Raw genomic sequence first — 542,112 nt, forward strand, 5'->3', positions numbered from 1 at the left:
TATTATCGGCTATACTTGCAGCAACCTACCACGAATTCGCCAGTTCGTCAAATGCAGCCATACGTCGTCGCGGTTTTAATCAACGCCGCTGCAAATCCCCTCGGCGTCGACTCTTTCATTTTTTTTCCTCTACGTTTTTTTCGTCGGTCCATCGGCCGCCTCTTCTTTTTTCCACCAGCTCGCTTTTCTTCCTCCTTTTTTTAATTTCATTAGCCGAACAGCAGTCGGATTACGCCGGACCAGATCCCGAAGAGGGATTATTAAAGCTCGGAAAAACTGCCGGCAAATGCGGAAAATATGCGGAGAAACGACACATGTGCTGGTAATGGAGTATCGCAGGATTCTATCGCGGACAAGGTAAATCAGACGCAGTGATCGTGGAATGTTTAAATGATATCGTTCATTTGTTACAAGAATGATACGAGGGATCAATCTCGTTTCTCCAAATATCGTGTTAAAGCCGAAGAGGCTCTCGTTGAAATCGTCTTGAGCGACAATGACGCTATCTTAACTAAATCTTTATCGCGAATTTCGCATCAAGAGGGCACTTTAAAGCTTAAAGCAGCTTTAAGGGCAAATATGAATTTCTTGAATTAGATGAAGATATGTGTATCTAGAATTCCATTGTATGAAATCAAATAAGTATACTGATTATAAGTATCGACTAATCAAGAAGGAGTTTTCTATGAAAATTTCGCCTCAATATGTAGCGCCGCACCACGATATATGTATTTCGAATGACGTAGACAATACGTAATGACGTTCATAATAAAAGAATTATGTAACAATCTTTACGTAATACCAAAAATAATAAAAAATTCAACAGTATAATAACACTATACACCTATATATATACATATTTAGAATCATAAACTCATCATTTGTAATAAGAAAAAGAGTTCTACATAATAGTAAATATTCATCTTCTATCATAAAATAGATGTTCGTATCAATTCAATTATAATAAGTTAAACAAACGTATCATCGTCTGATTACAAGTTGAAGGGATGCCACGATGTAATAAAAAGTGCCAAGTGAAAATAGCGCTATGATGCGTACAGCGGCAAGACACGAGTTGAATAAAATTGGACAAAAGAGATACTCTGGAAAGAAAAGACGCGAAACTGGTTACAGAGGGCCAGCCGATTTTCTGGATCGTGGCACATAGGGCGGTTCGCGCGTGATTTGCGCGATTACCTGTAATGACGCTCGATCTCTCATAGGGGTCGTGAGCGATCCCAGTGTGTGGGTACAGCTTCGTGACAATGGTCGCTCATTATCGGCTCGCTATTGGCCTATTGTTGCCGGTGAGAGAGCCGGAACGGCCTTACCGACTGCGGCGAGGAGTGATACCGGCTCCACCGCATCGGTGACTCGTCCTTTTTCGACTTGTCGCCAACCGAATCGTATTCCAAATGCCGCATGCCGCGAATCCGTGGTGAATGATAAAAGGCGAATTTCAAACGATCTATGATTTTAATGCGACCTACGCAACCCCCTTCCATCTACTCTGCCCGTTACCAGAGTACGAGTCGAGGCATAATGCGATGACACCAGGTGAACGTGACACTCGTCTGCTACATGGTAGATAGGCTCCTTTTATGGCGATTTTTCTTGAACAACCAGTGGAAGTTGGATGAAAATTAATAGATGGAGGTTCCCTTTACATCCTTCGATATTTCTAAGAATTAATGAAAGTTAGATGGAAATTAGGAAGGTTCAGGTGGAAGTTAAATTTTCGATTGCGATGAGAAATGAAAGTTCGTTCATTGGGTATTAACGCATAGACACAAGCTAATAATTTATTACATATACAGATTACTCTTTTGCAGAATTCTTCGATGACTGGTGATTATTTAGTAGTAAGGATCCTTATAATTGTATAGGGTCGGCGATTTTTTTATGGAAAATAAATTTGTTGTTAGAAAAATAATGCGATGATATTAAGTGAACGTGACACTCGTCTAATAGCAGACAGGTTTTCTCGCCGATTCAAGTAATATATTTTTCATATTTTTCTTGTTGAATCTAAAACAAGTACAGGATATTTCCTTGTTCTTCCGTTACTATATTAGACTAGTATTGTCTCATAATTAGAAAACGGATACCTATGGGAAATTTAAAGGTGTAAAAAAATCATAGAATGCACGTAGTATACAAAAATGTAGAGAATATCCAAAGACAAATGCTTGTTATAATATTTGACAAGTGAAACGAATTCGCGCTAAGTCCTACTTCTTTCAATTGTGTTCAGAAAAATATGAATTTGCATAAACATTCATAGTTTACTCGTAATATATGAGTTTGATTATTTTGTGCGAATTTCATGGTTGAGTTTTAAGACGTAGAAGCTTAGCTGACAGAAATACCGCTACCTTATCCTCTACTCTATTTTTAAGGGTTAAGGATGTTAAACGTAAATCTGGAGTAACAACGGCGGAGCACCTGTCGATTCGCCGTAGGCGGTGGCTAAGATGTTTGTAATGCGAACAAGTATCGGGAGGTCACGAGGCCAGTAGTACCTGCCAGAAATTTGGCAGGCTGAACCTAGCCTTTTCGTAATGAAGAATGTCCTGCGCCCTTTAAGATTAAAGCCGCCCCATAATCGGCTTTGCCGGAACAATAAAATCGTTCTGAAAAATCTAAAAGAGGTAACCCAACAAACAAACCTCATTTTACTAGCACGGTGACAGGGAAAGAAGCGTCTGATCCGGATTTACTAATTTCCTAACTTTTCTACATAACCCTCTAAAATACTCTAAATGCTTGAGATTGGAGATAAGTTATATCTACGTTTGCCTTTGCGATTGGAAATCTTATTTGGAGGAAGAGATTTGTAAGGTGGAGTGATAGAAATCTGGTAAATAAATACATAGAATATATCTATAGTGGTTATGGTTGAAGTAAGTACATTGGTAAATTTGCGGCATATTAGGATTTGAAGAGAAACAATGAGGTCTTTAGGTAAGTAAATATTATTCCTTTATCACACTGCAACGGTAATAAGTTGTGTTTGGACATTAGGGCAAAAAAATGTATGGGAAAGTTTCTGTTTCGTCCAAAACACAAAAAGTGTTCCAAACTTTTGTTTCATTTAGTTCTACCTATTTAGTAAGAATTATTATACAGGGTGGTTGGTAACTGGTGGTACAAGCGGAAAGGGGGTGATTCTACGCGAAAAAGAAGTCGGAAATGTAGAATAAAAATTTCTTTTCTTTTTAATTTAAAAAAATTTTTTTTTTAATTTTTCCATCGAGACAACGATCTACAGTAAGATCCGTTATAACGTACCGCACGCGTACGGAACGAAAATTTAAAGTCGATTTTCTCGAAAACAAAGCCTCGAACGAAAAATTTTTATTCTATATTTTCGACTTCTTTTTTCGCGTAGAATCACCCCCTTTCCGCTTGTACCACCAGTTACCAACCACCCTGTATAGTATTATTTAGTAATATCTATAATATACATGTGCATGTACATGTGCATATACAATGTACAGAAGAAAATTATAATAGAATATAATATAATAGTTGTTAGTACCTAATATATAATAGAATTTTTATTGCTATAACATAGCATGTAGTAAAAAAGTAGCGTAATAATCCGAAACTGTATAAAATTGAACTTTCCTTGAAATAAAAACATTTCCTACTTATAACAGCGATACAGCTAGCTCAAAAATCCTAAAAACTTCGATTTCCCTGAAACAATAAACAAACAAAAATCAATAAATAATTTCCCTAAAATAGTCCAACAATAGTCGAACTCATTGCTTCCTCGGCTCACAGAAGACAAAGTTTACACTCGAGAGCAAAAACGAAAGGCAACAATGGAACACAATACTAGTCGCGGTTCTTCTTTTCAAAGAGTGTTCCGTGTGGACGAAAGAAAGAAAGAAAGGAGACGAAAGAAGAACGAAACGAGCAAAAAAACGATCCTGTGAAGTGCAGTCGAAGATGAAGACGCCGAACAGACAGGAGAGAAAGAGAAATTTACCAAGGACCAGTAGGAGGAACTCTCGAAGGATAAACCTCAGGTTAGCGGGGAAGGGACGAGGAAGAAAAGAAGAAGAAAAGAGGGTGGAAAAGGAAGGAGGATTCGAATCTCGAAGCAGGCAGGATAAATAAACGCAGCGCGCCGCCCTCTCATCTTGAACACCTCTATTTCGCTGTTCGAGACGCAAGTCATCGTTCGTTTCTGACCGTAGGTATCCGTTGGAGGAAAAAGAAGCAGATGAGAATGTAGAGGGGCCAGGAGAGAGCCATCTTCACCTTTCGTTGCTCGCTATGGCTGCTCGTCATTAACCTTTTCCCCGATGATAGCGTTCGCTGTAGCGTGCATGATACAATGGTCGCGCATGAAGAAGTTATGTAGATTGAGTTTTCAGAATGAGCTCGATTAGCGTTGGATTATTTTTTTTTAAATTGGACCTTTTGGAATTTCTGACACATACTTTTATCTTTCAATGAAAGGCATTTACGAAAGATACGAAATATTTCTAGACTACCAATATGTTATATAATATTAAAAATAATATTTGTAGACTAGACACTAAGTGGTATGAAATTTAACATACTTGTAGCTGATTAATTGGTATGCGAATACCACAATAAATACGATGGTGTGTAAATATGTTTTATAGTAGCTATAAATATTGCAATAAATATTGTCGAATTTTTCGTTAACTTCGCGTACATCTAATAAATGTATATGTCGCAGTATAAGTGTAATTTATTTCAACAAATTGCAATCCATTATAACATTTTTACATGATTAATTATATCCTACCACATCGTTCGGATACTTTCGTTACTCACTATATGTCTGTTGTCGTAAGGCACGATGTCTCAGGTTCTATGATGATGGCGGCATCGCGAGGTGATTACAGGGCTCGTCTCATCGGTTGAGTTGCAAGGTCGAAAGCTCGTCGAATCCAAAGGAGGAAAGAAAAGTTCATAAGCAACTCGCCGAAGGTGTCTGTGGATAACGCAAGCGGATGGTGATCAAAACCGGCATGAAGACTGCACGAAGGGGTTAAAAATTTCGCTTATATGTACAACGGGTAAGGGTGAGAAAGATCATTGAGAAGGATAGAAGAAATAATTTACAGCGGATAGAAGTAAAATGGAGGGTAATTTATTCGTGAAGTGGCATGATTTTATATTTTCTAGAGTTTTACTTTGAATCAAGGGTTTTGTTTTCATTTGAAATTTCTTCCGATAGAAATCGTTCCTATATTTTGTTTGTAATTACATGATGTAATAATTTTATAACTGGATGAGTTACATTATTGCATATTATAGGCGCATAATGAACATTCTGTAAAATTACGTTACTACATGGCTCCGATTAAAGTGCTGGTGACATGCTTTTTAATTGTTAATGCGAGAATTGTTGGCCTTTTTATGAAATAAAATTACATAGGAATTTACAGAGATTCAGAAATTTTCTATAAAAATAACTTTACAAAATTGTTAGTATTATTTACGTCATTCTGTTTTTCGTAGCTTTGTATTTGTTAATATTAAAGAAATAACGTTTCATGCTTACGAACTCACGTGTTAGAGGAGTAGCAGTGTGTTATTACCAAGTGCAAATCAATACTATAGAGAGAAAATGCAGCATGTAATACGAAATTCGATTAAAAAAATTAATGTATTAGATAGAAAATTTTGTTTTACTTTCACAAACGACTAAAAATTATATATTTTGTTATCTCGAATGCATTAATAACAGATATAGTCGAACATATGTCTGTTCGACCAACCGTATAAACGCCGCGACGAATGATAGTCGCTTTCCTTGCTTAAGGGGTTACGGAATTGATCCTAAATCTTGATAGTTACGCTTTAATGAAGCGAACATTCTAAATTGAATCTAAGTGAATTACTTTGAACTCCTGCGTCAATCGACCGTTTCTACGTGCAAACGTTCGCGAATTAAATAAAAAAATAAATAATAATTATTAATGTTGAACAATTATCTTAGATCAATTAATTTTTTTAGCTACACGAATCAATGTTTTGCGACGACAGAATTATAACGAAATTCATTACTGTTTTAGATGCAAAAATATTGAAAATTTCATACTTAGTTTCAGTTTAACTATTATTATTAAATTTCTGCGTATACTGCGTATACTCAAAATATTTCAAAAGAACATTACTGTACACGTAGTATAGCTCCCCTAAACCTCATTATTGCAAAATATCAGATTCAGGCTTAAGAACTTATATACTTGCACAAAAAGGCACAAAGAAGGAAATTGATATTTTCCAAGCTTTACAGTATAATATTCTTAATAAAAACTTCTTTTAACAGCATCTAACCTTAATAATACCTGAAAGCAAGCATCGCTACATACTTAATCATTAATCATATTCCTTTGGACTTATTTATTCCAAAATACGAAACAAATCTGTTTCATTTCATCGTTAAAAAGAAGAATCCTGTTCGCGACAAGATAATCGGACGCGCGGTCGGTTCTAATCGCATTAATCGCGCGAAACCACAACGGTTTCTTAATATTATAGGTACAGCGTATTCAGGAAGGATAATAGATGGTAGTATAGGAGTGGATTTCGATCGGTGGCGCGTGTGTATAATAACGAGAGGAAACCCGGAGGAGCTTTATTTCCCTCGGGAGCTTAAAAGGCCGGTCCCGGAGCCCATTCGGCGAGAGGCGAGCAAGAGCAAAGACGCGGAAGATCATATCGAAGCAGATAATTGGTCGGTGATCCTCTCTCGAAACCCTAAGCGTCTCGTTCTCTTCTTCGTTCGACGTTCGACTCGTTCCATCGACATCAAGGGGAAGGGGGAACACCGTGGAATCCATGGATTGCTTTAATTAAAAGCAATCCTGGCTACCATCGTTCTTTTTTACTTATTCTTTTACTTGTTCTTATTCCTCTTCTTCGTTTTTCTCCCTTCTTTTCTTCTTCTTTCACGTTGGAAGAATAAAATTGCTTCGTCGATATCTGATTATCCGGTATTGGTCTACTTGAAGATAGTTGCATACCTATGAACGAAAATTGTTGCTGCGAGAATATGTACACCATCGTTAGCGACTGTCTGGACATATTAGGTAAAATCGAGCAATCTTTACGGAATCGGTAAAACTTATATTCTTTAACGCAATTTAGAAATGTTGTATTATATTTTAGAATGTTTAAGTTAAGTTTAGTACATGTAATTAATATTACAATACACAACTTTAAGGAGAAACAAATAATCTACAAGTAAAATGAAGATAACAAATATCGTGTCAGATGTAGAAATGAAATTCAGACCTTGGACAGTCCTTCCAGACGTAGATCTTTATCACACGTTTTCAGTGAAGAATTACGTGGCTCCAATTATCTAATAATGTACGTCTTGTACAACACATACTCAAACGTAGATATATTGCGCAATGACAAAGCCAACTCCATCAAAATCAATTTCACTTTCGTAGTCTCTTCTCTCTTCTACGATGAAAAATTGCCAAAATAGAAGATGAAATCCCTAAAATCCGTTTAGAGTACCATTCACTAAAAAGAAAAAAAAAATAAGAAAAAAGAAAATGACAGAAGGGACGAAGAGTAGGAACAACGGGCGATCTTGAAATTGACGATTTTGTTCTGCCACGAGATTCATTCGATGCCATCGGCGTGGCACGCGTTATACACGTCGGACGACAAAATGTCGCGCTTGTGCGTGGTTACATGGAGAAACGCGCGACCATCGAGAGGGAAGCGTAAAGACTCGTGAAAGCTTCCGGAGAGACAAATTGGCGTGAAAACGCATTTGCAGGGGCAGGGACGTTTCCAGTTAGAGGGCGAAAACGCCAACCTACCTAGCCATCCCCCTCGTCGTTCGCTAATGTCAAACATTTAGGTCGAAGCGTTCGACTAAATACACTCACTCGTTGCTCGTCTATCATTCCGCGCGATCGCTCGCGAAGAATAGCGCGATAATGAGCGGAACGTAATATATTTTACCAAGCGGTACCAAGAGTCCCGATGTTGGTTTTAAGAATTTCGTACGAAGAACCGAAGAAGGGTGCATTTGGTGTTCTAAAATACGAGAAACTCGCCCGTACAAAACCGTATATTTCAGGTTTCACGTACATATAGTTATTGGATTTATATTTTCTATAATCACTTTTACAGTAAAGATACATTGGCTCACGAAGCTATAATTGTACATTTACCATAGAAAGCTTTCTACGTCTATCGCTTATTTTAAGAAACACCCTTTCAGTAATACGTGGATCATCAAGATACAATGGTGTTTAACTTAACAATTAATCGAATAATTTTAAATTGAACAAACATGAACTCTTGCCTCAAGCTAAGATATTGTACACGACTTTCGTTTAACTGTCTCACATTCTACACCATATTTCTCGCGACAATATTTGCAAAAGCCATTTTCATTATTATTTCTTCTAGGTTCGTTTGCTTTCGCGTTTTTCGAAGGATTAGACGATAGTTTATGAACAGTAGTGTTTGGAATATGGCCTTTTAATAGGGCGGTTTTGTCTTGTACGATTGTGCCTGAGAATGTACGAACATAATTTTCTGCTTGCAACTAGATACGAAAAAAGAAACGATCAGCAACAATTTTCGAGATACAATGTAAATAGATACTGTTAATATATTTGTTAGCGCAACTCATTTGAATCGTTCACAATAAGATCGAAGGTAAAACATTGAAACAAATCAATCTTCTATCAACTATTTTTGCACCTTTCAGCCTTCCTCTTTTCTTCGTATTCTTTAATTAACTGCACCATCCCCGAAGTGACTCAACCATGGTGTCAGTCACGCGAAAAATTATAGAGATTTCAGCATTCACAGAGGTTCGTTGGTTCAGCCGTTCACAGAAAGCATTTTCTTTTGGTCTTCGATGCCGGAAGCGAGCAAAAACGATCATCTCTGGTGCGAGGCGCTGAACGCGAGCTCTCGCGTTAGTTCCGCAAAGAGAAAGAAAGCAAACGAAAGAGAGATGGTACACGTTGGCACACGAGAATGTAGCACGAAGACATAGGCGGAAAACGGATGAACACGTGTGTACACCGCTTTCATAAGCATTAGAACACTTATGAAGATTTAAGTAAATTTAAGAATTAGTAGGAAGCTGTTCTTAGGAATAATTAATACGAAATTCTTAAGAATCATATACCATGCTAATAGTTGTTTTAAATTAAAGTACTTTGCAAATAAATTACATAACATACTTTCGCCAAATTTTTACCATACACGTAAATAGAGTATTATTACCTGTTACATAAGAAACTTATACGACTAACGAGTTTATAAAATTCTGATAGATCAATCAATTTCTTGACGATTTGGGTTAATTGTCACGTTTCGTACGAAACCACCAGGTGTCCTAATACTTCTGAATAGAGGTGTACCTACGTATATATGTATGTGTAAGCGCGTGTGTTCAGCGAGGATGCCTGCATGGCAGGTTAATACAGTAGCCGCGTAGAGTGGAGGGTGGCTGCTGATGTAATTTTTGCCCGTTTGATGTCTTTAATGGAATCAGGCGCGTATCTAGCAGGCGCCACTCAATTTGCAGGGTGCGACTAATGGCTGCCGAGAGGTAGACACGGATGGTCCGACGAATGCCAGGCCAACCCCTCGCTGCTTCGTTTGGTCACTCGCGCTCGCTTGGCCCATACCTGTCATCCCACGGACTGCTGCTACCTATTTCCACCTAGCACCGCTTTAAATACCCCCGAAGTACCATGCGCGCTCTTCGTCTTCTTCCTATGTTCACAATACCGCGTACGATCGTTTCTAGTTTAGGCGAATTTTAGACTTTTTGATTCAATTGAGAGACGTAGTACGATCGCAATTTGACGAGTCGTTATTTAAGTCGAAAGTATATTAAAATAATATTACTTGAAAATTGCTTAAAACGTCCATATGATATGTGTTCTGATATGTGTAAATAGATAGTTGTCGGATAAATATATAAGTAAATGAGACTTCTATTCGAATCAACCAATCAATTGTCCAAACATCCACTCTACACAAATAAACAATTGAACCACCTTCATTAAAGCCCGTCGTTCCCATTACAATGAAAGACATCGTCCAACAATTATCACCAAGTAACAAGACGCTCTATAACACGATGCAATTAACCGAGGACATTTTTGCTTCTATATAATATCTCGAATGACAGAGAAAGACAGAAGGCAAGAGAGACAGCTGCTCTAATTCGATCGAGTAGCGCTTGTTCAGCCGTTTTTCGATCGCGATCCTAGGCAAGGAGCAGGCTCGCAGAAAGGGCAAATAACGTCGTTAGGAGCGACTAATGGAAGAGCCGCGAAAATTATTGCTCAAACGTAGCGTATTTATCGCGTCTGCTATCTCTGCGCTCCGCGCTTCTCCCTCGTCGGCCTGCCAACGTGTAATGTATTTTAAAAGCGTGCCTTCCGAGGGCGGCGTCAAAAGCCGATATAAAATATGATCAAATAAAGCGAGCGGGAATTAAATTTGCCGGGCTCTTTCTCTCCGCATCACAAGGTACAGAGACTTCAGCCTCCGTCGAGAAAATTGCGTGAAAACCTTCGTTTCGCATACTCGCGAATATCTACCCTAATTCCACGCCATACCGCAAATCTACACTTGAGCGCGTGTGTTCACGATTACGTTTTTTTAAAGATATTCTTTATGACTGACCTTCCCCGAAAGACTTTATATATCCGTATTTATTTCTTTTATGTATCGAGTCGTTTAATATAATTAATATGAGTTAACAATTTATCGTAACATAATATAGTGTTGTAGGATTCTGCATATTTGGCAGTATAAATCCAATTATACCGCATTTTCCAATTCTGGGATTGATTAACATACTTTTTAAATTATGTATTTTTTTACCTTTATGCACTTACTTTTACTTTTCGTTTGTGTGTTTTTTAAATTACTACATATATATTATTAATAATTAAACTTCTCGTTTAACAACTTTAAAATCGATTTTGAATGTTTCATTTATCAACGATGTATTTCTCAATTTTGCGATCAATCACTGTAGTTTCTGTAGTTGTCAGATTATATCTATTAATAATAGATCAGATGTATTATAGTACCTATCACTAACGTACTATTGATGATGTTTATCGTATAAGATATAGAAAATTTTATAGAAGATTAAATATTTTTCAAAATGAAGTAATCTAATTCAAACTTAAAATTGCTGGAATTACGTATGACATAGAGATGCTATTTAAAGTTCAATAATTTTCGCCTTTCTTTCGATGCGGATATTCGTATGAAACTTCCAACGTTTCGTTTCACACTCCGTCCTTTAAGGATTCTGAAATCTAAAAATTCGATTTCAACCTTAAAAGTCTTCTCCCCCTGCAAACGAGCCCCGTATCTCATAATTCCCCCATATCACACGCTGGCAAAGCTAATTAGTCACTGTTTTACCGCGTAAAGTCGGCTTTAATCGCGGACAGGAGGGCGTCCCCCGGTAAACGACATCCGGCGGGCGTGTACGCGCGAAAATAATATTTTATTCATACGCCGTAGAACACTACTTTTCGTTGGCTCGTCGCCTCGGGCTATGCAACGCCTGGGGAACGGTCGATGGGCTGGTCGACGACGACGTGCTGGCCCTCTGCCTGTTTCTCTGGAGAACGGTGTATGTTTCTGTTTGCGTATGTGCATGCGCGACGCACGCAAGAGAGAGAAAGCAACTGCAAAATGTCCCCGCTGCTTTGTACACATTTGCATACCGCGTTTCGCGTGTGCCTCCCGACGCGTGAAATCCGGCCATAGCTGCTTCTCCTTTTACTGTTCAGGTTTGAGACAATTGAGTGATGTTGGAAGAGGTTTGAGCCTGTTTTATAATACGTTATGGCTTGTAGGTTGGAATTTTTGAACGAAAAGATAGAACCTAGGTGAAAATTAATGGATTAGCATACTTTTACAGAACACCATTATGCTTGATAAGAGCGACAAATTGTGATTGCTACAGAAAAATATGAATTTTATAAAAGTACAAATTTCTATAAAAATTCGCAGTCTGTTCGCGAGAAGCTAATTTTAAAATCGTGAAATTTATCAGAAAACGTAAATTTATTAGAAGGATAGGGAAATTTTGTATTGGTTTCGCGAAACGCAATACAAGTAGAACGAAACGTTGATGGAAGTTGGATCTGGCAGCTCGCGGTCGGGTTTTCATAAGCCAGGGAATAACGGCTGGCAAAATGTTCCAGACACTTTGTACACATTTGCATACTGCGGCCCGTTTATGCGCGGCATACATAATTTAACCCTTGCTCTCCATTGACGGTTTTGCATTCGCCAAATACGTATAATGTTAGCGGCGGGGCGGCTAGATTGTCGGACGGCCGTTTGCATCATACTGCTACTCACTCAGATCATTCCTCGTGCTTTATTTTTCGTTTCTTCTTTTCTTTTGTTTTCGTTTATTTAGACTATTTTCCTATTAAAAGATATTAGGTCTTTAATAGATCCTCTTTGATTTCTTTTTTTCTAGAAGCTTCGGAGAATACGTATAATACATTTGTTTAAAAAATAATTGTTAAAAGTTATTCAACGTTCTAATAGAAATCGATGGCTGTACGAATACTTTGTACACCTTCACTGTAGTTTATCCGAGGTAGCTCGCAGACGTGAAATTATATTTCTAGCCTCAAATGTGCACGCAAAATGGACATACAGAGATGCAAAGGTAGATCCAACAGTGGTGATTCGATCGAAAACGTCGTCTAGGAATCCAGCGAATCGCGAGAGGCCGCGAGAGAACGCGGAACAATGCGACCACTCGAGCGCGAGCATTTAATTGTTTCCGCTCCTGTCCGCCGTCGTTTTCATTTCTGCGGAGCGTCTCTAAGCGTCTCCCCGCTCGTTAGGTAGTTCCTCTCGGAACCGGAAGATGCCGATGCTAAGTTACCCTCTCGCCCTCGTGCCCTGTTGAGGCTACCATGGTCTCTCGTCTATCGAAAGACCGGTTGGTATGACTTAATTCATTTGTTTCGAGGGACCAACTTTTGCGGCGATGAGCTCGCGATAACGATGCTGCTTAAAAAGTAAGACTGTGATCTTAAAGGAATTTTTCAAAAAATTAAGCAATTGAAAGATATTCGAAGTATTTGGGGTAATCTGCGAATTATTAATAATTTTCTTGAAACCTTGTGCCTTGCGTTGTGTTAAACAACAGAAACACAAAATTAGGTTTACACAACAAAATATATATTTCGTGTATCCATATAATTATCTAAACACTATGTTACAAAGTCAGAATTTCTATAATTAAGCTTTTCATCGCTTAATTTGACATTCATCTAATAAAATTTTGTTGCACAGGTTTGATAATACTTTAACCATATAATTAAACCTTCTTATTCTGACTCTAACTAGTAGTTGTATATCTTCGTTAAAAACGTTCGTATATTATACGTCAAGGATATAGATATCCATGATACATTATTGCTATCGAAACATATGTCATGAAACATGGTCAGCGATGGTTACACAGCCACGTGACAGGCTGGCTTAATACAACGAGATCACTATCACGATTTTATAGGGTGCTTGTATACCTTGACGAACAGCTCAATCGTTTCGAGGATCAAGATTTCTATATTGTTGCCGCCACGTGCAGCTTTACGCTTAAACGTGCAACACACGTCTGTATTTAATGTCTTGTATTTAGTCATAGGTAATTTGTGATCGAGTTTTCATAGATCAGTAACGCAAATTACGTCACGGTTTCACTTCGTTGAGAATGATCAATGAGGCTTGATTGGAACTATATAAAACTGCTTCTGGTTAGTGTCGTAATTAATCGAAGCGAAATGTGTAACAAATTCTTGAATCATTATATATAATTAAAAATTTCAACACATTGTAAATAGTGAGTTAACTGACAAATCTTTGTATTTACTGATAGATTTATAAACTTTATCCGAAGTTCATTAAACATAGACGAATCACGTAAAGTTATCAACGATTTACCTTCGATGTATTTTCAACTGAAAACAAACGGCACGTTTAAGTTCGAAATTACTAGAAATATTAACCTTGATAACAAAGAGATGTTTATATAAAAAAAATTAGTTATAAATAGAAACCAATCGAATCATTTAAAAAATTTGGGTGATATGCACTTCCGAAACTCAAGATCAAACAAAATAGTTGCGAATCAAATCGAGGAATTCCATCTAAATTACTTACAAATCAAAATCATGTAAGACATCGAAAACTTCACAAAACCACCCGCTTCGAAAGTGATTATATAAATCACTAAAACTATTAACTCTAAGTGGAGACGAAGAAATATCTTTTGATGCGAAGATGAAAAGTATAGATCCTCCCGATTTCGGTTCTAAAACTCTTGATTTTCGATTTTTCGATGATACGTCTGGGATCAGAGAAAGAGAGAGAGAGAGAGAGAGAGAGAAGGCAGGACTGCCGAATCAGTCTCCCCCGGGATTTTCGAGATGGCTTCTTCCCAGCTTCCGTAATCGAGTCGCGAGCCAGAGAGCATAGCACACGCGTATACTAAGCGCGTGCGCGGGCACGCACACTGGCGCTACGCGCAGATCCATGATTCTATACATCCCTCAAATCCCGCAGACTGTGTATAACCCGTAATCCACTGGTCTATTCTGCGCGATACGCCGCGGCTTGGTGTATTCTGACCCGGTAATATACGTGCGCGGTCCATAATGTAGATACATGTTCGACGTGTACGTGAACTTGCACGAACACCCGTAACAAACCTGCTGATTCTTATGCAACATATTTCATACTTTTATTATAACGTAACTAACGCAATGAAGTGTACATGAAGATTTCTTTCAGCCATTCGAAATTTGTTTACATTTTCGTATGATACGTGCATTGTGCATATTTTTACAAGTTTCCATAAATACGTAACGACTGATTTTCTGCAAATATGTACCAACGCTGCATACATCTTTGAGTATTTCAACTTATATAGTAATTTATAGAAAAATCTTCCTATAATTCCTTTCTTTTCCACAGACTATGCCTGCTGCAGACTTACCTAGATGCGTTACGATACGAACGGGGAAAGGTAAAAAGGAAGACCCTGGCTGAACCACGTCTCTGGTTAGGTTTACTTTACCGATCGGTGTGGATCGAATAGAAGACTATGATTCGATGTCCTTCGAGAGTCTGCTCCGTCTTTATCCCCGTTGATCTTGTAGGAGGAAATTGGAATATCCGTGAAGCATCAAAAGTCTGGGATTCGTTCTAGCGACGCTAGTTGCTCGATAGGAATGGTTGTTGGTGTTGGTTGAGAACCAGGCGATTGGAATGGATTCCTGGATTAGCGACCGCGTATAGGGCTTTTTAAAGGCTCTTTTTCACGTAGTTTTAGTTATACTTGAAAATTGTTCAAATGGTTTTGGCTGACGTAGTAGATATTGCGAATGGAATTGTTAACATGCTGATAATTATTAAAGTAGAAGACGAACCTGAAATATAATATACACCTATGTATCTCGTAAGTGTTCTGACATTTTGATCGATTTATAATATCATCAAAATCGACACTTATAACAACATGAATTAATAGTTAGAAATTACATTTACTACTTCTTAAGTCTAAATTATACACGTGTATTTAAAAATATAGCAATGATATAATTGGTACGAGAAGGACGATGTATGGGAGTTGCTGAGCGTCGTTGTTCGATCACAGGGCGTGCAGGATATGGCTGCAGTTGCTTGGCCGATGCTCCTAATTCCGTCGGTCGCGCGGACGTCAAACAAACAACCGGCAATTAAATGCAAATACGGCTAATGCGTTCTGGGTCGAATGTGCAAGTCACCGGGCTCGTTATGGAGATCCACCCGCGGCCATGTTGTTTCCATTCTCGGCTTGTACGCGTTTACACGGTCCTCCCTGTCTCTTTCTATCGTTCCCTCTTTGTGTTACCGGTCGATATCCAACGCGTTTTAAACCGCACGCACCGGAGATCGAGCAAGTCGAAAAGCAACCAAAGAAAGATGCCGACGTGGATAAAGTGGCACGAACAAATACACGAAAATATCGATCGACGATCCGACGAATTTCAGCCTTCTGACACTCCTTCTCATTCTTCGGACGCATTTTGGACGGAATGTGACTGTGACTGATTCTGATGGAGAACCGAAAGCGAACCTGCCGTCAGGTTAGGTATACATACGTATAGCGACTGCGAAAAGTATTGTCACGTAATCCTTATTTTCTAACGACCACGTTTTCCCACATTTTTCTGGTCGTATGAGTGTGCTATTAAACAATATAGAATTTAATATCGAGTTTGATGATGTCTTTAAATTTTCATTAATATCACAAGCAATTGGTATTTTCCAATAAACGACATATCGATCAAACATATAAATAATACATATTACAAATTACATGTTTAAAAGGTGAATATGGTTATCGTTGCTGCGGTCTCTTTTTTCTGATTTTTATCTCTGCGTCTCAGATCAACTTCCTTTCGTTCGAATATCAAATACAACACAAAACTTTCTTTCGTTTTTGTTCCGGCTTGGAATGAACAAAAGTACATGTGAAATCTTTATTGGCAAAGCTGCGACGATGATATAACTCAAAAATCACGATTTTGAGGAAAAGCTGGGTTAAATGTTTTAAATCGTTGTAATTTTGTATGAACTCTAAGAATTTCTTTTTCGTGGGATATACTTATTCAAATTTCAAGGATGGAAATTCAGTTCTTTCGAAAACATTTTCATCGTGGCCAAATAATCGCCTATGCCAAGAAAAATACCTGAAACAAGACACACCAATTCTTTTTTCCTCTACTAGTTTCCTGGTCTCCCAGAGGCATCCTGAAGATATCGCTTATCATTACGAAGTTGCACGTATTTCGTCGGACGTCTAACGGTGGATCGGTTATATAGAATCCTAACTGAATCTCTTCTCTCGGAGGAGATCTCTTCTCGTTGGCTCCCTTCTCCATTGCTTTCCACGCCACACACCACACATTTGTTCTCTATCTCTCCTTTCCTTTCACCTTATCCCCACTGCTTCGTGTTCTGTTTCTCTTCCTTCCACAAGTTCGTCGTCCTTCTCTCTTCGACGAGTTGTTATATAGGGTGTCCCAGTAAGCATACGATACAATCGACAAGTAGCGATTGTACGAAAAAAAATAAGTCGAATATATCCAATAAAGTTAGTTCGTGTAGTGCTCTGTTTTTGATAAAATCGAATTCGAAAATGTGTTTAGTATATGTACATTTAGTTAATAACGGATTGGACGCGAGTAAACAATCAGTAAAGACTTAACGAGTGAAAAATGCGGAATAAAATTTGTTGGTTAGAGACTTCATTTTCAAGAAAATAAAGTTTAGACGTATTTAAGATTAATTTTAAAATTTCATTTTATCTGAATGCGTTCTACAAAAAATTTTTATTTTATATCTTCAACTTATTTTTTCACGCAGAATCATCCCCTTGCCTAATGTAGCGTAATTATTGGAATATTTTGTATATTGTTTAGATTAATTTAGTTGCTTTATAAAGTACAATTTATTTCTTAAAATTATATAATTATCGTCTTAGATCAATAATCTATTATATTTCTTCAAATTTACATTCAAAAAGTTCAGATAAACACACATTCAAAAATTCTAGATAAATCTTTCGTGATCTAGTTGTATGCGACACCCTGTATATTGTGATGTTTCTATATAGGAGGTTTTGGGTCTTTCTCTGTCTGTCGCGTTTTGCCAGCCCCACCCGTCCCTTCGGGCCACCAATCCTGAGTAAAGTTTGTTACACAACTCGGCGAACTTTCGAAAATGGTCTGCCTCCGCCAAGTAAGCTGTTCTTGGCTCCCTCGTTAGCCAGACTTTCCTCTTTGCCACGAGACTTGCCAGCTATCGCGTCGGACAACGTATAGAACAGTGTTTCCCAACCTTTTTCAGGTCGACACCCTCTTTTCTAATAGCCAAATAACCTACAATCTCTCCCCTATATAGAAGAAAAACATTTTTAATCTTTAGTGTGGAAAGGTGAGTCTTTCGTATCTGATAATTTGATCAGAACTCGTAACACTAGATCTTCATGTGTTTTATTTTCTACTATTTACTATATAGTATATTTGTTAAAAATTTTATGTAGAGAAAAATGTACGAAGACATTATATGAATTTCTTCAGATTTTTTTAAAGACTATCACCCATTGAAAAGCGCATCAGACATGGAAAACACATTTACGTTAATACTATAAATATGTTTATATGGTAAGGATTGATGAGATAAAGGAAAAACGCTAAAAGTAGGTATTTTAGAATATAGTTTCTTGTTTACAAAATTTTTACAAAAATTCATACAAACACCAACTCAATAGTTACATTAAAACAGAAAGAAACTAAATTAACATCAACCTCAAATACAAAGGAGCGCCGTAACAACCGAGCAAAAAGCTTTATGCGCTGTGCCAATCTGTGTTAATTGCAGATTTCGTGGCGTGGGATGCCCAACGACTTCTGTATATGACAATCTTCCATGCTGCGAAAACGATTTTGCCTTATAACAAAGAGCAAAAGCCAGCCCCGTTGTATACAAAGAAATCCTAGTTTAGTCAGAATTCATCAAGATAATTCACCATCGCTTATCATTAACTGGTTCCACGACCGATGTCCATTACCATAAATATCAGATATGTAGATACGTTAAAACACGTTCGTAGTTGGTTTCGTGCTCGACACATTATGGAAATTGCGTTTCACTGCACTACGTGAATTTTATCGATCTTTTTACGTGATACTTTCTGATTTTTGACTTTACTTATTAAGGCGTCCTTTTATTTTAAATGAAGCAAAGTGATATAATTACATGTATAACCGAAAGATTGGTATCTCGAGAGTGATTAAAACGATCCCTTTTAAAAATGATTGCGATAAAGACGATTGTTTTTATGGGAGAATGCACTTGCTATAATGCACTCTTGAGAATGGTGTCGCACCTTGCGGATGTATGTTCCGCCATCTGTTGGTCAGGTATGATTGTAGTTAATGAAGATTAATAATAAAATCATTTATCAGCAATTAAATACATAGCATACTAATGCATAACAAAATTTGTATCAAATACATTAATGTAGAAAGAAAAACAAAATTCTTATCTATATATTTTATAAGATCAAATCAAAGAAATCCACGTGAATAAATATATGATTCGAGGAAAAAAATAATTTTTATCCATATTTTCATAAAAAAATTAAATATATTCTCAAAACTGCACTAATGTGAATCTACAGAATTTTTATGAAAGGTTGCAAATATCTAATAAGTTGTGCAAAATGAAAAGATAAAATAAGTATCTGTATTACCGAATGATGATAAGATAGTTTCCCGCAAGAAATTCTCCTAATCATCTGTGCTCCCACCACAGATCTATCATTTAGGGTAGCAAAATATCAAAATCTATGAAAACAGAAGTGAAGAGATTCTCTTTACTTACATATGATTACATGTAAGCCATAGTTGTGTTTATATTTGTTATAAATAAAGTAAAATTTACCCTTGCACGACACGTCTCATTGTAGGGGCTATTCAATATATTTATGTACCTATGTTTCATTCTTTAATATTTAATGCTTCATTAATTATGTAGTAATTATCTATATTATCGACAGTGTATTTGCTTTTTTAAATCTTTATACTGTTTGCTGAGTAGATACATACATCTACTTACTTTGTTTGGCTATACATTACTTTGTTCTACTGTCAGAGGTCTATTCAATCGTTTACTACACGTAGTATAAATCAGTATTTAATAAATCCTGCGACATAATTACACTGCGATATAATTCCAGATACACTCACAAAAATAAAGTAACACATTGAATATTTTGTTTAAAAGGATCTAAATATATCCGACAAAAAATAAAAAACAGAACTTTTTTGCTTTCGTGGAAAAAGACAAATCTGGACTAGGATCGTTTTTGTTATGATTATAAACCCTTCAATTGCATGCAGTCTGTCGCTTCCTCGCTTATTTATCTACTCATGTACTGCGCGAAATAATAAATTTTTGCCCCGTCTTCTTTCTCACCACTGACCAGATGTCAACTGTCGTTAATTTACAGCTGTATAATACTGTCAAATTCGTAGATTTATCGCCATCCAGCTCGTAAATTCCGCTCTGAAAGATTATGTGGACTTATCTTTCTGCCGTGGTATAAAATTATAGAGAATTCACAGCTGTTGAATTCTCTATAATTCTTGGGATTAAATGCAAAATAAAGGCGCTGAATGTTTCCTTTATATGGCAAACACTTACAAAACCGTGTAATCAAAATTGTATCTATTAAGTGTCTTACAAATGAATATAAAGCAACAAAAAATAGAATTAACGATGAAACAAAATCTTTATTTGTTGATATCTTTATTAAATCCTTAATTTTTTATCCAATTTTGAAGTTGATATAATAACTGATCTAAGACTTTTAAAAGAAAATTGTCATTTTGCTGATTAAAATTTGCATACGTGATCACCCTGTATTTATCTTAAATCATACCATACTAAATTTATCATACAAGGTCGATATATAAATGGAACGAGTGGTATGGTATATATGTATAAATAGAATATTTTATCATATAAGTGGAATTAGTTTTTATAACAAATATTTAGCTCGTACAATACTTGTATCTTCCTAATTTATACAACACAATAAACTATCAACAAGTAACGAAGCTTATGCTGTAAAAGAACGTCCCGTATAAGGCTCATAAAGTTCGAAATAACCAGGAAGGAATTCATTAGGAGAAGATTGAAAAGAATAACGGAAGTTGGAATGTATTGGACCATAAGAAGTGATTTCGGAGATAGCAAACAACGATACGCGTCGTGGAAGATAGTAATATACGGTCTGTCGATACGTCGATCGAGATAACCGGATACCCGATAAATTTGGCGACGATAATTCGCGTATCTCTACTTTTATCAGTTTCGATGTCGTACCGTAAGCGGATATCGTAAATTCGTGAAGGTAAATCCCGTTTGCTTGTGTGCCACCATTTTATCACGCTATCACTTTAATTATACCAACCACTACAGTTTCGCGTTCATCTTCCTCCATTTCCGCACAATCGATCAAACAAAGAAGAAATCGGAAGAATTTATAGAAAATTATTTATCAGTTGCACAGCATTAAGACAAGTTATTTATTAACAGTTAATACAGAAGGTTAAGAATGCAAATAGAAATGCATACGTGCGTTCCATAACCTCAACCACTCTGAATACATAATCAGATGGCACCATGCCCGATCGATCATTGGGAATTTTTATTTGTTTACACGAAATATTTCGTTCGATATTCGTTAGCGTCCCACGGTTGAAAAATACGCTACCGTATGAGCAAAAATCCATTCCGTTGACTGTGTCACAATTAATATAGCACCGATGGTGTACGTATGCGATATACAATTTTAAATAGTGTATTCGACACTGTGTCACAGCAAGCATTTCGATGATTAATACGCTCGGAAATTTCGAATCAATGACAAAACACCGGCGACACCCAGCAGACGGTGAATCATGACGGTGTGCACGATTCGATAAATCACAGCTCTACTCTCGCGCTATAATCCACGATTTTTTCAACAGCTTCTTCGTATACTGAAAAACGTAAAGAAACACAATGTCCTAATCGCCTGTTTCAATTACGATGATGTGCTTGGAATATTTCAGCTTTTTACGAGCAACTGTGAAAATTAATTCTATAATCGAAAGTCGAAACGAATATCCATGATAACTCTGTTGTGTGCTTTAGATTATCTTCGATCGAATGGTATTCTTTTATATTTTTGGAAAATTTGTTTAAACGTTTAGGTTTTCCAGGAAAAATACAAATTCACTTTGAACAAAATTCATGAATGAAATTTCGTTTAGGACGTAAATGGTGAAACGGACCAGTTGAATCAGCATTATCTGGTAGTTTGGAAAATTCGTAGTGAAAGTTAAGAAAGATTTAGCAAGAATTAAACTTTTTGCCGTCTATAATTTCATGCGTCTCTTTTTTGAAAAACCGTTCATGCTTTTTGGTAATGAATTCCTTCGAATACCTTCTAGAGTATTTTATTCTTTCATCTATGTGTTTGGAATAAGTTTCGTAAACACCACGACAGATAATAATAAGAGCCACACTATATTTGGTGAATGAGACAGGCAGAGACGAACACTAGTCACGATTCAAAATTTCTTGGATATACGAGATTCAACATTCTATCACAAAAAAAAGAATAAATCTGTTTTATTAACGAATTTTTGACATCTATCTACCTAATTATAAGAGTATTTGTCCAGACGTTGGATTATTTGTTTGAGATTTATAATAAAAAGTCACCAACTTTTCGAGCAATTTAATATCTGAATAATTAAAAACGTATGCGTCAATAACCAAAGGATATTAAAAGTAAAAAATTAGGAGAGAATTAAAAGCACGAGTAGTAATAAAAGATAAAGATATCAATCATTAAAAGGAAACATTCAAAGTCTATAAAATACAATGAGATAGATTCTCGAAGCATCATAAAAGGTTACCGTTAGACTGTGTCGGTAACGTGTATATTCCATTTCACTGTTTATTCTTTAACGTTTCATTAAGTGTAATGGCTTGCTTTCCATTACCAGCAAATGTACTTTCAGTCTCGTGGTCGGTTTGCCTGTTATCCGTGCACTTGGTAGTAATTGCTGGTGAGCCTAGCGAATGCACTTACCTTAAATGACGATCAGAAGATACAAAACGGCACTGTTTGCCTGGCTTTAACGTGTTCCGTATTCAGGAGAAAAAAAACAAGCATTTTAACAAAACTTTAGATCCACGAGAAAAGAAATTAGGAAAATTAGAATATTTAATCAGTTATTATACAACACATTAATAAAAAAATTCCCTTCCAATCTTGCTAAATATACAATAAAATTTGACGTCATCAAGGAACGTTACGAATTTTCTGATAAATTATTATTCCGATAAATTATTTCCGAAGCATGAAGGTAAAAATATTCAATAATCATTACTCAATAATGATATCTTAGTGGGAACACGAACTCAAAATATATTTAAACGCCTGAGTATGTGTATGTATATAGATATATGTATATGTATATGTATATATGTATATATTTATAATCGCGTTCATCATAAAAGTACAATAATAGCTTTATATCAAATCACGAGGAGAAATTCAATATTCACACGGTAGGCGCGGACAATTAGCTCTTAAAGGTACCGATTTACCGAGGACTCTTTTCGTATGTTCTTTTTGCATATTTTCTCTCTTCCTCACTCTCTTTCACACTCTCGTGCTCTCTTTTTCTTTTTATTAAAAAAAAAAGCTTTTTTGTGTGTGATACATCAACGAGTATGGTCTCTTTTCCTTATCATTCTTCCTTTCTCACTCTTCCACTCTCTTTTTTTATTGCAATAACGAATAAAACAAACGACGCTAGAGCAACGCGGAAAATGTATAGTAGAATACTATATAAACAAAGAAAAAATACATAGACAATGCAGCAATAACAACAGTTACAAAAGAAACGCAATTGGCTGTTTCGTTCACGACGGAATGACTGATACACATGCTGGATCACAAAGAAATCTGAGTTCACATACTTCTGACACAGGATGTCAAGTCTGTTCATTGCACGAGAACAAAGTCATGTAAACCCTTCTTTTTTCTTATACAGAGAAATAAATTCCCTTATTCTTCTGTTTCATTCATAATTTTTCCTATTTACTTTTTTCGCCTCCCCCTTTTGGTCAACCTGCTATCCTTCAACTTTCATACTTACATTATCCAATGAAACATTTTCTCGTAACCTATTTTAATCTGTTAACCGGGTCATATCCATAATCTTAAAGTTAGAAGTTAATAAAAATTTTCAAATAGCTTGATTTTAATCTTCAGTGGCTATCGTAAGTGAAACTTCAAACTGTGTAAATACTATTACAATGTTATTATTTGTAATCACTGTGAACAACCATTATTTTACTCTTTGCCTAATATTTAATTCTGTTAAATTCAACTTTATTGACTTTTTAATCCAGGAGAAATATGCTGCAAATAACTTTCTGCGAATATCTATGATAGCCTTCAAAGATTGATTATCTCAAATATAGATATACAATCTATTTTCAATGGAAGTGAAATATGGTATTAAAATATATTCATTCAAATAAGGAGATCGTTGTCTTCGAGGTTAGGAATCTAAGTGATCTCGGTTAACAGGTTAAGATGCTTAGGATTACATTTATCTGCTAATTGAAATCAATACGCAGTGCCCTTCACCATGTAACATGAAAAATCATCAGAAATATTACAAGAACAGAATAAAAACAAAAAAGTTATACCAGTGAGACTCGTAAAAATATTCGTAATTAAATACAAGAACGAGTCAGTTGCACAGTATACGCACCGTATTCATCTTCGATAGCTTGTTTAAGTACGATACTTGTTCGATTTCGATTCACAAGCTTATTTCCACCTAGGTGCGACGTGACGGTCAGGATAGTAGGCACTAAAAAAGGGCAGACGAAACGGTGCTGTGTCAAGGGCGTTGTAAATCAGGCACTTCATAATGTCCGTCGCCCTTTTCGTGTCGTTCGTCTACGAACCATTGAGTACTTTCGGCTTTTTAAAAAGTTAATTCGCCGTTTATACACTCGTGGCGCTCTTGTGCACTCGACAAAATCAGCGATGCGCCTGACCGTTCAAAAAAATATACCTAAACACCTTGTTCACCGCCATTCACACAACCGCACTGTCAATTTTATTATATAGCGAACAACAGTCACACTTTCTTCGTACAGTGTGCCAAAAAAAAAAAAAAAGTGAAATGTGTCTTTACTATCACGTTTCGAACGAATTTCTCTTGTCCCTTTCGTCATTCTTCTGCCATTTTGTCCATTCGAATTTTTATACTCTTCCATTTTTTTCTCTTTATCACTCGTTTCTTCTCCTCTTCCTTCGATACATATTACATTATTTTGTTCTTGTTACTTTGTTGCATATTTCTTTTGCCTCGGATCACTTCGAACGATTTTAACACGCAGTTCTTTTGAATCTTAATCGTCACAGATTTCTAATAACCAACACGTAAGTAAGTTATTGGTTTATTTGTGATCTTGAGACTGAATGACCTTCTTCCAATAGGTCGTGATGGCTGGTTTGGTTGGATCGGTGAGGTTAGTTGGATTTAGGTCATTAGCTCTGTCGTGTCGTCCGCGTATACATCGTCCGGAGGTTCCACCCTCACAGCTAGCTGCGTGTAACCCTTGTTCGTTTCTCTCCTTCCTGACATTGCCTGCAAATTGAAGAGCATAGCTAAAATTTCGGTTCTCTGATGGCAAAACGGATAATAATATTTTAAATGTAAGATTGAAATTGTTTGTTAATTTGTTTGTTTTCGATTTTTGTCTGTTCTCCAACACAGTAAGAGTTGGTTTTATAACGTATTTTGAAGAACTATAAAATAGCATATGATTAATACTTTGGATGCTTTTCGAAAATTGATTGGTTTGAAAGATCGATTTAATGAAAAGGTATTTAGTCACGAATTGAGAATGAAAATAATATAATAGATAGATTGATTGTATAAAGAGATAAATTTGAACTTTCACATAACATAAATTAGATACATACCTGAAGAGCGATGAATATGGTAGCGAACAGAGCAACAGATATGAGACAAATGGCGACAGCTATAGTCGTAGTCGCTGTTATCGCCAGCGAAGCCGAATCGTTTTTATCGGTCGTTCCTTCGTAGTTTGCATACACTTCAGAAATAGCTGTGTCAGCCGAGGCAAATTCTGTTCCTGGCACTCTTCTTTTACCAGCTGGTGAGCTGTTCCTGCAGCCACCTGTATTAACGTTTAGAAAAACATTGGTTAACTGATTAACGCTGATTAATTCCATATTGAGCGAAATAAAATTCTATAAGACAATTCAGAATTGAATTTGATTGTTTAATAATTCCTTATCACAATTGTACTAGGCTATTATTAATATTTAAATGCGTACATTCATGGAATTTTTTCTGATTTTGAAATTATATTCGTGAATTTAAATCTTAGAAAATTTATGTTCTCAAGTTATTTAATATTCCTCAGTCCAATAATGACTAATTTCCCTTACCAGTTTCCGGATCACAAAGACAGCACTCTTCAGCCAACGCCCCCTTCTCGTTACCCGTGCAGCAAGGAACGCACTGACTATTCAACTTATCCAGATGCAATGGTGGCGAACAGGCTGCGCAACTAAATTTTCCTGGACCAGTACATCTTCGACAATCGGAATGGCAATTTTTACAGAGTTGCGTCAGGGGATCGTAGTATTGCGCTCCAAGACATTCCATACAGAGGCCACCCTCTAGCATCGAATGGGGTGGGCAAGAAGTACATTCCATCGGCCCTTCTCCTGCAATGCATTCACGCGTTAATCTTTCTTTCACACAGACACATTTATATGAGATATACTACTGTTCATAAATATGCAGACATTTTCACTGATTTATAATAATACATAGTACACGTACATTGGTAAAGTATATGAATTAGTGAGAAATGAATGGCTAAAGATAATATCCAACTATAGAATACAGTATTTATATAACAATTAACAATTTTTAACTTATAAAAACTTCTTAAAAAATTCACTTTTAAGTGCAGTTTAAAAATTACGATAAAAATTGATATACTTTTCTTAATTTTTGCTTTTTATCAATTTTCATGAAAATTTACATATATAAATTTCAATTGTTTAATGCACAAAATTAACCGTGATACTATATCTCATGAGAATTTTTTTGTCATGTTTGAAAAAACCGAAACACGCTGGTATTTCTCTTATATACCTTTGCAGGTACGACAGTAATGGTGACACTTCTGGCAGCCGAAGTTAGATTTGAAGAATCCTTCGGGACACTCCGGATGACACTCGCCCGCTGCTAGTTGCCAACCACGAGGGCAGGTCACGCATTGATCTCTTCTGGGTCCGGAACACGTTTTGCACGACAGGTAACATTTCGCGCACTGACCTCGATCGCTGTAATATCTGCGTTGAAACAAGATTTTTCGTTTCATGCATTTATCGACGTTCGTGTTATATAAGATCGTGGAAGTTTTTAGAATTTTAGATTTCTCTGTAAGGAAGGGGTTGAAATATTTCAAGTTCTATAATAATTGAGTAAAAACATTTTAGGTTGGATAGAAGATCATCTCTCAGTTGCTAATTCCTTATCCAAAAACTAATATATAACAAAATAAAAACTCAACGAATAGACAAGAAACGAAAGGTAAAAGAAAAAAAGGAAAAATATTTGATTTTTCTAAAACAAACTTACCCCTGAGCACAAGAGGACCTGCACTCTCCACTCTGGAGTTGCAATCCGTCTTGACAGGCAGTGCAGTTCAGTCGAGACACGCACGTTTTGCAAGTATGCAAACAAGGTACGCAGACGGGTCTAGAGGGCTGCGCCATTGAATAATAACCATCGTCGCACTGATACACACAGCGTTTCCCTTGAAGGAGCAGAGATGTTTGACAGGAGACGCAATGATCTTCACCAGGTCCAGCGCAAGTTTTACACGAAGTATGGCATTGCTTGCAGTGGCCATTTTCGTAATATTCCGATGTATCGCAACGATCACGATGTTCAGGAGCGCAGAGACTTTCTTCGTTCAAGCTCCAGCCTTCATCGCAGCTTGTGCAAGTTGACATGGAGCAGGTAGCACATCCGGGTGGACATGGAACGCATTCGCGACGCTTTTTGTCCGCTCCATAACCCGCTGGACAAGACGCTCGACATGATCCTGGGATTTATAAAATTCATTTTAAATTAAAGCTTAAATTAAATTGTGCCGTTGAGTTATAGCTGACTATAATATTAGGTATAATAATAAATTCCTTCGAATTCTTTTAAAAGAGCACGTAAAGTGTTTATTGCTTTCATATAAAATCTATTCATCTTATTTTATGGTTCAATAATACCAGTTAAAAGTTAAGGGTTGATTTAATATTTAATTGTGGTTTGATTAATTTATCGAGATGAAAGATACAATTTTTTACATCCAATTTTGTTGTCAATTTTTATTTAGACCAATTAGTTATTAGAAAACATAACAACAAATTCCACCACGACTACTCTTTATTTTTATTCCATTCAAACAGAATAGCTAATGAAGAATGAATCGATGAAACTTAAAAGCATGATTTATTCGAAACACTGAGCCTCTTACGGATACCTAGCTACCAAGAGAAATAGGTTTCTAGGTTATCGGTTGCACCCGAGTGTCGTTTTTAAGGATTAACGTCCGGACGACTACGTACCGTTCAGAGAAAACAATCCGGGTCGACAGGAGATGCATTGGTTCTCCGCGGTGCCATTGCAAGTTTCACACGTGGAATGACACGGTGCACAGTTGTAATCTTGTGTTTCGTAGGTGTACAGGGGACAGGCTGCATAACACTTGTTTTCGTACATAACAAGGTGATGCTCGCAACTGGTGCATTTGTCCGGTCTGTCTTGGCAACTGGCGCAATTCGCCTCGCAGGGTACGCATGTACTGTTCTCTGTATCTGGAAATATCCGATCACTATTCATTTAGATCGTTTTTGTTATAACTTTTTGTCATTTAATATATTTGTTGCGAGTAACGCACATGGTGCTTCCATTCAAGCTTTTATATTTCCTGTCAATGCATAAACAGCGTCTACAGTCTATTGATTAGATCTTCTAAGTAGAATAATTTTACTTTAATAGATTATATGCATCAAATCTTTTGTAGTCCATCCGAATCAATTTTAATCAACAAAGAAAAAAAAGAGGAGGAAAAAATGAATCAAATTAATTTTAATTCAAATTCAACGGAAATTATTCTTTATAATACTTTAGTATTTATGAGATCTTTCACTTTATCTTCTATTTCTGTTACTAATTTTAATTCGAGAAAATTTAGAAACAATTCAAAAAGTTAGTTTCAATTGAATAAACTGAAACTATTTTACTAAATATTCTACTTTAGTTATTATTTTACTTTACCAAATCGGTTTTATTTCACTGAAAGTACACTTACTCTCGTAATATCCTTCTGGACATTGCTGGAGACACACTGCTAGATCAGTAACTCGTAGGTGAGCAGGTGCGCAGGAGAGACAAGAATCCTGGCCAGCCCCAGCACAGATTTCGCAGGATTCATGGCAAGGCCAACAGACGCCACCTTGATTTGGAAAACTTCTCGGCGGACATCGACTCACGCACGTACTGTAATAACGATTTTTGAAAACAAAAATTCTCTCTAATTACCACCTTACCGTCCTAAATGTTTTCATCTCTTCTTCTAAGTCGTATTCGAAGGCTAAGTAAGCATACCTGTTAATTACACACTTTATTCGATTTGCCAAAGGTACAGGTAAATCTTCCTTGTAAAAAAGCAAACAAACGGTGTTTGAAAATTAGATATGCAATGCAAATATAAAGAAGTTAATACTGTTTCTACAAAATGCAAATGTACGAAGAGGTAATATAGGAAAAGTAAAAAAATTTTAACAACGTTGTATGTGTGCATTGTTTCATTTCTAGCGTGCAGTTTTAAAAGTTCCTCTTTAACATCTTATTTTTAGAACGGTGTAATTTAGAAAAATTGCAGATTTTTACCGCTGCCTTTTTACGAAAGATACTTTTGCTTCTAATTGGAACGGCGAAACCCTTTGTCCGAAGTTTTTCAGCAGGACAAACGCGGAAAGATGTATGTAAAGTATAGAAAGAGGAAAATATCGAGCGTTATAATTGTAGCACATGTAAAAATTCCTCTCGGCCAGCGACAGAACATTTTGCACAGAATACGTCGGAAATTAAACCTGTTTTGTATGACGTATTATTTTCAGTTATATATTTTTAAAAAATTTATGTGATATTTGAAATGTTTTTAATCATTAAACAAATAAATCTGAATATATTATTTTCAATTATTTATTTGAAAACATGTATATGAAACTTAAAATATATCTACTGAAAAATAAAAATAAATTTGAATTTAACCTTTCCACGTTCGTTATTTTATTTGCTGTTAACTAATTTAAAACGTTGCTTTAAAATGTCATCAGATAAAATTATTTTAATAACCTTGCAGGTCATTTCTTCGGTGTAGATCTGATGCTACTTCAACAAATGTCGGCACAAAGTGCAATGCTCAATTACAATGCGATCCACCCGAAAAACCATAAATATGTACCTATGTTACCTAATAATCATCGTGGAAGCTTAAAATCTCAAATAATAATCCTTAAATTCTCTAATAACTTCCTACAACATTTAAAGTTTATATTATCTTCTATCTTTATCTGCTAATACTTATAAACAAAAGATGTATTTGTATTAAAATGAGTCTATTACAATAAATAGCATGCAAAAAAAAAGCAAGTAACAAAAACACAAAGAACTCGCTTACTTGTCCAACCGGTAATTCTTGCAAGCAATGCACTGCGTGGGTCCTTTTCCATAACATCCCTGAGAATCACATTGAGGATCACAGTCATGAAGAATCTTTCTAGTAGTGTCCAGCGAGTCATCTCCGACTTGAGACGAAGACGATGGCGAATCGAAAGAAGATGACGTATCTCCAGGAAGCCGATTGGTCAGGATTGGCGCTGAAGAACCATCTAAAGTTGCCACTGATGCCTGGACATTGGATGCAGCTCCGACATAGGGGTAGCCCTGGTAGCCCTGAAAGGTAGAGGAAGGAAAGAAGTCGACGTCGCCGCGATGGCCCAGCGCTAGCGGATCATCGTCTACAGGAAATGGATAATGCGCGGAGGCGTACGAAGAATGCGCTTGTACCGGGTTAAATTGTCGTGTCCGTATCCTGATCGGGTTGGTCGCGGTTCCATAGAAGATCAACTGCCACTTCTTCAGGATCCCTGTAACAGTAAAGATTATAATTATAATATTCAATAATAAAGTCGATTTTTGTCAAGATTGCAGATTAGAAAAATTTAATTTTGTTATGTATGGTATTGCAAATCTGAATAATCAAATATGGTTATTAATAGTATTTTTCATTTCCATATCCTTCTCTCGTTAAAAAAATATTTCCGTTAAAAAATTTTTCCACTAGTTGGATATATCTATCCTTAGATCTAATTGTCCGATGATAGCATGAGTGACGCGATTCCTGAAAAAATAAACATTAAATTAAATAAAAGAATATCTTCTGCTTATCGTAACTCTTAGATAAGAACAGTTGCCATCTGTTAAATATTTTATAATAAAATATAATGTGATAAAGAATGTTTAGTAAAAAAAAGTTACACTAATATTCATAGTGTTTAAATTTTAAACTTCCTTTTATAATTATTAACTGTATTTTTTTATAAAACTATATGTTTAACGTTTATTGTTATAAAAAGTTTAATATATTCTTCATTATATTTTAATTTCAATATATTTTCGAAATTATGAATATATGATAAAATATAATTAGATAATATGGCAAAAGATGAAATTATAATTTATAGAAATTGAAATGCATGATTAGACAAGAATTCTTGTTTTAATTTATATCGACATTTTAACCCTCCAAATGAGAATCTTGTTCAAACATATGGATCAAGTGATGAAATCATCAGACTTATAAACAACAATTTATGATATAAATTCGCATAGCACTTTAATTTTGAAGCGATACGATTACTTGCCTGGAGAATTTACGTGCCGATTTCCTGCATTAATGATCTGTAGGGTCCATCGGCCGTCCGCCTTCTCACTCCAGAAATGCACGCTGAGGAAAGGCCAGTCATCGAAGCTGGAACTAAGAACATCTCGTGGTCTCTCAAACAATAATGTCGACGTAGTACCCATTGGAGAGGTCAGCAGTAATCTCAAATTTCCACGTGGGAAGAACCTTAAAGACACCTGGTCGAAAATTATTAGATATCGTTATCTTTCCAAAGTACTAAAGTATAAAATACAGTATAAATACCGTTAATCCTATGTAAATCCTTTGCATTACATTTATGCTTTACATTTAGAAAGAAATCAAACATATATATATCCAATTATATGTACATGTATATAAGAATGTTCATCTGAAATAACTCATTACGTGTTGAATTTAACAAAATAATGTTTGAAATAAAATTTGTTGTATTCGAGGCGCCTGATCAAATGAATACGTATAGTTGAATAATTTAATTTTTATCTTTTTATCCCTTGTATTTTCCGCGATAAAATCGTAAACTTAGCAGATATTTTGACTTTTAATGTACAAAAGACGAGGATAGTCACGAAGCGGTATTTATGTATTTACTTTGTTTTTGTCCTAGGTTAGTCGAATACAATAAATTTTATTTCCAATATTTTTTGACAAAGTCAATAGGTAACGAGTTATTTCAGTTATTTTCACTAATTCACCCAATTAGATATTCGCGGAATGCGGAATTATCGAACCAAATTGAATAGAGCAGATTTTGCACGGGGAAAAATAATTTTTTAAAATAATGTTTGCGCGTATGATTTGTTCGGAAATGAGAATATTCTCGTCATACATTATTTTTTGCGTAAGAATACCTTTCAACTCGGTTGAATACATTTTTAATGGTACAATCATTTAAATTCGCGTGTTACGAATAGTACGAACATTTGCAAGTTTCCGGCCATAGACGCGACGAATTCACGGTATCATTAAAATGTAAATTTTTTTTAAAGCCGTTTTATGAATCATAAGCCAGAACAAAATATACATTTACATATACATAAAGTGAAAATAAATGTTATTATAAACGTTCTTGCATTTTCTCTTCCTTCCGTCAGATTTTTGCATACAATCACTTTATACTCTTTTTTGTCTAATCGTTTGTTTCCTTATCCTGAAATATATCGCCCCATAAAAGAAGAATTTTTATTCATGTATACATGGAGAATTACAAGCATAGGTATAACATTATCTTGTTAATAAAAATGTAAGGCAAAATTCTCATTCTCCTTTTCCATGCAGAGCTTGTTAATGAAAATATAAGACAATAGTCTCTCTTTTTTTCTATGCATTGATTTAATACGTTTGTTTCCTGAATCTTTGGTGTATTCATTGAAAATATTCAATTCGTTTGTGATATATTCGTAAGTGTCTGTGATGCGAAATTCTAACGGCTGTGTGTGGACATCGGTAATTATGCAAGATACAGTGAGCGTACGATAATGGGTGATTATAGCTACCGTTAATATTGAAGAAGCGTGTGGATAACTATAATTACCATTAATAAACGGTAAGCTTCAAAATATCTTATTGTATCGTTCCTGTCAAGTTTCTTACCTTGCACTGTACGTGTTCTAGGAACCGAACCTCGTTCAAAGAGCCAGCGCATCCAGTTACATCCATATACACACTGAGCGTATACCCATAGGTTGGATCGATACGCCTTTCCTCGTTGATCTCATCGGACTTGCAGATATGTTGAGGCGGCACGTTGGTCCACTGCTCGGCCAGGTTCACCATAGCCCCGGCGTCCATGAGCCCGTAACCGAATTTGTGGGAGACCTTTCTCTTCACTCCATTCAAGATCCAACCTGGTTCCTTTTCGAGTGGTCCTGATCTCGAGGTGAGTACCACCAGGTATTGCATATCCCTCCACGTGAGGCTTGGGTTCGCCTCGAGTGCTAGAGCAGCGATGCCAGCAGCCAATGGGGCCGAGGCGGATGTTCCTGTATGCTCCACCGTGCAGATATGATCTGGTCTCAGTTTCGCGTCCATGTCTACCGTAGCAACGCTTTTGTCGTTGCCTGGTGTACCAGAGGAGTAAGTTGAAGCGAGCGTTGAGCTGCATTCTTCGAGGTACCATGGTTTGTAGCCACCCTGAGTCGCGCTGGAGATGGAGAGGGTGAAGATGCTGTTCGTGTAACCGTCGCAGTTGCAGGAATCCGTGTGCCGACCACCGTTACCTGACGCCCAGACGAAGATGGAACCTTTGCCTTTGCGACCCTGTTCACATTGTTTTTAATGATTTTTGAGGCTTTGAGGTTTGGGTTATGTGGTGACACATTTACTCTTAAATACATGGCGTTGCTGTTTGGGAATATAACGCACTCTTTGTATATACAAAGTACATATCATTATAAATTGTTATTGTAACATTTGTTATATTATAACATACTCTGTATGCTATATCGTAAATGCATGATGTTGATACTTGGAACCATATTATACAAAGTATACAAAGTGTATTATACTTCCAAATGGGAACATCATGGATTAACATACCATCACAGAATCCAGATCTAAGAAATATACAGAGAGGAGCATAGCTGAGGCAATAATTAGAAGTACCATATAAATAATTTTTTCTCGTCGATTTACTTAATTATTTTTTCATTTGTAGAGTGTTTTGTTTTTCCGTATCGTTCCGGAAGAGACTGTACTAGCATTAATCGGTTTTTCTACGTATACATTTAATTCGTATGTGGTAGATGAAGTATTAAAGAATTACAGTGAAGGCAACTTACGCTGGTGACACCATAGATGAACGCCCTCCTGGCAAGAGGGCCTGGGCCATCGACAGTTTTGCCATCGTCTTCAGGGCCCCAAGAAGCACTGTATATGTCGATATGATCAGGATTCAATCCCAGCGCTCTGGCTTCGACGGCATCGTTTACCGGGCCATCGAGCATTCGCACGCCTGAGAACATAGATGGTATGTGCGTTAAGCTGCATCTACACGATATAGCGAGACATTGCTATATATCATGTCACTATAGCTCGTTAAACTGCATTTACGCTATATAACAATGTTACATAATATTCCCTTCTTTTGTTTCCATAACATGTTATATAATGTTGCCATTTAGCGTGTTTTGTTATAGGTATATACAGTGTGAACGTAGTTTTAGATAGCTCTCCTTCTCGTTACCCCTCAAGTTCGCCGATTTCCATGGAATTCGCGCTTTCGACCCTCCATCCAAGAAACAAAACAGGCTAATCGGTAAGAAAGTAGAGACCCTATGGAATTCTAATTACGCTGTTCTCCCCCTCTTTTCTCTCTCTTTCTTTCTTCCTCTTCTAGTTTAATCATTAAATTCCATCGGAAGGAAAACTGGTCTCTCCGATGCCGTTGCGCTGTTATACGTTATTCTGAACGCGTTAAATCGAACACGGAGCTGTTGACATGCATTTTAATGGAAACGGGCCGATAATGTTATCGGAACCCGATATTCTCTCGAGATGAAACGACTTATAACTAGCGACGGACTTAAATCGCGAGAAGATTTGAATGTTGACATTACAGTAATGAGTTCGATGGGATTGTAGCGTTTTTATTATGAACTTCCATGAAATAATGAAACTTATTCGTTTACAAAACTTACTCGAAAGACATAGATGGGAAATGAAGCATTCTAGAAACCTGTGAAAGCTATCCGAAGAAAATCATTCACTACAGAAAAAAAAGACAATTCTTCTAAGAAAGACCTGTGACATTTTAGAGGGCGAAAAGTTTAATCTCCAAGTTGTTGCTCTGGAAAAATGGAAAATGTGAACCATGGTGTTATTCTCCTGTAGTCTTCGAATAGAAAAATCCTAGTCGATTTTATTTTTTATTAGCATTATCATGTAATACTATGATATGGTAAAATTTACTTTGAAAAGTTAGTATTCTTATTTATAAAGATAGTATATTTATTTATAAAGTGAACTGTATGATGAAACTGTATTTGATTTGTATTTATAAGTATACATATTGAACTTGATTTATCTATTTTAAGCCCATTACTATTTATAAGGATAATAGCGTGTCGATATCGATGTATGAGTAACGTTTAAGTAATCGTCGCGGGATGTGGAAGAAGGAAGTAAATTGAATGCAAAATGCTCGAATTGGTGATAAGAATGTTCGCAACAAGCCAATGGAGATGTGATTGTTCGAACGCGATTAAGCGGCGTAAACGAGATCGTTGAGGATGAAATTTTCTCGCTCTCTTGGGAGTTAAAGAATATTAAAGTGAGACTTTGTAGATTAATCGAATAAAATATGTATCTGTGGCGTCCTTTATTGATTTGGGAATTATATAATAGAAAGGTCTTTTGAGATTAATTATTTTTTTATCATTTGTTGAATTGTTTTACTGATTTTAACCCTTTGTGTATTCATAAATGCACTCTATGTTTAAAAAAACATTTTATAGGAATTGCATCATTAAGTTTAACAACAAAGGAGCAACTTTTCAAAATCATTCTCTTCGCGAGGACAAGCTATATTATATCAGATTAATTACTAAATGATGTAAAAGAGAAATGAAAATTAATAATAAATTAATAGAAAGAAAAGAAAAGAAAATACACGTGAAACACATACACTCAAGTTCAAGTTCAAAGAAAAAATCTATTTTGATCATGTGTTTGATTAATTTATTGGTTATTTAATCAATGGATTAAAAACGACGACAAAAATCACGAGAAACTGAATAGCTGGAGATTTTTGTTAGAATTGTTCTAGTTACAGAGAATTTAGAAAAATAGGTCAAGAAGAATTTTAATGAAATAATCAGACATATTGTCTGGAAATTGGAGATTCTATTAGATGGAAATGTTACAGTTTATGTGTATTGGTGGACGCTATGGAAGCACAAAATTTATGTGCAGGAAATGTCTGCAAGGATGCGTGATGTTAATTTTGAAATGGACCCATTGTTCAGAGTTTCTAACAGATGATAGTTTCAAGTGTCAACACCCGGCAGACAGAATACCCGGAAATTGTTTTACGAGGAAAATGCGCCATATTCGGGCTACTGTTTTAGATTACATTGTATAAATAACTTGCAAAAAATTCTTCAGAGAATTAATACATTATAAATATTTATGGATGACAGTAAAATTAAAACTAAAAATAGAAATTAGAAGAATTATAATTAAACTGACATTTTCATGGTTTTATGAACACAACTAAAGCAAATATAAAATTCCAGGAAAACATTATTATGCTGCCTCCAATAGTTATGCAAATTGAAAATTGCACGCGATGATTCATAATCTGATTATAATTAACATCCATGGAATAACGCATAATTATAATATTAATACCGTGCGTGAATTTGATTACACAAAATTGTTAAAGCATTTATGTACTATGATATTTGCTTCATTAAACAAGTAACTTTTGTGCAGATCAGTATTCTCCAATACTATTATTTCATTATTTCATTACTATTATGTAACTCTTATAGTATAATCTACAATAATACTACTTCTATGCCAATAAATATTTTTCTACGTTCCATAAAAAAATATCAGGTTATTTTATGAATGTTTCTCTCTTTTTTAAAACTAATACTCGTTTATTGAGTATCCACCGCAGTACGAGTATTCTTCTCTTTACAAACGGTTGAAATAAACCAATCCCTTCTTCACAATAGCTTTTCATTTGTTTACTAGTTTTCGAAATTCTATTTTTAATAAACATTTCTGTTTTCTTGTTGATTTTTTAAAATACCTGTATAGTAAAAGCTCGGTTATCAAAGGAATCTCATCCCGAAAAAATCGGATCTCGATCATGTTTTCTGAAAAAAAGACGCATCAATTTCCTCACAGAATTTTCGTTTCCAAGCATGCAATCGCGTGCTCCGCGTACCATGGTAGGGGTAGCATTAGTTACGCCACGTCGGAGTCTCCATTCAGTGCACATTTCTATTCGAATTTGTAGTGTCTTTTCATAATCTTCTGCGTTGATCTATGTTTTATCGCTTTTTTAAATAAATTATTATTAAATAAGTTAGTATTGGACTGAAAAAGTTGTTAAATCCAGTTAAATAGAGACAGTTGTTAAATAGAGATGAAAGGAGAAATTATACCTAAATATGAGAATGGCGTTTGCATCTCGGATTTAAGCTAATTAACATACAATACCCCATGGTTTTATGAAAAGGAATTCCCCTTACTAAAGTATGTATTTATTGGATTTACACGTTCTTTTTATGTAAAATTTTATGCATTTTTATTGTCTCTGTATCTGACTTTATGAATTAAATACCGTTATAAAAATATAAAGAAGTAATCATTTGTCGTTTGGCAAAGGATTAATCCATTTTATATCAAGTACTCTTCAATTTTCGAATATGTCGATATACGAACAATCTTTCTGGAACCAATTATGTTCGACAACCGAGATTTCGCTGTATTATTTTTTATATAACTTAATAGTATATCTATTGCTCGTGTTTATTCTTCGTCTTGACAAATGATAATTGTTTGTGTAAACGAATTTTAGAAACCAATGCAATGATGTCCTTCGGTCGCGTGCTAAACCATATCCACGAAACCTAACCTAACTTAATCTCGTAATTCTCGATTCTGCAAACCGAAGTAAATACGATCATTTCCCAGAAATTTGTCAAACTTCATTTTCGTTATCTTTTCGAATTGGAACTCGAGAAAAACATCTCAGAAAAGAGAAAGAGATCGCAATTCGTATAGAATAATAGCGAAGTCGCATCTAATAAAGAGGATCGTGTATCCGAATGAAATTTAATTCGCTGCAGTTGCGCTTTCATTCTGGAACGGAGTTCCCAGAAAGCTAGACGGTTATTTATAGCGCGAAACTTTTACATCTTTTTTATCTCCTTTTTGAAGGTTTTCTGCGTCTTAAGAACGTCGTCGCGAATTTTTGCACAAGTAGCTCGATTCTTCTCGCAATTTTAATCGATTCAATGATTTTCTAAGTATGAAATTTATAACTAATATATCTAATATAATTCTTTGTACTGGCATATCTTGTATAGTGTACTGAGAAAGATAGTTGTAAAATACGTTTTTCCCCATTTTTTTTCTTTTTTATCATGTAAATGAAAGTGTAGTTTAGAGCACAAAAATCTATATATCTTTTTGACCTAAATTTTTAATTTTGTTACTAGTTGTCAGACTGTTTTATTAGACTATTAAGTGATTAACAACAAGGAGAAATTGATAAATTTTTACCTCCTATGCTTGCATTGTAGGCAACACCGACACCGCAGTATTGGTTGAAGGCGACCGCAGCAACCTCACCAGCACAGCGTGTTCCGTGCTTGTTGTCACCGTTGTCTCTTGGCATTGGGTCATTGTCATTGTCATTGATGTCTGTGCTAGCTTGGTGATCGTAATTCAAAGCCAGGTCCGGATGATTCGTCTGTATACCGTCATCGAGGATCGACACGACCACACCTTTGCCAGTGTAACCCTTTTGCCATGCTGGACCAAGATTCATATCATAACCGTCCTTAGCTCCGCCGTTCTGGAATTAGTTCAGTGTTATTTCTTGATTAACATGGAGTAGAGTGTAAACGATCAACGACACCATTATAAATGACATTATTCAGAAAATATATGTATACATGTTTGTTCCAATAAACCTTAGGTACACGAGTAATAACTATTGAAGTTACTAGAAATTTAATCGACTACTGTTGGGAAACTAATAAAAATTTTTAAGGTTAGTTGAAGCTATCAGAAAGAGTATATCTTCCTCCAAAAATACTACTTGTTCCATTTCGATCCAACTTTCCGTTGCTGAGATATTATCGTTTGAAGAGAATCGAATTTTTCTGTCGCATATTCGGATCTTCTACTCGCGTCCCTGACCAATCACAACCTCATTAATTGTACGCTGGCCAGTGACAGGCAGCGTATGTGTTCTTTTTTTGCTATGACTACTATTTTAAGCGTACGCATATCCTGGAAGAAATGTAGGTCAGATCGCTACAGGCTGGCATTCATAGCTCTATACACTTATTGTAGATAGGTATGTCTGTTATGCTTCATAGCGCTACACTTTCGAAACCAATTTAAGTATCTGATGAAAGCATTATTAAGGGTTTAACTTTGACTGTTATCCGAGTAGATAATTACTTAAAAGTTTCGTGATTGTTTTACGTGTCAGGAACGTGAAGGAGTCAGTTAATATCGTTTTACCGAAGTTTCGTGAATTTTTGAAATTTGTACATAAAATACGCAACATTTTACATAAAGTAAAGGTACACCCTTCATTGATCTTCCACGCGTCTTCGCTCATAAAACAACACACATACCATGTAATCGATGCCTTGAAGCCGTGCAATAGTTTTATCAATAGTAATTTTTCGTATAACACATAATTCAGAAGAGTCTAGAGGTATTTTATCGACGAGACGCGTCGTTCCTATCCTTCCACATTCGACAGCCATTCGTCATATAGACAGAAATTTGATTAGAATTATATCGAAGAGTTCCGACGTTGTATGAACAATAAATTCATTCACCCTGACACGTACGGAACGTGATTTACCGTTATTACAGCGTTTCGTACACGAAAGAACCAGCTGATATTTATGCACGACCATTATAGGAGTTAATTAATTTCAAGTATTGAAAACGTGATATTTCATTTCTGACAAAATACGTTATTACCCAATTGCATCCATTTATTTCACCACAGTCTACAACGCGTATATTTCTTGTCGGCAAATCTGTATATTTCAAACCGCAATTCATCGTTTGCGTTTAATACGACTAATTCGGTTGAGATATCCTTCATTAGAATTCATTTTTCGATGGTTTGTGAAACAAACATTAGCTCACTAGCTCTGTAATGAGACAGAATTATTATGGTTAGTTAGTTTGTCAAATTTGAAATCAATCTAAAAATGTCTCTAGAAGCTACGAGATATAGATTGCAAATACATATTTGGTAAAAAATTTGATGTACGTTATATACGTACTACTAAGAATTGTTAAATGTGATCCTATTAAACGTTGAGATTTACTAATATAATGAATAATTGGCTTTCGCGATCTGTGTGAAATAAGTATTTTGTAATTTCTATATATGTATATGTATTTTCAGATTTGTTTATTCACCAATGTAACCAAGTTTGGCCAATGTAACCATGATAGTCGAGTTTCATGTGTATTAAAGCGAGATTGGATAAATATTTAGTTATAAAATTGTTATAATAGTCGCGTGATTATTAACGCGATAATACAATAAATAGTTATAATTGATCGTAAAATATGAATTTTATTCGGAAGTTTAATCGTTCGGAATATGTATTACGCATTTCATATAATCTCTCTCTCCTAATGTGGTTTTTCTCCTTTCTATGATTTCAACGAATCAATTATATACAGGGTATATACATCAATTATATACAAGTATACAGGGTAGTTGGTAACTGGTAGTATAAGCGGAAAGGGGGTGTTTCTACGCGAAAAAAAGAAGCCGAAAATATAGAATGAAAATTAAAAAAAAATTTTTTTTTTAATTTTTCCATCGAGACAACGATCCGTTATAACGAGACGTGATAAAGTGCACGCGTACCGAGCGAAAATTCAAAGTCGATTTTCTCGAAAACAAAGCTTCAAACGAAAAATTTTTATTCTATATTTTCGACTTCTTTTTTCGCGTAGAATTACCTCCTTTCCGCTTGTACGACCAGTTACCAACCACCCTGTATATGGCTAAAGCAAGCATCGTTCGATGTTTCGGCGATTGCCTTAGTGCAGGCCGTTGTTTGTATGTTTCGCGTATCTTTAACGCTAATCTGTTTATCTCAATCGTAGCCTTTATCGAGCTTGGAAGGTTCGCGGGAAATTCACTGAATTACAATTGAGGGGAAATTTTCGCACAGCTCGGTTGCTTGGCAACCATATCTCTGTCAGTTTGTCACGGTTATGTGGCTGAAATTTTTAACATCTACGGTATATCGGCCTCGAAATAATTTGATTTTTACATTGTGCCTCTTTGTGCGTCATTTATTTCCAATTATTTTTATTTTCGTCGCATTCTGGCTGTGTCAATAAATAGAAACAACACTTATTCTCAATTTCTTCTAAAATTTTTCTTAACGATACATATAATTCCATTTTCTCTTAAATAATGAAAATTCTTGTGTGCGAGAATTTATGCAGCTAATAAGTTTCTATAAAGTATACTAATACGCATCTTTTGTGCTTCGTTAAAACACCATGTAAGTTATTTATTTCATCTAATAATATTGCATTACTTCACTGTATGTCGTTTAATGGGTTAATTTATCAAACTCGAATTTATGAATCTGCAATTTTATTTGCAAAAGCCTTGTAAAATTCAATTAACAATTTGCACATTTTCTATCGACAAAATTTGTTCACGCTTGCTATAAACAGTGAACATTTCACGCAAATATCTCGAAAACAGAACGCAAAAGTTGAATAACGTTTAACAGAAAATTAAACGAAGGCAATTTTTTCCGAATAACAGAGTGCAAATGTTTTAACTGCGAATCGATTCGGTCGCGGGACTGAAAACGAGAAAATGGAAATTTCGATACGGATTGTTCACGGAAAAAGGAGGTGAAAAAGGATTGCCTGTTAACCGGTTAAACAGAGGATAATTGAATGAGGCGAGCCATGCAAGAAAAGTGGGAGCGTTCCCCGAACGAAGTACAGAGAATATTTAACAAGACCACGACGAAACTATGAACCGCGAATTAACTCGCCAAAAACAAAAGAAAACCTATAATAATTGTAAGAAACGTAATAAAGGAAGGAGAAAAGGAAACAGGCATGAAACATTTATATCAATTTATCTCCTTTTTACGATAAAAGTCACACGTAGTTTGTTTACGTCTTGTTTAATTGTCTTTAACTGGAGAAAGAAAATCAGAATCTTTTTATACTCACAGAAAATGAAATGGTTCCGAAACGAGTCAGTTTCAGAAATTTATATATATTTATATATATATATATATATATATATATATATATATATATATATATGCCCTTACATTTGGAATATTATAATAAAAACGTTACTTCAACAATTCTTTTTAAACGATTTATTAACTCATTCGCACTTGAAGAAAATAGAGAATATTAACTAGTAAATATATGTGCAGAAATCCGAGACCAAAAACCTTATGATTTCCTCAGAAAAAAATCCTCGAAATATCCGAAATCCTAAAGCAGAATACTTCCATAATCTATTATATTATCAACGATAAAATTTCTAGGAAATATCAATCTCAGTCCCAAAAAGTAGACAAAAATATAGATTCGACAAATTGGAAGGACGAAGTGAATCCGGAATACGTTATAACTGGTACGTCGTTAAGTCCGCCATGTTCTCGAAACGTAGTCTCGTCACGTAGTTCGTTTTGGTTGAGGTTTCAGGGAAGTAAAATCGAAGGGCCCACTTACCAGGTACCACTGTTCCTTAAAGAGCGGATCCGTGAACAGGTTTTGAAGAGGCACACCTCTGTTTCTTTGTCGATGGAACGTGGCCTGCCTAGAACGCGGTCCAAACTCATCGAAAAACGCCGGATAATCGGCGAACGAGAACGTCGTGGGCACGAAGTCCCTCTTCTTGCGTTTCTTCTCATGTTGCTGTTGGAACCACCGTACCTACAAAAGAAAAAAAAACAAACAGATCTTTCTTTAGATTTTGGACTTTATATTGTGTAGGTACGAATTGGAGAACATTCAAAGGAACAAGAATCGTATGTGTGATTTGGTTACATGTCTTGGCTCTAGGTATGCGTTAGAACAGAGCTCGTCTAACTTCTATGAGCCGAAACTCACTTTCGGAAACGTTTTCGAAAACGACACATTCGAAGACTACACGAAGTGCAATTGCTGTTGATTGATAGGCAATTTAAAATTCATTTGGTATAATTATCCGAGCTGGGAGAAGTTAGACAAAAATTGTAATTCGGAATTTTTTAACTGAGTCGTTGTGAATTGTTCATACGACGATTCCGATATAATTAAACAGCATACAATTTTGTTTACAATTGGAGTTTATTAGCAAACAACTTTACTTTCAAATAAATGTATTTGTTTGATATATTATATTTTTGCAGTAATTACATATTTGACTGTTTTAGTTCTTATTTTCAATTCAAATAGAAAGTGTTGGATGTCGGAATAGATTTGGTTTGAAAGACGAGTTGTAAGACTAAAGAGTTTCAAGGGAATAAGAAATACGTTTATGCGGGTATCCTTGGGGTGACGTTAACGTTAAACAAGATTGATTTATCGTGGCAATGGAATTGAAATTTATTTCGCTTGATGTGATCGGTATTCTCATATCGCATGAAATTTAGCGGTTTTAGCGATTAATAGAGTTGTGCGTTTAGCGACGCGTGTGCTTTTGATGAGATTTCATATGGAATTTTGATACCATTTAAATGCAATGAAATATCGATAACGATTGATTGCTCTCGGTGGCGAGTTTGAGAAATTTGTTGGTTTAAGATAATATTATAGTAGTCAGAATATATGTGGCCGTTGGGACAATAATTATACGAATTATTTGATTCGTATATTGAAAGATTAAATAGCTTCTTTGACTACGTTTTCCAAAAATCGTGAATTATAGACAATATTGAAGAAAGAGAAATTTGCTATAAATCATGTGTACTCATTGAGTGAGAAGATTTAGAATAAAAATATGAAACATCAAAATATTCGTGTGATTTTCGTATGTGAATTTAAATTTGGGAAAAGTGTCACGAAAGTTTTTGGAGACATAAATTTGGTATTTGAGGAGATTCAAGATATTTCCTATTCCACCTAAGTAATGTTTTAACGCATAAATTGTTTCACAGAGATTTATGAACGGAGAAATTACACAACAGTTCCATTCCAAGACTTTTCAAATTCACAAACTAATAGTCCTTACAAATCTGGGATAACGAAACAAAACATATTCATGGAAAAGGAATATTGGATGCTTATGTATGTAAATTACTTTGATCAAATATGCGATATTCCGAAGAAACTACGTGCCCTTAAAGTTTTATCGTATAAAATGACATATTTTATAAGCACTGATCTAGAACTTCTATTATATTCCTTTGAGATCTAACAATCTGCAGCAAAACGTCACGTTTCAGTAGCACCAGTCTATTGGTATGCTGCTATTAAGAATTTTGCGTATTCACAGTTCACACGTGGCACATTTAAGCAAGCCCACGCCAATTTAACAGGAAAAACACGCAGGCGGTGGAAAATTCCACGAAATATAAACGAATTCGGCCGTATGGCGCCTTGTAAATGGCACCATCGACGAGTACCGTTTTCGCGGTTGAGCTTCGACCTAGCGGAGCGTGAAACGCGCGACGCCCCGGTCATCGTTTCATTCATATCGACGCTAAAGCCTCGCCACGAAAATTCACGGCCTCTGAATTTTGGCCAGCAGCCAAAAGTTCCTAGGATTCGTCTACGTTCCGCGTCCGTAAGTGTCACGGTCGTAGCATTCCGATGTTTGAAAAAACGCGACGCTGAATATGTAGAGATTTCAAACGTTCTGTGTTTCGTGAGTTCAATCGGGGAAAAGTTTAGGTGTTAACTTCTAACTGATGTTTGACTTTGTTTCCAGCTTAAATCAATTCCTTATTTAGAGCTGTAAAAACGTGACTCCGTGGATTCATACGGAGATTATTAGATAAATTTACTTATATCACAGATATTTCATTTGTAAAGTTTCATTTGGAAGATTTTTTTTCTAAAGATTTAGAAAATCACGGATATAAAAACCTATGATATAAGGGAGAGAAGGAATGATAATAATGAATGATGGTTGCAAAAAACAAAAAGAATATTGATATATGAGAAAATAGAAAATATAAGTCTATTATAGAAAAAGATGGATAAAGAAAGTTAAATCATTATAGCACGTTGGAAGTTAAATAATTGCAAAGTTGATCACCTTAATTTGTAACAAGATACAGAGAAGAGGTTGACTCGTTCGGAGATGCTATTTAATAACATTTCATAAATTTAAAAAGGTACATTGATCGTTTTTCAAAGCAGTTTAATTCAAATTTTTGTGATCATAACTAATGAAATATAAACTAAACAGAAGTTTGTTTTATCTACTAAATTTATAACGAGTATTTTGAACATTTTATATATTTTTACACATTATATGTATTTTATGTAATTAGCACTTTCGAATATCCCAAAGCTACACAAGAATCCGTATTCTAATGATTATCAACGAGTGCATCGAACTGTACTAAGTAAAAATATATTAATTAAGTAAAAATATATTAATATATAAAAATATATTGGCTTTAATGGTTCGTATATAGTTAAATACGTAGTTAATAGAATTCAATCGGGTGATTAGAACGTTGAAATTAACAAGCGAGAATGATGGTAATCGTAACGCACAATATAGTCATTCGATTTATAGGCTATTAGTAAAGTACCGTTGGTTTGAATAAATTGGGGGATAAAACAGTTTGGATAATTGGTTGGTTTATGCAACGATACGCCGCAGCAATTTTCGGTACGGTACAAGTCAAATTAATGAACACGGCTGATTTTTATTTGAAATCCGATCAATACACGATTATACTGAAACAATCGTGTATTAATCAGGTTAATGAATGACTGTGAGATTGATTTTACATAGTTGATAAGGTAGATAACTGAGCTGTGTTTTAGAGAAAGGGTGCATAAAATAAAGTAACGAATTGAATGAATTGTATTGGAAACAGTAGTTCATTTAATACTAACTATTTGAGATTTCTAATCTAACCTTGCTATGGCGTTATAATTGCTATAAATTTCTAGTTTTCAGTAAATCATTGGCGTACCACGTAAGTACTGTTGATAGGTAATACTAATCTAGACATAACACGCCATCTTAATCTTACATGACGGCTGAGTAAATGCTACGTATGTATGTATGTATATACAGGAAGATCCTAGGTAAGGACGTTACAGTGTTTAGATAGTACAATTGCTATGTGTAACTGTTTGTTGTAAAAGCTGCTTTCCTACATTCCATCGTTGCTTGAACAATACAATCCATTTTTTATACACTTTATTGGGAAACATAATCTGGTTTTACAAACTTTGACGAATTAAAATATATAATATTACTTTTATAAATTTAGATACTCTAGGTATATAAATTTTTTAATAGCTGATTAGATACTTCTGATAATGTGACAAAAAAGACAAAATGTCCTGAATAAGAGTTGGTATTAAATCAACCAATTACAATGGTCGTTTTTAATTCATGTATATCCGAACATCATCACATTTGAATTTTGGAAGATTTTAAAAATTCGTCGAATTAGATGGTTATTTAAAGAAAAATCAATAAGAGAATATAAAAATGTAAGGAAATATAGGACAGAGTGTTTCGAACAATTTAAAATATTCAAAATGTTTGCAAGTACATTTTAAAACAAAGATATTCTACCAAATATATTTTTCACGTTATTAATTATTTTTATCTTTCACTAAAAATACAGCATGATCCCCACACAGATAACTCCTTTTTCAAAGTCAAACATCCTTTTTCACTCTATAAACCAACTTAAGACTGATTATCTTCGAGAAATCTATTTCTCTTTCGTCTGTTCATAAACAAAAAAGAAAAAAAAATACTTTCCATTAACAACACAATCGGTTTGGATATCAATCGAATGAACGAGAAATCCCGATTAATCGCTCCTCGAGATATCCTTCAGTTATTTCATCCATTCGATGATTGTTTCTACAGCTTCGTCATAAATACACATTACTGTGTGCTGTAATGGTCCCGTATTTGTGGAATAAACCTTTTCAGCAGCGTTTCATCTCGCATCGAAGTGCTTCATCGGCGAGAAAAAGACAATGGCTGCAGCTGAAAAGATGGTGCAAGCACAATATTATCTCTAGAAACAGCGCGATATTCCACCGTGTTTTTGCTAGCTGAAAAGAGAACGGGAACACTGTCGACGATCTGAGACGGTCATCCGATGGCCACTTCTCTGTTTTAATGCTACGTTCCATGCTTAAGACTTCTCCCTGCCTTTTTATAACTTTTTACCGTGATAAGTATTATGGGTTGGTTACGATGTAGCGAGTTACTATTAGAAGAGTTCGGTATGAAACCGACTGGATAATCAAGAGATTTCAATTGAAAAATCGCAAAATTACTCATACCTGAAATATTACCATTTAAGAACAACATTTTCTGTTTTCGATGTACGATTATTAGTTTGGAGGTTTTTATGCGTGTATGATAAATTTAAAGGTACAAAAATTCGCAGAATGCGTATAACGTACAAAAATATATAACATCTGAAGAATATAATATTAGGTCGTCCGAAAAATTTCTTTCGTTTTATAAGGAAATAATGGATGCATAATATTTTCCGTTTTATATTATTTTATCGAATTACGTATGATCTATTTTGTTCTATCAAAATAAAGATCACAACGTTCGACAGATTAGGTTTCATGTTTGTATAAAAATGCGTTGGTATAAAAGACGTGTGTGTAAAAGAAAGACACTTTTCGGACAACCTAATATAAGATATCATATATTACAACGTAACAAGTGTCAACAAAGTTTTCACGATATTTTCATAAGTTGTTTAAATCGCTTCTTTCATTCGCAAGATAAACCAGGTAAACACCATCGCCAAGAGATGAAACAACTTTCAACTTCGGAAAAAAACAGCAGGGTATTATTTAACGTCGAAGAATATTACCATTTGAATTACGCTGGCAGAAAATTAGAATGCCAAGATAAACAATGCGCCAGGCACGATGACAGACGCCGTGAAATTACGCTGCTTCTATATATTTCGCACCTGTACCCGTGTTAGTTGTTCAAGTTTGATGAGTACCCGCCTTTACCATTTCTGACACGCCAAAGATGGAATCACTTACCCTCGGTTCATCCCTTAGAGTCTTGTGATGCGATTCGCTGCTGGAGAGGGATCTCTTGTGAAGTCGTTTGTCAGCGAACAGGAAGTATTCCCTCAGTGCTCCAATCTAAGAACAAACAGAACCAGCCTGTGTTAGTTTCGTGGTTGTTTCAAGCATTAACAAGTTTTGCATAATTATTCTAATTTCTAATGGTAACGTACAGTGACTGCAAAAAATATTGACGCATATCCTTCCTTTTTAATGAAGTCTCGCAATCATGTATAGCAATTTGTATTTACTCGTTTCTATCAACAAACATAAAGCTTTTGTTTCGTTCTTGAATTACTAGGATAGCAGACAATTCTCCTGAATTCAAATAAAAATCACATCCTTTTCATCCCTGTACCCATTCATGGCTACCAGCTTGAAAATTGAAACGACAATTTCTCGGAAAATGTACTTTCCAAAGTGCTCATCGCGTTTCTTAATGGATCCTAATGGTACATTTAAAGGATCTTGAGGTTTATTTGCAATTTCCGGGTAGTATGGACCGAAGAGTATCATTGAGAGTGAGGGGAAAGAGCACTTTAAAAGGTATAGCCGTTCACTTTTCACCGGTTGCTTGATAACTCGATATTATTGACCGCTACTACGGGACCAAAGACAATAATGAAAATGTCTTCTTTCAACATTCGTGTATTCCAGCGGTTGTCAAACTATGCCATGATAACAGATATACATACATATATAATTTATCAGAAATTCTGACAAAATATTTGAATAACGAGAATGTTCATCAGGAGAGTTTTATTCATGGTAAATCATCGGATAAATAATTCAAAGTCAATTCTTTCCTTAATTTGCATGTTCGTCCAGTAAAGAGTAATTTTTTGACTTATTATAATTTTTTCGAGTTTAATATAAGCAAACTATAAATTCCTTTTTTCCGCAACTAGATAATACTTTGCGTGTTATGGATTTATGTGAAAACCGTCAGCAGTTAAGTTCAGACGCTGACGAAGTTTTTCTGAAAATGATATTGCGTGTTGCTGCACATCCGCACACTATTGTAAGTTATCCATCAATATTCTGTCAAGGTTCACTACACTCCATCGACTTCGTTTCGAGATTTGTTATCTTCAAATAACAAAACTATACTTCTACCATAAATTTAAAAACAATCACTCGGTAGAGATACAAAATTCTAATAATGAGTTGAATTATTAAACATATTTTTTAACCATTATACTATTAATCCTAATTTAAATGTTATCACTTCCATTCTTTGTTCCATATTTTAAAACGAAATAAATAAAATATTAGTTTCTAATGTTCCGAAAATAAATTCAATATTAAAAGATTTCGACTTCAGACAGAAGATTTCCTTTATCTTACTATTTTTCCTGAAATAACAGTCTCTTTCCTATTTCCTGCACACCTAACTTAAAAACTTCGAATATTATATAAATTCCTATGTTTACTACTAAAACTAAAACTATACTATTTTCTTACTGTCAAATGTTAACTTAAAAAAGTTAACTTACAAAAGAAACAACAAAACTTTTTACGCCAAGTATACCACAGTTTCTCTCAGTGTTCACACAAAACACATGAAAGACACTGTTTCCGAGGGTAACCAGCGATCGCCAGCGGAAGATCAGAACTGTCGGACTGTCAAAGATCGCCAGAAAAATATAATAGTATTGGCATCTATCAAAGAATCTTCGGACAGTTCGCGATCTGTTCGTTGCTTATCCGACAAAATTTGACGTGCCCTTTTTTTCGATGGTTTCGCGAACTTGTCGTATATTGAGCACAGTAGTGATGGGATCAAATTCAATATTTACTTGCAAATCCAAACCAAATCCAATATACATATATCAATATATAATTCATTAATAATCTCATGATTCATTTCATAACTCATTGTACTTAGCAAACGTAATAGAATCTTCATAGTATTATCGTATTTTCAAATTTCTGAATTCTTGTACGTTAAAACCATTAACATTTTCAAATTTTTACTTTTAGCTATTTTTTATTAAAAAATTTCTTATTAGATATCACCAATTTTTAAATTGAAATCAAGAAACCCAGTCAATTATAACAATACCTACAATATGTTTCATATTGATCGAGTATAATGTGGAATAATTTTTGAAGGTACTTTCAATGTATCTACTTGAAGCTATCACTAGAGATTTCGACAGTGTTTGAAGAATTCTTGGCCAGTTTCAGGGTGAAGTCATTAAGGTTTTTCTAGCAAGTCTCAATCGATCCGCGGCTGGACGAGAATAAAAATGTCGAGAAGCATTGGCGTAGCGTGCACAGGACCAAGTTGTTGGCTTGATTTCCCAACGTGCACGGAAATCCATTTCACGAGAGAGCAGAGAAACGGCTTTGAGAAACGCCGATATTGTTTTCTAGTCGGTCTGCGCGCTGATTTAAGACGCTTCGGTGCCAGGCTTTCGTCGGATCTGCGGATCCTAGAGGGATTCTTAACGGCGACTCGCGTTGCTCCTGTGACCGACTACGCTTCCACGATCGAGTAATTTCGAAAGGATATTCCACTGAACCAATGGAGCATTCATGAAAGGGTGGAAAGAACGAAGAAGGGAGGATGGAAGTTTTTCTATAGATAGTGAACGTTATAATCGATTTGATTGAATATTTCGAGATAATTGATCCAATTATAAGTTGACTTACAAATTATTTTTTGAACATTTCAATAAAAATACATCCGATAGTGAAAATGAACAACCGCACATTAGCAATTAATTACGAAACAACCAAACTTACTTAACAAGGAGGTGGCAAGAACTATGAAATCTCGCATGAGTTGCTTATGCATTCGATGCTTTAAGTTGATAGTAAAACAGTTCCGAAAGGATTTGGACGAACGGTCCTTTGTTTCCGAGAAATTAATCAAGAAATTATATTCTTGGTGCAGCAATTTCTTATGTTTTAAATATTCTTACTACAATTTTCATTTGCAAAATTGTAAGAATACGCAGGAATACTATAATAAACAAAAATAATCAAAAATGTACCAAAATAAATTGCAAGATTTTGATATTAAGAAAAACGTAATATTAATATTGAAAGAATTTATTGAAAATAAAGACACTCAAATCCTTTTGGGACTGCTTTATTATCAATTTAAAGTATCACACGCACATACAGTCAACTTGTTCGAGATTTCATAATTCTCACCATCTCCTGTAAGATGAAGCACACTGTTAAAGATTCAGATTTCTAGTAGATTTAAAACAAATTCCTTAGAAATCCAAAGAAATTCATATAACGTCTTCAAATAATTCTAAACTCAAATTATCATAAAATTTATGGCAAATAATTTGTTTAAAGACAGTTCTATAGTAAGTGATAGATATTAAAATCACACAAACTCTAGCGTCGTATTCGAGAAACCCAAATCTGTTACCTTTAAAGAAATGCATAAATCGATAAATAAATATGTATGTACGTTGTACATTTTGCGCTAGTAGTTAAGGTCCACATGGCGCTAGTGTCGCGTCAGCCGATCCTCATAGCATTTCTGTTATCAACTTGTCCAAGTAGATCATCATTAATAATTGTCATTCGTTTAGTCATCTTCGTTTCAGGGTTCTCAGTTCATCTACAAACTTCTCGGAAGTCACGTAACCGCGATCTTCTGACGGCCAGACTTACGTGTACGGTACTTAACGGAAATTCCGTTGCCGAACCTAACCCGCAAGCCTTAAAGTCGGGGGCTTCTGTGGTGCTCATGTTACCTTAATTCGCCGTTGTCCAAGGACGATAGTGGAAGCAAAGCCTCGACGAAGGACGTCCGTTAACCAGCAAACCGATGACCCACGGTATGCGGAGGTTATCGTAAGGCATTCTTGCTTGGTTTGATTTAGTGGCTTCTCTTTAGTTGCTGTGGTAACTTAATCGTTATCTGCTACACTGCCTATATTCGGCCCATGCTGCGCTTGTACTCGTTCACCACGTACTGTGACCTTCTCTCTGTATGTACACGACCATGCAATCCCTGTTTCAGCGCCCAGTGATAAATCACCTGCGCACTTGCTACGTCTATCCACTTTTCATACCATCCGGTCGCTATTTTTGAATTTTGACTTGGTAGATTTTTATGGGATCTTTCGATGTCTAATTCTACGTCTCACGCGATATCTCCTAAACGTGTTCGAATGGAGTGGTCGAAAATGAATTAACCTAATCTAAACTGTTAGAAGTTTACGATTTAATTAGTGTTAAGAATTAAAAATTCCCAACTCGTGTGGCGGCACTCAACAGCAAATACCTCACCACTCGACACTAACTAGTGTCGGCCGACGGCAGCGCAATGGTTAGCGCCTTAGATTACGAACGTTCGGAACCCGGGTTCAAATCCCGACGATTAGAGTCCGATTTTTCTTCTACGCATCAAAAACGGAAGAAAATCAGCAGTACCCCATCAGCGACATCTACAGCCAGCATCTACAATCATCACGGACAACACTTACACCTCACTCGCAACAAGAAATTACAATTAATGACATTAGTGATTTGACAAGCGACGAGTTCCACAATTTTGTATCAAATATGATAATCGGATAACTGGTAGTTTATAAAATTTCATTCGTTTTATTGTCAAACTTGTTTCAATATATGTAGACAAATTTTGGCTGTTTAGGCATTTGTGACTTGTGACTTTTAAAATATCGCTAATAATATTAGTTCAATCGAGCAAGATGACTCATGTGGTAGAATATAGGTTTGACCTTGTACATGGGTAAAACAGGAACTTCGTCATCGGCTAACATCGAACGCAAAACCGCAAAAGCTCTACGATCACCGATTCCTCTGTCCGCGATGCTGAACACGTAGCAGCGATATCGTGGCCTCACCCTCTCCGCCAAACCGGATATAGGCAACGGATACCGTGGCAGCCGCGTTTCTGCTACCTTGCAATGTGGTTTGATACATCCAGAAACGAGAATCGAGAGCTGACCAACGAGAAGCGAACCACGCCGCTTCATCGGTGAACCATCCAGCCGACTTTCTCTTTTGTTTAAGAATTGTCTAACAATCTAATTCTGATAACACCATTCCCTCGAATGTACCCTTCTTTCCATTCTTTCCAAGAAGGTTTCGTTAGTAACTCTGTAAAGTAATTCTACTGATAAATAAATAGATGATATTTTTTTGTTTAAATTTTTGTAGCCTGTAATTTTTGTAGAAATTTAGTAAATTTAGTTGTTTCACTTAATTGATGCTTTCGTTCCGTTATTATCATAGAGAAATTATCATTAGTTTTGCATATATTAGCGTGCATATATTTTATTGCATATGTAGAAGCATATATTTTGTTAATTTTTATCGGCACTCGAAACTAATTTAGAGGAATTCACCATCCGTTGAAACCTTGAACGACAATAATTCTATCGTCTGTAGGTATCTCTGTCCCCCAAAAAAAAAGAAACGCAGTGATAGTGAAGAATAGTTAGGAAATGAAAGCAGGGCCGTTTGTGTATTTTTTTCTTTTTTTTTTTGTTCACAGTTGTCGATCCATAAAAGCGATGGCAGTAACAATGGGCGCAATGAGCGACGGACCTTAACTGGCTGCGGCATTGTTGTTTCGCGGAGGCACTCGTGATAGGTCACTTCTGTCGATACGAAATCCACGGGCGAAGCGCATTCAGTAAAAGTAAAAATATCAACGCGACATATTGTATACCCACATACGGTGTCCCACTAACCGTGGTGTAATCGATAAGGAGGCGACTCTATGTGAAAAAGTAAATCGAAAACGTAGAATAACATTTTTTCATAGCGCGCTTTGCTTCCTTATTCTACGTTTCTAACTTATCTTCACACGCAGACTAAACTCATGTCGATTATAGCTGTTCAGTTTGCGATTAACCAAGTTCAAGTATACTTGACAAATTTACAAACTCGGTTTTCTCGAAGCGTCGCACAATACGACATACAGTGGACAAAAATCGAAATAATCATTGTTCGATTTTGTCTTATCAACAGTGATATCATCAGTTCGTACGTAATGTGGATGTAAATAATAATTTCCCCAAGATAGACAGAGGATTGGTAAAAATCGTTTGTACATCAGAACCTAATTACTAGAAAATTATCTCACTTATTTATTGTACATTTTGCTCGTCAGTTCTTGTCAGATGGTGCTTGTTACACCTTAGGTATGGAGAATTTGAGCAAAGATATGTAGTATTTTGATTTCCAATTAAAAAATTTCTTTCATTGTTTAAAGATCAATTTAAAAAGAAAGCTGTTCAAATCATTTTGTAATTTTCATCGTTCTCTATCAGGAAGATTATTATATTACAATGCTATTTAGATTACTTTTTGTTATAAACTGCTACACTGGATATTTCTTATTTTTTTAGTGAAATCCATTCGTAATCGTGACTTGATTGAAGAGTGGACGTCTAATCGCACTTATTCCAGAAAATTTTTGAAGTTACACAAAAACTCTGTTCTTTACTGAATGTCAGCGCGATATCTGACAAAACGGAAGGGAGGATAAACGATTTCTGCATGACATTTACGAAACGATGGAAAGATTGTTGCTGGCACCGGCATTATTTATTTAAACGTCACCGTGTGTGGCTAGAGAAAGAAAGAAATATCCAAGATAATTCAACTGAGCCAGCGAGTAAAGGAAATCCTAACAAAAATCTCATAAACAGATTTTTACACGCATCGGATCTCCTGATATCAAGTTTCAGGAAAACTGCACGTTATATGCATTTTTTTATCTTTGTTTCAAATCCTCGTTCAAATGCTGCATTGCGCGTAATATGGAAAAATTTTACTCTACATTTTCGATTTGTTTTTCCCCATGGAAACGCCCCTTTGCCAGTTCTATCATGATTACTTGGACACTCTGTACATCGACGGCCATCGTTTCAAATGGAAGGGGCGAACGATATTCAACGCACTTTTCAAACGTTTCCCAGGAATATGAATTCGCTTTTTTCCGCCCTCTTTTTTTTTTGAGGAATGGGTGGTTTTCCCTTTTGATACTTTTGTTTTTTTTTTCATGCATCGTGTCTCGTTGTGATATTGATCCTGATCGACGCACGTTGCTCTGGCTTTGAAAACGCGGGTGTATTTAATTGTTCGAAAGCGGATCTTGCGCGGTTTTATACTGACCACTTTGCGTTATTCTTTTACTGCGTCGCTGCCACAGTTTTTAGTCGTCAATTGGTACAGTTTACTGCGGTGATCGTGTCCGTGGAAGTAGTTTCCAGAGTTCAGAATTTTTTACGATATTGGTAGTACTTTCTTTTTTGTAGTTAAAATTCCCGGAGGAATTGTTTTTTCATTGTGAAATTTATTATACTCTGATCTAATTAACTAGTATATAGATACAGTAACGTACAAATATCTTTTGTAGCAAAAGTATTCGTTAATAATTATTTTCTACCGTTAATAATTATCGATATTGTTTTCTTCGAGCGTTTTGTATAGTGCTTGACGAAACGTGCAATAACATTCGCGAACGGTATTTAGCTTGAATTACCCCTTTACACATACTAAGATGCGCTCGTAGCGTGTATTAATTTGCTTATGGCCGTGGCATGCCATAACGTCATCGACGTTAATAAGCGGCACGAAAAATGCATTAACTCGTTACAAAGTAATCCGACGTCTTTGCACCGTGTTAAAGCTATAAGTATCGTTACTTTTATCGTTGCCTCAGCTCTACTCTGCCATCTTCTAACGAACATGAATGAACGAGATCATCTTACCCTGTCAATTACATTGATAATCTGGTTATTATTAACGGAGGAAACTGGTGGCCGTACATGTGCGATAATCCACGGTTCAGAGAAGGGATTGAATCACGATGTGCCACTGAAGAACCGAATTCGATCTTCTTCATTTTCCAACGTTTTTAAAGGAAGTTTGCCTTTTCAATTTACGAAGCTTTCGCCTTTTAACATGTAAGAAACCAAACCGATCAATTCAACTTCCTATTCGTTTCTTAATTTCATTATTTAAGTATATGATTGATATTTAATTCTCAAGAAACAAATACTCACTTCCATAAGTTCATTCAACTTTCAATTATGTCATTGTTGCAATAAATGATTTAAAGTGGGATCTCAGACAGTTATTGTTTATGGCAAAGTAGATCTATTAGACGTCTGTAACTTGTATTTTTACGATAAGTTAAGCACATTGGAGCCTATTTATTACACTGATAGCTCTATATTGTGTAGAATATGATCGTGTCAGAGTTCTTGAAAGTTGCACGTCTTGAATCGATGCTGAACACAGGTTTACACTCGGGATTACGTCAAAGTAGAATTTGATATACGAAGGACAGCTCTTATCTGGGTTATTCTGGTACTTTAGTTCTCTCATTGTAACGTAAGAAGCAATAAGAAATTAACGATTAATCTCATTCCACGAAGTTTCACAATATAGTGTAACTGTGTCACGACATTTTTGTTTCGTCATGATAAAACGCAAGGAAAATCCATCGTCTTATCTATTCACTGCTTTTTCTTCTTTTTCTTCTTCTTCCTCTTCCTTTTCTTCTTTTTCTTATACGATATTAAATTTTAAGTAAGAATGAACGTGAAGCGATCCAATAAATAGAATAAGTAGCCAATTCAACGAAATAAAGAAAAAAAAAATAATAGTAAATAGGAGGAAAAAGAAGAAACATTCAAAGGAATCAATCGTCCGCGCCATAAAAGAACATCCGTTTAGACCCAGACTCGAAACGAAAGCCCCCATTTTATTCGATAATCCGTTTGCACTGCTTAAGTATCAGTATATTGAACCCCTGTATCGAGAACAGTCATTTCATGCGATTCGTAAGAGAAAAATTAGGTATACAATATATACAGCAATTAAGAAATTTACTTTATTTTATAGTTCCTTAGTAAAAAGTAAAATTGCGAGACGTCAATTACAATAGCAGAAAGTTCATTAATTACTAAAATGTTACACACGTACGCGTTAATACATAAAACATGTATGTAGCTTGAAATATGTGATACTATTTTATTTAATTTAATACGTAATTTAAATTGAACATTTTTAAACATATAAAACGAAATGTAACTCTAAAAGTAAAAATAAAAATCAATGTCTTCCTAAAATTTACATTAAAACGATTCAATAACATTCTTCCAATTAGGAAAACAACCAATTCACCTATTACGATTTTAAGATGAATTCCCTCTATCGTTCACCAGCCGAATGATCTAATTTCTAATAAAGGGTAGGGACGCGATCGAGCACACAGCAAAAACCATCGAACCATGAACATTTCTTTTCCCTGTCTCTTCTTTTCCGTACGACCAACGAACGAGTAGAAAATATCGACCCTGAAACGAGACTGGACCAAATAAGCTGACGATGAGCCCTGTTTCGAATCAGCGAAGTCCAAACCACACGAAGAGACCAGATAAGCAGCCGGGAAGGGAGACGGTTGGAAACGGCAGGAAGGAGCGCTAAAATTCCAGAGAAAAGTGGAAACGGAGGAAATTGCGGTTTGGAATTCTGACTGTTAGACGAGATTTTGTGCTACTTTCACCGCGATGCTTTGCTATTTAACGCTGTATAACATGAAAAAATCGAGAAATCGACGAAATCAGAGAACCACGAATATCCTTTAACCTTCCAGATAAGAAGATACTTTGCAGAAGACAATTTTTTCTTTTTTAAAGTAGATATTCGAACACTCGTAGACGTCTTTTATGAATACCTATATTATGTACGTTATAGGAAACATTTGGAAACACATAGTAGCGTTACGAAATTCGACTATCATGATTATGTATATTAATAAATAAAATTTGAAATCAAACTAAAATGTAGAAATTACAAGATATTTAGTGGAAACAATATATTTCACAGAGATCAGAAAAGTATTGAAGCGGTCGATTAACCATTATATTATTAAACTTAAATATTCAGTGGGACCATGTTTAACACTTATTACATACTTGAGATGACTATTCAATGTTTATACTAATTTTTTGCTAGATATATGTTTGCAATAAACGTCTTGTAATTTCAACATACATTTTCAGATTGGTTTCAAATTAAACTAATATAATCATCACATTCGTCCCTCGTTAATGAAATTTTAAAATGTTCTATATAACACTACAATTTTCCATGGCTTCTATGGAAAAACTTTCGTGATCGAATATAAGCACTAAAAAGGGAAATGAGAAACTTGCTGTATAAATATTCATATTTAATGGCCAACGTGTTCTATACACATTTATTATAACTTTCCTGGTTTTTCCTTCTTTTCTTGCCGCGTGTCCATTCTTCTATTCGCGAAGCGCGATGATTCAGCCACGAGTAAAACACCGTTGTCGAACAAAGCCGGAGCGGAATAAGAATGAGACGCGCGTCTCGCCACCGGTGAAAAGCATGTTTTTCCGGTCATTAGATCCCGTTCCTGCGATAAAAGGGTGGAACAGAGAAAGCCAGAGATCGTTAGCGAACCGTTTGCCGGGAGACCGATAAAAGATCGCGTGAAGAACGCTATGACACTTTCCACCATTTTGTTATCCACCTTTAGCTCGATGCTCGCTCGATGCTCGCTCGATCCCTCGAATCCTCTTTCTTTCTCGCGCCAACGTTGATGGACGAACGATTGTAACGATTTTGTGGAATTTATATTACGAATGTTACATAAATTTATGAAACTGAACCTTGCAAGCGTGGAATAATTTTAATTTTTCTTATATAATTATATCTGCGATTTGTTTCAATTATTTCTCTATCGATCTTCGAGTATAATAATAGTAAAGTAATTCCGTTTCTACGAGAATGTTAATAGAACACTATGATCGTTAAAATGTCTAAAAGAGACCAACGTTTTCCAAAAATGATGCTCAACCTAGAATTTCAATTAATTAGGCCACTAATTAACTTACTGTAGCGATCAATTAAACGAATGAAAAAAGAAGAAAGGTTATATAATAAAAATATCAAGCTTAAAATGCACACATATTCGTAAAACAGCGGAACTGAAACAAAGAAAGCTCTTCCATCAAGTCAACACACACCTTTGTTTTGTAAAAGCAGAATTTCCTTCCAAACCAGCGGCTCGTGTTATCAACAAAGTCCCCTTAAATCGTGGACAATTCAACGAGCTTCCATCATTTTCTAGCAACGACTGTTCCGAGAGTCTACTCCGGGTCTATTGTGTAAAATCGTCCACGTACGAGTCGCGTCGAAAAATAAAGAGACAATTACTTGCAGTGAATGCTACGTTTCCCCATACGATTCGCGGTTTTGCTCTCGGTTTTTCGAGCGTTTCTTTGTTACGAAATGAAATATCCAAAGGGAAAATTATCTGCGCCTGCTCCGGAATTTCTTGCCAGTCTACTTTACCATCCTTCTGCGTATTCTAAGTGCATCAAACGCAACGTGTTCCTTCTATAAACAAAACGAAAATTGTTCCTACATATCGCATAGGTCGAAGTAGAGATATCGAAACAGAAGTAAACGTGCATTCTAAAAAATTGCAAACTGTTCAATAAATACCGAGTAAGAATAAAAAATGAAGAAAAATTAAGAGGAAAAGAGTGCTTAATAAATACAAATAGGAATCAGGTAATTTTGTCGTTACTAGATCGTGCATTTATATGCATTTCTAGGAAATTAAAGAATTCAGAGATACATAAAATGCACATAATATCAAAAAATAAAATAATATACATAATATATAGTACTCGTTGTAACATTTACGGTATGAGATAAATCTCCATTTAATTTACATTTTCATTTTTATTTTAGGAAATTCCATTTCTTTAGTTGCGATTATAGAGGTATAAATTCACGTAAAAGGCCGCAGGCGAACAAATTTTATCAAACATTCTTCATTTTACAGAATTTCATCTCCAACATCAAAAAATGAAAAATCGACATCGTGGAACGTTAACAAACGTATTACTCAATGCCTGACGATATATTTTTCACTTGGGATCAAAAGTTGATTTTTAAAGTCGTCTGATTGATAGGTTTCGCAAGTTTGCTCCGCAGGTAGTAGGATCATATCGTCTTTGAAACAGTTGAACGTTTAGATTGATGACCGTGTGTATCCCTAGAAGTGTTTGGATAGGTGTTTGACCCTATCCTGACGGCTTATTTGTCAGCGAAGGAACGACTCCAAGCATTATATCGTATTTAACTACGAAAGTTTACAAGTATCGTTTCGTTGCAGCACAGTGTACTTCGTAACAAGTTGACGTTGCTCTATCTTTTAACGAATACTTGAGTTCTGCAAGTCAACAGAGTTCTTCGGATATATCGTTCTGTCCATAATCCGTCTATTTCATAAATTTTTCCTCGAAAGGAAAAAGAAAGAAGAAAAAAGCATAGAAGTAACTTAAACCCAAGGTATCCAAGAATCTTCTTTCTGTAGCAGAAAGAAGGTACGAAGTCTCAGCGGGGCATGCAAGATAGAACGATATAGCCTGCAGCGTGATAGCAGACAATTTCCTTGAAGGGACGTCCTTGAGACGATGTTCACGATGCATGTCACCTGCAGAATGCCAGATCGAAAATCAATTTCCGGTAAACGAAACGGAAAACAAGGATTTGACACGCGGCCATCACATACAAATAGAGGAAAGAAAAGGACGTGTCTATATATCGTCATGTCCAACAGACGTCTAGGAACGGACGTTTGGACGCGAGTATTACGGTAATTTTCTCGTCCGTTACAATCACAGTGTAGAAAAAAAAGGGAGAGCAGAGAAAAAACGGACAAATCGATGTTATAGGTTACTTCTTTGGTAGGTCTTTCGCACAGTGACTTCTCGCTTGGAAAACGTCTTCACTGCTTTCCTTCATCGGTCGAACTATGATATTTCAGTTTTTGTACGAGTTCATACGTCAAGCGTATCTTGGAGCGTATTTACGTTTGGATTATACAGTCGTTCGCTACAGTGTTCGAATATAAACATTTTATTATATTACGTGTGTTATACGAAACATTTGGAAATTTCATTGACGTTGTAATGAAAGTTGACTGTCGAAATTATGTTTGTCAAGTTTGGAACAAATCTGAAAATATAATATAAAAATTGCAGGATATTTGGCGCAAGTATATAGGGTGGTTGATAACTGGTGGTACAAGCGGAAAGGGGGTGATTCTACGCAAAAAAAGAAGTCGAAAATATCGAATAAAAATTTTTTTTTTTTAATTTTTCCATCGAGACAACGATCTACAGTGAGATCCGTTATAACGTACCGCACGCGTACCGAGCAAAAGTTCAAAGTCGATTTTCTCGAAAACAAAGCCTCAAACGAAAAATTTTTATTCTATATTTTCGACTTCTTTTTTCGCGTAGAATCACCCTCTTTCCGCTTGTAACACCAGTTACCAACCACCCTGTATATTTCACAGAAATCACGATACAATCTAAGCAGTAAAATCCATTGCACTAACGAGCCTCGATACTCAGTCTTCGTCAAAATTAGGGAAAAATCTTCGATTTCGGCACGACTTGTTCATACGAAAAGAAATTTCTTAACTTTCATCTGTACGAAGAAAAACTCTATAAAAAATACAAATTTTTTCATAAAAATACCGAAATCAATTGCAATTACAATATAACGGTCAAAAGGACCGTTCATTATAAAGAAATAACAGGATAAAGCGCATTTTTTGCCACCTCGATACACGAAACGCTCGCCGAGATACGAGCCTTTAAAGCTCGCGCGGCTCTCTGAATGACAGTCGAAATTCCGGGAAACGGTGTGGCCTACTTTACCACCCTCCCCCCTCCCCCATGCGGAAATACGCACAACGTGGCTAGTAATAGTGAAAAAAAACACTGAGTCAGCTCCGTCACTGACCATCCCCACAGGTGCTGCGGTTGAAGCGCGTTACTGAATGGGTGCAAGTGAGAGAATGCAACTGTGCGTGCGAGTGAGAGATGTTAGTGTGCGCGCGCAAAAGAAAAGACCGGGTGGCGCGCGCAAAATGCAGTTGTGAGTGTGCGTGCGTGTGAGAGAGTGTGGCTGTACGAGAAAGAAGTCCGAGTGCACAAGTAACGACCACAAGTACGTTAACAATTATTTGTAAAGATATCAAAACGAATCGTTCGGTTCGTTAAACGTTATGCGATTCCATTTAAAGAAATATGTGTATAGGTGATTATGAAAGTGGTGTGTCGAGAACCCGAAAAGCGTCCTGATTTTCCAGTTTTTTTTCTTACATTTCTGTGTCTTGGAAGATTTTTAGCAAATGGATGTGAAATGAGATGCAAACAACACGAAGATGTCATTTACATATTTATCCGTGGTCGTCATATGTTAGTTTTGTACGTGAATCGTGAGACTTGCGAGAAGAAGAATAATTATTACATATTTTTACGTCGTTAAATAAAGGCTCAGGTATGAGGTATGGTAATGTCTCGTACAAAATATTTTATAAAAGATGAATGGATTCTAAAGCGGAATTTCATGTTGTAGATGTTTCGTTGAAAGGGGGAAGGCCAAAATTATATTATAATTTACAGTTTATCTCCATTATATGCAAGTGACAAAAGAAAAATATATAATGGCGTAATGGATCTACTACCCTACATTCCGCATTCATCATGAATATTTTAGAGCCCTTTAAATACCAGAGACAGAAAATGTTGTTATCGAAGCAGAGGACAATTAATAAATAATTGTGCAAAATTACAATATATAACATAAGTAAATAAACCTGTTTATTTTTAATTTGTTTTCTTAATAAAATTCATTATTTCCTATTATCGTGAATTCCTAGGATGTACTATTAATTTTAAAAATGATGTAAGTCATTGAAGTATTTAAGAAACATATTCTCGAAAACGTTAATCATGAAATTGTACAATGATATACAAATTCCACGTTGGAAGATCCTATATTCCGCGAAACATGTTATAAGTGAAAACATACTTTTTAATACGATCGAACGCAAAAGTCTAAATACCTAGAAACGAAATATATGTAATACGACTTACATCAGTTTCGTAATTACCGGCACACATACGCCATATTTATATTATGATCTCTATACGTTCATCTACAGGAAAATTAATTACATCATTGACATCTTTTCATACAGCGGGTATTTTGCCAGTGCTTCGTACCTATAGATTAAGATGAAACACCCTGTATATTTGACTTATTTTTTCATCTAAACTGATCTCGTGGATTGAGCAATCATTATCAGAACGCCTTGAATATATCTTGTATGATCAGATAAGTTTTATTTGATTTGAGTATCGTGGGAAGCAACAAAACCTATGATCGCACGTGGATCATTCGAAAAATGTGAAAAATCGACGTGGTCTTGACAGCGGTGAGCGAAAGGTCTCGAAATAAGGATAGACATATGGACACATGGTATGTACGCGCTGGCAAGGCTACCGAGCATGTAAATCCATGCAAATGGAAATGCTGGCGGCACGCTTGCACTCGGGGGATTGCAAAAGGACCGGAAGTATAGATAGCGAGGGCTTCGAAATTCTCCTTACCAAAGGTGCTTCGGGGATTCCGAATCCGCTCCACTTGCAGCGATTATTTTAGCAGTTACTCGAAAATATGGTGCGCGAATGCGAGTCGCATTTTAAACGCAGATACGCAGACTGAAAGTACTTATGCAAACTTATAGTCTAATATAGTCTAATACCTTATAGTCTAATTATAAACGATAATCAAAATTATAGCCGTATCTTATACACAATCCCCCCTTTTTGATACTTGCATTTATTATATTTATTTATTTTGTGTGTTTCATGAACAGTTAGTTCGTTACATAGATATTTCATTTTTCATGCGAATATACAACATACGACGTATCTGAACGTAATAGTTTGAACATGGACGTGAAACGAGATTTCACTGTCATCCGTGTCGTTTTAACAGCAGTCCATGATCGGAAAACGTGAAACAGTTGGCAGCAATATTTCATCGTTAATATTTCACCGAACCTCTTTCAACCGATAAATATTAAACGAGTCCCCTATCGCTTTGTATTCCATCGAAAATTCAAAACAATTGGTCGCATGCTGGCACTGTGTGGAGAAATACGAAGTGGAAAATCATGACTTTGCAGCACTTTTTGGGAACTCATACTTTTCAAAGTTTAAAACGAACAAACTTTGAAATTAGCTGACAAAAATGATTTAAAATTAATTCGTTATACAGTCACTTTCATTTTATAAATTTTATATACTCCTTCGAATTATAATACGGTATGTCAAAACTCTATGCGTTTCATAATACATACACAAATTTCGCAAATTTCGAGATTGAATTTTAAAATGTTGACGTTTATTTTACTCCATTTATAGCAACTAGGGATGAAGAACAATCAGATTCGATCTAATATTTCGTATCTTAATTTTTCATTTCCATATAATCGAAGAACACGAGTGCTCGAATTCCACAACAATAATACAAACAGACACTCAACCACCGCTTACAAAAGATTCCATGAACGAAACCAATCTTCGCGTAAGACCACCAGCATTCCATCAAACCCTCGTCCGTCGAAAACATCTCAGTTCCACCTCTAACTCTTCCTCGTCTCTCTCCGATAACTCGTCGATTTCGAACAGGGTATACACCGCTCAGGGCGCTGAGAAGCATCGATTCCCTTGTACAGCGAGCAGATCCACGTGGAAGAGGGCAGAAATCAATTTTACTCTTTACGATTCATTCGATTGAAATCGGTGGAGAAATGCAGCTGACGTAAGCGAACCGCTGTCAGCCGTAAAAAAATACCTTCGAATATAGAAGAAAGAAATATAGTTCATTTGCTGCGAAAATGACAATAAGTAAAAAAAAGATCGCAATTTTAGAGGAAACGGTGTAAACTATATCGGTATAATGATGGATCCGAGTATCCTTTCGTGATGAGTGTTGAAAGTTCACTTATGTAAACCGCAAATTCTGAACCACATTATTATTGCAGGACATGAGCGATATAAATAAAAAAAAGAATATGTACAAAATACAATCGCATGCAGGGGAAAGAGAGAGGTAGACAGAGAGGTGGTTCGTTTAATGCCGGGATCCGTGTTACCATTTACGAGAATTGCTAGGTTATCAACGATTTGTCGTAAATTTTTATTGGCTGGCCGGATTGAGATTCGTGTTGCGTTCTTCCGTGTCGAAAAGATTCGACGAACTCGTATTTTTCAGGGTTTTCCGCGCGAGTTTGCGAGTAGAAAGAAGAGAAACGATATGACTAGTGTAGAATCCTATCTAAGCGATTTCGCGACACTTTCCGATTGTTTTCGCGGCCGTAGGCTGGATTTAATAGAACGTGATTTCTAGTAGCTGTCTTGGAATTGAAACAGAAAGAGAAATTCTTGCCGATGATTTATTTCTTTTTTATCAAACTTGATAATTTTGTGATGATTTATGGATTTGTTTGATTTAACAATAATATGTTTTTATTTAAATTTCATTCTATCATAATGTCTACATAAATTGTAAGATTTTTAATATACTGCATATTATATTTATTGTTATCATTATGTTTAAAATTAAATTAATTAATTGGCTTTGTAAACTAACTATTTTACACACTAAAGCTGTTCACAGATACCCATTAAAAGAACTTACGTATAGAAATATACGAGCATTAAATAAATAAGTAATACATTCCAGTTTTTCACGTTAAATGGATAAAATATTTTGATGTAAGATTCTGTAGAAATTTTATAACTATTCTATGATATATTATAATATTTCATCGTGCTTAACATAAGCACGTTTGTGTACTGTTGCACTAGTTGCAAGAAAATCTGGCCTTCTAGTAAACCGGAGGAAATTCTATGAAAACACTTTGAAAGACAAGAACAACAATTTGTAGAGCTACTACGTCATCGAAAACATAGACGACTAATCATCCTACTATAACATTATTTTGGAAGCTTGCAACGAGGATAAATTAAATCCAGTGTTATCGTAATCTAGTCTTATAATAATTCGTTAAATCTAATATTATTACAATTTTTCATCTTCATCTAAATAATAAAAATGATTTATGGTAACTAATGAAAAAGTGTTTTGAAATTCAAAAATTAATTTTATCTTTAATTAAAAGTAACTTAAAAATCGATTTGATTTTGGTATCTTTCGACTTGGACGACCATCAAAAGGACATATATTTAAGAAACAGGACAGAGTGTTCTGTAAGATTATATCGTGAATAAATGCATGTTAACAATTGCATATTCTGTATAATAAAACGTTTATCGTCCTATTCATAACAGTTATATTATTCCGGGTTATTAACTGCGTCCTCCTTTTAAGACACATAAACGCCATTCTTAAGGTGTGCAATGAAACTTTTATTACTATTGTCCTGAAATAACTTTCAATATCAAAAACAGTAATCCAGCTTTACTGTTCGTATGAAACCTATTTACTTCATCTAAATCTTAATTATACTATCCTATTTATTACAGAAGATGAATTATTGTCACAATTCTGTTACAAGAATTTTTCAATTCTATAATTGATCATTCTTATGAATTTAGACTCGTTAATAACGGTGAAACCAATTAATTATTGGAAAAATGTATTTAAAACTATGTCAAGATTATGTTGAAAAAAGAGGCACGCACATGCTGTAGAAATCTTCCGTTACTGAAGTTTTATTCGACAAAATGACATTCCCTATGTATTAACAAAAATTGTGAAATAAAATTATAAAATAGTGCTTTTGAAATATTTCAACATATTCAAGAAGCGAAGCAATCGAATATAGCGACAAATATGAAAACATTCGATCGAAACATCCAAACTTAAATTATTTCTCTGCAAACGGTGTTTCCTCGTTCATATCCAACTCCAACTAATAAAACGTAGGAGAGGAAGCGTCGTGCGGATGATCATCCAACGTACCTACCCTCGCCAATCTTAAATCGACATGTTGGAGACAGGATGGTTCGCGACTGAGAACATCGATTCGACTTAATTAAAATCGATATGACCAGTCGATAAGGGGAAATATTAAAAGAGTCAGGAAGATGAAAGAAGGTATACCTTAGGAAAGCTAGATGGAGATAGGTGAACGAACAGGATGGCTACTATAGGGGGTAATAAAATTTCAGAACTTTTAGGGTAGATAGTACTCGTAGTATTAACGCTAGTACAATGAATGACAAAAATGGATCTACTAAGCATGAATCGAAACGTTAGATGGTATTTTATAAAGTTTTAAGCAATTTTTCTTTCGTTTTGGAGCTGTTGTGCATGAAATATTACTGTATTTTTAATACAAATGTAACAATCTCATTGGAATCATTAGCTTATCCCATAAGTAATTTTTTTACATGTACGTATTATTTTCACTTGTCTACGTGAAAAAGTTTCAACGATTTCAAAGTTCTCTCTATTTTTCTAATTATAAAGTATCTCCCTATTCGTATTCGAAGTTAGTACAATTTATGATCTTATCGTATACAATTTCATTTCTTGATAAGTTGTTGCTTGTTTCTCGTAGCATTAGAACTACACAAAGATAATATGTTAATTTTTGTATGTTTTCAACTCCTGAGCACAATTCATTCCCATAAACAAATCATTTCCTCAAAAATGTTGGCAATTAATTTGATGAGTCAACTTGCCTTTGCTTAACAATATTCAAGTGACGAAACATTTTCGTTCCTATCATTCGACTCATTTTTGTCGAAGTTTGAGAATTCGAGAATTTGGAACGAAACTGCTTAACTTTCCTGCATTGCGTTACAACGTGCCCAGCTCCAGAGCCGTGAATGCTTCTTCTGCGAGTGGAGACGAAATGCTTAAAATTTTGTTCGTTTGATTTACGACACTTCTCGCTGACTCGTCGGAATCGGGCGGAAACGGATCAAAAGTAGAACATGTTCGTTGGAAGGCGGCCGTTTTTGCATGACGATGGATCTACTCTGCTCCAGAGAGTTGTTTGAGAGAAGTTGACTAAGAGAAACATAGTCCAAGTGATTTTCCACCAGAATTTCTACAGGAAATAATCCATTTTACAAATATTATATAGGGTGAATCATGCAACTAGGACAAACCACAGTATTAAAACGGCAGAAGATAGACAAAAATTTCATGAGAAAAAGTTAAATGGGTCGGAGTGACGCATCGCGTGGTGCATCGAAAATCGAGGCATTTTAAAGATTTCAAGGTTACCTCTATTTTTCTCAGACAGGACTATACATTTTTTTCTACATCATCCGATGCATTTCTTAATTCTTCATAAGAGAATGTTAGATACTTGGGTCGACAAATATTTAGTTTAAAAGATATTTTAATTTTAATGTTGTACTTTAACATTTTCCTTGCCCTTCGAAGGAACGATTAATCGATCAGCATTATATATTCCTGGAAAATCCTTGACGTGCAAAACTCTGCGAATGTACAAGTAGACTAGTCTTATATTTTAATATTTAATACAATCAGTCGAAAACTTTTCAAAACATTTTAAGATTTTATGCTCTAAGTGCTTGGCGCTACCGCGAGGGCGATTCGCAACATTTATCACATAACTGTGGCGAACGAAAACGAACCAACAACAGAGGCGCGTTTGCGGCAGATGACGATTAGCGAGTGGAAGAGAACTTTTGTTCAAAAAATACCAATTAAATCGCACGGGTTGGAGAGCTGATGCAATAGCAGGCAGCTAGGTTGATTCGAGGCTGCCACACTTTCACAAAAGCAGCGATTGTGTCGCGGCTGCAATAGAAATATACGCTGGAAGTATCATGAAACAGCCCGACGTGCATTATTGTCGTGCTGAAGGTATTGTTATTTACTACAATAACGTTTCCCTCCACATAAGCAATTACCAGCACGCGTCGTTGATTAATTGCCTAGAATTGATAGAGACGCGTCTTTTTTTCTCGTAAAACCTACGAGTTTTTTTCTTTTTGTTATAGATATACTAGATATAGATATTGGACATAGAAGGAATTATTTAATTTATTTTCAGACTCACGATTCTGTAAATAGAAAATAACGTGGCTAAGTGATTCACAAGATTTTAGTTTGAATATTACATATATAGAGTGTTTTGAGTATCTTTGATTTGAATTTTGTATTCTGTTTCACGCGATGAAAGGTAGCATAAATTTTTATGATTTCTATATATATTTCCAATTTTAGCAATATAATGACGATAGATATGTTTAATTACTAAAATAATTTCTATATATATTTTCAGATTTGCTTCAAGTTCTACCAATATCATCATCACAGACATGTTTAATTGCAGCGTTATTGAAATTTCAAAATGTTTTGTCCAAAACATATATTATTATTAAACATATATATTCATAGGAAATTCCTATAAGCTCGAAATAACAAATAAAAATATCAAATAATTACTCTCGCTAAAATAAATAATGAACAAAATTACTTAATGTTTATTAAATTATAATGAAATAATAAACAGATTTATTTGAAAACCAGGTTGTTTATATTTTTCCATGTAAATATTTACAAAAAGGAATTTCTCCTCGCTTCTGTTTCTTATTTCCTTAACTATTATTACCAGTTCCAAATAAAGACATGAAAAGCGACTGTGTTCGAAGGCGGCACAAACTGATAGTCGAGCCAAAATCACTGGCACGGAAGATTGCAGAATTAAATTCATCCACAGCAGTTTACCGGACCGTTCGATCCTAATTAGAGAGTCGTTCAGGACGAAGGCGGAAGAATCCACCTTTTCGTCTGAGTCTCTTCGCCAACGCGTAAGAAGTTTCTTACTTCAAGGATTCTAAGAAAATGCCAAGCAACTTTCTTACGAATTCCTCTTGCTTTGTGGTCGAACAGACCGCGGCAGGCCGCATGAAATACTTCGAGGAGAATGAAATCGTCGTTACGCTTCCTTCGCTTCGCTTGTCCTTTCTTCTTTTCAATCGCTTCCGCGACGGCCGAAACGCGCGTCTCTGATAAAATTGATCGCAAGTTTTAATTGCACGAGTTTCCACGGAGCTTTATAAATAGTCAATCGTAGAATACTCTGGAAATAACCATATATTTGTGGTTGTGCGGCTGTCGATCGTATTTTTTATAGTATGTTGCATCTTCGTCCAAAGCATACGCAGAGAGACATGGCCGCGTGGAGTCACACGGGACAATGTTATGAGAATGAATTTAATTATTAGAATAACCGAACCGTTAGTCCAGGGTACTTGGGACACGCAGTGCCTATTAAATTTCGCGTTCAAAATCCAACTCGACGGTCATCTCTCTCTATTCACCCTGCCTCTTGGGTGCCCCTGAATATTAGGGGGCTCGCGGGAAATCTTGGTCGTCTCGATGGTTGGATATGTCCCAGCGCCTGCGTCCTGGCTCTCTAACTCTCTCTCTCTCTCTCTTCCTCCCCCTCCCTCCCTCCCTCCCTCTCTTTCTCTTATGCTGTCTGGCGGTTCACGGATACAACGAGATAACAAGGATGAGGCGGAGATTGCTTCATTAGCTGAAACGCGTAATTGCACCGTCTATTTGCCCTCACGCTTATCGGGAAGAAAATGTTTGCGCAAAGGACGTCCATAATTCGTTCGTCATACGACACTCGAATGTCGACGTGCTGCTTTTGAATAGAGACACGCGAAGCAAGGGAGATGGGTGGAGGATACCGAATTTCTCGGCGCTTTCATCCGGGGACGGAAAGCAAACTTTCGCGTCGACGGTCGCGATTGATTTCGCGAAGTGGAAAATGAATATTTTTGCACGTGTATGTGTGCGATGATGAAGGTGTATAGTCCTGTTCATAAGTACAGCGAAAGCTCGACTGTTCGAACCAAACCGTAAAACCATGGCTATTCGGATGATCGAATTTCCTCGAATAACCGGATGATTCTGTTTGAGAGAACGTTTATTGTGAAATATTTTGCAGATACGCGCAAATACATTAGTATTACACAAGTGCAAATCCTTTAAATCAGAATTTGACAATTTTCTTCGGTGTCTATTTTTCTCTCCCAATCCTCACTTTTTATTTTTTTTTATTTTATTTCAGGTCGTGTCAACCATTCTTATGGTCATTAGCGGTTAACAAAATGCGTAATAAGGATATTAAAAAAAGGAAGGAAGTGTAAAATACAATAATGTAAGTTATACATTTAAATAATAGTATCCATACATTTTGAAGGTATATCGTATATAGTGCAATTGGAGTACAATACAGTACAATAACATAAACTTGAATTAATACGAAACAATGTATGTTAGTTTGTGAACTAAGTCGGTAGCTTGCAATATCATAATTGGTGATAGAAATTAATATCTTGGAGAAGATAAAAAAAGTTTTCGCTATGTATTTTATGACTTAGATATGTTCGAATCTCATTTGGAAGACCAAATTTATTTTTATATTGTGAAACGTTACTACAATTAAAAAGATGATCCACAGACAAAATACAATTACTCATTTAGCTTACTTTTATTTATAAGATGAGAGTGTGTCAGCTTAGTGTGCTCTGTTAAAAAGAATTGTTGAACTTTTATAAAATACACTTGTACGTATTTTACGTATGTTGGAGCGAGGTAAATTTTTCCAAAAATCGTTTACGACGTTTCTTATCTTTCAATTTTTCATAGTTGCCAATGTTTGGCGCTTCGAAGCATCTTAGACTCGTTTCTGAAGCAATGAATGCTTTTGAGTGTAAGCGATACGAACGTTACCGATAGAATTTAATCTATAAATGCTAATAATAAGATGGTTAGAGAAAAAGAGGAAGCGTAATCGGTAAGAAAATGCAACACACATTGAATACAAATATATATTTCTCTTCTTTACTTCTTAGAGAGCACCATTCGGATAATCGAACGTTTCATTAATCGAAATTCCCATGATCGAATTTTTTCTTAATCTACGTTCTGATAATAGATATCGTTCCATTAATCAGGCTTCTGATAATCGACGCTTTACCGTGTTATATATTTCTACTAGGCAAGGATTACGAGAGCATTATTCGAATTGTTTTGATAAACACGTTCAATGCAGGCGTCAATAGACGTATGGAGGAAGAGAAAAACCTTTAGTGACGATGTCGATACATGGTATCGACATCATTTATTAAAACATTTGTCAATAATCTAACATGTGTTCTAGACATTTTTAAAGTAAAACCAAATAAAGAAGATACCTTTTTTCAGTGCTCGTCATGGAAGCAGCTTTGAAAGGAATTTATTACACAACTCAATATACGGAATAAAATAGAATTGATTGGTTATTAAATTATTGTGCAACAAGATTGCAATAATTTCAGAGTTATTTTTAAACTTAATATTACTTTCTGTAAATATGGTGATGTAACTTATAGACGAGCGTCTACGTGTCTCGTTACTACAAAACGTAAAGGGATGGAAAATAAACGGACGGATGGCGAACCAGTTTTTCAGTCGAGGAAAAGTCGATCTGCGAACAGTTTCGGTATTTTTCGCGGATTACAACGAATTCGAACATAGATTTGTGATTCGATTCGCGCGATGCTTGAATCCAGCCGTACGATGTGTTAACCATTGAATGGGAAACGAGGCATGGGCACCGATACATCGGCTTTTGATTTTAAAAACGACGTCCAGAAGGAGACGCCTTTTCGTTGCCAGTTGGAGATTTTATTTCAACCGCTTTGAGCAATAAATTTCGCGACATGAAAGATTGGAAGTCTACAAGAAATATGAAATGGAACTTTTTGAAAATTCAATTGAATTGAAAAGATAAGAGTACTAGATAAAAGACTTGATTGGAATATTAAACTTATGTATCGTATGGTAAGTACGATAGTAAATAATGCATTGGATATTTTGTAGAACTTTGTAATTGGTTCTAGCGAACCAATACGAGGAGACCAATAACGAGAGAAGAAAATAAAAGTAGTTCGGTACAGTAAATAGATATTGTAGCTGAGATTTCGTGTACCTATTCGATGCAATCTGCTAGAAGTTTGTCAATCTTTTTCGAAAATGTTGACAAACTCTCCATTAGGGGCTAACAGAGTTGCAAAAGTTCAAATTACTCTGCGAACTCTTGCAGAATCGTAAATCAAAGCAGGCAGATAAAATTAAAGAACAAATTTTCTTTTTTACACGGGTTCGAATTTCAGGCCTGAAACTTTGCACATTAATTAAATTATAGGCTTAAATGATAGGCGAGAAAATATTTTTTGTAAATTAACGTGATCTGTACGTAGATTGATTGGAAATTGGTCAAAATTGTAATGGTGCAAGAACAAGAATTGAAAATTCAAATTCAAAAATACAAATTTGCACAAAAATTCGCAGTCTAGTATTAAGGAATAATTTAGAAAGAGTTGTCCTTAATTTGAACTTTGGCCTTAATGGGCTCAAAACTGTATTTGCGCGACACGAAATACGTTACTGATTAGTGATCATTGCCTGGCAATTTCGTATGGATTGAATGATTATCAAGCACATCGATTCACGGTTATCCTTGCCAAAATGGACTATTGGAAATTACTTACGACCTCGTATATGGAGCCCAATCGATCGAGTCGGGCCCTTACATAGCGATAACCGTATATAACGTACGATATGGTGATTTTCCACGAAAAGTTGCGTATTATCGAAGAAGAAAGATCAATATCTACAGCAAATTCTAGACCGCAGTTGTGCGTGTTGTAAATAATTTGAAACTGTTATCAAGTATCGGGTTCTTGTATTGTATCATACTTGAATACTCGAATGTTGCAGTACTTCAATAATAGAATATTATAATAACGAAGCATAATTATTTAGAAATAATTGAACACTGTTGAAATTGTGCGTGTAGGTTGTATAGACAGTAATGAAGTACCTACTGTATCTACTGTAGTGCAGACAGTGGAATATAATTTAATGTTACGTGACGATACATCTCTCTATTAGCTACAATTCACATAACACCCAACAGGATAAATAATGCAATTAAGATACTTACGAAAAACTAATTATTCAATGCGTACTAATTTTTCGAGTGTTGTTCAAGTGCGTGAATTGCAAAGTTACGCGACTGACTGAATTATGCTGTGGCTAAAGAGGTCATCGTTTCCTTACCTAAAACACAAAATATTATATACACATATAGATACAAAATAATATATACATATAGACTTTGAGATTTGAATTTGTGAGAAGATTATTATACACAGTGAAAACAGAGATAAATATCGCGTATTCGAACGTGAGTTTGCAACAGTACCACTACCATCGTCGATAAACCCGAGAAATGAAACGAGATCTATAATAATGTTAGCAGATAAAAGTACCGTAGAATAAGAAAGGAATAATTTCTCGTACAAATGTAGGACTAATGAGGAAAGAATTTGAGTAACGATCGATGGGTTCGAGTGGCTCCAATATTTTTTGCCTGTATCAGAGTTACTGGCGAGAAAGTCACTTAATGAAAAACGCTCCTTTTACCGATATCGAATTGGTTCACATTTCAGGATCACGCGTTAGCCTCGTTATACCAGACGATTGGTTCGTGCAGGACGTAACGCAATATTCCATCGAACGAGACAACGTGAAAGACGTTTCCTTTCGCGACAGTTATATTAAAGGATTGAGTTTGATATCACGTCCTGATGAAAGAACGAATTTCAATATGAGTTTGTGCTATTTAAATATTCGTAGAGATCGTGATACCGTCTGCAGAAGCTGATTTTATCGCAGATGATATGTATAGTAGATAAGACGTTTATAATATCCGCCATGCTAATTCTTCGAATCCAGGTAATGAGTTTCATTATTACGAATTTTCTGAATCAAAACAATCATATTTTTTGTCTACCACATTTGTAACAGCTATCTATCCTGACATATATATTAAACATACTCGTCATTTTTGTCAAATGAAGTTTTGTAAAATTACAGCATTTTTTCCGTATTATTAATCTTCTGCACCACTGTGTAATATTACCCTTTTTCTTTTTTTATTTCTAACCATTTAAAAACTACAGCTTGCTCGAGTTACATGTATGTACATCCTCTAAATCCAAAAAATTCAAAATTCCACGATCATCCATCAAATCCCTACAGACCGATGTACACGTAGATCCTTTCAATCTCTCACAATAAAACCGTATAACCAATTTCCCAAATAAAAAACAAATTCCCCAAGTTTTCACAAGCCATCAAACTTTAATCAACGTTTTCGAACGATCAGCTTTTTCACGAATCGTCGAATCACGCAACCTTCGTCAAAGCAAATATCTATGATGCGACACTTGCGCGCTCGATCGATGAGCAAAGGTTCCTCGGCTGGAAATTCACTCGCGTCTAAGTATTAAATATTTCTCAAATAGGGGCGTTTAATCCTGACCACACGTAATTCCACTTACTTTGATATCGTCGCGCGGATCAAATCGACGCGCGCGTGCGGCTCAGCGACGACCTAACAGCCGTCTATCGTAGCTTCCAAACCGGAATTTCATTTCGCTTTAATTGAACCCAGGGTTGCGTTCCACGGTGCCACTAACAATCCGCATCAGGTTACGACTTTCTCTATTTTATGCATTTCCATTTCCATGCGTCTTGGTGTTCATTGGCCTTCGTTTATTTATAAAAATACGTATAAAATTGCATACTTAATCGTTTAAATGGTGATACACTTTCACAAATTGTTCTCTCCAAACGCAAAAAGGACTGACCACGCTAACTATAGATACGTCCAATATGATGTTCGCAAACAGTTCGCGATTAATTCGTCGTCTGTTTTTCATTCGTTTGTATATCGTTCGCAAACGCGTTTGTGAAACATAGTGACGCCACGAGTGGACATAAAATGTTTACAGACATCTTGCGAACACTATTTGCGAACAGTGTTCGTGAACTGTTCAGCTGCGAATAAGCGCTTTACAACAACATTATCTTTACGATACGCGTAATATAATATGTGAAATTTTTCTTACAGTTTGATTTGCCAATATTCTCAATTAATGTTTCCAAGTTGATTCAGCAATTTCAAACGGCGCGTCCTTATTAATCTATTAATTATATTCTATAAGTTCTCTATGGGTATTCGATTCAGACATTGAGCCGATTACTTGATTATTGGAAGTAGTAATTTGTTGCTTATATCAATCGAATGTAATATCTGCGTAATGTTAATATACGTGTGAGACTAAAACAATTTAATAAATCTTTTACGCGTTGAAAGTACTCAAGTAATTGACACAGCATAGTACGATGTTATGTTGATAATCGCGTTACTTGTTAAATGGCAACGAAAATAAATCGACATATGGATGATCAAACGCGTGAAATTATTTTATAATAGATGAAACTAATATACGATCGAAATCTTGGCATGTTTATCAGTATTTTATTAACAATTATGTTTATTAATAATCTGTAGAGACAATGCAGTGTCATTTATCGACGGAATTCGAACGATTGAACGTTCCTGATGGATTCGCTAAATACCTGTAGTGATAATAAAACGACGTTAATTTTTGTACACGTTCGATAAAAATCAATTGCTATTTAATATTTCGCAATCAACGAATATCAGAAACAATTTTCAATCTATTCGACAGTGCAATTAAAAGGGAAAAGTCAGTATTCAAGGAGGATTCAATTTTCCATTCTGCAACGAAATTTATTATATACGGTAATAAAATTAAAAAATTAAAATTCGATTGATGTTCAATTGCAAACAATTGAATTTTTTCCTTTATTCAATATTGACATAAGTTTCAGAAACTTCCGTAAAAATGTAATGAGAATATCGGTCCACAAACAATGTCACGTATACTACAATCCACCCACGTCAACCACATTTTTCGTACCTTCCTTCTCTTTTTGTGAAACATAAACCGAACGTGAGACAATTGTCTTATCAAAATGGCGTATAAATATGCGTGGGACGTTCACAGCGATCGAAATTCGATCCTGATCTGGGCATTCACGCTGTCCTCAGTTTACAGAGTTGTTCGCCTAGGTGACGGAAGAAACGAAATTCAGGATGCGCCAATGGGATTTATGCAAAATCGGGATTTCACCGCAACCACGATTATCCTGGCTACTATGGTGACTAGATGGGAACAGCCAGCGACAAAATGTACGCATACACGATTAATTAGAGCCGATAGATCGTTCCGGTAACTGGCTTCCGCATAGCTACAAGCGACAACGTTTCAATACACTGATTATACAAAAACTGTTAATTAAAAAATTCTATAAAATACTGATCAGCCTTATTGACGTTTTGAGAGTCATTTATTGGACTATAGAATTGTTTTAAAAATGGCTGTGATAGATAGGACTAATGATGAACTATTCTGGTTTTTGACGAATGTTTTTCTCTTAAAAATTTTTCCAGCCAAATTTTTACTTTACTAATGAATGATGGTATCAGCATAGTATAGATTGTGCAACAGATTATAGTTGGTATAAGTTATAAAACGCTTGAGTTTGAAGAAATGTAGGATAATGTTAGTTCCCTGAAATGTTTGTCAAATTATGAAACAAGTCAAAGTCTTATTAAGTATCGCGTAATTTGCCGAGGATATTAACGGTGGACATTGACAATATCAAACGTAGGTTCTGATATTTCACTATTTTTAAAGTTTTTTGTAAGAAACATTAGATTATACATATTATGGTCTGGAAACATGCGAAAAACGCAAGAGTTTGCAATTTCGCTGTTACAACATTGTAGGATTCGGAAAAACCGAAATTCAATAAACTCGTATATTTTTTCAGCATATTGTTTCGATCGAATCAAACTCGAATCAAATTAGCTACGATTCAATTTCCGACATCAATGGTCACGTGTGGTAGGCTGAAACATATCAAGTGTAACCTCGAAACAAACCAGTTATTCTCAGCAACGCTATCCTTTCGCATTTCCCATTTCAAGTATCGAAGATTCAGTAATTGTACATTATTATTTGGAAAACTGTGAAGAATAAGATTTTCTTAAGTGAGTTAAGAATTAATTTTTGTATACAGTTATAATTGTTATATATGTTAAATATGCAAAAAACATACGACATTTCCGCGAATAAAATATACAAATATGTATAAGAAATATGCAGAATATGTCAGCAGTATGTTTCACGTAAGTTTAATATGTCGAATATTATCTACGGTATGATATTTAATAATAGATATTTAGTAATCGTTCAAAAAGCATATTCAACGATATGGAAATTATTTTGATTAAATAGAAAATGTTTTGAGGAAATTAGTTGCAATTAAAATTTCATATTTTCTTTTTTTTATTATTTAATTTGTACTTTACAATTTGTCCAGCTGGACATAAATTTCATATTGACTCTATAATATTATATGCAGATCGTTTACGCGGTGAAAATGTTCCCTTAGATAATTTACGCTATTTGAAAAAGCCGTTCGATTCATTGGGATCGCATTTGGAAGCACTTAAGGAGAAAACCAATCAACTTGCCGGAAAATTGCAACGTGTTCCTCGTTCCAACAACTTGCAAGGAATTTTTCAAGTGAGGGGTTTGGATCCCATCCAGAACTCTTCACATTGGACACACTTGTAAACTCTGTTCGTACACTCGAGCTATTCACATTTTCATGCATTTCAAAATGGTTGCCGCTTTATTAATTTAGAACGAAACTTCCATTCAGACCTCTGACGAAGTTTTCATTATACGCTTGATTAAATCGCCAATGTAACACGTTACATTGTAAATCGCCAATGTACACGTTACTAGTAGTTTTGTTACTAGTCTCTTACAACAAGTATCTGTAGAGCCACTGTTAGAGCAGATCCTTTTAAACTATTTACAAACTCAATAAAAAAATAATGTTATTGAGTTATTTAGAATGTTTCTGCAATTTTCATTGTATATGGCATTCAACGCCAGGAAATTCTATCTCAGGATAATATTTTGGTAATGTATGGATAAAAATACGTATCAAAAATTATAATGGATGTTTGTGCGATAAATGTGTGAAATACAATCGTAGTTTCGTTCCTACGATGAACAGAATATTGTCAATCTAACGCAGACGTGATATCTTACCGAGGTGGCGTGTGATGAAACGTAAAAAATATAAAAGAGAATCGTTACAAAAAAGAATGTTAGCACAAGATCATTAAATTTTCAGTACTACTGGTTCCGTAAAATAGTTGTATGTATCATACGTGCATGATGCACAATTCGTTGAATTAACAATGAGGTTCGTTACTTTCGTCTCTTAATTAGTGCTCAGTATGAATTGGTAAGCCTCATAGAATCACGTATGAAAAATAACACAGAATTATTATGATGAAATTCTATTTCACAGAATTACGTTTCTTTTTGTGTGTACTTCTTTACACTAACAAGTTCCATTTGTTTAATTAATAATGCTTGTTGCGCGAGTATGTATATTTTAATCATGTAAACTTTCCTCGCGTGTTATTACGATGAAATATAGATGAAACGAAATGAAATTGTCATTGTTAAATTCAGTTAATTTAGTTATAAAAACGTTTCTTTCCTTTTGCAGTAGAAAAACAAGTATCTTTTTCTTACATTTTCTTATTTTTTTCTATATTTAGATTGAAATTTTCGACTGAAAACTTGTGCATACACGTGTGTAGATTATTCTCCATTTAATTAAGTAATTTATGTAACTACCGATATCGTTCGTACAAATTATGGTACAGATTACAAAAACTTAATCATAAAGATCTTCTTTTTTCTCTTTCACTAGAAAGAGATCTCTTTCTCTTTATATTATCTCTCTTTATATTTATATTGAAATCTTCGATTGAAATGTAAATACACGCGTATAAATGAATCCTTCATTGAATAGGTCGTGATAGGTACTGAAGGTACACTCGAATATATTTAACAACCAATAACGTTTATTAGACTCTATCAATTAACAACAAATAACGTTTAACCACGATTAACGATTAACAACGGTTGACGCTTAACGACGATTAACAACAGTAACGATTAACTGAACTCTCAAGAGTAGACGACTCGCTTCTCTTAATCTTTCGCATTTCGCGGCTCGGGGCAGAATGAATCTTTTTGGTTCAAACCCGAACAGATTCTTTCCTTTGTTGCCCCTCGATATCCCCACTACGCGCGCGTTTATTAGAAGACCGCGACGGTTGCCGCGTATGTATTCTATCGAATATTCGGCGAAAGAACCGCAGGGATATCGATGGTACATTAGGCCTGTCGGCCTTACACTTTGAAGGTATAGCGCTTTGTGCCGCGAAGCCGTTGGAAGTTTCCGTGGTCGAGTACCGCCACAAAATAATTAAAGTAATTAACGATATTATTTATAGCGGTTATTTATAGCGTTCCCAACTTTTTAACTTGCACGTCTGATTTTCAATGATTTCCAAGAAATGTAGCTTGAAAATTTCTCTCACATGTTCTTGATAAAAATAACGCAATATCAGTGATATCGTCTTCGTATATGTAGATAAATACACATAACTTTTTGCAATTGGATACATAGGATTTGGCGAATATATATTGAACTTAAGGAACAGGAAACAGAAAAGGATAAAGATTTACGTGTTACACATACTATATCATCCTATTATCCTCTGTCCTTGACTTCCTGTAAAATTCTCTGAAAATATATCTGTAAACACACGCCAGCCTTCTGAACAAATTTTTTACGGTGAATTAAGATTCTGCTCTTCCTGTCTGTCGCCAGTTGGCCTTCGAACAGTTCGCATTATCGTAATACAGCAGTAACGACCGTTAAAAATGGGAACTTACCGCATCGTTTTCATTGTTCGGTGGGATCGGTGGATCCCTGGCAGGAAACCGAGCGTGGATTCCAACGACAGTGTGTCTGCACTAGTCTCGTTTCTTCTCCTACTCTTTCATTTTTATCCCATCTCCACTCTTCTACTTCCTTCTTCCCTTTTTCCTTTCGATTTTATTCCCTTCCATATCTCAGCGACGCTCGACGAACCCATTCTACGCGCGAATTCGCGAAAGTTAATGCTTTCTTCCTTCCGTTCCCCTCGCGAGAGCCTCAATTTATAATCCCTCCATGGCTCCCATGCTGGTTCAGGTTCCGACTACGGAAGCGATATTATACAAGAACAGCCGACGAGGCTGCGTTATTCCAAGTTGGCCGAAAGTTAAACGGAACCAGTCGCTGGGTTCCGATCTCTCCGCCAAACATTCGATCCACCGAGTTATAGCTTCGTTACCTCGATCAGGAGCAAACGACGAACTATGTGAAAGGGTTAATCCTTGGCCACGCTTTCCTTTCTGACGAATATTTTTACGAGGATTTTTATGTATTTATGGGAAATTCGAAGATGCAAGAAAGCATAGAACTCATATGATAATATGCAAAAATATATAAAATATCCGAATTTTATCTCAATGTGTTTTATCACGACTAAGTTAGGTCGCTAAAGGCGAGAATGAAGGCCATTATTCGCGGAAATGGACGGTTTTGAAAATTCGACCTTATGAACATTTAACTACTAAACACATAACCGTAGAATTCCGCGTAAGACCGTGATCATACAGAGCGGCAAGCGGTAAAACAAGTGATGGCAAGTGTCAATGCTGCAGATGTTAATGTCAGCGTCTATTGTACCCCGTGTAATCGCAGCCTAATGAAAGATAAAAAATAACTCAAACCTGGTACAATACTCACGATTCACATGCATATGAAGTAAGCCATAAATAAGTAGTCAAATTTTGAAAAAGGTGTTGTCAAAATCCGCGAGAGCGTTACACATCAACAGGTTGATCGAGACCTTTTATGCCTTATTCCCGCGAAAAACGACTCTCATTTTCCGCTTCAGGTACCTCAAAAACGCCTTAAAAATGTCATTATAGCCGAATACTATACTGAAATCTTACAACGCTTGGTAGATAAAAACAATTTTCTACCTAGTTTCCCACATTTTTAAGTGTATTCACACGAGTCTGAATGTAAACACATATTCACAGTTTAGTGACAAAGATGTTTGGTAAAATCTACATACACGTCGATCCAACGAGCAAACGGTAAAAGGACATTAATCCTGTGGTTAATGTAAGAGTAGTAAAAAAATCCCCGGTTGGCAGTTGGACCGAATTAAAAGTCGCCAAGTCTGGTCTTAAACTGGATCTAATTTCCAACGAGTAAGCCGGGACAGATCAACCCTTATTACGCTCGAATTCTCCGGAATATCTGGATTCTTCTACGCTTCCCTCTCTTTATCTTATTGATGTTCTATCAGATATTTCCTTCTAGTTTTCTTCCTTTTCTCCTGTTCTTTTGGGATACTGATCCTTTGCAAATTCTTTTAATGGGTGATCCTGTTCTATCCTTACAGGATAATGAATAATATCGGTAATAACGAACTAATGTAATTATAGGAATTATGGCTCTGTGTGTTCAAATTAGTAGATCTGAGGCTTTCAACAAAAATTTTCTTATTTAATATTAGGATCTTGGCAAAAATTTCTTTACTATTAGACTTTCAGTAGAAAATTTAAAGCATTCTACGATTATCTCTTCTTGAAATATGAAACTATTATTGATATTTAACTTTAAAGGCATTTTCATCCCCTAAATATGAATGATTGCGGACAAAAGATACAAGTCGATTATATTTCGCTATAAAAATTGTATTAAATTATTAAAAAGTCTTATCGTACTATATTTAGGTGAGATATCTTATTAGTGAAATCTACATTGCTAATTATAGTATACAAAGTAATTATGCAAAATATCAACGAATAAGTTTCTCGTGAAATACTGATATGAGAACTAGGAAATTATTTCACGTAGTTACATTAATACAGTAGAATATCGTTACTAATATATGTCATTAAGTATAATACATAAAACAGATAAGACTTTTCTGTTACCAAAATATGTTCATACCCAGAAATAAATTATTTGTTATCCCTTAAAGATTATTATCGATCAGATTTTACGAAAACTCTACATCCGCAACAACCCCTAAGAAAGTAACACAAAAGTAATTGATAACATGAAGACTCTAATAGCACATAATAAATCACCTTAAACTCTCGAAACTCGATCAACTTATCAGTGAATCCATTGCAGCACAGTGGCCAGCCAAAAACAGAAGTTCACGGTAGGTCTACGCGAAATGTACAAAAGAGCCGCGTGTATGATATTCTGGGCTATCGCGAGCTACTATTCGCTGACGATGTCTCCGGCTTCTATCCATTCTGATTATTATTTCACCAGTTAGCAGCGACGAACCCAGGCTACGTGCAGCTATTAGTTTCTATCCGTTAACTGGCTTAATTGTGTAACTGCGTAACAAGGCCCCGCGGGCAACCGCAAAAGTGTTAACAGTTACAAACGATTTACGCGTGTGCTAATTCAGCACACAAAGGAACGGTCTACTAACGGGAAACACCTCTTGAATTCAAATTCTCGAAATCAGAAGCAGCACGAGGCGAATTCAGTGATTGGTACTGACGAGAAAATGATCTCAATTGGTTGACTTCGATTTTAATGAAGCTTTGCAAGTTTTTAGTATACATATAAGTCTCTAACGATATGTGTAAAGTATTGAACTTAGCTATTTGATAACTTCAAAGATATAAATAATTGAAATTATTATATGTACGTAGATTTGTATATGTGACGTAACCACAAGCAGCGTATGTATCAATATCGTTAGGGAAATGTAATGGCTAAATCGATAAATACAAAAATATCCGAGTCATTCATAGCGCTAACGTTACTGCAAATTACCTCACCATTATACTACTCTTTACCATACCACTATGTAGCGATGTAGGATATATCGTAACACATGTAGATCGTATCATTTATTTCACTATAGTTACTCATTGTATCATACCACAACTTTATATTATATCCTACCATTATGTATTATACCTCACTTTATCATAAGTTAGTACGTAAAACACCTACCATAAACATGTGTTATTTGCCCATACTCTCAATACCAAAGCAAACCAACTAAAGACAACCTATGTACAGCATTGTGTAAAGAGTTAGGGAGATTATAGATTAGAAGAGTTAGGGAGAATATTGAGACTGTTTGCGCTCCGACTCGGAGCCTCTAGTCTAGTGTTAAAGATTATTATCTTTGTTAACCTTCGTTCGTTTTAGTTGTCGCACCACTCTGTTATTGTTGCATTACCTTTCTGCTTTGTCATAGTAAAACGATCATTACGAGAAACAAAAAAAAAAAAAAAGGAAAGGGAGTGGCTGGCAATGCAAAGGGCTTCGAATCAGCTACTCATTTGCTTACGCTTTTCTTTTTTGTTTCAAATTTCATCCCAGTAACAACGTGCATGATTCCCGATGTTAATTATCGTACATACAATTAAAGCATAAATAAGTCCGTCACCACGAACACACAATAAATGATCGTTTATTACATGTGCATTTTCTCTTTTTTACATGAAGTAGGAAAGCCACTTGATTGACGTTAAAAATGTTTCGCGAGAGGAAACTAATTTGTTAGCATACCGTGCATACTTTAATACTCTTGCGTAAATATTGTGGAATATATATTCACTATCGTGAGTTTCCAATTAAAATATAGATAATCGGTTTCACCTGAAAGATAAAAGCGTAACGTGAGCTTGATTTGACGAAAGCTAAAGAACGAAATTTCAATAAGGGTCCACTTCAACGCAATCGAGTGTCGTTTATCTCAATATCATGAACTTTCCATGGAAATTAGGTACTTTATTTCGTTCGTGTCACGACGCGCAAAATAGCGCGTCCTAATTGGGAAACTTCCCGCGCAATCCTATAACTCAGCATCCTGAGAAAATCGACTAACGAACGTAACGTTTCGACCTCCAGAAATTTCGAGCTCGAAGAGAAACAGACTGTATGCGCGTACACACACTATATAGCGAGTTATGTACATCTTGAGGTAGACACAATCAGCATGAAGTGGCGGATGGAGTTTGCGGAATTGCTCTGTCTCGATTCAGCGTTAAATTATAAGTTCGATGAGCAAATTTACGAACCGTTATTTGTAAAAGAAGTGTGTAAGAAGTTGGTGTCTGGTACGATTATGTTCTTCGAATACTCACAGACTTGGAAATACGGTAGAGTAGTGTTCGTGCAACACCGTCAGAAAATTGTGAGAGCAAGAGAATTGCTAATCGGCGTCATCTGACGGGGCTGCATAATTTCTCTCGCGCTTCAACCCCTTACTCCCAAACCTAAACGTCTCCGAGACTTTGTGAATGAACGGGAGCGCATACACGCACCTACTGTTCAATTACGAAGCTCCCTTAGAAAACAATCGCTGAAATCACACGAATCTGTACAGATTGTATGAATCATATGCGTTGCTATGAAATACGTAGTCGTAATCAAGGTTACGTAGAATGCTTTCATCTTGTGCGAAGGGAAAATGTTAGATGCTAAAAGCTGATACTAAACTTTAAAATTACACAGTGCTGCGTTTAGACTTCAAAACTAGTATATAAAGTATTATATAAACTATAGAAACTAAAATGTATAACAAAATAAATTATTAGAAATAGTAAAATTCTAGCTAAATGTTAGTTATTTGAATGTTATATTTCTTAGAACTACTGTTGGTCATACGTAAAATATTAGTTACATGGCAAGAAATATTAGTTAATGCTTGTTATGAGGCAAATAAGGTAACAGCAAATTGTCCTAGTGGGAAGATTATCTAACTGCGATTTGTCCTACGATATTATTCTATTGGGGCATACACGATAGTATTAGAAGTAGATTTTGCCCGTTATTGGTTTGTATCTTAGGAGCTTTAGTGTATCGGCTAAATAGAATATAAATCGAAGTTTCAAAGAGTTTGACTAAGCATTATTAGTCTCGAGATCCCACTTCTCTAATCTCGCGACATCTAATACACCTTCTATAGGACCTATCTTCGGAACTAGCTCACTAATAACTTTAAATTAGTTACTTGCAAGTTCGTATCGATATCGATGTCAAAGGTATTGTCTTCTCTGAAAGAAATATCCGACAATTTCTACAAGATTCCGAGAAAAGTACAGATCAGACAGTGCTCAATGTTCGAGCAGATTAGACACCTTTCGATCCTCGTACGTTAAACGCGTACGTTAAATATTTACATATTCAAAGTAATCGTCGATCAGATATTCACTTTTACATGTTCAATGAACCATCTACGTACGTCCTGTGTTAATTCTTCGTGTTCCTATTAAAGTTCTAATTTTTATCGATTGTCACTATGCGAATTTTGATGCATCTACAGGAAATTTCAAAGTGCAGAAATGTACGGAACGCATATAATGCGAAAAAATATATAAAATATTCAAAATATCATGCTTTTTATAATACTTGGTAAGTAAAATAATTTTCTATAGTCTGTACGTGTCTTAATTATATTCTCAAAAATAGGAACCTGCATAAAAATCTATCTAAAGCATTAGCGAAAACAGACACGTCCGTATACTGATAAAAGACAGGGCGGAAAGAAAAAATTGATAGAAACCGATAGAAGATAGAAAATAGTTCGGAAAGCAAGAGAAATTAGCGTAAATTAGTGGCAATTATTGTCGAATGGAATTTGTTTGGGTTGTAGAGCCGCGAACCAATAGGTTTGAGCTGCAACCTGACAGTCGAATCGTTTCGGTTCGTCGGTTGCTCATCAGGCAGTTTTTACGCGTGCATTTGCAATTTCATCGATCGAACTCAGTCACAAGAGGGAAACTAGAGGAACAGAGAAAAACGGATGAAAGAGAGAAAAAAATTGGAAACCGCGTATGCGGTTCGTTTAACGCGCAAACGAGGGAGTCATATCAGTGGAAAACAAGCTCTTCCCGGTCAACGACTCGGCATGTGATAACTATCGATGCCGGTTCCAGTCTATTGTAACCTCAAACGCGAAGGGTGAGAGCCGGGAATCCACAAATTCATACATAACTTGCCCCGGTGCAGGATGTATTCGTCGTGGTTGTATTTGAAACGTTTCCTGCACGGCTTTGCGGCCGATGAAAATATCGAGTTAGCAGGTAAGCAACGGTTGCAATTGATACAAATATCTTTTTGGATTGTTATATTACTTATATTTGTATTATGTTGTACAGAGTATCTCACACAATTGGGGCAAGCTACAATTTCAAAACGGTGGAAGTTCGGAAAGAATTAAAAATATTCTGCAAGAAGAATCTATCTGCATATTAAATAACAAATTTATATAGTTACATTATAAAGTAGCATTGGATGATAAAAGATAAATATATCAAATATTGAGTATATTACATAACGTAACAAAATAAATCAAATATTGTAAGAATCTGTCCTCCTAAGGACAAAATTTTATTAAATTATAATTCTATGTAATTTTACTGGAAAATATCGTCAGGTTATGAAAGTTCAACCGCCTGAGTTTCTAAATTTCCTCTGGCACTCGATATGTCACTTGCCCTCTCGGCGCATCGGTAATTAAAGATTTTAATTATAGGAGCTCGACATGGAGACCGACCGAGCCCTGTTTTATTCATCGTCGTGCCGCGTTTCGCTCATTCGCCGTTTGCGTTCCATCCATTCGTGAAACGTATCAGCGCGTTAGCTTGGACAGCTACGTAACGCCGGGGATCGTCGCGACGCGACACGGCGCGACGCTCTGAACGAGCTGAATGGCAGACGCGAAGTTGGCGCTGCTCGATCAACCCGATAATTAGCCGGTGACGTCTGAAAGGGGCGCCTCGAATCGACGTTCCAGCTTGCTGCAACGAAAGATCGAGAGAGAATGAGGGACTGAATGAAACGACGAAAAAGAGGAAGACGAAGATAATGGAAAATGGAAAAAGGGTGAGGATAGGAAACGCTCGGGCGTTACAGCAATTTCTCCACGTGATAATTATTTCGTTGTTCGCTAGTACCGTCGATAATCGTGATAATTATGAAGAAAACCAACGCGTTCGTACCAATAATTTTAATTAATAGGAACTAGATCCTCTGTACGTATTTTTATACATTTTTGCACAGTTCGAAAACGCAGAATTAGTTTCAAATTTGACCAATATGTGCTAATAAAATTTCAAAGTGTCTTATATGACACATACGATGTAGACATGAAAGTTTTCTTTAAAATATTTTCATAAGCCAGCATATATATGAATATCGCTGAAACGTGATTGTGTTCAGTTACTTTACAAAAGGGGGTTTTTCTAGAAAGCGATTGCTGCTATGTATGTACATACGTACTTAAAGATAAGATTCATCACGGGCGACGCCTTTCATCCGCGTTTCGTTAACTCTGATCAGATTAAGGCAGTCTTTGAAGATTGTGGCTTTGATTTTCATCGGTCTTTTCGAGTCTTTTATCGAGACACTACATACGTAGTGAGTTTCAAAAGCTAATGAAAATATGGTGGCTAAAATGAGTTGCTTTTATAATCTTGAGTTTCTACTATGTCGATAAAGCCTTGAGAATCTTTTAAATTATTCTTTAAATGAAAATTTTCAACGTGTTGAATACAGGTAACAGAATGTAAAAGATTGTAAATTGTGTGTCATTTAGAATTGGTTAATTCATTCAGGGTCGAACAGTGAAATAATGCAAGTATTGAAACAAATCTTTAGCATTATTGAAAGATTGTTCCATCAAGGTATAAAAAATTGTATTCACTTTACAAACCGGAAACACAAAAGAGATTTCCAAGATTTGTAAAAGAATAGTTTAACGAGATGTTATAAATGCATGAATTCCTCCAAATTCCATAAAACTGTAAAAAATCTGGATGGAAAAGTGGCGAGAAAATTTGAACTTTCTTTTCATAATAATAATGGTATTAAAAAGCAGAGTGCATATATGCAACACTGAATATGAAAGAATTAGTTAATTTCTTACTTGTTGCTCAATTTTTCTATTCAATATTCGTTTCAAATTTCTTCTTTTCAAAGAGTGGTGCTGTACAGATTGTTAACGTGCTCTCTTAAATGATCCATAATAATAGCATGTAAAATATTTTCATTTGCGACTGTTTATCATTAGATTTTATTTCTTTTTTTTTAAACGATAAATTAAATTCGTCTCGTCGAAACAACCCTTTATATCAGCTGTAATGCAGTGTACACATCCCTCGTTAACAACGGTAGATTTATCTATCATATCCATCTTCATTTTTCTTCTTTACAAAAGCCACATTCTTCATGTTTAATCAGAACAAATTCAATATATCATTTTACTAAAAACACCGTTAAAACTATCCTTTGCAAAATGTATATTATTTATTTTCCTTACATTAATAGATTACGGATTTGGATAGCGTTTCATATCTTTACGAATAGAACCAAAGAAACGAAATCGACGAATTGTAATGTGCACCCAACTTTGAATCTTTTATAATATATTTTTACATAATTACATTATACGCATTTCGAGCATTTTCCAATTTATCTAAAATGTACAAAAATTCATAGTCTAGTTATTAATAAGCGAAGCAATAGTTTCCAGTAAACTGAAATCCAATTATATCAATAGGTTACACGGTGTCTCGTAAAGTCGACTTGTACTGTTTCAGATTTTATGCACCCAATTCATTCTTTTTCCTGCAAGACTGGATGAAACATTTTATAAGCAGTCTGTACATTTCTAGTAGATTCTCCGTGGTTAATCTCTGACGATGCATGGCTTTCGCGAAGAATTTACGTGGACCCGTGTCCGGATTTCAAGAGCAACAAGATATATGCTTGTGAAATAAGTTGTGCCGCGAGGTTCTCAGTCCTCCGTCGAGATTCCTCGCCCCGAGCTTTACCCCCTTCGAGCTTCTCTTACCCTAGGTCTGTCCCTACGCTGAACCGGCTAAGCTGTGTCGATCCCCGCGGTCGGATATTAAACGCCAAGGTAAATAAAATTGAATTCAACCGAAGAAAGTTACGCCGAGACATTCTTTCGTTCGCCAAGCAGAATTCTTCGAATTATTCTCGAATGTATGCACAGTTGAATCGCTTCCACCTCTCTTTTCCTTTTGTTCTCTGAATGCAGACTGAATTTTTATCGAAATATTTAATCGAGATCCTGTTAAAGCAAAAGTTTGAATAAAATCGGTATGGTTTTAAGGAAAAAATTATGGTTAGATATTATTATGTAAAGTAAAAAGAGATGTGAAGTTAACGCAATATTTTGATACATCAGTTGTAACAGTTGAAAAGTAGAAACAATATTCACTAGAGATTGTAACAGTTTCAAAATTTGTAAGATTGTAAGGTTATCATCTGAATAAAACATTCGACATACATACGTGAAAATTATATCCGTATCGTTGTTTTCGACAACAGTATGACATGATTTTATCATTTAACTGAGTCGATGTACGAAGGATCCACAGGAGACAGGGGGAATACCAAGTTTTTGGCATTTCTCAGTAAACAAACATTTATCTTTCAATGTATATGTCGCAGTTTTATGTTTTCTCATACATATCACATGAAAATAAAACGTTTTGTTCTTCAATTTTTATTTATAATTTTAAGTAATATTGTTGAGGCTATTTGATGTATAAACAGAAAAACTCGTGGATAAATTGTAAGGTAGAAAATATATTTTAATACAGAAGTGTAATTATAAGTAAGAATACAATTTGAGCTGGTCCAAATCCGCACGCTAGCAGTGTTACCCTATAACTGAAAAACCCCGAAGCCAATGTCGCCTGTCTACTGTTTATGGTCTGCCTTCGTCCCAGTCTTTTGTCTATACGCTGTCGATGGCTTCAGTGCTTGAGAAAACTAAAAAGACCAGATGTAGAGTTTTCTTAGAAGTGGTGACCACTTCAACAAATATATAACACGTTAAACCATAGGAAAAGAGAAGTACGTTGTACACCTTAATTTCTTGTAACTGTTGTAAAACTCAGGAAATTTTTATTCAAATTAATACGACATAGCCAGTGATAAAGAGGATAAACAGGAACATACGAAAAAAATGTTAAACTCAAAATTCGTGAAAATTGACGTTGCCCATTTTCCCTTCATATATTTGCAATATATAATTATTTTCTATATTGCAATATATATATATATATATATATATAAAGGAAATATTTACGTATCGTGGATGCTTCCTTGAATCGAATTTATATTTTACGCTGGTTTTTCCGCAATATTCGCTTCTCTCTGGCCTTACTTCATCCATCGTAACATTAATTACGAGCCCCGTCCGTCTGATTCATGACAGCACGTGAATTACAGGAGCAGCAACGACAAACGTTTCCCACGAACGTAAAAGAAATATGGTTGAATCGAGAAACGGAAACACGAAAGCACCAAGCTCTTAACAATGGAACAGATAGCATCCTATTCTAATAGAATTGTACCGTCTCATTCTTTGAATATGTTGCTTGCAAAAGAGAATTATCTATTCTAATATCTTCGTTGGTCCACAAACTACGCATTTATTAATATAATAATAGCTCCTCGTATTTAAACGCCATTAAATCGAGATATGTTGAATGGATAAAAATTGCTTGTTTTTAAACAAAAAACGTAAAATGTACACAATATTTCTAAAAATGTATTTGTTTAAAAAATATAATAAAAGACATCATGTCTTGTTAACATTCGTTACAATATGTTGGTCCATTTTCATGAAATGTTTACATCTACAAATTTCAAACAATTATACAAAATATAGATAGATTGGAAGTTTTATATTCGATATTATCCTTTGGTCGTAAAAATTGTCCAATTCCTAACAGTTTTCGATCTACATAATTATGATACGTAATGTTTCATTAGTTTTTCGTCGAGTAAGCAAAATTAAGAACCATCTATATCAAATGATTGAAGTCGTCAATCATCTTTTCTTTTTTCGTAATTTTCACGTTAAGTAGAACAATTACAGAGGTAGACAGGGTAAAACAGAAGAAGATCATTTCATGAAGATCTTACGTCAGCAGGTTGCGTGAAAACGCTTCTAATACTTGAACAATAGGATCCAGAAACCTTTCGTGTCTTCTCTGGAATCGCCATGCGAGGGCCTTGAATGCGCGTAGCGGTGTGTCACTAATATACGAAGAATGAAGGTTAACACGCTTCCAATTCTGGAGGAATGGACACGTATGTAAGTCCTGACACGGAGAAGAAAAGAGCTTGCGAATGGTGCTCGTTCCACGAGCCAGGAATAGACGATTCTCGTGGCAGCGAGACTCTGAGAGATTTTCGCGTACTGGGTTTTCGACTTTTCTCATTGTTGTCAGCCGAGATACATACCTCGAACTCACCGGGATAACAAAGCTACCCCTTTTGAACGAGGCGTAGCATGCTCGAAAAAATTCAAGCAAACAAATCGCCGCCATTGTTCCACAATTGAAATTCGTAAACAATTCGCGGTGAAATAGCAAGTCTGAAGGATTCAAACTTTGATGGGCTTTCGTCCTATTTTTCCATTCTCTTCAACATAAATTGGGTCGTTTTTAATTCTGGATTAATCGTTAGATCGATTAATTTTGGCGTTAAAATGCCCGAAATTCACTCCGATGTGCGATCAAGATTTATTTAATATCATGTGGTTTCTGTTCGACAAAATTTCAAGAGTCTTGCATTATTATCATCTCGTCGATAATTTGTAAATATTCAAGATATCTATTGTTTGTTATATTTTCTGCATAGTTTATCGTGGTTTAATGATGAATATTTAAAGATCCGATGCCGTTATTGTCAAGTAAATTTGTAATCTCCTTACAAGTTTTAACTTTTAAACAATCCTAGCTATTTATTTATATGCTAATTCAGTCACTGGTTTCTCACTTTTGTATTCCATGTTTCAATTATTCTTGATTTCCTTCCTTTCTCTTCGGTTATTAATAATTCATTCTCTTCCACAATTCCTCCTCCTCGTCTCTCACGGAATCGATTTTCATCTCAATTCAAATCGTAACGTTGCAATATTAATACCAAGTATTTCATTATAGTATATAGAATATAATTATGGCAATTACATTATAGTTATTAGTAAATTAATAACATAAGACAAGAGTAAAGTCTTGTCTGCCACTCATTTTAATGAAACTGAACAATTTATCTAAAGTGTTCTGCCTTTAGAAACGATTCATCGTTCCTTCATTTTGCGCTATAGTACTTAACAGATTGCAAAACAGAAATGTAAAATCAGTCATAAGGTCGGATTTTAAGCAAGCTTCCCTTTTTCTTTTTCAAAACTCCAAAACGAAAGTTTCGATCACTCAAATGAAAAACGTTTCGTTGTAGCGCAACGATAATTACATCGACGAAACATAATTATTTGACCTTTGAACGTATGATTTTTCACGAATAACCTATCTATAATATTTAGACATTTTCGATATCGCTTTCCCAATTTTTCTCCGCAATTACGAAAGTACAAAGAAAAGAGTTAACTAAGAAGAATCGTTGAATTATTTTTTTCATTACGAGCAAGCCAGTACTTCCATTCGTCGTTGTCGTATCTCGTATCTCCTACCTCATCTTCGTGACTGGCGCACAGTATACTCGGTTCATTTATCGTGTCCCGTCTTTGTATTCCATGTTATTAATATTTTCTGCTAGAATCGCGGAATAACCGCGATTCAGAAACTCCTAAAAGCACATTTGTCCTACTTCAACATTTGTAACGGGAATACGACGTCGCTGCCAACCACACGACTCGATTTAAATCTCCTTTCTATCTAGACGAACGGAATTCGCATAGCACGTATGATCGTTTCACATATTCCATTATTTCGAATTACCATATCGAACCCATTATCATATATATATTCTGCATAATAATATTAATTTAGCAATAAAAGAGCAGATATTTTACGCGAGTTATGAAAACAAACAACTTTGCTATTTGTACAACGTATTAATTACCTGATAAGAATAATTATAAATATCTTTATCAGGCGATTTAAATAAAACTTTGCGTTCTTCGTATCTATCGAACAAAGAGATTGCACCGTTTTAAACGCGATATTATCTTTTTACTATACTAAGACCCGCTTTTAAAAGAGTCAATTAGGATCGATCGGTTTCGTATATGAAAAGCACAATAAAGACGATACCGAAGATAATTCCGGTCTTCGAACCACGAATATACAGTAGATTACCATTATTGGGTCCTTTCGGAGGACGTGAGGCTCAGCATAATAATATCACACAGTAAAAGGTAATTAGTCGAGAAATTAAAAGAGGAAGGAAGAAAATAAAAGGCAAATTACGTGATCTCGTATCGTGAAAGTTTCGCTTCATTTTGAGTTTTAATTGATTATAGTTTTCATTCAACGTTCCTTTAGAAACTGAAATTAAATGTACGTTCAAATATTTGAGATGCAAAATTACATTATACAGGGAATTTATAAATATAAATTGTAGGACTTTTAGCGAATAAATAGTACGTAGTTAAATATTCATTAGAGTGTTTAAATATTATAATAATTGCTAATAAGCTGTAACTAAACTTCATTATATTAAACGTTCCTATATTTTTTACTTAGTAATATCGTTTATTATACTTACTGATAATCCAAAAATAAATATTCATTAAGATGTTTGTACCTATCTTGAAATATTTCATTTCAATATTGTACTTGGATGTATTATTAAATTTTACAATTTTACTGAAGACAGGAATCACGAAATTGCCAGTATTGTAACATATTTTTTTACAACGGTATAAAGTTTCGTAAAGACATAAATCATACGTTACATAAATTATAAATTATTTGATTGTCCACCCTATTCGACGGAATATTCTAAAATTATAAAAAAGAAGTCTTTAACCGTGAAATCCCGTTCTATACGAGAGATTTAATTGAATTTTTAACTTTGATAATTAACACGGTTTACAAACGAGGTAGTGTTAGTGATGAAATGTTACATACTGCAGCCTTACGTCCTTGGAACAAACGAGATTATAGTTTGTAACACCACGTCGTACTTGTTCTGTGTTCTTTAATATGAAACTTCAGAAGCCATCAAACTATAGATAAATTTCATTCTTTCAACTGCACGCGAAAAAATTATATCAAACTCTGCTGCATGTATAATATATATGCTAAGTTGTAACATTTGAAATTTTCAATTTTGATGCATCTATATCCCAAACTTTATTTTCTTTTTATTAAAAAAACATCTTCCTTTTTTGTAGATAGACTTTCTATAGATATCTATTGGATTGACAATAAAATTAGGTGGTAATGACAAAATCCGCAATCACTTAGTTGCCAATGCAATATAATCTGCTACTTCAACAATAAAAAATTCTAACTAAAACTACTCATAATACAGTCCAATACGGCGTGACCAAGGTAAACAGCCTCTTTGCTGCTCTCGGAGAACACATAGGAGGTGAAGGATCATGGAAGCGGAAGTGGAGGCGGTTTAGTAGCAACCAGAAGGAGGAGACAGGTCGCAGAGGCTTCGGGCTAGCGAGATAATAGGCCAGCGATTAGCGGCAGACAGGACGCGTGTAACCGGCGCTGCTCGCCGATCGAATATTAACGAGCGCTATTATTAACGTCCGACTTCCTATCATGGAATTGAGCTGTGTCTCTAAGCGCGTGGGCGCTGTCACGGCTGCTAACCTCGTTGATGCATTGGGTCCACTGTCCTTGTCGCGACCTAATCGATTGTATTTTACGAAAATTGAACGTTCGACGCCATTGAGGTTACGAGCGGAGAACGCGCCACGTCGAACCGAGCCGCCGTTCTAATTTCGTCGCGCCAAACAATCGATGTTAACGCAATTAACGCCCTTGGATACCTTTCATACACACCCGAATACGTGTGTGTTAATTTAAGGCTGAATGCCTGCAGAGACGTGTACAGATTGCAACATGTTTCCTACGGATTTTATACTTCGCGCACACATTGTTGGGCATTAAAAAATGACATTCCTACGAACATTTTATTACATTATATTTAATAATTTCAAGATCTTTTTACATTAGTATTACGTCAAATACTTTTTCATGGTAACGGATATTTTCTATGGAGATAATTTTCATGTCATTTGATGGCTAAGCAGATGTACTTTAATCGTTTGAGTCTCAGGGGTCTTTGAAAAAGCAGGGTCGAAAAATCCCAAACAACACGGCAGTGCTTGTCTTAATCGATTGCGAAGAGAAACAAACGGCGCAATAACGCTCGTCATATTTGTTGTTTTTATGAAATACATCTATATTATCATATATCCGTATTATTTAGTTTATAAATATTACAAGTTTTATTCAATACAACAATGTTTTTGTTTAAGACAACAATACAGCAATTTTGTTCAATTCAACAATGAAATACAAAATACCGTCAGTCGTCCGTAGCGTTCAAATGTACTGGGACTTTTCGACTTAATATGATGCAATTAGAATATACAATTTGTTAGTCGCAAAAAGTATGTGCGTAAAAGTTCGTTAGAATAGAATATCGACTAGAAGTATAAGTTAACCGATTACTACATTCATTAATAAAACGGACGAAACGTAAATCGAACACGAAGTATTCTAGTGTTCGATGAGTTTGCAGAGTGAAATCAAATTAGGTAATTAAGATGGAGAGGTGCGCCAGTGAAGTACTTCTTGCGAAGGATGCTTGATCAGAATTCCTCGGAAAATTTAGGCAATTAATGAAATCGCCAACCTGGCGGTGTCGAGTGCTATAAACTTTAAAATACCAACATTCGGTGATCAAACATTTATATGCTTCATAAATCAAAGTAACCTGTCTTTTGTACAGTTTTGAAAGCTTTACGATATTGCTTTTATATATTATACGAAAACTTCTGGTTGGCAAATTATTCTCTAATCTCTTATCTATTTCGTATCAATTGTTCAAAATCATTGTGATGCTTTAGGAAAGATAAAGAATAAAAAATAAAAGGAAAGAAGTGCAAAGATAAAATTTTGTTAGTTCGTCGATGGATCAGTTTTTCTACGGAGAATTGAAAAATGTATAATTTTTTTCCATAAAGCGATCGATTCCGAAGCGTCAAACGCTTCTCGAACAATAAAATCATTTACATATATCGATATTTCGCAGAATACTATCGTCTACATAGAATTCTTACATTGATAAGAGATTCACAGTGAACTGCAAATAATTTCCTTCATAGCACAGAGGCAGTTTCCTTCATATTTACTCTACTTTGTAAATATAATACGTTGAAATATCTTCGCAAATATACTATTTCTTTATGAAATTCTGAACTAGTATTATTGAACAGAGGCTGAAATAACTTTAAACAAAAGTACATGTGAGATGTATTTAATATTATTTCAATAATATTAATATTATAGAATAATATTTTATTAATTTCGAAGAGGAATATATTTCTATAAATTCCATTGGAAAATCGGTGAATAAATTTTTACATATGTAGATCATTCATTTTATTTCATAATTAACACTTTGTGGACCGTATGATTTGACAAGCGCATAGCCTGAATTCTCGCGTATTTTTAAAGTGATTTAAAGGATTCAAAAAGTCTCTCGGAAAGTTCGTTCCTGTTCACATTTCGGTTTGATATATATTTATTGAATTATACAGGTACCATTTTGTTCCGCAACCTTTCTCCATCTTTCACGCAAATATTTCACTTGAATATTCCATTCTTCCAGAACTTCTTCGATTTTTTGGCGAAAAACTTTTCAATATGATTTTTTATGTCAACCAAATTCCTTAGAAATCGGAACGAACATTCCGAGCAGCATTTAAGAAGCATAATATTTTATTAAAAGTCAATGAGCATATTTAAAGATGCTTCTAGTGATGTTTTTTAGTGTGATATGCTTGAAAACAATTTCCCCGATGGAGAGGTACTAAGGAAAATTTATTATTTTATTAAATTCCTTGAAAATCAGTACGAACTTTCTGAGCGACCAATATTATATCTCATATATTGATTATTATTATTAATTTCATTAATAATTTTTATTAATTTATTTACATGAAATATGTAATACGCGAATTTGCGTCTCTAGCCCGCACAATGTTACGACATTGATAATAAAAGTGGACTAAGTTATATTTGAGTTTATAAAATTAATTTATTCCGATAAACTACATTAATATTACGAAGATTGAAGCACTAATTTCTTTTAAATTAAATCCAGATAACAGACCGGAATTAGTTCTGGCATTGAATATTTTCTGTTTACGTTTATGTTAGACACCGAATTATTTAGCTCGTAGCAAATAGAAGGGAAATTGTAACCCGATGAAACAGGAACATAACTATCTTGTGATTTTAAACATGTCAACATGTCAACTGCGCCAACGACTGACCACAAAACCATATTCACTGATAATCTATATTCAACCATCATCATATTATACACAATGAAATAATTTTCCTAAGAGTAGTTTACTTGCATTGATTACGTTACTAAAACATCGGTGAAACATATCAGTCATAAATCAGCCCTGGCCATTTTGCAATCTATGATACAATACACCTGGATCTATATCATTCAAAGGTAAGTGTACAGGAAGAAAGAATTGCCTTTAATAAGCAGAGCCTAGAATCCGTACTGAGAGCGAAACAAATGGAATTTAACTGCAATCTCGACGGGATTACTTCGACGTGGCGTGGCTTGGAACGAAGTTGATGCTCGTCTTATTTGGAACCTTCGTTGCTTCGAGAACGCGAACTAGTAGGTGGAGAGAGAAAAGAGAGGCCGAGAGAAAGAGAGATCCAAGAAATTTCTGCCAGTGAAATGGCAAATGATCCGTAACACCGGCGTTAGAAATTCAAATAAGAAGGCTCGCCAGGGAGACGAACTTTTATGCCTCTGTTCAACACCGTTTAAGCGCAACTCGTCGACCTGTGCAACGAAAGTACGAAACATTTTCCGCGAGCCGTTCAACAGTCTTTCCAGGGACGAGTTCACTTCCTGTCGTTCGATAGAAATATCGTAATTGGTATTATAGCAATTAAGCTAATGGTTGGAGTGACTTGTTAAGAGACTCGTTAAGAAAATAAAAGAGACTGTATGGTAAAACAAGTGTACGGTAAAGCTAAAAACATGTACTGTGCGTGTCTTCGTAATTCATGAAAAATGTGTCAATGTGACCACTTGGCAGCTACTTGTCGCTATATCGAAATGCTCGCCAACAGAAATTTATTCAAAAATCGCGTGCACTGCAGTGAATTAATATCTATCAAATATTGTATATCGAATGAAATCAATATATCTTCAACGAAATATCACATTCTCTGAATTCTGTAGTTGTTCGAATCATTATCACGCAACAACGCATAATTATAAGTAGTAAGATAAGCATTTAAACAACAATTTCGTATGTACATAAATTTTCTTCGTTTCACTTTCTTTTAGCACACTATTATATGCACTAACTCCGGAACTCAATTTTTCATCTCGTTCCGGCGCAAGAAAATGCTAGAGAAGAAAGTGACAAGACACGGAATTTTCTTGGACTTTCAAATAATAGAAAAACAAAGAGGTTCATGGCTTCGAAGGGTGATAGGGGTCGAAGTGAAAAAGGGTTGAAAGAAAGGGGTGATTTTAGTCGTTGACCTCGTAATGAATAACCCGGAAGAGCCTTCGGGCTTCGACCGAGAATCGGACTCTTCTCAAATGCCGACTGTCCATTCTTTTTGAGCAATCATGCGACAGGCAAGCATAAACCTGAAAAAGAGTGAGTGGAAGAGAGAGAAAGAGAAAGAGAGAGAGACAGAGAGAGGAAAGAATTGGGGGATGGTAGGGGTAATGGTCCACAAATCACAATGCGGAAGGATAAAAAGTTTGCCTCGAAAGAACGGAATAATAAATCTTTGAATATCTTTAAATACAGACGGAAATAAAGGAACCGATAGTTCACGATTTATCTTTACATCTCGTTAATTGCGCCGTCTGTCTCACTCCGTGGTGTCAAGCTGGAAATCTTATTGTTCTAGGCAAATGAATTACTTTAATTGCACCATTATTTTTAGAAGTAAGCTTATTTTTGTATTGACGAATAAACAATTTTTTTCACAACTTTTGTGACCTTTATGTTGTTCGACGGCTAAGATGGTTGGAAGGTAAACAATTCCTAAAAAAAGATGACAAATCTATCTAATTCTGTCAATAAGCATTATTTACATTTAATTTTATACTCAATACGGGAAACAGTTTGTTTTTATTAAAATTCATTTGAAATTTTAGTGCATTATATCTTGGTTGTACCAAGAACATTAGAAAATAAATGTTTCTATTATTATTATTATTTTATGTTATATAATTTCATTTGAATTTGCAATCTTGTTGTTTTTATGCTTTTTAAAAATATCTTTCATACTGATAGCCTGTACATTTTCTATTTAATATTGTATATCAATGTTCCATTTAATTTGTCCAGGTTAGAATGAAAATTGTCAGTGACGCGTACAAAGGAAATTAAAGTGAAAAACAGAAAAACAAAGTTACTAATAACAGTCAGCATTATTACTGCAGTACCATAAAATATCCTTCCAATTTAATATCAAAATGATCAGTATCAATCAAATGCATTTCAATCAAATAGGTACGTTCCACATTCGACAAGCCAAGTCTGGCTATTGATGAAATGATTTCACGCTGGCTACGAAATAAAATATGTCACCAAAAATTATTATATAATAGGATAATTCAATTATATATGTATTTCTTATTACAAAGATGATATAATATTATTATTAATATAATCTTATTATTGTCAATATCACCTAATGACACAATCAGCAATCACTTAGTTGCCAACCCAATATATAAACGAGTATTTATATTGTTATACAATATAATTCATACTAATTGGATAACGACGCGTTATTAAAAATCTAATACACGCACACAATGTTATTTGTATTGCAATTTCTATGGTAAAATTTCATTATAATCGCACATTCTTGATTACGTTCACATTCTTGGTTACATTCTTCATTCACTTCACGTTATGTATCATTTTTTCCTGATTTTTTTTATATATCATTATATATCTTGGATTCTTATATTATATACAGTGACTTACACTGTGTCAAGTCAATTATATATTCTTGATATTAAGAGACCCTCGGATTTCTTATATCTTTATTAAATCTTTCGAGGAATAATTTAGAATTATTTAAAACTATTTCTTACTCTTAGAATTATTTATTATTATTTTATGACTAGGATCTTCTTTAAGCAATATTTATTGGCTAAACTTGTGAGTGAAATTATAGTTACTCTGTATAGAAAACTAGTTCGTTGACGCGGTAAGTAGAATAGCTCTATATGTGTTCAGACAAACTATGATGTGCGATCACGCATTTATTATATTATGATAGGTGTGTTATTTCCAGTATTAAGAATATATTCTTTGGTTTGATAATATATTTTAATCGATAATATATTTTTTGAATGAAAAACATTACGAATTTATTTTTACTACTATAAAGAATGATACTTTCAACGATAAATTGCCAGATAAAAAAATGGACATATTTTAGATTTTTAATATTATAATACGAGATCGCTTTGCCACTTAATAATGAGGAGACGACTATTATCATGAGCGAACATAATAGCGAAAGAATAAATCTGCAAATAACAAAACACAGGTTTCTCAACCTGCAAACTCATCATACGAAAAGCGGAGCAATTTCACTTAGGAAGATTAAGAAGACCATAATGCTCCTTCTTCACGATATTGCACAACTCCTTCGCAACCTATTATCGTGCGTCATTAAAAATGCAAAAGACACTTTAGATAAACAAAATTACCGTCCCATCTTATAAAATCGTCAAGCATCTCAACATGCTAATAGTTTAGCTTCATTCCCCCGAGTGATTGTCCAACAAAAATATAAAGAAATAGAAAATTCTATAAGAAAAACCAAATATCTTCATTTACGTGACATCGGAGTAGGCAAATTAACGGAGACAGGCACGACAATGGATATTCATAAAGCAAAGTGGTTGGTGCATATCATCCCTTAACTATCACCTACTTAATTGTTCCTCGCTTCCACTTGCGTAATCCTAAAGCGCATTTTCGAAATTTATTTCCAACAAAACGCACTCGATTGGCATCGAGATGATCGTTTTGAATGCGTCGATCGTTTCTACCTTTTTTAAGCAGCTTTACAACCAGAAATTTATGAAACTCTTCCATGTGTTTACACGTATGTGGATCTGGTGCACGCTCGATTTTGTATAGCCGTTAATTAAAATCGCCGTGTGCACTCGCGGATGCCTGGGCGATTAAAATTTCCGGGAAAAACGATGCAGGTGTCGCGATACCTCAACCAGAGCTTCTAAAATGCGCCCACGTACAGTCGAATCGATCCCTGTCAATTGATCAAAATGTCCGCGGAGAAATACGATTGGCTGTGCTTTAGCTCGCGGCGTCTAATTTAGAAATTGACCTCGTTAAATCTCTTTCGACAATAATTGAGTGAACGTCTTTCGCATCTACGTTGAGAAGATCGCCTGTTCTCCTAGCTTTTTCGTTCTTTCCCCGTTTTCTTCCTTCTAGTCATTCGATTGAATGACGTATAGTGGTTGAATTATCACGAGTAATCTGGATAGAGAAATTTATGGAACCACATTTTCATAGCTTCTCATTTATTTTAAAACTTCAATAATGATGATTTTATTATATTTTACGCATTTTGTAATTTTAATAATAATTTTAGAATCTTACTAAGTGGCACAAATACAACAACGAAAAGATGAAATGTCCTAATATTTGATCAATATCTAACAATGAAGCAATTACGAACAATATTTTGTTATAGTAACTTACATCCGTTATAATACATTCGTTTGTAAATATTAACAAACTTGCTGATTGCCTAGAAAACCAAGAAATTAATTAAAATTATCAAGAAAATGGAGATCAATCAAGATCACATATTTGTGCAATATAATGATCCGGAGTATATAGAACAATTTCATAGAAATTATTTGCAAGACAATAAATAATTTACGATAATAATCGTAGTCATAATTATTAATAATTTTATTAATATTATTAATCAAGAAGTGTATCTACAATCTTCTTTTATAATAAAGCCTTCTATATTTATTTTAGCAATTCGAAATCTTCTAATAGTCGTTGTATTATATACTGACAATTTATATGCGTTATAACAAATTTCCTAAGATCCTTCATATTAACAAAAATCTAACACATCTGGAATTGAATAGCCTGAAATGGCTCTGAAGGCTGATGAATCGGTTTCCTATACCATGTATCGATTCTACGTTATTCTCGTATTCTACGTCCGAATGCCGTGCACAATAAGAGAGAAGAAATATTTGAAACGCTCAAGAAACATTTTTAACATTGATTGACGTCGTTACTATCCTCGTTCGTTGTTTCTGTCTTCCCATTCGTATCTTGTTAAGAAACTGTACCTAATATTTTTGTTTTCGGTAGAATGCAACGTCCGTAAAATTTCCTTACATATACATTGATTATAGTATATAATAATATAACGTATATGTTACGCCGGGCGACTCTCTGCCTGGCCCAGGTCACACACCGCGGGCCAGACGGACACCAGATGTCCGCTCTTCCGTACGGCGTACCCTCAATAGCCTTAAGCATCCGTCATAAACCCGAGTCACTTGCCTGCTAAGGTCCTTCAAACAAACATCTGTTTCCGAGGAATTTCTCGAGACTATTGTCTACCACGGCTTAACTAAGGAAAGTTGGTTTTTCGCACGTGCGCTGCAACTGTCCTCCCACTAACCACTTTCTCTCGAGGGCGGTTGAGACCCGTCGTTTAACCAATTAGAAACGAAGCCTATTCCCTCACTCTCCTAAATAACATCGGCACCAACAAATCCGATGGTCCCGTGCGCTAGACACACCCATCCTTAGCTTTCCTCCGACACATCATCGTCTCCCAGTACGGTACTGATTTTACATCCTTCGAACGGTCAACATCCTTCGAGCGGGTATACACACCCGCAGATCAGTCACTCACTCATCTCGTACATACGCACCAGTGTAACTATCCTCGTTATAAGTTGTGGAATAAACGATGAAATATAACTTACTACTGTGTCATATTCATTCAACCACCTCTGTTATCTTAACCGAAACAGGGGAACGACTACTTCGCGGCGTCGATTCACCGAATCGTAGCGAGAATTTACGCCTCTCGCTGACGCGTTTTCCTCGCGACCAATATAATTGGGATATGGTTCATTTCAATATAATTCGACATAATTATGACCAAGGAACGATTGCTTCAACGGATGAAAAATTACGATTTCGTATTACGTTACCATTGTTTGCAAATGGCGTTTCTTAGTTTCGACAAGTTTAATAATAGCTCAACGCTTGACAAGCTGAGACATCTTCTATTCAAAGTCGTATTTCATTCATCGAGACATGTTTGACTAGCTAGATTTATGAACTGTAATCCTGTTGAGGTTCAGGCTTCGTGTTAACAAGCCTGTTATCCTCTTTCACGGATTGACGGACTGTAGAAACTGTAGAAACTGACCGAAGCATGGTCCTATGTATCACTGCATTAAACATGACCATGGAAATATCGAATTTTCAAGATCTACATATAAGAAACAGGGATAAGAATATTACCATTTATCGATTAACGTTCAAACTTCATTTAAATGACTTAAGTTTCTCGAACGTTTCGAATCGTCGTAAACAGTAAGAACGTCACAGAAAAGGCGAAATTGATGTAACAAGATACTGTACTTGTTGGAGCCAATTCTCATAATCAAGCAACCAAAGACTAAAACAGATGAAGAGGGGTAACATTAAAATCCATCAAGACTTTGTACGTTCCACGTATCGTTCTGAATTCCAGGAGCCGATAGAACGCGAAATGCATTTTCCTATAGCCAGGAATTATTGGCTTTTCATGCTTCAAAGGCCGTACGAAGCAATGAATCCTTTTCATCGGGGTGCAACGTGGTGAAATTAATTTTAATCTCGTTGACGGCGTTTCGGCCAGCTCTTCGACCTTCCCCAATCTCTCCCCTCGCCCCCCTTTCTCTTTTACACCTTTGTTCTTTCTCTATTTCTTTCCTTTTCTCGCATTCCTAACAGCGAACTGTTGACACTCGTGTTTCATTCTAAAATCGAAGGGCGTCGACCTACGTACTTTCTCTTAATCAGCCCTTTGGCCCCTTTTACCCGTACAATCCGTAACGTAACAAAGCGAAATCTATTATTTCCCTCTGTCTTTCAATTCCCGCCTCAGTGTTTGTCCGTTCATTGGTCGTCTATCTGTCCTCCAATTCTCTACTTTCCATTCCGTGCCTTTTTCTCCTTCTCTTTCGCTCGCCGCGCGTCTTTGTCGCTCTATGTCCCCGTGCAATCTCTGTAGACGAGACACAATTTCGTCGCCGATCGGAGTGAATTACTCCAGATAATTTAGTTTTCCTCCTTTGATGGTGGACCCGACGTGACTCTCTGCCCCGCCGCTCCACGTTCATTGTTCGCCAATGAAAATAACAGGTGAAATTTGGGCGAACGTTAATCTCTTGATCATTCGGAAAAGGAAGTTGCTGTTACAGATTTGTAACTGCACGTTATGCAGCCTAGTCGCGAAATTTTATTTTTCAAAAAGATTTATTTCAGAATTTTAGAATGTTTAGCTAATTCGCTATCGACTATTGCATTTGTTCGAAAACATATCATTAGAGACGGTAATTACCAAAGTACCTCGGACACGTTAATTCGCTTATCTGCAAGTTAACGACGCGAAGGTTCAAGTTATCGTCATTGAAGATTACGCTCGAGAGACGGGAGGCGTTTAAATTCCTGCCGTTTAGAACGTTTCGTTGAATTTCAATGCAAATTCTTTTTCATCGCACACATTTCACGCTGTATGCGTTTTAAAAGACAATTACGTCGGGTATTGCTGCGAGGACGACGCAATCGACCATAGAGTGATTCCTCGTATACAAACAAATCGAGATTTCAGGACGAAGTTTTTTTATGTTCCAGCTTTTGATTTCGCAGAAATCGTTGATTTCGCTATGTTACTGTGTGATCTAAAATTTATCGAAATATTTCATAAAAATTACGTATCATAAAGTTAAACAAATTTCTATTAAATGAATACAACATTTTAATACGTTCGAGTTTTAAAAATATTGCTTTAATGGAAATTTACAGAATTTGTTGTTTGGTCAGCATAATATTATATTCAACAAAAGAAAACAAATTGTAAACAATAAACAATAATCCCCTATACGTATGGATTATTTTCTTCTAAAAAATTCTTGAAATTTCTTCCAAGAGTTTTTTAATAAATCGATGAAAGGAGTTAAAAATTTATTTTGTACGGTTTGATATTTATAACGTATTACTATTAACTTAATGTGTGTATTAACTTAAATTTCAGGCCTTCGAAGAGATTTGTATCTTCGATCTTAAATGAAATCTAACGAACTCTTTAAACCTATGGTATACGTTTGACTAACTTATGACAGTCGGTGTAATTTCTACAAAACTGTCGAATTTATATTCTTTGCTACTTGTATATATATATCATTAAAGGGTAACATATCCCTATCTGTATAAAGTAGCTACCATTAGCTCGCCAAAGTAAACAGCAAGTACACTAAAATACCGATGAAAACCATTACATGCTATCGAAAATAATAATGTTTTTCAATGAACGTGATACGAAAGGGGGAATGCGATAAACTGGTAATTCGTTAAACAAAGTCGAAATACTGGTATATCTTCTCAAAACACGAACCGAAGGGAAGCACTTGATCGGAAATGGATTGCTCCGTGTAAAAATGGAAAGTTGCGAAAATGTATGGATTGGTACGATTCGAAAAATGCTGACCACTCGACATCAATGGATTTCCTTTTGCCGCGTGCTTTCGGTTTTATCGACGACGCGAACGCGACACCGCGATCAAATATCCATTTGCTTTTCGCAACGTGCTCCTGCGAACACGTTCTCGTATGTCTATTGCCGGAAATCGAGAGTACGTTTCTCGGCGACGATCGAATGGAAAACTGTGAACCAAAAAAAAAAAAAAGAAAAAGACGAGGAAAGGATAAAAGCGACGGGGTAAGCTCTGGCGTAGCGAAATATTTCATTTCTAGATTCAAGATGAGTATCTCCGTAAGGGAAAGTTATCAATCTTGGCTTCAGGTCCGAATCTCGGGTTTACCGACAGCGATAAAGAAGAGCAAGCTTCTTTCCAGATGAAAACTTTTGGAAACTAGTGGCAGTTTATCTTTTTCCAATTAATGATCTTACGAAAGTAAGTTATTTATATCTCGAACATTTGGTATTAATCGCGTACTTACGCTATGAGATTAAGAAACTAATAAGAGGTGGAAATTTTCGACGATATTCGGAAACTCCAAAATTCCCAAATAAACTGGAAAACTAAATTTCGAGGTTCCGAGGTTCGAAGCCAGGTTAAAGATCGAATACTTGGCAAGTGTGCATCGTCGCCTACCTAGTAGTATCCGAACCATGGAAATGAACCTTGTAAAATGAACATTGAATATTAAATTTGATTCGAATTCATAAATCCCATCACTAGCTATTACGATTTACAATCTCTATCTTTGTTCACAATTCAGACTGATACGGTTCCGTTTCACCTGTCTTGCCTAAATCACGCTTCAAGTTAAACAAGCCTGAATTATAACGAACCATTAATTTCTGACTGGCCTCGTTTGAACGAGCCCACTGAAATATTTGATATCCACTCGACGTTCCAACAGACACGATCAGATCGAGACGTTCTGAGAACCAGCGTGTTCCTCGAGCTCTCGTTGAAATAAAAAGTAACAGTGGAAAGGAGAAACGAGGATTGGTGTAACGAACTATCGACACCATTGACAAGTGCAAGGTGCGTGGATGAATAAAAAAGTTGCAAAAGGAGCAAATCAGCATTGGAGACGAACCATACGATGCAGAACAAGCTGCACCCCTTCTTCGTCAACAGTTCGATCTCGGCACTGATCGTTTCTGCTTGTAATTCGTCATTTTCACTTGCCCTTCGTAGTGTAAAATCCAAAATAACCTCTGTTTTCCCAAAATACTCAACGTCCACCTCATCCAAAACTCATTCCACAATCTGTTCCGTGCCTCTCCCGCCAAAAAAAAAAAAAAAAAAAAAAAAAAAAGAAATGATCGTGAACAGTCACGGCGCGATGGAAACGGCTCGCTTAAGCGTTAACAAATTTATCCGGCGTCCATCAGGGATTCTAGGATTCTTTCAAGCCGGGAGAAAAGCTGCGCGCGTTACACGAACATACTCATACCGTTCTCTCGCGGAACGAGATTAAAAAACACAGAGCTCGCACACTTGTATGCGCACACACACGCTTCGTCTGGGATACAATCCCCGATAATGGACCGAGCGAAACGGAACGTGTTTCTGGTGTCCCGTAATGGGTCCATTGTGCCGCGTATCGTAACGGAAGCGAATACAGTTTCGTTTAAAGCGTAGGAGAGAGAAATCCGTAGAGGGTCGTTGCGTATCGCTACGCATCTCTCCGATCTGGAACATGGCTTCGGGCGAGTGTCGCACATACTTTCGGTTTCGAGGCTCTACTATGTAGCAGCGTGCATAGATACACACATACACACGTGTTTTACGACTGACTTCTCAGTGTAACGAGATGGATCCTGAGGATCGTTACGTATCCATGCTACTTCGCGTTCTTCGGTTATCTGGCGTTGTTACGTGGACGAGAAGAAAGTTACGATGTATTCTTTGCACCAAAATCTATTTTTATAGCATTTTTATATCATACACTATTGGCGATGATACGTCACAAATTCGCTCCAACAATCACACAACTGAAGAGTCACGATTTTAAACGAGTCTGACGGTTTCTAATCGTGATAACCTTGCAAGAACATGATTAATTATTGACTACGAAGAAACAATCGGCAGAGAAGGTTATTCCACACGTAAAGATAAGTCGAGAACGAAAAAAACAACAAGCGGGTTTTGCTTCCAAGAAAATGAAATTTGTTTGAGATTTTGCTCAGTCTATATAATTTTGGCCAATTATCGATTGGATACGAGTAAACAGTTAGCAGGAGGTTATTCTGCATGCGAAAATAAGTGAAAAACGTAGAATAACATTTTTTCCACTGAAAACCTCGTGTTAAGGCAAATAGAATTTGGACTTGTACATTGTTCAAATTTCGTTCACTCGGAAACGAGGCGCCCTATGAAAATATTTCGCTCCATATTTTCCAAGTGTTTTTCTTTTTTTCTTTTTTATTTCCGCTGATACCCCGTGTACGGAGAAGAGAGAAATCGAAACAGAAAATGCAAGACGCTAGGAAAGGAAAGACGCTGTTGCCACGACGTCTTCCCTGTCATCCGTAAGTTCCGCCTTCCTAGGAATGAAGCTCGTTTCACAGAAGTAACGGTTTTGCTAATTGAGCCAGGCCCCTTCGGGATCACGACTGCTCGAAAGTACTATTTTCCTATCTCTGTTGGCGTTTCTCGCCTTCCCTTTCGTTCGCCATCTCGTGGCTGCTCCACCATCTATCCGTCTTTTCTCCTTTGATAATAATCATCGAATCTGAATGCTCTCTTCTATCCTGCTGCGCTTCTTAGTTGTCTGGATTTTCTTTTTCAACGTTTGTATCCTTTTCGTTAGTAGCCAACAGGGGCTACAGCGAAGCTCAAAGGCTTCGATGAATTATTGATTTCCCCTAGGTAAGTGGATGGACTAAGGAAATGCTAAGGAACGTCGTTATCCGCTGGATCGGAGATACATACTAGGATTTAGTGTCTCTCGGATCACTTGGAAAATATTGTCAAGATGAAACGCCGATGCAAACGGTTCGATCCTGATAACCCGTCAGTTTTTTCGCCTCTGTTTACTTTATACACGATGCATTTAATGAGTATGAACGTGAGATCTATATACAATGCGTACAATATTATAGTATTTTATTTATTCTGAAATATTAGAAGTTAGTTCTAATGATTTCTATCGCATATGATAAGTTTATTGATAGATAGATCTATTTAGAATGGAATAAACAGAAAACGATGGTTATCTAATGCGAACTAAATACAGTAATGTGCTATAACTAAGACTCATAACAACTCGGAAACTCTTTCTTGACTCAACTCTCGACTCCTCACAACTCGACTCTTAGTTAACGACTCACCGTTAAATCGTCTTTCACCCTTAAGTATCCCTTTGTCTTTTCTCATAACGCTACCACGTACGTGTTCCGCAACCGTTCATGGCCATGGTCATGTAGGCCTTTTTTCTGCGTAACTATTCGATTGAAGGACCGACGACAGATTGATGAGTTAGGAAAGAACGGCTACACATCCAAACCAGCCGGCTGCTGAAACGAGCAAAACTCTCATAGAAAGAAAACTAAAAAGAAAACACTCCACTGACCTCACTAAAGAAATAAAATAGTCAAACTCGAAGATGTTATCCCGCTGGGGTAGCCATCCACATGTTATTTAGCAATTAAACTAGAAAAATTTACCAAATGTCCAGCTGGACAAATTGTGAAGTATAAATTAAATAAAAAAAAAAGACATTGATGAGCCGCTCGGCCCATCTAAGTTTCCAGACCCTTTTGGCCTGACGGCACTTAGGCTTTATCGCAATATTGTTTATGGATATTTCTTAGGCCATCTGTCCACGATACTACAATATGGGCATCAAAATTTTCTGTAGTGGATATTCGAATACCTTCGTGAGCCAATGTATTCGTAAAGAGTACCAATAAGTATTCGAATACTTAAGTGAACCTGCTTACTTGATATTCGTCGAAACTGAACACTTTTTAAATGTTAAGCAATGTCCTTCTTTGTACATGGCCCTTCCAAAATTTCTCACGAGAGAACGATGAATCGAGATGATCGACCGCGGCATTTAAAGTATTCGCAATAGCTGTGCGCGCTTCTTATGGCGATTACTTTTCCGATTTATGGCCAAATAAACTCTCTATACAACATTTTCAAGAAGCACGACTTTGCCTTCGGATGATAGATCATAACCGCGAGCCACGTAATGCATCTTACATAGAATAGCGAAATGGTTGATAGAGTTTTCAAAGTAAATAACGATTTTCAGCCGTAAAATCGTAAGTCATCGAGGCCTTCACGATCGCATAATACATAGAATACCGTTTCGTTTACCATAAACGAAGCGAAAATTTTACGTATCGTTGAGTTAGAAACAAAAGGATCATGACACGTGGAACAGATTCCTCGAAAAAACATTAGACATGTTCTGTAAGAAAATTAATTAATGATCGAAAAGTTGATCGACGATTAATATTCAAAAATATATTCAAAAATTTTCGAAGAATTATCATATCATGTAACCATACTTTATAGGTACATATACAAAGTATGTTATTATTAACAGACTAAACATATTAACGTGTTAAACATTCATATTCGAAATTAATTCGTATTTCTATCCAGTTTCGTTGCATAATACGGCATTTAATTAATCAGTTATTCTTACTGCTGACAGCAAAGGGAAAAGGATTTTAAGATCCACTGGATTAAGTTCTTCTGGCGTCTTTAGGAGGCTGGAATTTAATCTGAATTTTCCCTAATGAAAGTCGTAAGAGATTATTAACGATAGCTCATCTAAACGGAGCGTGATAACTCACGCGTTGAATGACTAAGGTTTATAAATAAACACAATTTACAGAAACAAAGGAACTAAGTTTATAAACAGGGCAGGAGATTATACAAACTTTTGTGTCTTCTTACATTTATATACGTATGATTTGAAAGAGTATAAAAATATTACAATATTTTTGCACTCTCACACTCGTACATAAGCACATGAAGCGAAAGAATTTTCGTTGTAAATATCGCGAAAGATTTAAAATTAAACGATATTGTTTTATTATTCGGTTCATTATTCGTATTTCGATGAAGTTTCTTTGAAACGAAAGCAATTTATGCTATGAACTTTTTTCGACCAGTGCCGGACACGAAATATGAAATATAATAGTGGACACACGACTGTCAATAACATTAAATGCGGACTTGACAAGACCATTGTTAACTTTCAAACAAGAGCAGTATATGTATAGGGGAGATGAATTCCTCTATTGATACCTCGTAACAAATTTGATTTCGTGCGAACAAGTGAAATTGCGTAATATTACTCGTAACCAATCTCGGGAAAAGGGGACCGACGGACAAAAGCTTGCACTTCGTTTACCACTTCGATTGTTTCGTTTCGGGAAATCGAATGTTCGATGAATCACCTAGATATTATTAAAATAATTTTTATATAATATAAAACATTATATTTAATTATTTAATATAAAACAATAAGATATTCTATTATATCGTGCTCTTTCTTAGAACTTTCGCAACAGGTATTTTCTATGAAATTCTTGTTATAAAAGCTTCTATTCTCTATATAATCTATTTTCATCGATTCTCGCTACATATGTTTGCTCGACGAGTCAGCGTTTGAAATTTAAGTAGTTTTCCTGAAGTTCGTTAATTTAAAAACTTTAATACGCCACAAGATCGCTACGGTAAATACGCATGTTATTTTAGAGTCAGTGAAACATTCTAAACAATGCCCTCTGTGCTATTTCAAAATCGAGCATACAGCAAAATTCCTCCTGAATGTCGTTCGGCCTTGTAAACCATTCCCAATCTGTCTTCCCTTTTTTCTCCCCTTCCCGCTGCGATGCACCGCGAATTAAGCGGCAGCAAGGAGTAATTTGCCGGTCTGTTTCCTCCATGGTGAACAAACCGTGCCCCTTTTCTTCTTTTTCTTTTTTTTTTTTGTGAAATAAACCTCCCGCTGCGGCAGAGAGGGCGGTCCCGGCAAAAGCTAGTTCATGGACGACCGGTACGCGTCGTGGACGTAATTGGGTCATAAATATGTATCAACGCATGATCTCTTCCTCCTCGTCAGCGGCTGAGTTATGTATTTTAATTAGGGAACGGTTACTAAATATATGCTTTTTAATTTCGGCTCGGGTAAACAAATTAACGAGCACGAGCCAGCACCTCCAGCTCGCGTCATCATATTCCACAGTGTTAATTGCCACGTGACGAATGTCCGGGCACGATAACAGCGGGAGAACGTAATAGAGAAAATTCTCAGACGACCAAGTCCTTTTTACATAACCGTGTATTTTATTCGCTATATATTTTTTTCACATTCTTTGGACCTTCGTCTTCGAGCCTCTTTTAAAAGGAACCAACTGTTTTATATTAATTGGATTAAACACGCCGTGAGTATAGTGACTACGGTAAGTGTTGCCACTCTATTGTATTTATCATAGCATTCGTATACTAATTAATTAGTAATGTTAGTATTACTACGTCGATTAGTAATTAATTTTTTCTTAGCTTTCGTTATGAATTTTCTCAACAACCTAATACGATACGTAAACATCTCACGTTTCAGCGCTCATTAATTGACATATAGATACATAGATTTTTGAACTTCGTGTCACGTAGAAGCATTCTTAATTCTTCGCAAACCTAATCATACGCATAAGAGTCTAATAATACAAGCTATATCCTTCCGAATTTTCGTCTAAAAGCGTGAAGAGAAAGCTCTGTGCGAAAATGGTGAGCATAAATTCATTTGTTTGATCCGAGAAGCCGTGATCCATCGGGGATAAAAATTTCGTTGGAAATGCCAGCGGTGTAGCGACTATAAAATTCGATGAAAGACTTGCCAGGACAAAATATCCGAGCCTCTGCAAAATATTCCTTCTTAATTCTCCTCGTTGGAAGCGCTTCCAACGCGCGAGCAAAGAGCGGCAAAAGAGGTCGTCGAGTCTCTCCCTTTCTCGTCCGCATTAAATTTTCCTTTTGAGCCTTCGAGTCACACAATAAAACTCGCGGATTTATTTATCGCTTTGAGCCTGAAAACTGAGAGCGTTCCTTTGGAATCGGAGAACGCAGCGGCCTCTTAGGGATGCTCCCTTGACAGCTGGCAAGATAGACACGTAAATCTCATCCCATTAGAACAGAGGGAACGTTGCTTCTAGCGATAGGATCAAGCTCGGTGTGTAGTATGTAATTGAAGTGTTCAGAAGCCGATCATTGTAGGACCATTAGCATTAAAGTTGAGATAAATAAGGTTTTTAGGGACTAGTTTGTAAAGAAAATGACGATGCGAGTAAAGATACAAAAAGACGGGTTTTATTACAAAATAAAATATAGATGAACTGAACTGCTAAAGAAATTAAAGAAAACCGCCATGGTTGTTTAAGAAAAATCAGGTTGAATCAAAGAATTGTGACTTATGTCAAATGCCAATTAAAAAATTTGAATGAATCAAACTATGTATTTGTCTGAATTATAACTTTACCTGCCATTTCCTGCGTCCAGGTTCATCTTATTTCATATTTAATCGTATTGTAGACAAACTTTGACAAAATGAGTGGTAATGCGAAATATAACGTAGTAGATGAAATATGTATTTCTTTTTCATTTCTTCCACGGGTGTACGCGATCAGGTAAATTTTCTTCGTTATCAGATAAATAATCGGATCCATTACCGGAAAAAAGGTAATTTTCTGGTAACAACTATTTTTATTAACAATTATTTTTTAAGTAACAAATAACAAAACATAAACCTGACATGACGTTAAAGCGACTTATACCGATTATCCTCTTGCCTAGTAGTAGTCGTGGTTAACACAAGTATCGAAATCTATCGCATACTTATGGAAGTAATGATTTAATCGATTAATCAAGTAAAAATTTCAACGCTGAAGAAAATTTTCGAATTACGTAATAATTATACCTTGTAAATCCGAATCAAACCCAATGCCAAGATTCTCTTCATACAAATATTTATCTGTAAGATGTAAACGTTCGTCCATTGTATTATAGATCTGAACTCTTTCATTTACATTTTTTACAATTACTTCTATAGAATGTGTATAAACAATAAAAGCAATATGAAAATCCTTAATAGCGACACATCTGATATTTTTCAACATTCAATTTCAAAGAAATGTGATCTTACTATTCACTTATATCGCCTAATTAAATTACACTAAAACTACTAAAATAGTTACATTTCATCAGACGTCTATCGAAATTATGAATATCTCCTATAAAAAGTTGATAAGTGTTCTTTGTTTCTGATATCAAAGATATCATACATATAGAGAAGATTAAATTTTTTAAAAGGTAAAAATTGCTTTTCAGTCCTTGGATTGGAAAAACATGAAAGAAATTAGTCTCTGGGGATTTGAGGTGGTTCAAAGCAGATAGAATACGATTCTGTGGTACCTAACACAGTCTATGGTTCACTTATATCAGGATTACGATCCTTCCGCGGTTTGCCACGCGATAAGATCTTATGTAGTATCAAAAGTTCTTCTCCCATTATTCTAGGAGAAATCTACGGTTCTTTAGAACGAGAAAAACCGCTTGTTCCTAATGTCTTTCTTCTCTGATTCTTCTAATTTTAACCCTTAGATGGTGGAGACTGGGTCAATCCCGACGCACGCACACATATTTCACGTTTATTACTTTCTACATTCGAGTATTAACCAGCTTACCAATGTATTTAGTGTTTTATGGAACTGATATAAATTGTGTAACGAGCGATTTAAACGTAAAATGAACTAGGAAACGGTACAAATACAATCAATATCCGAGTTCAAATGAATTTTTATAATATCTTTAATCTTCGTTACGAAACAAAAAAAAAAAAAGAAAAATTAGAAGAGATGATTAAATAGAAATATTTTTCACATTTTAACGTTTGTTTTCTGTCAATACCTGTTACAATACATGGTTGAACCAATTAACACCATTTTAATTTAGTGTAATTGAAATTAATTAGGTACATGCATATTTACAAGAAAAAAAATGTTCACCGTTAATTAACTTATTTTAATTATCGTACATATTCGATATTTCATTCAGGGAATTTTTTTTTTGTTGTTGGCAATATTAATAAACGACATTATTTTTGATCACTTTATAAGCAACAGTTTTAACATTTACTTTCTCTAAAACTTCATCTGCAAGAATTCAGAATTAACGCCAAGTTGGTTACGGAAAGATTTATATAAATGTTTCTTCTCACATGACGTTCTTCATTTTCCACCATTAAATTCAAGACACGACTGTAATAAAGCAATAACTTACTTTCATACAAAATTTAGCTCGTATCACGTTGGTAAGGAATATATTGCGCGCAATTAGTTCAGAGCCCTTTTGTACAATTGCATCATTAATGAAATTTTACGACTAACAGAAATTAGAAATTATTGCTACTATAAAAATATTTACATTGGGTATAAGGTATTTTCAATGCAATATACAATTTTTGCAAAAAAATCTCAATGAAAATAGATCTCAACGGAACAAAATGTTGCAGAATAAATTCTTGAAAAATTGTTGTATTCCCCTTTTTTCACATAGAGTGAGAGTTACGCAGATTCTATGATATAAATGCATATCTGGTATTTATTATATATTATTATATATCTATTATATATAGTTTCTTTACTTGTTTTACCTTGATATACAGTTTCGAACAAGCTTTCTCTGTGTTAAGTACACTTACATATCATATTTAGCAGGTGATTAGCGATTGGTTGTTCGAATGTTAAAAGCACATTACGATTATTCAAACATTGCACCGAAATCCACTCAGTGTCTTAGCCTGCTTCAACGTCGAACATTGTTCAGCTCTGCTGTCCATCGAATAATTTATCCTGTCCGTTATAAAGCATGAAAATCAACGGAATGGCGTGTGTGAAGGCGGCTGGATAATTCGGGAAGCCAATGTGACGGTCGAATCGCGCGGTCGATGATTTGTTTGCCGTGAATACGGCCATGACAATCCTTTCGCATTTAGATCATAAAACACGGAGGATATGACCGGTCGCGTCGGCCGTGTCATCATAATCGCTTTGGCGAACAACATCGGGAAAAACGAGTCCATAATTCACGGCGGTGCGTGACGACTCGGCTATAGCTGACGGACATTGTTGGTTTTCGTTCAATTTATGTACCACACCACTTCGTCACGTCGATTGATGCGTGCACATTCACTGGCACAACCGGAATCCTCGAGGAAACGACTGTCTAATATATCTGTCGAGGATAATCGATCGCTATATAGGGGTCACGAAAAACGCGTGAGTACTTATACGTATTTTACTGCGATCACGTGACACGATTTTAAAGGAGAAAAAAAGACGGTGGAAAAAACATTTTTGAGCGAAAGAGGAGCAATTTTTCTTTTACGAAGAATGGTCGCTATCGACGACCCAATGATCGAATTTATTTAGATTGGAACGAAAGATGGGTACTTTTTTTAAAAGAACTTTGTGTCGAGAATCTCTGAGATTGTAAAACGATAGAAACTTTCAAAAGTAATTACATAAATGAACAAAAGTCAGAGATCATAACAAACGCTTCTTGAATAATTAGAGGATACGTTTAGCAAAGACAGAAGTTTATATCAGGACAAAGTTTCATATCGTAACTAGTCGATTCGAAATTAACCACGACGTAACAATCAAGGATTATTCATGACTTCGGAAATAATGATATAAGTTTAAAAGTTCCAATTCACCGAGGGCTTTTCTCTTTTGCAACGCGATGTATTATTAATATATTCAGATTATTATTTTAGTATTGTTACGTATTATTATATGTTTTATTTGATTTAAAGTTACGGTTCCTATAACATGAAAATAAACTTTATTTCAAATATCAAATATTTTTCGGGTGAATTCCTTTCGTCAGGCGAGAGATACGATAAACAATCTCTGGACACATCACAATGCTCATTGTTTTTTGTGTATTATCGATTTTTATTATTCGTAATGAACCAATAATATACGTGGAACGAACGGCAAATGAGATGTTGCAAATAAATGCAAGGCTATACAAAACGTAAACATTAAACATTTGGAGCATTCACATGCATAAAGAGATAAAAGATACTTGATATTTTTGAAAAATTATGATTAATGAAAAATTATATATTTTTGAAAAAAATGTTGCTCGTTTGCTGTAACAATAATATAATTTAAAATTTGCAATATTTTAGTCAATACAACGAAAGAGAAGTAGAATAAAAAAAGATGATAGTTGAAATAACACGAATCTCGAGAATTTCTGAGTAATTCGCGAGAGTCAGAAATTAATCTAAATCCGGCAAACATCGATCGAGAGTAATTCGTTAATGTAATACGTGGATTCGGTTGATACGTGAATTCATGCGGTTTCAGCTCGTTTATAACGCCATGGGTGTTTCGTTTAGTGCTAAGAGTCGTTTAGTCGTAACAGCGATAAAGCAATCGCGTGCACGTTGAACCGGGAGGTGAATTTTAAGCGTACCGGACGCGATACGACGTAGGTTATTGTTAATAATATCGTGCCGTAACCGGTAACTCCGTGTCATTAATGAAGTTTGCTGTGCGTTTTACCATTTAGCGTTATCGACGCGTGGCTGCGGTTCCTCGTAGCTTGCCGTATCATTTCACGAAAATATACGTCAGGCGCGTTAAGAAATAAAAAGCGCCGACTCGTTAGGATTAGTCATTTCTATCAATGTAATAATTTTTTATTGCATCATGGAATAATTTGAAGTTTCGCATTTCCGTTAATGGTTATGTTGTCTGCGGGGTTCTATTTATTTTTTTCTTATTCGTCAATTTATTCCGAGCACGTTTAGATTCTTACATGAAGTAGCGGAAAATAAAGTAAATGATAATGAACAAAGTAATAATTATTCACGTACTTTCATATTCGAAAGAAATAAAGAACATTGAAACGAAGCGTGCGAAATGATCTACGATATCGCCAGCTTGGATTATGATCCTTCTATTCCTTCAGATTCCTTTCTATTTCAGTTTATCTAGCGTTTGTCTCCTGCCACCAAGAATTACACTAAGTTAGTCGCGGTAAGCACCGACTGACTGGTTTCCATTGCGAACTGAAGTACCCTTTTGGGAGAACAACTCTCAACTTGGCCTGCAGTGATTTTAAGATGCTCCTCGTAAAAATACTTCTTCTAACGGCCACGATGAACTAGGAAATGTTTATCGGTGTCTGAATTTTCAATACTATCACCTCATACTTTCATAGAACAAGTGTTGTTGGATTTATTTTATGAATACGAAAATTTTGTACTATGAAAAATAAAATATACATATACAAGCTGAAAAAAAAAGAAAAACAAAAGAACGCTTAATTGGAAAATATGAGCTTCTTATTTTACTATTGTTAATAAATCAATGTACAACTTTATCATGACATGGCGTGAAATCATGGGAAATGCATATGTCGGGAATGAAATCGTTTCTTGGAAAGGACGCGAGACATTCGAGGGAACATGTACCAGCAAACAAGCTCAATTTGTTCCCTGAATATACGAGCGTTTCAGCAAATGACGACATAATGTACCGTAAGCCTTCGTGATACTATCGTAATATGCCGATAACGATCGCGAGAACGTGTAATGGAAAGTGGTTGTTACGCACCGCGAGACGGCGTATGCAAATAATCGCGATGCATCCGAGTGTTTATGCGAATTTCCTGCTGCAGCGCAAAATGTCTGAAAAAAAGCCTGGCCAAATTTTGGTATGTATATGGAGGGTGTCCTGAGAATCTTGATACGAGCGGCAAGGAGGCAATCCTACGTAAAAAAGCAAGTGATAAAAAAAACCTATAAAATGCAAATCGTACGCGTTTTACGATCGAATATAAATTTTAAAAGTTTTCGGTATATTTCATATTGTATGTTTGAACGTTCGACGTTGATACTACTCTAATCTTATGAAAAATAATTTTGTCCATTTAAGCATAAAAATTCGATATTATAAAGCTGGCTATTATAAAGTCGAATAAATTATTCACTATGATTGCTTTATGTATGCCATTAGGACGAGCACGAGATAGCCGAATGTGGAAATGCATCCCATTCTGTGCGTTATCTTATCGAGTAGCAAAGATCATGCTTTCTATCAGACTCTACAAACTCTAAATTGAGTACGTACTATCATCCAACAGAAATTAGCTATCACGTAGTATAATATCATACTAACATTACACACTAAAATATCAAATCGGTATAATGAGACGTCGAACTTGTACAAAGCTATTATGATATTGTCATTTAGTTTGATAAATTCACATTTTACTTTTGAAACTATCCTTATTCTAAGTTATCGCACTCTCCGTGCGAAATTCACTCCACAATCTAGATTTATTTGATATTTCCTGGTTATCGTTTGAAAAAGTTTCAACAGGAGCCACGCGTATTATTTTACCGATAAAGTGGTAAGTTGAAATAATACTTTATTAAAGTGATTAAAAAAAGAAGCAAGTTATAATTATTTTTATAGCAATAGCGCAGGATACAACACACTTTTAGTAACTTTAATGAACTTCACGGCTATTGTAATATCAAAACGATACAACTGAATACGTCATCGTTGAAGTGAACTGATAGCAGCAAACATAAAGCCGTAGTAGAGCTGCTCGTGTGATAAGTTTCGGAAGCTCATTTACAGGACGTAACTCGTAAAAAGTACTAAAAGCTATCAGCTTTTCTCTTAACTGAAAAACTGCACGTTTTGCATTACGTGATTATTACAGCGAACGAGCGATATTGCAAGAGTCCATCATATTTTTTCAAAAATATGAAATATCATGGTCTCTTTATACCTATACCCGAACGCTCAGCATGTTTAATGTCTTCCATTCATTTTGATTAAATTGAAAAACAGTTTGAAATCCATCAAACGTTAATCCAAACAGTTTGCTCTCATTCTCTCTGTTTTATGTCATTCGCATAAGTCTCGATGCTGCATTCCATTCCGCAGAACGACATTCCTCCACGAACAGATGATTATACTGCTAAGTCAAGAGACGCAGGAACCGCGGCATCCTCGGTGAGTGCGTAAATCAACACTAGCATAACTTGAGAACGCGTTACCAGAAGACTCCGTCAAGCTTTCATACATACAGAATTCTCGCGCTTTCCTCGTAATTTCCTTTACCCTCTACAGCTACTGTCTCGCCATCTACAGGGTGTTCTATTAATTTTGATCACTAGAACCATCGATAATCTAAATATCAATTAATAGGCATAATTTTGGAATGACTTTTTGTAAGCAAGATTCGAAAAGAAGAATAGAAATTGGAAGAAGTTGGTACGTTTCTACTCAAAAGTTCTACTCATGTTGTTCCTTGTTCAATGTTAACGTTTGTATCTCGGATAGCGCACCATATCGTAAACGTGTATCCTAAGTTAATATCTGAATTCTCAAAAAAGAAAAATCGTCCGTCGAGGTACGTTGTAAGGTAAAAAGTTTGACATAAAGCCAAATTTCGTATTATGTATGTAGGAATTTTCACGAGTAACGAAAGAACGATCGGCCAGTTAGGAACCTCAGCGTCGAAAGATTAAGACAGTACACCCTGTATATAAAGAAACACACAGCCACACCCATACACACCCTCCCTCCTACAAGATGTCGCGTGTCTGTGCACGTCAGCGGAAACGAAAGTTCCGCGTCTCGCGGCAGCTTGCACGGATCTTCGTCGACGTGCAAACGCGTACAAGGCAACGTGTTCGCAAGCAGACCAGCATGGCAACTTTATGGCTTCTCTTCAGGGACAGAGGACTTACAATTGAATCTCGCGTCGGAGAGCCTCCCATCGGATCCGATTTTCACTTTTCCTGGGTATCTGATTCCGGCTGTAAGAGATTCCTCGGACTAAATTTCGCTGATAGCTTGCGGGTGCCCCGTAAAAACCCTATTTATGGACTTTTCTTCGGTGTGCTAGCCTTGGGGCGAAGACGTCTTCCCGTAGGTACTTTAATATTTTACCGATATTACCAGACTATCAGTGCAACCCTCCAGCTTCTTTTCCCTCCTTTTATTTCGCGCTTACGTGTCTTCAACGAGATTTACGGAAAAAGAAGCTGGAATAATTGTTGCGAGATTTTTATGGTACGAGTTGGATACACGGATGAACGAGTGATTGTGAAAATAAGGGTAATAGTTGGTTTTAATGGTAATTTTCGCATTAATAGGAATCTCGTGTGATACCAGAGCGTAAAATATTAGAATTAAATAAAAAATTTCTCTTTAGTATAACAGAAAATTTGTCGTGTTTCCTAGGATGATATAAAATTTTAAGCTGGTTTTTTAAATTTACTAGTGCCATTTATTACATTTCAATATAAGTCGATCGACCTCAGAATAATCCTAAATCTCTTCCATCGAACATCGTTTAAAAAAACAAGTTTCTCTGAGTAAACAAAAATTAGGCACAGAATGTCAAAGAATAATCGTAGGGTGGTCTTTTATAAGGTCCCCATTTCAGTTTCTCCGGCTTGGAAAAGCGTGGATATTTTTGATACTTCAATCCAAGGGAACACAAATGAAAAGCTACAGCCATATTGACAATAACAAATGGAAAAGTCATACGAGTTCCGTTTGAAAGTATACACAGTCCCGTGTTCCTGTAACGTTATATTATTCTTCCAACCATTTTCTCCCTCTATATTCACTTTCTGAGCAAAGCATATGTAAAGGTGCGCACGAAGCCAAGTATTCTCAAGAGTCGTGTAACGTTAGGGAAGAAAAATTAAGCATCTAGAAAATTTAGATTCTAAAAAATATCAATTGCAGAAAGATATCGATATAATATACTTTGCGAGTTTGATCGTTTACTTGGTTATCAAACGATAATATTTTTATGCCATTGCTGATTTGTAGAAACTCCCAATGTTTAACTCAACTATTTGGTAACCATCTAGAAAATTGTTGAATTCAGAGAAATATGTATTATCATGAATCATTTCGGTCACAAAGTTCATGAATTAGATTTAATCGATTATTCGTCAATATTCTTATGTTATTAGATCGTTTGAAAAGTTTCTTCCGTTTTATAAGGAAATAATAAATGCACAACATTTTTCGTGTTATATTATTTTATCGAATTACGTATGATCCATTTTGTTCTATCAAGATAAAGAACACAACGTTTGACAGATTAGGTTTCATGTTTCTATAAATATGCATCGTTGTAAAAGATGTGTCTGTAAAAGAAAAACACTTTTCGGATAACCTAATATTTATATTCTAATCAATAAGCTCAAGTACCCAGAGGTAGCAATGCTACAAGCCAAACTTTAGCTTCAAGGGCAGGCTACTTACTTAGAAACGTGGACAATGACTGTCTAAGTTAGGAGCTCCTTTAAACGGTAGGAGAAAGAGAGAACAGAGATCGTTGTAATTAGTTTTGGCTTCTCGCCAATGTTTGGTCTCACGTGTTGCCTCGTGGATTGTCCGGTACACTGATCCCTTAACAACAATTTTGAATGTGTGGATTACGAATTTTATGCTCTTTAATGTCGCTACTGGACTTTATTCTTTCGTCTACGACCCCTTTACTTTGTTTCTCGTTCTTAATCTCGTCATTTGTTTACGCTTGTTATTATTCTTTTTACGAAACTGTATTCACGTTTCCTTCATACTATTTAGTGGAATTGTTTGAGTAACTTCGTTTTGGATACTTAGTTCACATCGGTGAATTCAGGTCGACATTCATAGTTTGAAAATTTCATACAGAAAAGTATCGAGTACATTGAAAAACCAATAAACCACTATTTATCAATGAAAGTGAAATTTGGGTTTATGATTAAGTTTAACAAACATTGTTTAATAAATCGATTAAAAATATATATTTTAATAAAATAATAATTTCTAAAACAACGCGAGCTTACCGTTTTACCAATCTTTTTAGAAGAAAGATGGTACGTTTTAATAACGTTAAAAATTCAGACTTAATGAAGATGTATCTATAAACAATCCTTTAGGGAAAATAAATATAACATAATCAAACATTATTAAATACGAATTAAAGAAAATGAAAACTGGTGGTTTCTCGAAATATTGATTGGTGGGCTTGTGCCGTTTCGCAATTCATGGCTTCAATTAAATACCTCTGTTAGAAACTTAATTTACTACTGCTTTATTTCAGCATTTCAATAATATGTCCATTTAATTATTAATTTAAATATTTTAATAATATGTCCATTACAGAACATTACAGAATTGTTTCGATTTAAAAAAAAAACGAAATTTTAGCCCGAGTGGTTATCGTACTACGTAAACTATGTTTGTTGTACGGTAGTCGTGTCAAGCTTCATGTTAACGATTAGAGCGAAGTTTGGGAAATTCAGACATTGAAAGCTGCTTAACTAAGCTCCGAATCAAGATGAAACCATGGAAATCTGAATACTTCGATAGATGTTACGTAATTGATTTCTGACTGAGCTCTGATTACCAAAGCTCTGACACTTCGGTATCTAAGATGAATTGATTGGAGCCGATACATACTATGCCAACACTTAGTTTCGAATTTAATTTTCCGAATATATCGTCTTCCTTCCCGCTTTAATCGCAATTGTTCTCGTTTCATGCAATTTTCTTGAAGAAAAGAGAGAAGCAAAGGTATTTAGACATAGTGTTTAAATGTTAATTCGAATGGAATAGAAATTTAGAAACACTTTAATACAATGGGGCCAGTAAGACGAGTCTGTTTTATCGTCTTTGAATATTCACTATCGGTGGTTAAGTGGAGTTTACGATCGTTATCCTAATAGGTATGCTTTACGATGCGCATTGTAGTAACAATTAATACGACAGTCACTGCATCAACGGGCTTCGTAGATATTATCATTATCGTGATCTTAATTGATACAGTAAGTGTGTTATGGTATTACGTGGTATTACAACAGCGATATACGATGCATCGATAACACGGACTCAGCAACTTATTTATGAGTCTAACAGTACGTGAGAAATCGAACTGATATATTTTATCGCTTAGTATTATTTTGCTATGGAATAATTAGGCTGAATTTATGCCCTCAGTTCTTGTGCACGTATAACGTATTTTTTATGTAAACTTCTTTCGTAAACGAGTTAAAAATGTTCGGAAGTAATGTTTGTAATCGTTATTTTATGACCTTCGAAATACTTTAAATGTACTACGAAACGCTCCATATATCGATCTGCTTTGAATTCTCCTTACATCCCCTCCTGGCCACACAAAAGGACTGTCCCGAAGCATGTCACATGTGTCACCCACCACTCACCCTATCTCACCTAGATTTATTCCTTGTAGAAATTCCTCTGGACGATATCTCAATAAGAAATTCCCGTACAACGTGCTGCCAACGGGTTTGGTCACCTGTAGTTCTATCAAGAAAAGACGACTCGACAGCATCTACGTCACGCCACGTACAATGTCGTACTTCTTCCACGTGTCCTCCTGACGTACAAACTGTCTCATGCAACTAAGACAAGTTAAATCCTTAAAACGCTTGGAGATATAGAAAGATATCGTGAAACAAAATTGTATTAGCTGCTGTATAATAGTATGTGTCGTTTCTAGACAGTAAAATTACAGGTCTTCCCTTTTTCAAACAGGTTTATATTTTCAGACTTTCGATCGATGAATTTTTACACGTTCTATGAGAATGTTTTATATTCTATAATTAGCGATTCTAGTAAGATCAGCTGATTACTGGTTAATTCAATTTTATGATTACTAACAAGTTTGTCAGATTATTAATTTATCTATTTATTAGAAATTTCAATAGCGATGATTCCGATGGGGTAACATACAAGGTGCTTCAGAAGAAGTGGTATGATCGACGTGAGTTTATGTGGGTGTATTTCTTGCCAAAAAATAAGTCGAAGATATAGAATTAACAATTTTATGTTTGCAGCTTCCTTGTTGAGAAAATTATGTTTGAAAATCCATCCCCATTTCCACGCTTTCGATTTGACCGATTGCACTGTACGTTACTATTTTGACAACATTTGGCCAACATGGTAAACTTGGGCGAAGCTTGTCTTCGTCATTCGCGTAACAGCTCGAAGTTCCATCTTCCCAAAGTTAAACTGGTGAACCAAGAACGATTAAATTCGATGACTTAGGCGCGAGCGTGCAAACGTGAAAATTCGCTAATTGAAGGCAGACCTACGGCGTATTTAACGAAGTTGGAGGCGCGAACGTGCAAAGCGTGTTTCGCAAATTCGCTGCGCTCGAGATAATAAATCAGTCGCTTAATACTCGGCTCGTTACCACGGTGGCCGCGCAGGTTGACCTTGCTTTGGCCAAGCTAGCGGCCGAGCTGGTTCTCATTGTCGGTCACGCACGTGCGTACGATGCCCGTGCGCGCAACTTCGAAGAGTAAACGCGTGTACACGGACGAGCACGTATACGACCGAGAGAATTATGCGCTTTGTCCTCGTGTCCACCGTCACCCCGTAAATTTACATCACCTGTACCGACTCCATCCTCGTGCGACTTACTTCGGAACTGTATTTGTAAGTTTACGTCGGTTTATGTGAGCGTATAGGTTTAAAAGTGATTGATGGAAGATTAACAGGAGTTCATCAAAGAAAATACCAACTTCTTAGACACAGATTCTTTAACATAGATCTGTTAGAAATTTCAATATGAATTTACAACTTTTTTCCGCGATAAACCTTTGCTTTCCTTCTTTTTCTTTCGCTGTAGTGGCACACGAGTACACAATTTGCATTTTATATACAATTTCCCTGATACAACGTCGTCGATCGATTTTTCTTCAAAGTTAAAAATTCTAACGCGAACTCTAAGATGTTTATATGATTCTAATCACAAATGTTATTTGTCGAATCCTCCTTTACATACAATTTTTTTCGTAACTGTCTGAGCCAGTTTTAGATACTCGCAACTGTAACAGTGTCAGATAAAAAGTTTAGAAACATTATGTTGTCCGTTCTCTGTAACAATGACAACTACAAAATTCACTCAAATTGCATTATTACTTATTTTTAAGTTGTCATTTCTCTTGTTCAAAGAAAAGAATAACGTTGTGCGTCCGGATATGAAGTTTAGCTTTTAAATATTTCTATGTAGGAGGATAATGCTGTTGTATAGAAAGATAACTCATGATATCCCGATTATTCGTTTCTTTTCCAAAATTTATTATATGATCAAGATCCTACCATGTGTTCCTTAGTTATCCAATTTAATACGCGTACGTCGATAATTTGGAATACAATACCTGTGAAAGCGGGATGAATTATTTACACGTTAATGTGATACCGTGCTCGAAATCTTGACGCGGAAACTGGATATGTAGAGACGTTTCAACAACGGTCCGACAACAAGTACAGCGTGCACCGTTGAACACTCGATATTACACTGGTATGGTGAACTCGGAATCCCGTTAATTCTCTACGGTGGTCACGTCGATAACAATAGTCATCCGTGACAATAGGAACTCTGTTAGCAAAATTCAAACGTGGCCGATGCAATACCATATACATGAAAGTTGTAATTGAAGTTGACTACGGTAACCACGAATATTGGTGACATTTTGCTTAAAATGCGCGTCTAGTTAAATTATTTTACGCGTACTACGTATCTGTTCTTCTTGGCTGTATCAAACTGAACAAATTTAATCTCGTTGAAAAGGAGAGACAAAGTGTTTCCACACTTCGAAAAGGAAAGATTATTTGATCGAATTTTACTTCGAATAATTTTAATGGAAATTTAAAATACACATAAGGAAATTCGGATTTGTACCAATTTAAACATCAAGATAATTACGCATCAATTTATAATTATTACAGTATTTAATTATTTATTAAGTGTTTATTAATTATTGAAGGAAAAATGATCAAAGTATGTAATTATATTTATGAAGTTGTCATTGCGGTATTTTTTCTAGATCGAATAGAGATAAATAGCGTTAAATAAATAATAATAGTAGCGTTAAATTATTTAATAATTGTAATAATTATACGAAAATTTATAATATATTTTCTTACACCAAATCATCTGAATTCGCCAGCAACTGTGATACTACCACATACTGACTGGCTGTAATAATATCTTAAGTCTTAGAGAAACACGTCTAGAATTTCGAATGGAACGAGATACATCTTTTCCCTGAAACATTAGCAGTGAGCTTTCATAAAAAAATTTCGAGATTTATGTGTGAATTCATAAAGCCAGGTATATTCACACGAGATGCTACGATATATACGAAACGACGATTAATTTGTCAATAATAAAGATACGACGGAAAAACCTTTCATACAAGGTTTTATATCTGATATAAGGATCGTTTAATAAGGCAGCATCCTCAAAAGTACAGGAGAGCGAAGCAGAACTAAAAGTGACGTGACATAATGCGACGCAGCACATAATGTGATACCAGATAGCACACGATAGGACAGTACATGACATGACACGACAGAATACGACACGATGCATGACACGACATTACACAACATGTGACACGATACGACAAAACGCGATACTATAGTGCAGGACAAGACGAAACAAAACTAAAAGTAAACCTGACCTGTAGCGTCACTGCTTCAATCACGTGAATTGCTCTCTTCTCTATGAAGGGTGGAGATCCGACATAAATACTTGCAATACGGATAAGATACTTGCAATGGTTATACACAGTACTTGCATTATCCTTATTTTCCAACGAAGCTTCTTTTTGTCAGATTCCATATTTCGTTTTCACAGTATCAGAGTATCAAGTTTCCTTAACCGTACGAAAGTACCATACTACTGAATGATACGAACTTTAAACGAGAACATAGTTGAATATTGGTTAAACGCTAACAAGATTTCGAAACTGCATTCTAAAAAATTATTTCCTACGTGTATTTATTATTAAACTAATTCACAAAAGGGGGAAATACTCGCCCCTAGATGCGTATAAAAATCTGGCATAGTATCTTCACGTTCGCTCTCTGATGTTCTGTTATCAGGACTGGGGGATCCCGGGCAGTCAGTTTCCGATACGCTGATCGAATTGATTGCTCGAATATGTACCGTTTCAGCGAAACAATATGACTGGCATTTACGCATCAAGTCGTTCGCATCGGAATCTTTGCAACAATAGTAATACACTTGCATATCGATTTGCGGCGGTATTCAAACTGCAGGTATACAGACGGTGCGGTTTTAGTCTCATCGATTTCAACAATTCTTTCTCTCTCTCTCTCTCTCTCTCTCCCTTTCTCCCTCTCTCTCTACAAGGTGTCTCAACATACCTTCTCATTAAAACCAATGCATTCTGTACGTAAAAATAAGATCAAAATATCAAATATTTTTCCTCTAACTTCTTAATGAAGTTCTTTTTTCTAGGCTTTTCGTTACACGACATCTTAGCCTTATTTTTACTTATAGAACACACTGAGAAGGTATAGAACACCGTGTATATAGGTGTCGTAGTTATCAGGCTGATTACCAACGACCAAGCTAACGACCGTATTGCGCAGAATGTCGGACGAGGAAGTTTTATTCCAATATAGAAATTCACATGCAAACGACGCGAATTGCGAGACTATTCAGGTATAAAGAGAACTAAAGCGAGCCTTGGCCCGATTGTCTTCTCGTTAAGCCTGGGATTAACGTCGCACGGGCAACCGTATAATTAAACGCATGGTACAATGCATAATAAGTCCCTGGCCCCTATTGTAGCAAAGCATTCATCTTGCACAACGTGCATTGTAACTTTCGATCGAGATTACCGACGGTTAATCAACCGATTTTCGATAAAAAAAGGCAGCTCTTTGTCTTCCTAATTGACGGGAATAATCATCGGTATTAAGGAAAGTAGCGTTTTTCGGTGAAGTGTGGCTCGTTGTAGGTTTGATGCGCTTAAAGCGTGAAAATTAATGTCTGTGGACATTTTTCACCAATAGATTACGTCTACACATTATCGTTTGTCTACTTGTTAAATGAAATTTTCATTCGTGCTCACTGTTCCTCTGTACATTCTATTTTTTTCGATTTTCTTCGATAGTCGAAACGAAGGTGATTGGAAAGCTTGGAGCGTACAAGTATAAGAAAATGGAAACTCGGCTACGACGAGTCTGTAAACCGACTCGTTACGCGTCGCGTTTAGCTAAATAGCGCGGAATCGTTGAATTTCTTTTACAAATAGCAGGACAAGGCAGAAATTGATTCGTTCTTTGGTCTCTTACGATTCCTCGCCCTTGCGCTCTTACGAGGATCATTCCGTGGTTCACACAGCAAACGTTAACACCTGACGGAGTCAAGTGCTGTTTTATCGCTAGTTAGGGGAAATAGGCGGTAAATGCTACAAACACTTGAATCGTAGACACAAGTACAGGTAGAGCGTATTCGCGAAAGAGAAGATATTTACGACATAAAGAAACGTTTATACTTGTTATAACGTTCGATTTATTTGTTCACGAGTTGGGGTAACGTTCAACTGTCACTTTTCCGCGGAATAATCGAATAGCTGAAATTATTGTGTACCGAGAAAATTAAAATTTCTATTCGCCGATGAACGTAGACTAATAACATAGAATATTAAGTATTATTTGGTGATAAGTTGATTGAAATTGTTCAAATTTCTTGAATCTCTGAGTAGCCAAATCGTGGAACTCCTAATTCTCTCAAATCTTACATTTCAAGACTGAAAAATTTTAAACTTTTGAAATCCTAGGATTCTAAAGTTGTAAGATTCTAAAATTCTAAAGATCTAAGATTTTAAAATTGATAGATTTCTAAATTCTTAATCAAATTTTACGAGTTCCAAGATAAATTGCTTAGGTTGATTCAAATATTCTGCCGATTGAAATATATTAAAAAGAAATAGTTTATCATAACTTTGCCTCGTCAAGTGGGGATAGCGATGGTAAAAAGCCGTATGCCGACGCGTTTAAACGACGTCAATTAATTTTGAATGAGTTTTGGGACACGAGGAAGCTTTACGACGCGATACGTTGGTTTAAGACTTGGAAAATATTCATTGCTGGTACAGTAAGAGTAATGTATATATTGAATATGGGAATGTAGGTGGTTATTAACTCTTTTATACGGTGATAAAACGACGAATATCCAAGAAGTGTGTTTAAATTTATTTAGCTTCTTCGTCGTAAAAGTTTTTTTACTTTTCCAATGCTAAATATAAAATGTACGTAAAATGTTCGAGCACAATATTACATGGTGCAAATATACATTTTTACAGTCAAACAATGTATAAGAAGATATCTAACATTTAATAGCGCTAATGGTGTAACACGGTACAGAAATATTCAATCTACTTGCGCTCAATCATCAACTACTCTCCTAACTTTTAAACGGCACTGTATACCAAACGGAGTTTAGCTCTTCAAACTATGAGCTTCGAGGTACAGGTGAATTCTACAAGAAATTTCCCAGGCTGCGTTTGTTTTATACGAAAACTCGTTTTTGGTTGTCATGGAAACAGATCTTAATACCATTCAAGAGGAGCAATAATAAGATTCGTAATATTACTGAAATTCATGTACATGACAAAATGTAACAGAACCAATTCATAATACCAATACCGCGTATACCACGCATTATCCAATACTATTTATTCAGTTTATGACAAAAATAGTGTCTCTTAATTCCCAAACAACAAAAATCATAATGATAGCATCTATGTATAAAGTAATAATAAAATATAAAATAGTAACATATTATAAAAATATAAAAATCATGTTTTTCACAATTTTTTATGCAACGTACATAACAAAGAATACTTTTTCCTATCTTATCTTCCTTTTTTTTTCACCTACTCTTAGATTCTCTAGAAGGTCGTATGAAATGCTGTAGTAAATAAAAGCTGTGGTCTTCATTTTGCGTAATACGCAACGAAACACAAGAATAACTTCGAGTCCTATGGAAATTTGTTTGTTATACACGAGAAGAAAAGTTCGATACTAATCCACTTTTAAAGAAATATCATGACACGCTTCATTTGTTCCAATAATGGAGCTACGCGTTCAATTCTTTCTTACTAGCTTCCAGGTGCGTTTCGTTTCGAAAAACTTTCGACCGATACAATCTTCTTGGTCCAAGTTTTTTTCCCTCCATTCTCGATTATTTGCTCCTGTTTCTGCATATAACGTTCTTCCCACGACTATCTGCATGCGACCTGTTTCTGGAACAGCTTGGCCGAGATGAAGAAAGTCTTGCATAGATACGTTTCTATTCCAAAACGTGCCTACTTTCGGTTATGATCATTTATGAACTCCTAACAAATCCACGAATAAATAAGAAAAGAAGCGTTTCTTTTTCGTATCTGTACGTCGCACGAAAAACTTTCTTATTTGATAAAGTATTTTGATATTTATCGTGAACCGTATAATATACGTATACATCAACAATTAATATTTCGTTGAGTTGCTTCTAGATTGAATAATGTCATTTTGACTAATCTGGCATATTGTCAATTATTACTTGTGTAAAAAATTAGTTTCCTTCTACAGAGTATCGAATTGCTTTCTATAAATAGTTGAAGTATAATTCGAATTCTATACGACAAAATTTATAGCAGTAATATTGTATCTACGAGGGAGTGAAATTGAGTTGCAAAGAACGTAGAATGATAGTTCGAAACTCGAGGTAATATAACATTGTAATTATCCATTAAATGAAAGAGAAAAGCACTTCATGGTAATGTACAGCACGTGTCTGAAGAGTTTCAGCCCATCAGCATACATGCAACATCTCATAACATGCAAATTCTTAGGGACGGTACAAGCAAATTTCGAGTAACAAGTACACAGGAATAATTTATAGCAAGGTAACTAAAAAAGAAAGGAAATCGCTGAAATTATTAAATAAATTTCATTTGTCTCGAAGCTACAGATTTAAAGTAGTCGTACGATTGTTAATAAGAATTTATTATACCAATTACTCCATAATCGCTCGATCATTACAGTATCCACTGTAATGTAAACACGTTTTAACAGACACGCGACACTCCATGAGCAACAAGCAATCACATAGAACAGAAGCTAACAATAAATACCCCCTTGACAATGGGGGACGCACCTCTCTGAACAGAGTGGACCACTTAAATGACTCGCCATGGGACCAGTTATAAGTGGCTTACGGTGCTGCTAACGTAAGCTCTATTATTCGACTTGCAGCGATCCGGGGACTTCTCTCGATCGTGCTCGTTCGGCTAATACCGTTAATTACTCTCTCGTTGAGATCGCACTTGGTGGCTGGGACCGCCTAACGAACGCTAATTGGACGTTGCCGTGACATCGTAATGCCAAGAATACCCAGCAATCTGTCTGGCTATCTCTCTTTCTAGTCCAGTCTTTCCCGTAAATTATAGTGACACTGTGCTGTCCCTATTAACGCACACTTCGATCGATGACCGTTCTTCTCCCTCTTTCCGAAGATTTTATTCATTGCATTGTGATTACAAAAATATTGGCACGTATCCTTATTTTTCAATAGAATGTTTTTTTCTTTTTAGCAAGTTCTATGTTTTATTTTCATACTATACAATTTTTGTGGTCGTACGAAAGCGCTATCGAATAACACGAAATTTAATATATTTGGACTTAATCAGGTAGTATGCAAATGCAACAGTAAATACAATGCTGTACATACGGCGCTTTTTCTAGCTGCTTTATATTAATTACATGTTTGAAATGTTTGGTTAATTTGCAAGAATAAAAGCGATGAAACGCTTTGGGTCACTTGAAAACTATGATTTCCAAGTATGATTGCTGACACTTCTAGTTGTGACGAGAGGACAACAAAATTGGCAACTTCGGATTGTAAGGTATTTTAAAATAAAGACTGTTTAGGGAAATTTGTGAATTTTGTGAACCAATAGGTTTGGAGGAATTCTGAAAACCAATCGTGTTGTCTTCACCGCGTACCGTATCGCTTCATTTGCAATTTTCTCCGCTGGCATAGTTCAGTCCCAATTTTCCAACCCCAAATCTTTTTTTCTCTAACAAACGATACCGGAACATTTTAGTTTCTTTTCAATTCTCTATCTTTCACTGACGCTACGCGTCACTTTGGATTCGATATGTTTGCACGATCCATCGGTGTCCGCGCGAGCTATTCTACACAATGGTTGCTTAATCCCGATGTTCCATCAAACTCCGGCGTGCAAAGCTCGCGATCCGGTCGGCGAAGGTTAAAGCCTGCGGGGCTTACAGGTTACGGGTCGGGTTACGTAATCAATCCAACCTGGTGGCCGAAGCTCTTAAGAGACAATGCTTCCTCGAACAATCTCCTTCGATCGATTGGGGATTGTCGCGTGAAGCCAGCTTTATATCCGAATCTCGTCTAGTTATTTGCTTATACGGGGCACGTGCTTAGCTTTGGACCCGGGTTATGGATGAGTTACACGTAGCCAGAGCTGGATCGAACCGCCAGGGCTATCTTCGATCAAGTTATCGTTCGCCACCGAGATCTTGCTTCTCTTGGTTCACCGGCCGCCATATCATTCGATCTATCGGATCGGTAACAAATGCGAGATCTTGGGGGAAATTTGTCGAAAACGTGTACTTGCTCCGTGGTGGTGAAAAATGATCTATACGAAGAGATATAGAGAGATGGTATATGGAAGATGGTTACGAAAGATTAGAGATTCGTGGGTTCGTGTTCCTCTTTTCAGTTGAAATCGTTAAAGTGCTCGTAGTCAGGTATGGAATAAATGGTGTCAAGTATGGAATAATACGTGTCCAATAGGGTTTAAAACAAGAGTTCATAAATCTTGTACTCAAGCGACGCAATAATGTTGAGTTGGACTGCCATGCACAGATAAGTCTATTCTGCGCATCACGCTAATGAACACCGGAGCAAATTAGCCTGAAACATTATTAACAAGTAGCAGTAGATTGTCTATAGAATGTTATTAGGAACAGATTAATCTAACCTCTTACGTTATCAAATCATATTCCTAGCGCACGTTATATCTCAAACGTAACAAACACGATTTGCTGTCATCATTAAATTGAATTTTAACTCGAATCTTACCTCACAGAACGGAGGATTATTAGAACCAGCTACATCACGCTAATGCAATAAATTTCTCTCTAGGAACTAGGATTTATTTAAAATTTAGGAAAAGATTATCGGTTAATCACTCGACAGAAGTATCGATTGATTCATCGAGAAGTCAATTCTATTTTCTACTTTTTTGGAAAAGATTGATAGTACGTAATTAGCTGAACCGAACAGCAATCGAAATTTGTGTAAGAAAGAAATAATGCTATGTAGAAGAACAGAGGAAAATAAAGGAAAAACAGAGGAAGTTTCTCGAGTTAACTAGAAAAATAGAATTAAGTTGTCGTGTAATTCGGTGAAATTGTTCGATTAAAGAGGAACGTAATGAGATTTGTTTAATTAAGAGAACACGAGGCGACGTATGTGTCGTTTCCTATGATCTACCGTTAGAATGTTAGCTGATCGCGTTGCTGCCTGGCCGAAGTACGGAAGTAAACTTGCTACTTCGTTTCTAGCTAACTAATCTTAACGTTAACAAGAACACGTGTTCTTGCACCTCTTCTACGAGGAACGCACACACACACGTAATTAACGAGCCTGTGTAATAGTTAAACTTCCGTGGACTTTGTCGCGTAACTGAGAGCATTGATCATGCAGTTCGTTGGTAACTACTAATCGCTCTTTGTTGACACGTTACTAGCTTCGAATGTTATTAATGTTGTTACTAATTAAACTCAGCGTAGCTTCGGCTTCCAGTGACTATTTCCTCCTTTCATCTTTGTCACGTTTCTTTTTCTTTTATTTCTTAATTAATCGTCCAGAATTACTTTATCGTCGGATCCTTAGAATTCAACAGAATATATGTGAATGTTGGTAATTGGCGACTTATGTTTCCCGTTCTAAGACTTTCCGAATTCTAAAATTGATAATACCTAGAAATTTGAAATAATTAGACAAAATAGCCGTTGAGAAAGCATATTGAATGGTATGAAAGTTACTTTGATTAACACGTTCAAGCCGCCGTGCTTTTTCATACGCGTCTTCTCCAATAATACTTGCACTTTATTCCAATTTTCGTTAAATTGCATTTTTATAAATTGAAATCGGAAACATAAATGGCGTGAATCGCCAGTGAGTCAGGCCACTTGATGGTAAAAACAAGGTGTGATCCACCGACGACCCACGCCGCCAGATAGAAACGCAGATTATGGCTCATCGGCGGGTCACGCCGGTTTGAACGTGTTAAATATACGATATTTTGAAAGAGAATACGTGCAATTAAGGTCTTGTTGCGTGAAACAACATTTACTATTTGTTTTTTTCTCACAATTTTTTATTTCACAGCATATACAGCCATTATGTATCTGAATGAGTAATCTTCCTGTGTCCATACGAATGGGTTGTTGTAAGTAATCTGGTGCGCGTCCGCAACCAAATATTTTCTCGAGTATCTCGTGGTGAAACGCACCGATTACTAGAAATAGCAACTCACTCGACCACTGCTCAACGAATTTACGAGCTTTAGAAAGCTCGAGCGATTCCAATAATTCAACGCCCTGCCTTTGTATCGGATAAGGATATCAGGGCATCCATTTGTTAAAAGACAATACTTTGCTTCGAGACGTAGCAGTTTTTTGTTTTTTCCTTTTTTGCACGGATCTTCTGCTTCGACCACATATCCACCTGCCTTTGACTTGTATTCTTATATATACGTCCTTAGAGATCTTCGTTTTCCGTTAAAAAGTTCATCGAACCGTAAGGATACGTTCGCAACGTTATTTCACGGTACAGAAGTAAATATACAGGGTGTTTCCCTAATTGTGAGGTAATCGATAAGGAGGAGGTGCTATACAAAAGAATAAGTCAAGAATAGAGAGAAAAATTTTGTCGTATGGGGCTTCAGTTTTGAGAAAGTGAAATTCAAAAATTGATCAAGTATACATATAGTGTGGCAATCCTTACTTGAACACAATTCGACAGTCTACTCTCTCAACACACGTTCTCAACACTACTTTCTGAAAACGAGGCTTTGCACGCAAAGATTTGCATTTTATATTTTCGATTCGTTTTTTCACGTAAAATCGCCCCTTGTTGGCAGTACCATGCTTACTGGAACACCTTGTATAAATACGTATATATGTATATACAGGTGCACAAAGTATCTGCTTCTGTTTAGCCACTTAAGAATCAGCTCGCGCTACGAGCGACGTGGTGGACCTTCGAAATGCCACGCAGAGACGTTTCTTCTGATCCATGCAAAGTGGACCGTACTCAGAAGCTTCGCTTTCCTTTCCCAATTTTTTTTTTTTTTTTACTTGCACTGAGCCGGTATCAACGATGCAAAGCAGAAACCAGCTATTCATATTGTTCCGTACATACAGTAAAGTCTTCGTTGTTCAAACTAATAGGGAGACGAAACTTGGTTTGGATAACGAAATTTTCTGATATGAAATATCATTTATTCGAGTGCAGATTAAGATTAATTATGTTAAGAAGAATATGTACATATCCATTGTTTATAAAAAATTAGTTAATAAACAACAATTTCACAAAGTCCTGTTCGAAATTGATTGGTATACGAATACTTTCTACACCCAGTGTATGTAACTGCATAGAGTTACATTCTTTTTGTACTTCGAATCATCGAAGTCTTTCTTTGAATGTCACGAATGCTTCGACATGAGAAAAAAGACCACCATCGCCACTTCCCTTTGCTGTTTTTATTTGTATAAAATCGTCATTATTATCGTCTTTATCGCAATGAAACCGTTTCATTGCGTCAGTATATCTAAGATTTCTCTATTGTTGTCAGTATCAGAGTAATTACTACGTGCTTTAGATAATTTTCCATGTTATGTTTTTGTTCTTTAACGTCTATAATCGTGGTTTTCTGAATACTGTGTATTTTTGTTCATTCTGTTGCATTTACATCACTTTCCAGCTTTTTTTTTTAATTTTGTCGTCTTTTGTTCCCATAGTTAGCACGTCATTAGATTCATAGTAAATTCTTATAATCAGAATTCACTCTATCGAATAAGTGATAAAATGTGTAGATATTTGAAACGGAAAGAGCAACTGTTACTGGTAAATGTTATATTCGGATAGAACGTTTGGATGTTAGGGTATTCGGATAATTGATGTTTGCATAAGACGAGTTCTACTATACTTCTAAATATATTAGCAATTACAAAACTTCATATAAAAATTCGCAAACAATTCGTCAAATTCACGAGATAAAATGGATAAAGAAAAAATTTTAGAAACTTTACATAGGAAAACAAATGAGCTGCAAATGAACGTTCAAATTATACACGACACAAATTTTTCTTCTTATTGGCGAAAGAAATCTTTTTAGCCTCTTTGCTTCCATTAATTTAGCCCATCCTTTGGAAATCAAGAGAACTCGAGAATTCCAAATGAAACTTGAGAGAACTCGAAGTTGTTGCGCCTCTCAATAACATATTACAGCAAGTCGAATTTTGAAAATGGGTAAACAAGGAGATTACGAAGGCAGTTTCACGAAATTAAGGGCGCGGCATTCCTGCGTTGCACATCTAAGCTCCGTACACGAAGAATTCGTAGAACGAGTATGCAAAATTCAACAAACCGGGCAGAAAATCTACATCGGCGTTCTCACGCTCCTATTTTCGCCGACAATCTGCTAGCATCGTCTTAAAACGAACTAGAATCTGCGTTTCCTGTTAGATTACGTTTCGAGATTAAAATTCTTTCATTCTTCGAACCTTCTTACATTTTTACATCGACGTTTTGATCGCTCGTATTTTTGAAATATTTATTCATAAATTACCGTCGAACAATGTTCTAAAATTATTTAAAAAGATATTTTCATTTAAAGGCGTCATATTTTTATTTTCAGATTGTCATATAACTTTAATTAAAAAATTTTTTATACACGTTTCGTTATGTTTCATGAGAATACAGCATAATTCTCCTGTAATTATCTTTATATTTGGGTTATTACTGGACTGCGGATATTTATGTGAATTTATATTTTCGTGAATACAATTCGAAAGAAGATAATTGTTTTACTTACTAATTACTAAATTTACTTGCACTTATTAACCTGTAATATGTACTTTGCATATAGTATACATTTTCCAGTATTATGTGTATCTTTGTATTTTAAAATTTCCTATACATTTTTTAACGCATTTTTTAAAAAAGTTGGTTATCCATCGATGTTGAAAATATAATGATGATGAATGTATAAGTAATATTCGCAGGAAAAATTGACAAAGTTAAGTAAATGAAAAAAATTTGCATGAAAGATTGACTGACGAATGTGCAGCAGCAACAAATAAACAGAAACAAAAACCCGACAGTTCGGACAGCAATATTGGTCAACAATGGGTGAAACATTTGTAAGTGTTGTTTCGCAACGTGTGCGTCAATAACGGAAGTGTTGAGGTTAATGGTCTATCGATTTGTACTGTATCATAAATAGCATCCTAAACGACTTTTCTGTACCTTTTTCTTTCGCAAAGTAAAATGTATAGATTTTCTTCCCAAGAATTTTGCTAAGGTCTTCCTTTAATTTTATTTTCTCCTTCGTTTTCTTGTTTTACCGTGCTCTACAATTGATGGCTTTCCTTTTCGTTTTAACCGCTTCAGATCTTTTGTTCGTTTTCTCTTTCTGTTATCTTCTAGATTTATACGTTAGCCATATATTTCTTTCAATCTCGTCAGATGTTTTCTACCTCCTATTTTTTCGATATTTTTAACAATATCTTTCCACCTTTGAATCTGATAACACGAAAGTCGATTGAGAAAATTTTCAGAGGAAACGTCTATAAATCAAAATGTTTGAGCAATCTTCTAATATTGAGCGTTATTAATGTTACTGAACTGATAATCATAATGTCTCTTAACTTAATTGTTTCTCTTATATTTACGAAATGAGAAAATAATTTAATTATTTGAACAAAAGAAACGCTGGTTCCCTATAAAATTCTATTCTAAATCTTATTTTTTGTATAAATATATGTCTGGTTTACATTAGAATTAGGGTTAGGGGCGTGAAACGAATCTTCGTTTGGATTACACGTTGTCGTTATGCAATAGAGAAGACATTGACTAGTGCAAATACGATTATCATAGAACCGGACAAGTAACCCTGGTAATTAGATACTCGAGAAATTAATGACAATGATCCTAGGTTCAATAACGAATCCGCGGTCGACGGGATGATAGGTGAACGTGCTCACAAAATCTAAGTCGGACGCGTAATATTCACTGGTCGTAAGGGGTTACTCTTTTCGTCGATGAGATCGCGAGAGAGAATGACTTTCCGTCCCGATGATGCCACAGAGGAAAACTATAATGGGGTGTGTCTAAGGATACGAGATCATCGGATTCGTCGAGAGAAGCCTTCATTCAGAAAGTAAGGGAAATTGGCGTTGCTGCTAATTGGTCAATCTCCATATCGGTGGTTAGAAAAAGATGCTAGCCGCCCTCGAGGGGAAGTTGCTAGTGGGAGACGCCGCTCGTTGAAAAATAGGTCTCCCCTATTTTCCCGTAGTTGGGACAAAGACTGTTTGTCTGTTTGAAGGACTTTAGTTAGCTAAATCTTAAGATTTATAACAGGCCCTCGGGCTAGCTGAACATGTACTGCGGAGACGCATCGACATCTAGCAATCATCTTACTCGAAGAATAGGGTCTGCGAGTGGCGAGCTACGGGACAGAAACCGTTGGAATGTTTACTATCGAGTGTTACAACTATTTCCTTTTCATTCGAAGATGGTATCCCACTGGGGGTAGCCATCCACATGTTATATTACTATATCACTAAGCTATAATATTTTACCAAATGTCCTACTGGACAAATTGTAAAATGTAAATAAATAAATAAATAAATAAAAAAAGAACTATTTTCTTTTTAAGGGGAGCTATAAAATTACTCCATGCCTTTGTTAAACAAAGCGTTCATCCCGTGACCGTGGCTACGTTCGGCGACTGGCTGTCGCCTCGAGCCCAAGCTCATTATAACAACTCTCGAATAATTACAATCGGATTGAATAACTACAATTGTTTAATTACAGCTATAGTAGACTCTAGGTTACAATGTTGCGGGATTATCCAAAATTCCAAAGGCTCCGGTGTTCTTTCATCTCCGACATATATTGCAAAAAAAGTTCCTCGATTCTACCCTAATTTTTAACAATACAATGCTATTTTCAATTTTATTGTTAAACAAAACTGGAGTACTACAGTCGTCAGTCTGACGCGAGTCTTTAAGTTTCGTGTTCGATTGACAATGGCGACGTGTATCAGAATAGTCGAATATGTCACTCGAATGGAATAACAGGCTTAGAGAGAAGGAATCTATCAATAGTAGTTCAGTCAGTTAGTAGTTAGAGCTGTTACTACATAGCATCCGCATCGATCAATCCTTTATCGATCCATGCAGTACAGCGTTCAACACTAACGTTAAAATATTGTTACCGCAACGCATTAAAGTAATGCTGTTAATTTTACTAATGACCAATTAATTTGCAATTATCAATATGGAGAACGGCGATAATTAACTGGAGTAATTTAAAATTGAAGATTTCCATCCGCTTTTACGTTCAGCTTCCGTATGGAGTTTGCGAATTTCTTCCGCTGTATTCATAGAAATATAAATTTAATATGTATTGGTATAAGCACTCTGTTATGATAAATTGAACAAGATACTGTATTTGAATTATAAAAGAAAAATAATGAAAGTGTGATGGATGCATCTGTGTAATGTATAAGATAACGAGTAAAGGTAGCCAGGGAAAAAGAGGAAGACGACTGACAACGCAATTATGTCAACCCCCGACTGTGATAAATCATCATATTAAATAATTGTCTTTACCTCTGGATAAACTCAAAGTATATCAGTTATACGAACTTTAATCTTTCCTTTCTGGAAAATCTGATGTGATTGATTAAGCCGATGTACATTTCAATTTCAATTCTAATCTGGATTCACGCTTCAATTCAGATTTGAATCCAGATTTATTAATTCAGCTAAAATATATATATATAGAATATATACAGAATTCAAACTACACACCAGCCGACATTTTTATTTTTGCTTTGCTCTACCGGCAATCATTCGCTGAATAGAATAAATCACGATAGAAGAAACGATTCTCGATTTTCCAGGTACTATGCAGAAAACAATCACTTTTAGAGTTGACAGAGAACTTGTGAATTTCTTTGACTGAACATATTGTAAATATGCGACATACGAAATTTAACTTTTATAAAACTAAGAGAGAGAATTAGAAAGGGAGAGAGAGAAAGAGAGAGTGTGTTTGTGTGTGTGTGTGTCTGTGTGTGTATGAAACACCTTCAACAAAACTATTCTAGACTTTTTTATGCCGCTGGATTACAACTGTAAATGAAGGGTAAAGTGTTTTGCAAGTATTTCTGCAAAAACAGGGTCACAGCTTTTGTCAAATAAATGGCTTTCTAAAATGCGGCTTTCCCGAATGCACTCATAAAGAGTCCATTAGGGGCAGAAAAGTGGTTGTTTATATCTTGTATTTTTACATGCGCATAAAATGGAACACTTTTCGGCCGATGTGTTACAAAATGTACAGTTTTGGCACATTTATTGAAATATCTGCAAAAGGGTATAAATGTTCTCTCGTTATATATGTATAATCACGTGTTTACAGTTTATTTTGCATTTAAATGACATATTCAGATACTTGTTACCGATATTCTACGTCGAAATAAAAAATGAAGAATAATGGGCATTCATAGTTCAGATTAAAGCTGAATATTATTTCTCGAAATATTGACTATCCTGCTGATTATTTGAAAAATCAATTATTTTGCATTTAATTTTAATTCCTTTCATCGAAAGAGGTTTCATCATTTCAAATTCCAATAGAACAGAGTGCGTTAATTCAAATTAAATCTTATCTCGGTGCTTAATTGTATAAAATTCAGAAAATCAGCAATCAGAAAAAATAAAACATTAACGCATCGAAAGAAGGCTAAAACGTGTTTTACAATTAATAAAGTTGGATAGTCTGGAACGAAGATTACCGCCTGAAGCGCAATAATTTCTGGAAAGTTGTCGCTGATAGGGTATACGGTAATCAAGTGTTTTTCATCAGTGTTATTAATGATATGCAATAAAGCAGAGATACAATAAGAACCGAGATCCCCACGTCGAAATAGATTAATGACAGGATAATTTCGCGTATTTTATGCGCGAATAGATGCTCCAGAAACTCAGATATAATGGAAAAGACAATATCGAATCAACAAAAGGACACGAATCGCTTTATCTATTTAAATAATATCGAGTTTTATACTTCCAGAGTTTTAGAAATATCCGAGTTTCTGTTTTTAATAAGTTCACAAGCCACTACGACCAAACTAGGATTGTTAGAAGAAGGAGATTAAACTTTTGGTTGATGCGAGCAAGAGCATAACGTCGTTGTATGACTAATTACTGAAGCGACAGTTTCGTCGTTAGTGCGTACATGGCCTCAAGAATGTTGGTTGAAAATTCTATTGTCTAATTCAATATTTTTTTGCATCTTTTAAACCGAATCTTTTAAAATATCAACCTCTATATTTTTAAATTTTCTGAACTCTCATCATTGGCATTGGGAGCGAAGTATTTTGACGAAATTAACAAAATGAAGAAAAATTATAGTAATTTAGGGGATGCAGTGCTTTCAAATAGCCATTGCTAATGTCAACGATAGAAAGATACATTAGGAAATTGGTCGGTGAATTTTACTCGGAAAATCGAAAACTTACATGACATTTCTTGAAGAAGGACCAGAATCTATTTCTACATCCGAAACTTGATCGAAGGTAAACTTCTGCTAGGTGGGGCGAAACTTGCAAATTTCGTTGTTCTCGATCGAACTTTTCGTTCAATTTCCAGGGACGGTGCACCGCGGTGATGAGTTGGCCCTAGCAACGGAATAACATTCTCTCGCCTATTCGTTCAGCTAACAGATCGCTAAATTTAAGTAGTCAAGTGCTCGAGAAGCGAGTCGTAACTACTATCGAATTAAACAGTTTGTTACGAGATGTTCCACTTTCGACCATTCATTTGCAAATCATCTTTAGAAATGTCTCTCTCAAAAAATCAATGGAACCATTGTAATTTTATAATAAAACATTATAGTTGAATATAATATCATGGATATAATAGAATATTGTATATAATAATTAATTATACTCTACAAGTAAAAGTTAATAAGTAGCGTTGTAATTTTCTACATATTGTTGCACATATTATAAAATTAGTAATATCGTGAATCCTGTTGTTCTGTTATTTCAAATTTTTGAGTCACTTTATTCGCGAAAAATATGGAAAACACAAAAAGAAGCTGAACTTTTTTAATCTTGCCACTTGTGAAAAATTATACGATACGTAACTGAACGTAATAAAAACTTTATTATAATAATCTAATAATGTTACTAAAATAGAATCTGGCTTATTGAAAGAGTCATATTAGAGAATTTCAAAAGCTTCGAAAGATTGTTTTTTGGTAGTTTAGAAAATGTTATGCAAAGAGGAGTTATTTTCACATTGTTCTAGATTCTATTATTGACATAGTATAACATCTTCTTGGCTCTTCACTTTGATATAGTTTATATCGAAGAGTTACATGCTTTATGGTTCACGAAAAATAAAATAACAAATAACCCCGATTCAATGGAAAACGACAATTGCGAGGCTTTCTGTGAAAATTTAACAACTTTGCCACCGAATGAATTCGCATCGGTTGTTATTTATAATTTACAATATTACATGTTACAATATTAGGAACATAGTTGCAGAAAATAACAGGCAACATGTATTATTCATAAATAAATGCAATGAAATTTCTAGGTATTAAATTCACGTATATAAATATAAAATTACTGATGAAAGAACCTAACGCTTTCAAATCTTTCTTCTGGAATACTATCTGAAAAGATACTTATACATTTAAATGTCCCCCTTATGACGAGCAATTTTTCGTCTTTTCGTTTCAGTAGAAATTCAGTAGAATAACCACGAACGCACGTGACTAACACGGAAGTTGACTCATATAACAAAGGATACGTGTGATGTGACTCGAGTAAACTCGACACTGTGTCAAAGTTCGGCTTACTTACGAACTCTGCTTAACACGTACACCATAAAGCACGATTGGTGTCATGACAGTTAAGTATAAGCTAAGTATAAAATATATGTAAATATATGTACAAAGTATAAACACACACACACACACACACATATATATACACATAAATATTTTCTGTTATCTATCCGATTACATTTATGTAATCAAATTTCCAAATATACCGACATGATGATAATAATTTGATGATAATACCATTGCCATTCGTTCTTAATTCGCGAATAGATCTCGAATACTATCTTATTCTGTGGTTTGACGTGAAAGAGCAGGTCACGAGGAAAACGAGGGTCATTAAGGGGGAGATTGATGTACGCGATGACGTTTCCAGGAACATAAAACCATCGTTTCATGAGGAAAGTGGGATCGAGACGATGGTTAATGATTCCCACTTGGAATCGATGAAGGGAAAAAAATCTGACTTAGCAATCATTGTTTTACCCCGATTGGTTTCTCTGGTTGACCGTGCCGGGAATTGGAAAGAAAGGGGCGATCCAATTTCTATCCAACGAACGAGAAAAAGACGAATTAGGGTGCATGGAAAAAGCATCGTTTTCTCCTGGTAATAATTTCACGTAGCGGAACGATGACATCTGTAATCGATTCCGGTGACTAATGATTCGCGTGACCAAGAAAAATCCTCTTTGGCTGAAAAATATATAAGTGATAAATAACTTGGGATAGGTTTTCCTTCGTCGAATATTAAATTCATTTCTTTTATTACTTAGAATAATATTGTTTTTCATACTGCTTCTCTGAAATCTTCTCTAATATACGTACATATGTTTAATTATGTTTGTCAGATTATTCTTCTTACTCTTTTAAAAACAGAATTTCGTATAATTTTCTACCAGATTGCAGTATTCATCGTATTTATTCAAACTATTATCTTTATTACTTTCTCGTTCGTTTTATTTATTATTACGTGTCTTCGTGACACTTTCATATAGTAAATGTGTTTATTATTAAGATGAATATTCATACAAAGTAAGTAATATAATACAATATCTATTGTTTTCGATATTCTAAAAATTCGCTGTGTAAAAAGAAAGAAGAATATAGAAATATGTAGCTGGTTTTGCAATATTTTTCTTGTCATATTGCGTAATTAGTCCTTGAGATTCCGGAAGAATCGAGCCGGTTGCCGATTAACTAATTATACCGAACAAAAGACTTCATCAAGTCAACAACGAGAGGATTAAGCGAGAAACCTGGAAAGTTTCAGGAATCTCTTGGTTCTACGTTCGTGGCGAGCCTCGACACGCTGCAGTACGATTTGTTCAGATTAAAAAGAACTCATTTTCCGCTAACGGTTCATGACTGTCGTATTAAGAGAAATCGGATTTAACAAATCTATTTGACGTTGCTAATTAAATCGTTCGTCCAATGGCTGAAAATCCATTGCCCTAAATAAAATATATTAATTAGCACATTATACAAGTATAGTAAGCTGTTAGAACAGATTAATTTTGTGTCTCAAGTTACGAATACTAGTAATTAGTTAAATAAGAACTCGGAAATTTCATGTCTTTGATCGATATTCATGTTCATGTATTATATTATCGTTTCTCAAGAATTTCAAACAAACTATTGTAACAAAATTACATACATTTACATACATTTCTACATACATTTTTATACTCTAAACATATGTTTTCGAAACTGACGGCTAAATTGATAAATTCTTAATTATTAATAACAATTTTCTTTTCCAAATACTTGTCTCGTAACGCGATATAAAAAAGGACTTTAAATGCAATTAATTGAACGTGAGATTGATATCTGACGACAAATTGACAATAAAGACAGCATACAGGTAAGTCGCGAAGAAAATCTATTTTTCCTGGAAACGGGGAGCTAAGAACCAAGTCACAATTCCAATTTATTACGTAGCTGATACATCCCAAGAGAGTATAACAAAGTGAAGACTCGTTTTTTTGAAGTGGACAATCTTGAGGATTGTGTAGTCTTAATTTACAAATATATCTATAAATAGTAGTTCAGTTTACAAAATTTATATTAAATACTATGTGTTATCGATCGCGTGAAACATTTTATGGATTTTACTTTGGAGAAATTTCGATATTTTCACCAACTTCGACTCTCATTTTATCTTTATACTTTATACATTTTATCTCATTTATACTTTACATGTTAGATTGTTATATTAAAAATAGATCTAGAAATAGTGAATAAATATAAGCATTTTTTAATCTAACTTATAATTTAATAAATATCTCACGACGAATTTGACAAAGTTATAGTCAAATTCTGTGCCATAATTTCCGAAACTAATATGACATGCGTGTGGTTTAACGGTGGCTTACAATTAGGAGATGCTGTAAATGTTTCCTCTAAAGTTTCTTGTGGCAAATTGCAAAAACAAAAAACACATTATACTATGCATAAGGTATGTAACGATGTTCTAAGCTCAGAATTCATGTTCGAATTTGCGGCGGCCGCGTATTAAATCATACAACTGTTAGAATATTACCCTGCAACACGGCTATAATTGAAGTTTCAAATTTGATAAATAGTTGCATTCACGTTCCAGTTTAATGAATGTCTGCGATGATAATGAATTTGGCAAATTGCCTATGCGTTTGCAACACATTTATAGTTATCACGTACTATCGTACAAAAATTTGATAATACACAGAAGTTTTAGAAATTACTAATATTATGACATTTCTTTCTCTCTTTCTAAAAATTTCATTTATTGTCGATATTCTTCATTTCAGGTGAAAGTACAATTACAAAGACACGTAGAATTTTTGGAAATATTTAATTCCAAGTTCTGCCATACAACTAACTGAAATGATTCAATCAAACGGTACGCGGTAATACTTTGATCAACGGGTCAGTGCCAATTCATTGATCGGGATGTCATTGGATTTACAAATTTATCTGCTGCAGGATTTCGTTTCATTTGTAATTCCAAGTTGTCCAACGAATACAAATCAGAGTTGATTAAGGATTATGTATTTAAAAAAATTTCATTCACCAACAAAATTACTTTCGATCATTCTATACGATTTCAATTGAAATCGAATTGAAAAGGAAATCCAGACAAATTTCGATTAATTTCGTTTGACTAAAATGTGTTACACAGCTTGATTTATTTACTCTTTTCAACCTAGACTAAATGAATTACCATTTTATAATAGATATTTCTTAATTTTTTGTTAATTACAAGGAGATAGACAGATAAATATAACTTTTTAACCTTTCACTTGTTCGATTGAAAAATACGATGCATCTATTTTATTAACATACATACATATTTATTGATATACAGGGTGTGCTATTTGAATCGATCCCTACGAATATCTCCGAAACTATGGTATAGGTGATATCGTAAAGTATTTCCAAGAGAACATAATTTGTCAATGATATTTTTGTAGATAGAAACGTAGAGGACATACTATACAGGTCAACTTTATTGTTTTGATGGAACTATATATTTTTGAATATTCTATACTAATACTTATTTAATAATGCCAATAAAAAGTTATACTAGTAAGTAAGATAATCAGAGTAATATAACTTTTTAATAGAAATTTAGATGATCTTTATGAGAGAACGAAATGTAAATGATATTTATACGAAATTTGGCTTAAACTATGGGACAACGAGTATATGGTTATTACGATTAACCAATGAAAATATAGAAAAACCCTGCATTAAAATATTTATTAAATCAGAAAGCTAAACTGTTTTACACGCTCGGTATACCTAACCACTATCGATTCCACTATGTTTAATCTAACAACACGTAACTTTGAGAGCATTCTATTTGGCTATTCAGGAACATTGACAAAAAAACACGGATCGATCGGATGCAATTTTCAGAGCGTAACCGAACCAGTTACTGCGTGGAATAGTCGAGGAAAACGAGAGGACGGAGTGGAAGAGTGTCCTTGGAAGAATTTGCAGTTTCTCGTTTGCGTAACATCACGCTAAATGCATCGCAGCAGACGATCCTTACTTTCGCGATAATGTCTTACGTATTTAATTAGACTTACTCAAGGATGCCTTCGCTTATTACAGTTATTTTTCTCTGCATAATTTTGTAGTGCGTATTAGAGTTGTATAACCATGTTATTATCTTCATTTTTACACGATCTCTTACATGGATAATTTAAATTTACATCGTTGATCTCTCATCGTTATTTACGATGTAAGAGAGTATTCGTTAGGCAATTAAAACAATGATATTTTCTAATATGATGAACCATTCGGAGGCCAAACTGTTCGTGTCTATATTTTGTAAATTTTTTGGTTTCTTCGTTTGAACATGCGACGTATCGACAAACAAACGGCGTTCCACATCCATAAATTCACTTCCTATTAAAAAATGGCGTAATTATGCATAGCTTCTAATTCCAATCATAGCAGTAACCATTGATATACGTTGCGAGCCATTGTGATCAAGTTTAGTTGGTTTTCTACGATTAAAGCTGGACAATTAGTTCTTTTTAAATAATCGAGTTGCATTGTTATTGGTATTTTTTGTGTCTGTTGTTTAATGTTAAACATGGCTGACAGTTGTCATTATGACGGAATCTAATGGTTTAATATTTAATATCTCGCAATATGTGTTCAGAAGTTTTAGTTCGAGAAAACTAAGATGAATCATACCCACTTGCTTACTACGAAACCATTCGAACACTTCATCGCTAACAGAAAGAAAATAGTTACAGGAATGCCGGTTAACTAGCTTTAGATGCAATGGATTAAACTAGAAAGATTAGAACTGTACTATATAAAATTCAACAAAGACACAGAATTCAATGCAAGACATAAAAAAATTTCAAACAGGAAGATCATCAATTTTACTATAACTATAATTTAGTTGTTATTATTATATCCCTGTAATAGGTCAATAACGGAAGAAGATATATTCCACCCGTCAAACATTATTAGTATACACATTATAAAGACAAATCGAGGCGATTATTTATGAAGACATCAATAGCGCTAACAATTAATACATATAAAAATAACTAGAATCATTTGTTGAAAATTTCTTAACAAATAAAATTATAATACATTTTTCCGTGTTTAGTTACCTTACCTACAGTATCATTTCTTTTTCAGTTGCGAGATTGATTAACTCCACAAGTTGGTAGAAAATTCAGAAAGACGTAAACAGGTTTTTTACAATAAAAGCTACATCTTAAATATATCGCGGTGTAAAATCCGTTTGTTCGCAAATTGCTAGGAAAATTTTAGAAACTGAGGTTGTAAGATCATCTCTTTTCTCTACTTTTTATTTTACGGAGTTAATCAGGAGTTAAGAGGCTTCTGAGTGACTCAGTAATCGCAATGATTGTCTTTAAATAGTACAATTTAATTATTTATTTACGATACAATTATAATATAATATTTAGAAGGAAATTATGTGATGGAATTAGTGATTTAACTAGTAACTATAAATATTAACGGATTTTTCAATATGAAATAGGTGATAGTTTTTAGATTATGAAAAAGTTGCGCTACTGTTAACTGAAGTAAAACAAACACTGTCGCAATTGCATTCGACAGTAGGAAACGTGAACGTAATCTCTCATATCTTGTAAATTTCTATTCATTGAAGACAGGCAAATTACGAACAATTCTATCTGTATTCCTTCTTTGTTATTTCAACTATCTATTTATATTTTTTCAGAACTTGGTCGTTTATTATGCTAGGGATGATATTAAAGTCTTTGAAGCATTGAGTTGAGGCATAATTCAAAAAAAGTCGGAAAACACCGCTGCAAAATCAAAAAATCCATGCAAGCTAACCTGGGAAACGGTCGAGATCCTTTGAAAAAATTTGTCGACGGGTCTCCTATGTAATCCGTCCCAAACAGAAATAACGTTCAAAACTAGCGGATATGACGCGTGTTTGTACATACGGAGCTGCTCCAAAACGTCGACATAAAGAGAATCAATACGCCAATTTTCTAGTTTTTTCCACCTCGCTTAAACGTTCGCTTTGCCACGCGTAAATCCACTTTCATATGCTTGTAAATGGACTCGCGCAATAATCGATAATAATTTACCGAAAGGAAAATCATCGAGGAAAAAAGAACAAAGAAGAAAACAACTGAGCGAAATCAGTCACTTTCCAATTTGACGTGAACGATTTTATCGTTGTTTGAAGTACGAACTTCTTTCGGTAAATAAAAATGAAGAAAAAGCTTTCTTTTATCTTCGTAATTAAAAAATGGCACACTGACTTCTATATTGAAGGAGAAAATACATTTCCTCTTTAAAGAAAGAGAAGTATGTAAATACTGGGTATCAAAGGCCTCATATATTTTACATTGGAGGCGAAAAATTATTCAGAATTTGCTATACAACCCGGAGAAATGCGTTGGATTGGCAATTAAGTTATTGTGGATTTTGTCATTAGATAGTATTGACAAAATCCGCATCACTTAGTTGCGAACCCAATATAATACCAAACAGGAAAATATACAGATTAATCGAAAGCAAGTATATTTCAATTATTATATTTAAAAATATTCAAACAATAAATCTCTTTCTTTTTATTTTCTATATTAATAGATTGCGTTACATAAAAAATATATATATATATATATAGATGTACAAATTGTAAAAGTATTAAATTTTTTAGATGTGCTATCTTTTTGTCGCGTGGTGTAACAATATCACTACATAGGGAATTCTAATTAATCTCGCGTGCAACTTCATCACATATCTCAGTCAATTCTCTGTATCCTATCTCCCCCCTTGTCTCGTGGATCCAAGAGGAAAATTTCAAACGCCTCTTTCTTCGCCGTACCTCGATTTCTATCCTACAGCGAGCAGAGCGTGTTATTATCAGCGAAGTCGTCGCTCGATTAATGATTCACGCGACGAAATACATCCGCGTATTTAACAACGTCTGCTGCAACTCTTTCGTGGTCGCAGATATCCAGACGAAACTAAAACGCGAGTCGAGTCACAGCCAGAAACTCTTTCGGTGTTTCCGCTTTCCCGTTCTCTCCCTTTGCTGTCTTTTCTCTGCCATTTTTTTTAACCTGTTTCTCTGTCTCGCCGTAAAAGAACCTTTTCGTTGCCATATCTTTTTTCAGTCGTGTGATTTCTCTACTATCGCGTTTCCTGTATGTGTTTACAATATACAGGGTGTTCTGTAAATTATGGCACAAGCAGAGAAACGGTAGTTTTACGTGTAAATACATAAAATGTATGTTTGAGAAAACTGACTGAATACATATGTATTAACTCTTAATTATAAATGTGGATATTTCTACCATCATCAGAATTGAAGAGTGTTTTTCATCAATTTCTTGGTAATTTGATAAATTACTGTTATTATACTGCTTGGTATCCGGGAAGAATCTGATTTTCACAGATATAAGGAGGAATTTTTAATTTTTAACGGTTGAGGATGTTAACGATTATGGTAGACGATTTAATAGTTAATATACCTCTAAGAAAATAGTTGGATTATTGTTAAAAATACTTTGAAGGTTCGACCATCGGTAGTGAATATTTGTATGAAAAATTTCATACTGTCGACTTATCTTTCCACGTCGAATCTTGTCATAGGACACTCTGTACATGTCTACAAAGACAAAATGTTTAGTTCGTTACCGCTCAAAGCTGATTTTTGATGTCACTTGCGGACGTGCACGTGATATAAAGCAGAAAGAGGAACATTTTGTTTCTTCCCGCAGCACGTGGAATTAATATCGTATAACTGACTTGATGGTGGATGTCAAACGAGTCCACAGAAATAGTATAGCAATTATTCGAGAGCGGTGAGACCTAACTTAAACAGGGGACATGTGCGGCGAGTTTTTTGGGGGGAAATTTGAGCAAAGCGTGACTCGGTTGATTTCAAGATTAAAACGTAATTTAGCCGAGGAAGACTGTGGATGTTCATGCATTTATGAAATATTTAAAGGTGCAAAAGTGCACAAAATACACGTAATGTTACAAAATATCTATAAAAAAAGGAATTTTTATGCATATTCAGAACCGAGTAATATTCAGAGATACAATGTATATACATATGTAAAATATAATTATAATAGTAAATGAAACAAATCTCTGTTTGACTCTTAAATCACAATAACATCTACTAGTAGTTGTATGATTAATCTTTCTCTATTTTACTATATTTTACCACGATTTTTCACAAAAAGATTAAATGACATAGTAAATGTTTCCTAAGAATACAGATATTTGTTTTCAAGGAAATTTATCATAAATATATAAAATATTGAAACACATCATAATATATACTACACAATTTTGGTATATTATATATTAATTTATTGTATAATATATAAAGATACTTTCGTATTACACACACTCAATGGCAGTGAATTCGTCGAGACAGACTAACCAATTGCAATCGTCATCCAGCATACAGTGTGCACTGTGCACTCAATTGTACGAAGCGCAACCGTACTCTTCGTTACTGCATTCTACCGTATATTTACAATTTGAGATATTCCTTCGTCCAATGTTTAACTCGGCAGCGATTGTAATTCATAATTCAACGCAGCGCGCGGATAAAATTCATGACAAAGCAAAGCAAGGGAAAGGAGAAAACGAAAAAAAAAAAAAAAAAAATGGAGATCCGTCTCAAAAACGAAAACAACGAGGGAGGAAAAAATGCACGAGTAAAATTGCAGAGAATTTTCCAAGCTGACTACAAATAGCATTTCACCGAAACACACCACCGCAGCACGCGGATAAAACAAATTCCCTCAAACATTTTGCATTCAGTCTTTAAACCGCTATGTCATCCAACTCCGCTCGGTCAACATCAACGTCACCAACAGGAAAAAAAATGTATACCTACGTATCTCTACGGAAATTTAGATAAAAAAGGGAAACTTAAAAACAAAGGAACGAAAAAGTCAATCGACGAGAAAAAGCAACGAAGTGGATCACCTACCTTAAACATTAACCGAAGATCCCAAGTTTCCGAAGTTCTAAAACCCCAATTATTTCAAGATTTCAACTATCGAAAATTGTAAATTAGCTTAAGTAGCAGGAACAACACATTTCATGGGATTAGGGAAACGGTGCGATGTGCAATATGCGATATTTATGAACTTGAAATCAAAGAGCATACATTCTAGAAATGTTCGCACTGTAGTGCATAGTTTTCATATTGCAAGGGAATACCCGAAAATGCTGCTAGTAACCAAAGTAAGATGAAAGGAGAAGAGCAACTGAAAGCAACATATTATACAAAAAATCTCTGTACCGAGATAAGATCGCAATAGGCGACAACCACTAGCCGATTACTAGTATTAATGTTACTATAGTTAATACCAGCAGTCGGAATTTTAGAATTCGAAAACACCGTAATTAAAAAAGTCCAAAACCCCAAGAAATTGCGAACCTAATTAATACTTGGCAAATATATTCAATGAACTGTTATATGTACATTTGAGTAAGTAGTATACGAATTCTGTGAAATGAATCTTGGATATTGTATAAGCACACATCGAAACTGATCCTACCACTACTTCTATTCCAGATATCCGAGGCAAAAGGGAAACGCAGGAACGAAGAAGAACCGTGTCACGGAAATGTATTAGTGAAACGTACGTGCACGGAGATCGGCGTACAATTATGCAAAGCGAGGCTCATTTTAAATGTAGAAACGCGAAGTACCATTTATGGTCGGCACCACTACTGTCATACCAGTACCTACGTACCAATACTACTTCGGGGTTTCTACAGAGCGTTTCACACATATACCAATTTCTTTTGTTCCTGTTATCTTTGTCAAGTAAGAAACCTTCGTACATCGTCGCGCTATATTCGTAGGATTAATAGGATAAATATTTTTATGAATACTTTTATCATTTCTGCAAGGTTTACTAAGAAAAGATACGTGAGAAAGGGGATAGGTTGGGATTAGGTTGAGGTTAGGTAAGAAAGAAAAAGAAATTACAGTAAAATTCTATATACGTTTATTTCTAACGTGACGTAGTAATTTTCAAGTAGGATTTCATAAGTGGGATACTTATGCATTTGTGACAAATTCTAATTTGGCGAAATGCACAGAATATCAGTTGAAGCTTAATTTACATAACTCTACTTCACCCTACATTTTTGAAACGCACTGTATACGGGGTGCTAGACCTTATACAAGTAGTATACGCCAGAAGCAATGCGCGCTGTGCTTTTTCGTGAAAATTCGTCGTCGCCACCGTGATCGTAAAATTATTCACTGATCTTAACTTGTTTCGGTCTCTAGTCAGCGACCCAAGCGTTTACAAGCCTAAGCCTCGTTCAAAGAAGCTTGTTAAGTTAAGGGTGAGGACGTAATTACCGAATTTAGGTTCTCTTTGCTACCACTGTCTTCGATATCGGGGAATTTGGCCCGAGATTTTTTAATAGCAAAGAGAAGGGTAGTTTTTGAGAATGGAAAAAACATTGTGAATATTCAGAACAAAACTACACGAACTTTCATGGACCGAGGCTCATTTTCAAGATAGCTTAGATTAAATTATCCTTTGTAAGGCAGATAAGGATAATTCTTAAACTATTAATCTCTAAATCCTGTATTTATACAATGTTTGAAATTAGTTGCAATAAAGGTAAACGAGGGAATTGCGGAAAACATTAAAGTTGATACCTAAACACTCGAGACTTCTGAATGAAAATTGCTGTTGTAACAGTGAGCAAAGATGTTGGCTCGAAACATACAAAGCTACTTTTCTTATCGTGCCGTATGATTATTCCAGGATGCTACTGTACATTCTTTCGCGGGGCATTATAAAAAGTCGAGAAGGAAAAAAAGAAAGTAACATTGTAAGTAAACGAAAACTGTGAGTGCAAGTTGCTGCTTCTCTTTGTATTACGTGGTTATTTCTATACTATCTCCTATCTTCGTCGATCTTAGCTTTCAGAGAGATTAAGGGAGAGAAAAAGAACAAGCTTCTATATATATAAAACAAAGAAGGTTGCTAATGAAAAATGAAGAATTAAACATGCGAAAGTTACTTACATGAATAGGTTCACTTTACATAATACTAAAGGAAGTTTCAAACCGTAGACTTATATTTCAAGCTCACCTGAAACAAACGAAAAAATGAAGATTACTTTCTGTTTTCCGCGTACATACAAATTATATCTGCAACTGTAATTTTCGAAATTCCAAAATCGCAGGCAAATTACAACATTGTTCTGTGGAAGGATGAAATCAGAAAGCTTCACCAGCAAATCGTAATACCTAATGCACTGTCTCAAGAACTATGCAATCTGTCAATATCGTGATAAAAGGTTACTGTGCTTTCGCATCTTCGATATTAACCGAGTCCTACGTGTTTCACGTGCTAAAAGAAGAACCTCATCTACGTTATACAATGTAACAACTTGCCACGTCGTCGATCACGCGAGTTTCACAACCACATTCCATCCCTCGCGTCAGCGCTATACACGGTGCAAATGGTTGACGCTTTCAAGGGAGCGCGAGGCAACATGAATGACGGAGGGCAAAGCTGATCGACGACCAGAAGAGTTCAGCCTCTCAGTCTCGAACATGGAATTTCATTACTGGCGAAACTTTTGACATAACCGGCAAGTTTTTCAGCAACTTTTATGCACTTTACAAGTCCGTGGACCGCGCCTTTCCACGCGGAAAACGGACATCAGGCCGACGAAAGAAACTTCGTTCTCTCCCGGGGGATGCAGAATTCGATGTGTATAAACTGTGAAGATACCCACGTGAATGTCGAGTTGAATGAGAATTTCGCAGAAATTCGGTAAATAGGTTCATTTTGTTTTCACGCGGATAAAATCCATCTATTAGATCTTATTTGACTAATATAAAATTACAAGAACAAGTATCTTATAACAGGCTTTTTTTTTTAAATCTGACAATCATTATTTTATTCACATATTGAAGCTTAATAACTTGCATCTGCAGAATTTAGCATTGATATATTATAATTCATATGACGAATTATTAAAGTTAGTATTGATAGTTACGGAATGGTCATGAATCATTGTTCTATTAATCTAAATCATTAATGTTAACAATTATTAAATAGCTATTGAAATTATTGCGAATCACTAACATCACCTGATTAATCCATAAATATTAATATCGACAATTTAAAACGCATATGTAACTATCATCTTTAATCTCAAAGTTGACGAAGCATAACCTTCAAAGGAAATAGAATCTATGAACTTTGGAACGCAGTTTAACTAATCCACGCGAAATATACATACATACGGATGTAATAAAAGAAAAAAGAAGAAACATAAAAAGTCAGGTTTTCATTCACACTCTTTATGAAAAAAATGGGTCACGATCGTGAAAGATCTTGCCATTAAAAGAGCTTCGGGTCAAAGCCTTTAATTCAACATACATATTTAGCATACTGATGCACGAAACAAGCCGTAACAAGTGGCGTTCCCACTTTCACGAGGAATAACGAGCAGGAAAATCAGCCACGACAAATGAACGAAATGGGTCGTCGATGTCTATGATATTACGGTGCCATTTGTTCACGATTTCGTTTCAAAAGGCCACGTTTCAACGAGACTGGGAAAAAAGAGAGACCAAGTATACTATATATATCGGAGAAGGCGAAAAGCACGAAATCTTGTGCCGAAAGTTTCTCCTATTGCCTGAGCACTAAGGGAGCTCGTTACATCAGCTCTGCTTTTGACGATGATATACAGAGTGGTCTAAAATTCAGAGTAGAGTTTAACGAGTCAATAATTCCTTTGTTAGGGAGCCAATTTTTTAACGTATGTAGACTTACTTCATTAAATATGCAAGATGATACCTTTTAAATGAGCGTGATGAAAAAGGAATATCTTTATATCTATTATACATTATTGCTTAGAAAATTTAAATAAAATTCATCATTCATAAAAAATCATATTTTCATACAGATTATGAATTTTAAATTACACACATATTCTAATAGAATCGTTAATACTGCTTTATATAGCAGCTTATACCCTTTTTATTGTAAAAAAATACAATTCCTCAACGTTTTTATTAGATACCTAATTTTTGTCAATTTTGAAGCTAATGTAACTAAGACTATCTCGAGCAGAGATATATCTCCGTCTGTTCAAGACCATTGAAAAAGTAAGGATTTATGACACTGCTGAATAGGTCCTAAGAGTAGTCTTGACCCGAAAACTCTTGAAGGGCCAACAATGTCATAAACTATTCGCGAAAAGAAGGAAACTTTTATCCTTCGCACCGTCATCTTAAGCGATCAACAGCTGGGCAGATGCGAGAAATCAGTCGTCAATAACTGTTGTTTTCCATCTTACGAGAACCAAGGACCGACAACACAAGATTAGGACATCAAGATTAGGGTTGTGCTCCCGCCTTACGACACCCCCAGGTGCTGGTATGACTGCCGGACACGACGGGCAGATTTAACCAGTCAGTAGTAGAGCACGGTTCATCTGTGTCTTACAAAGTTCAACAGTCGTGATCCAATTGCCGAACACGACAGTCAGTTACACACAGTCAGTCGCAGAGCGCGGTTCATCTGTGTCTTACGAAGTTCAAGGGTCGAGGTCTGATCATTGGACACGACATAACAGTAGGTATTTTGTATCATATCTAGAAGGGGCAGTCTCTTAATAGTCAAGCATCCAATAAATTCATATAGTTCACTTGGTAATCAATTTGTCTTGCCTGCAACTCATTTCCTTTGTCAACCCTCTCACAACCGCGGGTGTTCGAGCGCGTACACCGCCTATTATACATTATGATTTCATAGTATTATATGTTCTGTTATTATTTATAAGGTGCGTTGCTAAAGCTCCCTTTGTATTACATTCGCGGGAATCTTCTTTCATTTCCATCACATTGTTGACACGGTTTTAATTAAATTTTCCGAATCAAAGGAAACCATATTTGCGAAACTAGTAGATATGTAGAAAAATAGAGGAAGTTATTAAATTTGTACATATGAAATTCGAATTAATGTTCTTCATTTGCCTAATGGGGTCTCACCAAATTACATTGTATAAATTTGTAAGCACAGGAAATATTATTAAATTTAACAAATTACTAATTAAATTCTTAATAATTCTTAATAAAATTCCTTTATAAAAATTCTTAATTTTAAAATAAAGAATTCTTTACAAAAACATAAACAATGCAATTCTCTATTAAAATTATCAAATATGCAAAGCAATTAACAAGTGCACTAAAAAACTGATAAAGGTCCCAAGCCATCAGAAATAGTAAAGAATTTTTCAAAAGGACGGAATACGACAAGTTCATAATTCGCTAAAAGAAAAAAAGAAAAAGAAAAAGGCAAAAAAAAAAAAAACAGGGGAAGACAGCGGTAAATGATCATTTTTATTCACAACTATTCATTGTTCGCGTTTAGTGTTGAAATTGAGCGTTCGTGCAATCATCTCCCAACATCCTCGTAATGTATCGCAACGATGCGAGACCTGCTACGAATTTGTGGCTCGTACGTGTTCGTTCGGGTATTCTACTCTCGAGGTGCAGCAGTTTTTGACGGAAGAAGCAGCCGGACTCACAAACTAACCACTTTATCCGGTAAATTCCGCACGGCGAGACTTTTGACCGTGCCCGACGTCGACAATGAAACTCGGACGTAAGTACGGTAACGAAATTCAAAGCACGTTAAACTAAATTAAATTGTTTTGGCAGTCGAGAAAAGTCCCCATGACCAGGGGACGTATGTTCTACAGAATCTCCTGACGAGTTTGAAAAACGAAGGAGGCGGACTTATGAGCGTTATTTTTATGGTGTACAAGGAACATTATTCTTTTGCACGAATATACACAAGGAATATACAAGTATATAGAAGGTGTTAACACCATGATTAATGGCAAAGAGTTAAGAATTATCAAAAACTGGTTTTTATTATGTTTGAAATAAATTTAGTAACTTGGAATATGAATCTTATTTGAATTTCATTGTTCGTCATATAACGTGATGAACGAAAGAAGCATTTTAATGACAATTATTACGTATTAGAATGAGAACAAAGCAATTTTGTAGAACAATACGCCTGGTACGTTATTTGATTTTATTTCTGTTTTCTAATCTGTGTCGGAAAATTTTTAATCACGTTACAAATACGTGATTTTTTCTAAATATAATAAAACGCTTTGAAATTGCTAATTAATATATTACAGAATCGAATAATATCGCTAATAGTAGATGAAAGTGTAATAGAATACGCGCGAAAATTAAATATTGTGAAAATAAAATAACTGCTTGCTACTGAAAAAAAATGATCGAAAAAACACATCTCCTTCTTACTTTTAAGAAAATTATTTTCTTTTCTTTATTCCCAGTTAAACTTATTTCTGATACGTGCAATTTTCGAATGTTCTGTTGTTGCAAAGTGACATTTATAATGTAACAACTTAATGACACGTCTGCTGAATTACAGAAATTCAGAATGAGATTATTTCCATGAAATACATATATTAAATTCTAATAGAAATATTTGCCTGTGCTATTAATTTAGATGAAACAAGAATAATTAATGAGTATTACACAATGAATATTATATATGTTCTAAATATATCCTCAACGAAATTTACGATATAACATAATGTTCTATAAGTCTACTATTATATTCAAATTTTATCATTATAATAATTTTATCAAAGATATATCATCGACGATCGGTATCAAAGAAATTGAAATATGGCAAGCTTTGTAAAAGAAAATGTGATATCATAAAGACAAAATTATTGCACCGAATAAATTATATTAGAACAATAAGTGCTTACATAAACATAATTATGGAACGAAACATTAATACAATTCAGATTCTGCGTTCATTGTTCCCAAGGAAATACGATTTATTGTTCTATAGAACACTGCAGTAAAACATTCGTAATATCGTTCTTGTTTCCTATAGCACATGAAAATTCGCGATTTTCAATCGAAAATAAAGCCAAGCTGACAATGAGATCATAAATTAGAATCGAGTGTAAAACCAAAAAAATGCAACTTTATATAAATCTACAATTATAAAAACTTGTTTCGTTTAAAAATTTGTTTCAGTTTCTGTTGCAACAGAATATTCCACGTGTTGTTTACTTTTGACACTTTATGCATTGCTTCATTTATCCTTGTACAATAAAATTGTTATAAATGCACCAACATTCATGGATTAACAATCTAATAATAGAAGTAAATAATAAAAAGAAATAATAGAAATAAAAATCTACTAATCTAATAATAAAATAAACTTAATAATAATAATATAGTATATTACATATTTGGTAGCAAAAAGAAATATTAAAATTCGATTCGAAATACTAGATTTTCAAAAGGAAAATCAATTCCATATTCTAAATAGACGAAACATAGAACAATAATTTTATAGAAAATCTGTTTTCAACAAATTACTAATTACATTTTAGTGCAGTGGAACAGTAACCGGGAACAAACGACCGGAACAAATGTGTACAAACACTATAGAAAGGATCTGTGTTCCTTGACCAACCCTTTGAAATATCAATTTTACCGACAACTCCATTCACAGAGAGTTTACCGTGTAAATTAAAGGATGCTCCTTGATTACACTGTTGCTCGTTACCCACTAGTGAAATAAGAAATAGCCAAATGTTCCTGTTTCACAGAAGCCAATTGATAATAATTTATCGAGTTCGCCTAATTAAGCGCAGCTTTGTTTGCAACTTGTTACCGTTAATGGCGGACGAGAAGTCATTAAACGAGGAAAAGCGCGCGGAACTTTGATTTATTTTGCTACGTGTTCGAATAACGAGCTATTTGTTAGCAAACTGTCACCAGACTACGAATAATTTTCATTTTCACGTTGACCACAGGAAAGTTTGCCAAAAACAGCCGTGAACAGTTTATGTAGTAGATCGTTCGTTGATGATAGATAGACCGAACTCACTGCCTAATTATGGCGACAATTGTTGATCACTTTGATGATTTTGGTTTAATTTGATTTTGTAGGATAGCGCAGCGCAATTAGTTTCGCGTGTTTTTGAATCTATACTGAGTAATTTTCAAACTGTAGTAGATATAATTGAGGAGAACGTAATTCATATAGGGTAGAATTTTTTGTGAGGGAAGTGAACGTGAAAAATAGTGTTCCGTTCAAAGGAATTGTATTTAAAAAGAATGTTCGTTTTAAACGAATTAAATTCATAAATCTAACGTCTGTCTTTAAGAAATTAAATAAAAATTTGTCTTCTCCTTACAAACGTAATGTTGATTATAATGAATTTATAATGTGGTAGTACAAACTGTCTGTTAGCACTCCCGGAATATTTCCTTAACTGAAGAAATGCCATAAAATGCCAGAGAAATTATATAGTTATATTATGTCAACAAATTTGCCGCTTCACGCTAGTAAATAAGCTTCTTTTAGTCAAATACTTCCGTGTTTGAATTTGCCATCTTTTTCAACTACTCTTTAGTTACATGAACGGTGAAAAATTTCAAGTTCTACGAAAAGATCCGTCTCGGTTTACTTAATTACTTATTAATTGAAAGTATTTTGCGAATATCATTAATATTTACGTTGAATGTATTCTTCAAGATGTTGTATACAAATAATTATAATTAAAATAGTATAATGAAAACAAATAAACATACGTACATGATCATAATCCTGTCGCGACAGAAATAAACGTTAATTATATTACGAACATCCATAATTTAGTAAAACAAGAGAACTGGAATGTTGACGAAAGGTCAGGACCGAAAAATACAGAATCACATCATCTAATCATCGTGAAAGTTCGAAATGTAAAAAGCAAAAGGTCTTACGATTAACAATTCTAATACAAATAGACAGTAGTCGGAAATTCCACGCAGAAATAAATAATATATGACATTTACTAGATATCAACTTTACCACTAAACTTTCTGCCACAACATTCAACATTGCCACAAAATAACTTTCAGTCAATTTCTGCAAGCCATGGAGATTTAAACGGAAATAATGTAACAAGGTCCAGTCGTCCATTTCGCAACACGCGTTCCAGGCAAAGAGGGCGAGTTCAACCGTTACAGAATCGTGAAAATAAACCGAGAAATTCGTGTTTCGATCCAACAAACAGGCTGTACACGCGCTCACAGCGTTCAACGTTCTGCCTTTGCTATGGAGAGGAAAGGAACGAACTGATTGCTTTAGATTAAAGCAGAAATTTACTTCTCCCTTACATTTGCATACGAGCCATGCTACCGCTGTTATTAGATGCCACTCTCGCCACCGTTTTCAAATTTACCAATACCAAGGGCTGAGTGTGCTGTTTATTGGCAAGGATTTACCAAAAGCAATTTCTTTATGCGATAGCATTTAAAATTTCGCAGGAAACGGGATTTCCTCTTTCGCCGGCGATCGAAGTGGTTTCAAGAGGATTGCGGTCCAAAAAGATGGAAACGAAACGTTTAATGGGCAACTATATGTGCGGCGAAATTGAGCGTAGCTTTCATATCAAATTTTCGATGAAAGCAGCATACACATCCTTTACAGATACGGAATCGATCGTGAAATTCTACAGTGGATAAAAGATAAAAGAAAGTTTAAAGAATAAGCAGTAGAAAGACACTACGATAAAAAAGAAGAACAGTTATAATTGATAAAACGTAATAAATGTAATAAACTGTTATTTTTTAAAATACGTATCTAATTTGAATTAATAAAATATTTGTTGTCAGAAATATTGCTTCCGAATTTAGGCGATGTGATTATATATGTACAGACTTTTCTGACTGTTTGTATACGTAATATTCATGTATAATATTCATAGTCAGTGTTTTTGTTTAACTGCGAGTGTTCGAAGATACGATATAGAACAGACAATCGAATTTATGGCAACAAGTGCAATAGGGAAGGAGGACTCCTGAGGGCGTCTCCAGCTTACGTAGCATGTCATCAATTATCGGAAATAAAAATGGGAGTACTGGCAGGAAGTTGATCAACTTGAGCGAGGGTTCATTCTATCTGTAACTTGTCAAGGAAATAAGAAATGTGTCTGCAGATAATATACGAGCAACCTAACTCTTTGCATGTAGAGAATTTTTTAATACAATCAATCGGTAGATACCTGATTCTAAGATAAGATTTTGTAAAAAGACCAAAAGTTGTTTCTCGATTTTAAATCTATTCACACGCGTATACATATAACTTGTATCTTACGAAATTCCACCAATAATTGGGCCAAGTTATGCTGAAAGCTACCAACCTTCAATCATCTGAAATTGAGTAAATCTAATTTGAAGATTTTCATGAAAAAAGAAGTGGCCTCGTTTTATTGGCTATATCCTATTTCTTGTTGTTGTTTCATGATATTTCTTCATTGCTTATTTAATAGCAAGTAGTATAACTAATATGCGCTTTGGAAATTTTCTACGAAATAATTATATAAGTTTTAAATGGAATTACGGCGTGATAGTTTTAATAATTGCATGATGTAAGGTTGTTCTATTTTTAGCAAAACAAAGATCACAAAATTATAGGATCCGTACTGTGTTTAATTAATTCCTCGTCATTTTAAGGGTTGCTGGATCCCTGTGCAACTTATTGTGCAAGAGTTCTCACACAAGACGTAAAAGAAACAAATGTATCTGCACAAACAAACCAATCCATCCAAACAGTGCACTAACCTTTCCACTCGTAACAGACCAATCACGAACAGAAACGAAGCTTTCTTGCGCAATTTCTTGTTCTGCAAGAGTTTGCGCGCATTTCTGGACCCCGGGATGACTTTCTGTGAAACGAGAAACTGGGCGTGGAAAGTAGCGAGAAAATACAACGAACATACACGAGCAATAAGACCGACTCGTTCACGGTAAGTTATAACGGCTGCATCGTATTTCATGGATACAAATTGCTAGAAGCGTACGCAGCACGGCGCGTGGACAGGTAAGCGATGAGAGGACGCGAAACGCAGATTGGAATCCCGTTGAAAAAGGGGTAAGAGAAGCGCGAGTGTCGATCCACAACGAATTACGCTATTGTTTATGTGACCCGATCTGCGATTGTAACCTTGCGAAAGTGCAACTCGAGACTCGTGTATCTGCGACTGTTTTTTCTCTCAAATGTCGGACTGAGAAAACGAGGATGGTTTATAGTTTTATAGGATAAGTTACAAACTGATGTTCGATATATAGCATGAAATATGTAATTGTTACAAACGTGTGACAGCCCATCTAGATATACAGAACGAAAATCGCGAAATAGACAAAGGTCAGAAATTCTTTCTTTAAGAGATTGAAATATTATATCCTGGAGAAATGAAAAATATCAGATAATAGTAAGATACTACATGCTTTATATTTTCGTGCTACGACAAAGATACAAAATAATGATTTATTTGTAGTTATTTTATAATTTATTTATTTGCTTTTATTAAACCATCTTTTGGAAAACTTCAATTGATATTCTCCATTAAATTAGAAAATTTGTACGTTTCTACAGTGTAGGTACAATTTTTAATTCTTCAGTCAATGCAAGTTTGTTGGATTCACTGCGTTTCAAATTTGCAGCAACAACTCTCACGGCGTTCAAATGCGAGTTGATGCACGCGAAAGGAATTTGGTAACAACAGAGTTTGCACAACATTCCCGAATGGATGCAGGCTCGAAATTCATTTTATACAAGCGAATTACGCGACAATAATGTTCTTTGAAGGATTTCATTCAAAAAACAACATGGCACGAACAAATACTACACAGGAGTGCTACATACTGCTCATTGCGTGAAATCTGTAAAAAGTACAATATGAAGTTTCATCGTGAACACAAAAATTCTTTATAAATCAACGCAGTAAGAGATAGAATGTTCCTACAAATCAATGTACCTTAACAATTTATCAACAGAATTTTATTCGATCGTCCCCTGTCAGCTGCACGCAGAGATTGAAATTTTTCGTCGCAGTCGAACCAGAGAAGAGAGAAAAAAGATAAGAAACAAAAAGGAGAAAAGAAAAAAAAAGTTAAAGAAAGACACAGTGGCCATCGATATATCGAACTCACTGCGTCCTTTTGCTTCGTAGACGATTTTACGTAAAGTAACGTCTTTTCTCGGGTTCCACGTAACCAATTCAAGAAAGCCCGAGTTCTCGTCTTCCTTCGGACATGGAGTAGCTCGAGGGCAACAGTTTCTTTTGTCGCGTAAACGGACTGGAAAACCGTGCGACGATTTTACTTTTACTCTCCTTGCTCTACCCATCGTCGGAGCTTTCGTGCCCGGAAGAATGACTACACACTGTCTCGGATTCCTTTCGAGAGCCTCTCGTCAGATTAACCTGCTTCTGTCGAGATCAGAAGGTATATTTCTTTTCGAGGCATGTCGTGTGAAACTGTACAACGAACGAGTGACTCTATATATGGTAAAGTACATAACTGAGACTTTTACAACAACACTTTGAATAAAGGATCACTTTGGTGAGTTACATTCAAGACAGTTCTCCCTCGTTTCGAATATTTCATCATCGAGGAAAGTTGGTTTAGACAAGTTTCTTATTAAAAAGTAGAATCTGATTCTAGATTTTTCACATGGGCACTTACTTAACATGTATAAGAGGTCGTAAGTACCGGGCTAGTGAAAATGACGGCAAAGAAGTGACAAGGAAGTTTCGAACGACAAGTTTACGTTTCTAGAATAACTTAGAGACGTTACACTTCCTCGCCAACGAATTTCCCACAAGCGTCGTTGCACTGTAGTCTTCCGAGAGACGCGTAAGTAGGAGAATGATGTACATTGACGGGTGGAAGTTGCCGGGAAAATCGCGAAGAAGGGAAAGAGCACGGAAAAGCGAAAAGTGGAAGTGTTTCCGTTATATTGTCTTCCTGTCAATGCACACTGAACTTTCTTCTCTCAAGCGCAATCCACTGACTTTTCCTCCACGAAATTTAAAGGGCGAACTACCCTGAGATGTCTAGAAATACGTAAAGTTTGGTAACGTTTACGAGCTCCTAAACAACAGAAGTCAATCGATATTTGGAAAAATCCGCTTCTTCCGTTTATCTCTTTTAATTCGGTGCATTCTCACGCAACTATGATATTATATATATTGTTATCATTAGAAAATATCTGAAGGATGAGAATTTTATCGTAATTTCAAATGTTATTACACAGATCTAAGTAAACTGAAAACAATTATAACTCGTGGCAGTGTCGAAATGAATATTCGCGCTGTTTTCGAATTCGTAGCTTTAATTTTTTTAAAATTTCTTGGTTCTTGGAAATGTTTTAAACGTTGATGGTAATGCTATAGAACAAATACAGAACTACGGATGGAAGGATGCCACGTCGTCCTGAAATTACGAAATTTAGTAATCTTCGTACTTGTCACCGTGATATTCACGATCTGAATGCAGGTCGAAAAATTTCAACAACTTTAAATTACGTTTCTGTCACGAAGTTCTGGTTCGCTGGATTCGTCGTGTTTGGACGAAGCTGTGGAGGTATAAATAATTATTAGAAATAATTGTGTTAAACATTATTAAAACAGAAAATGTCATAAGTATCGGGACACTTGGGGGAAAATCAAGTAAATTATTAGAAGATTAATAAAATATTTGCGAATTATCATTTTGTTCAGAATCTGCAATTATAAAACCTGATACGGCCAACATTGTAACGAAATTCCTGCGTGTAATAAAATTCGATACTTCTTTAATTTATATAAGCTGTCTATATAAATATTAGATATAACATTAACATTATAAATTAGATATTAACACTAGAATTATCACACCAGTCAAATTGACAATTTTATTTTAAAATTCCTACTTCATGTCATATTTTTTGCCGCAATGATGTAATGACCTTTGCAACAATAACTAAAAGAATAATATAATGAATTTTATTTTCTTTTTTATGTATTCAAACTCAAAATAATTTTGTATCACGGCTACTTATACCAATACCAGTCAAAATAATTGGTACTTGTCGAAGTGTAAAATGGTCCTGAAATCTGTTTATCGAACCCCAATTAACCAGTTTCCTGGTTTTCTACAACTTTCCACAAGTTTTTAAAATTTTTACTACGTATCATCCAATATGATGATATCAGTTATCAGGAAAATTCCGGATCGATCGCTAGATCGCTAGATGTTAACACTAGAAATACCACATCAGTCAAAATGACTGGTTCTACAATTTTATAAATGTGTCAACCCTCTTTTAGGGATCATGGTTCCAGAAGGATTAATAATATCAAAAATGTACTACATAACATGGAATTCCTTCTCTAAGAAAGTAATAAATCAATAAATGTAAAAATATTCTATTATTATGTATTTTTTAAAGACCAGTTATTTTGACTGGTTTTGATAGAAATAGCTTTGTGTTAACTATCGGTAGTTCTAGTGTTAAAGATTAATAATACTTCTCGAAATAACAAATTAAATACCACTATTAATATTCGCAAATGTATTTATTTCCAAGTATTTAGATTTATTCATATAAAAATTGATGTAAAACACCAACAATCTTTCCACATAATAAACGACTTGTTTTATTACCTTCCCTGATAATTAGAAAATATTGCATCTTTAGAACTCACCTAGCAATATAAAGCAACTTGCATTTCCTTCAGAAATTACTTTCGAACCATTTCTCAACTCTTGGCCATACTTTCATTAACTTTCGTTAACGCGTGGAGAACCTCGCTTTGCATAACAACATTTAACGATGAGAAGAAGAGAGAGAGAAAGAGAGAGAGAGAGAGAGGCAGAAGGAGGAAGAGGGAGTAGAGCTTAATAACGGCACGCTTCCCAGTGAGACCAATGACTCAGAAAGTAGCATAATTCATACATCGTTGTCTAACGCTAATTAATCGAACGACGACGCTACGTGGCTTAACACCGGCGACGTAATAATACACGAATTTATACGGGAGCATCGCGATAACTTTCTAAATAATACTGTTTTCTCTCTTAGTTAATCGGAACTTCCATTTATCCTGCTAACCTTCTGCAACTTGATTCACTCAATGGAATTTTCGCTTTTGTATTTTCCAACGACTTTGCGAACAACGAAGAAACTTCGATTGGCGATCAATTCTTTAATAAGGATAAAAATTTTCATATTTCAATCTTGTTTTCATTTCAGCAGACAGGAAATTTTTAATGTTTTAGAAAAATGTTAAAAATATAATTGAAATGCTTGGCAAACAACGACGCCAATAACATTAATAATCTAATAACGACGTTAATAACGTAGGTATTAACTTCGAGACAACGCAATATAACGTAATACTTGAATTTTGCAATTTTTATATAATAACTGAGAGTTTTGAGCTCTAAAGAGTTAATAGCTAATTTCGTTCGATGGAAGGTACTCGATTTTTTATAGAAAATCCAATATCCAGCGAGTGCTCTTTTTAGAATTGCGATTGGTCTCATTGGTTTTATTCTTAAGCACGTTCTAAATAGGACTAAAAAAGGCCAACTTTTCCGGTGACTAATGGAACCCGGAAAATTAAGCGTTTTTGCTGGACGTAGCAGCTCCGAGTAAAAGGTTTATGTTTGTATACCTTTGCCTTGACTCTGAATAGTATATAGATACATCATCGTTGTGAATTTTAAGGAGTGACAGAATGAGATGTAAATCAATTAGTAGAAATGTTGAGAGTTACTGGAATATTATATAAACCACACATAAACAAAAAACGTTGAAAATGATACAATAAATTTGGTCTTGCTTAAAACATGATATTGTTATTATTATTACCATTATTATTATTATAGTTATTTATAGGCATATGAACTGCGAAGTCAATGATATGGCCGTTGCGACAAACGGGCGATATAATCTCTCTTAACCATCTTTTGGCACCTCACCAAACAGCATCTTGAAAAACTTTATCCAAACCGTGACAATCGTATCAGCGAGCAGACACAGCAGGCTCGTGACAAACGCAATAACGACAGACGTCGGTTGTCAGAGCGTGTTGTCTAAGTTTCCGTGTGATGGCACATGGTCGGTGAATTTTCCCTGTGGCCAGTTCGATGAAGAGCCCGTGGACGATTAATACGTGTCGCAGTGGGTGCTCACGCGGTCGCTGCGTTTAAATTCCAGCCGGATTTCATAATTTTCCTCCGTCAGCGTTACGTGTACGTACGCTGACCGACGCCCAGCAATTTGTCGGACGTGGAACACGAGATCTATGGAAATGCGATGAGAAATTGCGATTTTCCCCGATTTATGAAACACGAACACCTGGAGATCCGTGAACATTTTCGGACTACGTGGACGCGCGAATGTTTGCACGAGGATCCGGTGTCATTTGTTCTGACAGACCCTCGGCTGTCACCGTGTATTTCGAGTGAATCTGCATATGAGATCCGGATAACGATATTTTTCCGTCATTTTCAATCTGTGTGAATCGATAATCTTGCTATTGTGCACAGTGTTGTGCAAAAGGCTACAATCATGAATCTTGATCATCTTGATGGATGATATTAGAAGGATAGACTATAAACTGTGCCGCACCGATTTTTGGTTACCTTCCGTTCAAGCCGTGTGGGTCGTATACGTTCCACGTTATTACGATTAATAGTTTTGCTTATGCCTTGCGATTCTTTTAATACTGCAAACAACAAAGTATCAAGAAAAGGGTGTATCGTTTAAGATGTATTAGACATCAAAGCGATGAACGTAATTCTTAAGGAATTTTTTTAACAAACACATGGGTGACATTTACTTTATCGAAATTCCAAATGGTTTGAACGGAAAGTTCAGCGTGGGGCGTAGCAACGAAGCTACGAATTCCAAAACAGCGCAAGTACATTTTTCGATACTGTACGAGTAACTTCAACTTACTTAGACCTTTTCCTAGAAATGTTCAATCATACTTCATGCATTCCTAACAATCATGTTTCCTAATAATATTCAATCACCGACAATATTCAAAATATAAACGCAATGAAGATGTATGTGATACACACACAGGAAAGATCAATAAGATTAATAATCAGCTAAAGAGGACCAACAAAGAAACTTATTCTCTAGAAATATTAATCGATAGACTTGTGCTGTTTTGAAATTCATTTAGTTTGACAATTGGGAAGAACCTGTACAACGGTTAATTCACATCTAACGTATTGTAATCTGTTTCTATTGTAATTTCAGTGAAACTATACGTAAAGCACGCGCGGGCAAAGGGAAGAGGTTTCGTTAAAATTCTTCTGGTATCGATAATACAGAAACGGGAGACATTTGCAATGAACACGTCCTCACAAAGAGCTGTTGTTTCATAACGTTAATGCAACCACAGACACTCAAGTAGAGCATTACGTAAACAGAACACGGAAATTGTCAAACCAGTCTAATGTTGTATCACGTTCGCTGATACACGTGTCCTGAAATCCCGATAACGAACGTTATTTGTTCGCACGCTTAATGACCATTACGATAATTACCGGTTTAAGCGGTACGCTGCACTGAAAACGGCCATCGTTGATGCATCGATGCATACTGCTAAGTGGAGAGTATCGATCCGCCTCCAATACACGATCTTCAATTTAAACGAATAATTCGCGTGGTCGATAAAAACCACTCCTTAAATCCAAACCTTTTAAACTCAATCTTCATAACTCGACGATACATTTTTCCAGCGTGCTGGGGATGATTTCTTTCACGTTGGTATACAGTATATACAAAGCACGAAATATAATAGTCACAGCAAAATATATATAGTCGTCCACCTTTGTGTATCCGATTTATTGAAAGAAACCAAAAACGCAATTTCTATTGACATCTACACTAATCCCTCCAGTCGATGAAATGCATATAAAAATCACAGGGAAAGAACATAATAAACAATTGCAAAATTCAGTAATCAGTTGCTTGATGGGTAACTCTTTTTTCGTTTAACATGTATTTAACATTTTTCTACCTTATCGAACGTTTGAAAAATTTAATCGATTTATTATCTATTTTTAGAAAACATAGAGATATATCTCTGAACCTATCAGGTTGTTCCAGTTTCAGATATTATATACCTGCCTTAGCCACCGAGTGACATTACAATAAAAAAATGAGATTATCGATTATCTTATTTTTAGATAAAATTATATTTTTATTATAATAATATTTTTATTTAAAAATCTCTTTACAATCTAACATTTCTAGAAATCGACCAAATTGTTTAGTTATTTATAAGCAGCAGGGTATCGTTTTTGCGTAAAGTATAGAGGTAAAGTATGACGTGGCCCAAAGAACACGAAGAACTCGTCGTGCTTTCTGTCGTCTGTCTGTGAGTTTACTTAATCGAGTTATGGACGCTCTGCTATACGACCCGTAATCTCGTTATGCGACCGAATGATTTCACTCGTAAAAACGCCAACCCGTGTACGCAGTCTGACGCGTTTTTATTATTAATCTAGCGGAGCTATCACGATCCCATAACTCATTGCGCGAATTATCGCGTCTCCTCTCCTATCCTACCTCTTCATCCTCTATTTCTTCCGCAACTCGTATTTTGTCGTTGTTTTGCTCTTAGATGGAATAAACGAAAATTTGTTCGAGAGAGAAATTTGCCATGCAAAAATATCTATCTGTCAGATGGACTATTTTCTCTAAATTTAATTGAGATCTTTTGCTTACGACTTTGTCTCGAAATCGTAAATAAGCTGTGAAATGAGAAATAATTAATAATTAATTAACGGAGAAACTAGAAATACAAATAGGTATGTATAAACACTCATTTAGTATTAATTTAAAGCTGGTAGAAAATAAATCGTTATTCGATCGTGAGTAAAATGTAATACTAGTACAATGCAAATCTCGATTTAAACGCACAATACGGTAAAGCATCTGATAGTCAAGTTATACACGTATTATCAACAATTAAAACGCTGTGACGTAACCAACTGAAATGTTCTTAATGAAATTCCAGAAACATTTGTCGACACGTGACATTGCACGATTCACGTGTTGTAGGAAGTAATTCGCGCGAATTGAATCGCGCCATTCTGATCAGCTTAACGGGTAGCGGAACATTTTGTTGCCAATCGCACATACACGCGAGTTGCCAGTTCTGCATCGGCATTTTGTTTCCGCGTATCGTAACTAGCAATTATGATCTTTAGCATTATAAGCGCAAAATACGAGTTAAATTGAAATTTGCTCGTTAGAGTACAGCGAATATTCAGCGATAATAGATGCGACATTGAACGGAAGCAGGAAGCAAATTACTATGCAATAGTAGATTCATGAATTTGAATTTCGGATGTATTATGGCGTGTAAATGGATATTCAGTTAAAGGTATAAATAGACTAGTAAAAAAATTGAAGATTGTAGGAGAAGACAATGGCAAGTATATTTTCATTGATTTTCTGATTCTGGCCTTATTTTATGACCAAAACATAGTATATTAATTAGCTGGAAAGAAAAATCCATGCAGTTCGATTCAGTACATATTCGAGTACATGTAATTCATTGTTTCCTGTACGTATATTGTTCATCATGTGTAAACGCGGCCTTAAAATACAGTGAACCGTAAAACACCGCATGAAGGGCTAATCATTGTCGCTTATTAGCTGCCCACCATTCGAATTAAACTGAATTATATAACAAGCCGATGTTCCATGGAAACAATGATTGGATTATTAACGTTGAAGCGTGGCATACCTACAACGTGCATCGTTTTCACAACCAAAAAACCTGCAGCATTTGCGTGTTCGATTTCCGAATTGTTGAGCAGTCGCAGAACGGCGAATATTTTACTACATTTTTCTAAAGGAACGTTCAGACGATCAGTATTACATTGTCAATATTTGAGATTCTCAACATTGTAATCTCAATATATACGTGTTGTGTATATACCGATCGTCTAAACGCTAACTTATGTAGGATAATGTTGAGAACCCTAAATATTAGTAATAATATCGATCGTCTGAACGTTCCTTGCACTTACTTCTAAAGGATGCGCCGCCACGGAAGTTATTATTCCAAATGGAGTTTGTTATCGAAGATAAACACTTTTTATTTCGATCGTTTTTTCTATTTTCTTCCCACTTTTTTGAAGCGAAATTAGTAACGTAGATTTTGGTAGCTTTAATTGGGATTTTACAAAAATAATCCTCAAAACTCCCTCATGATTTTTAGCGAAAATATGCGTACATGTATGCTGCAAAAGATAGCGAAAGAATTAGCTACCTCCACCTGCCCTACAATTTTTAATAATTTTTTCTGTGGATCAGCGACGATTTGTTACGAATAGATGTATCTTCGATATGTGTCACATTATATAGGCACATATTTATATTATATTAATTATATTTATGTTATTATATGTTTATATATGAAAGACAATTTAATAACAGAATTTATATACAATAATTACAGTAAATCTATTAGCTATTTGCATTTTCATAGACTATTTATAAAAAGAACCATAACATTACTGTAATATATTAAAATATGCATGGATAAATCGTAAAAATTCGAAATTTGAATTTGGACCTAAATTGCCTTCTATTCGATGCACGGCGAGCCGGGATTCAAAAAGAATATAAGACCAACCACCGTCTAAACGCATTCGGAATAATTTCACTAATGGGAACCCCATGCAGGATCTTGCTACATTTAATGTTCCAAATATGTTGATCTTGATCAGAATATTCACCTTAACAACAAACCTATGTTAAAGTCAATTAAAATGGTCAGATGTGTTCTTTCTCGTTTTTTATCTAAAATTGGGCTATCGAATGAAAATCGTAGAATTGTTCTTCCAATTTGGTCGCAATCCCTGCTCCAGAGGATCGTTTTTTACGTAGGAAGCTTGTTTCTCGTGACCATGAGTCCCTTCCACGACTTTCTTAGGAAGGAGACGGTGCAACAGGCGGTTAGATATCGACTTTTATGAGAGTGGCGAGGAGAGAGAGTCACGGTTTAGGGGAACAGAACTATCGTGGTCGGATGTAACAATGTGAAGACACGAAGAAGACGATTTTTGTTAGACCGATGGTATGGATTAAAGGAAGGAATAGGCAACTGATGCTCGCGAAAGAATCCTTATATATCATAAATGATCTTCGGCATTCCTATCGTGATAAGATAATTTTTAAAAAGAGAAATTAATGAATTTCTAGAAATAACAACCGCGGAGTTACATATCGAGACTATCGAACGAATTATAATAGTTATAGTTGACCATTGAAATGGTTTCGAGCGAAATGCGTATGATTTGGAGGGGAATCTGGGATATTTAATTCAAGACCTTTGCTTACAGAGAAAACGTCTTTTTGAGTGATAGCTGTTCCTTGAGGGATGTGCTTTCTTATAGGCAGAAACCAGCAAACCTGTTGCTTTTCTGTGTGAGAGACTCAGGCTTCCTTTTCTCAGGCATGTCGATCACACACAACCAACGAGATTTCGCTGATAAAAAGGCAGCCTAGGATAAAATGTTATCGCGATACAATGTAAAAAAGGAAAATAGCGTGTATGGTAACTCGATCGTGTTCTATGTGAAAAACAACGGCGCGAATTAACGAAATTGATAAATTCATACAACTAGAACGAAACATGTACGAAGTTCAACTTATTTGATTTCGAATTAGTAAGAAAATTAGTAGAAGATTTATTATTGGTACGATTGGAAAAATTTTCTGTCTCTGAAAATTTTCTGTATCTCAAGATTGTCTGTTTATGAGCGCTGAGTAAAACACTGTTATTAATTATCAATAATAGAAACACATCGATTATGAATAGAATAAATAATAAAAACATATTAGTTTTTGTGTTTCTATAACGAAGATACAATGAAACGTATAAAATTGAAAGTCATTTTTCTTTTCGTCAGTATATTGATTAAATTACTCTCATGTATACAGAGAGCTGGCAAAGATTCTTCGTCAAATATATTTTCATTAGCTAAAAAAAGAGTGTTCAGGAAGCACGTTAAATTAAATTATCTACCGAACAGAGCGTGAAAATAACCGGGCAACAACTTCATCGAACCGCAACGTGGTCGACTCGAAATGTAATTAACCTCGTCAAAGCTGACCGCAGAAAACATCGCGAACTTCCATTACGAAATTGTTCGATGCTGCGATAATTCACGGGGTGTCCTCGACGACACAGTCGCGCAATTCCATCACGCTAATCCAATTAGATGGATTAAATTGATCAAGTACGAAACACAATCGCTACTGAGTAAATGCTCCGGAATTGATGCCATTGATGCTCCTAGTTTGCTTGACACTTTGACAACCATTGTTATACATGGCATTCGAAAATTTGTAATTATTAGATATTAGTTGTGTTTATCAAATAAGTGACAATTACTTCTTCAATCAGTAGACAGTAAGTGAAAGAAAACGTAAGTGACTTTGTTAGTGTTATATCAAATAACTTCATTGAAAGATTAAAGGAAAATTTAATGATTTACATTGCGTAAGGTTTTTAAATTGAATATTTACATAACATTATTATATATTTATATCTCTGCTCGAAAGTTCTGGGACAGTTCTTACATATGTTTCAAAATCAAAAAATGAATTAATCGCCAAAAGAATAGCCACGTGAAAGAAAACTATTCGCAGCTTAATATTTTCAAGAAATAAAAGCTGAACAAATTATTATATACGATGCTAATAGGTGTATTTTAATAATTTTATACAAAAATGTATGAAATTGTAAATTTACAATTTATGTCAAATAAGAAAGCTTCGTCAAAAATAGGATGCTAAAAGCTTTCTGATAATAAACAGTAGACAAGTTTGTACCAAATTCTACCAAATAGAAACAACTCATTAATAATCAATTTAAAAAAAAATTATGGCAGATAGAAACAACTCGCGAATAAACAATATTTTGTTTAAATAATACATCATCAAAAATAATTATCGGTAAGCTTTCTATATATCTGAATACGATTCAATGCTACCAAAAATTATGTCAATACGATGAAACAACAATCCGGTCGAATATTCCTGAGCATCGTATGTCAATGGTCCGATAATCGAAAGTAAAGCGGACTGGAAATCTCTTGACTCGTACGAATAACGTTGAATCAGCAAAACTTCTCGATTAATCCGAATACGCGTTTAAGCGTGGCTTTCTGCCGTCTGTAACGTACCTGTTGCTCTTATAGGTAAAACGGGACACGCGAGTCACCCGGTTATTCGCTACGTGCTCGTTCACCTGTTTCGATTGCTCGAATATAGTTGCACACCTAGCGATCGGCTATTTGCCTCTTCAATCGAGACTCGACAAAGGATTCCGTGACAGTTTATTGCACTGCAATGCACAACACGCGTTAAGTGCGCCGCACCAAGTGTCACGAGCACTCCTCTTTCTCTGTGTCGGTTCAAAAGCTTCTCCGCCAACGGAGGCGTCGTCCATTCTACGACGATCCATCGTGATCTATACGTTTCACCTTAATTGACTGTTCGATGTAGCAGCTTGCGAGAATTGTGCGCACGGTCATCGACGAGAAAGCATTATACACGTAGAACTTAATTAGAATTAAAATACGTAGCGTGGTCGTTGTGTACTTCGAGAATTCAATGGCACGCGGTGTTATTTTAATTTCCACTGTTTATCGTTGGCTGCATGAAAAATACGTGTAGATTTAAATTACAGATTTATTAATTTTCGACGAAAGTATTGGGTTGACTACTAAGTGATCGCGGATTTTGTCATTAGGTGGTATTGAATAAGATGGCTTTTAGGCTTTTCTTGGAACATGTGTTTTTCACCACGATTTGTAATTTTCGTTTTTCTATTACTGTAGATTTTCAACATGTTCACTACACTGTATTACATACATAGGTACATACGTAATCATAGCAGACTGAATTCGTTTGTTTGTACTTTTGTTAATTAACTGAATTAAAGCTACAAATTGTTAAGATTTATAATTATCACGAAGATACGTGGTTCGTTATGTACGTATTTCCTATTTTAAAATCTACTGTATGGGGAGTATCCATTAACCAATAGGTAAATAATTATACACAAAATCCACAAGAAATTACTTTTTTCTTAATTTTATGACACAATCATTGCAGCACACCACCATTTTAATCCAAAGTGAAAGAGATAACGTCGTTATTTTCTCATCCAGTATATTATATATCTCTCGTTTCTTATAAAAATCTAGATAGTTAAAGATACGGTTACCGACAAGAAGGGGAAGCACGATTCGAGTCTATGCACGAGACTAATTTAATTGATGATCCGCTGGAGGATACGTATCTTGTTTCAGGGTCACGTAACAAAGGAGCCTGTACAGTGCACAGTTATTGCACGGAACGAAACATGCTACGGCATCAAAAGAGACGCGATCCTACAGCCCTTCTTTGCTCTCTACACGCGGTTTCTATAGAAGGCGATGACACTTCAACTCGGAAGATCGTTGCGGCTATTGAATTTCTCGCTATTGCGTATTTCCTAGACGAGACGACGCGACGCGTCGCCACGCTCACATATACATACAAGCATTAGCGATTTTGATAGAAACACGATGCTCTATATAGAATCTTCTTTACACTGCACTATATACGGTAACGCAAAAGTATTTGACTACTTAGAAAACTTGATGTATTGAATATTCTCATAAAACGTTTCCAAATTTCATCAACAATTTCATGTTGGAAAAATTTAAAGCCAATCAAAAAATATATATTTTTATTCGCGTAGAGTAAAGTAAAAATGAAAACGTGTGTCAAACGATAAATATGACTTAATTTTCACAATTTTACCAAAATTCGCTACCAAAAAAGATGTCACAATGTCTCCATGTCTCAATCGTAATAAAACATGATTGTCATGATCGTGGTAGTGAAGTTTGAAATATATTCGAAAATGCATGTATCCGCACATGCAGCCTCTATCTTCTCTTCAACACCATTCTTTTCTTCTATACCCGAGGATTGTCAAGTTTGTGTGTTATGTGTCGTGTAAAATCGTTTACTTTAGAGATATGCGGATCCATACTACAAGGTAGGTTTCACTTTACAACCTAATTGAGGCGTGAAGTACGGTCTACTGTAGCGAGAATTATTCTGTCTAAGTTTATTCTCTGAAAAGAATTGCGGCGAATGAATGTCTCAAATTACTTTGTCCAAGAATTCTTGGTAAAGCGAATGTATTCTTTCTGTTAAAACGATATTGCGTGGCAAGAAACTAGAGAATTAAGTGGTAAAAGTTGCGAGTGCAATTGAAATTTGAACTCAACGTAAATAGAATAAAAGATTCTGTAGATTTAGAAAAAGATCATTTGACTTTAAATTTAGATATCAAACATTACGTTCTTGTCTTTAACAATATGATACTTCATCGGATTTTATATCAGATTTCATTTTAATCGACACATTGAAAATACTGCAATAAATAAAAAACACATTTTAGAATACCAAAAATTAATTTATTTTAAAATACGCTTACTATAAGGCCATATTTATTTTCGGTGATGAACATTTTAATCACTTTTTAAACGTATTTCCAATGAAACTTGATTGGGTTCCAGATCACATTTCATTTTAATTGAAAAATCAAAAATTCCCTACAAACTAAAGTCAGTTTATTTTAATATGCTAACAAGTTATTCCATTTTCTGTTATAAAAATGTACCGTTTCAATCAAGATTTCTTCGCGTTCGCTTAATTCCTGTAAACGTGTAAAAGCGAAATCGTTTAAAATAACTAAACAAGTATGTATTGTAACTTTTAATAGAACAATTATGTCTCTCTACACATTTAATTTTTTTTTATTATCAGAAATTAAATTTCTAATTTAACATACAAAAAAATACATAAAATAATTTATCTTTGAATATCGAAAGACTGAATAAAGTAATGGTGTACCAAAATTGTATATATTAACTTTAAGATTTAGCATTTCTGACAATAATAATGCGAATTAAACCTAACAATACGTGTCAGTATAATTTAATAGAACATCTCTACCTTAACATTATTAATATTGAACTATCGTCTGCGTACAAAACCGAACTCCATAAATATAAAAAAATATTCTCTATACATGTAATAAAATCTCTATGATATAATAAAACCTATAGGTCTACAGTATATTTTCAAACTTTATTTCTGTACATAAACAATAGTCACAAATATTTTTTATGTGACAGAATTTTATATCGTTTGAAACAATGGAGCTGCTTCAATAAATTCAACCAACTCAATATTATTCGAAATCATATTTCACTTTGATTAATGGTTTGACAATAGAATGAATACTAGAGAGGAGTACTTGTTAACGACAAAAATTAATTATCACAAAGGAACAAAGAAGCCAAATTAAAAAGCAGTAAAATACTAGATTGTGCGATAAGTTCGTTCATGTTGAGTAATATTATATAAATGTTACTAATGTTAATATGATATAGTATATATAGCATAATACAAAGACACTGAAGATGTATAATTAATAATAATGAATTAAAGATAATGAACAAAAAACTGATCCACTGGAAATATTGATTGGACTCGTGTTGTTTTGAAATTTATGACATCAATTTTTAGGTACGCACATATTCATCAACTAAGTGAAACAAACCGAAATAAAGGTGTTTGAAAATATAAAGCACTAACCATAAGCGTCAAACTATAGTGGTGCTCTCTGGTTTAATAATGCTTTCGTTGTTGCGAAACCGCGATCCGCTTCAATTGCCATGTTTTGTATGTATAGCGGAGAACAGACAGAATGTTAATTAGGAAAAGCTTTTTCATGGGCGATTCACTCGTACGTTTCAATTACTCTTCGCGGAGTTCAATTTCAGTAAAAGTCATGACCCCAGGAAAACATCGGTAACCAACTTTTTCTCGCGGTTACAATAGCAAATTTGATGGCGTTGTGAATTTGAAAAAATTTCAACTCCGTGTATTTCATGCGAACGAGATTGCCAAAACGTCAGGGTTGTGGGAGAAGGGGAAAGAATTAAATTTGCTACGATCGTCAATCGTTGCGATCTATGTACTCTTTATTCGTTTTCTTGTCTTTTTTTCTCCTTCAGTTTTCTGCAGAATTTTGAAAGAATTTTCGCCGATGATATAGAAGCAGAGATAATTACAGATTTGTTCTAATATTTATAAAGATTTTTAATATACTAAACTAATATTATAATGATTAAAGAATAATGGAACAGTACGTTTTAAAGGATTAAAAATTCAATGTAACAATAAAGTTCCCAATTTTTCTTTCAATTTATAATATTACGATGTAATACCTTAATGGTTTGTTTTTTATATTGCAAATTTATAATGCCCTACTTGAGGTTCTATAAAAGAAATTAATCTCCAATGTTTTCGCGTGAAGTAACGTATTAGAATCGTCGTTGACCGTGGATGTCGCTGGATGATGACGTATACACTCCTTTCATTGCTTGCAACTGTGTAAAATGACGAATACAGATGATCGTTGACTATTGTGGTTTATTAATGCGTGTGTGTTCTGGTCCTGGGAAGCTTACATACGTTGTATGTACCATACTGTTTAATTCTTCATTCTGTTATACCTACTTTGTGTCCTCTACGCGGTGTCTCTTGGCACTGTGACTATAATTAACTCTATCTAAACGTTTTGATTCTGCTACTACTACGAATAACGTTTAAAAAGTCTACGTACTATGAAATTCTATTTAGAAAATTCTGTCGAATATTTTACGCGATTTCAGGTTTACGCGTTTTCTAAGTTCTCGTGTTTATTACATTTCCAGCATGCTGTGTCTATATTGGTAACTTGAACAACGCTACAAAAAGGTCGATAAAATTTCATTCATTACAAGAATCACTAGACAGTCGGTTATTGCTGTATGATTGTTGTAAGAAACTGGAAGATTTATGCGAAAATTAATTGAACGCATTTTTTAGTAATCATCGAAAAGTAATTTTTATTACGAAATTTCATAGTATTTCAGATAAACGATCTTAGCTTCTGTTTTGTATTTGTAGCTTGTATTTTGTATTTTGATGGAGCGGAAATGATTTGTTATAAACTTCTGCCAATTAGTGAGTTTCTGAATTGAAACAAATAATTGCATGTTAAACGCAGTAATTAAAAAGAAACGTTCATAAATCGTGAATAAAAAACAAGATACAAGTGTATCTATAATTTATTTCAAGCTTTGAGGAACTTTTTTAATTACATATTTTAAATACAAACAATAAAAACTTAAAATAATTCGTTGCTAAAAGAGACGAAATCTTTGTTGAAAAAGCAATCACGAAAATTATGGATGGAAGATAAGGAAATATTTTCAGAAATCCTGAAATAGCTTCAGAAAGATTAAAACAGTTTTCGAAATTGTTCACTTCGAAATTATTAAAATACTTAAGTATATACGTTGCGTTAATAGCGCACCACGGTAAAGCATCTCAAACGTTATCGAACAACGATTCTCAACTTTTAAAACCAAAAACCGAAAAAAGCTGAGCAATGCAACGAAGTTAAAAAGCTTCACCCTCGGAAACCAATTTAACGAAGTACTTTAATCCCTCCCCCTACCCCTTTGACTTATTTCGTTGCAACAGAATTAAAGAGCAAAAGGAGAAAAAGAAAAAAAGAAAAACGAGAATAATTCATCCTAAATAGTTTCGATCGTTTCGTGGATCAGCATTATCGAATTCACTCGAGAGACACATCTACTTCCTCACAATTACTCTTTCTTCTTCCTGTTCGGCCGAGAACTATTAACATTTAATCGTCTCAAAACGTTTCAATACGCGCTACCAGGGAAAACTATTAAGATGCTCATTCGAGTTAAAATTCTGTGAGAACCTGATCTGATGCTCACAGGAGTATAGCTCCGTGTTTGCGGTGTTGAAGAAAACACGGACTGTAAAGGAGCACTCAGACAATCGACAATATTGTAAATATTATCGCCAATGTTCAAGGTTTTCAATGTTATATTGATAATATACCGAGTGTTCGAAAAAGTCGGGACAAAACTTGTACTAGTACTCGTGTTAATGAGGTGAAGTAGGTAAAAGGAGTTTGTCTAAAGATGTTGGAAAGTGCTTTATTGAAGAGTTTTAAGGGTTTAAAGATTTCCAAGAAAGTTGTTCTTAAGACTCGTTATACAGAATCGCAGACGGACGGAAACGCATTTACTGCTATTTCTACAACGTCAGGAATATTCGAAATAGTTAGACGATCGGTGGATCGACGGATAGAAGCCTGCATTCTTGCAGTATACAGGAATTTCGAAAATTTGTTATAACTGTCGAGACAATTAATACAAATTTTTGTACGTTTCTAACACTTCGATAAAGCATCCGCGGATGTAACTTTATACGATATTTTTTTACTTACTTGACGTCATCAAAACAGAGTATAAGTTTGGTATATTGATCGTCTATAACTCTAGAGTCTAGAATTCAGAGCAGTGCCGTTTAGCAGGCCTTTAGCCACATGCTTTGAAGCGAAGAGGAAGGGGTATAGACCACGTAAACCATAAAAAGCCATACAAAACCATACGTATCATTTAGTGAATATTTTATTATTTAGTTAAATGTTCGGTTGCGAAACATAATTCTCATGTGTTAAGACGAGCGATTGTTACTACGTACATATTGATCGTGTGAACGCTCCTTATGATTATTAAAAGCGTGTGATTACAACAATCGATGAGTAAGTATGTATACAACACGAAACCATGCGATACTATCACAAAGATGGTCTTTTGTCGTTCTATACAAGAGAGACATGTACTGTGCGAAGATAAAAAGAATTCGTGCAGAAGAAATGCGGGTTTGATTCGTTGTTTCTTTACACATTCAACGCAATCGTAAAGTTAACGCGCGCGTATTGGTCGTAAAATGTCACATATACAAGAAAAAAAAGAAAGAATAATGTAACATTGCGTGACGATGATCGATAGAGAGCATTACCTTCCTTGCTCCTGTATCGTCTCACGAGACTTCTTTCCATCTACGTGTTATACAAAATCATGCGACAGGGTAAAACCGTGTATCTATTTCCGTATCTTCATAACTAATACAAAAAAGAAAAAAAAAAAACAAAAGAAGAAACGAAGAGTGAAAAATGTCGTATCCGCATCCTCGTTTCTCTTCTATAGGGTGAAGTGTACGAAAATTCGATTGTTGGTGATTGAACGCTGACCGGTGAAGAGTTAGTTGAATTCTCAAACAAACTTGACAGGGAACGTGTTAAGATGTAATAACAAACTTTCTACTCTCGGTTGATTCTCGACTTCTCCTAACTACGAACGAAACTGAAACGAAGTATGAGAAAAATAGCTATAGAAAATCTGAAACACAAAAATAAAAAGGAACTCACGACTTAAACCGGAGCTTAAATAAAGCTGGCTTAAAACTGAGTATTGCTAACGTCTTGACTGTTAGAACGGCTATTCGAACTGAAATTGTACGAGGATCTGGTCTGGAAATCACGACACCGGGGGTAAGTTGAATTTTTATTACGTGTCGAGTGGACCGACGTAAGTAGTGCGAGACCTCAGGATGTAGGACGTGGGACTTTTCTACTTTCTCGCTGACCTCTTTCGTCGTCTTTGTAGAGAACGATTCGCTGGAAATTTCCGCCTTGAAATAACTTCTTAGTCATTTCGTTTGAAAATGTGTGTTTCTGCTTTTTACTTTCTCTTTTCTATTTTTTGCTTTTAATAAAACCAATGTTCCGGAATTATCGTATCTGTTTATTTTTGTTTGACGTCATCGTAATGTAGTTGAGCAAATTTGAATCACGTGAATATTAGTGTGAGACGTTTTATGGACGAATATTTATTCTTATTGAAATATAATAAAAAAATAAAATTGAAATATGACAAAGAAATAAGTAGACTAAAGATAGAATACACGAGACAAAACAAAGTAGAATAACTTCTACTACATATCTAGCCTAATATTGTAGCTTATCGTTAATTTCGTTTCTTTCACTAGAAGTATAACAACTACGTGCGAGAATACTAATTATGCATGTATGTTATGACTATCTTTCGTGTATCATACTCCTTTAACACAAAATGTCCACCACCATAAATAAATAAGACTCAGATAAGGTAATCGTGGCATAAATTTGTGATAGTACGAACTAGTATATAGCTCGAATAAAACATTCGTTCTTTTTTTTATACATTCTAATTTTCTAAATTTCCCTAACTTGCTCGACGTGTTTTATTTTAAACGTTCAGATATGCAGATTTCCTGGAAGCAAAACATTGTGACATTGTTAGTTATGCAATTCAGATATTTAAATATATAGCGTGGGAACGAAATACACAAAGTTTTATCATTGTACGATTTTCAAAGAAATAATAAATTTCTCGTTGAAACATTTTTGGAAGATTTCAAAGGCATAGAAAAAATGTTAACAACGATTGTTCGAGCAGAACTATTGAATCTTTCAGTAATTCTTACGAAATTTTAATTCTACGAAATTCACCGCTTTCGATAAATGTATGACATACATATCGGCAATTTCTATTCAAAAGCAAAAAAAAATTGCGAGTCGCTCGCAAATTTTAATTAAAGATCGATCTTACTTTGGTCCTGAATACGTCATGTGTTCAATGCAATTCAAATTGGATTTTAATAAATTGAAGATTTTAGAAACGATAAAGGGTTTTTTCGTACGTATCGTAAATTAATTTCACGACAGCGCGAAAGCCATCGTGCGCGTTTTAGATTTAGGCTGTATATTTCGAGATAGCTGTACGATATTTCGTGGACATCGGTGGAAAAAGTCCGGTCAAATTTATCCCATTTCCGTTCCGCAATTGCGACAGAGTCGCAAATTTTCTGCTGTGCGACGGGGGAAATTTTCAACGTGCCAGCGGGGCTCCCCTTTTTCCCGGCTGGTACAGCTCTTACGGCGAGTTATAGAATTTCCTGCAGCCCTGCAGCTTTCCTTAACGCTCGATTTTTCAGCAGGGAAAATCGCGGATACTTAATGCGTCGTAAACTAAGCAATTTACGGGGAAGTTCCACGTTCGAATAAAGCGCGAAATATCTTGCCACACGCAGGGACTGTACATCATCCGCCGGAACTATTCCTTCTAAGTATGAAATTGCTCGCAAACATTTTTTCTATCGTATATCTGTCAAATAAAATTGAAAAAGGCGATTACGAAATATTTTTATTCTACCTGGTTTTAGAAACAAATTTATATTTCTTTGAAGATTATGTTGGATAATCGTTGCAAGCGGTGTCTGTCAACCTTTATTGTAACTATGTTTTGTACGATTTTGATCGAAAGCAATCGTACTTCTGATAATCTAAATCGTTCACTGAGTTTTGTATGTATTTATTGATTTTACGAATGTGAAAAAGCTACTTGAAAATACTGAACATTATTTCTGTAGTTTATTATATATATTTGATAAACGCTGAGAAAAAAGGGATCTATTAAGAATGAACAATCTGCAGCCTACGATTATAATGCTCCATATTCTGGATAATATTAATAATCCTTAATTCAGAACGTACATCATTCGTGAATTTCATTTTAAACACGTTTTAAACGTTAAGTATCTAACACTTTTAACTGTGTTAACTTTTAACAATAACGAACTTCTAAAAAGGAAAGAACATCTAGTAATAAACCAGCCTGTAATAATAGTGGTTCAAAAGGAGCGAGGTGAAATATTAAATAAAGTGAAGTGAAATAAAAATTGAGATAGCAATTTGGAAATAGGTTAATCCATGGACCTCAAGTTACCAAGTTTTAAATAATGCAAAATTCTCCGCCAGGAATATACGTAACATATTATGCACCTTTTAACGAGTGGCGAGAAATTCGATAAAAAAGGGGCAACACGTCCGTTCTTTTCTCCCATGCATTGCGAAACTTCGTAATTTCCATCGTAATACCAGCAGCGGATTTCGTTCCACCGAATAATTTTCGAAGTAAAACGAGAAAGAGAAGGACATTTGAACCGGTGGAAGAAGAAGATACGAGTTTTCCATTATTTTCTCGCATTATCGTGACAAATCGTAACCGTATCACGAGTCTGACATTCGAATTAGCTCTGTCCACATGTACTATAGTAATAAGATTCTGACCAGCTATCGGAAAGTTCATAACATTCAGTATTAATCTTTTCACTGGAATCAAAATGTTATTTCGAAGTGGAACGAACATTTCCACATTCTGATTAAGCGATGTACTGGCTTCATGATTTCCAATTTTCTTGTCATCGTAGAGTAATCGATATTTTATAGGGCAAGATTATTTAAATCAAGTCAAGTACCTACAACTTACCTTGTATTTAATTCTGTTATGAATAATTTTTAAGCCATCCAAATTTGAAAACAAATTACTTCGTTGTTATTGACATGATGAACGGTAGAATATATCGCATTGACAGCAGCTTGACAATCAAAGTTTTCTACGAGGATATAGTAACTTCTACTTGTCAAAAGGAAAGTTTGCTCGATTAATGTTAATATTTCCGAGAATATTACATCTGAATGTAATTATTTTAATTCTATAAGGTACGTATATTACTTTATTTCAGTTTATTTTATCAATTCCTATATAATATCGCTGGTATAATATTACCATAGGGTTATATTATTTCCTTTTGCAGGATCCAATGTACTACAAATTCAACGCACTGGTATTAAAAATTCACGGTATAATAAAAATTGTATAATATCATTACACTCATAGTATTTGCATAATTACTGTGATAGATATTTTGCTAAAAAAGATTGAAATGCATCGAACAAAAATTAAAATTCTACAGTATATTTTTGTGTTGTTGCGAAGAAAGAGAAACATGCGCGAGCATCAATTTATCAACCACGATGATAAAACATGACACTCGTGCGTGATATTTAATTCTCAAGCGATTAACGTGACACTCGTTGCTATATCCACCATTAAGCGAGTACAAACGCAGTGCATAAAATTAGGATTAATCCTGAGATATCCTGATTCTGGTTGGACGTAGTCAGAGCTGGACAATTCCCTAACGTGATAAATCATTTTAATAGAAGCTTCATAAATCATCACCGAGGCTAGGATAACTGTAATATTTGACAACGTCTTGAAAAATTAATTTTTTCCCCCGAACAAATTAAGGTATACTTTGTTTTCGCGTATCTTGGCATCGATATGGAAAGAAAGAAGAAAGAAAGAGTAGAAGTGGGATAGAGATGGAGGAGAGAAAAAGAAGAAGTTTCGTGCATTACGACATCAAACTATTAATCAACCGCAGCTTCACCGTTTATCAGAAAAACTGGACCCTTGTTTTTTAGCCACACTGTATCTTCCTCGCAACTCCCAGTGTTTTATACGAAATTCTCAACGAGTTCTCTCCTTTCTTCTGAATTTTTTCCTAACGAACGCTTTCAGCTATCTCTGTAAATCGTGCGAAATTATTTGAGAATTGTATCATTATGGTTGACAATGATTTTTAAAAAATTGTAACCTAACGATTTATGAAAATAATTTGAAACTAAGAATGTACTATGTACTGGAACATGATCTTTTCAATATTCAAATTACCCTAATGAAAAGAAGGAGCGTATATCTTTCACATAATTTTCATTATTTTCATGAAAATATATTTTACAGTGAAATTGTTATTTCGTGTACTCTAATTTTTGTTAACACGTTGAAGAAAGATAACAGAGATCAAAAGGCCGAAAGAGCTTTCACAACGTAGCTACTCTTAAAAACAAACACGTTTTCATGTCTGCGGCTAATTTAACGAACGTAACGTTTCTCTTTATTTGCTTTCCTGATTCTTTCAATAGGATTATCTGTTTCCTGGTTTACCATCACCCTTTGTTATTTCTCTCTTTCGCTCCATCTATTTTTCTTTCGCCCCTTATTCCCTCACGCATTCATATTTTTGCAAGTTACAGAATCGATGAAAATTGAATTGTCGAAATTAAATTACAACCCGTCGATTTACCATGTCGGAAATTTCATGTGAAAATTCCGTTGAAAAATTACTATTTGATAACGGGGAAAATTATCGTTCGACTTTTCGTTCGTATTCGATCAATATGTGTTTATCATATTTGAGAATTAAATTAATCATTGGACGGCGAAACCCAGGAATATTTGAATTTTAATTAAATTTCAAATTTCTAGCGATAATTAAAACAGATTAAAGTAACGTCGTGCTTTTATTGTAAATAATAATACGTTTCTAATTGAATTGTTTCAACTACATTTTCTATAAATTTGTAAATTAGATTTTAATACAAGGGTATCTTTTAAATTCGTATACCCGATGAGTACATAGGTTTTACGTCGCTTTTTTTCAAATAGTAGGAAATGTGAGCTTCAGGTGCTTGACATTTTCCAACTACTGACGTATTTTTTACTTTTCTGTGTTGACCTGTAAATAGGCGGGGAAAACATTCGACGTCACTTAATTTCCATATTATGCAAATTTCTGCGAATTCTATTAGTGGATTGGCGAAGAACATTTATGCCACTCATGGTTATAGGACTTTTTGATTTTTATTCATTGGCAAAGTTTTTCTGACGGAATTATAATTTATAAAGCGAATAAAATATGTAAAATTGCTGATCACCTCCCCGAATATTCTGTACGAACTACGTTTCTACATTCTAACTCATCTCCCTAGAAATTCCACTCTCCTTAAATCTGAATCCTATCGAACTAATTATGCCAAATTGCTTTTATTGTCTTAATATTTATCCACTTATACATAACTGCTAACCTATAATTGCTACTGCAATACCATCGACTTCTTTTCTACGTCTTTAGCTTCTTTCAAACTATCAGTTCGCAGCACCGCCATTAGTCTATTCCATCTTATTATTTTTGTTTTGTTCTTCTTCATCTATGTATCTCGCTTGTTATCTGTATTGAGTATTGTTATTTGTATCTCAGTATCGTTATCTCATTTTTTTCTTTTGCAACTTAGTCTTCTGAAATACTCTGTAATTATTAATTACAAGTTCGTTAATTAAAAATAAACGTTAATTATTAGAATTGGAGAAGAAGACGAGATAAAATGAATGAAAATAAGAAATCCAAAAATGCAAAAGCTCGAAATTATTAACTAACAAATTAGTAAGTGTATGTCATGCAAACTTAAATAAAAGTTTACAACGCAATTTTTCGATTGTGCAGTTCAGATCAAGAAGTTCCTTGGAAATTATAGGAGAAGTCAATGACTCGTGCGGTTTAATGCTGATTTTCTTAAAACTGTTCTATCGGGACAGTGTTAAATGAAGCGGGAAATTAACGTTGCGAATAACTTTGGCGAAGTTACGCCAAGCATCTAATTAAATGCAAATTTTTTTCGCGCGGCTGCGAAACTTTAATATAGTAAAGATTATATTCACGAAGGATTTCTGTTAATCATCTAAACAATATGGAGAAACCACGACAGATAATAGTTTATTCATATCAAAATTTTTACGAACGCTAAATCGTCTTTCTCCATCTCTGTACATACAACATTAATCATGTACTTACATTCCTAATATTTGTAGAAGTATATTTAAGAAACAAATCAACATGAAAGGAAAATATGTAAATTTGATTGAAATTAATAGTATTTATCCTAGCTTTTATAATCCATGAAATCAGTAAATATTATCTAAAATGCTGCAATATGTTGTTGTATCGTAACAAATTGTAATCAATTTCCGCAACAATATTTTATAATTACTAGCATTATTTGAAATATTTCATGAACATCCTTTCATTTATCAATAGATTAATGTCAAAAAATCATATTGAAATAACTGCGAAATAAAAACATAAATAATTTCGCCATTCAGTAGAATATTTATAAAATGTCAGGCAGATAATGATTTGATACCCGTGACGAAATATTCATACAGAATTAAAACGACTAAATAATTAATCAAACCTATTCCACAGATTGTACACGTGACAATCAGTTTGTTGCGTGTTTGATATCGATGAGGAGGATCAGCCATCCTAGTATTTCAATGCAGCGAGTGAATTACATTAGACATACATAGAGACACAACTACGATATTACAGGCTTCGGTGCTTCATTTAATTAGGCAGCATTGTGATATTTGAAATATCACGGGAAATATCGTATTTCTCGACTCGAGCCATTAGGTAGGAACTAATATAAACGTGATACGTGGATATTACTCACGTACTAGCCGGGTTTTACGTTACACTCGTGCAGAAACTCACCTGAAACGAGAAAACAGAGCTTCGTTAATATCTTCCGCCTTACGTGACTTGCAAAGAATGAATTAAAATCGTAACTAAATTGGCAACTGCAAATAACTATGGAACACTCATGCAAAAAAAAAACCCGTATATTTAAGGTTCTAAGTCTGTAATTTCTAATTTATGTAACAAATTGTGCAATCGATAGGTTGCGAATCTTTATGGATTTTTCTATCATTAAGTTGTATATAAATACATAAAAATCCGGAGTGTAATAGCCAGAATTGTATTTACTAGATGCATTGCGAATCGATAAAACACGTCGCTTCTTTTTTCCATTTTTTCTTATTACGTCCGCAACGATGTGATTTAGAATCGATAAGACCTGGAAGATGGAAAGGGATGAAAGAGAACAGGGGAACAACGAGATAGGAATTTAACGAGCAACATGGTGTAGAAACTAGCGAATGTTTCTGGTTTTTGGAGGCATCGGTCGTGAACGAAGGCGGAAAGGGAAGGAGAACAGGCAGAACGAGTCGTGTCACAGAACTCTGATTATCATCGAAGTAACACAACGTGGATGGGATGGAGACGAAGAAATTTACCAAGAATAAATCACAGACTTCATCGTAAAGCGTAGAAAGAGATTCTTATAGACTCAAGAGACGCAAGTTTCGAGTATTAAATGTTAATTTCGAAGTCTCTTCGCTGTTCCTTAATTTTCCAATAAATTTGTCTAAAAAAATGGCAAAGAACGGAAAGCTTCGAGTTTTCCTGATTCGATGTCCGTGAGCTACGTTTTCTCTGAATGGTCGCCACGTTATTGAAACTTCTCCAAACATCTTGTATTCTCAACTCTCCTCGCTCCTTAACCTGGCAAAACGAGAAGAGACGAACCCATCGGTAAAAATACAAAAGAAGGAAGAAGAAGGAGGACCCGTGTAAAAAGGGGAAGAATTAAAAAGAGACCGAGAAAAAGAAGAAAAAAGATGGAATAATGAAAAAAAAAGAAGGAAAAGGAGCATCGTATTATCCTCGTAACCCCGGGGTCATAAAATTCCGACGGACGCGGAAAATTGCATGCCGCGGCAGGAACAAGAAAATACAGAGTAAGAGAGGGAAAGAGACGACAAAGGGAAAACGATGTTACGTCTGGAACATGTAATGGCGACCCCGCGTCCTCGTCCCTCGGGAAACTTCCGCGGAAGTGTACCTTTCGCGTGGTGCGTTCTTGCTAGCCTCGCACACGAATAAGAGGCGAACACCATCTTTGTACCTGCGGCTCTCTCGGCCATTAGTATCGGTCTCAACGATGCGACAGACATGCGCCACGCTACGATTTCGATGTAAATTGCGCGCTGTGAGAATTCTCGCACCGAATATTGGGCTGCGAAACTCCCTCTGCGGCAGGGAATCTGAGAAATGTCGCCGTGAAAAGGTAAAAAGATGAATAAACTGGATCTTGTTACGTAGGCAAGTTTGTAGGATACGCCTAGTTCGCTTAGTTCAGGCCCGGAGAAGTGACCGCTAATTCTATCGTATGTGGGCGGAAGATAATTTCCATGGGACAAACGAAAATTTTTTATGTGTCCGGGTATTTTACGATTACCGGCAACGACGAGCTCCGTACGTTGTCTGTACTACAGTTTCCTGTATTGCGTCGACTGTATCTGTGAGACGGTGTGCGTTACGTCACGAGGATGTTTGGATGTTTACCAATGGTGACAAAAAAAGAAAAGAAAAAATAATTCGTCTGCAAGAGGGCACCGAATTTAACCAGAAGTTAAAAGCTCTTACTGTCATATAATTTGTCCTGATCTAAATAATGTTTTCAAAGGTAAGATTAGAGATATATTAAAAGTTCATTGATGCGCGAAGACAAGCGACTCGGCTGACTCTGCAGAGAAATAGCAGCTTGTTTTCTTCTTTCTTTTTTTTTTTTTGTAGACAATTTGTAGACAAACGTACTATGATTCTTTGTCGTTTCAAGCAAAATAAGTTTCAAAAGGAAAATATCGTACTTCCCCTTTTTGTTGCTATGGCTGCAGAATATAAAGTATTACGTATCGAATCTTTGTCACGGAAATAAAATATCGAAATTTGTGATATATCTTGTATTCAAATTCCATTGTTCCGAATTTGAATAAGAGCTTTGAGAAATTAGCCTAATTAGGAAATAATCGTACATTGGTCACCGACTATTACCCAGAAATAATTCATTCTTTATTTAAATTAAACAAAAGAGTGAAAACCTGTTCTCTTGAGAGTGAGTCTAAAGTTAAACGAAATCTTGTAAATCAGGGATTCCTTCGTTTCGTATTGCGCTGTTTTATTTTAAAGGTATATTCCTTTTCTTTCAATGAGAAGTGAAATTGTATTAAAAAAATAAAATTCCATAAAAATACTTCACTTTCGAGAACTCTACTCCCTCGAACAATAACTAACGTACCGTGAAAAATAAAAACACGAAAATGGGACACACGCTTTGTAATTCACTTTTCCCAATTCCCCTTCATCGATCGGGAAGCTTCGCAACTCTCTAATCTCCAACCGCGGCTTGCTTAAAAATAACGCTTTTAGTTACCTTTGAAACATTTTTCAAATCCACTCTGGCCCCAGTTTCACGTAAAAACTCGGAAACGGCTCGTTGTACGGGATAAGCACCATTTATTCTGTTAACTGGGTATAAAACTTCTGTTCTACGTATTAAACATATAACAAGTGCTTCCAACGATTCGAGATTATTAAACAGAAGGTCAAGATGCAAGCGGTTGCGTTTTATTAATAAAAATTCAAGATAGGATAAGTGTTTTCATTTTGCTATTAAAAAGGCACGGTATAGAGGAGAGTCGTATAGTAGAGACCGGCGTACAGTATCGTGCAAAATTAATTCTGCCTTTTATCACCAGATATTAGCACTTTTATTTGAATAAAAAATGAATATAACGATTCTGTGTAACATATTTCAGAATTATCGTTTATTCCATTATTTTCGTTGCTCTGACGCGTTACACATTGATATTCCGAGCGTTGAAAGTTATTTTCTTCTGATATTTTGTTTCTCAGGTAAGCAAGAAAGCAAATGGGTTTTTTTTTTTTTTAGTATTTTAGTATAATTTATCAGATTAGTTTTGCAATTTTTTTTGCATATTATATACATTATAACGTAGAATGTTTCCACCTGTTTGTTATCAAATACCGATTAATCAGTCGTCTACTAGTACAGACCAAATTCTTTTTATCTGTTCAGTTCAATCTGCCAGCAACTGAAATTAAATTGGAAGATGTTCATTTAATATTTCTTCTACTTTCTCGCGCAGAAAAATGTTTGAAATTCCAAAAGAGAGAAAAGGAAACTGGACAGAGAAGAACATGAACGTTAGCTTGAACTTCTGGAAAATAAAATGATCTAGAGACAGGCCGATAAGGCTTTTGATATTCCAAAAATGACGAATGTGGAAGCTGGGCATACGTCGAATGCGCAGGCCAAGAAAATATTAATTATTTTACTTGTGATATATTTGAAAATAAAATTTGAATAAAAATGTGTATTCTCATACCTAAAATGTTTCTCTTTTAACATTATTAATCATTTAGACCGAAAAATTCAATGATTAAATAATTGGTCGGTACTACTGGACGACAATTTTTCGTTTCCTACAAATTACAACATTTATACTCTTGTCGATTATCAATTCTTATAATCGAATTTCACAAAATTAATTTGTCTCCTTTTATTAAGTTTCATTTATACTACAAATTTGTTTTTTAAATTCTGATTTAATCAGGTTAAGTCGGTACTGCACGACTCTTCCTTAAACAAGTGTTTCCATTGTGTTATGTAGGATATAGAAGAATGAACAAAAGAATTACAAGAAGTTGAAGAAGTTTAGAAAACTTAGGAAAATAATTTTAAACAATTTCTGGGAGCAAAGCCAAAGTATGGAAATTAAATTAAATATGTATGTACATTTTATATTTCGAGAGAACTGCGCGGTTAACATTTTATTTTAAAAAGTGGCGTTCAATATACTGTGACTACGAAAGGTATGAAGCGAAACGTTCCTCCAATGAAAAGACTTTTTATCGAGTTTTACATTTAATTTTCACAGTCACGTGAAATTGTTACTAAATGATTCAGAATTTAATACACTTCAAGTTAATCAATTAGTATGTAAATGCTATAATAAATATGACGATATCTAAATACCCTTTGATAACCATTCTATATTAATATATAAATTCACAAAATATATATTTAATGTGATCTAACATATTGTGTTTATCATTATCGTCTACGATCGTTTCGAAACTAATTTCTGACAAAAATTCTCATCTCAAATCAGAAACGTGACAAATGAAGTCAATTGCCGTACTGTACCGAAAAGACGAGTTAACGAAGGTTCGCACGAAGCTGGAAACACGAGCTACAATCCGTCGAGGATTTTCCTTCGGCGTTTTCCAGGGATCCTTGCTCCGCGCCACGAATTTATCGTCCCTCCACACAACGGACGTCAACGTAAATCGTGGCTGAATGACCCAAAATAAACTTGGCGGGGGAACGGAGCGCGCTTGGTGTCTACCGCATTGGGGCCATAATTTAGCGCTAACCAATATCGCCTAACCAAGAAGCGGCTGAATATTGCGTTCCAAAGATAACACTGAAATTTGTAAGCTTTATCGGCATTCTTTCGCAATCTACCTACCTCGCACTCGTTGTTCTAATCTCCCGTTGTCGCCAGTTACCGGTTGTTTTCACATTTTGTGCCAAATTCATCGTCAAACCGCGCGAAAATATTTTATGGCGGTGGAGATAAAAAGTATTAGAAGATTTCTAATCCTTCGAAGATGAATTCTATATATATATATATCTTTTAATTCTAACAGTGCGAACTTGAAATCGCGAGTTCACCTCCGAAGGATTAAAAATCTTCTAATACCTTTTATCTCCATAAAATATATTTTAAATATTATTTAGTTTATTACTAAATATTATTTAGATTAGAGGAAAAATACTGCACTGTTTCATTATATACATATAATATTGCATACATATATCTTGCATCGCAAGATATAAGTACATATGTAATATACACATTAGAATGTATTTATATAGAAAATAAAAATTGAAATTAAAATTTTAATCTTCGGATATATATATCGAATGGGTCAGGAGAAATTATCGTGATCTAATAAAAAAACGTTTCGTTGGAAAATACGGCTACGCTCAAATGCTTTCTATAGTCACAATCGAGACTCATCGATCCATTCTCGCTGACAATTCCCATTCGAGTGCACGGCCCCGATTACCCTGTTCCTCGGACTTGTTCGTTTCTCTCTTGGTTTCTTCCACGGTGACTTGGAGCAGAACGATACGCACTCCTCCTCGCTGCAATTCAATTATCCATTTGACGATATGTTCGCGTCTTTCTGCTCGGCGAACGGTTTTAACGATACCACTCGGTTCGAAACGAGCTAGCGGACGAAACTTATTTCCGGTCAAATCTCTCGTCTCTTGAGCACCGTATGCAATCGAGTGGTCGCGTGTGCACCAAATGAGACGAGAGAAGAGACGAATGGAACAAACTGACAGAGAAAAAGGAATAAAAATGGATCCATTACGCGAGGGATCTTTCTTTCTGGAGAGAGGAAGAAGGAACGGAGCAACTCCAAGAAAGCCAATTAACACCGAGATGAACGCTTTCACTCGTCCCGTATTTGTGTTTTGCATGCGACACGCGTCCCGTATACTTACACATTGCTGCACTCTTATTTCTCGTCCTATTGGATCTCTTATTCTATAGAATTTTTAGTCACGAGACACTCACATACTCGTCCGAAATTAATAGATTAGGGATATTTATACAAATTAATAATTTTACGAAAACGACTGAAAGAGAACTTATTTCATTTAGGAATTTGTTTTACCTAATAAATGTTATAACGAATACCGCACTTTCGACGTTTTATGTATTTTTACATTGCGTTCAATTTGCCATAAATCTATAAAATTCCGCAGGCTAATAATAATCAATTTTCATAAATAAATTACGAGTACGATAGAATATTGTTTTTATATTTCTGGTTTGCATAATTTCAATTTGCATAATGTCCAAAATTGATACAAAATGTGATACAAAATTCAATAGATATACGTATATAGATTTTTTGACGGACCGTATAATATCTATCTTACATTTCAAACACACGTACCGCTCGCATTCAATACAAATAAAGAAGAAAGTATCGCTTCGTTTCCCAATCGACAGCATCCGACAGCGAAGCAAAACAACGATCGAATAACTTATTCCACTGTTCGAATCCTTCGATATCGTTTACCCGAGTTAGAAGAACGAGGCAATCTGGTGATGTTGCCCTTAAACGGTTTAAAATTTCCGTCTCGAAGCAGCAGGCGGAGGAGCAAAGAATAAAACCAACATCAATTACGAAGCTATAGAGACATCCTTACGCGATGCTCGGCTAATTTCACCGGAACGATTCGTTTTCACAAGGCGAATCTGAAATCTTAATGTGACTTACGGGTCATCGTCACCATTTTCGCCATTTTCCTATTTACACGGTTGCTGGAAACTATTTACGAAAAGTGAAAAAAGTCGCTGGTGTTCGGTTACAAGAAGCAGAGAAGAATTGAAAGTTGAAAGAATAAAAAAATAATGAGGTAGATTCTTGTCCACAAGTTACAGATTATAAGCTATGAATTAGACAGTTACTAATAATAGATATGGTGAATAAAATAATAAAATTTTGTATGGATATTGAATTTTATTAAATTTGGTATAGATATATAGTAAGATGAATAAAAGGTAAAGTAAAATTTTATTATAAAGTTTGATAAGAACTATATTTAATATCAACCTATCAGATCACCAGCTCGTTTACTGAATGACTAAAAAGTTTGAATAACCTAGATGCTATATATACATAAATGGTTTGATTAATTACCTAAGCGGCAGTATAATATTAGCGAATGCTAAAATAAAGTTTCTTTAAAATTCAACGATGAAAGGAAGTTTCATACGAAACTCCTCTCCGTTCATGCAAATGTCTCCTTCATCCGGTTGCAATCTCCTTTTTGTTTTGAAAGTATCGCACGACATTAAAGCTGATTCAGAATATCTCCTACAGACACACAACGAGTGCTGGTTTATTTAAACCGTCTATTCTTGGCATTCATCGTTTGCAGTAGGTGTTATAGCATCTGAAAGCTTCGAAACTGTACCGTACAGTGTTTGCGAGCTGTGCATTCATAAGCGTTACGGTGGCTTTAAAGTTTCTACCAATTTAATTCCGCGATTAACTAGACATGCCTAACATATTTAACAATTAATAAATCAATGATGACGTTTATTTAGGGTTCTATTTTTAATACTATTTATACTTTCTGATTTCATTAAAATTACCCTTGCTGCGACCTACCAACTAGGTGGCAACTGTTCGGTCGAGATCGCGAAGCTTGAACGATATTAGCGCTCAAGGTGGAGATCAAGATATCGAGTAAGATTGTGTTTAATAGGTTTATTTGAATTTATTTATTTAGTATATTTAGCATAAACGAAAGAGTATGAACTGTAAGTAACAGAGTTTACACTTGGGTGAGTGCGTGATGAGAATGCCTTCTCATGTAGCGCCTCCTGGTGCTCATATTCTAACTGCCAGTCTAGGGAGTGTGTTTTAGTCGACGTTTTCTGTAAAGTGGGAATCTGTTTCTGTCCAATCCTGTAACTATCGAACTGTCATGGGCGTCCCGCATGTGGTGCGTTTTGTGCGTACATGGTCGAGAGTGCGTAACGCAACGTCCAGTTGACGCCATCGCCTTCGTCTATTGTCCTGTCTCATCGGGTGTCTAGGTTTATGCCACGTGGTTTACTGTTGAGAGAACCAGTCGAGTGCTTAGGATGTCAATTAACCTCTCGACGAGGTCCGAGTTGTAAACCTTACAATATACAGTGCAGTAAATTGCAACTGTGCAAAAAATAGCAAATGTGCCGCCCGTACTACAAACTGTGGACCATCCAAAATCCCGAACAGCTGTCTTAATTTAATCTTTAAACAGCTGATATTATTTACATATATTATACATACTAAAATACCACACTTTTAATCACCAAACTATAAATATTTATGCGTTTATGATGTAATACAAAAATATATAAAATGTCGGAAATAAAGTAGATATTTTTATCTTTAGAAAATAAAATATTCTTTCATTCGAGCTTTTTTCTTTATCTGTATAAAAAATATGAATTTCATAAATATCAGGAAGAGGGTCTGCCTTGTTTCCTCTGAATCACATCTTTTTCAAACCATGTTCTACCATTTGCTTCCAATGGAACGTCTAGAATAACCATCAATTCCAATTACCTTCATCGATCTCGATCGTCTTGGTGTACTTTACACATCAATCAACAGATCCAATTCTAATCAATCCGAATAAAATCCGGCAACGATCAAACCACTACTTCGCCTCGTGAAAACCAAGTAGCGATTGAAACTCTGCAGCCACGAAACTTCAAAGAAAGTCAGATATACACCCCACGGGAGTATCAACTCGCGTTAACGAAACTTCTACCTCGAAATACGTAAGCGTTCCCCACTCGAATCAGCCCTTGCGTCGACCAATCAGAGAGCAGATTGCTCTGAAACGAGGAAATCTTCGAACATCTATCGCCTACAGTGAAAAAACTGAGAAAATTGTGGCTCTTGGCATTAGCGATAGCTACAAGTTCGATACGATTTATAATCAAGTTCAATATACTTACAAATTCGAATTGAAGTTGCTAGATTTTAATTGATTTATAGTAAAATCATAATACACGAAGATCGCAAGAGAAAAACGTATTGTACAGGACCAATTTAAAGATCCAATATGTCGTCAATCTATTTTATACTACCAATTTCTCTAGTCTCACTCGATTTTGGTATTAAGCACGTCTTTGTTGGTTTCTCGAACGTTTCAGGAATATTAATTGTTATAACGTTAATCCCTGGGTTTGTTACGAAACTTCGTAGATTTCTCAGTTACTTCTAGGAGACTTGTTTCTTTATGAGAAGAAACGCGTTTTAAGTGCACTCGCGATGACATATATATATCGAATTAATCACGTTCGCTTTTATAACGTTACCTAACTGTAGTTTCGTTAATTATAGATATATATAATCTATAATAAATCTTTCACCAGATATTCTTCATGCTGTATGAACTCAAGTAATTCTGTATGCCGTATGCAAATATAAATTTTAACAAATATACCATACAAAATTAAATACAATTATATATAATAATATTCTTCATGCTGTATAAAATTATTTTTGATTTATTATTTTTTATTAATTGCCGCAGCAAAATGTTGTTGATCCTTGATAGGTTAAACTCGCTGAGAAAAATCTGACCAGATTGGCCAAAGAACGCAAGCTGACGGTTTCAGGTTGCATGCAAAGTGGCAGCGAGGACCCAGGGGTTGGAAGTGTATACATGGTCGAATAAAATATGTATAGACGTCGCTGGTGTAGCGAGAGAGACTTTAAGGGCAAGTTTCGAGCCGTCTTAGGCGGCCTCGTGGAGTTGCAGCGGGTTTCCTTGGCGAAAGGATCGTAAATGGCGAGGTTTGGGGCGCGTCTGGCTGCGAGTTTCAAACTCTTAGCTGGAAGAGGCCTGCGATCGACCAGCCGCGAAAAGGGGTTTCGCAACGCGAAACTCGCTAGACCGGAAGGATCGACCGCGTCCTCTGCCACGCGATAAAAAAGCGCACGCTGCGCTTCCACTCGAGTCTCGAGCGCGAGAAACTTTCAACGAGATGCCGTGCATACCGGCACACACTACCGGCACCGATCTCCGGATTAAACGGCAGTTACGCTAAACGTCTTTCCGGATTTCTTCGCACTTTCGAGGAAAAGGTACACACACATACACACAAATATATAGGGAAGAGAAGAGAGACTGAAGTTGGAGAGATCCTATGCACAGAATTACGAAAGTACTCGAACACTTGTAGACACATTTTATGAATGTTTCATGCGTAATATACAAAACATTTCGAAATTTTATTAGTACTATTATGGGACTCGACTATCGTACATTGGTAAAGTTTGAAACAAATTTAAAAATGCATGTAGAAATGCATGTAAATATTTTAAAATACATTATCGAGATATTACATATTTTATTAATTAGCAAAGAGATTTCAAATAAATGAAGAGATATTTAGTGCAAGTAAATATTTTGCAAAGATCACACAAGTATTTAAACATTCAACTATCCATTATAATAAGTAAGTAACATTTCAATTCAATTATTCATTATGCTAATGGGGCTCGATATTCAGTGGGACAATAATTAACACTTAGTTTGTAATAATTATTAATAACACCATCATAAGCTACATTGTTAAAAGAAGATATTTATCCAGGGATTGAAAGAGTCATGGAACTTTTTAATAGGCTCTATTTAAAACGTGGACCGTAGAACTTCTGTAGAAAATGTTCTCACATTATAAGTTTTGATGAGAACAGATAAAGAAAAGTTCTTGAAAATAAAAGTTTTAATTTGAATAAAACTCATAAAATATAAAAATAACAATTTTTCTGTAACACCAACAGATATTATGTTCATCAATACTAAAAAACTTCTCAGTTATTGGAACAAATACCGAATACTATTCAATGAATAATACTAAATAACTACCGCTGTTAATTTGATATTACAGATATGGAATTTATTTGTAATATTTACAAAGTCAAAAACTTGTTTGCGTTTCTCTTTGAAATGGATAGTTGGAAAGCTACGGTAAAAAAGATTAAATAGTATAATGTTACGTAGATATATGCCCATATATTCTATTATAAAAAAATATTATATAAAAGAGTTTTTTATATATATCAGTTAATTTAAATTATAAAGAAATGTCAAGTTCTTTTTTCCGCTCGATACTTATTATAAAACTGTTAATTACTTATCTTACGATTTTCATATCTTCTATTAGATAAACATATAAATAATTCGATATTACATCGTTAAATAAAACTAGTACCTAATACTTTGATACTTTTAGTTATCTTATGGAACCTTTTTTAATACACATTCTAAAATAACTTGTTTCCATGAAACTTTTGATACAGATTATAAAATATCTGTTTCATGAGAGCACTTTTTAAAGAAGTTCCTAAGATTTAACGTTTCTTTTCATAAGAATTTCACAGAAACAGGTGTTATCTTAAACGAAACAGAAGTTCCAACAGAATTTTGTTAAAAACTAAAGGTAAATATTTCTTTCAATGCTTGCATTTATCCCAATAAATCTCAAGTATACTTATTGAAACTGCAAAGAGTTCCAATAATTATTGCTACAAAATTAATGAAGACCTTTAAGCCCAGCTAGAGTCGCTAGAAAGAGTAAATCTTTCCCTGCAAAGTGCTTTCCGTTTCATTTCGATCCTACCTTCCATTGCTGACGTATCATCATTTGAAGAGAACCGAATTTTTCGATGATTCTCTATCGTTGTATCTCTCGCATGCTCGGACATCTCACTCGCAATCCGTCAGGCATAGATCACAACCTCGTTAATAGCACGCCAGCCAGTAACGGACAATGTCTACGTTTTTTATTTTTTCGTTGCTATTACTACTATCCACTAAGCATACGTATCTCCTAGAAAAAATGTAGGTCAGACCACTGCAGGATGCCATTCATAGTTCTATACATTTTGATAAGTCCATTATAATTTACAACGCTGTATCTTCAGAACCAATTGAGATATCGATCTAAATCAAAATGCATTACTAAGGGTACACTCGTGACTATCCTTTGACTGAATAAGTAACACTTAAAAATTTCGTGATTGTTTATAAAATATTCATGCATAATTTGAAGAGACTCATCGTTGACTTCTTTTTTTATTAAGTCCGAAAGAAAACGAAGTTTTCATAGACAGTTATATATGGTTTTTCATTAATTTTCGCATAAAGTTCAATGCAAAAAGATTTGAAAGAATTGGGTTGTGCTCTAATCCAGCATTTTCCCAGTTATGAAACGTAATGTCGTTAGTATGTCTGTTCTTGAACGTAATGCATGCCGAAAGAATTCCTCAGGCGCCGGCTGTTATTAAAAAGTATTTGTCAAGCTCCGGTGTAGTTCTAATTTCATTTGAAAAAATGTCCCGCATTTTTGTAGGCTATATGGAACGCGTTTATTTCGATGAGGAATTCTTGTTCTTCATATGAAGAAATTAACATACGAAGAAATTATTTTATCAAGATGTTATTTTAAAATACATTATCGAGATATTACGTATTTTATTAATTAGCAAAGAGATTTCAAATAGATGAAGATTTTCATTATTGAAGGTAAAATATTTTAAAATTAGCTGAACTCATTCAAATGTGTACAATCCGCAGTAACCTTCTCACATAACATAGTAATCGAATATTTTTGAAACGCAATTATCATATGCATGAGCTTGGTAGAAAAGCAAGATAATGGGGCTGTAAAACCTTCATCTCTGGCTATTATATTAAACCTATCTTACGTTTCACAGAAACTCTAAAAAGTTCGCGAACGAATGCGATAATTGTTGGCAATGTTAGAACGCAAATTAGACTTACCAGATTCACAACGTTCAAAGGGATGTTTTCAATTTAAATTTCATTTAGATTCAAATTGAATATTTCGAATCGAGAAAATTAAAATTCTCCTTGTACAAAAAATGCTTGTAGGTGTGCAATTCACAATCTCTTCACGTGTCACATACTCGCACACACGAATCTGTGCACCGCCATTACGTTATCCGGCCACGAAACCATTTTCGAAACGGGGATTTCGATCGTCGCGACGATAGTAAATCCCAGCGATACGTCGCTGACCGTTTAACCGCGTCACCCCGTTAAGGCTGATTTATATTATCCGTTCGGATACAGAGACACTGGTGAAATTGTTCTGTTTCAACCAAACATTGTTCTAAGTTAATAAACCTCCAAGTTACGTTGCAGATGTATGCTGATCGGTGTTCTCCAGGGAATATTTTATTAAAACGAAAATGATCGCCATCGTTCCGTGTCTAAATTGCTAAACCACTCTCTAAACAAAACATGAGACATTGACGAAATCGTTTCAGTCTCTGTTTTGTTTCAGTCCGTCTCGTCATCCAGCCATCGTCCTGAAGACGATACCCTTTGAAAAATGCAACGGTCGTTCTTCCTGGGTGTAGTGGAAAATCTACGTGAGTACGTACGTATACTACGTATGTACACACTATGGGGAACAATGGAGTCACTTGTATTCGGACCAGACGTCTTGAGCTGCTTTCCATACGAACATCGCGCAAGGACAGGTATCGCTTATTTGTTGCAACAATAACATAACACGAAAATTTTACATTACATTTATATTATTAGTACGTTCCCATAACTTCGTACTACATATCTATATATGTAAAATCAAATAAGAAACAACTCTAAATTGTGAGTTACGTCGTTGTTGCAGCATGAACTCCTATAATTAAACATTTTTCTAGTTGCCATTCTCAGTCATGAGAAAGTGTAATTGATTTTCATGCTGAAAGCCTCGCAACGATGGCTCAACAGCTTCTGAATATTCGGAATCGCAATTAGAACCGCTTGGCCGTGATCTCTACAGGCTGGCGCGTCCGCTAACACCTTATGCGGCTGGTTTCCGGGACGCGGAGGGTAAGCTTGATACTATATGAATGATAAGTGAGGGGTACAACGGTATTATCGTCGGCGCGGATACACGAAGGGAGTCGAGCAACGCGTGCATTTGAATAACGGGATAACGCTTCCGCAACAGAGTTGTCCAAACGAAGCGTTTTGCTGGGCAAACTATGGAGAAGATAGGTGATACGGTATACATAGTAGGTAGACTATGTGCACTGAAGAAGAATGTGTGCTGGTGTCGCTACACTTGCTACTAGGAGATTCTTACCAAGAGAATTCTGGAAAATTCTAACCTAACTGTTTCTTTCTTATATGCATTCTCTGTGATATCTACTATCGTGGTACTATTTGGGGTTAGGTTGGGTTAGGTTGTATTTCCATATTTACGATACAGATACGAGAAAATACGTTACTGCTAGCAAATAGCTAAGGATATTTGATTAAGACTGCAGAATATTTATGCACCTATGACTAGAATAAAAGTAACAAAGTATGAGAAATAAAGTATTAGGTCATCCGAAAAGTTTCTTTCGTTTTATAAGGAAATAATGGATGCACAACATTTTGCATTTTATGTTATTTTATCGAATTACGTATGATCCATTTTGTTCTATCAAAATAAAGATCACAACGTTCGACAGATTAGGTTTCATGTTTGTATAAAAATTCGTTGTTGTAAAAGACGTGCCTGTAAAAGAAAGACACTTTTCGGATAACTTAATACACGTGTTTGACAACGTATGACGAGGAGGATGTTGAAAAGGAGTAAAGAAAAAATGTGTAAGTTTAAAAGAATTTCCCCATTCAAATATAATACCTCGTCTGGCGTTTGGAACTAGAATTGATTAAAAATTCCTGTGAGATATGTTTCCCTGCTATGAGTGAAAGGGTATACTCTGCTTATGAAATAGTTCACATTCTTACATAAGAAATAAAGATTACTACATAGGAGAATTGCTTGAGAAATTTCCAAGTCTGGTATTTCTCCATTAAATAATACTGTCACTTTGACGTATATTCGCTATATTAACTTTCAACTAAACTTTAATAACGATATTTCGGATATTTCTACAATTAGCAACACGTTCTTCTATGTTTCAATGTGTAACAGACAATTTTTAAGGAATATTGTATTAAATCAAAAATCTCCATCAAAGACAATATTCCCATAGTATGGAAAATAATAGAAAGTAAGTAGTACATTCGCTGTTCTCTCTCGTCATTCTCACAAAAGTATCAATTTAACAGTAGTAGCACAATTCTACTAATCCATGTGACGAGTCACGAAACAAGGTCGGCGACAAATCCACGTTCTTTCTCTTTCTCGTTAACCACGATACACCTGACATAACTGGGACAGCCCCGTCATACTTAGCTCGCCGGGATAATAATAATAATTATCGGGAAATGAATCTACAAGCCGTACACGACGCGGTAAGAAAACAATTGTTTCGTAACCGTTTCCCAAGCAGCGTGCGGCGGATTTCAAACGAAGCGGGAACAACAATGTCGGTCGAATGTGGATCATGCTGCTGCGTGTACTCGCATAGCGTTTCATGAAAGTATTTAAACACTTACCATGGAAAGCTTTTATGTCTAGATACATCCCGTATGTCTCAATTTTTTTAGAAGATTTTGTTGATTCCTCAAATTACTCTACATACAATGAGCAATAAAGAAATTGTTTACGTATGCAATTTAATTAGTACTGGACGTAGTTTAGTATTTTACTTGGTACTACACGTAACTCTATTGGTTATAAAGAATAAATAAAACGATTTTCATTTGAATCTTTCATAATGTTGTAATTAAAATGCATCCTGTCAAAGATAAGCAAGTGCTCTGATACTTTTCAGTGACGGTGTGTATGTACACACACGCGTTTCTCACGTTTCTCTGTTATTCCAAACGTATGCACCAGAGCCGGTCAATTTCGAAGATCGGCGTCACACAATAACGAGGACACCTTCTGGAATGATCGATACGCGTACCTAGGGAATGCATCGACATACCGTTCACCCCTGTACACCCCTACATCGTCACGAATCAATGCACGTTGCGCCACTTCGCGATTTGCTCTCGAGCTCCGGTCACGTGATTGATGCGGACTTTCCGAATTCGATAACTATCTACAATAGATCATTCTAAAATCTACGGTATACACGAAAATATTATATCTGCTACTTTTATAGCAACGATCAAATTTCACGCGAAATTGCTAGCGGTGAATTCTGAGGCACGATCTTCGAAAATGTTAAAATCAGTAACTTGATGATCAGTAACTTTTGATAGAATATCACAAGACTTTAACGACCTATGTGTTTCTTTTTATTATTTCGTACTGCATAATATATGTACTCTTGCCATCTCTTGTTTCACTCAATCGTAGTTGAAATAAGATATTGCAAATAGAAAAAATATTCTTTAATTTCTGTTGAAGTATTTTCAATTTAGTATATAATATCCAAACGCTGTGTAAAAATCGATTGCTACCAAAGTTTGAATAGGACCACCAATATAGTTGGATTTTAGATACAATATATATCTGGGAAATCGAATTTTTTAATAATTGATAACGATTATTACCATATTTCCACAAGCTCTCAATTCGAAATTCCCAAGTGGTTATTATACAATTCCTATTTATTTTGTGCCTTCAAATCGTTGTTTAAAATAATTCATCTTAATTTTAAGAATTAAAGCTGAAGTTACATATTTAAAATATACATATTTTAAATATATATATATAAAATAGAATATAATACCTATTATGCAACGATCGAAAAATTGTAGAAAAAATTTCATAGAGAGATTATAGAAAAACTACAAAACGTTCCTATTTAATAATACAACAAACCTTACATTCAACAGTAAAGAGAAATTTAAATGAATAAAATAACCGACAAACTGTCCTGATTAATATATATATACATCAAGCAACTTTCCCCTAAATAACGTACAAATACACAGTTTGCCCGATTTTCAGAGCGTAACTGTTTAATTATAAGTTTAAAGTACAAGTAATTATCATAGGCTTAACATTTTCGCTGTTTCAAGCAAACATACTCGCTTGCAACTTTGAGCATATTCATACTATTAAAGCGATACAATTGTTCTATGCCAGTGTATAACTTTCATTAACGAGAGCTACGTGTTAACTGTAAAATATTTTTTAGCAGGTAAAATAGGACTGATATCAAAGCCAGCAACGATTATTAAGTTAATGCTGCTACTTTTCAATAGTATCACTTTGTAGAGAACTTCGTTTATTAAAAAATAAAACTTATATACGAACATTGTAATTAGTATTAACGTGATGGTAATTGTTTCCAACTTTAGTAAAATAACTATGGAAAATATATTTCAGCTTTGGTACTTATTATCAGAATTTGAGTCGATGACACTTTAACAGAAAACATTTTGATTTTAAATGCGTCAAATTCCCTGTATAGCCGGATATTAAACTAATATTATAAATTCATAACTGGCTCGCCACCTATGCAATATTGCGATCAGTAAATTGCTCTCAGCGAATATCTCGCGCAAGGCCTGATGAGGAGGCACGTGAGGACCGCGTACGAAATATTTCGAATCGTGCGGTTAAAAGGTCAGCTTTGAACGTGCAACAATTTTGCCTAACCTGAAACGCAGCTAATATATTTCAAGACTTTCGATATTGAAACCTATAATCAAAGGGTTTCTCGTGAAACAGTCGAGGATCATAAATTGTTATATATATCAATATGTAATCCTCGATCTATCTAATGAAATAATATATATATATACTTTTAATGCTACGATATTTTTTGTGGCCGCTATATACACGTACTTCGGTAGAAGGAAAATATTAATCGTTGATATTTCACCGGTGACAGCGTCGCCGATATAACGGGGCGTTAAATTGATACGCGGCGTCCCTAACGGAAGTCAGCGTTTATGCAAAACGTATGCAGCGCATCGAAATTCTAGCTGATCGCTTTGGCATCATCACCGGTGCACAAACTTGGACAAGATACGATGCACCAGCGAGAGGCTGACAACGTTGACGTTGACGTTCACGTTAACTGCAACGATACCAACGAACATAGCAACTACACCGACAATACGGATCGATCTCTTATACCCGGAAGAATGAAATATATAACGCGCGTACGCCGCTCGGGAATTGATAACTCTACGTCTATAGAACCGCGGTTCCGTGTTTGCCTGCTTTCTCTCTCTGTTCGCTGGAAATTGCAGTAGCCAGTCGAACCAACGAGAAAGGAGCTACACGTGGCGTTACGTTAGATAGATACATACATACAGTGGCTAGAGAAATTATTGACATAATACCGTGGCTCGTTATAACATTTATATATTAATTAATTAAGTTTAGGTGTATTAAATATTGTATTATTTAATGGTACATACTTTCGTATGACTACAAAAAATGGAATATTATGGAAAAAAATACAGAACCTGATAAACAGACGCTACGTTACAAGATGTTACATGCCAATATACTTTTTGTAGCTACTGTATGTCGTTACATACAGTACGCTACATATGCAGCTGTGCGTTTAAAAATTAGAAGCGAGGATTTTGTTCGAGACGTATATAATTTGTACGTATATAGTGGGACACGACTTCCGCTATGTAATGTTTTTAGAATTTTTCTAGAGCATCGTATGAATTTTTAAAACACGTACGTTGTAGGTATTGCTTTAACATGTTCACTGTTAGGTCAAAGTTGCATGACCTTTCGCTTTGATTGAAATTTTGTTGCTCCTAGAACTCGTCGACGTTTTCAATGCCATTTGAAAACAGTGTGTGACGCTAACGTGACCTCTCTGGCCTCCGGAAGCAACCAGGCCATCATGCCCACGTGTTACTATTGAGCGTGGAAGAAATTGAAATTCATTAATCTCCTAATATTGCGTGATTATAACTCGATAATAGCCTTCCTCTGCGATCGTGCTGCGAGCCACGACTGCGCGTATTCTTTTGTTCTAGATGAAACAATGTTCATGCAAGTCATACGTTTTTATCGATCGCCTACCTTCCTTAAATACGTGGCTTAAGGCTATAGAAGGGAAACGTGATACAGCCTGCAACGATCCGTCATAATACGCCACGTGTATTACGTACATCGTGTTTCGCGGCATTACCTGGCATGATTAAGGTTTCTCGCGAGAGCAACGTAAGAGAAAACACGAAGTTGCGCGAGATAGGAAGAAAATGGAAAGACCTCGTCCCGAGTCTCTTCATTCGGCAGAGTGGAAAAAAAGGAGGAGTAAGGGAAAGAAGAGGCTGTAAATCGTTGCAGTCGAGGCGGCAGACTCTTAATAAAAGAAGATCACGAAAGTCTTCTGTCTTTTGAAGCCGTCCGAGTAGTGTAGCACGTTGAATACTATGGTAGACTATGACGTGGTGGAGGTTACGAGAAAAACGAGTTTACGAAGCTGCTGGCCATGCTAAGAGATAGCGATGGAATCAAGTTCAAAACGTGTGATAGTAAGTAGATTGGAGATTTTAATGGATTTACAGGAAATTTTAAAGAACAAAGTCCGCGTAATAGGAAAAAATGTATGAAGTATTCGAAGTATAGTATTTTCTGTAACACTTGGTAGGTAGAACAATTTTCTATCGAGCTGCTATTTTGTTAATTATATTTTCAGAGATGTGAATTTCCATAAAAATCGGCATTTTGCTGATAAATATATGGATACTTTACTATTCATGAAAATGGCAGAAAACTTGTTTTTCAACTTATTCTTGTTTTCATGAAAAGTTTATAGATGGCAGAAAGTGGGAACCTAGTCAAATCTTCGTCAAATTTTCCAATTAATGTAATGTTAATGTTCGAATCTACTTGCGACGTACTTGAGTCCATCGCTATCGTGAAAACTGAGCCTCGAGTGTCGTCTGTTCCTTTTGCCCCAGCTTTCTTCTCCGGGCTGTTTGCTCTGTTTTGCGCTACGCCAGAATTTTTCCTCTTTTCTTGCTGTACGTATTCGTTGATTTTTCCTCTGGTTTCTCTTGGTCCGCGTGGTCGTCTCGTTCGTCCCTTCATTGTCATTTCGTTTCTCTGAAACTTTTCACCGCGCCCGACCCTCTTCCTGTTAACTCTACTAGTCTTTCTTTTCTCCTGCCCCCCTATTTTCATTTTCTCTCGTTGAGCTAAGTCACCGAGACTTTCTTCCCCGTTGCGCTGGTTACAGGAAAATTCCTCTGGTAAGTAGCACACTTCGCGGAACCTCTCCGGGAATTGGAAAGGAGATTATTATTTTCCTTTCTTCGTCTTTCGGTTTCGATTCGATTCGCGATTCCAATAAGAGTAAAACGAAAGCTCGAAACCGCGCCGCTGAATCCCGGTATTACGGAAAATTGGATAAGATTATTTGAAATCTTCCGGTCAGATGCAAATCCCTTCACGTGATTATGATAGCCAAGTATCAAAATATAAGAATATATCGCGGATAATGAAAATTGATTGGTGAACTGCTCCTCCGTCATTTCTATACGATATACATATGTATGTATACGTATGTGCACTCCAAATATTATACAGTTTATATAGCGATCTGTATAAACTTCGGAATTCTTTCTTGAGAAAATGAACTATTTTGTAACCCATCGTTGTTGGCCGTGGCCAACAATTTTTGCAGGAGCTAATTTTCGTGCAATGCTGTTTTCCAACCACTCTTGCAAATGGAAGAAAAAGCAATGTAGCGGCACATGAGTCACCGGAAAATTCGAATCGGAGGAGACTCATATTATTGTGCCGTGGAATACAAACGTTGTTTTTGTAAAGGTAATTCAAAGGTAAACGAAATCCGGATAAAACATTATCGCCGTTATTTTTAATCGTCAACCGAAGTTACATATGAACTCTAACTAACTTTTTATAATAACACCGTCCGATACAAACAGACGAACCTGCTCTCTAGGAGGTGCAGTATAGCAAATTATTATAGCGAGTTATTATAGCGAGTCATCGATACACGAGTTTCGTGCGCATATTAATTGTAATATAACAGACAATTACGAATTCATCACTCGTCTCTTTATTGAACAAATAAACACGTATCCACCTCACACGTAGACCACACGTAAACCAGCTCAGCAACATTCTCCAGCATCGTGAGTGTGATTCTCATCTTCAGTATCAGAATCATTAAAGATTTCTGTCTTTTTTTTTTGCCTTTTCTTTTAACATTCACATCACCCGAATCAGAATTACGTCGTTCAGACGACTGAACAAAGTATCTGCATAAAATTCACTGTCTCTTCCCCCGTCACATAAGACGAAAACATTCTAATATATAACCTTGGTTGCGAGGATGCATTCCATAGTGACGTACATATATGATACACGTAACCTCTGTCTGTACACTCGTGTGATTTCAGCGATTGTTTTCGAAGGAAGGTTCGCAATTAATTGAGCAGCAGGTGTGTGTATGCAGCCGCATTAATTCACAAAGTCCTGAAGACGTTTAGCTTGGGCGGGTAGAGAGTTGGAGCACGAGAGAAATTATGTAGCACCGTCAGATGACGCCGATTAGCAATTCTCTTGCTCCCGTTTTACCATTGATGCGCTCCGTGTAATCTTGCGCCAAGTAAATGTAACGCGTTCGCTCAGAGAATCCATATTCACTTGCGGACGCAACAGGATTGACAACGTGATGTCTGTCAAGTCGACTTCGCCTATGCAAACGAAAATCATGGGAGTAACTGAAGCGTACTCGAGGCTTCCGGATCAGAATTGTTCTCGTTAATCGAATATAAATTTCTTTCCAGCATGTTTAACTTCAACTTTATTCTATCATACCGAGTGAAAACTATGGTCTTGGGCTGTTGATATCGGCCAAGCATATTGACAATGCTGCGTTTTCCTCGAATTTCGAACTACAATTTTTATTAGAAACGTGAAATTAGTGATGTTGAAATTGGCAAGTTATTAAATTTATCTACAAACATAACAAAAATCATATTCTGTTAATTCTTAGCGTGCAATTTACGGTCAAAATTAGCAGCACCTAATAAATTATTTCTTTATACCTCATAATAATACCGTTAAATACGTATACCGGTCGTGTATTATTAATTTGACCATACTTTGACTTCAATATTACATCTTACTATAACACAAGTGTGAATACTGTTTTACCTTATAACATTGCATGGTAATATACAGAAACATAGGCACATTCTAGTTTCCGACTACTAAACAGATTCATAAATATTCAACAAAATTACGCAAATTCACGCCGCTCGAAAAAGTGATGCATTTTACATCAGCAAACTTCGTTCTTCCTAATGTAAAAAAAAAAAGAATATTTCTCTATATCTTCTGGTAATTTCGAAATTAAAAAGAATTATATTAGCTGAATTTTTGCACCAGAGCACGGAAACTTCAATCTGTCATGATTATTCGAATTGTATATTTAATTGTAATCTATCCTTGGTAAGGTTCTGTTAAACAATTTCAATTTCACGGGACAGGAAAATGTGAACATGCGAGAGGTTAACAGCTGAAAAATTCGAGAATTTGAAATGTTGCTAATTCGAAAATTTGACGATTCGACAGTCGGAGAAATTGAATACGCGAAAATTCTAATATTTGAAAATGTAAAATTTCGAAGAATCGGAGAATTTAGAATTGGGACAGATACTCGAATGAATCAACTGTATGAATAAATATGTATAGGAGCTGAAGTTTTCGATTAGCATTATTACAATCCGGAAGAAACGGAAATTCACTTCTGCAGGAAATTGAAAAAGGGAGCAGGGACGACAAGAGTCTTGGTAATTAATTGCGAAGCCACGAATGCGCCGAGAAATAAAGTATCATCGTTTTCTATGACGAAGAAAGGAAGAAAACGGAAATGACGAACAAAGAAGGAAAGGAAAAATAGAATGGATTTATGAGTGGAGAAATACTTCACGCTGGGCAATCGAAAACGACGCTAAAAGAAAAAAGAAAAAGAAGCAAAGGGACTCGGTGTGTTTCCAAGAACGCTGCTCTCACGAATTTTTGAAACACCAACGCTGCAGGCGTCATTGTCATGTCTTCTGCGAAACTTTCCTCTCTAACTTTCATTACGACAGCTTTTCTGAAACTGGAGATTGTATTCGATAACGATGAATATTTATGAACGCGTCGAATAAAGAAACACAGCAATAAAGTTTTCCTTAGGCAAAAGAAACGGTAAATATATGAAGATCAATGATGAAACAAGTTCGACGAAAACATCTTTCGCGATATTAATGCAAAGTTCTTATTAACAGAACTAAAGAAATGGAACCTGAGCAGAGATTTATCATCCATTATATATTATAACGAGCATCCCTGTACTTTTATAATTTTCTATACTTCTTCATCTTCTAATTACTTATGAATACAGCAGTGATTACCAGCCAGAATGGAAGTTTATGCAATTTCACATTTTTATTCTACCAGGAAAAACAATTTTCGTAAAAGAAAGGTAAAACGTTCTTTCATAAAAGTTGAAATTTTCTATCTGCGTTTGTAAAAATATAAATTTGCATAAAGATCCGTAGTCTAATTATGATACTACGTATAATATCATACTAAACGGGGTTTATGCAATCGTCGGAGCGAAACTACCAATCACTCTGACATCTCCAATTTGTTGCAAAATTTTCAACATTATATAACTAATAATCGACTATTAAGAAGAGCAGGAAATGAAGTAACTATTTCACTATAACGGTATATCTTCGAAACTTCCTCTACATAATATATTATACTACTGTTAAGTCAAATTGCAACATGTCTGTCTTTATTGTTGCGCAATAAGTAGAAAAGAACCCTTTCTCTAATAGAAGCTTCTAGTTATATAACAAATTCAAATTATATTATAGTTGTACGGAACGTTGTAATATTTCAACAGCTTTTAGTATAAAATTATATCTTTCCCTGATCTATAATAATACATGGAAAATCTATAAACGAACATGACCAGAATAGATGTATTTTCGTTCGATCCGTTTTAGCATCAATTTGAGATTACCAGAATTATATATACACAAATATATATTTTTCATCGTGTCGAACGAGCTATTCGTGGGTCGAGCGCATCTCGCTGTGCAAATGACGTGACTAATTAAATCTATTTTTCCACTGAATGCAAAATGAGTAGATAAGTTTCACACTGTAAACAAATTGTAAAGGGAAAATTTCAAAGAAGTTTCGTTGTTTCTATTCTTATGGGTAAAATGAGACGACAACCTTGATTTTTGCTCATTTTGCAATATCTTTCGTTGTTCTAGATATTCTTAGTGATTTATCTTCTCCTTTCCATTAGTCTCACAGTGCATTATTTCTCTCGAAAGGAAACAGAGTCACTCTGTTTCCCTTATGGAAGATAAAGGTTAGTTTGGTCAAGTTTCTAGAAAGTTGTATAGAACCTAGCACTTCTTTGAAACTACGATGTTTATGATACAGTGATTCACAATTAAGCCATGTACAACGCGAGGATTGCTATAAATGTTAAATTTGTTAAATGGTGCTGAAAAGAAGAATTGAATTCTAACAGCGCCTGCTAGCAAATCTTAAGGCAGCGAAAAATTCTCCGTTACAATTGTCAAAATTGTTCGTGTACACGCGAATTATACGTTTCAGTTATAGACATACTGAAGAATATAATTTTCTCTGAACTGTTTGCCCTGCGCAGAGTTCGCATAAATGTGGTTCTACCGTATTTACATTGAACATGACGCGATTGATAAATTTTTCAACTTGTCGACCGAGCGAAACCAACAGAGTCACAACTGAATGGCTGAGTTGGAACAGAGAACAACATCGGGGCACCCCGAAGATATAAAGCAATGCTCTGGTAGCTGGTTCTTTAGCTAAGGAAATTTTACAGGCCGGCGATGATTAAAATACGGAAGCTCTTCGAGCTGACAGGGGAGAAGGCCGTTAAACTGCTTCTTCTTCTGCTGGCCGCGCTTATTGTAAGGGATGAAAATTAAAGGTCGTGGAAACGACACCGCTCACGGCCGAACAATGGTCGCACACCATCGCAATGGAAAATGAATGGCCGTTTTGCATTCGTAACGAAAGGAAAATTGCGAACGCGTATCCACTAACCTTCGAGTGTAGAAGAAACTTGGAAGAAATGTCATATCGTTCATTTTCTGGAACAATGACATAACTCAAAATTTGTAATATTTTGAGTTACTGGTACAGAAAAGACAGAGTTGTATCTTGTACCTTTTCACTGGTAGAGTCCTACAAGCGAGTCCTTCAAAAACTCATGACGCGAGGCCAGTTGGGTCACTATTGTATCACTCGGAAACTGTAATAGTTCGAAACATTCAAATTCTTTTTCCCTTAAGTCATGATTTTTGAGTTATATTATTGTTCGAAAAAATAAGCGATGTGTACTGAATTAATTCTGTTGATTAAAATCCACTAGTTCGTTGTTGCTGGATTTTGACTTGGTTAGAAAAAGGAACTACGCGTCATCGTGGCTGCTCTTCCTGCTCTCTTGGTTATCACGATTTCCGAACTTACGTTTCCTCGACGAAAGCAACTCCCTGGAGTATTTGCTCAAGGCCTGAATTTAATTGGAGACCCTCCACGTAATAGACGTTCTGTCATGCGGAGAATAATAATCGAGACCGCGCGTTGTCGACAACACCATCTATTTTAGATCTAATTTTCCGATGGCATTGCGACAAAGCAAATAGAAACTTGAAGACGGTGAGTATAATTTTCAAGCGACGTTAAGAAGAATCGTGGCGAAGCTAAACCTTTTTGTCGTATGATAGTATCAGAAATAGATCGCGGTTGCTTAAATATGCAAAATATAAGTTTAATATATCGAATATTATTTAATTGGAATTGAAAATGTTGGTCTTCGGGTTATCGATCGTGTTAAGTCATTTAATTATTATTTCATTTATATTTATTGATAGATATTTAGAGATACTCTTTCAATTATACTTTATTGTGTTATTCGTTAATAATAAAGCGTTATCTCATTATTAGATTTACAATTTTTTTAAATTATAATTACACTTTGAACAAAGTTAGTTACATATTGAAATATTTAAATATCGGGAAACAAAATTAGTCGATATGCGGAAGCCACGTAAAATGCTTCACATGCATACCTATATAAAATATGCTTAGTGGAAAAAGATTAACATGTAAAATTACAAACTTCAATTACATCCTCTTCGTATATGACATAGAAAATTTTCAGGATATTTCCACGTGTCTGTCAATCAATATTGATCGACCACCGATATTCCTTTCACGATAAGCTGATAATATTATAATATATATAATCTGGATTCACGAGAAGCTGAATATTCTTTAAAAAATAGATAAAATGTGAAATTTCATTCTCTCAGAAAATTCTAAATTAATCGATTAATTTCTTACATTCAACTCAAGAAAAGATAAAAATCTTATAAAGAAATCGAAGATTAATAATGGTAGCTTGTTTTAATATTCGTCTATTTTTCTCAGGCAAATATTATCCGAAATATAATTTAGCAGATAGTTAACATCGCAATATCGTCTTTAAAGCTGAATATAGGATAATGTATCGTTTCTCTTGCCTTGGCTGAGAAAAAGTTCCGAGTTCGTTGCCTGATCAAACTTTCAGTATTTTACTTCCAACTTCGCAATGCTCCCTTTTTACGACTTGGAATATGAAGCGTACAATCGCAATAGCGAAATGGCTCCGTTGTGAATATGCCGTACAATACGAAAATAACATTCTAATAGATTATTGATCTTTCGCATTATCTTCTAATCTCCAGTTGTTCAATATGTTTTGAAAATCCATATATGAGGATGATTCTCTGTATTTGTTTATGAAAAAAACTGCATACGTATTATAGATATTACATACACACTGTCAAAACTTTTTCATAATTTGGGTGGATATATTTGTAATAAAAGTTCACATTTTTAAAGTGCGAATGGCTACAATTTCAAACAACATTTAAAATAAATATTTAATAGTAACATCGAACCTGCTCAAAGTGTAAATAAGTAAAAGTTCAAGCAAGAACGCGGAAAGTTGTATAAAAATAATGCAAAACCTATAAAGAAAGCAGCTTAAAAGGAAATTCATATTTCTAAAGTGGAAATAATTAAAATAAATTATACCAATAATAAACGAAACACGTATTCGCGGAGCAGACGAAAAGGGGAGAAAAACGAAAGCCACTTTTCACGACAAAAGGACAGCTTATTCTACTTAGGAGTCCTTTACAACCCACGAACTTTAAGTCTCCCCGTACCACTTCATTGAAATCTCGTTCTCGAGCAAGCGAGGTATGGAGAGATTTCGAGCGCATGGTGACGCGTACGAAAGCTCCGGCACAAGTTTGCAAATCCAATAGACTTCGGCGTTGGTATGTCGTTAACCTCCAGCTATTCGCTGTTGTTTTTTTTGTTCCATTTTCGTTGTTCCTTCCTGGCTTTCTACTTTAACCAATCTTGTACGTCGCTACCGCGTACCTACGTTCTACATATTATTATACGTACATTTATAGTTGTTACTGAAAGTATTTATCGTAACATCTATGTATCAATTAATTAGATTCAATTAATTAGATTAAATTTCGTATCATCCAGTAGAACTTTCATACGACTATAAAAATTTGACGCTATGAAAATGAAATATAGAGACTGATAGGAAAAACGTTTCATTGGAAAATAAAGGTATCTGCTACTGCGCGTTACATTGAGTTGCTGGGAAAATCCGCAGCGAAAATTAAGAAAAACTTAAATAGAATTAGTTTTTGCGATATGTATAATTGCACGAGTATCTTATTTCTTTTCTATGTCGAACAGTTAACAGTTATCGACATTTCTACAATAATCCGTCTCCTTCTCTACGAGTTAAAAATATATGCACGTTGAAATATTTTACAACATTAATTCGCGATTCAAACTTCTTCACAGTTTGACGATTTACCGAATTGTTTCGACTTCTGAATCTCACGACTCCGAGAATCATAGAACCATCACGGGCTCCATATATAATTCAACGTCCGTATTTTCAATCTCATTGGAATTTCAAACGTCTACAAAGCAGCAAGGACCACCGGAAAATCCTCTTTAAACATTCTCGAGCAATTACCTACTACACAACTAAACCGCATGTCGAGTCGCTAAATCAAAACAACTGTCCCGATTCCAATTGCGTATTCAACAGCCTCTTCCATTCGAAATACTATTCCACTCTGCTGAAAATATACCATTCGAAAATTAAAGTTACAATACCCGATGAGAATATCCTCTTTTTCGCAATTTAAACGCAGTACAATCGGCAAGTAAGTAATTTTCGTTTAAGGAGTTTCTTTTCACGGAAATTGAGTTTCAAAATTTGTCAAATCTGCTTGAACTTGGATAATCGCCGACTGGGTACAAAGGAACAAATAATTGGCAGGCAATAATCTTACGTGACAAGATAAATTAAGAATATATTGTAAGATCGTAGAATATATATATATATAATTATTCTCGATTATTACTGATAATGATGATTTATTTATAATAAATGGATCGTACAGGTGTTGATTGAACAGAAGAACGATGGTTGTTTAACGCGAACTAATCACAATAACGTGCTATAATCTAGACAACTCCATAGTTAACTCGCAACTATCGTCACAACGTATCCAACGCTCTCTCTCACGCGGTCCACACTCTCACGACACGCTAGCAACACTCTCTGGACAACGCAACTCGCACTCTCTGACTTCTCGATTCGCACCCTCTGGCTTCTCCGCCGACACTGACTGTTCTAGCATTCCTTTGTCTTTTCTTAGGCCCACCACGCACGTGTTCTGCAGACACTCGTGGCCAGGGTTACGTAGGCCTTTTCTACGAAACCATTCAATTGAAGGACCGACGACGCATTGATGGACCGACGACACACTGATAGACCGACGACGCCTCGGCTCTCGCGACATTGTTTATAGTTTACCCGATATCTTTTAGGCCTTTCGTCCACGATACTATAATATTAGGTTGGCAACTATGTGATCGCAGATTTTGTCAATACCACCTAATGGTAAAATCCGCAATCACTTAGTTATCAACTCAATAGAATAAAATACTTTCACGCGGCGCTTTGTTTCTGAGAAAATAAAATTTGAAAATTAGTCATTCTCTTAAATAGATAGGTTGCAAATCATCGTTTTGAGAACGAGGTCTTACACGAAAATATTTTTATTTTACATTTTTCACTTATTTTTTATCTCTGGTCGTTGATTGGATAAGTTCACGTATAAGAAACAAATTTACAGATTCGATTCGCCCGGAAACGAAGCACCACATGGAAATATTTTATCCTATATTTAATTTGCCTTGTCACGTAAGATCGCTGTCATGTCAATTGTATCGCGATTACTGAAACACACCGTGCAACGGCTAAAAAAATTAAGCTTGAAAGAAGAGGAGAGATATTTTCTACATGACGATTGCGCGTATTCATTATTTATACATGGCCGGCAGTTGTCACGCAGTGCACACAAATTAACTAATAAAACAACGGGGAAACTAGAACTGGAGCAACGCTGAGCATACAGCATGTACATAAGTACCCTGAACAAGCTCGCGCTAGTTTACTTTTTTCTCACCGTGACTCAGCGCAACAGCGTAACAAAGTAAGTCTCTACAGCCCCTCGCGCGAAATCTCATCAACGATTCCCGCCATCAACCGACCCGCAACGACGAACGCTTTAAAACCAGCGGTTTCACGAACGGTCCGCAACTTGTGTCACGAACGCCGAAATGGTTTAGCCGTAATAAAGATAACAACGATAATGATTCCCTGGACGAACGTCGTAGGATAAAAATCTGGAAGATTCAGAGACCATCGTATCTCAGCAGCTTTAAAGTTTTTATAAAGCTGGTGTTGTGGAGAAGTAAAAAGTCTTTGGAAAAGACACTTTTCCTTGCCATGTAGATAGTCGAATTATCAACAGTTTTTTCATTTCGAACTATTGATTTTATGAGAAATTTACTTCTCTAGTTAGTATCGCTCATCTAGGGACAATTATGTTATATAGTTTTACGATGAAACGAATATTGACCAAACATTACTCGCGTATTGAAATTCACGGATATATACTTAAAGATATTAATATCTGTAAGTACCAAATTTCGTGAAAAATTATTGAAAATTATCAGAATTGTTGCGTAAATGATCTGCGGAAAACATATTCCAAAAAAAAACATTTAAAGTCTTAAGTTAATAGTTTTCTAAAATTGAAAGTTACAAAAATATGTCTTTCCTTGGAGATTCTTAGACCCTATCTTTGCCACTGTATAACAATGATAACACACACGTAGCCTTCATCGAAGAGGCAACCTTCTTTAGTTAGCTTCGAACGTATACGAAGCTTGCGTCTCGCGAATTCGCGATGGTGGCATAGAGAGAAAAGGAGGGCAGAGGTTGAAGTCGCGTCTACTGTAGCAAAATACCTATGCATTATGCATGGGGGCAACTCCGTGCTCGTGCCAAGTGTGCCCTCGTGACTGCGTGGCGACTGCATGTAATTTAATTTAACAGCATCGTAAGAAAACCCAGCACCAGCTTCGGGCTCGTTTGTTTCCGGTAGCACGCGTCCTCGCCATCGGTCTGTCGCGATATTTCGATCCTCGAACGCTTCTCCGTGTCCCTTCATATACCTATTTCTCTTCTTCGAATTCTCCATTGATCTTGCCTTTCGTTTCGTTTACGATCACCATCGTTCTCGTTCACCATCGTTTCGGCAAACAGCAACGAGAATTTTTACGATAGAAGCAAGAAAAACTACACGTAGGACTTTCGATGTCCGGTGAGTTTCGATTATGCGAGGCTACGACGAGGCGAAGTAACACGCTAAAATGTGGCTAGAGAGGTGGAAGGGGGAAGCACAGGAACATAACCGTATCGTTATGCGTTACGGGATATTGCAGTTGCATTATGGGCGATGTAATTGCGAATTCCGCTCGATTACGAGGGGAGAGCGCGAGGGTGGAGAGGTACGTGCCTGAATTTGCGATCGGATCAGAGGGATTTGCTTTTATTCGGGCTGCTGTCAACGGCTCCACGTTGTGTATCTTTCGGATACGCCTCGCACGCGGCCCCTCGATGCGCGGATAATCGCGTCACCTTTCGACGAAGCTAAAGCTCGTAGAGAAACGTGCGTTGGAAACCAATGGTTAGCGCGGAGAACCCATGCGATTCATCATTTGACTCTGCTTCGCTATGGTGTCGTGCTTCGTGTTTTACTCGAATAAATTGTACGGTGTTCCGTACGCTTGCCGAGACGTTTTTTGATTGCGTGGTTGAAAGATTGGTTAGTAGTAAAAGATTGAATACGACGAGTGAAAAGATTGTTTCTAATGAACGTTTATGCGAAAACATTATGGCATAACTTCAAATTAAAAGTTCACGAAGTTCTATATGATTTATCATATCAGTATATTTTTCCAATTAATTATCACGAATTTTGATTTTTGCAAAGCCTTTTAAACGATTACAAGTTTCCCGATGCAGAGACAGTACGCAATTCAATATTTTCCAATTTTTCAGTTTTCCCACTTTTTCGATATGAAAGAAAAAATTGTGAAACTGATAGCCAAAAACATCGTATTTCGGTAACAAAAATACTTGCGCCAATTCCAGGGATATGTACTCTGATTAATTAACTTATTTTGGTAAAAAATTCAGGTATAGCTGTATTAAAAGGACATGCAAATTTCGAGTTTCATCGTTGTCGCAGGAAATGGGCGATACACAGAGCGAACTTACAATTCAGTCCTTACATCGAATGCGTCTTAGAAAATCAGAAGCGATCGCTCTAACCTCTTTCCGGTACTTCGACGAACCATCGTTCAAAGTCAAAGACCTCCATTCCCCCTATAACCCGATCTGAAGCCGTTAAACTCGTTCCGCCTCGAGGGAGACATTCCCGGACGATAAGCAAGATCACGCTGATCGACTGCGAATGATCGCGTTTCGGCAAGTTTGCTGGCGTAATGGAATTACCAGTTGGCCGGTGGACCTGATCGAGCCTGTTTTCGCTGGCGGGAACGTGAAACAGCTTGGACAAGAATCGAAATCGGATAAAAGGGCGGCGTTCGCTCGTCCAGAGAAAAATAAAGCAGTCTACGCTCGCGCCCGCGTAAACTTTCTCTCTTTCTCGCTCTCTTTTTGAATTCTCTGCCTCTTTCACAGCGAATGTAGCTGTAACCTGCGTTCCCTCTATCCCCCCAGGCTCGAAGAAGCCCAGAAATCCCTCGAAACTCGAAGTAAGTTTCGCTTAAACTCAATTTTCACGGCGAGAGACCGGTTGAACGATGTACTGGCTGTCGGAGTATCCAAGAACCGCGAACGCACACTGTTCGTGACCGGAATCGTTCCGCTCGCTCGGTTTAGCATAATTCCGGACAGCCACGACACTTTATCTTCCTTAAATCGCATCACTCGACGACCCACCAAGTCGCGCTTTCAATCGGCGTACTCGCTACGCCACTTTCGTTCCTCTTCTCTTCTTCTTGGATCATGCAGGAGGAAGCCGTATATTGTTGTATGCTTATCGTTGTAAATAATTTGCTAGTAGGTTAATAAGTCTCAGGGTATCTCGTAATTTTTTCATTAGCGATGTAAAAAGAAATACATGAAATTACATTGTCGTTAATTTATACGATGAGTGTGTACAATATTCTTCGGAATGTTTTGACAGATATCATTCGAATACCATTAGTAACGTATCAAAATTTCACATAAAATAATACTGGATCAAGTAAATATCTTATCCTATTTTATTTCTGAATGTGAACTTCATTTACGTGTCGAACGCGTATCTATTAGTTGATGGTTGTAAATATTAGGTTTGTAAGAAATATTTATTTAAAAAGAAATTTGATTATTTTATTATACGTAAGAAATATTTATTTAAAAAGTAATTTGATTATTTTATTATACGTAAGAAATATTTATTTAAAAAGAAATTTGATTATTTTGTTATACGGAAGAAATATTTATTTAAAAATAAATTTAATTATTTTCTATCTTCTGAGTTGCAATCTTTGTATAATCGCACAGTAGGGCGTTTTTCAAAGCAAGGTTCGTTCTTCTTTCGGAGTGTCCGCACGAACGACAGTATCTACTGTAAGTAGTAAAAGCGTTCTTGGATCCGACAGCGATATCCGACCGTGCTATAAAGCGGTTTTCGGTGTACCGCTGCTGCGGAAGTAAATTCTAGCGGGTAGAACGCGTTTAAGAGCGTGTTTTTGGTTTGGTTTGCGATCGTTTTCGATGATCAGAGAAGTTGTTTAAGACAAATTGTATTGATAAGATGATAAATATCGTTTGATTTGTAAGGTTGCTGGGTTTAGTACATACGTTCACCGGTGATATCGAAAATTTTTTAATTTTAATTTCGATAGTACGTGTTTATGAAAAGTATTAGTCTATATTTTATATTTCTGTAAAGCATAGTTTATTAATGAACTTAATCAGAAGCCAGACGAAAATCTTAATACACAAGAAGCAACTTGTTCATTTTATCGAGTTGAAAGATAAATCGACGAACATTTTCTTTTTCTCTCATATAATTCACCTTTTTGAATTATTATATGCAACTACTCAAACAAAAATTCGCTTTCCTGCAACAAAATTTGCAGGTCACAGCTGGTTCCTCCTCGCTAATTACTTATCTTTTAATTCATTCTGTAAAATATCGTGCTTGCCTGGATTCTCAAGCCCCGTTTTTAACACCATTTACACCGTATAATATTTCCGAGTATAAAGCAGAAATATATGTAAACGCGTTATACATTTGAGCGAACATCTCAAGTCGTAGATTACACAAGAAGAGTAACGTTTCGCCAGACAGAGTGCAGCTGTGCACAACAAATGCATATTCTGCTTTTAAGAGACATAACAAAAGAAAGTCGAAAGTTAAAAATTAACTTACTACTAAATACTATTAAAAGTTAAGTATTCTAATACACTTATTATAGTTACTCATAAACTTATTCGCAAGTAAATAATTTTTAGAAATTTGCAAATTTAATAAGTTCCAAAGTTTAACTAATTTTCTTTTTTTTTGTTTAAAATATTCCTTGCTATATTCCTCATAGAATTATTGAAAATATGCAAAGAAAATTTGCAACTAGTAAAGAGTAGGTTCTTAGAAATTTTCCGATTTAGACACTTTCAAAAAGTGTAAAATCTATTAGTCAATTCTTTCTTTTTTTTAGTCTTCAGAACTAAGAAAGAAAACGCAAAAGTACGATATGTTCGGCAAAAACTAATTAAATTTATGTGAAATATTTAAAATACTCGTTAATTAACATTTTCAGCTAAATTCTCGTATAATATCAAATAATTGAGTTCTTCGTTGTTAATTAGCTATACCAAGAAATTCACGAATTTATCTTAGAAACACTAAATTTACAGTTCCAGTAGAAAATTCGTCCACTTGTTGAGATACCTGTATCCTATATATATATATATATATATATATGTAGGATATATATATATATATGTATATATATACATACATATGTAAATAAATAAATAAATAAATAAATAAATAAATATATAAATATATATACACATATATACACATATACACATATTAGAGCACACATAAATACATATTGCTTGAAGGTATATAAATGTAGTCGAAAGAGAAGATTAAATTCATGACTATATAGCAAGCTTTCCATGGCGCCCTACATAAAGCTAGCTTATACGACATAAAGTGCAAGGATTTGTCAAGTTGGCTTGAAAGCGAATCTAGTTTCTCAGAAATGGAACAAAAAAAGCGGCGTCCAGGTTCATTTACTACTGAATTATTTAAAGTGTTTCGTCATAAATTGCGAAAAGTCCAATACTCTGTACACGGTACATGAAAAAACATATTTTGTGTATGTGTTGAAAATTTGTATAATACCAAAAATACGTATTTCTATAATTATATTATTTTGTATAATATATATTTTATAATATCAGAAATGCGAGACAACATTTATCATCGACTCACTATAATTACTGTTATGTCGCGTGAAATGGTCCGTGCGACGTCCTTCAGTGTCTGACCGTCAAGGTCCAAGCCCCATTCGACAGACTCTCAACAAACCTAAGGCCCCACCATAAACCGAATCTTATTAGTTTGCAGAAACCTTCAATCCTGCAAGTATTTTCGGTTTATAACTGGTATTTAAAACAGTTTTTATTGCACGTTCTTACAAATTACGGAGGAAGCGGATGGGTGTCCAACGGAAAAAGCCGGTTTGCACAAAGTCACCCCCGAGCCACGTCGGTAGGAGGCTTCCTCCTCCAATCTTCACTTATTAATATTGGCTATAACCAATGGACATCGCGGATCGTTACCCTCACTGTCCTAACGAAAAGTGTGAACAACGAATCCACGTCCTTAGTTCAAAAGACACCCACTCCGAGCTTTCCTCCGACTCACGTAAGAACGAACTTCACTTATTCTTCATCGTTAGAATAGTCAACATGTCATTACCGGGTTACTCTCCTTAAATCAATCACGTACTTAACTCATACATACTCAACAGTGTACCTCATAAGTGTTGGAAATATAAAGTTTATAACCCTATTAATCACAGCATTATACTAACTCAACCACCCCTATTATCTCAACGGAAATCAGGGGATTGATCTATTCGCAGCGTCGATTATTATAATCGTAACGGGAATTTACGACTTCCGTTGACGTGTTTTTTCGCGATTGCGTCTCCCCGCAATTGGTCGAAAATACAATTACGTTTTATACTTTCAAAACTGAATTTCATATTTACATATGCATACAAATATCGCCTATCAGGGAAAAATTATGTACTTCCTTCGAAGATCAAAAATCGTGACTCTTCCTACATAAGACTTTATCCAATAGCACCAGCCATTCGTGCGTATTTACATATTGCTCGAAGGCGTGCAAGCAGGATTGAAAACGAAAATTAAAATCCTGACCAAACGATTCTCTCTCTCTCTCTCTCTCTCTCTTTCACACTGTAATCGACTACACATAGTGCCAACTACACTTACGTACAAAAGTAAGTCCGCTGCACAAGGTGTTTCATGGCGCAATCAGCAACAGAGCTATTTTACGTGAAAAAGAAACCGAAAATATAGAAAAAAATTTTGTCACACAATGGTATGAAAGTATTGCCTAAAAATATAACGGGTTACTTATTATAACGTTACTATTTTACAATTAAATGACCTAATACTGCTGTATTTCGTTGGTAATTTGGGTTTAAAGAACGACGAGATGATACTCGTGAATAATAGCAATAAAAATCCCGCGTTTCGTGTTTACGACTATCCCTTTTTTCATTCTCCAACCCTGTCTACGTTTTATTTTTCCGGTTCTGTAACTTCACTGTTTTCCTCTAATTTCCACTTCTTCCTTGCCGCGACTCTTCACCATTTTGGAGCCATGCGAAAATCTCCTTGAATTTGTTTTTCTATTTTGTCACTTTCCTTAAGAATTTGTCGATACATTTTCTTGTTTCTTCTCGTCTTTTCGGGAAGAGGATTTCTTTTTATTTTAATAGCTTCTTTAGTTTCTTTTCATCTTTTTATTCCGCTTACTTTCGCGCTTCCTCCTCGTTATTGCCTTCATTTTAAACTACCTTCCACCCCCGTCGTTTCATTTTCATTCTCGTTTGTCCTCGATTCATCCTTCGTTTTTTGCTCGAGTTACTAATTAACCGCTTCGTTTAATTTTCTCTTAGCATTCGCGCTTAATTTCCTGTTTCTTCTTACGCGCTAGTAACTCTATTCTTCTTCATTCCCATCGACTTTATTAGAGCTGTTCTTTTTCTTTATTCATACCATCCCACACTACCTTTTTCATTAGGGCGAAGATTTACTCGTAAATTCGTAGATATTTCGCGCGAAAGTATTAGACAGCAGGTTTGTTAAGGTTTATAATATAAAATTAAAAAAGGAGTAAACTTGCTTGAAAGAAAATCTTTCGAACAACCTTCTACATAAGCTTAGGTATATTCAATCTCTTAATACATATACAGATTCTGAGATTTACTTTAATCCTTGTTGCGATATCAGCGTCCATTTGAAAAATTGCTCCTTCATTTTATGACGACTTTTAAAATTGTAAGAATTTGTTTATACATTGACACTTGCACGTTACAAGTAAAAAAGAAAAGTAATTCGATTTGTCAAATAAATTTTCAAATAAAATTTTTAAACAATTTCTGATATAAAAATTCTTACACGCAGCTTGTTTTCGCGAAAATCGCAAAAATTGCAAAATTCAGACCTTCGTATTTCTTTAACGAATTCGAAATCAACAAAAATGATGACTTAATCCTTTTTATACTGTCCATCAGATTCTTGTCCCTCCATTTTATTATTGCTGTATTTCAGTTGTATTATTTAACATAATACTAAGTAACGTATTATCACACACGTATTTAGGTATCTACATAATTTGACATGGATATAGGATTGTCTACCGCAGTACAGTACTATCTATGTGTACAATTTAATATGAATCTAGGACTGTATAATATAGTATAATACTACGTATGTCCATAATTTAATACGGTCCCAGGATCCTCATTGTTTACACAGTATTGTAACATCTAGATTAATGTTTATAATACGTGATGAAATGTAATACACTTATCATAATTCAAGAATTAGATACGCAATTCCATATTCTAAAATTTGTCTCTCTCGCTAAAGATAAACTACCATAGGTTGCTCCTTAAAAAATTAAACATGACAAACCTATTCGGAATAAAACCAACCAACAAAGTCACGAAGATTCAACGAAAACGCTATCATTAAAAAGCCTATTTAAAGCAATAAAACTCATTCGAAATAAGGAAAATAGACAAAGAAACCCGCAAAGAAACCTTTTTCATCGGCATCGATAAACGCATCTGTTCAACAAAAAGCGGCCAAGACAAAGACCTCGTAACGCTATCATGTAACTCTGTGTAGAAGCCCGTGTCTATTCCAGAGTCAGTGAAACAACAGCTACAATCCGTAAAATGGATACCTCCAGCAAACTTTATCCCGCGTTTACGCGGAAAGTGTTCCATCAAGCGTAGAACAATTAAATTCTTTCGTAACTTTTCCCGCTTTTCCCTGCTTCGACTTCGTCCGCCGCGCCTGGCGTCCTCATTACGCGTACAACACACTCATTTTGTTTCCTCCATGAGCAACGTTTTCATGCTTGGCTACCAAGATGTCGTTGATCTTCTCGTGGACGAGGCACACGGAACGTTTCTCGCGATAACGAGCCGCACCACTTTTCGGCCTCGACTACTCTCTTCAAGCCAACGACGTAACCGTTTCCGCCCGCTTCTTCGCGCCGACACTTCGTTAAACGCGTCAACTATTTGCAACCCTGTGTTTCAGGCTAGCAGTTTTCGTAACGGCAGACCACCAGTTTTATGAGACGACTTTTCGAGAATGTCGCCACGTCGCTGCATTAATTAAAACGTCGAAAGGTGGAGAAAAAAAAGGTCGGCTCGCCTTGGAACAGCTGGTTATTTCTTCGAATGGATCGCCGCTACGTGCGTAACAATCGCCAGGAATATTTTCTCGAATGAGAGGATACACCTTTCGTACGATGAATCGAGGAGTGAGGATTGCAGGGTAAGGCTAAAGAAATTTTAATGGTCGATGAGATGAGGGTTGCTTGGTAGTAACCAAGCGATATTTAATAACGACGTCCTTACGTAAGGTTAAAGCCGCCTTTTCAAAAATAATGCATGGTACTTGAACATGGAAATGGAAAATTTAACTATCGCGCGTATTTAGTTTATTTAGAATTTCGAGATCTTCTCAGCATTTTATGACGATACTATCTTTTATGCGGTATATCAAATAGAATGGATATTTTGCTTCAAAATGAAATTGCACGTGAAAAAATGTTCACATTTTCGCGTACGTAATTGCTCATTCTGCGGTTCGTGGAAAAACATTCAAAATATTTGACATAATAGTAATACATGAAAATTAATAATTTCAATATTAATGATAATATTTGTAAGATAGAATTTAGAAAAAAGTTCTTTTAAATCAACAGTCAATATCGAGTCTATATGAAACAACGATGTTTAAATTATTAACATTTTCCTAACAAATGCAGACAACAAATATTATTTTATTTGACCAACACTCGCCGCCTGCCCGGTGTCCAAAAGTGGCTCTGTACACTCTCATCGGTAAACAGTTAGCAATTTCAAATGTTTACATTCGCAGCTTTTTGTTGCCCGCCAGTCGGACGACTTGCAATTGTTTTTGCAAATATTACCTTCCGACGTGTGGTCGTTTGAAAATAACTTTTCGTCCAATCGTTTTCATATCATGATGTCGAATTTTGAAGGAAGATGAAGTGTATCACTCATTTTGATAAATTATTTCAGATCGTTCACTGAACTATCGGATGAACAGATACTAAATCTCATTTATTAGCGAGACAAATATTTATTTATTTATTTATTTAATCCTAGAAATTTTAAGAACACATAGGGATAATTTATAGAATAAGAAGATCGAATGAAACATTTTTGAGAAAAGTCTACTTTAACGATGTACATAATACATTTTCTACAAGGAAAATATATAAATATATGGCACTATAGAAGTAGCGCTGAAAATTACAGCGATCTAAGTCAAGAAATCTGAAACATGTATTGCAATAAATTTCTATTAACAAACACTTCGATATGGTGGAAAGTAATTACCAAACGGCCGTCTTCTTTTTTAATCAATTATTTTCAATAACGAAGAAATACAAAATGAAATTCCACGGATGGAGAACGTTTACATGGAATAGTTAAGCAAGCGGAAATCTGCAGTTTACCCTCGAAAACTGCAGGTTATCCGGATCGTCTGGTTTAATTACCTCCATCGAGGGGCACGTAATTGCTGGAGAAAGCCAGACACAAGGGACTAAATAGTGAAAAGGGGTGGCAAATGGCACGATTGTTGGGAAATCTTAAGTCGTAACGAAGATCACGATCCATTCGTTCGAATAGAGCAATTCCTCGATTCTGACCATGTCAGAAGGAGTCGAAGATACCCGAACGATCGTCGCATAGTTGCGAAAGAATCTCGTAACTGTCCTCGCGGGAGCAGAACTGTTTTCGTTCTCGTTCTATCGGCTACGTTCGCTCGCGTCTCATCGAGACTTGGCAATTTTCAATGGAATTCGGCGAAGCTTAGCTGGTCGGATTAACCATACGGAGGCAAAGTTTCCTGGAAACACGTTTGTTGATTCATTTGTCAGCGCGTATCGTTTAAAGAGAAATGCCAGCTCGATTGAAACTGAGTCTGAGAGAAACGTTGGAAGACACGACGCTGGGTGTAAATGTATGCAATTGCTGACATTTTTCTCATATTTATATTAAATACAGGATATATCATCAAAGTTCGTAATAGAATTTCTGCAGAATTTTAGATTTTACGTTGGCAAGATTATTAGTTGACCACAAACTTTAACCACCCTTGACGTGGCGATTTAATTGAAGTTGGCTCGCCATTCTATGTTTTTTATACGACATTATTACCATTATCTATATACATTGTATTGGTATAACGAGTCAGATTCGTCATTTGCGGTTAAATTATCACGACGAGTCACAAGTTATTTGACTAATGGGCTGAGCCATCTAACATGCTATGTTCATTTGAAGCACACAAAATCATAGGCCAAAACGTTTGGATTCGTTTCAACGAATTCCTTTCGCGGTTAGTTTTCAACGGATGCTCATCAAACGAGCAGAGCTGCAAGAAATGATCAGACGCGCGATAGTGGCGATCGTAATTAGCGCGGCGAATACAATTCCGACTGCGTGTACGTACGTATCTCTAGGGGGAGTGAAAAACTGAATTAGCCGGCTTGTCCCAACATTGTTTGCTCTACCCTGGCCGCTTTGAGGGGATTCTGGACCGCGATTAATCTTTCCTCTTTATCCACCTCGTATATTCCCTCCTTTGTTCGGGGAAAAATATATTCCACGCGATGCCACTCACCTTTCGTCCAGCTTATTTATTTATATAGACCGGCTAATATCGTGTTCGTGTATTCGACGAAGAATAGGCTACGAACTCACGATAAATCTCCACCGTAACTATGGAAAGAAACGCTCCTAATGATCGAACGCTGTGGTTCTTCGATTTAATGTGACGATAAATAGCGCGGAGAAAATTTGAGGAAATATCGATTGAATTTTTGAACTAAGACACTTTTTGACACTGTACGAGTTATTAACGTAATTGTTTATATAGCAGAATTTTTATGTATTTGTGAAAAATTGTAATATGCAAAATATCTTACATTTGAATTGAAGGAATTGTTACCTGTTTCAAATTGTCGACTCATGTCGCGTGAAAGTTTGTATAAGATACCTGTTTAATAAACAGATGAAGAAAAGATATAAGTAGGGATATAAATAAAGAAAGGACAATTTTTCGAACTAAAGTTCAGCCGAGATGCACTTGATGTTTAGACAACAAGATGATTTGAATTCAGTATAGAGATAGGTAACAGAGATCGTAGTAAATCCGTACTATCATTGCCAGAACTTGGGGAAAGACTGAGTAGGATTAGAGACGATTGATGGCAATTAACAGCTTTGTATTTTGAATCTTGTCTTCGGTTATGACCTCTTAGACCTCGGTAATGTTGCAGATTTAACTCACTATGTTAGTCTCTCCGATTCTAATGGATGATACTTGAGCATTCTGAATCTCGTTCAGAATATTAATATGCAGAAATGAGGAGGTACGATAGTATATCCCGTGTTAATAAGACGAGTAAATTTACAATTCGAAAAGTTGAAAATATTTCAGTCGAATTTGTTGAAGATTTTTCATGTGTTATTTTCAAGTCTTTGAATAAAGTATCTTTACTTTGCTTGTAAATGAACAAAATTACCAACAATCAATTAAATTGTTTGAAATGTTAAATAATCAAATGGTGATGTCTATGATATTTAAAAAATTCAGAATTATTCATATATTTGTTCATCGACAATAAAATTGTCATAAATAAAACTGAAAATTTCATAATTTTCTGTTTTACACCGTATTCGTCATTTCGAAGGAAATTTCAAATGAATGTCGATTCATTGATATTTAATTTTCAAACATTATGGCATAGGAGTATTATTTTCACAAAAGTGCCACTTTCCACGAAAGTTGTCTCACCAAAAATGTCATTTTAAAATCAAATTCTCGAAATATTCATTACATTATGTAACATAAAACAATTATATTATAATTATATATAATTATACTATCTATCATAATATATTGTACTAAAGTATCGTACTAAAAGAAATCGACTGTGACTAAAATGAAAAGGAAAGAAAAAATGAAAAGCACAAAATGGCAAAAAGAGAACCGACAGACTTTCCTATAATCAAACAAACATTTTCCAACCCATTTCGAATACTCTCCATTTATACGCATATTATATCGCTTCTAAAATTAAATTGAAAACTTTGGCTTTTAGTTCTTACAACTTTACCCTTGTCTGCGGAAGAAACTCTCCTTACGGAAAAGCGACACGTTGACAAAAAGCGAATTTTTTTTACTCCCTTTTCCGCGGAAACGAAATTATCTATTATCGGATATTATACGGTCGAACAGCAGAGGCTTTCGAAGCGTAATTTAAAAGTTCGACGGTAATTTCATGGTTCGCGTTTTAAAACGAGCTTGGAGCAGACTCATTTTCCTCGTTTTTCATTACAGAGCTGCTCCACCGTATTTTGGAAGTGATATGAATACGCCAGGAGAATCCAGTTAGCGAGTTACCTAATTAGGTTGAAACGGATTAAAAGATAATATGAGAATCTTTCTTTATGCTCTCTCTACCGATGAATAATGGCGGTGTCATTCGCCAGGAGATACCCAGCACATGAGAAGGATAGACATTTCTTTTTGTTTCTGTAGAAAACGCAATTTCCTCTCTTTCGAATGGAAGACGGGAAATCACAGACTGAAGATATTTCGTACGGACTTGTGAAATTCATGGATTAATTATTAATAGGTATTTCTACGTTCGCATTGAAAGTATCGATGTTCTTTAAAGTTTGCTATATTTTACCGTAGTTATTTAATTTTCTTCCTACTCAATTTTCCTTCTTTTTCCTTTAAGAAATCGACAACGAATATCTATTGCACATGGGTGTATAAAATAAATTTAAAACTAGCGAGATACGTGATAAGATTCTAAGATTAAAAAATTCCCAGACTCCGAAAGCTTAAAAGTCCAAAAGTACGAAATGACAAAGTTCCAGAAATTCGAAAATTCTAAAGATATGTAGAAGAATTCTCATAGCTTCGCGATCTTGCATTCTCGCATCATTTCTCTTTAAATCGAAATTCCAAGTTTTAACATATCCAAACGTCACCGCGCAAATGAACATTCAATTTACGCCTGTCAAATGATCAGTTCAACTGCACCACTTTTTCCTCCAGCCGTTCGTTAAAAAGCAAAGTATCGCAAGTGGCTTCATCGCTCAAACTGGACGCGTATTTGAAAAAGGAAAATCCACAGATACCAAAGTTACGTTAATTATTTGTTTTCAACCAGTTTTCTTCGAGCTTACTGCCGGATAAAGAGAACTCGGTTGAATTAGTTTCGCTAGGATTAATCGTGTTCGCTGTTAGAGTAACCGCAGGATTCTGGCGAGCACTCGCTGAAACGGAGCCATCTCTCGATCCTCGCCGCTGGATTTTAAACATTCTAGTTGCTATAGAAATGAGAAACGCTTCTCGTTTTTTCCAGACACTATCCAGACATTTTTTATAATACTATAGAGAATCGAATCGTTCAGGTTCGATTTATCTGTAATTAAATAGTTTCATAATTAAAATAACTTCTCTCGAATATAAGCACGTGTATAAATCGATAATACAAATATTTGCAACTTTCGTTTTTCTTATGTCTCTCACTTTCTCAATAGATTTCAAATTATTTATATTTTCTGCAATTTTTTTTCTCCTCCTTATTACACGTGTCATTTTAATAGGTTCGGTAATTAGCCATTCCGAAAGAAACCTAATTTAAGCAGCAAATTGATGTTGCAACGGTGGAAAAGATGGAAGTAAAATGATTAATTAAGGATCGTTACGCTGGTGAAAACGAATATCTATAATTAGTGTTATCGAGGCGAATTTATTACGTAATCCGTTTGTAATTGCGTCGATAATTTTGTGAAAGCTATGAATACTAAAATTGCGTTTGTTAGATACCTATACATGGTATATTTCTGGTAAAATATTTTAATATATTTGTTTTAAACAATTACATTCGAGAAACTTAATTAAGCAGATCAATTATCTATCTATGGTGTATGTAATAATGTAAAGGCATTTATAATATCTACACCTTCTCTTAAAACCATGTATCCAATGTAATTAGCAATTTATATTCCATAATATAATATTCTGTTAATAATTATACTCAGTTCTCACAGATGTACATACAAAGAGCATAAAATAAATGTTTTTTAATTACATTTGCGAGATACACGTAGCTGTAAATTCAAAATAATCCGTCATAATTGTTTCTTTCACTTGGCTATGGTATTCGTCCGTAATCAGTAAAATTAAATAATTGATTTTATCAAAAATTCAATTCCCAAGTTATATCATGCCACCATTACTTTCCAGGGAACTAATTTCTATTGTATCTATACTCCTACAAATGATAATGCTGATTATCTAAAAGGATAGTATGAACTGACAGTTTGAAGCTTTATTGGTTCAGATGATAACACTACATCAAATAATGCTAGCCGATATTTCACTGAATACGCGCCGATAATCAAGGTTGATGTCTTCCACGATTGAAAAGCTCAATACGCTTATGACAGCGAATGGTGACTGATTGACAGTCAATTGATCAGTGACTAATTAATAGCTGTACTACGTGTAAGATTAAACATAGGTTTAACTTATTGACCTATTCTTATTCGATGCTTGGCTATTTTCGAGATCACAGCTTTCTAGCGCAAACGAAACTTTTATCAGTGAAATTTTATAAGATCCACAGTCATTGGCGATATCAAATTTTCTTGCATAACTTTAATAAATTTCGTAATAGAATGAATTGAAGCACCTACATAAACAATGGGAAACACGAGACAAATCGAGATCGTTACAACCAAGCGCAGCCTCTCAATTCGTAATTTTTCTCATACAACGAAATATCATAACTCAGTTACGATCCTGTTTCTTCCTAATCTAACCCTGCTGACGATTCGAAACTTCCCCACTTTCGTTTAGTCATCCATCGATCCGTCACGACGTTCGTTTATTCTTTCTAACAGCTCGAACGCAGAATTCCGCTGAGTAACAAGCTGATAATTACTCGCCGCAAGCTAGTTTGGTGGTGAGCTAACCAACGAAATCTCATTTCCATGCGACCTGCGTTGCCGACGTTGGAACAAGTCTCCGACAACCAGTTTCTTTACGACAGTTTCCACGAGATGTAACACGTTTGAGAAAATTGAGTCGACGACCTTCAAGGTGTGTGCTAGCAATGAGATCCAGTTCGATATGTAAGTATACATAGGTACATACTTATAAATTTCGAGATCAACTTCGATATTCAAGGTACGCTTTATAAATTTCAAATATTTCTCACAGGTGAAATACGGTGAAGTACTTGTATGTTGATTCTTTAAATCTGTAAGATCTCGAATTTTTAATTTTTTGAATTTCAGTCGACTAATTGTAAGAGTTTTATTCTCATCGATATGTAAATGTGAGGTACGATCACAATAGCTGTTATTTTATTCTTTGGATAAATCTATCACACCGTTCTGAGCCGAAAAACCTTTATTGCACTTTCTTACATGGACTAGAGATTAAAAACAAAAGAATATCTTTAACCTATCGATTAAATCTATCGCTTGTATCTAGAACTATCTTCTAATTACTATTTACTGTAACTAGCGCATCTGCACATGGATGGCGAGCCCGAACTCACGTCATTTCAACATTTGTCATTTTCAACAGTCTGTTCGATCGACTGATTCCTTATATTTATTTTCTATTAACGGTAATTGCCAACCCAATATTTCAGTTAGTGTCTAATCGATGGCAATGTTCTATCGTCTAGCAGAATTTCATAGTAAACGATTCTCTTTGCAACCGTTACGAACCCTCCTAATGCTGCAATGCCAATATTATAAGCTACTTGCCTAATTAACCTAATCTCGCGAAAAAGATACAAAACCGCAGAATAGGGTAGCGCGGGCCGGAAACGCGCGACAAAACACGCTGGTTGGGGAAGCGTAGAAAAAAACAGAAATGGCTGGTGCAAATTAAAGGAACTTCGTTAGGCCGTTGCAATAATTGATATGCGGCCTCGAATGCTGGTTGGCGGTATTATATTCTTAGGAAGAGGAAGAGGTAGGGGTAGGAAAGTTTTGTTACGGAGGAAAAAAGACTGCTGTCGAATAACGTCTGCGTTAACAGTAGCGAGAGCAGTGTGTTGGAAGGTTTTTATTGTGCACGGAGTTGCAGGAAGTTCCCTGGCGATGAAACGCGAGTTATATTTCCATTCGGAAGCGCGGCTACGGTGTTTCGAAGGGATGGGGGTGAAGAAGGATCGGATGAAGCACGAATGGCAACCAGCTATGGTACTTCGATATGCTTTGAGTGGAGACTGTAAGTTGTACGAAGAGGTTAATGTTTCAGTGTTTGAAGATTCCTGCTGGATTTGTTAAATTATAGTGGGAATTTGGTACTGGTAATGTATCGAAGGATAAGACTGTTTTATATTTTATGATTTAATTTACAGTTCTGATATTATAATGTACCATTCAACGATTAGAGGTTAAACGATGCTGTTTTTCAAATTTGTTGAAAAATTTGGTTAACGATTTGTATAATTCCTTAAACGTAATAAGATTTTTCAAAACGTAATAAGGCACTTGGGAATTGTTAATTTATGCACATTTAAGTACTATATCTTTCCGGATACTTAAAAAGCTCGAAACATCCAAGAGACATTTTTTACTTTCCTACTTTCGTCAAATTAAACCCAATTTCGTAATTTATAGAAATAAAAAAAGAAAAATACAGGAAAAAGAATACAATTCCTCTAATTATGTTTTAAGAGGTACTTAAAACCGTTTGAGTGCCAAGCAACACGATCGCGCTGTTTAGATTTTGTGTCAAAAAGTCCCAGAACATTTGAACGGTACGGACGACTGACGGTATTTTGTATTTCATTGTTATCTTCTCAATAATTTTTATTGAACAAGACTTGAAATATTTATAAACTAAATAGTACGGATATATAATAATATATATGTATTTCACTAAATTAATAAATATGACGAGCACTATTGCGCCGCTTGTTTCTCTTCGCAATTGATTAAGACAAGCGCTATCGCGCTGTTCGGGATTTTTCGACCCTGTTTTTTCAAAGACCCTTGAGACTCGGTTAAGGCATCGACTTAATAAAAAAAAAAAAAAAAAAAGAAATGCGAAAAACTAATTGAATTAATGAGAAAATCGATGATGGCGAAAGTCAAAAAAGTACAAGTACATAGTAATAGTTAAACAGCGTGTAGAGGAGAGACTACTATTAGAAACGAACTGTATGGTTGTTCGAAACAAAATAGGCGTTCGACTTGCGGTCAAAAGAAATTAGTGGTGTTCGCGTTTACAGAAAATTGGTGTTGCCCATGTTTGCTGAAAAATTAGTACTCCTTGCGGTTGAGCAATTAGTTGTACTTATGGTTGCGGAAAAATTAGCGCTACTTGCGGTTCCACGAAGTAGCAGACAACAATGAAATTTACAACGTCATTTACGTTTGCGATTTCTTCTTAAATTCCATTTATATGACTGAATTTTTGACATAGGTGTATTTAAATTACCTAATAATTACCTAAATTAAATGAATTCTTTAATGAAGAGGATTTAGATACATGTATGGTACAGAGTTGCACAACAAGTTTTCTTAAATTTTCTGTTAAATTTTAGAAATGTATTACCTACAGTTTAAAACATAAATATAATTGTTCGCGATCTTGCTAAAAGCTAAATTATAAAGCGTGTATGTGCATATTCCTCGATCATATGTCCCTAGGAAACCAATTGTCATCTTCATCGCGTTTAATTGTATAATTTTCATAAATATTTAAACAATTAATATCACGATAGTACACATGCATCATCCTGACACGTTTAAGCCTTGATGATACATAATCTTCCACGTCAATCTGTTCGTTATCGTGTCATTATGTAATCTATCATTACGTAATTCAGTCATCGTTGCTTCTTCAAAATGATCGATTCAATTAGATCGGTGAATATCAAATAAAATTGAAAAATTGCAATTGCACGCAGTTTCTACAGAATATCGTATCTCCAATTCCGATGTAATTCAGTACACGTTCTCGATTATTTTGTTTCATTGTTCCAAATTTATAAGAATTACCGATTTTAACGATTCATCAAGGGAACGGCTTTTTAACGATTTATCAAAGGATTTAATCCCGTTCTTAACTTTCGCGACAAATTTATTTGAACAATGTAACGAGACGACAAAATGATGAACGAACGTGGTATTAGAAATGACTTGACATATAGAAGCTACGCGACGATTGAAATATTCATACGAACTGCACGTCGAATCTCGTTGGGAAAATAATTTGTCGACGGACAGCAAACCGAGCAAACCGAGTCCGCGAGCTCCTCGATTTCAGCAAGCTTTCGACCGCGTCCGAGTAAATACGTTTCCAGGGATTAATAATTAAGGCCGGGGTCAGAGGAACCGGAAAATCCGCCGATAAATCAACGGACGATGATCTTTCAACGCGATGCTGCCGAATGGACTTTCCATGCTATCTAACCTCCTCTCTACCATTGCAACATTGATAATACGCTTCATGACCGTTATCGCCGCGTACCTATAAATATTTTCCTTGACTGAATGCAAGTGCAACAATATATGTTCCTACTTAATCCGTTGCATTCATGTGTGAGATATCAACTTTTTCAGAGAATGTTCTACCAACTTGTGTTCCAGATATGTATACATAAACTATATTATAGCTTGCAAGATGACTAGCTTTTTTATCTCGCCGATTTTTTTCTTTTACTTTGATTTGAATTAGGAGAGGATGTTAAGCTCTCGAACGATTTATTGGCTTGGAAATCAAGTGGATGTTATCATTAGGTGGTAATGACAAAATCCGCAATCACTTAGTTTCCAACTCAATAGAAGGGATTTCATGCAGATAATTTGTGTTTATCGATCAGTTAATGAACATTTTTTGGAAAATATCGGTCAGTTATGTTCGTAAGCATTAGAAACAGAGATATACGAATCATATATTTTATTATAGTTATTGCAACAGCACAAAATCGAAACGTCTCTAGATAAGAAATTTCTAGAAAATGTTTCTCTGTGTACATGAATGCATCGTACAAAGGAGAGGAGGCAGAGAATCAGATCAGAAAAGAAAAGTGGACGCGAAAAATACGCGTAAAACTAAGCAAATGGCGGATGCGTCATTCAGAATAGAAGAAGAGTAAGCAACACAGCGAAATGTTCACGAATGCGTGGAGACAAGGCGGCTTATCGTCTTATTTGCACACGTAACGCGCTATTTTGCTATCGTTCTCATCCAAAGGCTCAAGATATGCAAATTTCCGTCGCATGCTTCCGAAAATCCGCGCTTAAGTTCCGCGAATGCGGTGCCGTTTAACTGTCTCGAAGTTCTCTCGCGTCTTCATAAATTGTCGCCACGATCCTCCTGAAACTTTCATCACGATTATCTTGAAGTTTTCACGCATCTTTCTCATTTTTCTTCTTTTATTTTTGTACGCTCTAAATGATACCTCTATAGAACTTTGATTTATTTCAATTATTTGCAACGTTATTTTCAATCATTTGACCAACTATCTCAGCCCTCGACTCCAAAGTTTCAAGAACGTTTGGTTCTATGTGTCTTGATTAGAAAACAGATGAAAAAGAGTCTTGCAAGCTGATAGCGTAAATTTCTGCAAAGTTCAGGATTCGATATTAAAATGTCGAAGCCCTACACGTTGAATCATACGCGATAGATCAGCGCGAATTTCGACGAGTAAAAGCGAATGAAATTAAAACAAACCGACAAGCAACGCTATAGTGTTCCGTTTAGCTTTGACTCGATGAAATTGAATGCAAACGTTGAATTCGTTGGTTTAAATTCAATTCTTCCGCGAACACCAGCCGCTCGATTTCATTTCGGTCCGAAGTGTTTGCCTACCCTCTCACGAAGTTATTCTTCTTATCTGGCTGAGCCAGTTGTCTGTTTCTCCACGTCGCATCGCGTCGAAACTGTAGTCGAAACTTTTCGCTTTCCTCTCCGGTTTCTTCTTTATTTTCGTTTTTAGATTTATAAGATTGCGCAAGAAGAAGTTAATTAGTAAATATCGGGAGAAGGAACTAATCATTTCAAAGAGTATTATAAACTTTTGGACAAAATCATTGAGATCTTTGAAGTGTGCCCTATCTCACATATAATTACCACACATGGTGAAAGCAGCAAAAATAAGAAAATAAAGACTGATTTATATTCTATTAATTCAAAATTCGATATATACTTGAAGCGCATCATGATAACCAAAGCATCTATAAATTTCCCGATATTACAAATTTGAATCGGAATAAATTCCATCGATTTAGATATCGTTCTTGTTGCTAGACATATTCATCGTTGATTAATTTTAATAATTCAAAAAATTCTGAATATGAATTTTACTTATTTCTTTATTGCCAAACATGCCAAATAAATGCGTTAAAAGACTGGCGAAACCCAAGTGAAACGATAAAGTATTTCTGAAAGAGTAATATGAAAGTGGCAGGAAACAAGGGGCGGACAATAAGCTCATAATTCGCTTAATAATTGCACGAGATCCGAAGACGCTCTCGAGAAACACGTTCTGGCAGCCATCTTTGCTCTAACGGCTCCTTAGGAAACACTCTGCTCCCTTATTTCCGAATATCGTCGCACTGTGACACCTGACCCGTGATTACCCTCAAAACCTCGCCACACCGTTGCACCTACACCGTCTTCTCTTTTTCCTGCTCGTCATCAACGAACGTCCTACACGGAAGTGCACTTCGTGCCTGGACTTCCGTACCTGTTCTCAAGAGGCCACGTCTCTCCTCCCTTCTTCTTCCTTTCCTACAGCTACGAAATGCGAAGACGCTGTTACCTGACGATTTGTGTGTTCCACCGAGCGAGGAACGTTATTGCCTCGCGTTTTATTGCCAAGTCTACAATATCTGAGCGAATATTTGATAGCTTGTCGTCGATCTTGTCACGAGGAGGCTTCGTTCGTCGATCGATGGATGTTACAATCGTGCCAGTCTCAGTTAGGTGTTTCTCTGACTTCCATATGAAACCAAGTATCTAACTCTATATTATTCAGCAACGATATCTCATTCCTAAGGAAGAACTGAATCGTTAGTTAACGAAAATAAAAAAATCAACATTAATTAAAACTTAAACTCGATGGAACGAATACGCTATGTAATGGTAAGTATAAGAATAAGGAACATGTCGCTTTTTAAGTTCTACTATCCTTTAAATTAAGTATTTTGCAAATACGAAGATGAATTGATTGCTATAACGCTGTAAAACACTTTTGAGAATCGTCGGAAGCAAACTCGCAATACTTGGAAACACAAGAAACTTAATAATTCACCACGATATACGTGTTTTGGAATACATTTCTATTGATGAGCAGGTAAATATAACGGGTGAGATCTCAGGCGGTCTTTTGTTTATTTTGTTCGTGGATAGATCGTTGGACAAGGCCCTGCGAGAAAGTTTCGCGCAATACCTGGAGCATTCGTCGCGATGCTAGTATTTTATTCTGCGACAGTATCCTTTTTTTCGTTGCGTTTCCTTCTTTTTGTTGCTTTTTTTTTACGACCATAGAACCTCGGAGATTGCTCTCGAGGGTGGAATAAAGCAGCGCGATATCTTTTACATTTTAGATTTCTATCTTTGGAGCTTAAAGCGACGATTCGAGGGGATTCACGGGTTCTGCCTGGCGTGAGTTATTGATTTTAGTGTTCATTGCGTGTTGCTACGATCGTGAAATATGCGTGACGATGATTTCAGATGTTCTTTTATGCGACACAAACACAAAACAATGCCTTATAAGATATATTAAAAGTAGCTCAGACTACTATTATTATTATTAAAATTCTTTATAATACCTAATTAGTAATACGAATAGAAAACGTTCCATTTCAAAGTACGATTTAAACAACGAATTTATTTATTGCCATTTACTCTGTATCACTCTGTGTTTCCGGATAATGACCGAAATTTGTTAGCAGTTTCCCATTTCGTTGGCTAAATAGAACAGCAAACCCGTGTTCTTTCAGTGATAAAAATAACCTCTTGAAAGGACAGCTCTTTTCATTCTCCCGCGTGAAACGAAACACGAAATTACTTCTCTCAATTGAAACCAGTTCAAACAAGAAGCTACCGCCGAAGTAGCTATATAAAAATCAGCTTGTAACACGGATACTCGAAAATATCCTATCAAAGACAACGCGAACCAATAATCACGAACATGTATAGCAAAGTGTCATATGCTTGGTTGAGTTTGTTAACTTTTCACTGACATACAATGCATTTGAAAGAATGTTATAAAAATCGTTTATAGAATGCATCGACTGCATTTGTGACGATACATTATTAATGATCTGTCCTTTGGAAGATATTTCGTTCGAAGATGAATAAATTATGTTAGATTTTAACAATATATACGTACCTTAAAGTGGCAAAACAAAATTGTACAATGTATGTCGACTTTCGTGACTGATCGTACACATTTAGAATGTACGAAGTACATCATTAACAGAACCAGTGGATAATAATATCGGAAGCCCCGTGGTGACAGAAAATTATTAGAAGTTATTGCAGAACAATGGTGCCCCAGGGGAGCGCGACCATCTCTTCATTCGTTGCAGAATTAATTTCCTGCATTCCGTCGAGAATTTAACACTCGGAGTTTTATAATTTAATCGGTTCTACCAGCTTGCTGCTGTATAGGAAATCAATGCGTTACATCTACACGCTTATTTTCTTCGTAATCACGACAAAACGTGGAGCAAGGGATTCGCGAAGAAACGGCGATATTGTTTGGAATTTTCAACAAATTCCATGAAACCTTCATTACCTGGATTGTGCATCTTCCAATAATAATCATTGTTTAGAATGGGAAATATCACGAAGTGAATTTTTCTCAACTTGAAGAAAGCTTCACAAGTAATGGCTAAAGGTAACATAATTTCTACTTTTAGTTTACGTTTCAATGTGACGTCCGTTGCTACTTAACCTTCGCGATTATTCGTTAATTGAGTTACTTCCAATTATCCGCCAGTGGTTTAACTTGAAAAGCCCTGAAATAGGCCAGAGCAACTAAAGTTAATTAAAAACTTTCTACGAATGTAAATGTACGCCTCTCTTCGCCGGTATAACTGAGACGGGCGCTGTATATAACGGGCGAAATGCTTAAGATTACAAATAAAAATGTGTACACGCCGTTTTACTTAAGAAATTAACAGATGGAATTAGGTGAAACATTTCATGCAATGAATAGCAAGTATTCCAAAGGAAACGTTTCTTACTGAGATCCAATGAAATTGGTTTTTGCTGTAAATGAACAATTTACTGGCGGAAGAAAAATTACACAATCAATACAGTAAATCATTTTGAAACGAATAGCACGTTACAACTAAAAGAATAAATTTATGTAAATTGTTAAAAGAATGAAATTGCTTCAGGAAACAAGTTTCAGACAATTATCGATAACTCGACTATTTGGTTCTTAGTAACTTTTCCAATGTAATTTTTTTATAATTACGATACCTCTGTCGATAATTATGATCGAATACGATATATGAAAGGCTTAAACAGCAATTCATAATAAAGACAATGTATCAAAATAAAATCTCAAAATTTAAACTATCAAAAATAACAAATATTTTCATCGTATATTTTTAAATGTTCATGTTCTTGAAAAAAGAAACTTTTAGACAATACTAACAATAAAGATACCCTCGACGAAATGATTTTGATAATTCTTTGTTTGACATATCTTTACGTGCAAATAACGTTAAATACTTTTGGATTTCCGCTTACCCTAAGGTTAAATCCAGAACAGAGGCTGATGAAAGGCGAAGAATTCAGTCGTTTTCCATTACTTAATTACAGACGTCCGATTAAAAATGCGATGCTCAAGCGCTATCGCTATAATATCAACCCCATGGCACATCGGCATACCGTAAATGTACTGTCGTCCACGTAATTGACTTCTTATTAAGCAATTTGACAATTAAGCTACTATATGATAGGATTTCCTACGACGCTCGAACGAATAAGCTGCATACGCCCGACATTTAGCAAAGAAGAAAGAAGAAAGGAGAGAGAGAGAGAGAAAGGGGCGGGGGGAGAGAGACGAACAGAAAAATTCAAACGCGAGATCGTAGGATTAAATAAATTTGCATAGAAATAGAGCGCAACCCGAGGGAAATGCAGAAAATCGAAAAAATCGTAAATATGGTTATTATGATAGTGGTAACACATTTTAGAGCTCAATTCTACATCGTGGTGGTGTTTACAGTGCTGTAACTTATGTTAGAGTTGACCTTATTTAAATTTTTCGAATAAGTTGTATCTTTGAAAAACCTTTGAAATAAACATAACATGTATGCTGAATTGATAGCGTGTTTCTTTTTTCATTGTTTGAAATTGCGGTTATTTTTAATCGCAGGTTCTTTATATCGATATAATCGGGAAATGTATTAATAAGCTAGTTATTATCGAAAACTTAAGAAATTTATCAATTTTATACTTGCAGTATGAAATTTAATCATCTTGTAGACTAATCATAGTTCTTCGTATGTGTAAATATTTACGAAATGCACAGATACGTTTCGAAAAAGTATGACTTGGAAAATCAGTATTAAAAACAAAACAACACGAAAACTATCAAAGCACAATAGAGAAGTTTAAGTTAGCTGACATTGATATAGTGAACGTTGATTATGGTTAATACGCGATATGCTACAATACGTCAGTTACGTAACTGTCAATTTAATAAATGTCAATCGTAATAAACGCAACCTATAATAGTAAAAATCATTTGAGAGGTAAATTATACGTAACGTGAAAATATCACAAACCGAGCTTCATCTACATTTTCACTATCAACACAGTTACTGACACATTTACACGCATATTTATAAATGAACATACTTACATATCTACAAATCAAGGAAATTACAGAAAAAACACGTAAAAAACGCTGTTTAAACTAAAATTAATTAAAAATACTATTGAGGACACACATTTATAAAGCAATTGTATGTGGTCACTTGGTCGATGTATTTCACACATAACTGGAATGATTCAATAAACTATTAATAAAAAATACATATACATATGTACGTGTAAAAGATGGAAATCGAGAACTGACAAAGATGCACAGAAGTATTACAAAATGCAGTGCGACGAATCATGCGTCGTATCATAAAAATATATTTTCATATATACATATTAAATATTCATATGTATAACACAGACACGGAAAGAAATCTCGCGGGTGATGTTACGTTCTTTTCTTTGTATATGTTGCACTATGTTGCACTCGACCAATATCAATCAATCCGGCATTCCTTTCAGGATCCATTCATTTCCATCTCCGCACAGTACATATGTCTTATTTCGTTTAGCAATTATTTAAAAACAAAATGGTAAAACTTCTTTTATCACACGATGGATTTAGCGAACTGCATTTTCGAATGCTTTCGTGTATTTTTTATCGTTTTGAATGATTCTCGACTACCATTTACGGAATAAGATTCACAAAATGACTCGATAGAGAGAATAAGGAAAATAGTAGAAGGAATCTAACCGAATGAAGGGGAGAGAGAGAGAGAGAGAGAATGCTTTTGGGTTACGAACAGCTTTAAAGTGGATCAGGACAGAACTATGTAGTTTCGATCGTCACGCGAAGCTCTATAGAGGGTTCGTCGGCGGAATGATAAGCCCGAAACGACGTGCCCTGGCTCTCCTCTCGTAAATTAACTGCCAGTCAGTGGAGCGTTCGTTCGCGGACATATAATTTTAACGACACACCCCCTTACATACGTCGGGGCCAAAGTTCGAGGCTTATCTACACGAGGATGACTCGAAAGCTTAATAAGCGGACGAGACGGCCGACTAACGAATGGCAGTACCAGTTTGTACGACCGTGGACAGAGGTTAACTGGGTAGAATGTATATAGATACTTAAGTTTGCTTGGTGATCGATAGATAACGGTTTGCAACTTATTTTCCTATACCGTATGCAATAATGAACCGTTCGGAAGAAACACTGGTTAATTGCGTAAATTGGAAAGCAGAAGAAAGTGATGATCAGATAGCGAATTTTTATAGAAAATGACAAATTTAGAGATACAGAAATGCATAGAATGCAAATAATCTCCAATTTATTTTTATTTTAATCTATTTCTAATTAATTCGAGTACTTATAAACAACGTGTGTTGTAGATTAAAAATGTTTTGAATTTTATTTCCGTCTAATTTCTTAATTATCATATTAGTGGAAAATATGACTGACGAGAAACCAGCAAACAGCTGACTGTGCGAGGATAAAAAGGTTGACTGCGTAAGAACGAAGGGGTTGATTATGCAAAGGTAAGATGGTTGACAACGTAAAAGAGAAGACGTTGACTGCGCAGAGGTAAAGAGGTTCACTCTGCAAAAGCGAAGAAACGAACTTTACTTCTTAATGAATCCTTTGGCTACTTAAGGCTTGTGAAGAGTAAATTTTACGGTAACATTTAAATAACTTGCCATGTATTCTTTCTCATCTTTCACTCTAATTGCATACTTTCTAATCCGTTTTAATTCTTTCACTCTTCATATAGAATATAAGTAACGTTGTATTGTAAATTTTGATTAATTGATTATATCATAAATCTGTGTTCTTAATAAAATTGCAAATTTCACTTAAAATGAAATAGCATCAAAATAATTTTAATTATGTGTGTCTTCCTTACAGCAGCAAATTTACGAAATTTAATAATTTACTCGTTTAATTTTCATTTGTCACTCATTTACGATATTTCGATATTTACAACACTATCAGTAATCGGTAAAAGATCATTTTTCTCATAATTAGAGAAATATTAGTAGTCCAGTAAGATTAAAATAAACCCTACAAGACAGAAAATCTATAAATCTATAAACTATCTGACATCAATTTCTTGTTAAAATTATGAAAATTATTTTACTTTAATAGTAGATGTTCGTGACGAGGGAACATTTAATAAAAGTTCCCAATACACGAAAGAATTTTTTATATCTACATAGGAGCGGTTAGTTACTGATAGAAACTGAACAGAACGTACTCACTTGCAGTTCACATTAAAAGACTTAATTTTCCATGGACTTTAAAAGCAGCTGCTTTAACGAGTCGATAATGAAAGGGCAATACCCTCTTTTACATCGTGTTTTACTGATAACGAATGTAGAATTCAAAAGACTGTAATCGGAGCGACACATTGAAAGGAAGCGAGTGGAAAGTATAGGGTGAATTTGTTTATTAGTAAAACAACCAATCAGAAGAAAATCTTGAAAATCAAGTTACTAAAATTTTATTTTTCAATGTTTCTTTTAGTAATAATGTAAAGCAACACATTCATTGTTTGATGAATATAAAACTTAAATAAATAGAACACACAGAATGAAGCAGGCATACATAAAGTAAAGAACAGAGAGACTTCCAAATACTATTTAATGCAATATTAATAATTGAAATAGTTAATAAATACAACAAAATATTTTGCGTATACGGAACTCTAGTACAAATACAATAAAAAAAATCGAATATTAATATGAGATATGACCATGATATAAAACTGTCAGAGTAATTAAAAATTCTAGTTCCACTCGTAGAGAATTAAAGAACGTTGGTTCTGAACAACAGAACGTAAAATGTGTTGCATTTTAATGGCGTTACACATAAACAGTTAAGAAAGATTACGAAAGGTATGACGAAATAGTGTCATGAGAAAGTCTCACGTCTTCTGTTCCGTTTATGAATGAATTGGACCATTGTTGCCGTTGTTCTTTTACGAAAACTGTATTCTCTGACATATTCGCACACTTTTAAACGAAGTATGTTCCAAAATAGATCTGACAAGAATGAAATACAAGGTGGAATAGCCTTAAAATAGCTCTTAAAGTAGTTGAAGAGGCGTATAAGGAAAGCTAAAGCTTTTTAAGCTGTGCAACAAATTTCCGTTATGTGGTCATTAAAATCGAAATTACCACAAAATGAGAGTACGACGTCGCGATGCTTAACTTGAAACTGCGCCATTTGCAATAACTTATAGAGTACGATGATTTTTATAGCTTGTGTCTCATTTGTTACGTATTTCAGTGTCATTTTTCAATTTTAATGTAGCTTGTAACTACGGAGTTTTTAAATCTATTTAAAACCCAAAATTTATATTTATATCCATTGATATTCTTTGAAACATAAAATGGAATAAAATTCTTAATGAACCGTATTGTAATTAATAAATCTTAATTGTTTGAATAAAAGTCATTTTGAAGGATAATCGAAATTTCGGAACGTAACTCTTATAATTATATGGCTAATACAGTTACACAGGTCACGAAGAATTTCGATGGATTTCTAAAAATGTAGCAACAAAGACGGCTTTTCAGAGCGAGCAAAAGTAATTGTAACTAACATATCGTTTGTTGAAGTTTTCACGATGCAAAGGTTTACTCTTTTCCTGTTCCCAGCAGCAAAGAGAGAAACAATTTTCCCAAGGATTCTTCTCGAGAACGTAATGCCAATTAGACACTTAGCTTTTAATGTAGCAATTACGACAGTGAAAAGAACAGTTTACTATGGCTCCAAAACGACTCTTCAAGGAATTGTATATAAATTTCCAGTATTTTTTCAAACTCGTTGAAATTAAAGAATTACGCTCTCGGACGATGTCATTGTTCGTATTATGATGTTATAGGCCTCTAAAACAATACGTAGGAGTAGAACATTTCTTTGTTAGAAAGAAAAATTATTCGCTTTTATTATGAAACTTTCGTGTTTTAATTAACTGTTAGATATAAATATAAAATGAGAATATTTTGCAATTGAAAGCAAACGATGTTCTTGATCTGCTATTAACTCATGGATTTTTATACAATATTTCAATGAATCGATTAAAGGGATTATATTAGATAGCGAATAAAATACAGATATTTACATACATTTGATAGTTCGCCTTTGATCAATTCAGAAGCTGTCTATATGTAGATCTGATTCTACAATCTCCCTATACCCTCTCTTCTTGTATACATTTACCTGGCTGTACGTCACGCTCAAACGAGGGATCATAACGAGCGGACATTGATATACTCCAATGCACTATCGATTGATCGACATTAATCTTATCTTCAAGACTGGCGTATACAAGGACGACCGTAATTGATTCCGGGATTAACAGACTGGTTTCCTTTAATTAGGTTCCTTTGCCACGAAATTGCATTCTATATCTTGACCCTTAGAGGAAATATCTGGATCATCGTGAAACATATATAAGATGAACTGCTGAAGGGTTTTAAATTCCTCTACATAGATCTATTTTTTTATATTAAGTCGATGCAAATGGGATTTCGTGGCTTTCAACGTTGAATTTACCGCGTTAATATATGAATTATCATTAGTGAATTATTAAGACATTTACGCAAGAATTATTTTACAATAAAAAGAACTCGTATAATCGATATTGCAATAAACTTGTATATAATTAAATTGAATTTCTTATTTACTTAAATTTGGCTAAATTAGTTAAACCTGACTACATATTCGTCAATAAATTATTGAAATTTTTTCATAAAGATAGTAATTATCTGCCAAAATTGTAATTATCTCGTGGAAGTGCGATAAATCGAACAGATAATCACTCGTATTATAAGTTTCGTTTAATTCAAAACGCAGAGCAGATTTATCCTATCAAATGCTTTATTCAATTTTTCAAAATCCAATTAGTATCGTCACTTAACGAATCGAACATAAAATGGTCCGTGAATCTTGCATTACAAGCGCCATTTAATTCTTAATGCATCTACTATGGTGTATTTCGACCTGTTAATAGCGGCAATTAACAGATTGCAGCATTCCCTAAAGCAAGTCTGATCAATCGCAGTTCATTTCACTGGTTCCAGTCAAGTGCTTTTAATAATACCATATTATACTAATGGAATATCTTCAGAATCTTTCTTTATAAATAATTTCCAGCGATATCGGAACACCAATCGCGTAAAAGACTTTGAACAACTCCTGTTCTAGTCAACTCTTCCACCATAAGTAATAGTATACAAAAATAGTTTTCTTCCAAAAAGAGATATTTGCCCAATAACATAATCTCACAAACTAAGTTGACAAATGCAAAATTTTAAGAAGTTTCAATTAAACAGTCCAACATGAAGGCTAGAAAAGAAACATGATGCTATTGTTATACAGTATCGGTATGTCAATAGCTAATCTTTGATCGAACAAAAATTGAGAAATATGAACGCGAAACGTTAATTTGTCTTTTAACGAAAGGACATTTATTTGGCATGCGGCACGGGAAGCATTATCGGTCGGTCGCTTCATTGTTTAAAATTAATTTCCTCCTCGTATCGAATAAATTAAACTGCTCATTGCTCATCCGACAAACAGTATCGACGCGTTCACAAAGAATTATGAGTCCGCGGAATATATTTTGTGTGGACCATAAAAGAGAATATCGAATACTAAATACATACAATTAATTTCAAGCATGTCAGAAGACTCGATTGGCGATAAGATCGATTATGCTGGGATTTTTATTTATGACTTTGAACCTAGTACAATTCGCTCTGCATTTGGATTTTGCTTTTGTTGATTTCGTGAAACTGTTGACTGTAACTGACGTCAGCTTTACCAAAGCTTAATTCATTTTAGTGGATTACCAGGGATATCTTTGATTCTTTCAAAGTTTCACAATACTAAACAAAAATATAAGACAACTTGTACATTTGTATATGTCCCATATCTAAAAAAAGAAGGAATTTTATTGATTTTAATTTAATTCTATCATTCGTTTTTGAAAATTCTAACCTATTTAAGAAAGCAATATAAGTACCCTAAAACTGTAAGTTGTCAGCAAAATGCTTTAAAATGTCAGAAAAGAATGTTTTGAATATCTGGTAAAAATGTAAAATACGAGCATGTTTTAGGGATATTCAAATTCGTCAATAAAAAAAAAGGACATAACCTCGCTGAGAAACGAAAACAAAAAGCCTCTAAAGGAATAAGATACGAATTCCAAGCAAACAACAAACACGTTCAAGTAAGAACATTCGGGGCAAATTTCTTTCGACGTTTGCAAGTGCCTTCGAGCTGTTTTCCCTTCGGCAACCATTTCACACGACACCCTGTATGCGGCAATGTCACGATATCCGAAAGTACACAAGGAATAGGATCAGCGAAAATACCGCTTCTTGGCTTCCATCTCGAAGGCAATGATTCCTTGCTTGTTATACGTCAACCCGCTCGAGTTAGATACAGATGCATCGATTTCGGTGGAATACATTTCGTTCGAGAGATCGAGACCTACAGAATGACTCGAATTTTTGAATTCCTTCATCTTCAAATTTTCCAGCTTTCAAATGCTTGAACTTCCGAATTTTCGCATCTTTGGTCTTCCAAATTTTCGAATTTCCGAATTTTCCACGTTTCGGAATTCTAGGTTCTTGGAATCGTCGAACTTTGGATTTCTAGGTTTTTGAAACTCTGAGATTCTCGAGGTTTCAGATCTTTAAATTGCTAGATTTTCGAAATTTTCATATGGATTGCGACATATTTCTGTGAATATTATTTATTACGTTTACGTATTGAAGTAATCTTTGAAGTAAATCATGTTATATGCCATCCTATATAACACGATTAGAGAGAGCAAATTTTCCACGTAACAAGATACCTAATGATTATGTTGCATCGTTTGTACTTTAGTTGCTAAAAGCTAATTTGATATTCCTTCTAGCGAGATTATCATGCAACGTTCACTTGCAGTAGCCGCAAGATCTAAGACAGCCGACGGTGTAATCTACTTTCTATCTGGATGCATTACAATCGATATATGTATCTAACGTTTCAGAGATTATTCGATAGTTCTGATACAGACGCGTGTTTGTGAAATTTTCATGATTATTAATAGCCTGACGTTTTCATAAGAATTATCACATACAAGACTAGATAACTCCCCTGACAAATTTTTTCTTTCTTTTGTTTTCTTTCATCGAATCGACTACGGTAACGTTTCTTCGTTATTGAACAAAGATTAGCTGTAATAAAACGTGGAAACCGGTTGCAACAAGTCATTATTGTCTGCATTTTTCAAGAACAATGAATGATTGGTCGCAATCCCTAACAGAAATCGCTGAATTCGTAGAAAACCGCAGATAATGAATGGGTTTTTGTGTCCGGCAAATAATGGAGATTGAGATAATCCCTCATGAGAAAGGCGATTGGCGACGCTGTATTTATTGAGTAGAAGTCGCATGTGGAACGAATGTAACAAGCGAAGAAAATGAGGCTATCTCGATAATCCATATCCGGAAATAATATAACTGGAATTCCTCGAGCTACCGATAGAAATACCTTCCGAGGGAATGCGAAACCTTTTAGCCTGGAAGGAAACGTTATTCGTTTATAATATCTGGATATCTGGAAGAAAGTTTCTGTCATTGCGCGAAACGCGAAACAGAATATTCGCATCGAGATCCAAATACAGTTATTTATATCGAGTATATTTATGATCGAAAAGTTTGTAACATCTTTTATCACAAAATGAAACTAAAATTTTCAAATTTTTAGAAACCCAAACATTTCTCTCAGATAATGAAACATTCAAATAAATGTTACTTTTAGTTGAATACTAAATAAAATTAATTAATTAATAACTGAAATATTAGATTCGACACAGAATCCTTTTAAACGTATTTAATGTAAATCGATATTGTTATCTAAATCGATTTTCTACTTATTATTAGAGTACTGAACTAAAGAATTTTTTCGATTTTTCTGGAAATAGGTGACGGAAAAGGGGATTGCTAGATTTTCAAAATCTCCAGAAATTGAAAAGTATAGAAAGGTACGTAATTCCTGTTCCTACAGCTTCGAAGCGGCGACATATAACTGTACCAGAGAACGTGCACACCGTGCACAACGACGAAGTATGAAACACAATACTGTTGACTATATCTCCAATAAACTTCAGTCAGATTTCAAATAGATTTGAAACGTTATCGAAATCTATAGGATCACCGAAGTCCAGTTGAAATCTGCGCTCGATACAACACTTCTGCCAATTGATTTAGATGAAAGTATTCAGATTGAACCGCTAATATCGAACCATTAATTTTTAAATCAAATGTCTTGCTGCTTCACAAGAAATATAAAAAGTGAAGGAAATCAATGTGTAATGTATTATACAGTACTTTTATATGTAGGAAATGTATTTGTAAAAATAAGAGAAGATAAATGTAAAAAAGAAACAACTTTTTACAAATTTATCCTACCTTAAATTAATAAAACATAATTCATCCTTTTATTTATCAAGGGTTTATGCAGTTTAAACAACCATAACAAATTTCTCCTATCTATCTTCTCTTAACAAATCTTCCCACCGTCAAATAAAAAGATTGTAACACGATCTACCTCTATCTTAACCCCACACATTTAGTGAATTTCAAGCTACCATAACTTGGCCACCAGCGCACTTCAAATTCCACCAACCTACGTACAAGCACCTCACCACAGAAAGGCAACGATTCACCCACCCCCCTCGATAAATTCAAATCCATAGCATAGGTGTTGCATCCGCTTCATCAGGAAGCTTCTTTTTGAAGAGTATCCGCTCGAAAAGACACTAGTGGTTATTTAAATTATCGACAGGTATCCTTATCACAGCAACCAGACAAAGACTATATAGCAAATTTAATCGAGAAATCGTACGAGGACCGACAAGTTTTTCCACAGGAGGCGAAGTAGCAAAGATCGTCGTGGCGGTTAATGAAGTTGCAAATCGAAGGAAAAGGAGACATAAGAAGCCTCGGGCAGTTTACTCAAGGATCGGCTAAAAAGTTTTTGCTTTCCACCTCGCTCACCCACTAAAAGTTTCTACTTTGCATAGCCATTGACTGCAACGTCTTTCTCGTGTCTTCATAATTTGCCCATGTTAGAAAGAAATCGAACTCAGCCCGTTTCGTTTTCTCAGTAATAAGCTCAAGTACATCGCAAGTAAGTTCGAACGTTGATCAGCTATATAGATATGAATTCAGACATATTTGGTTCTCATTAACAGTATGCGAAGTATACTGTATGTACTGAAGATACAAATTGACAAAGTAATGATTAGAAGCAGCACTTACTATGTTTCATATAGAATCATAAAACTAGGAATCTAAATTACGTATTGAAAAATATGACAGTAATATATTTTACTTTTTATAATATTTTCTTATTACCTGGTGGTTGATGGTGATGAACCTAACCTCGCACCAGCCGGAGGAGTCATCGACGAGTGTCATACAATATCGCCTTTTCCCGAACAAAGGAACACGCCTTGGCAGAATGCACGGGGTTGCCCAGACTCGTCATCACTACCACGGAAATACCATCGCACTCAACGTTTTGTCCCCAAACATAATAAAGGCCATTCTCTCATGTCGCGATAAGCACAACACTTCTGCCTTCGCACTCGTTGGCAGTTTCTCACACAATGTCCGAGAGTACCGCACTTGAGATACTTCACAGTAGAACCAATTTTCGGGTTATCGGCTTTATTTGCACTTGATCCGCCTCTTTTACGATGATCCTTGCGATGACGCGCATTTCTGCGTCTCGACTTTCCCGCTACCGTCGCATTTCGTCCCGCGTTTCGGCTCGTTTCACTTCGCGCGTCGGATTCCTGCACAATTTTAATTCACAGTGTCTCGAGAGATGGCAGCTCATCGTATGCAGCGGAAGGTTTCGAAACTGTCCGGTAGTATGCGCAACTGTATGACTACCAACAGATCTTGATTGATTTCGATCGTCAACGATTCAATTCCGTTAACTTATCCACCGTGTCGAAGAAACGTCAAGACTATTCGCTCGCGTCATCGCGTCATTTGTCCGTTTGATTTATATGTTCTTTAATTTCAACGTGATACCTCTTACAGTCTCGCAACCCTTTATTTGCTTGATTTCCGACCGACTAATAGTCAGCACAATGTCCAGACGTGTTCTCGACTCGTCCTCGGTCCATCTTGCCGCTGCTTCGATCGATGCCGCGTCGCTCTGGACAGCCTCTTGCATGGGAATAATAGTGCCGCTTACACTACGTTATGTGTCATTTTTTATTAGAATAACACGCATTTAAATCTTTCAGGTATCATCATAGTTCTCTTTGTAAAGCGCTTCGAACTTCAATCCCGGCGTATGCATTTTTCCAATGTAGCGTGCAACTTCCTGATTCGCGAATTGTAGTTATTATTCTAAACAATTGCAACTTGTACTTAATGACAGGTATCCTGAAGATTTTCCGTTTCTTGACATCGTCGTATGCCTAGAATACTGGGACTATAATTTATGATCTATTCGGTACATGACGTTGAGCGCGTGGCCGCAAGAGAAAGCTGATTAGGCGAATATGGGAAAGCAACGCTCATTAACACCACAGGGTCGCATACATACGTGTACGTACATATAAAAAATTGCGACATATTTGTCGTATGTCACCTACGATCATCGTAAACAAGTGAGTCGCTACATTGACCGGTGGTCGCTAACTCCAGTCGGTATTTCCAGCACATCATATACTACCATATACTTGCATTGAGGTTAGAAATTTTTCTGTCAATTTAGAAGATCCTTCTTAATCTACCATACAATATGGAAATCAAAAAATCAAAAGATAAAGAGTTTATCATGCAACGAAGTGGCGGGTGATGAAGTTGTAACTGAAAATTCGTACATTCCAGAATTCTATAGTTCGAAAGTTCAAGAATTTAAAAATTTCCCAAATAGATTTGATTCGAATGTATAAATACGTATTGAACTTGATCTCATTGCTATACATATATGTATATGTGACTTCTGTCGCCGTGTTTTTCTGCAGAAAAGAACCTGTCGAAAGAGGGAAGCACATTCTTCCAGCTCAGCGTTCGCTTGATGAATGGCGTCTCTTTCGCGAACTTTAACAGAATTACTTTTTCGTAAGAGTGCACCCTGGACGAATATTATGGGAAATGTGCGTGCGGGGATTGGAAGAGTCGGGAACGGAATTCCGGACTCTGGAACCGCGAGTGCTGGCAAGTTGGGGTTATCGCTAGGGGAGATAGGAAGAAGTGGTGCTTTTTTTATGAGAGTCTCATGGTACGTCAGAGTGGATTGTTTGAATATGGTATGTTGGAGAGTAGAATGACGAACGTTTCAATGCTTCGTTTTTTTGAACGGCTGGCTGAATATTTTAATACTTGGGAATATGTGGATATTCGTTGTTTGCATGTTATTTTACTTTTCCTTGTATTAAAATTAAAAGTAGATGATACCACATATGGCGACTGGCAAAAGTAATATTTACCATATAAAATATAGAACTTTACCAATATAAAAATGTTTTACGTAACACACGTAATATATTCATAAATGTTTAGTTACGTCTACAACCCAGTGTATATAGTTATTATTTATCCTTTCATATTTTTACCAAATGTTTAACAAATTTTATTGTAAAAAGGTGAGTGGAAATAAAGTTACAAAATTTGATTAAATCTTTTACGACTTCTACAAAAGTAGTTCTTAATCCACTTTTCTCATTCAATTCTCATTACTGACAGTTTTATTTTATTCAATTAGCTTTTCTAGAAGCAACGGTCGTCTTCAAATATTGTCATCTATTCAATTTCACTTATTAAATCATTTATTTATTCAGAAATTCAGTTTTTCTTAAAATAGACACAACGCACCAGAAACAGTTTATCCTCCTTCAATAATTAGAGACAAAAGTATCAAAATGTAGAAATAGGAAGAGAAATAAAATTTTCTATTATGCTCTCCTCCTTTTTCCCCCTATAAATACATTAATTAAATTACATACATGTGACTGTATATTATACACAAACCGCTACAGTAATAAACATATACGAGTCGAATATATCAATAGCACAGAAAATATTTCTCTGTCTATATTTTTTCGAAAACCACCTGTACAAATACTTTTATCTAACACTGTAATTCTTTTACACAAAATTAATAATCAACACGCGTGCTAACAAGTTCCCATCGACCGTTCGATTTTACGCAATTCCAGGCTAATTCACAAACACAAGCGTTCATGTTGTTATCTTGAACGATCAAACTTAATGCGAGTAGAGATTCGTGTTTGCTCAGTTGGCAATTAGCTAGAAAAGGTGTTAACGGGTTAAATGGACCGAATAAGACTCTCAGGGTGACCTGGACCAAGAAAAACAAGCACCGCGAACGTATGCCATTTAGAAAGTGACGCTAATAAACGTGGTATATGACTAAAGGAGTTGATATTCACAGTCGAAATGATCAACCACCATAATAGATCGCAGACGGTTCTAGCTGGACGAGCTGATGGCTCGATTAACCGAAACTTAAATAGTGTCACGTCATCCCGAGGTAATCAGTAGCTGCCCTTAAATTAGCTGGAGGATACGTATCTGCGCCGTTGTCACGTAGTTGAGCAAGTTTTTGCTACGTTGAATTAGAACGTACGAACGGTGATAGAGGGACGTGATAATGAAAGGAGAATTGTTTCTGTTGCAAATACATGGGTTCCATGGAGAAACAGATTGAATGGACTGATTAGAAGCTTTCCTCTCCGTCGACTTAAGAAATGAATTAAATATGATTAAACGAATTACTATGGAAATTACATAGGTCATTTTTAAATTAGGATTGTATTGTATTTGAATGAGTGAGTTGAACAACACCACAAGTCCAAAAGCTACATTTTGGGATATTTAAACAGTTCAACGGTTTAGTCCTTTGAAAAGCTCAGTAATTTTGTTTCTTTATAATCTCGCGAAGCCTTGCTTGCTCTAATATATATGCCATATATGCTATAGCTCTAAGTAAACTGAAAACAGTTAAACCAATAATTCATCCACTAGCAAAAACTGGACTCGTGTGTGTTTAGAATTTGTGCATCAACAATCGAACTAAACAGGTGAAATCAAACTTTAACTAAAAGATACTTTTTTCATGCGTTCGGAAGGAAAATGTGTGATTTGTAAGGCATACAACGTGCGATAAAACGGAAAAAGAAGAAGACACGAGCAATCACCGGATCGTTTCCGCTTCACGGTTCCGTAATATGTAGCGACGTATCGGAGTTCCAATTAAACGGCGCCAACCATCCAAAGCATTGCGTTTCCGTAACCGTGGCAAATAGCGTGAACTACCGGCTGTCGATCGTTTCCTTGCGTCTTGTCGACAAGACGTGAGAAATTGTCGCGAGAGGTAATTCGGAGTTTGGCAACACCTCCCTCGTGCACATAGGCGAACGGAACTTCGCGCTGATTGATAAAGCAACGCTGCAAGATGACGTTCGATCGCGTTGTGGTTCCTCTTTTGATACATTCTCGATCATCCAGTTCCTTCCAAATCGATCCTATGAATTTTGTATGTTAGAGATAGTAATTACTTAAAAAAGACTCGTGAAAATGAAAATGAAAGAGAGAGATCGTGAAAATGAAAATGAAAGAGAGAGATCGTGAAAATGAAAATCTTGAATATTATCAGATAGTGCAGTTATTGTCATGTATACTTAAGAATTGTTTCAACAAATTTGATCAAAGCTACTATTTTAGATTTAAGATACGCAAAAACGTCTTACTGAAATAACTTGATAATTAATTCCACGGTACCTCTATGCAAATTAATAGAATATTTTATCGTAAACGAGAATATAATATTCAATCATGAATGAGCGCAAATAAAAAAGAAAATACAGCAGAATCACACGTGTATAATAACGAACTTTTTCTCGATACGATGGGGAAAATTAACGAAGAAGAATAGCCGTTGGTGGTTCGTTTGTCAGACAGTGTTGGTGTAACAGTGCCAGATGGCATGAAATCTGCGAATCGGCCAGACCGCAAAACACCCCTATATACCGAGTGGCACGTTGATAAATGTGATTTTCGAATATGATTTAACGCCGAAAGGAAAGTAGTGGTTAAAAGAGCAGGAAGAGAACATTGGGAACTCCATTAACTTTCGATATATGGCGAAGCAAGCCAGTTTCCGTTTTTTGGATTAATAACGTTCTTCCGCTCGGAAGTCAACGATCTGCTGATAGCGATATATGAGAGAAGTGACGTATGGTATGCATATGACCACTTGTAGGCAGTATAATGGATGTAACAACTCGTTGCTAGAAGTTGCAAAAAGATTATTCTCAATTTTTTATCCCTTTTAGGTTTTCAATTTTTTATCCTTTTTAGTTTTGTCGGTCTTTACGACCTTTCAGTATTCGTCGATAAAAACTGAACGTTAGTTGCCTACAAATGTTTTATCAGTGGTTCGAATCCATCAATGGATTCGTACTGGTATAAATCCATCAGAGACATATATCACCAACGTGCAATAACTTTGCAACCTTGAATCAAGGAGAAATCTCTATCGATGTGACCAACTATAATCCTTTGGTTTCCTGCCGATTGCAGCTTAGCTATCCCTTTTAGACACATTGAAACACGACAATATTCATACATGTAATCACTATTCGAATTTTTTATAGAAGAAGAAAACTATTACGACAATACTCTAATAACTAATACAATAGTAATAATATAATTATATATAAAATATAAGATATATATAATATATAATGATATAATAAATGACTACTAAAACAATCATACAAAATTCTTGTTCTCAAAATATTTGTTGCCACACAAAATTGAAATATTTATGGAATTTGCAATTGTTCTCGCTTTTCTACAGTATTTTGCAATAATTATTATAAACATACCTTCAATATACAAAATATACAACATACAAAAGTAATGTAGGCGAACGTTGATCTTTATTCGGATACACGCATAGTTGTACACACATATTTATCTTCACTATATCAATTTAATTAATCATTTATGCATAAAGCAAAATGTTCCGAAACATATATATAGAAGATATCTATAGCGTCGATTCTAAAAAAATGTATATACAAAAACGTCGATTAAGACTTATTTTCTAAATTATAATAATTTGTGTATTAAAATACTAACCTTATTTCTTCGTAACTCTATTCAAAATACACATACACACACCCCGCCCCTTTTGTTCATGCTCGTAAGCTAATTACCTCATTACTTTCGCTCTCGTGAATGAGATCAAGTAGAACCAATAACACGAACTACACGTCGTACCACTTTCCTTTTCGCATTTTCCCTTTTCTTGTTTCTCAGTCTCGTCAACTGCAGTTGATATCTTTCGAAGCCGGTTTTTATCTACTAGCAGCAGTCTTCCTCGATTTCACGCCTGCCCATCTAATTAGCCTTGTATCTCATTAATAAAATTTCCCGATTTACCCTAGGTAATAGTTTATATTTCATCTACCTGGGTGCACGTTTTAAGCGACTATCTGTCAAAAATTGATCATAGAAAACTTTTATGTCCATATTGTATGCGTTGTGTAAAGCATTCTAGAAAGAGATATTATTGATGACAATCGTATTTCTATACAAGCAGATTTCGCAGACGAAGAATGCACTCGTTAATTACATTAATTCGGGAAATTCAAATATTTCATACCCTATCAAAAAATATGAACAATGGTTTAACTTCTTCAGCGAATACCATTCTCTAATTTCTGTTTCAGTAATTCAATTATTCCAATAGCAGTAACTATATAATGTAGCATACAAAAGGAGTACAAAGTTTCGTGGAACGTTTTGTTGGAAAGTATATAGCAATTTTTAATTCATTATAAGGCGTAACACTCGAAATTTCAATGGAAAATTTGCATATAGCTAAGTACTTTGCGTTTCAGACCTTATTGTTTAAAAATATAAAATGCATATCTTGCCGCATCAACTAAAACAATTATTTGCTTAATGCGTTTACCGTAACATATTTATTATATTCAATGAAACAGAACCGTAATAATTAATTGCGATGTTATCATATTTAATTATATTTGTTTATGGTAAAATTCGTTGATATATTATTTAATGTTATAATGTTATTTGTTTGTTTATTTTATTGGTCATTGCATTCGATGGAATACAGCAAATATCTACATTTATAATATTATTCGTATTATTTGTATAAATCTCGTACCTCTAATTCAGTTCAAGTAATTTAATAATCGTCTTCATGTAAAACTGCATGGACTGAAATTGTTTAGGTTCAAGTAAAGTAATTTCGATCAAATACCTAATAACAGAAAAAAGAATTTGAGAAACCAATACAACAAACAAGAAATTATAAGTAACATATGTTACATTGTCTATATAGTGACTATTATTCCTTTCAAGTTAAGGAATAGTTTAAAGAACCACAACTTTATTTGAAAATTGAAAACACATTTTGTACCAAATAAAATAACAGGTTCATATTGATTTGAGGTAATTTATTAATTCACCGGTTAAAAGCAATATCGCATCGATTATTGCAGCTAAAGGTATAATATTAATAATAATAAAGGTATTATTATAAGGTTATATTATATTATATAAAGTAATATTAATATTAATAAAGGTATGATGTAAGTTAAAATTATGTGCTCCTCCAAGAGTGACCGGAAACAATATATTTCTACTATAAATATACCTACCGATTTACAACCACGTGATTCAACTTTATTCAAATTATTCCGTACATAGTTTCAAAAAAAAAAAAAAAAAAAGAGAGAAAAAGAAGAAAGGAAGAAGAAAAAAGACGGAAGAAAAAATTTTCTTCTGTATTTTTGCCTATCCTCCAGATAACGAAGTTAAGTCGACGAGAACCGAGGGTAACTGTGATTCCTATCTAGCGAGGCTCTTATGCCTACGGTTTGGCTGGCGCGTTCCTTCGTTGAATAATCCGGATCACAATGGCAAACTTTCTTTCTTCTTCCTTCCGTGGAAGCTTGCATCGGAATAGCGGCTCTCCGAACTTGCGTTTTGGCAAAGCCTGTTGGACCATTGGACCTTAGAGTAGCTCGTTCGCGGGGCACGATGGACCGATTCTGGCCAGGATCCACGTGATTCTCGAACCAGGAAGAAGCTTCTTCCTTGTTATGTCGGTTCTCGTGCCACGTTCGAGAGGATCGAACCAACCAACGAAAGCGTTCGTAAGAGTTTTAAAACGAGCGACTCCAAGTTGCATCTGGATCAGTTGCTCGAAGATATTGTACGTGTATACCATGTGTTCCGTTATTTGAAGTATAGTTCTTTCAAAATTGACCAATATAATCATAATAATCGTGTCTCGTTATAATAAATCGAAAGTTCAAACATATAAGATTTATACGCCAATTAGGTTAAAAAAATGTCGAAATCCAAACTTAAGTTACTTAACAATGTACGGTGTCCAGATTGTTCGTTGATCGAAATGAAATTTACAGTCTCTTCGTCCACCGAATCCTCGCTGATAAATTGTCCGTACGTTTCCAATTTTTCCGACGTTCGTTGTCGATGGAATTCGCTGAATTACCATTGCTTTAATTAAAACTCTCTCTTCTTTTTACCTTCTGCTCTTCTTCTTGTTTCTCTAATTCGTCATCTCGTTTTTATACTTCCGTCCCTTCTTTTTTATCATGATCGATCGATTTCTTCGTTCTGTATCTATGAGTGGCTCGAGTGTTGTTCGTGATGGTCGAATAATGAGTTGTCATCTTTCGTTTCCGCATAATTGACGTGGATTCGCGATAAAATTTCCGGGCTGAGTCGCGACACGTGCTCGGCAGGATCGATTCCACGCTCCGCCAGCTCAGGCAATTAGAGGCGTATAATAAATCCGCGAGTTCGGCTCGGGTCACCATTATTCCTCGACAAATCAACCGCTGATCATTTTTGGTAGCATGCTAATTGGATATCGACTTGTTTCTCGTTTCGTGACGAATTTATACACAAGCGTGCCCGTAATTTTGATTGAAAATAAATAAAATATCTCTACAAGTGTCGTAGTATCTTCGTCAGCCTGTTTTAAGCACAAATTCAATTATCGAAATTGGAATTGATAAAAACGATTATGACAATAGGAGATAGTAATGGTAACAAGATCGAAGTTAATTAGACGCAAAGTCATACCACCGCATTAAATTTCACCAAATGACATAAATTTCATTGGATTGTTCGCTCATTATGCCGCCGATGTCTCTCCCGGGACGAACATTTGCCATTTACAATTCACGACACAAAGCGTAAATGATCGATTTCATCAATTTTCACTGAGTATCTTTATCGCCGTGGAAAAGTACATTCTGAAAGAGCGCATGAATAAAACATAATTGCTGCGCTATTTTAATGTGCGCGAATGCACGCTTAATTTCCAAGCCGACAATCCGATTACCTCGATCGCGTATCTCACAATTTTAAACACATTTCATCTTTCAACGTTCGCCAATTGTTCCGACTCGCTTTTAATTCAAAATATAAAAAGCACCTGAAATGAAATTATTATGGAGTTTTTGTGCGTAACGCTGTCGATGATAATTAAGTACTTTTATGCTATTGAATATATTGTATCTCAAGTTATGTATTATAACAAATTTGTTTTCATTTCTTTCATAAAGTATGCACAGTTATCGTTTCTATAAAAGACCAATTTAGAAAACAATGGCATGTTGTTTTATCCATTTGTCGTTTGCAAATGGATTAAGTAATTTTTTACCCTATTGCTTCGAGGTTGTCATCCTCAAAAAAAAAAAAAAAGAAAAAGAAAATTATTGTACCAATTTGACATTCTAACGTAATGTTCTTAAAAAATTATAACGATTCTAGATATCCAAACTCGTGTTCCCTAAAATCGTGATTTTTCACTTATTGTTACTAAGTTTGATCAGAAACTTTCCACTGGTTGTACGAGTAATACATTTGTGTTCAGAGTTAAAGGCAGCGCACGTTCGCTTCCTCCATGGTTTAGACTCACCTGAAACAGAAAGATAACGCCGGAATTAATTATGCAGTCTAGCGCACAGACACGAGGTCGGTTTGGTTGTTATCGTCAGATTACCAAATTATTCGCTATCAATTAGAGAGCAGCGCAGATCTATAGTAGCCGCGATCAAATATTAATCCATCAAGAGGCCCACGATTTAACCTTCGTTCTTCGTCGTTTTATGCCGGACCATGCAAATAATTTAGCATTAAAATTGAACGGCCGGATTAGTGCCGCGCGAAGCATTAACGAGGAACGTGTTATCGAATTTTAATACCCACTGATATTTCCACGATTCTTGAACAGGATAATGTAACGAGCTCTATATTCGGAAAAACCAATGAACTGGTTAATTTGTTATTAATCGTTTGATCACTGACCATAATCTCAGATACCATTTAATAATAAAACATTGTGCGAGATATATATATACAGGGTGATTGGTAACTGGTGGTACAAGCGGAAAGGGGGTGATTCTACGCGAAAAAAGAAGTCGAAAATATAGAATAAAAATCTTTCGTTCGAGGCTTTGTTTTCGAAAAAATCGACTTTGAATTTTCGCTCGGTACGCGTGCACTTTATCACGTATCGTTATAACGAATCTCACTGTAGATCGTTGTCTCGATGGAAAAATTTATAAAAAAAAATTTTCGACTTCTTTCTTCGCGTAGAATCACCCCCTTTCCGCTTGTACCACCCGTTACCAACCACCCTGTATATATGTCGGAGATGAAAGGACATCGGGACTTCCCTTTTGGAATGTTGGGAAAAATCCCAATACCCTGGTCCACACTTTTACTATACCTACACTTAAGTAATAAAAATAAGAAATAGTTTTAATGTTCCAATCCGGCTTTATGACGATGGGCTTGGGTTCTAAGTGACATAGCGGGTCACTGAACGTAGCCACGGTCACGGGAGGGACGCGTAACTGATGGAGATATGGAATGATTATATGGCTCTCCTTAAAAACAAAGATTGACTCGAGAGGTGGAGAGAGGAATATATAAGGGCAGTTCCACTTGGATTTTTTTTTGGAGTTCATGCAGATAAGTTTTACTTGTACGTGGAGTTATACGTGAATCACATCGCATTCGTCATCCCGTGGACCGTGGATTCGTTATCGAACCTGAATTCGTTGTCATCAACATCTCGACCATTCGATCGCCGCTATTACTTATAGCCTCTTATAGTGCCCCCATTTGTACCCATAAATATGAGCTATATCCGCGATGATAAATTTGAGTGAAGATTCATCGAACGCCCAAAATTTCAGCCTTAATCCGACATCAGAAGTGGGATCAGCGCCGGTTATAACAGTCCAAGAGAATATGAGTATCATGCGCGAGTTAATTCAGACGCTAGTGCAAAGGCCGAATACGGAATCTACAAATGTAACGTTACCACGTTTTAACCCCGAAGTCGCGGGCGCCGATCCAACCGCGTGGTGCGCAGCTACCGATCTGATTATACGAGACCACCCGTTACGAGACAGTGCGTTATTTTCTGCTCTAAATCTTGCCCTAGAGGGTCCTGCTGCGCATTGGCTTTCACAAATAGTGCGCGGTGGAAAGTTTACCTGGCCAACGTTTAAGGAACGATTCCTTTCACGTTTTGGTGGAAAAGCGACAGCAGCCTCGGCGTTAATAAGGATATCCAGAGAACAACCGTCAGAGACCGAATCCCCAGGAGCTTATGGTAGTCGCGTCCGTTCCATGCTGCAAATGAAGTTGGAAGATCTAACGACGCCCGAATTAATCAATGCCTTCGCCCTTTATATGTTGAGCTCCCGAGATCAACGTTTTCGACGACTAACACTCGCGAATAATATCAAGACGGAGGACCAATTTCATGATGAAATGAAACTTCTTCCTGACGACGATCAACCAACACCTTCGCCAGGAAATCCACCGACGGGCCCCGAAGCTAAAAGAAGAAGGTCATTGGACCACCGGGGTAAGTGTTACCGCTGTGGTAACTTTGGGCATAAAGCACCTGAGTGCCGCAAGAGGATAAGATTGGAGTCGGAGAAGCACACACGAAAACCAGGGGATAACCGAGGGGCCACATCATCGACAGTGTCCTGCTACAAGTGCAACGAGGAGGGGCATATCGCCCCTAACTGCCCGCTGTTGCGGAAAGAAGGCCGTTCAATGGGTTCAAATGTACCATTGAGTGATAATGCTATGAAGCTCGTCGAGTCGTGTGTTAGATTCACATACTCTCGGGGCGACAATGTAATAAAACTCTGTGCGGTCGTGCGATCCAGAAAAGCGAGATTCACTTGGGTGCGAAATCGAGAATGGTCCATCATGCCATTGCGATCAGATTAATGCAGGATGCAACTGGCATTTTGAATACTAATCATGATGTCACTAATTTGTTTCTCTTCTTCCTTTTGTTACCAAATCTCTGAACAAAATTCGCTGTTAAACCGGACCCTTAATTTATTCAGACATTTAGCTAAATTGTAAACAACGTTAATTGTATCGAGTCTAATGTGGGAAAACTCAATATTTTAGTTACACCCGAAGACGTGTGATTATCAGGATGTTTTGGAATGTTGGGAAAAACCTCAATATCCTGGTCCAGACTTTTACTATAGCTACACTTAAGTAATAAAAATAAGAAATAGTTTTAATGTTTCAATCCGGCTTTATGACGATGGGCTTGAATGTGATTATCATTCGTGTAGAATTCGTTGTCATCAACATCTCGACCATCCGATCACCGCTATTACTTATAGCCTCTTGTAGTGCCCTCATTTGTACCCATAAATATGAGCTATATCCGCGATGGTAAATTTGAGTGAAGGTTCATCGGACGCCCAAAATTCCAACCTTAATCCGACATATATATATAATCCAATGTTATAAATCACTCATTCAGGGTACCCAATTTCCATATTTATAGTTCATAATTATTCGATATGATAGGATCTTCCATACTCATTATTGACTCAGGTCAGTTGATCAAGTCCTGTAACGTATGTATGGACAGACAGCATATCATAGTATATATATAGTTTGCATACAATATTCATAGATACTGTCACTATGCAATCTGTCTACATATATGTTGCATATCCATATGTTCCAGAACTTGAACAACAGGCCACAGATTGTCTGCAGAAATCTTCCACGTAGACAGCTACCCGTGGACAGTGTCTTTATGTCTATATTTACGGAGATGAGAAGATAGCTAAGTAGAGGACTGCGGATCTGATTGGTGTTTGTTGCTATACTTTAATATTTTATTATCGTAACAGTAGGGGAAAGTGAAGTAAAACCGGGATCCTAAGAATAAAATGGCATAATTGTGAAATTAATGTTACTTAAACAAAAATTGCAAGTGTAGTTTATTAAAGCAATATTTTCATTAAAACGACAAGACCTACATTAAATTTTTACAGAAAAGAAAGAAAATCCAGAAAATAGTTTTATATATAGATTACTCAATATTATTCCTACTATCTGTAACATAGGAATTCATTCAATTTTTAAAATTCCCATTCAGTACAAAATTCATGGACACACCCAAAACAAGCTATACATTGGAACTAATCTTTCATTTCATCTAGATGCAGCATAAGATTTTCGATAATAAATACAAATATTTTCGTTCCTATTATTAGAAAAAATCGGGTGTCCGATTTTATCCCGTCAAGCTTTGCCCTAATATGCAATTTTATAAATATTATAGATTATTAATGCTACCATGGCGAATTTGAAAAGAACCCATTTACATATTCATACCTTAATGCGTGACAAATAGCATAATTCATATCAAAAATTCATATACTTAAACGATATCAATAATAATAAATTTCATAATTCTTTGAAAGTTGTATCACAGCACCAGAAACACGGAAACCGTATCAAAATCATGCGTATCGCGATCGTATTTTGTTTATGCACTAACCAGAAAACGATAACTGATGGCTGCATTGAAAATTGGAGAACTTTTAAAGTAATAACAGATCTCCCTTTTGGTCAGGTCTCCTATGGAAACACAATGACTGTTTTACAGCAATTGGTAGCTCCCAGACTTCATATTAAGGTAAAAAATTCAAGTTAATTAAAAAATGTTTACTTTTTCATTTCGTAAAAATAGCTATTAAAAGAAAGGATACGTGTCATTTAATTTAACCTTAAAAATCACTGCCTCTATTCACCCCTTAAAATTCACATAATTATGTTTCGCACATGGAATACTGTTAATAGAAAGTAATTACCAGTTTATAAACAAAATAGGTGATTCGCGGTGGACGAGAAACAACTGAACGTAAATTAATTTAACCACGAACGAAACGAGAAGAGAAATAAAGTAAAACTGATATTAATTTTGGAATTGAACGTCACCTGAATCACGCATAATAGAACGAGGAAACAGAAAATGCGGAAAATAAAAGAGTATTTTGTTAAAAGGTTCGTTCCAAAGGATTTCACGTACGAAGTTGTTGATCATTTTTTTATGCCGACAGCTAATGAGAATAAACGATCAAAAAGTTATGATGAAGATAGCAAATTGCACCAATTACGATTCTTCTTAATTGAATAAGTGTTAGGCGTTAGAGTAATATTAGAATGGAATATGAAAAGCTTTTTTATTAGAACTTTCTTCAAAACATTTAATTATTGAATATTGAATAATATAAATCAGATTAATCAATTCGGCGAAAAAAAGTAAAATAGAAAACAATGTCCGATAGAAGCACGTCAAAAATTTTAACGGATCATTGTGTTTGCAAAAAATGTTACTTTAGTTAATTACTTTCGATTATAAAGTGCTTTAAGGTAGATTTTATAGAGAAATAATAATGCTTTGAAATGAAAGACTATTTTAATATTTTTTGATACTGTTACGCCACGAGGCTTACCACAGGCTGTATTTTTAACCGTCGCTCGCGGTCCTACAGTGTCGCAAGCAGATCGTCTTATCTGTCCGACGGAACATATACAATGTATCGATGAGCGCATAGTTGTCGCCAAGCAGCGAGATCTAGAAACATCGATTTTTGTCCGTTACGTTTTCCACACAAGAAGACGGCATACGTGATCATAGGCGCGAACGGTGGCGTGACCCAAGCATAGTGGGGGTCGTCTTCCAAAGAAGACAAAGAAATGATCGAAAGGCAATCAGTCTCTTCTGACGAGTCAAACGTGGTACATCGAGAGGTCTGACGATTAAAATTAAAAACGCATAGTCTAATGGATTCATTGAGAGATATCGTAAAGTCGAGTCAACTTTCTGTAACATATTTACGGTATTCATTGTTAAACAATTGTGGCGTGTTCATCATATTATTGTCAAATATATTATTTTATGTTAACCTGTTAATACAGTGTTAAATTCATTGAACCACCTCTGTTATCTTAATCGAAACAGGGGAACGACTATTTCGCGGCGTCGATTAACAGAATCGTAGCGAGAATTTACGCTTCTCGCTGACGCGTTTTCCTAGCGACCGCGTCTCTCCGCGAACGGTCGTAACAGATACAATATTCTACATTTATCTACGTTTCATAGTAAGTTAATAGAATAGAAAAGAAATTATTTGGAAAATTCCGTTCAATAAAATTCTATTCCTAGGACTCGCAAATTACCTTACAATTTTTATACCTCATCCAAAAGACCAAAATTCACGATATAGTCGAAAATGTTAAACGAAAATTTGTGATGAGTATTTCTAAGTATTCGTCAAGTGACAACTACCTGTATACCAATCCTAGTAGATTTACCGTATCTTATGTAATTTCCCATTCACCGTAATCACCATAGCCTCGATCCCCTTCAAAAGCGCATCGTTTCTCATCTATCAACTTGTATTTAATCAATCACGTAAAGATCTCACACAGACGGAATTAATAAAGAGGCACAGACATACAGGTAATACACAGGTACTTTATGCACGAGGGAGTTTTGAAATTAGAGGTACCTATTGATCCCAGACACGCTATCTCTCGCTGATAATTTCGATACTGCAGCCATCTGGGCATAGAGCCGAGTCGCTGTGTGTGTTTGCAATTCATGACAAGTTCGAGGAATTACTGTTTCTCCATTCGCATTCAACGTCAAACGATTATTATGCATGACTTTTCTGAGTTAACAGGAAAGAACCGCGAGATACGTGTTGCACGATATCGAATCCTACCCAGAACGTAGAGAAAACCAGACCTATGATTCATTTGCTGTAACAATGACGTAACACAACATTTATTTTAACTGTGTTTATACAGTACTTCTTTTAATTTTCTGTGAAGAATTATTTAAATCTATACAGTATGAATGAATTTTTATTTTCTGAAAACTGTTTAATCTTAATATTAGAATATATATCATTGGTGCGTAATTTTACGAGGATTAACCTGTGTGTATACGTATTCCTACCGTGTCCGGTCAAAATGACCGGTGATTAAAAAAGTTTTTATGATTTAACATAGATAATGGTCAATTTATAACTGAATGTATATAAAATGATGAACTTTCAGGAAATTTCGTCCAAATTTACTTCTGTTTAGTTTCAATTATAGACTTAAATAAAGTTACACATTTATTTATATAGAGATATTTCTTGATCGAGACATGGATTATGGTTTATGACAAGGTTACGGGCGTACCAGTTGTTATTATTTGTTATTACTGTTTTTGTTTGTCATCTGACCTTGAGATAAGCTTTTTCTTTGTACTGCCCACCCGCTGTAGATAAGGCAGAATACAATTTTTTCTTAGAAAAGAAAAAAGCAAATTAAAAATAAATACCGAAAAATATATCGTATGCATGTTTTAGTAAAAGTCAGAAATTACGAAGCGATATGATAACGTTTAAATATGGTTACATTTGTGTAGAAGTTTGAAAACGGTCAATTAGACTAGCACTGGTAGGTTTAGTGTTAAACGATTTATTTCGATGATTAACTGCTGGTATTTTTCATGAAACAACGTATACATTACATATCGCATTTTGAGTTATATCGGTGTCGCAGCAAATGAACAATATGTTCATCCGCATAATTACAGTTTCATATATTTATTTATGGTTGTTTTCATGCAATGTATATCCGTAACTTTCTGGCAAGCTTCAGTAACTAGTTGAAAAATAACATAAAAATTACGTAAAATATACTGTGAGAGAAAGAAAGGTAGACAAAAAAGATTATGTACTGCCAAGAAAATATAAATTACACAAAATTAATGATTCTTGACGCTCTCTCAAAAAGATTCAAATTTATTACACGACCAAATAGAGAACAATATGAGATTGCTTTTAAATATTATAAATATTCATTGCTTGCAATAGTTTAAAAAAAAAGGCAGATATTCTTTCAATTTGTAAAGCAATTCGCTGTTCACGTCCAATTTAATTTTGCAAAAAGTATCTTTTAATGCGTAAGGAGCATAGTGTAACGTGGAATAATCGTCGATTCGAAGCTTTTGGTTGCCTGTCACGCGCAATAATCGTAATTCGTAAAATTTCCGTGTGAGGGAAATGCCAATAGTTGGCTGAACGGCCAGCGAATGACAATTTATTCGATGTCATTAAATACCGCGGATATTTGCCAGGAACGATTATTCGACCGATGTTTATATCAGAAAAATGTTCAATGTTTGTAACAATAGAAAATTATTGTTTCCACAAAATACACTGGGCAAATCGTCTGACCTACTCTGTTGCGTTGTATCATGAACGACGAGTTATTGTTGCTAAAATCGTTGACGCTCTATTGGCGTTTCGATCTAGCGATCTTTATTTTTAAAAACGAAATTTTATATTTTGCTTAGAGAAAAAATGATCTTCTAAAGCATTTTCACACATTTTACTAAGCGTTTAAGATATATACAATTTATTCAACAGCTTTTTTCACTTCAGTAAGGCGAATTCTGTAAATATGGCAAGTAGTTAAAAGTCGGTCAAGTCACTTTAAGCCCACGTGACCACGTGCCATCATTACGGGATTCTCAGGATGAGCAAAGAGTTAAGTAGATCTTGATAGACGTTAGGAGAACATTTTATTTGGTTACGTGAAACTTTCAGAAGACAAGATGATTAACTTCGGCTTTTCTAAATTTCACAATTTTATTTTTTAGATGTGCAATTTCTTTTGCTATAAAACAAGATACGAATTAAGGATGCGTTAGTTTCTTACATTATTAGGTTAAAATTTATTAAACGTGAATAATCAAAGGCTTAAATATATTAATCAAAGTGAATTAAACGCATAGTTCTCGTAGAAAAACAGAAAGTGACGTATACATTCGATCGCACGTTTCATCTCGCTTGTCAAATAAAAAACTTTCAATTCGTAGAATTTTCCCGCTCCGCAGCGATGCAACATCTTGTCCCTTTTAATATCTCAAGGTGGCCTGTCCTTCGTGTTGTCGAACCGATTTATCTGTCCAAAAACTCGTTTGCAGAAACGATCGGACGAAAGGTCCGCTTTGATCACGTACACGTTCACGATGCACGCCAGATAGCATGGTGCATGTGCATTGCGTGGACAGGGTCGAATGTAATCAACTCGAATCGGGTCGCGACACGGACAGCCAGGATCCTCTCGTGACTCGACGACATCCGTCGTCGATTTCCACTGGATTTCGTTTCGTGCGATGGAAATTACATTGTGCTGTTCGACGATCGGCCTGCCGCGTTTTCTCTGATTGCGGCCTCGAAAGGGCGTCCGATTTCTTAAGTCGCGAAATGACTTGATGCTGCTCGAATATATCCTCTGATCTACGAAGATATATCTGCAACGTGGAAATAAATTTCTCGTTTCTGAAGCAAGTGAAAAATTGTCCACGAGATATTCCGCGCGTAACTTGTAAATTTCACACGTAAAACGCGCTATGTATAAGATGAAGTGGTTAGCTCATTATCTATGTTAAGGAAAGAATTTAAATTTCAAATAGACGAAAGCAATTGCCCTATTACACAATGACTTTTAACTGAGCTCTATTCGAAGCTCGCTCGTTTAAATAATTGATAACACTCGGTCGGTTAATGGTGCTACTTATCACAATCATTTACACACTGCGTTAATGTTACCGCAGAATTAAATTAGTCGAACCATTAATGGAATATTTAGTCGTGCAGATTGTAAGCTCAACGATCATTAAGAATAATAAACGGTAATTGAGTTAAGTTTTGAACGAGACACACCGGTAAGAAGTGCCTGAGTTCGAAAATTCAGTAAGCTTGAAATTAATCTTACGTTAGCAACACCATACATCCATTTTTTTCGTTCGTACATCGTTTTCGAACTAGATTTTTATTTTCTTCTTCAATATTTCAAGAACGTAGATAATATATTAATTGCGTCGTTCCTTGGTTTTGTATGATACTTCATGCATTATATAGGGTGGTTGGTAACTGGTGGTACACGCGGAAAGGGGGTGACTCTACGCGAAAAAAGAAGTCGATAATATAGAATAAAAATTTTTCGTTTGAGGCTTTGTTTTCGAGAAAATCGACTTTGAATTCTCGCTCGGTACGCGTGCACTTTATCACGTCTCGTTATAACGGATCTCACTGTAGATAGTTGTCTCGATGGAAAAATTAAAAAAAAAATTAAAAAAAAATTGTTATTCTATATTTTCGACTTCTTTTTTCGCGTAGAATCATCCCCTTTCCGCTTGTACCACCAGTTACCAACCACCCTGTATATCGATCATTTTTGCAAGGTTTGTATCTCTCGTAACAAATTTCTCTTTAACCACCGAGTAGTATAAAAATGAAAAAAAAAGAAATCGCCAAAAATAGACTCGTCGTGTATTTCTCGTATAATCTCTAAATAACTTCTAAATAAAAGATCTGCTCACAGTATCCCAGTTTTTCTTTAAAAGACGAACGATATCCTCCCCTAAGAAGATGTTCGACCGACTACCTAAACGAGGGCACGCGTTTTTCGTAAATAATCGAACCGCAAGGAGCCTGGAAAACGGGGTTTCCGGTGGAAAAAACCGGTAAAAGGGAAGGTTGAAGAAAAACGATGACGTAAAGACTTGGTGCATTAAGGTTAACGAATCGGAAGTACGCACTGGGGAATAGCAGAAACCGGTGAGATAAGAAGCGGAGAATGCGCATGGTTTATGACACTTCCGTTTGAAGCCAGACAGTTTCCCTGTCTAATGTCCTACGCCATTGCACGCGATATCGCTTTTTATATCCGTATTCGTATTTGTGTCTTTCGCGCAAACGGAGCTCGGGGTGCTAGCAACTCCCAACCGTAGTGAGCATGTACCTACAATTACGGATATTCAACTGCGGTGAATTTACGATCAGGACCTGGTTGCTCCGTTATTTATGAGAATGCAAGGTTTATACGGCTTTTGGAAAATGTTTATTCCGAGTCTTACGCCGCAGTCTGATATCGCATCTCCGTTTGTGTTCGAAGTTCTGTGGTTATACATCTATTTTACAAGAGTAAAAAATTGGGGTATTTTTTTTTCTTGCAGCATTATTATCTTGGACAAATTTATTTGTCAATAACTTGATTGTCCGACGTTCAAATACTTTCGTACCATCCATCGATCCAATCTATTTTCGTTATATAAATAAAATTCGTGGACAGAAGGTTCTATATATATTGAGCCACTTAAATACCTATAACCACGCCGAAACATATAAATATTTGAATATCTACAGATAGCAATAACGTTGAACCTTTCATTTCTATGATTCTCTCTCATCATTTTCATCGATGATAAACGGTTTTTGCAGAGCTGTGTCACGGAAGAAAATTATTTTGACAGAGATCATCAGCCCCGACGGGATTCGCCAATACCAAATTCAATGCTTTGATATCAAACGTAACATTCGTCCGTGTTTCCGGCCCCAATGAGTTCTCCATATTAATTATAAACATTAAATTTCATTACGACACTGGGCAGAATTCCGTCTGATCGTAAATGGCAGTTGAAATTTAATGACACTCGATCTCAATCGATGAACGTGCCACGAATCTCTGATGAATATTATTTTATAGTAAATTCAGAATGATGGAAAGATTAGAGCTCGCGGAATGTGATAAAACGACTGCTTTGTTCTTTTTCTTAATGTTGTTATATAAATGTAAGTAACGTTTATTAAATATATTTGAAGCTATGAATTACAAAGCAGCATAAGTCTATTTTCATTCTAATTTTCAATAGATACATATTTTATTATGTTTGCATGGTATAACTGTTTCCAGTTTAGTCGGGATTCCTAAAGTCTGATAAAACAGTATAATAAAACATTTTTAATTATCTACATGTTTAAATATAAATAATCTGCATAAAATGCATTTGGATATACCATGAATTCGAAATTCAGTACCTTCAATGATTAAAATAATAATACCTACTTTTATAACAGGCTAAAACCATAATTTTTGACAGAGTTTATATTTAATGCGTTGCATATTAAATTTTTTTATATTCGTTATAAAATTTTATCGTGTAATAAAAAATTAAGTTTCATTAAATTCACCAAATGAAAAAAAAAATAAAAGGATAATTCGATTAAAACACGATAACTTCTATTTGTTTATCCAACGGAGCAAGTTTGTAATTTGAAATTCCACTTCGTGCTGCGTTTCGAAAAGTCAGAAAGGAAAAAAAGGAAGGGAAAGATGTAAGTACTCCTGCTCGTTTCCAGGACGAGAGAAATAACTAGAAGAATTCAGGGTGGACTGCAGTCGTTTCCAAGTTCTTTGGTTTCAAAGGTATTCGAAAGGACGAAAATAGTTTTACCGGATGAACGAGCAGATAACTGGAGGAAGCAAAATACAAAAGATTCATCCGGCAAAAGGCGCGAGTTTCGCCAGTATTTTGGAATTAACGCGCTTTTCTCTCGTTTCTCTATGAGTATGGTATTCAAAGTCTTTCCAGAACCAAAGGTTAAAACTTTTGGATTGAAAGTTTTATACCTAGTATTATGAGTAATAAATTCATCCATGTTTCTTTAGAAAAGTACATTAAATGTTATTATTTTCACATAGAATGTCCTATTTCGCTATAAATATATGTCTTTCATAAAAAAATATATTTATCTAAATCATCGTATTCATTGAATTATCGAAGTTTGTACTATTTCATTATTAAATATTTCAAGATAATATTGCGAATGGAATAAAATACGAATTTTGAAAATATAGAAATATTGCGAGAGAAACCGGAAATAATCGAAAGGGCGGGATATTCGGCGAAGAGTTTTTCTCTGGTTCGAGGATATGTAGAGATCCACTTGGAAACTTTGAAACTTCTTCGAGTTCCGACTGCGTTAAAAGCTTCTTCTGCTTTAAAAATTATTGCGTTCTGTTTGCTCTTTATGCGTATGAACAAAAAACTCTCCTACTTATTCAACTACGATTTTCTAGAACTTTTCTCTTCCATAACTTTCACTCTGTTTTCCAAAGGCTATAAAGAAGATATCGATTAATACAACTTTACAGTAGTTATTAATCTCGAGAAATTAAGAAAAGGAATCGAATAGATGAAGAAGTAAAATTATGAAATGAGAAAAACTAGAAAAGAGGAGAATGAAAATGAGAGAATCAGATATTGCGATAAATGTGGAATATAAAAAGAGGCGAAAGAAGCTAAAAACAAGCCTCATAATTCGTTTGATATTTTATAGATTTGTATATCCAGTGAGGCGACTTAATTTTCAGATTCCAATTCAAGGGATACGATTATATCATTCGGGATATTATATCAGCTTCCAATTTAATTATTTACATTTCTGCGTCGCGTACGATCGTAATAGAACACCAGTTACGTAAAACCCCTGCAGACAAATTAATTGCCATACGATACGAGTGCAGAAATATCCAATGAGTATGAACGTAACAATAACGCCGCGTAGATAAGATGGACACAAGAGTGAGCAATTATCAAGGTAAGTAATTAAAAATTTTTAATCGTAAACTGCTACAATACTTTTTTACCTTCTCTTCGTGTCCCTTTAAAATATCTCTTATGTAATGTAAATGTAATGTAAAAACTCTTATGTAATTTGAATGCAATTTAAATAATATTTAAATAATAATAAATTATTTCTGCTATTATTTTCAAATTTCCCAGCTCTATTAGAGACGAATGAGTCTACTAATTATAATTAATTAATTGCATTGTAGCAATTACATTTCTTCTTCCTATGTGTGTGTGTGTATATGCGTTTAAGAAGAAGATAATCATTGTGTAAAATGCTATAGAAATGATCTGCAATTTAATCAAAATTTCAGGTCAAATATCTTTATCATTTTTTAAAGCTCTTAAAATGCAATCCTATTACAGGTCAATACATATTGATTGTAATTAATGAATTGTACTTCGAATTTGTTATTCATTATCGAAACGTACTGAAATTTCAGAACTTCTTGGAAGCCTGTTTCATTACTACGAGTAATGAAATCCATATATCGTTAATTGGATCAATTCAGTATTTAAAATCATAGTCCCTAATTACTGCTTAATTTACACCAGACTTTACAATTAATTTCCCTAAATAAATCTTTCGCTATATTACCAACCTTGTACCAACCAACATATCATTAGCATAGCTTAAAATATTCATACATAACCAGCTACCGAATCCAACAAGCTGAACCTACTACCATTTGCCGGAGATAGCGTCGATATTTTCGCGGCCTCGCCCATTGTTCGTTGCAAATAGTCCGAAATCGCATCGAAAAGGCTGACCGATTAATAAGGTACAAGCTATTCGCGGGCCGACATCAGCGCTGGAATCCGTGTAACTTTCGCGATGAATAGCTGCCCCTCCTTCTCTATTCCGTGTAATCGTGCATTAATGATGCCTGTTTGCGGGGTTAATAACGTGAATTTTAAACCGAGCAGATCGCGACGCGTGCGCTTCAATGCGCCGACCTAATTAAGTGAGCGAGCACATCGTGTCGATTCGAAAACGCTATCGAAACAGGATTCGCTTTTAATAAACCCCGATACTGAATAGAATTGTCGCCCTAAGTAGTGATGGAATTAACACGATATAATATTGACGCATTATTGATAATTCCACTGCTAATGCTTATGCATTCATAGAAAATTCGAAGGTGTAAAAATGTACGTAACGAACGTATTCGAAGCAAAGTGGATGTTCTAATATTGTAGGAAAATGGTATAGTGCTAGTAGGTTTGGTAACGGTATGATTGTTACAATATCGTTTGATGCTCCGTCAATCTATGTTTACGCAGTCACTATTCGTCCCTAACTACTCTCGTTATAATAGTTCTCTTTTTAATACGCTGACAACACACACCCGATATCTCCCAGACAATCCCTTCACGATACTACATTATATTACATTCCTACAATATTAATAAAAATATATGAATATGTATAAAAATGTACGGTTTATCGACAATACTCGAACAATTGAATATCTAAGGATTTATGGAAAATACGTAGAAAATTATAAATATAAAACTATAAATAAAATTATAAATAAATGTATATAAACTACACTTCGTATAAGTTATCCAGTGATTGTCAACATATTATAATACAGCCTTGAGAATTGACGGAAATAAGATCGGAACTTCGATACAACACGATATTAAATTTTATCGCTGGCATCGATAGGTATCGATGCGGCGTCAGTCCCAACACTAGCTCGCTCTTTCTGTCTCCAAGACGCGTCTGACTATGAATTAACGCGGTATCGTGATTCCGTATTTGCGTTGAATTTACGTCCGCACGGTCCGCGCGTGTTCTGGCAATTTTGGTTTGTTAATTTGCGATATGGTCCGAGTTTGCGATAGCGCGGTTGGATTTATTAAATAAATATCTAGTAAAATTTCGTGTATGCTCGGGCTGGTCGATATTGAGTTACGAGAGACGGTGATTTTTCCTGTCACGATTAACCGAATTTCGGAATCGTTGCTAGTAAATAGAGAAATAAAAAAATATATTTACATAGACGATTTTGAATATCATCGTACATAAAAATAAAATTGCCGAACTTTCGTAATGAAAAATTTCTTACAATTTATAGATACTAGATTCATGCAACAAATTTTCATACATAATAAATGTCTTCTAATTCCACAAATTTCCATAGAAAATGTACAGAATAAACATGAAAGGAATAACGTTGAATGAAAAATCGATGGAAAACTGTCGTGAGTAGAGGATAAAAAGAGGCAGGATGTTTCCCTGGAATAAACAATAGCTGCTCGAAACTATTACATTGATTCCGCGATATCGATTTCCCCTGTTTAAACTGGCAATTCGGGAGATAGTTCGACGAGGAAACTCGAACGGCAACTTTCTTCGCCGCCTGGAGTCCTCGCGTCCTGACTACCGTACGATGAACACACGAATACCTCATCGTTCTATCCTTCGCCATTTGTTCTGATCGGTTAGTTACGAGCCATACGGATCTTTGGAAACTAGCAGCCAACGTCCATCAACCCCTCGATTCTCTCTGATCGAGAAACGGAGACGCTGCTGACGCAAACGGTAACGCGCTACTGTCGTATAAACCCGTGCAATTTCCAAACTTCCTTCACTCTATCATTTTGAAAACCCAAGAGGAAATGTTCTCAGTCGATTCTGCTATATTTCATAGAGTAATATCATTCTGTTTTTGGAAGACTATATTTAATACACGTGTACGCTCAAAATTTATAGAACATCCTTTATTTTCTAGTATTTACGATTTTATAATTTAACGTTTCTATATTTTTTAATAAAATTAGCGTAATAATATTCTTTTGTATTCTTTACTTTTTTACCTAATTTTTCCTAATTTTAACCCTCCGCTGACAATACGATTTTTCACTAACCCAGCCAGCATTGAGTCTTTCAATTCCTGGACTAATTTCTTATCGTTTTGGACTTCAAAAAGAAAACTGAACAAATTTGAAATACTTGTTATAGTCCCTGATATACTATGTAACTGGTACTTTAGTCAAATGTTGGAACGTTTTTGCAATAAAAGTAAAGATTCGATGGAAAGTTATGAAAAAAGTGAGAATTTGTTTAAAGGTTTTGTATTAAAGACAAATATTAAAGAAATTATTGTACGGTTTTATCTATAAGATTATGATTTGTCGAGAAAACATAAAGAACTTTGCCAGCCCTTAGAAAAATATAATTACTCTGAGATTTCAATCTGCGGGATTTTTAAGCGGATTATTTATTGCTGGAAAATGATATGAGACGCACATCGAAAAAAAAGATGCGTATCTCATGCTTATTAACGTATGAGAAATATAAGAGCTGTACGTAAGATAAAAAAGGTATGCATACATAGAAATTCACTTAATTAGCAAAAAATTGACGTGGATGACGATGTGGAACGCTGAAGAGACAGTGCTCATTTTACTCTTGTCATATTGAGAATCGAATTAAACGCAGCATTTGAGTAGTCAAGGCCTTGTAGGTGTGAGATATTTTTAGTTGCGGGACCTTTGTTTCGAAAAAATTAAACAATGAAAATTTCATCTGGACCTCAACAACCTACATTGCCGGCGGGGGGTTAAAATTAACTTCAAACTTTTGAGGGTATTCAATGTATTTTTCATGTATATACCATCTTTATTTTAATACAGACGATGATGATTATTCCATAGAACGCAAGCACATCTATACAACGCATTCGCATACTTGACAAAATTTTTTGAACCGAATCTGTGAAGCTGGAGGTGTTAGTATCAAAAAAATCTAAAAAGCGCAATATGAATTCACAGTGTAACGAATGCGATTCACAGGGAAGGAATTAACCAGGGCGAGAATTTATAGCGACGTAGAGGAAAAGTTCGTGTGAACCTAAACGATTTCGTATGGGCGTAGAGATTTAACAAATAATGTTATTAATAGTCTTAAAAAGAAATAATAAATTCGCCACAATTCTCTTATTTTGTTTTAGATTTATAAACACACACACGAAACACACGAGAAATAAAAAAAATCGAACGAAAAGGATAAATGCATAAATGTTCACTGACCAATCTGTTCGAGTGTACTCGTCGAATTTATCGGATTCAGCTGATTTTCACAGTTTTGCGCTCTTTCGATGGCACATTTCTCCGTCAGATATTTTGTTAAAATATCGGTTGGATGTTTATAACCGATATTTTGCCTCAGCTGGTGGGAAATTTCGCTATGCTTACGTAGTCTCTTTATTTGCACGTACCTGATTGCGCCAAATGTTTGACAGCGAAATATCTCTGTTGTCCGACATAGTTTCCCTTTCTTTCTATCTTTTCCCCCTCCTTTTTGTGTCAAGCGAAACAGTACCTCGAGCAAAAGCGGATAGGGAGCAATATATTTTACCCGAGCATGAAGTTTCAATTTTATGGCTGATAAAAATTAATAAATTATCGGTGGGTGCAACGAGGCGCGTTATAAATTATCAGTTCATAAAATTGGTCCACGTCATCGGCGAAGCGCGCTTGCATCGCGATTACGCGACCATTTTGTCGAAAGGGGGAACAATCGGCGATTTCGTCGCATTTGTGCTGCTTCTTTTTACCCACTGCACCGTTTAAAGAAGTTCGACAGAAGAAACTGTGCGAAAGAAATTCAGACTCCGAGAGGAACGATCGAATGAATTTAGATTAAACTTTCAATCTCGTGCTCCAGTTCTCTTTTTTTTTCCTTCTTTCATTTTGTTTCTCTGCTGCTCGTTCGATTTACGAGTAACTGGATCTATTGGAACGGTATAAGTGATCGATTTATTAGCTCGTTTTAGGAAGTTCGAAGTTTCTTAACAAACGTGAACTCGCTAAATCTAACTCTGTATGACACACATGGAAACTGTTTTATAATTGATGTTCATCGACTGTTTTATGTATAAAGCAATTTTGATGGACTAAAGATGACGAATAATAGGAAATTATTCCTACAGTGTTCGCAATAGAATATCGCTATTAAAGTTTCAACAGAACGCTATTATTAAATTGTTTATTTGAAGATTTTCATTTCATTCCACATAATATTAGGTTGTCCGAAAAGTTTCTTTCGTTTGATAAGGAAATAATAGATGCACAATGTTTTTTGTTTTATATTAATTTATTGAATTATGCACGAACATAATAATAGAAATAGAACGAAATTGATCATACCTAATTTAATAAAATAATATAAAACAGAAATTGTTGTTCATCTATTATCACCTTATGAAACGAAAGAAACGTTTCGGACAGCCTAATACAAAGTTTCACTTGGTATAATTTGTCTTTTCATAAATTGTAGTTTGTACGTCTCTGTGTTTTACAACGTTCCATCCGATACTTTAATTACTTTTATTATAATACAAATTCAACATACTGCTGTCATCAGATTATAAATGGTAGTAACAAATAATCATTAAACTGAATGTAGTCTGTCAAAATAAAAAGAAGTGCTCTTTGCTCTGAAGCTTACCCCCATTTGCTTTACGGGAATACATTTTACTGATTTTACCGCGTTTCTGTTCGTTTTAATTTCAACACATTATCCATGAATCAACTAGGTAATTACACGTCGAAACTACCTTGTTAATTCAAAAGAGCAATATCTTTTTATCCTGAAATATCGCCATTGTTGTACTTCCTCATTAACAGTGGAATTATTATAGACTGATTCAAATCACTGAAATCATGTAATTGGTTAAATGGAAATATGAAATAAGGAATTAAACAAATAATTTTTCAAACTCTAAAATGCTGTAAAACGTGTAACAACTGTTCAAACATACAAAATGTAGATGTCAGTATATTACTTAGCATATAATTATAATGTATGTTTGCTAAGTTTATTTATTTCATTTATATGATTAATATAAATGAAGAAATCAAGCAACTTAGGTTACTGGCATAAACGTTCACATTACTTCGTTGAAAGTTGCATACGCGAACTGACTTATATGGAATAGTTCCGAGTTTCGCAAGTCGCAACGGATGTTAAACCTAAATATGTCAATAGTAGCAAGTACACAATCGTGACATGTGCGATACGTACGCAGTCACGAGAGAAGAACATTCTTCGTTTTCAACGCTCATGCATCCTCCTTGCCATGTCACGGTGATCGTATAAATTGCAAAACGAGACAATCCATACGTGTCGTGTGACTCGTGTATAACAATGCGCGTATTCACTGCTTATAAGGGAATGCTATTTCACAGATACCGTTACTACGGTAGCCGTAAATTTAGTTAACAAATGATGAATAATATTTTTATCGATGAAAGAGTCTGATAAGAATATTATCGGTGCTTTCAGTTTCCTGTGTGACTCTTCATTCGTTTATTGCCATAATAGTAGTACCCTATTCTTAAATTAACATGAAAGATCAGTATATGGTTAAGTATAATGCAATCAGTAAAATGCTAAAAATAAATATAATACAGAATATAATGATTTCAACTTTTTCTTCAACTCTACATTTATTATGTGCACATATTATATTTATAAACATACGAATTTCATTTCCAGATTTAACACGACTGATTATCAAAGTTGCTACTATGTTAATATTTCAGTAATAGGATTTTCAATATTTCAAGACAGTTCTAAATTCTACATTCAAATTTACCACGACAAAGTAACAAAATTAATCAATGTCTTTCTCTACACCCGACAACTTGAAAATTGACCAATAATATTGATACAACCGTTCAAAATAGTCACAGATTTCGTTTCCAAATTTATCGCGACTAATTACCAAAATTACCCAATAACTGTTTCAACGTTGTTCGGTCGTTCAACATTTTATCCAAGTCGTTAGCTACTCTCGCGAATGTAATATTCTCTCTAATCCTACGTCGACGACATATCCCACGAGTCAAGCAAAACACCGAGTGGATTTCAACATTCACGTAACCAAACTGGTAACAATACGAGAGATCGATTACCGGTAGGATAGGAGAGATATCGCGCCTGGGGAATCCCAGTGTCCGAACAGGGACGCAAAATTTGTGGCCAGAGGAAACGACGAACAAGCGTAAAACAGCCTTACGCAAAATGCGTTCGTTAGCGTGCAAATGGATCGGCTGGAAATGGCCAGACCGTAAAATAATCTCGTTGCAGCGGGTGTAGCTGGCTCAGTGCGTTCGTTAACCGTTCGTGAACCACAGGAATGGACGCAATTACCAAGGACAAAATCGAACCATTTCTCCGGCTGACAAGCATCGTAGGATCTCCAATCGTTTTCCATTCGTACCTCCGCTCTAACGACTATGCAATTCTTATTTCTAATGGAAATAGCAAATAAAAAATATTAGATAATCGAAGCTACGAATTTGAAAACAACACGAGTGCAATTTTTGATTTATTGGTGAGTGCAATACTTGAACCTACAACGACAGTGAAGGAAAGTAATACGGTGCCGGAGTAAGATAGCATTTTACAAATATAAGAGTTTCCATTCTACGACTTCGTACACTTAAAACTGGCGTTTTTTGAATTCTGTTAGTCAAATATTACCGAAAAATATTATCGATGAAAAATTCAAGCTGCTGACATCTTTACGAATAGAATTAAAGAAACAGCCTAAACAGTTTGTTTCGTCCTTTGAACGTTACTGTGCCTAGAAGCTTCGGAGATTTGTAATTTCTTTGTATATTACAATTTTCCATAAGGACGTAGAAATTTTAGAAGCTGAAGAATGCACCGAATGACATTAAGTAACTAAATCTGAAAAATTCGATCGGCAAAAACATTGCGCAAAACTGAATCAATGAATATTTCTCGTCGCAGGCAAAACAAAAAAAATACCATCGCTGCTGCGCGTGACGCTTTTCATTGTACCCGTTTTAATTTTTCGGTTTCCAGTTTTTGTTTGATTGCGTGTGCGTGTGCATGTGTGTGTGTGTGTGTGTGTGTGTGTGTGTGTTTTTATGAATTTAAGTCAAAAGGTTTTAGAGATGGAAAGAACTACAATGAGAATTGGGCCGATGCAATTTCATTATTCTTTTTTCTTTCTTTCTTTTTTCGCAGTGAAAATAAGCATGGCGCTGGGCTGAGAAATTGTTTTTGACCCACTTCACCGTGCACACGGTATTTCCGTGTTCTCAGCTATGAGAAAGTTGTGGAAACTCTTGGCGAGAGGACCCCGCACGTTTCGAGATTCGTTAACCTGGCTGCCGGATGTAAAAATGCGGTTCCTTTGAGCTGGCAAATGGATTTTTAATAGATTAGCCGTGTTGATGATCAAAATTTCGAAGAAGATCGTGTTTATCGGGAGAAATGAAATAAGTTTTATAAAAACAATGGAGTTTAAAGAATCTAAGAAGATAATATATTCCAATCGCTAAACGTTACAATAAGTACTACTCTTTGAATATTTTATATATTTTTTTATATTATATGAATTCTCTGCCTTTTTGTATCTTTACGTTTTTGCACGAATGCATAAAAATCCGCAGTCAACTGATCACTTATGAAAAAATCGCGAGCAAAAAAGATTAATGGAGCGTGGAATGATACAAAGAGATTTGCTTGGTGAGTGGTCTCGAATCACCAAAATTCGTGGCCTCTACTTCGATAACGGAATGGCTCGAATCGACCTCGTCCCGCCTCGTTCTCATCGTCTTTTACGTGACACTTTAACGGAACAGACTAACAACGTTAGCAGAGCGAAGAGCAAAGGGCGACTAATTCGATTCGCTAGACAAACCCAACTTTGTCTTGTTTTGCACCTTCAGGTCACGAAGATCGGACTCATTTTGTACGCAGCTGGCACTCAGCAAATCTAAACAATTCCGAACGTTGTTACCAGCTACGACGATCCTGAAAGACATAAACCATGTTTATATACAATCGCCATAAACAGGCGATTGTTTTGGAAAATTTTAAGAGATGTGCGCTTTTGGAGAAGAAGCTTCCCAAAATGTAACCGCAATGAGGAAGAATCACAATGGCAGTTTATGGTGGAAAAGCAATTTAAAAGTATGGTATTCTGTCGATCTTGGAAAAATAGATTTTCAAACATCACAGGGTGTATTATTGTACTTAAATTTCGTTTTAACGGGCCATTTTACGAGCTTCTTTCGTTTCTACATATAAAGTTGCAAAACTAATAATTCGTGCTAACTATATACAATTTCATAAAAAATATTATTTCCACATTTACGATATATTTGTTATCCAAATTTCTTATAATTTATAGAGTAAACATGATCACAGCTTCTTTTTTTTTATTTATTTTTCAATATTAAAATGTTAATTGAGTTCCTTAGAATTTAACCTATAATTTATACAATTAATTTATAGAATTTATAGAATAATTTATAGAATTTATACGTAGAATAAATTATAGGGTAAATTATAAGAAATTCAATTATTAATAAATAATAAGGGAAAAGAGGAAGTTATAATCACCAATAATTTAGCCAGTTTAATCAAATTTTTATAAGAAAATATTTCGGACGATATTAAAAAACAAAGCTATATAAAGAGCTTGTGAAAAATCTTCGGGACGAAAGCAGTACGCGTTGTAATATCAAATCGTTGCTCGTCCCTGTGACAACTACCCTTTCCTCTCTTCCACCCTTCGTTATACCTCGTTTTTCCCAACGATTCGTAAAAATCGCTCGACACGCCGAGAGAATGGCTGTCGAAAATCAAAGGGCGCTGTGGAGCATTGTAGCATGCACGGATGTTTGAATTTCTCACGGTGTCGTAGGCGCGAACAAATTCTCGACGATTTTTACGCGGTGTTACTGTGTACTGCATCGAATCAGAGAACGATTTGTAAAGCTCTGTGTGTGCCCTCTTTCTCTTTCTCTCTGTCACTCTTCTAAGCTGATCGCGTCAACCAGGTTTGTCTAACGCAAATTGTTCCGTGTACCACCTGGGGACACTTTCAATTTTCCGAACTGTGCATCCGCTAAACCTATGTTTAGAAGATAAAAAATCTGCAATATATCAGCTTAAATTGATGATACGATTCTATCGTTAATTTACAGTTGAAAATTTAAGAAAAATTGTAACTCTGTTATCAAGATGCTGTATAATATCAATGCCTCTGTCTTTTTCAATATTACCTGCAAATAACAATTTGCACCTGTCTGACAATAAATTGATCAATTGAATCACAGCAATCTGGCTTACACCGTAATTTGATCAATATTATCGATGAAATTATATCGCAATTCTCTTGAATCTCCACCACGTTTAAACGTCACCATCATTCTGTCTTTGTCTATCTCCCCTTCGTTCCACTATTCCCCTCTTGCCTCTATCGTTTTAATCGACAAACTGGTCGTCGATTAGGAGACGAAACTAGTGGGGAATACGGCTTCGGAACTGGCTAGAAACTCAACGATTCGCAAATGGACTCGAACGGATTCGAAGATAGTAGTGATCTACCCCCTTTGCTGGCTGCCTCATTATCCTTTTCCATGGGCCGGTGACGCTAAGCAAATACTCGAATCTGGACACGATTGTGAATTACACGCCTCTAAATTTGTATCCACACAGGTGCACAGGCTATTCCATTTAACACCAGCATTGAAATAACATTGTTGTTCTTAATGTTGGAAGGAAATGATCAAAGACGGAGTTTTGCAACGAGAGAAAATTTTATGACTGTGATTTTAATCAATTTTTATTAGATTTTGTGGATAAAGGTATTGTTGAAAATGAAACCGTATATTTCGCTAAGTTTGCTGAACTTCAATTTATTTTTTATTTCATTTCCTGCGCGGCAAATACCTAAAAATTGTACAAAGGTACGAGCGATCCCGTGCAAAAAACAATGAAGCAAGAAACGAGAGAAAAGCATCGAATGAACAGTAAATAAACGATAACTAACAGGAAATAAAATATGCGGCAATTGCAAATAATTGGCAAATTAAATAACCTGCGAGTTTTACTGAAAAAGTCATAGTATCCGTTGCTTTGAACACCGATCGAAAAAGGTAATCAAGGAAAAAAGCATTGAAACATAAAAACAGTTTATGAAATACGAAGAAACCTCGTTTGGAATCCTCGCTTGATTTCATTCCACTTATCTTGTCCCGTACATACATAGTTCACTCGGTGTAAAAGGAAAATTAACGTTTCTCGTGGTGAATTCATCGCGTCCAGGCAAATTGACCCTTATTTAAACCGCTTAAAGCGGTCGAACCGACTGAATTATCAGCCGTTAGTCTAACAGACCCGTGAAAACGTGTCTGTTAATTCACTTGTCGGCTGGGGGAGACCGGAACCTCAGAAATTTGTGGACGTGAAGGGTGACGAAAGGATAGATCGAAGCGAAAGGACGATAAGCAGAGAGGAGACGAGATAAGAGAAGGAAGGGACTGGATTGTCGAAACGCAACAAGGATGAACGAAATCCTACCTCGTTTAGTGAATCAATGTTCGTGCGTATTTCTCACCTGACATCAACACTATCATTAAAAAGTAACATTTACAAAATTTGTACGTATTCGTGGAAAATCGTAATATGCGAAAAGATTGTAATTTTCGAATGAAATTTCTTGACAGAAAGTTTAGAAGGTGAAACAAATCTCGATTTAAGTTTGATTTGTTTAGTTGTATTTTTCTTTTTTCAGACGGGTACGTGACTACTAATTTTGAAATCATGTTCAAACTGAAAAAAAAAACAGCGATGAGATTTTTATGTTGTTTAAAACGTTATTAGATAGGTATAAGTAAGCTGAAAACAGTTATGCCTGGAACTTATACTATTTTATTGCCTACCAGATGAACTCGATCCTTCTGAATGTTCCTTGAACTGGAATATTATAACTTTTTCTAGAAATTCAGCAGTGATAAGGAAGGAAGAAAGGACACTGTACAAGTCCGGAGAACGTTGAACAATATGATACGGACACGTTATTTATATTGCAACGGTATATACCTTATTTGTGATAAGTTTCTTTCGCAGTAATTTTATCCAAGATTGCAGCGAATCTTATCTGGGAATCCACTTTGTCCGCTTTTATGAAGAACTCATTTTTATGAGGAATTATTTCCATGGGCTAGCATTCTTGAAAAAGAGATGCCGAAGATGCAATATTAAGCAGGAAAGAAATTTAGCTAGGTATTAAACGTTTCGAATTACACATTTCCATTTAATTGTAACACTCGTTCTTTATCTCCTGACATCTCTTTGAAACATCTATTATCTAACGCTCTTAACATTACCATGATAATATATGCAATCGTTCATTTAAATACTTCCTTATATTTTTTACAAATATGTAAATAACAAATATATAATGTTATGTTTAATCGCGCTTCCTTTGTATCTCTTAAAACCTACAAAGAAGAATTGTTTTTCATTTTTCTTTCTTATATCTCTCTATTTCTTGAGAAAATAATCTATATTGTTGCCATTTCATCTTTAAATCTCGTGGACTAAAGAGAAATTAACTTTTAATTGCATTTGATAACGACACGTTCCAGTATTTTTGCTTTTTTGAATATTATGCAAAGAAAATTATGTAACTTTCATCGTTAATATTATTCTTGATTGTGTATTTTATCTACGAAATGGAACCAAGAAAAGTATAAAAGTATTAATTAAATTATACAAAATTGTATATTGAAGTAATTTATGAAGATATTTCTGCAAATAACGGAATTGTTTGAAAATAGTTTTATGAGATTTTATAACACCTGAGATTTTCGTTAAAAATAAAAGGTGCAAGGGTTCGTGAAAATTTCAAGTTGAGAGAATTGCGAGTTTAAGATCTCTCAGATTCTGCCTTAGGATGTTTGAATAGTTCCGAAGTTCAAGAGTACGATAATTCAGAAAGTTTCGTCGCCGGAATTTAAAACGCATCGAGGCTTAAAAGCTGATCTATTACCTATTCCTAAGTTTAGATTTTTCCGCGGAAGCTTCAACTTTCCCATGCGGAGCTCAGAATGCACAAGAATCTTTAGAAAATTTTTAATGAATCGCAACTTTCTTGGTAATCTATTTCTTGCTGCATAGAGAATACAAGAATACGAAATTTACATATTCTAAATTAATTTTCTCATACTGACATTCTTATTTATTAAAACCAAGTGACTCTTTATACAGATAATTTAAACAAATATGTAATTACTTTTGTAATGGGCTGTTGAAAGGAAATAACGTAACATAATTTGATATTTTACATTTACTTTATTGAAACACATTATTTATCCTATAATAATTGACATTGTGTTGTTTGAGATGATTAAAAAATTATCTTCTTTCAAAAATTATTTTTTCAAATAAATTTTCCCCGACTCTGAAACTTAATTAATTAAATATGATAATAACAATTTCAAGTAATATTTGCTCAAGCCTGTTTCTAAACTATATAGTCTATTAATTTATGGGACTCTAAAAAAACACAATTAACCCATTAAACAAACTCTTTAAAACGGTAAAACACCTGTCTGTGGAAATTACAGGATGAAAGAAATGGTTTGAAATTTTACTTGGCAGCGGCACGATTCGTGTAACGACAAGGGGTCGAAAAGTGGCGAGAAAGAATGGAAAAAGGATAAAGGAAGGGTGACGACAAGACGATCGTGTCGCGTATTCGCTCACGTCGCCGTGTACACGTTGCACTCGGCCAACGAACAATGCATTAGTCTCCCTCATTACCGAATGCAACATGCCAATTAGGGGAAACGTGCAACTCGCGCTTCCTCTTCCGTCGCTTGTCCCATGTTTCTCGTTTATCTTCAACGCCGGGACAAAAAACATACTGCCACTTTCGAGAACATTCGGCGTTGATGCAGAGGAATTAGAAATTTAGTAATGAAGAAATTAGAAATTCGAAAGTTGGCAAGAATAATTAGAAAATTGCTAAAAATATAAGAAAATATAGGAAATTCTTCGACGATAATGATTGTAACATGTTAGAATAGAAACGATGTTAATTATGAAATTTCTTTTTAGAATAATACGAATGTTAGTGTGTGATTATGAATACACCACAAGTGGCTATTTATAAGAATTATTTTTCTGAACATAATTTAGAACGCGGAAGTTTGATAAAGTAGAACGTTCGAGAATAATTGATAACTGGACCGTGGAATTTTACGCATTTTTATATTTTCATGAACGTCACGAAAAAAAAAGAAAACAATTGGAATTTAAATGGAGATTTGTTTCACCAGTCGAGTATTATAGTAAACACTTTATTTTGTATATTTTATGTATCTTTGCATTCTATATGTATTATGTATATTTCTGCGCACAAATTTCAAATTTCCTTTAAATAAATAAAAATCCACAGTCTATTGATAACTATCGATTCTGCGTGTCGCCGAAAACTGAAATACAATAAAATCGAATAAACCTGAACATACTATCTTGTTTATATACGAAAATGCTGATTGATAAAACATATCGACGCTATTGGCGTTTAATTTCCAATTCAAAACAGCTGGTTCGAAACATTTAATAACTTATCAACGTTGCCTTACAAATTCATGAAGCGTTTAAAAAATGTACAATTTATTTCGCTGGAAGGCTGAAAAGAAAAGAGAATTAATCCAGTGGATTTTGCAAAAGGTGTGTTTCTTCTAAAATATAAAAAGCGCGCCCTCTATTATCGTTCGTTCATCCAGATGCTAGAATTAAAATTCCTAAAACGAAGATGACCTGGATCCGATTTCGAAGCGGGCGCGCTCATCTGCATTTCAAGCGTGAACTAATTCAGCTTTTTTTACATGCTTCCCTGGACGAGCGAATTCCTTAAGCATTAGAATGTTATCGTGTCCCTGTAATTCTACGTGTAATTGTGTTCACCTCGTTTTACGTGATAAAAAAAAAAAAAAAGGAAAAAAACAACGAGCAATAAAGCTTCGCCTGTATTTGTCGTGCTTTGTCTATGACGTGCGGAAAAATCGACTCTTTTGTAACAACTGACATAACCTTCGACAGTTTGATCTTTTTTTTATGCTAATAGTGTTTTAATATGCAGGAACTAATGCATACATCATGATTTACAAAAAATGACATGTAAATTATACTTTACGAGAACAAAGATTATTCGAAACGATCAAGTATTAAGAGAAGAGAGTATAGTGCAAGAGAAGAAAAAGTGTACAATTGAAAAGCTTGAAAGAGCACATTGTTTCCTCGCTAAATTAAAATTTAGACGATCTCGCGTAATAATTTACCAAAGTTCCGTTGCGTGCACGTACAAACACCGTTCTACATAACGTAAGCATTTTCGAGTAGTTATAGGCGTAGCGAAGTGGTAAATAGTAATATCGCGTGCCCAATAAAACTGCAGCAAATAGCACACAACAAACTCTTTAACTCGTTCAATCACAGTTTCGCTCTAATAATTCACTTGGTTCTGTATTTTCACTTTCATCCAAAAAGTCATTCACATGGCAAACTCAATTGTAAATTTCTAAAATTACACGCTGCTTCCGTATAATCATTTCAACACGCTCGTAAATCTCTCGCGATACAATATTGCCAGAGATTCACGAAAACTCAATTGTTCTACATAAGTAGGAAAACTCGTAACTACGTGGTATTGAATTGAATATGTAGTACATTTGAATCAAATCTAATACTCAAGGTGTGCTTCATAGGACTTGAATGCTAATCGTAAGACGTAGTAGTTCGCGAGTGGCTGCGTGTTTCGAAAACCCACTTCATTATTTCGCCATTTGCGGGAATTGTCAAGTTTCCAAATTTGCGAATCCCCTTTCGTATTTTCACGTTGTCAAATTTCCGGAGTATCGAGCTTCGGGACTTAACAATTTTGCAATGTTGGAACCTCCAGGTTTTGAAACTTTCCAATTCCGCGATGTTCGAGTTAACAGGTTTTTAGATTTGCTAATCTTCAAATAGCTCGTATATTATTCTATATATGTGTAACTGCTTCGATGTTCACACGAATTGAAACTCTGCTCGATTTATGGAACCATTGGGCAACGCCATTGTATGACAGTTCCTCTTGTAAACTGTTTAAGCGTTGCGCTAATTATTGAGCTATGCATATATAAAGTACTTTGGCAATGCAAGAATTGACGCATAGAGTCACACACAGAGAATTGGCACACACCGAAAAAATATTGCTATTGTGGCAACGATTATAAACTCTTGCTGATAATATTTTTAGCCCTTGCTCAGTTCCTCATTATTTTATAATGTATTTTAAAACCTCCTCAAAGTCACAAGCCTAAACCTCATTCGCATTCATACTGCGTTGGAGTTTTTTTTAAACAGATAAACCTACTCGATTTTACGAAACCATTTATTGCTCGATCTTGCAAACATGCAATCGCTAATTATATATTTTCAATGATCGCTACAACTTTGTCGTTAATGGGATCTATCTTAGAATAAACTCACAAATAAATAAATTAAATGTTAGTCGAGAAACGCTCTTTAAAATGGCAAAAATTTATTTTATATTATCTATGTATAGGATTATATGTTGTTTATCGAATGTCGAAACCTACTTGCGACGTACTCAGGCCATCGCTAGTTAATCTAGAAAGGCCGATCGAATGACTTTCGTTTGGTTGATCGAGCGTACGATACAGCTCAGCGAGGGTGGGAAATTGGCGTGGTCGGATATCGAAAACTCTACTGATCGTTCATCGATTCGAAGCATCGCGTCGTCTAGCTCGTCGTGTAATTCTTAGAACGGGCCGGCATTGCTTGAAACGATTCGAAAGGACGCGAAATCAAAGGGGATTTCAGTTTGTACGTTCTTCGTGCGGAACATTTTTCATCGGTTCGTTGACCAATGTTTTCGACAGCCTGTTTGCTATCTAATACGCCTGGAATCTGCGATTTGAGGCTGCACTCTGCACTCTGCACTTTGACCAGTTTACCATCCCCTGTTGCCTCCGTTTTTCTCTTTTCAGAGAAGCAATCGAATAGAGAAGGAATTATTTCGTCTTTTTAGTTGGTTGAAAAGTCAAATTCCCATTGCTTTCTTTCTTTTCTGAGAATTATTTGCTACCATATTCTATTACATTCTACTTGAGAATTTCTGCTATTGTGTTCTACTATGATTTGCTATCGTGATTTGCTCTCGTCAAATAATTTTAGTTAAAGAATTTTGTGACCCTCTTCCTAAGTAGATCATTTGCTTTGAATAGAACGACAATGGAATGAAATCTGTATAAAAGGTGTAGCATATATTGTACTATGTTTAATAAAAAACGTGGAGAAATTCTTCTATATTGGATTACATTTTCATGTATATGCTTGAGCTTAGTAAAAATGATTACAAAATTCATTTATAACCAAAGTAATATTTTAAATAAAAAGATTAAGTCAGCAGATTTAAATTAGAGATTAAAAACTTGTCTTAATTAAGAGATCAAAAACGAACTTCGTACTTAGAAGTTTCACGAAGGGAAGCAAATTGAATCATTTCAAATTACTTTATTCAACCATTTTGTATTTTCTATACAAAATGTTCGTTCAATTCTAACTTCGACTTATCTTTAATTACATATTCTGTGACGAAATCAAGTGGTCGCGGTATAAAATTTAGAATGATCCGTCATTTTATGTCGAATGTGTGAAAAAGTTCTGTCGTTTTTATTAGTGTTACGTTTGACCTGGCTGTAATAAATGGGAAAACTTTTAATCGCCATGCAGCTTTGCCGGCTTATTGCGCGTAGCTTTAACTATAAAATATTTTAATTCCTCGAAAAGGGATTTCTTCACGAAATTTCATAAAGTACATTTGCAGTTTCATTATCCACGACCATCAAGCTCAACGATACGATGATAATGATTGTCCTTTCTGTAAAAATGTTCAAAAACTAAGTTTAATCTAAAAGTTCCTATTGTTTTCTTCTCGTAAACGTAACCCAATGCGTCAATGAGTTTTCTCGAATATCGCGAATTTTGTTTTAAACCTTTCCTCAATGAAATATATTGTATGCTAGTGGTGAGAGGCAGAATTTTCCAACATTTTTTAGGAGATAGTTTGTTGCTTTAATTTCGTGATACGTGAACGAGTATTTTTTTATACAGTTAACAAACAAGAATTTTATTTTAATTAATATAAAGGAAACGTATTTGAAATTATTGTCATTAATGATAAACGAAATTAAAATAATCCAATTAAAATTATTCTCGTTAATAACAGTGATAGCAGGATACTATAACAGAAATCAAATTGAAATAAAGTTGGTTATTTAATCAAATATTACCGATAAATATCACGAACGTGTGCTTTGCATGGTAGATTCCAAATCTACGCTAATCGTTATTGGATTGCATAATTACCAATCGCCAGAGCAGCTTGTAAATGGCGAAATCGTCGACGTACTTAAATTGCAAAACGTGATAGCGCATGGGAACAAAGGAAACAGTATCCATCACTGTCAACCTCGTTTCTGGGACCTCTTGGAAAACTGTGAACGAAATTTCACACAATCAACTGACAGAACCATCGCTGAAAGAATTGCGTTTGTTACTGTGTTTTCATGAAACTCAATTTCTTTTTTCTTTCATTCGATATATTCACAATTTTTTCTCTTCTTCTGGTTTAGTTTATAGCGTTATCAGGCTTACGGTTTGAAAAAAAACTAACTTGGGCTATGAATATTTTTAGGATTAATAACAATACAATGGCTGAGTTGTAAATATATGTATTTTTATCGTAAATCGGTCTGTATTATATTTTTTCATGAATCTATAAATTACATAATAATAAGTTAATTATTTTTGATAACGTAATATGTAATAAGTTGCGATAGCCTAAGTTTAGAAAGTGCACTAACAATTATTCTTTCTAGTTTAATTTTTTATTTGATTGAATTAAATTTGTTCGAATGAAATATATTAATATCTGTTTAAAAGACATTTTAATTTAAAGATATCGACTTTATAGTTTCTTTTACTACTGTTTTTCCCTTTTCATACTCGATTACTATGAATAATTTCTATTTTCATAAATTACAGTTTACGTACCACGAGTGTTTAATTAAATAATTCGAAACTAGAAATTGAAACAAAATTAATCGTTGAAATAAATCGTAAAGTAAAATTGTAAATTTCATGATACAGCGAGAAGTACGCAGCTCTGAATATCTCTTAAGCTTTTCAAACCTATTGTACTTATTTTCTCGATTTATATGCGTTTCAATGCATAATATGTGTCATTGTTCCCTTCAGACGTCGAGTGTTCTCACTAATTGCTTCTTGTAATTCCCGACTACTTTCTGTAAAATAAAACGCGTCTGAAAAATAATTCAACTCTCTCTTCTTTTTACTTCTCTTAAGGATGCAAGAAATTAAAGAAGAACAATTATTTACAACAATCATACACATATGATCAGTGAATAATTCATGAAATTTAGCGAAACAATCATTTTATCGAAATTTATAGATTGAAAAATCTTCCAGGATACTATTAGTAACATTCACTAACAAAATGAAAAAATGTAGAAAGAAGAGAACTTTCTTGAAAATCCAAAATTATCGTGAAAATGTGAAATCGGTTTCAAGCGTGGAATTCGTTGATTTTAGCGAGTGCAAGGATTCAGAGGGTGAAAAGATCCTAAGTCACTGGAAATGTCTACGACAAATGCGCGAACGCCCACACGTATGTTTCCGTGTAAGCTTACACGATGGGGCAATTAAAGTGATCCAAGTTCGAACAAGTGCAACCGCTTCGACATCGGTACGCTCTTCAATTTGTGCCTAACGATCCAGGAATAATGGTCAGCGCATCTGTCGTAATTAATGGTCACAGTTGCGAGCAGGTGAATTGATCAAAGAAATCATCGAGGGATTAAAGTGCTTCACGCAATCTTACGTCGTCACGCACCACTCAAAGCAAAACGAAACTGTTTGATTTTGGCTTGTTTCTTTTTTATTAAAAAATTATTTTTTTTGCTTTTATTTATTTATTTATTTGTGATTCATGGATTTACGATATCTCATTTCGTATTATACTATTTTCACCACAAATTATCTCACTGTGCTTATAATCTCACTAGATTAGAATTAAAATCAAAAGTAAGCTTAACATCGATCTCGACTTGAACTGAAACATTAAACAATTAAATATAAACACATCTTAGACCTATTATTTTTGGTACAAATTAATATATCCTCATTGCCCTCCCTTTTCCCTTTTTCTCTTCTTTATGGTTTTCTTCGTTGCCTCTCTTCCTGATCCTGTCTCATTCAGAAATTCTTTTTTGTAAAATTCCTCCACGCTCATCTCCCCCTTATTCAAAAGTTAATGTCTTCTTTAATTCGTACAATATCAATTTTACATATCAATACTAAATATACTTAACTTAATACTAAATAACTTAACTGACGAGGAACTAATATTAGCATACACAGTTGTCAAAGCAAAAGTTGAGATGCCTAAGTGTGTGTTACGGTGTACAACGAGGAAAGGGAGATATTGCTGGTCGGGTAGCTTTACCAAAATTCTAGCGATAAAGTTGAGAGAGTAACTTTGTCCCGTCGTAAATTCAATCTTTACGAGCTCACTAAAACTTTTAATGCGTGGGTGAACATTACGATCAGACCGTTCCTTTCCACGTCGATTCGATGCAAAGGTATTTGTCGCTTCTCGTTGGCCAAAGGGTAACTTGTAAATTTCTTTTTCCCTCTGTTTTTCCAGCAATACGGTCCTACAGGTGTAAGAAGAAGCAGAAACGTAATTTTGCCAAAGAAAATTATTTTTCCGAACGACTTTTGCACGAACTCGAGAATTTTGCACTGCCTGGCTATTTTAACGTATAAAACTCCCGATAAATGCCAGTTTACACCAGTTAGGAGGATCGACCTTTTGTAAAATCGTTAAAACCTGTTTAAAAATGAATGAGTTTATTATTAACTTAGCAATCCGTCATATAAAACGGTGTACTTCACACTGCTGTTCTCCTCACTTCTTCTTCATTCTGTATCTCTTCACATCTCTTCAGATATCCTTTTTTTTCAACTATTTACTCGTAGCAAGCGTGAAATACAGAAAAGGTACAAAAATTACATTGAATAGTAAAACCAAATATCTCATAACTATGCATATTCCAATATTATCTATTGAAATATAACATCCATTTCTGGTCAGACACGAGGTAGTGTTAAGCAAGTATTTTTTGTTACTTTAATACTTTATTTAATACTTTATTTGAAAAATTCAACTTAATGAAAAAAAATGTTAACGATTAAATTTTATTTAAAAATATTCTGTTACATTCTGTATTATTCAATGATCGTGAAATATTTTATCCTATGAAATATTGTTTAAATGAAGTTAAATAATTAGTTGCTTACAGTTTTGGATTAAAGGCTTGAGAATATTGGACTCGAAAATCAAATACACATTGCCACAGACATTCTTACACGTCAGATTCAATTAATTGCACATGAAAATATACAAAAATCAACAACAGCCGAAGCTTGGGACGAAGGATAAAAGCAAAGGCATCCTCATCTTTTTTCTAAGGAAAAAAGAAAAAAGTTGGCTCCTGTAATATAAAAGTTCGCCGTTTTCTAAGGTATTACAAAGGAAGTTAGCGAATTTCATAAAAGTAATTTAGAAACTTCCCTTTAATGAAATCTTTATTAGACGGGACTTCATTAAGCGCACTTTTGATCAAATAATTCGCTGTAATAATACAGGCTATACTTTTTATAATATTACACCCCGATGATGCATATTTTATGCTTAATTTTGAATAATACGTTCCCCACAATAAAAATATTTCATTCTTATCCTTCCAGTATTTTTATTTTTATTTTTATTTTCATAACCGTTATCACGATTACGATATTGAAATAAAGTAAATTTTTTAAACATCTTTTTAGAATTAAAAATATTAAAAGTCTTTTTGTCCATTGAAGTGCAAACGAGACTAATACGGTGCAGTATTAATTATAATCCATGGATCGCAGGCAGTATGACTAAAGCTTCGAACAAATAACGTGGCGGTCTCAGCACACAATGTGCAAATCTTTTTCATAGTGACATATTCGCCATACTTTAGCCGTTCTAGCTTACCAACCATAAACTTCAACCGAATGAAATTAGTTTCTCGGGCAACTACGAATGAGATCTAGAAACCATAACGAGTTATAGGGAACTAAATTCGCCCGGTTTCATTCGGTGTCGGGAATGGCGTCGGAATATACGTTTTATCGCGGTTTCGCTTTACACCGGATTCTCGTGATGTCACCTACAGATTTCGTGAATCGCCAGAGTTCCTAAGCTAATAGGACAGATATGGTCCATATCGGGGATCGATGTACTCCTGTTTCCACACGACGTTCCGCAGAAATTTCTTCCACTTCCATCAGAAGCTAACAATAAGAGAGTTCTAGTCAATTGGATATCGCTTTTAACGGATGGAACGTTTCCTACGGGCCATTTAATGGCCGTGTAGATGGCGCTAGCTTCGACGCGAAGTTCGACTATAGATTCTAGATCGTTCCGTTGAGGTTATGTTCAATGTATCACTGATAGGTTATGGACGAAACCAGTGAATGTTTCGCGGTAATCTTTGTCGTTCGATCAAGTTTAAAAATGGCCATTTGGTTTGGAAAAGTTTGTTGATGATCGGCGGAGTGGAAATGGTATTGAAGTTTCAGAAACAGCATTTTATTGTTGAAATCTTGGATATTGCGAATATGTAGCGTCGTAGAATATCGGCGATCGAATATCAAGAATAAGATTCGCATCGTTGGTCATTTCTGAGGCTCTATGGACTTTGGAAATAGGTCCACGGTTTCGCAGAAATTTATTGGTGATTTGTAAGACCGAAGCGGTAACAAAGTTTCCAAAGGATCTCTGTACTTTTAACACTCCAATTCTTTTAGACTAGTGGTTCTTAACCCGGGTACACTGCAACCATCTCGTTGTTCGATTATTAAAACTTTTATAATTTGATAAAATTTGTTAAGCGTTTGTACCATTTTCTCTGTTTATTGATACACGTAATTCAAGCTATAGAACATTTAATTCTATACAATTCTATAGAATTCAAACTACCCGCCAACCGACATTTTTACTTTTGCTTTGTTTTACCGGCACTCATTTGCCGAATAGAATAGATCACGAGAGAAGAAGGGCAATTTAGGACTTAAAAAATCGATTCTCGATTGTCCATGTAAAATTAATAGTAGATTTGTTATTAACTGTTATTGTATTTAATTTAATTATTCCCAAAATAAACTCGATTTTCCAGAATCGATCGTCTGATTATATATATGTAATAATGTGCATCCTTAGGATAAACCAGACGGTCGATTCTGGAGAATCGAGATTATTTTGGGAATAATTAAATTAAATGTACGTATATGTCGGAGATGAAAGGGACACCGGGGCCTTCCCTTGGAATTCTTCGGAAAATTCTCAATATTTTAGTCTCAAGTCAAGATTTGTGATAATGAGCTTGGGCTCGAGGCGACAACTAGTCGTTGAACGTAGCCGCGGTCACGGGAAGAACGTTTTTACTTAACAGAAATATGGAGTAATTCTATAGCCCTACTTAAAAGAAATAGTTGTAGCGGCACGCGACAGTAAACATTCAAACAGTTTCTGTCCCGTGGCTCGCCACACACAGACCCTATTCTTCGGGCAAGATGATTACCAGATGTCGATGCATCTCTACAGTACATGTTCAGCTAGCCTGAGGATCCGCTATAAATTTAGGTCCTTCAAACGAACAAACAGTCTTTATCCTAAAAGTCCCTAAATCTACCACCTACCCCGGGAAGATATGAGAAATCTGCTTTTCTCACGAACTAGCAACTTTCTAGCTAGCTTCCCGCTAGCAACTTTCTCTCAAGGGCGGTTAGCATCCTTCTTCAACCAACACCAACATAGAAATTAACCAATTAACAGGAACGTCCATTTCCCTCACCTTCCGAACGAAGGCTTTCGTCGACGAATCCGATGATCTCGTGCCCTTAAACACATCCCATCATAGTTTTCCTCTGCAACATCATCGTGACGGAAAGTCATTCTCTCGTGAGGTTTCATTAGCGAGTTACATAGCGTCTTTACGCTCGGTGAATATTCTACGTTTTAACAAAGAGTTAGTTCAATAATACTTGTACCGTAAACAAGCAAGTTGAGTACAACTTGGACTTTGGAAAAAAGCGCATTTTGTTATCCCGTTGACCGTGGATTTGTTATTGAACTCAGGATCATTGTTATTAACATCTCGAGTATCTAATTACCACGGTTACTTGTCAAATTCTGTAATAATCATATTTGTGTTAGTAAATATCTTCTCTATTGCATAACAACAATGTCTAACCCAAATGAAGATTCGTTTTACGCCCCTAACCCTAATCATAATGTGAACCCGACATATATATATGCTTCACTTTTATATTTCCACTGTTACACGTGTATTATTATTATCTTCCAAACGTAGTTTACCCTTTGAAGAGTACCACGTACGTTCACTTCTCAAAATTCGTGATATTCCTATTATTTTAAAAACTGTCTGCAGAAGCTCGCCTAAATACATCGCCAAACACCTGGTTCCCGCAAAACAGAAATGTAGAACGTCGTTAGACTGGCAAATAGCCACGGTTCGAAATCAACCATGACAAATTCACGCCATTAAGATCGTAAACGGCGTTCGTGGGAAATTAGCACGTCACGGGGACGATTCGTTGGTGGCTTCGTTATTTGTAACTGGTCAACACCGGAGGAAAAACGTGCGGTGAAAACGGGTCTCGAAAAAAGATGCACGGCGCGATGATACGTTAAGTGGGCTGCGGTCTCTTTTAATTGCCAAGAGGCCAGAGCCGTTGACTTTTGTTCCGCCTTTTTGCAGCTCAAGGAAATTAATGATCGCGCCTGTGTTTCGGATGCTATTAATCTCGTCCAGCTGTCACGAACTGAAGTAAAAATACGCCTAGACAGTCGCCGCCTACGTTCACTATCGAGCAATTATTTTATCTTCAGCCAACCCGGAATAACGTTAATTGCCGGACACGTAAATTCTCCGCGTTACGCGAATACGTTTTACGTTTCACGGCATGGAAAAGGTTGTTAAGATTCATACTCGGAAACGGTGTGTACGTATGGACAATAATTCGGAGTTTTTGAATACAAGATGATATTCATTCGTTTGCAACGATGTTGAGAACTATTTATTTCGACGATCGTTGGTCGACGGTTGATATTCTTCAAAAATGTTATAAGAACATGGTAGAAAGTTAAGCGAACCAGTGTTGCGTGTTTGATTAAATAATTGTATTTAGACAATAGACATATCGTTACACTTTACGCGTATGTAGGTATGTTAGCACAATAAACTTCATATTATACATGTTATACAATCTGCTTGTTCATTCGTGAAGTGTGGCTTCTGACTTTTAGCAGAAACCGACATGTCATAAATTCGCACATAATCAAAGGCTTTAACAGGACTTTCTAAACCAACAGGCATTAGCTTTCCTGAATTGCTCGTGAATTATACTCCATTCCTAGTTTGTGCACTCGCGTATACTTGTGCTCAGAAAACTATCTCGAAGGGAACATTTTGGCCACTGATTTACGTGCCATGTTTCCACGGGTTGTATTTTCAACTTCCAGAAACGTTGAAAATCAAACAGTTAAAGAATATTTTAACTCTTCAGTCCAGTCAGTAAAATCTTTAATCGCGCGTAGATTGTGGATTTTTATACGTTTAAGGTAAAATTTAAGATACAATACATTTTTCTTTTATCATTTAAATAATTTAATAAAATTATTTGGAAAAATTCTTTAGGATTTCAACGATATCTATTTTAGATTACAAAATATTTAGAATAGTTATTATACTAGTAAATACTAATGAACATATGATAAACATTTACGCTACGAAGTAATAAATTCTAAATTGTAGTAATAATTGTTCTTAAAGAGCTGCATTTTAATTCACTTGAGCCGATCAGAAAACGTAATCTTACTCCACGGTAGCACATCGCGTGCTAATTTCCATTATCCGGGAATAATTCTTGGTAAAGAAAATTAAAACGTTACCATAATTTTGCACAATGAAACGCGGTGTGTCTTGTTAAGACTTTGTAGATGGCGGATCGCTAAAGCGTTCGCATAGTTCGTTATCAACGTTGAAAAGGCATCGGAACTTACATGAAAATAACTTAAACGCTCGGTAAATGAGTATATGTCACGAAAGACTAATAAATTTACTTGTAAAAATGGCAGAGGAGTTTGTAATCGCCAAAGTTCGATCAAAAATGTTGCTACTAATAGTTTCCTACGTATTATCGTAATTATTATAATTAGTATTACTATTAAAAGAATTAAAACTTCATAATACTTCTGCTTGTAAGCCTTAGGGTGTAACTTTTAATCAAACTTTCACGTTTAATAAATTACGAATTTTAAATTACTCGCTTGATAAATTACAAAAATTCGGATCGACACGACTGCTGCTAATAGTTGCTTTACAGATGTTACACCACTTTCTCTTAGTGCATGATGCGGCCTGCATACGTGGCTAGAAGAGTCTACGTAGAAAGTGAAACAAGCATTCACGCAGCTCACCTACGAAGCACTAGTATTTAGTTTAACCCTCCTATTGTATTCACGAAGACTTCCGCTAATTACATAACGGCTGAAATTGTAGGCATTTTTGACAAATCTAGTAAGACGAAACAGTTCCGTGTTTTATGCAAATAGTATACATACATCACAAGGAAATATCTATAATAGAGAAAATTAGGAAACTTGAATTTAATAAAATACAAAATACAATAATCATTATTTTAAAATTCAACTCGTAATGGAACTCATTGCTTTACATTTTTTTATAATTTATAACTTTCCTCATTGTTCCTCGTATTAAGTTTGATCATACATTAGTAAATGAATCGCGCGTTATCAAACTGCTAGAAAACGTTACTTGGAAACTTGATCTTTGGTGATTTGATCGTGTTGAAGTAATTACTTCAAGAAAAACTACATCTTTATTTATGTATATCCTGGAAACTGCTATTACGTAGAAATATTCTAAATAAGGAAAGGTGCGTATTATTGTGTTGAATAATACACATTATGTTTTGGATTGCAAGGTCTAGGAACAAAGGAACTAATTAACAGATTTCTATTTATATTCCCTGCAGCCTCTAGTTAAAGCTATAAGGTTAACTTTTTTGGTAATGTCCTTTTGCTATTAATATATGAACGTGCTCCCTATCATTCCATTGTCTAGTAACATTAAGAGAGTAAGGATCTGAATCAGCATAAACTTATACATTACACTTATACTTTTAATTATTTCAATATACTTTTCTATTACAAATTCATCCACTCGTTCTTCAATCAGTCAACCTCAACCTCAACAGATCGAAAGTCATCGACATCATATGAGGCTCAAAATTATCAATTATATCGAACCGATTTCTCCTAACAAACCAGATATCCTTGGTTACGGTTACTAAGAGCTTACGGCTGTATTGACTGCAATTTTTATCAACTGACAATCGTAGGAACGACAGGAAGACAGAACGTTCGGTCGAACAAACGAAACATACCCAACGAAAACGATTTCTAGCGACGCTCGACAGCTCTTCCTTCTGAAGGATAATTTATACGAGTCGCTTGAAAATCGAAAGGATTCCAAAGGAAGCGATATCCTGTTTGAAATGTTTAAGGTCGTAGTTGTAAAATAAATGAATATTATAATTTACGACATTTGCAGTAAAACAATCTAAAAGCAATAATTTTCAAGAAGTTTAGACGCATGTTTAACATCTTTCCATTCTTTCGTTTACTAAAACTGGTCCATTTAGGTAACAGTAGATAAAGTTTCTTAAGAAAGAGTTTCCTACGGCACTCGGAATTGCTTTGTACTTTAAAGTTTTTACAATGATTCTATTCTGTGCTTCGTCAAATCTCTATCTTTCGATAATATCGTAATTCCACGAAGATTCTTTTATAAAGATGATTTTTAACTTTGTTAGAAATTTGTATATAATATAATAATATCGTAAATAATATCGTAAGCTCAAACGAGCAACTTAAATTGAATGGAAACCTGTTGATTTTTTTCTGTTATTTTATTATTATGGCAGTAAAAGCGGATATTATTGGATCATTCGAAAAGCTAAAGCTTAGGAAACAATTCGCGAAAGTACAGATGGTAAAAACTCTAATTCTAATTAAATATTCCTCAAGTTTCGCTACGAGTTTTTTGGACTGTTTAATAAAAGACTTGGTATAGTATCGAGAAAGTATCGATCCGATTAATTATAAACGATAACACCGAGTGTCAAAGCAGGAACATCAATCTAATAAATTATTTTTATCGTATCGTACTAATGGAAATCAAATATCTCGATCGTGGTTCGTTATTCAACGATGCATAATCGTCACCATTTATTCTTCGTGCGTCATTAATGTGGCTGCATATAATGGCAAACAGTGTTACCAATGACCGTAATCGATTGCACGCGATTTATACCATTACTGGTATGCGGAACATTGACATTACAATTACTAAATATCGTTTCGAACAAACAGTTAACTTCATTATATCGCCGCAGTCCACCCGCCGATTCCTCAGAACGCTCGTAATAATTTGGAAACTGTCCAGATCAAAAATTTCTTTCGAAAAATAGCATCATCAAAGAATTACGATTACTTTATTCAATTGTTAAACAATTTTATTGTAAGAGATATATCTCCGTCTTTATAAACAAATTTATACTGCGAACGCTTTGTTTAATAGCTGAGATATCGATTTCTATGTAAACTATAAATATGAGAAAATAGATTAGATCGAATAGAAATATCAAAAATAGCAATAAATGTTACAACATTCTTTCCATCTCAGCTTCGTTAACGCTCCAAGTATGCCTCTCAATCATCATCGATGTGCGGCGTTATACATATTGTAATCAAAATTATATTACTTCTGAGATGAATAAAGATTGTTTTGAATGACTTTAATATTAATAATTTAGCATTAATAATATTGTAACATTTAAAATCTGACACTTAAAAACTTGCAAGTCGAAGTATGATGAGAATAAGTTGGATTTGCCGGTTGATGTTCACAATTAAAAGCGTTAAGGGTTAAATTACTGCGTTGGGACGACGAATTTAACCTACAAAAGGAAGTCTAGTCGACAGGTTGGCTTAGGTCGACAGAAAACGCCGCGAAAAATAACGTACGCGCCGCGACACGCGGCCACTGAGTCATCGCATTTTTACAATTCGTTCATTCGATTCACCGAATATCTGATGTCACGGGAATCGAACGAAAGCATCCGTTATACCAGTTCGCAGCCACGGAGATCTCGTTTGCAAAAAGAATCGCCACTTTTTCAATACCTCCCGAGGATTTGCGGAATACGATCTGCGGATTCGGCTAGTTTCGCGCACAGCCGCATTAAGAAACTCGACTGAGAAACTCGCAGCATCGTCGAATTGGCCTGCTATCGGACAGTGTACAGAATTTCTAAAATAAAGACAATAAAATCATTAGTTACAATTTCTTGTTACATAAAACTGCAACTTTGTATGGCTATGTAAAGAAGAAAATTTGTCGAAATCTGGACTGGAATAGTTTCAGGAAAACACAGTGATTCAAGTTGATCGATTTATCCTCGAATTTCGCATTCCAACAAGCTATGGAAAATCCCTTTCGTCGCGTCCTCCTCGATTTTCCATACGATGAGTCCTCTACTGCTTAACCCCTTCGCATTCTACGTTGCGCGCCACTCTGATATCCTTATTCTCGTCGTAAAAGCCCTCGTTGGCTCACGTTGTAAGTGACTGATATTTACCTATTGAGAATCTGAATTTGAGAACTATTTGAAAGTTTGGAAACTTCTTGGAGAAATGTTACCACTTTTGTAAATGAAGATAACAATCAAATTACGATACTTCTTTATTCTATTAATTTATAATGAATTTATATGATAGAATTAATTAATTTATATAATAGAAGATGTTCTCTCCATGACGAATTTCAGAAATTAATATGTTTCTCTAACACTTTCGTGTTACATATTATTTTACTATTTGCAACATTCAAACTTATCGACGTGTTAATTAATTAAATAATAGTAATGACGGGGTTATTGATTTCCCCATGGGATTCTAAGTTATAAGACACTCTCTTGAAGTCTATCTCGTCTTACAAAGTAGCTTAATTTTTCTCTTATTCTTCTACGATTTCTAACATTCCTCCGTATCGTTCAAATCATTTAAATTCAATCAAATCATTTACCATAGAACTCAGTGAACTTGCCCACTTCTTGTTTATTGAGAAAATGCATATATAATATATATTTTTCTTGAACAATAAACGTTATATATATAAAAAAAGTCAGTGAGCTACCTCGTGGAAAGCAACCATACTCGCAACCGCATGGGTGGTAAAGAAAGGGTTAATTTCGTGTTTATAAAAATGTATAGTGAACTCGACAATGAAAACAATTCGTTTCGTATTATAATCTTTAAATCATACAGTTCGTTCATTTCGTTCTATTAATTTTTCACGCGGCAATTAAAATATTTTCTGAACCCCCTCGGCGAAAACTAAATTTCCGGTCAGTGGTACACCACGCGAGTAAACACACAGCCTGATAATTGGCGACTTGCAACCTCGAATAGAAGGGATATATGATATAGAGGAACACAGAGGACGAAGGTTTCTGAATCGCGTTAGCGCTCGTTCAACTTCAATTATACACGGATTCCACGAGAACGGCCGTTACAGGAGGATTAATTAAAATTGAATATCTCGTTGAAATTTAATTGCATGATCAAAGCGAGACAGTAGAACGAGGGGCAAAACGTGGCCGACCAATAGCCGACTCCGCAGGGATAATCGACGTGATTGTCGGCGTCAAGCCGGATATGCGTGGTCTCTCGGTCGATTTGTTAGCTTTTAAGCGCTATTGCATCCGTTCGATAATACGCGGAATAATTTGATAACACCGAGGCAACGTTACACCGGCCACGCGTGCATGTTGCACGTGTGACCGGTTCCAGATCGATCGTGGAGAAAAAGTGGCCTCTCAACCCTCTTCTACCTTTCGTTCCTGCGTCTACTTTATATGAAAGCTCCTACAAAATCGTATATTCATGATCCGAGGTCTACAACGTTTTAATTGCACAAACTATTCGGATAAAAGAGCAATCACTTTTCTCATATGAAATTTCACTTTCACGAATACAGATTAACTGACGGTTTCCTTTTTGGCTGTCGAGTCACATAACTCATTGAACGTACGAACCATCGACTTCCTTTTTCGAACGAATGCTTTGGCATGAGAAGGCTACTCTTCGTTGCCGGTTACGTTTATTTGTTTCCATTCGTGTAAATTCGTCGTTATCATCGTCTTTATCTCAGTAAAGCCATTTCATTACATCGGTATATTTTAGGTTTTTCTACTGCTGCCAGTAACACAAGAATCTAGGTGCTTTGAACAATTTGTAATATCATGTTTTTGTTTCTTAATTTCTGTAATTGTGGTTTTTCCAACGCCGTGTATTTTTACTTTATTCTTCTTGTTTCAATTTTTTCTTTTATACTTCCCAGTTTTTTAATTGTGTCGTATTTTATTTTAATACTTAGAACACTGTTAGTTTCATACTAAATCCTAATCTTCAGAATTCATTCGATCGAATACAGGAAAGAATACGTAGTATATTATACTAATAAAATGTGTGTATATTTGGAATGGAAAAAGGCAGCAGTTACTGGGAAATATTATGCTCGGAGAATGGGTGTTTGGATTAGGGTAGCGCTACTGTGAGTGCTTATATAGTTTTGTAATTTAGAAAATGCAGTAGGACCTTGATTGTCTGAACTGAATAGAAAATACAGTACAACATTCGGGGGTTTAGATCTTCGAGTTACGCAGTTTCGAATAAGAAACGTTTAACAAACGAAAATTTATTTTGCACAGACTTTACACATGTGTTAGGTTTTTCGATTCATAAATATTCAAAGATGCAAAGACGTGTAAGAAACCTCACGATAGACATTACATACACGCTTCTGACTGGACTAACAAAAAACAATCAGTTTGCATGTGAGTAGCAAAGACGCGACAAAGGACAATAGTTTCGGTGGAGGACAGGGGGACACGATGCTTCGAGTTTCAGAGACAGCGGTGATAAAACTTCAACTTATAACTTCGATTTGTAGAGGTCGAGCTTCTCCGAATTCGAGTTGCAGAGATAAAATAATGCATCTAAATGCGGAGAAAATAAATCGAGATGAAGGAAGTTTATATTTAGATTTATAGAAGTTTTTACAACGGAGCAGAAGAGAAAAAAACGAAATTGTTGTTGTATAGAGGATTCCAAATTATATATATTCGAGTTACCGACATTCTGCTGTAGACACGTAGAAATATCTAAGCATTCGATTCTATATAACACCATATGAAAGCACTTTCTACTAACAAAAATTAGTTTTTTTTTAAAAAAAAGTAGCTTACGGTAGACGAGAAATCCAAGAAACTTTTTTAATGGGACCAACGCGAAGACGTATCCTACGAGATACAAGAGGAATCATCTGGATTGGTCGAGACATTTCGAAGAAATCAGCGAACATACATACAAAAAGGAAAAAGAAAGAGTATACTCGTCGAATTGAAATATCTTCTTTCTTTTTCAAAGTCGATATAAAAAGCATTGCCCATTAATATCGTTAATAGGTGTTTCTATCCTGAAATCATTATTGGAAATGGTGCAAGTCTTTCGAATAATACTGTGTATCAAAGGGTGCCATGTGATCACGCTGAAACCTAGTTTCCATTCTTATTCCGGTCCAGTTTCGAATTATAAACCGCAATACTTTTTCACCTCCTTCTCCTCGCAACTGTCTCCCCTTTTATCGTTGCACACTGTCGCGTACCTGGTTCTCAATCCCTTTGCTTCAGTACACCACCATCTCTCTGTCTGTCTATCTTTCCTTCTTTCACAGACTTTTCCGCTTATTTCACGCGGGACATGTACGTACACATGTTCCAGCGATATCAAGAACGTGCTATCCGACGACCGCTCGTCGGATATCGACTTTTCTTCCGTATTCCGCCGAGAGACGAACGACTCTCGTCGACGAGTAACGTCACGATTATATTTTCTCGCCTGGAATAACGGCTCGTACGATTGTCTACCACACTTTTCCACTGGCCAACGCGGCCAATAACCAATCGTTGACGGCAACTTTGTTTCTATATTGCGTTCTATATATTTCCATACTTACTTATTTATTTGTTCAGTAGTCGATGGTTTACATTTACACTTTTAAAAGTAAAATAGATTAAGCAAAAAAAAAAAAAAGAAAAAGAAAAATCAAGTGAGTCGTGTCGCAATTGAGAGAACTGTCTCACGCGAACCATTGTACCAGCTAGATAAAATCAGCGAGGGAAATAGAGCAGGAAATTCTTGCGGTTCTTTGAAATATTTATCAGGACAGCCTGGTTGTAAGCAAAGATCACGAGAGAAGGGCTGGGCTGTGCCGTGTTGGACGAGAAAGTCCAGAGATTTCAGTATTGCCAAGAAAATCCAGCGAGGATCTCGTTTGTTCAGAGAAAAATTCCTAACGACTTTGAATCTCTTCCGCGGAAGAACTTCTAACAGGTGGAACAAAATGGGGGATCTTTAACCCTCGATGGTGTAGCCGTGACACGGCTGGCGAATACCGGATCCTTTCCACCAGAATCTCAACTTTCTTTCTAACGTTCTATACTAAGAGTTCAAACTTAACTTTTATCGTATTATTTTTCAGAATTTCCTTCTTTTCATTCCTTTCTTTAAATAACGTAATTCGTATTGCTTCTATAGAATAGTTTTCTTTACCAAACGGAATTTGAAAATGGTTCTATAATAGTTCTGAAAAGATATAATTCACCAATTACATTTCTTTCTTTCGAGCTTCTCTTCTTATTCGACGTACCTGCGCCAAAGGAAATAAAAACGAGAATCGAATGTTTCTTCGAGAACATCGCTAATATCCCAAGGATTGAAATTGCATAAAATTGCATAAAAAAGCACATCAAAAATGCAACGGAAAAGTTTCCTCGTAAAAATATTTGTTTCCAGTGAAGTTACACGCGCGACAAGTAATTCTCTGAGGAATATCACAACGAATATAATTACAACGTAACAATCAGGCGAAGGTAAAATAATTTTGATATCGTCACGTTAAATTTATTTCAGTGATTAAAACGCGACCGATGAAAGAATTTAAGGCGCACTTAGCAGACATTAAGCTTAATACCGTGCTGATTTCGCTGTAGATTCGAGGAAATGCATTTGACGAATGGGGAACGCTTTATGGTATTATTGCCTTGCGACATGAGCGTTCTCTGACTTCCAAGAAATCAACAGCTACATAATTCCATGCAACTTTATATCAAGCAGAAAATAATTTCACGTACGATTCTATCTTACTATTAGGTTACTCAAGAGTTTCGTAGCGAAAATGAAGAAAGATTCGACTACAATTAGGCTTTTTGCATTCTATAACCTTACGAGTCTTTCTCAAAAATGATATTAGCGCACGATATTACTTTTCTATTTCTTCTTCAAACATTTATTACTTCTATCTGCTCGAAAATGAATTTTACGAAATGTACATTACTATTCCGAAATCTTGTAAACGCATATTCAATATATCAAGGTACAGTCTCGTCAAATTATATTCGACATCGATCATTTTCAATTCGCCTATCTCGATCCAATTCGATCATTCTGCTTTACGATCGTTTAAACGATTTTCAAAAAACTTGAAAAATCATTCGATTTATATTCCAAAACGCTTCAGTAACTACCATTCCGCGAGTCACGAAACATAGTTTACGTCGTGTTGGAATTCCGCTGGCATCAGTTTATGCATTGTATCTTCGATAAACTGGTTCTGCCTGTTCGAAATAACAAATTAAATCCTTTCATGTTGATTGTTCGCGCGATCTAAGAAACGAGCAACCGATGCGATGGAGTACTTTCACAGACGATGTTTCGAATAATTTCAGGTTTATTAGGCTGCCGCCTCTATCCTCTCGAGAAACAATCTCTGGCAGTTTGTTTGATCGAGGTCGAACGATATGCACGAACCGACGATGGATCACGAAAGTCACGCTTGTGATACTTGTGTTTCGTGAGGCGAACACGAATTTTCAAAATCAGCAGGGCAAACAATTTGCTGGGACGAGCTACTACATTTTTTACATCGAATGTCAAATGTCATTTGCTTCAGTTGCTATTGTTCAATATTTTGAATCGTGCTTTCATCTATTTCTATTAATTTGCTAATTGGATCATCCCTTAATCTTAATATGCGTGTACGAGGATCGTCCAAAAGGTATTACATGTTTACGTACAGAAACAACGTGTAAAATGATGAAATGTACTTATAAAAGGTCACCGAGTTTCTTTCGTATATCGACATAAATCATGCCAAATTTTATGTTTAAATATTTAATATTGTCGTAGTATGACGCGTCTAAAATCGCGATACGATTTGAAAATCCCGCCGACACTTTTACGATTTTCGAGCACTGAAAACTTTCTTGCAAAAGGAATTCACCACCGAATTACAGCAGTTTACGGTACGAAAATCATAGATTTTCGTCATTGGAATGACGATAGTTGCGGGAATTCGATAGGTTTAGAGAAACTGTGTGTGATCGTAAGTGTTTGGGCCCAAAAACGTGTCTGCAACTTTGTTGCAAACGCTAGACGCATCGAACGAGCCAGATTACCATTTTCTATTTTCTTTTTCTTTTTTTTTTTTTCGAAACTTAAAGAGTTGTTTGGTCGATAATGCTTCGCAAGAAACGACGATTTAAAGGACTACGTACGACGATGGTTATGTGAACTGGCGGCGGAATTGTATGACGAAGGTATACAAAAACTAGTACAACGTTATGATTAGTGTTCAAATATACCTGGTGACTGCAATGAAAAATAACTTGGTATATATATTAAAGTAACAAATGAAGAAAACCTTTTAAGATGCATTTGTATCGTTGTTATTTCAAAACAAGTATTACTTCCTGGACGATCCTCGTATAAACTTTCATAGCAAGAAAAAATATTAGTTGTTATTCCTTGATTCTCATATACGCTCATCATCATTTTCAATCCAAGTATATTTTTCAGCTATTGATAAGTTACTTTGGTTTGAGAGAGATGCGACGAAATCGTTGTTGATATGGTTGATTTTTGGTTTCAATTTTATGCTAAAGATTTTCTTCAGATATTAAGAGTGCTTTTATACGTTGAAATGGAAGTATACTAAGAAATGAAAATTCGATGATCCCAGTTGTACGACGTATTAAAGACGTTAATATGTACGTGGGAATTATTTAAATAAATACTTTCTTATATTGCGAATATAAATATCTCGCAGAAAGTTTGCGCATTTATAGATCTAATTCTGTCGCCATTGAACACTAAAAATTATAAACTCGAGTGGAAAAGAAGATACATAAAAGCGGCAAACATTGTGTAATTATGTTTCTTTTACGTCGCGCGGCTTCCATCGCGGTTTTCGTGTTTTATCTCGCGACCCGAAAGTCGACAAGACTTTCTTATACGCGTTTGCTGGAACAGATAGCACAGCGAAATAAATTGCGATTGTTCGATCGTACGTAAGCACAAAGTACGCTCTCCCGATATATCCCTTTTCTCGCCTGTACAAAGACATTGATAAAGTCTCTTCACCGATCGTGCGAAAGTATTTGACTTTTCGCCCGAACGATCGGTATTTTGTCGGAGCAGCGACATACGAGTTACAGCTACGATATATTTTCTCAATAGAAAAATTTCATTCCATCTAGAAAATCGATCCGTCGAATAGAAGTGTTGGAGTATGCGAGAAGTTTTGAATATTTCATCATTAATCCGTTAACTTATACGATAGTTGCAACAATTCAAAAACTGTTTCAATATTAAATTATGGATTATAATTATTTAGCCAATATCGTTCACGTGGCAGCTTCTGGAAATTCACTCGAAGAAATTAACCCCTGGAAAGCGCGAAATATAATCGTTTCTCGAATACTAATAACGGAAAAGCTACAAATTTTGAATTGTATCGTGGTTATAGCAAATAAACGACATATTATACTGTACGTTCGCGAGACATTCACTGTAACAATAAAACAACAAGCTCGAGAAATTGCCTGGAATATAGGTAATATGTTTCACTCGAAACGAGTGACGTCGAACAATCCTTTTAAATCTTTTTACATCAGTTTGATATACACTGTACGGGTTTACGAGACGTTAAATAAGTTAGTAAGCCCCGAGGCAACGTCGATTTGCGAGGATAAAAAAGTTTATTCGCGAAAGCCGCAGACGAATCACTAGTACGCACGCGACAACGAACACTGACGAGGGCTTTTTTCCAAACGTAATGTATAAATCAGAAGGAAAAGAGGTTTTGTCATTGGTACCGAGAACTGTGTGTTTCACTTGATGGACGTAAATATGTGTCAGCGAATATGGTTAATTTTTGTTCGTGATGGAACGTTGAAAACGCTTAAAAATGTTTGCCCAACAATGGAGGACTATGTTTTTATTTTGTGCCAGGTCTTGGAATCTATGTTTCGTCAGAATTTCGAATAAAATTATTAACTACTATATTAATATATAATATAATTACTATAAATTTAATTAATATTCTACGAGTTTTTAGGATTTCTGATAAAATATTGTTCACGTGTAACATAGATTGGAGTTTTGTAAGTAACATTCAAATGAATGTAATTCAAAAATATAGTGGAATTTTTATATTCTCGTTCCTGACAGCGGTTGTTTTACTCTAAAAGAATAAATAAAATACGAGAAAGTTCTGGTTTCTGCGTATATACATAATCGTTTAACAGGGAAATTAAAAATAGGTAGAAGCGCGAAATAGCCTCATAATCAGAGAATGGCGAAATTTCGTGACGTTTGCGGAAAGAGAAGGAAGAAAAGAGAAAGACCACGATATTTTAATTTATTTTTAAACGAGGCCAGCAGCTGTTAAATACAATGAACAGTGTCGAGTTTATGACACGGACGTGATTTCTTCGTTATTTTTTACAATATCCATAACAATCTCCATGCTCCATATCTAACAATATACATGTTCTTTTTACTTTACCATTCGGGGTATTCAATAACTGAAACTTCTTTCTCTGAAACATATGAGAAAGTATAAATGGCTATTAAAAGGAACATTAATCCATTGAAATAACCTCGTCCGTCTACTTTTAAAACTCGTATAAAAAGATGTATGAGATGAATATGCATCGCTTCAAAAAGAAGGAACAGAACATTTTCATACTTAATTTTTTTCAGACAATCTCCTCAAATGAAGATAATCATTTGAATTGATGCGTATGTATTTGTACGAAGAATATGTACAATAGTTGCTCAGAATCAATCATAAATCGATCGGTCATGTTCAAGGCTATTCAGCCATGTATCATACAAATTCATATGTTCTCCATATTCAAATCAGTTGCTCAATATTCATCTTTCAGCCTCAAGCTGCATGAAAGTCGTGTACCTATCACTGACATATTAAATTTCGTCTAGTTTCACGACCTCACGATCAGCACATCGCATCTAACTTTTAGATTATGCGAGCATCAGAAACCAGAACTTCCACATTGAATCAAGTTGCCTTCATAATGATATTAAAACATCAGAATACATTATATTTTAATTAACATTAAAACGGTATGTCAGCATCTCATCAGACGAAGCTATCAATTTCTTTTTACAAATTTCACACTTTCATTGTAATTAACCAATTGTTTAATAATTATTTAGTTATTTAATCAACTTCCAATCTTCAAACAAAAAAAGAAAAAGAATCCGCTCATTCCTATCCCACCGCAACCCAACTCCACTGTACCATGCAAAGGATCGAATTTTATCATTTACAGAGCGTAACAAAAAGATTCTGCAAGTTCACAGATAGCGTTTCGTCGGGAAATTTCCACGGCGAGGGAAGAAACATCGACGAAACTTTTCGAGACACGCGCGCCACGGATCAAGACGCGTCGCCATTATCCAGAAGCTACTTCTATTAAGCAAAACAACTTCGTCTTTGTCTTGAACGCGTTCTTGCGAGGCCCCTCCGTCTCCACCTGGTCTGGAAAAATGACGAGGCCAAGCGGAAGCGAAGCACGCGGCGAAAAACACGCTGGAGACGCCGCGTTAGTCGCGTCGCGACGCCGAACAGAGAACAAGGGGACGATTCAACGTGTCGAAAACTTTGTTCGCCGCTTTCCCGGCGCCCACGCCGCCAGAAATTCCTGGCGTCCCATCGAAAATTAGGAAAACGACGGTAAAATGTTGGCGGTGCTCCGCTGGCTATTTGTCTCGCGGCACGCGTCAACATCCGTGTAATTCGGTTAATTTCGATGTAATTACGCGAGCAACGGAGTCAGAGAGAAAGGAAAAAGTTTGAAAAACAGGGAGTTGAATAAGAAGAACCTGGACGTTGGAAACTTGTAACCGAAGACTGGTAGATGCAGTTACTTTGTAAACTTTTTAAGATAGGATAGAGTTTTTGATTCATTTTAGTGTATTTTTTGGTTTAGCAAAATTGCTTTTTGACATAGACTTCTTGTATGATTAATTTCTAATTGTAAATACTTTTCCATCTCTCAAAGCACGAATTTTCCCTTGATTTATTAGTGAATATATATAATATATAATATAATACTTTTACTCTTATGTCATATTACTAATTGACTTCATTAGTTATTTTTCAGAAATTTTCATTTTGAAAGAAAAGAATTCGTTAGTATTCAATTTCTCTTTCGCATGTCTTTTATGAATAATATATTTTTCATTATTCTCACAATAATGTTCGTGCAACGCCAGGTTACTTTGCTGAAATCGTTTTCCTTACTCACTTTTCGTAATGTTCATACAGCTTTAAATCACTTCCAGGCTTACTGTGATCATATTCCGTGAAAAATACGTGTAACGTACCTGAAATAGACAAAGTAATTGTTAATACACATTTACATTTAATATGTGCTTGACTTTAAACTAATTCAAATACATATGTAACATTACACGCACAGAGTACGGTAGAAATTTTATCAAGGAATAATTCTAATATTTCAAACTGTACCTTATGTTAAAAATTTGTTGATCGAGCCATTTTAATTCTAATTAAATGTCAATGTTTGTATCGAATTCATTTCATTCGCCAATTTCTATAAATCACATAAATGAATATGGCAATATAAAAGTTAGCTCAACTTTTCAATTCACTTATTGCCTTAAATATCCTCTTTCGAACGAAGTTCAGTTTACCAAAATGAACATGAGTTATTAACTTTAAATTTATCGTGTCTCGTAACTGTGGCCTTTGAAACGTCACTTACAATATATCATTACTTTCCCTTTAAAAGATTCCTTTCTTTCCTCTAAGATCGTAATAAACCTCTTATTTGTTTCTTTATTCTCGGTAAAACCACATTGTTTGAGAATTAGTCGGCACACCACGTTAAATTACCAAAGTTCGAAAGAATTCGAATTCAAACACGGTTCTTTCCTGAAGCAACTCGCGTCAGCTTCCTCTTAACATGCAAAAACATCCCTAAGTTCTTCAGCTCTTAATTCGAATTTAGACTTTTCATGGTCTGGTAAATGAATAAATTAAGAGTATCACGGTAAGCTTGGTTACTTCTTAAGCCCTATTTCGATAGGAGAATTGTAAAAGCGTGTCGCGAATTTAATTTCCACCATTATTTCTAATAAAATACTTTAGATACACTTCTGAAGACAGTTAACACGCTACCTACAGTTATTATATTTTTTATGTATTCGTCCGATCGAAGTAAAAAAAATTATTAAACAATCTTTGAAGATTGTAAAACACAGGGCAAAGGTCTTCCAACAAAAGCTACAATCTTAACGTATCTAAGAAAAAGATCACGAAAATAAAAAAGGTTGTAACTTTTGAAGTTATCTTTTTTAGTTATTGTTGAAGTTATATGAACGTTCGAAAAAGGTATTCATTTTGATGTTTGAAGAGGCTCATTTTTGTGAAAAAAGACAATTCTGAAAAACAAGCGTATGTATTTCATATATGAACATTATAGAGGTAAAACTTCAAACTTTTATCGGGGTCGTCTATACACCGCGTGACCAAGAAGAGTTAAATACATTTCAGTCAATACCGACGTATCCAGAAAATTTCCTTCGAGCCATCTAACTATCGTTGCAGTTCCACTTTTCATAATGATCAAAAGACCGAAATAGGAACATCGCGCCGACGTATCGAGCGACCAGCACTTTATTAAAAATGTCGCGCAATGGCTGCGAAAAGGTGTAATCGGTGTGATCTCATCCACTATCATTCAACCTCATCCAACCTCCGTCATTCTCTGCTCCATCAAATAACTCAGAATTGCCGATGAACTGTACCACGATCGTAGTAGATCAAAGAGTTACGCGACACGTTTGGATTCGTCTCTCTCGTATTTGCTCGCGTTTGTACATTCGCGAACATAATACACGTTGGTATAGAATATCGACTAGGGTGTGCTGCGTTTGGCCGTATCTAAACAGGGAATGATTATCGTCAATTACATACGTTTATTCGTTCGCGTTTATTCACGTTTATTCGCGTTTATTCGCATTTATTCGCGTTTATTCGCTCACAGAGATTCGAAACACGAGCAAATTGTACCATTTCTGCGTTCCTTCCTCTTCCCTTGAGCTTTGTCGATTCTCATCGTTCCATCGCTCCATCCATCTGTCTTTATTTAGCAGAAAAGTTTTCTTACTCTGATTAGTTAACAAATATTGACAATGTTAATCATAGCAAATATATATATATATTTTTTTACGGTTACAGATATTGAGATACTGAAATTTCTAGACTCCTTATAGAGACGTGCAGGGTCTAGTTAAGAAATAAAATCTGATCTTTAATCAGAAATCACTTGGTCAACAGTTATACATATCTTCAAACATCCATCATCGGAATAGTGCTGTTCATACATTGATACCACTGTCCATACGATATTACGTCAACATATGAAAGGGTAGATAATCATGACCTAGCCAACGTAGTCTATCGATCAACATCGTTACGTCTAATACTCAGCTTTACTAGCCAAGCATACCTGGCGCGCAACTATGTTCTAACCACGATCGACGAAAAATGACGCGCATAAATACGTGTTTTAAAAATTTTGACATCATGCGTCGCACCTGTTGCGCCTTCCTGTCGTCCATAATTATTAAGCGAGCTGAAATCCATCGATTTCTTTTTAATCTGTTTTTTAATCTTTTTAAAATGGGTAATATAAATCTTGTCAGATGTCGTCGTGTTTATTAGCGCTTTCCACCGATCGACTTTTTACATTCAAAACATTGATGCTTATTGCGTTTCATAAATATTAACATAAATTAGAAATATTAGGATTTGGACCTTAAGATACCAAAATGGCAGAGAAATGATTAAATTCAATCCTCAATGGCTAGTCTCAGGTGAAATTTAATAATTAATTAATATAAAAATTAATTCCACGCCTAATACTGTCATTTAAGGAAAAAGGAATTTCAACAAAAAACAAATCCTACTCTAATTTCTTAATTATTACGTAATTCAGCTCTCGGCTTATTTCATTGCAATCAATGAACACTGAGCCGGTTAGGCACTTCCGATCCAACGATCTAAAAGATGTCGTCTATAATTAAGCGGATTAGAATCTATTGATGCGACACGTTCGACATGTCCATATCCAGGGTCTGTTTTGGCCACCGTTTGATTAAACGTCATTCTATGGCTCTTCGTCTATTTGCACGTATTCCAGGGCAAGATCCAAGCGTATGCACGCTTTTGCCGCGCCGCGCGTCGCCATTTACGCTCACGAGGTTTATATCGCATGTACATAATTGCTATGGTGATTGACTAAACCTGTTAATAGTCACGAATCTGACGAGCCGTATTACCGCAAATTTCCACGTGGAAACGTGATCGTCGACAAATGCTGAACGAAGCCCCAGTGCCTTTGACGATACGCCTCTCGATAAAGTGCCAGTTCGACAGTTATCGAATCGAAAACACGCTAATTAAATAGAATCACTCACGAAATAAGAATTTTCAGTATATACGCCAGCTGTTGATTTTTACTACTTGCGATTTACAGTGGTCTTATTGCGGTAGTTCTCCGTTGGCAAAGAGGAGAAGGTCTTTTTTTAGAATGTGGATGTTTTACGGAATTTGGAAGCAAATACGGAATTGAAAGTGGATGTGGTTATTAAAGAGGTTAAATGAATATTTTACTGAAGAAAAAAAGGTATGGATATTTGTGAAAAAGAAGTAAAAATTATTATTATTATTAGGTAAATTAGAGATTCGTTGTAGATGCAAAGCTCAATGGTAGAAGCAATTTGTAAAAAGAAACGTAAAATATTAAGAAACTCTAAGGAAAGAAAGTAGAAAAGCTAAGAGGAACTAAGAAAAGAACTAAGGATGTTATTAAACTAACAACGCAACTCGTGTACAATGGATAATATTTTCTTAAATAAATTCGATTTGTTCATATTTCCAAACACATTTTAGCAAATCATTGAAAATTAATTTTGAAGTATGATTAAATGTATTATTTTATAAAAATCAGTTTATGGAAAGTAGAGAAGATCCACAGCGGAACTTCAATAAATCAGGATGAAACTTTATTACGTGGTAAATCTTGCGACAGCGATTGAGTTTACGATACATCAATCGCCTCCCTGAGACTTGAAGTTCTCAGAAATTGTAGACTTTTCCAAGCCTTAAACCACATAATTAACTCAATATAGAAAAGTTATATATGAATTTTTTAACTACAAGAATAATGGAACAGTCACGTCTTTATCAAATTTTAATAGCTGCAACCTAAGTTTAAAATCAGATAATAATTGTTAAGGTGTTTAACGTGTCTCTAAGTATTTCTGAGAAGCGCATTTTCTAAGGGTATCCCAATACTTATCAGCAATCACCCATGTGCGTAATAGTTTGTCGATTAATTAAAAAATTTTAATTTTAGTTTCAAACGGATATTAAAATTTGACTGAAAAGAAATTTGATGAATAGTATACACCGGAATATAAAAGATTGTTCCGCGTTATGAATTCTGAAATGAAATATAAATGGAAAATATGTCGCACGTGTTGAGAATAATTTCAGCCGCAGTAATTTAAATACTAATACTTTTCAAACTTAAATTAATCAAACAGTTATAAATAATTATTTTACAGAAAAAAGTTTTAACTAATCCAATCGTTATAAACAATTATTTCCTATCTATAGAAAATTGCAGGTTTGAAAAATTAAAAAATATAAATTCTCCAGAAATCGTTATCATGACCAAATATACAAAGATGTTTTATCTGTGATAACTGACGACTGTCAGTTACTATCCTATTCTATCGTCACATGTACAAGGAAGTCTACCCAAAGATGATGTCGTCTTTAGCCTAAGGTAACGTGCACAAATGTGTGTATTCGATCAAACTCAGTGTAGGTATCCGGCAGTGGAGATGCAAAACCGGAGAAACACGCATCCGATCGTGCACAGCATAAAGACGAGGCCACGTCGTAATCACAGCTATAGCCGAGGATTAGCGATGAATGAGTCTTTGACCAGCATGCGGCCATCAGAACGTTTAGAACAATGCCATGATCCGGGCATAGATGCATTCTCGTCGATCGTTGTTGACAAGGCGTGTCGAACTTCGCGCGCTATCTGCTACGATGAAAATTAGATGATTCTCGAAATTATAATAGATAATGGATGCTTCTGTAAAATAATTTAACTGTAGCTAGAAGAATTTGTAATTTTAGTTTGGTGATGATTTTAGCAGAGTACGTGTATTTATGTGCAAATTCCTATATTTATGAAAATAAATAAAAAAAAATGGGATTTAGATAGAAAATTTTTTTACTATAATTAATATGTAATTTACTATAAAAGAATAATTCTCGATATTATAACTACGTCTACGTTAGATTGTAATATTCGGTAGAGAAAGAACAGAAATTCTAAATCCTAAATTAAGGTATGTAAGCATTAGGCTAATAATAATCACCAGACACCAGTAACTTTCAAGAGATCAATAGAAATTCGAGCAAACGGTATTCGCTCGAAATGCGAAATCGTTTGATGTCGACTAAGTGGAAAACGAAATGCAAACCATGCGGGATAAGGAACGTTGTGCTTAAATGGTCCTGCAAATTTCCGATCTTCCTTTTTATTTTTATTTGCGTTTTAAAGTTTTAATCAAAGGAAAGGAATTAACACGTCGCAATTTAGACAAGTGTCCTTTCCTTTGGAAAGCGTTTTCCTGTTAATTGCGGCGTATTTCTCTAACTGTGTGGTCGTCGACAAATCGATATAGTATACTTGATGAAACAAAAACAAAGGCTAAATAATCTCGATCGAACGGCAAACGCAATTTTGCAAATGTGCAAGTTACCTTAACGAGCATCGTAAAACTTTATTCCTCAAAGTATAATATGTGTCGACTTTACTATTCTTTATTTGTAAAATTTAAATGCTGTTGCAAGCTTGTATCTGTTTCTCTATTTTCACGGTTGTATTTCCAAAGTTTGCTTTTTTACGATGTAAAAAATGATTTGAAAAATGTTTTCTGCAGTATATATTATTTACCAATGAAAATGGAATCGATATGTACTGAAAAGGAAATGTATTGAATAGCTTTTCGAAACAAGCATCTTTTGTAAAAATATCTTTAGATTATTTTATAAAAAAACACTGTACTATATAGCAAGATAATAAAAATAGACGAATGAAAATTAGAGAAAATATTTCCTTTAAAAAATTAAAATCATAAATAGCACTAAAGCTAGAAGTTCAACCTAACTATTCAATTATTGTTAGTATTTATTAACTGTTTGAGAAGACAACATACATATACGAAAGATCTCAACTTAATATTCCTTAATATTCCTTGATATTCATAATATTAAATAATATTTGAAACAACGCAACCTCGCACTATCCTTACACTATCTTACACACATCCATGTAAACAGTCAAGCCAACACTCACAATCAGTCCCATTCACCATCCTCAATCGCTTCATGACACAAACTTCCTCCGCCTCGATCTCGAATCATCACTATCGACCTACAATCCTCCCATCTAAACCAACAAAGGCGTCAGGTTCATCGAGGACGATGATCATCCTATCCTACTGTCGTGGATGAGCGATAATCATCAACCGATGCGTGACGATCGACAACCAGGTTTCGTGTCGCCGTCGCGATCGTCTGACTTCCTCTTAAGTTCGTTTCCATCCAGATCACGTGTGCATGCGGTCATTATTCGTTTTGGGTTATGATCACAAAGAGAATGCGTCTTCTGACAAACTAATGTTTTGACCAAACGTAACTAAACTTTATCGTAAGTCGTTAATAAATAACTGCTCTTCGAATTAGTTATGGAAATAAGCATTACGATTTTCTACACGTTTCTTCTATATTTCCCATTTTATCGTCCAAGACATTAACGCTATGACGACCGATGTGCGACAGCTATTCCAATGATGACTATGACGCGAGTGCACAATAAATTTACGCATTTCTTTCAAATCATTTATTATTACTACCTCTACCTTCTTGCAGAAAGAGTCCTATCGCATAAAGCTACTATCCTAAAACTTCTGCACGAGTTTGATCGTTGTAATGTATTCGTGAAAACGTTGCTTGGTGAAAACGCAATTACTGTAACCGTAGCCTTATACTGTTCCTATGTCTAGAAACAAGGATACAGAGAAGAGCCACGGGCCAGATAGGTGGTCGTCGCGCATATCCAGCCTCGTTATGCGGATGGGTACATCGGCTGGTACATGGCCGCTATTATTTGCAAGATCGATAACGGTTACCTGCGGGCGCCACCTGAGGGAAAAAGAGGACATCAGAAGCGTGCGATGCATATCGCCCAATACCAACGGACGACGTAACCTTACAGCTCAGGGCTGTTCTTCCATCACGTTCTTTCCCTCTGTATCTGCGATTTTCCTTCGATTTTTCTTCCTCTCGTCGCACTGTTGCTTCTTTTTCTCCTTTCTTTCTTCGTTTTACGTTCAGTGTCTTTCTGTCAGCGTGCTTTCCTTCGTTCGGCTCCTTCTTTTAACACCTGAAACTGTGCACTGGCACGCCAGAACTTTACTCCCGCTGTGACTCAGAACACATTCGTGAATTGACTTTGTGTCGCTCGTTCGTACGCCGTATTTATCTCTCTTTCTTTTTTCCTCTTGGATCGTGGAACTTGATTAAAGAATGGTATCAGAATTCGTGAAATTTGGGCGTGTCGTTCTTATTTTGGCACTTTTACAAGTGATTACGAGACCGAGAGAATAGCACGGCTTTCAATGGTTCTAGCGATGAGTGTTTTCCTATCCGATTCACTGGTTACGAAAACTAAGAAGTACGTTCAAATTCTAAATAGCTTGTTGTCTATGTCGTTTCGCAAAGCAGCAAAGGATTAAAGAAATTAATTTTCTTTATAATCGTTTATATATTTTTATTTACGAGGTTGCTAAATCTTGCTCAAAAGTTATCAAAGAGCGATATCATATCGGCTGTTTAAAAGTAAATTTCGCCACAGGCTTACAATGTCCAACTTCTCAATGTATCGACAAGTCCTCCAATCATCCATTCCTTTCAAACAAGACGTACACAAGGCGCGCCCATGTATATATTAACAAGACGACTGGTTTTATACTTGGCGATACAAGCCGGTCTAACGAGCCTAGATGCATACATGAAGTCTCAGCTAACTACAAACGACCATAAAACGCCCATCAAATCGGCATGTCCTGAAAGTACAGCAATATCGCATCTACATGACACACGACCGTCCCGCGGAAGTCATTATACGAACAGCCATCGTAAAAGTTCTCGAATCATTTGTTCCGCGAGAGTCTAGTATCCTCATGGTCAACGTTAAATCGCGACAAAGTACTACAGTAAAAGAAGTAAGAGACACGATTCTCTTATATTCCAATGCTCGAAACTCGGTTACACGTATATGCAACTACAATTCAGTGTAGAAAATGTCGTTAATTGTTAAGTTGTTAGACATAATTAGCTTTGAACCGGTTTTACGATGCGGACGTAACTACCCTGCTATTTTCGACTTTTAAATTTTATAGGCATTTTTATCGCATTTGGATAATTTATGATCAATTTATATTCGATTTATATTCAATATTCTCGACTATTATGGAACACTATTTTAGCGTGATAATTCTAAAATCTTAATACTTGACTTTTCATTCTAAAACAGCTCTATAAAATATGAAAAATCTGACGTATTATGTTTTTCATCAGTGGTCTTCGTGTTGTTCGCCCCACGATAATTTCCATTCCTTCTATCCAAATGTCTGACGAAACTAACTGCAGTTTCAAATTAAGCCATCGTTCTCATATCCAACGCGATAAAGTGGTCGTCGCCATACGGCCGAGATAGGTCCGTGCTCCTTCTCCTCATACCGGTAATTGTATAAAGTTGAAGAAACGGATGGCGCGGTCTGAACTTCCCAGGGGCGGCAATTTAAAAGGCCGGCACTCGGCTGCGCAGGAAAATTGCATTTGTTCGAAGGAGGTAGCCATGTATATACATATAGCAGCGCATTATCGCGTTATGCCTCACTTTAAACGACTACATTGTACGTTTAGAACCGAAGATTTACGGTCTTGAGGGTGCAACGGCGTCAGCCTAAATGGAAAAAACTGCGTGGATTTAATCTACCTGCGATGACCTCGCTGTGCATTCGTTTCTTCGCCGGTAACAGCGATGTTATTAGAGGGAGCACCCTTAATGCCTTAAAAATGGTCGGAGTGCTGTTGACGCGGACAAATTAACGTTTCAACGTGTCAAATCGCTATGAAAAGCGTCGTTTCTCGAAAACCGATGAGATATCGATAGGGGAGATATGAGATGACGCGTTTGTATTTCAAATGGAAAAATTTGGTGGACATATCCTGATTTCATAGAAAAGAATGCTTCGTGCGTTCTTTAATTTCTATACTGAAACGAAATGAAATGAAATGAAAAAGTCATCAATCACAGAAAAAGACAAGGAAGTAGGTTAATTAACTGTCACTTTGAATGTGACTTTCTCATCAGATAATTCACATACCTCCCATTGTTCCGCTCAAAGTTGTTAATCATGACGAATACATGATTCATAAAAATCGTATTGAGGTGATCATTTCTAAAACTAACCACTTTCTACGTTTCTATGACTACAGTTTTAAGAAATGAATTATCAGTACACTCTCAACGATGTAAAATACAATTAAACAACTGAAGATCTGCGGAGAGATTGCCTTTGCACACTGGATACTTTCAATGTTTTATATATTTCTGCGTGCGCATTATTTTCATTCTATGCGTTTTTACAAAATCATCAACACTCTATCAGACACGCTTGACCCATAATCCTTACCATCAATAACTCTTGATCACAAAACAAGGAACGAAAAATCAAGTTCTCTGGGTTTTCTGGAGCTCTCAAACCCAAATTCACTCTCAATGACACAAATCAGCCGAGAAAGGCCCTACTTCCCACGCAATTCGTTCCACAAAGCACCACTTCAGCCGAAAATTTATTGACGACTGTAGTCCACGGAGCTTCTTATTCCGCGCATTAAACGACCATCCGCCTATCATTATCGCGGTCGCATTAAGCACGCGCTGGCTCCGCCGAAGAGAAATAATTTGCCAAGTTGCATTAACTTTTACGAGCGTCCCGAATAAACGGTAATAAAGGGTGGAAGGGGTGTGAGAAGAGAAACCAGTCGGTTGGAGCACGTAAGTTGCGCGGCGTAACAATAAGAAGATACGAGCCGGAAACGGACGTCTCGCAAAGCAAACTTTTCCACGGATAAGAATCTAAAAGTGGCGGAGGCACGGCCTCGTGGCGTACGAAGGAAAATTGCGTCTGGTCGTGGCGAAGATGCCGGTTATCGTGGCATATTATCGCATCGTGCTTCACCTTAAATGACTGCATTATGGCGGTATGCCGCCAAGTTCGCGGCCAACTAACGAAACCCCCGAGCTATGAAAAAAATGAGGAAAAACGAAGTAGAAGAAATATGCATAAGACAAGTCCGTGATAGAACAGATAGTTGCTGGTGCAACGGTTTGCAAACATAAGCTTCTAATAGTTACATGCATCTACTTGTTAGGGCGTCGGTGTAATAATAATCAGCATTAGGCCGGATTTATGACGCGGATCTGATATTTTTGTTATTTTTAAGTTCTACATTTTTCACTGGTATTTTTACGTATTTTGTTTTGGTTTCGTTCATAGCCAGAACTTTAAATTACTAGGATTATCGAGAAATTTGGAGTTTCTTCCTGCATCTGAAAAGTAATTGACCCAACACGAAAGATGTTCACTTACATTATGAATGTACATGGAAGACAACTAAACTGCTATTTTGCAGGAAAAACCGAACGAACATTTTCATATGTGCATTATAATTTGAAATAAGCAGTTAACAATCGATTCGTAACGGGTTCATAATGCCATTAACTTTAGCTTCTTCGTTGGTGAAATCGTATCGTTGGCAATGACTGGGATTTTCATTTTGCTGTGTGACACAGGCAACCACGGTTTACGCTCGAATACCTTTCCGAATCGATTGGCGAAAGAATCCCGGTGCAACCACGTTGCTGAGCGGCTGCATTGTTTGTAATCGATTTCTTCGCACCGTCTAGACTCATTATTCCATTGGCTCGCGTTAACGCATTATTGGCTTCTGGCTTTTTAACTCGCTATTAATAATTCTCTTGGTAAGATGAAATAACTTATCAATCGTTTATATTATACAAAGAAGCTACTGTAACGCCGATTCTTTCGTTTTATTCACGCATGAAGTAATAATATTGTTCTTTCTTCTTAACGTTTTCGAATGGAATTGAAACAAAGAAAATAGTCATCGTTAAACAATACCTGAGAGATAGGATTTTTATATTGTTTGAAGTATTATTAAGTAGGTCTGAGTAAGTTGGAAACATTTATACCAGCAATTCACACAGTGAGAAAAAATCTGCTTGTTCCGTTTTCCAATTCATCTCGCTTCGAGTTTTAAACGTTTATTAATAATTTATATATTAGCTTCAAAACGATGCGTCACGTTTACTTGAGTTTCCCAGCGCGTTTTCGAATGTCCTAATATGTACTTATGAAATGAGTATACAACTCATAGCGCAAACACGTTGCATTTCGCTTTCGGGCAATAATCCAGATCTGATTCGCGTCGCGTATCAAGCAACGATCCTCTCGTATATTATCGTCATGTATCGCGACTATTGCATCCGCGGCGAAACGAGTCCGCGGCCAACCAGTTTATCGACTGTCCAAGCGGAACGTGTAGATTACTATTCCTCAAGACCGAGTCGAGCCGCGAAATTGCATCTAGACCAAACCGAATAACCGATATCCTGCCTCTCTCCAACCCTGAGAATACCACGGATTTTCTCCTGGTAATTGGATATGAGTCGTCGCTTTGAGACAAAGCTTCTCTCGGCTACGCCTCAGTTTCTGATTATTCTGTGTTCGAAGGTTGTAACCTAGGGAACTTTGATCGACGAACGATCAAGCTGTGGCACAGGACTCGTGCTCCTGGTTCCAACGATCGAAACCAGAGAGAGAGCAGGTTTCCAAAGAGAGTGGAGTAGGTTAGGTGCAGTCGATTGTGTGTGGTTAAGCGTGTCTTTCTTGGCCGATTGATTGCATTAAGCGAGGATGGATGGATGATGGAAGGTTTCTTTGTCGTAGCACGTTCAACGTATGCAAAGTGAACTTAGATGCACGACGTAATTATCAGACTGCAAATATTCATGCATATTCATATCGCTCATTCGTTGCAACAATGACGGGACAGAAAATTTGCAGTTTTCAGTTATTGATATAAAAAAAACCATTTGTTGTTCGTATTGTTCGTGAATTCAGTTGTGCGGCTGAGCTTCCGAAACTTATCACACGGTCGATAACGAACGAACATTTGAAAATTCATGCGGCTCGACTGGCTGCATATCGATTCGGTGGAATAATGAAACATGCTAGGCATTGTCGCCTGCTGAGAGACGAATGCTCGCGTCGCGGCTGAAATTTTGATAAATGATGCCACGATCGCGACAGCAATTAGCAATCGAAAACACAAATGTAGTTTCAACAGATTGACTGCTCAGTTTCCAGCTACACTGGTTATGGGAAACGAACGACTCATAGATATTTTCGACACGCTTCAATTTCTGCTCCTATGATTATATATGACAAATTATACGGTTTTGTCACTGGTGTATGATCCTTTCATCTACCAGTTTCATTTGTCATAATTTGTCCGATGTTCGTAGATTGAAGCTTTGTTACGGCAGAATTAGAACAGAGATTCAGAATGTTATATGTTACAGTAAGCAACACTTTATAAGCACTTTATTGGCACTTTTCAATTTAATATAATACGGTTATATATAACTTATAAACTATAATTAAAGAGTTAGAATGTTTGGGTTTCAATTTTGCGAAAAATTTGATTGTATGACAATACCAATATTGATATGATTACTTTAATTATTTTTTATTTAGCTGTAATATTAATCTTCATAGAGAGATTATTTATTGCATATGATACAATATAGTTTATCGTTATGAAACGAAGTACATGTTACAGATATATTATTTTCCTAAATTACTCAATTACGATTATTCAGAAACGAATAAACTAAATGACATTATGATTTTTCAATACATATTCTTCAGATAGATTGATTCAATAAGAAATAAATGAATAAAATTTGGACAGGATTATTTATTACATACGTATGTGAGGATAAGGAGGAATTATTTGAATAAGAAACAAATCTTGTTAAATGAATATTAGAAATTCTTAAGTGATTGTGAAGAAACAAAATTGAAAAATCTAGTTAGAGAATTGATAAGTTGTTTCTTCTGCAATTAATAACAACGTTATGATTAGTCGCCGATCTTATCAGCATTGGTACAGAAGCTTCTGGTCTCGATATCGAATTTTGTTTGGAGAACGCGCGTGTTCTGATCGTGTTTTCGAATATCTTCGCCACGTTTGGATACAAATTGAATAGAAATTCGAATGGAAATGATTTACATGCGGCGTGTTCCATTTTACTCCAATATCCACGTCGATAACGTAGAAAGGAATATTTTGAGAAAGGATTATGATTCTCCAGGCACGCAATGTGTTTGTTATTGGATATTTCTAATTCAGCTTCTATTCTTGCTGTAGTTCTTTGCATTAAATTGTTGATTGATATTTAATTTTTAAATTAGATTTTTATTCGACGATTTCTATAGGTTCGTTAGAATAAATTTGCAATATGTATTTTTGTAAGAAAGAGTCTATTTTACACCATAGTTTGAGAAATAGAAATATTCTGTCTAGAATTCAAAATGAAATACGTAATGTACTTTTTCCCTGTCATTTAAAGGATATTTTATAATAATCTTTTATTCTTTCGAAATATCGGTATCTTTTTTGCCTGTAAACATTAACTATGATATAGGCACTTTCAACGATTTCTAAACGTAGCCATAACATCATTACCATCATCATTATATATTATTATTATTATTACCATCTTCCTCCTATTTTATCGACATTCATTAAACCAGCTACATATTTGAGATTAAACTAACAGTAACATCTACTTACTTAATAATTATAAATATCTTAATAACGGTCTAGATACTTTAGCTTTACTATGTTAATAATCTATGTTAATAATACTATGTTAATAATCGTTTACTTAATGTTTCCCGCTCTTTCAGTTTCTACAACAAACATATAATAAAATACAGTTAATTAAAAAAGAGGTATCTACCGCAATGTATATGATGTTCGAAAACGTTTGAATACCAGTTTCTTTTCAATTATAGTGCAATTTAATTACAAAATTACTGGCAAAAGGATCTATGATAATTTTACTTTACATTTGCAGGATATTACCGTTATTTAACCTGATCTTTACAAAACTTGTACGAAAGACACAGGCAAGAAGTGATGTACGCCAGAAGATTGTTAAAGGTATTCGAAAAAAATTCATTAACGAAAAGGACTGGACAAGTTTTCGCGGAAACATTCGCGAAATTATACATGAGAAAACATTATAATTACATTTTTCTTAACCTTCGCCACGAATTTTTTTGAACAATGTAATAAAAAACGGAAGCAGGGGTAAAAAGGGGCTGGAATTTTCTGCTAATTCTTCTTTCGTCCTACGCAATCAATTCGTTGAACGAGCCACAATTTGATGCTACGTGACCTCTGCAACCGTCCAGATTGATCGCCTCGGCCATTCGTTCGTAATAGATTCACCCGACTTTTCGACATCGACTTTCATGGCAATTGTATTATTCTTTTTTTTTTCTTTCTTTCTTTCTTTACTTCTCCGTTTTATTGTCGCGGTCATCGAGACGCATTTCGTAGGTGATACGAGATCGTGGTCGGATTTTCGAACGAGCATCGTTTCCTTTACTGCACGTGATCCTGTATTATGTCGACGAGCGTGTGCACGTTCCAGAATCGGCAAGATCTCTTGATCTGCCGCTCGTTTTGTAGAAAACGGATTATCGACGAATACGTTTCGAGAAAAAAGCCCTCGAATTGATAAGAGTTCGCTGATAAACTCGAGAACTTTACCGTTTCTCGAAACCTTAGAATAGTCGTGAAATCTTAGGATTCTTTATTTTCATTCCTTTCACGAGTTCAATTGTCAAGATACTCGGCTATTACCGCAGAAGCTCGGAAAAATAAAACTTCAGTGTGTCGATTTCTGATTTACCTTTTCGAGGAAGTTTCAAGTTCAAATGATAATTTCAAAGTTTACTTATTAATTTACTATATAATTTCGTAGTTTACTTTCAAGTAACTTCAACTTTTCAGGATTAAATAAATTTGTATTAGAGAACTCGTTATTTGATCTTGTATTTGAAGAAATAGGATACAATAGAATAAATGGAGAAGGTAATAAATAATTCAAGCATACCTTGATCTGCAGTTTCTTTGGCAGTTCTTGAATATTTTAATGAAGTATTCACGTCATTTTTATTTTGGAGAGTATAATTGTATAATTGTATATGTTTGTAACATTTGACATTTCGATATTATTCATAACTATTGTCTTCTCTTATATTTAAGAATATTTCTTATTACAAGACTGAAATATTTAAAAAACCGTGTAATACCAAATAAAATAAATAATCGCATTATCGCAATATTTAATCTGCTTGCTGGTTTTCCAAAAACCAAAAGTTACAAAATTTACCAATTCGAGATAGTTTTATTGTATTTGGATAAATCTCGCGTTCAAGGTTTAAAGCTAACATGATAAAGATTATTATATCGTTAATATGAATACCGTTCGATATTATCTTTTTCTCACAAAAGAGCCAACAGCGGTCCCATTGTTGAAGAAAATTATGCATCTGAAGCATATTGAATAAAACAACGTAACACGGAATTACGAGGATAGCAGCGGCAACTGTAGAATCTGCTTTGGATTCGTCGCGAAGATAATTGCGTTTTATCTGCTTAATTCCTCGAAGAGGATTGGCCGATGTATAAATTGAATAGCACCGTTATAAACGCTTCGAGTCCGGTTGAAGTTAGTTTCGCACGGCGAATATATTACGGCCGGGGAATCGCATTGTCGACCATACCTTTCGTGTTTCACATTTCCAAATAGGTTTAATATCATATCCGGTGGAACACTCTTGCGACACATAATTCAGGGGCGCAAAGTTTCGAAGCTGACGTTGCACGCATACTCTGCAGATGCATTCTTAGAACTGTAACGCGTCCGCGCTGTTCATTAGCCGCCCCGATCTGCATGCTGGTTAACTAAATTCGAGCGTGTATCGCGCCTTTCCAACGCGTAGGCTGTGTTAAAATGTTAAGGAAAGGTAATATTCAGAATCGAAATAAAACGAAAATTAAATAACATGGAAATAACATGGATAAATAACATGGAAATGGAAAAGTTGTTGGCGAAAGTATTCGAACATATGTAGGAACCTTTTATGAACAGGTGTATATTATGTGTCTTATATATAATATTCCATGAAACATTTTAAGAATTATCAGTGTAGCGAGGCTCAATTATCATAATTATACTACGGTCAAAATAAATCTGAATATGTACATACGTAGAAGATAAGTGGTATTTAGACTAAGTATACATTTCGCAGGGACGATAAAAATATTTAAACGGCCAATTAGCGCTCATTACGTGTTTTAAAATAGCTATCCATGCTATGTACTAATGCTAGGTTCTCAGCGAATATCTTGTTATTTCTATCCTATGTACATATTAGGCTACCCAATTTGACCAATGTAACCTTGGCAGTCGTGTCCCATTATAACAGCAATGAAATATCAACAAATTTCATATAACACGTATGTGTATGAACAGAAAAGTCTTAATAATTTCTGGTATATTAAATAAATTATGGTAGGTATTAAAATAATTAAAATTCTTACCGATGATAGCAGTTAAAAGTTAACAGAAAAAATGAACAAAAATAAAAAGCAAAATCCTGGAATATTCATCCATTAAAGCCAATATAGCCACATATAAAAAAGATCACGAATTCGAGATACCATTTGCGGGGAACAAAGCGTTCGCGTCGATTTTAATCCATGGCGTTAGGAAGCAACAAATCGTTATGCTGAGGGCTCCGGACAAAATTGTGCCCAGGTAGAGGAGGTACATGGGAATTATTAAATTCATTATTCCAACAGCTGTAGAGGGTCGGCGGCATCCATACGCTCGTCACGCGTTCGCACGCGTGTTGGCTTATTATCTCGCTGTAGGCAATCCGTTCTGAAATAAGCGTGTACGTGAGCCTGTACATGCGCGGGCAAACATTCATGTCCATGTCAACGGGGGACCAGAGCGGACCAGGATGCACGTGCGCTTAACGTCGCCGGTTTACATCGTCATTCTGATAAATCCCGCTTCGACGCACAGAATTTCGACCCTCGTGCGTTAGGATTTCACGCCCAGAGCAAGGAAGACAGAGATAGTTCGATTATAGTTCGATTGGGACATGTCGGGCTTCGAGTGGATGAGACGATTTTTGACCTGTCCTTTTTTTTCTTTTTTATTATTCGAACACCTGGTGTTGCAGTGAATAGGATAATTAACAGGAGCACTGTACAATCAGTCAAAGCGACTGATACCAGATTTCTTTCTTTTACAACTTTTTCAAATATGCAGATGTTTCTTTTTATTCAAACAGAAACACGATTATTGGTCTGCGAATATCTATGTGTATATATATATATATACATATATATAGGAATGTTATATTATTAGATTGTAGATAACAGTATGATTAATACAATATCGTTTGCACTCACACGTAATCGAATATAAAACCCCGTTTCACGTATTCGTTACTCACTATTTCTACGACACAACGACACAACGATCTTCACACGACGGCGATAAATTCAACTCTGCTCTCTCAACTCTCGTTACAATGTTTTCCACACTCACTTTTTCCAAACATACCTTGGCAACGCTCACAATACTCTTTGACAACGTCAACATATCTTGACCACGCTAATAAACAATCACCCCTCACGCCTCGTCCCTCCCTGATGTCACACTGTCCCACATATATATATATATGTATTTTTATGAATGTAATTAGCAGAACAGGGATCTTTGTTGTCTCCTGAATATTATAGACTGTTGGACGTTTTACATATTCCTGTACAGCATAAGATTTTTTTTATTAATAACGTATAAGCTTGTGTGCGATTTACCATAGGAGTATTTGGTGCATAGGTCAACTTTTACACTGTACGCGTAAAGATTTATTTCTGCTTGTGTTACCGGGACGAGTAATTTTCCTATGAAGATTACTGTGCATAGTATAAACACTCTGTCTTCAAATTGTCCGTGAATGCATAAATTTGATTACTGACTTATTAATGATTACTCACTTATTAATTCTACAACAGTGTATTATTACTTATTATTACAACGTATTACTCACTCATTAATTGTATAAAGTATACAGTCACACGACCATTTCATTCTAAACGTCAATCCACTTCATGCAAACAATGATTCTTTTATTTCAAACGCAGCCATTTCTACTAGCAACACGGTTAAGCTGTCCGTAACAACCATCAGAGCAAGCCATATTTTTTCACTCGAAATTGCAGACTACGCTACATCAATTCCGTACGCTCCATACACTTGTAACAATCGCATAAATGTTTAACGCTTTACAAGCCAACGATTCTGTTCAAAAAAAAAAAAAAAAAAAAACGGAGGAGAAGGGGAGAAAGAAGGAACGAAAGAAGAAAGAGAACAGGTGAAAAACCGTGGAAACACAGGAAGAACATAAACCCAGGAAACGCTAGAAGCAGCTTCTACAAAATTCATTCGCCAGGACATTCCGATACCGTAGCACCGCACGTAGCGAATTAGATCCCAGCCAGGTTGTATCGGCTGGTAAAAATTTGATACGAACAAGTGGAATCGACGAAAAACACTATAAAACCAAATAGTTCCCGATACAAACTCGATTTGCATATATCTGTAAGCGGATGTCCGTCGCTTCCTGTCGAATTTTTGTTGTTCCATACATACACAAGCCGAGAGATATTCAGAGAGGATTCGCGATAAACGTTTGCTTTCAGTCGAGAGATTTAAGAGGACCGGAAAGTAACAAATAAGTCAGCAACTAATACCCGCTAAAAACCCGAACACCAAGAAAAAAAAGACAGGTTTTGTTGACAAATTGGCTCCATCTATCGAACGCAACATCCAACCTGCCGTATCACCAGACCTTTCTTTCTGTTCTGAATTTTATACGATTCCCGTAAAAATCGTATAAATCTAAAGAGACAACGGTTATCGTGGCCTCGGGGCTGATATCGTTCAACTTTTAGGCAGACATTAGGGCGCGTCACGTGACCGAGATAGGATGATTCTTACGGTGAAAAAATCCCCGGTGATTGGAAGCACTCTGTTTCTAAGCTGTCGACCTGATCCTGGTGTTATCGTCGCACGTTCGTCTTCCTGAAGTCCGAAATCCCCTCCGGGGAGGACAACCGTGAAACGTTAAAAGGATCGGTTCCCGTTCATCGCCAGTCCCGAGTAATAAAATAGATTAGATCGAAAATAAATCCGCATACTTTTAGCGGACTTGAACCGGAGATAACCGAGCTACGATTGCCGGTCAATTTTTATTTTAACGACACGTTCAACCCTTTACCTTTACGAGCGCTATGCACGAATACATATCTATGTACGTTCAGAACAGTTTAACGCAATCGTTGGTGCTAACATATTATTTCTTTTTCAAAACTGTATACATTTCTTACGCCATTAGTTTAGCTAATAACTAGCGTTTTAATTTTGCTGACTGTTTTTGTCTTGTCTTCTTAAATCCTTCTTTGTCAAGACATATCAACTCAAAGATCTAAAAATTACGTCAGTAGACATTGTTTTGGAAACCGAATCTTATTATGGACCTCTAATTGTTATATTTCAATCTTGCTCTTATTTCAGCAAGTAAAAGAATTTTTGTACAACGTTATTCATTGTATTTATTGTATTTATTGTATTTATCGTGTTTATTACATACATTGATCTACATAATATGTTGGATATTTGTGTACATGAATATTTAAGTATCTTCGTATTTAAACAAGTTACTTACTGTATTCGTCATTCGGGTGGAACAAGAGTGTGGAAGATTTATTTGATTCGATGGACGATGTTATTACGACCTTTGGATTTTTCGACGTATCGCAGAGCAATTTTTAATAGTCCGAAAGTAAAAAAAAAATCGGGAATTCAAAGGTGCATCATTCAAACGTATACACTCGATTGAAAGCGACAACATTTTTCATAAATCCAATTCTAACTTCGATACAGTGAAATTGAGAAACGAAAAAAAAAAAAACGAAAAAGGAGAGAGAAGGAGAAAGAATTTGAAAACTATCGCATTCATTCGGTGGAGGGGCCTTTCGAAAACCGAAGTGAATTAGCAATTGCAACCGGTTTCGATCGATCATCACGACGGAATCAAACAGCGGCCCGTTGTTTGTCAACAAACACAAAAATATGATATCGAGTCGTTTGCTACCTTTATTGTCGTCGCACAAACAATAGGGAGATTTTATAAAATAGGAATGGCGAACCTACTGAAACGAGAGATATCGATTTCCGACTGTCGAAATGTTGCTTTGCTGCGGGCTTCCATTGATCCAATACAATCACCGCTCCAGCTATAAAGATGGATTCGCTTTAAGTCAGCCAGAGTTGCAAAATATACAATAATAATTTTTCCCTTGATGAAAAATTAATATTGACCCTATTGCGTTTTTTGCCCGCGCATACACGCACACACGTTCTGTTGCTTTATTTTTTATAAAATTCTGAAGGTGCTTCTTCCGTTTATCTCTTTGTTATTTGTTATATCAATGTATGCTTGTATATATTAATATGTATGAATAATATGTGATATGTAACATGCGAAAATATTATAATACTGTTAGAATGTAAAACATGCACCGTATTCGTAGATAAGGGGTAAAAAGTAGAATAAGTTAGAATATTAATCTATTCAGTGAAAATTGAGAAACTTTTTATCTAAAAGCCAAACAAAGGAACCAAAACACTTAGAGACACAAAAACAAAATTAATTACTCGGCTTTCTTAACCAGTAATAAAATTACGCATTCCTGGAAGACCCAAGTCACATAAAATGCCCCCCTAAATCAGCAATCGGAATTCATTCCAGTGTTTACACTGGCTGAACTATTGAATTCATAAATACGGCTTCATTGCGGTTAAGTGGTTCGCACTTTCATTTATTTCCCTGCAATCCACTCGAATCTAAATCGACCGACCACCGTCTGCTCGTTCCGCAAACACATCGAAAGCGAGAAGAAGAACAGAAGGGAGAAAGAGAAAGAGAGAAAGAGAAAGAGAGAGAGAGAGAGAGAGAGAGATCTTGGAAGACATCTCGAAAAGCGGGTAGGAAGGGGATGATTCTAAGTGGCGAAAGGTTTCGCGGCTGACGCGAGGGTGCTTTCGATTAAACGGATAATTAGGCTCGAGAGATAGATGGATATAATTCGAAGAAAGACGGGGCCAATTTATTTCACGCGAATCTTCACATTGCGGTGATTCACTCGGTTTATAGACGAGAATAATTCTATCATGATGTCAGATAGGGAAGGGAAATTCCAATGATGATGGTTTAAATCAGAATTGAAAAATATGTTCGATACAAATATTGAATAACTTAATCTACGTAAGTATCCTTATGGCATTTTAACCTGTTCAGAAAGTTGGATAATATAAATTAACGCGAAAATACAATTTTTCTAAATATATTCAATTATTTGTTTCTTTTCAAGCATGTGCCTTATAGTGGACATGTACATTATATCGCAGAACGAAGTTTTATGATATGATTTTGTATATTCAAAATTAGCCTCTATAATTATTAATATAAAATAATATTCGCAAAAACAAATGTCATGTTATACATTATAATAATTATAATAATAATAAATAATAGTTAAATAACTTGTGTCGAAAAAAAATATTGTATGTCCAATATAACGTTCAACGAAAATAATTGTTTAGGTTATTTTCGTTTCCTTTCATTTTCGTGTAATTATTTTGTGAGAAACCACTCATTTCTCCTTTCTTTCTCGGATAGGGGCTACGGCACGCTGCTCGTTCATCGCGGATGGACAATGATCGAAAAATTCTCTGGAAAATCCGACACCACGAAAATAACGTGGTACGTGATTCTCGGTTAATGGAATTTAACGGAACGTTAGTGCTCCTCCATTCCAGTTAATTTAATTGTCGAATTAAAGATGAATGGAGTTTCGTTAAATGAAAAGGTTGACCGTTGAGCTTTCGTTAATTTCGGTCCAGGAACATTCATTCATTCGTTTCCTTAACATCTGACACGCAACCTTGAACGAATAAATTAACGAGAATTGATTGATATTTTGTTTGATCTTTTGCTTGAAATGAGATTGATTATGAGAAAAATAAAATATTCAAACGTAACGTCGAAATACAATTTCTAAATTTATTAAATTTATTCAACTCGATCGAACGGAAGCCACTACTAAAATTGTACGTTACATTTAGACGAATAAATAAGTCACAAGTAGATTACTGATGTTTGTACGTACAAATTTTGTACGTATCGATCAAGAGATAGTACGTAAATAGAAATTCTTCTCGATTCTGTCGTATCGTATCGTGTATCGTATGTAAATTTATATTTTTACGGTTACGATTAAAGAAATAAAATGTAAACAGGCATTTGTTTTACTTATTAAAAACCACAACGAATACTTTGTTTTGGATGTTTTATACGTTTATGCATCCACGTGTATTCTGTACATTTTTGTATCTCCAAATTTTGCATAAAAATCCGCAGTTAATTTATGCTCGATATTATCTAACATTACCGAAATCAATGAAAAATTCTGCATTCTACCGTATAAAATCCGCCATAATAAGCAGCAAGACATCAGAAGCTGTTCCAAACCATCGTAAACTTTTTCACAAGTTTAATTAAGTTGGCCGTCATTTAGATGGCGCACGATTAAACAGCAAAACGGCGGGAAATACGAAGACTTCGACCTTCCAGATTAGCAGATAATGCTTTACGAGCAATGAGCCGCCGCAACCCTTCGTGAGAACTGTAAATTTTACTGGAAGAGGAGCAGTTGGGTGGAAGAGAAGATTCTCCGCTCGTTTCGTGACGAGAGAGAGAAAAAAAAAGAACATAGCGGTGCACGAAATAGGCCGTAATTTTTCTAGACGGTTACTCCGCCGTGACACGTGGTTCGTGGTACTCGTGAGCAAGGTAATTTGCGAACGAACAGACGTTTATTAATGGATCCTGGTTATCTGCTACTTCAACCATCCCTGTACCTTTAATTATCGCATTTAGTCTGATAGAACAAATGTTCTCTGCGTGTTTCTTTTAATTGTAGACTAAACTCAAGATAAAGAAATATACTCCACTGCTCATAAATATTAGGACATCTCGTGGTTTCGTATAAGATGTAATAATTTGTTTAGGTCATCAAACAAATCATTGAAACCTTGACATGCAACTTTGTTCGATCTAACCGATAAAACATGCACAATTTTGACGATTTTAATCACAAAACATTAATATACATACTATTGTGCAGCACACAATGATATCAAAATATCGAGGCGAAATATAAATGCAACGAGTCGCAAATATTTAGATTCGCACATTGAAATGTATTTGCAAATCAAAATAGCCATCGCGTTATTCTAGATGTTATAATTAAGAGAAGAATTCTGAAAGTCAGCAGCGGACCGTTATACGTTGGTCTTTGTAAGTTGGTCCGTCGCGTCCGTTATTCCACCGTTACTTTTTATTCGATTTCAATCTGAGAAAATCATTTTCAGCGAACTGCTTTCAGAAATAACTTCCGGAAAGATTGAAAATATTTCAGAGAAACATGGTGTGCCATGCCCTCGTAAGAGATCGAATGATAAGATATATAACGAGTACATAATAAGAGCACAACCTATACTCAAAGAATTTCCTTAATTCGAGATACCATTATATTACCATACCTTGATATGTAATCTAGATTTTTATTTCGACACTGGAATCACGAAAGAGATTGGTAGCGAAACTTTTGTACTGTCTTTTATATCATTTTGAGAAATTTGTACCATCCGCAGCTCGATGTGTCTTCTCTTGGAAAATTGATCCTGAATTCGTGATGGTTCGAATCATTTCTTGAAAAAACATCTCTCTCCCAATAATCTGCCAATGAATCTACAAATAAATCCACAAATACATTCAAAAGCAATTTTAACAAAACCACGATATCCTGGTAAAGCGCATCTATCGAATCTGATAGTCGTTCGAACGTAACGCGATAATCCGGTCGTTTTGCTGCTTCCAGTACGGGTGATGTTTCATCCACCACTTTAGGTAGACGGAACGCAGCTTCTCGGGATCCGCACAAAGGGAATTAATACCGACGTCAGACGGCGAATCCGTCTCGCAGCGAGATTTGACGCCTATACACTGCTATACAGGCAAGCCTTTGCATTTCCCTTCGCGCGTTTGCTCGAAAATTATACGTATACACGCGCAGCCAACCGAGCCACGATGCCGTGTAAGAGGAGAAGCGGTGGTTGCGGAAGAGGAGGCTTGGTTACTGCAGCTGCCAGTAATTAGCACCGCAGAATAGCGTGGCTCGCACTTTGCATTCGTATGCATGCAACAGAAAATCGTCGGTAGTGTTACGTACCTTGTACAGAATCGACGATGCATTCGATTCTCCCCCACCCCCTCTCTCACTCATTCTCTCTCTTTCTCTCTCTTTCTCTTTCTCTCTATGACTCCAGTTTTATACCTTCGATACAACCGATTGCTTTATTGCCGCTCTCTTGGTACGGTTGAATAAGCATAAACGAGATTGGAATAGGTTTGAATGAGGTTTTAGGTGATTTGAGCGATTGTGTTTGATGGAGTTTGCGACGTTGGAGATCGAAGTGAATTTGAAGTAGATTTCAGCTGTTTTAGAACCTTTGATTCTTTGAAATCTGGAGATACAATTATATAATAAGCAAAAATAAATAAAGAAACATATGGATAAAAATAGATTTAACGTAAGTTTTTTGTAATAGTTTTGTGTATACTTGTACAAGTAGTACATATATATATGATTATTAAGATGTACATAGGTATAGTAGTGTTGTTGCCATGGAAATAAAGTAAATCCCACGTGATAGATATTCATTATCCATGCATCTCTTTAATTTTGATTACGATTCGTAGGTGGAATACATTTGCGCAAGTGACCAATGTTATTCCTCTAAACATAAGATCTACATATGCAAAGTGTATCATTAAATAGACACATTAATATTAATGTCAATCTAAATATGCAGTATAATTCGTCTAGATAATAGAATAATGATGATTCTGTTAATAATAGTCATGTTGATATGTTTTCAATATATATTTCAACATATTGATACGTTTTTATGCTATCGTAGTTATCTGCAAGTTTAGTTTTAATTTTGTTTCATGTTTATAAAGTATGCAAATTCAAGCCAAATTTCTAGCTCAGGCTGAAATCAGGGAACAATCAGGCTGAAATAAATACATAAATACAATACAATAATATTCATGTAATCATAATTGAAATGAATTAATATCGATTGAGAAAAGCAATGAGACGTCTAAAATTGTTTAAGTACGTAAAATAAGACATGTGCTGAAGAAATTGAGCCATATATGTATGTGTTTATATTCGCAGGGAAATTTAAGTAGACGATGCTGTAAAATTAGAATTCCACCATGTTGTAACTGATATTCTAGATTTATGAGAGCTCGTAATGAGCCATTTCTCTTGATATCCCCTTTAGGGCTGTTTCAAGTCTTATGTAACATAGTAATCATGAAGCAACTACATATTTACGTAGATTTTAGTTCACGAAGTTAAATTTAACATGGTTCCTCTCCTAGCAATAAACCTGAATTTATCGCTTACTTTCCTTAACTATGGCCCTACGTGATAACTAAATTAATGTAAAAAAATAGAATCGTTTATGCAGTTTCACAGAATAATAATGTAACATACGAAGTTAAATAAAAATTTAACCAACAATTAGAAGGTTAATGTATCATGAGGATCAAATATTCGTAATATATTTACGTTGCTCTAAAAATTACTAATAGATTATTTGATAAAACCAATCTTTTACTTACATATTACATTTATTTCCCCAAGTTTTTATTATACATATATTTTCTATCTTATAAAAGTATATTGCATAAATCATAGCTATACAAATTTCTCTATTTTTACATTATTCATCTAAAATTCTATTTTTCTTCATATTACGAATCATGTATTATACCTTTTGTTCGTATTTAAACATTCTTCGTTTAAAAAACAATAAGTTATTTATAAAATATAGGTAACTCTTGATGTTCGCTAACTCCCGATTACAAGTGTGTCGTTTTTATTTACGTGATTGACACGTTGCGTCGCATTTTGTCTATTTATTCCGATCGATACATCATTTTGTATTTTGTTTGCTCATTGAACCAACGCGTCGCTCTGTATTTTGTTTGTTCGTTTAGCGGATGCTACATGTCGCGTTTAGTCCGTTTATTTAATCGACGCTCATTTCCGCCAATAGGGCAATCGTGAATGTTCGTCAGACGCGGTATATTTTCAAAATCATCATCGCTCTGAGCGATGTGTGCTTGGTATTGTTTTTCTGTCAAAGTGGATTTTTCATTTCCCAACCATTTATCCTGTACACGGTGAAATAATATTTTCTTTCCCTTCTTACCGTATGGTCGATATACATACGCACTATTATATTAATTTTCATTGCTACTTTTTAAACTCCCAAAATTATTTATATCATTAGAGACGTTTCGCAAACTGCAGCTGACAAAGTTTTGTAAATGCTAAAGGTAAGATTGTCAAGACAAGGAATATATCAAAAATTTAAAAAATGATAAAGATGATACAAAAGACAATTTTACTAACATTTTTATTACTGGCGTAAAACAAATTGAATTTTACGGCTGCTACTTTGTGAAAAATAGATTGTAACATAATTTATCATGTCATAGATTGCGCATTTCTATGCAATATCATATTTCTATCAATATAATTAAAAAGCGGGATCTGAATTTTTCGCGCGATTCATTCTACTTATTAAATATTACAACAAGTACTTGGAATATTTTATATAGTTTTGCATATTGTGTGCACCCCATGCATCTTTTTACCTTTAGATTTCCCGCGAACGAATAAAAAGTCCGCAATCTATTCGTTAATATTTAATTAATCATCGATAAAGAACCGTTTCTGCTGATCGAAACCGCAAGTTGTGAAAGAGTAAATAGAGCGTACCTTGTGGTAAGTTTCGAATGGCGTCTCGTTCAACTTGGAAAGTGGCTGAACGCAGAGAATTTGGAACAAGGGATTCCGTTAGAGGATGAAATAGCCGTCCGTTGTCCGGGGTTAAACAGCTGAGTGGTAGATTCAGCGGGGGTAACCGGTAGAAACGTTTATGATAGTCCAGAGATCGCGAAAGCTCGTATCCAAGTTAGCCGTGAAAACTAACAAATATTCGAAGCACGTGAATTTGAATCTACGACATGGAATATGACATGACAAGACTGAAAACGACCCGGAGGAGTGTGAAGTTAAAACCTGAAACTGCTATCACGAAATATTTCAGAAGATCATTGTGTTTGATAGTGTTGAAGGAATTTGCAAATATACAAAATTCTTAATATTCCGAGAGTTTTACTTTTTCACAGTGTCGATTTTGAATATGAATTCAAATCGAGATTAACATCTGGCGTTTTGATCTGTTCTGTGGCTACGCTTGTTAAACTTAACAAAAAATCTGCATATTTTTCAAGGAATATTTTAAAAGATCTCGATAGTTTTGCGGAAATTTAGAAATTTTAGGAATTCTCTGAATTATATTATAGAAATTTCCCTCTTTGAAAATGTTAAAAATCGACGCATTGTTTTGGGAATTTGGAATTTACATCGGACTCGAGATGAATCCACATTTATAGGAATTCAGAGAAATGTAAAAGCAAGATTCTAACGATTTCGAGAGAACCAACGTATTTTTAATATTTCGCTCAAAATATATTGGATGTTTCCTAAAAGAATAAAAACATTCAACTCTATTGAAAATTAAATCTACAAATGGAAAAATAATAAAAATAAGAATTTGAAAAATCTAAAATCAAATCTATATGTAAATCCAAATAAAATAGTGGCTTTTGAAAATACTTAAAACTCTCGTATTTCTGAATTAAAAATTAAACATTACCAAGCATGTCGAAAAATAAAAAATCGTCAAATAACAAACAGTTAATAATACGAAAGTTTTTCAATTGTCTATGTTTTTAAAATATCTTCGAAAATTGCTTTCTCAAAAGATTTACAAGAAATTCTGCCAAAATGCTGCTACAAACTTGAGAAAACCACGATTATTCCAGCTTCATATTAAGAAAAGGTGTAAGTTCTGTATTACAATTGCAAAAGTTATACACCGCTTACGAGCAAGCTCGGAAATTCCACGAACTCAGTCGTAAGGGAATGTAACTGACAGTGTTGCGCGAAATCGTTGAATTATTCTCGCTAACAGACTGGTTTACGACAACGTTTTTCGGCTATTTTGCCACCGCGATATCTTTCCGCTACTCAAATAAAATGAGGATGTTGAACACATTCCATTTTTTATGGTGAACAGTAAACTCGTTGATACGAACGTAATGAAGTCTTGAGACAACAAAGGACAAATTACATACGTAAAATTGATTTCTTTGATATAAGGATGCCAATTATTCAACTACTTGATAGCTTTAAAAATCCCAAGCTCTTGGTACAATTCTGTTAGTCAAAGTAAGTTTTTTTTAGCTATAAAGTTCATTACATTCAAAATTTTATTCACTGTTTCGTTCGGCTGAAAGTCTAATTTGAATAATCGATAATTGGTAAATTAGCGTGGATATATTAAACCGATAATGAGTTGTTTCCAAGCGTTTCCGTACAATTGGCGTTTTATCGTATCAACTTCAATATCGTGAAGTTGCCGGAGAAATTGAAAAGATTAAATAATAATAAACAATATTTTTCTCTCCCGCCTGTTATCGTTATAAATGTTTTACGAATTAATAACAGAGAGGAAAATTTTAATAATATGCTACTTCGTGAAGTAAACAAACAATAATCGGTTTTATGTCTGTTTATTTGTAAAAATTGAGCAGAAATTGCGCGTAATGTATTAAAAAATCATCGAAAGTTTGCTTCAATAATTTCAATAATAATTAAGTTCTGCACGTACGAGAGCAGTCAGCAAATTTCCACATATAATATTTTAAAACCAGTAACAGTATATATAGAGAATAATGTCTATAGTTTGTGTACTTTCACGTAAAAAATTATTTGTTTCCTCGCATTTCCTTCCTCTCCAATACAAAACTTTCTTTCGCAATGTTTTTTAAATTTTTATTCTGGAAATATACCTCATAGCTATGTTAGATTGTAAATATTTTCAAAATCGATAGTCGAATGTACGAACACTTGTTTAAGCCGTAAAAATGGCAGATGTAACGAAAGAAGAGGAGTATCATTTATGTACTGTTAAAGAAAAGTAGCAGAGCAGAGTGTGGTTATACTTCGGATCTAACGAAGTTAAGAACGGGACGGACCTTCTCTGAAAGTTTTTTAATAAATAGAAGAGTATGCATCTCCTTCATGAATATGTAGATAGATCTCCTTGTTAAGATTTCTTGCAGTATGGTTTAATATTTCCTCAGCCCGTTTTCGACTTTTTCCTTTCGTTTTCAAAGTTCTTACAGAAATTCCAACGTCGCAAAAGAGAATAACATTACTATTGTTGTGGAACGCAGATACTTCTTAATTACAATTCCAGCACGAAGAATACGATCTTGATGTATGTTTTATTCATTATGACTACTTTACGCGCGAAATTCAAACGAAGAATTGCACCGAATGCTACAAGATTAATATGTATTCAAATAATCTAACATTTGGTGCATGGAATTGTAGTGGATGAAATTGCTTGGAAATTCAGATGATCGATGTCACCGTGATCAATATTTTATTGTCTTTAAACGTATTTAAACAAAGTAAACGACATTACAGGATTATTGTTCGAATAAGCTAGAGATCATAAATTAGGTAAATCAGAAATCTACCAGACTATAGATACCTCAATATTCAGCGGAGATAAATAAATTAGCAAATCTTCAGCCAAAGAATGCTGTTACTTGCCACCATGGAAACAGGATCTTCTTCAGAATTCTTCAATAATCTAACACGTTGGTCGGACGAACTTGGTCTAACATTTACACAGAAGGTCTGTTATCGACGCGGAACATATGAGAAATGCTGGTGGTGGGATCGAAGCCCGTAGAAAAACCGTTTAAAAGAATCTTGCATCCCACCTTGTAAGCAACTTTCGTGCCGAAAAAGTTTGATTGGCACGATGTTCGCGTAGGCGAATAGAGAACAAAACTTATCGCGGGAACTCGTCCTATTAGGGGCATTCCTGGCATTCGAAGAAGCAGCCTATCGAGGAGCGCGATTTCGAGAGGGGTTGTACAGTTCGTGAAACTTTGAAATCTCGATCTAACTTTATGAAGTGTGGCGCCAGCCTCACGGTAGTTCGTGCCAGTAGCATGGCATTCGATCGTTCAAGAACTTGCCCTTAATTTCACTTCTTCATTCTCTTGTTCTAACACCCTTTTTCCTCAAAACTGTCCAAACGATTTCATTCTGTCAGCGAGACATCTGTCAACTCGTTACAAGGTAATTGTAAAACGAAGCATCCATTTCCATTATATGCTGTAGACGCTACATTATACGCTATAATCATATCATTTTGAGCATTTGTAATACAAACGAAAGTAATTTCTCATGTCGCAAGATACAAGAAAATCAAAATTCTTCCATATTGCCATGTACATGTTATTTAGTACATATTTATACTTTAGTAATTTGATGATACAATTTCTTTCAATCAGTACATCAAGAAAGTCCTAGACCTAGAGTATCTCAATCCTTAAATATCTGGATATATCCCATGTATAATGCTCGTAATATCATTTGCATTTTGACCTATTCATCGAAGTTCATCGTTCCGACAATCGTGCAGATTCGTGCATTACACGCAACGATCCTCATTAGGTGATACGACGACACGAGTGTAGAGCGTTGGAATAGTTAACTGCGAATTATCCAATATGTAGGATGCTCTTGTCGTAATCTCTCTCATAAATGTCACCCTTGAACACGGGCTGGCCGTTTGCAGCGCTCGTCCCAAGATCGGTATTTCCTCCAGCTGGTTTTCTCTTCGTAACCCGTCTGATCCATAGATTCGTCAATAACAATCATTACAACTTAACACACGTCAGTTGTCGCTAATGTCGTTTGCCTACTCCCTCGCGATACTCTCTCGTTAAGCTCGTTAAAAGCCACCTCCACGTTGAATTAGCGTGGCCACGTAATGCAGGATGCGTGGAAATAGCATGATACGTTGATATCTTGATCCACCACTGTGCTGTTAAACCATGTTTCACAAAGTTCTTCTTCCCACCGGTTAAATTGCCACTTATGGAATCTATCGTAGATATTTAATGTTTGCGAATATTGTACGTTGTAAATGCATAATTCAATTTATCTATCTATTTCGCAGACCATCCACAACTTTGAAATATTTCTGATAGAAAAATGATGGATTATAGCGATATGATGTGATCCGTTAGTAGCATAGCAGGTTACATTGGAAGTTCGTTTATTCGCATAGATAGGAGATAAAATAGTTGGGATGTCTGAATCGTTCCTATGGTATAAATTCGCTGATTTTCCATATTATCTATAATTTGCCGATCAAATGGACGGAATTCACATGTAGATTGCTACGTACGTTCGGCCATTCTGCTGGCTACTAATATAATTGAAATTGGAATGACGTTTGCCGGTAGTTTGTAATAGAAACATAATAATAACAGCTCGCCAGAAGTTTAGTAAATCGAGTAATCGACTAAAATGCAGCGCACGACGTTGTACTGTATTAGAATATCTCGCGATATTGTAACAATGCTGTAACCATTTAATGTAAATAAAACGACATTGTACGTCCATACTCTCGTTTTTTAATCTCTTCAGACAAATTTATTAAATTTGTTCGTATTAAAATTAAATTTGAAGCCAGAAACATGTAATTATGTTTTGTGCAATTATGTTTGCAAGAGAAATATTAAAATTATGTAACTATTTCTGCGAGAATTTCAACGCGCTGTATAATTCACAATAATGATTCGGCATATTACTACGTGTATCAAATTTCTCTACGCTGAGCTTTACCGTGAGCTTACCGGAACTATACAATCTAATATCCCATACGGTGTATACCGCGTAGAGAAAAGCTAGGAATTAGCAACAGAAGTTGCATCGCGTTTAACGACACTCTAAGCTTGTTTCAACGACGCCGTTCCACTTTACGGCCATTTCTATCGAGCTTCCGGAAAAATCGATGCACCGACCACGGTCGAACCAGAATAGATCGCGGCCGAGTGTCGCGACACTAGCTCGTGCTATGGTTTCTCTTCGCCTTTGTTCGAACCAGCCACGACCGTACACGGTCATCGATAAGCGTTTAAAAGCTGCCCGCCACGCGACACTACCTCGTTGCGTGAAAGCGTACTACACTGTTTCTACAGGGTAATCCTCTCGATAGTTTGATAGTTATGTTAGATAGCTAAACATGGGATTTCCTATAAACGTCATCTACCAGCTGACAAAAGTATTCCAACGTTATTTGATTTCTAATGATAAATTACATATACCAGCAGATTGTCAACGTTGTTGCGTTGTTGCAACGTTGTCTTCCAATTAATTATACAGCGAAAGAAACACTGCGTATACCGCGATTTCGCGTTTTCAACTGCCAGAATATCTCGTTTAATGTTCGTCCCAAAGAACGCCGATGCTCCGCGCACGTGCTCTAACCACCGATGGGAATTGGAATATTCCGTAACCGCGGTTTTGTTCCGAGATTTTAATGCGATGAAGATCTCACTACTTTTTTACCATTAGCCGAAGTGGCATTGGAATTCGTGGGAGAACGAGAAAAGAGGAAAAATATGAATTTAAAGGAGTTTACGTAAAATGGAATAAAATAGAATAATTCGGTTTTAATTCTTCGAAGTCGTAAATTGATGTTTAAGAATCATGATATCGATATAGTGTATATTTCGCATTCTTTTTGTTATTTTGAAGTCGAATGGTAGTGATATTATATTTACCCTGCGCTACTGAGCTGGTGTTCCAGAGACTGCGCCGATTCTATCTTACTTATTCTCTTCCATTCTGTTTATAACTGGATATTTGTGTTACGTCTACCTTTCGACAGTATTACGATATACGCATTCACGCAAATAGACCTACATAACTTGTTCAGTAAGAAGAATTGTCAGAAATGTTCTATATCTATACATAAATTATCTGTATATTCAGGAGTTTCGTAAACTCAACCTCAGGCTTCACGTCCTAAACAAGAGATGCTTCGACAATTGTTATGTATAGTTAAGTTATTATTATTGAGTTATATCGAAGAAAAGATACTTCGAATAAGAAAGCTAAATGTGGCAAATTTTTACGTTTAATTAATTAAATAAATGTTTAATTAATTTTATAATCTATAATGTACATCTCATTACTCAAAATCGTGACATTGAACGGGGCATAACTATATTCGTTTATTTTACTAATCGATTAATGTGAACAACACTATTTTGTTCGAACGAAATATTCGAAAAATGTACAAGTATATCCGCAATTAATTACAATTGTCCATGACTTTTAATTTCCGTGTCACATAAAAACGAGCCTTAAAAATACGAGAAGCTAGAAAGAAGAATTGCGCTACACGAAATTGCCTCGTTCGCGGGCAACTCTTTAAATTGTCGGCTAATGTGACACACGCGAGTCCCTTCAACGTTCCTGTAAAAACACTAAAGAAAAAAGCAAACTAAAAAGAGAAGGAAAAAAAATAACACGAACGACAGGAAAATAAGTTGCCACAGCGAAAGACGGCGGACGAGAGAAGAGGCCGTAAAAACGTTTCGGCATTCGAAATCGCCGCGAAGCGAACCGAAAGCGAGCCACGAACAGGGGAACAATGGTTCAGCGCCGCTCGTTAAAACATTAAAAGCACTTTTGTCTTCCGTGGCCAGCTAAAAAGCGGCTCTGATGGCCTCGAAAAATCCGCCTGCATGCACCCGGCTGCCATGGGCTCGAAAACTCTGTTCTCCTACTGTTCCAGTTCCTCCTAAGTGTTTCTACCCTTTGCGACCTCCAACCTCTTTCCTTAACATCTAGCGATGGGATCAAGTTTGCTGTGCCGAATAATAAATATTCGATAATTTAATAATTCGAGTTCAATGTTTAAAGTTTGCTGCAATAGAGTTCGAATGCTACTCATAAGATATAATGATTCATTCGAGTAATCCCAAGTTTCAAAAATCGAGTGATAACAACTTTGCTGAATTTTCAAGAATTTTCAAGTTACGAAATTTTCCAATGTTCGAATCTCGGAAGTTTAGAATTTCAGAGTTTGAAAGTTTAAAGATTTCAAAATTTTGCAAGTTTACTTGCGACGTGTTTGAACCCATCGCTGTCTCTACTTTTTTCGTTCACTGACAAGCGTGATGGTACCGCGCAAAGACACGGCAGTGAGTTTCATTTTCTTTCTTCGTTGTTTTTTTTTTTCGAGAATGAAGATTGCGCTTCTATTGCAGAGAGATATTGTGCTTCTATTGTAGAATAAAAAAATTTTATTGCTATGGTCTAGTAAAAGATGCGTTGCAGTGGATGCTTTCTTGGGATTGAGCAGTTTCAAGTAGAAATGCGGAGGTAGCTTTGTGAAGAATTGTTGAGAAATAAGATTTGAAGTTAAGATATAGGTAAATAGTTAGTGGGATTTTTAAGTTCCTTGCAGGGTTCTAATTATGTTTCAGCTCAAACTTTTAATTTAAACTTTCATATACTGATGTAATTTTAATACAATAATATAATCTTCCTTGCTAACGATTCTTTCACTTTGTTAAATAATAAATATCGATATGATACTACTTACATAAATTACATAAGATTATTTGTTGAACCTCAGAACATACCTATAACAAAAAGAAAAAGAAGTTTCAACATATGCTCGTACATTTTCGTTAATATTTTTTAAAGATATATCTTATTTGTTCTTCGTGTAAATATAAAGAGATTCGATTGACATTCAATAACGGAATGCAGGAATTAAACAGTAGAACATGACTTTCTATAATAATTCTAATTTACAATCTGTAAAATACAGAATAAAATACACAAAGCTAATAATATTGACATATCTCTTCTCCTTTATCATGATTTGTATCATGTACTTTTATGCTGAATACAAATTCAATATTCATTAATCAATAATATCCATTCCATAATACAGATTATGGAGGATCAGTAAAATAAGAGGATCAAACGTATACCTAAAGGATCCTCATATTATCGGGGTTGAAACCAGTATGTACTATCCTAATCACGTAATTCATTGGTCAGCATCAAGCAATTGAGCAAATTAACCGAACAAATTTCATCAAAGGCGTTATTAAGTTTGTTTCCCTTAGTTGGCGAACAGGTTAAAGAGAAAACTAGGAAACTTTAATGCCACCGCCCAACGAACTGTATCTGTATCTAAATATCATCTTTTCCCTCTTAATCTTGCTCTTTTGCCACTTCTTTGCGTGATATCGCTTTAATAAAAGGCTGACCAAGATTACGTCGTTCGAATATACCAATTACCATTAAACATCGCGCGACTTGCTCAGCGAAAAACATCCATTCTTTGAATGTTCGTTTTGTGGAAGTTTCGCGATTAAACGGATACATTGGCGTCGTGGATTTTAAAAAAATGTACGAATATACGAAAGAGTGATTAGGGTATATCTGTGAAAAAAAAGTATTTTATCTTGTATGGTTTTCTTCTATTTGAATAAAAATGTTGTATTTTATCATAATTTTTACGCATGTCGAATAATCTGAACAGATATACCAAATAATAAACTTCAGTGGACATGCAAAAGTTACGCAAAATTAATTTTTCAACTAGTAAAAGGCAAAGATAGAACTTTCTGTAAAACAGATTCTGAATAGTTGCTCGCTAAGGGAGAACTGACACTTATAATTAGGATTATACATATAACTAGATTTATCTAGAATTATAAGTATAATTCTAGATAATTTTAATAATTTTCTAACCATTATTATTCAAGTTTACCTAATTTTTTGTAAATGCTTAATCGTTATAAAACAGGGAAATATATGCATAATATTGACAATACACTCAAGAATTATTGAAATTCCAATTGAATTGTATCGCTGCATAGAGATTGAAAGATATCAATCTACATTTAAATATTAAAACTCTGGTACAAAGACATAAATTTTATGCGTCCTATCAAGCAACACATTCAATCGAAATGCTGAAGTTCGTACTACAATGTTTCTACATCGAAGCACAAACACGTCGGCATCGATAAATTCGTAGGAACGCGTGAATGAAAACGCATAGCCCCAACAAAGGCCCCTCAACCTATCTACGTGTTTGCGCATCAATGCGCCTCCACGCCTTTATCATTTACCAAGCTTCATTAGCATACAGTTGTGACAATGCAGTGACGCGTCGCGTTATGCACAACAAAGACTTTCATTAAATTTATATGGTGATATGACTCGAATAATTAATTGCTGCTGGACTATTCGCTATACGTATGTGGATATACAGGATCTGATCGAATAACACGTAAAAGTGGACACGACGTGATTGCTCATGGAAAAATAGGAAAAAGATATAGAATGAAATTTGTATATTCTCGGTTTAGTTTTCGAGGAAACCGAATTTGAAAATTTATCAAGTATACTTGAACTTGACTAGCGAGCCCAGAAATAAATAATCAATCTGAGAGTTCTATAATCTCTCGCAGGTTAGGACAATATTTGCTTGATATTCGTGCTGTTATTATGCTTTTAAAATTTCTGTTGTGATTTAAAAGCTTTTTCGACAAATCATAGATAGTAATGAAGAAACTATGTTTTAGTGAATAATTCGTTGTTATAGATTCGTCCACTTAAGTAAAAAAAAAATATCATAACGTTGTATTAGTATCAGAATGATCGTAACAATTAGAACTCCAACTTTTTCTGTGCACTTCTGTGAATTAAAATTTTATAAATAGCAGTATGTTATAAAACTTTACAAAGAGCAGCCCCTTCTCGCCCGTCTGCTAGTAACATTAAAAAGTGTAATTATTTAACAACATGACGAGTTCCAAGGATGAAAAATGTCTGACACAGTGAGAATCAAGCTAAAATTTCATTACTTATTTGAAAATACAACTTTTAAAATTTCATGAAAAAGATCTAAAATCCCACTAAAAAGAATGCTAGCAAAGGATTGAGAACCATAATAATAAACTGTTAAAAAAAAGTTAACATTCAATTCTAATTCGCCGTAAAAAGTTAAGAGATGTATTATCATTTGGGATATTTTAAAAGGACTCATTTTTGCAGTCGAAAACAGGAAAAGTTTATAACTTTTGCTGCCCTGCGTAGAAAATATTAATACATATATATCTTCTTTTGTGTATGTAGCATAAATGTAAAATTATTCATTATATAATAATTATGCTAATTAGGCTTGCACGTCTTGTCTTCGACTTTTGATGATTTTATTAAACGACATCACGATGATCGTCAAATGCTTCTATTTTTCGTGTGTTAACCAGAGAACAGGTCTCACAGTTATCGAACTATCGATCGTTTCTTCCTGTCACTCGTAAAACGTCCATTCGAAATGAGAAGGAATATGAAGGATCACGATATCCTCTTCTCGGTGAATAACGATCGCTCGTACGTGGAGCGGAATTTATTTTGGGAGACGTCGAACAACTGTCGCTTGCCAAAATGTCTTTCAATACTTGATAAAAACTAGACTGCAAACGCTTATGCAATTTCGAAGAATCATTTTGAAGAGTCATTCTGAAGAATCATTTAAAAGAATTTCGGAAAGATTATTTTGCAATGAGTCGTATATTTTTCATTGTAGGAAAAGTATCGATCATGGACATTATTTTCTGGAATCATTAAGTGACAGTTTTTCAAATGAAAGGGTAATATTAGGTGTAGTGCGTTAAATAATCACTCGGTGTTTAGGTCAACAATATATTTATTAACAAGTGTCTTCTTTTGATCGCGTCGCGTATCGCTCTCGGTTTCGCTAGTCAATCTCGCTGCGCGGTTATAACTCGACTTTATCGCTTCCTGGTTCAAACTTAACTGTCGATTGGATTCGATTCTTTTCTTTTTGTCGCCCCTCAATATCCCCGCGTTTGTTAAGCGTCCGCGATCGTTGCCACGCACGCCTTCTTCTCGAACATTCGACGGAAGGACCGTTTGGATACTGATAGCTCATTAGGCATTTCGCTTCGGCGATATATATTGTTGCCAAGTGCCGTCACAACGACTAAACCAAATTACAAATCGCTGCCATGAATTTTCAAAGTAAAACAATGCATAATAATGAGAAAGAAACGGTGCTTGAAAATAAATTCATTCGTGTTTATTCAGTAACGAAGAAATAGACACCAATGAATAGAAGAATTAATTTTTATAATAGAAGGTCAATATAAATATCTTCACCATCTATTCTCACATATGTATGTTACTGCACAGTTAACTTTTAATTGAGATGCCCTCATTCTCAAGTACGCTTAATCTATACAATATAATACAATTAATTAGCTTTACATTCCACTTTATAGACAAACAGTGTTATGAGAATAGTGTTTTTATCGCCTTTAGGTATCGACCTTACTGGGACGTTTAAACGTTCGATCTATAATTCCAATGCAATGGCATAATCATATAAAAGTATTACTAAATGATACGAAATCTAAGATATTTGGCCTTAATTACGTGTTGCGTATAATAAATACAATAGCTCTTTTATCAGAGATCTCCCCAATCAATTTCTCCCCTCAAGAATTTGTCGCTCTATCAACCATTCCAATCCATTCATTCTAACTCGCAAACAAAAGACGAAACCGAAAAAAGGGAGAGAAAAGCTGGAACATTTAAACGTTCGATCCAAAGCCTAGCATTCCATCAACAACACTCCGTGGTGGGATCAGTCAACGTCCCGGACATTCCATCGGGTCCTGCTTCTTCTTCCTCGACGAGCAGTCTGGAGGCCGCGCATACGAAAGCTCCGGCAAGCAATCTGTTCGCATTCATCACCATCTGCCCCGTTTTACGAGGGAGAGAGAGAGAGAGTTCCAGAAATCGTTCGATTCGCAGCACGCGAGTAGAGAAATTCCCCCATCCCGCAGGAATGGTCTTGTTTCGCTTATGAAACAAGCGTCTCGTTTCCAGAAGCAAATAGCTGCGGTGGACGAGGTTCGTGCGACCACGGAACTGCTGCGACGCCCTCGTTACACATGCCTAAACTAACCAACCTCGAAACTAACCTAACCGCGCTAAGCCTTCCTCTCTTCTCTCTCTGTGTTTCTACCAATTTCTACGGGGTGTTTCAAACAGTTGAAGCTGTGAACCTTAGGTTATAAGTAGAAATACAGTTCTTTCTATTTTTGTGGATATGTATATAAAAAAAAAAAAAAAAATTGTGGAGGCTAACCAGCGATTTGTTTCACTTATTAAATATTATAAATAATATGTGTTGTAACATTATAAGAAGAGAGTTCTTTGTGTTGTAACATTATAAGAAGAGAGTTCTTTGAATATTTTATACACGCATTTTTGTACATTCTATACGTCTTTACGCTTTTCAATATGCCATAGACGCATAAGAATTCGCTTTTTCAGCCAAGCTGATTAATTTGCCTCGTAATTCGCCAATTTCGATTATAAATCATTTTTAAAGCCACCTACATTTGAAAATAGACCATTTGACATGTTATTAGAGGCATGTTAAGCAGTAAAATATATCGTACGTTGCTTGACGTAAGTGTTTCCCCCGTTTCTTACATTTATTCAAAACGAAATGTAACGAAATCTATCGAAGAGCCGTAAAACTTCATAACAAATGGCCCATTCGTTAAGCCTTTTCTGTTTGTTTTAATAAATACTTCTATTGTCCTATTTCTATTGCTGCGGCTCAATTTTGGAAGACCGTGTGCAACAGTGAACAAAGACATGAAATAGCGCCGAAAACAGAGGAAGTGGACGAAACGGAGCAGCTAGGATAAATGAGTGTGCAAGTAGACACTGGATACGTCACAACACTGTTTCAATTTCACTAGCCTGTCTATTCTCAGTGTCTTCTTTTTGGACTTATTCTACAGCTCTTCATTTCGAGATCGTCTCTGTCGTTTGAGAAGCTCGACGTAGAGAAACGTAGAGAAAGTGGTCAAAGACGAGTGTGGTTTATTCAGTGGACGGTTCTGTAGTTCACGTAGTAGTTCTATCGATGTTCTTCGATGTTGCGGTTACGCTCTTATTATGGGAAGAGAGAATAGTATTCTAATGGTGCAAAGGGATGATCATTGAAATTTTTATTTATTCTCCTTTGTTAGTGTGTTTGTGGGATAGCTACTATAATTTCACTGAATTCAGAATTGTTATGTACCTATTTATGGGAATTTTAGTGCTACACAAAATGCATGTCATATACAAAATTATATAAAACATCCAAAATACAGTAGTCGTTTTAATTAATTTTTATTTATTTTCTTTTTTTAAGTTGGCGTTACGTTTTATTTGGTTGGATTTAATTAGCATTTTTATGCTACGGTCCATGACCATTTCGATTTAAAAATTAGTTCGTAAATTACTTTATAGCTGCAGGAGGTTTGCATTTCTGAGGTCCGGATCAATTAGAACCACACGATCAATGGCGATACATGTATGTGTTTAAACCCACGACCTATGATACACACGAACAATTTGTGGACACAGGTTCTACCCTCCTTAGACCTAGTCCCTCCGTTAACCTACAGCATCATCTTGCTAACCTCTCAATTATGAAGGAAGGCAGAATGCTTAAGATCCCCGGGATTTCAGACATCCATCGATTCGTTACTCCAGTCACTGCCTATTATGCACAATTTAACATCAGAACTAATGACTGTTGATGTGCACAACTGGTATTAATCAAGTCAAAATAAAAACATTCAACAGGATGAGGTATCTGAGATATTACTACGTTTAGCGAAAAATGTTGTAGATCAAAGTAGAATCTTTTTAAACGGGACACATTCTGATGTTACATATTAGTTTTTATACGTAAACACATTAAAATTGTTTTAAACGAAACCATATACTCTTTGCTATATTTGTCGATGCAACTCAATTTTTATAAAAAAAAAGCTGTAACTCAGTTAAAAAAATCATTAATTTAGAAGATATTACAATTTCAATATTGTGTTATTGTTGATTTATCAAATTTATCAAAAGACTATGGACTAAACCAGTGTTACAATTTTAGGCTTGTATTAATAATCTTTATCATGAAGAGTGTAGAATAGAAAATACCGTAAAATTTAGTAACCTGATATAGATTATTATCATTTATAACCCAATGATACCGTTTTAGGATTGCAATGATTAAACAGTTGGACGAGTAGAGAAGAAAATTGATAATAAAATAAAAGGAATAGCAAGAGTTGCGACTATCAGCGCTCTGAATGGTGACGTCTTTTAACTGTTCCTATCGCGTTCCGTTTCCTTTCTACCTGTGCCTACACAAACGTAGAGACATCGACGCTGGAAACCTCCTCGTTCAAACAGTCCCAGAACTTAACCGCAAACAGAATCTCGACTACGGTTTTGCCTCTGTGAGGCAAACGACAGAGAGCCACGCCAAGCCACTATCGAAGGAAAGCAAGCGTGTACTGGACGGGATAGAGAATTGTAGTGTAACCGAGCAAAGGTTGATTGTACAAGAGTAGTAAGTTCCTCTACCAAAGTAAATTTTGTTCGATCAAAGCTAGTTTGTTTCCGACCAAGCCGAAAATAGAAGTTGGGCTTAGTGTCTTAGAAATTGGTCTTCTAACTGGAATTAAGTCAATCATAGGCAAATTATACTAATTACGTCCTATTGTGAATTCATTGATTCTAGGAATTTTCTAATAAAACTTTTACGAAACATCCTTTATATTACATAGATTAACATCATTTTGCATACTACATATTTTTATTAGTCAGAAAATCATATCATCCTAAAAATCGTTTATTGTCGTTCGTAAAGTATTGGAAGCTGGTAAATCGATTATAACCGAGGTACAGAAACCACTTCGACCTTTTGGGCAAAGTTTGGTCCATTTTAAACGAAGCTTCCTCTGCTTTCACTACGTGTATGATGTTGGATAGAGCACCTGAGCTTTTAACCGGCAACGAGCATCGAAACTACGCCTTGCCTCTTTCTCAAGGGAATCGAGGAGTGCTAGCTGGCCCTTAGAAAGCGATACGTGGCCCGGTTAACCCCTTAGTGCCTCGGTTTTATGGTTGCGACGTTGTAAATGCATTAAGCCGGCGACCAACGATAGCAAACCCTTGCCTGGACTGACATCGCACCTTGGGAACCACACGACTTAGGAAACCAATGTGATCTTTCATTTTCCGAATACTCGATAACAGTAATAATGTTGGTATTTGAAAAAAGTGTTGGTGTCCGCACATACGAAACATATTTTCTGGACGTAAAATATTCACTAAAGTAAAAGATAAAATATTTTGCATATTTTTCAAAACACATAAGGTATCAATTTTAGCTTGATCGATAAAATGGAGATATTCAATCTATAGAAATTCTCTCGTAGCTTCTCCCATTAATCATGTTCGACGACGGATCGCCATCGTGTTTGAAGAAGCGAGCGGCTAACCGTAGTCGAAGCATCAGCTAATATAATTATGAACACCATTACCAGTGCGTATAATAGGATTCTAATGAGTTAGTAGTTAGCGGATATTGTATTCGATTTGACGAATCGATCGCGCGGAGCATAGCCGCGTAATGGGTTACGTTCTCTCAAGCGAATGAAAATCGATGAAACAAGAAAGTGCGATTTCTGTTGTCGATTATCGATCAATTATCACATTTTTGTCAGAATTACATACATATACGCATATAAATACTTGATGGCTACAGATATTGGCATTGGTATTGGCATATGTATGTACATTGTCTTACAATGAAGTAGTTTTTTACCAGATACAACATTTCGTTTTCATAAAATCAAACTTTTGTAATCATACGAAAGTACTTATTATTAAGCGACACGAAAGGTTCCAGTTCGCAAGTGTAGATTTTAAAATTTACACGAAACTTGAAAGAACATCGGATAGAGATCAACGAACAAACGACTCAGTGTAATGAATGCCGAATTTACTTTGCATCTCGGCAATGGGTAGAGTCGGCGAATTTACCAAAAGGAAACAATTCGTGCGATTCAAGCGTTCTATTGGAATTTCGTTAGCGAATTCTATTGGATTTCATTGAAGTTTATTTATTTCAGCGGTTTCAGAATGGCTTATGAGAACGTTTATGTGAATTAAATATCGTTTGTGCCGGCATTTGAATTTTCGAGATAATTAGACTTGCATTTCTCTGTTTATTATGATTTTAAATAGATTAAGGTTCAGGATAAGATAAAATTGATTTTATATGACAATTACTGTAACTCTTTATACATCTGTAATCTTTTATAGAGATCGGTTAATGAAAATTGTACATAAGAATTTCCCCGATTTCAAATGATGATCAATTTTCATTTTGTATATATTATTAGATAATATTCATAATATTTTATAAACACCGAGAATGTTTCGTATAATCGTTTCATAAACTGCACAAAAGTCCATTCCTATGGATGCTTTGCAATCACGTACACATATATTTGAAATTAAACTTCAAACATGGTACAAATTCTAATTAATACAAATTTTCTTCGCATCTTTTAATAAAATTTTTCAAGATATTTTGCTGCGAACAATAGAAAATGCACAATAGAAAATGGACCATTACTCAATGCAACAAGTATCTGCTCATAATGGCATGAATGCGTTTCGTGCTTGGGAATCCGCGAAATTTATCATCTCACATATTTAGAATGCTTTTCGCTGACCTGTTATGAACAAAATTTCACTCTGCAACTGTTTCACTATTCCTTTTAATTTTGTTTTTTTCTTCTTAAAAATCGTCAACTCTTCAACGCTATTTGAAAACCATTCGGCGCGTGACAATTACGTGTTAAACGAACTATCAATCACATTTTATATGAAACCAAAAAGTGGCTCAATGCCTGTGAAAGGAAGTACATTTATTATCCGAATAAACGTGCGATTGGTGGTATGACGAGACGAAAGGGTGAGTCGTGACGCATTTTCGCGAACAATTCGGAAACATTGCCATGAAATACGCATTCTACAATTCCGTGGGTCGCATAATGCGATGCACAGAAACCGTGGCTAACCCCTCTCTCTCCCTCTTTCCCTCGTTCTTACGCACAGAAAAATTCTTTTCCGCCCTGACGACATTTCAACGACGTCGGAAATGCGTCGTTCGTGGAACGCTTTATCGAATTGGAAAACTGCTCGTCCAAGCACAAGCAGTAAAAAGTGTACGTGGCTGTCGCGATCTTTTAAAAGAAACCTTCTACAGCACGAAATTCAATCCCGTTTACTTGTAAAGAAATCATCGGTCCTCAAGCTTCGTTTTACAATACTTTTGTGTTGTGTCGTTAAGTATGCCACGAATATTTGATCTACAGTTCTATGCATTCACTATTGTTCAAGTAACGTTGTCATATTATTTGAGTTTTTCTGACTGAAATATTTCTCGTGAAAGGTATGACGACTACATTTTCGTTGACTTTTTGGCTTTAGAGCTAGAAGAACCATAAAAATGTTGTCCAATAATTATCGTAGAGACTTGACTTCATCTAAATTGAAATAGTTTTTTCCTCTAGGACAGTTAATATTTCGCGTATTTCTTTCTTTCTTTGGATATCTTTTTACCCATACAAGAAAAAATCATATCATATCATATATATATTATTTATCTGCACGTTTGTTTTAGTTGTTTCGTACATATTTTTATAAATTGAGAATAAATATTTGATCATGCGTCGTAATAATTTCCACGTGTACCTATCTGCATATCGAGGTTAAGATTTTATTTATTTCAACGAAGGTGACTTTTGCAAAGGTACGTAGATTGAGAATGTTAATCGAGAAACACGATAAAAATACATCATTTCAAATGATCAAAGGATTATCCAGCGGAATAATTTCATAATTTATTCGATCCTGTATGTTTGAAAAAATTTCAATAAGATAACACACGCGATGTTGAATATCCGGCGAAAAAATCGACGTATTAAATACGCTGTATCTCTTTCGCGCCAAAAATATTCTACGGATATTCCAATATCTCTTTCCAAAGATTTCTTTTATCTTTTTGAACAAAGTATTGCACAGAGAATATTGAAAACTCCAATGAATTCATTCCGAGTGCAAACAAACCCTGATAGAACGGTATCGATAACCATATCGTACGGATATTATTTTGAAAAAATGCGGCCAATTATCCTGGAAAACGATATCGTTGCTAGCTGATGAAAATCTCGCTTCTCTTTCGTCAATTCGTATACGAGATATTTATTATAATCACCTGATTTAAATACATTTGTAACACTTCTGTATTAGCGGCAGGCGTTGGAAATTAGCTTTGAGTTTTATATTTGTGATCCATCCATTTAGAGAAAAGTTTCTATCAATGTAAATCGTTATTATAAGAATATCAAGAATACAACTATCAATGTCTGTTTTCTATAAAGTAAGAGAGATCGAAATTGAATTTTAATCAAAGTTACAGCTCGAATTATGAATTAGGTTTAGGATTAATAAACTAGCAATTATTCCACTCTTGCGACTGTTTGCTAGAAAAAACGCTAGACTATCTCAATACTACGATAATGCTATACAAATTCTAATCAGATTTTTATGCAAATTTATATCTTTGTGAATATAGGGAAAAGCGTGGAATCCAAATAATAATTTATTTCATTTATGAAAAGATTACGACAAATATACCACTTCCTAAATTTAATGTATTTATCCGTTTTATAATCCATTTTTGCGCCTTCAAATTTTGCGTAAATCCACAATCTCCTAATTATGATTTATCACCTTGTTGCGACTTGAAACAATCTGCAACGAGTTGAACGTCGAATTATGTAAATTCCCATTAGACCGTTACAGAGGGGGGGCGGGGGCGGAGGGAGGAAGTTTCCGTTGTAAAATCTTCGATCGTCGTAAAAGACCAAAGAAACCATTATCGAGTGGTAGGAAGTTCAGAAAGGAACTGCCACGGCTTATGGCTCGTTGAAACAACGGAGGAACATAACGCTCTTTCACGCCGTCCTTCGTGGTTCGTTGTTTCGCGGCCTTTTTCACGTGGAATGGATGAACAAGGTGAAACGAGGAGCTGAACCTAGGCAGGAAGTAGTGGCTAAGCGAAGTGACGATATTACCAACAGTTTGGCCGCGTTCAAGTTAGAAAGCAGTTTGCATCTTAATTAAGTAATGACATCATGCAGAGGACAGTTGATGAGAGCACAGTTCAACCCTCAACGTCCTCCTCCCACTCTGTTCACCACGCTGCGCTGCTTTGCTTTAGATATACGTACATACAGGGTGTCTCAGAAACTATGTTACAAAACGATATCTCTGTTACTATTAATAATACGATAATTCGTTCCTGAAATATTTCATCGTATCGTAAAGAGTAACAGAAATATTGCTTTGTAACAGAGTTACTGATACGTGCTGTGTAATACATACATTCTCACCATGTTTATGACAACTTTTATCGCTTGAAATATTTTTGGGAACATGTTTATGCGTCACAGTTAAATTTTATTCGATGCCGTTTTATTATACGCAACATTAATTAATTGTAATTTAATTTAAAAAAACATTAAGTAAAGAATATTTTAATATACGCAACATTAAAATAGTTGTGCGTAAGCAACGAAATCTTATTTCTTTTAAAGTTGCTGATACATATAATTATAATGTAATAAAGCTTGTTTCAATTCGGCTAGTTCTATCGAACGAACCCATTTAAAATATCTGGGAACCATATTGTACGAATAAACTGAGGAACAGTAATTAAGAAAATTGTTTGGTACTGCTTAATTCAATCGGATCAATTCGAGCGAATTAAACTGGTGACATTAATTGCAGGAAAGCAACCATTCACGGGGACGGAACGAGCCGCTCCTGGAAATCTGAGATTGAGTAATGAGCTTTATGTCAATGACAATGGCGGAAATGTAAGGAAAAAAGAGGCGGTCGTGGCATGGACATACCGGCAAAAAGCCAACGGTCGACCACGCGACCACGTATATAACACATATAGTAAACAGGAAGAAGGAAACGAGACTGCACACGCAGCGTTTAGCGCGTGCCATTCACCGCTTGATTCCTGATGCCATCGCGATTTCTCGCATAAATATGCCATTTCGTAAGAAACGATGCGTTCGCTATTATTTTTTTAAAATTATTAGACTTTCCGCATTATGAAAGATGGGAAATCTTCGTAACCCGTCAAAAAGTCAATGAACTAATTTACCAACTATGACTAACCCATAAATACCTAATTAACAAAACATTCATAAAAATTATTTTTAAGATATATCTTTTTCTATTTGCTTTGATTAATTCATAATAAGAAATCACGGCTAAATATCTTTTAAACCTAAATATTCTCTAACCGGTCCAACCTGCCGCTAACAAAATCATTTTATCTTCAAATTCTTTAATTCTATATTCTATAAATCTTTAAATTCTTTAATTAACTATAAGAGATACTTGCCCACTTCCTTTCCAGATACATATAAATATTTATATCCCCAAGGATAAATGGAATTCAAAATCTGTCCACGTCGAAAGACATTCGCATACCGTTCCACGAAGGTTTCGCGAAGCGGACATACCACGAAATCCCCCTCGTTGCTTGCTTCTCGAAAGAGTTCGCATCTACGGTGTCAATTCGAGGAAGGTCGCGTGGACACACCTGCTCTGTCTCGTCGATCCCGAATAGAAAAGAGTTGTTCAAGTCCCCGTATCGATATCCCGGAAAGCTCCGGTTGCAGCCGCGCGCCCGTTTCACCGGAAGAATTGAAATTCCGCTCCCGTCGCCTCGGTTTCTCCTCTGAAAGCACTCACGAAAGCCGGTTTCACGATTCTCGCCACTGTCAGAATGTTAGCTGTCGATGCACCGTATCAATTGACGAACTGCCCGTCAAAACTGAGCACCGAATTTTCCTCTTTTTTAACGATGGATATGAACTACGTGTAGGTGTTTATACACAGTGGCTCGTGAAATTATTCGAACACCTACTGTAGGAAATTTTTATATATACATCGTGTGTGTTAATAACATACGCAAACAATATGAGACGTTTCGAAATTTGATTATCACAGAAACGAGTAGAGCGTGGGTATCTATGCAAATTCATATTGTTATAAATGTATCTTAAAATATGAAACCTGAAAAAAAAATTTGTTTCGCCTGCTAAATATGTTACTAACTTCTAGCTGATATCTTGATATTTTCTGTGCGTTTCTATGAATTCTTGCATCGGAAAATTTACGCGGTCTATGATAATGAGACGCGATTGTAACGATTATATCGGTCAAATTTGAGATGAATCGAAAAATGTATATCAGTAAAGAATTAGTCAGCAGTAGTATAGCATGAGCATCTTAGCCATATAATAAGTTTTAAATATAGTCTCTATGAATATCGAGGTTTATTAATTAACTTATCAATTACTTTTGTGATTTCTGAAATATATATATATATATATATATATATATATATATATATATATATACTTGCATTAAATATCTTCTAATTTCTATATATATTTTCAGATTGCTTGCTAACTTTACCAACATAACCATGGTAGGTGAATGTCATTACAATGCTAATGAAATTTCAGAGTGTTTCGCATAACACGCATAATGAGTTTTACCACTCGATAGCCTTAAACGGGCAAAACTGCTAACTCCTACGAACTTCTTCGCACTTGATGTTTAACTGCACAACTTTTAACACAATTACTTTAACGTTCGAGATTTTGCACGGGGCCGTGTATTATGGTCAATTCTAATTTGTTAGCCAAGATTTATTTTAGGGTCTAGATCTCTCATCCCTAGTGCCGATCGACGTTTTCTAAAACTAGAATCGCTCGAATTTACTGCCCTGAATATTTCCTGCATTATATTTATCCAAGCAGTTCTACGATTAGATTGCTATATAACCGTCGTGCGAAAAAAAAGCAAAAGAAATTTGCAAGATAAGGAATTTTTCTATACCTTTCATATGTTTCATTATTCTAGATTGTATCTTTATCGCCTATCTAAAATATAGCATATACACCCAGAATATAATATATAGATATATTATACCTATAGTTAACGGATTTGAAACGTTAGAAATTGTAAGTGCGGAATTTAATCTTAAAACTTTAGGTACACGTTGAGAATTTGAATATTTTCACATTTTATTTTACAAAAAATATATTGCCTCAATGTTTTAAATTTTTCAACCCATACTTAAAATTGATATATATTATTATATTATACATACAAATTATTAATCTAAATATACAATATAAAATTTGTTACGTATTATTATTATTATTACTGTTACATATTATGTCCCACTGATACTTCAAACATTTAAATAAATTATTTGCTGCCTTCAACTTATTTGTGTTCCATGAATATACATATAGTACATAGATGAAGAAAGAGATAGTGCACTACTGTATGTGTGCGTGCCAATTCACGAGCGAACCTATTTAGGATACATAAGATACATACATTTCCTTTCACTCTCTTAGGAAGAATGTTACGACGTAAACTTGGCCGCAAGTGAGAGCTTCTAAACCTGTAACCACTCTCTATAATGCAATCTTTTCGATTTCTCATAAGACCTTTTAACATCTCACCGTAAATATAAATGAAGAATTCACATGTTATTAGCAATCAGTACTTACATACTTTTTATTTTTGAAGAAATAGTTTTCATACGAAGTTAGAAACGTTTTCTCGTAGAAATTTTATTAACGTGACAGAGTGGGCACAACTCTATGTAGTTTTTATTCTGTGTGAAATAATGATATATTTAAAACTTAATATTGATCAATGACGAATTGTTACAACATTCTTGCACCGATACTTTTATGACTTTTTATCAAATTTACATCAAATCTTAAATTTCATAAAAATTGTTAAAACGTATAAAAATCCGAACGTACTAATTCTACCAGAAAACAGATAGTCTTTCATAAATAATATATATTCATACATATACTTGAAAATATATATTCGAGTCCTTGATCTTATTACAAGAAAGCGCGGAAATGTTAGGAATCCATAAATTTCAGAATTCTGTACACCGCTTTGATTCTCCCGCATCTGGAATACCGCTCTTCCATCTGAAATCCTTTGCACATCACGCATGTTGTCTCCATTCAGAGGATTCGACATAGGTTTCTGCGTCCTTTTCCCACAAAATGACAAAGCCCGTTTCCATCTCTTGCCATAATTTCGACCCGCTGTTAATATCCCTGGGATTATTCACCTTAGAGCAACGGAGATTCACGGCTGATGCTATATTCGTATACAAAATTGTAAACCATTATACCGACTGCCCAGAGATTCTTCAATTTGTTAAGCTTACTGCTCCATCCCGGTCTTTTAGGAGATTCCCAATATTCCACATTTCCTTGTGCAAAACTAATTATGCCTCTAGTATTTACATTAATCGTATTTGCGAACATGCTAATTTATTTGCCCATCGATTAGACTTTTTTCGTGAATCGTTTTCTGCATTTAAGAAAAATGCTAGAAATGCTATACGTAATACTTCCGCGCCATTTATTATTAGTAGACCTGTTATTATTAGTAATTTTAATTATTTGTTCATTTTATATTATTGTATTCTTCTTGTACGAAAAAGTACCACTCTTATATAAATAATAATAGTAATAATAATAATGTTCAACCCTCGCCTGCTTTTAGTCTTTCGTTAAAAAGTCATTCTCATTTTCGTTAAATAATTCTCTTTCGAAAGCAAAAAGACAAAAAGTTCCGTAGAAACTCAAAGAGATTAAAAACCAAACCGAATTTTCCTCAGTGAAATCTCTTTCTTCTCTTTATCTGGCTTATCCTACGACACGATTCATCTTGTTTTCTCAGGCATGTCGCTCAAAATAATTGCGCGACCCAATTTTCTAATTTGAATGTGCCTCGTACCGCGCGCATCGCAATATTTGTTAACGCGATTACGTGCGTTGCGTTGTCTTGCTACGAACAGCCGGCCCTGCTAGTTAAACGGCTGCCACCTGTTTCCGATTTTCTGGTCAGTCGTCGCGTTTTCGGACGCGCAAACTAGTTTCTACGTTGCAGAAGATTTTTACGATCGCCGGCTCAACGAAATGTTCTCCCTTCATACAGACTGTTCCAGTAACTATGATACAATCAGCAAGGGAGCGACTCTACGTGAAAAAATAAATCGAAGATATAGAACATTTTTTCGCGTGGCTCTTTATTTTCGAGAAAATCATAATTGAAAATTTGTTGGGTATATGTAGACGAGGATGTCTGTTATTTTCGACTTTTGGATTTTTTTCACGCCACCCTCTAGAAGAATTCCAATTAATACGAAAACTAGTTTGCACACGATTAGAGCTCGGTTGGATAAGGGAAAAACGTGCACCTAGGCCCTTAAACATTTTAATGATTATTTAAACATACATAAAGTCGGTTTTATTCGATTACCTTCCAAGTTATAGATTATGTCAAGAAACGTGTCAGATAAGAGATGTAGATCTAGACAAGCAGTGTGTTTTGTATTCTATTGCCTAACTTTTTTTCGCGAGACAAACGTTCCAGGAAAAAAGCTTCGACGAGATAGTAAAATTCTTTTTTAATTTTAGAAATTGAAATTTGTGCTTTGATCGTTTTTCGTCGATAAAAATTTAAAAGAAAATATACCTTTTTTATTTTCGATCCTGCACTACTTTCTAGAAAATGAAAAAAATTCCTGTAAAAAAGTAGCCTATCTACGAGAACACTCGTGTTTAGAATTATTTAATCAGCTGGTCTTGGATTCCGTTTCGCGACAAAGACCGTGACGGATAAAGTTTCGTTGCTGCAAACTTGCTACTGTATTCTATAATTGGTCCACGTGAACAGCGGCTTGTAGTCCAATTCCGTGCACGCGTTCCTACTACGCTCGTTTCGGCTTGCCCTCTTAGCACGAATCTCGAAACCAGGTTTGTTTGGTCAGCGGTTTTGTTGATTTTCATGGGAAGATAGGGTTGGGAGGACATTTTATATTTTTGGGATACTTCAATTCGTTTCACCGAATGTTTTGCAATGGTGAATGAACAAAAAAAATGGTGTAGCTCAGATTTGCTTGTAAAATCCTGTGCAAATTTGTAAGAGTCGTAAGAGAACTTTCGTAAGAGAACTTCCGAATCTAAAATTGAAATATATTAGAATCCATTGTTGTCAATTTTAAAAGTGTGCGATGTTCGAATGTATACTAACGTGTTCTTACGTTATTAGTGAAAATATTCTAATGCAAATCTAGTTTCTATAATATTTTGTTTTCTCTCGAGGACATATGATATATGATCACGACTTTATCATGTTGGTATTTTGCTGTATTGTATGAAGCATCTCGCGTGACCGCGGTAAGATTTAAAGTATAGTTTTTATGATCTGCTTGCTGATAATTTCGATTGCGTTCTTAATATTTCATGATTAAGTTCTGGAATTAATGAGCCGGCGGAAAGTATACGTTACTGCCTCTCTTTTCCAGATTATTTAGTCAGCGTGTAGCTTTAACGCTAATTTTCGGTAGAACAGAAGTTCAACAGACTGACGATAATTAACTCTTTAGAAAATATAGAAAACTACATACGTATATTTCGTTAATCAAATTTACCAACAAAAGAATAATAAAAAATAAGGATCAGGTGTTTGTTTCATCTCATACCACCGCGCCAACTAATTTTCAATCTATAAATTTTTAACGAATACAACGAAAAATTCATTCAGCGTGTGAAAATACCATATATATAACCGAAAGAAACTTACATACGAAGCTTCTACATTACATGCTCATAATTACATACTCGCAATTATATACAAAGCTTCAACGTTTCTAAATCTTGAAGAATAAAAAATCTGCAATCTCCAAAACACAATTAGGTCATAGAGACCTAAATACGATACGATAGATGGGTTAACGGGTGCAGCCTACACGTCTAGACACGATCGCCGTTACTCGGGCGAATGCGTTGCGAATTATAGAATGGCGTCACTTTCACTTGGCACAACGGTATCGTGTGCGTTTATGTATAGACGTTTCGCTGCGCGTGTCTATTTGCCGCTCAGCTATTTCGGGTTTCCCTGCATCTCTTGGTCGTTTTCGCGCGCTAACTCTATCGAGGCCAGAACTTACGCGCACAGTCGCTCCTATGTTCTAATTTAACGTTCTAATTTGACGTAACCGCGTTAAGAGTACACCCGTGTGTCTGCCACCGTACAAACGTTAAGATAACAAGCGGCCGACCGGAAGCCAGCATTTTTTCAGCAAATGCTATAAATGTTCGAGCGTGACCACTGGTGTTGGGATCGATTCAAATAGGACACTCTGTACGCAATTGTACAAAATGCTCATTACATAAAATAAATCACTCGTTCGTTGCAATAATGACGTAACTCGAAAATCACGATTTTAGGGGAAACGAACGTTCGAGCGTTTTGATCCGTTATAATTATAAACCACGTCCATTTTGAATGAAATCTGAATTATTTCTGTTTTGTACAGCAACTTTCTATATATAAATTAATAATATAAATATAACTGTCTCAAGTTATTCGATGCTAAAGTCATAAAGTAATTTTCAAGAAGCGGTGTAAAATTCTTAAGTTCCAAGGTGTTTGTGATTATACGTTACTCGGTTTTTACCAAAACATACAATCGTTTCTTGTTTGTCATTCATTCGTCCGAATGACACGATGGTGATGGACGTTCCAGTGACACGCAGATCGTTATGACAGAAGAGCCAATTAGGCTTGATGCAAGCATCGAGCGTCGTTACGATTTTCCATTGATAACGGTGTACGATTCGACAGCTTTATACTTCCAATAACAGGGTTGCACGTTCACGTGCATTGCATCCTGAGAAATATAAAACCGTCGACTTAATATTGCGAAATCGCAATGACAGTGTTTACATTGGAAGATACCACTATCGTGAGTCAACCGTCAATCGTCTGCAATTTGTCATGCAACTCTATACGGTCTTTAATCCTTTCCACGGAATTAGTACCTCTTTATTCTCAACATCTCCTACATATTTGCTATACAAAAGATAGATACATAAATAGATATATCGCATCTCAATATCGAAAATTTCAAATCTCCCAGATTCCAAAATTCTTTCGCCACAAATTTACTGAGAAGTGCATGGTTAACGCGTTACTAATTGTGAGTTGTACATCGTGCGATATAGGTTTGAAGTTAATTCAGCTTGACTCAGCTAAAGGAATGTGACGCTTGAGTGATGATCACGCTCGCGTAGAGAACTTCCCACAGGCCTCTCTACTTTTTAATCAAACTTTGTTAATTTGTAGAACTCGTTAACTTGAGTTTGCCCGTACCTATTTTGAGATTGAACACTAGTAACTTATGAAATATTATTAATTAACGTAAACCATGTCTTACGTTCGATATGGATCACTCGCACGATAATACGACTATCACGTAGTCATCAACCTTCCGCAGTTCGAAGTTTAACTAAATTTGAAATTTTATTTTATTCGATTTTTCGTGTTATGAATTAATTTAACAGAGCTACGACAATATAAATATATCGTTGGTTATGGAAATATAAAAATTTATTCAAATTATAAACAAGTTTTGAAAGTGGTATATGTATTCAAAATGAATCAGTTGAGGTAAAACAACAAACGTCATCCAGGCTGCAAGGGGTTAAATATTGGTCGCGATTGTTCGCATCGACAATTTAATTAAAGTATAAATAAACTGTTAAAAACACGCTGCAATTGCTAAACATTTATTTTATAAAGTACGTATTTATTCGTTCACTTTCGTTCATTATTTATGTACATTACACAATATTATATATTTAACGATACGTGTTAAAAAGTATTTTTGTAAACTTTTTCTTACTGGTAAACGATGCTTATGACTTATCATTGTAATGAAAAGGGAAAGTAACCTTATTATCAACATAATAATAAATTTTAATAATTCCGAGTCAAAATGAAAAATATAGAGCGCTATTTTACTTATAATCGATAACACGGTACTTTAAAAACATATTCTTAGCAGTGCCTCAAGCTGTGTTGTACTAAATGACCAATGGTTTTGAGGATTTTACTATCCCTATTGTTCTCTTTCGTGGGCTGGTTTGGAACAAGTGTGACCCAGTTACTCGTTGAAGTATACAGCGGACGAATCTAGGAACTTCACTCAACCGAAGTAGACATAAATTCAAAATTTGCAAGCACAAGCTCGGTCAACCTCTGTCAATTAACCTCTATGATTCAACCTCATGAGTGATTTTCTGTCTGAGTAATTCTACAATGGTATACATGTACTTTGGGAGAGCTTCGTAAGCAGGCTGTGTATACTCCTGTTTCAAAATACCTGCATACGTAGGTAGGTTACAACGCCTACATTTTCAAACATAGCCATTTAGATCAGATTGCGAGGAATTGTCTTACATTTTCTAATATCGCTTTTCTTTCTTCAGATATTAAAATTGTGCTACTGAGATACGACTCCCAGCATTATATTAGTAAAATCCAAAACCAATCTGGAAGTGTATGTAAAAGTTATACGTAATTTAACCTTATTTTTTTATTTTTTAAGGTATTTTTAATATTTAATCTTAAATAACGAGACTGATACATCGTTATATAACGTTACGTATAACGAGTTATACGTAATTTAACCTTATTTTTTTATTTTTTAAGGTATTTTTAATATTTAATCTTAAATAACGAGACTGATTCATTATGGTAATCTAATAATTCTTCGGAATTTTGACTATTTGACTGCAGTCTTCCTATTGGAAGCTTTGTCTTATTATCGTTACTTTTCTATTATTCTGTTTAATATTTCTAAAAAGGAAAAGATCGCTATTGGCAGAAAATATAAATCAGCGTGTAAAACCATGAAAGCCCAACCATCGGTCCTAAATAACGCGATCGTTACGAGAAGGCTTCACGGTACTTCCGGAATTAATACAAACGACGCCGATACGTTATCGTGCCGTGCACGTACAGTTCTGCCGTAAAACTGGCGATTGCACTTTAACCGCCAGTCATTCTCATTTACCTGGATCATTAAGGAAATCATAGCCGGAAGGCACGGAACGTCTCCCTTGCCTCGCCTCATGTAGTTCAATGGAATACATCGGATGGCTCGTAATAATAAGTACGATTGCCACTAAATACCACCATGTTCTTCCGCTAGATGCGACTAAGCCACGGAATTTCAAGAGCAATAACCAAAATGGAGCATTATGCATGACTTTCGCGAGTTTAAAAGCTAGCGAAATCGTTTTTGTCTATTTATCGAGTAACTTTTGGATCGTTATTTCGCCCAAAAAGAAAATAGTCCGTCTGATATTGTTTCAACGAGTAGAATTAACAATGTGGAATTATTTATAATCTTTTATAAAACAGCTGATTTACAAAATCTTCTCTTGTATGCAAATCCTTTACGAAAGGGAAATTCCATAAATTAATCGTTTCACGAAAAAGTTGCATGCAATTCTCCATTCTTCTATTACTAAAACAATATTATATTGATTCAAAGCAATTTGAATGTTCGAGTGTTATTTAGTTTCAATTTGATAAACATCGGATCGATCATACAACGATCAACGCAAAAGAAGTGCGTAACACTTGATCGCGAAAGCATTATTTTACATCAGCCGTAAAGTAATTTATCCACAGTCCTAGCTTGTTTTTCGTGAAAACTTGGTTATTTATTGCCGAAACGAGCCAAGATGAACGTAATTTTTTGCATCGAAGAAACTTTCATCGGCTTAGCTAGACGAAATATCCAAGGCGACAGTATCATAAAACTCACGATGGTATCATTCGCGATAAGTTCACGAAGAATAGTGCAGGCAGTAAGAACTTAACATCTACATTAAAATTTATTTCTTACTCTATTTTACTGAAATAAAATCTCCTGCAAGATTAACCAAATCCATATCTTTCATTGCATATTTATTCTTCACCTGATATCATTGGACAATAGATTGAGTCCAATTTGACTCAGATTAATTCCAGGTTATTTAATTTCAATTTATATTCTACATCTTACGCGATAAATATCATTGTTCGTGGTTTCTATCGCGTGAAACATAGAATACAGGTTAAAATGAAATAACCTAAAATAACGAAAGTAGTTTCTCGACGATATCAATCGAATACCTATGTAATTACTATAATTCACGACGATTCGTCAAAACACACATACGGTTGCATTGAGATCATAACTTAGCGAATCGGTGACGTCGAAAGTTTTCTTTTTCCTGGTCTGCTGCTAAGGTAACGCTTGATTGCGATGAGAAGTTAATAAAGTGCCGGGTAGAAGCGTCGTTACGGATACCCCAGTGCACTTTCCGCGCGGGAAGAACATTAACGAGAGGATGTAATGGAGGCAGGCACGTCTGAGAAAAATATGGTCGTTCGTTTATCGTGATAACGCCCCGGCATAGCTTTTCTCATCCTATTTTCCACGGTAGTCGCTGAGGCGCTTAAAAACATTGCCGGTGTCGTCGCGCGGCAACCTGGAAATGCAATTTCGAAAATGATACCTGCCTCTTCCCCCTCCACCATTCTACTTGCGCTTCGTTTATCATTCGTTACGCTCGTAAATATCGCTTAATCGAATGATACCTCTGCGAACAAAGTTCAGTCCGCTGCGCTGGCGAAAACGACGCGAATATCCGCCAGGAAATCGAGTTTCTTTGAAATGTGAAGCTACACCTGCTGAGGAACGAGCATGTTTACGCAATGCGCACACAGCATTAACAGCACTCTTTAGAATACGACGTTCTAAAGTTTGTCGAACGTTAGGGCGAAACGATACATACGAGGAACATTTTTATTCCACTATTCGTGACTTTCAATAGCGGGCAAAAGTTGTCTTACGTGATTTTAAAAAGTTATGTACATGTGAAATTATGAATTTTCTGGCTCTAAAAATTCTAGTATTAAGAAAGAACAAAGAGACATTTGTTAGCTAAAGTTTCAAATTCCGTGTTTCTAGTTCTGCAAGCTAAACCGACCTAGTTCCTTTCTCAAGAATGAAAAATATTTCGGCCGAAAAATAAAGATATAACCATAAAAAATTCTGAGTTACTCTAACCTCCATATGATTGTAATTTATTTGAATAATAAATTATTCTTATTATTCTAAGCTCTTAACCAGTATCTATATTAATTTCGCGACTCGAATTTGTTATAAATGTTATACTTAAGTTAAGCTAGTAGGTAAAGAAAAATAAATTGAGACAAAGTACACAATAGGAAATAAGAATTTATTAACAATGTTGACCCAATTCCTTTATTAAACCCGATGGCGTAAAGAGGCTTTTGGCACTCTATAAAAAGAAGGCTGAACCGCCTTCCTTTAAAAGGGTGAACGAAGGTACGCTTGAGGATCTTAAATGGAAGTGCTACACAGCTTTAAACTTTTTCTTAATCTCGATGGATTATACTCGAAACAATTTTTAAAACAACGCAAGTAGAAGAAGTTGAGGAACTACGGATAATGCAAAGCATGTCGGACAATGGAGGTTTTCCTTTTCCCTTGTACAATCTTATTCTATTTGTTTCACTATTGTGTTCTAATTGTACAAGCTATTGCTTTTCTTATTGCTTTGCAAATTATTTTACACAATAATATTTTTAATTAACAATGATTGCTTTTATGTGAACGTATTTTATATTGAAATACTTTTAATTTCATCTTAACAGTTAAAAATAAGTATTTTATGTTACAATTTTACTCTGATTGTATAATAAATATGTCATGTAATAGTTGTCATTAACGACACCAAAAATCAAAATATCAAAATGCTTTCAATTCTATCCGGGTAAAGAGTTTCTGAAAATTAAAATCTATTACACAAACATGTACTACACCTTATGAAGTACAATGTCGTAAACATGTTTGCAAGCATAATTTACCAAAAAGACTAAAGAAATTGATCTCTACGTTTAAACGTACATATTATATATCTGAAATTCACCTTGGTATTCTCATTGCTTAAAATTGCTGCGGTCATAAAATTATTCAGCCATCCAATATAGAAAACGATTTACTTTCCATCGTGAAACACGTTTTTCATCGCTCAGAGACCCAATTAAACTGTAAAAGAAACGCGCCGAAATGATAAGTTAGGCGTGACGAAGGAAGCAATCATCAGGAAAATGTAACAATGAATTATGTTAATCTAACAGGGGAGTTTCGCTAACAAGATAATTACAGACAGTATCGCATGAATTACACAAGGCCGTAATTTAAGTTTTCCTGATTTTACAAGCTCCTTAGGACGCGTTTGACATTTAATTAAGTCGCATAATTACCGGCACGGTAATTTTTCATACTAACCACACCGTTCGTAAGTAACATTTGCCTTCTACTAGAGGGGACGACGACACGAGTCACTCTCATTCGTAACCATAGAAGAGTAGAATTATTCGACTCACCTAAGTTTCTGCATCTTGAAGTACAATGCTGAAACTTGAATTTAACTCTCAAAATCTACAGTAACGATATGTAACTTCGTTACATTTATTTGGAAGATAAACTCTAGCCTAAAAATGAGAAAAGAAATAATATATCTAGAGATAAAAAAACGAAAGTTATAAAATAATTTAGCTTGTTGCGTATTATGAAACGTCATTAATCTGTAATACAACAACAAAAGGAAACATTTTCATATTACTAAACAGACATTGCAAAATTATTATTGTGAATTGCTTAATCATTACGCTTATGAATTATTATCTTTCTTAAATCATTAAGCTATCAAATTTCCTTTACAGACCAGTGCCTCCATCTGTTCGTTAAATTAAGGCTAATTATTCGCTTAACAAAGTGTGTGTATATCGTTCAGATCACTATGAAATTCCATAGCCAACTCAGTCGAACCAGAACCATTCACCTCGGTGAATTTATCGATCGTTACAACCGTGATGGTTGCGTTCGCGACCAATACGTAAATGGCTTGAGAAAATGCGGTAGGGTTCGATCGTTTCGACTGCATGGATAAGTCGAAGCAAGATTTAGAAGAAACGTAAAAAGGTAACGTCCCTTGGTTCTATTTCCTCGAGGTATGCTCGTTAGTTTGCTGGCTGAGTTACGACAGCACTTGCCTATTGATAATTTCTAAACATTGATTTTTCACTTACTGATAAAGCTATCGAGATACGACAAGGATTTATGAATCGATGACAAATTTTTCTTTCTGTTTTTTCATCTTTCTTTTCTTTTTTTTTATCTTGTAATAAGTGGAAAATAGGGAGTATTTTTTATCGAATGTGTTGGTACTGTGACTACAAAAATATTGACACGCACATTTTTCCATTTCACATTCCTTTACTTTTTAATTATAAATTTTGGAACCAACATGGAAGCGTTACATCGAACACCAATAAAAATCAATCGAAGGTCCACGTTATTTTACCTTTAAATAACACAACATCGAAGAAGGAAGAAAACGTTCATGCGTCTGCAAACGCTTCCTCTTTTATTTGTGATTCGCTGTCGAAGAAAATTAAAATAATTGAAAATGGGGAAAAAGCCACATTTCATGATTGTCATGTTCTAGCGTTATCATACGAGTGAAATAACGTGTCCTGCACTTTTCCTTCGAGATATATATTCTCCGAGAATCGTGGATACTAAGTAATATAAGGCTGTTTAATACTTGACCATATTGACTTTTATCGCGTACTCTAATTTATCCAGGGAGTAAAAAAGTGTTTATAGCTGGAACATTTGTGCACTATAATTCTAAAAAGTTACTAGGAAAATTATAAACGATGAGGCTGGAGAATATTTCAATATACAAAGTGCAGTTTAAAAGTTTGACAAAAATAAAATTTTCCTACCGCTATCATTTATCTACTATAACAGGAGCTATACTTTGAATGTTTCATCCGCATATTATACTTTTGTTTGCATATTATGTACATTCTTTTCATCTTCAAATTTCCTATAAACTAAAAATCCTAAGTCTAATTAGCGCAAACTGTGCATCTTCAAACTTACGCTCTCCATAAAATTGTCCACAAGTCTAAGTCTTTTATTCTCGCAACAGACCATCCTCGTCCTTTGAGTTCTTCAATAGCGTAGTCGTAACAAATCGGTCACGTTCCAGCGTGCGGTGATTACATTTGATCCTGGAGATGCTAGGAAAAGTTCTAATATGATCATCCAATTACCGGAATCGCGCACAAAAGAGCGTTTGCAGTGACAGAAGCGCTCCCTTCGACGAGACGCTGCTCTAACGAACGTTCCCGGTCGTTAATTACTATTCTCGTTCATAGTCTCAGCTAGATTCGCTCTGTCGTCTCTTCAGCCGGTTCCTTTATCCGTCTAACTCGTTCTTTTCACGGAATATCATTTCGCGTGACATATTTAGGCCGATGCGCCCTGTTCTCCGCTGAAAATTCAAATAATTGTGCGCGTCCGCGATATTACGGCGCTACAGCTGATTCAGAAACCATTTTGTCTGCCGGAGAACAACGACATCTCGACTTATCCTCGTCAGACGAGAAGAAGATTGAAATTATGGATTTTTACATGCCTCCTGATGTAACATTTTAAAGCGAACGCGACGCTATATCGTTGAAGGTAATTCAAGGTCGTTCGTGGTCGTTTAAGAAGGAAAATAAATTACTTCGAGATAGCGATCGAAGACCTGGACGATTTACATTGCCAATACAAGTATAAATCATCCATCAAGCGATCCATTATAGAATGCTACTATGTTTTACAGTGTAAATTGAAACGATACCTTAACCAGCACTTTGTTGGATTTTAAGAAACGTAACTTGGTACATAGACAAGATACATCTTTCGATTTAGGAAACCTAAGAGATGAGAAAGTGTGTCAATCTAGGAGGATCTGTTTTCGTGTTTGGATTGTACGCTTCGAAGCGTGAAGTAGTTCCATGATGTGAGCGAGTTCCTGGGATTTCGGTGAAGTTAAGATGAGAAACGATGGTACTTGGAGTGACGACTATTTGTCCGGGAGTATTTAGAAACGTCGAGCTGCTGTTGGTATTGGTTATCTCGGATGTTAAGGTCTGCTGTTTTATTTAACTAAAATATGTGCATTTATGTTACTGCTTCAAACGACTTTTTAATTTATCTCTATTATGTTTTCTTGACAATGAATTTATACAGTATGGATATGCTTCAATAATTTAGCAAAAATTTGAAAAAAAAAATACGCTGCTACTCCTCTGAATCTTAGTAGGTTGTACAAATTAATGACAAATTAATAATTACAGACAGTACGTAATACTTTCTTGTGGAATTACTAGATCACGCATCCAAATTATTTATAAAAATACGCAGCGTTTTATTATGGAATTTAAAAAATTATCGAGAAATCTCAGACAACTTTCTTGTGGCTCCATGATGTTTTGAAATGCAGGGGATTAATATTTAAATGGGCGTTACGCGTCAAGTTTAGCAGCGAGCTCTTGAAAACGATAAACGTGTGAAATATTCATATTTTCTAAACGCTCTTAACATCTGTTAAACGCATTTCCATTCTTCAAATCTGATTTTCACACTTGCAATTGCACGTTTAAAGTTCAGCTTCGTTGACTCCGTTTAACTATTATCGAACTGTCTATTAATGCTAACCAGATGATATTCCTCTGTTAAATACGAATATGACACGCACCTAGTACGTTAGTGAAATTTACAAATTCTCTAGTCAGAAGATTTCCAATATGTGATTTTACAAACTTGTTAACACATAGATATTAAATCAATTCTGCTGTTTAAACTAATTGGAATAGATTCTAATGAAACATGTAACATTTCAAAAATCATTTTTCAATTAATATTGAAACAATATTATCTATACAGGGTAAATACGTGTAGCGCGAGTGATCTTTCTGCGCGATCATCATTTTAGTTTAAAGACTTATCTTTTTTAAGTTAACGATAGCGGCCAAATGTTTAAAATAAAAGATAATTGGAACAGAACGATCCTACATGGGAAAATTCTGACTCGTCGTGCCATATGGTTATATCCGTTGCATAGAGAATGCTTTAAGACTAAATGCAAACGTTTTTCCCCCGAGGAGGGGTTGAAACATAAATATTATCAAAAACTTTAAGAGTGTAAGGACATCTCCACAGTTAGACTAATATTAGTAGTAAAAGCTATTTACAAAAATAAAAAGAAAAAGCGAGTAAAGAAGTAATAGGAATAAACAAGAGAACATGTTCATACAGATTCTATTTTTGTTATAACGTCGAATACACGAATTTTTTCAATTACTTGTCTTAACATTCTATAGTGTCTACCTATTTCTACGTGAGTCTCGAATCAAACACATTGTTACGTCGCGTAACACTCTACCTAGCCGAGGCCACACACCGCGGGCAATATGGCAACCAGATGTCTTCGGATACTCGCAGCGTAGCCTCCATAGTTTCAAGTACCTTCAATAAATCTCATAGATTTCCTAGAAAAGGTCCTTTAAACAAAACAAACATCTGGTTCCGAGGAATTTCTAAAGACTATTGTCTACCACGGCTGGACAAGGGAAAGTTGGTTTTTCTCACGCACGCTGCAACTTTCCTCCCACTAACCACTTTCTCTCGAGGGCGGTTAAGACCCTTCGTTTAACCAATTAAAAACGAAGCCTATTCCCTCACTCTCCTAAATAACATCGGCACCAACAAATCCGATGGTCCCGTGCGCTAGACACACCCATCCTTAGCCTTCCTCCGAGACAGCATCGTCTCCCAAGACAGTACTGATTTTACATCCTTCGAACGGTCAACATCCTTCGAGCGGGTAGACACACCCGCAGATCAGTCACTCATTCATCTCGTACATACGCACCAGTGTAACTGCCTTCGTTATAAGTTGTGGAATAAACGGTGAAATATAACTTACTACTGTGTCATATTCATTCAACCACCTCTGTTATCTTAACCGAAACAGGGGAACGACTACTTCGCGGCGTCGATTCACCGAATCGTAGCGAGAATTTACGCCTCTCGCTGACGCGTTTTCCTCGCGACCGCGTCTCTCCGCGAACGGTCGTAACACACATAATAATTCTTTAAAGATATTAATATTTCCCTAATCGTCCGTTCTAATATACGTATCCCAAACAATTCCTATTAAACGAATTTTATAACACTAATATCAACGATAATTGGATCACCCTATGTATAAATGACTCGCTATGTACCACATCTATCACCCTACACGGATATACTTTAACACAAAGTTCGCGAATAATCCAGCAAGTATGCCAAAAGAAATTCGTCGTATTCTTGCCAAGACACGTCGAGTTCCAACCTGAAGCAAAAATTCCGAACCGCGGTGACCACCACTCGAAAAACTTCCCGTTCCGGTTGCACAGCGAGAAAGCATCGCGAAGCCGGAGGATATCACAGGCCACGCGAGAATAATCTTAACCCACGCGCTTGTTCGCCGACTTTCTTATTCGAAGCTGGAGAGTGAAACGCTCGGCCAGCGGAATTGCCTGCAGAAGCGGCCTACTTCCGCTTCAGAACGGAAGTAAAGTTGCAACGAGCGCAAGGAACATAACCTTCTCGTGGTCGTTACCTTGAATGGAGCATTTGCAGAAACCGTAGCTGGCAGATATTGAACTGACCAGAAAGTCTCTTCGCTTTTCGCTAAGCAAAAAGACATCTTGCCGATTTACGCGATCAAAATTGTACAGGCGGCGAATAGTTTTAGAAAATCGAGTATGACTCTACTCTTGTACAAAATATATTCGATATATTTAACTTTCTAGATCTATAACTTTTCAATTGGCCGATCGAACGCTTTTATGATCTGTTTTAAATGCATGAAATGTATCTGATAGTCATGTCTCGTCACTATGTTAATGAAATTTCAAAGCATCTTATGCAATTTACATAATACACGTTGAACATTTTAATCCTATTCATACAAATAATAACTATTTTTATTAGACGATCGGTTTCAGAATTTAGAAGATCGTAGACTTGGAACGTTACATAGACAGTTTGGTTCTCAAAAGGCCACCAAACTGTGAAGAAATCAGATCTACCTCCACGATGCTAAGACCGTTATCAAAGAGTCCATTGGCAAATTTTCGAACTGTTTACGGCTCAACAATCCCCATAAAATGCTCCACACAGTAAAATGTGTAAGATCACCGTGCAAGAGGAACCTAACTTCCCTGCATTAACCAGAGGGAATTAAACCGCCCGCATCCCCATTCTTGATCAACACATGGGCACTTGTTAACAAAACAACCAGTTTCTGAATGCGAATCATGTGAATCACCAATAACCATACAGCAAATTTGACCGCACTGCCCCAGACTTTCATCTGACGGAATTTCGTCCGAAGGAAATGGTTGCAATATCAAAGCCATAATGATTCTAAAAGCTTCCATAACGCGCGGAGGGTATACTTCTGGCGGTCGTTAATGACTTCACTGTTAAAATAACCATTTCACCATAAATCATTATAAGATAAATTCGTAAATGAACAAATAAATAGACAGTTTTGTAAGTAAATGATATATAATGGGGTGAAGTAAATAAAAAGGGGGTGAAGATTCGGACCAGCTGGCAAATAAATATTAATAGATGCGCGCCAAGTTTTCCTTCACGTAAATAACATTCCGAACGAAAACCGCGGGCGCTTCCACCACCGGTGAACCGTGAAATTTCTACCCCTTCTCTTCTCTGCACGCGTGAGTGAGATAGTTTCCGGCTTTCGTAACAGCCACAGAACCTTTGTGTCGCGATCTGTATCCGCGTCGGACAAGGATCTCCGCTTCGACAATTGAAAAGTGGAAACTCTGATAAAATCTTGCCTTCGTTACTGTTCGCCGATCGAGAGGGAGGGCATATTTATGAATCGGTGAACGGGAACGAGAATTACGCACTGCACCGAAGGAGAGATATTGTGTGCCAGAAGTTAGTGGCGATTGCGTGTAATTTTATATGGTTATCGAATTCTTGTATGAGATGTGGTGTTTTACGATAAAGGACGATATTAAATATAGACGAATTTTCGTGTACCTGTATTGATAGAAAAATTGTTTTATAGCGTGATTGTACAGAGTTTTCACGCTATTGCTTCTCAGCGTGTTTCTCGCAAACGATAAGTACGAGGGAGAAGATGAATGGTTCGAAGCGAACTACATATTCACGATAATACTTCTTTCGCAAGTGATAAACTGTATGTGCATTTCGCTGTTGCATTACTTTTTTTTTTGAATAGGAACCCCCTTTTTTCTGCATATATAGAATCCTTCCGTCATTCTACGAAAGGGAGTATTGAAAGAAGTACAGAAAACTGATTAGTTTGTGAGATACTTTAATTTCGTTGAATTTATCATATGTAAGACAAAGAAAACATAAATACACGAGTACTGCGTTACGTCTTTCCTTGTTTCTACGCGTGGCATTGGAGTGTTATGTGAACACATCAACATATAATGTACACGTATATACATGTGGAAATTATAAAAAATGAATTATTTGCCAACTTTCTACATTATACATTGCCTCTCGTGCACTTTCCCTGTAACTCAGAAAGTAGCCCACGTTTACAATTTAAATGCGTAATTCGTCAATTCTCTTAACAATGAAAATATTGAATAAAAACGACGTGGCACTACATAACTGGATTAATAAAATATTCTATAAGGACATATTTGTACGGGCAAATGTTACCATTAAAGATAGGAATTGATTGGAAGAATTACGCGGGGTATGGCTTACAACTTACAACCGAAGAAGTGTTCTTGACAGACCAATTGACTTTAGATATCGTCTCATTTGTATGTCGAGTAGATTATACAGGCAACTGTGCGCGTATTTCTTGGCAAATGCCAACACTTTCGCTTGCAGATTGCCAACAAATCAATCTTCTGAGTTTAATGAACGTGCTTAAAGAAGAAACTCGAGAGGCCTAGCATCTTATGAATCAGCAATCTAATTATAAACATATACATAGTCAACTTCTGCCTCAGCAAAATACAATTAGTTAGCAACTCTAAAAATGTCGCCTAAAATAACACTGACAAAATTTTATCAACAACAAAATGAAATTCTTCATCTATGCACACCGAGTTTATCTCCCAGACAAAAGGGTGATTCCGTGTGAAAAAATAAATCGAGATAAACCGAAAAGAATCGAAAAGAATAAATCGAATATACGGTGCTGCTTTTACGAAAAAAATTGAATTTAGGAATTTGTTTGGCACATTGTTGGCCAGAAGAGAAATCATCAGATAAATAGTAAAAAAAGGCACTCAGAATAATCCAGAAGTTTGTAAATGGGCGACAGTTATCGATAGAAATAGAGAAGAAAATGACCGGATTAAGGACAACGATGTGACGGATTAAAGGAACGGGGATTATCTTTATTGGAACATCGAAAGCAAAAGCAGTGCAAGTAGAGTCAAAGCAACAGACGGGCAGGAAACTTTTTCTACGATAATGGATTGTAAAAATATAAGCCTTTAAATCCTTGTTCCAGCCCCTTTTCCGTCTCTTTCCCAAATCTCGCGCGGTAAACAACAAAACGACATTCGGTTAGCAGAATGGTTGACCAAACGAGACTCGAACAAATCCCACTGTCGTACTCTTCTTTCTTTTGTACAAAGCATCCTTTCGAATTAAAAGAAATTAAATCAATCAACCGTAATACGATGGAATTATAAAAATTTAGCAATTTTTGTATTTTTATAAATACAGATTCTAGTTTGCTTTGGTTTTTATTATAAACTGTATCAAGTAGTATTATATGAGATTTAATGTAATTTATAAAATTACATTGTAAAATAAAATGTTTCTTTCGTTCTCCGCAATTCTCACTTTACTTGATCCTCTAGTTTAGAACAGCCTATATATAATAAAAAATAAAAACTATCAATTCAACGCGACATGGGTAACGACTATAAATTTTTAGCAAACAGCGTGATTCATTGGATCATACGCCGAATATCGTTCAACATGGTCGTCGAAATCTGCTCTCACGCTTTTCTATATATTTCAACCGAAAAAACGACAACCAGCGATATATCTATTATACTGATTGCATGGATATATATGTATGCATGTATATGTATACCATCATATTTACAAACTTATCGCCGCTTTTATAACATGCATAAGTGTAAATTAATGATAATGGCCGTGGCGTACATGCGAAAATTGAACTAACTTGAATTTGCAAACGTCGCTGCTGAAAATATGTCGCCATTAGCTGTAATGCGTCGTTAAAGTTCTTCCGGCAGCTTTTTTCTCATATGTAAAGTTACAAAAACAAAAATATATAGAACTTGACAAACATTATAAAATGACACGTGAATTCCTTTATAATTATAGAATTATAATTTAAATTTTACTCTCTACATGTTACGCCACGAGGCTTACCACAGGCTGTATTCCTAACCGTCGCTCGTGGTACTTCAGTGTCGCAAGCCGGATCGTCTTATCTGACCAACAAAATATACAATGTAGCGACAAGCGCATAGTTCATACATACAAGTTATTTCATACACACAAAGAAGGTGGCATACGTGATCATAGGCGCGAACGGTGGCGTGTTCCGAGCGTAGTGGGTGTCGTCCCCCAGAGAAGACAAAGGAAAGGATCGAAGGGCAATTAGTTCCTTTTGAAGAGCCAAACGTTATACATCGACAGGTTCAGACGAAGAAATTCCAGATCACTTAGTCTAACGCATACATCGAGAGATATAATAAAGACGGGTCGAATCCTGTATCAAATTAATTATAATTGTTAAACAATTTGTAGCGTGTTCATTATATTATTTTTAAATATTGTCAAATATACAAGTTTATATTAACCTTGTTAATTCAGTGTCAAACTCATTTGAACCACCTCTGTTATCTTAATCGAAACAGGGGAACGACTATTTCGCGGCGTCGATTATCAGAATCGTAGCAAGAATTTACGCCTCTCGCTGACGCGTTTTCTTCGCGACCGCGTCTCTCCGCGAACGGTTGTAACACTACATATTTGTACATTTAGATCTTTCATAAATGTATAAGCATTAGGTTAATACGACTAATTAAATTACCAACGTTAAATATGACCAAAAAAACTTTGTAGAACATGTTGAGAATTGTGGATCTTTGAAGCCGAAATAATATTATAGGAACACTAAATTTATACTGAGGATTAATATTAAAATAGTAACATATTTATTTCATGGACGATTTTTTATATATTCATCGATACACACTTGCACGCGTCTCAGCACTTTCTTCTATATCCGATTGTTAACCGACTGAACAGTTTACATTCATCTGTTTTCGAGACGCCGCGCACACACATACCTCCACACACTGATACCCATATACAAGTACCTCTATTACGCATTTAACCCAATCCAGCACAGAAAATTATACATATCTCGACAGAACAACATAATAACGTCTTGAAAATTACAAAATTTGTGTAAAGATACTAAAATTAATTAAGCAACGGTACAAAAATTTTCTCGATATAAAATATTGTAAATGATCAACAAGCGACACAATTTTTCTATCGTTCTAAAATTCAAAGTCTACAAGCTAAAATACTGGAACTTATTTAAATTTATAACATTTACAAATCAACGTCAACGGATGTTCCAATTCTCTCGAATACAATGAAAACCACGTACCTACTACTTTCCTGACGTTTTTGATACAGTCCATTCATTTTCCTTTCATTTGCACGACACAATACAAATACCCAAAAGTGTAATACTTTGACGCTCCAATATTTTAGAAACAGACTGAAACGAATGATTCTTTACCAGTCGGATATTCCAAGCTTCCGTTTTCGAACATTTTTCGTTTTTGTTCCATACGATGACGAACTGTCTATCGATGAAACAGCGAGTTTCTGTTTGTTAGAAACATGTGTGGGAAATCTTCGAATTAATGAAACATGGCGTGTAATGCAAGACATGCAAAATTGCAGGAACCTCTTTCATTTATCTTAGGAATCTGATTCCATTAAAGTAATAATTTTCGTCGATTCAATTTTTGGTAATTTCGAATTTTAGAACGCGAAGCTGAAACAAAAAAAAATCGTAAGAAATTTTACGATTTGACGGAAGAATTTGACGTTATGTTTGTATTTCGCTTGTAAATTTCAGTAATATGCCCAGACTGTAAACTCGCATGATTTGTCACAGCTGCGAAATATTGAATTTTTCCGATTTTAAAGAAGCGACACAAATTCCGATTTCAATAAATTTCCAGCTGATTTTATTGCTCTCTCCTCGTGTAAACGTTACACGCAGAGAACATGCAGAGAGAACGTTAAATAATAGAATTACTATCGATTTTAGAATTCGCCTTTTCAGTTGTTACATATGGTAGGCAAAAAATAATGCCTCGTTCGATTTTTACGAAATATTCTTTTTGCTAAACTGAATGGATAAATGCGATTAACGTACACGCAAAGCGCAAAAAAGTACTCGTAATTTATGCTCTTATTTATTATCAAAATGATATTGCAAAAAATGATTCTTTCATTTTGAGTGCCACTTTGGTTTCTTCAATAAAGTCGTATAACTTAGTTCAAATGTTATGTGAGAAATAAATCCTACTACAGGAAACAGTCTCTCGTCAAAATTTTCAAATTATCGCTAATTAATTACAGCTAAAAGTTACAAAGACTAACTGAGTTCAATACACACGAAATATTTCAAAGATAGTCAGTGAAACGTAATTATAAGGTATTTAACAGTGAAATGCCTACGTAAACAAAAGCCGCAGAGTTTCCAATAAATTTCAAACACAGAATTCCAGCATAAAGAGGGAAAAGTCACCGTTCCATTGCCATTTCCAACTAAAATTGAATAACAAGCACAACACACCGGTTGGCCCAACGCAAACCGTTCCATAAAATCGGAGGAACAAGGAGCGGAAAGGTTCCTGGGAACATAATGAAGTGTTTGCACACGCGTAGCCCTGCTGCAAAGCGTTCAAAGTAACTGCTTTATCACAAGGGCTAACCCGATAAATGAATAAAACTGCAATCTTCAGTTTTCGCTGAGAAAATAGGCACGAGAAAAGGGATCAAGACTAAAAGAGGGGAACTGATCAAGGGAAACTCAAAGAAAAAGGTAAGGAACGGGTGAAAATGGAAAACAAAAGAACACTCAGATCGATACATTCGCCTTTATCGTGCGCCTGCTCTTCGACTCGGTGTGCGTACTAAGAAATACAGGAACAAAGTGCAAGCTGCGCTTTCAAGAGTCGATCCCACGATCGTCGATTCTAATCTCGGCCAACTTTTACCTCTTCTTTCGACTGCAATGTCTTCTTTTAACGTCCACTCTTAACACACGGACGCGTCACGTAAATGGAAAATCGGTTTACCGACAGAATTGCGACTTTTGTCGTTGATTAATATAAAAGGAATACATATTTATTATATTTTTTACGATATAATTGTTAGTATTGTTATTATTTTGCCGTAAATAGGTCGGATTCTTTTTATGCATAAACAAGCTACGCAATTAATATTATTATAGTAATTGTGTAAATATAAAATTTACTTGGGAAAACTGTTTGTAATTTAAAAGAAGATATAGAATATAGAATCACCAAGAAAGTTTGTGCTGCTGGTGACTTGGTTTGCTAAATTTGAAAATCTGGTCATAACGTCGGTACGTTAGAAACAAGAAGTACACAAGTAGAGATGTAAACGTATAAGGATGCCTGTCCCTTCTAGCAGACGCATTGATAGGTATTGATTTTCTCAAGAATCTTTGAACAGTACACATTAGTACATGTTAAGTATTTCATAAAAATAAGTCGAATCAACTGCAATCCTATGTCCCAAGGTCGTAATATCAAACGTATAATAGCTGAATGGTCATGGTCAATAGCAGTCATCGGTTGCCCAAATTTACATGCAGAATATCTAAGAAATTTGTGTTATACTTCTACTACACTTCCTATAGTATAACTATATTTCCAGTTATCTCTTATGGTTTTTATAGTACGAAGACCAAACGATAAATGCAAATTCCTAAGGAGAAAAACAAAACTAAAATATAATATTCTAAGAGCAATAATACTGAAGAATGTAAACTATAAATATAATTTTCAATAAAAATATAATTTTATGATTTGTTTTATATCGCTATTCCTTTTCTGTTTAAGTAAAAAAAAAAGAGAACGAAAATTAAACAGTTCGTATTCGCTAAAAGCTGAAAGCAATCGAATTGATGTGGAACATATCAGAATAAAGGAACACAAGAAAACTTTTTATATAGTGTCGCATTGTATGTCGTAAATGTAGGACGACGAAGATGGTACACCATTGTCAGAAAATTGACCAGCGGAGATCATAGGATTAGAACGCACACGTAGCTGAGAGGTCCGCGAATGCTGAACTCCCTTTTTAGTAATGAAATTTTCACTACATACAGTTTCACGGAACCACGTGTATAGTTCCATGGCGTGTTAAAACACAAACAAAATCGACGTCATTACGGTTGCCGTGGGTGAAAAAACCTTTACGCGAGAACCATACCGTTTTAGGTTGATTAAAAAAATTAACGAAAGAGCTGGAGTATTAAAAATCGTATTTGATATCCTTACTTTATACAGTCAGTGTTATTACGAAACGCTTTTTAATAAAGATCGTGTTTTATACGCTAATGTTAACGATTATGTTAATTATCTTTATATTATAGTACGTAAAGTCGTTAGATCTCGATTGCAGTTTTTGTGGAATATTAACAAATAATTGTCGTTGCAAAAAAATTGAGGATAAGATACATAAATAAATTTTTTTCAGTTCGTTATATATTCATAATTGTTGAAATTTATATGTAAATAAATCAATAATAGATAGTTGCTTAAATGATTAATTTATTTACACACTGGTATAAGAATTAAGATGTGTAATTATCTTTATATTGAACGAGAAACACAAATTCTATAATGAACGCAATCAAGTTTAAACTTTAAGAACTTCGTACACTGACATTCACTGTATCCCTTGTTAAACATGTCTCTAACTACGTCCTTGGTCAACAACATTGGACCAACATAAGATACATACGTGAATTGATACACACGTCTCCGATCAACAATGTGTTAACACGCATTATTAAATCAAAATATTTGTTCATCGTACACACTCGAGCACATACTTCTCTACCCGCTACTTTACAAGTACCTACTTAGTATCACGAAGTTTTGGAGTTGCAATCGAGTTTTGCACCAAAGGAGAATCACAGACGCGGTTTTAAGGACCGCACAGAGTCGCAGGATGTGGTGGAAAGTTGGCCGGAAGCGGGTGCTGTCATCTTGGAATTTTCCGATGCTCGTTTTGGCTCGAATAGCTTCAGCTGACGCGGAATCGACCGGGCAAAAGTTAATTTCACAGCAACCATCGACTTCACCGTTATAGTTTTGTCAAACAGTCCAAGTCTACCTTTTCGGCTTCCGTATTGCTGGTGGAAACAGCGTGTTATGGATACTGATATTTTCTTATTATTCATTTAATTCATTAACAGAATTAGCTCCAACTTTTATGCAAATTTACACTTTTATAAACACGAACCAAGAAAATGGAACCGAGCCAGACATTTGTTTTGTCAGGAAGCGTTTTCCTGGTAAATTTTTATCACGCTCGTGTTCACTCTGTTTCGATATACTTCACATTTTTTCAGTAATTTCTTTCTGTGAGATTCTTAATAATTCTTAAAAATTAATTTTTTTTAAATAAAGTAACGATTTTTACAATATATGACGGAAATATTTATCGAAGATGATCGCGTTACTCGATCCTTTTTATTATTTTCAATAAAATCTTGATATTTCGTATCAAATTCGCTTTATAACGTGCTATAAAAAAAGTTACAGCAAAAGATCTTTAAATCTCGAAGACTGAAATTTTTCTGAAAAAGTATTAAGGAGATTCATCTAGACCAGTGAAGCTTCTAAATATATAAATTTTGAAGATCGAACTTTCGAGTACAGTCCTTAATCCTTGAAATATCAACCTGAGGTCTCATTTTACTTTAAAAATTTGAAGCGTAAGAGGTAGCCATATTTCGCCCATATGACGTCGATCAAAAAGTGCTCCATGTACAAAAATCTGGGCGTCTTCGGTCAGAAATGATGGGACGAAGGATTCACTTTCATAAGCGTCAGAGATCGGACAGGTATGAAAAACTAAAGAGTCGTACGTCCTACTTAGGCTCAAATTCCTGTCGAATCAAGTAAGAAGGTCGGATATCGCCATCGAAACTTTAAAACTGTCCGATCGATTTATGGAATTCCGATATTATGACCGAGAACGCGGTCCTTGACGAAAAGATAAGAAGAAAAGGATAACGAGAGAAAGGAACAGAGAAAGAGAGAACTTCGACTGCTTTCATCGGTAACGAGAAATTTCGGTTAAAATGTGCTCGTCAATGACTGAAAGCAGGAAAGTTAAAACGTATTATATTGGTATAATATAAAAGTTGAAATAAAAAAGTTCCAGCTGGATCTACATTGTACGTATGAAGATTTCTGTTCGACTAAAAATTGTCAGACTGTAGAATGACCGATAGAAAAACAGTTCCAATAAAACGATTGTAAAAGCAAACCATTCGTCTGAATTAAAATAAATTTTTAAAGAGAAGATGGTAATTTTTAAATATTACGATAATAAAAAAATTGGATAATATTACGATGAAATAATTTTATTACGGAAGTTAATACGATATTATTAGATTAGAACGGATCCTGAATTGCAATTATTCCAATTTCTTTAAATTTTGATCAATTTGATAGACAAAATGTGAAAATCATCGATATATATATATTGACCGAATGAGTTCGAACGAAATGTTTTGCTGTTCTCTAGCACGTTTCACCGAATAAGAGATTTAATAACGATTCGTGCCGGGCTGCAATCGCTTGGCTGGTCGATTTTTACGAGATCAGCGTGAGACAGCTTAATGAAATTCGGAAAATTTACACTTTTATCACGACATTGCGCTGAATTAGCTAGAAAGTTTCGAGGAAAATCGTGCGGGACCGCTATAAACCTGGAAATCATCGGTGTAACATCTTATATAATTCGCCGGGCTTGTTGGTTGCTGGAGAACACCGATGAGAGGGCTGGAATTACGCTGGAAGGGAAAGAGTTTCCCAAGTTCTACGGAAATTCACCTTTAACTTCTGCTTTTAATGAATACTTGATCGTGATGTATCACCTAATATTACAGATTTAACGGGACGAAGTTGTAAAGTTCATAAATGAGGACAAAATTCTGTAAAATCTTACTAACTTTCGCTTTATTTAAATTATTTAGTTTATTGATAAATCTCATTGTTACCTGATCTTTTGTTAAGAAACATATTTTAAAAGAATACGTTGAATTGATTCAACGTGGTTATTCTATTGAACAAAATTAAAATTAAATTACGAGCGAAGATTCTAAGAAAAAAAAATATCACTTTAGCTTTCACTGATTTTACCTATTAAACCCTATACGCTGAAACATTATACTTATACGCAAACATGACCTCAACAAATTACCTACTCTCATTCTCAACGCTCTCATGCCTAAAACCGACGATTCCCTAAAGTAAAACAAAATGATCAACAGACCCAAACTAAACTCTCTCATCGCTGGAACCAGCTTCTCTGAATTACAACAATCTCGCAGCATAATATACATGTGCACGTATACTGGTCGAAATCCTGGCTAGTCGCGAGGACAAATGTCGAACGAGATTACGGACAGCATTATCGCGCAACCAACTTGGAATTCACACGGATACGACATTTAACTACCCTCGAATATGTACCGCGTTAAATCTCCGTCTATTCCTCTAACTTGGAACCCAGGACACGGAACAATGTGTGCACTCTAGTGATGGGACCAAGTCCAATATGTACATACTTATAAATCTGAATCAAATTCAATACCTAAGATTCACTTCGAATATTAAGTTAAGATACAGAGGTTCGTTCGAATATCTTTATACAATTCTTCCATAGATCTACTTGCAAGTATGTACTTTGATATTTGCACACGTTTTTAAGTTAACGAATTCTCGAACTTTCGGATTTTGATATTTTTCAATTTTGAGCTCTTGGAATTTTTCAACTTTCAAATTGCTATATTTTTAGCTTTCCGAATCTTCAAATTACTTGCCAACTATTCGATTTTCGCAGGCTGATTTCCAAACTCAGGAGGAGTATCTATTGATAACTTTCGAAAACCTACTTGTAACTACTTTGATACTCGAACGAATCAAACTCCTTACAAGTAGCAATCGAATCGCAAGAGTCCAAGGATCAACACTGTTTCATTGAATACTTAGAATATGCTTGTGAAAATTATAGACAATAAACGAGATATCTATACGGATAAATTGTTTGTTAAACGTTTGAACTCGATCAAATCTGATATTAATTTAATTAACCGATATTTGAAGCTGTTTGCGATGTGCTTGAATCCATCGCTAGTGTACATAGTTGCTGCGATGATCACGAACGCGATGATTACCCAGAACTACGCTAGAGACAGTTATGCCAGTTACCTGTGATTTCGCACCTAAGTACGAGCGCATACACCGGCCAAGTTTCCTCTCTGATTACACGTGCAAACGCCCCAGCCATTGGAAGGAGACTTTGACGATCAACTCAACATCGCTTCCAAAGACGCGCAACATCGTCGACGTTTTCCTCGTTGCATCGGTGAGACGGTTCCATTTAACTGATGGAAATGCACCGTGTTCGCGACGATCGATGTTTCGTTGAACAAAGAATACAGATAAAAGAATATCTTTAAGAAAAGATAAATATATCATTAGGAAAATTCGTAGCTAAGGTTACTTCTAAACTGCTCGAGAAAAAATTTCCAAATTTTATTCGTACTTAGATGATGCCTTATATTTCGTCCATTTTTCGTTATGACTATTCCTACTATTACAATGTGCATGTTTTTGTCACGATTCATACTTTTGCTGTTCTTACATTTCATTCCTTTAGCCCTACTTCGCCAACGTTATCTCCTTACTTGCACCATCATTACTTCTCTTTGTTCTCGCCGTTTCTCTCGCTTTTTGCCCCTCTTTCTTTCGGCTGCTTACCTCTTTCTACGCGATGTACCTTGTGCATTTTGTTTGTCACTCTCATCAAAGGACGGTGGCTTTAAGTCACTCTGACTACGCTTGAAATTCTACGTCCTAGATTCCCGTAATGTCACAGACGTGGAAATGTACCGTCTTTGTTCTCCCGCCACACTTCGATCCCTGCTACGCCTCTTTTCCTCTCTTCAACCCCATATTCGCTTCTTCTTCCTACACTTTTTCATCTCCTCGTATTACTGTAGCTACGTCGATTGATCGTGATAGATCTCGCTATGGACGCGCTTATACAGATACAAGCAACGCGTTATCACATTGCGCAGCAGACATTTTGTTGCTGATTACGTCCAACGACCAGCTATTTTTCGTAGCAAATATTCTTCAATTACTTATAATAAAATATATTAAATTACTTATAAATTGGGTTGTTAGTAGTTAAAATTCATTGTCTTCTTAAATATTTATCTTCCAGAAATTAAAATCTCATCTTAATGTTATCTGCGTCTTAAAAATACGTGTTAATTATAATTGTTTACGTACTAAAGTTTACGTACTAAACATATTTTAAAGCGTAGTAACAAGAGCTGCGTTACAGAGCATTATTATTGCAGCACTACAGGTAATATTATCATAGCACACAAATATAATAATATAACATCCAAAAAGCTTTTACATATTGAAATTAAAGAAGTGAATATGTAGATAATAACACGTATCGCTAGTGTAATATCAGCAAATATTAAAGATTATAACGTTGCTATAGCATAGTGTAGTACAGTATAGCATCGTGTAGCGCGGTGTTACAAAGTACATACATAGGAAAATATGCGAGTTGGAAGAAACGAGAACGCAATTTAATCAAGGAGGAAAAGCTCTGGAAATTGCCTCTCCTCTTCGTCTTCTGTGAATTAAAACTATATCGCTTCTTATCAGAAACATGCCTAGTTCAGAAGCGTTCTCCGCTTCGAAATCTACTTCGGTTTACAGGATACGGGGTTTATGAAGTTTCACAGGAGCGCAAATCCTTTTGAAACTCAGTGATAGGACAGTTTTAGAGGATCTTACATGCGGATTAGCTAGAGGATATAGCGAAAGCAATGTGAAATTTATGGATTCTTCAGAGAACTGTTTCTATGAGAAAACACGCTTTTAATTTTAACAGACACGTATGTCTAATCTTATGTTTCTTTCATTCACGAAAAAGAAAAATCATTAAACGTAATCTGCAAACTACGGATGTTTATGGAAATTTATATTTTAATGAATAATACTGAAAAGGTAGGCCCTCAGGAAATATTTGCTTTATCCAATAATTATTATAATACCACGAATATTGTACTTTGAACATTTCGTATATTTTTTTACATTGCGTATATTCTATACGTTTTACTATGTATCGTTTTTTCCTACAAGTGCATTAAAATCAACAGTCTATAGTATTCTGTAACAAATTAATGCTATAATCTTTTTGAGATACTATATTGTCACCAAAAAAAAAAAAAAAAAACGGCTTATGAATTTTAATGAGAATACCATTATCGACAATGAACACTGTACATTTTGCAAACACGGTGGTAAATGCGGTGCGAATTCGGTTAGACATGGAATGTAATTTTTGCACGAGCAAATGTTACACATTTCGACCGGTAATTGTTGCAAATTATTACCATGGGATTCTCCCGACCCGGAATCCCGGAGAATGCGATATACGCGACGCGAAAAGCGTCTCTAAATGCTCGTTTGGCTATTTAACTCGTTTGCCAAAATTGCAAATTTCACTGTGCAGATGGAAAATACTGAAAACGGTTCGCCGACAATGCTACATGAAATAATGTTTTCTACTGCGAGCGAAAAAAAAGAAAAATATCTGAAAAAATGTTTAACTGAGATAAATTCGTTTTAGAAAGCGTCCACGTGTCTTAGAAAACAAAATTAAAATATCAGGAGAAAAAATGAAAGAAAAAGCTTGTAGTTACAGACCTGAACTCTTTTTGGGAAATGAATGAAGCGTTTCGCGTGTGAGTTCAATTTTGTTATCAGACATTCATTTAAATCTCGTTCTAAAATGAGTTAAATATTAAGCTGAGAAACACGTTTAGTAGTTGCGTTTGATGAATGAGATACGTGAGCTTACATTAATCGCCACTTTCTTGACATCGTTTTTCTCTGCTAATTAACTGATGTTGTTTTCTGCGGTTCTTTCTTCAATCATATTACAATTGTATATTGCTGTGATGCATTGTATAAAATTACGATTTTGAAAAAGTGAACTAGTGAATATTAGTGTGAGATCACTTACAGAAACACGATAGTGACATCGTTTCTCGATCCTTGAAACATACCTATAATAAACAAAATTTTATATTTGTTATTATTATTATTATCATCATCATTTGATGACAAGGAACACACATAAAATTCAAAGAATATTAAGTAAGTTATAAAAAATAATGAAGAGTTTCTTCATTATTAGATACAGTAATTTGAGTAATTAACAATGTTCCATTTCTGTTACAAACGTGCAGATATTTTCGCGTGCAGATGAGCCACTGTAAATCATCGGAACTGCGAATTATATGAATTATACGATACAACACAATGTGAAATCCTATAATCGAAATAGGTACATCTCTGTTCGTGGAGGAACAATCGCGTGACACGGGATCGCGCGAAGCGATTCTTTTTCCCGTGGGGTAATGACCGCGACACGGATAACGAACGAAATCGATCCATCGGAATTACACAGGGCTACGGTCCCGTTCTCAATTTACCGTAATGGTTTCGATCCCCGATATTCGATCGCGATAGAAACTTATAACCGATCCGATATTCGTAATTGCGCGCGTAAACGTACCTCTGGGATGTCGCGAACCATGTCGCCACTAGATGTCGAATAAAACTCGACTCAAGCTTCTGATAATAATCGGCCTTTTTATTCCCTAGTCTCTCCAACAGCCAACGAGCAAAGCAATTTGCGATTTCTTCCTTCGATTAAACCTCTAAACGCTTCTCTTTTACGATCATCCGATCCATTTTCCATATACAGCGGCTCACGAAATTCTTTCAGCGGATTATAGCATAGAAACGAATGTCAATAAGTTCATCGTTCTAACAATTATGCAAAGCTGATACCTTGACGTAAATCTAGCGTGGCTAAATGATGTTATAAATTAGCAGGGACTTCGTCCGAGGTTAAACACTTAAACGCTGAAAATAAGTTAATTGATATTTAAATGCAATCCATCTTCCATCTGTTTGAAGACTAAAACGTAATATGCATGTGTATGTGTTTTCAACCGAAGAATAATTAAAATCTATTCGAGAATGAAAGGTAGATCGATTCATTGGTAAAAATCCTTTAAGAATAACCTGCGTGGCCATATTTTATTCGTCATACTGATACAGAAGAGTGGTATAAGTAGGGGTCAGTAAGTATCTTATGAAACTTCTATTTATGGAAGTGCTTAACATCGTGAAGATAAAAGACGATCATAAATAGAAGAACAATATTTGGTGGTATTTATTATATGAAAAGCAGATTATTAAGAAGCTTATTGAACAATTATTCGTTTATGTTATATACAATTTACAGTCCACGAAAAACTACTTCGTAATATAAAGTTTTCTTTTATCAGAACTAATTTCTTGCGCTTCTATCTGTACCTTAAAGAAGAATTAAAGAAGAATTCTAAGAGATTCTAGAATAACCAATAGACAGAACATACGAATACACAGCAAAGCAGATTAATCTTTTAAATAAATTATAGACAATTGGTAAATTAGATTTTGTAAAATTAGTTTTTCTTCTAAATTACAAAGCTACCTACTCTTGCATACTAACGAAGCAAATTCGAACTAATTAGTGAGCAATTCTAAAAATTACGCCATAGAGAGATAACAAAAAGAGAAAGTGAAGCAGATAGCCAACGAAAACTTCGAATGTAAAAGACAAATTGTACCCTGTAGTGGTATGAAACCGTAGCGGGTAGCGGAAGTTCTGCGACTTCTATAGCGGAAAGAACAAATGGAAGAAGGACGGACAGTGAGGCGAAGAGACAGCGAGAAAACGACTTCTACTAGACTCGCTCCATTCGAGAAATTTATGCGAGCCTTGGCACCGATTCTCAGCCGTGGGTTGAGATTATGCCATCGACGTATGGCAAACCCTGCTGCCTAAAGCCTCGTTTCCGGATCCGCGTTTCTTTATGCGTTCTCTTCATCATGCACGACTGTCTCGTCCCTGTGCAGGACACACTTGGCAACCAACTGAATGAAACGATACAGTTAGCAATACGATTTACGAGTAGCTTCGGATAAATCATATTTTTGGCTGCTATCGCTGTCGTTGGGTTGATTGTGTCACGGATAAAACGAAATGCTTTATGTTTACGTACGAAAAATCACACTGTACAAGGTGAACCAGAAAAAACAGCATCACAGGCACAAAATACAATACGCTCTATTATCATCGAAATTAGCCTATGCGCCGTACAAACATTCTCCGCGCTTTATGCTTTTACCCAGGTGAAAATACGGGAAAAGTATATCCAAGCATGGCCCCATGAATAACGTAGCACTTTTACATTTTATGAATTCAGCGAATTAATTCAGTGAAAAATCGAGCGCACAAAAAGCAACCCGTTTAATATCTCCTTTAAAACTCGCCGGTATAAATCTTCATTACGAGATACGAGATTCCAAATGTAAACACAAATAAACTTGCATAAAACGTGTCGTTCCATATACTAAATTACTTTTTACGCGGTTAATGCGAACCAGACCGTACTGTGGCTTCATTAACTGACATAATCAACCAGTGTAACTAGAGAAAGAAAAAAAAGAAACATGTCGAGGTTGCGTTATTATTCAGGCCTCGTCACCATGCATTAATAAAAATGTAATAAATTGATTAATTGACGAAGGTAAAAAGGACTAGCGACGCCGTTGCAGTTTATGACTTTATGTAGAGCTAGATGGTGACAATTAATGCACATACACTGGTTAGGAAAGACAATGGGTAGATAGAGAGATAATAAAAAGGAAAAGTAGTAATATTATTGCATTTATATACCAAATAAGTAGAATCCGATTGCAGGAAATTTCATATCATTTTTTTACGCTTATCACATAACGATCGAACTGATTATCTCGTAAGTTATAACGAATCCGTGATAAAAACTTTCTAACCAATTATCAATATTTTGAGAAACAACGGCGTTATTCCATTCCATTCGATTTAATGTACAATGATAAATCATCAAAACGAACCGATTTATCAAACAAGCTGCGTTCCAAAATAAATCGACAGAACATGAGGCAGCAAACATTCGAAAAGAAAAATTACTTTTTTAATCAAATAACGCGAACTAATTGATCCGGAATAAAAGTTGCACCAATACCAATCGCAATTACTCGACATTTATCACCCGGCAACGAAGAGCAAGAATAATTTGTCTTGAACGCAGCGCAGACACGATGCTCTGATAACTGGTTTATCAGAAAATTGACTTCTACGCAATCGACGATCCGTCGAGTGCATTCTTGTTTTCTATTGCCTCCATTATTCAAAGTAGTCGGCTGTCAGTTTGCGTACGCGTGTTTTAAATTCCAGCTAAGCGAGCAAAAGAGCGCTAGTTGTCAGGAACAACTGTGTACATCCCTGTTCATATCGCACGTAGAAAAAATGAGCACGTCCGAGAAATGAATTTTTTATTAAATATATGTTTGCAAGAAATAGCTTACCACTTCTATATACATTTTCATATTGGTTTCAAGCTTGACCGATATAATCACGACGGTTATGTCTCATAACAGGTTGCTAATGAAATTTCAAAATGTTTCATACAGCACATGCAATATATAGCAGAAGAGTTTCCTATGGCAAATGTTCAAATATTATATTTTCGTGCAATGAGTTTCAATTTTCAGTTACAAACCATCACCGTAAAATATTCTACCATTTTGTAACAATTACTATTTCCTACGTCCTCTATTGCGACAATAACGAACCATAACACAATTCTTTCCTCACGAGAAAATAAAAATTCAATCGCAGAGGATGAAAAAGGGAAAATAGTTATTCAGCAAATTGCGAACGGTGCGTGAACAATGCGGATGAAGAGACGTGGAGGGGTCAAACAAGAAGCAGAAGCATCGATGCGCAAAAACCGCGGTGCACGTTGCAGGAAACCGGTAATTGCGGGGCCATTTCATAGCGAAGAGTAGCGCGTTTACACATTTCGAACGGAGGGACGCGGTATGAAAGCAAAGCCTCGTACGCATACAAATGAGAAGCACGCGTTTCGAACAAAAGAGAAAACAGAACACATCGAGCTGTACAGAACGGGAGAAAGCCACGTGGAAAGGGACAGCGTTACAAATTATAATCAACGTTTTATCATAATCATCTGCAACCATAGAAACGATATTCGTTGCTGGGGAATAAGCGTCCAATTGAAGCGATGAATTCCAAAACAACGCGAGTCCATATTTTAGTATATTTTAGTTCGTCTTCTGTAAGGGAGTATGCAGCCTTTATCGACTTCAAACAATCGAAATTATTTTCTTCAATTTTTTTAAAGCTTGATACGCGTAGAATATTGCGATAAGAAGATATTTTGAAATTCTAAAAAATGGCCAAGTTATAAAACTGATTACATTCTTTTATTTTAGAGAAAGATTAAGTTGAAGCTTTAAACGTGTTGTTACCGAAACGTTTTTTACTGACCTTACACCCAGTAAATCTCCGAAACTTGTTTATCCGAATAATTTGAAATTTTTGTACGTTATTCACCTATAACGTGACGTACAATTTCTTTGATATCATAATCCGTTGAATTTTTATAGATGTTTAAAGTTGATTCCTTTTCAGCAAAAACGACAATTTTGGAAAAATCGAACGCTACATTGAAGATAACTTATTCCCACATAAGTTCGCGCAAAAATTTTTTATTTTTTGCAATCCGGTCACATTTGCCGCTGGATACGTGCAGATAATGTTCTACCTCTCAATTTGTAATTTTATGTAATAAAAAATACATGAGCACAGTGTTAGGATGTTGTTTAAAAATTCCTATAATAATCTTGGTCCTTTACAGAATGCTTGTAGGCGAAAAAGGATGTTAGATTTACCCTATTTTTTTTGGTCTCCAGGGTTGCATACACTCTTAATTCATTAATTTTAACATTGTTGGATACCACTTTTTTTTGTAAACAAATTCATAAAACCACAAACCTGTACTGTTTTGGAGTAATGTATTCTAATACTTTTAATCGGTGTATTTAACAAATGCTATTTAACAAAAAAAAAATGTTTATTACACTGAACATCGCTGTCCCAACTACAAAAATATTTCCAAAATAACATTCTAAAACTACGATTTTCAAACACTTCCTCAACCAGAAATAAACAGCAGAACGAAAGAAATATTAAAAAATTATTCTGGAAAATACTTATCAACTATATATGTAAAATTTTTGCATATATTGAATGGAATTATGTAAATATTATTGTGCTGGTCGTTGTATAATGTATTTGTATTTCAATGAATGGCGTTGCCAGGTTGGGAGGCTGCAATTGTTGGAAAAGGGCAATAGACACACTGCGATTTATGCCTTGTGTATGGAATTAAAAACTGCACTTTTCCATACGCGCACGTGTACACGCAAAATCGTGGACGTGAATAGAATTTCGAAGGAGCGAAGAACGAAAAGAGCACACTGATAAATCGATAACAGATCGTTAACAGATAGTAGGTATGCAATTCATTCTCTCGTCGTAGCCCGAAAAATCAATTGCGCTTTACAACGTGGATGTAAAATTTTGTAATTAAACACTGTGCACGTGCTGAAAGTACCTCGGCTCGTTTCATTTGTTACACGGGAAAAGATGCTGAAACTGAATTTCACTTTATTGTCGTTGGCGATTTAATATTGTTACACTAATTTCTATTAAAATGGAAAATTGAAACGAAAGACGCGAAAAAACAGTTTAGCAATTTCCATATACGTGCATTTATCCAGCGCGAGAAGATCAGGGCCCGCTAAACTCGCTTACAAATTGTAATGCACCGTGGCTCGCGTGTCAGATGTATACCGCTCATTTAGCAGCAAGATTTTAAGCACCAAGTAAATTTGACGCACCTGTCGTAGTAACGACACTTGTCCCTACGATCGCCAAGATTTACGACAGTGTCGCAGGGGAACTGTAAAGTCAAGGACCTCTCCGTGTCGCTATGCTATGTATAACGAGATAAAATTAACGATCGTTTAAACGTTGACGAATTGACTCGAATAAACCAACGGGTAGCGCTAGCGTCGTGTAACTTTGTAATATTCCAAGATTACTGGCAAAAGCAACGATACTTTGCTGTTTTATGGCTGAATGTTGGTTATATAGAAATCGCTGACAATTTGTTAACATTTAGTAAGATTGAACATTGTCGAAATAAGCTTCTACTCGAATCAATTAATTGCTTCTACTCAAGCTATTACTCGTTTAAACTTCTACTCAAATGATTATTAGAATGAAATTTTTTTATTTTATTTTGGTTTTATTTTATTTATTTTATTTATTACCTAATTCTTAGTGGTCGTTAGCGGACACTTACAATCATTAATAAATTTTACGAACTTGTTTGATTTTAGATGCTTATATGCATGCTCGTTTATATACTTCGCTAGTATTAACCGTGTCAGCCGACCAAGATGTTCCTTTGAACTTTCACTGATAAACGCGATGAAACAGACGAATGCACTGCTAACGATAATTCGTTATATCGAAACTATCGGCTTTCGAAAGATTTAACCCACGCGGAAACTTCGAACGATGATAATATTTGAAAATGATGCGATACGGTGTTTCGTACGAAAATTTCGCCAAGAAGTATCGGCTTTGAACACATGCGAAGCGTTGCGATATTTTATGTGTAAAATCTCTTCGAGATAAAGTAAATATTCTGTGTAAAATAAGAATAAAATAGAAATTATGTAAATTCACATTTTAAAATAAATTATACAATATTTACGTTTTGCAAAATTGATGGAATAAAATCTAATATAATTGGAATTTCTCAATTTTTCTGTTTCACAAAGATTCCAAAACATGTATATCTGAATAATATCTTTTTATACACAAAATTCTTCATTAATAAATTACAAATACTAAATATAATATTTATCGAAATGTGTCTAGGCTACATTTTGTTACAATCGTGGATGCACACGTTTTAGAATCGACGGAACAACAAAATATTGATCTTTCTGTAGCATAGATATAACATTTGTTGGGTGTTGACGTTCCCAGGGGGCTTTATTACAAAATCAGTAGCAACAGCACGAAACGAGACGCAGAAATGCTTAACAAAATTAACCGATCATTCTCTATTACTGATTCTATATCAACGTCTGATAACAACGAAAAAATTATTACACTTTCTTAACACTTAAATACACGATTCTTGTAAATATAATAAAACACTTTAAAGTTATTTTAATGACTTTATGCAACAATATCATAGGAAAATAATTTAAAAAATCCATCTCATTTCTTTTGTACTTTTCATTTCAAGTAAACTATAACATATAATGATAACAAATATCTAAACAATTATGTAAATAAAGTCTTATAAAGCCTTTAATAACAAATAAACGTATGAAGATTTTCCATTGCATTTTTAAAAGTTCTATTAATTTTTACTTTATTGTGATAAATTATTGTGAATATAAAACATATTCGTTAATTAATTCATTCATTTCAGCTTTAAATGATCCTATTATTGGATCTTCAATACAAAATTTCAAATTTCATCCGCTAATATCCCAGTGATACTTATAAATATATCTAAATATTATTTCGCAGAAACTCGAAATACATACATACAGTATTAAATCTCGAAACGATATTCCAAATCGAGGACGATCTCCCCACCTAACGTAATTGCGCATCATACGACAGAGATCTGGGCAGCGAGACTACAAAATTGATAAAGCCATTTAAAACAATCTAATTAGTGCTTTCACATTCCTATCTCTAAAAAGTTTCTCTGAGAACATCCTAAACGGAGAAATTAGAAGAAACATCAAATTGATGTTATTTCCAAGATCAGATTTATCACAATTAAAATGCGGATGTTTATGCATTTATGGTAATTTTAGAAGCGCGAAAATGCTTAGATTTTATGTAGTACATGAACATATAGAATATTATATTAATATTTATATCTATATTTAGATGTATTTATCTTCATATTTATATTTACAATAGTTAAATATTGTTGAACATTACCGATATTCCCGGCAAAAATTATACGACTATAAAATATCCGTTAAATTTGTTGATTCGTAATATCACATTCATTTGTATTAAGATCGTTAATTATTATAGAAATTTATTCACGGAAATTAATATGTATTTCAGAATGATATTGCACAAAAGCATTATTAAAATTCATGAATGTTGTATAAATTATGATAGTTTGATAAAAGACGGTTACAACCATGTACCTACACAACTTTCGTGTTATCAAATGCATTTCCGATATTACACGTTCACTACATTATTAGCAAATACACATCTATTTCGAAATATTTGTTGTAGCTATAGGAAATTTCATTGCATTTAAAAATTGAATTATAGACAAATAAGGTTACTACAAATTATTGGGCAATTTATTCCAATGTATTTAAGCAATGGCGTTAATCAAACAAAATTCTATTAACAAGGTGCATTGTCATTAACTACATAATCGACTTCAAGTGCAGCGTGCATATTGCTTAGCGTCAAGATTTAGCAAGGGCGACAGGATTGTTAGGCTTCCCGGGAAATTAATCGAATGCGTTGACAATATGCATTCATGGGTGACAGAATTTCGGCGGAAATAGGAAATCGTGATGCTCTAGGTACAATCGCTATTTGACGCGCGTGAAAATTCTCCAAGAAACTTGGTTTGGATTATGTGCGTGGCGGTGGAACTACACACTGTATGTACACAGGAAAGAGCAACTGATTGTGAGCGGTAAAGCAAGAGAACTGACTCGGAACGGAAAATATTTTCAAAGTAACGGATTTCAATTGAATTATTTTGCCCAAATATCATACTCATTGAAATTTGTAATAGTAAAAAGAGTTACGACGATATTTTAAAGCACTCGCGTTTTCTATTCGAAACGTTTTACATTATATAATATATATATTCGTATAAACGAATATTGATTTGTTATCTTTTCTTACCAACCGCCACATGGACCATCACATTAGAGTCACCGTCGTGATAAATAGACAAAGTTATCGGGGAGGAACAGTAGGGAAGAACAAGAATATCGGAAGATTATGTATGCGCTTCGTCGTGAATTTTCTAGAGAATTCGTCAACAAGATTGTTTGACAAAAAGGCTTTAGATTAATTATTTCAAAGCACTTCCTTGGTTTATTACTATGTTTTTTAAAAAACGGTGAAATTATATAGTTTTAACGGATGTATAAATTAAATTAAATTACTAGACTTTAAATTAGCAATCTAATAATTTAGAAAGAGTACAAAAGGTGAATGAAAATTTCTGCAGTTTCTCCAAACCAGGATTGAAGGTGTTTGCGAGATTTACGCTTTGAAGGTGGAAGTTAAGATGTTTAACGATGCCAGGCCATACCGTGAAATTTGCAAACATCCTTTTTTCGTGGCAGCAGCAGTCGTGTTATTCTTCGCTTGAAATTCATCATGCATACTAACCATGAATATGCATCTCAGCTTCTTCGCCGTTATATCGCGAACACTGAGAAAACGCTCGTTCTCGTTCAATTAGAAAGAGATCAGAAGACAAATCGCATTTGCATAAACAATGGATTACATCGATTCCTTGAAACGAATGTTACAGAGATAGAAAGATTTTTTAGGTTACGTGATTATAAAATTCTGCATATATCAAATGAATCAATGATTTTTGTGTAAATGGTTAAAAGAAAAAGATAGAAATGTTGAAAATAAATCAATTTATAAAGTAACTATGTAATTTTAATTGCATAAAATTTAACAGCTATATAAATTCGTATAAATTTGGAGAGCCATTCATTATGTAATCACTAAGACAAAAATTCTTGGAAATAATCTTAAAAAAGATCTTTATAGGACGAAAAGTTTTTTGGGTCAAAAATATTAAAAGTACTAAGCGACATTAAACTGAGACATCCGGCCTAGTAGATGCAGCTATCTGCAATCATAATTTCCTCGACGACTCAGAAATTAAACGATTAATATAAAATAACAGCAAGGATGCTATTCTAACTCCACAAACTTCGAATCTCTGCTGCCTGTATTTTTAATTTGATGAATTTAAAGTTTATAACACCGTCCTCCATTAATGCGTTGTTTCAACAAAAATATCTCTAAATTTCGTTATTGGAAAACGATATTATTTATTTTCTAATTATTAGACGTAATGTCTACTTTAATTTAGTACAGGGAAGAAGACAACGATATTTGGTGCAAATTCTCGATTAAAGAGCAACCGGTCAGGTCAAACCGATCAGTCGATATCGCGTACCTCGAATGACTTAACGCTCAAGGTGGAGGAAGTTTAATAGATTGAGTGTTAGAGTAATTCAGCACTGTATTTGCACTTGTATAAAAGTAAAGTGTGATGTTATGAACACGGCGGTGGTAAGATCTTATTGGGAGTGAAGTATTTCACCCGCACGGTACGATGTCTGATGATGAACTGTCCTCCTACGTTGCAGATTCCCGGAGCATTTCCCGGAATTTTTTACCTGACCTCGGAGTCATTAGGTTTACAGCTCGGAGAGGACATGTAATTCGAAATTTCCTAAAGGAGAGAATGGACCTGTCCGTGTCATAAACGGACGGCCAGTCAAAATTCCGAACAATATTTGTAATAATTCTCTTACCGAATCTTACTAATTTACCAACTGAAAACCAAATTACGATCTAATATATTCAATAAGAGTAAAGAAATTGGAAAAATAACAAATAAAAAATATTTTGTTTAAAAAGATTGGAAGGTAGAACAATTTTTCGCTTTCCTGGATAAGTATAGGTATAGCTACGAACATTTTTGTTCATTAACCGTTCAAAACATTTGGAATCTGAAATTATCAACAGCTCGATATTTATTCCTACACAAGCACACGTTGGTATAAGTTAAAGGGAAGCGAAAGGATCTTCGCTTTTGCATGCAGATACTCAAACGAAGCAACGATATTTGAAAGCAACCTTTCGACGATATTTATATCTATATTTCGAGAGTCGTCGAAGAACGTGATTCCACTGGCTACTGAATTTTCTGCCGTGGCAAAGCCGGCGCGGTATATTAATTTTCACCCAATTTCTCAATTTCCTAGAGCTGCTTCCGGACTTTGCCTGGCTTTTGTGTGGACAATCTTCCTCGCTACCGGAAGAAACGGAAGTAATCTAACTTTGTTTGATGAGAATTAATAAATTAACGATTCCTCCGCATTCTCTTCCCTCTCTCATGTATTTTGGATACGTCACTTAATATAAAACGCATCGAGGGCTTTCATTATTATATTCTCAATATTCGACAAAGTTCTTAATTATTATACAAATTCCGAGAGTTACGCGAATCAAAATTTTTTAATACTGCCAGATCTCTATCTTCGTTTAAGATAACGTCATCCGGGTTAAGCTCGAAGAGCTTAGAGAATTCCTCTTGTAGTATCTCCACTATAGCAATAGCATAGGAACACCAGCTGATGCTACATTATGTGTGGAACATATATATTACAATAAGCACGGTCCCCACGAAAATGTTAATGTCTTTGTTTTTAGCGATAAACCACGGACAATCTTGACTTTTGAATAATATGCTAAAATTACGCGCACAGAGACACATTACATTACATAAATTTCTAAAGAAGTAATCAATGAATTTCATAGATAGCAAATTAGCGATAATAAAATTGTCTCAGTTATAACGTTTTATAAAATGGATAAAAAAATTAGTGCACGACAAAAGTTTGGTTGACTGCAAGAAAAGGCACACGGAAGTCTCAGACCTCCTTTATTCCGAGTATTCGCGACTTGAATTATTTACCCAGCAGGCTCCTCGAGAGTACGCGCAAACAACGAGAAGACGTGTTTCCACGATCGACTCACGATCCGACGTTTTGGTAAAAACAAAATAGGATGGTCCGTGAGAAACGGCCACGTTTAAGATGCATAGGATTTCCCTTTCCTTTCCACCATTCTTCCGCTTTGAACGAAATACTTTTCCTACACCAAAAATCACTAACATTTTCGATTATTTTTTTATTTTACCTCGCAGACTCGCGGTACGTTTTCCTCGTAAAGGTTTCATGACTCTAGACTCTTGGAACTAATCAAGATTATTTTACGAAGTATATAATTAAAATATATGATTAAATGTTAAGATATTGAACAGAGTATCTTGTGTTTCTATCTGTTACTGAAATAGTTATGTAGCACAAACGGAAATGATATGACGAAGCAGAGTAATATCAAGGAAAGGAAGTAGCAAATATGTACTATAATATGTTGTTCAAAATGGCTAGAAAAAGGATATTCGTAAACAGTTAATATGTATCGAGTATCGACTGATACTCCCAACATGCAATATGTATATTTTGTTATATGTATGTATGTATGCATTAAAGATCAAATAAAAATTTAAAAAGTTTCCGAATACGAAATATGTAATAAATTTCGAATAAAACGTGAACTTATTATAACTTCGTTCAGAATATAAATATTAATTAATATGATAATGAATTCCAGCAACAGAAAGATGCAAAAGATTAAAATTTGTATTTGTATAATAGTATAATTTAAGATGACAAAATGGCTTTAATTCTATGGAAATATTTTATAGTCTGATAAAGGAAGTGTACTTTTTAGAAATTATATTCACTTCATTCTTAACTGATATTAGGTCATTCATTAATCGTCAAGAATCATAATAATTTCCGAGCTTTTAATTTCATTTAATTTTATTACTAATTTCTATTGCGGGAAATGTAAAATATAATATAACATTAAATATCCTAACTTTTAGTAACCTAACATGAATTATAACGGTCATTTAGAAAGCTGCAGTACTATTTGAGAATTAATTAGCCCGACATGTTCGAGTGTTGTGTTAGTAAATGGATACCAAATGTATACGGTAATAGAAACATTAGAAACTGAGATGTGAGACTATGAGAAAATGCAAGAACCATGTTGGACAATTATTCGGCTATACGAGAACAAAGTCGATAATGGTGACCAAACTGCAGTTCAAGCAATGCCTGAATTATTACAGGAAGGAAGTTTCCTCGAAAATTAATTTAAACAACGCTTTGAACCACGGATGCAAACTATAAACAGCATTTCGTGAAATTACGCGAAATAATTATAGTTCGCAGGACATAACTAAAACGTTTCGCCATATTTTGACCTGTAGTATGTACTTTGCTGCATCTAATGGCGAAGTATAAATAAATTAGGCATAAATTACAGTTTCTATTTAGAAAGTGTTTGTCAATTACAAAACAAATAATACGATAATAATGATTTGTGAAACTGAGAAAGAGTGATAGGATGATTAAATTTGAATTCACATTCAAATTTCCAAACTTTCCTGTATACTTTTTATGTATCCTTTATTTAGTTCATCGTGTGCCAATAAATTTGAAACCTGTACAGCTTTCAGAGTTTTCCCAATTAAATTGGAAAGCTTCTAGAGCTTTTATTTAGCGATAAAGGAAAAATATATGAAGAGGATATTTCAAACATCGTATTATATTATATTGGTAACTGGTTGGCTGACTATTAATTTTGAAGCCAAAATGATTCAAAATGTAGAAAAATTACGTATTCACTCTACGATATTCAGATGGAAATGAGAATCTTTCGAATGAACTCACCTATAAAAAAAGAAGAAACATTTTTAATTTCATTACTATACATATATGATTTTTATTTTTTAATATTTAATAGATACGTAATTTTGAATTTAGCAATCAATAAAATAGTAACCAGCACATGTTTAATATGCATCTTTATCAAATATGTACATATTACAGGTGACGTTTTAATTTTTCAATTTTCATGGATTCGTCGATGTCCCAATGTTACATTTTCACAATTCTCAAGTTCCTTAATTATCTCGTGTTGGTTTCTATAACTAACACTACGCATTCTCACACAAGCGAGAATACAATGTTCTGACAAGGTTACACTGTTACGTTCACACTGAATTATACACGTGTGTACGCTATCACGCTGTGCGTTACAATTAAACTAAACTGCAATAAACCTATGTAAAACAATAGATTATGTCAAAAAAAAATAATAACAATATATGTTTTACCTGAAGAGAATAAACTAATGAAAATTATTTGATCATAACCAAGCATGACGATATGCTTCAGAATAATTACACGGGGCCATAATTATGATAAATTAATCACGGCTTTAGATAATTCCATACACATCTTCAATTTCATTTATGCATAAAATATACGGCAAGCAGAGAATCAGTCTGAATGCACGTATATCTTATAATTAATAAATTTTATGAAATATTATACATTCCACTGAATTTGATTCTTTATACTGAGAATATTTTATGAATGATATAGTAGAAGCCCCTTATACAGATTTCCCATATATATGTATACAAAGAATATATAAGTATGAAGATAGAAAATATTTATTACGAACATATTAATTCGCAGAGATTATAAAAGCAGTAGGACAATCGAATAAAGATGTATACCTCTAAATCCTGAAATACACGGTTTCGTAGAAATCTGCCATTATTTGAATTTTCAGAAACGTTTAGAGTTGATTATCTCGCAACGAAATCTAATTAAGTTTAGAAACAAATTATTGTAACTCTTTCGTTCATACGTACAAAAGGAAGCCGCGCTCCATCTGATAAACAAGTCATCAACATACGATATCGACGATATCGAGATTGGATCATGGAGAATGTGAGTGGATAGGAGGCGAATTATATCCACGACATCTCATATCACAATCGTGTCATTCCACGAGAAATTTCCCGGCCGTAACATCCATTTGAAAACTGGTCCATGCTTGGATTTTCCAGCGGCGAGATTTTATTGGCCATCGAAATACATGGCTGCCTCGAATCGTCGATGGTGCAAAGGCTTGACGTGCTCGTGCCGTCCTTGAATTTACGTTTACGGTAGTCACCGGAACGTATGTAGCATCAGAGAGCGGACGTGCCAATGCACAGATAGAGAACGGTCTATGGGAGAGGGGATCAGACCCAATCACCAACTTTACGATTCGTGTTCGTGATATTATACAGTTGCTCAGGAAACTATACGAATACTTATAGCAAATATCTTTTATAAATATACTACGTTTATTATACGAAATACATATTTTGAAATTTTATAAGCTCTATTATGAAGCTTGGTGAAGCTTGGAATAAATCTTTGTACTAAAAACTCTCTCGCTGTATACACAGTTGCATTGATCTTGTAGTTTCTATATACACTTTTAGATTGGTTTCAAAGATCGATATAAGCATGTTAGTCGTGTCTCGTTACAGTGCTAATGAAATTTCAAAATGTTTTATTAAACGTTCGTTAAATATTCAAATACTTTCGTGGGCAACTATACGCACAGTTCTGCCAACGAGATCTCTTTTATAGTTTCAAGGATGACTGGTAGACTAATAGGATAGATCATAGATAATTGCTAACGTTGACGGATTGTAAACCTTGTACGATGGATACTTTTTGATTAGTCATTAGTGACATTACGGAGTATGGCAATACCCTGTTTGATAGACCATTACTTTGTTACTAGAGCAAGTTTAACGGCTTTGATTATTACGCTGACTTTTAGTTACTGTTTCCTTAGGAAGGGTTTTGTACGCGAATCAGATTTAATTCTTCGCGGGCTATATATTAGTGTGACTATAGGTAATTGAAGTAAAATGTATATCCATAATTGAATTTATTATATGTATGTACTCTCCGTAGTAGCATGGACTTTGTAGTTGGACGTTTTGCAATAGATTCAGTTTTGAACTATTGGAATTGACCTCCGCATTTTCTACAGTCACTGTATTTATTTATTCTATATCTTGTTTTCTCGGTATTAACTTTATAGTATTATCACCGCATTCTTGCGAAATATTTTATAGACCATTGCGCGTCTAATGCCTTTTGTGTCGAAATTCCAGGCATTGAATGCAATTTCTTTGCACCAGCGAATTAATAATGTCGCTTCGATGGTTATTCGACACTTCATTTTTATTTTGATTGAGATTTCGTTCGCGTATGTGAACAATGGCAAATAATTCTTACAAATAATGCTAACGATGCAATTCATTCGAGTGTCAACATATTTTTCGCATGTACAGTCGATTATAAAACAATCTGGTCACATTAGGTACTTACAATAGTATGTACAGTCGATCACAAAAGTCTACGTGAACCCATTAAACATAAGATATGTGGTAAAAACGTTAGCTGCACGAATTTTTTTAACGAAATTACGGAAAATGATGAAAATGACGAGATTAAGGAACCCCCCCCCCAGCCCCAAAAAAAGAAGAGCAACAAAATTCCAACCTGACAACGCGTTTTAAAAATATTTTTCTCGAGAAAAGTTATAGAACGAAGAAAGAGCTTTGGGTTAATTTTATATAACTCGAAGACTTTTTGAACTCTAATGGCCCACTCGTTCTTCAACTTCGAAGCTACTTGAACTTTGTAATTTCAAACCTGAAGAAATTCAGTTTTAGGTATAATTCGGCGACTTTTGAAAAGTTTCTGGTCAGACTTTCTTTTTGATTTGTCAAAACTTTGGTCGTATTGTTCGAATCGCTTAAAAAGGTTGCTTAACATGTGCTACCATTGTAACTCTCGTTTAATTGACGTTTATTAACGCGACATCGGCCAATTTGCTTGTAACAAGAAAAGCATGTAAGCCACGATTGTTACACTGCTTATAACGATATAACATGGAGATTTTTTACGTTCAAATGCACCATCGAATTATCGAGTAAAGTATAATATTTTCTAAGCAATTGGTGAAATACGGTCAGTGTTAAATTCATATGTCCATATAGTTCATGTAATCTATAAAATCATATGAATTGGAATAAAAACATGGAATAGGTAATATCTAATAACCCATCCATTTCTCGAAGATATTATCACAAATATCAATTCTAACTTAGAAAGCCACCAAATGTTATTTTAGAAGAATCTCAAGGTTTTATAAAGATAAACCTACTATTAACAAAATAAGAATAATAATTTAAAGAATCTAAAGTAGAGTAGAAATTGTATGTAAAAAAATAATACTTATTTATTATACTTATTAATAATACTTATTTATAATAATAAAATACTACACTGTAAAAAAAAAATTAATAGTATGTCTTACAGAATCTGATATATAGCGTAGTACCCAAAATTTTGACAGTACATTAGTATCACGATTCTCAGAAATTAAATAAAAGTAATTCAAAGGTGAATTTTAAGTAGCTAAATGGACAGAAAAGAAAGTAAAGAGAAGCTCCGAATATTTGGACGAAACTCACCGATCGTGAATCGTGAATCGTTCGGAACCGTAATTCTTGCAGAGGACGGCAATTCCCTCGAATACAATCAACGTAACACTTCTTGAAATTACCATGGCTAACCCGGATTCGCGTACAAGTGAACTTCTTTCAACGACTATGCTCGAATATGTTCCCTATGGGACTGGATGTCTCGTTACGACACCGCTGGTCACATTGGGAAAGAAACCACGAAAGAAACCCATCAACGAGGGAAATAGAGATAGAATAAAATAGAGTCAGATAGATTCGACAAATTTTGATGTAAGGAAATTTCGTATGTTTATCGATGACCACACATCGAATAAAATAATATTCAAACAAAGATGCCAATATTCACACACGGTACATCTACCTCAATGTGGCAAGCGAAAAGACAAAATTGTGTTAGTAGACGAAAGTAGGCCGCACGTGTGACGATGATCAATTTTAATCCTGATTTCAATTTCAAATCATAGCAGATGTTAGGAATTATTCAATACAAGTTGTACACGATACTTCAACGTTAAAACAGTAAGTATTAAGCCCATCACATATTATAACTGCGAAGAAATCGTGGCATAAAAGGCAGGCGATGTTACATAAAGATAAAAAGGAAGAAAGACGCAATACGCAGCATACAACAAAGAAGAACAGAAGAGAACTAACTCAAGAATTCATCGAAAAAAACTCTTCGATACTCTTATACTGAATGCAAAAAGTATGTAGTACTCTGGAACACGAATCAGGAAGCGTGAACTCACAGAGAAGGAACCAAAAAATATGATACAATCAAACCACATTCAAAAAAAGAGCTCACGTAGAGAACCAGAACCAACTGGACAAAAAAAAAATATATATATATATATCACAGAAACGCAAATCAAAACATGCCAGTGGCAAAACCAAGTATGTATACAGAAAGAAGGGAACGAAGAAGAAATCGAGAGTAGCATGGAGAAGGGTGAAAGAACGAGGAGAAAGTCGGGAAAGAAGGAGAGGAGACTGTGCGGTGAGTCCTGCTGCGGTGGTTTTTGTGTTCTCTTTTGCTCAACTCGAACATAGGCATGCTCTCGATCCAGAGAGCAGAGCCGCATCTGTGCAACGGTATATCGCTGGTAAACGGGTTCCGTCGGTTCTGAAGTTACCGGTTTCCTTCAGCAACCAATACCGAGGCCTGTTCACGCAACAGACGCACAGCCACGTGACGAGTTTCTGCTCGAGAGTCCACGCTGAAATTTCTGTTCGACGGTAAGATGACGTTTGAGCGGTAACGGGATTCGCGAATAGTAGTTCGTCAATGTTTGTTTATTTGTAGACGTGGGTGAAATGTGTAAATGATTGCGTCTGACGATTCATTTTCTAGAATACCTTGTGTACTATGATATACAGTAGAATCCCGTGTAACGGGAGACTGCAAAATGTTTTGACTACAAAACTGTAATGAACTATTAATTATCGCCTCTTCAACTATTTCATATTGAACCATCAAGTATGTAACACGAAAACTGAGAAAAATCAAGAAACATAGAAAGCATATGTTTTTCAATGAATAAGGCGAATAAAAATGAACGAAGAAAAGTACGGAAACATTTAAAATTGTGCCATTGGTTTAAACTAATTACGAATTTTCGTTTCTACAAACCGCAAACTATAGCGATTATATACTCGGTAACAGTGATATCGACGCAGTTCACAAGCTGGCCGAGAATTTTTTCCCGATAAAATCGTGGCATAACGCGATACCATGATTTTACACAGGAAAGCGTAACGATATTATTTTTAACTGCATCACGCTATTTCATGGTATTGCGGTTGTACACGTGCACACAAATACGCGCTAGCTGTTATGCTGAAATTAAAATTCTGGGCGTTGCTGTACACATAATAGGATTTCCAATTTCTTTGCAATCTTTTAACTATGTCGCAATCAAGCTTAAAACAGCAAGATATTGTAATAAGTTCTTTACTAACGAGGAAATATTATAAAAATATTGCTCCCTTCTATTTTTTAATAAGCGCAACTAATTCAATTTTGCATACTTCTAATCAGACTTTGTTGCGCGATATCTTGTACCTATCTCGTACCGGTGCAGAAACTGAAAATTTCGAACTGGCTTTTTAGTCATAAAATGCAGTTATTACAACAAGTATAATACACTGAGCATTTTATATATTCCATGGATTTTTGCGCTTGAAATTACCCATAGATGTATACAAATTTATTTAAAACCAGCTGTAGATTTTTTCCAAGACCAAAAATAACAATGATTCGCCATTAATTTCAATAGAATGCTTGTAATCGGATAAAATTACGACGTTAATTCGCGGGAAATAGAAAGGAGATTCGAAACAGAGAAAGGGAAGAGGAGTCGAGGCAAAACTCGAGGGAAAGTCAAGTATTTCCATGTCGGCTGTCCTGACATTTTCGTGTGGAAGAAAACTGATTTTCCTCGGTCTGTCGAGGTGAAACGATTCGCGGAAATTGTCGAGCAGGCATAAATCCGACATCCGGCACCTATATGGCGTATCCACCTCCAAGCCAAGGGTGAACACCTTCTCTTCGCGGTCTCCACTTTTCCCCAACGACGAAATAAAAACATTTTTCAACCGACCAAGCCCCGACTTCTCACGAACATCGACACCATCGGAGCAGTCGACCAGAAAATATAAATCACCGCTTCCCAATTCTTTCTTCTTGTCGAAAATCTTATGCGTCCTTAGTACTTTTATACTCTGAATTCTCTGTTCTATCGAGATTCAGCGGAAAGAATTGGACACCCAATTTAAAAAAAAATGACAAAATTGACCCCTAGATCTCCTTTGCGTCTCTACCTGCGAAGGAACTGTCCGTACCATATTGCGTATTTCTTTATACGTAACATATTTAAGTATATCGATTTCTTTTGGTGAAATACGCCAGAAATCCGTTTCATTTCGTTCTATGTTTCCAACTGAACTCTTTTATGCTATCTACGAGAGGTAGAAATTGGCGACGATAACCAGTCCGGATTTGGCTTATTATCAGCTAACGAAGATTAAATAACTAACTAACAAGGGTAGCTAATTATAACAAACGCGAATATGTGTGTGTAGGTAACAGTGTATAAGCCTACGAACATGTACAAGTGTAATAGGATACAAAAATACAATTAAATACGGAAGTAGTTATTAATCAACTTAAATAATAAATATTTATATTAATCTATTAAAATATTTATAATAATAAATATTTGATTATTTAACTTACAAATAGATTATTTGCGTTTTAGAGCACAATAGTCACAGAGCCAGACATCGATTATTTTGAAAAATGATATTAATAATAATTCGTAAGTTGTTTGATATAATATCCGAAACTTTGGAAACGAAAATTGAGATTCGTGAGAATATAGAGATTCGCGGTAGTATTTTGTTGTTTAAGAAATATGAGTCTTAAAGACGGAACAGTTTGTGAACGTTTATGGGTATTTCGTTTAGCTGGAAACGGTGGAATATCTCACAACGAATTAAAGTTATAAAAAAATGTTTTAACAAAAGTTGTTTATAATAAGGTAAATTATTTTGTTCAGATTCAGTAGCGGGGGAGATTTTCAAGCCAAGTTTATTTTTTTATACGGACCATATATTTTTTAATATTAGGTTGTCCGAAAAGTTTCTTTCGTTTTATGAGAAAATAATAGACGCACAACGTTTTTTGTTTTATATTATTTTGTCGAATTACGTATGTTCCATTTTGTTCTGTTGAGATAAACACCGCGACATTTCACAGACTTGGTTTCATGTTTGTATGAAGGTGCACTGTTGTAAAAAACACGTTTGCGAAAGAAAGACACTTTTCGGACAACCTAATACATTAATCGATCTATCTTCACATTCCCTATTAGTCTATTTGTGTTGACAAACGACTAGTTTAGCAGGTATCTTAACTTCAATTTGTAAAATGTAACGTGTGGAAGACAAAGACAACGTAAATACAATAATACCGCTGCGCGTCGTTAAATCGTTCAATTTGGCAAATTAAAGATAAAATATTTGATAATCTAATAGTTTTTCGGTATAAATAGATGAATATTTTTTATACAAAATTCCGAAATGGATCGATCAATATATTAAGAAATATATGATTCCGTTTAAAAAGATGACGTCGCTTTTATATCTTCCCCACTGCTCGACATGCAAAAAAAACCAATTTGCGTAATGCGATGTCCCTTTTCGAACCAAACAACTTTTGTTAAAACACTTCTTTGATAACTTTAATCTCTCCTGAAATATTCTACCGTTTTCAATTAAAAGAAACGCCCTGTAGAAATCGAATTCTAACGAACATGAATTTATCTACACGAGATGCTAGGATTAAAATTTCGAAATAACTCGTTATATTATCGATTATAAAATTGTATAAGTTAAAGACAGCGTATATCAGACTTTAATGAATTCAGAGGTATTTGTGTAAAGATCTTCAATCCGAAACCTGTTTCGATGATGTCCTATGCACGATTATGCTGATACCAAACCAGTTTCGATAATGTTCGAATGCTATTACATAACATATACAACTTGTAAACAAATTTCTAATGTTAATGTCATGATCCAACGTCAGTTTATTCAAAAAAGAAGATTCCTACAAAAAGATATCATTATGTGTACACTTTCGATTTATTCTCTTTTACGTACATCGATGCATCAGCTTCCGAATTGCATTATCAGTTTGAGAACATCTTTTATATTGTTCTTCGTTATACTCGAATTTCTCTACTAAAATACTGTACGATCTTCGACGTAGCTATACATATATAGTTCTATAGCATTTGCGTTCTTTGTATCAGGTTCCGTAATCACAAAGTTGTGACTATCGAGTTCCATAATGTCGATGTTATCTATATCGAATTCCCTGACCCAGGGTCGTTATTAGATCCTGTGGCCTATGGTCTATGTCTATACCATAGGCCATAAACTCTATGGTATAGGAATCATCCGTATCAAATTTCAAGATAGTCATTCATAGCTTAAATGTCAAATCCATTCAAAATCTAACAAGAACATTTCCAATCACAAACGGTATGATCATGCTCCAGTTTCTTTAAAAATTAGCAAAATAATTAAATAATAATAGAAATTTACGATCTTAGAGTTATTAACGTAAAAGTGGTTGTTCTTTGTACCTTTTATGAATTGAATTCTGTAAACTTTCAAAACCTACCAAGTTGTCATCGCTGCAGTAAATACTCGTCGACGTGAAGCTTCTTCGGAAAATTATTACATTTTCCACGCTAGGAAATGTCACGTTACATTTTTCTATTATTTTCTGTTCGTCAGCCACGCGTACGAACACCTGTTTACCATTAGCCTCAAGGCGGTTATAAAACATCCGCGTGTAATTCGGACGAAATTATTTTAGCGTTTGAGATGGCCGCCGGAATCATACAGTCTGTATCGCCTTCCTGTTTCCTTCGTTTTCTTTTCCTTAAAACTCGACTCGGAGGAACAGTTTCGCAACGGTTGCGCAGTTCGACTCTCGCTCTCGACGCGAAGTGCCTGCACTTTGGCTTATTGGGTTATCCCCTGGGTAATGCTATTCTAACTATTGAATTTCACTCGAAAAGTGCCAGTATTTAAGTTTATATTCGAGCACGTTTGAACACGTTCGTCATTGTTGCTTGGAAAAATAACCGTCTCTCCCTTTACGTTGAATTTGCATTTGTAGAAAGATAAAACGATAGACGATAAACGATCTTTGGTATAACACGTAGAAACCTGTAATTTACAAATTCGATTCTGCTCGATTTAATTTTAAATCCTTTAGCTAGAAAAATAGTAAATTCATAATATAAAGAACTTTATAAGATTCATAAAATTTCCCTAATAATATCTTTTAGATTGAGGAGAAGGGTCTTATAAAGCGTAGCATAAAAGAGAAATGTAGACAAATAGGTATGCCGAGATACCTGGGCGGCACCCACACGTGAGAAACACGAAATCCTTTCTCTGAACGGCCTCGCCTTAATATTATATCCACGAGTGAACTTTTCTGGAGCAAACGAGACACATTGCCGTACCAACGTCCTATATAGCAACAACGACCATCAAAACACGTTTAAATCGATTCCCCACCATATTGGATACGGTGATTGTAGATATCCAATGCCTTCTAGATAGACCTCTCCCATCTAGAGAGCTGTCCACAGCTCCTTTTGCTACGATAGACAAAGAAGGATCGAGCCAGTAACGGGTAAAGTTACTAGGCAACGTTCGTGATCCATAGAACCTCGAATGTTTCTCATTATTTATTGCAACAGAGTTTAAGAGAAGAATAAAACTTACATAGAACAAAATGCAGATGGACCGTAGCTTTTATAGTACACATTTACTTATTACCATACCGTTAAATGGAAGAGAAATTTGCATGAATGAAACGCTGAATACAATCTTTATATTCGTCTAATTGCATTCTGTATATCCACAAACGTTCCGACTTCGAATTTCCATAAATCTGATGATATAAAGTTTAGAGATTCAAAGGAAACAATTCCATTGTAACGTGGAAACTCGTGAATCATCAGAAGTCTTTGACGATCAATGTAAATCGTTCATCTTTTGTCTTTTAGAAGGGACAATAAAATGAAAGCTTGAATACAAATCGACGATCGTGAATACCAATTTCATTTCGTTTCCGTTTTCTCCGCCGTGAGTATAGAATAACATAAATAAACGGAAATTTAATGCAAACGCGAAATAAAGAATGCAAACATGATTGTTATCGATTAAAACGATACATACCACGATATTTATCATTGTATTTTTGTAAGTTATTTGTTAGCTAGTTTCCTAGTTATTAATTGAATTAATTAGTTGAATTAACTTATAAAAGATAAAATAATATTTTTCTATTACTTTCAAGCTTTACTTTTTATTTCTGAAAGAAAAATGCTTCTTCCAGTCGTCTTACGATAATAAATCGATTGTTTATCGTAAAAATGTCGTTCTTACACTCACGATTTGTAACGAACACATCAATCGTAAAATCGCAACAATTTCTGAACGAAAGACAAACGACCTAAACGTTAAAAAGCAGCAAACTATCGATATCGTTGCCCCAAAAGAGTCGTCAATCGTCGAAACGAGTCACATAACACAAAACTCGTTGACCTCAAAACTGCACAAAATAAATACCGCGGAATACAAAAAAAAGGGCGAGTCAAATCACTGACGATAAAATGTGACGAAATTTCACCGAGAGCAAAACCACGCAGCGCGCGATCAAAGAAACCTACATTTAACACGCTTTCGCGTTAATTCCTGCATCCGTCCACAATTTTTCAAGCTGACCGACGATTACGCGGTAGCCATTCGAAACTGAATGTTTAAAATCCATGACGCGAGTGTCGGAAATTTCGCTTTGAAAATTTCCTAGTATGAATGACTCTTAAGAATAAATATTTCGTGTCGATTATTGTTTAACAATGTGTGTTCGTGAGTTTTACGGATGAACACTTGACAATTAAAAACGAATCGAAAAAGCGCAGTCATTGAAATTGTACATAAGCATCCTTTGGACTATCATCTATCTATCTATCTAGTTGTAGATTTTTTCAAGAGAGAAAGAAATTTCATCTGTCAGCGGAATCCGGCGTAGTTTTAAACAATCAAACACACGAATCAAATTATTATTCGAAGCTAGGTGCGTCTTACAACAAGTGAAAAAGCTGCAAACTTTCTATCTGTAACAAAGCACACGAACGCAAAAAAGCCATCTAGGATACATTTGAAGATTTACGACGAAAAACTCGAGAACGGAGAACAAATGAAAAAAAAATAGTTGAACCGCGAGCGCGAACATAGCTCGTTGCAATGATCGCGATGCGTCCGAAACAAACAGAAGCCGCATTTGCCAGAAACTGGTAATAAACTTCCATCTCATGACGCATTTACGTCCCAACAACACACCGTTCTTCTACCTCTTCGATACTCCTCCGCTCTTTTTTCGCCCTTTTGTTTCGTTCTTTTGTTCGCCAACCTATCGCGCAGTTCAACATGGAAAAGAATCGCGCCGATAAAACGCTCCGAAAAGAAGCGGGGCACCTAGAGAAATAGAGAGAAAGGATACTTTAACCGTACGTCATCCCTGGTGAGATAAAAACTTTGGCTGCTGGAGAAATGTAGCCTGTGTGCAGGTTCTACCAGTCAAGATGATGGAAATTCCACCAAACGCCGCGAGGAGTCGTGGAAAACGCGGAAATTATCGTGGTTCCACGAAGATTTAGACACATAATAGAGCGAAAGTGCTTCAATATTTAGCATTGGTAACTTTCCATCCACATATTGTATGAAGCATATGAAACATTTTGAAATTTCATTAGCATTGTAATGAAATACGATTAGAATGATTATACTGAACAAAGAAATCGATTTAAAAATGTATATAGAAGTTTCTTCGAAATTAAATAAACGAAGATACAGATGGCTACTCTAAATTTTAATTATTAACAGTATGGCAAAACATGGCGTTGTTTTGTTCGTATATTATTTGGTATATCGAACGCGAAATGTTTAATGCACCTATTTGGGAACATAGAAGATTAAGGTTTTCGGTTTATCGAGAGGATAATAGTAAGGATAGTAATAATAAATGATAGTAAACGTAATATTATTTGTGGATAGTACCGGTGGTTTGATTACCTGAGTGCGTGGAAATTGTAGATATTAATATTTACTACGCTGGAGGCATAATGAAAATTCAACGTCTACTGCTAGCAGTATATGAATAATTCAGGCATTATTAATTCGTTGTCTTGTAACGTGGAGTTACATTTATATATCGACTACAGGTTAAATAGTGGCAAAGATTAATCATGATAAAATTTAATTTTAATTTGAATTACGATATCAAAATACAAATTTTTCTGTATATGTATCTACGTCAATTTTACTTGGTCGCGATATTTGATTCTGCATTTAATTCTCTTACTGATCATTTGAATCTTTACTTTATGATTTTCCTCTAATCACAAACTACACAGTCTAAGATCATTAATGAAATTAAGACTTTTAACCCAAATTTTTAAGACAAAATCGACTTATAATTATCGAAATGCTATCACTAATATAGGTAACACCAGAGCTAATTATTAAGAATTCATATTATGTTATTATATATTATCGTAACATCAAATTATAGGAATTAACCTACCACAGATACGTTTTCTAGACGTGTATATTTTTCTCCATTAAATACAGGTGCTGCACGCAGAAAAATACACAAAATACAGACTGATTGGCCCGGTATACAGCGGCGAAAAATTGAATAGCGGAACATCCAAAAACCTTGACAAATGGACGAAGATACAAGCGGTGGAAAATATCGGACGCAATTCACGCTAGCAGTAAACTTAATTCCAATGGTTTTTTATTCAGTTGTTGGCATAACAAGGGTCGCAAATTAGTTGCAGTCACGAAATATCTCCCCTGATAGTTGACACGATGAATTTTTTCCCAATCGAACAACGAAAAGGGATGCGGCGTCCAGTGGCTACATAAACGTGTAGCCGCAAACGAACGCAGTTTGACGGTCACAAAAGTCAGAATCACGAATGCAGATCGTGAAATTCGTACACTCTATACATAGCTACACGCTATACAGGCGGACGAAAGTATTCGAACACTTTCCGATACGTTTCATGAATTGTATTATATGTGTAGTACTTTTACGTCTTGAAATTTTATTATCACTGTTGCAAAACTCGAGTATCAGAGTTAATGAGACGTTCTTACAAAATTGCAACGATTATAACGATTAAAGTGTTCAAACTCGATTTTCCTAAAGTCGTTATTTCTACGTTATATCGTTATTCCGCCGAATAAGCTGTACTGTTGCGAAAGAGGATTTTTAATACTCAAATCAAGTATCATAGAGAACATTCAGCAACAAATCGTATACAGTTTAACGATCGCAAAAGCTTGGATCGGGAATGCAAATCGTGAAATTTGTAGTAGCTATATGGGGGCTAAACGTGATATATAGTTTGAGGATCATGAGACTTTTAGGTGGCGATAACCATTCCGGTTCGAACAGCGGCCTGGTTTGAAGCAGCTGTAAAATTTTTTCGATGCGATCGTCATCGAGGGCCGCGAACGATACTTTGCGAAACGCTCGTGGAAAGGACACTGTGATCCAGTGATAGCACGCGTCCATTACACCCACGTGTAAAAATGCTATTACTTTTTGTGGTAAAAGTATGTAACGTATAGGGTGTCTCGAAAAAATAGGGAAACGAATTTTCCCAGTCCTCTCGGTATTAAATACTTTCGTATTGTATTCTGTTCTGTGCGAAAACGAAACGACCGAAATGTATTATATATTTTCTGAATGGCGAAATATATTATTCGTAAAATAGGAGAAGAAAAATGTTTGTTGTTTGGTAGTGCATAATGGTTAATAATGAAAGTTCGCTATAACTGTATTTAACTAACCGTATTTTAAACCTTGATCTAGCTAATGCAGGTAATTAGTGTCCTTCCCTTGGAATAATTATCGGCACAAGTTTTTATACCTTCGCCCTATCCGCTCCATTTAACAAACTGATGTCTGACCTTAACTAATCCGAAGTTTAAAGTTGCTGCTCGCGTTGCGTTGGTCGATGTACATTCACCAGCGCTATAGTTTAGTTTCACGGCAATTTTATGGATAAAATTTAACTGACAATTTTGTTTCATTGTGTTTGAAAAAGTTTCGAAAATTTCTTTATAAAGTTGGCGCAAGAGAATAACGAAGATTGCAGGGTTAATAAATAGACGATTTCTTAATACACAGATTATTTCAAGCGATAAAAATAATATTTGAGAAGCGATTAACTGATTCGTAGTAAGACTTGGAATAAGAATGAATAATATAAAGTAAAGAGAAGGTAAATCGTATGAAGGGATTCTCGACTATCATGGATTATTCAACAGCATTAAGATGAATAATTAGAGTTGGCAGAAAAGTGCAGGTGATTAAAGTAAGTTCAATGGTCAAGGTTAATAAACTATCGAATACCGATACACCAAGTCTCTGAGAACCGCGTAACGAGCCATCCCTCTTAATTCCTCCCACGGGACTACTTCCACACTATTACAATAACTACTTTGGAACAATAGCGGCGAACAGAACACATTCTCAAAATTGAGCAATGCTATACGCACTATTCCCTAGCATCTCCTGATAACTACCGATAGAAAGAGTTTATCATTGGAAACACATAACATCAACTATAAATAGAATGAATAGAAATTATGAAATCACAAGCACGATAATAATGGAAGGGTTTCACGATGTTACATTGCGTTCATAATACGGATTATGTGTTATTACATATCTAATATTTAATGAAACTGGAATATTCGAAAATTCGAAAGTTGGGATTTTTTTAGTTCGAAAGGGAAATTTGAAGACGTAAGAATTTGTTCAAGTATCTGAATAGTCGTTTACAGATTTTTGAAATTTGACGAAAACTCGAACCGCACACATAGGTAAGAAATATCTTTGGAGTAGTATTGGTAGCCTTTGGTATTGAATTTTATTAAAATTTCTAAGTACATATTGAACTTGGTTTCGTCGCTATTCATTCTTCACACTGGTACACGCGAATCGTGAAACAAGCCACGATAAAACTTCTACAGCTCGAACGTTATCACGAGAAAGATTGTTTTTATCGCAATCTGCGTAACGCGTAACTACCAGAAAAACTTTTAATTGTGAAATGGCCAAAGTGTCCTGTAAGTTTTTTTAATAGTCGAAACAACGCGAGCATCGAGTTGGAAACACGCGAAAGTAAAACCTGAAACCTGTTATCAAAACTATGTCAATCCGTGGCGATAACCGCAAAACTTTTGTAATGAATTTTGATCGTGGCGTTTTTGAATCGTGCTGAGTTGAACACGCACGAATAATAGGCTTAAATTATGTAGTTAATCGAGACCGCTTAAACTGAAGTGACTGAAAGACGACGACCAAGATAAAGTCTCTCAAAGTGCTCCATTGATCATCGCGTTTTTCGTTTATATCTTGATTTTAAATCTGTCTCGCAAATGCGTGATGTTTGAAATCGCCAAAATATTATTAAACAGCGGTATATACAAAATATTGAGAAAGAAATGCATTCTCAATTTGTTACATTTCGCGTTCAATGGAAATAAAATTTACAAAAGCCATTAAGTCGACAAACAAAAATTGATTTTAAATTGTATCGCATAAGAGTCCGTTACAGTAAAATTTGTCAAACAGATGTAAAAGTTAATTAGAATATTAAGCAGCGGATATTTCATTTCGCTAAACAAATACTCGATTGATGTTCAATTTTCCAAAAATAGTGACAAATTTCGAGGTAAATGATTACTTGAGAGATACTGTTTGCAACATCGTCACCCTTTTCTGGTCTTCGATTTATGGAGCTGGTCAATGTGGTTTGCGAACTACTCATCCCATAAGAAAAGTCAATCATTCCATTTTAGCATGCTAACGGCGAGATATAAAAAGAAAGATCGAGACTCACCTGTCCATAGTTGTCGAAACCATACTTGGCGGCAATTTCTGCGGCGACATCCGGTCCATCCGGGATGTAAACTGCGAACTGGTTGCTGAAAATCGGCGTAGGTCGCGATCGTGGTCCAGGTTCCGACTTTACCAACAGAGCACCGATCAACACCACTAACAACACGCACAACGAACCGCCCTGAACGATGATCATCTCGTCGTCGCCGAATGGACAAGATATGTTATACTAATATTCTTTAAACACCGCGTACTTCTTTACTTTTTCTACCCCGTTACTTCGCGTTACGAATTCCGATTCGCCTATCGAAACTATAATATTTTCAAGCGTCGAGAATCCACGAGCAGAATACGCAATTCGAGAATATGAAATTTCCCGTGAAATCCAGCAGGAGTGGAGAATCTTCACTTAATTTCCGTATACCATTGCCACGAATGTTTCGCCGCATCCGAATGACACGAAGGAAGAGGATAAAGAGAAAAAAAAGACGTTGAATAGGTCAAAATGGTGACACGCGACACGACACTATCGGAACGATTTCGACTCTGAATTCTTCGGTCGTTGCTGTTCTTATCTGTAACCAAGAAACAGAGAGGGAAAATTAATAGTACGATTGAAAAAAGATGGCCAGCATTCAAGTCACGACACCAGAAGGATGTCGTCGGGATGTTTGCGGTTTAACGATGTTAATTATTATCAAAAGAATCCTCTCCGAGTTTTGTACACATGCTGGATTTTATATCGACATTTCTGAAGTTTAATTAATGAAAATATGAAAGAATTTTTATGCGCGACTTCTCGTTTCAATATCAGGTATGTACAAAAATTTTGATATAGCATTAAAAGTCTTCCTGTATTATTGAAATGTCTAAAAAAACTTCCCTGAGAGAAGCTCGTATAACAGCAATGTTGTAGTAGCCTGTAACAAAACACTCGGCGGTCAGCGTTTGAATTACAATGCATTTAAAACGATCGCGCAAAAGAAGCACGAACGGAACAGCAATTTAAAAATTGAAAATCAATAAAATGTTTCCTTGTACGTCACTCGTGTTGTCGCAAAAGACATACAAGAAAAGGCTCAATAAAATCAAGCGTTTCCACGATGGTCTCGGCTCCTCCCGCCCACGTTCTCTTTTGCCACGTACAGAGCAGAGAGCGTCCTTCGAAGGATTTCGAAAACTATATTAAAGTCATCCATGAAACTCTCTGGATTCTGTGTATCTCCATAGAATCGGAATAGAGAGACGCGACATGATAACGGGTGAATCATCACAAACAGGATATCCGAATATTCGGATGTTAGAATTTGAAAGACAGCACGCGTGGAATACCAAAAGTGTATGTAGTTTCACGAGAGAAATAATTGAAAAAATTATTGGTCGTAAATACCTATAATAGTAACACAAGTGGCTACAAAAATTATTGGCCATTGGCACGTGCCTTTACTTTCCAATATACGACAGTGTGTTATCATGTACATTTCATTTTCATAGTATTAAATTCTAGTTATGTGAAACCTAGTAATAAATGATACAAAATTTAATATACCAACCTAACTGATTGGATCTAATCGATTAATAAATATGGAGATACTATAGCAAATAAAATGTGTACCAATAATTGATGAATGGCGTATATTCAATATTAGAATATGAATTTAATACGTTATTCTCTATTCTAAAAAAAAAAAACGAGTTTTTTTTTGCAAAATCACACCTTACAGAGGGAAATTGGTTTTGTATAACTGCTGGAAATATTGGAGTTTTGCTATAGATACTATCCACACGCATTTTATAAATGCTGCAATCTACATATGTCGCAGTTCACTGAAGCCGATGCTACACATCCGAAAACCATTTTTCATTTGCAGCGAAAAAAAACATTGCGCAAACATATCAAATCCTGGTGCGGAACCTCACTAACATTTAAATTTCCCGCTTGTAAATATTCTTTTAATAATCCTGTCCGCATGAACCTGTTTTTGTAGGATAAATTTCAAAGTATGAATATTCGATCGAATATATGCAAATGATTTATGTCTCTAATGGAAATTAGATCACTGTACATCAAAAATGAGAACGAAAGTTTCCACTAAAATAAAAAACCATGAAAAACTAACACCTGGCTGTCGCTTTTAAGGATTATATAAGAAGAGAAATTGCAGTCGAGTCACTTTTACCCATCGGAACATTGACAAGAACTCTCACGATGCCACGTATGATGCCTTCGTACGTAACGTTAAGCATCAAGATACTTTTTATAGACACAACATACTAATGCCAACTAACGAATATGATCAGCTTTCCATGTTCCTTATTTACTACGGTTTCTACCACTAAATATTATACCTGTCAGATACACACTCCTATTCGTACAAGCCAAGCGAACAAGCAACGGTTTAAACAAATACCATGTAACTTTGAGGAACAAACGTTGAACCGCACCAACGAACCAATAACCAGAGCGTTACTTAACCAGTACATAATCGGATCACTGACAGAACTTAGCGTTATGCTTAGCGTCGATGACGTCAAGATTCAGATATTTTTAACCCGCACAATGCCAATCTACAAGAGAAAATCTACAATATTTGCCATTTTGTTCTTTCGAAAATTTCTGAAAAACAACGTTAATAGCGTATAGTACAGATTACTTTAAACATGGCTACCGAACCCCAATACGTTTCAGGTAGCTCCGAACTTTCAAATATTAAACAAACTAGTTTTATCTATTTGTGAAAAATTGGAAGGTGCGAGAATCTGCAGAACGCACATGATACGCAGGAATTTCGCGTAAAATGCAACGACTTGATAATGAGTTCAATCGGGAGGCAAGATTGCGGAACGATTAACCAGGATTGATAAGCGTCTCGTGATTCCGCGAATGCCACACAAAGAAGGGAACGACGTCGCCAACCGTTCGAATAGAATCTACCAATTTTCTAGCAATTAACCACCGGCAATGTTCTTCCCATTCGCAGCAGCAAAATAGATTTCTACGAAAGGGTTGTTCGCGCAAAACCGAGCACCAGCGAACTTCTTTCGACGATCGAATTTAAATAGCGTGTAAAGAAGACAGTGAAGAATGAAGAAGAAGAAAGCTTAGCGAAGAAATCAAGAAAGAAAAAAGCAATGAAATATTCGTCCGATACTTTTTCTTGCGAAAATCTCTTCTTAGCGGAAAATTTTTATTCAAGTTCAAATATGAACATTTATGAAATATTTCTGCGTGTATTTTTGCTTTTTGCTTCCTATTTCATATTGAAATCGCATATAGTGAAAAACGCGCCGACTTATGTTTGTTAAAATACGTTAGCACTCGTAATTCGTCTATTAACCACCGCAGTTCTTCGTATCTTCTCATTTCTTCTTTAAACTGCTTGTAAGTGTTTTTTGTCTGAACTCTCGCTACATTTTTCGGGTATTTATCGTGCGACAGGTTCATTCTCGTGTATTCTATCTCGCATATTTATCTTTTATAGCGCTATGTATATCATCCTGTCATACACTGTGCTTTATAGAGGAATTTCATCATCGTTGGAGAAACGAACGATGAAAAATCTTCTAACCCTCCGGCATTTAACGAGCCATAGTATTTTCATATTCATCCTAGGCTAGTTTATACAATCATGTGTAAAAATCTTGGGCCACCTACCAAACATTTGCGTTTTGCTTTTATTTTCTCGCGAATGAATATAAATATACTCGATGTTAATTCAAATCTTCTGATGATTAAATGTTCTTTTTAATGAATATCTAACATTTTCCCGGAAGTAGCTTATCTTCAAAACATCGAATATTACACTCGCATATAATTGCGAGCAGTTTTCAAATAAAACCGAAATCCGCAGTGAACGTGTTAAACAACATATTGGTTGCCTCACAAGGACGAAAAAGTGGGAGAGAATGCTGACGATGGTTCAAGGACCGTAGAAAGCATGAGATTTGCAATTCCACGAGTGCTGTTACGTGTAAAATAAAAGCCACCCAAAGCGTCATAACACCACGAGAAAATATGAATAGAGATAACATTATACAGGATGTTTAAAAATGAATGCTCTTCGAATGTCAAGTATGAATAAAAAATAAACGTCAATGTACTATTTTCCTTAAAATATATCGAGAATGTGTAATAAAATGAGACTTTTCTAAGAGAAAAATCTCGTTCTTTTCTCTTTTTTTTTAGAAAACTGTACAAATTTAGTTTCTCGTTAAAATTAATCATATTTATGCGCAGCACGAAGGGAGATGTAACTGTTTGTAGTTCAAGAGCTCATTTTACTTTGTTACAAAGCATTGAAAACGCGGTTAAATTGGGGACACACGAACTCCGGCCGACGTGATTTGAATATTGAGTATTCAGACGCTTGAATAGTTCTTTCTTCAAGGCACACAGAACGAGGTATAATTTATGGTGCGACTGGAAAGAGGAGATGATGTGATGTAAAACGGCATAGACAAAATGAAGTTTTTGGTACGGCGAAAAGTTTGGTTCTTTACAGGATCTATAACGATAGATCTATAACAAACAAAAGTATTATACCATTAAAAGGGACTAATATTTCTTTGCTGTTAGACGTCAAAATAATTTGTCATTCTCCAATACAGTTGTTAAAATGTTGTTTAAATGTTACACTTACTGTTACAGATTGTTAATGGAAATATTATTAATAGAAATTAAGTATAACGATGTAAATAGCAATGAACGTCGTAGAGCGTTTAGACGATCAATATTATTGTGAATATTATTGGTAATATTATTGTCAATATTATCGTAAGAGACCATCTAGACGATCAATGTGTATCGTCTACACAATGCTGAAAACTCTGAAATATCGACAATAATATTTATAGTTTGAACGCTTCTTCAGTGTATGTGTTTTGGTAGAACCTGTACAACATGTTTGTGTACATCTGCGAACAACTGTCTTGCGTACTGAATTCAATTACCGATGACACGCGTACTCACCAAGAAGACGCTGATGACGACAACATCGGACAAACACAGGACGGACAGTTCAGCGACAACTACACTAATGAATACGCGAATGGCGATCCGTACACTTCATTAGCATATGCAAACTGCATAAAAAATTACTAGGACGATTCCTTGCGAATTTTAACGTTTTATTGTTAAAGATTGATACCAATTTGGTTTCCATTTTTCTTAACGGATACAGGTTACGATTTTCACGGGAAATTATTTAGTAACGTCTGCAAGTTGTCAAAAAGATTATTAAAAAAATAACAATTTAAAAACAATTAATTTAAAGACGTCAGTGAAAAACACTGATAAAGGTAGACTTGCTGGAAACGCGATTTTTGCCTCATATGGAACAATATCGACATTGCAACATTTGCGTCTCTTCTTTTTTACCAAGTGAGGAATAACTTAGCGGTGTATTAAATTATATTTCTTTGATACGAGATATCTCGTTATATTACATTCTAAATATCTTACGTAACGATAATATACGATATGGTAACTTTATTCGAGCTGATTGATATTCACATTTAAATACGGCTTAGTAGCTTATCGTTCGAAGGAGGATAGTGAAATAAAGAAACGTGAATACACGAAAGAAGGAGAAATCAAATGGATGAGTTAAACGAACGATCTAGACAAAGACTTAAGACGTTAAAGGATGTTTGTTTCCTTGCTCGTGGATTTCTCTGAAATATTCCGTCATTATCGTTAAACTCTACTCGCAGCTATGTGGAAATAAATACGGAAATAACATATCTGATCGAAGATGCATGAAATTAAGATTTATACATAGATATCGCCTGAAGCTGATTTCATTACATAATCGACTTGTCTTTCTGTAGCTAATAAATATCCATTTTCAATATTTTTACTATCGTCCTGCAACTCTAACCCTTTTATTACTTCAAAGTTTAACTAGAAAATTTAATCAAAATTAACCTACCAACATCATATTTGCTATTGATCTATCATACAATATACATTTAGCTATCGAAAGAGCAATTGCTAATAACGATGACTTCATAGTCAAAAATTCGAAATACCAGTTAAATGTATTAAATAATTTCATACAAAATATTACAAATTATAATACATCACGTTCAAAATTTACATAGACAATCAACCTTCATGTAAAGTAAATCCTCTTCTTCCATAAATTTACATATTACAAACCTTGCATAACATCTTTATCCTCAATGCTTACTTTACAAAACAGGAATTATCTTGGTAAATCAGAAATTATACAACTTCTTTGGTAATCATCACATCTATACGTTTACTATCATAATGAATAGTATGGAAAAGTAATTAACTAGCAATTAATTAGTAATAATAATGATACATTTGACATATTCTATATGGCTTTATTATTATACATTATACATATATTCCATACGTTTAATTATTTCAAATCATCTAATACGACCAATAGCGCAAATCATTTCACAAATAGGGAAACACGCATTATCTCCAAACGACAGTAACCGTACGTCCCATTATGCAGCCGATAATAAAGTGCTCTTAATACCGACGCTTCACGCACAAGGTCGCAGCCAATCACGTCCGTAAACATACATACTCCAATTTGAAATCTAATGGAAAACGAGAAAATAGAACTGGTAGATATCGACGATCGTTGTATACGTGTGTACACGGTATACCATTACCATATATACCAGTGGCAAGTTGAAACTCGTTCGATCAGGAAAGAGCAGCCTGGAATTTTTTGTCACCAGTGTGGCAAGCTCTCGAGAAGACGAGGTTGCACGCAAACCGGGACGCGGGAGGGAGAAACAAAATTTGTATTCGAGCAAATCATCACAAAATCCGTAATACGTCCATGACTCACGAAAATATTAAAACAAAAGTCTGATGTGTGTATGTGTGTTATGTGAAACATTTTGAAATTTCATCAGCACTATAAAAGACACGACTGTCACGAGTCATGACTGTATCGGTATAATTTAAAAGTATAAAAGTAGATATATACTGCAAACGTATCGTACATATATTTAAAATTTTTCGGGAGAAGCGAAAAATTATTTGGCAATTTACGAGAAAATTATTTACTAAACACATCTTGTTGAGAAGAAGAAAAGACTGTAGGAAACATTGGTCAATATTACTTTTGTAATTTTCTCTTCTTAATCCTTGAAATACTATTTTGACGGTTTGTTTAACATAAGACTGAATTATTTTGAATTCTGGCACTTTTAACATACATATGCAATATATTTAGCAAAAAATAAGATGACTGTACAAAATAGAGTTAATAAATAACGCCTTGAGTAAAACTTGGTTCTTATAAGAATCGAAAAAACTAACCTAATCCAACGTTGTTCGTAAATTTCGAACTTTAATGAGCAGTACACCGCAGGAAGAGACATTAGGTTTACAAAATTTGTCCCTGTTTCTATATATTTTCATCACATTAATCAAATTTGAAAATATTTCGTCTAACACACGTATTCGTAAAGAAATGTTGGAATACTTGGTGAACCACTGTATTTCTGTGAACGAAACGCGAAACCGTAATTAGTTTCGGGTCAGAAAAGGTCAGAGAGGAGCATTAATCGGAACTAAAAGGTTTTTCGAGCCCGCATGATTAGAACGCGACACCGCGATATTTCTTTGGCGACGCATCGCGCATACGATACAAGCTTGCACACACGCGTGGCCACAATCATTTTTCGCACGCCACTCGCACTGGCCTGAATTACACACGCGCGCGTGGCTCCGCGAAACGCCAACGCTGCTTTCACAGCCTTTTTTTTTCCTCTTATGAGCGCAACGCGTGCACCATTCCGCATGCGAATCACGGTCAGCCTCTATTTTCGACGAAAGTGAAAGAATCGAGATCAACGACCCTACCGCTCACGGAGAAATTCGCGAAAGAATATCGACAGTTAAAATCCGCCTTCTACTCGCCAGAATTCAACCAACGAGGGAAAAAAGCACTAGCTTAATCGGGGAACAACATGAACGAGTTTCACGAAGAGAAAGTCTCTGGTACACGAGGACCTCGAGATGTCAGCTGATAGAAACAAAGACTCAAAAAGAGACCCGTAATTGGTCGTTGAGGATAGACCATAATATACAAAACTATATAATGGAGACACACACCAATATAAAGAGGTTAGCTGTGAATCACGCGACGTCAATCATCAAACGCAATTCTTTTTTTCATTTTAATAAGAAATACATTTACCTCTGTTTAGGTATCACGCGGCGTTAGATTCCCACGAAGTATGGTGAAATTTCAGCGGAGTTGCTTGAAAGGTACAAATGTCACCAACTTTGATATATGCACGAAAACGACTATGTTTTGGCAGTGGTTCGCGGCATGTTCTTCCGGCACGAGGTCTGCGACGAGGTTAAATGGACATTGACATGTGCGCGAAAGGAAAACACGACGGCACCCACGCACTACTCGGAGTAAATTGTCAGAAGAACGAGGCCGAACTTTCGAACCAATCCACCGATCATTCCGACCACTACAGGCCAAGTGTAGCACCGCACTGACTGCTCTCGCCGTTCACCAAGGCGATAAACAAACTCGTCGCCTCTCCCTCACGAGTCTACCCTCCTTCTCCTATCAAGTCTCTTACTCTCGCTAAACGTTTACTATCCCGCTTCCGCGGACAAACGCCGACTGCCGTGTGCTGCTGAGCGAAATTTCGGTCTTTCTCGCACTGCGGCGTTAGCAATATGGTATGATCTCACTCTCATCACTCTATTTCACTCACTCTAACATTATACATCTCTGTTGCTTTCCCTCCCTCTTCGCTCCTGCTCCGTTTAAGGCACAGTGCTGCCACCATGCTTCGCCCCCACTATCGCATCGCATCACAACTTGTCACCTGGTATTCTTGATTTTTTGACATTTTATGAATGCTCGGTTTAAACTGGGTGATACTTGGTAATCGGGAACGTTTGTAGTTTCGAAGAAACTGGATGTCACTCGCGAAAAGAGCAAATAAGACTTGTTTATGATGACTCCATGACGCGACAACGCAATGTACGACATGTTTTGAGCCACTGACAGTCTGTACTGGAGCAGGAACTGTATGAAGGGTGGTGGTGCCACCCTACTGCAATCAATTGCAACGTGATTTTGTTTATAGAAAAGAAAATCTTTCGTTTTGACAAGTAAAAATACTCGAACTTAATAATATAATCAATATTGTATTTATATACTATAAAGCTATTTACAATTACAATTAAATATTTATATAAATATCTATTTAGTTAAATTACCTACATTATCTTCTGTAGAATATATAAAATATTACAAATATTATATCTCTTAAGTAAAAACTTATTAGAATATCATTTTTTAACCTTATTTAAACTTAATTTTAAAATTGGAGTACAAATTTCAAATTTTCTAATTTAATCTTTTTTACTTATCTTCTGCATATACGTAAATAAAATTTCTGAAGATAGACTCAACGTAAGTTCTAGATGTCCCTAGTGTAGCTATTGATTCACGGTCGTATATACAGGTCCCGAAACTCCCGTGGTCAAGAATGTCACAATGATGCGGCGATCTGTGTTTCTCTAATCTGCCACCACTGGCGTTGCTGCAGAATAGTCAAAACAATAAACGACACAAAGCCATAATTCTGTGTCCCCTAAAGTGAACATCAATAAATTTATTTATGAATAAATAATGTATACTTACTTGTAAAGTATTATACAAATTATGCAAAATGATAAAAAATTCACTTGATTATTTCCACCATGTTTTTACTTTCTTGAATTAGTTTTGGCCAGTCGACATCAGCGCCCCATATGTGGTAGACAATGCACGACCGTAATGCTATGAGTGAACACGTTGATTCCCCATTTGGCCGTTGGTATTGATAGTTCTTCGTGGCGGTAGCATCTCTCTTTCATTTTCTCCATCTTTTCTGGAACGGTATCCATCATGGTACGTATATTTTGATAAAATCTAGAAAAAAATCTAAAAAGGCAGTAGCAATCCGTCACCAAGTACACAAACGAATTATCTAGCAACATCATATAAATTATTTTATACTGAAAAGTTGAAATATTTACAGTTAAAGTGTATTATAATAGATTGTTATCTTTTGTTACAAATTTTGAGGTTATACGAATGTGTTTAGAGTGTTTTCCAATATTTTGTTTTAAATGAGTGCAAGAATAGCACGAAATGGAAAAGAAATAGCATGAAATGGAATATAAATATGATTTTAGAGTCGCGTCAGGACAAAGACGGTCAAAAAGGCCGCGAAGCTAATCATCGAGAAATACTATACTCGATTGACCATGGACTTCCATACAAATAAAAGGATATGCGAAGAAATTGCTATTATTCCCAGCAAATCTTTGCGAAACAAAATCGCTGGGTATGTATTTACAAAAGTGTATGTTTTGTGTTAAAACATTTTTATGCCAAAAACTAAATCATAATTTGTAGGATTTATTATCCTGTATACTGTAGCGTATTTAATTTCTTATTTAAGTCTATTTCAATTTTTTATTGAATTTCTTTATCCTATTATTTCAAATAGATTTGTCACGCACTTGATGAAGCGTCTGAGACACAGTCAAGTACGTGGTATTTCCATCAAACTCCAAGAAGAAGAGAGAGAACGCAGGGACAACTATGTTCCTGAGGTGTCTGCATTGGAGCACGATATTATCGAAGTAGATCCAGAAACCAAGGAAATGTTACAAATGCTTGGATTTAACAACATTCCAGGACTTCAACTCACACAATCCCAACTACCACCATATAGCAGACGTTCTTAAATTTATTTGTTTATATTAAATAAGATTGTTAGTATTGCACTTTAAATAAAACTGCAAGCTGACATTCTAAAAATTTTATATTCTCAAACTGATTTTAACGTGTAAACCTGTCATTCTTTCGAGTGTGTACATGTATTGATTTCCTTATGGTAAGTAACAGGCTACTATAAAATAAAATACATATTAAGAAATATATTAAATTCTACAAGCTAAAATTAATGTAATTGATTATCTGTATTTTGATAGAAGCATATTTCATATCCATTTATAAAGAAAAAATACAAATCAATTTTAATGTTAGGTTTTGAAATATATAAATGATAGAATGTGAAAAGTTTAAAGTAAAAGTACGCGTGTGCACAAGTTGGCCATTTTAATCGAACTTCGTTATGTACTGTTATGTACATTATAATTTATAATAGCTTATTATTAAAATTATCTTTTTCGTTTACTTTTTCCAATATTTTAATTAACAACATTATTGAAAGATATTAATATTAAATTGCTTCTTACATTATTTTTACACATAAAACGAATATTTCGATCAAAAAGTTTGTCAAATTTATATTAAACAATTTATTATTTTGCATTAAATTATATATGGTAGAAATAATCGTAACGTTATATTAAGAGTAGCAAAAGTAGTAAAAAATGTTACTATCGCGGAGGTTCAACGGTATCGATTTCCCGCTCCAATTATAATTATATATCAAAGTTATGTACAGTGCATTTAAAGCATATATACATACTCTCAACGACATCAACCATTTTCGCCTTCCCTTGCACGAAGCTCGTCATTTTAATCGCAAACATAGAAGCTGAGTAATCCTATCTCTCGTATCGTATTTATCAGCGATATCGTAGCTCAAATTGCGAAAAGCCAAGGTACCGCATCGAATAAAGTTTATTACTTCGAAGTTTATATAATATTTTGCAAGAGATAACGGGGCTTAATATGCGCACGACTGCATCGACGCGACAATGAAATGCATCGTCGCCCTTCCAACGGCACCCACGCGGTTGAGCCGGACCTGGACAAGTTGTTCAGAGGCTGCGCGACCTAGCACGATCCAAGGCTAGGTAGCCTAGCACAACCTGGTGAACCAGACGAAGTTAAGAAGAAAGAGGAAGAGAAACGGAGAGAGTAGCTGTAATCGCACGCCTACGAATGTTGAAACTCTCGGGAGCAGGGAGGAGAGACCGTATAACCGGCGAGTCAGTCGACTATTAGTGGTCTGTGACTCTGGAGGTAGCCCGACCACCGCAGAACCGAGCCCGACGCAGCTCGGTTGCGTTCGGTCGGTAGTCGGGGCCAGTCGGGCGCTCCACTGCTCTTTTCGGTCTGGTCGTTTTCCTCAGTCCGTCGTCGTTGCGCATCGAGAACAGTTGCACCCTTTCTTTTTTTCGCTTAAAGACATACAACGAAATAGTCAAGCCAATCTTTTTCGCGCTATGTGACAGATATTACGGGGCACCAAGAGTGTACCCCGCCTTCTCTGAATATCATTCCCATCCTATCCTTCCTTCTCTACCTTGCCACTACACATTCTCCTTTACCCAAAGAGAGAGAAAGAGCACACGTTGTAAACGCAGGCACGTACGTACGCAGGCACTCGCCGACGAAGGGGCCACGAGGGCCCCGTGGAATCGTGCCTAGGAAAACATGGAGTGTCCACATCTTGCTCAAAGCGTCCAATTCGGCGGTAACGACGTAGAAGCGAATTGTACGAAGGATCTACCGTTCGTCTGTGCAGGTAGGATCTTATAAAGAAACCGTACCGTTATACTTTTTAGCAGATTGAAAGAAAAAGATGTATTTAGAAAATCGAAACCTAGCCCCCACGAGATCCTTTCTTCTCAAGTTGGATTCTATTTTGCACTCCTTTCTTGCTCGAGCCCGATCTCGATCTTTCCTTCACCTCTATTGTCTCCCATCTCCTTTTCTCTCGTTTCTTTTGCGTTCTTTATCCCCTGTGTTCTCGGTCTTGCTCTTTTTCTCTCCCCCCGCCTCTTTCTTTCTCTTCCTCTTTCTCTCTTTACCTCTCGTGACCGCGGCCCCGGCCGTTCCTCTCGCGGCCTTGAGCCGTCGTAGCCGACAAGATGAAGCGAACCATTTCTCTATTTCCCTATAAAGATATTAATGCATGTTTTTTATGAGAGAGGACACGAAAGTACACGTTTACGTTCGCTTTCTGTATTTCACGGTCGATACACGCGAATATCGATGATACTTATGGACGCACGACTCCTAGTACTATTTGTATGTATTGTGAATTGAACTCTCAGCACGAATATGTATAGTACTTACATCTCTCCTCGATACACGCGAATGTGTACGTGTCAATACGTATGAATGCGAGACAAACCTATACGCGCGTGTACGGTTGTACGTGAAAGTCCACTCCTCTTCTTCATGTATACATGTATATATGTAATATAGTATCTATGTGTGTGTGTCCTCCGTTCATGGGTGTCTCTCCACGGACCGAACAAGAGCGTCGTGGACGTGCGCGTGTGCATCGTCCTGCTGGGAGTTCTCAGTATGCGGCGCGGTCGTCATTGGAAAATCAATACCAGACGGCACTAATCAGCTGGCCTGAGATCTGTCATTAGAACTCGCCTGATAAACGTGTTCATCGTTTCACCTTCTTCGTTTTTCCTAATTTCTTCCATTTCCGCTTGTCAACTTGCATACATCCACATTCTCAAGAATCATCATCTAAGAGATACATTTGAAAATTAATGAATAGAATAATCTAGTGAATACTTCTTCCTTGTTTGAGATTTGAAATTTGTTTTCTCGTCTGATATTTTTATACCTATTCTCTATAGTTATTGCCTTTGATACTATATTTAAAATAAACACAATACTTTTATTGCATACATTTAAATCTCCCTTGCCCTATGTGTTCTCCCTCTTAAGCTGATCTTCGCTGTAGACGGAAAATTTCATAATACAGACTCGATTCGCTCTGTTCGATAATCGATGCTGCACTACGCCGTCTTTTTTCTTTTAGCGACCTCTTACAGTAGAACAGGCAGGAAGAAACGTTTCACCAAGATCCGAGTCATTTAATTGCAACGTATTCTTTCAAGAAAATCTGAAATTTCATTTTCTTGATTTTGATATCCTTGATCTTTCAGGATCGAGAAGAATCTATTGAATTCGCGAAGCATATTTATCTCTTGTCTGAATATCCGAGCGAGAAAGAGGAGAAAGGAGGGAGGGAGAGGGAACAATAATGGAACAAAACAAAACATGCATAGTCAAGGAGAGAGTATTTCAAAGGTGTATTAGCGCGACTGATGAGTCAGACTAGCGATGTTTTTTTTATTATTCAGTTCGGGTTAGGTTGTATTTCGGAGTTTTCCGAATTTGTCAAGATAGTCAACATATACAAATATCATTGAAACGATACTCCCTGTGTCGCGTCGTCGTCTCTCCCGAGAGATCGTTCACGCTCAACGAATCGCAAACATATCCAGGTTGCAAGATCAATTTAAATATCTTGCAAGGAGAGTGACGCTGGTAAAAATTACCAAGCCCGACTGTGGTGCGAGTCACGCAGGAGAAAAATCGTCCCTCGTGGGCTATAAAAGAACCCCATGTTCCACACCTTCCCCTCCCATCCCTCTTCTGCCTCTTTTCCTGCGCTGCAAGCTGGTTCGGGTACGACGTTGCAAAATCGATAACGGCGTCGTTGCTAATCGGATGCCTCGATACGAGTCGTATTGCTCGGGAAACGAATTTTTCCCTCATCGTTCCTTTTTCTTCTCCCGGGATTGCACCGAACCGAAGACTCTGCTGGTGCACGCGTTTGTCGCCTTTATCTTTATCTGGTTCCGTCGCTTGGACAATGCGTCGACGAAATTCTTCAACGACGCAACACGCAGTAGGCGTGGCGAATCGTATCGTTCGTTACCAACCAGCGAAAAAGAGACGCAACGATATGACAAAAGAGACGGACGAGTAAAAGGATGGATACGTGGCTCGTTAGATGATTGTTGGTTACCCTGCTAGCTTTTTTTCGTGGTTCACGTGATACACCTCTCACACCAATGAAATGGTCAACGATTGGTTGTCTTTCGAGTTTAGGATTTCTCAGACTACCTGTATGCAACTCTATCGACGATTTTTATTTGATTTTGACCTTAACTGCACTGACGTGATCTTCCAAGAATACAGCGTGATGCGCAACGTATTTTTACATCAAATTGAGAATTATTACCCACTTTGAAATATTGAACATTCGATAGACTTGGCTCGATTGGATTATCTTTTTCCATCGATAATGAAACTTTGATTATAATCTAACAAAACTTACGTTGGTCTCTATGATATTTTATTTTAATAATATACACATATATGCAAGATATAATACCTGATGTTCCAAATTATCATTTGCAGGTTATCAACTCATTTTAAATTTCGATGTAAAACTATATTTGTATACTTGAATTTTATGCACAAAAATATTTTTTCTGTTATATAAATATAAGAAAAATTTTGTTCTATCTTAAGATGTATCATTGTATTGTTTGAAATTTATAAAAATACTGAATTCAATAGTTATACAATCTCAAGCAATATTTCTGAACAATCTTGTTCCAATGTATATAACGTGTAATTAAAATTCCTAGTACATTTTACAAAGAAATAATACAATATAATTTGCACAGGGCGTGGGGTTATAATAATTCTTACACGAGATTGCAAAACAAATGGGTGTGTACAGGGATACGTGCTTCTAGAAGATTGGATTTCAGTTGGCCTACCTATGCGATATCTCAATTTTCATGTACTCGTGCTTTTTTACCTTTAGCAATTTTACGTCTTTCTCTTTTATTCTACCGTTGCAAAGTTTATTTAAGTAGCTAAAAATAGTCAGGTATCGAACCAAGCAATCCAAAATAAAAATGATCGAAATCGATCCAATTGCATGGGCGTAGAATTTTCGAATTTTCTTTCGAATTTAGTAATTTCATTATCGTATTTAATTACTGAAATGTATATTCTTGGTATAGGATCAATTAACTTGGCAGACGTCTCCATAGATTTTACTCGCTTTTAAAATCATAGATACGTCATGGTGCTGAAAAAATATACGTATGAGGAAAGGGAAAAAAAGAAATGTGCATGCAAAATCTCAAACTTGATAGCACTGCGAGACATTTTGCGATCGATCGACTGCAAAGGGGGTGTGTCGAACAGCCTTCCTCCCATTCACCCTGGTTTTACGCGATCTCTTGAGAATTACGTAAGCCGAGACGAGCCAAGAAGATAGTACACCGACTTGGGACTTATATTATTTTGTAATGATCGCCTTTTATATTTCCTGAATGCACTAACTTTAAAAAATTCTAGAAATTTTCCAAAAATAGCTGTAGCTAGGGTAAAATCCAAAAATATCGAATTTTGGTAGAAACTCGTTCAAATTTACGAAAATCGGAATTACAATACATATAATGTATGATATTTCCATTATTCTCGGGGTCACGTAACTAAGAACAAAACTTAGATTCATAAAGACTAAGATAGTAAGTTGTAACGCGTTACAAATAACACACCATTTTTATAGTATGAAAATCGCCATTATTCTAAATATCAGCTAAATAAGAACAAGTCAGAATCAATCGCAAAAAATTAAGTTCAGAATCAATAAAATAAGAAATTCTAATTTTTAAGCTTAGAATCTTCTACAATATTTATACCTCAATTCATACCTTCGGTTTGAAAAAATAAAAGGGTGAGATCCTAAAAATGAAACATGTATAGAATTCGACCATTTTGAGAACATGGCCTTCAATCTCTGTTACTCGTTAATTTTATATCGTTTGCAGTTTTAACACAGAACGATAACATTTAAACTAGAATGCATAGCAAGGGCAATGTTTTTATCAAGTGTTTTGTTATTGTCGATAGTATGTGGCACTGAGAAAAGTACGTGGCTCTGTCTGTACTGTGGAGCCATTCACTGTGGACGATACGTGGCAGGCCATGCATTACAGCATCACGAAGAAAATAATCAGCACTGTGTTTGTATCGACTGTGAGAACCTGGCAGTATTCTGGTAAGTTAAACCCTTCGCTTTCGCCATTCTTCGCGACACAGATCGACGGTCCGAGCCTTCCTCGCGTCAGTTGATACGATTTTTAATCTCGCCAACATGCCTCTCCCTCTCTATCATTTTGTTTGTTAGCGGCAGCCATCTTTATTAATATTAGCAGCAATATGTTAGCTCGACCGGTACAACAGTCTCAGAAACCATAAATAAATTCTTTCCAAAAACAAATCTTGTCTTTCTCTTTTTCATATTCAATTGTTGGTTTATAAACCAAATCTCAAATTTGATAAGTATGTTATTAATATAGACCGTAATACCTCAAATTTGAGGTTTCGTGTACCATAAAGAATGGCTGTATTTAGCCATAACGCGTTAAGTCGTAAGTAGTCATTCATCAAATATTCGATATCAAGAAAATAAAGAATCCACCCACGAACCTTTCAATTAATTAATAGCACGCCGATCCTGACTTGCCAGCACTTACAAAGGCATTCATTTTCAGTTACATGTGTGACGAGTATGTAATTAACGACACGACGAGCGGCCAAATTGAGAAGATACGTCGCGTCACATTTCGCAAAGATGAGCACAAGGAGAATGAGGAGAATTGGAACACGTCGCCGTCTACGACGCCGTCCTCGAGGAGAGAGAACAGTGACGATAACGACGCGGACGCTCTGTGGAAAGCGGAAGTGGTCGTAAGGAACCTCCGACCGAGAACAGCGCGGAAGAGGCTACACTCGTTGGATGGCACAAGCGGGGACAATCGGCCGACGACCAAGCGTAGGAGCTCCAAGATAACCAAAGAGAAGAAGGTCGTCGGCCTGAGAAATCTCGGCAACACCTGTTTCATGAATGTTGTGTTACAATCGTTCAACAACATCAGCCATTTTTGCGAGTATCTCACGCAGATGCCATGCCTAGAGGGCATACCATTCGACGAGCCGCCGACACATAGAGGGCGAATCGTCACGCCCGGTCGAGCAAAAGAGTTTATGAGTGACGCCTTACTCGCGGAAGAGCTCAGGAAGGTACTCCTTGGTTTGAATCTTGGTGGCTCAAATGGTCAAGCCATTTCGCCCGAATGCCTTTTCCTTGTCATCTGGAAAGTCGTACCAAGATTTCGAGGCTACCAACAACAAGACGCTCATGAATTTCTTACCTACATGTTGGACAGACTGCACACCGAGCTCTTGCAATTGTTGCCCAGACTGGGACACGAACCTCTCGGTCTGCGCGGCAAACAGAGCATCGTCACAGCCGTGTTTGGAGGCACCCTTCTTAGCGTGGTAAGTCGTAGGATTGTTCAAGGAGGAAGCTCTGTTTAACCCTCGGTCACCGATGATCAAACGCTTTGCGGCTGGATGATGCTGTATCATTCTGATGTATAACATACACTTTATGTATGGATTTCGAAGAAATGTTCTATGATAAATGATTCTAGAGCTATTGTTATTACACGAGGAATTTATTCCACTATTTATAAAAGTTCCAAATTTGGTAATACATATTTTACTGTATCGTACTGTTTTAAAGTTTTTCAGAAAAACCAGAGATGATGTATTTAGAAGCTCACAAAAACACATAATGTTGGCAAAAAGAATAGGAAAAAAAGACAGTGATTAAATATTATTATTGTAATTTTGTGTTCTTAATTTATTGCTTAATTTATTTTGGTAGTCGAATCTTAAAATATTCTTGTTAAAAACATTTTAATTATGAAAAAAGTGTACACAAAAGAATTATTTTTAGGAAACTTATTTTATTATCAAATTTAAGAAGGTATAATTCCACTATCTCAAAGCTCTATCAGCATTGTTTATTGCATATAATACCAATGTCTACTTTGGTATTCTACTGGTGCCTACTTTCTATGCATGACACAACTTGTATCAAAATGATCCGGCACTCACCAGGCGAGGGTTAATGCGTTTCCGGTTACATTTTATTATTCCAATACGAAATGACGAGAGGGAGTGCCCTTTCCGAATCAATATTGTTTTGGAGAGTCATTTTATTATTCATTTTCTTCTTGGGAGAAGCGCGGACAAATTATGGATCGCGTTTCCTCGCGCAGGTCCACTGCATGAACTGCCGTACAGATTCCAAGACGCACGAGCCCTTTCAGGATCTTTCACTGGATATACCGGACAGATTGCAGAGACGAACGAAAGAACAGGAAGAAGTATGCAGTCTCACGTACAGCTTAACGAGATTCTTCAAAGTCGAAGAGCTGGCCGATAGCGAACTATACTTTTGTGACAATTGCATGGGGAAACAGAGATCCACCAAGAGGTTCTGGATACACAGGCTGCCTAATGTTAGCATACTTTTATTAACTATTTCATTTAGAAGATATTTAGAAATATTTTTATAGAATATATTTTCGTTTTGTTTCGAAACTATTATAATATATTGAATCTCTTTTCGTTTCATTACTTAATGTACAAATGTATGTTTCTATTTTGTATTGATTACATTATTAATTTTTACTGTTTAATACACACTTTATTGTCTGTAATTTCAAAATATAATGATAATCTGGAATTCTCTAAATGAAATACTTTTAGAATATTTATTATAATATTCGTCTCCATATATTAACTTATAAATTTTCTTCGTTTGTAACATATAGTTTAACAATTCTATTTTATTTTAGGTGTTGTGCCTTCACATTAAAAGATTTAGGTGGTGCAATTCCTATCGCTCGAAGGTGGACACACAGGTGGATTTTCCGATGAAATCACTTGATATGTCTGCATTTACGGTGCGTGGTGTGAGTGGAACGAAATTGGGCGCTTCAAATAGTCACTTATATGACTTAGCTGCCGTTATTGTACACCACGGTTCAGGGTATGCTCAAACGTCTTTTTTTATGTTAATTCTACATACAAACTCATTTATTAGATCATCAGAATCAGACTCATTCATAATTTCTTTCAATGAGTCAATGTATACACAATTTTATATTCTGATAAAAAGTTATCGAATTAAATAAAATCTGTAAATTATGGATTCAGAAACATATATCATTATATCCATTTTAAGATGGCAATACACCACAAGCTAAACGTATATTATATTTGTTTGTATAAAGCAAAATTCAGTATGTTTCATCAGTCTTATAAGTATTCCATAATTTTTACATTGTAAAATCAATGTTTTCATCTATTGTATAACAGAGCTATGGCATCTATTTTGAGAATAAATATTGGAATATCCATTTTAGTGCTGGAACTGGACATTATACTGCCTTCGCTGTTCACGACGGACAATGGTTTCACTTTAACGATAGCTCTGTACGACCAGCAACCACGGACGCAGTCGCCAAGTGTAAACCCTATATTCTGTTTTACGTGCGGAAAGAATTCTCCATTCCACCTCCCTTGTGACGTCGTTTCCCCAGTCAGTCCCGTCCTGATGGTGCGAGCTTCAACGACGATGACCATGAACGAATAAATAAGAAGTAAGAGAAATTCGAACAGACGAAGTTGAATGGTGCATATGCTAAAAGGGTCAAATGGAAGAAGTTAGAAGACTTAGACAAGTTTCGCGAAGTTTCTAAAAGAGGAAGGAAGGAAACGCCCGTTTTCGATTTCTTCGTTTAGTATGATTAAATATAGACTTTGGGTATGTTTTGTTAATGATAAGCGATAAACATGGATTTCATAGAATTTCAATCGACATATTTCTTATAAAAAAATCTCAACATCGTATATTATCTAGATATTACGACGTTTAGCACGATGTACGAGTATGATATTCGACTCCTATCCTCATAGTCGTTCGAAGCGAAACCAAACTTTCATGTGTTCGTGAATGAGCGACAATTAATTAGTTTTTATTTAATACCTATCGTTTCTATTGATTTCAGTTCCTTTTCTTTTTCACAGTTATTGATTAAACGGTAAATTGACTGATAGACAAAAATAACGTTAGCAATGTATGCTGTGCATATTGATAGTTGTTTTTGTGTACTCACGTGAACATGTAAGGATATACATTGCGTGAACCGAGAGCTTCCATTCCTTTTTTAGAAACGGCAGAAGGAAGAAAAAACTAAGAACGAAAGAAAGAAACAGCGTACTCTCGAGGCAGATCGCGGAAACGCATTGCCTTTAAAGTTGGTTTCCTTTATGCTCCTTTTCGCCGGTCTCTCTCGGTGGTCGTTGACCACCTCTCTTCATCGAATCGATTAAAGCTCCTCCCGGCCACATAGCGGAATAACGCGTAATGCGTACCTCGTATATATAGTTTTAAATTAAAACGAAAACGACTGGTCTTCTCGGTAGATAGATTTTTTTCTAGGCTTAGAGCGACATCATCGTTATTTCGAGGGAGCTGGTAAGCGAAAATACCATATAGAGCCAACCAACTCTATTACTTCGAAAAACATGTTACCTTCATCCTTGGATACTTAACACATACACATGTGCAGATACATCATATACCCATGCGTACACACGACAGACCCATACGTACAATTATCATTCGAGCATACACATACGTGACTACCTATACGCGAATCGTTTACATGTGTGTTGACAAAATACACGTATGTATGCATGTATGTATATAAACACGTTCTCTCTTATTCCCTGCCACTCCTTTTTCCCCACGATTCTCGACGGCTCGACGGCTCTTATGTGATTATTTAAAGACTTATTTTTTCTATAATGGTAACGATAATAACGATAATAAGTTAAAGAAAGCGTAGCGAAAGAACGTTTTATTAAGGCGATAAACTCGATAAACGCGTATCTTCAGCAAAGATTCACTCGTATGCAAAGAAGGGAAAGCAAAAAGAATAAAAAAGTAAAAAAAAAGATGTAAGTAAGCGTGCAACACTAATATTGAGAATAAATGAGATATGTATGAACGACGTATAAATAAAGAATATGAACGACGATATCATACTCCTATTTGTCATGACTCTTGTTATTGATTTTCGATGTATATTTTGTCTGCAAATATTCACAATTAAAAAAATGTTCATATAAAGATGAGTCAGAAAAGACTCAAATTGTGTAAATGAGTTAATCGAATACATAATTCTGCAAGTATATACATATAGATAAAAAAAGTATCTTGAAGTTTGGCTAACAACTAAAACAAAATTTCCAAGTTAATTTGCAATCATTTGTTAATCGTTTATGTATGTACATACATAATTATAAAAATTCAACAAACATTCGTTCTACCGACAGAGCATGGGATACAAGTGTCAACCTTTCTTTTTCTGTAATGACATACGAGATCTCTTCTTTACCGACGATGAATTGTCATTTATTCTTGACCGATATTTGGAAATCGAACCAAATGAGATCGGTATGATCATTCGATAAAATCGTAAACAAAAACATCCGCTCTGCGCATTTCTATTTCTTTTAGTATGTTCAAAATTTCTGTTCTTAATGGATTCGTTGCAAACATTTTCGTCTAACTTCGATGTCATGGTTAGAGAATTTGCACGAAATTTTACCCGATTCTTTCGTTTTTCCATAGAAACATCTTGTTTCTGTTTCTCATTTTTCGGAACAAACGCTTTAGTAGAGGTCTCTGGCGTTCCTTGCGTGCTTTTTACAAAAAATACCGAGTAAGGATTTTTTAATTTATCCTCATCTACTTCATTCGCTATTTCTACATTTTTCTTCCCCTTTTTGTGATTAGAATTCTTGAACGCTTGAACCCATAAATCATCACGATCATAGCGTCTGCAAGGATTTTCAATACTCGACAGTCTATTTTTACTACTTTTCGTATTAGACAAATTTTTGTTATAAATTATTGACGACTTTTCGTCTGGAGAGTCAGGACTAGGTTCAGGATTACATAATTTTCCTTCCAAACTCTCGTATATTTTACATTCCTGTAAAGATGACGATTCTGAGCAATTCGAGCTCTCGCATTCTTCTCGATAATCTCGATTTTTGTAAATGACGCTAGTTACCTTCGTCGGTCCAATTCCGTTACCGCATCTTTTCGGTTTTTTCCATCTGGCAGAAATTTTTTTTACTAATCCTTTCATCCCAGAAGATTTTAAGTAACGGTTCTCCAGTTCTGTCTGCACCATATAACTGATGATATCCGCGGGTGAATCCTCCAATGCATAACCGGCCAATCTAGTTATACTCGGGTGCGTGTCTAACCTATACCTTCTATCTTCCTCGTCTTCGTCCAGGTTGCCTAGTCGACCAGGTACCTTGAACTTCATCGAGGCGATGCTCGTTTTTTCCGAAATCGTGAAAGGAAATCTGTCTTGACTCTTTTTCTTAAACCGTGGTGAGTCTCTTGATTTGTCGTAGCGCAGCTTCGACATCGAGGAAGAACCTGCGAGAGTAAATTGTGGAATTTCATAGAATTTCTCTGTAAAAAATGCGGTAGTATCTGATTGAATAGTTCTTGTTTGTTCGGAGTTTAGATTTCTTCGAATCTGCTCGACTGCTAGTTTTTCTAGCGAAAATCGAAGTTTGTCAGTAACTTTTCTTGGTTTGATTAATTCTTCGTCCTCTGCAGACGTGTTCAAGGATTTAAATTTTCCTGAGTCTTCAATAAGAAACTCTTGGCAACCACCGTCTCCTATTTGATTCTCGAATAAATTTGTTTTTCGTTCTTCGGTGATTTTTTCGAAACATTCTCCTTCGTAAGTATTATTTATATGTTTATCTCGGTAACTTTCTAAAGGAAAACTGGTAGATATATTTCTTGGAGAAAAAGCATTAAATTCTTTAGATCTCTTTGGCTCTTCGATCTCTTTTACCGATTCTCGAGTATCGCAAGGTGACGAAGTTTCTGATTCATTTTCTGAAGAAATATTTTGCTCGAGAATATTTTGTTCGTTTTCCTTTTCAGACTTTTTTGGATCATCAGAAGAATTCAAGGACCTAAAAGTGTCTATCGTGCAACGATTAATGGAAGATTCATCACAATCTTGATTCTCTTTTCTCGCAGTTTTTGATTGAGCCTCTTCCAAAATTACATCCGATTTTTCCACACTATCCGACTCATTTTTGATACTCTCCAAATTGAAATATTTTTCTTGTTCCTGTGAATCTATTTTCATAGAAGATTCGGACATAATCGCATAATTTTTCATAAAAGGTGAATTTTCATGTGATGTGGAAACAAATTGAAGATTTTCAAGTGACGAGGAATTGCTTCGAAAAGTTTGTCTACTGGAATTCCTTGGACTAATTATTCCTTTATCACTTTCATTAAATTTGCTTCGAATTGATAGCTTGCTTCTATTACTTGGTATTTTTATAGGTATCTTAGATTTTATACTAAGAGATGATCTGCAAGATATTGTAGATGTTGTTAATCTAGTTCGATTCTCATCGGACTTCGAGAAACGTACATCCATCGATAAATTATTTTCAGAGGATCCTAACCTAAAAACTGTCTTACTGTCAGTACAGGATTCGCTGCAAGTATTTCCAAAAACATCTTTCGCTGCTTGTTGTTTCAAGGACGCGTTTGACAACGCTATGATCAAAGCATTTGGATCTACATGTCTCTCTGAACAAACTTTACTGTTTGGTGATGTTGAGTATGATATTTCTCGTGAATTTAAAACTAGAGTTGGTACGTTTATGAATTCTTGGCTATTGACAATTTTGCTTCCATGTGAATTATGTGTTCCTTGGCTATTCATGATAGATTGTGGTGAACAGCAATTTTCTCCGTTTTGTGACAATTTTGTGAAGTCACTGACGAAAAATTCTCTAAACGAAGAAGCTGTACTTTGATTTTCGCTTGCATTAGATTTAAATGGCGGAGAGGTAATATTTTTTAGCTGAGAAATATTAATTTCATTGTTATCGCAATTTAATATACATTTCGATATTGCTTCCTTGAATCCTTGTCCATTATCAGCATTTGAAGAAAATTCTGAATTGTTATTTGAGCCATTTCCAAATATTGAATTTTGTACAATAGTTTCTGGTGACGTTACATTTTTTGGAGTTGAAGTAAAGTTTTTATTTTGAGAAGGATTGAAATACTCATTTGCCACCATTTCTCGTTTGTTTTGATAATGAATCTTCTCACAATTAGTATTTTCATTAGAAATCTTTTCACAGGTAATAAAAGTTTGATTTTCACAAAATTTCAAATTTGGAGAATTAATATATTCCTTTGCGATTATTTCTTGTTCATTTTGATCAAAAATCTTCTCACTACTTTGTTTAGCATTTTCATTATAAATATTTTCTTCAAAATTTACCATATTATTAGATAAAGTTTTAGAAATTTCATTTTCCAGAATGTTTGCGGGCATATTGGGATAAATCGGGGTTTCAAACACAGATCGTGGCGATTGTAAGCATTCTTTACTATAATCACGAATTTCTTGCCTAGCAGAAAAGAACATTGGCTCATCTACAGTTTCTTTCATATTTTGACCACAATCGCTTCTTGAACTGCCCAATTTTCTATAAAAAGACCTTTCACGAGGTGTTTTTCTCAAAGGACCCAAAGATACGAATGTTAAAGGTTCATTTAAACCCTGCTGTAGTGTACTTCCACTGAAATCATTCCTCGATGAATTAACAAGTGTTTGGTTAGACGACCTTTCCGAAGATAAAGATAAATTATCGTTTAGATTTTGTATGTCCAAATTATTAGTACATAAATTTGAAGAAATGTTAGTTTCTCGTAGCGTAAGAGGCATTAAACGATCAATTTTGTGACTAGAACCAATTCTGTCCGACATAACCTCAAAATTGGAATCTGCCTCACTGTCAGAGCTAAGATTCTGCAAAATTACTCCACGACAAGGTCTATATTTATTGAGTAAAGAACTTTTCAACGAAATTGGTGAAATTGGTTGTAACTCAATTCTATTTTTCGGTAAATTTTCGCAAGATGTATCAGGATAAATATGGTGGAACACGTTTTTTTGAGATCTAGAGGAATCGTTATTTGTCTCTTCCTGTTGATTACGATATAATCTTGCTGATAATGATGAATGTCGTTGAGTATTATTTGTTAACATTTCGATTTCTACCGATGAATGTTGCATCGAATATTTTTCTGACATTCCTTTAACTTTATTTTCGATCACTGAACTTTTATTTGATGTTTGGCTGTTACTGTTGTCTGAATTATCTTGTAAGTCGGAAGTGCTGATTTCACTGGGATTCGAGACAACCATATTTCGATTTGTTTTGTTTTCGAGATGAATTTTCGCCCTTCTTCGCACTCGTGCGTCTTTTGCTTTGAAATCGCCAAAAGACCTTTTGGGAAATATTGTTTCCTGTTCTTCTGTTTCTTCGTTTTCTTCAATTCGGTTGCTTGTTTCGTGGAAATAGAAATCTCGTTTTCGGGATAGACGACGGCTGATGTTAATTACGCGACTAGCCAGACGTGTCGCTTCATTTGGTGATGGATGATGCTGAAGACGCTTCTTAAGATCGGATGGCGAACTTCCTCCGGAACTGCTATCGCTTCCTGTGTTCTCTTCGTCTTCGTTAATCGAACGATCTAATCATTAGGATTTCATAAATTTTATTTATTTTAGATTCGAAGTATAGAAAAATTCTTTACAGTTAAAATCATTTTCATTTAACTTGTATCTTATTATACATTACGTATATTATATATTACGAAAAATTTTCGTAAATCTTGTAAAGACGCTATTTTTAGTCAAATAAAATGCTACAAAATTTTACTCTAAAGTTCGTGCATTCTAGAGCAAGATTCTACTAATTATATTATTGATTGTATAAATATAAAATGAATATGTCATTATATATACGCAACGAAGACCTTTGGGATGACTCCATATTGTCAAATGACAATATTATGTATTTAAGGGTTAAAAACCAATTTAGTAACTCCTGAAAAAGATTTATTAAATAATTTTTCAATCTGTATTCAATGTTTCAAAGTTTTAAAGTCTCATTTTAGCATTTTAGTGCAGTTTTGTCATGAAATTTAGTGATATATAGAAGTATGTACAATAATATTTAGAAAGGTTATGTAATGGATGTTTTAATAATTTTTAAAAGTTAAAGAATTTTGATCAAAAATATAGTTTGTTTTTCAATTCAAAAACATTACCTGCTAATATGGATTTTTAAGGATTGACTACTTTGCATTTAAATTTTTTGTTCGCTGAGAACAATATCAGTTGCCGCTCTAAAAATATTGCTATCACGTCATTAACTTAATTCGATGATAAAAATGTCGATATTCCTTGAACTTGCGACGTAAAAGAGGAATGCCAGAGGTTATGAGATAGAAAATGAATTAAAAGTATTTTCAATCATTCGATTATTGTACATATAAAATATTATGATTCAACTTAATTATATTTAATTATACAATTGTATAATTATATAATTATAATTATATAAAATGTCATAATTGAACCTTCCAATAATTGATAATGATTCAGAAAGAAATTAAAAATAAGATTCGCCTGAATAATAATAAAATTTTGTATTTAAAAATTATAACTACACACTGACGTTGTTATTAATTATAAGTTAAAATGAGAAAATTAAATAAAAGATGAGAATGAAGCTTTAATAGTAACAGTACATGTAAAATTGGAGAAAATAAAATTCCTACCAGCAGAAGATAAAGGGCTTGGTGTCTTCACTTCTTTCACTTCTATGTTCTCCAGTATCCTGTCGTCGTTATCTAACATATCGGATCCGTTGAAAACATTCTGCCGATTTTCCATACACGGAGTATTAAAACAGGTTAGCAGAATATTTAAATTACTCTGTGCGTGACACAAAAAAACATAAGAAGTCATTCTGGTTAACGAAACAACTAAATCATGGACACCTCTATTTGAATATAATATCGTAATTGATATTATAAAATTTTTTTTCTTTTAAATCTTTCTATTAGTCAGGTGTTTTTAATTATAATATTGCGAAACAATAGTCCTTAATAAGTGTAAATATTTGAATTCCTTCAACCTCATTTTTATTCGATAACATTTTTTTATAATTACATAAATATAATTAGATAGTTCGTTTGTGATGATACGAAGTTCCATAAAATACGAAATCTATAATTTATTTTATACCTTGTTTAATTTTCTGATCGAATGTTGTTCTTCTTCGAAATACTTAATAATAATTAAATATCAATCGTACTAGTTGAATATATGTATTTTTTTAAGTGACGTCTGTGATAAAATCATATTTGATATCTGGAATGTGTTATAATAACGAATTCCAAAAGGTAGCGCCACGTATGCAACAAATTTTATCAATTTTAACAGATATTTTATTTACCTACTGACAATAAAAGATCTGCAATAGACCATTTAAAAGAATTATAGAATCGTTCTATGAAGTTTTCAAAATTAGGATAACAATTCATTTATGAACACACTCGAAAACACTTGACGATGGATATAATTAATCTGCTCGCAAAAATGTCAGCGAAAAAATGCAATTAAAATAAATAATAATTATTTCATTTAAAATTTGAAGTGACACACTTAAAATCAAATAGACTCATGAAGACCAAAATTCTGTGAAATTTTAGCGCGAAATTTCAAACCGAGCAATGTGAATTCTTCAAACACAATATACACATCTAACAATTTTTAGGCAATACAGTTGTCATTTATGTATTTTGAGCATGAATTCCTTCGCGGACAGCCCACTATTCTTTTTTATGGATAACATGTCACCTATAATTTCTGTTAAAGCTTCCAAAGATATACGAAGAGTTGTTGAACTATCGGATACAGGTTGTGATGCCAGATTACCAGTATCTAAAATTGCACGACACATTAATCGACCTCATTCTCCAAAATTGACTAAGATAAAACAACACGGAAATTGGGAATCGTATTGCCCAGAAAAAATCGAAAATAAATCTTACGGAGAAAGATTTCGCGTACAAAATGAATCAGACGCAATGGATACTGAAGAATGTTTCTTTATTCTTAAAGAAGATGGAACTAATCAGGTACGTTTTACTTAAATCAATTATGAGTATCTACAGTTATTCAAGGCTTAAACGTAAATCAGAAATTTTATTTAAATTAAAGAAAAAAATTTTTTATAGACATATTTAACTTAATACTTTAATTTGAAATTTATATTTTACGTTTAATGTTTACAAATTTGTAGAAGACTTTGCTTTTCGAATCTTTATATTTTATTCAATACAATTGCCTAACCTATTTTGTATAGTCATTATGGGCGAAACTTATGTCAGAAAATTGAAAATTTTTAAAATCTTATTTAGCTCTAAAGATATTCTAGGCATTTAATTGGTCTAATTACTATATCAAATAAAGGAAGGCTTGATTTTTACCATCCTTCTCTTTATTCTACTTAATTTTTTTTTGCTAATAAACAATTGTTTATTTTTGTAATATTACACTAAAAATACACGTTAATCATTTTGAAAACATTTTTCAATAAAATTTTCCCGCTTTCTTCTTTTTTTAATTAATTCTACAGTACTACTTGCAAAATCACTCTCCACATGAAGATTTTACTGAAAACGTAGAATTCAAGAGAAGTGCAGGGTCCAAGGACTTCAGAACCAAATTAAGAGCATCACCTGATAGATTAAGATCAAATTCCTGTGAACCAGATGACGAATCTTACGAAATCTCAAACACCTTTCGCAATAATCCTAACATAACTCATGAAAATATTCTAAACGATATAAAAAAAAACAATCCTTTTCAATCCCATCCAACGAGACCAAAAAGTGCTGGAGCTAAATTAAAATTCGCTCGTCCCAATTATCCTAACAATAGATTAGATGCTAACCTTATTGATCAACCTATTATCGATAGAGGAATGGTCTCTGTGAAACAAGATAATTCAGAAGACTTCATATCCACAGAAATCCCACGAAATTCACCAGGATACCAGAAACTTCACTGGCAAAGACTGAACATGTCCTCTTGTAACGACATTGAAGACCATATCGACGAAATATCGCATAGAAATCACAGATCTTCTAGGTACAGTTCAAGAAACGAAAAACCAGTCAGTTCAGCGAATTCACATAAAATGTCAAAAGACTGGATTGAATTGACTCCAGACAGAATTCGATCCAGAACATGGTCATCACCTATAGATCGACGAAAAAAAACACGATGTTTTTCAAAAACTGTCTGTGAAAACTTAGATCAAATTGAAAATAAACAGGATAATAAAATTTCAAATGACGAATATTCTAAATATTCTAGGTTAAGAAACACGAATTCTAATCGTTCCATAGACAAACCAAGACTATTCGTGGATCGTGCAGTGGATAAAGACAGTTTATCTGACTTACGAAATGTTTGCACATCCACTGAACATCTTTCTAGCTCGACTATTTTTGACACGTTGTCGAATCAGGTTGAAAAGAGTAATATTAAAAGTAGCTTTTGGGACTTTATTCCATTGGACGATAAAAATAATGGAAAATGCAAGGAAGTTTCTGAAAATAAGAAAATTGGTTATCCATATCAACAACACGTTCCTTTAGACAGTAATACTTATCCAATTCTGAAACATTCAGCGAAGAATAATGACTGTTCAAAATGGAAAAATAGATTTTCGCAAAACGATTCTGTGAATAATCCATCGCCATTAATAAAACGTCAAAATGCATCAGAAACTACTAATGATAAAAGAAACTTCTTTGTTTCTTCTTCTCATAATGAACGATTTAACAAACTTTCAGCAAACAGCAAAAAAGCAAAAGAAGAATTAAATCCTAACCTCGAGAAAAGTCGAATTACGATTCCAAATATTCATAAAAATTCTAAAATTGTGGATTCTATAAAGAATCAAGAGGAATATAAATGTGAATCTAAGAGTCAGAGTAAAATTGGAAATAAACATACTTTTGGATGGACAAACAAAGCAAATAAGTATTTGAAGAGACCAGGTAGCGTTTTGAAGAATGAAAATGATAACAAGAAGAAAATAGTGAATGCTAGCGACATCTCCAACGTTACCAACAATCAGAAAGTTAGAACAAATATTATGGAGAGAACAGCGGCATGTTTGAAACGAAAATTAGATAAATCGAAGATTAAGGAATATTCGACAAGCAATCAGCTCTCACCAATAGTGATAGAGAAGAAAATTCGTTCCGAAGTTTCAGCTTGCTCCAAATTACCGATAAGAATAGGAAATCGTCGAAGATCGAGAAATCCAATGACGAGGGATCAATTTGATTTCAAGTTTAGTTCTAAAGAAGAAAACAAAGAGATAGAGATGAAAGAATTGAAAGAAGATTCGTGTAGGTTAAGTTCTGTGAGATCTCGAACGAAACCGAAAATAAAACCAAGTGTGATGTTAGATGAAGCGATTGACTTTATCGACACGGTGAAAAATTTCCAATCGATGGAAAGTGGAGGATCTAATTTAGAAAATAAAAATAAAGTTAAGGATTGTTTGGTAAATAATTTAAAAGCGAAATCGATTTTAATTGAAGATCGCGTTGATAATAATCTAGTTGGTAACGTAGATACGAAGGACAATTCGTCGACTTTGATAGATTCTTCCAAAAATGGGAATCTGGAAATTAATAACATCGTAGATGGAAATAATGAAGAAATGGAAATTTTGAACGCGGAAGAAGATCAACGAAAGAGAAATGTCACGAACCGTGGACGAGAAATGAATCGTAAGAATTATTTGACGAAGGAAATAGTTGATGGTATCGCGAGAAGTGGTCTTAAAGAGAAATGTTGTTTTCGTTTGAATGATGAGGAGGGTATTGCATGTAATAATTATTATAATAAGGAACGTAGGAATTTGGACTTTTTTCGATCGCGAAAGCCTACAGCAATCAAATCGCAATTCTGATACAGTGAGATTTAATTATCGAACTTAAAACGTTAACTAGACGAAATCATGAAATAAAAAATAAAAAAATACGAAAACGTGATAATTACACATCGCAGACTGTAATTGATTTGAAAACTATAATATGTATTTTTTAATTTCACATATAGAACACATTATAGCACAGAAAACACATATAGAAAAATGGTCATTAATATAAATAAGTTTTTGTTTCAGTTTTACTTTTGGACGTTTCTGAAAAAAAGTCTTGAACATACTAGCAAATATTAAAAATTTATTTAATAAAAATTATATAGGTTTCTAAGTTATTCTAATAAAATAATTCTGAATTTCTTATGTATTTACAACAGTATTTTTAATAAATTCTAGTTTCAACTGGTCTATTTGGTTCTGGTCAATCTTAAGCTTCTTGTTAAGTAAGAGGTAAGTATATGTATAACTTTATTAAATAAGTATAACAGTCATATTCTAGTAAATAATTCGTTTATTAAATTTCCCGCAAATTATATTTGCATTCATATGATATCACTACCCTTCCACAAACATTTTACAATATGCTCAAATCTACCCCCGAAACACGCGCAGAGCCGCAGATACCATAGAATTCTTTTTACCATACTTCGAATTTCTACAATTCCAATTATTTACATCAATCGAGAATATCGAGCCGTAGAAAAAGAAGGTTGTCGTCGTGTAAGTTCGTACAGATGGACAAGGCGTGTGTGTCAACTTACTGTTATACAGGGGGATGCCCCATGGGTTACCTCAAAAGAAGATTCCGAATGATACCAATTATGTCATCAACGCACCATACATCCCACTGGCTCCGTTCGTTCGCTGTCATAGCATGGATTACGCCCGCATGTCAACCCCTGCCAGTCGCGCCACCCTCGTATTTTTGCTCCCTCTCTCTCTCTCTCTCTCTCTCTCTCTCTCTGTGCATTCGTCTCTGCGGGGATCCACACAATCTCAGAATCAAAAGAAAAATATGTAATTGTCTTTATTTACCCTTCCGGCTTTTTCACGGTCGAATGAGAACCTGATACCGTGGCGGGAAAATGTGTGTGATTTTATGGCAAGAACGTAGTAGGATTGAATAAAAAATCGGAATTATGCGGCTACTGTTTCGTTTTTAGTGGCAAAACTTGCCCCTACTCTTGAAGATCAAACATGCGAAACTTTGTGTCCGTTTAATAAATTTTTAAGGTGTCGCAAGGCTTTCTTTTGAAAAAAAGAATTAATTAATTCCTTCGTCTCGTCATTATCTTTATTATATTGGTAATTATAACATCGTTTTCTTATCAAAGAAACTAGTTGATATATTAATATGTTCGCTAAATAAGTTCACATAATTCAAGCTTCATAATCCAGATCAAGAATTGAAGTTATACTAAAGATAAAAATTGTTTTTCTTTTTTTTTTTTTTTGAAGTATTACACTTTTTGTATCTATTCACTGTAAATACGCTTCACGTAATTATTCCTCTTCAGGAATTTCAAATCCGTCACATGTAATTTTCCAATATGCATAGGAGGGAGAAGATACGCGGAGGTCGCCTTTAACGTCAGACACATCTAACCCTCTTTGCACGTGTCATCCCAGAGACTAAGGGCGTGAACTCACGTCCACGCACGCCCACGCACGAGGGGAAGATAACCGTTGCAGGGTCACTCGACACGACGCTTCTCTCGCACGATCTTCCTCTCCGCCCTGTTGGAACGGCGACGTGTAACAACCCTTACCAACACGACTAACTTTCTCTCTCTGTCCAACTTTCCCTATCTCTTTCCCTCTGTTAGGGTTGCACAATCGCGGCCTGATTGATAATTTATACGGTGCGTGCAGGTTATTTGATTATCTGTCCCCCAACTGGCCCTCTTCTTCTGCCTTTCGTCTCCTTTTCTGCACCATTTTCTAGTCTCCTCGGACTTTATCTTTTTTCATTCACTGTTTTACATATTTTTTTGGATATTTCTGTGTAATAGTACGCATCATATTCCTGGCAGAGCTACGTTCCACGATAAAAAAAGAAAAACCTCCAAAATTATTTTGCAAAAAGTTATCATTAGATACTAAAATATTTCACCGTAAATTTCCAGATACCGGAAATGAAGAACAAACATTTTTGAGGAATCGAGAATCGAGTGATACCTAGCTTAAAAGAATAAATTCTTTTAGTTTTAGAAAGAAAAATACGTGTTGGTTGGATTAGACAACGATCTAATAATTTGATTATGCGATTCGGACATGGTTGTTTCGCGCAATCCTATTTTTGTAAATTTACTTTTGTTGTGATTTCCGATCTGTTCTATTTAAGTGAGATGCTAAAAATTCAACGCCACTATAATCGTAAATTAATCTGATTTCAGCTTATTGTGTGGAATACACGTGTATGCAATATCGCCCCTTATCAACCTTGCACGTTCTGGATGTCGCTTAGAATATTTCGGGGTATATCTAAGCCATTGCACATGTCTGTCCAGAATGTAGGGCGCAAATTTACGTATATGTACACCCACGCTTACGAGGAAGAATATAATAGCATCAGTTCCTTAATTAGCATGTTGTGTACACTGTACGTGTTCTGTACATAATGGAAGAACGAATGACCTTTGCTTTCGTATTTTATTATCTATTAGGTTGTCCGAAAAGTGTCTTTCTTTTACAGATATGTCTTTTGCAAGGATGCATCTTTATAGAAACATGAAACCTAATCTGTCAAACGTAGTGATCTTTATCTTGATAGAACAAAATGGATCATACGTAATTCGATAAAATAATATAAAACGAAAAATGTGCATCCATTATTTACTTATAAAACGAAAGAAACTTTTCGGACAGCCTAATAATTTGTTGTTCTTAATCATCGTACGAACGCGTCGAACATTGAAAGAGATGGGAATTTTCTCTACCATTCTATGTAAATCTATGATAGATACGATTGTTCGATACAATTCTTCGTCAAATTTGACTTCCGAGTTTAAAGTTGAAATATATTATAATTTATCAAAATAAATAATATAATAAAGACAAATAATAAAATATATGTATTACGTGCAATGGAGTGTTTTCAATAAAACATATACATACATTGGTACAATTAGGAATTAAATATTTTTGTCAAATTTTAATGTAAATATTTACAATGTTTGCAGATTGTTAACAATGAAAAATCGAATTATACGCTGTTTTATGACTTATTTGCTTACTCGAATCTTACTCGAACATGTTGAGGAAGACTTCGTATATATCTACGTACATATACATATATAATACGTATATGCTAACAGCGTTTCAATAAGCTTCGGGGAATTACGCGCGGATTAATTTCGATACACTGAAGGGCCTTAGGGCGTACCCTTTCGGAGTCTAATTGGGTTGCACGCGTACGTGGCTACGTGTGTACAGTTTCTCACTCCTTTCGTGCGTGATCTACGCGCTTCATCCTGTGTGTACATATTTGGTGGGTTCTCTATTCAGCGTTACTCCGACGTTACAGAAACCACGGAATCCTTTGCCACCTCAAATTTGTGAATGCACGCGAGTATAATAATTTGGATATATTGGCATGCGACAAGATCGATTCTAATAAACCGAATTGTAATATCTCCACTGAACGAATAGAGAAAATGGTAATTTTCAGACACATTAACGTTACAACAAAATTGCGAATTTTGAAAATTCACAGATGTAAAAGCGCACAAGATGCAGCTAATATACAAAGATCATGTTCGAATTCGAATTCACAGATCAAATACAAATTTTATTTAAACTTTGTTTCGGATTTCATCGCTGTATCTGAGATTCTTTACGTTCTTTTTTATCGATCTCGTAATTTTATCGATACATCATTTTATTGATATAGTAAAATCAATCGGCCGAAAAGATCGCTCGCGCTATACAGCGCAAAGGAAATGAATAAACGTGAAAATCTGGAGCGTGCGTTCCTCTGCTTCGCGAAGCGGAATGCACCCATTAAATGATGCAGCCACGCGCCAAAATAAAGGATCATAGGGGAGACTACCTAAATAAGTTTCCTATAGCCGCAGGCAGTGCACGATTGTGCATCGAACTGTCGTAGGACACGAGGACGCCGAACGTTCTCACGTTTTTGACGCGATCGGTTCAAAACGTCACTTTTGACACGCGCACTGTTCAACGAACCCTCGAAATCGTTGATCGACGCGGAAGACGACACGTCTGACCTCAGCGATTTCTTCGCGGATCACTGAAGAAAATTATACTTTGAAATTGTATGAGAACCTTGTTAGATAAATTAGGAGATATATCAAAATTTAAGTAATTAATATTAAGAAGTTTTTCCTAAGTGCGCTTACGGAAATAAATTATCCGTTTCTTGAGAATCGAGTGTTAATTGCGTTATCCGTATAATGAGATCGACAAACTGACAAAAAGCGGAGGCGTCGATGACGATGGAGTGTGAGAGGTTTAATTTTGAATCAGATTTCGAGTTATCGGTCGGTTGTGTAAGGATTCACATTGGAAAATACAATCCTATTAAAACTGTATAATACACGACACTCGTCGGGTAATATCAAGCTTCAAAATAAAACAGGCACAAGAAATAAAATCGAACGAAGAGATCGAAAGAAGAAACAAGATCTGGCGATCTCGAAGCGGATAGTTTATTTATCGCGATCGATCGACGCCGCGAGTGGTTACACTGCGAGCGCGTAAATGGCCGCGAGCCTTTATTTAATAAGTTGTTATAAATTAAAGGGCTACCGCATATTAAACCACCCTCGGCATATTTATAGTGATTCTTAAGAGAGTACGCCGAGCGTACGGATATGTAAATCAGTGGGGCCGCCGCGCCGCGCCGCGCCATTTCAACTTCGCCACATTTCGATACTCGTTCGTCTCGACACACAAACACGCGTTTTCTTCTCTCTATATGTACTCCTTTACTTTGTTGCCGTACGTCCATTCTGACTACTAGCAATGCTACGTGTGTGTACTTATACAGCGTGTTTCAGTGGTCCTTGTACAATCGGCAAAAAGGTTATTCTACGTGAAAAAATAATTCGAAAATATGGAACAACGTTCGTTGGAATTTTGTTTGATATATATGAACTTGGCTAATTATCGACTGGTTACGACTGGGTAAAAAATCAGCAGCATGTCATGGTACCTGCGAAAATAAATGGAAAATGTAGAATCACATGTTTTCCTCTAATGCCTGGTTGTCAACAAAATAGGGTTTGGACGTGTTTAGCTAAGAATTGGACCGGTAGACGCGATGAATTTTCAAATTTCATTTTCTCGAAAACGAAGCATCGTACGAACAAGTTTTACTCCATATTTTTCAGTTGTTTTTTCACATAGAATCATCTACTTACCGATTCTACTATGATTACTGGGACACCCTGTATATATCTAGGTATATGTACGTTTGTGTATCTTGAGTATATATAGGACTGAAACCGGAGGTCCAGAGCCATACACAAACGTAGACACGCTTATGAATTTATCTTCAGCGATGAAACGACAAACGGTTTTAATTGCCGCCCCGGGCTACGCCAGAGATCGCCGCAAGTCCCGCGGGATCTTCCGTTTCTTCTTTGCCTCGTTATCTCGTACTGAAGAAGCTCCGATAAGCGTTTAGGCTTTAACCCTTGTACAACCATTGCTTGACCAGTAACGCGGCTATTTTTTGCTTTATAGCTCGACCGAGCAAGGGTGTAGTTTTTTGGGTACGAAAAGTGGAAACAGAGAAGAAATTAGAACTTCTCTGTCTATTTTAATTTCTTTATTTTTATTCCTTATGAATCTTTCTGTTCTGTAGACGATATTCGAAATACCTACGTCACTCGTATTAATTAATGATTGTAATTTTATGTAATGTCTTTATATTATTATTTTCTATTATTTTTCATTTATATTAATTAAATACTACTCTGTCATTATCAATTTTGATAATGCCATTATTAATTATTGATTAATTTCACAATTTTTCTATCACCGATCCAATGTCTCGGAATTAATTATATATTGAAAGTCAATTGTTTGTAGTACGAATCAGTATATCGTAATTTTTCAACAAGAATAAAAGTATTTTCTCGTGTAATTTTCTAATCAAAACTTTCAGAATAGATTCGTCAGAATCGAAGGACGAATAAAAAGAGAAGCGACCGTCGAGATTCTGAGTGTAGTCAGTCTCGAGGGTACTCGAAGCCGAAAATGGCAAAGAAGTCGCAAACGGCAATCACGGGCTAAGTGCTAACCCAATCAAGCGACCTTCTCTTCGCTCCTCTGTCTTCCTATCGCACAAGGAAGGGAAGATATTCGGTACCCTCGAATTATCCTTTCCGTTACAGTTCTTCCCATGAAACGCGGCTTAATAGCCTTAATACGAGACGATATAGATGAAAAAAGTTGGCAAACTTTTACAAATTCAAATCTGCAGTTTCCCGCATTTGTAGATACTAATTTCGCAGGATATATTGTTATCGTACTTACGAAAGTATTAAAATAACGATAAGAAGGAAACCACCCAAATAACAGCGAATACAAATGAAAATTTTATGCAAATAATCCTCGCAATTGTCATTTCTTTTTTGTGTATCTGTGGTATCAGATACAAAACGTACATTCTTAAAATTTATATACATTAGACGAATACTATTTCTGCAAAATATTTTTCGAATCTATATCAAATCAATTTTAAACTGCTTATCAATCAACTCTCCGCTACAATTCACGTTTCGTACACATCTTCAAGTGGACCGTGAAAAATTACCGTTTGCGAAAGCGGATCCCAGCCCATAAAAGTTTGGCAAGGCCTGGCCCAATTCATTCTATCGTTTCTCGTTCGCACCTCATCGATACGTTAGAGAAGTCCGCCAGTCTTTTTGGGGTATCGTTAAACATCGAATCAGCGTTCATCCTATTTGCTCGTCGCACGATCGTCCATCTTTCAAATCCTTTTCGCGGTCTTCTCTTTTCGCCACTTTGCTCCTCCGTACGGTGCCTTATACATCGTCTCCTGCGTTCTCCAGACGTTTCTGTCTTTCTTTCGTTTCAACCCCTCTCGCGGTCACGAATATCGTCCCTTCATAGTTCATATATCAAACGCTTAGGCAAGGCGGCGACACATAAATACCCGTACACGGTATATAAAAGCCAGCACCTCCGGAGGATATCCCACCAGGTAGAATATATTAACCCAGCCGGGCCGCGTGGGTTTCACGTATTTTCGGGGACACATCGTCTCTTCCCGTTTTACTATCTCTCTTCGATAAATGGGTAGAATTCGAAACGCGAGTGTCTGACGAATGACTTATGGCCAGCGGCGTGCTTTTAGCTTCTACGAACCACTATCGCGAGGGATTATAGCGAGCCACGCAACAACTGTGATCATCCAAGTGGCGATCTTCCTTTCTTACAGTGAATGGCTGATTCTTCGATAGTATTGGAATAGTATTCCGATGATGATAATTTGGAATATTGGAATATTAGAATATTCGAATTTCTGGATACTGGGTTATCTTGTAATTACGAAGAAACCCATATGCTTAAGGTCCTGGGCCTATTACTTTTGAATTCACGAAACACATTGTATATAATCAACGTTATATTTATCGAATACCTTCGAAGCGAATACAAAATGACAAAGATAAGAGTCGAAAGTTTAAATGTACCTATTATTCGGATTAACGATAAAACAAGATTTCTCCTCTTCCTTCGTTAAAGGGTAAGCTCGAATTGAAAACACAAGAAACATAATTCATTACGTGTTTTGCGATAGATTTTTATTGACAAAGACTCGAATACGGAGAAAAGTAATTGCCAAATGGCCGCTGGCTTTTTCATTTGATCTAAAAAGTCCAATTTCCGTGCTAAAACTACTTAATTCCTTTCTAAAAACTCAGCCAGCGTACTATTTCAAAGAAAAAAGAATAAACAATTTGGATTAATCATACATACACGAAAGTAGCAACAGAATGGAAGTGGAAGGTATTAGGTTTAGTAGCACGTTTCGCGAGTATCAGAGGAATGGCAGCGAAATGAACTTAACCAGAAGCGAGAGAGAATCGAGGGTGTAGTTTGCGCTAACAGCGTTTGATCTCGGTTTGTCCCCTGGGATGCTAACAATGCCTTATGTCAGTTCTGCTGCTTACACGCGTAGTCTGTTGCTTGGCACGTATAAGTTCACGGCTGTTCTCTACCCAAGAAGTTTCCAGGATAATCCGATCATTGGCCCACTCTCTGCCGAACCAGGGACCTCATTGTCGTGTTTATAATGGCACACGATAGCGTTTGTCGCTGTTACAGTTGCAAACGGTACAAACGATCCAATTTTCGTGCACGAGGGATCTAGCAATTTTCCGAATGCACGAAAATTTCCTCGTCGGGGCTGTCCCCGTGGACCGTGGAAATCGTTACTGTTCCAATTTGCATTAATTGAGACGCTGAATCTAGGGAAGACTAAATTTGTTTGTACGTGTTTTGTAATACGAGCCGCAGTTAGTTAGTTCTATAATCGGAAGCTACACTGATCAACTCTATATTTCAAGGGAAATTTTCACGTCAAGGATTAACAAAATATGGTATCTACTATGTTCGGAGAGAAACTCAATAATTTCGAATGTTTAAAATATCTCTTCGTGTACATTCACTGTCTTATAAAGCTTTATCGTTCTAGCGTTTCATCGTTTCATAAAACCTCGAAATTTTCGTTCAGAAGTTTATCCTTGTCGATGATTGATCTTCGAAACATCTCGCTGACTATCTCACGCGTGAGTTAGTTCACGATTTTGTAATCAACTATGCAAACGATCCCTAGCGCAATAAAAATGACGGTAGATATGTATCTATAATGGTGCCGCTGCGGGTTTTTGCTCGTAAACGTTTCTGATGAAATACGCACTAATAACACCGGGTTGAAAACGTTGATAAGCAAATACCTATACCTGAACCTGTACTCGCGTATAACGTGAGATCGACGAGCTGCACGAAGCAGATAATAGTAGCAAGCATACGTACTTCGTAAGCGGATTGCTCGATATTATGCGGACATTGCAATTTCTACATAATTTATAACGCTTTACGATTGCTAATGATAATCATAGTACTCGAGCATAGTCTGAGATTTATAATTTGCTTGAACGTGAACTTTTTCAGATTCGTTCTTATAGCGTCGAGATCGAGAAAGACTTTTATTTCGTACTGACAATGAGTGGAAAATTTGTTACGCCTATTCCATAATTATTAGCATTTCGAATGGATGGTAGTCTAATTAAAATTGCACGGAATTATGAAATACGTCAATTAACGAATATTCTATTTACGTTTCATACGAAGTAAGTTAATAATCCGGTATTGCGCGAACAGTGATTACGCTAAAAGCAACGAAGCGGCTACTTGTAACGCAATGAATTTTCAGGAATCTGCTAAGAATTATTTGAAGAACTTCCTAGAATTTCTGGGTAATGGTATCCACAAAACAAAAAGCACGTTTGCTTCACGTTATATTTTAATATTTACGATTCCAGCCTTCCAGTCGGCAGTGAAATCGTAAAGAGTTTTGGAGCGACAGATCTTGGCCAAGGGCGGAGACCGCCATTAAGAAGACCTTATTAATATTGTAATTCTCTTTTAATACGCGTAAATCTAGGATCTAGACAAGCCCACCTCGGAGGCTGTTTTATGGTGATTCGCTTTCTATAGATTTCTTCCCTCGATGCAATGGTCCCCAGAGATAGCTCTTCCTACTGATCCCAGCGACGAACGCTCCTAGCAAATGCGAGAATTATGGTTGGACTATTTTACACAACTTAACAATTTCAATCATCCGTCGTAACGATCGAAGTGTGTAAAATAATTCGTGAAAGTATTGGAATATTGGTAACAAATTTTCTTGAATATACGTCTACCTACTTCGTTATCTTGCGACTAGAAAAAAGCTTGAAATCACAATTCCTCCCAGTAGCACCAATATCATACCATCGAAAAGAAATTCCACTGTCGGTTCTGATTTTTAAAATGACGAACACGAAATATTCGAAAGATAAATAAAAAGATAATGGTCGTCCATTCTAAGATCGGACTTTTATAGACAAACGATCTACGAAGGTTTATTAGGAGAGCCATTACAAGCGTGACATTTCAAATTTTAATGCGGCAATTAAAATATGTTAAACAGCTACTTAATACTGTATCAACATCCATGTGCGTGCACTATGATAAGAACGTGTGCGTGAGTATCTCCAGAACGTGGATAGCAGTATTTCATATTTAACGCGAAACCGTAACTCGCCGCGGCTGCTGCTTCTTGTTGCCGTTGTTCCTTCTTTTTTCGATTTATAATTTATTACCGGCCGCCATTGTCGGGCCACCGCGGCACGAATGCCTTTTTTCGAATACGACCGATACCAAAGCTCCGTGCACCAGATACACGCATATAAATATTGGACGTGCGCAAAAATTTTATACCTTCGCGAGACGTGTCACTTTTCCATTTCGACTAAATTTATCGTCGCGATTTTTTGGTTCCATCATTCGTCGACTGTGTATTTCGAGTATTTATTTTAATCTGTGTTCCACGTCCTTCGTATTACACATTTTACACATTTGTGTATTACACAATTTAGGAACTTAGAGATCTACAGATATATTTTTTTATAAAATTTCAGCCTTAGAGTTGTGGAATTATATAATCGTAATTTCGCGGAATTTGAAGATTCAGGGCATTAGGAATTTACAAATCTGGACTACTTAAAAGTGTAGACTGATGTAGACGAAAGTCCTAAAATATTGCTGAGAAAAATAAAAATAAAAATGTAAATTCTTTTCCCTGAAACAATCCTCTGCAAGAAGATTCAAAGTTTTCAACGCCACATTTAATCGATCCAATCCTAAGCTCTTCTTCCTCATTTTCATCTATCGAAGAATCGAACCAAATATCAGCCAAGAATCGAACCATAAAAAGATAACAAGTACACAAAAGTGAAATGTCCAAACGTCCAGAAGAAAGAGAAAAATCTCAGCTGTGTTCACGACAAACGGTCTTCGAGCGTGTACCGCATTCACACGCGTCATTTACCAAACGTCCCTTGCATCGCTTTCCATAGCCACGGCACGAACGCAAAAGCCCGTGCGTCGATCCGGCACGTAGGTAGAGGCATATACACACATAGGCTCGGTTAACAAACGAACACAGATATCTCGTATCATCGGCGGATGAGTTAGGCGGTCGGTGCGAAGTCAGTCAACTGATGGTGCTGGTATGACGTGGTAAATTATTTATTCACCGGCGACTGCGGGTGAATAATGGATCTTCCTTCGCCGCGAATGGCACCGAGAAACGTTATTGATCACCGAAATATCAAAAGTAGGCGTATCCATCACCGATGGACCACCATACGCACATAAACGTGTGTGTCGAAACGAACCCGGTAGAAACGCGAGTTATATAGCAAATATACACCGTGAGCCTAAATTCGTGGCACGAGCGAAGTCAAGGAGAATTTATGGCACAAAATAAGGTGAAAATCAAGAGTAACAAAAATTGCGTTGGAGGCTTCGTTTTCGAGAAAATTGAATTTGAAAGTTCGTCGAGTACGCTGTATCAATTTTCTCAATTTAAACTCAATTTTCTCAGGAACCAAATTTCAAGGGAAGCTACTTTGTTCTGCGTTTTCGACTTATTTAGGATGACCTGCCGATTGTCGACACCTACCCGATCGACGATTTGTCAAACATACGTATGCTTATGCTTGACAAGTTTCCCAGTTTCGAGTTTCTACAACATGAAGATTCCAAGGCAATTTCGTTATCATCGATTTTCTTCTTATTTTACATCGTACAATCTCCTTGACTTGGTTTGTATCACGAATTTAGGCTCACGGTGTATATCCTGAACTATACATACACACGAAGGAGAGAAGAGATGGAAGAAGAGCGGAGATGGACAGACAGACGGATGGAATGCTCGGCCTGCATCGGGCCCTGTTCCGACAATAAAATCGATTTTTCATACGAGGCATTTATCATACACCCGCGATAATGGGTGTGTATGGAGATACGGTATAAATATTTCGAGGTAAATAATCGTTAGCTTTCGAGTACCGGAGTGTGGAGAGAGCATTAATAATATCGGTGTCCTTTTCACGTGCTAGAAGGAATTGACAGCATGGTAGAATCCTTCGTTACCAATGAGCGAGCGCAACTGAGCGTTGTGTAGAAGTGCGCGCGGTCCGGTGATGGTAATAAGCGTCGAGATCCTTGTTCATCGCCGTTTCTCTTCCTCCTTCGATCGTGTGGAAAGTTGTGGCAATGGAGGGCATGAAAAATTCTTCCATTGGTTTCGTGTGGTAGGTGTGGTTTAGTTATTACTGTACAAACGGATTAATAAGAGAATTTTGGTTCGGGCAGAGGATATTTATAATTGTAGGTAATATTCATAGATTAATATTTGCGTAGACGTTTCTATTAAATTGATAACAATTATCACACTAGCAATTGTACATCGTTAGGTTAAATTATTTTTCTATTGGAGTTCTATCTATTTTGTTCGAAGAGAATTTATTTGTAACTATGTTAGAAATATTTGATTGTTAGGTATGCAACTATGTTTACATCGAAACTAAAAATACGTAGCTGAATATTTTTTCAAAGATCGGAAGAAGATAAAGTGAGAATAAAAAGATCGATTTCTATTCAGCTCATAAAAAAACTGAATGAACCGATATGAAATAATCTCAGAGAAAATACCTAGAATGTATTAATCCGAGACTCGAATGCAAAGATCGAATAGAAGAGAAGAAGAGATAAAAACAAGAGCAAGGTTCGCTTGCATAGATTCTAGGGAAGATAATTGTTTACTATATGGCTAACCTAAATGGACCTTTTTACCGAGATAAGAACGTTCGTTTGCGAATAGACCGCTATTGTATCTGGTTGAACGACGATCGCTCGACCGTAGGACACTTGTCGTTGATAATTTGCCCCCTCGATCTCGACAATCCATCCGAAAAATTTCGTCGATTGATCGGACAAAGGGGCCACGAAGCGCCTGCAGTGTCCACAAGTGCGTACTTCGGAAGTGAATAGCAACACCCTCCTTTGAAAATCAGCGGGATACTAATTGCGCTGACGACCACGAGAAAACCAGAATTTGGGAGCATTTTGAACGTGGAAAATGAGGATCGTGGAACGGAAACGTTTAGCGTATGGATTCTTTAATTCTTCCGGGAGTATGAATTTATAGTAACGAGCTTCAAATTAAACATTCTCTGTGAACTGAAGGATTATTCGATCGTTACACATACCTATCCATTAAAATTAAAATATTACTAATATTAAGTAGGTACGATTAAAATAATATCAAGTAGGCAGGTATAACGTTAGTTCCGATAATATTTTTTGGTATCACAATACATAGTCGAAAACAATGTTATTCAACCAGAGAAGTTAACTTGCCTAAAAATCTCTGCTTGTAACGTGAACGTTTCAACAAAACCAGACATCGATTTAATCATCGGACGCATTACGCTGCAACACTCTATCGCTCGTCAAGCGTTGTTCACGAGCAAGAAACTGCAATAAATCAGTCACGAACGAGCAATACGAAATGACGGAAACAATTCAACTTTGTCCATTAACATCGACCGTTCCTCATCGTCTGTCTATCTACATACAGTGCCGTGCAAAAGCCTCGGGTCATCTAATAAACAGCAACGATTTATTTTCACTTATCTTTTGGATATTTCAAGAACGTTGACTGTTATAACAATAGGATGTTATGCTAGCTACTCCATCGAGTGTTTAATTATTTTTACGATTAGAAGTTAACACGCATTCGCTTTTGATAATATCAACGTTTGTATCGAGATAGAAGCATGATCACTTACTTATGGATACGTATTTGTTACCTCAGTTCTAATTATTTCAAATTATATTCTAATCCTAATTCTAGATAGTGCGGCTCGTTTGCTGGAACAATAACGTTGCAGAAAAATCACGAGTAGTTGTGGCGTAAAAAGTCTGCGATTCTCGAATGGTCTAAAGTCCCAAGACTTTTGCACGGTACTGTATTACTCACTGATCTTACGAAACGCCGAGCCTCTGAGACCGTGGCTGAAATAGAAGCGAGGCGAGAAGGCTCGTAACAACGTCCGTGACAAATCCGCGTCGATTAATCTCTCTGCCGACACGAACGTGTCCGTTTCTGTTTATTAGCATCGGTAGACACCGGCCGTTTACAAGGTGTAACTATGTGGCCAGGTGGTCGATCGTGAAACTCGACCACTGAAAACCCTTGCACCGAGAATGACCCCCAGCTGAGAATTCTCCTGGCTTCTTACTTTTTATTTCTCGCCTCCTACGGCGTTACCTCTTCATCTTCGCGTTGTGCGCCACCGCCGATCTGCTCCAGGTCCTCGACCAACGAGCAGAGAGCCGAGTTCGCAGATAATTACACGATCGATATGCTAAACATCTCTCGCCTCAATCACGTGAATAAACGGAGGCACGTGGTAAATTGGATTAACCAACAGATTAGGGCACCTACCTATGAGATGAGTGGTCTGTGTTTGTAGCTGTCAGAGTGGGTTTTGTAGGGAATTCTGGTACGAGTGTGATTTTGCTGTGATAACTACATGTACATGTGGATTTTTGTCTGTATTAGAGCTATATACGTAGGTTTACGAAAGTATTCGAACACTTGTAAAAATCTCTTATATCACGCGTATTATACCAAACATTTTCAAATCTTATCTTTTTATTAGCAACTTCGAAATAAGTCGGGAAACATAACATTGAAATTACAAATAAGCAAGTATAATCTATATTTCACGAAAGTATTTAAACCGTCGATCATTGAATAATTCGAGATTAATGAAAATTATTCGACGAGACCATATTTAACATTTATTGCGTAACTACATGCTTCATGGTTATCCGTGCCGTATATAGTTACTAATGTTTCACTAAATACATGTATCTACGTATGTATATTTGCAATCAATATCTTGTAACTTCTGTAAGGATGCATTTTCTAGTTGATTTCAGATCTGTATCAAGCTTCATCAATGTACCTAATCATGAGAGTCCTGTCTCATTACAGTGCTAATGAGATTTCGAATGTTTTACATAACACGTTACCTACGATATAGACATGAAAATGTTCTACGGTAAGCGTGCAAATACTTTCATGAGCGTACATGTGTACACAAGTACTACAGTGTAAATGTGTTGAAACCTATGCAGTGGACACGCGAGAAGCGTGAGTTTAATCTACTAACCCATAAGGTTAGACAGACGGTGCCGACCTAAAGGGGATCGAGGATAAGAGATACAGTGGACCAAGGGGTATATCCCATGCGAACCTTCATCCAGAGGTGGACTTAAAGGCTTGGGATTCTTATTTCCCCATAAATAATTTTAATGACGCGCCGCGGCAGTTCGGGTATAGGGCGAAGCTATGCGAGAGCCGTGTACCTGTAGCCAGGTCTGGTATTGTTATTTATTTTATTCGTCGCATCTGAATAACAGTCTACGCGCCAATACATATATGTAGGTACATATGTGTACATATTAAGGCGTATGCGTGTGGAAATGCGAAAACGTAGCTTGTCGTCGCTATTCTGAATATTTCCTGCGCGTCATTTTTATATAATCTTATTTGTTATTCATGGGGTTTTAATTATAAATGGGATGATTATGAAATAAAGAATTGACAGATAGCAGAGGCAAATTAAGCGAATCAAAGAGAGGCTATGTATACTAAGTAAAAATATAGGCAAGTTGCTTATTCGATAGATAGATAGAGATATTATTCGAATGACGAATTGTGTGACTCATCTTTGTTAATTATATCTAATAGGCATGATACAAGTACTATAGCCGCAGCGTAGGTACCAAGTACCAAGTATAAGTTTGTCCTGCATACAGGTACTTATACTAAAACAGTAATAATAATATCTAGTTTTTTTTTACAATTCTACAGTTTTATATTATAGCAAGGTAATTACGTGGCTTGTAATTTGTAAAATTTCCTCGCAAATTTTATGTTTCTTTCTGCCAGATTCCGTACTCTTCCAGAAAATAATTTATTAGTATTTGCAATTTGTAACTCTTAGCCTGTAAAATTTCGCTAATATAATATTAAGTTCCAACAATAATATTCGTATTATGCAACAGGGTACCAGCGCAACTTCCCTTGATCCAGCCAGCGTATTGTATAGTTTGATTCATCCCAAAATTCTATTTGTCAAACACCGCAAAAATTCCCTTTCCCCCAAAATCCGAAAAAGTTACCAAGCTAAAAACAGATCTCATCGTAACCTATCACAACACGCTGGACAATTACGCTACCCTCGTCGAGCCATCTCGAGAGAAAGATCTTTGAGAATGATTCTTCTTCCTACCACGCTCGCCACTCCACCAATCGAAAAAGCGTATCAACGTTAGCTTGGTGGGAGAAATGATGCGCTCGTGTGCGCCTCGTGGTAGTACACTTTCGTGTCGCTGGGCGGGTCGCAGCTCCACCAATGAGACACGGCGTAGCGACCGTGCCTACGGGTCGCCGAGGCCACGCCCATGTTTTTAGTGATACGATACCTCGCAGCGGGTCGTGCAGAGCCGCGACCGTGTAGCGTAGCTCGGCCGGGAATTACGTTATTATACGTCGAGCGCATCGAGTCTCGAGCCATGCTGCGCTCCTCGGGCGTAGCTATCGCTTGCTTGCGCGTCGCGTGAACGCGTTTTATCTCTCGTGCCGTGCTGCGCGATGCCTTTGGGATCGCGGATTACGCCCCTGTGATCGATTATTATCTGAGGAGGGATCGGAGGTGTACAAGATCGTGGAAGTGCCTGGATCCGTTTGAAGAGGCAGTTATGAAGGTATGTGAATGCTAAGAGGTATTTTTGAGATAAAAGATGTTGTAAAGGTGGTTTTTGGGGATGCAAGAAGGTTCGATTGGCAGGTTTTAATGCGATGTATTTTTTAATAATGTTGTCTGTTATATGAGTAGGTCAGTAAGTAGTTGGAAAATATTAGGAGTAGAGCTTTTAGTGTTTTGGTTCTTACCTATGTATCGATTTAGAGAGGCAGTTATAAGAATATGTGAATATAAAGCGGGTATTTTTGGGGTAAGAAATATTTGAAGGTGGGTTTCAGTATTTACGGATTATTTTTTAATAATCTTGTAATAGGAGTTACTATAGAATGTTTTTAGTTTATTGTAGACTTATTTTTTAATGATTCATTTATTAGAGGCCCCGCGCAGTAGCGCCGATTTTTCGCGTAACAGTTTCGCCGCTAAACAGCGAAACGATTTTGTTGCTGTACGTGTACGTAGCAGTAGAGCTGTTTGTTTTCGTCATCAGTTTTGCCATACATATATGCTACTAGAGAAACAGTTTTGCCGCTAATGCACGCGTGTTTATTAATCTTGTAAGACTGACGACAACAAGAAAACAGATCAGTGGTTATCCAGTTGCTAGATGTTGCTAGATAAAAGAGTGGTTCTGCAGTCACGTCAACAAATGGCCTTTTCGTGAACGACAAAATTATCGCTAGTGTGCGGAGGCTGCTTATAGAAAGGAACTTGTAATTGGTTAAAAGTTATTTGCGTAAGATATGATAAAGAAGATAAAATAGAAAACAATAAAAAAAAAATTCACAACGAGAGGTTACAATGAAAAGCTCCCACTTGCGCGTGATTTACCTCAGCCATAAAATTCTTAGATTCGTCGCGGTCTGATGAGGTTGATGAGCGTTGGTGGACAGTAACACCAGGCAGAGAAAAAGAAAAAGAAAGAAACGGTGTGAACGGTTGGCGGGGAATCCTCGAGCCGGATCAAGCGACCAACCATAACTTTGCATCCGTCGTGTCGCAAGGCGCGGTCGTCTCAAGCTGAAGCAGCTACATATATAGGAATAAACGAAATAGAGGTAGCGGATTACGGTCGATCGGTTGGCGCGATTGTCTTGTCGCGATGTCGATCGTGTGTCACTGCTGCTATCTCGCAGTGTATGTTAAGTATTGCTGAATCGAATACAAGCGGTCTGTTCTAATGCATACATACTCGACGCGCTTTTCGCGTTATCACCGGCGCATTGATGCGTGTCGATGCTCGAATCACAAGTTTAGAATCGCGCAGACATTGAAAATTGAATGTCGTAAGCGGTTATAGACAAGTATATTTATGAGTGTACGTAGTAAGATAGGGTTATTTGAATCATCTACATCATAAAGTTCAATCTTGAACTTTATACAGAACAATCAAACTTGTACGTTATGAGATGTTATCGATCTTCGACTAATAACGAAAGAATGAGAAAACATCGTTTTAGGTTCAGCAAGAAGAAATATCAGAAACTGAAAAATGATTGTACTTGTAGAAACTTGTAGAAACAAAGTAATATGTACGCGGGTAGCCGAGATCAGATTCATCGCAAGACGTTTGTATCTTAACGTTAATCTTGACGAGGAAATGATTGACTTTTTTCCGATATTTATTAATATTTCTATCGTTAGCACTTGTTTATTCTTTTGTAGTTATTTAACCATAATTACTAATCGTGCATACAAGGAAAGCACCGGTAAAATCTATCGACGAATAGCAAAAAGATTATGTTTACCTACAGATCGAGATCTCTAAGTGGTCCACATTTTAGTAATGATATACCTATTTAATAACCCTAATTGAGGGTTAAGGAACTGTTAAACCCTTTCAAGACCAACGTTTCTAGACTTGTGAGAAAACTTCCGTACCCTTAATTTTCCCCTATATAGTCAATCTAAATGGATAAATGCATAAATGTGGAAATAACTCCTTAAAAAGGTCGGTGTAAAAGAACGATCTGAACGTAAAAACACGTCTTGCACGATTGTCCAATGTCACGATTTGTAGGAACAGGTCGCGGTGTCACGGGCATTTAAGCAAATAACCACGTGCGCGTCCTTTCTGTATCGTTTACTGTCGCGGCTCGTACGCTTCGTTGGTACGGTTCGTCCTCTAAAAACGAAGCCATATAACTTCGGATCAGGCTGATGCGCCATTTTGCGCCTTACGCCGACAATTTACTGGACCACACACGTACTCACAGTACCATCTTGAAAGGTCCTTTCGTATAACAGCTCGTGTACTGCCCTTCGCGTGGGATGTGCCTCGTCTCTCAGATCTGATCTTACAGGTATTTACGATTTTGCCCCGTGTCTGCGTAGGTATACTTTATAGATATTCACTAGCAAATGAGCCACGGCTGTTCTTTAACGAATCATACGTCGCATTCGTTCCGCCACGATATTTTTATGCGCTTTATAATTTCTCTTTTTTCCGATTTTCGGTAGTCGTATTTATCACTCACGGTAATCAGAAGAATTGTGGTTGGAGATTTGTAAGTACATATTATTTTACGACGCGGCTAATCTGTTCCGGGTAGAAGAAGCGCTTAACGAACATGTCCATTGTAGATAATTTTCAATAGCATGCTTCTGTTTTGTTGCGTCCACGATTGTTAATACGTTTATACTATATTTTATTGTTAAATGTAGCTGTGATTTTGCTCGGTGCAACTTCCGGTTATGTCGCGCGTTTGCTTTCTGGCTTCTATGATTAGACGGCGTTTTCTCGTATACTTTTGACATTGTTATACTATACGTGTAGTTTACCAGATTTTTAAAACATATTGTGCAGTGTATAAATTGCTGTAGTGCATTATCAATGTTAATATGTGTACTGCGAAACAAAATCTACTGAGAAGATAGAGATAAAAGTGGAAGAATCATTAATCTGTTACTTGTTGATTTATTATTATAGTTAAGCAGTTTACGAATAGACACAAATTGCCATATTACAGTTTTTATCCTTTTTCGCTAAATAATTTACGGTTTGTTAAGTCGAATGTAAGCGTAAATTTTACGCTTCCGAGATCGAGTGTTCTAAATAGATATTTGAAATCGTAAAATTTCGAACAAATATTGGTGGAAGACTTGGAAGTCAACATCATTGCGGCGTGTCTCCGATCCCATAGATCGTAACTTCGGATGATCCGTTTTATGAAGGACACCAGTTAGATCCACGTACTTCTTTTCGTCATTAATCTTGCTTGATCTTTTGAAGTCTTCACCGTTAATTCTAGTTTATCGATCCGATTCACTTAACGGGTATTTCGCCACTATCTAGAATGCCAAGTATGTTTTTACTAATCCATTAAACATTTAATATTTTCTTATTTAACTGATTCGAAAGACCATCATGTCGATATAACAGTATTTCGGTATTCTTTAATTATATCTTAGCATCTGTTTGACTGAAATCTGTCAAAGTAGCGGATCTTAGTTTCCTCTCTTTTTTGCAACTGTGAAGATCACGATCATGGTTTTGTCAAAATCAATTTTTACTTCCATTGTGATTTAAATATGATATGTAAAAACGATCTATCTCATTATTTATTTATCCTCATAACACAATTTACTTTATTTAATCAATTATAATTATCCATATAGGCAATACCTACCTATATTTAAGTAGGTACATTGATCGAAATTGATTATTTTGTTATTAATTTTATTTTAATATCCTTTGGATATAAACATTTATAAACATTTGACGATGTCGATCGTAACTGTTAATACGTTCGTAAATTTACTAATTCGCAAATTTATTAAACATTTTTCTTGCCCATGTTGCCTATAGTTTCATTTACATAAATTTCGTGCTATTAATCAGTGACAAAATATGAAGAAAAATGAGCAGATGTTGCCAGAAAAGATAGGTACTTAGCTGTTAAGTATATATAATTAGGAACATAAAATAGCATCATAAATCACGATGAAGATATCATAAATCAAAAGTGAAAATATTTTGAAGATTTTCACCGAGCTTATCTTATTTCACCGATAATTACTATAAATTTGCTATACGATAATAAGGTGTTATATAGTTTCGTTTAGTACTTATCACATTCCTATGATCGTAACGTAAACGTATTAGAGATTACTTTAAGCTTTCGATATATAGGTACAAAAATGTATTAGAATAATATGATAGCGTGAACAATGAGCTCGTGCCTATTAGAATGTTAGGAGTGTATTACGCAGGAAGGTGCATTAATCTTAGGAGAATAAAATTGTTGATTATAAAGAAATGTACAGTTAGAATCCATTACCGTTTGATGAACTACCAACGGTACTGCGTAGTATGAAACTTTAGCAGGAAATGTTTATAATCAGATAGCGAATGTTTATGTAAATTTGTATTTTTCTGAAAAATAAATCTCTAACGAAAGAAGATAAAATTAAAACAATCTTATATAAATCGATTGTTGGAAACGTGTTCTATAAAAATAAGAAGTGACCAACCATATTTCGCACGCTCAACGTACTCGTCGAAGTGAAAAGAAAGAGAGAAAAAAGAAAGAATGAAATAAAAGGAATCGGCATGGAGAACTGCGGATCGGGGTAATAAATTGATTCGACGTGGCCAAGGAAACGCGTCACATTAACATATGTTTGCATTTTATTAATAGAGTGCCAGAAGTGTGGCTCGATTCGTTTTGCTTCTACAACTATCGCGATATATTATCGCCCCTATTTCTCATATCGATTTTTTTCTCTTAATTCGCGGAATACACACTTTGTCATCGACGCGCCGACATTTCTTCGCGCGACCGTAGCGAAACAAAATTGTTCCCGCTATTAGCATAACCGCCACATTTCGCTTATACACATACCAATAACAAAGTATAGGAAACTCGTATAAAATCATAGATATGAACTTAAGATTCTAAAATTATAATTAGACTGCAGATTTTATAGGAAATTTAAAAATACAATGTTGCACAGTATGCACATCATTCGAAAGAAATCCTGTAATCAAGATTATACTTATAGGTATTAAATAGCGAACGTAAAATAATAAAAATAAAGATAAAAATTTCAGACTGCAGATTTTATAGGAAATTTAAAAATACAATGTTGCACAGTATGCACATAATTCGAAAGAAATCCTGTAATCAAGATTATACTTATAGGTATTAAATAGCGAACGTAAAATAATAAAAATAAAGATAAAAATGTCAGACATAGTACTTATATTAACGATAAAACAAAATCTCTTCTTTCGCCAATTTCGACCTACGGTTAAAGCCGTATATACGTAACGATATTATCTTACGCAATGTTCATTTAAGTAACTCGCAGTATATTTCTTACGCCATAACTTATGACCCATTTAAAAAGCAAAAAATTATCATCTTATTGGATTCACAAACGTAAAATAAATGATAAATAAATGATGAAATGATGATATATACAGGGTGGTTGGTAACTGGTGGTACAAGCGGAAAGGGGGTGATTCTACGCGAAAAAAGAAGTCGAAAATATAGAACAAAAATTTTTCGTTTGAGGCTTTGTTTTCGAGAAAATCGACTTTGAATTTTCGCTCGGTACGCGTGCACTTTATCACGTCTCGTTACAACGGATCTCACTGTAGATCGTTGTCTCGATGGAAAAATTAAAAAAAAAAAAAAAATTAAAAAAAATATTTTTATTGTATATTTTCGACTTCTTCTTTCGCGTAGAATCACCCCCTTTCCGCTTGTACCACCAGTTACCAACCACCCTGTATATAATATTACACTACCATTTACAAAACTGCTATCACCCCGTTAATTAAAATCTTCTCACTGTCTCACTATGGTGGGCTCCCGAATTACATACCAACACGACTCCCTCCTGCGGTCGGTTTCTTCGTCATTACGTAGTAAATGATTCGAGGTAATCGCGAAACGAATCTGCTGCCCGTGCTTCGATCCGCCACATCCACTCACAGCCGTGCTATACATCCACTAGAATAGAAATGAAAAACCGACAAAAATCATGAAAAGTCGACATATTATATTGTGTCGCGTGAAAACGAAAAATCGGATGGCGATTTAAATAGATTTCGAGTGGCTTCTCTAGAAGATCCATTGTACCTGCGGGGGATCGTTTCACCCCATAGACCACAATATCTTTATGGTGGGGAGGACTTTTCTACGAAGGCGTGTAGAGGCTCGTGCCCTTGGATACCACTCGAAAAGCCGCTGGAAACACACAAAAACCTGGCAAGAATTATTTTCAGTGGAACATCCTTTTTCTTGCCCCTCCCCCCTCCCCCTCACTCACACACACTCCCTCTCTCTCTCTCTTTCTTCTTTCTTTTTCTTTATTGTTGTGTTTGTCTCGTTTTATTTCGAGCGGTGGAGTATCGTCTGAAAGAGCCAGCCGAAAGAAGGATGCCCGTAGTGGGCCACTTTGTCAACTTGTCACCTGGGTTGCGAAGGATGCGAGAGAAAACGAACGAAAGGCCCCTCGGGATCAAGGGAACGGCGATCGTTCTTGTTCGCACCAGGAAGTCTTCGCTTCTTCCCTTCTTCATCGAGATATTTCTTCTTTTTATTCCTTTCTTCTTTGCGTTCGATTGAATGGAAAAGACGTGGCTCTCGGAGTTTGAAGGAGTTGTAACGTATTGAGAGTTTGATCTTAATTTGATGGTTGCTGTGATCGGGTTAACTGATTCTAATTTTTAGTAGGATTTTTAGAGAGGGAAAGGCAGGCAGGTATAGACGATTGTGTCTTTTTCTAAGATTCGAAAATTAACTTGAAGTTCAGATTGAATTTTATCGTGAGAATGTCGGCTATTTATTAAAAATTAACGTAACAACTGTTTCGTTGTAAATATAGTCGCGTATTCTAGATTTTCTATTGGTACTATACCTTGAATTATTTTGCATATTTTATTGAGCTAATTTTTGCAATTATTAATTTCCTATTAATTGCATACACACCTTCAATTTGCTTATAAGTTTCTCAAACGCATAAATTAAATAGAAAGACAAATTATCCCAGTCATTGGATAATTATTCAACTAGGAGAGATAAAAGTTTCACACGAAACGAATTAAACGATCTACGTAAGTAAGTAAAGGAAATGAATATAGAAAATAGGGTCGTAGGCATAGCTGGCACGTGTGACTATACACACGAGTATAGCGATATAAGTGTTACACGTACGTTTAAAGTTCATATGCTTAATCACGAACTTGCATAGCCTTGCAGGTGAGAAATTCAAGTGGAAGTCGGTGTAGGTGCGAGGTTAATTAACGACTCGCAGATAATTTGTCGATATCGAACACGCGTAGTAGACGGTCTCTTAGTGAAAATCAATATATTTACTGCTTTGTAATAAAAGTTGATCTGAAAATACTATTATGGAGAAATCGTGTTTCGTTTCTTCCTCAAGTTATAGCGCAATATAAACACATAATTAATGGAATCGCGTACAGTTCGATTAAAACGTATTTGTTCGCTTTCTACCTTTCATTTACTTATTCGTTATAATAGTAGTCATATTCGTTGCAACATGACTGAGACTTTATACCGAGATTATTTATGAAAGTCGTTTATATTCGCTATTCAAATTTCGCAAATTTCGACGATCTTTACGAAACCAAGTTAAAAAATTGTTGCCTAAAATATGTAATACGTGTAGAAACAGAAATTTACCAAAAATTCCATCATCGATTATGCATCTACTCGACGAAAGGAAATAAAAAGAAATATTAATAAAAAAGGTCTCTAGAGAACTTCATTGTTGGCATTGGGGACGAGTATTATCGTTATTACCGCGTACCTACCTCGAGTGACATTGGCGGGAGACAAGCGGTCGAAGGGAAACGAAGAAGTATCGATTTCAATGGACACCGTGTCGCGGTACCGAAAGTGACACGAAGCCGCGAATACCGTAGGAAAGCGTATACTGGGACCCCCATAGGACCTCCCGTCGACAGGCTTTCAAGTTTGAAAGTCATACCCCGGTGGTGTGCCTCGTCGTCGACAAGGGGACCGAAAGCGAAACCACTCGAGAGGCAAGAATGGGGCCTCATGGCTATTCTGAATAGAGGCGTGTACAAACCCGGTGTACGATGCCACACTGCGAAACCGTTCACCGATCTACCTTTGTGTAAATAAGGCAATAAGGCGAGCCAAGCGGGATTACTCTTCGTTTAAGTCTACAGATCGGATTATGCGAGATACCTTGACGTTTTTAGGTAGACAGGAAAGAATTGTATAAGGAAGATGTGGGGAAGCATGCAGTTTTAGATTATTTAGATCAGCAACGAGTTTGATCGTTGTTTGAAAGATATAGACATAAAAATATCCATAGTATTGTACTCTGTATAATATTTAACCCTTTGCACTCCGAATTTAAATTCAATTTCGTTACCAGCAGCTCCCAACGCTCTTAAGTGTTTTATTTGAAATTTACTTTAACTAAAAAATAAGACAATTTAAATAAATAAAGGAAGAACCAAATTCACTTAAATACCAGTTTTATTCGCACTATTGTTGTATTTTGTAATTTTTAAGTGTATGATATATCTTGAAATAATTTCCACTATGTAATCTTGGTTTTCTTTAACACGTTTCACAAAAAAAGGTGGGAAAGAATGTCGAGTGGGACTCGACAAAGGAACTCCTGAGACAAAAACTAATATCGAGTAACGCTCGACATAGAAGTGCAAAAGGTTAACAGATAAATCAATTTTCTGCCTAAATTCTATTCTTTTAACCGTATCCATGAAAATATGAACTTGCGTAAAAATTCGCAGTCTACTTACTTGCTTTCTATTCCATCGGGCAAATTCGTGTTTCTTCTGACATTATTTTCGCTTAAACGCTTAACCTGATTCAATATATTGTCGGTGTCCAAGAGCCAATTACAATTACAACTAGATATTTAAAAGTGTTTAGTGACACGTTATCAATTGAAATCATAGCTTGTGCGTTTGTAGAGAAGATTCGTTCGTTTTCAAAATGCCTGCGGCTCTCCTGTTATATTGTCTCATACGCTTCCTAATAAAAGAAAAAGAAACAAAGGAAAAAGAAAAACGAACCTACGTAGAAACGACGGAAAGAGAAAAAAATTGAAATTTAAAGAACGTCGATCAGTGAACTTCCGTCCCCTTGTAGGAAGACCGGGTTCTGAAGTATCATTCTCATAATAAACTCCGAAAATCACGCCCCTGACAGGCCGTGCGACCGCAGAAAGCAGGATTCGGCAGAGTCCGGGGTTAGGTACAAATAGGAGGGTATGCCGGTTCACCATAACTTATGGGGCTGGTCCTATGTGACGAGAACGCGTCTCCATGATGGGCACTGTATGCGGAACCTTACAACACGCGTGTTCTCTCAAGCGTTAGGTGTTATATAGGTATAGAAGCAGCACCTACGAGGCTTGCAGGTATTACATTACAATGGCATTATGTAACTCCCATACGCCACCATTGTGGAGCCAGTTGTGACGTATGGTTAACCACCAACCATAACCAACCAAATGTTCGCACGTTCTAACTGTGTAAGGATCTGGAATACGTGTGTATGTGTGTGTACCGGCGTGGAAGTATTGATAGTATTTTGGAGACAGAAGATATACGTAATATCACAAGATCTTTGAGAGAGCTGTAAGGGAACAGGGTTTATAAAATTAGTATTAATCTCTCTTCCATGAAAGATAATTCGACTTTTATTTGGCGCTATATGTAATCGTTAAAATTTATAAAACAGACTAATCCTTTTCAAAAATCATAGAACTCTAATAATTAATCTAATAATTAATAATAATTAAGTAAAGTCTTGTGTCTCGTAAAATAATTGTATAATTTTTATCAAACTACATAACCATCTTATAATCGAATAATTCTAATCAATTATATCGAAATACACGATATTTTCTCATTGTTTCATTATCAAAGACTATGTAATAGTGTTCTAGAATATACAACTAACTAGAACGTAGGTACATAGTTTAGTTGTCCTCTACAAAACTCAAAGTTCAATTTAAGAATGTTGTATCTCTATGAATCTCGTCTTTCGCTTCTTTGAATCGCCGCGTTTGAGTTCAGCTAGGAGATTCGCATGCTTTTTGATATCGCGAGGCATATATTAGGCTAATAGCCCGAAAAGAGACTAATCCTCCGTTTTACGATCCCGCCTCGCATGCAACCGCGGCTCGTTATTGTCACCTATAACTCTCCCTCCGCTGGGCCAACCGCTAACTTGTGGGTGTAGAAGTCGTGACACACGAATGAACCAGTCGAAACGATATAGCCGGTGATATTTTAACCACGGATTTATTACGACGGAAGAAAAGGCCTAAAGCTGGAAGATTAACGAGCGACTTGCGATCAAGTTTATGTTTAACGTAAATTTCTAATGTTGCTAAAATGCGTGGGCTAGATCGTGCGGCCATTGTTTTAGATTATGCAAGTAAGTATAGATTGGACAAATTGCAATCCAACGAACCAACCGATCTTACCCAAAACATGTACTTTCAAGTGATGTACAATATAAAAGACCAGAGAATAAACACACAAGCAACCCCTCCATCGTTCCTTACGAAAGTTTATTTACTCGGCACGCCCCGCTCGTTCAGAAATCATTTAGCTCCTAGCATTCTGTAGCTCGATCGAATCGTGAATCCGACACGAGTCGTCGTAACAAGATCGCCGACACAATGACGGAAGGCGGCTGGACGCCACGGTTGCCCATTTAAGCATCCCATTGGAGTATTCCAACCCCTATAGAACCATCATGGGGATGTTACGGGGTGGGCTGGTCACATATATTACACCGGTGCTCGCAGGACTTGCGTGTACGACACAATACGAATCTGTACGCGAGAGCATGCGTGTTACTATATTGAAAGGGAACGTCGACTTTGAAGCAGAGGGTTCGTGCTACCTTCTGCAGATCCGTGGTTATGTTGGCAACGGTGTAACGCTTCCCTGCAGGGTGCCATTTTCGCTTGACCAGCTGCTGAACGAAGTTGTATGAGAGTTTGTAAACGGAGAATTAGCGAAGACTTCGGTGATACGTTGATGTACATCACGCATGCGGCTCTTCATGGCGGAATGCGAAAAAGTTTCTCGATGGATCTACGCTTTAGCTGTTCGCAGCGTTTCTATTACGAATTTATATCAGATAATGAAACATAATAATTCACATAATAAACACTAGAAACTTTCACTAGGACGCATATGTCCCTCGTTACAACATGGGTCGAAAGGGTTAATGGAAAATGTGAGAATGGTTCTTTGTAAGAGAGATTGGCAAAATATAAATTGCAAAATGTGTGATTCTAGTTCAATTTTCTTTAACGCTACAAATTTTCCAAACAACCTAATATTTAAGCAGCTGTTTTATAACAATGTATTAGGTTGTCCAAATAGTGTCTTTCTTTTACAGACACGTCTTTTACAACGAAGCATCTTTATACAAACATGAAACCTAATCTGTCAAACGTTGTGATCTCCATCTTGATAGAATAAAATGGATCGAAAAATGTTGTGCATCCATTATTTCCTTATAAAACGGAAGAAACTTTTCGAACGACCTAATACAAGTGCTTACGAAGCTGGGCCAGTCTTCGCACGATTGTTCGATACGCAGGAAAAAGATTAGCAATGCCATAACGAAGTCAAGGTTCCCCTGTTAGTTTTCCTGTGAACGGTATTGTGCCACGCTATCCCATGCACAATTCAACAAACAAACTATCGGATGTTCTTGTCACGAAATCTATGACACACTTGATGGATGCGTGTGTTTCGATCAATCTGTTTCGATGCAGTTTACTATGCCTGCTATTCGCAAATCCTTTCCTACCTTCTCAAACGTGCGTACACTTTCGCGCTCGAGAATTTTCTGATACATTCTTCGTTAAAAATATTTTATATTTGAATTGTCATATATTATTATGTTATATTTTCTATATTTTTAGTAGATACTCTGATTTTTTTAAATAGCGTACTTGTACACATACAGCTCACTTTACGTTACAGCTTTCGTTCGCGATGGTTAAGCATCAACGTTTCCGAGTTTTTCTCACGCTTGCTTCAATGACATTACAGACGGAGATAGAAGATATGACGAGCGATGGCGTGTGCGAAGGCACCAGTCCGAATCTTGCTACAGCCGAAAATGCCGGCGGGTTGATAGGGCCGGAAATGTCGCCAAGCGTGATGGAGTGCGGCGGATGCGGAGAACGCGTCCGTGAGCGCACTGTTCTTTGCGTCGGCGGTCGAACTTGGCACTCGAGGTGCTTGAGGTGCTGTGCTTGTGCCAGGCCGCTACATGATCAGCATTCCTGCTTCTTGAAGGGCATGAGACTCTACTGCAGGCATGACTACGCTCTGTAAGTTGATAAATAAATCTCCATTGTTAGTAGGTATTAGAGCCTCCTATATGCGAACTAATAGAGAGACAAAAATATTCGGATAATAACAATTATTTTCCTGATGTTAAATTTCGTTTGGTCAGATACAGATCAAAGAAATTGTCATTGCTTGCTCCAATATGCCTCATATATGCGAATTAATAGAGAGACAAAAATATTCGGATAATAGAACAATTATTTTCCTGATGTTAAATTTCGTTTGGTCAGATACAGATCAAAGAAATTGTCATTGCTTGCTCCAATATGCCTCATATATGCGAATTAATAGAGAGACAAAAATATTCGGATAATAGAACAATTATTTTTCTCATGTAAAATTTCGTTTGGTCAGATACAGATCAAAGAAATTGTCATTGCTTGCTCCAATATGCCTCATATATGCGAATTAATAGAGACAAAAATATTCGGATAATAGAACAATTATTTTTCTCATGTAAAATTTCGTTTGGTCAGATACAGATCAAAGAAATTGTCATTGCTTGCTCCAATATGCCTCATATATGCGAATTAATAGAGAGACAAAAATATTCGGATAATAACAATTATTTTCCTGATGTTAAATTTCGTTTGGTCAGATACAGATCAAAGAAATTGTCATTGCTTGCTCCAATATGCCTCATATATGCGAATTAATAGAGAGACAAAAATATTCGGATAATAGAACAATTATTTTTCTGATGTTAAATTTCGTTTGGTCAGATACAGATCAAAGAAATTGTCATTGCTTGCTCCAATATGCCTCATATATGCGAATTAATAGAGAGACAAAAATATTCGGATAATAGAACAATTATTTTTCTCATGTAAAATTTCGTTTGGTCAGATACAGATCAAAGAAATTGTCATTGCTTGCTCCAATATGCCTCATATATGCGAATTAATAGAGAGACAAAAATATTCGGATAATAGAACAATTATTTTTCTGATGTTAAATTTCATTTGGTCAGATACAGATCAAAGAAATTGTCAGTTTGCTTCAATGTCCGAGAACATTAATTTAATTTGTTTACATAAAAAAGCTACTAGTCAAATGAAACATATGTAACGATACGTAACAGCATATCTATTTATCATTTGATAAAGTAATAATAATTTCTATATAAAGCGATGATAAATAGCTTTCAATCGTCTTAGTATAGAATATTTACGTCATCTTCGCAACGAAATTTTATAGAATTTTACTTTTATTGAAAATGGCTTTTTTATGAAGCGCACAAGAACTTTCGTGGACAGGTAAATTTATTTATAAGATTTCCGAAAAATGTAACGTTACGTAGAAGTGACAGGTTACAAATAATATCAGTAGCCAGAAATATTCTCATACGTATATCTGCATACTATGATACTGAAACAAAAATTCTGTTACACGTTCAACGAGAAAGCTTAAATTAAAAACGCGCTCAATCAAAGATCGAATAATAAAGATAACGGAGTTTATCAAGGGAAACTGCAATGCTTTAGCGCATATAGCTACCGTAGAAGTAAAACGAGACATACCGCGAAGCATAAATCGAGATCAACAGAACTCGTAATTGCCATTGCGTCGTCAAAGATCTACGTTTCCTTGTAGCCGCAATTTAGTGGTCGAAAGAGATTCAATTATTGCGATAACAAGCAACGAGAAGGCAAACCTGGTTGTTATGTGTAATATTCAAATGTGTGTTGATCTATCGATAGAATAATAAACCGTGGTAAAAGTGTGGCGTGCCATGTTTTCATTATCAATGCAATAAATAACAATTCGTTGGAAACCTCTTAATCGACCCGCACGAACGAACTAGAGTATTGCCTCCGTGGCAATCCATAAGTGACTCTTCGATCGATCGATTGGTGATTGTAAATCAATGTTAACATTTCTATAAATTAACTGTGTTGTATGGTAAATATCTGTTTTATCGGCTACGAATTAAGTTGTTACATTACTGAATGCAACGGAATGAAACTCACAGGAATTTATTAATCTCCCACTGTTTATAAATCGTTGAATTTTTATTATAGGCTACATGACTGGAAATTTTCGTTGGAATTGAAATATCGATCATACTTTCTGTTACTTTCCCTAGAGAAATTTTAGAATCTTGCAGATTTATCGATTCTTTATAAATCATTGAATTTGTATTATTCGCCGTCAAAAACTTTTGTTGAAATTTTGCACTAGTTATAAGATAATGACAACTTTATAGAATTTAAGAAAAAACATGGAGAATTATGAAAGGAAATTTTGTTTACATTTCTTGAAAACTGGGGCGTATAGTTTCATCTTACAAAAATTTAACTACCTCCTCTATTTACTTATACAACGTAAAGATACGTTGTTCGACATACATTGCCTTGTAGCGGAATCGGATAATGACTGATCGAAAGCTGTTTGTTTCGGGTATTTTCGTAGGAAGGATGACCAAGGGACGAAAAGAAGCTTGCAGTGACTGGTCGATTGTACGCGAAGAATTCGAGTCGAACACTTTCCAACGTGTTTATCCAACTGTCAATCAACTTTAGTTCGGTCACCTGGCTGTTGCACCAGCCTGTCTAAAATCACGTATCGTGATATCCGATCGTGACGAGCGACCGGTATCGCTGTCTTATTATCGAACGCGGAAATCAATGTAATCCTCAGAAGAAAGGAAATGAAAAAGAATAAAGTGAATTCATTGTGTATTATGCTATGGTACTACTGTACTCTACTGTACAGTCATTTCTTTCGATTTCGAATCTGATGTGTTTCTATAATTACTTGGAATTGTCGAAACGAATTTTATTGTCCATCGATTTAATGTTTCAGATTTTTGAAAATTTCATTAAACTCGCAACTCGATTCTCGCGGAATGATGTGGATAATTATTATTCTTTAACACTTTGACTGCCACGGTTTCTCCTGTGACACCGCGGTGGTGATCGGAGCGCTTGAACTTCTTACAATTGTAAAAATTGAATGAAAATTGACAATTAGGGCATTTTGACCGATAAATAGAAGATACTTTGAAATAAAAAGTGCCCCACTGAACAATTAAACATTTTTATTAGAACATCAATAAAAAAATTTGCATCCATATCTTTGACGGGTAATCTACGAATGTTATTATAAACACACTTTGGAAAATAATCGTAAATGCTGCTTTATAATCATAAAATTGAAGTTAGAAATGTGCACATACCTTACTATTATATATAGAACGAATAAATACCGTTTACTGATATCTTCTACACGTTTCAACAATATATTCTGGACGTTTTACTTACGACAAAATAACGAATGCGAATGGTTTGTTGAAATAAACGAAGTTTTGTTATAATATGTCGCTATCAACTGCTACCAAGGCGCCGTGGTGGTCACCCGTGACCACCAATGAGATAAACGATCCATTGGGGAAGAATGTTGTCTTATATCATCAATTTATTATTATTTTGCTATTATATAAAAATACTCCCGTTGCGTCCTAAGCGAAACATGTGATTTTGACGTGGCAGTCAAACTGTTAACAAGATACCTACGATGTATATCCTTGTTTAGCCTGCAGATGTTAGAAATTCTAGTAATAAAATAAAAAATTATGAAAAGTTTAGCAACAGAGAGTCGGCATTCTCTGTGAAGACAGTTGCAGGATTTTTTCGTGGCGTGGCTGTCTTTTTGAGGGTCAAAGTCGTGTATATGCGGGAGGTCCTGAGGAATCTGCCGCGTAATTTTTTCGACTGGCGTTTTTCGCCTCGTAATGCTGGCTTACGATGACCCGGTCGACAGGATCCACGACCCGTAGACACGTCGACAACCGACTCGGAAAGAAACGAAGCCACTATTTCGATTTACGCTCGGCTCGTCGTGATAAATGATCGAAAACTATACCGTGGATACCTCGAGAATCGAGGACACCGCTTCACCGAACCTTCGTTCAATTCGTGATTGAAGTGTTGATACAATGTGACCTAATTAATACTCCATTGACACGATCCTTGGTATTTTCGATTGGGATGGGTGTAGGTATAAGTGTGTGTACAGTCAGCCACGAAAGTCTACATACACTTATCGACTTTTGTATATCTGATTTGGGTATCAAAAAAACTAGAAGCGTACTTCATCACAAAATTATTTACATTTATTTATATCGATATGATTAGGCATTATTAGGGTGTTTCTAAGAGGAATTGAGAAAAAAGAACAATCAAAGTATTTGATTTAACTCGGAAGAAAGTTGGCATACAAATTACATTAGACATTACAAAACCTTTAATTTTTGTAATCGATGTAAGCACGTGTTTCGAGTAATCGTAAAAGGGAAGAAAACCGAAACACGTGTTAACAAATTCGACACGTAGTTCTAGTTTTAATAACATTTTTCAAGCGACAAACCTTTTCGTTATACTTATATAATTTACAAGTTAATCGTCATCAATCATACAAAATACAGATCATTTCAAGATGATAGAGTTTAATCTTCGACGAACAGGAAACAATGAGATTGGTGATTTTATAAGAAGCTTCCTGGAGGATTAATTTTCGTTGTTTTCGGAATTCATCTTGCCGGCTCTCTGGGGATAGGATCTGCATCGGTTATGATAAAAGAAAACTGACAATCGCTTGCTCAAAATTCAAATCCCTTCCTAGAGATTGACGTGGGCGAAACGAGAAAGTTGTTCTTGCAAGCGGGATAAATTAGTGCTTCGCTAAGAGACAATAGGATTAAAACGGATTCTTTTTTGTCGCTTGAGTATCTGTGTGAGATTCAGAATTTACGATTATGCATTACAAATGTACATTCTTCTTCTTCCCTATTAAATCGCTATGAATTGTTACAGGTATTGTATAGTCGACCAGACGATATATGTATTTACAGACTTGTAACTTTTAAAAAGTTCAAAAGAAAGGTTTTAGTTCAAGTACATACGATTACAATGATTTGTATCGAATGATTTGTATTCAATAGCTTATTATCGTGTAATATGCATCGAAAGCTATACTGTTTTGAATGAAATGTGTGATTAGGAAAGATATTGGGTGTGTTAAAGGGATTATGTTCAATAGAGTGGTGGCATTGATCTATTAAAATGTCTTGATTTTTATACACTCTCTGTACTTTAATACTTTTCGTTACATTCGATAAATTGTTATTTCTTAGTGTAGAAGAAATCTTATCGAATATCCAACAGTAACAAACTTTAGGAATCGAATTAGCGGTACATCAAAATCCACGATCTAAGCTCGCTCAATTTCCCATCAAAACGCGCTTAAAACCCTCCACGACGCTAATTAAACTTCAATACCTAAACCACCCTCTGATTCTTGCAATTTCCACAACCAGTCACTTATATACTATTCTAAAGCCTCGCTTAAACGAAACTGCAGCAATGTCGACAACGAAATCCTCACACCCCGTGTTGCTCGTTTTCTCCGTTCGGTAACATCGCCTGGAAACTCCTCTCTCAAGCTCTCTAATACCATATACCCAAGCGAAGAGGTAGGAAACTTTTTCACTGGAAGCTAGGCCGGTGTAAACGGTAGCCGTGTAGCGGCAAGACACGAGCATGCAACACGACACACGCACGCACGTCCAGATGAATGGCTGCAGAGGTGGGTGTTATGGGTGCATCGGTGAGCCAACAACCCGGAGGAGCGTCCTCGGTTAACGACAAGCAGCAGCACGACGGTGGCTTCTTCACGGCCAGTGTGTCCGGTGTGGTCGCTAGTGTGCGCCACGGCCGGTAATTAAACAACGACTAGCGGCCATTAGCCCATTATCATATTCATGAACACGGAAAGTGCATCCCGATTCCTCGTCCGGTTCCTCCGGCAACCGATCCCAGCCTAGCTGTTTATACGATCTGTGTTCGCGAGTCCCTTCGTCCCCCTCGCGAAGATATCTTATGGGGCCACGCGACTACCCCGGTGGCCCCACCACCCCATTTCCAACAGAGAAAGTAACGAGTAGTATACCGGATGGGACTAGACTATATCGAGACTATAAGCGTGTTTCGACCGGGACATAGTTACTCGCGGGATTAAGAGGACGGTTCGGGCGAGAGCGAGCAGATATTTGCACGATACGCTTCCGAGTGCAGCGATGCTAATGGAGTTGATTGTTTTGTAGAGTATGAAGTACTGACGAGGTATGGTGAAACTGGGAGCGGGAATGGATGTATGGAGAAGTGAATATATACCGAAGGTGTGGAGAAAGGGGAGTGTAGAATTGAATATTTATCGTGTACCTATGTAATGAAATCAGGAAATTAATAAAAAGCGGAGTCAATCAGTTTGACATTTGAGAAGCTCATATGTCGAGATACATCGATAAGTCGACGAAGAATAAAAGGTTACGAAACGGAGAGAATGTTTTTTTTTCATATCGCTCCTTCTTCGATCGAAACTATTATAGAAAGAGATCGCCGGAGTAAAAGAGTACTTATACGTATATACTTATGTCATAGAACACGCTGTACCATGAAAGATTGCTTTCCAAGATGAGAGCTGGGAAGAGAAACTTCTCTTCTCTCAACTTTCTTCTGTTCTTTCGAGTCTTTCTTCCGAAGACGCTTTCTAATGAAATTTTTCATTTCTCTTTCATTCTTTTCGTGTTTCTTCTTACATGCCTTTCACTAACATCCATTTGTTTTCAGTGTTTTGCCATATGTAACAACCTTATTGTTTAATGTTTCATCGTGTGTCAATAGTTCGTGTAAAATGTTCATCGAATGAAATTAATTGTAAGATTTTCCAGTGTCGATTTCCCTTCTAACATTTCTGGTATTGCAGATAGTATTTTCTAAATATCTTTTTTCTCCTTGCCACTCTATTTTCTTCCTTTTGCTTCTACCATCTACACCTCTTCCCTCATTGCCTATCTATTCCCTCAACTTCCTCCTTATCTCACAACTCTCGTTTCTCTCTTTTTCGTCTCCCCTCATTTATTAATCCTTTTTCACTACGGTGTTCCCGCGCGGCAGCGCGAGTTTACATACACGCAAACATACTCTTGAAGGTTGCAACTCGCGCTTCGGGGTCCTGCAGTCATTTATTTGTCACAGGACGACCGGTACAGGCTGGCTTGTTCCAGGTAAACGCGCGTTCGTGCGCGACGCGTTATCTAAGACCGTTCTCCCGAGTGCTCTGCCGCTCTTCGAAGTACGAATTATTTCTCCCATCGGCCATTGCAATGTGCGCACATTGATAATCGACTCGCACCGTGTGAAATCGTACGCCGACATTTTTGAAGCTCCTTTCATCTTCTTTCACGTATGATAATTTCGCGTTTTATTGGAATGTTCGATGCCCGGCTAATGGTAATTCCTGATTAAATTTAAATTATTTCGTTAACATAGAGATTTTAATGTAGTCTCAGCTAAATATACGCAGTTTTTAGTCTGTTTCGATGAAATGGTGGAATTTTTGAACTATGGATTCGCGTGTTGCGTTGTGACGTAGAAATTAATATTTGAAAGCCATAAATGGAAAAGTTACGTATACGTATTTCCCGTCTTTTATAGAAGAGTAATTTTCTAATTCGATATATTGTCGATCAAAATATTATTTTAGACTTTTGAAAACCATTAAACCGTCAACTATGCAGACTAATATTAATTAAGTCAAACTAACATAATAATCAAACTAATATTATTTGTTTCTTGCAACTTACCATCTCAATCGTAGAAACTATTTAGAAAGATACGAATTCGCATAAACGTTCGCCGTGTATTAACAATGACATCAATTAATGTCACAGTTTTATTCTCAAATTCTCTATATGGTCAGTCGTAGCAGGAAATTCACGATCGGACTAGGCGTTTTTCTGGTTGAGAGCGCGTCGATGGCCGGTTTATCGACTGCTGAATGTTCGAAGACGGGAAGAGCAGAGGTAGAATCGTTGACGCGAAACGTTTTCTTTACACTTCGCGGCGAACGCGTTCGTTAGAGCCGGACGAAGTTAAATCCTCGAGGAGCGAGCTACCATCGTTGAATTTATTGGCGCCATTGCCGCAGGTGGCCGCGTGCTGCGTGCCTGCGAATTCTTTACAACTGCTTCGGATTTCCCGGCATGCCATGGCATCGTTAGTCACCCGGCTCTTTTCATAGAAAAATTCCGCATTCTTCGCTTATCCTTTTCGGTTTCCGTTGATAAAATTAATGGAAAAGAATGGGAACGTTACCTGGAATTGTCGTGAGATTCAGATCGTTCGATCCTGAAGAAGAGACGTATGATTTTCTTGACTTGAAATATAGCAGTTACCTGCAGCTATCTTGTAGGTTCTAATGTAAAATTTACACTAAAAATTAATGCCAATATATTTGAATGTTTACTATAGAAAACTTGTGGAAAATGTTTAATTTATGAATAGGCCATGTGTTTCAAACGAAGGAACTTGTTGCATATATTTGTTATACATTGTCTAAGTATTGTTGCACTTTTTATATATCGTTACATATTCGTTATGCTTATTTATTTTTAAAAATCTCCAAATTTCATTGATTACAACGAATAAAATTGTCTGAAATTATTTTCGTTTAGTACTTTTGGCGCAAAGTGTGCGAAATGTGGCCGAAGCGTGGGTGCAGGGGATTGGGTGAGAAGAGCCAGAGAAAGGGTTTACCACTTGGCGTGTTTTGCATGCGACGCCTGTTCTCGTCAACTTTCCACGGGCGAACAGTTCGCCCTCTTGGACGCCAGATTGCTTTGCAAAGCTCACTACCTGGATGTAGTCGAAGGCAACAACACTTCTTCCGATGGTGAGACTATGCCGATACTTTATTACGTTACCACAATATCTTTAATTAAGCCTTTCGTGTTCTATGTTGCATATAATTATAACATTGGCACGTTCATTGCTGGCCGGATGTCGCGTGTTCTTTCTCTCGCCGCTTCTTAAGTTTACCAAATAAGTAATTCGATCGTAGAACGATTTAACGATTGCGGAGATATAAAACGTCGCTATTTACAATTCTGACATTCGAATGTCATTTCCGCTCAAAAATAGCGTTTTATTTGATAAGTGTGTAGTTTGATATATTCTCGGTACATTGTAATCTTTGAGATTATCAAAATCTGTGGATTTAGTTCTTTGCGCCTGCTTTTTATATCGTTAAATCTGGAAAAAGCTTAGGATTTAAGTTATTCGGTGCTGGAATAAAAAAATGTCAAAATGAAATCTACAGACTCGGAGAGAAAGATTTAGTGGCGTAAGGAAAGGTGGAACACCTCTAATTGGTACTTTCGCAGAAGGCGGTGACTCGGAGAGCGGGCACAAGAGCGGTAACAAGGCGAAGAGAGTGAGAACCACGTTCACGGAGGAACAGCTTTCTGTTCTCCAAGCGAATTTTCAACTGGACAGCAATCCGGACGGCCAAGACCTGGAGAGGATAGCGCATGTGACCGGACTCAGCAAAAGAGTTACGCAGGTTTGGTTCCAGAATTCTAGGGCAAGGCAGAAGAAGCATCTGCACACGGGCAAAATGAAAGGGCAACACGGTACTTCTTGCGTTTGTTTCTTTCACCGATATCTGTCCGATTTACAGCTGTCTAGTGAGACGACATTTCTATTTTATTTTCTTTGTTATTCTGTCCGCTTCTTTATTATATCCACGTTCTTATTTTACATTTATTTCGATACTATTTGATCAAGAGGTATTAAAGATTCTGGATATTTTGGGGGAATAAACGTTAGAAACTTTCAAGTAATAAATTTCGATAAAGGACGAAGTTATATGTCGAATGTCTCATTTCGATTGATTCACGTTAATATTTTTGAGATATTTTTTCTATAATTCCACGATAGTTTCACAAATTTCGTTATACGAATATTATTTCAATGCAATATTTTTCCTTTTCAAAAGCAAATATGTGTACGTAAAGTAGAAAAGCAGATCTACAAGTTCTGTTTTTTCAAATGTCTAATGTTAAATACCTATAGGTGATCTTGAAATAATGACGCATGTGGTTCAGCATATTAAAAGTAGCAAGAATTATCATAGCCTAGAATCAAGGAAACATCGTTTGCTGTTACAGTTCATCAGTCACCACCAAATTCTACCGCTTCCACAGGCGATTTCAGTCGGCACATCAATTTACATCTGACCTATTCGTTTCAACATCAACAGCAACACCATCATGGCCCCCAACCGCCGCAGCTGAGTCCAGCTACGTGCAAAAGCCCAACGCCATCCCTCTATCATAATCATGGTAAGAATATCAGAGATTTTCGCATGTGTGGGAAATCTGTTGCATGAACCTATTGCTTTTCTTTCAGTATAGCAGTCTTGACAGAGTATTCGATTAAATCGATAAATGCGATATTTTTCAATCGAGTTGTGTGACATATTCTTGAGAAAATAGTAAAAGATTTTTCATTAGATTTTTAGTGAAAGTTCCAAGAATAGAGACGTTAGGACTAAATTATCGTTTGAAGTATAGCAATAACATTAATTTCTCCTCTCAAACTATAAAATTAAGGGGCAAAATGCAATGGGTTAAACGTGATGATGAAGATTATCTGCTTAAATTCAACAATTAGAATATAACGCGAGTTTATCAATATCCAAGGACGAAACAAAGTTTTGCTTTGAAAAGGTCTACTCTCTATCGCAACACCGTCAACTCTGTCTTCAGGCTCGGAACAATCGATGGACGAACTGTCGCAAGACTCGATGATGTTGTCGATGCCGAACGAGGTTTAATCGCCGCTGGATTAGCCGCATATTGTAAATATTCTTTGTTTAATCTTAAGGTTTCTTTCCCACGTTCATGAATTATTCTTGGTGAACACGTTACTCATTTCGACTTTATTTCTTCCACCGACCATATAGATAGAATATTATTATTAATTATTATTAATATAGAGTATTATTGTTGTTCATTAAAATGTCGCGATCGAAGCTTTGACTTTGAAAGGCACAAGCTTTTTCTCGATATTCGTTGAAAAAAAATTGGCCAAGTAACACAGACGATCCTTGTCCATATTTATCCTTTACCAAAGAAGCGAAAGAATATTCTATATCTTCTACTTTTGTCCAACATATTCCAATTTTTTTTTTTTTTTAATAAAATATTCATCATATTAGAAAATTGCTGTGAGCGTTTCCGTGATTAACACGATGGAACTGAAAAAATTCGGCGAGGATCGTTCTTGCTACGAGCTGCTCAATTCTATTGTATGTAAAAAGACGCAAGACGAATAGAAATTCTTCGAAAGTTTTTCTTTGAAATTTCATAGAACGTCGAAATAGAAAGACTTGCGGTGAAACATCGCGGTTTAAGTACCGAAGTATTTTTTATCGTAAAACGCGTTTTTAAAACACGTTGATTGATTACTTGTCGTACTTTAGTATCAACTCTACAATAACGTATTTATTCTGTTCATTGACCCTTTGAAGCGAGATAATGTAGGATAAATAAAACAAATCAAGTTTCTCACTTCATCTGTTTCAAAGAACGTGTTTCAATCGGTTCGACGGAACAATCTGTATTTTAGTATTTTAGAATATATTTTATTGATATTCATCCAAATAGGAAATAAACACAGGTAAACAATTTTTCATAATTCTTGTTTTTTTTTCATACTTAATATGTAATAAAAAATAAGTTTATTTGACCTTCTGGAACTACTCTAAATGGCTGCGTGTACGTAAAAAGTAGATTAATCATAATTATCCCAGTGAACATGTAAAACGTATACGCTTTTTAGTTATAAAGGACAAATAATTGATTAAGAAATAAATAAATTAATCAACGTTTCAGAGGGTTAATAAAGTTAACATTCTCGATACCTGTAAAACGACATTATCGAAGCATATATGTGTAGATCGAATGTTTTCTATGATTTAGAACGAAATCCGCCCAAATCGTTGTTAACCTATTAAGATTACCAGCAAAAGACGTATAGACGCGAATTTTTAAGACTGGACGGCAGCACAGCTATCTCGCACTGGACGTTAAGCTTATTATAAATAAGTGACTACACTCAATGTTCCATGTTACGCGCTAACAGACACAACGTCGTGCACAAACGTGGAAGTGAGTTGCGAATATTTCCGTAGCGATTGATAGGTGAAGATCAACTCGTAACGCGAGAATGAGATTAATCCTTTCCGTATCTTCTTTCAGCGTCAACGTCACGTTCGTTGTATAGTAATTAATTTATGATAATTTGCGATATTGCAAATGGAAAGGATTAATCGTGTGTCTTAACTTGTTAACCGAATCATCCGTTAACCAGGTATTTTCTATATTCGTAAAATTTCTCGTGAAATAAATTCCTCCAAATTCTTCCAAATATAAATACAACATTTAACGATATTACTAAACATAATTTATAATTAAAATATCGAAGATTTATAAGTAAAAGAATGATTATTTCTAACAGATTGGAAATGCAAGTGACGATTTAACGCGTTTGCCCCGGTTGACAAGTTAAAGTTGATTTATGAACTTCGATTACAAGTAACGGATGCCCTTCACGGCCCTAAAGAAGCGATAAATGTAATTTTCCTTCTTTTTGAAAGAATAGAACGATAGTTGTCCTCACTTCGATTGATCCGCGGAATAACCTGATGTAATCAGGCTGTCGTTTTAATAAAACGTACCTATAAGATCGAGTATACGATTAGCGTAAACGAGAAATTCGAATCGTCCGGTGTCCCCGCCAACTTACCGAAGCCTCGTTTCCTGTTCACTCGAGTCTCTGGTATCCCGGGGTACATCAGAAAGCAATGTTCCGAATGAAAGTATCTTTTACAGTGTTTAGATAATTAATTGTGTAACCGTAAAAGGATCATTATTTAATATACACACGACACACATGTACTGTGATGTAAATATTGTAAACTAAGTATATATACAATATAAAATGTTGCACATATTTCTTTGTTTCCGTGTTTATTCCCCATCCTATGAGTGTGTATCTTTGAACTTTATTAACTTTCTTTCGTTTCTTTATTTTTTGACTTTTTAACAAACTCAGCAATTTTGGGAGTCTTGGGTTTTTAAGCTTTTTTTATAAGCATTATTTTTTTTCTGTTGCGATTTTTTTTTTAATTTGATAAAGTTGGGAGAGGATATAATAGAAAAGGCACAGTATTGATATAGATAAGACACCGTATGATAGAAACACAAGGGCTTCAGGCTTGAAAGCAATAACACGTGTTAACAGTAAAAGACATTTTTATTATTAACAGTACGGTTTACAGTATTGCGATAATGTGTGTACAACATTGGGAGCGATATCAAATATTCATGCATGATTTCCTTGAAATTTATATACAAAAGCTACAGAATACATCTATGTACAATCTTATATTAAAAATAAAATACTTCATAGGACACGCGTATAGCGAGAATTTAAATAATACTAATGAGCCGTGTCAATGTTATTAAAAATTACTCGTTTTGTAATCATTGGTTTGATACTGTTGCAAACTGTTGATGTTAAATTGAAAAAATAACGAATAATAATATTAGCGAAATTTGAATGAAATTAATGTTATAGAATTATTCCGATTTTTTTCAAATTGAAAATTTAAAAATCTATCTCGTGACAAATCAAATTTATAAAATAATTATTAATTATGAAAAACGAGACCTTTTTTACAAACACTATTAAAATTGTAATTCTACTTTTCGTTTCATTGCACTCTTGCCAAGTAAAATAGTTAAGTAGACTAATTGTAAAATGCAAATACAAGTTACGAACTATTGCAATCGAATCAGAATAAATAATGATAGCGTGTTTTCTCTATTCGTATACTAGAATCCTCACTATAGAATATTAACCTATTCGTAATATCACTTTTACTTCTTGTTTTGTTTGAAACAATTCGTCTTGGGTATGTACAAAAAAAGACAGAGAATATCTCAATTATTTAAAACTTATCCTTAAGCGTTCTAGAATTCAAAGAGGGTTCGTTTTAAATAATCTTTTTAAGTAAAACCTTGACCATATTTTTATTTTACAATTTTCCCTAGAGGAGACCATATGCAAATTTTTAATCGATCGATGTTCGAATAATTAAGTATTTCCTTAATGATAATCGAGGTTTTACTATATTCCAAATTCTCATAAATCTATGAAAAAATGTATGCTAAATTTATATTACACTTAAGTACCTAACTATAGAATTACATGTATCAAAACTTTCGAATGAATTAATGTACCCTCTTCGAAATCCTAGAATTTTATAATTTCTTCCTCTCTAATAGATCGATGTTCTTCTAAATTCGAACGCTAAATTTTCCATTGCAAACAATATTAGACTTGGAAACGATCGACGAAGGTAAAATTCGAAAGCAATGATCACCGGTATTGGACATCGTTACTAAATAAAGTTAACCCGTTTGATGACAGAACTGGGCTTGAAGGTGATTGGGCGTTGTCGGGGTTAGAGGTGTTAAAGGAGTGAGTGGTGTCAATGGACTGCCAGGACTTTCGCTTCCTGCGCTGCCGCCTTGATACCCCCCTAAATAGGCACCTACCATGTTTACACTGGTTGGGTACAAATCACCTGGATGATGTTGCATTGGTGGTGAATGGTGCACTAGATAGGAAATGAATTATTCTTTAGGAATGAGAATATAGAATAGCTATAAGAAGAGAAAGAAAAAGTTTCAGATTTTTAGTAAAAGAGATCCTACGTGTATATTATATTTCGTCTTTTTCGATCCAAATAATGGTACTAACTGTTTAGATAGTTGGTACGTTAATGCACGAATCTAAAGTTCAAATTACGAAATGTCTGTAATATCGTTTCATATTAACTCGTACATTAATTCTATAGACTTGATTAAGTTCAATAAACAAGGAAGCATAAATCATGGCGATACTAATTGCCCCCTCGTATTTTCGTATTTTCTTCCTGTAATTCATTATCGATATGCAGAGGTATCCACGTACATTTTGTATTTTCTATTTTAATTTATCGTTTATATTTTTCTATTTACTTTATTTTATATTTTACTAGGAATTGCAACATTTTCAAACAACAAATGTACTTACTTTGCGTTTTGATCTTTCCACTGTGTTTCTTCTGCCTGGCCCTCGAGTTCTGAAACCAGACTTGCGTCACTCGTTTGCTCAGTCCCGTAACGTGAGCTATTCTTTCAAGATCCTGGCCATCGGGATTACTGTCTAACTGAAAGTTCGCTTGCAAAACAGAGAGTTGCTCCTCCGTGAAAGTGGTCCTGACCCTCTTCGTCTTGCTCCCTTTGCCGCCGTGCTCGGAGTCGCAATCTTCCGAGGATGAGGTATTGTTTCCTTCGACAACGTCGAGATAGTGAGCCTTGCAGAGCAATCGGGCATCCAGCAGGGCGAATTGCTCCCCCGTCGACAGCTGACGAGAACAGGCGTCGCAGGCGAAACAAGCCAAGTGATACACCCTTTCCCTGGCTCTTCTCACCCAGTCACCCGCACCTACGCTTCGACCACACTTCGCACATTTTGCACCAAAGGTTCTGAAATGTCGAGAAAGAGGGATTTTTATCGTACATTCAAGATTCCTGTACCTTCTTCCACCTTCTTCCAAATGTTGAGAAGGAAAAAATTCTACTGTTAATCCAAGAGCTGAGGTTTATTATTAACTTAAGATTTGTTTGTTCTTCGAGATCTTTCCTGTTTACGCACGAGCATGCACCGAAATTGTCGCGATACGCTTGTTTCTGTATTAGATTAACGCTTGATCGACGATCAAGAAAGTTTATTTAAATTTCGTAGAAAGGAAGAATTGGACGAGGAGAAGACAAGAATGAAAGAGGAGGAGGATGAAGGTGCTATTTTGGTCGAAGCTGCAGGTTCATTCAGGACCTCCGTGTACGAGAATCCGATGGTCCTGTCCTCATTAACATACTACTCCGCCACTCGATGTCCTTTAGAGCGCGTCAGCAGCGTGGTTTAAGGGTCGCTCGACCTCTCGCGATTCGCCCGGTAGATTACGTCGAGATTATCTGGACGTCTCAGTCCCGCGGCTTCCCTCGCCCTACAAATGACTCTAACCCTTTGAATTTTAGCCGCCCAACACCAGGAAACGGGTCACGATCTTACGAGTGTTGCGTTTAAAAGGAGAGATATAAGCGATTTGTGGATGGCTCTTACGAGGAAACGATACGCTCGTCTTTTAACGAGATCTGCCACGATGATAGGTACACCACGGATTTTTATTACTTAGGTGTGTGATGCAGAAGTGAATTTGATAGAATCTATGGAATTTATTAATTTCCCTCTTAGATTTCTTGTCTTCGTCTAAGTTCACCGAGTCGAACTTAATGATACTCAATAGCTATATAGGAAATAATTCTACAAGGAAACAGAACTTCTAAGCTCCACAGGTAACTTGTTGTTCGCAACGAAGAATAACTTTGTTGTAACAACAAAGAGAAAAAATATAAGTAGCATAAGTGAAAAAGAAGAATTGTGGATCGACCGAAAGGTTGGTTATTGTATGGAAAAATATGGTAAGCCACGAAAGGATTAGTCGGTTCACGAATCGCATCGTCACCGTCGCATCCATGGTATTTTCGGGTATTATTGGTTATGGTGATCGCGCACAAGGCACGCCTAGAAGCACGCAAGTATCTATTCATTCTTGACGAGACATCTATACCTGATCCTGAGTATCTTTTTAAACCTCTGAAAGCTTCGCCTAGAACTTCATAACGTGTACCTACTTATCATGATCATTTTATTATCGTTATTGGTCGATTCTTGCAAATAAAATATACATTTGTTTTTGTAATTACTTTAACATTACTGACAATTACTGAATAAAATTCACGATAAAAAGAAGAAACGAAGGAAGATTCATATAGTTTAAAATAAATCATTTGACGCGATCTCTTTGAGCTTGAAGGTCCGGTGAAAGTTTGAGGTGTCATTAGCATAAATAGTGGCGCCACCCCTTTCCTTTTCCGGCGCGTTTACGTCGGATCAGAGCGAAATAAGAGACGGTCAGAAGCAGCGTGTAACCAGACCAGAGGAACTGGTATTGGGTGTCAATAAATCTTCAGGGCCGTACATCGGCTACCAAACGACCCCGCCCTAATTTATTCATTTGTTCTTCCACATAGGCGGGCCCTATAAGTCAACGGGGGATTAAGTCGGCCGCTATCCGACCTCTGCACAGTAGAGAATTCATAGTCCCCCCCTTATACCTCCGATCCTCATTCGACTGCATTCGATTCTCGCGCTACGAAGCCAGATCTCGATCGCGATCTTCGATATCTTTTAAGATATAAATCGGCCCTGTGATAAATTATTACGTTGGCGATATTTTACGCTTGAATTATCGTTTTTGGTAATAGGAACAAGCCATATAGTAACGTTTATAGAGTATGAATGGAGAAATTTTAGTACGAAAAATTGGAATTCTTTAGATTTAAGATAATTTTGTTATTACTGAATTACGTATCTAGTATTTTAATTGTATTATATTGTGACTTATAGGAGATCAGAGAGAATTGTTTGGAAGTTTCGTCTTGTTTGTATCGTGCCTGTATTTAAATTTTATTCGTCATATCAAAACTCGAAGAACCACGAATTATGTTATCTAATGATCGTGGAGGTTCCAAATCTGAAATATGATTTTGATTGCACAAATTGCTTTATAAATTAACAAAGTAATAGACCTAGAGCCGTAAGTATACAGTTCTGTACGGGTTGCCCATATTTTTCTCTGGAGAATACAAAAACAGGCACGCGTGTGCGTGGCTGCCGAGTCACCAGCAAGAACTGCCAGTGTTCCATCTAAAGTCTAAGGAATTCGCCTCGTAAGGCAGCTAGCTGTGATTCCCTCTCTTTGGTCCACCCTCGTGTGTCGGTGCTTTTCAAGCAGGGGACGGGTGTCTTTTAAATTAATAAATATTCGCCGACGTTATTCTCCTTCCACGATCCTTTTCCTCGTGTCGTTTCTCAGGCAAGAATAAACAAAATTAAAAGAAAAAAAAAAAGAAAGAAAGAGAAAGAATGGAAGGAGCAGGATGAACCAGAAATCGCTCTATTAGCCATGCCAGCGTCGAAATTCCGGTTCTCTTAATTCAGTGTGGCCGATGCTGCGCGACAGGGAATCGGTCGCCGCTTTAATCACGACCTTATCGTTTCTGCCTTAATGGCACTTAAATGCGAATGCCTACGCCCTCCTGAGAACGATTCGAGACACGACGCTTGCAAGCCCGGGGGTAATCTACATTTCTGCTACTGCGATTTCGACGATTTCCTAAACATGCCGAGGAGACGATAATTTCAAGCAATCTGCAACGATGAGGACGTTCTGCCCTCTTTTACGTAGCTATCTTTGAAATATCTTTTACTTTCAGTTATATAGAAATACATAATTATACTACATACTTGTTCTATATTTAAATCCATCCTCGTTGCATATCTTATCGCTAGTTTACGGATTTTTATACAAAGTTACATTTCTATAAAGATTAAACAGATGGAAACGAAGCAGAGACTTGTTTTGCTTGCCATGTATTATAAAGAGTATTATACTTTGTACACCTTCGTACTTATAAATTTCCCGTAAATACATAAAAATCCGCACTGATTTTCTATATTTTATACTTTTACATTTAGTTCTTACATACTTTTCATCTGTGAAGGTTTTATATTATTGTCATATGGAATCTAATACAAATTAAATATAATGCGTTTATTAACCGTCTACTATAATATTCTCGCTAATAATCTATTTAAAAGATCTAGTCAATATACAATTGTTAAACAAAACCCATTGTAGGAATTTAAATCACACCAGATACACACGTACATTTTTTGATTCGCTTGAAGATCGTATAAAAAAATCCATCGATTGAAAAGATTCGCCATTGCGAATATTCGTATACGGCCCGGGTCAAAACCGGCGTCTTTTCTTTTCGTCTCCAGGGACTTGTAACCGCAAGAAAACGTCAGATGAGATGTCCTTTATTCGTAGCGGGCATCGAAGCCCGGCTTCAACGTCACATCGTGACTCGCAGCTCGCGCGTGAGCATGCGTGGTACACGTATATGACGTGAATAGCCGACTGTACGCGTGAGGTCCAAAGAAGAAGAAGAAGAAGACGAAGAAGAAGAAGAAGAAAGTAAAAGAAAAGAGAAGTAAGAAGAAGAGGAGAAGAACCAAGAAGAAGAAGGTTACATCGGAAGACATTAATCACCCAATGGTGAATCTCTCTCGACCCTATGTCGAATACTCGCGTAAGGATATCTGTTCATCTGCGGGAATATCTGCACCCACGTGACGGCCACGTGACTCCAAAGACAGACAGATTTTAGCTAAATCATTATAATCGTGCTTTTTTCCACTTTCCCGATTGATACGTTCAACTCTTAACTGGTATCATTGAGGACTATAAAGACTAAGGCTTAAGTCGCTTAATCGCAGAAAAATAGCGATAAGATATTTAATCAGTAGACTGCGGATTTTTTACGCATTTACGCGAAATGTAGAGGTAGAAAAACGCGTAAAATGCAAAAATATACAAAATGCACAAGGCACTTACAGTACCTATTCATTATAAGTTTTAATTATAAGTTTTAGTAAGTTTAATATTTCTCTAATAAAAGATAACTAAGGTGTTTAAGTTCTGTTTCTTTAATCGTGCTCATAAGAGTGTAAGATTTGCATAATCAAAAAAGCAATTCATCAAACGAAAGCGTTCCATCATTCGGCCGCGATCTATAATCAACCAGAAGGGACAGTTAGCCCGCGATCCAGAAGCGACACGAAGGATTACCGATGAATCCAATAATATTCCAGCTGATCGAAGAACAGACACCCCACTGATACGTAACCGGTGAGCAAAGCCAAAGCTTAAGAGGACGTTTCTCGACTACCACTCGTGAACACCTGGAAAGAATGACCGTTTGTTCGACTTACGAAACGCTTCTCGCGGAATACGCTGACATTCGTATAACAGATATCTCGGGCACCCTGTCGAGCAGCTACTTTCAAAGGATTTTATGAACAAGTCCCTTGAGATAGATTTCGAAGGGTCGTTCTGTATTACGAACGAGTGACTCGCTAAAATGATCCCAGTGGCTTTCGATCCCTTTATGCTTGTTTAAGGGACAAATTGTTTACTTTGTCTTCGTATTGTAATTATGACAAACAGTGGCTAGCTACGTATCCTTATTTCTCAATGATTTCATCAAGTTTCAATAACACGAACTTTAATATGCTTAGACCTAACTTTAGTACTAAAATTAGACCTAAAATTAGTACGTAAGTGTTATAATGAATACAGCGATGTGAAAATACCTTTTGTAGTGTACCTTCAGTCACATAAATCAGCTAACCTAACCAAACAAACTATGTTCCCCACTGATGCAAAAAATTACGATGGTTAAACTTGGACAACGAGCTCCACTGACCTTAGAAATAGAAACGAGTTGTACTTACAAGGCGTAGTCGTGCCTGCAGTAGAGCCTCATCCCTCGAAGAAAACAGGAGTGCTGATCGTGCAGAGGCCTCGCACAGGCGCAACATTTCAGACATCTGGAATGCCAGGTACGACCCCCTACGCAGAGGACAGTCCGCTCGCGAACGCTTTCCCCGCAACCGCCACAGTCCATTTCCATTCCATCGTGACTGTCGTTGTTGTTGATATTAGTAGCAGCTTTCTTTATGCTGGTTACGTTGTTGTTATTGGTGTTCACGTTGTTGTTGTTGTTGTTGTTCGAACAAAGGATGCTGTCCGTGCAATCTGGCTCCGTCTCGATTTCCGTCTGCAATTTTATTCGTTTTACTTTATTAGTTATACTTATTTAGTTATATAGTTTTTTATAGTTATTTAGATGATCGAAGATTTCATTGTCGACGATAATTTTAAGAACAATTAGGAAGATTTCAGCCTGAAACGAGATTGTTGTGAAATTAATTCGAGAGAAATTATTAGTGTAATTTACATGATAGGTAATTTATTGACTTTTACAAATACTTTACAATCTGTCTTTACATTGTACTAGTTTACACCCTTTAAAGCTCTGAACAGCAACTCTAAAGCATCCTGTACAAAAAGAAAACCCATCGCATACAACCTTCCTTCGATAAACCTTTCAAGCAGATGCTACAAGTCTCTACCTAATGTCATCGTGAATTTAATGCCAAGGCATTAAAACGAACATTTTACATGGAATACCGGAGTCGATGGAAAAGAACACGAGCCACGGTATTAACGTTATTAGAAGAGAGTCTCGCGTTAGAATTTGTCAGCTAGCGAAACCAGCACGATCGATCGATTCATAAAGCGTCAACGTGTCGTACGAGAAAAAAACATCATTAGCGATGGGATTAAGCGCCAAACCGAATCGAATACTGGATGTTCTCTTCATGTTTTGATAGATGGATATAATATTTCATTCGTCGTACTTGCCAAATATTTCATCTTCGTTTCAACCTATATTTTAATTACATTTGTAACTATATTCTCAAAGCCGATTTTCTCAAGAATGATGCGTCGTATGAAGAAATTTTATTCGATATTTTCGATTTGTTCTTTTACGTAGAATCGCTCGCTTGCCAAATGTACCATTCTTGTTGAGACATCCAACCTAGGAAACTGAATAATCGTTGAATATTCGAATCTACTTGCGACGTACTTGAGGCCATCGCTAAACACATAGTATAAGACGATCGTTTCCGGGTGTGGAGGTACGGAAAGGCTGGCTGCGGGCTCCAAATCTCAATTAATACTCGGCAAAGTGAAATAATAAACGAGCGGACGGCCGCCGGCTGATAAATGATGCCGCTCTTGGGCATGATCCCTTCGTTCCTCAACGACCGGCCTCAACGATTCGCATGACTACGCACACATCGTGTATCAAACGTGCGTACACGCGAAACGACCTTTAGGTAGGCGCAAATTTGTTCATTGTGGATGGTGAGATTTAAGCGATACGCACGCCCCTAAAGATCGTAGCTGCGCAGCTTCCTTTTAATTGAATGCGTAACGCAGGAGATTTTACTAATTTTCAAGTTGTCTTTTTTTTCTTTTTCTTTTAACTTCCAGTTGATTCTTCAGGATGGGGTGTGTCAACATAAAGTGCGTATAATTTTTATAATCTCTCGAAAGTTAATTATATTTTATAGTTGAAACGAGGAATCTAGGGAAATATGAAAAAGTTACATTAAATTATCGTTCTATTCGATCTTTAATAGCAAATGGTAGTCATCGATTAAAATGCATTCATTCTTTAACAAGTCGTCGTTCATTAGTCAAGAACCGCTTGAAACAAACCCGTGGTAGAGTTTCGAGCTCGATTAATTGACACTCGAACGACACGATGCAGCTGGTTAGTTTTTTTCCTCTTTTTTTTTCTTTTCAGTCCCATCGTGTTGTTAGAGGTTTGGTTAACACAAAGAGACAAATAAGTAGGTGCAACGAAGAGAGAGAGAGAGAGAGAGAGAGGGGGGGGGAAAGGTTGTCATTGTGAGTGCGTAGAGAGATAAACGCAAAGATAACGCGTATCTGATCTGTATGCAATTTTTTTCTTATCGATGTCGCGGCACACGTGCTCATGAATCCACCTGTGTATTCACACGTGCGTGTATTATGTATAAGTGAGTACATTGGAACAGCGAGTCTTGACTTGATTATATTAATTGGTACACGAGTAATGCACAAAGGTTATTGTTCCCCACAGCGTGCAATCAATGAGTTAATTACATTATATTCTTCGATTTATTGCGTTTACCACGTACTTCTTCTCTTTACTGCTTTATTCGTACATTAATATGGAAAAACTGTTCTATCAACCTTCGGGAAATTAAAAATTTCAATTTATTAAACGTTTATTTCGCCCTGCTGTGATCCTTAAATTTTTATCATTTTTATACTTCAATCTCACGCTTATTTATTTGGCGAATATACTGGACAAAAGATTGGTGCGAAAACTCATGTACATATATATCAAGAACAGTTCTTTCATATTTTGCTTAAACTTGAAATACTTTTTAACGTCAGAAAAACACGATAACGACGGAAAGAACGCGGCAGAATTAGAACGAGCGAAGATTTTTCGAGAACGTTAAAAGTGCGTTTCCTCGATCGAAAAATAAGCGATGTGAAAGAAAAATATTTCAAAAGAATTCACCCTCCGTCGTAAACAATTCTTATTCGTCGGCTTCAAATTGAATTCGCCGGTTTAAACGCGCGAACTAAACACACAAACGAACGAAAATATAACGTGAATCGCCGTGAAAACGCGAAACATATAAAGAACAGGGATATTGCACAACGGATACCTCAAGAAAGACAACATCGACGACAGCCAATTTCGAAGACGCTACACGAACACGTCTTTTTCATTTCATCTTCCTCTCTCTGTCCTTTCCCTCCTTGTCGTAACTTCTCCCGTCGGCCAGTAATCATTTCACGTTTAACTGGACGGTCATTGATTTATGATCTGCCGAAGGCAAAGTTGAACTTCCCACCTGTGATTTATACCTTCTGGCATTTCGATCTTCCCTCGGAAAGAGAGCTACGTTTCTCTTCGAACGTAACACCGTGTCGATTAATACGCCGTGTCGCGGATCACGGATTTACTGGCGCAATTATCTCGATGAAATAACCGGAAGATCGCGTGATTAAATAGAAAATATAATCTTCAATTCAAATCTAGCAGATTTTGCTCCTAAATTTAGTGATATTTTCGATTGTCCTTGCTTCGTGGAGATTTTAAACGCCTTTGAGCAATTTACTTTGGTAGAACATTCGAAGAAATACAGTTGTACGAAGATGTTCAGCCTAAGAAATGATAATAACGCGATTGCTTCGATGAAAGATCACGTGGCTAGATAACAATATTTCCAATCTTTTAATCGAACCCTTAATTTTACAGTTGAAGAGCTTTTTAAATTTATGGAAAGCATAAACGAATCGTTGCGGATTTATAAGAAATGCAAGAAGGAAGATATCAAGAAATACTGGCAAAAAGTTTTTGCATCGAACGTATTAATACGAAATTTGTTAAAAACATCCGTGTGTCAGAACTACAAAATGCTGTCGTATGAGGTCGTCCGAAAAGAGTCTTTCTTTTACAAACACGTCTTTTACAACGATGCATCTTTATACAAACGTGAAACTTAATCTGTCGAACGTTGTGATCTTTATTTTGATAGAACAAAATGGATCATACGTAATTCGATAAAATAATATAAAACGGAAAATGTTATGCATCCACCATTTCCTTATAAAACGAAAGAAACTTTTCGAACGACCTAATACAAATACCCAAATAATGGGAAATTGAAAAGAAGTTTAACGTGAAATACTTAAATGATAATAAACTAACACAAACTTCCATTTATTACGAAAAAGAAGCGAGATGAAGAACAAAATATTACACGGAAAACAGTTACCGATCCGATTTGTTAATTTAAATATTCGTAGGTATTATTATTTTGGTATATTTCCATGTGAACGTATTATTACTTTGACGCATTGTGGCATTGAATTAACGAGATATTTACAATCTGTGCGGGGAATTTCTTCCCACGATAGTCAGATAGCCTGACGAGGTTCTTCTCTATTCTAAGGCCTTTTCTCGCGAATCAGTCTTTTCAATATTCGGATTTACATCTGGACTGTTCGCTGGCCATTTCATTGTTTCGATGCTGTTACCGCGTAAACAGTCTTTTATTACTTAGCTGTTACTTTACTACTATCTTCCAATCCTCCACTGTCCACTTTAGATGTTTCTTACATCATTGTACGCGTTCTCTTTTATGCTTTTTTGTTATGAGTTGTTTTGTCTGTGGAGAATTTGTCGTGAATCGGTATCGCGAAATAATGAAGGCGAAATATTGCTGTCGCAATACGTCAAGTATATTTGAAATAAATAAATATGCGTACAGTGAGTCGTTGATACAATATAAAACTCGGAATAAATACTCGTTATTGTTCGTCGCGTAGATACTTGGAGATGCTCGTTAATACTCGTTGATACTCGATATGAACCGTTCGATACTGTGTCGCACGCGATCGAGTCTGTTTATTTATACTCATATATTATATTCGTCTTCATTCGACCGTTGCATGTAGCGGCGACATTGTTTTGCCCAGAGTTCATTTGTTCTTACATTACTTGTAATCTGACGGTCTTGATACTCCGAGGCAAAACAACATGATTTGGAATGTCCTCTGACTCATGTGCCGCTACATGTCTTAGCTTTTTGAAATGAAAAACTCATCTCATTTAAACGATTTTTGACAATACGGTCGGAAACGTTCTGTGCCGATTTATCTCTCTCAAAGTTGCTCGTCTAAAATTTTTCACAATTTTACGCAATTTTCTATCGTTTCGACTAGTTACTGCACGAGGACCACTCATCTTTCTCAGATACATTTTCCGTTTCGTCACATTTCTTTTCTGAAATCGCTAATGATACTTGGACTACATCCTATGATTTTTGTGACATTTCTCTGGCTATTTCCTTGCTGGAGAAACTCGATTATTTTTAACTTAACTCATAACTCGCATTAAGTGCCCGTTAATTTCCCATTGCTTTTTATCACATATAATGACGTATAATAAATGTATTAAATATAATAACATATAATAAAAATTATAGTTCGAAGACACGAAAGTTTTTAAGAAATTTCTTCTGATCGGAAACTTTCTGCCAGAGATTGTACACCTAAGTGAATATACCTGCGTTTTCTATAAATTATTTTTTAAACCACTGAACTCAGCGAATTCAGTTTCGTGGAAGATCCCAAGATATTGGAGAAGAAACGACGAAGTTTGACCTGTTGTAAATTACCTGTTGAATTTCGACCGGTTGCTTTTCTGCGAATCCCTGTAAACTAGGGTTGTCATTGTAAATCGGCCATCGAAACATATAACCTGCCTATTCTTTCGTTTTCACATTGATTTTCCAATGCGCAGATCGCACGCGATTAAACATGTTGTTAGCTAATGTTCATACTTTTTTTTACAATTTGAAGGATATTGTAAAAAAACGCGTTACTTATACATACATGTTTAGCATTTAATGACAGCAATAAAGAAAAAATTAAAATTACCTGGTTTTTCTGTGAAAGAATCGTTTATTAAAACGTGACAATTTAATGAGAGTGGAATAACAAAGTACCTATATATATCGAAGCATAAACAAGAATGAAAGTTGCTATGACGATAGCGTGTATAGCGTTTAAAACAATGGGCCAGTGTGAGATGACAAGTGATCATTCACGAAAAATCAACGGCAAAGAAAATTGAATAGATATTTGTGTAATCTTTATTAGCATATCGAATACTTTCGAGAATTGATATTTAATTTGATAGACGAAGCGTGAAAATGTTTCGTTTCTAAACAATAGAATTAATGAACTGCAATTTCATAATGTGACGTTCGATAGCGTTATTATACAACGAAATCATCGAGCTGCATTTATTACATGATAATAGGAATTTATGATTAAGCGCGATCGAGGCTTGATAGGTGCAAATGAGAAACTTGAGATAGTAGATGATATTTCAACGTTGCAAATTATCGGTACGCGTACGTGTATTTACTAATAATGCAGTTATGTATAAATTCAAAAAGATATAGTACGTATAATAAGATATTAAAAAAAAAAAATCCATATCAATTTCGATCGAAGATCCTCATAACGAAATCGGTTAATTCCTATAAATCGTTCTTTAAATGTAAATATTTCACACGATCGTGATTCGAAAATTCGCAAGTAGCTTTCTAACTCAATTATCGCCAGAGAAGAATCGAATTTTCGTTGAAAGAAACGAAGAAAGAATTTCTCAATCGTTCGTAAGTGGACTCGATGCTCGAAGAATGCAATCAGCGAGTAGTTAAGAAGAATAATAGTATTCATTTTTTATTCGTCAACACTTCGAAACGACGGAGATGAGCTGACAAAATGAGAAATGTCAGGGTGAAGAGGTCAAACGGGCCTCACTACCGACTACCGGACATCGACGATCCTCGTACACATCCGATTCGTCACTTTGCTACACGGGACGGACGTTTAATGGCACGAGCGAGTATACCATTCCCAGTGATTTATCGGCCTTATAAGTTTCGCCGGCGATCGTAAATAATTTTTCGCGATATTTCAAAATTATCATGGCCGTCGCGTCGTTTCGTTCCAGAAACAGTTTTTAAGAAAAACTTGCTGCCAGGACATTGTGTGCGTTCGGTGTGACGTTTATGAGTTTGACGTGCAGGATCGTAATTGTTGTGCAACAACAATGACGGAGTTTAAAGTATTTAAAGAACTGAGATAAAACGTTTCAATGAATCATTAATTTTGATGAATTGGTAGGATATGTTTTAATTATAACGAGGTGAATTTTACATTGGAATATTAAATTGGATTTTTTATATGAAAATTATATTCAAAGGATAGAAGTGCAATGTTTCGATGAATTAAAATAATGAATTTTATAACGAGACGTAAGATATTTCTTTTAATTACAAAAAGCTATTCTTTTCAGATTTTACTGATTCGATATAACTTAAAGACAATTTGAAAATTTATTTTCAATGTTATTTGCAATATTTTACTACTCGGTATATAGGTGTTTAACAAGAACTTTTTATTGATAAAGAGGTTTCTAATGTCTTTTGACAATGTAAACAAAAATATATCGAACAATGTTCACATTGTATTTCATTAGGTACTATGATTGGTTATAACCTATCATTTTTGAAGAAAGCTTTTTGACAAAACATAACGATAAAACAACGATAAAACATCGAAAAACTTTCGAAACCCGCGCATCGCTTCGCTTAAACAAATGATTCACACCTGTTTATACACCTTATATATATTTCACATATTCGACTTACGTTTATCTTCTTTATCTACCTACTGTCAATGAATCGAACAAAATTTTTCACTATCTTATTTAATCTTTCATAATCGACAAACAAAAGGAAGCTAGGTATGTAAGCATGTATACATATGTGTTACTTCAAATCGTGATACATACATTATTTAAATGCATGCGTGTATTCTTAACTAATTTTCGTTACCACAAAATTTAAAAAGGCTGAAATAAATAAATCTTAACAACGTTAGATAACAAAGTTGTCTAAACTATTGCTAGACACCTACTATCCGACGATAGCATTTCAGAGTTAAATCTCAATCCACTCACCTTCATCTTTCCTGAAATTGGTCCAGAACTTCCTTTTAACTCACAAACTTCCTCTCTTCATTTTCATAATCATCGAGTAACCAAAAAAAGAGTCTGCTGATATACCAAATACACGTGCTAAACTGACAAAAACATGTCAGTAGTCAACCTATATATGTGTATAGTCCACAAAGTCCCTTCACAACACTTTGAAAGTAAAACTCGCGCTACGACCCGACAACTCGTTCCAAACGAGTAAGTTTCAGTATCAAACCAAAGAAAGCCAAACCAGGGGACTCGCGAGGAATAAAAAATCGCGGATCTGTAGGATCGAAAAGGATCGCAGAAAATACGCCGTCCAGATCCGTGGCCCGGGGAAGACTGGCATCCTCGATCCTGCCCCTTCCACACTCTGCAATCGCCGCTTCGGTCTATCACTCACACATTCACGCTGTGTATCCACGCTTCTTTGCACTGTTTCCACTCCGTGCACGTCCGTGTATGTATACGTGTACGCGTGTGTTAGAACGTCGGAGGCTGAGTGGTGGGGAACGGAGTTGCGTGACTCGACTCGGGGTTGTTCGCGGCACAGGAACGATGCTTTTCGGGACGAAGACCCCTGGAACGACAACCAGGCTCCGCCCAATCGACCACGCCCATGTTCCATGCGCGAAAACCCACCACTGAGGCTTTTGGTATCGTAAATTCCTTGCGGAGTAGTGGGGGAAGTCGCGAATCACAATCGAATGGAATTTCTGCGGGCAACGTGTTCCTCATAGTAGAGTTGATTCTCTTTTTTGGTTTTTGCTGATCGCGTCTCTCACTTTCTATTTCTTTCCACGTTCCTTTTGTCACCGGCTTCTTCCTTTGAGTTTCTGCGCTTTCTTGCAAGAAACTTTTATGCATATATGATACACTTGTGAACCATAGGATTTCGATCGCGTTTTTAATAGTACGTTACACTTTGTTCGACGTTCCGTAAACATTGCAGTTTGCTAATTCTATTCATAAAACGATATTGTAATTTTAGTTCTTATACTACGAAATTAAGGTGTCTCGTTGCAAAATTAGCTTTCACCAAAAATTAAACACTGGCCAACACTTGTCAATTACTTTCATTCGTTTTTCTACTTCGCTTAACATTCTTCCATAAAATAATACAACAATTCATTCGAATCATTCCATTTGTCCCAAAACCATTCGTTCATTCTCCTTCGAATCAATCAACCTAAGGTAAACATCATCAATGTCTCGTTAACCAAAAATGTAACCCACCTCGTTTTTAAACCGTCTTCTTCTAATGCAAAGATACTGTCTCTCATTCTCCATCTTCCCTCTCCCTGTATCTACGCATAATTCAAGAAACATTGGATTTCACGGATGCGTGCACACGCGCGCCATGGCAATAAAAATAAAAAAAATGCGAGGGGTAGGACCAAAAAAACTCGTTTGACAGTTTTCCTGGGTCTCGAAATGAAAAATTCATATTCATCTTAGACGTGGGCGTAAACGGGTCGCTCGACTAGAGCCGAACACACTTATATACTTATTTACACACCTATACAGAGAAGAATATGGTTCGGATAGAGAAAGACAGGAGTTGGAGAGGGATAGCAGTGATAAAAGGCGTTAGTCCATTCCAGGATGATTTATGTGTCGGCGGGCAGAAATACAAACAGGTGCTCGAACCTCCTCGAGAACCCAAACTCATCGAAAATAAAAAGGAAGAGAAGAAATATAAAATATATATCCACGCAAGTAGACACGTATAAATAAATGTTGGAAAGGGATAGTGTAAGGGTGTAGTCTAAGGGTGAACCGTGACTAAACGGTCAACTCGGTCTTGCTTTTCGACCTTGCTTTTGGGGACAGAAATATAGAGAACAAATGTACCAAAGTAATATCGCTACTATCGAACAATTTATTAGAAAAACATTTACATAGCAAGAACAAGCAGCTACCGTTAAACAAACTTGGAATTGCGCGTTCAATTTCTAAATCCGATCACCAATTCTTGATATCTGTAATTATGAATATTTGGAATTATCGTCTAGAGAGACACGTGCTTTCGAATTATCTTAAATGTGTCTCGCTCTAAATTCTAAATCCGCGATCTACTTACAAGTTGCCGAAGTTTTGCGAAAATCAGAAATTACAGTTATTAAGACAAGTAACATTTTAACATTCTCAATATTTTAACATTGCAACGATAGTTTTAAAGTTATGAAAGGGAGTAATAAGCACCTACGTGTTCACCTTCAAAATCAAATAAAAACTACATTTACAAAATTTCATATAACTTGGCAATTCCACGAATAGGAAGTCATTGTTTTTCATTCCTTACGTGATTTACATGGTATCAAGGTATCGATTTACAAACTGCGTCCTTATTTCCGATACGTGACATTTAGTGTATATCGTCAATCGCAAATATTGATTCTTATCGAAATCGAACGAAAACTTGGCGAATGAATGATCGATAACTTTTTAAAGAATGTTATTTTATTAACTGTGGGATCACGTGATCGTCACATGCAAGCATCGATGTTTAAGCTAAGCGGAAAGATATCGATTAGGTAGGTAAGTACGTATTATATATTTTGAGAAACAAATACTTTTAACGTTCAATAAAGGAAAGTTTAACATTCAATAAAAAAACGTTTAACGTTATCTACGTTACTTAAATCGATATCGGTTTACGAGTTTCTTTGCAAACGCGTTCAAATTGCAATGACTATGCAAGCGCGTGATAAATGGTAAATAGAGCTGTGACTTTTTACGTAAATTTAATATCAGAAATAAACATTTATCGTGTCTCTGAAAAAAGATTGTTATGTATGTAAAATCTTTAGACAAAACTTTGTATAACAAATTTTCTCCGTGTCATCGTATTGAAAGTATTCAAGGATTATATATATATAGTGAAAGACCCATTTGGTTTCGAGTTTCACCGTAATATGAGTTTTTACCTGAGAGGAAAAGCCTGCGCCGTTTCTTGACTTCACGGCAAACGACAAAACCCTTGCATTCCGAAATGATAGAAATTTCCTCGAGTGTGAAGTAGGTAGGATTTGGAGCAGAAAAAAAGGAAGGAACACCTGCTGCGAAACTGCATGCAGATGTATTCCGTGTTGCATATTCAAATTGGAATCCGTGGACCGATTTGACGACGATGTTAAACAATAGATATGCAAAAGAAACTGTCGTGGAAAAGTATCTCAAAAGCTACTCGAGGAATTGTTCAAAGCGGAAAAAAACAGTTCATAAACCTTACTTTAAAATTAGTCGTAACTTCTAATTTATTCGATTTAGGATAAAATTTTAATTTGGTATAAAGGACTTTTCTAGCTTTATTCCAAATTAATTCTATTTAGGTTTCTACAGGACGATGTCGTTTTAATATCTAACGTCGAAATTCGACATTGATAAATTTTGTTACGAGCAGGAAATATTCATAGCTATTGGATTCAGAACTATTGGAATAAAATATTATCTACCTATCTCCACCCCTTCCCTTCGTTTTTCACTCAACCAACTTCATTCAACCACCCTCGAACATCAGACGTAGGCACCGGAAGGGTTGAGTTCCACTAACAAAGAATCCTTTACCTATAAAAGAACCAACAGAACCTGAATTCTCCCCATTTATCGCGGCGTTACTCGCGTCTCCACAGCCGACCTAACATTTTCGAGACAAATGCGCGTCATACGTTCCCGATGCAGCACGATATGCCCTATTTGTTAAGATCATCGTAGGCGCGTGTGCACAGGTTCGCAAAACGCGCTCGTGCACCAGCTGTAAGTAGGTACACTATCGTTCATAAGTATTTGGATTCTTTAAATTCTATCAAAATACATGTACAAATTAATTCTGCCTATAGTTAAATATACCGTGAATGTTTATACATTTATTAGAAATTTAAACGCGCAAAAATTATACGAAGAATATAAATTTCCATGAAAAACCCTGATCTGGTGACAGATTAATTACAAATGATGAAAAAAAACAGGGTTTGCGAAGTAACTACCTTTCTATCGGTAAAATCTTTGGCTTCTCGAATCAGATACGAAAAATGCGTGTGTATTTTCACTAATTAAACTAGATACATCTTGTGAAAGCAAGCGGCTGGATACTTTTGAGGCGTAGTGTAAGAGTGCGTAAACGCGTTTACGCGTTCAAGAACGAGCAAAATAAGGTGCAGGGTCCTCGCGATCGGCAGGGAACGGGCCATTAGTAACGCTTACCCGCATAAAGCGAGAAAAATGGCAGTCGAATTATCTCGCTAGTGGGAGCGAGACTGGACAAAGGTTCTACCTCGCGAGGACACGCGGAGGATCCTCGAAAAAGGAGCCACGGGGTTCCACCGGTGCCGATCCTGGCAAAGGGAACGAACAAACCGTTGCCCGGCACTCTTCTGTCGCGTTAATCGATACCATCGAAAATCTCGTTCGCGACCGACGTCCTTTCCTCCTTGGAAATCGCGCGTACAGTTGCTCGCCAAAGTATTCGAACACTTGTAGACACCTTTTACGAATATACTATGTGTATTATACGAAACGTATTTTGAAATTTCATTAGCATTGTTCTGTCGTTTTATTTCAAAATAAACGTATTTGGTTATACAATTTGAGAATAATAACTTTTGGTATTTAACAAGATCTCGATTTCACATATAAGCTGTTGTATCTTCAGTTTCAATGCAGATACAGCTTTCTTACTTAATATACATATAGATAAACTATTTTTGTTCTACCTGGCAGCAATGGCTTGATTTAAGCGAAAGTTGCAGGTACAATCTTTCGTCTTTAACACAGCAGTGTTACAAGATTGAGCTATTATGATCGCATATACAAAAAAATATAAGATCCTAATCGATATATCGGACCTTAATAAATCAGTCAGTTTTAATAAATCAATAACAAATATCGCGTTAATGAAAGATCGATCAGTCATACATTTATTTCTGATTCATCGAATATAAGTTAAGAAACGTTACGATTTTTTAGAGGACGCGAGTAGGTCGAGGTCAGGTTTATCAACGTTTTTCTTAACGTCAAGCGTTTCGTGTAAGATAACGGAAAAAGAAACTCAGTTGCTACGTAGTGGGATTTTAACAAGAGTTTGCATGTTTGCACAGCAGGCGGTTAGCTGCGAGTGACATGTTAGCCTGCTTTCTCGAATTTGTATTCTTTTATGGAGTATCGAGGGTTGCGCGACAATGGCCCATGAACGTTGGTCGCTTTCAAATGCGAATAGGTTCCTGGACTACTTTTATCATGATAATGCCGTTTGGATGTCGGAAAATTTCTTGAAAATGCTTGGAGAGAAACTGCGAGCATGGAAACGCCTTTGGCTGTGTTAAATATTCGGTGAAAGAAGAAAAGGAAGGGAAGAAACGTGTTTTTAGACACGATTTACATTCGTCCGTTTTTCACGATTTCCACATTCTTTACTTTCCTACGAATGTCGTTTACATTGTTAACTGAATCATGCATACCAATAACAATTTTTTTATATTTTCCTTGAAATATCTTTTAACGTTGAAAGAATGCAATTGCGTTGGAAATGACCGATAGAACGCAACAGGATCGAAAATCAAATATTATCATGCAAGAAAACATCTACCGTACCTTGTATACGGTACGAATTACTATCATCGTTGATCGAGTCGTTCAGAATCTACGTTGATCAATTCCACAAATTAAAGAGCAAAAGAGGATGACGACGTTGCAAAAATTTTTGAAATTTATCTTGAAATTTGCTATCATCTACACCACTTTCTTCCAATAAGCGAGCTTATGAAAGTAAAATGAAAGCAAAATGATATGAAAATTCAACATTGATCCAGTACTTCTAGAATGAAATGGAGGAATTGGAGGAAAAATGAAATTGATTATGTTTCTGAGAAATTCAATTACCAAGCTAAAGCACAAAATACCTTCAGCAGTCATCTCAAACATTCCACGTCCTCCCGTATCATGCAAAATAATAAGTCACCCCAAAAACATACCGGAGCCTGCAAACATCCCCTGTCTCGCAACAGCCTCAACTTTCACGCCACTTCCAGTCGAATCAACCGTCAGAAGCCGAAAGTTCGCTTCTCCATTATCGGTGATTGAATTACTCGATCCAAGAGCGTAGCTGAGGAAGAGAGGGAGGAAGACAGACTTTCGAACTCTCGGTCAAGAAGAAAAATTTCGCGAAAGCAGGGAATCTCTTTACTCTCCGAAAGTACTTACTTCGTCGCGTCAAAGGAACGACGGAGTGATACAGCGCGCAGAAGTGAAACGATCGAAGAGAAAGGAAGAGAAAAGAGAGAGAGAGGAGCTTGCGCGCGTCGAGGGGGTGGGTTTCGTTAGGTCGGGCGCAGTTTTGATGATAACGAGCGGATTTGCAATCACGACTACATTGTGCAGGATCCTGCTGTTAGCTAACTTGAAGAGGGATGAAACTCAGACGGGCTGAGATCACAGAGCAGGAAGCTGAGAGCGCGACGTAGACGGAGGATGAGAGGTACGCGTTGGGGAAAGCGTCGCGCGTATTCCTTCCCTCTACATCAGTGTTTCCCAACCTTTTATAACCATCAAATAATCTATCATATTCGCCCTCTCTGTGTTACTCATTAGCAGTAACAACGAGATAACTTCAAACATGCAGTTTTTCACTCATTGATACTGGGAAGACGATTGTTGTTGTTGTTGTTTGCACATCTTATCGGTTGAGTTCTTTAAGTTATTTTCCAAAACTTACCACCCTAGAGAACGATCTATGAAAATATATTGGGACTTGTAGAATTATAGGGATATTTGAGTGGTTGAGCGTCAACATCTAAGAATTCAATCTTGTACTTTGCACGGAATAGTGAAACTAGTTGAAACGATATTTTCTCATTTTTTCGTTATTATATTAGAGACTAATGGTATGGTGATAACATACAAAAAGGGTCGCGAACTGCAAGTTGGGAACCGTGGTACTATATCGTTCCTTCTCGGCCCTGTTACGGTTCTCGACGAACGCTGGAAAGTGGAAATCCCGAAATTACAGGACTATACCGTAGACAGTTGCAGCCCCCTTCCAATACATAAATATCTCGTGAAATTTCCGGCTGTAAGGCAATTCCTCGAATCCGCGCAGACGTACAGCACCGCGCGATGGCTACGCTAACGAACGTTAACGATACGTTTGGCTAATGAACCCGACTGCCATTGAAAGGTATTCATTTTACCAAATCTGTATTTACGAGTAGTTTTTTTCATTGTTTCTGGTTATAAAGTACGGGATACGCTTCTTCTGTGAAAGTTTTTAACGGGGCATGTTGATATAAAGGCTACATCTGTTAAATCAAAATATTGACAACATCACAAGAAGATGAAAAACTATATCATTCGTCGGTTGGAAAACTTATTTCATAATACGATTGTTTAACAAAATTATTTCTACCCTACATCTATGCTGCTTTAGATTAGTAAACATGTCACCGCTTAACATCGAAAGAATCTAAAAAATTATATACAAATTTTCAACTATATTTATTTTCTATTACTATAAACATTTATGTTATTACTATAATAAAATTTGTATTAATACTAAAAAATTATATAACAAATTCCAACTATATTTAATTTCTATTACCATAAAAATTTCCGAAGCCGATAAACATCATTCAAGTATAACAAAAATCTTTATCAGTAGCTTTGATCTTTTCATTCAGAGATTAAATACTTTCGTCAGAACCTTCGTTTCATTGCCCAGCGAAAGATTCAAGGTAAACAAGACACAATGCATCAATTGTTCGGAACAAGGTCGTTGGAACGTCAAAATCGGAGGTCCAGCAAATGATTGATCTTCAAGAAAGAAAATCACGGTACAATAAAAGAACGGTTTTGATAGCGCATGCCGATGATTCTTACTCACCTGCAACAGCACAGGTCATTTCGTCATCGGATGGGAATGCCATGAGTTTTCTTAGCGTATCCTGTGGGACGTGTCATGCTCGAAGAAGACTGTAAGTCTGTAATGTTTTCGTAACTGTAGCAGCTTCTTTCGAAACATAATAGCGCGTCGGAAAATGGTGCCTCACCAATTGGAAAGAATTGAATAATCGAACATCCATTCCGAATTACTTTGATTCATTGATAAATCAGTTTCCATTAATATGAATGACTATTATCGTGGACACGATTGTGTAGATATTTCTTTTTATGAAATTCGAGTAATTATTAGATACGATATTAGATATAGATTGTTAAATGGAGGAGTAAAACCGGTTGACACTAAAATAAACGATACATGATAACGAATATAAGACAATAAGAAAACTGAAGGAAAATAAAGAATTCTTAGTTATAATTACAATTTATATAAACAGATCGTATATCATGTTTCAAAGTATAGCAATTAAAAAAATTCCGCTTGTAATAATATTTCTACAGCTGCTGTATGCTTTACGTTTCTTGATATATTTCAATATAACGAGTAAATATAAAATATAACGAGCTAATAAAGAATCCACGTGAAATAATAGCGTTTATTAACTTACTATCGAATCTCTATTCACAAATATCGTTATAATTTCCTAAAACCAAAGAGTAAATCAAACTGAGATCACTGAAACCACATAAAAGCGATGAAAGTAATCTTTCGGTGGCTTGGAGTATCTCAACAAAATTCACCAAATTTAGATTTTGACGGTTTAAATACCGCTATGTATACAGAATTCCTGCTCGCTATTAGAAGTCACGAATGGCAGAACAAAATTTCGTCCTTATATATCGTTTCACGCAGGAGTCACGTGTATCTCCAAAAACACTACGATCCCACACAAGTAATATTCCCCAATCATCCTCATAATCCTTAATTACACCCCTCCAATCACGTTATTATTCACTAACAAAGAGAGACATGAAAAAAGAAAAAGAGCGAAATAATCAACGACAATCGGCGTTTAATTTTTACGCGAAATTTTTACACGCACATTCAAAGATGACTCGTTCGATCGTTGAAAAGTGTCAATCTGTCGACGACGAGAAAAAGATTCGATGTCGGCTGGCTAACGGTCCAACGTAGATGCTATCGGCCTCTCTCGTGACTAATTATCGCGAACATTATCAGCGCGTCGCTCGATTCAAGCTGAATCATCGGCGAGGGCGCACCTGAACTCTCCCCGTGAGGAAAACGACCTGTTCCCAGGCGAATCGTGCGAATAGGAAACGGCAGTGCATGTATATGCATGTCGTCTAAGCCTCAGGACGTATAAACGCACCGATCCCCACGAATTAGAAACGAGATACGCGTATAGTAACGCGCTTAGGTTTGTGCTCGTATTCAGAGGCGATTCTGTTCCGGATTAGCGATGATCTCCTTTGTCAGGGTAACGATCGGTGTTATAGGACGGACTAAAGTTTGCGTATCACACAATCAGACGATCGACACATAAACTATAGATAAATGGAAAAACAGATTGTTACTCTGGTTAACACGTTATGTTATATACGTACATCATGGTTCAAGAGTCTAAGAATTTTCTTTCATTTTCATATGCCCACCTATGACATTTGATGTAGATTATGAATTTTAGATTACATCCAAGTGTTTTTTAATATATATTAAAATATTATTTAATTATATAGCGTTAATATATGGTTTCATTTATTTAATATATACGTTTCATGGATAATAACTGTATTGTAATAATTCGTTTAATTTGATATCACCTATGTTTATTGTAGAAATTATTAGGTTTAATGAATTTCTACACGATGTAGCTCGTCTGTCATTATTTCCAATTTTGAAATCAGTTATCCTCGTCTTTTATCAAGAGATGATAAACATTACCTTGGACTAGTATTAGTTTCTTATTAATTTATATATTGTACATTCGTGTATTGCCGTTACGAATCGACAGAAGTGTCCGGATACTTACGAACAGCAGGGCATGTACATCTCCCCCTTTGAATTGAAAAAACGAAACCACTGATTCCCTCGAATCTACCACCGTGGCCATCATCATCGATAGCATCACAGTCGAAATGATCGCGTGGGACCGCGATTTGAGTGAATCGCGAAGGAAAATCACAGTCGTAGCTTGCTGTACTCTCACCGACGTCCTAATAAGAGGGTGTGAGGGGGTGTAAGTCTAATATTATGTAATAGGGGCCACGTGGCAGGCATTCAGTGCCCCGGAATCGAATTCGGTCAGACCTCGAAGCTTGGCTCGGGCATCGATTGTCGTAGGAGAAAGGAACCGCCCGTATTCCACATAGCTACGTTCGGTTTCATCCCTCTCAAGTCAACGTTCACAATGAACTGCACCCCGTGGCAGCCAGTATTCAGCCTTTAATCCGATTATTCCTTTCGAATCAACGAACACCGCGTTTCATTTCGTTCCGTCCACAGTTACGAGCGATGTTCGACCTGCGCGTGTAATACGGGCGGAAAAATCCCGTGTAATCGGTTACATCTCGACAAGAGAACCTTCTTCTGTTTACATATCATCACGTACCGGGTTACACTGGATTTTGAGTAGTTAAAAAAATCAGGAGTTTTGTACCAAAGTACCAAAGTATTGGAACGCTTGGCGGCTCCATTTATAACATATTATATGTACGTTATAATAAACATTTTGAAATTCATCAGCACTGTGTTGAGATTAGACCATCACGGTTGGATACATTGATAAAATCTAAATCTAAATGATTAAGTTTGGATTTTTGGGCGTTCGATGAACCTTCGCTCAAATTTACCATCGCGGATATAGCTGATGTTTATTGGTACAAATGTGGGCACTACAAGAGGCTATAAGTAATAGCGGCGATAGGATGGTCAAGATGTCGATGACAACGAATTCAGGTTCGATAAAAAATCCACGGTCCACGGAATGACGAATGCGATGTGATACACGTGTAACTCCACGTACAAGTAAACTTATCTGCATGAACTCCAAAAAAAATCCAAGTGGAATTCCCCACCTCCCTACCTCTCGGGTCAATCTTTGTTTGTAAGGAGAGCCATATAATCATTCCATACCTCTGTCAGGTACACGTCCCTACCGTGACCGTAGCTACGTCCAGTCACCTGCTATGTCACTTCGAGCCCAAGCTTCGAACCATAAAAAATCGGATTAGAACATTAAAACTATTTCTTATTTTTATTACTTAAGTGTAGCTGTAGTAAAAGTCTGGACTAGGTTATTGGGGGTTTTCCCAACAATAATATATATACATATATATTAGGTTGCCCGAAAAGTATCTTTCTTTTACAGACACGTCTTTTACAACGATGCATCTTTATACAAACGTGAAACCTAATCTGTCGAAAGTTGTGATCTTTACCTTGATAGAACAAAATGGATCATACGTAATTTGATAAAATAATATAAAACGAAAAATATTGTGTATCCATTATTTCCTTATGAAAGAAACTTTTCGGACGACCTAATATATAAAACAAATTATCAATTATTATATATGTAACAGTCCATTATATTAATAAGCTCCAATATTCAATGAAAACATTTATAACACACATTGTACGCTTAAGATAGCTGCCCACGCTAGCGTTTCATGAATCCTCTTTCCTCCAATCTAACATTCACGCTTTATCTTCTCTTCCTTTCGAATCCAAGGTCACTAAGCTGATAGTAATACTCAATCCGAACAGTAACGCTTACTTCCAGTAAGATTTTCGAAGAATAATTTGGCGAATGACAATTAAATCAACACCACCGATGTGCTTCACCTGCGTTTTCGAATTGAGTCGTCAACATTTCGCGACATTTCTTCACTCCCCCGCGGATCTTTGCGAAATAAATAAACGAAGTAGCACAGAGAGTGGCGTAATGGCGTTGAAGAAGAAAGAAATCGTGTCGACCGTGGAACCATGTATGGTGAATTGGTATTTAAAAATATGCATGCCGACAGATGCGGTTTCCATGTCGCACGCTTCCACCGGCTCCCATAAATATGATAAGGCCCTATAGAGAGATATACGAGCCTATAAGCCGGTTTTGCGTACCTACCGACTCGATCCAACCGACCGACGATTCTCAAAGCAAAACGAGGAAAAGAAGATTAAAAAAGTGCAAGAAACGAATGGAACAAAGATTACGCGTTAACTTTCATTAATTGGACGGTTAATCGCTGGTTCGTGAATCCGATGACGGTGAATGATGCCACTTTATTCTGAACAGAGTAGGTTTTTGTACAAATCTTTCATAAAATAGAAAATTAAACGGTGAAGTCGGAATTTCAAAAATTGAAGATTCCAAGATTCCGAGGCTCGAAGATTCGAAGATCTGAAAAACGTGAGATTTCAAGATGCAAAAATTCGAAACCTCCTATGTTGAGGTTATTCGGTGTGTAAACAGAGAAAACACGTGGATAAATTGTAAGGTGGAAAATATATTTAAATAGAAGTGTAATAAGTAAACATACAATTTGAGCTGGTCCAGATCCGCACGCTAGCTGTGTTACCTAATAACCGAACACCCCGAAGCCAACGTCGCCTGTCTACTGTTTATGGCCTGACTTCGTCGCAGTCTTTTGTCTACGCGCTGTCGATGGCTTCAGTGCTTGAGAAAACTAAAAAAGACCAGATGTAGAGTTTTCTTAGAAGTGGTAACCACTTCAACATCCTAAATCTTCAGGATCTGAAAATTTCTATATCTTGACGCAGAAACGAATGGATCGAATATTATAAATTTAAGGTTCATTGATTAAAGAGTTCATCGCTTGTTCATGAAACACGATACTTGTCATTTTACGCAGTCAATATGCCGTCTGAATGTCGCAATTATCAAAATCTACTTAAACTTCCAAGCAAAGGGTCGTCTCGACAATTTCGCGTTTCAGGGCAAAATCCGCGAGAACAGCGTCGCGTCGTTGATGCGTTCGCATCACGGCCACTCCTCTCCCTCCGTTCGTGTTTTCAATGGTAACAGAGGTGAATTTTCACGTATCCATCCGTGGAAAAGTAAAATGGCCGTTGGCGTGCGTACGGCCGTTGATCGATAAAAGCGTCGCGACGCTGGGCGTGTCCGCCGTTGCAAGCCGCCTTCGCAACGCCCCGCGAATCGCCGCGAAACTCTCTGAAAGTTTACCCGTGTCGTCGACAAACGGCGCACCTACAAAAAAGCGAAGACCTCCTGCTAACAAACTCCGTGTCGCTCTCTTCCTCTTCGACCTGTTTGCGTGTAGATTAGAGAACTATATTTCGAAGATCGAATAAATCAAAAATGCCTAGTTTTTCTCCTTCTAAACTCGCAATTTTCTTTCCATTTCTTTTTTTTTCTTTAATCTAAGAAGTAGAATACATTAGAATAGTCCAATATCGACAAATTAATATTCGCTCAATATTTAATAAGATTTATATTTAATCAATATTTAATCAAAATTGAATAAGTCAAAATGTTTGAAAACTTTTGCATCTGAATAAATAATTGCAAATGCAACGCACAGACAATTCATCACGATGGCCTGCAATATACGCTCAAACTACTTTTCTCATACCACATCGATCGTCTTTCATTTGGAACGAGTTAAATGGAAACTAGCAAACCGTCTCGTTTCACCTTGCGACGATTCGTTTTTCCCTTTGTTCTGGACGGCTTTCTTTATTTCAATGGGTACGTAGGAGACGATGGAGCAGCCAGCACGAAGGAACATAAATGGATTAGGAGGGTCCTGCCGGATGACTAAGTTTTAGTCGGGCCAGCGCCGGCGCCAAATCCAATTTGATCTTAACGTTAACTCGATCTCGCGTACGGTTACACGGTGAATTAAACGTCGTTGACAACAGCAAGGTAAGCGAGGTCTCAAAAATACCCCCCGTGGACGTCGATACGAACCAACAAGTGGCGATCATATTTTTCATCCCTTAAAGGGACGACCTTTGGTCAAGCTACACTTATCTGTCGTGTATTGATTTTTAATCTAGTTTTACTTTGATAGAGAATAAGCAGCTCAGTTAGTCGATAATTAGACCGTGGACTTTTATGTATTTACGAGAAATTTAAGTATATGAAATACTTAGTAAAATACAAACTTAAGAGTTTAGGAGTTTAGAAAGTTACAAATTCTAACGTTCTGAAATCTCAGAATTCTAAGATTGGACAATTCCGCAATCTCAACATTCGAAAATTACAATATTCTTATAACGATTTTTAAATTGCCAAATTCCTAAGTACCAAAATTTTCCTATTCACGCATTCTCGAATTTCCAAATTCCTAAATTCCCAATTTGCCAAATTTTCAAGTCTCATAATTGCCAGATTGCTAAACTTTGAAGTGCGCGGATTCCTAAATTCTTAATATCTTAAAATCGTTTTGCAAGATCATCACCACGCGTTATAACGAGATACAAATATTTATTACAATCTACATGAAGCAAGTTCCGTTAAGACGTTAAGTCACCTACGTCACCATCTTCCGTAGAACATCAAAGCGTTCCATATAACTCGGTATCGTGCTCCTTCATCATCCTCAAAGGATCGTGAAACGCTATGGCGTATACAGAAGCCGACGTAATCGTGGCGAATCCGATTATACGTTAGAGGTCCTGGTGCTGACTTCGCGATTTCGCGACGTTCACGTGGCGTAAACGCGACAAGGAGGACTTCTAGGTTGGACGATGGATAACTGAAAAAGTGTGGAATCTCCCTGCTGGTTTCATTGGAGAGGGTCGAACGTCGCCACGGAAGATGATTACACTGCGGAGGGCGGACTGATAAAATTGGGGAGAACAAGGTGAATTCGGATGGCTTGGGTCCGGTTTATCGAGCTGGAACAACAAGCGGCAATCAGGCATAACTCGATCATTTCATTCTTCTACGTCCGTGCTCCGCCCTCGATCTTCCTGGCCCTTCCTGTGTCGCTAAACCCCGGACTACTTGCGATACACACGCGTAGAGGTCGATTCAAAAACGCAATTTTCAACTATGTTTCATTATAATTCTTTCTTTTTTATTACGAATTGGTAGCAAGAATTTCTGTTTCCCGTGGTAAAAAGTGTTACGATAGATTTTATATTTTAATTTTTCATTAAGAAACTACTGTACTATATTAAGCGAGATATTAAAAGTGTTTTTTTTTTTTTCTTAATAATACAAGATGATTTTAGAGTTCCTCTGGAATAAACAATGAGGATGAACTTTTATTCTCTGACTCTTTACGGCAAACATGACTGTGAGTAGGTATGCCTCCCATATACAGAGGAGCTCACCGCGGATATTCAGTTTGTGTAGAAAAAGAATTAAACAAAAATGTAAGCACAAACATCGAAGAAATTAACAGATGTACCAGAAGCTGATTTTTTTCAAGTTTTCTTCGAAACAAATGTATTTTTAATACGTAATTAAGCACAGAATCAAAACAATAATTACAGGTGTCAAGTAATTAGTATTAAATAAATTACTTGAACGCCGACTATAATCGATGCTATTGTAAATATATGGATTATAGTTATAAAATTTTAACTTTTCTTTCGTAATAACATCTAAGTGTAACTACTTTAATTATTTATCTTTTCTCGTTGTCTTTCTATGATACATCTTTGAAACTATCTGTATCCTCATACTATACGTATACCTACAAAAGGAGAAACAACGATTGTACGAGTTATATATCTTCGCAGAATCTCTCCCCCTGTTTTATCTCGACGAAATCGCGAATCCTAAAATCCCAAGTTTCTCGGCAGCGCGAATCTACAGGGTTGGCACGTGTTTCGAATATAGCTAACTTGTATCAGAACAGAAAAATATATCGACAAACAACGAGTATCTTGCTTTCTCGCGATACAATCACAGTTCTTGAAAATATTTCTCTTGCCTGATTTTAGTTCCTTACAGTTTATTAATGAATATAAGTTTATTAATAACGTAAAATAGCATTAAAGCACAATACTAGTGAGAAAATATCGAGATCTTTTCCTTAGGATTTAAAGCTATACCTCTTCTACTTGGACGAACTTCAAATTCTAATTTCGAGTAATTGACATGTGCAGTGATGAAACGTAGAATCTTATAATAAGACGCTTGTAGCGGCACATGAGCTAGAGGACAATTCCAATCATGTTGTTTTTTATTTGCCTCGGAGTATCAACATGGTTAGGATACACATAACGTAATAATAAATAAACTCCGGGCAAAACAATATCGCCGTTACGTGCAACGAAAATATCGAATTTTCTGGTATTCCCTCGACCAATATGAATAGACGACCATGTTCTCCAGAAGTCAGTCAGTCGTGCGAATCAATAGCAGTTTTATCAGTTAGTCTGGAACGATCTTATTAGCGATTTGTACATTGTCTTTAGCAAATCCGTTAGTACGAGCATCTTAGCGAATATTGTCTGTATTTATTTATTTATTCTATTTTAAAATATACTTGACAGTTTTAACTTCAAATTATTTCGTCATTTAAACAACAACACAACCAACCATCCTCCACAAGCTTCATTAGGAAATAAGCGTGTGTGATAATACTGTTCGCCGCCACTGTAACGCTCGCCATTGTATATTAATAATTCCAACAAATATATCAATAATACGTTATCCACATACAAAATTCCAATGTAAACGAAATCCAAGAAAGTATAAACGAAAAAGAAGTTGTACGGAATTCGACTGGAAAATCTGCATGCAGATATTACGAGCGTACAGAGAGTACACTAGCTAAATATTATGCACCCCCGTGGTTGGCTCCTCATTGGTCGATTCGGTGGCTACATACCGCGCAGGCGGGTTATCAAGAGAGGAGGGGAAGAACGGGCTGCAAACCCCTAATTTCTGGAACAATAATTTCAGTGATCGGCACGGTGGTCGATTTGCGAATCGCATTACGCCACGCTCAAAGGGCCAACGAGACTCGATTCTGTTAGTAAATTCTGTCGGCCGATTATTACGACTCGGAACGAGCTGACATATGTAATGTATGTATGCGAAGGGACCGAGTAGGCGGTCTGTTTTCATTGAAAAAGCTTACCTTTCTTTCCGCGCCTCGTTTCTGCCCGTTTAATATACATAATCGATGATTCGAAAACGATTCGAAGAGAATGGCGTTGTGGAGGTTGAAGTATTGTCAGCTTAGGTGTTTCCTAATAGTGTATTTGATGCAATACACTATTTGTTTTCTTTATGAAGAATAATTCGTGTGTAGCAGACTGTAGTAGAGTTATTTGAATCATCTAAGCTTTAACATTTTAAAATTCAATCTTCATCTTTGCACAGAATAGTCAAACTTGTTGTGTATTATGAGACACATTATGAGAACGACAGAATAAGAAAACGTCGTTTAAAAAAATATCAAAAACGAGAAAATGATTCGATTACAGGTATTACTTACAGGTATATGTTAACGAAATTAACATGAAAAATTATATAATGCGAGACAAAATAAAAACCATTGTAAAACTGTATGAAGTTTCTATAAATTGGTCGTTTTGATTATTTCGATAGTTTGAAGTTATTGACTAAGTTATCTAATACTAATCAATCTACAAGTATCAAACAGGAAAGAATCAAATTGAATTTTTTGAAATGCAACTCTTTTTAGATGGAACAGTAGATGTAAACCGTAGATAATAGAATTGGAGAAAATATTCCAAATATTCAACGTCCTCCGATTTGGAATGCGTCCCAGCTTTGCACCTTCCTGTACCGCGCAACATTATTCGGTCCACTTGTCGGCACCCCTCTGCGTAGCAGTCCCTACACAGCCACCCTTTCGTAATCCTGTTAGCGAGCACGACGCTTCCACGCACCTACGCAATGGCCTGCCTACCCCCTTTGTTCCTGCAGTCTAGCAAAAAACAATGCGCGACACGGATCGGGATTTCGGCGATTGTTCAGTCAAAGAAACATACAAATTCGGTAGCTTTCCTATCTCCAGGGTTTTTTTGAAAATCGAAAGTTTTGTTGACTGTTTAGGAAATTCCAGAAGTTGTAACAACGAATCTAAGTTTGCAAGATAACTGCTATTAAAATAGCATAAAATATAAAGATGTTTCGAACACGAGATGAGACAAGTGGGGAAGAAAAAGCGATTATGATGTAAATTGATGGAAATGATCGTGGGGGATGATAATTATCGCAGTGGAAAAATGCCAGTTGATACGGTCGGTCGATCACGAGTTTCCAGAGCTATAGCGAAGGCAGATAGAAGAAGAGAGGATTACCGATCGCAAGACGTGGCATGGGGCTACGAATGGAAATGGCTGATGGTGGGTACAACCCTCTTTTAGCTTTCTTTTGGACGTTGCGGCTAATTTGCGGCTACATGGTTTGACAGGAAGGAAGGAAGCGATCGGAAATGAAGGGAGCCCGTCAAGATAAAGGAAGAAATAAACTCCTTCTTTCCTTATGATTTGCATGCAATTTTCAATTCCACCGACACTGTTCCTTTGATGTTTCCTACCGATCGTTCCTTGATTAACGTCCTATTACGCGCCCACAGGATCCTTTTTTTTCCTTCTCTTGCTTCGTCTCACTAATGTATCGTTGTAAGTATTAGGTGTAAAGTAAGTTCGTTTTTGTTTCTTTGTGTTGAGGTTGACTGATTCAAAAACGAGTGGATGAATTTGTAATAGAAAAATATATGGAAATAAATAAAGGTATAAGTGTAATGTATAAGTTTATGCTGATCCAGATCCTTACTCTCTCAGTGTTACGATACAATAGAATCGATAGGGAACACATTATAGCAAAAGGACATTACCGAAAAAATTAACCTTACAGCTTTAGCTAATCTATTTATTAATTCCTTTGTTCCTAGACCTTATAATTCAAAACATAATGTATATTCAAGGGTACAATAATATGGACCTCTCCATGTTTAGAATATTTTTGTTGCACTAAATTCTATTTTGTGCGTAATAGTGGTCTCTGGATCACGGATATACATAAATAAAGATATAGAGTTTTTCTTGAAGTAGTTACTTCAACACTTTGAAAGAACGGCAATGATCTTATAGGTTTATATAAAATCTATTTAATAAACGATGTACATGGGTAATGTATTATTTGTTCGATTATTTGTCTGTACTGTACGAAAAGAAATAAGAAATTAAAGAAATAATTGAATATTTCGAAGCGAATTTTTCATAGGTATCTTCTACTGTTTGTACAATTGAAGTACCAATTTTTCTGTCATTTACTACGTGATCTGATCCAAAAATGACGAGACTACTTTCATTATAACTTAGATTGCTAGTCCTGACAAAACTGCCGTAAATAAAACACGACATTTGATCATATTTTAATATACTTCTCATTTTAATAAAAGTAATCAGATAATTTGTTCATTAGGAAGTAAAAATACGCTATTTCACTTCGTGTTTACCAATTTGTGAAGTAAAAAGATTACAAATTTCATCACTACGCATTGAAAAACATGCTTTTCCAAGGTGTCTTTTTTTTGGAATTGATATATATTAGGTCGTCAATTTATCTTAATGAAATTGATAGCGTAAGATTCGTTTTAACCTTTACTAGATATTGATTGTTCTTATCCTTTTCTGGTTGAACTAAAATATACCGAGGATTTCAAATTGCACCCCTCCGAACGTTTCGAACGTATCAATTGTTGCGCATGGGGTGTTAGGCACGCGATAGAACGCGACATGTGCTACCAGCCGCCACGATTCACCCTGTGTCTTATAAAACGAGAGAATAGGGTGGCATGTACAAAAAGAGAGTGACTCTTGATCATTCGACATCCCTTTGGTTAATTCTTTTCACTCGAGTGCATTACTCGAGGATTAACCCCGCAATCCGCTGCAACCACCAGAAGGGGTAGAAGAATTTACAGCATAGTACAGAGAAGATAAAATTCAAATAACAATTTCGAATCTTGCTACGAGAAATTGACTCAACGCTACAATATATCGAATAACACATTGATGGTTCATTAGTTAATATAACGATATTGAATGGTTAAATAACTAAAAATCAATACCCAGCCTAACGCTTGAAAATTACTACACAAATTGACGATGATCGATTCTCTGATCTTCATTCATAGAAAGTCTCTTTGTCCATTTTCACATATATCGCGGGAAAAACTCGAAAGAATCTCCAGACTGATTTTTATTAGCATCGGGATACGGGCTGGCATAAAACTACGCACAGGGCGACGATAACGAAATCCTCACCCTTTTCGGTGCACCCTAAAGTTTAGCGATCTCTAATGAACTGGTAGTCCGTTAGTTAGTCTAACTCGTCTCTCTTTCTCTTTCTCTCGCCTATATACCGGCAGTGCTTACATACGCGCATGCATACATATGTACTTTGCTCCATTGGCACACACGAAGAGAAGAAGAGTCGGAACAGAGAGAAAGGGACGTTGGGACGCTACGCACACGCGAATACAGATAAATCCTGTTAGCCGTAGCCGGCGCGAGAGCAAAGCCGAATTTTCCCGGCTCGCATCTGTGAATATTTGCCCGTGGGTAGCGCATTACATGCGCGTTGTAATGCGCTCTAACTACGCTCTGTGTCTACGATTCGACGCATTGGACGCCACGCACACGATCAAACGCTGCAAACAGCGGCGCGATGCGTGCTTCGGGGCAGTGCTAAATTTACATTTTTACGGGATTACATTGGTACCGCTGTGCCGATCGCATGACCACTCCCATGGGAGGATTAAGCGATATAGTTACAGCTGTAATACAATCGGACGTCTATAAGACTAGAGTTTTGTTCATTCCCTTCCGTCTCACGTGGAAACCTCTACAAATCTGTAGATGCATACAAAAATACCAACAAATCAGCTCCAAATTTTCTATTAGTCGACGCTTCGGGAATCAATCATTTCACTAACTAATTTTCTGATAATAAAAAAGCTACTACTATATAAATGTTCGGTAAGCAAGATTTACATAATCCAAACGCTAATAAATTTTCTAGATAAATTTAGAAAAGTTTCGATTCCGCTATCCGATTGAAAGCTGAAGAGCTCGTAAGCAGAATTTTTAGCGGCTTTCCAATTACAGTTTTCCTAAGACCAAAATTATTAATCGCTTCCCTCTACCTTACACATGTACATCCTTTGCGTTCAAATCGATGCACGTATGGATATACCTACTTGACACGTTCATCACTCAAAGGAAGTTTTCGTTTCTGGGAAGGCAGGCAATCGTTACGTCGCGTCGGTCGGTTCGTTTCACGCGGAGGATATAAGACGCGTGATTATTACTGACATGGGTTTAAGATTAATGCTACCACAACAGAGGTGGAGGAAATGAAAGAATGGAACCAGCACGCTCGTTCTTTGCGCACCGTGTTTATCGCGATATGTTAATGCAAACTACAGAAACGAAGGTAAAGTTCCAAGTTTCCAGATCGGTTTCAGTAGCTCGTTACTAAGCTACGGATATTGGCATACATTTATATTTTTCTTAATATACATTCTAATTAAAAACATCGAATCTAGATGAAGAATCGTTTTGTCGAAATATTAGCTTGTCCCAAAAATTTCTTTCGTTTTATAAGGAAATAATAGATGCACGACATTTCTTGTTTTATATTATTTTATTGAATTATGTATGATCCACCTATTATTTCCTTATAAAACGAAAGAAACTTTTGGGACAACCTAATGTTAACAACCACTGCTACACTTCTAATATTTTATATATTTTTGCATGTTAGAGCGCGTTTTATGCAGTTTTTATATCTTCAAATTTCCCATGAATGTATAAATATTCCGTGGTCTTCTCGTTACAATGCTAATGAAATTTCAAAATGTTTTATATAATATGTATAATATAACATACAAAAGTTTCCTGTAAATTGTATGTATTGTGTATAACGTGACGCGATATTTCTATTGACGCCTAACCTGAACTCGCTATCGCAAGGCAAGCACCAGCGAACGGAAATGAACGTTACATTCCGCAGAAAGGATCAATGGCGGTGAAGCCAAACGATACTTTTCGCGATTCGATCACTCCTAGAAGAAGAAGAAAAAGAAGAAGGGAGAGAGGAGAAGAAGATGAGAGAACGGTTGTCGGTGTAGATGTCTATCGATTGCTGATAATCTATGATCGAGACGTCCGATGGCATCGAGTTATTATGTAATGGGACGACAAGCAGGAAATAAAATCGACTTGTAACATCGTGACGCATCTCGCGGCAAAGCCAAAGTCACGCACAATGCATGAAACGACAGGTAGATACGAGCGAGTACATTCACCGACGTAAATAAACGATTAAGATCTTCGATGCAACGATATCGAACGACGGACAATATTGGACCACCAATGAGCCGATCGTCGATCGACGATGTATTCCTTCCGGTCGAATCTTTCGATGACAGCACTTGTATCAGCCACCTTCCAATTCCTTCTTCCGAACATAGCTTGAATTCTTACAATTTGATCTGCACATAGGCGACAAACATATTCGACCGAGTTAGGATATTTAAAGCAACTAGCTACGTATTTTACGTAAAGTACAACAAAAGGAAGAAACTAAGTCGAAATTTCCTTTTAATGTATTATTTTACTATACGTAATTTGTCGAATTACGAAGCAAATAATGTACTTAAGGTTGACTCATGTATAATTCCAACTCAAATGATCCTACCGTACTTAAACTTAAATTGAAAATTGAGATTAAGGTGAATCAAATTTTTAACGTTTATCGCAACGATACTTAAAGAAATGATAAAGTCAAAGTCAAAGGGGTTAAAACTGACGGCGCGTGTGAACGTGTGCGATACCCTCATCCCAGATCGAGCCTGGTCTCTCGACCAGCAACAGGGTTATGAAGTTGACGAATGTGCTAAGATCACCCAAAGGTGACTGGCAGATTGTTCGCCAGCGTTCTCAGCGGTGGTCCATGCTCGCCACAACTCCGATCGATAGATTCTGACCTTAAACGAACGCTTCGCCACGCCTCTCGAAAAATGATAGATTTCTAGCTAACCCGATTCAGACTTCGACACAGGCCGCTTTGCGATTAAGCGATTTATTGCGGCTCGCGCGTCCCTGCTTAGCGGGTCAACGTGTGTGGCGTGTCAAACGGGCACGAACACGGTGCTAACGCAACCAGATGGAAAGTATTCGAACGTTTAGATGAGATTACTGCGCGATTATAAGGTTGTTTGACGTTACAGTATTATGTATAGGTACTACTGTTCAAAAGTATCTGGACATTTGCTTATCTTAAACAGGGTGTACGTAGTTCGCAAATCCTGTCGATCAGATCGAAATAATTTAAATATTTCGATAATATAATAAAAAATTAATTTAAATATGTATATATATATATCATCAGAAACCAAAATTTAGAAACAAAATCTTCATCGTCGCAAACGGAGGTTTACATCGTTATTACATTGATCAGCTTACATTATTCTCTTGTTAGCGAGCCGATAGAAAATTTTGCGATTTGGTATAACATGGTTCGAAAGGAGCTTTAAGATAGTTAAAATAAATTTTTTGTTGATTCTCTTTTTCTCGGAGTTTTCAGTCTCCTTCAGTTTTTTATAGATAAACCTGTAACATTTTTACAACTATCTTTTAGCGGATATCGAGACGAATCCAGCAAATATCGTAACAAATATTTCCCTTTCTCGTTTCTTTTTCAAAGCTCTGACGTTACAAATGGCAGCTTCCGTGACGTAGTTGATGAGAACGAAGCACGTGTTATAAAAGCGGCCATTCCAGCGCTCTTTTAACGATCCCATCATCGACCGTAAAATTCGCGATCTCTGATTAGCCGAAAGTCTAGGTTATAAGGGTAGGAAGATGGTCTGAAAATGGCGAAGTAAATTTCAAAGCTCTGCCTTAACGACGGGGGCGTGTTTACGGTAGGCAATGTCCCCTAGTTTTTGTCCGTAATTAGGCATCTGATATGGCGGCGCTCTTAATCAAAGTTTGATCGCCGCGAGCATCCCTCCCATCCCTCCACGCCCAAACTACGCAAAAATCCACGGATATTAGCACAAACGTCTTGCAATCCCTTTATGATTGCGGTCTACCTCCGAGGAGCCGGCCTGAGATTATAAATCAAGCAATCAACCGCTATAAAAGTCCGCCCACGCGCGATCGCGAGCCTCACTTTTTTCCGCGATCAAACGACGAAATTTTGTTGGTGTTTCTTTTTCTCAAGGGGATATTAATGCTTGGAGCCACGGGACGAATTGGAGGAAGAATTTTTCGAGATTTTGTTAATTTGTAAAATTTGTAATTGGGAATATTGTTACGAGATGAATTCTCTCCTTACATTCTATAGAATATTTTATAAATTATAGATATATATACATAAATGTAATTAATATTGAAATAAATAATTATTGTAATAATTGTAATAATTAATGCAATAAATCTAATTTATAATTTATATCTATTCTCCAGAAAAATGTGTCGAAACGTGTTAAGGTATTTGTATCTAGATATGATTAGTTTGAAAGATATTTAATTTTATTGAACTTCTATATGAAAGACAAGAGAAACATAGACATGGAGATAATATTTTGCCTCTTTTCTTGTTTTTCGTACGATAAATTATCAAATGCATTCCTTGAAATCATTTACCAAATACTCGTTGGTCATTTCCTCTTACCTTTAATAACGGAAGCAATTTAGATGTCCGATTTAAAATTAACACCCTGTATACAAACATGTAGATACATAGATATCTTTTCAGGTTATGGCAGCAACCCTCGAAATCTGGCGTCGCGATTGCGATTCTCCACGGTGTGGCAGGATTTCTGCGCGCGGCGCGGACGGGCCGAGCAAAGACGATTGTTGCGCCAACAAAATACGCGAGTGGCCGGTCCAAATGAAAAGAAATCAGGACCAGTCCGGGCCCGGTGCATTGTCGCGGCTAGAAGCGACGCGTTTATATATAACTGAGGAGTTTAAGAGCACAATACGGCATAAATCAGCGATCATCGCGTAGCCTCGCGCCTGACCAATTCAGAAGGAACACGCGTGGGCGCGTTGCCGCACGCGCGACCCGAATCCACTCCGAATCGCGTACCTTATCGCTGATTTTCCGTTCTTTACGAGCGTCGATAAGAGAGCTTAGCCAGATTGTAAGAGGCAAGCGACGATTGTGATTTAAAAGACTATGTACATACCTATTTACAAACATACATTGGAATTGTGGGTTTGATAGGTATAAATAGCAGACGAAAATTAGAATGTTGATTGGTATATATATCTGTTCATAATATCTGTATTTAATAAAAATATAAATATAACAAGTATATTAGATGAAATATATATTTAACTTATTATATATCTAACAAGGAAGTCTGAATTTTCAAATAAATGTAGTAAATAAATATACATATACCGCGAAAATATATTCGTATTCTATAAGCAACCGTATCGTATTATGCATGTAAACAGATAGACGTGCATCTAGTTCGCAAATGATCGAAACGTATTCTGATTTGTATTCGCTGGCCGTGCAAGCCCAATCATTCTATTTGCCAGTGGATGAGACGAAATGAAATGAAATCCAGAAATTCGGCTTATTCTACTCGCGAACGCGTCGGCTTTATTACTTTCATAATAATCATTCGGATCCTCTATGGATAGAGCGACGAATG

General features: G+C 35.7%; 7 protein-coding genes and 1 long non-coding RNA gene across 10 annotated transcripts; 5 read left to right on the top strand and 3 right to left on the bottom strand.

Annotated features, from left to right (window-relative positions):
* Positions 1-23,133: 23,133 nt before the first annotated feature.
* On the bottom strand, positions 23,134-436,615 carry Fur2 (furin-like protease 2). Of its 2 annotated transcripts, XM_033334360.2 has the most exons (17): positions 435,810-436,615; positions 427,616-428,189; positions 48,679-48,783; positions 43,198-43,401; positions 38,983-39,277; positions 34,524-34,696; positions 33,337-34,002; positions 31,724-31,940; positions 30,867-30,946; positions 30,478-30,752; positions 29,104-29,291; positions 28,358-28,606; positions 27,372-27,840; positions 26,883-27,082; positions 26,165-26,446; positions 25,673-25,890; positions 23,134-25,334 (listed from the first exon to the last, which is right to left on the bottom strand). In XM_033334360.2, the coding sequence occupies exons 2-17, from the start codon at positions 427,808-427,810 to the stop codon at positions 25,227-25,229; spliced, it is 3,924 nt and encodes a 1,307-aa protein (XP_033190251.1). In that variant the 5' UTR covers positions 427,811-428,189; positions 435,810-436,615; the 3' UTR covers positions 23,134-25,226. The 2 variants fall into 2 exon arrangements, with proteins under 2 accessions (XP_033190251.1, XP_033190250.1); XM_033334359.2 differs by having other exon boundaries at positions 30,478-30,946.
* On the bottom strand, positions 262,987-397,866 carry LOC143302633 (uncharacterized). The gene is made up of 4 exons (XR_013058270.1): positions 397,826-397,866; positions 353,105-353,144; positions 318,212-318,290; positions 262,987-265,470 (listed from the first exon to the last, which is right to left on the bottom strand). It is a non-coding gene; the product is annotated as an uncharacterized LOC143302633 (long non-coding RNA).
* Positions 266,712-267,812, top strand: LOC143302648 (uncharacterized). The gene has a single exon (XM_076618333.1). The coding sequence runs from the start codon at positions 266,712-266,714 to the stop codon at positions 267,810-267,812; it is 1,101 nt and encodes a 366-aa protein (XP_076474448.1).
* Positions 436,616-437,375: 760 nt separating the features above from the next.
* Positions 437,376-438,452, top strand: RpS17 (ribosomal protein S17). Its single transcript, XM_033334364.2, has 3 exons — positions 437,376-437,534; positions 437,822-437,973; positions 438,139-438,452. The coding sequence occupies exons 1-3, from the start codon at positions 437,532-437,534 to the stop codon at positions 438,377-438,379; spliced, it is 396 nt and encodes a 131-aa protein (XP_033190255.1). The 5' UTR covers positions 437,376-437,531; the 3' UTR covers positions 438,380-438,452.
* A 1,143-nt stretch (positions 438,453-439,595) lies between these two features.
* LOC117156894 (ubiquitin carboxyl-terminal hydrolase 3) lies at positions 439,596-449,366 on the top strand. Its single transcript, XM_033334363.2, has 6 exons — positions 439,596-440,133; positions 444,303-444,450; positions 444,947-445,733; positions 446,522-446,764; positions 447,104-447,297; positions 447,674-449,366. The coding sequence occupies exons 1-6, from the start codon at positions 440,043-440,045 to the stop codon at positions 447,834-447,836; spliced, it is 1,626 nt and encodes a 541-aa protein (XP_033190254.1). The 5' UTR covers positions 439,596-440,042; the 3' UTR covers positions 447,837-449,366.
* Positions 449,367-456,096: 6,730 nt separating this feature from the next.
* On the top strand, positions 456,097-459,272 carry LOC117156817 (uncharacterized). The gene is made up of 2 exons (XM_033334192.2): positions 456,097-456,384; positions 456,885-459,272. Exons 1-2 carry the CDS (start codon positions 456,097-456,099, stop codon positions 459,240-459,242), a joined length of 2,646 nt encoding a protein of 881 aa, XP_033190083.2. The 3' UTR covers positions 459,243-459,272.
* A 28,893-nt stretch (positions 459,273-488,165) lies between these two features.
* Positions 488,166-499,394, top strand: Awh (LIM/homeobox protein arrowhead). Of its 2 annotated transcripts, none has more exons than XM_033334222.2 (5): positions 488,166-488,449; positions 496,984-497,201; positions 497,692-497,940; positions 498,478-498,651; positions 499,078-499,394. In XM_033334222.2, exons 1-5 carry the CDS (start codon positions 488,181-488,183, stop codon positions 499,143-499,145), a joined length of 978 nt encoding a protein of 325 aa, XP_033190113.2. In that variant the 5' UTR covers positions 488,166-488,180; the 3' UTR covers positions 499,146-499,394. The 2 variants fall into 2 exon arrangements, with proteins under 2 accessions (XP_033190113.2, XP_076474105.1); XM_076617990.1 differs by having other exon boundaries at positions 488,277-488,449; positions 499,069-499,394.
* Positions 499,395-501,531: 2,137 nt separating this feature from the next.
* On the bottom strand, positions 501,532-516,850 carry LOC117156834 (LIM/homeobox protein Awh). The gene is made up of 4 exons (XM_076617795.1): positions 516,574-516,850; positions 508,850-509,175; positions 503,456-503,910; positions 501,532-502,997 (listed from the first exon to the last, which is right to left on the bottom strand). Exons 1-4 carry the CDS (start codon positions 516,577-516,579, stop codon positions 502,789-502,791), a joined length of 996 nt encoding a protein of 331 aa, XP_076473910.1. The 5' UTR covers positions 516,580-516,850; the 3' UTR covers positions 501,532-502,788.
* Between the last annotated feature and the right edge of the window lie 25,262 nt (positions 516,851-542,112).

The sequence above is a fragment of the Bombus vancouverensis genome, chromosome 4 (assembly GCF_051014615.1).
Source record: "Bombus vancouverensis nearcticus chromosome 4, iyBomVanc1_principal, whole genome shotgun sequence".
In the NCBI taxonomy this organism is placed as follows: domain Eukaryota; kingdom Metazoa; phylum Arthropoda; class Insecta; order Hymenoptera; family Apidae; genus Bombus; species Bombus vancouverensis.

Bases quoted from the DNA above. Each gene is read 5' to 3' on its own strand.
- LOC143302648 (XM_076618333.1), top strand. From the start codon at position 266,712: ATGATAAATTTGAGTGAAGATTCATCGAACGCCCAAAATTTCAGCCTT.
- Fur2 (XM_033334359.2), bottom strand. From the start codon at position 427,810: ATGATCATCGTTCAGGGCGGTTCGTTGTGCGTGTTGTTAGTGGTGTTG. The intron at 34,003-34,523 runs GTAAGTTGCCTT...CAATGTGAACAG, and splicing joins TCATCTATGGTGTCACCAGC to GGTCGCAAAGGCAAAGGTTC. The intron at 27,083-27,371 runs GTAAGTTTGTTT...GTTTCAACGCAG, and splicing joins AGGTCCTCTTGTGCTCAGGG to ATATTACAGCGATCGAGGTC.
- RpS17 (XM_033334364.2), top strand. The intron at 437,974-438,138 runs GTATGTATTTAC...TATTTCAAATAG, and splicing joins TTGCGAAACAAAATCGCTGG to ATTTGTCACGCACTTGATGA.
- LOC117156894 (XM_033334363.2), top strand. From the start codon at position 440,043: ATGGAGTGTCCACATCTTGCTCAAAGCGTCCAATTCGGCGGTAACGAC. The intron at 445,734-446,521 runs GTAAGTCGTAGG...TTCCTCGCGCAG, and splicing joins GAGGCACCCTTCTTAGCGTG to GTCCACTGCATGAACTGCCG. The intron at 447,298-447,673 runs GTATGCTCAAAC...TATCCATTTTAG, and splicing joins ATTGTACACCACGGTTCAGG to TGCTGGAACTGGACATTATA.
- LOC117156817 (XM_033334192.2), top strand. From the start codon at position 456,097: ATGTCACCTATAATTTCTGTTAAAGCTTCCAAAGATATACGAAGAGTT. The intron at 456,385-456,884 runs GTACGTTTTACT...TTAATTCTACAG, and splicing joins AAGAAGATGGAACTAATCAG to TACTACTTGCAAAATCACTC.
- Awh (XM_033334222.2), top strand. From the start codon at position 488,181: ATGACGAGCGATGGCGTGTGCGAAGGCACCAGTCCGAATCTTGCTACA. The intron at 497,941-498,477 runs GTACTTCTTGCG...TTGCTGTTACAG, and splicing joins CAAAATGAAAGGGCAACACG to TTCATCAGTCACCACCAAAT. The intron at 498,652-499,077 runs GTAAGAATATCA...CTCTGTCTTCAG, and splicing joins ATCCCTCTATCATAATCATG to GCTCGGAACAATCGATGGAC.
- LOC117156834 (XM_076617795.1), bottom strand. The intron at 503,911-508,849 runs GTAAGTACAACT...TCGACATTTCAG, and splicing joins TGCAGGCACGACTACGCCTT to AACCTTTGGTGCAAAATGTG. The intron at 502,998-503,455 runs GTAAGTACATTT...TTTCCTATCTAG, and splicing joins TGGAAAGATCAAAACGCAAA to TGCACCATTCACCACCAATG.